This window comes from Macaca mulatta, chromosome 4 (assembly GCF_049350105.2).
Source record: "Macaca mulatta isolate MMU2019108-1 chromosome 4, T2T-MMU8v2.0, whole genome shotgun sequence".
In the NCBI taxonomy this organism is placed as follows: Eukaryota; Metazoa; Chordata; class Mammalia; order Primates; family Cercopithecidae; genus Macaca; species Macaca mulatta.
In genome coordinates this window covers 102,622,772-103,199,487 of record NC_133409.1, presented here as the reverse complement: position 1 = coordinate 103,199,487, position 576,716 = coordinate 102,622,772, and the positions used below count along the sequence as shown (strand labels likewise).

The following is a 576,716-nucleotide window of genomic DNA, read 5'->3' as shown; positions in this document are numbered from 1 at the left end:
AATATGGAAACAGCCTAAATGCCCATCAACCAATGAGTGGATAAAGAAAATGTGATACACACACCACACACACACACACACACACACACACACACACCATGGAATACTACTCAGCCATAAAAAGGAACAAAATAATGGCATTCACGCAACCTGGATGGAGTTCAAGACCATTATTCTTCTAAGTGAATTAACTCAGGAATGGAAAACCAAACACCCACCCTCCGCCTCCTGGGTTCAAGCGATTCTCCTGCCTCAGTCTCCCGAGTAGCTGGGACTACAGGCAAGTGCCACTATGCCCAGCTAATTTTTGTATTTTTAGTAGAGACAGGGTTTCACCATGTTGGCCAGGATGGTCTCGATCTCTTGACCTCATGATCCGCCCGCCTCGACCTCCCAAAGTGCTGGGATTACAGGCATGAGCCACTGCACCCGGCCATTTTGTTTTGTTTTGTTTTCACTTATAAGCAGGAGCTAAGCTATGAGGACCCAAAGACATAAGAATGATATAATGGATTTGGGCAACTCAGGGGGGAGTGTGGGAGGGGAGTGAGGGATAAAAGACTACACACTGGGTACAGTGTACACTGCTCAGGTGATGGGTGCACCAAAATCTCAGAAATCACCACTAAAGAACTTTTCCATGCAACCAAACACAGCCTGCTCCCGCAAAACTATTGAAATATAAATAAATAAGTAAGTAAATAAATAAATAAATAACACTACACATCTACTAGAATGCCTAAATTCCAAAACTCCAACAACACAAAATGCTGACAAGGATATGGACTAACAGGAACTTTCATTCATTCCTGGTGGGAATGCAAAACGGAAAAGTCACTTAGAATATAGTTTAGCAGTTTCTTACAAAACTGAACACATTCTTACCAATGACCCAGAAGTCATGCTCCTTGGTTTACCCAAATGAGTTGAAAACTTATGTCTAGATAACCCATACGTGGATATTTATAGGAGCTTTATTTGTGCAGGTTGAGAATCTCATATCTGAAATGCTTGGGACCAAAAGTGTTTCAGATTTTGAATGTTTTCAGATTTTGGAATATTTGTATATACGTAATAAAATATCTTAGGAATAGGGCCCAAGTCTCAACATGACATTTCTTTATGTTTTATATGTACTTTACATATATATAACCTGAAGGTAATTGATAGAATATTTTTAATAATTTCATGCATAGAACAAAGTTTGTATACATTAAGCCATCAGAAAGCAAATATATCACTATGTCAGCACTTGTGTGAGACAATCTGTGGCTGTTTGGCATCACCATCATTCCTGACTCTGAATTTATAGCTACCAATAAACAATCATTCTCTCATATTTATTCACATATAAGTACTTAACAGTAAAAAAATGACATATCATTAATATAGCAAAAAAAATAATGTGTTCAGGATAACTAAGCAGCATAGTAGCATCATTAGGATACTTATATCAGCTATTAAACAACAGCAGGAACTAACAATGGCACGTGAGGTCAGCTGTGGAATTTTCCACTTGTGGCATCAGGTTGGTGCTCAAAAAGTTTTGGATTTTGAAGCATTTTGGATTTCAGATTTTCTGACTACGGATGCTTAGCCCATAATTACCAAAACTTGGAAGTAACCAAGATATCCTTCAGTAGGTGAATAGTTGAACAAACTGTGGTATATCCAAACAGTGGAATTTATTCAGCACAAAGAATAAATATGCTATCTAGCTATGAAAAGAGACAGAAGAACTTTAAATGCATATTGCTATGTGAAAGAAGCCAATCTGAAAAGGTCAACATTCTGTATGATTCCAAGTATATAACATTCTGAAAAAGGCTTAGTAATACAAAGGACCAGTCATATGAAAGATTGAACCATATAAAGGCATAATACATAGACAAAAGAAATAATCCAAGGCTGCCAAGAAAAGGGCCTGAAATGTCCAAGTTGCAGGAAAGGATATTGGGAGAAGAATAAACTAGTTTTGATGAGTGATTATTTATGGGATAGGTGGGAACAGGGAGAAGTCAACAGTGACCTCAAGGTTCCCTATTGGTAGTACAGAAAAAAAGTGGGCATGTATCCCTCAGAACCAGGACAAGTTAGGAGAGGACAAGCAGTTCTTAATGGAAGGTGGTGAGTCAGGTTCATCCAGGCTACATTTTAGTTTCCAAGTAGAAACATCCAGTGAATAATTCTGAATGTGTGACAGACACTCAGAAGAGAGATTGAGATACAGAGTTGAAAGCCATCTGCTTTAAGCTGTCAGAAGACATAAGCACCAATGAGATCCAGGGGTATAGAGCAGAGAGAAAAGCAAAGGGCAGGGAACGGATATCTCTGTGGCTGAATCTGCCTAAAGAGCTCAAGCTCCTAGACCACAGGTGGGCTGTAGAACAGTCACTGGGCATCCATCACTCCAAACTCTGCCTTTGAAATCCTCCTCCTCCAATGTAAATCTAAGGTAATTAATCAAATGAGACAAAAACTTCCAGAGATTTGCTCTTCTTTTGTATTAACCATCTTTCCTCTCCAGTTTCCTCTCCGGAGTCCTCATTGCATATTTCATAAGCCTGTTTGGAACTTTTACTAGCTGTCACCTTTAGTAAATACCAGCCAAGAAAAGTCTTTAAGTATGTGATATATAACACGCTGGATACTTAAAGCTGTTATTGAAATAGGGCCTGCAGATATGACAGCTTGTGCTAACAGCTCCAGAACTATTACAGGTGAACATTTCAAAGTTCTTCACAAGACTTTTTTTTAATTCCGGGATCGCTGACCTCATTAGCTCCTTGGCTTTTACGCCCGTGTGAGCTCAATTCCTTCCTGTCCATTGTCAGAGTCAACAATAGCCCTGTCCTCCCTGGTCCAATTGTGTCTCAAGTGCTCTGTCATGGATACATTTATCTACATAACCCTTAACATTTCAAGGACAATGGCTGTCTAAAATTGACCAAAGAGAAGTTTGGATTTTTTCTTGTTCTTTATAACTTTGATAATTTGTGGTCATTTTTTGAGCAAACGAGGCTTTTGGGTTTTTGTTTGGTAAGGGTTTTTGGCCTCTGCTTTCAGCAAAGGGATGAAGCAAGTCATTTCATCCACGTATTTCATTGCCCCAGGGCCAGGCTCACATCTACTGTAGGCACGTCTTGGCACCAGCTGCCTATGCTTCCTGAGAGAAGAAGGGCATAGGGAAAGGGGTGTTCAGAGGGATTGGAATCGGTTGTCTTTTCCTTACACTCAACACAGCATCTACATGGGTGCCTTAGTTCAACCTAGGCCCACAAGTTTGAACTTCAGAAACTCATTCCTGTGCACAGAAATAAACATCAGCTCCTAATGTACATCAGGTCCTAACATCAGCTCCTAACATCCCCTAGTGACAACCCTATCTCCAAGATACTTTTTGACAACTAAAAAGAGTCCTTACAGGAGGCTTAAAAAGATCCTATTAACTGTGATCTTTATTTTAAGTGACTCAGAGCCCTTTTCCACTTTTCAAACATTGACTCATTATACAAGCACATCTAATACTTTCTTGTGTATAGAGCTGTGCTGGGCATTTTACAGAGCTAATTAAACAGACATGATGCCTAACCTCTAGGCATTTATGATTTAAGGAAGACAGTGTCAGTGAGAACAAAGGAACCAATTCAGGACATAAGGGAAATGGAATGAATACCATATGGCTGTGCAGATAAACTACAAGAGTAAATGTGTTATTGGGTGTCTACTGGCAGCAACAGGACCATCCAGCTCACCTGGGGAATTCCAAAGCTCCTAAAGTAAGTTCATTGTGGCTATTATTTATCATTTCAATCCTGTACATTCATTGGTAGGAGCTAGTGATGCCCAACAAATGTCAAATGTGGATCACTGACAATATATTTCTGTCTTTCCATTCTGCAGACAGAACTTCACAGTAGACAGACACCCCTGAAGCCAGGCCTCTGGCCCTTCCTTATCTTACCCTCTTCAGTCCAAGTTCTGGATATCTTTGCTTGCTCAGCTGTAGTCTAGTCTGATCATTCCAACTTGCAATCCATTCTTCCTTCCCTACACTTCCTTCTCAGAACCATCTGCTCACCCATAGAGGACAAAGCCCAGGTTTACCCACCTTAATCCCAATAATGCACCTATTTCAGACAGTCAAGAGTGTGCACAGTAGCTAAAATCAATGAAAGGACAAGAGTTGCTAGGGTCACCATTTAATATTGAAGTCTCAAATTTCCCAAAGAAGTAAGAACCATATTGGAGTTTGAGTAACACTGCAAAGTAGATTAGGAAAAAAAATGCATAAGACTTAGGGCCTGGCAAAGAGTTTTAAAACAGGGAATAAAGTTCTTGTTATGCCTTGTAGGGAAGCAGAGCTACATTTTATATTAACATTGGTCAGTTCTGTTGTGAGGGCATTGGTTACTTTAAACTATTGGACAGAAGGCATATCTGAAATGGTTCTGGGAGTAACGCAGCAGGACCAGGCAAACACCAAAGCTCTCAGATAGTAACAAAGCACCAGGAGGCCCTGTGGCCATCAGCTCAAAGTCTTCTGTGGCTGACGGAATATGCCCACTGTAAAGTCAGCATGGTCCCTTCAGATTCAGCCCTATTGCTCTGTCCCAGTGTGGGAAACGGGCATCTATATGGAGCCCCCAGCCTTACCCTCTGAGTCATGCCACCTTCTCAGGTGCTGCCTCAGAGCAGAATGCAAGCCCCTGCTCTTTCTGGGACCTATGCCCTTCAACCCCCGGATTCTACTAACTCTCTGCTATCCTATTTTCTTTTCTTATTCTTTTTTTTTTTGAGATGGAGTTTCACTCTTGTTGCCCAGACTGGAGTACAATGGCGTGATCTTGGCTCACTGCAACCTCTGCCTCCTGGGTTCAAGTGATTATCCTGCCTCAGCCTCCCAAGTAGCTACGAATACACATGCCCGCCACCATGCCTGACTAATTTTTGTATTTTTAGTACAGAGAGAGTTTCACCGTGCTGGTCAGGCTAGTCTCAAACTCCTGACCTTGGGTGATCTGCCCACCTACAGCTTCTCAAAAGCCCAATCCTCTCTAAGTCATTGGCCTCCAACATACCTTGAATATCTCTTCAATGGGTTCAGACTTTTCAAAAATCTGAAAGGTATGTGTCTGGCAGGAAACTTTGGCTTTTAGCCCAGAAACATAAACCATCCTGAAATCAGTAGGCAAAAAAGCTCTGGATACTTATTTGAAATGAGGAACAGGGAAAATATAGGAAGCATTATGATACTATAAGAAGTAGAATATGGGGTACAATCAAATTAGGACTCAGGATTAAGAAACTCACTCAAAACCACACAACTACATGGAAACTGAACAACCTGCTCCTGAAGACTACTGGGTAAACAACAAAATTAAGGCAGAAATAAATAAGTTATTTGAAATCAGTGAGAACAAAGACATAATGCACCAGAGTCTCTGGGACACAACTAAAGCAGTGTTTAGAGGGAAATTTATAGCACTAAATGCTCACAGGAGAAAGCAAGAAAGATCTAAAATGAATACCCTAACATCACAATTAAAAGAACTAGAGAAGCAAAAGCAAACAAATTCAAAAGCTAGCAGAAGACAAGAAATAATTAAGATCAGAGCAGAACTGAAGGAGATAGAGACATGAAAAACCCTTCAAAAAATCAATGAATCCAGGAGCTGATTTTCTGTAAAGATTAACAAAATAGACAGACCACTGGCCAGACTATTAAAGAAGAAAAGAGAGAAGAATCAATAGACACAATAAAAACTGATAAAGAAGAGATCACCATTGATCCCACAGAAATATAAATCACCATCAGAGAATACTACAAATACCTCTATACAAATAAAATAGAACATCTAGAAGAAATGGATAAATTCCTGGACATATACACCCTCCCAAGACTAAACCAGGAAGAAGCTGAATCCCTGAATAGACCAATAACAAGTTCTGAAATTGAGGCAGTAATTAATAGCCTACCAACCAAAAAAAAAAAAAAAAAAAAAATCCCAGAACCAGATGGATTCACAGCCAAATTCTATAAGAGGTACAAAGAGGAGCTGGCACCATTCCTCCTGAAACTATTTAAAACAATAGGAAATGAGGGACTCCTCCCTAACTCATTTTATGAGGTCAGCATCATCCTGATACCAAAACTTGGCAGAGACACAACAACAACAACAAAAAGAAAAGTTCACGCCAATATCCCTGATGAACATCGCTGTGAAAATCCTCAGTAAAATACTGGCAAATGGAATCCAGCAGCATATCAAGAAGTTTATCCACCATGATCCAGTTGGCTTCATCCTGGGACACAGGGCTGGTTCAACATATGCAAATCAATAAATGTAATCCATCACATAAACAGAACCAATGACAAAAACCACATGATTATTTCAATTGATGAGGAAACGGCCTTTGATAAAATGAAAAACCCCTTTACTCTAAATCTCTCAATAAACTAGGTACCAATGGAACATATCTCAAAATAATAAGGGCTATTTATGACAAAGCCACAGCAACTATAATACTGAATGGGCAAAATCTGGAAGCATTTCCTTTTAAAACCAACAAAAGACAAGGATGCCTTCTCTCATCACTCCTATTCAACACAGTATTGGAAGTTCTGGCCAGGGCAATCAGGCAAGAGAAAGAAATCAAGGGCATCCAAATAGGAAGAGAGGAAGTCTAATTGTCTCTGTTTGCAGATGACATGATTGTACATTTAGAAAACCCCATTGTATCTGCCCAAAATCTCCTTAAGGTGATAAGAAACTTCAGCAAAGTCTCAGGATACAAAATCGATGTGCAGAAATTGCAAGCATTTCTATACACTGATAATAGGTAAACAGAGAGGCAAATCATGAGTGAACTCCCATTCACAATTGCTACAAAGAGTATAAAATACCTAGGAATACAACTCACAAGGGATGTGAAGGATCTCTTCCAGGAGAACTACAAACCACTACTCAAGGAAATAAAAGAGGACACAAACAAATGGAAAAACATTCCATGCTCATGGATAGGAAGAATCAAATAATGAAATGGCCACACTGCCCAAAGTAATTTGTAGATTCAATGCTATCCCCATAAAGCGACCACTGACTTTCTTCACAGAATTAGAAAAAATTGCTTTACATTGTATGTGGAGCCAAAAAAGAGCCCATATAGTCAAGACAATCCTAAGCAAAAAGAACAAAGCTGGAGGCATCACGCTACCTGACTTCAAACTATACTACAAGGCTACAGTAACCAAAACAGCATGGTATTGGTACCAAAACATATATATAGACCAATGGAACAGAACAGAGGCTTCAGAAATAACACCACACATCTACAACCATCTGATCATTGACAAACCTGACAAAAAAAAATGGGGAAAGGATTCCCTATTTAATAAATGGTGTTAGGAAAACTGGCTAGCCATATGTAGAAAATGAAACTGAACCCTTTCCTTACACCTTTTACAAAAATCAACTCAAGATGGATTAAAGACTTAAACATAAGACCTAAAACCATAAAAACCCTAGACGAAAACCTAGGCAATACCATTCAGGTCATAGGCACAGGCAAAGACTTCATGACTAAAACACCAAAAAGCAATGGCAACAAAAGCCAAAACTGACAAATGGGATCTAATTAAAGACCTTCTGCACAGCAAAAGAAACTATTATCAGAGTGAACAGGCAACCTGCAGAATGGGAGAAAATTTTTACAATCTGTCCATCTGACAAAGGACTAATATCCAGAATCTACAAGGAACTTAAACAAATTTACAAGAAAAAAAACAGCCCCATCAAAAAGTGGGCAAAGGATATGAACAGACACTTCTCAAAAGAAGACATTTATGGGGCCAACAAACCTATGGAAATAAAGCTCATCATCATTGGTCATTACAGAAATGCAAATCAAAACCACAATGAGATACCATCTCACACCAGTTAGAATGGCAATCATTAAAAAGTCAGGAAACAACAGATGCTGGAGAGGATGTGGAGAAATAGGAACACTTTCACACTGTTGGTGGGAGTGTAAATTAGTTCAACCATTGTGGAAAACAGTGTGGCAATTCCTCAAGGACCTAGAACCAGAAATACCATTTGGTCCAGCAATCCCATTACTGGATATATACCCAAAGGATTATAAACTTTTCTACTATAAAGACACATGCACACGTATATTTATTGCAGCACTGTTCACTATAGCAAAGACTTGGAACCAACCCAAATGCCCATCAATGATAGACTGGATAAAGAAAATGTGGCACATATATATCATGAAATACTATGCAGCCACAATAAAAGAGGATGAGTTCATGTCCTTTCTAGGGACATGGATGAAGCTGAAAACCATCATTCTCAGCAAACTAACACAGGAACGGAAAACCAAACACCACATGTTCTCATTCATAAGTGGGAGTTGAACAGTGAGAACACATGGACACAGGGAGGGGAACATCACACACTGGGGTCTTTTGGAGATGGGGGGCTACGGGAGGGATAGCATTAGAAGAAATACCTAACATAGATGATGGGTTGATGGGTGCAGCAAACCACCATGGCACGTGTATATCTTTGTAACATGCATGCACGTTTTGCCCTTGTATCCTAGAACTTAAATTATAACAAAAAATAATAAAAAGAAGAAGAAGTAGACTGTGGGCATAATGGAGACACAAAGGGCAGGGGTCTAACTGTCAAAGGCAAAGGTGAAGCTCATTCATGGTTTCACAGAAAAATAATTCCAAGATGAGTCTTTAGCTATATAAAACTTATTTTACATTTAACCTTCCAGAATATGTGTTTTATAAATTGGGGGAAACCTGCAGAAATCCTTTTTTTCTCCTAATTCAAACACTGCACTCCATTTGATCTAGGAATGTAACAAAAAAAAAATCACATTATTTTATTATGTGGCAAATTTTCTAGTGATGACAATAATAGTAGTGACAATTACAATGAAAACACAGAATGGCATGAATTACTAAAAACTTTCTGACATCTGAGTACATATATTTTTTAGGCTTGCCTGGAGGAATTGTGGAGCTGAAGTTAGTCCTTATTTTCCACTAGCCTTACTACTCATGCCTAATTGTAACATGCATAGAGAATGACATGAGTTTGAGTGATTGAGTGAAATCATACACATCGAATTTCCCAGGTCTAGTAATTAATATCTTGTCAAGTACAAAGACAGTGGTGCACTCAAGGGGAAAAGCCCGGGAATAATTATACATTGGCCAGGTTAGGGCTCAGTAAGTGACACTGACTGATTGGCCCTGAGCTTCTGACACTGCCTGTCAAGATCGATTTATAACAGAAATGACTCATCTACCCTTCTCATTCTAAGATCAAGTGTGTGTCCTCTGCTCAAGGGAGTCTAACTTTCTTTGGCAGACTGACAGAGTCAAAGTTTAATTAACATGATGACAAATAACATGGAAGCCATCACATATTACCGATTCTCAGATAACCCATTCCATGTCCTATGCTGTCTTTTGCCTAGTCCCTATACCTTTATAGAGGATTCAATACAAGGACTATTTAGCAGAAATACTAAATTACAGTATTTATTTAGGGGAAGAAATCAAATACAAAACAATTTGTATCTTTTTGGAAAACAAAACATAGGAAAAAAGAAAAAAAGAAGGAAGGAATGAGGGAGGAGAGAGACTATGTTGAGCATCTTTAAGATACAACTAGGCTCTTTCTCTTACATAGCTGTGTGTATTTTTCAGAAGTCTGCTTGATACAACCAAAAAGGCCACTAAGTAAAATCTTACTTGGACAGAATTATCCAGACTGAGAACACCTACAGCTGGACTAAAAAAGAATTTTTTCAAAATGACTAGGGTATCTGTGGAGACTCCATCCCAATGTTAGACAAGAAACTGCAATCCAGCAAATGTTACAAAATTTAGAAAAAACAAAATTTTATGTGGCCGGAAGACCTGAGATCAGTTATTCAACCTCTTAAGTTTCAGTTTTCTCATCTCTGAAATAGAGAATTAAATGGCATTATGTATATAAAATCCTCACTACAGTGCTTGGCAAATATTAGATATTCAATAAAACCTTAGTTTTTATCACCATCATTACTAGAATGGAGGGACTTGAGAGAAGAGAACAGGAGAACAAGAGAGAATCCATACTTGAAAGCTAAGGGCTGTCGTCTAAAACTTACCCAACTAGGAAGTCCAATGGTTTAAAAACAAAAACATATCTTTTATTTTACTAAGACCAAATAGATTTGTATCTCAAAAATTGTTGGGACAAATTGCATCTTTCAGAAACTTAATTGTGCATTCTAAACCTTCATAAATCCCATTAAACAAAGTGTTTATAATATTTACTGGATGAAGTTATATTTTATAATTTGGTATTTTCAAATATTATTTGTCACTTGATTTTACTGTGCTTTCTGTGTGGTACCACTTTTTAAAAGGTAAACAAATTGATACTTTATATAACAATGTTGAACTTATATAAAAACCTTAGTCTTCAAATGCAGGATGATACTTAATTCAATATTGGCCAGGTAGCATCTTGTCAGTAAATCACTGCCTAGAATGTAATGCAGAAATAATGGCATAAGGCCCTGTCATTGACATAGATGTTTGAAGCAGTGTTTGAAGTCAATCAAGATCTCAGAAGTTTTAGTTAAAACAGTAATTTCCATGACTATGGCATTACTGAGGTTTTAAAATGTTTGTACAGGCTAAGGGATGGAAAGTATTTAACAAAATTAGAGAACCCATATCAAGTTTGGGCACTGAAGATAGTCATCAAACAGTGGCAGCAATAAATCTTCTCTTACCTCCTTATGCGGTCTCAAACACTTGAAATGGGGATGGGAAAGTACTAGGTCTGTTAGGACTGCCCCTTCTTCTGCATAAAAACATAATTTAAAAAAAATCCCCACTCTGTCCACACCATCTCATGGGCCTCCATGTCTCCAACATTTGGGATAGGGGTGGTGACAGGAGAAACTCAGGAGGTCACTCTGTCTGTAAACCTTGGAAGTAGAGACTTTTGAATAAAACTCTTCAAAAGGAGATTTCAGGTCTGGTGTGGTGGCTAATGCCTGTAACCCCAGCACTTTGGGAGGCCAAGGCAGGCAGATCACCTGAGGTGAGTAGTTTGAGACCAGCCTGGCCAACATGGTGAAACCCCATCTCTACAAAAAATACAAAAATCAGTCAGTTGTGGTGGTGGGTGTCTGTAATCCCAGCTACTCTGGAGGCTCAGAAAGGAGAAGCGTTTGAACCTGGGAGGTGGAGCTTGCCGTGAGCCAAGATCATGATACTGCACTACAGCCTGGGCAACAGAGCCAGACTCTGTCTCAGTTACAAAAAAAAAAAAAAAAAAAAAAAAAAAAAAAAAAGGGATATCAAAAGATGTGCTAGTTTAATGTTTACGACTAGAATCTGGGGCACCATAAAGCTAATGATAGGTTCAATGTTGACATAGCATTCTCTAGGCAAAAGGGAGGAAACAACTCCAGACAGTTTGATTTACAATCAGCCAAGTCACTGTCATCACAGCCACTGTCCTCATAGCTGCCACCATTCTGTGGCTGGAAAGCATAACCCCAGTGGCTCAGTGCACATCCATGAAGGCTACATCCATCAGATCTCTCAGCTCAGGTGAGGAGGACCCTAGCCTCACAGGCAGAAAGGGCGGTTGCATTTGATAATACTCCCCAAGGTAAGAACAGAGATAAATGTCTACTAAAGTGCAGAATCTAAAGCCTGCCCAGTTCCAATGGCGAAGAGAAAGGTTTTTAAGGGTAACCTAATTTTAGTGTCTCACTTAATTCTCTCCCAGAGATGTCCCTGCTCCTACCATTGGCCCCTGCATGGAATTTACACTGGCAAAGAAACCAGGGGCTCTGGATTCTGTCCCTGATTCTTCCTCTACACCATTTTATCTGCACTTAAAGAAGTCACTTAACTAAGTTGTGGTTCAGTTTCCATTTATGTCATATGGGTATGATATCAATTCACTGACATTCATTAAAAAAAAGCATCCAGTTCAGACAATGAATTACTAAAATTAGCTCCCAAATTCCATCTTGGTTCCAAAACCCTCCATTTTATCTAAAATGACCTAATTAATAAGAAAATTGAGATAGTATTATGCTGTCCTGTAATACATGTTAAAATACTCAACATACATAGTGTGATATCATGTGTATATTACTTACAGTGAGCTGCACTCAGGCACTAATCAATAATGCACAAACCAGATGGTCTTCTGGCATTCCACCCAGGAAATCTGTTCCCCAAAACAGCTACCATAATAACTTGAATGATTCACATCTCAGTCAATAACCAACACTTCGCTATTAGTTTAATGAATATCAGCAATGGATTTTCATGGATTAAACATAGTGACCTAGTAAGTAGTATGATAAATTTTAGAACTGGCTCTTATTGATTACATTAAAGGTATCTAGGTATGGGTTGGTTTACGGCATTTTGGTGACACTCAACTCCTTAAGAACAGGGTATGAAATCCAGTGAGATCTATGCTTTCACCTTCAAGGATGACACTCCACTAGCTGGTTCTGTGTTCAGCCATTGGTGTAGAAGGCTTTCTAGTTGCCTCATACTGCCTATAAAAGGATGGATCCCTGCTGCTGGAATATGGTTGTGTTTGTCTCCAATAAACTCTGTATGTAAGACAGGGGTTAGAATATGCCAAAGGCATTGGGATTACACAGCTGGTTGTATGTGCAATTTTATGCTTGCTTTCTAATTATACTTGTTTAAAAATATCTGTATGTGTAGCAGAATTTGATCTGAGACCTGCTGTTACAAATAAGTGATACTGCAGTTATGAGGAGGTGTTTAAGCTTATCGATTTTAACTTTCTCCAGCAGCTTCCTTTATCTGCCAAAAAGAACCAAAGAGTTTCTGTATGGCCAATTGGCTTGCCACACATAGCTAGTAAGATTAGTGTAAGTAAAATTGCTTACTAAAAAAAAAACTCCATTCTCATCAGGCTAGCCCAGAATTTGTTTTAATAACTGAGCATCTAACTATTCTTTGTATTAGAGTATCAATTCAAATAAAAGCTTATCTTAGGTACCATTCAGGAGTGTGTTACACTTACTGCTGCTTCTCCCCTCATCTGATTTTTGCTTTGGAAAAGACCCAATAAACATTTGTTTGACAACTAAGTGCAAGGTACTATGCTGGGCACTAACAAGGGTACCATGGGATACAACTTGAGGTTTGGGAGCTTCAGGAACTTTCATGAAATGATGAAGTAAGCTGGAAGTTAAACTGGACTAGAAGTCAGGCGATCCAGGCTGTAGTCTGGATTAGCCCACTAGCACTTCTTTGGGCAAGCCAGCCTGTCTCTCTGAGCGTCACCTCTTTGTGTGACAGCAAAGGGGAGGCCCCTCCAGTTTCTTCCATTTTACCCATCTATGATGCTATTATCAAAGGCTGTGAACTTGTTCCTGCTGTGCGCCAGGCAATTTACTAGTTCTTAGGATTACAAAAACAAAAAAGATATGGCCCCTCCTCTAAGCAGGTCATACAATTGAGAATAAACAAAGTAGAAATAATCACAATAATAGTATATTTTTATAGTTTATATAGTATTATGACCCCCATTTCATTGAGAAATATCCAAGGAGCTTAAACAAATGCTGTTGTTTTTCCCCTCACAGCAGGTGGATGGCGTAAGTCAGAAGGTCATCTAAGACTACAGGAGAGGCAAAACCCATCATAGTTGTGCTGAGTAATTTTGACTCAAGTTATAAAGTTGGACATTGATGCCACTCCCTGTTCATCAACTATCATCTAAGGAATATAAAAAGACTTTTTTCAAGCACGTATACCCTGCTATTTTTCCTCGAATTTCTGTCATTAAAATCACTCTGAGGCAACATAACCATAAACCTTTGACAATTTTACCTGAAAAGGATAATTATTCATGAAGTCGTTTTTGCATCACGATAAATAACCTAACCAAATACATGATAGGTAAGTTTTATCAACCTAAGAAAAGGATATATGACATCTTTTTAGCTCTTCTTCTCAAATTACCACCAACAAGATTCCCACCAGACCCTCCAGGTGAACATTTTAAAATCCAAGTCATCATCTCCACCAAACCTTTCTACCCCAACCACCCAAACCAACCTTCTCCACCCAATTTCTCCCTCACTACTAATGTTGCCATTTTTCTCTGTCAGTCATATAAGCTTAAAATCTTAAAGCTAAGTTTGATCCCTCTTTTTCGTCTCCACTGCTCAAGTTCTATGGACACACTCTGGCATATCTCTTTCTCTCTCCCTTTTAAAATTGTGATAAAATATGCATAATATAAAATGTATCATCTTAACCATTAGAAGTGTACAGTTCAGTATTGTTAAGTATGTGCAACCAATCTCCAAAACTATTTTCATGTTATGAAACTCCAGACCCATTAAACAACCCCACATTTTGTCCTCAACCCAGACTGTGAACCACCATTCTATGTTCTGTCTCTATGAATTTGACCATTCTATAGATACCTCATATTGATGAATAACACAATATTTGCTTTTTTCTGACTGACTTCTTTTGTTTAGCTTAATGTCCTCAAGGTTCCTCCAAGTTGTAGCATGTGCTAGAGTTCCCTTCCTTTTTAAGGCTGAAAAAATATTTCACTGTGTGTATACACCACATTTTGTTTATCCATTTATCTATCAACGGACATTTGGGTTGCTTCTGCCTTTGGGCTATTGTGAATAATGCTGCTGTGAACATGGGAATACAAATATTCCTTAGAAACTCCGCTTTCAGTTCTTTTGGGTATATACTGAGAAGTAGAATTGCCAAATCATATAGTAACTATATTTTTAATTTTTTGAGGGACACTATACTATTTTCCATAGTCTACCAAGCCCTTTCTTCATTCCTTTTCCCATGCCCTCTGCCTTCCCAGCCACGTTAGCTCCAACCTGCTGAAACACTCTCACCTCTTAGCTTGGTATTAGCATTGCATAGTCAAAATGCTCCCTCCAAATTCGAAAGTCTATCAGCCTATGATTCATCTTCATAGCTCTTATGCATCCACATATGTGTCCTCGGAAACATGCATGTGCAATGTCTTCTTTGCTACAATGAAAAGCCTTAAAGGCAGGGCAGTGGACTATTTTATTTGCTGCTAAAATTCCAGCACTCTACATTGCTGGGCATACAATAAACAGGGAAGAATTAATTATCTTTAAATGTTGAAGGCTTCATATTTTCCTAAATATGACTTCTACTCTCACTTTTGAAATTCCAAACTCAGGATTGAATCAAGTTTATAAATGGTCCTTCTGGAGATTCTCTGAGAGCTCTTTATTTGAGCCTTTAATTTTCTAGTTTGTCTGTATTGATCAGATCGAAGAGATAAGGGCTAAATAGCTGCTTCTCTTGGGGCAATATAGAACCAGTCATCACTGGATCTCATATTGGACTTTCTGCAATTAGCTCTCTTTCCTTTAATTACAATCATTGTCTTCCAAATGCTCTATGCTAAGAAATAAATAATGAATATCTAATATTGTGGGAGTCTCATAGTAACAGATTCAAGGAACAGATTCAGTAGGTATAGTATTACTATCTCAGTGAGAAATTTAAAAGTTGTCTCCTTTTTAATTGGTTTGTTTTATTATTATTTTCCTGCTCTATTGGACAGATTATAATAAAAGAATCATGACTTTTGCCAAGGAGAGATGACATAAAAATAAGTTAAGACAGGAGAGAATTCTACATGCATGGTACAATTTTAAAATAAAATTATAATACATAATAAAACACAAAATGAGTTGCAGCTGTGGTTTGAAAATCTTAAATAGGTCATTGAAGAGAAAATTGACTAATAAACAATCTCCCACACACTAACAAATCAGTGTACATATGCAAATAAAATTAACTCATGCTATAAAAGGCTAAAAAGAAATCCATAAAACATGTTGTAAGCTGCCATTTTTCCAGAATCGTTGGAGGAGAGAGGCAAAGGGTGGTCAGGTCCTGCTGAGCCTGGGTTAGAGAGGATAAGATCACGAAGAGAGGGAGAGGAAGGTGGGAGCAAAACCAGGAAGTGACAAAAGAGCATTGAACACTTGGTTCTGAGAATTCTAAGTTTCTCTGGCTGCCTTGATACATCTTACCAGGCCAGAAGCAGCATCTTAAAGAGCCAAACCATGCTGCACATACCTATCTTTTATCTCCTATATGTAAGCTTTTTGAGGCCTCTGTGTATTAGATTCATGTTTGTACACACTAACAAAGAACTAACACACCACAAAAAGGTTAGTGCATGCTTAAGACAAAGAGTGAAATACTATGATATCTTAGAGTCTATGTTAAATTATTAATTAAGATTTTTCTGTGATCTATAACCAGGGTCTTCATATATTTCACTTTGCCTGGAACATCCCAGTTAACACTACAGTCCAAGCATAGTTCTCTCTTTCACTCTCAAAAGTGCTCAGGTTTGGAAGATAAATTTCATAAGGAATCGATATAGTCATCTAGTTTATGGCAGTCTGAAAGTTGATTTCTAGAATTCCCTGTCGTCAACTTGTTTACTGGCCGTTGTCTCTTCCTCATCAAAACAGAATAGATTATGCAAGTTAACACTGAAAAGACTATTAACTCTGGATTCCAGGTAAACAAATTTAGTTATGATTCTAACATTAGCAGTTTTCTCTAGAAAAATCATTTTCTAAAGTCAAAGAATATTTAAAGCAACATAACATTTTATATAATTAATTTCTTCCCAATATGAATGTATAGCAGAAATGTTACTACCTTCAACCTTCTGGCATATCATTAAATATGGGGCAACAGCCATATTGAAAATTAATTCACTCCATATATGTGTTTATGTGTGTGTATACATATGTGTGTATTTGGGAGAATGGAAACATTTCTGATGCTCTTAGGAACATAAGAGACTTTGGGTTATGGTTGCCATACTTGGCAATGACTTCATTGTTGGATTTGTATAAAAAGATAAATGAGGGGCAATTTTTATCTTTTGTAGAAAAAATTTTTAATTGCTTTAATGCATCTTACTATGGCTGCTTCTAGCATGTGCCATGTGGTTTGTAGGAATTAGGAAAAAGTCACCTCTCTGGATGGACCATATAGAAAAAGGAGTGCTGCTTTCTCCATGCTGGACCAGGGCTAGATCATAGGCTGGATTGAAACGCTTTTCACTGAGAGAGGCAGCCCTGATTGTAAAACTAATTTTTTCTACCTGACAAAATAGATACAGTCCCATAAAGGCTGCCTGTGAAGCGAATCACCATATTTTACATCCTACTTTTTCACTAGAATTTTTCAAAGGTGTCCATCTAAGAGGGAAAAAAACGCAGCCTTTATAATGCATGATAGTGGTAGAGGGAGGCAGGGGGATTCCACTTTAGCATGCAGAGAAGCTTTGGAAATCTCAAAGTTTAAAGAAACGTAACAAACACTTGATAAAAATCTTAAATCTACAATTCAAATAAGTAAAAATCTATGAATTAAAAATAGCTAGAATGCTTTTATTTTGAGGATTTTATTGCCAAAACCCAAAAGATTAAAAGAACAGATCAAACTGAGCTTAAAAGTCCCTGGTTTTTAATTAAACTTCTAAAATACTAAAACATGCAAACATGCTGTTATCTCATATGAATCTCAGATAAATAATCATCAAGATGATGACAACGATGAATATTAATAACAGGGCTAGAGAGGAACAAAAACAGAAATACATGAGAGGGTGAGATTCAGAAAGTGGCAAAAAGCGGAAGATAAAAGAGATACAGCACAGACTCTAGAATCCACACAATTGTCACAGTCATAATGGAGCTACCTATTCACACACACACAAACACACACACACACACACAATCTATGGCTGAGGAGGTCCAAAAATTCTGAAAGCAAGCCTTGGTAAAAAGTATCACAAACCATGTAAGAGTCCATTTCTGAGCATCCAATACCTGAGTAAGGAGACATACTGGTAGCTCTAAATTTTACCTCAAGCTCTAATTGCAATATAAAAATAAAACTACCAGACTGGTTTTTGTATAGATGTTGCAACTGCAATGGTGCTGCATAAACAGTATTTTTATGTATTCTGAATTTATCTGTCTGTTCTCCATTTCTGCTATCACAGTGGTGCCCAAATCTAAATAATATAAATGTTTAAAGTGGTATTTTTTAAATAAAAACATCTGCAGTTTCCTAGAATAAGAGAAAACTTTCATATTTTGATGTAACATTTTTAATCACTGACAAACCAAACAATATCCACTGCACTGATCTGTTCAGAACTGAATCCAGAGAGTACAATTCTTAAACATTGCTGGTTGAACTATAAAGAAATCACATCATTAATTGTTTGTTCTCATCATGGGATTTTCTCTATCTGACTTTTCCATGTACAATCAACCTGAGATTTATTGACTTAACAGTATTTTAAATAGATTTGTTAAGAAAAATAAATAGGCAGTTTGCTTATACTAGTGCTTCCCAATCTCTTTCCATTAAAGATTCTTTTTATGTTTTAATATATCTTACAGTTGACATGCACACATTTTCCATTTCCTTTAGTGTCTCGTCTCTGCATTCAAGTATGTTGTTTTGAGACCTTACAGTAAGTTTAAATATAGTTTTCCTTCTCTACCTTCATGTCTGCCACTATTCAAACAACCATTGTGCCCAAATCTATTGATACATGTGCTTTTCTCCAAAAAAATACTTCAGCTCAAATCTTGAATCTTTAAGTTAAAACTAAGCTTCCCACCCCCTCAGCCCACACAAGGCCTCAGCATCCAGTCTGGGCCCTGGTTTGGTTCCTTGCAATGTTAAAGTCACACTACAGGTAGCTTGGACCCATTCTCTGTGAAATAATTCCTAGAGTGATTGAAAAGAGCACATCCTCAGAAACATTGGTACCAAAAATATATAAGAGATCAAAGGTGCTTTTTAAAAGACCAAGAAAGAAAAGGAATAGCATAAAAATAAAGCACTAAAATATTTTGTTTAGATATCCTCTAATCTCTATGAGGGGTCTTAGAGAATGGGGCAGATGAGTTAAAGTTAAAGGAAAAGGAATAGAGGTACCTGCAAAATGTTGCTCTGTGCCTGGGATCTGTAAGTGTGGCCCATCACTCCTACCAGAGACCAAAGGCATCCATGTTCTGTGCTCAGAGGAGCACAGTAGCACTTCAGCTAGCAGACCCTCTGAAGCAAAACACCTTCCTAGAAGAGACATTGCTTATTAAAACAAGCAAGCAAAAAAGGTAGTATTATTTAAGAGACGTAATGTTGGCTTTCATCTTTTGTTTTAGGATTCTCCTTATAATATGCCAGTATGAGTGTCACAACCAAAATGTCACTCACAGAGCACAGGGTCAATCTTTTAAATTTAATTTTCATTGAAAATAAAGTGTATGCATTCAGTTGATAACTAAACCAAAAGTTTTTTTAAGCAAGTGCCTATGTGTTAATGATTGCTTCCTTATATGCCAGATAAGTTAATGAAGGCATGAATAACTTTTTGAAATTAGAACGATGGATACATGATGGCTGAAAGTGAAAACAAATAATAAAATAGTACCATTCACAAACTGCGTCTTTGTGGAACCACTAGGCTAAAGATTCAACACAAGAGTTCATAGTTTTCCCATATCTGCTGCCTCAAAAGCAAATGCTCAAATTACAAAAGCTCAATCCAAGGAATCCTTCTGACAAGCAGAAATATTACCTTTGTGCTCTCCAAGACCCTATTAAAGCTACCAGAAGCAGAACAGCAAGGAAACAGTAAAAAGTTTCTGCAATAATAACATCAGTGATCTTGATAGAGCGTTATATTAGGTGTCCCTTTGGAAGAAGTAAGAAAAGATTATTAAGAATAACAACCACCAAGGATGACCAGATTCACTGGCTCCTTGTGAGTGAAAGCCCCAGGCAGTTCCTGAGCCTATTAGAAAGTCTGAGACAGCCAGGCCAACAGAGGATCAAATTGTATCCAGAAGCCAATAAGTAGACAATAACATAAATGCGTGGGTTAGGTTTGCCATCTTGCTGTTCTGGGGTTTCTCGGCAAATTTGGTTTATTAGTATGAGGATGAACACTCTTTAATGAAACCAAGGTTTAGTGACAAACTGTGCATAACCCGTGAAAGCATCCCTGGGAGAAAAGACCCTTTTCCTCCCCTGAAGATCCCCCACAGTTATGTGATGGTTTTGTTTATTTTTCTAACCAGAAATGCTCTTTTAATAAATAACGTGTCATTTATTATCTCCAGAAGTCACATGTTTTACAAGCAATCTGTTCTCTCTCCTTTACTTGTCTCTTAATCGAATTCTTTTGCTGTGGAGACTTTGGCATTGAACTATACTGAAAACCGTTACATTTATCTATTCATCTTAGGTGATAAGATTAATTCCACTTCTAAAAGATTGCTTTGGACAGCCCAAGACATGAAACAGAACTAGAAGCATATTTAATGTCTCTAACCTTAGTGACAGGGCATTCAATACAATTCATTAAGCATAATTGAAAAAGAAATCCTACAATGAAAATGTAACAAGAAACGTTGTGTAAATTAACTTTTTGAAGTATATTCTTCCCGCAGTGCACATAGTCAGCTCTCATTAATTTTAATGGACATAACTTGCTTATATATCAGCTGAAGAATTTCACCTGCTTCTTGTAAAACTGGCTGCATAAAGAAAAAGGTGCCCACAAAGAAAAATGGACATTGTTGCTAAAGACTGTGTAAATAATAAAATATAAAGGCATTATAGTTAATTAAATGCAAGTTGTTGCATAGACTTATAAATGAGGAATTATGAAGTTAAGCAAATTGTTTTTTTTTAAAGAAAGCACCCGGGAAAATAATGTTGAGGTCAGACCACATGTATTGTTGACTGCTTTTCCACTCAAAATATAATTCTTCCACCAATATGAACTGTGAGTTTGAGGGTAGAGATAGTGTCTTACTCTCCAGCACTACACACAGCATGCACTTACCACCCAAAGGGTGCTCTGTAGATAGCTGAATTGAAATGCACTGACTATTCATTGTTTCCTAAATTCTCTCCAAACTTTCACACCTCTGGACTTCAGCTCATACTGATCCCTCTGTCTAGAACATCCTCTTATATGCCCAATCCTAATCGTCAATTGCTAAATCCCCAGTCAAGCCACAAAAGCTCTATCAAATGCTGGGAAGTTTTTCCTGATCCTCCCAAATGAAGATTGTTGGATCAGCATAATCTCATAATGCTGTTACGTTCTTAAAACTTACTGAAGACCCCAAAAGGGTTTTATTTATATTAATCATACCTATCAAAATGTACCATATTAGAAATTAAAATGGAAAAATAATTTAAGTATCTATTAATTTACTAAAATAATATACTCATTTCATATTGGCATAAATAACATATTTTTATAAAAATAAATCCATATTTTCTCCTCAAATGTAAACAGATATTATTTAGCATTTTGCAAATCTTTTTAATTTTTTTTTTTTTGGTTGTTGTTGATATGATGTCTCTCTCTGTAGCCCAAGCTAGAGTTCATTGGCATAATATGGGCTCACTGCAACCTCTGCCTCCAGGTTCAAGTGATTCTCCTGCCTCAGTCTCTTGAGTAGCTGGGATTACAAGCATGCACTGCCATGTCCAGCTAATTTTTGTATTTTTAGTAGGGATGGAGTTTCACCATGTTGGCCAGGCTGGTCTCGAACTTCTGACCTCAAGTAATCTGCCCGCCTCAGCCTCCCAAAGTGCTGGGATTACAGGCATAAGCCACCACACCCAGCCAGATCTCTTTAACTTCTGCTTTAAAACAGAACACTAGATTCTCATATCCATTTCTGCATTTGATACGTTGCAATAAATTGTTGGGTTGAAACATTTAAAGAAAAATTGGCCCACATGACATGTAGTTGGAAAAGAAAGGAGTATTTTCAGTTAGTTGTGGGTGTTCTTGATATTACACCAAAATTCTACAAATGGTAGTTTCTTAAATGTTAGTTGCGATATGCAATCTGAAAAAATATTAATGAACTTTGTATATTTTGTTACATTATATTATTGTTCTATTTTGTATTTTGAATGTTTTTACCTATGCATGGTTTGTAATATTATGCATCTGTTTGTTTTTTTTTGAAACACTTCAGATGATTCCAATGTGTAGCCATATTTGAAAACTACTGCTCTAGAATTTATGATCAGAGCCATAAGGAATTAGAATGTGTTTCTCTTACTTCCACTAATGTTGGCCATAATAATACCTCCTCTCTGTTATTCTGGATATAACGCACACACACACACAGAGAGCGAGAGAGAGACAGAGAGAGAGAGAGAGAGAGAATGAGAATTTGAAGATTAGGAGAAGGAGGAAAACCAGATGAAGCTAGGAAAGGTATGTGGATCATAACATATCTATTATTTTGTGAGTGCCTAGTGTGCACTATGCACACACAAAAATGCATTTTTTTCAGAACCATGTAAGATTATATTGCAATGCCTCTTTACAATGCCAAATACTTTCATGTATGTTTCTTAGAAACAATGACTACACAGCTATTAGAATGGCTAAAATCCAAAACACTGACAACACCAAATGCTGATGAGCATGTGGAGCAACAGAAACTCTCATTCATTGTTCCTGGGAATGCAAAATGGAAAAGACACCTTGGGAGATCATTTGCCAGTTTCTTACAACACTGAATATACTTTTATCATCTTGCAATCATACTCCTTGATATTTACCCAAATGAGTTGAAAACTTTTATGTCCACATAAAAACCGGGACATTAATGTTTATGGCAACTTTATTCACAATTGCCAAAACTTTGAAGCAACCAAGATGTCCTTCAGTAGGTGAATATGTAAATAAACTGTTGCACATTCAGACAATGGAACATTATTTAACACTAAAAATAAATGAGCTGTCAAGCCTCAAAAAGACATAGAGGAACCTTAAATCTACATTGCTATGTGAAAGAAGCCAATTCGAAAAGGCTAACATACTGTATGATTCCAACAATATAACATTCTGAAAGAGGCAAAACTATGGAAACAGTAAAAAGCTGAGTGGTTACCAGGGGTTCGGAGGAAGAAGGCAAAAATAGGCAGAGCATATAGGATTTAGGGCCTATGATGGTGAATACATGTCATTACACATTTGTCAAAACTCATACAATGTACAACATTGAGAGTGAACCCTAATGTAAACTACGAGCTTTGGGTGACAATGATATGTCAATGCAGGTTCATTGATTGTAAGAAATGTACCACTGTGGTGTAAGATGTCAATAGTGGTGGAGGCTGTACATATGTGAGGACAGGGGTATGTGTCCTATCTGCTCAATTGCACTGTGAAACTAAAACTAAAATAAAGTTTAATAATTAGAAAACAAGGGCAAGGGCATTCTTTTACAAAGCACAGTTTAATTATCAAAATCAAGAACTTACTATTTATGTGACTATTATCTAATCTATGGAATTTAGTTAAATTTCACTAATTATTTCACTAATGTCCTTGATAGCAAAAGGAAGAAAATGTCTTTTTTTTTTCTGATCCAGAATTATACATTGCATTTAATTGTCATGTCTCTTTATCACCTTATAATTCCTCAATCTTTCTTTGTCTTTCATGACCTCGACATTCAAAATGTATACAAGCCCTTAGTTTGGGTTTATCTGATGTTTCCTCATAAATAGATTTAGATTATGTATTTTTGGAAGGATTAGCTCAGAAGTAAAGTGTTGTGTCCTTTTCAGAGCATAATAATAAGAAGCACATGATATCTCTGTCTCATTATTAGTGGCATTTATTTGATCACTTACTTAAGGTGATTTCTGCCATGTTTCCTCAGTGTAAATCTTTTTTCCCTTTGTAATTAATAAATACCTTCTGGAGACCTACTTTGACGTGATGTAAATGTCCTATTTTTCATCAAATTTTCAACCGCTAGTTTCTTTCTTGGTTCTTGGCTAAAATTATTATTACTACAGTGACTGCCAACTGGTGATGTGTCTACTTTTTAATTCCTTTCAAGTTCTCCCTTCTCTTTCAGCAACATCAAATATTTCTGTTATTCTGGGAGTGACATAACACTAACTAAGCAGCAGCATTGCTTAATTGCATTCTCAGAACTGATCAGATTCTAATCAGTCTAATTAGGTTTGTGTCATTCAGTACACTCTAGGGCATTGCTAGTGGGGCTGCCATCAAGCAGATACCTGAAAAATCCCTGGCTGGCATGTCTCTTCTAGGCTCACTGAAGATTTCCAACTGTTGTTTAGCAGAGGTAAGAACACTAAAAACTCGTTGAATTTTCCTGAGTTTTAAGATCCTTGACCCAGAAAAAGAGTGGATTCCTGGGCTCCTTAAAAAGGTAATTGGAAGCCAGGCACGGTGGCTCACATCTGTAATCCTAGCACTTTGGGAGGCTGAGGTGGGTGGATCACGAGGTCAAGAGTTCAAGACCAGCCTGACCAACATGGTGAAACCCCATCTCTACTAAAAATACAAAAATTAGCTGGGCACAGTGGCAGACACCTGTAATCCCAGCTATTTGGGAGGCTGTGGCAGGAGAATCACTTGAACCTGGGTGACAAAGGTTGCAGTGAGCCGAGATCACACCACTGCACCCCGGCCTGGGTGACAGAGTGAGACTCCATCTCAAAAAAAAAAAAAAAAAAAAAAGATAATTGGAAAGTCTTTAGACCAGCCATAATTGTCATTTCTAAGGTTTGAACTAGGAATCATACAACCAAATCACCTCATTGAATTCAAATGATCTAGCTTCAGAGAAAAATGACTTCTTCTCCTATCATATGCATTCTTCTTTTAAGCCTGTGCAGTGGAATTTTTAAACTTCAGAGAATGTATTCTTCAGTTCTATAATTCCCATTTGATTCCTTTTTATATTTTATATATTTCTATTAAGAATTATTCCCTTTTATTATATGGGAAAATTTTCCTTTATGTACTTGAAAACAGGTGTAATTGTTTCTTTAAAATCTGCATCTGCTAATTCCAACATTTGGACTATCTCAGGGTCAGTCTCTGTTGTCTTTTTTCATGAGAACGGTCTATTGGTTACGTTTTCTTGTTTCTTTGTATGGCAAGTACTTTTTCATTATATCTTGAGCATTGTGAATAATGTGTTACACAGACTCTGGATTCTGTTATGTTCCTTTGAAGAGTATTAATTTTGTTGTTAGAGCAGTCAGTTAAACTGGCTGAACTCAGACTGAAAACTCTATATTTTCTATGGTGAATGGCAGCTCAAATTCCTTTACCAGTTCAATTCCTTTACCATAGCTGAGCTGCTAGGAGTCTGTCCCACATGCATGATTTGAGACCACCCAGAAATTTGAAAAGAGTTTATGAACAGCATTGTGGACTCCCAATCTCTGGCTCTTTCCTCTACAAGATTTCTCCTTCGCTTTCCAGTGGCTGTGGTTTCTCTGAACTCTGTCATTTACTTCTTTTAAACAGTAAGACTATATAAAGTACTTTAATAGCTACACTGTATAGCACACTGGGACCTGTACTCAGGCAAAAAGAAAAAATATCACTAATTGATATTTATTTTATTTAATGTCACTTCCCCTCCAGTATTTGCCTGCTTTTGTTCACTTTCCACTGCCATCTGGCAAATAATTTTTTAAAATATTTTTTCTAGAATTTTTAATTCTCTGCAAAAGTAAGTATTTTGCCAATTAGTAAAGACAGAACAAATCATCTTATTGATAGTTATTTGAGATAGTGGATTCCTCTTTATCAAAAACATGGTTATATTTAACTTAATTTCCTTTTCATTGATTCATCCCTTCTTTGCTTAACAGATTCACTGTGTTGAGTGTTGTCATGAAACCAAAAAATAAGAAAGCACGACCTCTGCCCTTGGAAAATTTGAAATTTCGTTGGAAAGAGGAAACATAAACTCATGAAACTAAATAACATACATTATTGCTTGCATGTAATCTAGTATCAAGTGAGTGTTACCAGTAAGAGTGTTCTTGTTACTCAAAGTGTGCTCCCTGGATAAGCAGCAGGGTAACCCCTGGGAGCTTTTGAAAACTCAAAATCTTGGGTCCCACTCCAGACCTAGTGAATCAGAATCTGCATTTTATAAGAGCCCCAGATGACACGAATGAACTTAAAGTTTGAGCAGCACTTTTCTAGACGTTCAGAAGAGAGGGCTCCCAAAGGAAGTTTTAGGGAAGGTTTCATACATACTGTGAGATTTCAGAGACACATACATATAGAGATTTCAGGCTCTGGATGATCCAAGAAGACAAGAAGAGCATTTTAGGTGGATAATACAAGGCGAAATTGGAAATAAGTTCAAACTGGGGACTAGTTAAATATAATCCTGAAAAAAATAAAGTTGACACTTGTGCCAATCAGAGTGCTTTCATCTGCAAATTAGAGAAATCACAACCAGAAGAGGTTTATAAGGACACTATTATCTCACATTACTAGGTCAGTTTTAGGGATGGGTAATCAAATAGTTCAATGAGGTCATCATAAAAGCAGATTCCTTTCTGCTGTGCCATCTGCTGATCTCCAGGATATTGACTCTTAGGCTGACTCCCCCTCATAGCCTCCAGATATCTGACTCAGTTTCAAGTATTCCTTGAGGATACATCTACCCTGTCTTTGGTTGTTTTATTTATTTATATATATATATATACACACACACATATACATACACACACACATACATACACACACACACGCGCACATATATATACACACACACATACACACAAACACACACACACAGTGATAAAAACCTTCCAAGAGGCTCTCAGGAGATTTCCTTTCACGTTTTCTTGGCCAAAACTTTGTAAATTACACATGGTTTCACCAATTACTTGGAAAACAAATAATGAGACAACTGTAATTAGCTTAAAACAATTAAGAGTTACCTCTTTGGTTGGGGAAGAGTCTAGCTATCCTTGAAGAGATGCTCATAGGAGGAGAGTAAATAAAAACCAGAGTTCTATTTTCAAAGAAGGGGAATGGCCATTGATTAAACCTAAAGTGTTGCTGCCTTTCAAAATTTCACTTTGTCACGCTGAGTCTTACTCTATAATATCACCCTTATTTGAAGAAAGGAGCAATTTAGGAATAAACTATAGTCAGCAAATTGATCGGTAAATAGACATAAAAATATATAACTATTTAGCTTTTCATTAGCATACTGCTCATTTCACCCACAAGAAGTCCTTTTCTGTGCCACATTTTAAAGAACTTATTTTAGTTTGAAGAGCATCATTGTCAATAATAACTCTAAATTATGTCAAATGAATAACTTAAAATCTAGCCCCCACCCATCACTTTTTTTTTCTTTACTGGTTTGCATTTGCTTTTCTGATACTAAGAATAACACTTAGGAATTATTGAGTGACATCTGGTTTATTATACGTCTGTTTCCTCTTGCTTGTTAAGGGGATCATAACACAGAAAGACAACATTGGGAGAATAAAAGTACAATCAAAGAGTAGGACTAACCTCAAAACTCACCATAATTAAAAATAAAGAGAAATATGCTGAAAAAATTGCTTGCCTTCATCTGGACATCTGTCTGTACATTTGAAACCTTATTCTGGAAATCTCCATTTTACTTTTCTCCATTTTTGTATGTGACTGAAAGTTTCACTTTCCATGGACATCTCTTTTGCACATCTTTTTACATTCAGCCTTCAAGAAAGCTCACCTCTTAAAAGACTAGAAGGTACCTCCTCCCTGCCTTTAGACACCAGCATTTACCCCATGCTTAAGTCTAGCGCTGTCACCAGTAAATAAGTGGAATCAACTAGTAGAGGACGCCCTGCTGGACAATAGTTGTTGTTGTTGGTGGTGGTGGTGGTGATGGTACTGGTGGTGGTGGAGGGAAGTGATTTGAGGCTCTGGAACCCTTCCAACTGATATGAATGGTTAAAAAAAATACTTCCCCTATGTTTATAACCACGTTTTGTGTTTTCCTCATTTCTAAGTGAAGAAACGACTCCTTCTTGTCTTTCCCAAAAGCCTACAGACCAAATTTAGAGGAAGCGTAACCAAATGATTTGTGTGTCCTAAACACTTGGTTTGCCTTGAAGAAAGGAGAAGGTAATTTTAAAGGGATTATTAGAAGGACCTCACATCTTCCTCTAACCAACAGCTGTACTTAACTGTTCCAAACTAGCAATGTGGATTAATAGCTCAGCACCTCAGTTTGAGTCTTGAATTCAGCATTTCTAAGGATACAACACTAAGCACATCAATTACACTCTTTTAGTATCATTTTTCTCATAATAAAAATGATAATTATGGTAATTGGGCCTGTTTATGGTGAAGATTAAATGAGAAAACATTTGGTAAATGCCTGCCTCCTAGAAATGGCAAATGTTATTATTTCCTTCTGTTTAGTCAAGACTGTGACATAATGTATAAAAAAGTCTCAAATCACCAAAAAAGTCACTTGCATTTTTTCCTTTATATTGATATCCCAAATAACGAAAAGAAACCTCTAAGATCACTGATACTTGTAGTGGTTTTTTGTTGTTGTTTTTGTTTTGTTTTTTTTTCCTAAGTAAACTGAGTTCATCACTGGCTTGGAAATAAAAAGACTGGCTCTAAGTCTGACTCCTCTACCAAGCGCCTGGGGTTTACAAAATGGCACTTAATTTCTCTGGATCAGAGTTTCTTGAGAAACTTGGATGAGATGATAACCCATATCATAAGACTTATGACAAACAAAAGGAGTCCCTACTTTATGTCATTCACTGATAAGATGATTTATAGATATCATCAACAAAAAAGAAAAAGGCTAACTCATTAAGATAGCCTCAACTGAAATACTTTTGGTTTTTCCCATGACTGTGTCTAAACTTCCTAATTTCTTTAAATTCTATTTCATATTCAAGGCTCATTTCATACTCACTACCTTCATGAAGCCTTCTCCAATCCTACCAACTCAGGGCATCATCTTCTCCTTTGAACTCCCATGACACATTGCTTTCATTTCCCTCATATCATCATGTTCAGGTTAGTGTCAAAATTTATTTTGTTTCTGTCTTGACTCTCCCACACTCACCACAACAGAGCAATAAGTTCTTCATTGAACTGCTTATACTTTATGTGTAATTATTGCTCCTTGAAAGCAGGACACTGCTTTGCTCATAATATTCCCTGCAGCTCCCAGCATAGCATCCTCTACAGTGCACACACAATCAGTAGTAATGGTTGAATTGAACTGAATTAAATTAAATGAAAGTTTTCTTTAATGAAAATATTTTCTATAATGAGGAGTCATTGTATTGCTAAGTTTCTATGTCATTAAAACTTCATCTTACCTTAGAAATAAAACTATAAGAATATAACATACTTTGGGGTTAGAAGATAAAATGCCTGAAGAGAAAAATTGTTAATAAAACATTTAAAAAGACCCTATCATTTCAGAATTTCTAAGAACAAATGTTTTAGATTTTAACATTTCTCTTGTTTGGAGACTCCAGATGAAATAATAGTTGTGCAAATACTTTGTAAAAAGTAAATCATTATGTAAACATCATATTTTGGAAGTATTTACTAGTATAATATAAAACATTATTTTCTTGGCTTGAAATAATAAAAGAAAAATTTCACCACTGAGAATAAAGAAATAAAATCAATTTTTGTACTTATCAAATTTGACAGATTCATGACACATCAATAAGAAATATTTTAAAACCCATTTTATTGTAACAAAGATGAACCATACTTTTGAAAGATTCAGTTTTTAACAGCTAGAAAGGCACATCAGTATTTTAATTTCTGTAATTCATTTTTGATTCCCAAAGTGATGACTGTAAGATCAGTAATGGGCACACAATCACACAGCCTGAGAATGTACTAATTCAAACTATTGCACTAGTTTCATCTGGTCAGTCAGTTTGTTATTATCCAAATCAAAGTAGCCTGATAAGGCTGTTTATTTCACAAGTCATTCATTATAAAATATGGAATAGGTTTCAAAACTATATCAAATGTTGTAGGAATATACCACAAAAAATAGGTTAAGTTTCTCCACATGATCCCCCAGTCTCTCCCTTTAATCCAGGTAAGCATTTTTTTCTGAAATTTTCTTTATTTAATTTCAATATCTCTGTTAGAGATTTCCATGTTAGCTCACATATATCTTCTTTGCTCATTTCATGTATTCTTATCTAATTTAACTTAACCTAACCCAGGTAGCTTCCTTCTCAAAGCCTTTCTCCAGTAGTCTTTGGGTTTCTAAATACCCTTTCAACCCTAACTATTATGAGATGACAAAAGATGGGCAGTAAATATGTTCCCAACAGAAACAGGTGTTGGCAACCTAATGGATTAAAAAGTCCCAAACTGGAGATACCACCAAGACCCAACTTGAAAGTATAATGTTTCCATTTATTACAACAAAAGCAAAGATAAATAGATGGGACTTAAACTAAAAAGCTTCTGCACAGCAAAAGAAATAATCAGCAGAGTTAACAGGCAACCCACAGAATGAGAGAAAATCTTCACAATCTATACATCTGACAAAGGGCTAATATCCAGAATCTACAAAGAACTCAAACAAATTAGCAAGAAAAAACAATCCCATCAAAAACTGTACTAAGGACATGAATAGACAATTCTAAAAAGAAGACATACAAATGGCCAACAAACATATAAAAAATGCTCAACATCACTAATGATCAGGGAAATGGAAATCAAAACCACAATGCAGTATCACCTTAATTCTTCAAGAATTGTCATAATCAAAAAATAAAAAAATAATAGACGTTGGCATGGATGTGGTGAAAAGGGAACACTTTTACACTGTTGGTGGGAATGTAAACTGGTACAACCACTATGGAAAATAGCGTGGGGATTCCTTAAAGAACTAAAAGCAGATCTACCATTTGATCTAGCAATTCCACTACTGGGGATCTACCCAGAGGAAAAGAAGTTATTATATGAAAAAGATATTAATACTTGCACACATATGCTTATAGCAGCACAATTTGTAGTTGCAAAAATATGGAACCAGCCCAAATGCCCATCTATCAACAAATGGATAAAGAAAATGTGGTGTATATATACCATGGACTACTACTCAGCCAGAAAAAGGAATGAAGTAATGGCACTCCCAGCAACTTGGATGGAATTGCAGACCATTATTCTAAATGAAGTAACAGAAATGGAAAACCAAGCATTGTGTGTTCTCACTCATAAGTGGGAGCTAAGCTATGAGGACACAAGGCATAAGAATGATACAACAAACTTTGGGGACTCGGGGGAGAGGGTGGGAGGAGGTGAGGGATAAAAGACTACACACTGGGTACAGTGTACACTGCTTGGGTGATGGGTGCACCAGAATCTCAGAAATCACCACTAAACAACATATTTGTGTAACTACACACCACCTGTTCCCCCAAAACCTATTGAAATAAAAAACAAAGAAAAGAAACAAATAAATCCTAATAAAGCTTTCCTGAAGACCAAAAAAACTAAATATAAAAATAAAATCTCTAGAAATAAACCTAGACAGATATGTGATGAGAAAAAAAAAGAAAATTAATGTTGCCATTTATAATTACCCAATGTCATTCACCAGTCTAGCTGGCTATTGCTTTAGACAAAATGATCACTAATTACAGCAAAAGGCTATAAGCCACATTTTTAAAAACAGTTTCAAGGAATTATTTCTTAGCATCATAGTCCCATCTTATATACCATGTTGTATCAATACTTTACATTACTGCAAACTTTAGAGGTGTTCTTCGGCTTCTTTTCAATGGTTTCCTTTCATTTGTTAATATTATCCCTTTATCTCTCTGCACTAAAGGTAGCATCACACCCCCACATCTGATACAGTTACAGCACCCACAGGAGAACTTACAATGGAGAACATGATCAATTCTTCCAAAAGCACTGTAGGCCTACCCAGAAGCACAGTCATTATCGTAGGTGCTTCTGTCTAATGATAGAAAAAACTTTTTATAATATGTTTGCATTAGCATTTTTCCAAAAAATCTGAAATTTATTTTACTCCAGAAAGACATTAAGTTGTTTCTGCATTCAAACAACTCTTAATGCAATACTTCAGTATACCCAAAACTTATGCTATCTCACTGCAGTATCATTCACCTTTGTTTTTGTTACTCCCAAAGGATAAAATATCATTTGTGCAAATTTACAAAATATCTTTTTATAAAAATCTTTTTTTGCAAACAAGTAATGAGTAGAGCTAAAGTTCCCAAGGGGTTTCTGTTTTACACAAAAACAAAATTTGTAGTATTGAAATATTGAATGACTAAAATCTATATTTACCTGTTTAATCACTTGCCTTCATAAATCCTCTAGACCTGATATCCCTAATTAACATTCATAGCATCCCAGGTGTTCACAGATGTGTTAACTGCTAATGCATACTTATCTATTTCAACGAATTAAGAAAACATGCTGAGGGTTTTATTTTGCAGTGTGGCCAAATTATGCTTTGCTGTTTACATCATTGAAAGAACTAAAAGGGTTTTCCTATCTGAGATTAAGCCCCAATATATCACTTGAACCTATAATAAATAGAAACTAGGGAGATAAGAAAATCTTATACTGGGATTGAACAAATGAGTAAATTGATGGTAGATAGTGGGATCCAGGTTTCTCTCTGCTGAGAGGTTATAGAAGTTGGAAGTCAGAATGAAACATGTGGTATGGGCTTGGGGTCAAAGACATCAGTGTGAATTCATGTTTAACTTAAAATATATACAGACAGATAAATACAGAAATGATTGTGTATATGTGTGAACACATGGGTTAGTATACATACATATATTTCCTAGCTCTGCCCTCTGAGAGGGCCTTCTAGAAGCAATAACATCCCAGGATGAATGAGCACACCCAATGCCCAGATCTTGGTTTCTAACACCATTCTCCAGTGAAAGGAACTGGGGCTCCTTGAGAAATGACTGACTCTAAGGTTGAGACAGAAAATATACAAATGACCCTGGAACACCACGTAGTACCAGAAAGTAAGGAAGTGCTAAGTAAACAAAATGATGGGGACCTGCCAAAGGTATACATGAATTAACCTGAGATTATTCAAAGGGGGAGAAGAGACAAATCTCCCATGTAGAAAAATTCCAAATAATTTACATAGATACTTATCCCTCAAGGAAGCAGAGTTTAACTTCCCATCCCTTGAATATGGGCTGCACTTACTAACTTGCTTTCAAGTACTGGGGAGTAGGGAGACTAAATTTACAGTAGAGAAACTTGGCAAACACTACCTTGACAGGTGGTCAGGGTTAACATCATCATTGACCAGTCATGTTGATAGCATCTACACTTGATGTTATGTGATAAGAAGGACACTTTATCTCTGTGGCATTATTTCTAAAATCTCATAATCCGAGACTGATTGTAAAAAGAAAACATCAGACAAACCCAAATTTAGATAGTTCCACAAAATATCCAACCAGTACTCCTGAAAATTATCAAAGTCATCAAAAAAATGTTTTTTAATCTAAGAAACTTATCACAGCCAAGCAAAGTCTAAAGAGACATAATAACTAAATGTAATGTGTTTTCCATGTAATGTGTTGTCTATGTAATGAGATCCTGGAAGAGAGAAAAAGGGACTGGATCCTGGAAAAGAAAAGTCTGTTAGGAAAAAAACAGTTAAATCCAAATAAAGTGGGACATTCATCATACTCACCAATGCTGGTTCCTTAGTTGTGGCAAATATACCATTCAGAACAGGGGAAACTGGATGAGGAGTACATGTAAACTCTCTGTACTATCTTTGCAACTTTTCTGTAAACCAAAACTATTCTAAAAGAAAATTTTATTTAATTTTGTTCATGTGAGAGCAAGTTTCAGTATGTTTCCTAAAATAAGAAACTTTGAATTAAAAGTTGTTTTGCTCTGGGAAAATCAACACAATAGACATCTTAGTTATGCAAATATAATACAAGTACATATTTTTCACTTTTGCGGAAAACCTAAGTGCAGTGAAATAACCCAAATGTTAGCTATTTCAGAGGAAGAAGGTTAGCAGTCTGTTTGGTTAGGTAAGCTGACTATGTAATCAGTTTTGCCACCTTATGACTATGCAGACTTTGCTTTTTTTTAATTTGCAAAGAATATGTATGAGTGGTTTAAATTATTGGGTGTCCAGAACAGATGAGAAGTCAAGCTGGAGAAGACCTCAGGAAGAACACATAAACAATTGTAGATCAACTGCCAGATACTACACCATCATAGACTGGACTAGTGAAGGCTGTGGCAACATCTAACTATAGTTGACTGTTTAGGAAATTAAAACATACTCTTCAAATACTTATTTCTACTCACATAATTGGGAAGAGACATGTCCTTCTGCATTTTCATTCAAATTCTCCTCCAAAGCCAAGCAAAACTGACTCTGTTCTTATATACGGGTGCTGAGATCTGAAAAGACCACAAGATAAACATGTTGATCAAATCTAAATTTATTAGCTGATCTTTGGAGAAGTAGACAGTCAAGAGTCTGGTTATTTATTCTGAAGAAAATAGTTTTGGCTAATGTTGCTCTTGATAAGAATTAAGTCTCTAAATTTCAAATAATGAGTTACAAACTCAAGTGTCTACCAGGTTTAAGCAGATATCACAAAACAGGAATCAAGGAAAATAGAAATCAAGTTTAGACAGACCCTGTTTAAAAGTAGTGGTGACCATTAGCACCAATTGACTGCTACCTTGTGGAAATGTAATGGGTATTTTTTAAGAAAAAGAAGAAAAGCCTGATTTTTGTCATGAAGGTTTTGAAATATTAGCATTGGTTCAAGAAAATGTAAAACACTGCATGGGCCAAATGAATTATCTGTGATATTAATTTGTACTAAAGGCAATTAATTTATAATTTCTGGCCTAATTATACCAGTATAATTCTGGATTTTTATTGTTTATTGTTGTCATGCTTTACCCAGGATGTTCAGATATACAATTAACATACATGTGTCTTCAGTGTGATGAAAGAATCAAATTCAGAAAAGGTTGTTGTAGAATTGTTACCAAAACACGAGTGGTCCTGTCTAGGTCCTGCTCTTCATCAGACAGAAAGCCAATCACTGAGCCAACAAGTATTTTCAGGGAAGAAGGCTTTAATCAGGTGCTGCAGCTGAAGAGATGGGAGATCAGTCTTAAATCCATCTCCATGACTGATTAAAATTGGGGGTTTATATGCAGGAAATAAGTGTAACCCTGTGTGGGAAAACAGAAATTAGGAAGGGGTAAGGAAGAGGAGTTGTTCAACAGGAAGCAAGTGGCCCATTAGGCAGTCACGCTGAGTGAGGGGTCTGGCATCTTATTATCCAGATGTGATGATCTGGTAAGTTTCAGTTCCTTATTATAATCTGGGAGGACTGATGGTTGATTCCCTGAGAAAGGAACTCAGATAAGACAAATGAAACTTTCTCAAGTTTTAAGACTGGGAGAATCAATTTCTATGTTTACTCAAAAGAAGCCATAAACCTCAGTTCTATGGGATAATTGGGCTGGTTTCAGAATGATGAACTGAAAGAAAAATAAGAGTACTCGTCTCCAGAAAAAAAGACATCTTAGGACAGAGATGGGGGCAAAACCTGTGCTTCCAAAATTAGTAGATTCTGAAAGAAGCTAAATATAAGGGAATCTAGAATCTCTTTCACTTATAATTTGTAAGAATAATAGGCTGTGATTTTAGACTGTCAGATCCAACTGAGGACATGGCCAAATCTCCTTGAGGGTCAAATTTGGGTAGGGGAGAGCTAGAGGTCAGTGATAGGGTAAAGGACATTCAGCAGGTTCACAGCTAAGTTCAGGGGAGATTTAGAATAATCAGCAGTGCCACTACAGAAGGATGGGTCTGAAAGAGATAGATTGTTGCAGAAATTGTAAGAGGTAGTGGTCATCTCAGGCAGGAATTAAACTTGGTCATCATGACAAAGACCAATAGCCTAAAATAGGTTCATTTCCACTGTGACTGCCTCAGCTTATCTCCTAATCGGTCTCTCTGCCATTCCTATGTACATATCCGGCTTCTGTCTCACGCCTTCATGTCATCCTCCACCACAGTGCTTCTCCAGTGATGTTTCTAGTGGCGTACCGATGGCAGGACAGTGGGAGCAGTTCACCCCAGTGCAAGCCATAAGGTGGGCAAATACAAAGGGAATTTAAAACAATAATAAAACTAAAAGTCAGTCTGCCTTTTATCATATCCATGGGTATGTGAGTCTAAACAACATCAATGATACGTTACTACTACCCCCAAAATATTTTCTTGGCCTAAGTTCTAAACAATTGTGATTACTAATGAGTTTTAACATTATATACATCAGCTTCAAATTAGCACATTTTAAATTGTGTATTTAGTAGACATTTTATTTTCATAAACATTTTTTACAGAGAAAGTAATCAGAGAATTTCCAGTTGTACAGTCAACACCTTAAAATGTGTTTCCCTCGTAAGCTTGTAACAATTCAAGTATTTTTCAAACTCCTTTCAAGAGCAGTTTTTATGTCTAGCCTCTTAAGTGTCATACATTCCCACTTTTAAATACAGGCAGTCTTTGGTTTGCACAGCACTGTGGAACTGAAAAAATTGTCATGTAAGCGGAAACCATGCAAAAAGATCTTTATCATCAAAAGGTAGAAGTAAGATTTTTCTGTGACTTCTAAACTTTTTGGTTGAGACATTAAAAGCTCTCTTACTCTCAGTTCTAAATGAATAGAGAAATGAAAAAGAGTAAAATTGATATTTGTTTAGTACACTGTAATTTAAAACATTAGAAACATTGTGAATTAGTGTTTTATTTCTTTGTCTAAAAAAACTTACCAAGAGTAGTTCGAATGGTGTTTTCTTTCTTCTTCTCCTATAACTTATTTTTGGAATGAGCTTTTTCTTTCTATCCCTTGACAAATTGTTATCCTATTTTGAAGTTTGAATCAGGTTCCAAAATTTTATCCTTTGCATTTTCAACATCATGAAATATCTCCAAGAGTCCCCTTCATGTGAAGTCCCTAGTATCACTTCCTCAGGAACATCTTTATATTTTTTGTCACATCCACTTGCCAAATTCATGTCCATAAATTTACCTTCACCAAGTTCCTCTGGCTGCATAGCTAAGTCTCAAATGATGGTTGTGTCAGCATTCCCAGGGTCAGCTATTTCTTCTAAAACTCCATTCATGTTTGATGTCAGTTTCATTTCTAGCATTATCATTTTTGTTCCTTTGTTACACTTTCATCTTTGTTGACCAATATACCGTTTTGACTATGCATTTTTGTAAAAACATCTTGTGGACTATCACTGGACAACAAGGATGCAACACAACTACACACTGTACTATCTGTGCATGTACTGCATAACAGATGCTTGGTGATCAGTCACGAACAGATTCTTAAAGAAGTGTCATGATTGGTCACCAATCATGATGTGCATCTTTTATTTATGTAGTGATTTGTGAGCTGAAGAGCTGGCTGTAAAGTGTATTTCATGCAATTACTCACAGTTAATAAACTGAACTGGTAATTGAAATGTGAAACCTTGTTGTTGCAGGACTGGTGCTATTTAACTAAACTGTGATAACTGAAATTCTTGTCCATCAGAACTGTACAACACAAGGACTGCTAAAGGAGATTCACAACAAACAATGACAGTATAGGGATTTCAAGATGAATAAACAGAACTCGAGTTACTTCTGTTAGTCATTCTAACTGACCACTTGGAGTTTGGATTTGTGTTTAATGTTTCAAACAGTGAAAAGAGTACAGACACTGAGGTTTTGTTTCATAGGTGTAAATTTTAAGCTCATACAGAAACTATTTTATTGAATTTGAATAATATCTTTAAAATTAAAATTTATTCTTATTTTTCAATTTTTAAAAAAATAATCAGAAAAATATTACTAAAATTAATGTTGTCATATAGAGGAGGCAGTTGTTAAAAAATGATGTATTCTGTGCATTAAATGTGATAGGCACACAACTGGATCTTTCTAAAAGACAGATCTGATTTTGTCATTTCCCTGACCAAAAGTTTTCACTATCTTATCATCTGTATGATTAATTCTTAACCAATATCACTTGCAAAACTTCTCAAAAATACAGATTCCTGGGATTTAACACATAGATTCCAAAGCAGTGGGTCTGGGCTAGGGTCTGAGAAACTGTTATTAAAGCCCATGGGTGACTCATACAGGTGCTGATTCACTGACATACAGGATTAATTCTAAATTCCTTAGCATGGAAAAAAAGGATCCTTAAGATCTGGCCCCTGTATACCTGTATAGAGTTGTCTCCTGCTACTGGTTTCTCCTTCACATTTTATCACTTACAACTGTTTATAGCTACTGAGCCAGCCCTGTGTACGTGTTGTTCCAGCTTCCATGGACTGCTCTAGTCCCCAACCTCATGCCAAGGTCCACTTAGAAAACCCTCATTTCCATGTAAGGGTCAGCTCAAGGCTTATGTCTTTCAAGCATGCCTTCTGTTGGGCACCTTTGGGGCCTTGTCTATACTCTGTAGCAATTACATCATCACACTGTACTAACTGAATAGTTCTGTGCTAAACTTCTTGAAATGGCATATCTTTATCATTTATCTATTTCCAGCATTTAGCCCCTTGCTGTTTATTGCTGGGTGTGTCTTTTAGGAATGCTGTCCACTAAAAGTAACAGAAAGCTAACACAGGCTTAAACAAATAGAGGTTTGTAATTATCATATAAAAAGTCTTGAGGGAAGTGGCTACTGGTGGGGTTTCATTAGCTCAACAATGTCAAGGCTGGCTTCTCTGTGACTCTCTTGGCCTCTCTCTCATACCTGGGGGGCATCATGGTTGTAAGATAGTGGTTGCAGCTCTGCACATCGCAGTCACAGGAAGGAGGAGGAAGGTAGTTGTACAAATTGTGCATATGCTGTTTAATCAGTATAGCAAATTTTTTCAGAATTCTCCCAGCAAACTTCCACTAAGAGGTGTCATTTGCCAGAACTGGGCCACATGGCCACCACTAGCTAGAAGGAAGGCTGGGAAAGGAGAGGATGGGATTGGTGTGATTCACCTAGAACAGGATTCCCATGATTAAGTTAAAACGTTAGATCAATCATGACCCATGGCCTCAGGTGGCACATCATTGCTGTGAATAAACTTGCAGTTCAATTGGCAAAAAAAAAAAAAAAGTGGAAATGAATGAGTATACAATTACCAGCTCTGCCACAGTAGGTATTCTATAAACTTTATAAGTATAAATGAGTGAATAAACAAATGCATGAAGCATGAAGAAGTAAATATTAATCTTTGCAATAAGGACAGGTAGGTAGTTCTTATAACTGATTAGGGTAGAAAAGGCAAGAGTAAATACAGATGCAGAGTGATACAAATAAAAGAAAACTCAACTCTACAACTTAAGGCAAAACAAAACAAATAAAGGACATAATTTATGAGTCTATATAGCTTCATTCACTGACAGAAGCATCGGGCAGCTCCAGGCTTATATCCTCACAGGTTCAAGTTCAGGGAAAAGAAAGCACCACAGGAGCCACAAAGAAAGGCATAAGTTTACGGTCAGACTACAGTCACGTGGCTACCCTGAATCCAGGGGTCAGGACTAGTCACAGCCAAGACTCACAGACCAAGTAGGAGAAGGGTGGAGAAAAAACAGGAGCTATTATCAGCAGAAGAAAGGATGGATTGGATGATTGGCAGCCAAAAAGAATAGATGCCACCTCAAACAGAACCCACAAATGAGGACCAGGCATTCAGAAATGAGCATGAGAAGTTAGCAAGGCAGGTGTATGGGTTCAGAGTCAACACGATTTGACGTCACTGCCCTCCATGTGACACTCCCACATCACTTAGTAGAGGAGCTGGCAGCACCTAGAATATATCCTCTCAGCTTGTCTTTCCTTGAGTGGTTACCTTTACAAAGCAGCAGTAAGAGGATAGATTAAATTAATCCTTCTCAACTTTTCATCAGAATATTCCCTACAGCCATGAAGGGTGAGCACTCTGGAATTTGGGGCAGAACGGTGGTGAAACGGAAGGCTGGCAGAATATTTTGGAGCTGTCTGCTGCAAAACTAAAATTTATTTGAAGTCTTGTGCTTTTTACTTAAGATGTTTAACTTTGAATTTTATTCCATAGAATATCCATGTTATTTTTTAAATGTTTTAAATTACTAATAACTTAATAGTTTCTCAATTTTTTTTTCTCAAATAAAATTGACCTCCTAAATGACATACCAGTTCGTTCACTTTGGCACACAGCTATTTACCCCTGGACTACACATATCACAGTTCAAGAATCATGGGATTAAGTAAACTCTGCACATTGTTTCCAGCCTGTTTCTCAAGTAGCTGTTTCTGGCAGTGGCATCCACCTATTAAAGCTCTCATTAGCCATAAATGTTAATACAGATGGTTCCCAAGTTAGGATTTTTCAACTTTAAGATGGTGTGAAAGCGATAGGCATTCAGTACACCCCTCAGCTTATCCAGATAAACCCATGGTAGGTCAAGGAACATCTGTAAAACTGCCATCTATTGAATACCTACCACATTCAAAGCAATTTTATATATTTTCTCATTTAATTTTCCCAATAATTCTGAAAAGCAAATATCATCTCCAAATACACAAGGAAGGTGAAAGTCACAGAAGTTCACTAACACTGAGAGTTAGACGTTTAGATAATAGGATCAAAACTCAGGACTCTGACTCTAAAGCCTGTGTCTCTTCCATGTCTTTCTTCCTCTCCCTTCGAATTGCTTCTTTATGCTTGAGGAACATCAACCTTGAATAAGAAACAATCTACAAATTTAAGCAGTATACAGAATAACTAATAATGCATTATCCTACACACTCTGAGGCCTCCTACACTAGGGCAGTGTGGAATAGTGTAGTAGACCTGGAATCAGGAATCCTAGGTTCTCTTGTCAACCCCACCTATAGCAAACTGTGGGGCTTTGGAAAAATACTTCTCTGGACCTGAGGCTCTTGATCTGCAAAATGAGAGTGGGACATGGTCATTTTTGCAGTCATATTCAGCTCCAGAGTGCTAACCTTCCAACATCAGTTCCTCAAGATTCAGCCGTCTAAGTGCAGACTAACCAAGTCTTATATGCCTATTAAATGTAATATGCCCTCCAAAAGAGACCAGAAAGATCTAATTATAGACACACTCTCAAAAACGGTATCAGATGAATGCTAACTCCAACCCAAACTTCTGAGAAAATAATCATAACAGTACTAGGATGATGATAACTACTTATTGATTGTTAATCACATCCCAGTTACTGTTCTAATGTAAGTACTATCTCCTTTAACCTTCGTAACAACCCTACGCAAAGTAGATCCCATTATCATTCCCATTTTACAGGTGAAGAAACTAAAGTACGGTACATTTAAGTAACTGCCCAAGATCACATAATTAATGGCAAACTCAGCCATTAATTATGTATAATGTAATTATGTGTAATGGCAAACCCAGCAGTCAGACTCTGCAGTCTGAAGCGAGATGATCATGAAACACTGTCTCCCTCCTGACCAGGCTGTTCTCATTGAGAAATGTGCACTTGAAAAGCTTCCTGGAGACAAAAGACCTTATCACTAATGCTGCACCACAGATTGATTTAAAACACTAAGTGTTTTATTATGCCAGCAGATGCATGCCAGAGTTATGACAATGTCAATTAATGTCTCACTGGCTTTGTTAACCTTGCTGGAGTCTGTGGAGATTGCAATGGTGAGGTGTGAGAGAAAGACTGAGCTGGTGGGAAGGAGTCTGGTTGCAGTTAGGAGGCAGGCACAAGGATTCCCTGCATCGTAACCATATGAAGGCTGATGGGAAGGCAAATTACTATTAGTATTCATCAGCACCAGTCAGACATGCCTAAAGATTGGCTTTCAGGTTAAGTAGAGAATACTAAACTTACTCAATAATATTCATTCGGTAGTTGTATTCACACATTACACTGCTGTAAGAAACTGCCCAAGACTAGGAAATTTCTAAAGGAAAGAGGTTTAATTGACTCACAGTTCCACATGGCTGGGAAGGCCTCAGGAAACTTACAATCATAGCAGAAGGCAAAGGGGAAGGAAGGCTTGTCTTACATGGCAGCAGGTCAGAGAGAGAAAGAAAGAGAGAAGCGGGGGGAAGAGCCCCACACTTACTAAACAATCAGATTTTGTGAGAACTCTTATCACGAGAACAGCAAGGGTAAAGTCTGCTGCCATGATCCAATTACTTCCCACCAGGTCCCTGCCTTAACATGTAAGGATTACAATTCAAGTTGAGACTTGGGTGGGGACACAGGGCCAAACCATATCAGTAGTGCTTTGCAAGCTCAGTTGAGTAATGCATTTTTTCATGGAGACTGTTTTGGGATGGTGTGCTATGGAATACATTTTGGAAAATTCTGCTCCATTGAATATAGCAAGCTTTAGCCAGTGGACCACCCAAAAATGAACAAGTGCAAAAAGAGTTCTTAGCTTTCTATGCTACCCATCCAGGAGGCCCTGGTGCCCCAGACAGCTGAAGCATTTAAGAGAAAATAGATCCTCATGTTTGTTGAACCTCACTCATACCAAGGGCAAGACAGAAATGTCTCCATCAATATGCAAAACTTTTTACTTTTAATTTCACATTTATTATAGATAAGAGATTCTGATAGGCACTTTATACACCTTAAATTGTTTCAAGTTTAAGCACCTATATAATTTTTAGATGTATAAAAGATAATTTTAAAAAATAGAACATTTGCTGGTAGCCAACTTAGTGTTAAGATTATTTTCTTAAATTCAACTAGTTGATTAAAATTAGGTGGAGGGAATGAGGGATTGACATGAGGTGATGTATTTTAATGCACCTACTTAATAGAATTGAAAGATCCCAACAGGTTCTTCCTGCTCAGTACACAAACAAAGACTACAGCATTACAGTAAAGAAAAAGTTTACTTGACACAAGGCTGGCCATGCCATGTGGGAGACAGTTATTACTGAAATCAATCTCGTCTTAAGTTAGGGGTTTTCCAAAGGTAGTTTGGGGGAAGAGGTGGAGGTGGCTAGGCAATGGGTACTTACCGCTGATTAGTTGGGGGAGCAGTCATAGGGATATAGGAAATTATCCTCCTGCTGGCTGAAGTGCTTCTGGGTGGAGACACAGGAGTGGTTGGCAGGTCCAGGTAGAGCCATCATTGGTGTCGGACAAGCAAAAAACCTGAAAAGTTATCTCCAAAGGGCAATCTTAGATTCTACAATAATGATGTTATCTGCAGAAGTAATTGAGAAAGTTGCATATCTTGTGATCTCCAGAAAAAATGGCTGGCAATGCTCATATGTTAGCAGAATCCAGGCTTCTCTATCTTCCTAACCTGGTGGTCTCTCATTAAGCTTTACAAAGATGGTTGTCTTTGGGGGAATGGCTATAATCATATAAACTATAAATATCTCCCACAGCTAGCCAAGCCTATGCCCATTAACAGTTAAGGCAGCTCGAAGGATAAAGGCAAGAGGGGATTGTCTAGATCATATCTCCTCCACTGTCATAATTTTCTTACTGTTATAATTTTTGCAAGGGCAGTTTCTGAATTGTCACAAACATCCTACCCAAGGCAAAGAACTTGCTATTTTCTATTTTTATCTTTCTTTTAAAAAATAATTTCAGATTTTGATTCAAAGATAGAGCTCATTTTTGCCACTGAATTCTGTAAGAATTTCTGTCAACGAGGAAGTCTTCATTAGATCAGTGAATCTCAGATATTTATAGTCCTTGGAAGAAACAGGTTATCAAAAAAAGAGGGAAAATGAAAGATGATTCCTTTAGGAAATGAACAAAGAGGAAGATATGTCCCAACCACAAGAAGCAAATGGAAGGAAATGGCTGGCTTCAGAATGTTAATATAATCACTGCAAATTTGTTTTCATATAAGTAATTAATCAACTTTTGTCACTTTTTGCGATTCATTGTGAACATTCTGCATGAGGTCCGTCCTTCACTGTGCTACTTCAAGTTTAAAAGCCTGAGGCTTTTAGAACTTGCCTTATGACATTGTCAAGGCCCTTTTTATAGACTAATTAACATGCCAAGAATTTCAAGTCAACAAAAGATACAATGGTACCATTTTTTAGTTTTCAAGAACTTTTTCATGCCCACTTCAAGCACTTCTTACATTTCTGGCCCTCTGCTGATACCAGCCTCACTGGAGGGACTGGCTTTAAGTTTCACGGAGGGCCCCACCCTTCCTGTTCATTCAGTGGGACCATTCATGAAGGGAAATAATGACATTACATTATGCAAGTTTCCCTATGTGTAACTTCTCCTAATAGAGCCTTTTTGATGGAATTTTTAGGATCCACGCTCACCGAGATTAAGCTACATATTCTAAGCTAAGGACCACACTAGACTGGAGCAAATATATCAGATCTCAGCATGGATTGCCTTGGTACCAGAGTCCCTAACAAGCCCACATGCTGCCAGTCACATTGTTCACACAGACTCTTGGGGAAACTGGAACACTCCATCCTGGCTTTAAGTTACCACCACTATCAAACTACCACCCTTTTCTATTAAGGCTTAAATTGCCAATATAACAATACAGAAGAACTTATACTCACAAGCATTAACTTCTGTTTAAAGGGATATTTACAAACAACAGGATTTCTTGTTTCTTGAACCTAACTTAGCAGAAGATGAGTTCTCACCCAGGGGAGAAATTTTATATACAGTTTATTAGTAGTTCTATTACATATGTAAATGTACCCATTATAGAATATAAAGAGAAATAGAAAAGAGTAAAAATAATCACTCATAAATACCAATATTAACAATTTAAATAGGCTTCTTTTCACCTTTTCTCTCCTATAACTTGTATTATAGGAAAATGAAAGTAGTTGAAACTGTAAGTGAATTCTGGCCAAATATTTTTCCTAAATAAGCCAGCCAAAAGATGCTCTCCCCCAAGTCCTCTGAGATCTAATGCTGGACAAGAGGTACTGCGCCCCACCCCAACCACCCACATGGAAGCAGGACTCAAGAAGTCATGAGCTGCACATTTCTGATTTTGCTCACAGTCAAGCTGCCCAGGCAGAAGGGGTGAGGATTATTAATCAGATAAAGTGAGATGAACTACCAGCTCTCTCTCCTCTGCTCCTCAAAGAATTCCTTCACTTCCTCTGCCTGTTTCTGTCCTCACCCAGGGTGGCCCATGTTCTCCCACGGCGCTCTCCTCTGCTACTCGGCTGCACCCCTGAAGGGCATGCCCAGAGCCTCCCGGTGCCCATAGCATCTGGTGCTGCTTCAAAGCCAATCACTAAACCAGCCAACTATCTGCCCTTGCGGTTTGCCCAGGCGAATCTTCCAAGGCCACTCCTGTCAAACTGGAAGCTCCCGGAACCTCTGTGCAAATGAATTCTAAAATCCTCCGTACCTTTACAGCAATCTCACAGAGATTTATCTTGTCACAAAGAGGAAAACATAAACCTTCCTGCCATCACTGAGGTACTCCAAGTGTGACTGCCTTTACTGCACCACTCAAAGAGTGAACTCTGCATGAAAAATAAAATTTCAGTCTTAACATTAGCTTCACTGTGAAATGGGTTGGAATTCTTCAAGAGACTAATTTAAAAATGAACTCTGAGAATGTGAACAAGCAGTATCTGAAAGGGAAACCTTAAATGATACATAAATAGGTGAAAATACGTTCAACCTCATTAACAATCAAAGGTATGCTAAACAAAACATACATGTTTTTGCTTATCTAACTAGAAATGATTTTTTAAAGTTATATTTGATGTCAGTGTAGAATGTCGGGAAACTTGTTAGTCAGGTTTCCCTGTTCGTCAGGTTTCCCCACATTCTCCTGGGGGAGATTGGTAAAAGCAAATTGGGGAACTTGTATTAACAATGTGGAAACTATGCATAACCTCTCAGTAAGCAATTCTACTTATGATCCTAAGGATAAAATTAGTAGTATGCAAGAAGATTTGATAATAGCAAAAACTGGAAAAATATACAAGAATAAGTAGTCATTAAATACGGTATCTTCACTTGACAGAATACTCTGCAGCCATTAACAAGGAGCTGAAGGAAGAGGTTTATACGTGAGAAAAAAAACTAATTATGAAACAACACATACAACGTAGCCCCAGTTTAGTGGAAATACATACACCTAGAAAAGGGTTTAGAGAGGAGTCATCAGTGGTTATCTCACAGTGGGGTGGACACAAAGCTAGCAGGATGGCATGCAGTTAAGAGTAAGGGGATTGAACATACTTGGATGCATATCCTAACTTTACCACTCTGGGAACTGGGGCAATTTTCTCACAGACTCCTTATTTGTAAAATGGGGATAATGTGACTTCTTAGGGCTCATTAAAGGATTAAAAGAAATGGTGTTAATAAAGTACATAGCACAATATTTGGTACAAACAAAAACTAATTTATAGATCTACAGATTTTTTATCTAATTGCCAATTTTCTATGATAAATACATATTTTATAGTGAAAGTCATTTCAAAAAATGTAAACAAATATAGAATTCTAATTAATAATATACACATTTAAGTGATTAGAAGGGAAGTATACTAATGTTTACAATTTACTTTGAAATACATCAAAACAGAAGATGGATTAATGGTAGGTATACAAAAATTTACTGCAAAATTCTTTCAACTTTGTGGTGTGTTTGAAAATATAAAATGTTGGTAAAAATGAATATCACTTTAAATGTATTATCTTTTTTATTTATATAAGTAAGATGACCAGGCACATTGGTTCACTCCTGTAATCCCAGCACTTTGGGATGCCAAGGCAGGTGCATTGCTTGAGGCCAGGAGTTCAAGACCAGCCTAGGCAACATGGCAAAATCCCATCTCTCTACTAAAAATTTTAAAAAAATAAAAGAAAGAAAGAAACAAAAAAGAAAATTAGCTGGCCCTGGTGGTGAATGCCTGTAGTCCCAGCTACTGGGGAGGCTGAGATGGGAGAATCACCTGAACCCGGGAGGTCGAGGCTTCAGTGAGCCAAGATCACACCACTGCAGTCCAGCCTGAGCGACCAGAGTGAGACCCTATCTCAGAAAAAAAAAAAAAAAAAGGAAAAGATGTTCATTTTAAGAGAGCATGAAATAAACACATTAAGAAAAAGTTAGTAATTTCTCTGACATACTCCTCACCAATTCCACTCTGCTGGGAAGGTATTTTTTGTATCTTTCCACATTTTTATGATCATAAATTTAAAGGAAACTGTTTTTTCATAAGATTTTATCATCCATATTACTTGACAACCCCTGTTTTTTACACTTGGAAAGGTAATTTTTGTTTAAAAAATAAAGAATGACATCTACCTCTTACTAATGAACCTATAAGTCACAAATAAATTTTCTTTATAGATAAGATAGAACATAGCTTTTTCCCATATGTGATTTTTATTATTACTCAAAATTTTAGGAGCCTTCATAGCAAGAAATAAAATACTTTGGTTTTTAAAATACTTTCATTATTTTTATATCAAAATGCAACACAGCTTGGTGCCTGTGCGTCCTACTGTGAGCTAGTATTTATTACCATCTCCTCCCACGGATTCCAAGTCCACTCACCTCTGTCTTTGGTGGTGTAATTGCTACCATTACACTTGAGGTCACTTTCTGCAGCCACCACTGTAGCCTAAGTTAAAGATAAAAATGTACCTGAGATTCACAGCATCTGAATATGCAGGACCACAATTCCTATTCACATATGTACATTCAATGTAAAGAAAACAAAACAAAATAACAACAGTGACAAAACTGTACCAGTATGTCCTGTGTAAGGGGTTGTTACCTACCCCACAGAAGCAGACTGGACTCTACTCCAGATTTTCAAGGAAACTATCTTTTGTTAATGTTTTGAAAATGTCTTGTCATTTTCTCTGCTTTTTCTTTATGAAACTCCTATTTTCTGAGGATACTGAACCTCCTAGATTAAGCCTCTAATTATCTTAGCTTTTCTCCCTTATTATCCATTTCTTTAATGTTACTTCTTACTGGGTGTTTTCCTTGACTTCATCTTCCTGAATGAGGAGCATTCTTAATTTCAACTATAATTTTTAATTTATAAGTGCTTTTTGCTCTGACTAGACTGGTTTCATTAATTTGCATTCTTAGTTTATGTCACTAAACATATTAAATAGCAATACTTTATAGCATTTTTTCCATTCCTTGATTTGCCTCTGTTAACTCTTAGTGTCTTTTTATTATTATCTTTTGGGGCAGGGGTTGGTTTGTACCTGTACTTTTCATGTTGAAGGTTTTCCTTAAATATCTGGTCAATTTCTCCTATTTAAAAACAAGACATTAAAATGCTGACTGGAGGCCCCACTCTATTGGTGGCATCTTAGTTCATTTTGTGCTGTTAGAACAAAATGCCACTGACTAATTTAGAGCGAACAGAAATGTATTATCTCACAATTTAGATGGCAGGGAAGTCCAAGATCAAGGCAGTGGCATCAGGTGTGGGACTTCTTACTGCATCCTTACATGATAAAAGGCAGAAGGGCAGCAGGGAACCAGCTCCCTCTGTCAAGGCCCTTTATCAGAGCACTAATCCCATTCATGAGGGAGGAGCCCTTGCAGTCTAATCATCTCCTAAAGGCTCACCTCTTAATACCATCACATTGGTAACACCTGGATTTTGGAGGGGACACATTCAAACCACAGCAGTAGGGCTTGACAACTAGTGAATCTCACTATACAGCATTGGGCAGGCATCCAGGTTTTAATTTTTTAGGTTTTTAGGTTTTTATTTGTAGGTCTGGTCAGTTCCTGAGTTTCCTAACAGAAGAATCCTCCAATCTTGTCCTCGGGATAGAAGGCTGGCTACTAGTATGTTCAGCTTAGATGATGGAAGACCTCCTCATTAGATACAACGTGTTTCTTGTATTTCCCTGGTTTTCTATCCAGCACCGAAGCACTTCTCTCCTCTGTGCTTGGTATCCACAACTCCAAAAACTGTTTCTGCAATTCCTCTAAGAAATGGATCTCTCAGGTCTCTTAGGGCACAAGAAGAGTAGTCATCTAATTTCTCGGAATGAAGGTGGGCATTGGCATCCAATTGCTCCTTAAACAAATAGTCTTCTTGTTCTCAGCCTCCTCTCCTCCAGGCTTTGGGCTTCCATTTCTGAGAATTCCTGGAATTTGGCAGGGTAAACCACCAAGCTTCTCAGTGGTAACCTCCCTCCTCCCCTCCACATACACACTTGTAAATTTGACCTTTGATCTGCCCAATGGTTGAAATTCACCCAACCATGTGCAATCTTCATATATTATAGTTTGAAGTTTTAGGTGTTTCCTGGTTTCATTAAAGATAAAGTTGAGCACCTGTAATTGTGCTGTGGTTGTTACTGTTCTTGTTATTTTGTGGTAACTTCTGAGAGGAGAATTGGGCAGAGACATCGTTACTTTTACCTCCCATCTTATAACTGATAGAGCTTCTTATTAGTAGAGGAAAGATTCTTGTTTATTTTCTTAGGTGAGAATAGAAAATTACTCTTTTCTAGTTGGAAAAAGCCTGTCATATGTATATTTCTTCATATTCTCAGCATGAATTCTAACCTAAATGATTTCTTTCTTTCTTTAGATGCCTAATACATACAAGTTAGGAAAGCAAAGGCAGGAAGCCAAAATGAAACACTTTTCTTTTTCTCCCTGGCAGTCCCTTAACATTTTGGGCTTCATACAGTATCTCCACTAAATAACAGAGGGAGAAACTGAGATAGAAAGCGAATCCCAAAGTGTTGAAGGTGATTACGCCATTGAAAGCTAATGTCTGCATGTAAGATGGGGATTTCTACCCCAAGTTTTCTTTCTAGAACGCTAAGGGCAGGCAGGAAAATTATGAGGAAATAAAATACTTAGGATTTAGTAAAACAGATACCAAACTTTACATATGAGTTTATTTCTTCACTATATTTTCTATGTTATATTCTAAGAACAAAAGCACACAATCTTCTCCTGGGTAAGAAGAAGCTTCTGTTTGACACACATGGCTAGCATGTGGATAATACCACCACCATCTTTCTAATTGGACTGGAGTTCATATCTTTTCTCATTTGGCTGCCATTCATCCAAACCACCTCCCACTCTTCCTTTTGTGTCCAGAATTGCGAGCAGTGAACCCTCGCAGTGAGTGTTACGGTTCTTAAAAATGGTGTGTCCAGAGTCTGTTCCTTCAGATGTTCAGATGTGTCTGGAGGTTCATCCTTCTGGTGGGTTCATGGTCTTGCTGACAGGAGTGAAGCCGCAGATCTTCGCGGTGAGTATTACAGCTCTTAAAGGCAGCATGGACCCAAACAGTGAGCAGCAGCAAGATTTATTGCAAAGAGCTAAAGAACTAAGCTTCCACAGTGTGGAAGAGGTTCCCAGCGGGTTGCCGCTAGCTGGGGCAGCCTGCTTTTTTTCCCTTATCTGGTCCCACCCACATCTTGCTGATTGGTCCATTTTACAGAGAGCTGATTGGTCCGTTTTGACAGAGTGCTAATTGCTGCATTTACAATACCGAGTTAGACACAGAGTGCTACACAGAAAAGTTCTCCAAGTCCCCACTAGGTTAGCTAGATACAGAGTACTGATTGGTGTATTTACAAACCTTGAGCTAGATGCAGAGTACTGATTAGTGTATTTACAAACCTTGAGCTAGACACAGGGTGCTGGTTGGTGTATTTACAATCCCTTAGCTAGACTTAAAGGTTTTCCAAGTCCCCACCAGACCCAGGAGCCCAGCTGGCTTCACCTAGTGGATCCCGTACTGGGGCTGCAGATGGAGCGGCCTGCCAGTCCTGTGCTGTGCGCCTGCACTCCTCAGCCCTTGAGTGGTTGATGGGACTGGGTGCCACAGAGCAGGGGGCAGCACCCATCGGTCAGCATGGGAGCCCTCTGCAGAGGTGGTGGCTCGGGCATGGCGGGCTGCAGGTCCCGAGAGCCCTACCTCCTGGGGAGGCAGCTGAGGCCTGGCGAGAATTTGAGCCCAGTGCATGCGGGCTGGCAGTGCTGGGGGACCCAGCGCAACCTCTACAGCTGCTGGCCTGGCTGCTAAGCCCCTCACTGCCCTGGGCCGGAGGCACCAGCTGGCCACTCCAAGTGCAGGGCCTGCCAAGCCTGCACCCGCGCCCGCCAGAACTCACGATGGCCTGTGAGTGCTGTGCACAGCCCCTGTTCCTCCCGGCACCTCTCCCTCCAAACCTCCCACAAACAGAGGGAGCCGGCTCCAGCCTCGGCCAGCCCAGAGAGGGGCTCCCACAGTGCATAGCTCCTCAAGCACCACCTGAGTGGACATGGAAGCCAAGGAGGCACTGAGAGTGAGGGCTACTAGCACATTGTCACCTCACACTTTGTCTAAGAAATTTCCCACTTTGAAAGTCCTGTTTGGAAGGAGAGTTATTTCTCACTACATAGGCTGAGATGCTGAGGCTGTCAGATTCACAATTTCCCAAGTCAACCTTGCAGGTAGAGTGCAGGTGAGAGGTGACAATGTGCCAGCAGCTCTTGCTCACTCTCGGCACCTCCTCAGCCTCTGTGTCCGCTCTGGCCATGCTTGAGGAGCCCTTTAGCCCACCGCTGCACTGTGGGAGCCCCTCTCTGGGCTGGCCGAGGCTGGAGCCGGCTCCCTCTGCTTGTGGGATAGTATGGAGGGAGAGGCCTGGGCAGGAACCAGGCTGCTTGCTGGCCAGCGCAAGTTCTGGTTGGGCACGGGTTGCACGGCCTTCACTCAGAGTGGCCAGACTGTGCTGCTGACCCCTGGCAGTGAGGGGCTTAGCACCCTGGCCAGCAGCTGCAGAGGGTGCACCGGGTCCCCCAGCACTGCCAGCCCACCCGTGATGTGCTGGAATTCTCACTGGGCCTCCCCCGCCTACCTGCAGGGCAGGGCTCGGGACCTGCAGCCAGCCATGCCCAGGTCTCTCCCCATGCCTCCCCCACCCCCATGGGCTCCTGGGCAGCCTGAGCCTCCTCAACCATAGGGCCCCCTGCTCCGCAGGACCTGGTCCCATGGATGGCCCAAGGGCTGACAAATGTGGGTGCCTGGCACAGGACTGGTGGTCACCTCTGCCCACAGCCCCAGGGAGGGATCCACTAGGAGAAGCCCCCTGGGCTCCTGAGTCGTGTGGGGACTTGGAGAACTTCTATGTCTAGCTAAAGGATTGTAAATGCACCAATCAGCACCCTGTGTCTAGCTCAAGGTTTGTAAACGCACCAATCAGTGCCCCATGTCTAGCTAATCTAGTGGGGACTTGGAGAATTTTTATGTCTAACTAAAGAATTGTATTATGTCTAACTCAAAGTTTTTAAATGCACCAATCAGCACCCTGTCAAAAAGGACCAATCAGCTCTCTGTAAAATGGACCAATCAGCAGGATGTGGGTGGGGTCAGATAAGGGAGTGAAAGCACGCTGCCCAAGCTGCAGCGGAAATCCGCTTGGGTCACCTTTTACAGGGTGGAAGCTTTGTTCTTTCCCTCTTTACAATAAATTTTGCTGCTGCTCACTGTTTGGGTCCACTCTGCCTTTATGAGCTGTAACACTCGCTGCGAGGGTCTGCAGCTTCACTCCTGAAGTCAGCGAGACCACGAATCCACCAGAAGGAAGAAACTGAGTATCTGAAGGAAAAAACTCCAGACACACCATCTTTGATAACTGTAACACTCACTGCAGCGGTCCACAGCTTCATTATTGAAGTCAATGAGACCAAGAACCCACCAATTCTGGACACAATATGACAACAAATACCTTAGGGGTAAGAATATCTAGCCATACAAACACTACAGGTAGGCAGATATTTCCTTAGGTAGCCACACATTTTTTGTTAGTTTGAACAATATAATCCTGTTTTCAGAGTCCTACTCCAAGAAAAAGGTGCTAATATTCTTTCAATCTTGCAAATTGCATGGACCAGACAAGACTCAAGGTTCTTGGTAACTCCACTAGAAACTGAGACAATGTGAAACCCCAAATGAGCAAGCCAGCTATTCCTACTCATCATAACTGCCTAACTCATCCTACAGACACCAGTGTGTTCAAGGAGCTCCTCTGGGTCTATACACCTAAAATGCATATTCAGGTCAAAAGGAGAGAGCGAGTTTGTGCACAGATGAAATTAATATCTGTGGAAATCATGTTTGAGCACTCTTTTAATTAAGCAAAGCTAATGAGAGTACCCATGCCCTTTTTTGTTTAGTAGTGGTATCCAGGTGGTGGTTTTAGGTATAATTATTGTAAATAATGCCAGTTTAAGCTTCAGAGAATCAAAGGTAAATTCCTGAGAGAATTTTATTTTCTCAGGATTTAAATAAACAACTGAAAAAGAAAAGAGAGGCAAAGGAGAATGTTTTCAATAATAAACAAATAGCTATTTTATAGGAAAAAGTCTAAACAAAATATTAAGAATCAACCTAATGCAATGCAGCAAATACTTTTGAGAAATTATACCATGTTAGGTGCTGAAGAGTTATAGAGATAAAAAGAACTTGGGCCTACCCTTAACTAAAGCTGACAACTTCAGTGAGAGGTAGCAAAAAGTGGAAAAAATACTCAAATATCAGAAGACATTTAAGCATGACAAAAGGCAGAATGGGATCAACCAGAAGAGATGTAGCAAGAATCATATTTTTCATTTGTTTTTCAATGTCTCTATTTTTTTTTTATTCCCAAAGTTGCCTTCTTGTGACTTTCCACACACCGAGGCTGAGATGCTCATCATTTTCAGGGAGAAGGTAGATCTGCCTAGAATAAACAAGACACAGGCACATTATGATTTTTGTACATTTAGAGGGTTCGCAATAGACAGAAAACCCTCTGGCTTTCAATAGAAAGAGCTGGATGCTTGAAAGAGAAAGCCAGTTTCTCAGGAATCTCAAAGATGGGCTTTGAAATTCCAATTGGCCAAGCCTAGAAGACTGGATTGTAGAGTTCTAACTGTAAACACAGAGTATGGAAGTGCAGATTAGGGAATGGGACAGGAATTTGAGGAAGCCCAACCTGTGGCTGTGGGAGGAGCCCAGAAAATTGAGATGCTTGTCTGGGGTCACCTTGGGGTTGAGAGACTTGTGGGGTCGGGGGATGTAGAACACAGGTTGACTGGGAATCCAGAGTGTAGGAGGCTTGGGCATCAGTTCCCTTCAGGACCTCTTGGAGGGGACCTCTTCGCAAATTAACTGAGCCACCCTGTGCCACAGTCAAGTAGAACTGCGTTTAGGCTGAGAGGGTCTGAGAGAGATCCCTACTCTTTACTCCAGCACAAAGTGAAACCAATCCAGAAAATCCCTGGAGTCATTGCAGAGGGCAAGAAAGACATCTGAGAAACAAACAAGCGAACGAACAAAAAACAGAATGTGATGAGTCCTCATGCCTGCTTGAAGAATGCTGCATCATAGGGAAAGGGGACCACTCACAGAGGCTGCAAGGTAAACAGCTCAAAGCCAGAAGACGGATGGGTCCATCGGTGAACCTCACAGGGTCAGCAGTACTGGTGAGAGCAGAGTTGAGGGAGGAGAGAACAGAAAGGGACCGGGGTTGTGCCAAGAGAACAGAGGACAAGCTACACTAGCCAGAGAAGCCTTCAAAACAGACACAAAGAGACTTCATACAAAGCCAGCCAGGCCCATCTGCCTGCCCCTGCCCGTGCATCATTTCCATGTGCTGGAAGAAGCAAGAAGGGAGAACACCTATGAGGAGATACTGATCCTAGTGGGGAACATGAACCTTGACTGACTACATTTAAGCCCTGATTTCACTAATGATTGAGTAAACTTGAAGAGGCAATATCACATGTTTTCTAGAGCTAATTGGTGGCTGATGAGTAAGTTAGGCCCATTTATAGGAAACCGCTTCTATTTCTACACACGAGTCAGTGTGTACATGGTGCGCACAACACAAAAGATACACACCAAATATGGGAACACCGAAAGAAGGAGACATTGTATTAAGTTGGGGGAGAAGAGCGATTGGGCCACCACTGGATGTTTTGGACTATGCCTTAGTGAATTTTTGGGATTCTGACACATAGAAATGAGGTGGAGGCATTCCAGGTGGCAGAAAAATGTCTATCAAAATCTAGGAAATCGGAGTAGGTAGGAAATGATAAGGAAAAAAATAATGGTCCAATTTGGCTGGAAAATACAGTCCTCATAAAATTCTATATACACTCTGCCAGAGTCTGTGTTTTGTCCCTAAGTGCTGGGAAGAGTTTTGTAAACATTTACAGAATAAAATATATTCTGAGCAGAGTGATGCCTGGAAATTTATGCCCATTACTTAAAAACCCCGCTGTCTCTGGTTCCTGTTCCTTACTGCAACTGTAGTAGACAAGCTTGCCACCAAATATTGCCTCCAGTGGAATACTTCTGTATTCAGCCTCAGCCCACAGAGAAGGAATCTTCCATCAATATTTTGTCCTTTCATCAGATGCTAGGAAAGTTTGCACCATTCTGCCCATCCCTACTCCTTGGATGGAAGCATGGCTAATACAAGGAATGTGGTGGTTCCATGTATATGAGGTGGGGTTCAAGCAGTTTTATTTTGATGAATCTCCAAAGGTGATTTAGATATACAATCTTGATCTCTGCTTTTTCTATCGCTCTCTTTGTCTCGTATTTCTTCATACCAATTTGGAAGAATATCTGCTACATAGTTGGTTTCAATAAATATTTGTTGAATAAATGGACAGACACACCCACACATTTCTTTTCTCCTTTTTTTTTTTTTTTCCTTGAGAAGGAGTCTCACCCTGTCACCAGGCTGGAGTGCAGTGGCACAATCTCAGCTCACTGCAACCTCCAACTCCCTGGCTCAAGTGATTCTTCTGCCTCAGTCTCCTGAGTAGCTGGGATTGCAGGCACGCACCACCATGCCCAGCTAATTTTTTTATTTTTAGTAGAGACAGGGTTTCACCATGTTGGCCAGGATGGTCTCAATCTCCTGACCTTGTGATCCACCTGCCTCAGCCTCCCATAGTGCTGGGGTTACAGGTGTGAGCCACTGCACCCAACTCCATTTCTTAAACTTTAGCATGCAATGGAATCACTTAGTAGGCTTGTTAAAACAGACTGTGGAGGTCCACCTGAAGAGTTTCTGATTGAGTAGGTCTAGGGCGGAGGCTAAAAATCTACATTTCTAACCACTTCCCAGGTGATAACAATGCTATTGTTAGAAGGGGCTACACTTTGAGATCCAGTGGTCTAGATAAATATGGAAACCCCCTGAATACTTTAAATATAAGCCCAAACTTAATGGGACCTTTGAATGGTTTGCCTACCATTTTTCTGGGAGCTTTTAGAAAAGATGTTTCCCTATGTTTCATTACATAAGTTAAAGGAGCAACTTAATAGCATAAATTATAGGCATTGAAAACTGTTGCTGAAACATAGGAATTTTTATTAAGAATCCAGGAATCAGAGAGTTCTGAATAAAATGTGAGTCATCATTTTCTATTCAAAGTTTGATGTTATAATCTAAAATAGGATTTTTTAAAAGTCATAGGATTTCTATTTTTTTACCCTAAAGTGACCTCCTTTAATATCAAAACAAATCAAAAATCAGGCTCCCCTTCTGGAGTGATTGAAAATTAGATAAAGAGGACTGTATTTCTGTCCATTATCTGGAGGAGAATCCATGTGAGAATTTGGGACTGTCTTGCTATCTTTTTAACCCTACAGAAGAAACAAAACACCATTTTCACATTCTGCCAAGTACCCACAAAGGACCAGGTTTCTGTCTTGTTTTCTAGACACTATAAAAATATCAGAGCTGCTTAATTTTTAAAACTTCTGTAAAAATTTAAGGTTTTTAAACTTTCAAACAGTAATACTTAAGATTTATATTAAGTTATAGCTTTCCTTGGTAAGATTACTCTTGAACTTCCCTAATTTGTAGTTTCAATTCTATTAGTTGTCTGTAAAGTCAAAGATTTTGTTTGATCACTATAAATAATGTGTTTACTTTATAATGGTGTATATTGTTTTTATCATGTGGACTCTCACTATTTAGAAGTTTAAGTGATCAAATACCCTTGTTTCTGTAAGCCACCTAAGAACCATAACTCCAATTATAACTAATTGGAAATATATACATATGTATATAGATAGATGCATATATATATGCATATATATATAATGGAGTTCAGATAAATGATATTGGAGCTAAAAAGGCTCTCTCAGAGAGCCAGACTGCACATGAAATTCCCAATAAAATGTCTGACACAGCTCTGAACTACAGGGCTCCTCAACTTTATCCACAATGCTGAACTTTTGATATAGTCCTACAGTGGACAGACATGTTGCTTATAAGGGCAGAAAATAACAGTCTGAAGAAGTGTTTCCAGATCTGGCTTTTTTATTAAAAACCTCACTTATCCAAAGACTGATGCTTATTAAGCTTGACATAACTCCTCTCAGACCTGAGACTTCAACTTCAGATTGATTTTCCTTGTTGTATTTTATAAGACACGAAAAATTAAACACTCTCATATGTCATTATTATTTGTAATTGCAGGTTGTATTTTGCAGGCTGACTGCTCCCTGCTGCCCCTGTGTTCTATGAGTACATATAATTTTGCACATTAGAGAATTTTCTATTTGTCTGCCAATGGGCTCTTTTGCCAAGATGTAGGCAGGCGTAGATATCAAAAGCCTTCATAGCAATAGCATAAACAGAAGCTTGACTCAAATCACTTTTATGAAAGGAAACATTTTTTCACATAATTTGGTAGGAATTCATCACTGTGCTACAGAGTGAATGGTGGCTAACAGAAGCAAGAAGGGTCAAAAGAGGAAATAGATACAGAACATGGGCTTGAGAGTGGAGGGCATAGAACAGACGAGTCTCAAGATAGATAAAGAAGATTTTGGCAAGTAAGAATCAGGAGGAAGAATGGCAGAAGACAGTTGGCAAGTTTGGGAAACAAGAGTACAAAATGAGTGAGGGCGCCAAGGAAGTCAAGGTGCCAGGTGAGAATGCCTAGAGAGGATGGCAGAGGTGAAATTGGCATTGGTGAAATTGACAGAACTATGTAGGAAGCAGGCCAGACTCAAACAAAACTGAGACCAGCAGCCAACGCTATGACTACAAGACTAATGGAAATGCAAGAGAGTGAGAAGGAAGCAAAACAGACAATCAATTTTGACTATTCTAATGAGCCTTAATTAACTACTTTGGCTGAAAACCTCCCATGACAAAACACAGCAGCCTCCAGAGCAGCTTAAAGAAACTGTCAGGATGTACATGAGCTGTTAACAGAACTCCTCACTTTAGTTTTCTTTAGCCAGTTGTTTTCTTCCGTATGGGTGAATGGTCAAAGGTATGAATCTGAATTCACTAAACAAGATGCAAAAAAAAAAAAAAAAAAGTTATGAACTGTATTTATGTTACTAGCAGCAACCTTCCTGAGGATATCATTAATATTTCAGGAGATCCACTTAATAAGAACCATTTCCACATGAAATTTTGAATTCCTTAGGCAAGCCACCAGGCTAGATAAAGAAACCCACCAGATGCCTTGTAAGTTGTATTATCCTGTTATCCTTAGAAATGAATGGATATTGAATTCAACCCCTAAGTCAGTGGTTCCCACTCCAGATAGCACATTAGAATTTACATGAGGAAATGCTGATTAGCCTGGGGTGGAACATGAGTTTCTTAGGAGCTTCCTGCATGATTGTAAGGACTGAGAACTATTGCTATATGGAAGAGACTCAATGACAAAAACACAACTCCCTACCACAATATTAACAATATGTTTTAAGATGTAGCCAGAATTTCCTAGAATGTCATGCAACCTTTGCTTTTACTTCTTTGGGTAAAAGAAGGCATGTAGTGACTTTAGCCAATCTCAATGTTATGGGCTCATCTCCTGAGGTTACTATGCCTCTTTTTTCTTTCAAGAAAAAGAAACAACAGCATGTTGCTTAATCACGCTTACTTAATTTGTGCATATGTCCAATAAATTTCAATTGCTTTGTAAGATAGTATTGATGGGTCCTGTTCCTTTTCTGTCCATTATAATTTGTGCAGCCTAATTTATCCTTTCAGTTTCTGAGTATGTATTCACTGCTTTTAAGTGACAGACAGAGGGGAAATGTCTGTAGTATTTCAAATAGAGATCTAAAGCAGCAGAATGGTTTAACCAAGACAACTGCTAAAAAGCAAGTAGATGGCTTCAGTCCCAAGAGAAATAGATATTATATCAAAAGAATGCTGTCTAAAAAGTAATATTTGGAAATGAAGATAAACACAAACTTTGGAAGACTCAAGAATGTCATTTTGATACAGGAACAATGTCTAATGAAAATTTAGAAATCATTGGTTAGCAAGAAACATAAAAGTGTATAAGTATGGCCAGACTTAACTAACTTAGGGGTTATATATGCACATTAATTGACAGGCATTAGCCATGACCTGTAAGTTTAAATGAAAATTAAAATTCTACCAAATATTATTTAAGAATAAATCTGAAGTCTTATAAAGCACTATAGGCATATGAAGAGAGTAGTACTATAATGTTAGCATGAATATTATTCATTTTGACTTCCAAGTTAAATTGTCCCCTGGTCTAAGGTTATATTCAAAAGCAAAGTAGCATTCAAATTCATCTAAGGTGTAAATGCAAGAACAAAGACCCAGCAAATTGAGGTCATTCAAATATATTTTAATAAGCACAATAAATTAAGCAAGAATTCTCAAGGAAAGATTAGACTTTCTTGCCCTATATAAAAATCTTTGAAACACTTAGTAAAAATAATTCAAATGGCAAAGTACAAACTGAAGGTCTTTTAGGGCAGCTTAGCAATGGAAGGGCCAAGGAAGGATAAGAGGAGCATAGGGTCAGTCAGCATGAGTCAAGGAAAGATCGTAAGTAGAGAAATCAAAGAAGCATCCAATTTTTATTTTGATCTGGTTTCAGCATTGCAAGACATGAACATTTTCTCATTGGAGCATAATAATAAGGATTTTGAGGATGAAATCTAGATTTCTTTTGGAAAGTCATTTCACATTGAAATGTCAGTTTTATTTATGTGAATATGAATTTGAATATGTGCACTTGTTTTCTATTGCTGCTGTAACAAATTATAAAAATTTAGTTGCTTGAAACAACATAAATTTATTATATTATACTTCCATAGGTTGGAAGTCCAGTACAGGTCTTATGAACTAAAATCAAGTTGTTGACAGGGCTGTATTTCTCTTTGGAGGCTTCAGGGAAAAACCTGTTTCCTTGCCTCATCTAGCTTCTAGAAGCTGCCAGCATCCCTTGGCTGATGGCCCCTTCCTGCATCTTTTTTCTTTTTGAGACAGGGTCTCTCTCTGTCACCCAGACTGGAGTACAGTGGTGCAATCACAGCTCACTGCAGCCTTGAACTTGGGCTCAAGTGATCCTCCCACCTCAGCCTACCAAGTAGCTGGGACTAAAGGCATGCACCACCACACCAGCTATTTTTTTAATCTTTAATAGACACAAGGTCTCACCATATTACCCAGGCTGGTATTGAACTCCTGGCCTCAAGTGATCCTCATGGCTCAGCCTTGCAAAGTGCCAAGATTGCAGGTATGAGCCACTGTGCCCAGCCCTGCTTTCTGTATATTGAAAGTCAGCATTGTCTCATCACCCTGACCATTCTTCTGTGATCATATCTTTTTCTCTGATCACAGCTCAGAAACGTTCTCTGATTTCTCATCTCTGATGTCGAGAGATTAGATTCATGTGACTAGACTGGGCCTATCCGGATAATCTGAAATAATCTCCCCATCTCTAGGTCCTTAACCTTAATCACATCTGCATAAGCCCCTTTTGGCAGGTAAGGTAACATATTCACAGGTTCCAGGAATTAGGGTATGGACATCTTTGGGAAGACTATTATTCTGCCTACCACCATTAAAATATAATAGTAACTAGATCTTCTTCAAAATGAGTTAGATCCTCAAAATGAGTTAGATCTTCAAAATGAGTTAAAGCCACACCTGTCTTCAAGTCTTCCAGATGTCATCAGATGCCCATGCCGCCTTCTTCTTCCCAAATTGATGAGGCTTCACCCTTTCCCCTTGTGGTTCATAAATTCTGATGTCCTTCATGCTGTGCTCTTTGATTTACTATAGGAGATGGCACCTTTTCCCTTCCACTACATAAAAAATTCACTCAGAATCACCCATTTACTGTTTCTTATAACTCAATTTAAATATTATAATTTAAGAACTTGTTTTTTGCCCTTTATCTATACATGCAATGCTACACCAGACAAATTCCCAGAGGCAGGTACAGTATATTTAACTCTCTTCAGATGATTTCCACACAGCACTATGGAGATAAAGAATTTTATTGATGCTTTTATCATTTAACAAGCACATGGCAAAACAAGTGTATATTTTATAGATAGAAAACCACAGATAAGTGGTTAAAGTCAAGCTATCAAAGCACATCAAATTAGGTGAGGTTGAAGAAAAGAACTTTCCAAAACAAGTCACTAAAAATTTCTTTCAGAAACCATTTTCGGCAGGTTCAAAACACAGTTTTCTGGACACATGCTTTTTATACTTAAAATGAGGCACCCAGTTAATGATCTCTTTTTGTTCTCTTCCCAAGATAGTCCCATCATAGATGCTATGGGACATTAGGACTAGAAGGAAACAGAACTATCTAGTTTCTCCATTTAATAGATGAGAAAACAGAGGCCCAGTAAGGTGAAACAAATAAAAGCATGAGAACTATATTGACATCATAGGTGAAAGCACAGGCTTGGATTGCTTGTGAACATTATTCAGAATTAGGAGCAAAAGGGAAAGATTCTCACACTCTCAGACTTCCAAATGACAACACTCTTATTCATAGCTTCACCATAGCTTCACCTTGAGAATGGATAATAGCCACGAGCCAGTGGAGCGGAAGGCCAGAGGAGAGAAGGGTGTCACTCACGCTGACGAAGTACACCGGCAGTAGTGAGAAAATGCACACTGTCCCTTGAGCAATGATAGTTCAGCTTGGTTTCCCTCAAACAGTCTAAGTTTTAGTTTAAACATTTTCAGCCACAGCTTGCTTGATTTTTAATACACAGGCAAGTTGATAATCTTTCTTCTGAGAATTTTATCTCTGGTGCTAAAGCAAATTTAAATCAGCATGCTGTGTAATTGTATATTTTTAGCAGATGCAAAAACATGCAGTAGCAAATAGCTAACCTCCTCCCATAACCTTTACCCCACCCTTGTCTCTTCCTCTCCCTTCTTTCCACCTGTGTGATGCTGTGAAGACATGCTAGACAGCGTTTCAGGCACGTCTCATTCATTCCACGAGCCTTCCCTCTCTGAAATCTCTGTTTCCGCACAATCTCCCTCCTCAGATCTATAGCTGAAGACAATGGGAGAATGAGAGAAAATGCAAGGGCTCATTAAACAAACGTAACACTCATCACATGCAGTGATGAAAGTTTAATTCCATTTTAACTCCAGGGGCCTCCAAGCAAAACTTTCACAAAGAACTCACTCTCATGTCATCTGTCTCCCACTGCCACCATCACAGGAAAAGGCTCCAGAGAGTTTTTGTTGTGTTCTCTGAGCATCTCTTTATTTCCTGGGTCCTTCTCACCAGCAAAGGCTTTAGAAAGCCTCAAAAAGTATACTGGCATTACAAAGAGGTTTACAGACAGTGATGTTTATTCAATAAATGCTGCCTGCTTGCTGCTGCCACTACTACATCTCAGAACTGTGATGAGTGTTGGGATACAACAGTGAAGACACAAATCTGGTCCCTGGAGCTCTGATTCTAGTGACAATTGACTAATACTAAATCTCCTAATGAAAAGAAATGGATTGGATTTAAAGCTCAAACAAATTTTATCACCTGGTCTGGATTAGAGGTTCAGATAAACCTCATTACCTGGCATGAACCAGAGTTTGCTCATGGATATACGTTCATTGAATTAAATGTCTTCTTTTCCTGTTCCCTGCTTCCTCTATAGAAAGGCTGGAGGTGTCTTGATCATCTGGCTAACTTCCTGCACTTAAGGCAAGATGAGAAATATAGTATGTATTCAATAAATTCTTGATGTGTGAACAAATTAAAAAATAGCTTCAGCCTTAGGATTCATGTTTTTAATTTCATCCAGGAAGTTCCAGGATAAAGATAGTAAAGCCCTTCAAGATAATAAAGACAAACAAGATTGGCAAGCAAAATATAGTTGTGTCAAAGGAACAATCCTGGAAAAGGCACATAGATGATCAGGTCACTAGAACTTTGATTAAGGAGAGTGAATCAGGTGATAAACAAGCCGTGGTAAGAAATGGAATCAACATGATGAGTCATCAGTTCCTAGCAGTGGTGCTTCAGAGAATCAGATTTCAAGAGGAAAAATAAGTTCAAAACCAGCAAGCTTTCATAAAGAAGCAAAGTGACAGAAACCAAGAGTGAGTGATGGACCTGTGGTAGGATATTTTTGCCCCCAGCTTTATTAAGGTATAATGACAAATGAAAACTAGATATTTATGGCATACAATCATAAATATAGTTATACATATTTATTAGTTCATTTTCACGCTGCTGATAAAGACATACCCAAGACTAGGCAATTTACAAAAGAGAGAGGTTTAATTGGATTCACAGTTCCACATGACTGGGGAGGCCTCAGAATCATGGTGGAAGACAAGGAGGAGCAAGTCACATCTTACATTGACAGCAGAGGGCAAAGAAAGCAAGTTTGTGCAGGGAAACTCCCCCTTATCATACTGTCAGATCTTGTGAGACTTATTCACTATCATGAGAACAGCATGGGAAAGACTCACCCCCATGATTCAATTATCTCCCACTGGGTCCCTCTCACAACACGTGGGAATTATGGGAGCTACAAGACCAGATTTGGGTGGAGACACAGAGCCAAACTATATCATTCCACCCCTCCCAAATCTCATGGCTTCACATTTCAAAACCAATCATGTCTTCCCAACAGTTCCCCAAAGTCTTAATTCATTTCCACATTAACTCAAAGTCCACAGTCCAATGTCTCATCTGAGACAAGTCAAGTTCCTTCTGCCTATGAGCCTGTAAAATTCAAAAGCAAGTTAGTTACTTCCTAGATACAGTGGGGGTACGGGCATTGGATAAATACAGCCATTCCAAATGTGAACATTTGGCCAAACCAAAGGGACTACGGGCCCCATGCAAGTTCAAATCCAGCAGGGCAGTCAAATCTCAAAGCTCCAAAATGATCTCATTTGACTCCATATCTCACATCCAGGTCACACTGATGCAAGAGGTAAGTTCCCATGGTCTTGGGCAACTCCATCCCTGTGGCTGTGCAGGGTACAGCCTCCCTCCTAGCTGCTTTCATGGGCTGGTGTTGAGTGTCTGTGGCTTTTCCAGGCATGCGGTACAAGCTGTTGATGGGTCTACCACTCTAGGGTCTGGAGGACAGTGGCCCTCTTTTCACAGCTCCACTAGGCAGTGCCCCAGTAGGGACTCTGTGTGGGGGCTCTGACCCCACATTTCCTTTCCACACTGACCTAGCAGAGGTTCTCCATGAGAGCCTGCCCCTGCAGCAAACTTCTGCCTGGACATCCACACATTTCCATACATCCTGTGAAATCTAGAGAGAGGTTCCCAAACCTCAATTCTTGACTTCTGTGCACTTGCAGGCTCAACACCACATGGAAGCTGCCAAGGGTTGGGGCTTGCACCTTCTGAATCCATGGCCCAAGCTGTACCTTGGCCCCTTTTAGTCATGGATGGAGTGGCTGGAATGCAGGGCACTAAGTCCCTGGACTGCACACAGCATGGGAACCTGGGCCTGGGCCACAAAACCATTTTTTCCTCCTACGCCTCTGGGCCTGTGATGGGAAGGCATGACATGAAGACCTCTGGCACACCCTAGAGACATTTTCCCCATTGTCTTGGGAATTAATATTTTGCTCTTCATTACTTATGCAAATTTATGCAGCTGGCTTGAATTTCTCCTCAGAAAACAGGACTTCCTTTTCTATCACATTGTCAGGCTGCAAATTTTCTGAACTTTTATGCTGTGCCTCCCTTATAAAACTGAATGACTTTAACAGCACCCAAGTCATATCTTGAAAGCTTTGCTGCTTAGAAATTTCTTCTGCCAGATACTCTAAATCATCTATTTCAAGTTCCAAGTTCCATAAATCTCTAGGGCAGGGGCAAAATGCCGCCAGTCTCTTTGCTAAAATGTAACAAGAGTCACCTTTGCTCCAGTTCCCAACAAGTTCCTTATTTCCATCTGAGACCACCTCAACATGGATTTCATTGTCCATATCGCTATCAGCATTTTGGGCAAAGCCATTCAACAAATCTCTAGGAAGTTCCAAAGTTTCCCACATTTTCCAACCCCTGCCTGTTACTCAGTTCCAAAGTCACTTCCACATTTTTGGGTATCTTTTCAGCAGCTCCCCACTCTACTGGTACCAAGTTATTGTATTAGTCTGTTTTCACACCCTGATAAAGGCATACCCAAGACTGGGCAATTTATGAAAGAGAGATGTTTAATTGGACTCATAGTTCCACATGGCTGGGGAGACCTCATAATCATGGCGGAAGGCAAGAAGGAGCAAGTCACATCTTATATTGGTGGCAGCAGGCAAAGAGAGAGAGCTGTACAGGGAAATTCCCCCTTATAATACCATCAGATCTTATGGGACTTATTGGCTATCACAAGAAGAGCATGGGAAAGACCCACCCCCATGATTCAATTATCTCCCACCAGGTCCCTCCCACAACACACGGGAATTATGGGAGCTACAAGATGAGATTTGGGTGGTAACACAGAGCCAAACCTTATCAACATATATTTATGTATATAATCATTTTGGTACATGTATACATTGTGCAATGATTAAATAAAACTAATTAACATATCCATCACTTTACGTACTTACCACTTTTTGGTGGTAAAACATTTAAAACATACCTTCTTAGTAATGTTCAATTATATAACACATTACTATTAGCTATAGTCACCATGCTGTACACTAGATCTCTAGAACATATTTCTCCAATCTAACAAACTATGTACCCACTGACTAACATCACCCCATTTCTACTCCTTTCTCCCTCCCAGCCCCTGAAAATCACCATTCTATTGTCTGCTTTTATGAGTTTTACAATTTTAGATTGCACATTTAAGTGAGATGATATAGTATTTGTCTTTCTGTGCCTGGCTTATTTCGCTTAGCATAATGTCCCCCAAGTTCATTTATGTTGTTGCAAATGACAGAATTTCCTTCTTTTTGTAAGGCTGAATAGTATCCCATTGTATGTATGCATATAAGTCTATACTACATTTGCTTCATCCATTCATCCATCGATGGGCACTTGGGTTGATTCCATATTTTGGCTACTGTGAATAATGCTTCAGTGAACATGGGTGTGCAGATATCTCTTCAACATACTGATTTCGGTTCCTTTGGATATATACCCAGATATGGGATTGCTGGATCATATGATTGTTCTATATTTAATGTTTAAAAGAACTTCCTCACCATTTTCCATAACTGCAGTAATTTACATTCCCACTAACAATGTGCAAGGGTTTTCTTTTCTCTACTTCCTCACCAGCACTTGCTACCTCTTGTCTTTTTGTTAATAGCCATTCTAAAAGTGTGAGGTGATAGCTCATTTTGGTTTTAATTTGCATTTCTCTGATAACTAGTGATGGTGAACATTTTTTCATACACTTGTCAGCTATGTGTATGTCTTCTTTTGAGAAATGTCTTTTCGGGTCTTATGCCCATTTTTAAATCAGGTTGTTTTCTTGCTATTGAGTTGTTTGGGTTCTTGTATATTTTGGATATTAACCATTTATCAGGTATTTGGCTTGTCAATATTTTCTGCTATTCTGTAGGCTGCCTCTTCACTTTGTTGTTTCCTTTGCTCTGCAGAAGTTTTTCTACTTGATGCAATCCCATTCATCTGTTTTTGCTTTTGCTGCCTGTGCGTTTGAAGTCATATCCAAAAAATCATTGCCCAAACCAGTATCAAGAAACTTTTTCTTGGCCGGGTGTGGGGTTCACACCTGTAATCCCAGCCCTTTGGGAGGCCGAGGTCAGGAGTTCAAGACCTGCCTGGCCAACATGGCAAAACCCCATCTCTACTAAAAATATAAAAAATTAGCTGGGCGTGGTGGCACGCACCTGTAGTCCCAGCTACTACGGAGTTGTGGCACGGGAATCACTTGAACCCAGGAAGCGGAGGTTGCACTGAGCTGAGATAGAGCCACTGCACTCCAGCCTGGGAGACAGAGTAAGACTCCATCTAAAAAAAAAAAAAAAAAAAAAAAAGCGTTTTCTCTGTTTTTTTTTTTCCTAACAGTTTTACAGTTTCAGGTCCTATATTTAAGCCTTTAATTCATTTTCATTTGATAGTATGAGAGATGGGCTCACTTTCATTCTTCTGCATGTGGCTATCTAGTTTTCCCAACACTATTTATTAAAGAATCTGTCCTTTCCCCATTCTCTGTTCTTTACGCCTTTGTAAAATGTCAATTGACCATAACTGCAAGGATTTAGTTTTGAGGTTTCTATTCTGTTCCATTGGTCTATGTGTCTGTTTTATGCCAGTACCATGCTGTTTTGATTACTTTGATTACTGTGGCTTTTTACTATGTATTTTGAAAGTCAGGTATTGTTATGCCTCCAGCTTTGTTCTTTTTGGTCAAAATTGCTTTTATTATTAGGGGCCTTTGTGGCTCCATATGAATTTCTATTTCTGTTTTAAAATGTCACTGGAATACTGATATTCCTATCAGTATCTCATTGAATCTGTAGATCACTTTGGGTAGTATGAAGATTTTAACAACATTAATTTTTTCAATCCATGAATACAGGATACCTTTCCATTTATATGTGTCTTCTTCAATTTTCTTCATCAATACTTTATAGTTTTCAGTGTATACATCTTCTGCTTTCTTAGTTAAATTTATTCTTAAGTTGGTTTTTAAAAGATTATAAATGAAATTGTTTTCTTAATTTCTTTTCCTGATGGTTCATAGCTAATGTATTGAAATGTAACTGATTTTTGCATGTCGATTTTATACCCTATAACTTTACTGAATTTGTTTATTAGTTCTAACAGGTTTTATTTTGGTGGTGTCTAGGTTTTCAAGATCGCATCATTTACAAACAGAGACAATTTTTCTTCTTCATTTTCAATTTGAGTTCCTTCTATTTCTTTTTATTGCCTAATTGCTTTGGCTAGGAATTGCACTACTACAATGAATAAAAATGGAGAGTGGGCATCCTTGTCTTATTCAAGATCTTAGTTAAATATGATGTTAATTATAAGCCTGTCATATATGGCCTTTCTTATGTCATGAAAGAATGTTGAATTTTGTCAAATGCTTCTACTGCATCTATTAAGATGATCATATGATTTTCATATTTTATTCTGCTAATGTGGTACATCACATTGGTTGGTTTGTGTATGTCGAGTCATCTTGCATCCCAGGGATAAATCCCACTTGATCATGGTGTATGATCCTTTTAATGTGTGGCTGAAGTCAGCTTTCAGTTTTACCTTGTTGAGGACTTTTGCATCTATGTTCATCAGGGATATTGGACTGTAATTTTTTTTTGTTTTTTGTAGTGTCCTTGTCTGGCCTTGGTATCAGGGTAATGCTAGCCTTGTAAAATGAGTTTGGAAATATTCCCTTCTCTTCAATTTTTTTAGGAGAGCTTGAGAAGCCTTGTCATTAATTCTCCTTTAAATGTTTGGTAGAATTTGCCCCCAAAACCAAGCCACAGGATCTTTTTGAAGGTCCACAGCCCCATTCCCTAGTACCTGACTTAACAGTAGTATTGACTCCTGGATGGGAGCGGTGGCTAATGCCTGTAATCTCAGCACTTTGGGAGGCCAAGGCAGGCAGGTCACGAGGTCAGAAGATTGAGACCATCCTGGCTAACACGGTGAAACTCCATCTCTATTAAACATACAAAAAAAAAATTAGTTGGGTGTGGTGGCAGGTGCCTGTAGTCCCAGCTACTTGTTAAGCTGAGGCAGGAGAATGATGTGAACCTGGAGCTTGCAGTGAGCTGAGATTGTGCCACTGCACTCCAGTCTGGGCAACAGAGCGAGACTCTGAGACTCCATCTCAAAGAAACAAAACAAAACAAAACAAAAAAACAGTAGTATTGACTCCTTACTAAGGCTGCTACATATACCATTTGGTCTGCGAAGACTCTGAACCCCTCTTTTCTAGGCCCTTGGGACCTTTCCTAATCTTTTGGAATTAATTTATTGTTCATTTAATTCATACATTCCAGTACTCCTCTTTCAATTCTGTCTAGGTCATCACTCAAGCCCAGACATCCTTGTCAGACCTCTCCTTGATGGCATGGACCTCCCTTCACATGAAAACGACACTAAAATCATGAAAAGCAATAGGAGAGGGAAACGGAGGCAAGAAAAGAGACAGCAAAGAAATAGTCATAAAGGTAAGAGCAATAAGACATGTCCTATTGTGAAGTGCAAGGGATGTTTTGTTGAAGGGGTGGGGGCAGGGTTCCAATTATGGTGCAAGTGGTTAAAAGCAGGAGCTTTGGGGACAGAGTGACAGATTTGAGTCCAGCACTGCTGTTTACCAACTAGGTAAACTTAGGACAATTACTTAACCACTCTGGGCTCAGCTTCAACAGATGAATAATAATACCACTTACCCTCATAACAGTTTGTGAAGACTAAGTATGTTAATTCATATCAATGCCTGGCACATAGTATGTACACAGTTAATGTTGGCTAGTATAATGAGAATAATGTCATTTGGACTCCTGACTCTTACAAATATTTTAAACATATGCAAAATGGCTTAAAGTTGGCATGTATATGTGCTAAATTAGTGTGCTTATTCTCCTCAGGGAACAAAAAACGGGAGGGGATCGGCCCGGGAAGAGAATATATAGGAAAAGAGCCTCCTTGAGCCTCTTCATTCATAGTAACCCAAGTTTATTGTCTGGAAGGAAAGAGTCTGACAGATTATGACATATAGTTACTGTCAGGAGTGAAAAACAACCTTGCAGTAAGTCTCTTTTTAATTTGTGTTTTTGAAAAGTTGGGACTATCCTTTAAAATTCCCTGATTATTCAGTGGTGAGGATGCAATTACAGGAGCATGATGCTTCCCCTGTCCTCAGAGGCAGCAACTCCCCAAAACAGAGCAAGCAGGCCTCCACCCTGTGTTGAGGATGGGGATTGTGGAGCCTCCTCCTGCAGTCCCTAGGCTGTGAAGGCTTCTGCTCAGCAAAGTCACCGCTGTGGCATTAAAAGCAGCATTCCCAGGGCTCCTCCTCACAGCAGCCTGTGCCGAGCATGCCCAGCTGCTTCCTCCACCCTCACATCCTCTGCTCAGCTCATGCCCTGGATGATGAGAACAAAAATAACATGGGAATTGAAAAGAATTTGGTGTAACGGATGGGGATTTATCAAACGGAATTGGGTTTTTGATTTTTCAAAGCTAATGCCAATGTCAGTAACAAGAAAAGACCAGAAGATGGGTGCCTGGGAGAGGTGACTCTCTGCACAGGGTGCAGGAATCTTGAATGGGAGCCTAGAGCCTCAGATGGTGGGAGTGCCAAGAAGAGGATTAAAGATGAAAGGAAACACAGAGTTCTGGTCAGGAAGCCAGGCCACCAAAAGCACGAAGAAAGACTGAGTGACAGTCTTTGTTAAGAGAGCAGAATCACTATGACTCTAGTACAGGCTGTGCACCCAGAAAGTCTGCTTCAGGGAATTACTGTTGGTAGACATAAGGACCTCCGGGGCCAGGTGTCTAATCTGTTTTCACCAGGAGTCAAATAGAGAAGGGATCTTGCTTGTCAGGTAAGCAGAAGAGCAGTGTGTGAGCCCTGGGCAGAGTGGATGCTATCAGCTCTCAGTCCTGCAGCTAATCCCTCCTTCTTCCTTCCTAACAGGGTCCGGATTTCTTTCTATGCAGTTTGCCTTCCCCTATGTAGCCTATGGGGCTCAGGAAAAGCTGACCCCATGCCCAGTTCTAAGGGTGTGTTTCAGTAGTTTAAAAGAAATCCTGTCCTCCTTTCCAGACCTTGGTAAATTGTCACATGACCATTGAGACCAAGGAGAGACTTCCTACAGCTTCTGCAGAAGTTCTTCCCCACCTTCTAGAAGAGATTCTGGAAATTCCTCAGTGTTCTTTATGATGCAAGCCCAGAACTGCTGCCAGCCTAGGAATGCAGCCCACTAAGGAGAAAAGAGCCACAGAAACACAAAAACAAGGCCATGAGATTGTGTCACTCAGAAACCATTCAACCTTGGACTTCCAGTTTCACAGGCCAGTAAAATCCTTATGGTTGAAGCCAATTTGAGTTAGATACTTTTGTCACGTAGCTGAAGTATCCTGGAGAAAAGAAGGAAGGTGGGGAGAAGGGTGAGGAGAAGAAGGAAGAAGAGAAAGAGAAGGAGGGGGACAAGAAGAAATGAAAAGTTTCTATTACAAGTAAGACTCAGAAAAATTAAGTAACTTGTAATGAATCAGTACTCCAGCTTGGGTCTGGCTGATTTTGAAAGTCCATCTTTTTCCATTCTCATCTCATGCGGCCTCTCCACAGTGAATAGCAGGAAGGAGCATTCTTGACTACCTGCCTGAGTAGGGTGTGCCCTGCATCTCTACATCAGCTGGTAAAGAGCTTTTGCTTGAGAAACAGAGGGCTGTATAAAAGAGAAAGAGAAAGGGTCCTAACCATGGAACCCAGACTTTAAAGGAGAAATCCAGATCCTATGGAGGTAGAGGAGGCAGGAACTGCTGGCTCTCCTGTTCTGTGGCTTTCCTGGGCCATGTTTTATAACAAGGAAAATTCTGGAGGTAAATGGGAAGGAAACTGTCAGCAACTCCCATTCTCAAGGGCTTAACGGAAAGAAAAGGTTGATTGATGGAGAGAATAAAATACTATAAGTGGAGTCAAATATATGTTAAAAATCAGCACAAGAGCAAAGAAAGTCACACACAACTACTTTGTTTTTATTTTCCTTCCTTTGAGGCAAGTGAAATAAAGAATATAGCTCCCCATTTAGGTCATGAGAATTCATCACACATTGGATACAAGTGTTGAAATATCACATGCACCCCATAAACATGTATAATGATTATGTATCAGTAAAAAAGGAAATTCCATATGAACATGATTTGTCATGGACTAAGTACTTTTTTCTTGGAGAATGTTTTATTAAATGCATAAATGCTGTGATTATCAAAAAGGATACATTCAATAGAAGACTCCATCATCAGAAATGTAGTCACCTAAGATGGAATTAGCATAGGTAATATAGTTACCTAAGAATAAAAATTGGTTGATATCCAGGTGTGGTGACTCATGCCTGTAATCCCAGCTACGTGGGAGGCTGAGGCTGGAGAATCCCTTGAGCCCTGGAGGCAGAGGTTGCAGTGAGCCAAGATCATACCACTGCACCCCAGCCTGGGAGAGAGAGTGAGTGAGACTCCATCTCAAAATAAATAATTAAATTAAATTAAATAATAAACATTGGTGGAAAGAGGCATGGAGATCTATTCTGGAGTACAGATTTCCTCCCTGCCCCATCTCAGAAGGACACTTTCTTGCCTCAAGGCAATGCAGGGTGAAAGTATTCAGTCCTCTGGCTCCTAAACAAGAAGAAAGGAGAACTGGGGTAGTGGAGGGAAGGGAGGGCTCTCCTGCCTCTCCTATAGTGCATCTTCTGCCACTTCCCAGTAACAGAGGAACTGCATGACCAAAGGCCTTTGCCTCTCCAAAGGCTGTAACAGTGGGTAGGTAAAATCACATGAGAAACATTATCATACACCTCAATTTCCTTGCCTCTCCTTCCTTTGTACTCACCTCAAATATCCAACCCTGATTACACTCAACCATTCTTCTACTCTCCATTCATGTTCAAGCAGTTGTCTGGTCTCACTTTGAATTTGTGATAACAAATCTCAAGTGGGCCTTCAGTGCTGCCTGGCAATCCTGCTATATTCTCCTAATCAGTTTCGTTTATTACTCTCCCAATTATTCACAAGTTTGCCCTCCTTAAACCTCCAACATTCCCTGCCCTCCTCATTCTCAACCAATGGCTTCGCTTCTCATTTCAATGAGGAAATGGGTGCCATCAGGAGAGAATTCCACATCCTCCCATCATCAAATTTATCAATTTTTTGTACAAACCAGCTGACCTTGTTTTTATCTCACAATTTCTCCCTTTGTATATGGGATCTCAATTCTTCTCATCTGCTCAAGTGAAAAGTTTCTTAATTGTGAAAAAAGCCTCAAGAGCTGATGAGATTCCTGTAAAGATATGCAAAATGTCATGTGTATTCACATTTCTAAGGAAATATCTATAGCTTTTACAAAAGTCTCAGACAAAACAAAAAAATTTAGCCCCATTATTCTAAGAGCTAATAATAATAGCCATCCTTTATTAAGCATTTGTCATGTGCCTAGTACTAGCATAAATGAGTTCAATTTTCAACACAATTGTATGATAAAAGTATTATCATAGATAATGATACAAGAAGTACCTATATCACAGATGGACTGTATTAGTCATTTTCGTTGCTATAAAAGAATACCTGAGACTGGGTAATTTATCAAGAAAAGAGCTTATTTGGTTTATTGTTCTGCAGACTGTGCATGAAGCATAGAGCCAGAATCTACTCCTGGTGAGGGCCTCAGGAAGCTTACACTCATGGCAAAAATTGATGGGGAGCCCGTATTTCACATAGTGAGAAAGGAAGCCCGAGAGAGGAGGAGGAGGAGCCAGGCTGTTTTAAACAACCAGATCTCATGTGAACACATAGAGTGAGAACTCACTCATTATTGTAACGACAGCACCAAGCCATTCATGAAGGATCTACCACCATGACCCAAACGCCTTCCACCAGGCCCCACCTCAAACACTGGGGATCATATTTCAACATGAGATTTCAAGGGGACAAATATCCAAACCATATCATGGGCAAACTGATGCTCAGATGCCCACAGAGTTTAGATAACTTGCTGAAGTTTGCAGGAGTGGGATTTGAGCCCAGACAGATGCTCACGACCATCAAACTAATTTTGCCTCCATGTTGTCACCAAGAACTGGCCACTTGAAGGATAGAGAATTTAGAATTATTTATTCATTGTCCTCATATCATCTTTGGAAAACTAATACACAAACACATGTACAAATTCTCTGAAGAAAAATGTTATTTTACAACCAAATTGGCTCTAATAAAACAAGGCTGGGGGAAGCAAATGGCTTTACTCATACGTAATTTAAATGATATATTGCTTTTTATATTGTGCGTCATTTTTTAATAAACTATTATGAGGTATTATGCAAATTAAAAGTTATCAGCCTTCTGTAAATAACAAAAAGTACTTAAAATATTTACTAAGTGATTTATAACTGTTCAAGTGATCGAAGAAGGTAATTTAGCCTGTTCCTTGAACCCTGCATGTTTAGACAATTAAAAACTTGCTTGGTTTACATTTTAAAATGCCAAAATGTGAGTCACTATCATACATCCTCGCTTGTTATATATTGGCTACTATTTCATTTTCACTTCTTTGTGCCTGGCATAACCCATGCACCAGATCAAGGGAATAGCACTTAGGATACTAAGCTGCCCCACTTTGAAGCTCATTTATCTTGGTACTCAGTAAAGAAAAACAAATATTCTTCTGAAAACAAAACTGTCAAGATGTAGCCACTGTTCCATGGTTTCTTCACACTGCCTCTTCTTTGTTTCTTCATTTGCAAAAGTTGCAGGCAACATATTCAGATCTTTGGAATACATGAAAGCACTTTCTTGAGTTTCTGCAGTCTGTCAGAAAGTACAAAATCCTTGGGAATTCTCATTTTGCCCCATACTAGGTACGTTCCTAGCTACAGGATGCTGAGATGGGGATTCACCAAGGAAAACCAAACTAGGAAGAAATCTCAACTCTCACCTGCCCCTCTTCTGCAGACAGGTTTATATATATAGGACATATGTGGCCAAAAATCCCTGAGCAGGGGTGTTTTTTCATCTCTAGCCACTACTTAAGCCAAAATCCTAAAGATGGGGGCCAAATCTGTGCCACATTTTCCAAAATTTACAATAAGATCCCCTTAACCCTTTTAGTCCCTGCTCCAACTGTACTGAGCTTTGCCATCTTGCAAAATCATTCTCTGTTGATACTTGCTGCTGCCTCAACCCAAAATACCCTTCCCTTCCTCTTATTCCTCCTTCCTTAACCAATTCTTCATCTTTCAAATCTCAGCACAGTGATACTTTCCTTGAGCACCCTTATCCCAGCTTTAGAATAGGTGGCACTCTATGGCTCCCCCAGTGCCCTGTTTACCCTTACCTTAGTACACACCAAACTCTGTTGTTCTGGCTTATTATCTGTCTCCCTTGCTAGATTCTACCATCTTTGGGACAAAGAACTGTGTCTGCCTTGTTAAAAGTTGTATCACTTATCATAATCTAGATTAGAATCAATAATAAAAATTACATGTTAAAGTAATGAATGACAGTCATCATTTATCGTATCCTCTATTTGGGGCTATGTGCCCATAGATGCATGTAGAAAAGAAATGCATGGAAAAAAGTGGTAAAAAGACACAGAATAAAGGGGGTGGAGCAGGGAACAAAAATCATATCACCCTATTATGTGAAAAAAAATCCATCACACAAAAGTTGCCCTCCAAGGATGACCCCTTTTTCTCTTCATCTTTATTTCCATTCCTCCTTCCAAACTTCTACCTCACTGGTCCTTTCAATATGCCCTCCTTCTTTATCATCATTTTATTTTTGCCATATCCTCTTCTGCCAACCTCTGACTATCTAACAACTTGCCTTTCTCTCTGCTGTCTTCCAGTGATCATGTGCATCTGATTCGAGTGATTTTATATTTTTACATTTCAACATCAAACCAACAGAAAAATGGAATCTATTTGTAAATAAACGTGGTATATAGTACATGCCTCACATTGATTTATGCATGACAATACATATTAAGATTAAAAGATATGCTTTCTAGGTATGAGCAGTGTATCTCATCTTACTATTATATGTCAAAAGATCAATAACAGACTTCTGCTTCTGGCCAAGATGAAATAACAGAGAATGAATTTATAATTGAAATGGAAACAACCAAGAAACTGCAGAACATATATGAAACAACAGTTTTTCAAGGTACTGACTATCAGTCTATTAAGGTTAGTGATCCCTGAAAGATAGGAAAAAAACAAGGTAAGCCCTGTGATTGTCTCAACTTACAGCCTTGAGAGAATTTCCAGGATGTGGCACAGGGAGAGGGAACCTAAGTGGAGTCCGATAGACTCCCTGAGTTTAAGAAATAGACCTAGGAGTCCAGGGAGACAGAAGATCCTAGAGTTTACAGGAAAGAGTACCAGAGAAGAGAGAGCTTCACAGATACAGAAGTCTAAAATCTCAACTATTAACCTGATTTTGATTCTGCTCATACATGTCAGAAAAACAACGGTAAAAGAAACAACTGAAACTGGGCACGGTGGCTCACGCCTATAATCCCAGCATTTTGGGAGGCCAAGGCAGGTGGATCACCTGAGGTCAGGAGTTCGAGATCAGTCTGGTCAACATGGTGAAACCCCATGTCTACTACAAATACAAAAAATTAGCTAGGCATGGTGACAGGCGCTTATAATCCCAGCTACGCAGGAGGCTGAGACAGGAGAATCACTTGAACCCGGGAGGTGGAGGTTGCAGTGAGCCGAGTTGTGCCATTGCACTCCAGCCTGGGCAACAAGAGTAAGACTCCATCTCAAAACAAACAAACAAACCAAAAAACAAAAACAAAAACAAAAACAGCTGAAATAATTAGAGGAAATATACCTAACACAGGACCAGGAATAATGCTCATTCCCACAAATCAAATTGGAAAACCTCATAACTCACAGGGAATTGGTAAAGTATTTAGAAGGGTCTTGCCTCTAAATGGAGAATGATTAGCCCCAAACTAAACACAATTCTGCTTCCACCTAAAATTCATTATGTCTGGCATCTAATAAAAAATTACAAGACACAAAAATAAACAGGAAAATGCAACCCACAATGGGGTTCTAGAATAATCAAGCAAATGAAACTGACCCAGAAATGACATAGACATTAGAACTAGCAGACAAGGACATTAAAATGGTTATAAGCCCTCCCTATGTTCAAAAAGTTAATTACAGACATGAAAGACTTTTTTAAAGACTCAAATTAAACTTCTAGAGATAAAAATTACAGTGTCTGATGTATTGATTTTCTACTGATATGTAACAAGTTATCACAAACTTGGCAGCTTAAAACAACACCCATTTATTAGTACACAGTTCCATATGTCAGAAGTCCGAGAGGGCTTGCCTGAGGTCTATGATTAGGATCCTACAAGGCTGAAATTATGTCATTCACTGGTCTGGGTTCTTACCGAGTGGCTTTGAAAAAAAAATTAACTTCTAGGCCAAACACAGTGGCTCATGCTTGTAATCCCATTGCTTTAGAAGTTTGAGGCAGAAGTATTGCTTGAGGCCAGAAGTTCAAGACCAGTCTGGGCAACATAGTGAGACCTTGTCTCACTATAATATAGATATAATTTTTTAAATTAACTTGCAAGCTCACTGTAGCTGTTAGTAAAATCTAGTTTATTGTGGCTATAGGACTGAAGTCCCCATTTTCTGGCTGACTAGTAACCAGGGGTCACTCTCAGCACCTGGAGGCCATTGTCAGATCTTTTTCATGAGGCTCCCTCTATCTTAAAGTCAGCAATGGCTTAAATCCTTCAGGTGCTTCAAATTTCTCTGACTTTCTCTTCTGCTACCATCCTGAAGAAACTCCTCTTAAGGGCCCACCCAGTTAATAGACCTTTTGATTCATCCAAATTCAACTGACTAGTAAGCTAAATTACTAAAATTAATTAAATCTGAAAAATTCATTTTGCCATAAAACATTACAAAATTGGGGATTATATCTCATTATAGTCACAATTCTGAATTAGGGTAAAAAAATTTGGGAGGTCATTTTAGAATTCTACCTACCAGGTATGAAATGAAAAATATGAAGATTAGTGAACTTGAAACATAACAACAGAAAATATCCAAAATGAAATACACAGAGAAAAATATATAATCATAAAAAACACACCGTGTGAGCATCAGTGAGCTCCTGGACAACCTCAAGGAGGCAGGGTGTATTTGAAAGAATAATGGCTCAAAAAATCCAAAGTTGATGAAAACTATAAACCCACAGTAGCAAGAAGATCAATGAATCCCAGGTACAAGAAATATGATAAAACTATACCAAGGCATATCATAATCAAATTGTTCAAAACCAGTGATGAGGAGACAATCTTAAAAGCAGACAGAGAAAAAAGATACATTATTTATAGAGACAGATACAGATGAGAGCAATTTTCTCATTGGAAACAATGTAAACAGAAAGATAGTAAAGCAACATCTTTAAAACACAAGGGGGAAAAGTCAATCTAGAATGGTATACCCAGCAAAAATTACTTTCAAGAATTAAAGCAATGACACCTTAGGTGAAGTAGTGAACTATCTCATAATGCTCCCAGGGCACATAGTATCACAAGCACAGTGATATCTAAGGATGGAAAAATTGCTAAATTAACTGCTGACTTCAGAGCCATGTAGTAACTGCTCAATCCACACCAGCAATATGGATGGTTCACGTACAACTGCATCTTTCTCCACTTAACTCAGTTCTGAATTACAGTCTCCTATATATGCACCTGATTGGAACAACATAAATTGCATCTAAAAGCCTAACAGCAAGAGTTAAAAAAATGTAATTAACATTCCAGCCTTTGCAGTCAAGAAATACAAAATTAAATTTCAAAGAGATATTGACCAGATACCATCTACTTTATGTTCCATATCAGCAAAAATGTATACTAGGAACTTCCTAGTATATATGTTCCTATATCAGTGTTAATGTCCCTTTGTGCCCACCAGCATATCTTTTTTAGCACATACTAGAATCTGGATTCTATTTTTATCCATTGGCCTGTTGGCCTCTCCCACCTAGACAGATAACCATATCTTATTGTTGTTGCTGTTGTTGTTGTTGTTGTTGTTTTTCATGGCCTGAAGAACTTTCTACAATGTCTCCAAAATAGTAGATGTTCCAAATATATTCATGGAATTAAACTACATTTGTTGATTAGTTCATTTAATAAATATTTTTTAAGCTCTTACTACATCTAGGTGCCAAGAACTGTTCTACAAAGTTGAAATGGAGCAGTGAACGAATTAGAAAAATTTACTGGCCTCATGGATTTAGCATTCTAGTGGTGAGCAGAATAAACATAAATAAATAATTGTCATATATTATTAAGACTACTCATAAGAAATCTGAAATAGAACAAGGAGAGCAAGATGAGGGCTGCTCACCTATTTTAGATAAGATGGTCAGGAAAGGCCTCTTTGAGAAGGCGACATTTGAGCAGAAATCTGAATATAGTGAGTGACCCACCCATTTAGCCGGCTGTAGTGATAGAATACTAAGTGCAAAGGTCCTGAGCCATGGCATCTTTGGCAAACTTTAGGAACAAGGAAGTCAATATGGCAGATCAGAGACAACAAAGGGGAGAGTGGTAGGCACTGGGGTTGGAGAGGTAGCCAGAGAAGGCTCTCAGTCTTTACTTTGCCTCTGGAACACCTGAGGAGTTTCGACAATCCACAAATGTTCAGGTCCCAAACCCAAAGATTTGATTTGAGTTGGTCAGGGGTGGTATCCAAGCAACAGTAATTTTTTAATCCTCCCCAGATGATTCTAATATATAGACATGTTTAGAACCATTGCTGCAGAGCCTTGTAGACCATAACGCTTTGTATTAAGAGTGATGGGATGCCATGGTGGGTTTGAGCAGGGGGTGAAATTATCTGACATATATATATGTGTGTGTGTATATATATGTGTATATATATATGTGTGTGTATATATATGTATGTGTGTGTGTATGTGTGTGTGTGTGTGTGTGTGTGTGTGTGTGTATATATATATACACACACTTTTTTGTTGTTTTTTTGAGACAGAGTCTTGCTCTGTCACCCTGGCTGGAGTGCAGTGGCTCGATCTTGGCTCACTGCAAGCTCCGCCTCCCAGGTTCATGCTGTTCTCCTGCCTCGGCCTCCCGAGTAGCTGGAACTACAGGTGCCCGCCACCACACCCCGCTAATTTTTTTTATTTTTAGTAGAGATGGGGTTTCACTGTGTTAGCCAGGATGGTCTCGATCTCCTGACCTTGTGATTCACCTGACTCGGCCTCCCAAAGTGCTGGGATTACAGGTGTAAGCCAACGCACCCAGCCCTGACTTACATTTTAAAAGATCACTCTGACTGCTGGGTGGCTCCAGAAAGCAAGTATAGAGTCAAGAACAGAAATAGAAAATGCCAGTTAGGTCTCTATTACAACAGTCCTTGTGAAAGAGTAAGGAGGTGGAGGTGGAAAGGATGATAAATTACCAAATTTGTGATAAATTACAAATGCAGTGTCAACAGAATCTGCTAGTGAATTGCATGTAGGATGTGAAAGATTCTATGTCTCAAAAAAAATGATGATTCAGTTTTGGGTCTGAGCAACTAGATGAAAAGTATTAGTGGGATAGGGACCACTGGTGGGGGGATGGAGAGAGAGAAGCAAGTTTTAGGAGAGAAATCAGAAGTTGATATAAAATAACAATAAAAATGCTGATATCAGTACATTTCTACATCTCTGCCTTCTTCCTTCTTTACTTAACCTCCATCTGGCCATATCCTGACTCCTACCCTCTCTGAACTATATATTGCTTCTCATCACTTTTGTGGCTCCAAAGCCCAGAATGTTTCCCTGCAAAAATACTATGTCACTATAAGATTATGTATCTAAATAGGAATTTTAAAGATCTTATGAAAAACACATCTGGGTAAACCTACAACTCCTGAAACAGATATTACAAACATATCCACAAGGAAAGTTTTGGCTTTTGTCAATGTACTCCTAGGTGCAGGTTGGAGGTTAAAATTCAGTTCAGCCAAATTCCTGAGAAAGCATAGGTCTTAGAGCTTGTAAGGTCAGGCCAACTGAATTTGAAGAGGTGATCAATCTTCTCCATTAGCATTCTTGCATATAAAATGATTGCCTTAGATTTTGCAACATTCATTTGCATTTATTTATTCATATATTATATGCAAAAGCTCATTAGATGTTCCTTTCATGTAAAATTTTTTTAATATTCCAATTTTAAAAATGAGTTAAATGTCTGACTCCTTTGGTCATTTTAGCATGATATTTTATCAGATTTCTATAAAGTAATACTAAATGTTTAAGTTTTTCTAGTGGCTGATTTTTCTATTCTGCAATTAACCCAGCATGTCTGTTTGAAAATACTCTTCTCTCTGCAAAACATGTTACAATGGCTTTCCTTTCCTTAATTCTAAGATGGCACTGGATTACAAATGCTTTAATATTACTCATTTCTTTTGAAAAGAGTTATATTACTTAAGAGAAAATGTTTATCAAATTTTCTTTACCAAAACAAAAAATTTGTTTAAAGCTGAAAAATAAAGAATTTAAAGGAATCTTTAAAATAACAAAAATATAAAGGCTAAATATTATTTTTTATATATATACAATGATAGGACAGCTAGCTGTAAACATCACTTTTTATGTTTTAAAGATGGTTCTTCTTAATTAAACAATAAAAGTTAGCAATATCACTGCTAATTTATTGGACTAAATTATTTCAGAATAAAGGTAAAGGCCCACCACGCTAGATTTTTAACTTAATGGGAGAGTTGGGAGGTGGAGCAAATACAGTATTATAAGAATGCTGGTGATAAGAGTTTGCTTTTTGTACCAAAATGTTGATGAAATGGAAAAGATTCTTCATACATTGAAAAAGTATTGAATGTGTGTAGAAATGAAAAAAAAAAATCTGCTTAGAAAAATTGATTTCAATATGAGGAAATGGGGGCTACAATCAAAGCTTCAAGAAAAGAGAATGTCAAAAAGGACATTCAAGCTCCTCTTGACTCAGAGAAGAAAAAGATCAGAAATATGTTTTTCCTTTTATGATAGTGAGCTTCTGAACAGTGTTTTGCTTGCCAGAAAAATTGAAAGTAAAGGGAAAAAATATTTCAAAGTGAAAAAAAAAAAAAAGATTCCCGCCAATCTTACAGAGTAAACTGATCTGAGGCAGCAATATTTTCTTGAAGAATTCCTCTTGGCTAATACATTTACTATATTTTTCTGCTAAATCCTTTTATCTCTAGTTGTAAAAAATACTTTTGAAGCATTGCTCAGACAATTACATAAGTTGTAAAAACAATTCTCAATGTGAAAAATGATGTTTATAAAATTAAGTTGATATACACTGACTTAAGCTCAATCTTTAATAAAATTTAATGACTTATAACACCTTTCGTATAAGTACATTTATTCAAAACATGTAAAGGTCCAATTTAATGTAGTGTTGGTAAGGCACTGTAAACTTGATCATCTATATAAGCAATAGAATTTTCTAAGAAAGTGATTTCTGACAATTTATCTTCTAAAAATCCCAAGTACCATAGTAAAACATTTTTTGTTTTAATATTTATCTATCTCTATATGTGCCAAATAATAATAATGTTTTACTTGTAGCCAATTTCTATTTTCATTTTTATCATTAAAGTTTGTTATTGGAATTTCAGAAGGAAAATTTAAGAACATGAAAGAGCTACAAATGAAGGAATACTGCTGAAAATAACTTGTCATTACAAGATCTCCCTACACACATTTTCCCCTCATCTCTTTATTTTTCCATCTCATTTGCCCTTGACCACTTCTTTACTCTCTATATTCTCCTAGCCTTTGCCCTACCCCCAAACTGAAGAAATTAAACAAATATTTTCCCCTTAATAGTATGTGTAGAATAAAGTTTTCTGTTCTTTGCTTTTAATATCACAATTAGGGAACTTTGTTTTTGTAGGGTTCTTTTTTATCTATTTCTTTAAAAAAATAAAATTCTTAAATTATTTTTTAGCCTATTATGGTTCTCAAATTATTTTTCTATGTGGTTGATATCCTTCAAGAAGAAAAATCTTTCTTACTATGTTCATGGATATAAGCAACATTTGATTTACTTCTAATTAAAGTCTCCCAAGAATATGCGATTTCATCAACTCAACAAACATTTATTAAGCACATAATATGTATCAGGGACTGTGTTGGATAAAATAAAGTCATAATATTCTTACAGTAAGCTTACAGTACCAAGAGAATAAAGATGGACAAATTGGAATGGGTCATGCGGGAATGAACATTCTTTCCAGTGTTGTCTGGTAAGGGATCACAAAATGTATCCACAAAAGTTGAGATTTAAAAGCTGAGTAGAAATTTGTCAGGAGTCAAGTACAGAAGGGCATTCTGGAGGAAAGCATACCTGAAATAAAGTAGATAGGATAGAAACTCTAGCAGATATGTTGAACTACATAGATTCTGTATTCTCAAAGCTTAAAATGCAAGACAAGGAATAAGAGGAGAAGCATCTTTTGGGAGGCAAACCAGTCAGATGGCGAAGGTCCTAGTAAGCTATTCTATGTCTAGATGTTACCCTCTACAGCAGTGGCCTCCAAGTCAGTTATTCCAAAAATAGTTAAGATCATCATTGAGAGGCTTATGAAAGAAAACTTTAGAACTTCTATTTTTCCCAACATTATATTATGAAAAATTTTAAGCACACAAAATGTTAAAAGAATTGAACAGATAATTCCCATATACTCACCACCTAAATTGAACAATTAACACTTTAATATATTTGCTTTATCAAACAGCTGTTCATAGGTCTTCCATACACCAATTCCTTTTTTTACTTTTTTTTTTGTATATTTCTGTTTATATTTGTTACTCTTGAAGATATTTTTTATGGATATAGAATTCCTGATTGACAGTCTGTTTTTACTTTCAGCAATTTAAAGGTGTCTCTCCACTGCCTTCTGGCCTCCATTCTTTCTGATAAGAAAAGTGAGCATTCTTCCAGGTGTAATGTGTCATTCTTCTCTCTCCACTTTCACGATATTCTATGCATCTCTGCTTCCCAGCAGTTTGACTGTGATGCATCTATTTGCAGTTTTCTTTGTATTTATCCTCCCAGGGATTCACTGAGATACTTGAATTCATGAACTTATGTCTTTCAACAAATTTGAGAAATTTTTAGCCATTAGGTCTTAAAATTTTGGGGGGGTGCGAGCAAGATGGCCGAATAGGAACAGCTCCAGCCTCCAGCTCCCAGCGTGAGCGACACTGAAGACGGGTGATTTCTGCATTTTCAACTGAGGTACCGGGTTCATCTCACTGGAGAGTGCCAGACAATCGGTGCTGGTCAGCTGGTGCAGCCCGACCAGCAAGAGCTCAAGCAGGGTAAGGCATCGCCTCACCTGGGAAGCTCAATGGGGAACGGAATCCCTTTAGAAACTGAGACACACAACACCTGGAAAATCAGGTAACTCCCATCCTAATACTGCGCTTTACCAAGGGTCTTAGCAAACGGCACACCAGGAGATTATATCCCACACTTGGCCCGGAGGGTCCCATGCCCATGGAGCCTCCCTCATTGCTAGCACAGCAGTCTGAGATCTAACTGAAAGGCAGCAGTGAGGCTGGGGGAGGAGCGCCCATCATTCCTGAGACTTAAGTAGGTAAACAAAGCCTCCTGGAAGCTCAAACCGGGTGGAGCCCACCACAGCTAAAGGAGGCCTGCCTGTCTCTGTAGACTCCACCTCTGGGGACAGGGCATAGAAAAAAAAAAGCAGCAGAAACCTCTGCAGATGTTAATGACCCTGTCTGACAGCTTTGAAGAGCGCAGTGGATCGCCCAGCACGGAGGTTGAGATCTGAGAACGGACAGTCTGCCTGCTCAAGTGGGTTCCTGACCCCTGAGTAGCCTAACTGGGGGACAACCCCCACTAGGTGCAGACCGACACCTCACAGCTCACACGGTGGGGTACACCCCTGATACAAAGCTTCCAGGGCAAGAATCAGGCAGCAGCACTCGCTGTACAGCAATATTCTATCTTCTGCAGCTTTCGCTGCTGATACCCAGGCAAACAGGGTGTGGAGTGGACCTCAAGCAATCGCCACCAGACCTACAGCTGAGGGTCCTGACTGTTAGAAGGAAAACTAACAAACAGAAAGGACACCCACACCAAAACCCCATCAGTACGTCACCAGCATCAAAGACCAAAGGCAGATATAACCACAGATGGGGAAAAAGCAGGGCAGAAAAGCAGGAAATTCAAAAAATTCAAAAAATCAGAACGTATCTCCCCCTCCAAAGGAATGCAGCTCATCACCAGCAACAGATCAAAGCTGGATGGAGAATGACTTTGACGAGTTGAGAGAAGAAGGCTTCAGTCGATCAAACTTCTCAGAGCTAAAGGAGGAACTATGTACCCAGCTCAAAGAAACTAAAAATCATGAAAAAAGAATGGAAGAATGGATAACTAGAATAAGGAAGGCAGAAAAGGCAATAAATGAGCCGACAGAGATAAAAACTATGACACGAGAAATATGTGACAAATGCACAAGCTTCAGTAATCGACTCGATCAACTGGAAGAAAGAGTATCAGTGATTGAAGATCAAATGAATGAAATCAAGCAAGAAGAGAAATTTAGAGAAAAAAAAGGAAAAAGAAAAGAACAAAGCCTCCAAGAAATATGGGATTATGTGAAAAGACCAAATCTACGTCTGATTGGTGTGCCTGAAAGTGAGGGGGAAAATGGAACCAAGTTGGAAAACACTCTGCAGGATATCATCCAGGAGAACTTCCCCAACCTAGTAAGGCAGGCCAACATTCAAATTCAGGAAATACAAAGAACACCACAAAGATACTCCTCGAGAAGAGCAACTCCAAGACACATAATTGTCAGATTCCCCAAAGTTGAAATGAAGGAAAAAATGTTAAGGGCAGCCACAGAGAAAGGTCGGGTTACCCACGAAGGGAAGCCCATCAGACTAAGAGCAGATCTCTTGGCAGAAACTCTACAAGCCAGAAGAGAGTGGGGGCCAATATTCAACATTCTTAAAGAAAAGAATTTTCAAACTAGAATTTCATATTCAGCCAAACTAAGTTTCATAAGTGAAGGAGAAATAAAATCCTTTACAGACAAGCAAATGCTTAGAGATTTTGTCACCACCAGGCCTGCCCTACAAGAGATCCTGAAGGAAGCACTAAACATGGAAAGGAACAACCAGTACCAGCCATTGCAAAAACATGCCAAAATGTAAAGACCATCAAAGCTAGGAAGAAACTGCATCAACTAATGAGCAAAATAACCAGCTAATATCACAATGACAGGATCAAGTTCACACATAACAATATTAATCTTAAATGTAAATGGACTAAATGGTCCAATTAAAAGACACAGACTGGCAAATAGGATAAAGAATCAAGACCCATCAGTTTGCTGTATTCAAGAGACCCATCTCACATGCAGAGACACACATAGGCTCAAAATAAAGGTACGGAGGAAGATCTCCCAAGCAAATGGAGAACAAAAAAAAAAGCAGGTGTTGCAATCCTAGTCTCTGATAAAACAGACTTTAAACCATCAAAGATCAAAAGAGACAAAGAAGGCCATTACATAATGGTAAAGGGATCAATTCAACAGGAAGAGCTAACTATCCTAAATATATATGCGCCCAATACAGGAGGACCCAGATTCATAAAGCAACTCCTTAGAGACTTACAAAGAGACTTAGACTCCCACACAATAATAATGGGAGACTTCAACACCCCACTGTCAACATTAGGGGACAGATCAACGAGACATAAAGTTAACAGGGATATCCAGGAATTGAACTCAACTCTACACCAAGCGGACCTAACAGACATCTACAGAACTCTCCACCCCAAATCAACAGAATATACATTTTTCTCAGCACCACATCGCACTTATTCCGAAATTGACCACATAGTTGGAAGTAAAACACTCCTCAGCAAATGTAAAAGAACAGAAATTATAACAAACTGTCTCTCAGACCACAGTGCAATCAAACTAGAACTCAGGACTAAGAAAATCCATCAAAACCAGTCAACTACATGGAAACTGAACAACCTGCTCCTGAATGACTACTGGGTACATAACGAAATGAAGGCAGAAATAAAGATGTTCTTTGAAACCAATGAGAACAAAGATACAATATACCAGAATCTCTGGGACACATTTAAAGCAATGTGTAGAGGGAAATTTATAGTACTAAATGCTCACAAGAGAAAGCAGGAAAGATCTAAAATTGACACCCTAGCATTACAATTAAAAGAACGAGAGAAGCAAGAGAAAACACATTCAAAAGCTAGCAGAAGGCAAGAAATAACTAAGATCAGAGCAGAACTGAAAGAGATAGAGACACAAAAAACCCTCCAAAAAATCAATGAATCCAGGAGCTGGTTTTTTGAAAAGATCAACAAAATTGATAGACCGCTAGCAAGACTAATAAAGAAGAAAAGAGAGAAGAATCAAACAGATACAATAAAAAATGATAAAGGGGATATCACCACTAACCCCACAGAAATACACACTACCATCAGAGAATACTATAAACACCTCTACGCGAATAAACTAGAAAACGTAGAAGAAATGGATAATTTCCTGGACACTTACACTCTCCCAAGACTAAACCAGGAAGAAGTTGAATCCCTGAATAGACCAATAGCAGGCTCTGAAATTGAGGCAATAATTAATAGCCTACCAACCAAAAAAAATCCAGGACCAGATGCATTCACAGCCAAATTCTACCAGAGGTACAAGGAGGAGCTGGTACCATTTCTTCTGAAACTATTCCAATCAATAGAAAAAGAGGGAATCCTCCCTAACTCATTTTATGAGGCCAACATCATCCTGATACCAAAGCCCGGCAGAGACACAACAAAAAAAGAGAATTTTAGATCAAAATCCCTGATGAACATAGATGCAAAAATCCTCAATAAAATACTGGCAAACTGGATCCAGCAGCACATCAAAAAGCTTATCCACCATGATCAAGTGGGCTTCATCCCTGGGATGCAAGGCTGGTTCAACATATGCAAATCAATAAACGTAATCCATCCTATAAACAGAACCAAAGACAAAAACCACATGATTATCACAATAGATGCAGAAAAGGCCTTTGACAAAATTCAACAGCCCTTCATGCTAAAAACTCTCAATAAATTCGGCATTGATGGAACGTATCTCAAAATAATAAGAGCTATTTATGACAAACTCAAAACCAATATCATACTGAATGGAAAAAACTGGAAGCATTCCCTTTGAAAACTGGCACAAGACAGGGATGCCCTCTCTCACCACTCCTATTCAACATAGTGTTGGAAGTTCTGGCTAGGGCAATCAGGCAAGAGAAAGAAATCAAGGGTATTCAGTTAGGAAAAGAAGAAGTCAAATTGTCCCTCTTTGCAGATGACATGATTGTATATTTAGAAAATCCCATCATTTCAGCCCAAAATCTCCTTAAGCTGATAAGCAACTTCAGCAAAGTCTCAGGATACAAAATCAATGTGCAAAAATCACAAGCATTCTTACACACCAGTAACAGACGAACAGAGAGCCAAATCATGAATGAACTTCCATTCACAATTGCTTCAAAGAGAATAAAACATCTACGAATCCAACTTACAAGGGATGTAAAGGACCTCTTCAAGAAGAACTACAAACCACTGCTCAGTGAAATAAAAGAGGACACAAACAAATGGAAGAACATTCCATGCTCACGGATAGGAAGAATCAATATCGTGAAAATGGCCATACTGCCCAAGGTAATTTATAGATTCAATGCCATCTCCATTAAGCTACCAATGAGTTTCTTCACAGGATTGGAAAAAACTGCTTTAAAGTTCATATGGAACCAAAAAAGACCCCGCATTGCCAAGACAATCCTAAGTCAAAAGAACAAAGCTGGAGGCATCACACTACCTGACTTCAAACTGTACTACAAGGCTACAGTAACCAAAACAGCATGGTACTGGTACCAAAACAGAGATATAGACCAATGGAACAGAACAGAGCCCTCAGAAATAATACCACACATCTACAGCCATCTGATCTTTGACAAACCTGACAAAAACAAGAAATAGGGAAAGGATTCCCTATTTAATAAATGGTGCTGGGAAAATTGGCTAGACATAAGTAGAAAGCTGAAACTGGATCCTTTCCTTACTCCTTATATGAAGATTAATTCAAGATGGATTAGAGACTTAAATGTTAGACCTAAAACCATAAAGACCCTAGAAGAAAACCTAGGTAATACCATTCAGGACATAGGCATGGGCAAGGACTTCATGTCTAAAACACCAAAAGCAACGGCAACAAAAGCCATAATTGACAAATGGAATCTAATGGAACTAAATAGCTTCTGCACAGCAAAAGAAACTACCATCAGAGTGAACAGGCAACCTACAGAATGGGAGAAAATTTTTGCAATCTACTCATCTGACAAAGAGTTAATATCCAGAACCTACAAAGAACTCAAACAAATTTACGAGAAAAAAACAAACAACCCCATCAACAAGTGGGCAAAGGATATGAATAGACATTTCTCAAAAGAAGACATGCATACAGCCAACAGGTACATGAAAAAATGCTCGTCATCACAGGCCATCAGAGAAATACAAATCAAAACCACAATGAGATACCATCAAAACCACAATGAGATACCAGTTAGAATGGCAATCATTAAAAAGTCAGGAAACAACAAGTGCTGGAGAGGATGTGGAGAAATAGGAACACTTTTACACCGTTGGTGGGATTGTAAACTGGTTCAACCATTGTGGAAAACAGTATGGCAATTCCTCAAGGATCTAGAATTAGAAATACCATATGACCCAGCTATCCGATTACTGGGTATATACCCAAAGGATTATAAATCATGCTGCTATAAAGACACATGCACACGTATGTTTATTGCGACACTATTCACAATAGCAAAGACTTGGAATCAACCCAAATGTCCATCAGTGACAGACTGGATTAAGAAAATGTGGCACATATGCACCATGGAATACTATGCAGCCATAAAAAAGGATGAGTTTGTGTCCTTTGTAGGGACATGGATGCAGCTAGAAACCATCATTCTCAGCAAACTATCACAAGAACAGAAAACCAAACACCGCATGTTCTCACTCATAGGTGAGAATTGAACAATGAGATCACTTGGACTCTGGAAGGAGAACATCACACACTGGGGCCTATTATGGGGGGGAGGGGGAAGGGAAGGATGGCATTGGGAGTTATACCTGATATAAATGACAAGTTGATGGGTGCTGACGAGTTGATGGGTACAGCACACCAACATGGCACAAGTATACATATGTAACAAACCTGTATGTTGTGCACATGTACCCTAGAACTTAAAGTATAATAAAAAATAAAAATAAAAAAATAAAATAAAATAAAAGTGTATTAAAGCAAAAAAATAAAGAAATAAAAAAACGAAAAGGGGAAAAAGAAAAAAAAATTTGGAGTGGGCCCCAATATTTCTGTCTTTTCCCCCAGGATGCCAATTACAAATACTTACATATTTTACAAATATATTACAAATATATAACCTACAAATACACCTTTTGATTTTTCCCACAGGTCACTAAAGCTGTATTCATTTCTTCAATCTTTTTTCTCTGACCTTCAGGTTAATATTATTTATCAATTTCCAAGGTCATTAACTCTTTTTTCATTCATAATGTGCTACTAAATTCATTCAGTAAATTTTTTATTTTAGATACTGTATTTCTCTATTCTAGAATTTGTTTTTTTTTAGTTTCTGTCTCTGTGAGATTTGTTATTATAAGCGTCTCCATCCTTGAGTATAGTTATAATAGGTACATTAAATTTCATCTCAGAATCAGTCTCCATTGATTGCCTTTTCTCTTTATTATGATATTATTTTTTCTATTTCTTTGGATTTGTATTATACCTAGGAATTTTGTCTGGTACCGTGGACACTATAAATGACACATGGTAGAGAATGTAGATTCTGTTATGTTCCTCAAAGGAATATTAATTTTTGTTTTAGCAGGCGTTAACTTGGCTGAATTCAAACTCTAAACTTGGAAACAGTGCTTTTAGCCTTAGCTGGGTTGCTTGGAGTCTGCCCTGCTCATGAAAGGTGTTTTCTAGAGATTTTGGAAATGTATACTTTTGTTCTCTCCTTTCTAGCATTCCCCCACTTTCCAGCTACTGCAATTACCTTAAACTCTGGTTCCTCACAAACAGCAAGACTGTGCATTTCTGTCCATATTTCAAGCCTATGTGTTCGTAGTCTGGGGCTCACCCTCAGGCTAGAAACTCTAAAAAGTGAAGCTCACCCAGTACCATTTCTTTTCTTCAAATCTAACCCCTCTTTCAGTATTTTTCTGCTTTTATTCACTCTACATAGCCTTTAGATAGCTGCTTTACATTTTGCCCAAAATATGTAGATATTATTTGCAGGATAGGTGATCTGATAGACCTACTTGGCCATTAGTGGAAGTGGAACCAGAACTCATATTTTTAGTTATCACTTATTTTAGCTAACATAAAAAAGCAATTAATATTTAATAATATTTAAGGATTAATATACCCTCATTTGGATCATATAAAAGGAAGTTATCATTATTATATGTTATATGAAGTATGCTATAGGAAAAGTTGGAGAACTGGTAGAAGTTACAGGCATGGAACTGTTGAAGACAGTGATATGGTTTGGATTTGCGTCCCTGCACAAATCTCATGTTGAATTGTAATCCCCAATGTTGGAGGAGGGGCCTTCTGGGAGGTGACCGGATCATGGAGGCAGATTTCTCCCTTGCCATTCTTGTGATACCGAGTGAATTCTCATGAGATCTGGTTGTTTAGAAGTGTGTAGCACCTCCCACTTTGCTCTCTGCCTGCTGTTCCACCCATGTAGGACATGCCTGCTTCCCCTTTGCCTTCCACCAAGATTGTAAGTTTTCTGAGGCCTTCTTAGCCACGCTTCCTGTACAGCCTGTGGAACTGTGAGCCAATTAAACCTCTTCTCTTTATAAATTACCCAATCTCAGGTAGTTCTTTATAGACTAACACAGACAGCATTCTCACTCATTTGTTCACTTTTGGTATATTAGCACATATTGCAGGCCATGTGTTTCTTCCCATGTATATTTGTGTGTTTAAAGATTATATTGTCTAGTCTTAGCAACCAATCTAATCTTTGTAAAATGTATCTGTGGCTCTAAAAATATAGAGTAGACATACTCATAAGCAAGAAAAATCAAACAATAAGAATATGGCAAACTGATACTCTAACCTATGATGAGCTCTTTAGCCACACCATAAAGTAAGAAAAAGAATAGTCTAGTCATACCTGACGAAAACTTAGAACCCCCAACATTTAAATTGCCGAGTGGAATATTAGAAGAAAAGAATATATATCCTCTCATTAATGACAATCCTCATTCTCAGTGAATTTTGTGTATTAACATATTAGCCCTTCAATCATTCATTTGACAAATATTTATGAAGCACCTATTATTCATCTGGAACTCCTCTAGATGCCAGGGAAAGAGCTGTGGACGAAACAGTCAAATGCTGGCTTCATGGAGTTTTGATTCTAGTGGAGGGAGATGGACAACATATAAAATAAAAGATAAGTAAAATACATACGATGCTGGTAAATTATAGTAACATTATAACGTGATAACATCATTAAGAGTATGACAGTTAACAACTAAGTACCCTGAACATAAATGCAACCTACCAAAATTTGAGAGTAGACAATTTCTTGTATCATTTCTAAATGAAAAATTTCTTATTCTTTTTTTCATTTTTAATTGTTGTGAGTACATAGTAGGTATATATATTTATGAAATAAATAAGATGTTCTGATCCAGGCATGCAGTGCATAATAATCACATCATGGAAAATGGGGTATCCATCCCCTCAAGCATTTATCCTTTATGTTACAAACAATTCAATTATACTCTTTTAGTTATTTTTAAATGTATGATTAAATTATTATTGACTATAGTCATACTGTTCTGCTATCAAATTCTAGATTGTCTTCATTCTAACTTTTGTACCCATTAACCATCCCTACCTCTCTCTCACTCCCTCACTACCCTTCTCAGCCTCTGGTAACTACTCTTCTACTCTATCTCCATGGGTACAATTGTTTCAAATTTTAGATCCCACAGATAAGTGAAAACATGCAATGTTTGAATTTCTGTGCCTGGCTTATTTCAGTTAACATAATGATCTCCAGTTCCATTCAAGTTGTTGCAAATGACAGATCTCATTCTTTTCTATGGCTGAATAGTACCACATTGTGTACCATATTTTCCCTATCCATTCATCTGTTGATGGACACTTAGGTTGCTTCAAAATCTTGGCTATTGTGAACAGTGCTGCAACAAACATGGGAGTGAGGATATTTCTTTGATATACTGATTTCCTTTCTTTTGGGTATATGCCCAGCAGTGGGATTGCTGGGTTTTATGGTAGTTCTATTTGTAGTTTTTTGAAGAATCTCCAAACTGTTCTCCATAGTGATTGTACTAATTTACACTCCCACCAATAGTGTACAAGGGTTCCTTTTTCTCCACATCCTCGCCAGCATTTGTTATTGCCTGTCTTTTGAATATAAGCCATTTTAATAAATTATTCTAATATATTGTTTGGTTCACTATCTTCCTATTCCTTTTTATTTCTATTAATTTATGTGTGCTGTGATGATTAAACAAACGAATAGCTTTCAACAAATAAGAAAATAATATATTTGGCTAAATGCACTTACAGACCTTGAGATTTAAAAAAAAAAGAGCTCCATAAATGTTTGTTATTATCATCATTATTAACATCATAATCACTTTACATATATATATATCTCTCTCTCCTATAAATAAATAAATAGGTGTACCTACACTGGGCCAAAGTTCAAAACATTTTACTGCCAAGTCAAAACTAGTGTGAAAACCACTTCCCTACGCCATAGCGATCCATTGGAAAGCTTTGAATATGGTAGTTCATATAATTCATTTTTTTTGTTGTTAATAATTCATTCCCTGGTAAGAATGTAGGACCGGAACAGACAGTGTCAAGACCAAGAGTCAAGGACACCACAATGGCTCAGTCTTGAGATCACAGTATCTGATAGATACTGTGAACACAGAAGGATAAGAAAAGATTTTTAAATTCAGAATAATAATAGTAATAATAATAATAATAGTAAATTTAGGCAGTTAGGGATTGCCAGAATAGAGGAGTCAGGCTAGGGAAGAACCTAGAACAGCTACCATATTTCTGAGAAATTGATTCTAGCCATTGAATTAGAGTAAAATGATTTTTGGTGGGAAGCCAAAGCTGCAAAGTTCAGTTTTGGATTTTCCAAATTTAATTCACCTGTTGTATATCCAATAAGCAACCTGGAACACAAGTCTGAAGTTTAGCAGAGAACTAGGAATTGGACATGAATCAGAGTAACCTTCACCAAAGAGATAAAGATTTTAAAATTGTGGGTACAGTACAGATTTACCCAGAAAAAGTGTGGGGAAGAGTATCGAGAATATAGTCCTTGCAGGCCACATACCAAGGGTAGATCAGGGGAGGGAACCATAAAAATGTATTAGGAGTAATCAAAGAAGTACAGGTCCAAAGAGAATTGTGATCTGAAACCCTGGAACCCAAAGAAGGAATGGTTTTGACCTAGAGGGGAAGGAGGGCCTTCAGAGAGGGGCAAGATGAGGGCTCCCTGGAGTAGTTTATGAATCTCTCCAAATCATCTCGTACAAAAACTAACATAAAAAGAGGAGAGGGAGAAGGAGAGGGGCCAGGGGTGAAGGAGAGCATCTATCAGCAGGAAAACCTGGCAGCCTGATCCTGCAGGCCAGGTGGGTTAGGAAAGCCACAGAAGAGCCCTGAGGGTAGTGACCTGGGAGACTCTGAGCAGCCCCCTGGGGCTCACTCTCAGGAGGGTGAATCCCACTTCCAGTGGATCCCGGCTCACTGCACTCCCTGCCAGGGTTCCCCAGCCTCTCATTAGGGCATATGTGGAAACAGTCCCATGAGGGGCTGCGGGAAGAGGCAAAGTGGGGCAGGGAAGGGGGTGACCTGAGCAATTGAAGCCCTCAGAATCCTCAGCTAAACTCTCCACAAGAACAAAGCTACATCTGGAGGCAGACCCCTGGGAAAAGAATCTAAGGGGCCAGGAGGGGCACACTAGGGGGATGAAGCAGGGAATTGGAGATGGCTCCCAAGAAAGGCTGTATGTTTTAATGCTTGGCAACAGCCGTGAGGTTGGGAAAGCTTTCCTGGCCCACTCCCATTCCTTACAAAGGAACTCCTAAATGTACAGGAAAGCCCGTCACATTTTGCCATGAGAAACAGAAAAGGATCAAGATGGAGCCCCAAGCAAATACAAGCAAAAAGGGGAAATTGTCCAAATCATATACTGAGACAATTACCATATACTAGAAATATAAATACACATATATGGAGAGAGAGAGAGTGAGAGAGAAAATCACAAAGTGACTGCTGTAATCTAATATTTCAAAATGAAATAAATTAAGAAAATGAGAGAAGCTAGGAAGGAACAACATGACTCAAATATAGAACACCCACAAATGGTACAACGAGAAACCAGAAAGATATGAAAACAGAGCTGACAAAGTTCATAGACTCAAACAGATGAGAAAGCACATAGAAATTGCAGGTAGAGACACTGGGGACAAATGCCACAGACATCCCTATTGTGTTTACAATCTGGTTCTAGAGAGCAAATAAGGACTAAATTCTCTAGCTTATTAAACCTCTGTGGCTCTACCTTGGGTTTGACCTTTACCTTTTGCTTATCTCCACCTCTAGCATTTTGTATCCTCTTCTATATCATCCCCTAGGTTCTCCTTCTAAATCTCATAGACCCACTCCAACACTCTTGAAGCCCTTCTCTATGCAGATGTCTAGTAGTATTACTTATACTTACAGGGCCCGTGGTGTTGAGAAGTCTTAACCTTGGCATCCTTGTTGCTTGAAACCCTCCACCCCACATCAAGCCATAAGAAATTCAGACTTTGACTACAGAAGTAACACATGGCAACTGGTGGCACTTTCTCTTACCAATCATAGTATAAATGGAATAAATGAGAGCCTTGTGGTGTCAGCCTCCTAGCAGATGATGAGGATTTTTAAAATAGGGGTCAGAAAAACTATTTTTCAGGGATACTGAGTTGACTATAAATAAATAATAATTGGAATAACAGAAGTCCAAATACAGTGTTTAACATATTTAGCTAATTGTACTGTTATATCAATGATAATCAGAGAGTTCTGGTGCTATGAAGTTCCACGCACTCCAGTAATTCCAGAGGAAAGGATTCTTTCCCTGAAATCAGCAAAATCTATTACCAAAAATGTGGTACCAAACTAAAAAAGACTAAGAGAAGTCACTGTGGAAAAAATATTAAAGCAAACAAGCAATAATGTCATTGTGCTTTTTAAGTAAGACACATTTTTAATTTTATAAATCAGATTGTAGAAATCTTAATTTTCCTTTCTGTTCTTTTATTTTTAAAGTTTATTCTCAGTTTTTTCCTTAGAGTTATTAAAACCACCTTGACACTTGGAAAGCTAGGGTGATTTAGCAAGAATATAAATCTGAGCTTAATATCTACACCAAGAGTTTCTAAAGCCTTAGGGATTTTACTCTAAAGATGACAGCATGTCCTCCCAAATGGTTCCCCTGCCACCATGTGGCAGCATGCCTGACCTCTTAGGATTAAAGTTGGTGATGATGAGCTCCCAACTTTGCCCACAAAAATCTAAGTAAAGTTCAGGTAACGTGATCCAATACTGATAAAGGAAGATGGCATCTCTGATTACATTGCAGAAACTAAGTAGGATGCATGCAGGTTGCAACTGTATATACTGCAGATGGCAGATGTTAAAAAAAGAGAAAAAAAAACAAAAAATCTACCAAATTTTATTTAGTGGAATAAATAGTTCTGAGAAAGGCATCAAAATGTAAACCAGACAATGGCTTGGTTAGTTGGAGGAGGGGAAATAGTGCAATCAGGATGGTTGTATATAGTTCATTTTCTACATAAACAAATTTTGATATGTAAGAATGTCAGTGCTGCCAGACTGTTTCTATAGTGATATCCTAATAGCTTGGAGACCTCCTGGGAAAGTTATTTCTCTCTCTGCCCTATCTGGTGGTATGTGAAACCAATCAGGTCCAAAATAAAACACTGAGAACAGCACAAAATGTAAGAGCAGAGTGAAAAGATATGTTATCTGGCTGCCCTGATCCCAAGAAAGAACTAGAAAATTCAGCCTGTATTTGATTTAAGCCAAAGATAGAGAAAAATAAAATAAAATAAACCTCCTTTCTTCCTATTTCTGTTATTAGTGAATTTGAGAAAAGGACAAATACTCCCAATTAGAGTTGAGAACTGAGAGCTGTAATATGTGAATAATTACAAAAGGATCTCCCTCCCCCCATACCCTCCCCTTCTAGGTTAGAGTTTGAGGTGTTTTTGTTTGTTCAGAAGCTCTTTTTTATAACATTCAATAATTATTTTAAGGAATACAACTAAATCTAATATGAATTAATATAAACATTATTAATTATACATACATAATAGCTCAAATTATAGCTCAAATTAACTCGTTCTGTTTAATTAAGTCAGAACTGCTGGTAGTGAGAAAGTTTTTCCTGAAATAAGCATGGTGAAGGCAATTACTCTGTTCTGCTGTAATTGTTGCAGGTGAAAAGCAAGAGAAATGCCCCTCCACCAAAGGACTGTTTATTTTGTGTTTAAATGTAATTAAAGCCAATTCCCATTTCCAACTGCCCTGAGACAAGCAGAATTTCCAGAATAATCTTACTCTTTTGAATTCAACTCAAGAGGGAGCCTAGAGATAGTGCAGAGCTGGGGATACAGATGGGACATTGTTTCCTTCAGATTAGCATTAAGAAGTGCTTCTGCTTTTCTAATAACCTGGTAAATGAGAAGATGTCTACTACAGATCATCCAGTGGTAAAGTTATAGTGGAGATATCCACTATAACTTTGATAAAAATCTATGTTTGATAGAAATGATTAGGTAAATACTGGATATAAATCCTAGCTATGCACCCAATGGTAAAACCATAAGCAGCAAGCAGTATAAAAAAAAATGCAAAAGAACCCGTTGCTAATTACTTTGAAAATGCAAACATGGTCTTGATCAACAACAGGAAAGACTTGGTTCTATCTAGGAGAGACAGAGAAGGAGGAAATGAAGGGAACCCTTCAGCCAACAACATACCATGTACTTTTTTTGTCCTAAGAATACGCATCAATATATTAACAGCATGGGAGTAAGCTAGCAATGTCATTATCCACAGGATTGTAGAAAGAATGTGAAAACTGTTCAAGTTACTCAGGAAATTCAGGTTAGTACAAGATTACAAACAGCTCTTTCCTCCCTCAACATGCAGAGCATAAACATCTTTGCACCAATTTTCAAGACATAGAAATACAGCCCTGGTAGCAAGTACAGCCTACAAATTTGGACCCAAAAATAAGATTCACAGGAAGCAATCTGTGCAAACACAGTATAGCCTGTCACCAAGTATAAAACTCAGCTAGTACCTTCTTGCACTTAAGCCATGAGACAAGAAAATCAAACTAAATGGATTTTCTAAAATCCCTAAATGAAAGCTTATATCCCTTTCTTTGGGAAAGGCAACAAAATAAGCCATTGACTTTTTTTCATCCCTAACTCAGTCAGCATTCAAAATGCAGTACAAAGCAGAATATTTATCCTACCACCCTTTGCCCAAATACAGATTTCCATAAAATCAATTAATCTTTAGGGTGAAAGGGGACTTGGAGGTCATGACACCCATTCTCCCACCCAATACTCCTACAGCCAGGAGATTACCCAGCCTGTGTTTGAAACACTCCACTGGGAGCTTACGACTGCTTCAGGCAGCTCCTTTTACTGACAAACAGCGGCAGTTATTAGAATGTTCTAATATTGGCCTGAAATCCGCCTCCTGGTAATTTCCACCCACTGGTCCTAGTTTTGTTCTCTGAAGCATTTCGGAGTCTAACTCTCATCATCACCATGACAACTCTTCAAATATTCCAAGGCAGCAAGAGCCTTCTTCACTCAGGCTGCACATTACCAGTTTCCACACCTCTTCATTTAGAGCAGACCCCGTATTCCCCAGGACATTATCCCATGACTATGTCTATTTGGTCAATGTCAATATGAAAATATACTTACTGGAAGATTCACACAGTATTTAGTATTGCATTTAGTAGTATTAAAAGTAATGGCAAAAACTGCAATTACTTTTGCACCAACCTAATGGATTTAGAGCCCAGTGCAAAGGCTTTTGTTCTTTCTGGGGGAACACATTTTCCTACATAAGAATAGAAACTTTTTTCAATTTCCCTAGTAATTCCTGCTACCAGAACCATAAGTGATTGTACTCAACCCTGACGCCCCAAGAATAGAAGTGTTTCATAGCAAACATTAGCGTGTAAGATTGACTTCAGTCTCAATAAATGGTTTCAAGGACTTAAGATATAGAAGGTTTTATGCTAGGGGTTATGGAAGATATAAGATGTTCACATCTAGTAGGAAAAAATAGACAAATGCAAAAATAAACTACACAACAATGTAGAAAGAGATAAGTCCCCTAAGACTTGTTAAAGATTCTTGGATAGGGAAGAAAAGGACACTGTTTCCCCAGAAAAGTCCAGGAAGACTGCCTGGAGGACATGGGAAGAGGTAGGGCTTGAGGGGCTCTGGAAGGATGAGTGAGATTTTAACAGACAGAGAAGCACAGAGAAGAATGAGGGATTCCAAGACAGCAAACAACTGAAGAAAAGGACTAAAGGGGAAATAATACAGTAGCCCAGTCAGACTGACGTGCATAAGGCAAGAAGGGAAGGAATGGGGTACAAAGATCCAAAATCCTTTTGAAGGAGTTGGCTATTTTTTAACACAATACTTACCAATTATGCTAAATACATAAATTTGACAAATCACCTACTCATGGCTAATGACTTTTCTATTCAGTGTGAGGATCTCTAAGATATTTATTTCTATACTTTTAATATGTTCAAATAGATAAACCAGAGGAATAGGATAATGAATATTTTGTCAAATATAATAACAATAGCTAAAATATTTTATTTAGTAATTTTTATATAGTCTATTCACAGTAGGGCTTTACATGATTGAGCTCATACTTATAATATCCATTTGAAATAGGAGCAGTTATTTTCTCTTTATTACGGAAGGAACTGAGGCACAGAGAGGTTAAGGCACTTGCCCAAGATCACACAGCTAGCAGGTGGTATAGTTAAGATTTAAATCTACAAAATCTGGCTCCAGAGCTAATTTGCTACACCATGCTACCTCTTACTCAAACATGTGGTTACTTATTCTAACAATCTGTTTATAATCTTACTAATTCCGGCTTTTTAAAAGTTGTTTTTAGCCTACAGGATGAGCTAAAGCAACTTTTGTGGTTTATATCTATCTGCTTATCTTCCGGAACTCTTACACTATTCTGGATACTGATTAAGAGACTCATTTGGCATGTTGAATTCCAAGAACTCTGAATCATCAGGGAAAACAAGTCATGCCTCTATGGCCAACTGAAGGAAAACTTGCCTGTGGTAAAAATATATCTATAGATCATATACAATTCCCCTCATACCTCCTCTAAAGCAGTTTCCATAAGTAAGGGTAGACTAATCTCTCCTAGCTGCCACCCCTTCCCTGCTTCCAGGATGGCTCACAGCTGCACAGCTCTAGACAAATAAAAATGTAACCTGCTGTTAAAATCCCTAGAAAAGAAAATTCCACAGCCACCCCCAAGGTAACAAATCCCCTTGCCTGACCACTTGGCACAATGCCTATTCATCAAGTCAGAAAGTTTATTTACGTACTTCCAATGAAACTGCTTTGTCCTAATTTCCTTAGGGGCCCTCTGGTGTCTGAAAACCTGCTTTGTTCTTTGGCAGCTGCTGCTATTTCAGACTCTAGGATCACTTAATTGGGTCATGACTTGTTTTCTGGTCCTGACTCCTCTGCCACCACAGAGACTTCCTGAAATCAGCCTGAGCAGAGGAGACTTAAGAGAAGTCCATCTCTCTACACGGAACTGTTCTTAACGTTGACCAAGGAGCTGGGCTGACTGGGAGATCCAGTGTGCAAATCCAGTGTACAGATTCAACAACGTGCATGAACTGTAATGGCTGACCCTCACCTGCTAAATGCAACACTCTCTTCTCTGTGTCGGCTGGGGCTTCTGTTCTGATTAGTCTGATCCATCTTTTGCAGGGGTGTCACTTACCCTTCAAGTCCTCAGAAACTTGAAAGGCTGGGCTACTCTGAGTAAGATAGCTCCTAAATCTGAATTTTCAGGAAACTTCAATACTCTGGCAGTGGACACCGCACCAGATGCTCCAGGCAGCAGCCAGGCCCTCCCAGGCCTCCCAATCAGTCAGCATAGGAGCATAAGACACAGTCACCGGCTCCATTCATTTCCTATTCTGACCCACAAATTCTCCTGCTACTCCCAGGTCAGAGAGGTAATTATCTCAACATTAATGACTACAGTCAGAACATTAGAGTGAGTCTCAAATCACCAGACCCTCCTGACTCCAACCAGCCCCGGGCTATTGGTTAACTTTTGAGGTAGAAGGATGCTTTCACTCTACTACTCTTCATTTATTCATTCAACAAAAAAGTATCAAGCATCTACCAAGCTGTTCCAGGTACTGTACTAAGTTCGTGGGGCACCAAGATGAGGAAGTCAGTGCCCATACCTACCAGGTTCTCACAGTCCAGTGAGACAGGTCAATTACCAACCAAATGACCATATCAGAGTGTTAGGGTCCTATGCTTGTAGTGATGTGTTCATATGCTATTATAATAGACAGGAAGAAGTTTTAAATAACTGCCTGGAGAAGGTGGAGAATGTGAAATTTAAGCCGAGCTTTAAAAATGAATAGGAGTATGTCTAGCGGCGAAGGGGAATAGAATACTCCTATCAAAGAAAGCAACACAAACAAGACATTAATGTATAAAATGATATATGCCATTGAAGAAGATATGTGCTGTTCAGAGAAGAGAGAGTGAATCTGCCGTGGTGGCTAAGAGCTGAAGAGAGGAGAATGGGTCAGAAAGAGTTACTTGAAAGACAGGTTGTGACTCGATTGTGAAGGCCTGGCCAGGGGATTTGGTTTTACTTGGTGGGCCACGGGAATTGAGAAGAGTCAGGGCATTTTCTGGGTTTTAGAAAAATCCCTCCTAGATGGAAAAAGGTATGAAAGTATTCAAGGTAGTATAGTTAGTCAAGAAGGAGAGCATTCTCTAACAACCTGGAAGCCTTTCTGCTGTTTTCCCTGTCTACAAATGGGGAGGCAGTTGAAGGCAGCACAGAGTAGCTGCTGTTCTAGGGGAGGGATCAATCTCCTTCTCTGTGGCCCTTGGGGATAGAACCAGACACTGTAGAGAGGAGGGAGACCTCACATCCAGAGAAGGAACCTCTGGGCAGGTATAGTGGCCCATGCTTGTAATCCCAGCGCTTTGGGAGGCTGAGACGGGCAGATCACCGGAGGTCAGGAATTCAAGACCAGCCCGGCCAACATGGTGAAACCTCATCTCTACTAAAAATACAAAAATGAGCCGGGCATGGTGGCGCATACCTGTAATCCCAACTACTCTGGAGGCTAAGGCATGAGAATCGCTGGAACCTGGGAGGCAGAGGTCGCAGTGAGCCGAGATCACGCCACTGTACTCCAGCCTGGATAACAGTGAGGCTCTGTCTCCAAAAAAAAAAAAAAAAAAAAAAAAAGAGAAGAAGGGACCTGTGAGGTTTAGTGCTGAGGATGGAATAGGCTGCCTTGAAATGTTGCTGCAAGGAGGAATTCCTCTTGTCTGGGTTGAGCCCTGGGACACTAAGGAGATATCAGGTTGATAGGATTCATAAGAGACTCAAGTTTCACACAGAAGAAAGTGCTTACAAATAGTAACATGCTATGGCACTGGAGGGAAATTTTGTTCTATCTCACATTCCTCAGAAGCCCATTAAGAATCACATATCATGCTAAGGACATACCAAAAGGATTCCCATAAAGACTGCCCACTATGATCCCACTGCTGTATGTGAGAAATACATTACATTTTTTAACTTTTTGGTTAAGGGACAACATGGAGATCTGTTGCTAATATAAAATGCTACTGAGAGTCAGCAAAGCAAATATTTACTAAATCCCTTTCCTATGCAAGGGCCAAGTCCAGAGCAAAGATCAGCTTCTATTTTGAAGGCCCTATTTCTAGCTTGCCACAATAGCTACCACTATGGATCACCTATTCAGTGCCATACTTCATACTAGCAGCTTTCTTATAGACTCTTAATTTTTACAACAACCATACTAAGTAGGTATCATTATCTCCATTTCATAGATATTAAAATGGAAGCACAGAAGGCAAATAACTCACCCAAGTTCACATTCCTGGAGGACAGTAGAGACGGGAGTGGATCTCAAAGTCATCTACCTCCCAGGTACCACATCCTCCCTGGGCTGCTGTCAGGATGGTGAGAGGGGCCCTGACAGGGAAGGCTGAAGCTGAAGCTGGAAGGCGGGGAGAAAACAGGTGCAGGGTGTGGCTCTGTGCAGCAATGTTTTTGATAACTTTTTCTAAGTAAAGCCACTTTCAGTGTTTTCTCAACCATCTTTTAGGATCACAAGAGAAGAGTGTTACCAGACCCTAGGAGGCCAAAGTGTCTGACCTCCCAGCTCTGCCTTTAGAACCCTTTCTTTGGGGGAATAGTCCAGGTTAGCATCACCAATATGTGGATGGAGAAACATGAAGCTCCTGAGAAGCACCTCTTTAAAAAGGGAAAATACGTGTTTAGTTTTGTGTAGCTCAGCAGTTCAAAAATTCACTTGACCCAGAAGCCTTCTTTTTTTCCATAGAACACCTAGGACCCTGTAGAACTGAGAATTCACCAAACGCTTAGTGAGGCAAGGTAAGACAAGATCTACTCCTACTGAGACAATCCAAGATTAGCCTCTCAGGCAATAATTCAACTACAGCCATTTGCAGGCCTTGTGGGTGTGAATGACTGATTGGGGGAGTCATTTAATTCCTTTGAGCCTCAGTTTTCTCATCTATGAAATGGAGAAAGCATAAGGATGTCTTGGGGATTAATAAACTAATTCATTGAATGAGTTAAATATAACCGCCCGATATATAGCAAGACTCAATGAGTGTTAGCTATTACTTTTTTAAAGTATATTAAATGCTAGAGATGAAACTACATGAGACTTGTGAAAATACTTGCTAAACTACAGAGCACTGTATAAATGTCAATGGTTAGTTGTTATTATTACCAGAAACTTCTTGGTCTCTATAAAATGCTGCTATCCAATTAAATCCTCTGTGTCCATAGAAAATATCCAATTGTTGAAGACTGATTACTCAGCTTGTTAAGGTGTCATTATTCAAGTGGTTCTGACCTGCAATGGAAAGAAACAAAAATCCTCCTTTTCTTCTTCTGCAAATGGAAATTACTTTCCAAGAAGCCATCTCCTTTTGAAACGAGAAGCAAAGCAGAGAAAGCACCTGGGTAGGGGTCTTTGCAATCAATAAAGTGTGAAAGAAAAAAGATCACATAAGCAGATCATTTGAGAGTTTTAAAATCCATGAGGATTTTTAGAATTTTTTTCAGGTGGTCAGTTTCTAGCTAACTGACCTCATGCTGAAATTTCAGATATCATGTAATACTAGAGGTACTGGGAAATAATCCGTTGTGTGGATGCTCCACAGTGTACCTGGCACGGGGCTTTCGGATGCAGCTACTGAGAAGCCCTTTGTCTACTTCTACAGCAGTCTCTGGTGAACATGCTTCCCAGGAGAGCAGGAGCTTTGTGAATGTTTCCTTTTTCCACACATTTTGTTTACTTATGTGGATTCTCAAACGAAGTAGGTGACACACCTAACATAAGCCTGGCAGGTTTGAGTCCAGCAGGGTGAGATCCAGGCAACTGCAAGAGTGTAATATCCTTCCCAAAGAGGCTAACTGCCTGCCAACATGACCAGGATGTGCTGGAAGAAGCTGTCAAAACACAGAGTAGACATGTGCAGTACAGCCGTGCTTGCCCACCTGAGCGGGCACATGACACATGAGCACTGCCCACCACCCAGGCACTCTCTCCTACAGTCCTCTCTTGGGTTTGTGTGTAGGGCATGAAAACAAACAAGAGATCCTGCTCCAGTCTTCTTGCCCTAGATCTCTTTTTCCTACTCCTGTCCACTCCCCCACTCCCTACTGTCCTCCTGCTTTTTCTCTCTTTGCCCAAAATAAGATACCTTGCCAATGTTAACACTTTCCAGTTTATGAGGCAACTTTACAGTTGCTCCTAACACATGGGCTTGAGAGCCCAGATAGATCAACGTGTGTTTGAATCTAGCTCTAGGTCAGGTTTGGTGACCTTGAGCAAGGTTCACTGACTTCTCTGGAAGGGTAAAATTCAGATAAGTATACCTACCACAAAGACACTTCGGGAGGAGAAAGTGTTCCGATGTATTAGAACATTTTCCATGGTGACTACCATGGAGGAAGTACTCTTTAAAGTAGCAGCTGTTAGCCTGAGGTCCTCTGAGTTAGGGGCTAATCACATGTTTTACATAAGAGAAGACTGAGGGACAAAGGGCAGGACAGGATTGTCCAATGTCACTCCATTGGTAAGAACCAGAGCTGGACTTTGAGCCCAGACTTGATTACACGGACACTCCTCACCACACTGCCTCCTGGCCCTTTTGTCTTTTTTTTTTTTTTTTTTTTTTTTTATCCTATCCTCCATATAACCTAATAAATGTGTTTCTTATATGGGGCATAATTCAACTGTGAGTTCTGCTTATTTTCTGGCTCTAGTGGCCAAGAACTAACATTCCCACAATACTACATTGGTCAGGCTCAGAGCTTTAAATACGTAGGAATATATAAGTACACGCACACACAACATGCACAAAATATATCCACTATATAAACATATTACCTATATACACATGTGATATACACATATACATATATGCACATATGTATATGTATACACGTATACTAAATTCCATATAATTTTTTTTGTTTAAGAAAACTGTAGGTAGATAAGGTATGGAAAATCTGCAGTGACATTCAGGGGGAACATTCAGAAACAAAGCAGAGGCCAATGATATGAGAGAAGAGAGAAAACAATTTCAGTTTCCATGTGATTCCAATTTTGCTGCAGTATTGATGATTCAGTGTTTTCATTTCTTCAAAGAAATATTTGCAGTAGCTCTTATATTTAACAAGCCAGCTTGTGCTTAACGTTTTATAAATACGAAATACGAATACAAATTTTAAAAACAGCAAGAGCACAGTATTACTGAATAGTGCTGAGAAAGCATCATAATTTGGAACAATATATTTGATGTACAAGAAAAGAATATTTCTGGTTATAGTTTCGATAGCTATGTTAGAACTTGAGAAAATGCACGTAAACTACCAAGACCTCATCAAATATAATCATGTTGAGAAGTCAGAAAAGTATTAGTTTTCTCATAAATAAAATCTACCTTTTATTACAACCTGTCTTAAAAACTAGATAGAAAATTTCTTTCAGGTTAAAATCAATCTCTGTAGTAGCCCTTGAAAATGTATTTTATTAATATTGGACCCCTTTGAAAAACCTCAAAAATGGAGAATTTGTTTGGAGGTGGAGGGTGTAAGTATCTTGATCCTCTGGAGTAGCTCTATGAGTTCTCAAAGCTGGGTATCCTTATACTTTGACTTCCAAAAGTTCCCCAGATCGTAGTAGCTTGTTATTATAAGGATAGGAAAGACCAAAAAGTACAACGGAATCTCCATGGGGTCACTGTATAAATGCATAATTTCATCCAGAGTATAATTTTTCCCCTTTAATAATATACTTTTAATCATAAATAGTGAAAATATAGAAGTAGGATGTCATGTATAAACTCCCACAGTTTTAGGTTCTAAGACTTAAATCATATCTGTATAAGAAAGCTATGGAAAGATGTGTTTGAATCCTGGCTCTACCACTATGAGCTCTGTGTTTTTGCACAAAACACTTATTCTCCATCAGCTTTTGTTTCCTTGGTTATAAAACAGGGATAATAGCACTCAAAGGTGCTATGAGGAATGGGTAAAAGGACATGCTTGAAAGCTCACAGCATGGGCCTAGACACACAAAGAGTTCTGTAAATGTTGGCTAAATATGGCTGAAATGTTGGCTATAAATGTTGCCTCTACCCCGCCCCAAATCCCTATAGTTTTATTCTAGGGAATAGTGGGTTTCCAATCCACCAAACTCATTTTTCCTTCAGAAGATTTCTTGGAAATAACTTTATTCTCAGAAAGTAAAGCATAATATATTTTTTTTGAAAACACAAATTTCCAAACATGAAGGGAGTTTTTCTTTTGTTTTTGTTTGTTTGTTTGGTTTTGTCTGTTTGTTTTTTTGAGACAGAGTCTCGCTCTGTCACCCAGGCTGGAGTGCAGTAGTGCCATCTTGGCTCACTGCAAGCTCCACCTCCCGGGTTCACACCATTCTCCTGCCTCAGCCTCCCAAGTAGCTGGGACTACAGGCACCCACCACCACGCCCGGCTAATTTTTTGTATTTTTAGTAGAGACAGGGTTTCACCGTGTTAGCCAGGATGATCTTGATCTCCTGACCTCATGATCCACCTGCCTCAGCCTCCCAAAGTGCTGGGATTACAGGCATGAGCCACCGTGCCTGGCTGGGAGTTTGTTTTATTTTGTTTAAGGAATGAAATCTTCATTAAACTGAGTTTTATGTTGAAGCATAATCTCTACAAAATCAGTAAACACCGCATATGCGGTGGTGAAGGTGTGTGGGTTTGGACTAAGGTAGGGTCTGGCCTCTAGCCAGCTTGCCTGCTCTCTAACAACCCACCTCCTGCACATCCCCCAAAGGCCCCGGTATAATTCCAGAATTTGCTAGGATTATTTGAAAACTTCTGGTCTAAAGGGTCAAATAAACCTTCCCATTCCAGGGTAGTAAAGCTGTTAGGAACAGTCTGCTAAGGCACTAATGACTGTGATCTTGCTCTTTCATTGGCCAAATAGAAAGATGTGTAATTCTAGAAAAATCAGCATATTAGATACCAGTAGGGTCGCCATCTATTGAGAAGTTACAACCAAACAGAAATCCCTACCCTTATTTCATTTCAAATTACTGTAATCCCTAACACTATCTTGGTTTACTTAATGAATAAAGGCTCAAAGTGAAATTTATGTTTAACCTCACTTGTAAGCCCACCCTTAGTATTCGTTTGGTGATGAGTGGCACAGATGGTAGTCACACAGGGTATTTCTGAATTGGGGCATAAGCCAGCAAAACTGCAAGGTCCAATGTTCTGCAGGTTTGAATTCATCTAATGGTTAACACTTAATTGCAGACATCCTCCAAAATACTACAAAGATAGAAACAATCCATTTGGGTCTAAATTGAGCAAAGTAGGCATAATGCCATGGGAGTATTATAGATGAGTTCTTGCCCTGGTGTCAAGCTTACTTCAATCTCCCAAGCAGGAGGAATAAAGAAAGTACTATGCTTTAATTTGGGCTATTTATACACCTTAGTAATTACAGATGTGAAAGCAATGTATCTTCTAAGAAAGTTCTGGCTAAAACCATAGTTTTCAGGATCTGGATAATAGCTTTTCAGCAGCTATTTGTATTTCTCTTCAGTCTGACTCTCAGCGGTATCTTTATTTACAGAAATGTGCACCACACAGTTAAATCTAAGACTATTACATTTCAGAAAGGAGAAAGAACCTTTTATTTGGTTGGAAGCAGGCAGAAAGATATCCGTACTAATCCTCTGTAGCTCTAAACATTTTCTCTAGCACTGCAAGTAACAGTTAAACCATTTTAACTATTGAGTGAAAATGAGTAACTACACAGCACTTTGCAACTTAAGCTCTTCTTTTAAATTATACATTTTCACTCATAAATTCATTTCCATGCAAACCTTATTTTTAAAGGCAAACGTTAAGAATGCTCAAGCTGCGCTATTTCCTACATAGAGTGTTATCCATTAATACAGCTTGTTTTAATCTCTTGGAAAATGGGCCCTTTCAAATCAGAGAGTGGCCTCTAATCTAACAAACTCAGATCAGTCTGAATTTGTCACACTCTGCTCATTTTTCCTCTTTTCCATCTGAAAGCTTAAACTAAAGAGGTTTATTTAGTCTTAGACTTTGTGTTTGCTCTTGGAGACATGCAAGAAAAATTTCTTGAAAGAATCATGTTTTCCTAGTTGTGGAACTGGAGAGAAACAGAATGTGTGGGTTGTGAGACACTGAGAAGGCTAACTTAGAAACAGAGCCTGCTGCTCAGCCTTCTGGCTGAAGATCTGAAAGTGCCAATATTCTGGCCTGAACGGGTGGCTGAGTTTCATAAATATCCATGCTGTTGTGTGATTAGTCACAGAGAGGAAAAACTGTGAGCCATTGAAATGCAAGCAAATTAAAACAAACAAACGAAAACCCAAAAAACCCAAAACTATAATTTAGTGCAGCATGCAGGGATAAAATGTTATTTCATTGCCAATGGCCACAGATTACATTCCAATGCTAGCCAGAAAATTGAGGAATTCATAAGACAGGACCCAGATTCAAGATGAAAGACCAAACATATGCATCAACTACTCTTACTCCTCTTGTGTCCTAATGAAATGGTAGAAAAGTTGTTGGTTTTTTTAATGAGCCTACAACAATCCTCGGAGGAAAGGAATCAAGCAAAAGAACAGAAAGTTCAAAGGAACCAGGAAGAGAGAAAGCAAATATGATCAGATGTACAAAGAAAACCGAGTAGGGAAAACAGCACTTCCAAACCACATTGCCCAGTGAAACTCCAAGATCTAGGTCAACTAACACAAAAAGCAGGAATGGGACCTGGGGCACCCATCAAAGTAGTTAATAAAGAATTGAATGTAGAAGAGCTAAGCCAATTGGTCCCTTGCAATTTCCATAGTTATAATGGAAGACTTTTATCAAAGACTCACAAAAGTCAGGCACTCATGAATCTTCATTACAACTCTCTGAAGTAGGCCCTATTATTATCCTATTTGTTGAAGAAACTGAGGCACCGAGATGATAAGCAACTTATGGTCACATGGCTAATGACTGATAGAACAGGAATTCAAATTCAAGAAGAGTTTGGCTCTAGAAAACACGTTCCTCAATAACCATGATATACTGCCATAGAAGGCCAGTTGAAAACTGCCTTTATTAAACTGGGGGGCTTCAGATTCAGAATGGCAGACTGAGAACAAGCTCCAGCCTTACCTTTCTGCACCATCCTTAGAAATAAGAGTAACCAAAGTTTTAGCACTCATCTTTACAGTGAAAAACAAGGAATGTGCTATCCTTCAAGACAGTGGCAACAAAAAAAAAATTAGCATTCATTTCTACAGTAAGAAAAAATGTCCTCATAGGACCAGAAAATTTGAAGACTCCTAAAGACAGAAGTCAAATGGAATCAGGTTAAAGAAGGAAACCACAAACTATGCAAAAAAGAGACTGTGGAATAAAAAAAGAAAGGAGGCCCAAAGGTGCTTGAAACCCAGATGCAGCAGTTACTATGGAGAGGAATGGGCCTTGGGGCAGCTAATGAGCAAGTACCCCTCTAACTCCAACAGGCATGCTGCCGCTCAGGGAGAACTTGGACTGCAAGCACCTGGGTCATAGACACAGAGCAGAGCCCTGGGTAAAATGAGGGGAATCGGGTATCCTCTAGACCCAGAAAATACCTACATGCTCTAGACATAAGCACTACTGCTCCTTCTCCACAGTCACTGGAGAATGTACCTATGTAGGCAGCACATGCTGACCCTCTCCCAAAAGCAGGCTTCACAGGCAGGCTAGTGGGGAATCTGGAGAAGAATACAAAACCAGGCTGGGTGCAGTGGCTCACGCCTATAATCCCAGCACTTTGGAAGGCCGAGGCAGGTGGATCACTTGAGGTCAGGAGTTCAAGACCAACTTGACCAACATGGTAAAACCCCGTTTCTACTAAAAATACAAAAATTAGCCAAGGTTGGTGGTGCATGCCTATAATCCCAGCTACTCGGGAGGCTGAAACAGGAGAATTGCTTCAGCCCAGGAGGCGGAGGTTGCATTGAGCCGAGATTGCACCCCTGCACTCCAGCCTGGTGACAGAACAAGACTCTGTCTCAAAACAAAACAAAACAAAACAAAACCATGAATCATTAGTATTTGATTAGAGGCATCAAACATAACAAATGGAAGCAATTGCCTCCTAAAGAAATCAAGAAAAAAGAATAAAACTTTAGGATAGGTATAAATAATATCCTCAAAGATGTAAAAGTGAACATGATATTCATAAAGTGAATCAAGTATAGATCTTGAACACTAAAAATTTAATCATTTAAATTAAAAATAAACAGCTAAACTAAGTAGCAAAATGGACAATGAAAGCAAATTAATTAGCTAGATAATCAGACTGAGGAATTCACAACAGAATTCAAAGGACAGAGAGTTTGAGTACACAACAAAAAAGTAAGAGTTCAGAGGAAAGACCCCAAAGTTTCCAATATTTATCTAACCATTATCCCAGAAAGGAGATTATATATTATTATATAGAAAAAAATATTCAAAGCAATAATGAAAGAAAAATTTCCACAACTGAAGACAGGCATCCTCAAGGTAGGTAGAAGCACCCACTAAGTGTCAAGCAACGTGAATCAAAAAGACACATTATGGTGTAAATGAAGAACTTCATTGATAGAGACAAAGCTCAATTGCCTCATAGAATTAAAATGTCTTGATTCTGTATAAAGGAACAAGAATCAGACTGACATAGGCTACCTCATCATCCACAGCACATGAAAGAATGTCTTCTTGAGGCTGCCTCTTAAAAACTTATGTGGGAAAATTATTTTGAACCTAGAATTCTATGCCCAGTAAACTATCATTCAAGAGTAAATAAAAACAAAGACATTTTGAACACATAAAATAATCAGAATTTTTTTAACACATTAACACTCTCAAAGAATTACTAAAGTACATTAGCAAAAAAAGTCAAGAGAAAGTAGTTTGATACAAAACAGCAATAAGCAAAAATAATATTAAAAATATTAAATGTTAAAAATATTATAATATAATATGTAGACTATATCATTATATATACTATCATAATAAAATTATATATAAATATTACATATTAATATGCTTATTTAGCTATTATATATGGTATATTTTATAATATATAAAATGTTATATAGAATACATAATAATAATATAAATAAAATGTCAAGTATACAAATATTTCTAACAATCTGGAACTAAAATTATAGATAATCTCCAAATAGGAAGGAGAAGTAGAGAAGGAAATAACATTCTAAGGTTCTTATTCTTTTTGGAAGAGAAATGATATAGATATTGATTAACTTAATAATACCAATAGAAATATACATTTAATTATTGATATTAAAATTTAAAGATCAACCACCAGAAGAGAGAAATATAAAGACTGTAAAATTTCCAAACCTTAGGATGAGGGGTGGAAATGAAACAGAAAAACAATAGTCCAAGAAAGACCGAACAGAAGGAAAAAAAGATCTTAAAAGAATGTCAACTAGAAAATACAAAATAAGATGGCAAGTGGAATAAATAATCACAATAAATATGAATGAGTTAAAAGATTAAAAATAAAAGACATTAATCCAATAAGGACAAAAAGAACAGAAAGATTATAACAATAAGATTTTGGAAGCTGGAAACAAAAATAGTTATTGACTTAGCAAAACTTAGACGAAATAGAAAGTCTCAGGACTGGAGGAAATGGAGCACAGTTGAAGGATCGGCCACTGTATTAAAAACACAAAAATAAGTAAAAGTCTAGGTACATACAGAATCTTGAGACCAATCACCCTGTTCCCAGTTGGATCTCAGAATATTTTCAGTGATTCTTCTGTCCTCTAGATAGAATACTACTAGATTCTTATCTGGGAAATAAGAACAGTCTAAAAGAAAAAGACCTAAGAATACTGACATTAGCAATTTCCCAGTTAAACTTAGTCAATCTCCCTGCTGGGAGACCAATAGTCAACAAGTCCAACCAAGTTCACAGAGTTTCCCATAAGCTTGTTAGTGCCCCATTCTTAAAGGAGTACAGAGGAAAGCCTAATAGGAAAGATCAAAACCACATACAGAACAAAGCAAGCTGGAAGAAATAGGTTTTTTTTTTTTTTTTTTTTTTTTTTTTCCTTTTGTTTTCTTAAAAAAAAAAAAGCTTCTAAAATGTATTCATTAATTCATTCATTAATATTCTCAGAGAAATGAGAAAATATTACATCCATAAAATAAGAATAGGATGCCTTTAATAAGGAACATTCAGAGTAAAAAGGTCTCTTAAAAATTAAATATATATCATAAATAGCTCTTATTATTTTGAGATACATTCCATCAATACCTAGTTTATGGAGAGTTTTTAGCATGAAGGGCTGTTGAATTTTGTCAAAGGCCTTTTCTGCATCTATTGAAATAAACATGTGGTTCTTGTCTTTGGTTCTGTTTATAAGATGGATTACGTTTATTGATTTGCATATGTTGAACCAGCCTTGCATCCCAGGGATGAAGACAACTTGATCGTGCTGGATAAGCTTTTGATGTGCTGCTGGATTCAGTTTGCCAGTATTTTATTGAGGATTTTTGCATCGATGTTCATCAGGGATATTGGTCTAAAATTCTCTTTTTTTGTTGTGTCTCTGCCAGGCTTTGGTATCAGGATGATGTTGGCTTCATAAAATGAGTTAGGGAGGATTCCCTCTTTTTCTATTGATTGGAATAGTTTCAGAAGGAATGGTACCAGCTCCTCCTTGTACCTCTGGTAGAATTCGGCTCTGAATGCGTCTGGTCCTGGATTTTTTTTTTTTTTTTTTTTTTTTTGGTTGGTAGGCTATTAATTATTGCCTCAATTTCAGAGCCTGTTATTGGTCTATTCAGGGATTCAACTTCTTCCTGGTTTAGTCTTGGGAGAGTGTAAGTGTCCAGGAAATTATCCATTTCTTCTACGTTTTCTAGTTTATTTGCATAGAGGTGTTTATAGTATTCTCTGATGGTAGTTTGTATTTCTGTGGGGTTGGTGGTCATATCCCCTTTATCATTTTTTATTGTGTCTGTTTGATTCTTCTCTCTTTTCTTCTTAATTAGTCTTGCTAGCGGTCTATCAATTTTGTTGATCTTTTCAAAAAACCAGCTCTGGATTCATTGATTTTTTGGAGGGTTTTTTGTGTCTCTATCTCTTTCAGTTCTTCTCTGATCTTAGTTATTTCTTGCCTTCTGCTAGTTTTTGAATGTGTTTGCTCTTGCTTCTCTAGTTCTTTTAATTGTGATGTTAGGGTGTCCATGTTAGATCTTTCCTGCTTTCTCTTGTGGGCATTTAGTGCTATAAATTTCCCTCTACACACTGCTTTAAATGTGCCCCAGAGATTCTGGTATGTTGTGTCTTTGTTCTCATCGGTTTCAAAAAACATCTTTATTTCTGCCTTCATTTCGTTATGTACCCAGTAGTCATTTAGGAGCAGGTTGTTCAGTTTCCATGTAGTTGAGCAGTTTTGGTTGAGTTTCTTAGTCTTGAGTTCTAGTTTGATTGCACTGTGGTCTGAGAGAGAGTTTGTTATAATTTCTGTTCTCTTACATTTGCTGAGGAGTGCTTTAACTCCAACTATGTGGTCAATTTTGGAATAAGTGCAATGTGGTGCTGAGAAGAATGTATATTCTGTTGATTTGGGATGGAGAGTTCTGTAGATGTCTATTAGGTCCACTTGGTGCAGAGCTGAGTTCAATTTCTGGATATCCTTGTTAACTTTGTCTCGTTGATCTGTCTAATGTTGACAGTGGGGTGTTAAAGTCTCCCATTATTATTGTGTGGGAGTCTAAGTCTCTTTTTAGGTCTCTAAGGACTTGCTTTATGAATCTGGGTGCTCCTGTATTGGGTGCATATATATTTAAGATAGTTAGCTCTTCTTGTTGAATTGATCCCTTTACCATTATGTAATGGCCTTCTTTGTCTCTTTTGATCTTTGATGGTTTAAAGTCTGTTTTATCAGAGACTAGGATTGCAACCCCTGCTTTCTTTTTGTTTTCCATTTGCTTGGTAGATCTTCCTCCATCCCTTTATTTTGAGCCTATGTGTGTCTCTGCACAGGAGATGTGTCTCTTGAATATAGCACACTGATGGGTCTTGACTCTTTATCTAATTTGCCAGTCTGTGTCTTTTAATTAGAGCATTTAGCCCATTTACATTTAAGGTTAATATTGTTATGTGTGAATTGGATCCTGTCATTATGATGTGAGCTGGTTATTTTGCTCGATAGTTGATGCAGTTTCTTCTTAGCATCAGTGGTCTTTACAATTTGGCCTGTTTTTGCAGTGGCTGGTACTGGTTGTTCCTTCCATGTTTAGTGCTTCCTTCAGGAGCTCTTGTAAGGCAGGCCTGGTGGTGACAAAATCTCTAAGCATTTGCTTGTCTGTAAAGGATTTTATTTCTCCTTCACTTATGAAGCTTAGTTTGGCTGGATATGAAATTCTAGGTTGAAAATTCTTTTCTTTAAGAATGTTGAATATTGGTCCCCACTCTCTTCTGGCTTGTAGAGTTTGTGCTAAGAGATCTGCTGTTAGTCTGATGGGCTTCCCTTTGTGGGTAACCTGACCTTTCTCTGTGGCTGCCCTTAACATTTTTTCCTTCATTTCAGCTTTGGTGAATCCGACAATTATGTGCTTGGTGTTGCTCTTCTTGTGGAGTATTTTTTTGGTATTCTCTGTATTTCCTGAATTTGAATGTTGGCCTGCCTTGCTAGGTTTGGGAAGTTCTCCTGGATAATCTCCTGAAGAGTGTTTTCCAACTTGGTTCCATTTTCCCCCTCACTTTCAGGTACACCAATCAGACGTAGATTTGGTCTTTTCACATAGTCCCATATTTGTTGGAGGCTTTGTTCATCTCTTTTTACTCTTTTTTCTCTAAACTTCTCTTCTCACTTCATTTCATTCATTTGATCTTCCATCACTGATACTCTTTCTTCCGCTTGATCAAATTGGCTACTGAAGCTTGTGCATGTGTCACGTAGTTCTTGTACCATGGTTTTCAGCTCCATCAGGTCATTTAAGGTCTTCTCTATGCTGTTTATTCTTCTTAGCCATTCATCTAATCTTTTTTCAAGGTTTTTTGCTTCTTTGTGATGGGCTCGAACATCCTTCTTTAGCTCAGAGAAGTTTGTTATTACCGATCATCTGAAGCCTTCTCTCAACTCATCAAAGTCTTTCTCCATCCAGTTTTGTTCCGTTGCTGGTGAGGAGCTGCATTCCTTTGGAGGAGAAGAAGCACTCTGATTTTTAGAATTTTCAGCTTTTCTGCTCTGGTTTCTCCCCATCTTTGTGGTTTTATCTACCTTTGGTCTTTGATGGTGGTGATGTACAGATGGGGTTTTGGTGGGGATGTCCTTTCTGTTTGTTAGTTTTCCTTCTAACAGCCAATGTCATACTGAATGGGAAAAAAATATCATACTGAACGTGCCAAATTGTAATGTTTTTGTGGTGTTATGCTTTCAAAGAGAAGAATTCCCTTTGAAAACTGGCACAAAGCAGGGATGCCCTCTCTCACCACTCCTATTCAACATATTGTTGAAAGTTCTGGCCAGGGCAATCAGGCAGGAGAAAGAAATAAAGGGTATTCAATTAGGAAAAGAGGAAGTCAAATTGTCCCTGTTTGCAGATGACATGATTTTATATTTAGAAAACCCCATTGTCTCAGCCCAAAATCTCCTTAAGCTCATAAGCAACTTCAGCAAAGTCTCAGGATACAAAATCAATGTGCAAAAATCACAAGCATTCCTATACACCAATAACAGACAAACAGAGAGCTAAGTCATAAGTGAAATCCCATTCACAATTGCTTCATATAGAATAAAATACCTAGGAATCCAACTTACAAGGGATGTGAACGACCTCTTCAAGGAGAACTGCAAACCACTGCTCAGTGAAATAAAAGAGGACACAAACAAATGGAAGAACATTCCATTCTCATGGATAGGAAGAATCAATATTGTGAAAATGGCCATACTGCCCAAGGTAATTTATAGATTCAATGCCATCCCCATCAAGCTACTAATGACTTTCTTCACAGAATTGGAAAAAAAAAAAAAAAAAAAAAAAAAAAAACAACTACTTTAAAGTTCATATGGAACCACAAAAGAGCCCGCATTGCCAACACAATCCTAAGCCAAAAGAACAAAGCTGGAGGCATCATGCTACCTGACTTCAAACTATACTACAAGGCTACAGTAACCAAAACAGCATGGTACTGCTACCAAAACAGAGATATAGACCAATGGAACAGAACAGAGTCCTCAGAAATAATACCACACGTCTACAACCATCTGATCTTTCACAAAACTGACAAAAACCAGAAATGGGGAAAGGATTCCCTATTTAATAAATGGTGCTGGGAAAACTGCCTAGCCATATGTAGAAAGCTGAAACTGAATCCCTTCCTTATACCTTATACAAAAATTAATTCAAGATGGATTTAAGACTTAAATGTTAGACCTAAAACCATGGAAACCCTAGAAGAAAAGCTAGACAATACCATTCAGGACATAGGCATGGGCAAGGACTTCATGACTAAAACACCAACAGCAATGGCAACAAAAGCCAAAATTGACAAATGGGATCTAATTAAGGCACTTCTGCACAGCAAAAGAGACTACCATCAGAGTGAACAGGCAACCTACAGAATGGGAGAAAATTTTTACAATCTACCCATCTGACAAAGGGCTAATATCCAGAATCTAGAAAGAACTCAAATAAATTTACAAGAAAAAATCAAACAGCCCATCTGTAAACTAGTTCAACCACTGTGGAAGACAGTAAACTAGTTCAACCACTGTGGAAGACAGTGTGGAAGACAGTGTGGTGATTCCTCAAGAATCTAGAACTAGAAATACCATTTGACCCAGCCATCCCATTACTAGGTATATACCCAAAGGATTATAAATCAGGCTATTATAAAGACACATGCACATGTATGCTTATTGAGGCACTATTCACAATAGCAAGGAATTGGAACCAACCCAAATGTCCATGAGTGATAGACTGGTTTAAGAAAATGTGGCAGATATACACCATGGAATACTATGCAGCCACAAAAAATGATGAGTTAATGTCCTTTCTGGGGACATGGATGAAGCTAGAAACCATAATTCTGAGCAAACTATCACAAGGAAAGAAAACCAAACACCACATGTTCTCACTCATGGGTGGGAATTGAATAATGAGAACACTTGGACACAGGGTGGGGAACATCACACACTGGGGTCCATCATGGGTTGGGGGGACAGGGGAGGAATAGCATTGGGAGATATACTTAATGTAAATGATGAGTTAATGGGTGCAGCACAACAACATGGCACATGTATACATACGTTAACAAAACTGCACATTGTGCGCATGTACCCTAGAACTTGAAGTATAATAAAAAAAGAAAAATAATTAAATATATGATGGATAAATTGTAAAATTTATCTGGGAACAACAATGCAATACCACCTTACTCCTGCAAGAATGGCCATAATTTAAAAATAAATAAATAAAATAGATGTTGGCGTGGATGTTGTAAAAAGGGAACACGTTTGCACTGCTGGTGTGAATGTAAACTAGTACAACCGCTATGGAAAACAGTATGGAGATTCCTTAAAGAACTAAACGTAGAACTGCCATTCAATCCAGCAATCCCACTACTGGGTATGTACTCAAAGGAAAAGAAGTCATTATATGAAAAAGACACATGTGCACACATGTTTATAGCAGCACAATTTGCACTTGCAAAAATATGGAACCAACTTGAATGCCCGTTAACCAACAAGTGCATAAAGAAAATGGGGTATATATACACCATGGAATACTATTCAACCATAAAACTGAATGATATAATGGCCTTTGCAGCAACTTGGATAAAGCTGGAGGCCATTTTTCTAAGTGAAGTAACTCAGGAATAGAAAACCAAACATCTTATGTTCTCACTCATAAGTGGGAGCTAAGCCATGAGGACGCAAAAGCATAAGAATGATATAATGGACTTGGGGAACTCAGGGGGGAAGTGTGGGAGGGAGGTAAGGGAAAAAAAAAAGATCACATATTGGATGCAACGTATACTGCTTGAATGACAGGCGCGCTAAAATTTCAGAAATCACCACCAAAGAACTTATTCGAGTAACCAGAAACCATCTGTTACCCAAAAACTATTGAAATAAAAATAAAAATAAATTTCTGGGAACAAAGAGACAATCCTAAAAGCTTTCAGAGGCCAAAAAGAGGTTGTATGTAAGAAAAAAAAAATCAAAATTGGAAAATTGGAGAACTTCGAGAATGATGCAATGCCTACAAAAATTCTGAGGGAAATGGATTTCAACAAAAAGTTCCATATACAGTTAATTGCCAACTAATTATGATGGCAGAGTAAAGATATTTTCAGGCATGAAATGTCTCAAAAATTTATATTCCATGCACTCTTTCTCAGGAAGCTACTAGAGGAGGTGTTCCTACAAAATGAGTAAGTGAAACAAGATACAATATATGGGATTCTAGTACAGGGAATTCAACCCAAGTGGGTGAGGAAATTCACCAAATGATGGTGAAAGGAGACTCTGGGATGATAGCTGTGTGGGAAGCCTAGGAATAAACAGGTCCAAGTTGGAAAAGTTCAGAAACTTCCCGTAGAGAGTTCTCCAGATAGACAAAATTGATAGCATACCAGATGTGCTCAAATATATCAAAAGGATATTTAAACAACTGGCAGACTCTGGGTATAAATTAGTGATACGTATATGTTTTAAAACTAAAACAAATAATTCCAGGGAGAGCAAAAAGAGGTGTAAGAGAGCTTTGAATAAAGTTTACATAATCCAATCATTAAAATATAATATTGATCTAACCAAAATTAAGTATAAGTTCATCAAAAAGATAGAAGGAATTGAAGGCTTCTTGCAGAAGAATGAAAGAATGCTACTTTTTCAATCTCCATAATGGAAGGTCAATAGATAATGCTTCAAACAAAATAAAAAAGAAGGAAGAAAGGAAGAAGAAAGAAAGGAAGGAAGGAAAATAAAAATAAAAAAGGAAAAAGAAGAAAGTGTCAGTAAAACATGTTATTTAATAAGCTTGTTAAAGCTATTTGACTCTTTAATCAGAAAACAGCAATAGCAACTTGAAAGGACTCATGTAGTACTTTGCTAAAAATAAATTTTAAAGACTTACACTTAACTACAAAGAAATGAGAAACAAACTGGCAACAGGCCATCAACAACACTGCACACTAGACTACCAAGCTGCAACACCTTCAAAGCTCCAAGGAAAAATAATTTTCAACCCAGAATCATATATATCTATAAATATACATATATATGCATGTGTACATCTCAACTATCAAATATTATAAAAATAAAATTCAGATAATTTCGGTCATGTATGGATGCAGAAAGTTTACACGCATGCATCCCATATGAAAATTTTCCTTAGAAAAAAAATTTCAGCAAAACTAAAAAGGAATGTAAGAAAGAATATGACTTGAGATACAAGCAACCATGGCAACCGAGTAATGCCTAAAAGAAGAAAAGAAACTGAAGATGCAATTGAGATGTTTTTTTCCCATTAGTTAGATTTCAGAAGGAGCATTATGGTGGTTTATCTAAAAACAAAAAAAAATTGATTTTGACAATAAATTTTTTAATATTTTGAATGTTATTTTGATTTGGGTTTTAAGTTTTTGAGTCAATCTACAGATAAATCAGGTAATGCTGAATTCTAGCTAAAGATTACGTTCTAAATGTTATAAATTTTGACCATAAAAAATAAGAATAAAACTTTTGTTAAAAGCAAGAAATTGAAGAGGTTGTGGTTGAGGGATTGTGTACTAAATTCCTTATTTTTCATAGTTAAGATGTGAAAGGTACCATCCAAATTATGAATTATAAGTTACAAATCATAAATATTTTATTTAAATTATAAAGAAAAGTGCCAGCAAACATAAAATAGAAGTAGTTAAAAGTAGTACTACTGTTTTCTTTAGGAAGTGGAATTAGGGGTAGAAAGAGAGAACTATTATTTTTCTTTTCATATATATTTTTTTATGGTTTGGATACTTTCACTATGCCTAGATAAAACTTTATTTTTTTATGAAAGACTAGCTTAAAATGAAGGCGGGCCCTCCCTAACAGAGAATTAGTAGTATATCCTCCAATAGTTCATAAGGTATCCATGCTATGTAGTCCTGTGTGGATGTTGGAAAGACAAAAGAGGATGTCAGGGCCCTCATGAAAGGGTGTCCAAAATGTGATGTTGGTGAAAATGTTTTCATCCATTTGTTAATTTACTTACTCAGTATTAATCGAGGGCCTATCATATGACTAGCACTGTGTTAAGTATTAGGTGCATATTGAAGGATAAGAGTTCTTATGCAGTTTACATGCTGGCAAGGAAAATAAATGATAAATAAACATAGAAATAAGTGTATAATTATATAAAACTTCTGTACAAAGACTGAATCCTAAGAAAACATATATAATATGTCAGTTTGGGGTTAAAACATTATATATTAATAGACATATGCATTAGGAATATAGGTTTATACATGTATAGGAAGAGGACTGGAAGGATGTACACTGAAAGATCAGAATCAGGAGCAGTAGTGGAGGAAGGGAAAGAGTTTCACTTTTTATTTTCACATCTGTTTTGGGTAAGTATTAATTTTGCAATTTTTATAATTTAAAAATTAAAATAACACAAATTCCTTGTAAAAAGAAGCAGAACTGGTCAAGGAAGTGAATAATTGAACAATCCACTTATTCATCAATTCTGGAAGAAATACAAACATTTTCCCTGTGAAGAAAGAGTTGTCAGCACTGTATTCCTATAAAAAGGAGAGCATGGTATTATTTACTATAATTAATTATATTTATTATTAATAAACATATTAGCAAACAAAAAGAGGTGTTCTAGAGTATTACTTTACAGACCTTTAAAATACTGAATTACAGGGGCATTGATTCCTATTTCTGTATCATAGGCCTCTCGTGTTTTACTTGTAATTTATTTATAGGAAAAGTCACTATTGTGCAAGTCTTTAAATTCTAGTAATTCAGTTCAGTTAGATTGAACAAACTTTTGATGAGCATCTGTGTGACAGGACCTTTCCCAAGGACCTGAGGGATGCAAAGGTGAGTAATACAGCAAAATGACCCCCAGGAAACTCACAGGAGAGTCTGTATCCATATCAGAATTTCACCATCTTTGAAAGCCATAGGAATCTCTCACAATTGGCCTGTGGGGCTTTAGCATCTTCTCATTTCTACATCAAGTTATTAGGTTGTTTTTCAAGGTAGCCGGGAGTCATTTGGCTCTTTTTTTCTCTTTTTATTTTTATTTTTTTGAGATTGAGTCTCACTTTGTCACCCAGGCTGGAGTGCAGTGGTGTGGTCTCCGCTCACTGCAACCTCCACCTCCTGGGTTCAAGCGATTCTCCTGCCTCAGCCTCCTGAGTAGCTGGGACTACAGGCACCCACCACCATGCCCGGCTAATTTTTGTATTTTTTAGTACAGACGGTGTTGAACCATATTGGCCAGGCTGGTCTCTATCTCCTGACCTCATGATCTGTCCACCTCGGCCTCCCAATGTGCTGGGATTACAGGTGCGAGCTACCACGCCCGGCCATTTGGCTCTTTTGGTTAATGGAGGTTGGAAACGAGGTCCCAAAGGCATAAAACAGTTTTGGTACCATGCTCTTCTCTGGTGAGTGATATCAACAACCAAAATTAGAGTTGTGCCACGCCCAGAGTCTGGATGTAACACCATTTTTGTGCATCAATGTTACAGCTTCTGTATTTGCATTCCCAGCTGGATTTTCAGACAGAGGCACCAAGTTTATACAGGTAGAGTATTGGCTCTACCTCCTTCAAGCTTCATTTTGCGTTGACTTGAATTCAGCTGCAGGTCCCTATCAGGTGACTATAAGCAGGTTTAATTTCTTTTACATCCTTTACTAACACTGGAGACCAAAAGTATCTGGCATCCCAGTGTTTGTAGCTTTGTTATGGCACTCATGGTATCGTTTGTGAGTTTATATGTTTACATGTCTATCTTCCTTCTCCAGAATATGAGTTCTCTGGAGGCAGGGATATGTCTTATTGTTCTTTGTCTTCCTAGTGCTATGCAAAATATCAGAAAATATATTTTGTTTAAAAGTATTGAATAAATGAAAAAAATAAGGTTACTCAGTGGACAGTCTACCCTGCAAGAATGATATCAAATATTTCTTGTTTTTCATACATGTTCACTCCCATTTCCCAAGGTATTGAATCTTTGACTCTGTACTTAAAGAACATCAATGAAAACCTGGCCTTGATAATATTAGCAACATGGATTAATTCCTCTCTATGTTCTAAATCATATGCTAAGTGTGTGTGTGTGTGTGTTTGCGTACATGTTGCATTATTTTATCCTTACAACAATGCATTAATTAGATACCTTTATCATCACTGCAACACATGAAAGAATCAAAGCCTAGAAATAATGAGCCTATGTCAGGACACAGGGAATACAGGGTAGACATAGGATTTGGATCTACGCCCTTATGCCTTTAGAGCCTAAGCATTTAGCTACTACGCTATCCTAAAGGTGGAGTTCTCCAGACTGTGAGAGGTGAGAAAAAATAGTAAAGAAATGGATTAATGTAATGAAATGGTAGAGATAGGCAGGGCAACTTAGAAAACTGTGGCTTTGTCTGGAATGCTAAGCTTTGGGTTAGGTAAAAGTTAATTCCAGTAATACGGAATTCCTTTGCTTTAATAAGAATAATACACTTGAAAAGTCATTCCATCATGTTTCTTAGGCAGCATTTAGCCACTTATTTACATCAGGAGAATAATTAGAACTCCTTTTGTAATTTGTACAAATTCACATAATGAAATTTACAATATTAAGGGCCATGATTATGGCATGTAATTATAGCACAATGAATTTTTTTTTTACAAGGGTTGATAAAATGAATCTTTTACTTGGTATTTTAATAATGCCTTTTTTAAAATTCCAGTGTTTGTTTAATTATTAATATTTTTATTTCTTTCTGTCTAACATTTTTGGTAAAACTCCTTCCCCTTCTCATGGAAATAATTTTAAAGTTTAAAAAGTCAGAAAGGCCTGGGTTTACATCTTGGCTGTCCCACTCCCTAGCTGCATGACACTGGACATGTTACCCTCACTGAGCTTCAGAGCGCCACATGTAAAACAGGAAAAGAAGCCCTAATTTGTGAAGTTTTTTGAGGAGAAGAGATAGTGTATAAAAATCCCCTAGCCCAAGGTTCAGTCACCTAGTAATGGTGATGATGATGGTAACATCAACAACCTTTATTGAGTGCTTGCTATTTCAAGGCCCTTGTCTAAGCATTTTATGTGAATAAACACATTTACTCAATAGATAGTAGCAGGCAGTAGTAACTGTAGTAGTGGTGGTACTCAGTCTAAGGACCCCATTCCCATGCCCACCATTTCCCCATCAAAAACAGAGCACTGGAAACTTTTAAAACATCTTGTATTTAAAATTTTTGATATCTACCCAAATGAGATGAAAATTTACGTCAACACAAACCTGCACACAAATGTTTATAGCAGCTTTCTTCATAACCACCCAAACTTAGAAGCAACCAAAATGTTCTTCAATAGGTAAATAAACTGTGGTGCATCCATACCATGAAATATCATCCAGTGATAAAGAGAAATGAGCTATCCAGCCACAAAAATATATGAAGGAACCTGAAATATATGGGAACCACACAGGTCCCTGTTAAGTGAAAGAAGAAAGAAACCAATTTGAAAAGGCTACATCCCATATGGTTCCAATTATGTAACATTATGAAGAAGGCAAAACAATGGAGACAGTAAAAAAAAGATCAGTGTTTCCCAGGTGTTTTGTAGAGGAAAGAGAGGAATAAATAGGTAGAGCACAAAGGATTGTTAAGGCAGCGAAATTCTTCTATATAATGTCATAATGGTGAATATTGTCATTATATATTTGTCAACATCTGTAGAATATATAACACAGAGTGAGTCCTAATGTAAACTATGGACTTCAGTTATTAATAATGCATCAGTATTAATATTGGGTCATCATTTATAACAAATGTTCCACACCAATACAAGATTTTAGTAATAGAGGAAACTGTTCAGGGGTTGTGAGTAGTAGTATATGGAAACTTTGTACTTCCTATTCAAATTTTCTGTAAACTTAAAACTGTGCTAAAAAATGAAGTCTACTCATTTAAAAACAGCTATCAAATTGTACACTTTAACAAATACTACAGAGCTGTTTCAGAGACTTAGTTAATACATACATTAATTTTTCCTGAAAAAAGTCATTATAAAACACTAAAAGTTGGGAATTATCTTCAGATTAGATGTAATCAGTTTCATTACTATGTTATTATTGCTTCTTGTACACACACATACACATAAAAGAAAGAAAAAGTTGTTCAGAGGCTAAATAAAGGGACCCACCTTATCCATGCTGAACAGTCTCAGATAGAGGAATCTCTATGTCATTGATTCTTAGTGTGGGATATGTAACAACAGCAGCAGCAGCAGCATCACCTGGGACTTGATAGAAACCCAAAGTCTCGGCTGCCCGGCCCTTCAGGTGATTCTGATGCTTGCTGAAGTCAATGGATGTCTACCCCACATTCCTCCCAGACACACAGATACACAAAGACTCCCATGCTTGACAATGGAGCTTCAGCAGAAGACTGGGACAAGAGTGAGGCCAGTGAGGTGCCAAAACATTCAACAATCAAGATGAATAATATTTTAATGCAATATTTTTAAAAATCATATGAATGCAAAAAAGTCATGATGAATAAAATACTAAAATTTTCCATAAAGACAGGATCAGTGTAACTGACATTTCCTTTCACCTCAGGCTGCATTCTGGCTCTGCAGGTAGTGCTTCAGCATCAGGAGGTGGGAGTGGGCCAAGGGCTGGGATCCCTGAAGCCAGCCTTGGCCCTCTTTCCTCCCTGCAGCATACACCCACACCAGTGTGTCCTGCTGTCCTCATCAGAGTCACGGTCTGCTCATTGCTACTTAGACTTCCCTTAACTACACCCATTAAAAAGTAATTCTAATTTAGTGGAAGCTCTTAGTATTTCTTACAGTAATTAAATAATGATGGTTCAAGAAATTTACCATTTTTGTGGGAAGATTGAGTGTACACAAGGCGTAAAGAACTCCCACAAAGTAATATCTCTTCATGCAAGCTACGACAGTGCTCAGTATTGACATTCTGAGGACTCACTAAGGAGTAGGGAGAACTGAGCCACATGAAGTTCATTTGACAACTCTGCAAAAGTGCTTTGTGAACTGCACATCACCACGGGAAGTTAGCTGTGGTTATTCTCTTCCCGGGAAATATCAGCTGTAAGCCATATTTGGAACAAAGTCAGGTTTATAGATCTGGGGGAGGGAGTTAGAGAAAAATCTACCATAGCCAGGAAGAACTGAGAAAACAGGAATGTGGGGGGGGAAAAAAGAGACAGATTTGCTTACCTCCTATATACGTAAAGAAAACTGGAAGAGATAAAGTGGGTGTAAGAGAGAAAGGGCAAAGAGGGAAAATGGGGGGTGGGGAGGGCATCGCTGGGCCAAAGAGCATGGCTCAGCCTGAATCTCACCTGGACTTTGGAAGCTGAGCAACTATGGATTCTGATTCAAGTTAAAAGCAGCCAACAAGTAAAAAGAGCCAATGACATTAAAACTGAACTAAATAGTCATTTTTAAATTTCAAGCGAAGAAATCTAGTGGACACTTCAGCACAATTCAAACTTGTTCTCTGCAATGGCAAGGGCTCGGGGAGTGCTTCCGTAGCAATTATTTCTTTAAAATAATTGAAAAGAGGAAGAAAAGTTCAGTTTGGAAGCTTTGATTGATCCTTGGAGTCATTCTGAATGAAAACACTCAACATCACTATGGGAATCTATTACCCTGGTGGTTTGGGCAGGGCAGAACTTTGCAAACTGTTTTCTTTTTGGAGAAACATATTTTTATTTTTCAGTAATTGTTGCTGAAGACCTAAAGCTGAGAGCCAGCAGCAGTTACAGGACCTAGAACGGGACAAGGCTCAGCAGGTTACAGAAACCAGAGCTGTAGCTCAAGAAGGAAGCAGATAAAGGAATCAGGTGGACTAGGTGAGCTCTGCCTTGACCTTCTGCTAAGAACTAAGCTGCCCATAAGTATCGGGGTCAAATAAAAATCGAAAGTCACCGCCATTGCTTTTAGGAACAGAGAACGAAAGGACCTCCTCAGGGTTATCAGCAAAGCTTGTAAGAACTAATTTTTTTTTTTTTTTTTTTTTTTTTTTTTTTTTTTTGAGACGGAGTCTCAATCGGTTGCCCAGGCTGGAGTGCAGTGGCACCATCTCGGCTCACTGCAAGCTCCGCCTCCTGGGTTCACGCCATTCTCCTGCTTCAGCCTCCCGTGTAGCTGGGACTACAGGAGCCTGCCACCACGCCCGGCTAACTTTTTTGTATTTTTAGTAGAGGCGGGGTTTCACCCTGTTAGCCAGGATGGTCTCCATCTCCTGACCTCGTGGTCCACTCGTCTCGGCCCCCAAAGTGCTGGGATTACAGGCTTGAGCCACTGCGCCCGGCCAAGAACTAAAATTATTTAACATCAGTGTCCCAAAGAGAGCCTATTAAGGGAACCTGTGAAGCAGTGAATGGCATTTGAACAGAGCCTAGAAGAGTACGGGTATTGGGATCAGGGTCTATCAGTTCTATTTACCAAATTATCTAACAAGAACCATCAGTCAGATTGGATGTAGGAAAGAATGGGAAGGCCCCTACAAAGCAAGGACTTTGTGGAATAGGATAATGGAGCGGACCTGTTCTGGCAACAGATTCCCCAGAAGACAGTGCTCACTGCACTGTCTCAGCCCATCACGTTACAGTGAGACAAGGGTATTCTGATTAGAATAGTCTTCATACAGGAGGTCAACACAGGCTGGTCAGCTCTAGGAGGGGAATCCACCATACATCGCTGACATGTAACCCAGGTCTGGATCTAAGGAGATGACAACCTCGGGCCCACACCCAGGTAGAAAACAAAAAATAGAAAAAGGTTGTGAGAGGGACAGAGAATTCTATCAGCCCAACCTGAGGGCTGAGAGTGAGGAAAGAAATTCAAAATTCCAATCCTGAGGGTTGTATCAATAAAGTAGATAATGGTTTTCCTAAAATTTTTTTTAAAAGTCTATTAATCTATGTATGCTTATATTTATTTTTGTTTTTATTTTTTTTATTTTTTATTTTATTTGTTTTTGTTTTTATTTTTATATTTTCTTTTAGAGTTGAGTAATAGTCCTTTTTGAAAATACTAACTTGTCTCTTATTAATTGGGAGTAAATGATTCTTGTTACTGTTGGAAAATAAAGACAAGGCCAAAAAGTTAAGATCTTTGCATTATAGAGCCGAGAGTTTTTGAAGATTCTTGATTTACCCAGGGATATGATAAAATCAGTCTTCCTCCTTGAAAGATTTCAACAGCAGTGTGTAGGACGAATTACAAAGAAGAGTAAAGGCAGAAAGCCTACTATTTCATGCTGTTAGAATGATTTAAAATGTAAGAAAATAATTGCTAGGACTTGATGGTAATTGTAGAATGGGACAAATCTGAGAATTGTTCAGAGCTACATGTAGGTAGAAAACAGAATACAGCAGATCCATGTCTTTGGGAGGACACTAGAAGGATGGAGGTGCTCTGGAGAGCAATGAGGAAAGTGGGTGGAAGTGACTTTAAGAGGGCCAGATAGCAAATCATTTCAATGGTAGATTTTAGATTAAGTGTAACATCTGTATTTTGTGGACAACTAGAGATATGATAATGGATAGTGGGTGAAAGGTCAAAGAAAATTTAGAAAAGAAAATAACTAGGGTTAAAATTATACTCATAGTACTAGAGAAAAGAGCAAAAGGCACAGAAATAATAATAACAGTAATTACAACTTCCACCACTCATTGAATGGCTGCTATTTTCCAGCCATTGTACTGAAAGTTTCACTTATTTGATCTCTAGACACTCTGAGATAGATTCGATTGTCCTATTACAGATGGGAAATTGAGGCTCCAGGTGGTTAAAGGACTTGCTTACATCACACATTGAAGAATCACAACTAAATTTCAAGCAGACCAATCTGAAGCCCATTCCACAGCCTATTTCCTTTCATGTATGGTGGTACAGTCTCCTTGTCCCAAAACACTTGATGTAGAAATATGAAAATATAGATATCGTGGAATACAACTGGAGTAATTTTACATGGAAGACAGTAAGGCACAAGGGACTTCAGGGTGTGAAGATTGGGTAGGCCCAACAGGGCACAGGCCTGGTCTAGAAAGAGGCCAAGAAATTTGTAATGCCCTCCTACAATACCAAGAAGTCACTAAAGAAAGTCACTAATTTCCTCCTTTGTCCTTAACCTGACACAGCACAAAAACAGAACTTTGAAACATAATTTGGTTTTGAAACACTTAATTACCTTCCCCACTGAAGCAAAGGGAAAGATGAAACCCAAACAGCAGCTTCAGAGAGAAGCAGAAGTTTCAATGGGGAGTTGAACAGAGAGAATCAAGATGCTTCATAGCTTCATTAATAAATTTCCAGGATACTATACTCATTCACATTCAGTTATAAGCCTCCCTTTGACCCTGTACATTCCAAAGCCAAATGTAAAGAACTTCTATTTTCCTAGTGTTGACTATAATAATTATGTTTGTTTTGAAGTCAAATGATAAGATGTTTAAATCAGTTCTATTTATCCTGCATTTACTAATCAGTTAATATGTGCTGATCTCTGGTAGATACTAGTATACAGAGATGAAGTAGACATTTCTTGCCTTCAAGAAATGCACCATCCTTACACAGGAAAATATAAATTATACCAAGTGATAAAGGCTATCAGAGAAGTTATGAACTAAGTAAGCTAGGGCATAAAGAAAAGCATGAAAATCTTGACCTGCAATTGCCAGACAGAATACCATCAAAAGATAATGGTTTCTCTGGACCTTGAAAGGTGAGTATTTTCTGAGAGGATCAAGGACACATAGAAAGGATGGAGCATTTTAACTTGGGCAAAAATGGAAGGTAGAGTAACTGACCAGACTAGAACTGGCCCCAAAGCTCACAAGCTAATGGACAGTGTGTAAAGGAGCTTGAAGGATATGTACCTTCCTTCAGTCCTGGTACTGAACTCCCATCAATTGGGTGGACAAATAGCAGAAGGCCAGACAGCAGAGAGCATCTGAAGTTAGAGGGTAAGCAAAACCATGGTTCCAGGGCTTCCTCTGGCTGTGACAGCCCAAGCCTGGGAAAGGCTCTGACAAAGGCCTAGCTATGGGCTCAACATAGGGTACAGTCCCTCTCAGTGAGAGAGTGCTTAGGAGATGCTAAAGCCAATGAAAAATAGTCGTAGCCATGCCAACAGAAAAGGCCTGGTGCAAAGCCATCTGATGCCTAGATCACAGCTCAGGAATATCAGATATCAGGTCTGGGGCAGTAAGATTAATGTGAGACCCCATCCAGCCAGCATGATGTAGTTCTGAATATTTGTAATAACTCCCCAAATTACTACTATAACAGAAGGTAAGTATTCATAATATATTCTCTAAGTAACTAAATAAATATGCTTTTGTGCTACTTTACACCTGTTTCACTTCCATTTCCTTAATGACTATAGGCTTTATCATCATCATCATCATCATCATCATCATCATCATACTAGCTACCAATTATGGTATATTTATCATGTGCCTGAAGCAATACTGGGAGCTGGGAGGGTCTCTCATCCTTAGAACATTGCTATAAAGGAAGACATTAGTCCCATTTTATAGATGAAGAAAATCAACTTCAGAGGGATTACAGATATTGCCCCAAATCTCATATGGTTAACAGGGGCAAAAATAGTGGGATATCAAAGCCGATGTTTTATCTGGTAACAAATTAGCTCACCTCAATGGTAAATAAGTCATTTTAATAAAAAATTTGGTTATTAAAAGAGAAAATAATTCAGATTGGTAATGTAAGAATGAAACAGTTGAGTGACTTTTTAAAAGGTTTTATTACATATACAGAAAAGTAAACAATTTATTGAATTTTCACCAGCTGACAAGACTAATTTTCACATTTTGATTGGATGTATTAAAGATCCATGGATATAGCACAAAATCACATTTTCTTTATCTATTACAGCCTTATAACAAATAAGAGAGGAGACATAATTTCCAATCCACAGACTTGTATAATCTTATTCTAAAATCTACAGCCTTCTGACCCCATAACTTAAGTGTCTTGACGACTTTTCTGACCTTCACTTGTTAAAAATTAGTCACTACATCCAATGAACTCCATCACCAAGAACTTCTAGACTGACTTGAAGACATTTTTACTACACTATATTCATGTTATTTTTCCCAAAGGAATATCTCAATTATTTCCACTATTTCCTAAGGAAACTCAACTCCCCTGAACTCAGTTCTGAGTTCTTCAGAAGTGAGAGATCTGTTGGAACCTGAGTGGCCCCACTTTCATCACACTAAACTGCAAAATGTAGCAAGGAAGTCACATTTGACTGTAGCAAACAACTTGCAACATTCCATTTTTAAAGTGTTCCTGTCTGTCAGGGCATATGAATTATTATCCTACTCCCCTCCCTGCTAAATCTGCCCCCTCTCGTGGAGGTGCCAGATGCTGCCTGTTCACTAGCAACAGCTCTGTCACTTTTACTTTGCATCCTAATTAAGAAGACAGAGAGAGACACAGGGAAGTGCAAGTACCAGAAGGATTCTGCTATCTGTCATACTGTCCTCCAGATGTTCTAATGATGCCTTTGAATTTGGATGGAGGAGACGCACAGAAAGAACTCTGGCACTATGAAACCTTTCCGTGACTACTTGTTGAAGAAAGACAATTAATGACCAAACAGCTGCTAATGGGAACCTTTAGCTGGAGAACTTGTTATGAAGAGCATTTACCAGCACTCAGAGGAATTCATACTGATAAACACCTTACTTACATGCTTTATTTTTGTTCTAAAATGCACAATTCATCCTTCCTAAACCAATTTCCTTCAATTACAAACAGAACTCCTTAAGACAAGAAAGATTTATCACTGGTTTTTAAAAAAATCATCCTGTGAGCTCGTGAAAGCCTACAATAGGAATCATTTCCCTGAAATGTTCAAAAAACTTCCCACGTATTTGACTGGTAGCTAGCCCCTGGTATTGCATAAGGGAATTGCAAACAGATACTTTTGAATACTGGAGCCAGACAGTAGGAAATTCCCTTTTGGACATTATTCACTAATTCGCTTTCAAAAAGATACTGTGCTTAGAGCTCTATGACAGCTCGACACCCCTATCCAGAAGCAATTAATACATGTTCTTGCTTTGGATATATGTGACCTGCTGGGGAAATAAAAGGATATAGTCAGTAATTCTTAAGTTATCATCATGGCAGTGGGCCTTGTCTTCAAAGTGGCCAGACTTTATTATAACTATGGGCTGCTACTGTTCACAGTTGCTCCCAAGTGTGGGGTGGAATTGAAAGGTAAGCTTCTGGTAAGAAAACAGAACTTGATCTCATTCTCTGAGGGAAGAGAAAGGCTAATCAATAAAATGGTCTTTTAAATAGAAACACAGACAATTCTGCCCAATTTCATTATCCTAACAACCTCTTTCTCCACTCCCAAAGAAAAATGAACTATTCTTACCAATTTTCATAAACCCTGTGCTAAGTAATCAGGAAATAATTCATTTCGAGCTCTTCATTAATAATGGGGATGAAATTCCTTAATGAACAGCCTCACTTTAATTTAATGATAACTATTACTGAAATATTTATTGATATAAAATTAAATCAGAGAGAGAAAAAAGCATTTTTCTTAAAAAAAAAAAAGGTCAAATCTTCAATAAGGCATAGGTGATTGCTTGTCCTTTTTATTGCTGAAACAATACCATTCTAAAGAGTATTAGAACTTTGGAAAATACGTTTAAATACTATTTTTGTTAAAAACATTAGCCAGTCGACAGCTACTATGTATCTTCTCAGTTATAGCACTAGATTAAATGATATGGAGTGATACAAGTAAAAGCAAAGATTTTCCCTCAAGAAAATTATCATGTAATTCGGATTTGCTCAGCAGCAGCTCTCTTGACATTTTAGGATGAATAATTACTTGCTGTGAGGGTTCTCTTGTGCGTTAAAGCCAGGGCAGAGGCCAGGGGCATTACCCCTTGCCCCAGCCGTAGCAACGAAAACTGTTTTTCAGACATTACCAACTGTTCCCTGGGAAACAAAATCACCTCAGGTTGAGAACAACTGACTAATTAAAGGATCTAAAGTGCTGAGAAAACCTTCAAGCACATAGTTTTCATGAAAGAGACACTAATAGATTGAATAATAGCTCAGCATCAAAAGAAGTATCCAAATAGATAGCCCTCCAGCTCAATAAGTGGGTGACCTAGTGGTTAAAAATTTGACTGTAGAGTCAGATGGCTTAGGTTTAAATCCTGGCTCTAACTTTTACTAACATTAGGCAAGTTACTTCTCTTCTCTAAGCCTCAGTCCCCACCTCTTCAGTATGGGCATAATAATAGAAGTTACACATAGTTTGTTTGGAAGAGGAGACAAAATGATACATAGGAGGGCCTGGAATTACTCATATCTACTATTAATATTATCATAGGTGGCATTCACATTTTTGTTGAATTGGAGAGACTAGACTTATAATAAATATTCATGTAGACATTAAATGAAAACTTTGAATAATTATTTTAGTGGTAATGGAAATTTTAAGCATTTATTGTGTATTGGTAGATTGATATTTACATTTTAAATAATGTTTTATAACAAATATAACATATCTAATCTCATTAGTTTTTTCTTTAGGGTAAAAGGGCATATACTGACCTAAAAATAAATAACCCAGAATGATCAAAATTGACATGTATCCTAGGAAAGTTATTGAAGTTTAAATCCAAAATTTGGGGAACACCTAGGCAAAAATATGAAATAATACATAAATTAAAAGAAACAAGGCTGACCTTGTATTTCTCCACAGAATCCAATGCCAAAAACCAGTAAATCAATACGCAGGAGTACTTCAAAGAAAGAATTGTGAGCCAAAGAATTTATATCCAGTAAGCTATCCTCCAAATTTTATGAAGGCTTCAGTCAAACCATTTAAAATATGCAAAAATTCATGGAATTTTGTTGCCATGATTCCTCCTTAAGAAAATGGCTAGATGACAAGTTTCCTCCAACTGAAATATAGCTGAGGAAAAATCTAGCAAAAGAAATGATGGTAAACACTGAATGTATTTAATTGTACACTAAAAGAGAATAAAAGTTTGGAGAGAACTTTTTTTTATAAAAAGATCAAAAGAAGGTGATAGGTAAAATAAGTTCTCTGATTGTTTCAGCTTTTATTCCTGGAAATCCAAATATCTGAAAGGTAACAAGTTAAATAACATAAATTTAAACATACTTGGCAGTACAAATGGAAACACTAAAAAAGCTAATGTTATTGACTGAAATTAGTTGATAAAGTAGAAAAGGAGGGGAAAGAAGATTCTAATCTTCTTTCATGGTAATTTCATTATTTTGTATATTAAGAAACTAATAAGTACTCAAAAACGAAAGAGCTAAAGTTATTATATAAAAGTATAATTAAAAGGTAATCAGTACAAAAATGTAAACTTCTCAATATCAAAAAAACTGCATGAGACAAAATAAACGAAAACAGACCAGAATGTGAAGGTTTTTCAAAACAGAAACTATAACATGAACTAACATGACAGAATCAAGACCAAGCATCTCTGTCATTTCAGTACATTTAAATGGCCTACACAAAAGACAAAAACTGAACCACAAATCAAAACCCAGTTCCAAAACAAAGTGAGTCAGAAAGTGAAAATATAAAGATAGTCAGCATTGTAATAAGAAAGCAAGACTTAGAATTTTAACAACTGGCAGGATGGAATTCAGAATTAAAAGTGTTAAACAAGACAAAGAAGCCTACTTTACAATGACAAAATGTAAAACTCACAATGAAGATTCAAGTGCTACAAATATTTATGCACCAAGTAGCATAGCTGCATCATAAACAAAGCAGAAATGATAGGAGCTTCAAAGAGAAATACCTAGGAACTCATTAGTAGTAAGAGACTTGAAATCACCTCCCTCAGTTTTTGACAAATTGTGTAGGAAAAAAAAATAAGATTATAGAATAATAACATGAAAATCAGTAAATAGAAATCTGATTAATAAATGTAAAACCCTATAACATGAAAATTATACCTCATTTCATATAAACAGAAACATTCGCAAAAATTAACAACATATTAGACCCCAAAGATAACTTTTGTAAATTCAAAAAAGTAGAAATAACAATATGATTAAATAGAAATTCCATCTAGAAATAGTTTGTTTATAAACATACATATATGTGAGATATATTATGAGATACATATAGCTCACAATTTTCTAAGTATAACACCAAATCCATAATTCATAAATGAAACGACTAATAATTTAAAACACATAAAATAACATTTTTACATAACTAAAACCACCACATGGTAAAGACAAAACACAAAGAAAAAAATAGTGAAAAATATTTGCAACACACATTCCAAATGGCTACTATTTCTAAATTAAAAGGAGTATTATAATTCCATATGTAAAAGAGCAACAACTCAATTTTAAAAGGCAATGAACAGTTTGCAGAAAAGAAAATAAAAATGGCTCTTGAACATATGACAAGATGCTAAACTTCACTCTTAAGAAAAATGCAAATTAAAACATGACTGAGATTACATTTTTTCACTTATACTGGCAACGATCAAAGAATTAGATAACACACTGGGCTGGCAAGAGTGAGGGAATAGGCATTCTCATGCATTGCGGCTAGGAGGCTAAATTCATACAACCATTTTGGAGGGCTATTTAACAAGTCTAGTGTAATTACCAATGTCCTTACCCTCTAACCCAGCAGTTGCACTTCCAGAAATGTATCCTACAGATAGATATGTACTCACATATCTGATATGGTATTTGTACAAAGGTATGCATAGTCACATAAAAAGAGCAAATGTTGGCAAACATCCAAAATGCCTATTAATAAGGAAATTGTTATAGAAATTTTGGTATATTTATATAATAGATTCAGAAAGAATAAAAACGCACTGATAAGAATGTACTAAAATGGAATGGACTCCAAGATATAATGCTTAAAAAGAGAGGGAAGGAGGGGAGGGATGGAGGGAGGGATGGAGGGATGGAGGGAAAGAGGGAAGGAGGGAGGGAGGGAAAGAGGAAAAGAGGAAAAGAAGGAAAGTGGTATAGAAAAGCATGTATAAAGTTGAGGCTGGGCAATGGATACACATATTTGTTTATATACACATTTGCACAAACTGTCTCTGGAAGGATCCATTAGAAATTGGTTAGTTTCTCAACTGGGGAACAATAGTGGAAGAAATATTTGCCTTTCACTATACAACCAAAAGGTATCTTAATTTTTTTTATAAAAAGAATCTATTTTGGGGCCTATTGGTTGGATTTGGCCTGTGATTTGCTACTTTGTAATCTCATTAATGGTCATTAAGCCAAAAGGGATCACTTTATCATAAAATTGGTAACTTCCTGTTTAAATTTATCTATAACCCATATAATATTTGCATTATTCAGTCAACTTTATCCCAGTATGAACAATTATTGTGATGCAAGCACTCCAACTTCTAATGCCCTAAATTCTGAGTCTACTATAAAAATAAAACATTTCAATATGTCACAGATGAGACTATTCTGTTGCAAACTAAATTATACAGGGTTTCACTTACAACCTGTCTACCTCTGACTTGATAACTTTATAGTGTAGATGAATTCTTTCAGATTGAAAAAATTTTTTAATCTGTCCTGTTAGAAATTCAGGGAAGAGAAAAAAGGAAAGGTTTATTTTGCTCTATTCATTTCTCAGGAGAAACACAAGCTACATTTGCTCGTATTTGGGGAAGAATTTAAAGCATAAACATTGATAAATCATAAGTAATCATGTAAAAGAAGGAGAAAAAAACTAATCATATCTGACAGCATAATCTCAAAACAAAGCTTTTATTTTTATACCAGAAAAGTTAGGGGAAAAAATCCATCCTGTGTTGACTCCCAAATTGCTCTATAGATTCAAGTCTCTTTTGTCAGTCTCTGAATGGTTCAAACTTCTCAGACCTGAAGGCCTTTCGACCTTTGCAAAATGCTTATATTCCATAGACACACAATTTCGTGTATGTGTCTCACTCCCAATTAAATTTGTAATGGGTTTTGACCAAACTGATACCTCCTATTTCAAGTAATATTTAGTGCCACGTCTAAAGAACATAGTGCAAATAGTATCCACACAGTGATCTCATTTTAAGGCTTTTCTTCCCAAAAGGCAGCTTCAACTTCTCATCATATAAGCTAAAATTACCCAAAGTCTTTATTGAACTATTTATCTATATGCTCTGGGCCATTATTTCATACAAAAGGTTTTTGGTGAAACAAGAGCATGGTCTCTTGAACTTTGCCTTTTAATTAGTATAAGCTCCTTGGAGGCTGATGGTGTGACTTCACAGCAGATAATAGAATGGACCTAAGGAACAGTGCTAAAATTAAACATTCCTTCCAAATGTTTCAGGCAATCCTAAGCCGTGAAATGCCTGCCAACCCCCTGAGAAGATCAATAGAGCGACCACTGGGCATATAAAGCAGAACCGCCCACTGGAAAGACCAGTTAATGAAAGTCCGCAATGGGCAATCGGTCTACAATATACGCACATTCTTACAGAAGAATGGATTCCCTTTATCTGTGCCTCTAACTCTGGTAGATGGTTCAGTGAGCAATTAGGCCTGCAAAAACTAACACCCGCAAGCCCCAAACTGATAAGATGGTTTCATGTGAATAGAATTAGATTATTATTGAGTCCTTGCCTTTAGGAATCACTTGAGTACTGATATTAAACACAAGGATTCTAGGGTCATCTTGAATAACAAGGCTTTTTCTTTAAGAAATTCAATTCAAATCACAAGCATTAAGATTGGTTTTGTGGAAATGGTATTTGGTCTTTTACTGACCAGCACATTTATCCATGTCATTTGGTTTGCTTCATTAAATTTAATGCTCATGTATTGTACATTATTTTTAAGAGGAAAAACAATGTCAAGCATTATAGGCTCTTCCTAATAAATCCATCAATGCAGTAGTGTATACTATATCTACTTTACAATTCTATACTAGGTTAGAATCTCTCTTTCCACAGCAAGTTATTTATCCTTCAAAATAAATATCTCCTATGGTACAGTATAATTAAATATTTTTCACAGCTGAAATTACCTAGCCTCCTCAAACAGAATTAATAGCCCTTTGTTCATACATATTGCTATGGTTTGAGTATCTCCTCCAAAACCCATGCTGAAATTTAATTGCCATTGTGATGGTATTAAAAGGTGGGACCTTTAAGACATGATAAGGTCAAGATGTTCAGCCCTTGTGAATGGATTAATGCTGTTTTCATGGGAGTGGAATAGTTATGGGAAAGTTCAGCCTTCTTTTTCTCTCAGGGGTGCTTCCTTGCAATATGACGCCATCTGCCATGTTATGAAGCAGCAAGACAGCCTCTCCAAGATGTGGCCCCTCGATCTTGGACTTTCCAGCCTCCAGCACTGTGAGCCAAATAAATCTGTCTTTAATGAATTGCCCTGTCTGTGCTATTCTGTTATAGTAGCAGAAAAGGGACTAAGTCAGAAAATTGGTACCCAGAAGTGGGGCTGTTGCCATCACAAATAACTGAAAATGTAGAAGTGGTTTTAGAACTGTGTAATGGGTAGAGGCTAGAAGAATTTGGAGAAGCAGACATTTCACAGCTTAAACATTGGGAAGGAATGTTTAATTTTAGCACTGCTTCTTAGGTCCATTCTATTATCTGCTATGAAGTCACACCATCAGCCTCTAAGGAGCTTATACTAATTAAAAACCTAGATTGCTGCAAGTGGAGCAATAAGAGCGATTCTTGTAAGGGCTCAGAAGAAAAAGAGCTGTAGGGAAGGTACTTTTAGACAGTACTTGAGTAGTAGTGATCAGAATGTTAGTACAGGTTGAGTATCCCTTATCCAAAATGCTTGGGACCAGAAGCATTTCAGGTTTTGAAATTTTTTTTGGAGTATTTGCATATATATAATGAGGTATCTTGAAGATAGGACCCAAGTCTAAACATGAAATTTATTTCTGTTTTATATACACTTAATACACATACCCTGAAGTAATTTTATATAACATTTTAAATAATTTGGAGCATGAAACAAAATGTGTTTACATTAAACTATCGTATTACCCTTTGTGGGTGTGCTTTCGTGAGGGAATCTGGGCATGACAAGAAAAAATATGTTGCAGATGAAAGGGCCTGGGAGGGTCTTCTATCCCTCAGGACACTGAATAAACCATGTGTTGTGCACCTCAGTTTTGACTGCAGCCCTTCACATGAGGTCAGGTGTGAAATTTTCCACTTGTGGCATCATGCTGTTATCTAAAAAATTTTGAACTTTGGAGCATTTCAGATTTTGGACTTTTGGCTTAGGGTTACTTAACTGGTAGAAATATGAACAGTAAAGGCCAGTCTGACTAGGTCTCAGGGGGAAATGAGGAACAAGGTATTGGAAATTGGAGTAAAGGTCATTCTTTTTATATAGTCGCTAGGACCTCGGTTGAATTATGTTCATGCCTGAGGGCTTGATGAGCTAGAATACCTGGTGGAAGAAATACCTAAGCAGCCAAGCATTCAGGCTGCTGTGTGGCTACTTTTAACCTCATACAGTGAGATGCAAAATGAAGAAAGTGATTAAAGATTGAATTTATAATAATAAAAAAACAGAACAGAAAGATTTAAAAAATTTACAGCCTGGCCATGTAAAGAGTGAAAAGGCATCTTTAAGAGAGTAAACCAAGAGTGTGGCCAAGCAACTATTTGCTAAAGAGATGGCCATGGTTAGAAGGGAGCCGAGTATCTTCATAAAGACAATGGGGAAAAGATACCAAAGGCATTTCAAAGATCTCTGAAGCTGTCCCTCCCACCACAGGCCCAGAGGGCAGAATGGTTTCTTGGGTGCCCTCCATGGACCCACTACCCAGATTCAACTCAGGATCCACACAGTGCTCTTCAACTGCCCCTTCTGTGGCTCAAGTGAGCCCAGCTATGACTCTACCTGCCATTCCAGAAGGTTCAAGCCATAAATGTTTAGCAATACCTATGTGATGCTAACTCTGCAGGAACACAGAATGCAAGAGTTGTGGAGGCTTAGCAGCTTCCATGCAGACTTCAAACAGTTTCACAGATAGCCTGGGGGCCCAGGAAGAGATTTGTAACCGGAACAAAACCATCACAGAGAGTGCCAGCTAGGGCAATGCTGAGTAGAAATGTGAGGTCAGGGCCACCACAAAGAGTCCCCACTGGGGAAATGTCTAGTGGAGCCATGGAAGTGGGACCAACCCAAGACCACAGAACTGTAGGGCCACCAGTATGCACCTCCAGCATGGGAGAGCTGCAAGGCAAAAGATGCCAATCCATGAGAGCTGCTGGGTGGACTGAGCCTAGCGAGACCATAGGGATGGGGCTTCCTAATGTTTTGGGTACCCAGTCGTCCCTACCCCACCCCTCCACCCCCAGTGTGCCCAAGTTGTGGGACATAGAATCAAAGGAGATTATTCTGTAGCTTTAAGATGTGATTTTTACCCCCTGTTGGATTTTGGCTTACTTGGAACCAGTTACCCCTCTTTTCTTATATATTTCTTACATATTTCTCCCTTTTGGAATGGGAATGTCTACCTATGCCTGTCCTGCCAATATAGTTGAAAATAGATAACTCATTTAATTTCACAGGCTCACAGCTGGAGGTAATTTGCCTCAGGATGAATTATGCCTTGAGTTTCACATATATCTGATTTAGATGGGACTCTAAACTTTGGATTTTTGAATCTGTGCTGGAACAACTGAAGACTTTTGGGGCTATTAGGATAGAATGAATATCTATCTATCTATCTATCTATCTATCTATCTATCTATCTAGAGAGAGAGAGAGAGAGAGAGAGACGGAGTCTCACTCTGTTGCCCAGGTTGGAGTGCAGTGGCGTGATTTTGGCTCACTGCAGCCCCCGCCTCCTGGGTTCAAGTGATTCTTCTGCCTCAGCCTCCTGAGAAGATGGGACTACAGGCACACCACCTCGCCCAGCTATTTTTTTTTTTTTGTATTTTTAGTAGAGACAGGGTTTCACCATGTTAGCCAGGATGGTCTCGATCTCTTGACCTCGTGATCTGCCCACCTTGGCCTCCCAAAGTGCTGGGATAACAGGCATGAGCCACCGTGCCCAGCCAGAATGAATATATTTTGTACATGAGAAGGATGTGAGTTTGGGGGGACCAGGGATAGAATGCTATGGTTTGAATGTCCCTTTCAAAATTTCAGTTGAAAGCTAATTGCCATTATGATGGTTCAGTAGCCCCCTTATGCTCATAGAATATATTCCAAGGCCCTCAGTAGATGCCTGAAATCATGGATGCCAAACCCTATATATACTATGTTTTTTCCTATACATACATACCAAAGATAAAGCTTAATTTATAAATTACACACAGTAAGATGAATAATAATAAAAATAGGATAATTATAACATACTATAATAAAAGTTATATGAATGTGATCTCTCTCTCTCTCTCTCTCTCTTTCTCCCTCAAAATATTGTAACTAGAACCATAGAAAGTGAAACCAACTATAAGGGTGGACTACTATATTAAGAGGTGAGACCTTTAAGAGGTGATTAGGTCATGACAGCTCCATCTTCATGAATGGATTAATGCCATTACCATGGTAGTGGGTTAGTTATTATGGGAGTTTGGCCCTCTTTTCCTCTCTGTCTCTCTCACATGCACTTCCGTGTCATGTGAGGCCATCCACCACATTATGACACAGCAAGCAGGCCCTCATCAGATCTGGCCCCTTTATCATGGACCTCCCAGCCACCAGATTCATGAGCCAAATAAATCTCTTTTGTTTATAAGTTACCCAATCTGTAGTATTCTGTATAGCAGCAGAAAATAGACTAAGACACATATATCATACTGTTTATCACATTTTCAATAGGTGCTGTTGTTGATAGATCTTCTGTTCTCACCAGATTGTGACCCTCCTGTTGAGAGTGGAGAACAGATCTTCTTTATCTTCAAGTAAGCTCCAATGACTTTCACAGAGCCTCCCACATTATAGATGAATGAATAATGAAAACTTCTAGCCAGAGGTTTGTAGTCTTCTCTCTTCTGCCTACTCCCCACAGCAACACTGTGATGTGGGTGGCAAGGCAGAGGGGGTGGAATGTTGAAGCACTTAATTTCTCCTGAGTGCCTCTCAATCTCATAGTCATAGTTCTCTTTTTTCTCTTAAGTTCTATTGCCATTGTAACTTCTAGATTCACAATGTAACTCTCTTCTGAATGTGGCAGGTGCTGCAAAAGAATGGCAATTAAGATCCATTGCAGTTCAATGCAGAAACAGGCAGCCTGTGGCAATGAAATTACCAAGTGGCACGTGTGTAACATTCTCACACTACCTACTACATAGCCGTCTTTTATTTGTGCCTCACACAGCCCCTCCTCTCTCCCTTCCTCTGGCTCTACTTCGATCCCCTTTTTTCTTCCCCCACTCAGCTATTTCAATTTCCCTGCTTGCGCTCACAGTGGCCCATGAGCTAAAAATATTGCTGGGTAGGGATAGAAAATACTCGGCGAAGTGCCACCATTCTTCTCTCACTTGCCCAGGACAAAAGTCATTAGCTGATTTTTTAAGACTCTTACTTGCAATCTCAAAATCCTAAAACATGGCTAGAGACAGCCACCACGAATTAATAAGAGTGGACATGGAAGATGACACCTGTTGCAACCTCTATGGAATTTTTATCCTCCTGGCAGTAGAAAGTATTAACTTAACCCTCAGTATTGAAAATATTTTTTGGGAAAAAAAAATTTCCTTTGCCCCTTCTGCCACTGCGGTTGACTGGTAATGGCTCTTCTGGGGCACTGTTTAAGGTGATCAAGAGATAGCATTCTGGCCCAACAAGAAATAGTGCATTAGTAATGTCTTGCTAAGCAATTAGGAACAGAGTGGCAACATACATGCTATGTAATTGCCCTATCTGCCTTACTCTCTCATTTGGTAAGTTACTATTCCACTATCCTCAGTGCAACCAACAGGGCTTGCAAAGTTTATTTAGTTCATTCAACAATTAACTGAACTTGAATATGAGTTCATTAGATTTGAGTATAAGCCCAGCACGATCTAGGCACTGGACATAGAAAGATAACTAAACACATCATTAATCTCAGGCAACAAATAATGTCTAGTTTCTAATAAACACAATATGCCATTCGAACTTAAAACCAACCAATAGACAATATTGTCCATGTTCTTAAAGTTTAAGAAAAGGACTTGCATTCAAATAGAACCATTCTTTTATGACTAATCTTAACCTTGGCTTTGCAAAAGCCTAAGCAAGCCACAAATATTTGCAGGAAATTCCCCAAAGTTTCTTGTTATATTTAAAAGGGGGTTAGGGTCCCTGGTGCAAGTTCAAATAATTAAATATTGAATGCTGCCACTCCAAAGTGTTTGAGAATTTGTGGATTACATGTGTGTTGTATGTGATGTCAGTAACAATAGTTGAAATCAGAACAAACATAAAGAAAATAATAGACTAAAGTAATATAATTCCCCACAGATATAAGAATATGCCACACAAACACTAACTTTCTATAATTATCAATTCAGAAGAGTTGCAACAAACATAGAAACTGTGACAGTGATGCATGATGGGAGTAAAAACTTGTTGTCTGTGTTAAAGAAGAGCTGTTTCCTTGCAAAAGAATGAAACTTGAGAACAGAGTCAGCAGCAGGGCAAAGACAACAGATCAGAATACAGTGTATATAATTTAGCCTTCTGAGCTGAATCATCGTCTGCCATCGGTCTCCTCTCCTCTCTTATCAATCATGGTGGTTTCAAGCCCACCAACCTCCAGAGCATTAGGCTGCTGCTGTCTTTTTAGATCTCAAAACTTTGTTTGCCTCTGACATCTATTATATCAATACACTTTTAGTTTTGTTTGTCTACTTGCTTGGGCTATATTTGTATATAGGTTTCAGAATAGTCTCCAAGCTTTTAAGTTTTGAACTAGATATATGCAATATTTTAAATATATAATTTTTAACTAGATACATCCCAATATGAAATTGGAAGACAGTGTATTTTTCCCCAAACTAGCCAAAATAATTGAATAATAGGTCTATTTTTCAACTGCTGTTTTCTACTCAAAGGTGAAGCAGGTACCCATCCACCCAACCATCCCCAGTCATTGAAGTAAAACAGATCCACATGACAGATAAACATATTCACTGGCAGTATATTTATCAAGGTGTGATCTATAGACTGCCCACCTCAAAATCTACCTGAGAAACATTAAAACGCAGATTTCTAGAGCTATCAAGAGCCCCCAAATCTGTATTTTAGCAAACCCACCAGATGATTTCTAAAGGGACTGAAGTATGAGGTGCCCTACCATTCTAGGGTAACTGCTCCATGGCAAAGGGCTTTTCCCATCTAGTCCCTAAAATATATCAGTCAGACTAGTCACATCTGTGCAGAAGTATTAGGGTAATTCAAAATCCAAATCACTGGAAATTTTCCTAAGGTTGGCATGAGGCTCCTGTCCTCAGCCTAATAGGCCCAGAATAGTCCTGTTCTCTGAGTGTACAAAGCTTCTGGAAGCTATGTATATCAGTGATGGAGTGAGTCTAGAACTATTTACGCATTGGGTAAAAATCTTTGAACCTCATATAGGTCTCCTACTAGCCAGGTGCCCACCTTCACTTAAAAGGCAGTGCCTCTGGCCACCTGCCTTGATATTATTTATTGACTGATATTACTGGCTCAGAAGGGCAGCTGCAAGTGAGTCACAGAGGGATTTTTGCAGCATCTCTGGCTGGTGCTGCTCAAAGACAAGCATCCATAAATCCTCTGGTTGCCATCGATCAATGGCAGACACAACAAAAAATACTACCCAGGCAAGTTTAAAGTTCAAACATGGCTACTGAGGGACAGCAAGGCCATACGCTGATTCCCCAGTTCCTTTTTAAGAAAGGAGAGCTCAGAGATAAATACAGAAAATCATTCTCTTACTATTTTCAAATATCTAACCTTTAACTTTGTTTAACTTCAATAATTGCCTGAGTTGAGACTGCTTCTAAAGACAAGTTCAAGTAGAATACTAAGTTTCCCACTTGATTTTATTCAGTATAGATTTCCTTTTAGAGCAGTTATTTTGATTCAGACACTCTTAATTCACATCATACACTTTAACACAAAAAGAAGCCCCCATGCTAATGCTGGTATAGAATAAAAACACTCGAATTTGTGAATTCCAGAAGAATTTGTAAGCCTCCTTGTACATGTATTATGCTTCCAGCAAATATACTTCTACAAAGGGCATACAGAACATGACTTTGTACAGAGATCTTACTTTGTACAGGACCACACATGCATGAAAGACCAGAACTGTGAAAGAACTGAAAATTTAGAGACAACAATAACTGGAAATTATCTAATCTACAGTCGTCATTTTGCAGTTAAAGAAGGTGGATTCTCTGGAGTGAACTCAAAGTTTCCTTCTAGCCCTGAAATTGGTTTTTGCTTCATACAGCAGAGGTTCTTGGTGCCCAGAATGATCACTTCACCAATCAGGGTTCCTATGTCTGACCACAGCTTCCTATGGTAGCCCTTCCTAAGGGTTCCTGTATCTCCCTTTTCTAGCCACAGAACATACTGAGTTTATGCATAAGTAGGAAGAAGGTGCTGGAAAGTTAATGCTGCATACCAGCTCTCAGCTAATGACAGAAGAAGGCAGATTATTAACCAGCTTCTGACCTCCAGGTGGGACAACCCTGAAGTGTGCTTTACACCAACTCTCAGAGGTCAGGTACAGTGCCTGCTGACACACCCTGTGGGAGCTTCCCTGACCCACTTCACTTTCCCACCAGTGTCCACTGAATACTTACCCCTACTGGCACTCAAATCCTGGCCTTGGAGTGATCTACTGGGAGAGTCCACCCTAACACAAAAGATTCCAAAGCTATGGCAGAAAGGGAAGACCACACTGGTTTGGTTTTGCATATTTTAAGAATATTTAAAGAAAAAAGTTGGGAGCAGTGGTTCATGACTGTAATCCTAGCACTTTGGGAGGCCACAGCAGGAGGATCACTTGAACCCAGGAGTTTAAGAACAATCTGGGCAACAAAGCAAGATCCTGACTCTACAAAAAAAAATTAAAATTTTTAAACTTCTAAAATAAATAAATAAATAAAAATTAGCCAGCCAATGTGGCTTGCACCTTTTGTCCTAGCTACTCAGAAGACTGAAAGAGGAGGATGACTTAAGCCCAGGTGTTTAAGGCTGCAGTGAGCTATGATCATGCCACTGTACTCCAGCCTGGGCAACAGAACAAGAATTTGTCTCCCAAAAAAAAAAAAAAAAAGATAAATATATTAGATCATGTCATGGAAACCTGGAAGAGTAAGTAAACAGTCTGTTTCAAACAGTGTGAGACATATTCATCCAATTCTTAACAAGAGCCAAGTTTTCAGAACCTTAGTTTCAATTCAATCAGACAGTTATTCAGAACTGAATATCAATCAGGCTCAAAATTGATTTAACAAGCAATTTTGAGGTAAAACCAAAAAAATCAACCATATTTGTTCAAAAGCCAAAAGTAGTATTTAGAATACTTGCCTTATCAAATGAGGACAAAACATAACAATTATGTAAATATCTTCAGAATTAGGAGGACAGACAAGGAAAGATGACTGAAGAGAAGCCTCCAGTAATCATCCTCCCCTCCAAAACACCAAATTGAACAACTATTCACACAAAAATCACCTCAATAAGAACCAAAAATCAGGTGAGTGGTCACAGTACTGGGTTTTAACATCATATTAAGGAAAGAGGCACTGAAGAGGGTAGGAAAGTCTTGAATTGCCAATACCACCCCTCTCCTATTCCCTGGTAGTGGCCTCATGACATGGAGAGAGAATCTGTGTGTTCGGATGAGGCAGAGTGCAGAGCTTGTCAGAATTTGCACTGGAACTCAGTGCTGCCCTGTCACAGCAGAAAGCAACACTGAGCAGAATTCAGCCAACTGTAAACAACAATTAGACCAGCCCTAGGCAGAGAGGGATCACCCATCCCAGTGGTTAGAACCTGAGTTCTGGCAAGCCCTGCCACCACGGGCTAAAGAGCTCTGAGGTCCTAAATGAAGTTGAAAGGGAGTTTAGGCCATAAGGACTGCAATTCCTGAGCAAGTCCTGGTGCTGTGCTGGGATCAGAGCCAGTGGACTTGGGGTGCATACAACCTAGTGAGACTCTAGCCAAGGGAGTGCTTGTGTCACCCCTCCTCCAACCCCAGGCAGCACAGCTCACAGCTCCAGAACAGATTCTTTCTTTCTGCTTGAGGAGATGAGAGGGGAGAGTAAAGAGGACTTTGTCTTGCCATTTGGATACTGGTTCAGCCACAGTACAATAGGGTGCCCATCAAAGTCCTAAGGCCCCATTCCAGGACCTAGCTCCCAGATAACATCTGTAGACACCCTGGGCCAGAAAAGAACCTGCTGCCTTGAAGGGAAGGATGCAGTTGTGGCAGGATTCATCACCTGCTGACTAAAGAGTACTTGGGCCCTGAATACTCAGCAGTGGTAGCCAGGTAATACTCACCACAGACCTTGGGTGAGACTCAGAGCTGTGCTGCCTTCAGTTATGAACCAGCACATTCCTACTAGTAGTGGCTATGGGGAGATACCCTTTCTGCTTGAAGAAAGGAGAGGGAAGAGCAAAGGAAACTTCATCTTACAGTTTGGGTACCAACTTGGCCACAGTGTAGTACAAAATCAAGTGGACTTCTGGGGTCTCTAATTCCAGGCCTTGATTCCTGAAACTGCTGTGAGCCAGAGGGACAACCACTGCCATGAAAGGAGAAACCCAGACCCAGAAGCATTCACCACAAGCTGATGGAATAGCCCTTGGACCTTAAGTGAACATCAACAATAGCCAGGCAGTACTCACTGCAGGCCTGGGGTAGTGGTGATCATGGGGAGAAACTCTTCTGCCTGTGGAAAGGAGATGGAAGAGTGGGAAGGATTTTGTCTTCATGGTTTGGGTATAAGCTCAGTCACAGTAGAATACAGCACTAGGTAGATTCAAAAGTTTTACAGATCCAGGCCCTGGCTCCTGGATGGAAACTCTTAACCTTCCTGGAGCTGGGGGAACCTTGCCTCCATGAAGGGAAGAACACAAGCCTGACTGTATTCACCATGTGTTGTTTGCAGACCCCTAGGGCCTTAAAAGAACGTAGGCGGTAGCCAGGCAGTAGTCACTGTGAGCCTTGCGAGAGACCCGGTGCTGTTCTGGCTTTGGGACTGACCCAGCACAATCCCACTGGTGGTAGCCACAGTAGTGCTTGTGTCACTCCTCTCCCACCTCCAGGCAGCTCAGCACAGAGAGAGAGACTCCATTTGTTTGGGTGAAAGGAAGGGAGGAGAATAAGAATCTCTGCATGGTAATCCTGGGAACTCTTCCAGATCTTACCCAAAACCACCAAGGTGATACCTCTTCAAGTCTGCAAGAACCACAGCATTACTGGGCTTGGGATGCCCACTAATGAATATATGGCTCCATTGAGCAAACATGAAGATGATAACACCCAAGTCCCTTCAAATATCTGGAAAGCCTTCCCAAGAAGGATGGGTACAAACAAAGTTAGAGTGCAAAGACTGCAATAAATACCTAACTCATCAATCCCCAGACACCAATAAACATCCACAAGCATCAAGACCATCCAGGAAAACATGACCTCACTAAATGAACTAAATAAGGCACTGGTGATCAATCCCAGAGACAGAGATATGTGACCTTTCAGAAAATTCAAAATGGCAGTTTGAGGAAATTCAGCAAAACTTAAGATAACACAGAAAAGGAATTCAGAATCCTATCAGATAAGTTTGATAAAAAGGTTGAAATCATTAAAAAGAATCAAACAAATTCTGGAGCTGAAAAATGCAATGACGTATGGAAGAATGCATCAGAGTCTCAAGAGCAGAACTAATCAAGCAGAAGAATTAGTGAGCTTGAAGACAGGCTATTTGAAAATGCACAGTCAGAGGAGACAAAAGAAAATTCTCTCTCATGAAGCATGACTACAAGATCTAGAAAACAGCTTCAAAGGGGCAAATCTAAGAGTTACTGGCCTTAACTCATTTCCTGTTTGCCCAAGAATACTCCTGTCTCTAATCCTAATGTAATATCATATACATTTCTGTTACATTAGGATTAGAGACAAGTTCTATTAAGAAATAACTCCAAGAACAATTTTTATATTTTATTTTTACATTGTAAATCAGTCAGATTTGTTTCAGCCTCAAAGAGTATGTTAATGTAAAATTAAATGAGCACTTGGCAGCAAGCTGCACTTTTTTTTCCTAAACAGGAAATAGGTTAAAGAGGAGCTTGAGAAACAGATCAGGGGAGAAAGTTTATTCAAAAGGATAATAAGAGAGAACATCCCAAACCAGAGAAACATATCAATATTCAAGTAAAAGAAGGTCACAGAACACCAAGCAGATTTAATCCAAATAAGACTACCTCAAGACACTTAATAATCAAATTTCCACAGGTCAATAAAGAAAGTATCCTAAAAGCAGTAAGAGAAAATAAATAAATAACAAACAATGGAACTCCAATATATCTGTCAGTAGACTTCTCAGTGGAAACCTTATAAGCCAGGAGACAGTGGCATGACATATGTAAAGTGCTGAAGGAAAAAGTTCTATCCTGGAGTAGCATATCCAGCAAAAATATCTTCCAAACATGAAGGAGAAATAAAGACTTTCCTAGACAAAAAAAAAAAGCTGAGGGATTTCATCAACACAAAGACTGTCCTACAAGAATTGCTAAAGGAATAGACAATATGTTAGGCCACAAAACAAGTCTTAAAATTTTCAAAAAAAATTGAAATTATATCAAGGATAATCTGTGACCACAATGGAAGAAAACCAAAAGTCAATAACAGAGGAATTTTGACAACTATACAAATACATGAAAATTAAATAATATGCTCCTAAATGACCAGTGATCAATAAAGAAATTAAGAAGAAAATTTAAGAATTTCTTGAAACAAATGATGATGAAAACACAACATACAAAAACCTATGGGATATAGCAAAAGCAGTACTAAGAGGAACATTTATAGCAATAAGCACCTACATCAGAATAGTAGAAAAACTTCAAATAAACAACCTAACAATGCATCCTAAAGAACCAGAAAACCTGAAGCAAACCAAACCCAAAATCAGTAGAAGAAAAGAAATAATGATTGAAGCAGAAATAAACAAAATTGAAATAAAAGAATAATACAAAAGATCAACAAAATGAGAACTTCTTTTTTGAAAAGATGAACAAAATTGACAAACCTTTAGCCAGACTAAGAAAAAAAAGAGAGAAAATTCAAATAAATAAAATCAAAGACGAAAAAGGAATCTTTACAATCAATACCACAGAAATTCAAAGGATTATTAGAGGTTACTATAAGTAACTATATGCCAGTAAGTTGGAAAGCCTAGAAGAAACGGATAAATTTGTAGACACAAACAACCTACCAAGATTGAACCATGAATAAATCCAAAACCTGAATAGACTAAGAACAAGTAATGAGATCAAAGCTGTAATTCAAAGTCTCCCGTCAAAGAAAAGTCCAAGAACCAATGGCTTTCTACTGAATTTTAGCAAATATTTAAAGATGAACTAACACCAATCCTCCTCAAACTATTCTAAAACATAGAGGAAGAGTGAATACTTTCAAACTCATTCTACAAATCCAGTATTACCTGATACCAAAACCACACAAAGACATATCAAAAAAAGAAAACTACAAGCCAATATCCCTGATGAACACTGAAGCAAAAATCTTCAACAAAATACTAGTGAACTGAATCCAACAACACATCAAAAAAAAATAACACACCATAATCAAGTGAGATTTCTCCCAGGGATGCAAGGGTGGTTCAACATATGCAAATCAATAGATGTGATACATCATATCACAGAATGAAATTTTAAAAACCAAATAATCATTTTAATTGCCCCTGAAAAAGCACTTGATAAAATTCAACATCCCTTTATGATTAAAAAAAAATAAAAAATAAAAAACCGGGTATAGAAGGAACATATCTCAACACAATAAAAGCCATATATAACAGACCCACAACTAATATCATACCTAATGGGGAAAAACTGAAAGCCTTTCCTCTAAGATCTGGAACATGACAAGGATGCCCACTTTCACCACTGTTACTCAACATAATACTGAAAGTCCTAGAAGAGCAATCGGACAAGAGAAAGAAATAGAGAGCATCCAAATTGGAAAGGAAGAAGTCAAATTATCCTTTTTGGCAGATGACATGATCTTATATTTAGAAAAACCTGAAGACTTCAATGAAAAATTATTAGAGCTGATAAACAAATTCAGTAGTTGCAGAATACAAAATCAACATACAAAAATCAGTAGTAGCAGTTCTATAGCCAACAGTGAACAATGTGAAAAAGAAATCCCATTTACAACAGCTACAAATAAAACAAAATACCTAAAATTAACTTAACTGAAGAAGTGAAAGCTCTCTTCAATGAAAACTACAAAACACTCTTGAAAGAAATTGAAAAGGACACAAAAAATGGAAAGATATTCCATGTTCATGCATTGGAAGAAACAATACTGTTAAAATGTCCTTACTACCCAAAGCAATCTACAGATTCAATGTAATTCCTATCAAAATACCAATGATATTCTTCACAGAAATAGAAAAAAAAAATCCTAAAATTTATATGAAACCTCAAGACTCAGAACAGTCAAAGATATCCTCAGCAAAAAGAATAAAACTGCAGGAACTACATTACCTGACTTCAAATTATACTAAAAAGCTATAGTAGCCAAAACAGCATGGTACTCACATAAAAACAGACACATAGACCAATGGAACAGAATAGAGAACTCAGAAGCAAATATATTCATTTATAGTGAACTCATTTTTCACAAATGTGCCAAGAACATATTTTGAGGGAAAGACAGTCTCTTCAATTAATGGTGCTAAAAAAAACTGGATATCCATATGCAGAAGAATGAAACTAGATTCCTATCTCTCACCATAAACAAAAGACAGATTAACTGGATCAAAGACTTAAATCTAAGACTCAAACTATGAAGCTGCCACAAGAAAACATTAGGGAACTCTACACAACATTGGACTGGGCAAAACTTTGTTGAATAATACCTACCACAGCACAGGCACCCAAAGCAAAAATTTACAAATGGAATCTCAACAATTTAAAAAGCTTCTGCATAGGAAAGGAAACAATCAACAAAATAAAGAGACAATCCACTGAACAGGAGAAAATATTTACAAACTACCCATCTGAGAAGAGATTAATAACCAGAATATACAAGAAACTCAAACAACTAATTAGGAAAAAAACTTAATAATCAGATTTTTTATTGGGCAGAAGATCTGAATAGACATTTCTCAAAGACATACAAATGGCAAATAGGTTTATGAAAAGGTGGTCAACATCATTAATCATCAGAGAAATTCAAATCAAAACTACAATACCATCCCAACCCAGCTAAAATGGTTTTTATCCAAAAGACTGGCAATGACAAATGCTAGAGAGGATGTGGAGAAAAGGAAACCTTTGTACACCATTGGTGGGAATGTAAATTACTACAATCACTATGGAGCACAGATTGGAGGTTCCTTAAAGAACTAAAAATAGAACCATCATATGATGCAGCAATCCCACTGCTAGGTATGTACCCAAAAGAAAGAAAATGAGTATATAGAAGAGCTATCTGCATTCCTATGTTTATTGCAGCACTATTCATAATAGCCAAGATTTGGAAGCAACCTAAGTATCCATCAACAGGTTAATGGACAAAGAAAATGTGGTACATATACACAATGGAGTACTATTTAGCCACAGGAAAAAAAAGAACAAGGTCCTGTCATGTGCAACAACATGGATGGAAGTGGAGAACATAATGTTAAGCAAAAGAAGCCAGGTACAGAAAGACAAACTTCATATGTTCTCACTTATTTGTAGGAGCTATAAATAAAAACAATTGAATTCATGGAGACAGAAAGTAGAATGACGGTTACCAGAGGCTGTGAAGAGTAGTTGGGCAAGTCGGGGGAAGGGAGCATGGTTAATGAGTACAAAAATATAGTTTGATAGAATGAATAAGAGCTATTATAGTATTTGATAGCACAACAAGGTGACTACAGTCAGCAACAATTTATTGCATATTTAAAAACAACTAAAAGAGTATAATTGGATTGTTTGTAACACAAAGAAAGGATAAATACTTGAGATGATGGATACCCCATTTAGCCTCATGTGAGTATTATGCAGTATATGCCTGTATTAGAACATCTCATGCACTCCATAAGTATATACACCTACTATGTACTCACAAAAATTAAATTTTTAAAAAAAATTGAATTAATATTTGGTCTGAATAAGCTGGGTTTCTGTATTTGGTGCACTATATTTCTGTTTTGTTTTAACTAAGACAGTTTTCCACCTACATTTTGTTAAATTTGTACTGAGTTAACCCTAGAAATTATTTAAAAGGTTCACCTTTATCTTATCTTTTTACTTCACTGGTATTTGGTAGTGCTTTAGTCTCTACAACAATACACAATTTTTATTAAACAGGTCTTGTCTATAAGTTATAGGTTTTCAAGACAAAGACTTGTCTCCCTTCCATTGTTGTTTTAATGGATATATAAAGACATAAAAGAAGACTTTAAATTAGAGCCTCTGCTTCACTGAGTCCAAGGTCACTCAAGAATTAATTTAGGATGAAAAATATAATACTATAGTATATTGGTACAACTTTTTTCCAAAGAAAATATACTGTCTTATAAATAGTCATTGCTTGCTGCAGCAACACTGATGGGGGGAAAAAAAAGTAAAAACTAACTGTGTTTTCCAGAACAAGCTAAGATGCTAAGACTCCAAGTGAGCAAGTGATTTGAATGAAACCACTCAGTGAGCCAAAGGCAAGAATGCAAACAGGCTGCAGGACCCTAATTCCAAGTTATGTTGTATAGATTAAAATTTGGTTATTTAATCTCACTTCTGGGCAGAAGTGGATTTATACTGAATCCAATGAAGCTTAAACTCCAAAGCCCCACATATGCATACATCCCTTTCAGAGCCCTGGAACCAGAGCCCATATAACCTCACTTAGTGTATGACTTTGTAAAAATTGCCAAGGTGCACACTGAAACCTATCTTCACTCTGACTTTAAAGAGGACTCCTCAAATTTTATAAGCTGCAGATTCTGCAAAACAGGAATTCCTTCTTGTGCTAGATTTACATTAAAACATTACCTGTGTTTCTCAGCTGATTACTTACCCCTACGACTCAAAAACCAACCAAAATATTTTGTCTTTCAGAAGAGACATTTTACTCCAGAATTAACTCAGGCCTCACAGCATCTTCCCAACTAACAACTTCACTAATCCATGATCTTCCAGAAGATACTTTACAATTACTCTGAACCTTTGTGAGAAACTTAGGAAGCTTTAGTTCATCAATGAGCTGTTAACATCTGTGGATCCCTACTGAGATCTGAGGTTAACAATTAGTGGTAATCAGGAGCTTTGCAATGCACTTTCATACAAAACAAGCATATGCTGATGTTTTAAATTTAAAAACATACTTTCCTGTAGAGAATGTCCACACAGCTTTCTCCTTCTTTGGCTCATGTCATTATGATTACATTTTGTGCTCCAAGAGTGATTATGGGACTCACAGAAACCCTAAGTCCCAAAAGAAAAGATTTCTACATAAGAAACCATACTCTTTGAATCCCATTATTTTGTGTACTTCTATTCATGTAGTTCTTTGTATCTGTTTATTTGCAAGCCTCTACAGTTTGTTCTTCATTCTCCACTCCCAGATCCCAGCCAAAATGCTAGATAAAAAGAAATGAGCCTTAAAATAATGGCCAGACACCCTAGTGTAGTGCTACAACCCTTTCAGGCTAAAAGCTAGCCATGGAGAACAGATGGCAACTCACCCTTATCTTCAACTCTTGAAATTGTAACTAATGATACACAGTTTGTCCATATTAGTTTCATTAATAATAATAATAGCTAACATTTATTGAGCTAGGGCTATGTGCCAGGTACTACACTAAGTACTTGACTGGCATGCATTGTCTCATTTAACCAACCCAGTAACAATAAAGGGTAGGTACACTTTAATGTCTCTATAAACAAGGAAACTGAAGCACAACAAGGTTAAGTAATTTTCCCAGAGTTACTTTTGGTGACCACCATCTTTCATTCCTAGGAATGCACAGTCCCAGTCTCTCTCAACATAGGTTTAGGGGTGTGACTTAGGCTGGCCAGTTAAAGAATCCCATTCCTCTAGCCACAACGATTAATTCAGAGATGGGCATTGTATTAGTTTTCTACTGCTGCATAACGAACAACCACAAACACAGAAGGTTAAAACACCACCACCAGTTTATCAGCTCATAGTTCTGAGGATCAAAAGTCCAGGCACAACATGGGTGCATTCTCTGCACAGAGCATCATAAGCCTAAAATCAAGGTGTCAGCCAGGATGAGTTCTCATCTAGATGCTCCAGGTGTGAAATCTGCTTCCAAGTTCATTCTTGTTCAATTCCTTGCCATTGTTGGACTGAGGATCCATTTCCTTGCTGATTGTCAGCCAGGGGCCACTCTCAGTTGCTAGTGGCTGCTCACATTCCCTGCCATAAGGCCCGCTTCATCTTCAAGCCAGCAGGTGTGTTGAATTATTCTCATACTTTACATCTCTGATATCACCATCTCTGACCTCTAGACCCAGATTTAAAGGGTTCCTGTAATGAGGTAAGGCCCACCCAGACAATCTCTCTAGCTTAACATCAACTGATTTGGGATCTTAGTTATATCTATAAAATCCTTTTGCAGCAACATCTAGATTAGTGCCTGATGAAATAACTGAGAAAAGGTGTTGTGGACACCAGGGGCTGGGAATTTTCAGCACTATCTTAGAATTCTGCCTCCCACAGGCACATAAATAAACCAAGCTAGACTAGTCAGTATCCTCTACACAAAGAAGCCTTCTCTCTTCTCTAAGCTCACTAACTGTGTGCACAACATATGGTTGGAGCTTCAAGATGGAGAGAGCATGATTGCATATGAAACTAAAATAGAAGGAAGAAAAGTCGAAAGAGATGATGCTGATAACATTATTAAAGTCTCTGGATGCAGTAGCTTGAGTTGGCCTTCTGTTATGTGCAACCGAAGACTTCTGACCAGTACAACTTTCTCACTCCAAAGTCCAAGCTCTTAATTACCACGACATTTTTCACTTTCTTTGACCAGGCTTTTGTATTCTAAGTCCGATTTGTATGAGTCATTTGCACATTTTTTTTTTTTTAAAAACAAGCCAGCACTGTCAATCTTCATTTTTCCTTCCTATAATTATTTAAATGATATTAAAACATAAGAAAGCTGTATCAATTAGTGACAAATATTTTTAAAATTGACAGGTAAACATCAGGGGAAGCTGAGTGAGGGCACACACAAACTCTGTACTATTTCTGCAACTTCAGTTAAGTCTTAAATGATTTTAAAATTAAAGGTTTTATTTTAAAAGTCCATTGATAATCGACTCACTTAGGCATCAAATTAAGTCAACCATACTGCTTCACTATACGTTTATAAAATTTTTTTTTCTGCTTTCAGGTAAAATATACAAGATGAGGAAGCAGGGACCAATTGCACAAGAAACCTTGCATATATGTAGTCCTCTCTACTGAAAAGGTCTAAAACTAAAAATGTTAAATATATTGTATTTAATATGTAATATAAATATTTAGGTGTATTGACATCTAAAAAGTGTGCCACCATTCTTATTGATGTCATTTGTTACTACTGACAATGTTGAAAGCACCAATAGTTTTCTGTCTCCTGTACTCTTTTCTTTAATTATTGTTGTCTTTTGAGTTTCTTGTTTTTTGTTTTTTTGTTTTTGACAGAGTCTTGCTCTGTCACCCAGGCTGGAGTGCAGTGGTGCAATCTCGGCTCACTGCAACCTCCACCTCCCAGGTTCAAGCGATTCTCCTGCCTCAGCCTCCCAAGTAGCTGGGATTACAGGCACGCACCATGACGCCTGGGTAATTTTTGTATTTTTAGTAGAGACAGGATTTCGCCATGCTGGCCAGGCTGGTCTCAAACTCCTGACCTCAGGTGATCTGCCCACCTCGGCCTCCCAAAGTGCTGGGATTACAGGCATAAGCCACCACACCTGGCCTTTAATTATTGTTATATGCTGAATTATGTCCCTATCCCAACTCCAAAATTTATATGCTGAATTTCCAACCCCTAGTACCTCAGAATTGACTGTATTTGAAGACTGGGTATTTAAAGAGATAATGAAAGTTAAATGAAATCATTAGGATATGTCCTAATACAATTCGACTGGTATCATTATAAGAAAAGGAGATTAGAACATAGACATACATAGAAGGAAGATCAGGTGAAGATACGGGGTAAAACAGCCATCTACACGCCAAGGAGAGAGGGCTTAGAAGAAACCAACCCTGTTGACACCTCAGTCTAAAATTTCTGTTGTTTAAGCCACCCAGTCTGTGGTATTTTGTTATGGCAGCCTTAGCAAATTTATACCGATTAGTATGATGTTAAATAAGGTACAGGCATATCTCATTTGACTGTGCTTCACTTTACTGTTCTTTGCAGATATTGCATTTTTTACAAATTGAAGATTTGTATCAACTATGCAGCAAGAAAGTCTATCAGCACAATTTTTCTAACAACATGTGCTCACTTCATGTCTCTTGTGTCACACTTTGGTAATTCTTACAGTGTTTCAACCTTTTTCATTATTGTATCTCTTAGAGTGATTTGTGATTGGTGATCTTTGATACTACTATTGTAATTGTTTTGGGGTGCCACAAGCCACATCCATATAAGACAGTAAATTTAATCGAAAAGAGATTGCTCCCCTGTCTTTCTCCCTCTCTTCAGGCTTCCTTATTGCCTGAGACACAACAACATTGAAGTTAGGATAATTAATAACTCTGCAATGGCCTCTAAGAGTTTAGGTGAAAGGAAGAGTTGCACATCTCTCAAAAACAAATTTAAATCAAAAGCTAGAAATGATAGCTTTTGATTTAGCTGGAGAGAGGTAAATGCCTGGCTTCAAAGTTTCAAAAAACAAGCTGATTCTCTTAATGAGACTAATACAGCTGGTGACTCTAAATTGAAGCCAGTGCTCATTTAACATTCTGAAAATCCTAGGACCCTTAAGAATTGTGTGAAATCAACTCGCCTGTGCTGTATAAATAAAACAATCAAGCCTGAATGACAGCACATCTGTTTACAGCATGGTTTACTGAATATTTGAAGCCCACTGTTGAGACCTACTGCTCAGAAACAAAAATATTTATTTCAAAATATTGCAGTTCATTAACAATGCACCTTGTCACCCAAGAGGTCTGATAGAGATGCATAAGGAAATTAATGTTGTTTTTATGCCTGCTAACAGAACATCCATTCTACAGCATATAGAGCAAGGAATAATTTCAACCTTCTAGTCTTATTATTTAAGAAATATATTTTGTAAGGCTATAGCTGCCATACACAGTGATTCCTCTGATGAATCTGGCAAAGTAAACTGAAAATCTGCTGAAAAGGATTCACCATTTTAGATGCCATTAAGAACATCTGTGATTCTTAGGGAGCGGTCAAAATATCAGCATTAACACGAGTTTGAAAGAAGCTGATTCCAACTTTCATGAATGACTTCGAGGGGTTCAGGACTTCAATGGAGGAATTTGCTGCAGCTGTGGTGGAAATACTACCAGAACTAGAATTAGACATAGAGCCTGAAGATGGGACTGAATTGCTGCAATCTCATGACAAAACTTGAATGGATGAGGAGTTTCTTCTTATGGATGAGAAAGAGTTTCCTGAGATGGAATCTACTCATGGAGATAATGATGCTGTTAATATTGCTGAAATGACAATAAAGGATTTAGAATATTACATAAACATAGTTAATAAAGCAGCAGCAGCGTTTGAGAGGACTGACTCCAATTTTGAAAGAAGTTCCACTGTGGGTAAAATGCCATCAAACGGTAGCACATGCTACAAAGAAATCTTTTGTAAAAGGAAGTCAATCAGGGGTCCCAAATACCTGGGACCATAGGCAGGCACCACCACGCCCAGCTTTTTTGTTTGTTTGTTTGTTTGTTTAGTAGATATGTGGTCTGGTTAAGTCATGTTGCCCAGGCTGGTCTCAAGCTCCTGAGCTCAAGCCATCCACCCCCCTTGACCTCCCAAAGTGTTGGGATTACAGGCATGAGCCACTATGCCCAGCCTTCATTGTTGTCTTATATTAAGGAATTGCCACAGCCACTACAACTTTCAGCAACCACCACCCTAATCAGTCAGCAACTATCAACATTGAGGCAAGACCTTCCACCGGAAAAAAAGATTAGGACTCACTGAAGGCTTAGACGATTGTTAGCATTTTTTGCAATAAAGTATTTTTTAATTAAGATGTGTACATTGTGTTTTTAAATATAATGCTATTGCACACTTAACAGACTGTAGTACTTAGGTAAATATGACTTTTACATGCACTGAGAAGCCAAAAAGTTTATGTGACTCACTTTATTGTAATATTTGCTTTGTTATAGTGGTCTAAAATCAAACAGGCAATTTCTCTGTGGTACACCTGTACTTAGTTCCAGTTCTAAGCAAAGGTCTTTGGCAAGGAGGAAATTAGGTCCAATTTTAGATTGTGAACTCTGATCTGCTAAAAAGTTTAATGAACCTTCTTGTTCCAACCTAACACTGAATAGCAAGCCAGCTTTCCCCACAGGATGTCTTTCGGTGACGTAAACAGAGAGGTTTAAGGCTGGAGGAAATTTGAGGACTGCACGAAGGACTGTCCAGGGATAGTTAAAATGGTGCCCAGATGGTTACCATTACGCCACCTGCAACTCAGTGCCTTTGAAAAGCTATCTGTGAAGGGAATTATGTTTTCCCATTAACTTCTATTAATAATTTCAAAGGTGCATCTATGAAAAATAGAGACAGTAGAAAAAGGTGACACTGTCAGAGCTTGGAGAATACTGTTCTTCAGGGAGTGTCTTACTGTCAAAGATTCTGATGTTATTGCTAGGCAGTAGAGCCCAAGTGTTAGGATTTTTTTTTAACTCCCTAGGAGATTTCAAATTGCAGTCATAATTGAAATCATCTGATATACAACAGTGCATCTCCAACATGAATAAACATACAGATAACCTGGGGATCTTATTGAAATGGGTCTCAGAGGGTAAAATCCCGGACAAGGAATATATCATCAAAGGATTTGAAAACATGTCAGCTGCATTTATGGGAATGCTGAAAGGAGATAATTTGGGGAAAACAATAGTGAAAGTATGAAAAAAAGGACACATGGAATCTGGAGGCCATTTAGAAGATTATTTAATTTGTTTTTCACCATTTGGCAAAAACAGTACTTGTAATGAGTTCAATCTACTTAATAAAATACATTTAAGTGGTAAAAAAAAAATGCAGATTCTGATTCAGGAGGTCTAAAGTGATGCCTAAGAGTCTATGTTTCTAAAAATTTCAGGGAATGCCAGGGCTGCCGGTCTGTGAAACACACCTGGAGCAGAAAGGCTCCACTAGACAGCAACATGCAAGAGGGTGGCACTAATTTAATCAGAAAAACCCAGAGGGCAATTTGGAGACACAAAAAGTGGAACCTGTAGAAAACAGAAACAAGGTTCTTTAGCTTTGGCTACTGTGAGATCACATTGCAGAGAAATCCATGAGTGGAACTCCATCTTCCTTGCTCTGTTTCCATAAACTCATCAAGCAACTACATCATTAAGCTGTTGTGATCTAAGTCAAACATTGTAGGGATGGGGAGAGAGCAGCTTCCTTTTATGAGTAGAAACAATCTAGAGTGGGAAAGATGTATTCATCTTCTTTTTGTGTGACACCAGCCTGCTACAAGCTGTAAACAGGGGAACTCATTTGGCACACTTTCCCTGCAGCGATTTGTCAGATGTCATAATTCCATGAATAAAAAGCCATTGGGAAAGAATAATGAATGTATTCCTTAGTACTGAATTTCTGTTTATCCTGATATCTCTTGAGTCTCAGCTTTCATCTGGATACCAACATTATTTTAATATTATTAAGCTTTCTGGAAAAAATTTTTATTATACTTTAAGTTCTGGGATATATCTGCAGAAAGTGCATATTTATTACACAGGTATACATGTACCATGGTGGTTTACCTCATGACAAACCTGTCATCTACATTAGGTATTTCTCCTAATGCTATCCCTCTCCTTGCTCCCCACCCCACAACAGGCCCCGGTGTGTGATGTTTCCCTCCCTGTGCCCATATGTTCTCCTTGTTCAATTCCCACTTACAAGTGAGAACATGCAGTGTTTGGTTTTCTGTTGTTGGGTTAGTTTGCTGAGAATGATGGTTTCCGGCTCATCCATGTCCCTGCAATGGACATGAACTCATTCTTTTTTATGGCTGCATAGTATTCCATGGTGTATATGTGCCACGTTTTCTTTATCCAGTCTATCATTGATGGGTATTTGGGTTGGTTCCAAGTCCTTGCTATTGTGAATATTGCTGCAATCAACCTATGTGTGTATGTGTCTTTATAGTAGAATGATTTATAATACTTTGGCTATTTACCTATTAATGGAATTGCAGGGTCAAAGGGGAATTTCTGGTTCTCCATCCCTGAGAAACTGCCACACTGGCTTCCACAATGGTTGAGCTAATTTACACCCCCACCAACAGTATAAAAGCATTCCTATTTTTCCACATCCTCTCCAGCATCTGTTGCTTCCTGACTTTTTAATAATCACCACTCTAACTGGCATGAGATGGTATCTCATTGTGGTTTTGATTTGCATTTCTCCAATGACCAGTGATGATGAGCTTTTTTTCAAATGTTTGTTGACTGCATAAATGTCTTCTTTTGAGAAGTGTCTCTTCATATCCTTTGCCCACTTTTCAATGGGGTTGTTTTTTTCTTGTAAATTTGTTTAAGTTTCTTGTAGATTCTAGACATTAGCCCTTTGTCAGATGGATTACAAAAATTATTTCCCACTCTGTAGTTTGCCTGTTCACCCTGATGATAGTTTCTTTTGCTGTGCAGAAGCTCTTTAGTTTAATTAGATCCCATCTGGTTTTGCTGCCATTGCTTTTGGTGTTATAGTCTTTGCCCATGCCTATGTCCTGAATGGTATTACCTAGGCTTTCTTCTAGGGTTTTTATGGTTTTAGGTCTTACGTTTAAGTCTTTAATCCATCTTGAGTTAATTTTTGTATAAGGTGTAAGGAAGGGGTCAAGTTTCAGTTTTCTGCATATGGCTTGCCAGTTTTCCCAACACCATTTATTAAGTAGGAAATGCTTTCCCCATTGCTTCTTTTTGTCAGGTTTGGCAATGATCAGATGGTTGTAGATGTGTGGTGTTATTTCTGAGGTCTCTGTTCTGTGCCATTGGTCTGTTTATCTATTTTGGTACCAGCACCATGTTGTTTTGGTTACTGTAACCTTGTAGTATACTTTGAAGTCAGGTAGTGTGATGCCTCCGGCGTTGCTCTTTCTGCTTAGGATTGTCTTGACTATACAGGCTCTTTTTTGGTTCCACAGGAAATGTAAAGTAATTTTTTCTAATTCTGTGAAGAGAGTCAATGGTAGCTTGATGGGACTAGCATTGACTCTATAAATTACTTTGGGCAGTATGACCATTTTCACGATATTGATTCTTCCTATCCATGAGCATGGAATGTTTTTCCATTTATTTGTGTCCTTTATTATTTCCTTGAGCAGTGGTTTGTAGTTCTTGAAGAGGTCTTTCACATCCCTTGTAAATTGGATTCCTAGATATTTTATTCTCTTTGCAGCAATTGTGAATGGGAGTTTGCTCATGATTTGGCTCTCTGTCTACTATTGGTATATAGGAATGCTTGTGATTTTTGCCATTGATTTTGGATCCTGAGATTTTGCTGAAGTTGCTTACCAGCTTAAGGAGATTTTGGGCTGGGACAATGGGGTTTTCTAAATATACAATCATGTCATCTGCAAACAGAGACAATCTGACTTCCTCTCTTCCTATTTGAATACCCTTGATTTCTTTCTCTTGCCTAATTGCCCTGACCAGAACTTCCAAAACTATGTTGAATAGGAGTGGTGAGAGAGGGTATCCTTGTCTTGTGCTGGTTTTCAAAGGGAAGGCTTCCAGCTTTTGCCCATTCAGTATGATATTGACTGTGGGTTTGTCATAAATAGCTCTGATTACTTTGAGATATATTCCATCAATACATAGTTTATTGAGTGTTTTTAGCATGAAGGAGTGTTGAATTTTATGGAAGGCCTTTTCTGCATCTACTGAAATAATCTTATATGTAGTTTTTCTCATTGGTTCTGTTTATGTGATGGATTATGTTTATTGATTTGCATGTGTTGAACCTGCTTTGCATCCCAGGGAAGAAGCCGACTTGATCATGGTGGATAAGCTTTTTAATGTGCTGCTGGATTCGGTTTGTCAGTATTTTATTGAAGATTTTTGCATCGATGTTCATCAGGGATATTGGCCTGAAATTCTCTTTTTTTGTTGTTGTGTCTCTGCCTGGTTTTGGTATCTGGATGATGTTGGCCTCATAAAACGAGTTAGGGAGGAGTCCCTCTTTTTCTGTTGTTTGGAATAGTTTCAGAAGGAATGGTACCAGCTCCTTTGTACCTCTGGTAAAATTCAGCAGGGAATCTGTCTGGTCCTGGGCTTTTTTTGGTTGGTAGGCTATTAATTACTGCCTCAATTACAGAACTTGTTATTGGTCTATTCAGGGATTCAATTTCTTCCTGGTTTAGTCTAGGGAGGGTGTAGGTGTCCAGGAATTTATCCATTTCTTCTACATTTTCTAGTTTATTTGCACAGAGGTGTTTATAGTATTCTCCGATGATAGTTTGTATTCCTGTAGGATTGACTGTTTGTTTGTTTTTTTTTTTTTGAGATGGAGCCTCACTCTGTCACCCAGGCTGGAGTATAGTTGTGCGATCTCTGCTCACTGCAAGCTCTGCCTCTGGGGTTCATGCCATTCTCCTGCCTCAACCTCCCAAGTAGCTGGAATTACAGGCACCCACCACCACGCCCATCTAATTTTTTTTTTTTTTTTTGGATTTTTAGTAGAGACGGGGTTTCACCATGTTAGCCAGGATGGTCTCGATCTCCTGACCTCGTGATCCGCCTGCCTCGGCCTCCCAAAGTGCTGGGATTACAGGTGTGAGCCACCGTGCCCAGCCCATTCATTGACTTTTTGAAGGGTTTTTTTGTGTCTCTATCTCCTTCAGTTCCACTCTGATCTTAGTTATTTCTTGTCTTCTGCTAGCTTTTGAATGTGTTTGCTCATGCTTCTCTAGTTCTTTTAATTGTGATGTTAGGGTGTTGATTTTAGAACTTTCTTGCTTTCTCCTGTGAGCATTTAGTGCTATAAATTTCCCTCCAATACTGCTTTAGCTGTGTCCCAGAGATTCTGGTACATTGTGTCTTTGTTCTCATTGGTTTCAAAAACTTATTTATTTCTGCCTTAATTTCGTTATTCACCCAGTAGTGATTCAGGAGCAGGTTGCTCAGTTTCCATGTAGTTGTGAAGTTTTGAGTGAGCCTCTTTTTTTTTTTTTTTTTGAGGTGGAGTCTCACTCTGTCACCCAGGCTGGAGTGCAGTGGCCGGATCTCAGCTCACTGCAAGCTCCGCCTCCTGGGTTTAAGCCATTCTCCTGCCTCAGCCTCCCGAGTAGCTGGGACTACAGGCACCCGCCTTCACGCCCGGCTAAATTTTTTTTGTATTTTTTAGTGGAGACGGGGTTTCACCGTGTTAGCCAGGATGGTCTCGATCTCCTGACCTCGTGATTCGTCCGTCTCGGCCTCCCAAAGTGCTGGGATTACAGGCTTGAGCCACCGCGCCTGGCTTGAGTGAGCTTCTTAATCCTGACTTCTAATTTGATTGCACTGTGGTCTGAGACAGTGTTTGTTATGATTTCTGTTCTTTTGCATGTGCTGAGGATTGTTTTACTTCCAATTATGTGGTTTATTTTAGAATAAGTGCTATGTGGTGCTGAGAAGAATGTATATTCTGTTGATGTGAGGTGGAGAGTTATCTATTAGGTCCTCTTGGTCCAGAACTGAGTTCAAGTCCTGAAAATCCTTGTTAATTTTCTGTCTCATTGATCTGTCTAATATTGACAGTGGGGTGTTAAATTCTCCCACTATTATTGTATGGGAGTCTAAGTCTCTTTGTAGGTCTCTAAGAACTTGCTTTATGAATCTGGGTGCTCCTGTATTGGGTGCATATATATTTAGGATAGTTAGCTCTTCTTGTTGCATTGATCCCTTTACCATTATGTAATGCCCTTCTTTGTCTTTTTTGATCGTTGTTGGTTTAAAGTCTGTTTTATCAGAGACTAGGACTGCAACCCCTGCTTTTTTTTTTTTTTCTTCCCATTTGCTTGGTAAATCTTCCTCCATCCCTTTATTTTGAGCCTATGAGTGTATTTGCACATGAGTAGGGCCTCCTGGATATAGCACACCGATGGGGCTTGACTCTTTATCCAATTTGCCAGTCTGTGACTTTTAATTGGGTCATTTAGCCCATTTACATTTAGGGTTAATATTGTTATGTGTTAATTTCATCCTGTCATTATGATGCTAGCTGGTTATTTTGCCCATTAATTGATGCAGTTTTTTCATAGTGTCAATGGTCTTTACATTTTGGTTTGTTTTCACAGTGGCTGGTACCGGTTGTTCCTTTGCATATTTAGTGCTTCCTTCAGGAGCTCTTGTAATGCAGGCCTGGTGGTGACAAAATCCCTCAGCATTTGCTTGTCTGTAAAGGATTTTATTTCTCCTTCACTTGTGAAGCTTAGTTTGGCTGGATATGAATTTCTGGGTTGAAAATTCTTTTCTTTAAGAATGTTGAATATTGGCTCCCACACTCTTCTGGCTTGTAGGGTTTCTGCAGAGAGATCCGCTGTTAGTTTGATGGGCTTCCCTTTATGGATAACCTGACCTTTCTCTCTGGCTGCCCTTAACATTTTTTCTTTCCTTCATTTCAACCTTGATGAATCTGATAATTCTGTGTCTTGGCGTTGCTCTTCTTGAGGAGTATCTTTGTGGTGGTCTCTGTATTTCCTGAATTTGAATGCTGGCCTGTCTTGCTAGGTTGTGGGGGGGTTCTCCTGGATAAAATCCTGAAGTATGTTTTCCAACTTGGTTCCATTCTCCCCGTCACTTTCAGGTACACCAATCAAATGTAAGTTTGGTCTTTCCCCATAGTCCCATATTTCTGGGAGGCTTTGTTCATTCCTTTTCATTCCTTTTTCTCTAACCTTTTGTTCATGCTTTATTTCATTAAGTTGATCTTCAATCTCTGATATCCTTTCTTCTGCTTGGTTGATTCAGCTATTGATATTTTTGTATGCTTCACAATGGTCTTGTGCTGTGTTTTTCAGTTCCATCAGGTCATTTATGTTCTTCTCTAAACTGGTTATTCTAGTTAGCAATTCTTCTAACCTTTTATCAGTTTCTTAGCTTCCTTGCATTGGGTTAGAACATGCTCCTTCAGCTTGGAGGAGTTTGTTATTACCCACCTTCTGAAGCCTACTTCTGTCAATTTGTCAAACTCATTCTATATCCAGTTTTGTTCCATTGCTGGTGAGCAGCTGTGATCCTTTGGAGGAGAAGAGGTGTTCTGGTTTTTAGAATTTTCAGCCTCTTTGCACTGGTTTTTCCTCATCTTCATGGATTTATCTACCTTTGGTCTTTGCTTTTGGTGACCTGTGGATGGAGTTTTTGTGTGGTCATCCTTTTTGCTGATGTTGATGCTATTGCTTTCTGTTTGTTGGTTTTCCTTCTAACAGGCCCCTCTTCTGCAGGTCTGCTGGAATTTACTGGGGGTCCACTCCAGATCCTGTTTGCCTGGGTATCATGAGTGAAGGCTGCAGAACAGTAAAGATTGCTACCTGCTCCTTCCTCTGGAAGCTTCATCCCAGAGGGGCACCTGCCAGATGCCAGCTGGAACTCTCCTGTATGAGGTCTCTGTCAACCCCTGCTGGGAGGTGTCTCCCAGTTAGGAGGCACCAGTGTTAGGGACCCACCTGAGGAGGCAGCCTATCCCTTAGCAGAACTCCAGCACTGTGCTGGGAGATTCGCTGCTCTCTTCAGAGCTGGCAGGTAGGAACGTTTAAGTCTGCTGAAGTTGCACCCACAGCCACCCCTTCCCCCAGGTGCTCTGTCCCAGGGAGATGGGAGTTTTATCTATAAGCCCATGACTGGGGCTGCTGCCTTTGTTTCAGAAGTGCCCTGCCATGAAGTCTTTGCCCATGCCTATGTCCTGAATGGTACTACCTAGGTTTTCCTCTAGGATTTTTATGGTATTAGGTCTAACATTTAAGTCTCGAATCCATCTTGAATTAATTTTCGTATAAGGAGTAAGGAAAGGATCCAGTTTCAGCTTTCTACTTATGGCTAGCCAATTTTCCCAGCATCATTTATTAAATAGGGAATCCTTTCCCCATTTCTTGTTTCTCTCAGGTTTGTCAAAGATCAGATGGCTGTAGATGTGTGGTATTATTTCTGAGGACTCTGTTCTGTTCCATTGGTCTATATCTCTGTTTTGGTACCAGTACCATGCTGTTTTGGTTACTGTAGCCTTGTAGTATAGTTTGAAGTCAGGTAGCGTGATGCCTCCAGCTTTGTTCTTTTGACTTAGGATTGTCTTGGAGATGCGGGCTCTTTTTTGGTTCCATATGAACTTTAAAGCAGTTTTTTCCAATTCTGTGAAGAAACTCATTGGTAGCTTGATGGGGATGGCATTGAATCTATAAATTACCTTGGGCAGTATGGCCATTTTCACGATATTGATTCTTCCTATCCATGAGCATGGTATGTTCTTCCATTTGTTTGTGTCCTCTTTTATTTCACTGAGCAGTGGTTTGTAGTTCTCCTTGAAGAGGTCCTTTACATCCCTTGTAAGTTGGATTCCTAGGTATTTTATTCTCTTTGAAGCAATTGTGAATGGAAGTTCAATTGACAAATGGGATCTCATTAAACTAAAGAGCTTCTGCACAGCAAAAGAAACTACCATCAGAGCGAACAGGCAACCTACAGAATGGGAGAAAATTTTTGCAATCTACTCATCTGACAAAGGGCTAATATCCAGAACCTACAAAGAACTCAAACAAATTTACAAGAAAAAAACAAACAACCCCATCAAAAAGTGGGCAAAGGATATGAACAGACATTTCTCAAAAGAAGACATTCATACAGCCAACAGACACATGAAAAAATGCTCATCATCACTGGCCATCAGAGAAATGCAAATCAAAACCACAATGAGATACCATCTCACACCAGTTAGAATGGCGATCATTAAAAAGTCAGGAAACAACAGGTGCTGGAGAGGATGTGGAGAAATAGGAACACTTTTACACTGTTGGTGGGATTGTAAACTAGTTCAACCATTATGGAAAACAGTATGGCGATTCCTCAAGGATCTAGAACTAGATGTACCATATGACCCAGCCATCCCATTACTGGGTATATACCCAAAGGATTATAAATTATGCTGCTATAAAGACACATGCACACGTATGTTTATTGCAGCACTATTCACAATAGCAAAGACTTGGAATCAACCCAAATGTCCATCAGTGACAGATTGGATTAAGAAAATGTGGCACATATACACCATGGAATACTATGCAGCCATCAAAAAGGATGAGTTTGTGTCCTTTGTAGGGACATGGATGCAGCTGGAAACCATCATTCTTAGCAAACTATCACAAGAACAGAAAACCAAACACCGCATGTTCTCACTCATAGGTGGGAACTGAACAATGAGATCACTTGGACTCAGGAAGGGGAACATCACACACAGGGGCCTATCATGGGGAGGGGGGAGGGGGGAGGGATTGCATTGGGAGTTATACCTGATGTAAATGATGAGTTGATGGGTGCAGCACACCAACATGGCACAAGTATACATATGTAACAAACCTGCACGTTATGCACATGTACCCTACAACTTAAAGTATAATAATAATAAATAAATTAAAAAAAAAAAAAAAAAAAAAAAAAAGGAAGTGCCCTGCCCAGAAAGAAGGAATCTAGAGATGTAGTCTGGCTATAGTGGCTTTGCAGCTCAGTGGTGGGCTCCACCCAGTCCAAACTTCCAGGTGCCTTTGTTTACACTGTGAGGGAAAATCACCTACTCAAGTCTCAGTAATGGCAGACACCCCTCCCCCGACCAAGCAGGAGCATCCCAGGTCAACTTCAGACTGCTGTGCTAGCAGCGAGAATTTCAAGCCAGTGGATCTTAGCTTGCTGGGCTCCGTGGGGGTGGAACCCGCCGAGCCAGACCACTTGGCTCCCTGGCTTCAGTCCCCTTTCCAGGGGAGGGAACGGTTCTGTATTGCTGGCATTCCAGGTGCCACTGGGGTATGAAAAAAGACTCCTGCAGCTAGCTCGGTGTCTGCCCAAATTGCCACCCAGTTTTGTATTTGAAACCCAGGGTTATTGTGGTGTAGCCACCTGAGGGACTCTCCTGGTCTGTGGGTTGTGAAGACCATGGAAAAATCGTAGTATCTGGGCTGTAATGCACAGTCCCTCATGGCACAGTCCCTCATGGCTTCCTCTGGCTAGGGGAGGGAGTTCCCCGACCCCTTGTGCTTTCCAGGTGAGGCAACACCCAACCCTGCTTCTGTTCACCCTCTGTGGGCTGCACCCACTGTCTAACCAGTCCCAGTGAGATGAATCGGGTACTTCAGTTGGAAATGCAGAAATCACCTGTCTTCTGCGTTGATCTCACTGGGAGCTGCAGACTGCAGCTGTTCCTATTTGGCCATCCTGCCCGGGTATCTTTTTTTTTTTTTTTTTGAGACAGAGTTTCACTCTTGTCGCCCAGGCTGGAGTGCAATGGTGCGATCTTGGCTCACTGCCACCTCCACCTCCTGGGTTCAAGCGATTCTCCTTCCTCAGCCTTCTTAGTAGCTGGGATTACAGGTGCCCACCATCATGCCCAGCTAATTTTTTTTGTATTTTTAGTAGAGATGGGGTTTCACCATGTTGGCCAGGCTGGTCTCGAACTGCTAACCTCAGGTGATCCCCCCACCTTGGCCTTCCAAAATCCTGCGATTACAGGCATGAACCACCACGCCCAGCTGAGAATTTTTATCTGATACATAAACACATGGTATATTTGGTAAAGTAATACAAGAATAATATTTCAGGATTTCCATTCTCCGTAAATGTTTGGACCTAGCTTTAGTACTTGTAACACTACTGAGGTTTCTTATGGCTTTTTTTAAACATTGGTTGAGATGGAAATATGGGTGCTGATTTTAATTTTCATATGACCAAATAAAGATGCATGTGATTCAGGAGGTTTCTTCTAGGACAGCAGTCCCCAAATTTTTTTTGTCCTATGGTTCCTTTTCATCCTTAAAAATTTGTGAGAATTCAATTTGCTTTTGTTTACATGGGTTATATCTACTGATACTCTTTTAAAAACTAAAACTGAGAGAATTTAAAAATATTTGTCCACCTTAAAATAACAAAGCTTCACATTATCATAAACACTTTAGAAAAATTGTTTGTTTTAAAAAATGAAATTATGAAAAGAGTGGCATTTTAAAAATCTTTTTGAAAATCTTTTTTGAGCCTGCCTTAATAGAATACAGTTTGGATGTCATATCCGCTTCAGCATTTAAGTTGTTGTGATATGTGGCATTAGTTAAAGCGTATAAAGAAAATCTGGCATCTCAAGATCTATGATCTAGAAAAGGAAGAGTATTTTAATATTCTTCCAGATAATTGTGGCTATCCCTCTTTTTACACTACAGCGAAACTCAACAAGTGTTCCTTTCTGAAAGGTTAACTGCAATGTGGAATAAGAAACCACATCGATGAACTTTTATTTTCTGTCACATTAAAATCCACTGTTCTTTCTCACTCTTTGAACGGATCTTTTACCCAGGCATAATTTGGTGACATTAGGACTATCTTGATTCCCTGAGTTATGGAGATCTCCCAAATGTTGGTGCATTTCATTATGTATTATCAAAAACACATTCATTAATATCCTCACCATTCTCATCAGAAAAGTCTTTATGTATTGGAAAGTTATCAAGTTCATGGTGGCAAATACAAATTTTCTAAAACTCAAATTGTCACTTGCAAGCTCAAACTTTATCACTGGCAACAAATGCTATCAGTTTTCCTTAAAGTGACAGAACCAATTTGTTCATTAAAAAAATAAAATTAGCCAAGTAGTCATGTCTTAATACCAACAGTTTGTTAATTAGTCATTCTTTCAACTGAAAATGGTGTTCCAAGAAAAATATGGTTAGTTCAACTCCACAAGTCCTTTTCCTCAAGATAACCATCATAACTCACATGCAGTAGAAGTGTTTTCTATGCATACTTTCCACTTAGTCACATAGGATTAAAAACATGTATGCTCAATAGCCAAGATTTAGTAACAGTATAAATAACAGTATAAATAAAAAACAAATTTATACTACTCTATTGAAGATCCTAAGTAAAACTGGCCTTTTGTTTTTTAAATTGTAAGTGTGTGGCAATGACAACCAGTAGTTTGAAACCACTTCCTTAATTTTTCCCAAGGCACCAGCCATGTTGCCTACCATTAATTTTGCACTACCATTATTATTATTATTATTATTATTTTTTGAGATGGAATCTTGCTCTGTTACGCAGACTGGAGTGCACTCTCTGCTCATTTCAACCTCTGCCTCCTGGGTTCAAGGGATTCTCCTGCCTCAGCCTCCTGAGTAGCTGGGACTACAGGCACACACCACCACACTTGACTAATTTTTGTATTTTTAGTAGAGATAGGGTTTCACCATGTTGGCCAGGCTGGTCTCAAATTCCTGACCTCAAGTGATCCGCCCACCTCGGCCTCCCAGAGTGCTGGGATTATAGGCATGAGCCTGCGCCCTGCCTGCACTGCCATTATTTGACCACAGAAAGGGTTTATATTTATGCTTTTCTTTTTTCTGTTTTTTGAGACAGAGTCTCGCTCTGTCGCCCAAAATGACTACTATCTTCTGCAGTAGTGCCCTATGTAACACATCTGGGAAACACTGTATTAAATACCCTCTTTAGTCCTTTCTACTTCAACATCCAATGAAAATTTATGGTTCCATCTATCTGCCATATTATCTCTTTGAACTGACGTAACTTCAGGGAATGGAGAAATTTTACCAATTTTTATTAGGCTTCAATATTCTTTTCTATGATTTATTAATCAAGTTTTGATTTACATCTGCAATATCTAACACAGTGCCTGGAACAGGCTATGTGTTTTGAAAATGTTTACTCCTTTATATCTTATCACTCTTAACAGAGAATTGGAGGCATTTTTTGCAAAAACACACACAATATGACAAGTGCATTCTAAAACTCCAATCAAACACAAAGGTACAGCATGAACAATTATGATTGGGTTGTAAATTTGACCCCAAGCTTCCTGAAGTCCAAAGAAACAGGAAATTTCAATCAGTTATTATAGAAAAGCCACATTATTGCCCAGGCACGGTGGTTAATGCCTGTAATCCCAGCATTTTGGGAGGCCAAGGCTGGTGAATTACAAGGTCAGGAGTTTCAGACCAGCCTGGTCAGCATGGTGAAACCCCATTTCTACCAAAAATACAAAAAATTAGCTGGGCATGGTGGCATGCACCTGTAGTCCCAGCTACTCAGGAGGCTGAGGCAGGAGAATTGCTTAAACCCAGCAGGTAGACGTTGTAGTCAGCCAAGAGCGCACCACTGCACTCCAGCCTGGGCAACAGAGTGAGACTCCATCAAAAAAAAAAAGAAAAAGCCACATGGAAATGATTCCAAGCCACATCCAGAGGTGGACTGAGACAGTTTAATAAATAATAGATGTAGACTTCTGTTCTAATTTATGACTAGTAAAATATAACTTTTTTTATAATTTGACTATATTTCATTGATAATTTTTATAAAAGTTACTTCTGATTGTACTTGTAAGGAGCCAAGTTGTCTACGAAGTAATCTAGGAAGTTCTCTCTCTCGTTTGTTGCATAAGTTAAAATCCTCTCATTATTCACTATGAAATCTCTAAACTCACAACAACACATGCCAATCATTCTAGAAGGATTAAAGTTGGTAAGGAAGCCTACACGTATTTATTCATATATTTATGTATTCAGAAATTGAGCATCTTCTATGTACAAAACCACGGTGTATGTGGTATAATCACCTATGTAAGACCTTCATACTTGCTTCAAGTCAGGTATCCAGACAATTTGTCATACAAATAATTATTTTCCTTAAAAAAAAATACTTATAATACTTAAGAAGCAGCTAAAAGTAACCAACTTTTGCATTCAGTAGGGGCAAACTGTATTCAGTGCTTGGATAAGAATTCATATCAAGTATATGTGCTAATAAGCTTCGGTCTACACAATATAATATGAAGATGTGTAGAAAATATAAATGGATTTGAAGTGGATTTGGGGGACAGATGAATTATGTGTGGAGAGAAAAAAGAGGAAGATTACATGTTAAAGCAAGAAAGCATGAGTAACAAAGCTGAGAACCAGGCTCTGTCTTCATTTTGCAGTTGCTAGTGAAGCAATCTTGAATAAATCTTTCAAAAACTTTTTCTCTCACTCTTCTAAACGTGAGTCCTTCACCACAACCAGGTGGTTATGTTCATGTCTTGGAAATTCAGGTTTAGTCTACCTAATCATTGTGACTTTATTCAAGCTGGTCTCTATCAAAGAATAGTCTCTTCCATTCCTCTCTTCCCATTCAAAATTCTATCTGTTCTCCAAGACAGTCAAGACAGAGTTCAAACTTCACGTCATACATGAAACCGACCTCAATATTTTGCATCTCATGGCATTCTCATCCCCCTTGTAATTCTTAAAGCATGTATAACATGTATACCATTAATTTAGAAAATAATTCACAGCTTTTGACTATTAACTATTTGGTCATCAGATGTTACATCTCCCTATTTAGCTGCTATTAGCCTTACAATACTAAATTCTAGCATTCTCAGTCCCTGACACAATACTAAACACATACATGATAGTTGCTCAATAAGTACTTGTAGAATTTAATGGAAGTTCGCTAATCTATGAAGAAGATTACTTACTGCCTACCAATGGTGAAGAGGTATTTCTATTAACAAGACAGTCACTAGTTACCAAAGTGATTCTTAGACTATCTAAACATTGAGGGCCCCCCGGCAGGCTCCATGAGTATCTTTAATAGGACGTTTCCCCCAAAATACTCTACCCAGACCTTCATAGTTTTCACTTTGTCTTTTTATTAAGCAGACTCACTAGACTTTCCTGCCCTGTCAATTGTCTGTGGTTCATTTATTCATATAATAGAGCTGGGTAGATCATAGTGAGTAATAAAATAATGTTATTTCACATTTCACTGTGTTGTACCCATTTTGTTGTGTCAGGAACTCATATATAAGGACATTGTATTCATCCTTACTCACTAAGCTCTTTTCAGTTTATAGTTCCATTGGTAAATAAATGAAGGTGTTTCATTATTGTCACAGCTGTTTTGGCAAATGATAATGTTTTCATAGATTTTAACATGATTTTGACTTGCTTCTTTCAGCACAAAAATAATAATAATTTATATAGTTAAAAAGACCAGTTATTACACTAAGTCAATGAAGGAACCAGTCCATGTCATGAAAATCCTCATGGCATCTTGTTCACACATGGAAGTGCCCAGGTAGATTACATGCGACCCTGAAAAATCTGTTAGATGCACATCACCAGGGTGACTAGAATCATCATGCTGGAACTGTGTGGCCTATTAATTTTTCTTAAGTTTGCATGATGATACTAATAGGTCTATTCTAATTCTCTCCTACATTTATATTGTTAGAGGATAAAAGGGAAGAAAAATATTTTAAAGAACAAACACATAGGCTTCATTTGGCATCCCATATTCAATGGTCCTTTAAGACAATATATTTCAGTTAGTTTTTCCATAAAGTATCATCCAAAAGGTTAACATGGGATAGATGTTAGATAAATAATGGACCTAAAGATCCAGGCATGACATTTTCTCAAGCTGGAAACAATTTGAGCAACATGAAATTAAAGAACCCGCATAGCAAAGACAATCCTAAGCAAAAACAACAAAGCTGGAGGCATCATGCTACCTGACTTCAAACTATACTACAAGACTACAGTAACCAAAACAGCATGGTATTGGTACCAAAACAGATATACAGATCAATGGAACAGAACAGAGGCCTCAGAAACACACATCTACAACCATCTGATCTTAGACAAACCTGACAAAAACAAGATATGGGGAAAGGATTCCCTATTTAATAAATGGTGTTGGGAAAACTGGTGAGCCATATGCAGAAAGCTGAAACTGGATCCCTTCTTACACCTTATACAAAAATTAGCGCAAGATGGATTAAAGATTTAAACATAAGGCCTAAAACCATAAAAACCATAGAAGAAAATCTAGGTAATACCATTCAGGACACAGGCATGGGCAAAGACTTCATGACTATAACACCAAAAGCAATGGCAACTAGAGCCAAAATTGACAAATAGGATCTAATTAAACTAAAGAGCTTCTCCACAGTAAAACAAACTATCATCAGAGTGAACAGGCAACCAAGAGAATGGGAGAAAATTTTTGCAATCTATCCATCTGACAAAGGGCTAATATTCAGAATCTACAAAGAACTCAAACAAATTTACAAGAAAAAATCAAACAACTCCATCAAAAGGTGGGCAAAGGATATGCAGCCAACAAACATATGAAAAAAAAGCTCATCATCACTGGTCATTGGAGAAATGCAAATCAAAACCACAATGAGATACCATCTCATGCCAGTTAGAATGGTGATCGTTAAAAAGTCAGGAAACAACAGATGCTGGAGAGGATGTGGAGAAATAGGAATGCTTTTACACTGTTCGTGTGAGTGTAAATTAGTTCAACCATTGTGGAAGACAGTGTGGTGATTCCTCAAGGATCTAGAACTAGAAATACCATTTGACCCAGCAATCCCATTACTGGGTTAATACCAAAGTATTATAAATCATTCTACTATAAAGACACATGCACACGCATGTTTACTGCGGCATTGTTCACAATAGCAAAGACTTGAAACCAACCCAAATGCCCATCCATGATAGACTGGATAAAGAAAATGAGGCACATATACACCATGGAATACTATGCAGCCATAAAAAAGGATGAGTTCATGTCCTTTGTAGAGACATGGATGAAGCTGGAAACCATCATTTTCAGCAAACTATCACAAGAACAGAAAACTAAATATCACATGTTCTCACTTGCAAGTGGGAATTGAACAATGAGAACACATGGATACAGGGGCAGCGGCATCACACACCAGGGCCTGTCAGGGGGTGGGGGGCTGGAAGAGGGATAGCTTTAGAAGAAATACCTAATGTAGATAATGGGTTGATGGGTGCAGCAAACCACCACGGCACATGTATACCTATGTAACAAACCTGCACATTCTGTACATGTACCCCAGAACTTAAATATATATATATTCCATTTATAATTACCTTGAGACTTCATGTAATTGATCTAATTACACCCACTATGTGAAGCATCCACATTGCCTTTTTATGATCTAAACCTAACTTTAATGTTTTCTTCGTGAATCATTGACGGCAGGCCCAAACTGAAACCCAGAAGAACTGCTAAGCTAAGAAATCTTCAACTCAGCTAATTCAACCAAGAGAATTTACAGCAAAGAATCCTTAAAGATGTGTGTGACTTGTCTAGTGCAGTATTTTCAGGACTGGGAGGAATCACACATCTCAAGGATCCACCCAGAATTCCTCAGGAATTATATTTCTCATCACAAATGGTACTGCTAAAACATTGAAGACAGATGACTTGCAGCATAGTATTTTGTGATCTGTATTGAACAATCCATTTGATCAGGGATCTAAACTCAGAATTAGAATTGCTGCAAATTTTTAATAATTACTAGAACCCCTCCTACCATTTATGATATGCTGTGTTTCAGATAGCAAGTCCAATTAAACTGACATTAATGTCACCATTTTACAGATATCTGAAAATCGATGAAGTTAAGTAACTTGCAACAGGTCACACAGCTAAACATTAGAAAGAGACCAAAAGGAAGAGTGTGAAGTGAGGTGTAAGAGGAAAGAAGGACTAATATATAAGAGGTGTCATAGGATAATAAACATTTTCTTCTTTATTCTGAGAACAATGTGATGCTACTGGAAGATTTTTAGAAAAAAAGAATGAGATGACACAGAATAGATGTGGATACATCACTTGAGGGGCAAATGTAGTGGTCCAGATAACAGTGAATAATAGCTTGGACAAGAATGATGCTGGTGGAAAGGTTAAAAACAGGAACATTTGAGAGATATTCAACATGATCACATTAACAGGAGTTGGTGATATGTTGGATACGAAGAGTAAGGGAGAAGTCAGCATCAAGAACAACTCATGGGTTTCTGGCTAATAGAAATAGACTGATGAGAATATCCTTTACTGAGATAAGAAGTACTGAGTGTTATATGGAAAAATTCTAAGTTCTGGGCTGGACATGTTGGGTTTAAGATATGCTTGAGATATCAAGAGAAGTGAGGGCACAGTTGGACATATGGGATTGAATTTAGACAGGAGGTCTTGAATGAAAATATACATTTGTCAGTCATCTGGGCATCCATGGTAATTGAAATATAGTTTGGGCTGATATTCCTTAGGGGAGGAATACAGCATGAGGTAAAACAGGAGGTGGGGAGCAAGGACTATACTTTGAGGAAGATGGGCATGCATGAAGGACACAGAAGAACTGGTCAGAAAATTTACAATAACAAAAAAGTGTATAAGAAAAGTTGAGAGAAGAGATTACCTCAAATAGAAGGGTGTGGGTATCAGAATCCGATCAGGTAATTGAGCTCTGATATTATCCACTGAATTCAGCTACATTGAAGACATTGGTGATGTTCGCAAATAGTATTTTGGTAGATTGTTAAGGGCATAAGTTAGATTGCAATGGATTTGAGAGGAGTGAAAAAAAATGGAGACAATGATTATAGACAACTCTTTCAAGAAATTTGATTGTGAATAGGGAGAGGAGAAACAGGACAAAAACTTAGGAGGGTTATGTGAGGTTCAGGAATTTATTTTATCTAAGAGAGATTTAAACAAGTATGAATGTGCATAGAAATGATCCATACTGATGGTGGAGGTGAAGACTGTGATCCACGTGCCAAAGTCATTAATAAATGGATACCCAGAGGCTGCCAGATGACATAAACCAGGAAATAAAAAGAATGATAGAGCTGAATGGCATGCGTTTCAAAAGACTTTTTCTTATAAAAGGGTAAGGGAGTGCTAAGTTGGAAGAAGCAAAGATAACAACAGTTTGTTTAATCACCAACCACAGGTTTGGCATGAGTAGGAAAAGAATAAATAGCACTACTTTGAGATAGCTATAAGAAATGTCCTGTCCTCAGGAGATGGGCTGGTTTCAGCAAAGGCAAGAGGGCCTTGGGAAAATTGAGAGGAGGTTAGGATACAAGGGCCTCTGCCTATTAGACCGTGAGATCCTTGAGATCAAGGATTCTGCCATATTGATGAGGTAATTTAGACCTATGGTTCTCAAAGCTTTAGAGTGTATCAGAATCACTTGCAGGGCCTGCTAAAACACAGATCGCTGGGTCCTACCCTCAGAGTTTCTGATTTACTAGACCTCAAGTGAGCTCCAGAATATGCATATCTAACAAATTCCCAGGAGATGCTGATGCTGCTGTCTGGGAACCACATTTTGAGAACTCCTGGAATAATCCATGCTATGTGATAACAAACCTGAAATCTCATCAGCTTAATAAAATAAAAGTTTATTTTCACTTATTCATAGTGTAACTGGGTAGCTCTCCAGGGCAGTCCTCTTCTAAGCAGAAATCCAGGAATCCAGGTTGCTCCTCCCTTGTAGTGATGCCATCTGGAACTTGTGGCCTCCAAGGTCAAAAGGCAAGGGAAGAGAGACCTGGAGAGTCACTTAAGATGTTTTCAGCAGTCAGGACTGGAAATGGTTTATTATCTCTGCTCAGCTTCCGTTGATGAGAACTTAGTCTCATGGTTCAAACATCACTATAAGGGACACTGGATGTAAATGTTAAGGAGAGAACATGAATGTTTCGTGAATATTAATCATCTCTGTCAGGGGATCTTCTGTCTCTAACTTCAGCAGAGGGAATGATACCAGTTAAGATCAAGAGCTCAATGTATATTGCCTTGTTCAATAAATGGAATAGAATTTAATAGTTATTTACCAAAACCTCGGTTTTCGCTTTCCTTCAGACAAAGCACCCCTTACAACTAACCACTATTACCTGCTCATATCCCCAACAAACACACACACAAATCATGGCCTCCTCTGAGTTATCTTTTCTCACCTTGCCAGGCTCGACTTTGCATTGCTACATTTGGGACATTCATAGATTGAAGTGATATGCACATGCTGAAATGGAAAAGGAAATTATACTGATTTCAAAAGAAAGGCTATTTCAAGTTCACTCCCCTTTGCTATGAATTCAAACATTTGAAGTAGAATATTGGGTTCAACAAGCAGCCTTATTTTTGAGAAGGCTACACCCTTGGGATGCTCCACTTCCTGTATTACCTTCAAGGTCTTTATTATATTCCAGGGCTGGAGATGGCCGAGTGACAGGAGATCTGACAGTTCTATTAGCCATAGAGCGAGGACAGGTCAATCAAGACTTCTCACATCTCTAAGTAACAAACTGGGTTTCCAATGGTAACCCAGTCCAGCAGGATGGGCCGCAGTCTTGTTACAAGATGAAGTGGGCTCTTCAAGGGCAGCTTTTACCTCTAGGATCCTCCCTCACCCACTTGAAATAGAAAGCATTAGTCTCATTTCTAACATGCTTGCTGCCAACCTCTGGTAGCAACTAGTGCAGAGTATAGAAATACAAACAAGAGAAAGAGAGCAATTTTCTGGGCTCCATGGTGCCAGGAGAGCGAGCTTCGTCCTCCACCACTGTGGTCGTGCAGAAAGGAAAAGATGATGTGATGGGTACTTGAGGTAAACAGACATTTTGATTTCAATCCATGGAGATCAAAGAGGTAATGTTTTAATCTTATTTTCACCTCATTTGCATCTTATTTTTTATCTCCAATTGAAGCACAAATCTCACAATGCTTAATAATTACTTTGTGTGACAAGCACATCTCTTTTAGGAAAAATGAGAAAACTAAGGAAAAAAATGAAAGAAATTCCAATGAGGAGTAAAAAGTGCACTTATTATTCAGTGTCTCAATACAATTGATATAATGGAGAAGTTTCCAATCAAACAGCAGTTAGATAGGTGTTTTCTTAGAAATATTTTCACAGCATATCATAGATAAAAATTACATTAAAACATGTAGTACCTAGCTGCTGTTTTGAATGTTTGCATAGCACAAATATGTTTAGCCTCAAGTTTTCATGACAGAGACCAAAGGCACAAAAAGTTAGTTTCTAAATTCTTGACCTTAGTGAGATGCCTTTCAAAAGGAGGCTGAGACATTTGTAACAACTGTCACTGAATTCACTTTTCAGACATAAAACTGTACTGAGACTTACACAAACATGGTCTGCATTCAGATTTCTACATATCTTGGGAAATGATTGGCTGAATAATATTGTATTTGTAAAATGTCATTGTGTCTTAAGAGCTAGTCCACAGGGAGGAGAAGTTGTTTCAGCATCAGCAATGAATGCCTTATTTTTTTGTATGCTGCTGTAGAGATCTGGGATCCAGAACTGTCCAGTCTCCATCAACATGCAATGTTCCACAGATCAGTGTTTATTAAGGTGCATTTAAAAAGAGAAAAATGATACTGTCCTAGGATCAATTCTGCACTCAGTCTGTAAATGCAGTCGTCCCTAGGTATCCATGGGGAATTGGTTCCAGGATCCCCCTTGAATACCAAAATCCACGGATGCTCACGTCCCTTAGATTAAATGCGGTAGTATTTGCATATACGCTATGTACATCCTCCTGTATACTCTAAATCATCTCTAAATTACATTTAATACATAATACAATGCCTATATATCACTTCATTCACAAGGAATCAACATAGCGCTTGGCATATGGCAAATTCAAATTTCGCTTTGTGGACCTTCCTGGATTGTTTTAATATTTCAAAAATATTTAAAATATTTGTAAAATCTGCAGTTGGTTGCATCTACACAGTTGGATAGGAACCTGTGGATCTGGAGGGCTGAGTGTATTTATTGGAGAGCTATTATGTTCAATAGAAATACTTCTACATAATTTTCTACAATACTTATTGAATATAGAGAAAAGTGAAAGCATGAGCCTAGGAACCATAGTTCAGATTTCAGAACGTAAACAGTGAGAGCAGGTTTAAGAGATAAATACATGTGAAATTGCATTGTAACTTATTCCAGCCTATGTGGTATAATGGTAGGGTTTTTATGGATTTTTCAAATGCAAGACTTAAGTTTCTATATCACTCTATCATTTTCTATCTGTGGATCATGGAAAAATTACTTAAGCTCACTGAGCCTCAGTTTCCTTATCCATAAAAGAAACATAATGTTATTTACCTGTAGAGTTGACATGAGAATTAAACGAGCTATATGAAAGAGCCTAATGTGTCATAAATGTTTAATAAATGGTAGCCATAACTGGGCTATATTATCATTCAGCCTTCTGTGAACAGGTTATATTGTATTAATGTATTAATTATATATATTATATTTATATATTAATATATATTAAATGCTGCTTATCAGTCGGGCATGGTGGCTCACACCTGTAACCCCAGCACATTGGGAGGCTAAGGCAGGAAGAGTGCTTGAACCCAGAAGTTGGAGACCAGTCCAGGAAACACAGTGAGTAGAGACTTCATCTCTACAAAAAATAAACAAAATTAGCTGTGCATGGTGGGACATGCTTGTAGTTTCAACTGCGTGGGAGGCTTAGGTGGGAGGATGGCTTGCGCCTGGGAAGTCAAGGCTGCAGTGAGCCAAGATTGTCTCAAAAAAAGAAAAAAAGAAAAGAAATAAAAATGATTTTTATCGAAAAGGATGTGATTTCTAAAAAGAAAGCTTTGTTTATAAAAATTTTTAAAGGATTTAAAAAAATTTTTAAATGATCATACATTTGTGTTAACAGTTAACATCAAATATGTATTAGCTCATAAGTATCTATTAACCTAGAAAGCTGGTTTATGTTACAAAGTAAATGTGGATGAAAAATAAGAGAAAATTAATTCTGATTTGTTATTTCATTATACTTTCTATTGGATGTTTGGATTTTTAAATTTCCATTGACCTTTAAACTATTTATGTTTTAGACACATCCCTAGACAATTTAAAAGAAACAAGCTAATCCTGGATATCAAATACAGCACACACATTGAAGTTTACCAAACATCATATAAGGGAAAGGTGATTCCTGAGTCATAGGGTGTAAAGAATTGTAGACATGAAAGTCATTTTAAAAGCTGGTCATTTTTAATTATTTCCTGTGACATCATTTATCATGGTAAAGTGTGAGAGACCTGTTCATAAATATTGGAATTTGAAGGTTGCATTTATAGATAACATAGCTTCTAGGCTTTTTCCAACTGGTCAATTGTCTATAAGTCATTTGTCACAAGGACTAGACACACATTCTTATAGCTCTCAAAAATATTCATTTCTAGAAGGCCATAGTCATAGTTCCTTAAAAGAAAAACTTTAAAAGACATGTATTATTAAAAAATTAGTATGCCTTTTTACCAATATGAAGTTCCTGGATTTCATTTGCTACACTGTTCAATGAGTTAAATGTCAGAAATCAGTAACAAACCCTAAATGTTCCATGCCATCTCTGACAACAGTGTAAATTAAAAGGCTGTCAAGTTATTTAGTTTTAAAGATGAAGGTAGACTTCCTGGCAGTCACATTTTCCATCACTGATGACTCTGACTGTATCCAGAGAGGATATGAACTAACAAAACCCAGACAGGGAAGGAAGGAGAAGGACAAAAGGCAGTGAAAAGCATAATGAAAAAAAGAAAAACAGAAAAAGAACAGTTTCCAAAGCAGGAATAGAAGTAACGGAAGTAAACAGTTATTTTTCCAACTACCTTGAATATAAAGAGAATTCAAGAAAATCAGAAATTTTTTTCCAGTAAGATACGGTAAATAAACAAAAAGACACCCCTCCAGAATCAGCTGTTTTTAACTTAAATGCAATTGTCCTTGTGGGGAAAAACACATTCTAAGCAAATGTTTTCAAACTGCATTATAAATACAGGTTATATTTCATGTCTTAGTGTTAGGAGTGGCTGAGTAAGCCTGCTAGACATTTGGCTCTCCTACCCAATCCAAGCAGTAGTACCAAGGCAGCAGCTCTGATGAAATAGTTTGAGAATGAAAGCAGGGTATGGGAAACTAATTGGATTTCTTATATTTCTTATCTAATGTGTCCTTTTGGAAAGAAATGAATCTCATTTCTTTCATGAAAGTAAATTCTAGAATTAGGATTCATTTATGCTAATTTCTGTATAGATATCTGGTTGTGCTATTTTTATATACAATATCATATCTGTACATTTTCCCATAAAAATACTAAAATGAACAACCACACAAGCAAAGATTACTGTTAATCTGTTCAGATGACAAATTCCTATAGAGGATAAAGACTAATACTTGACAGTATTTATATTGTTACAGTGAGATACCATTAAAATAGATGGATTTATAATACTGCTGTTAAAATATGTTCCCTAAATTGTAATTCAATACAGTAAAATTTCTGATTCAATAAGGCCCAGTGTGACTGTCAGGTAACATTACCTTGTAATGGATTCCACTACATATACATTTATCCACACATGCACATTAATAAATGTATAGGCAAATGCCATGTTTTGAAAAATTGTGAACAGCAAATAGCATTCGTTTCTGATCTATTATTAATTTTGTTTCTTCTGTAGCTGTCATGTATAACTAGCCCATTTGCATTATATGAACATTCCCCAGAATACAGTATTTAAGAAAGAATTCTACAAATCCAAGATAGCAGCGTCCACAGGTCCTAGCCATATGGTATAGACTTGTTCTTTGAGTTACTGCTTGCTTAAAAGAACCAGAGTGGTTTCCCGCACAGATACAAGATGGGACAACTCCTAGTGCACTTCCCTTCTTGGGTACTTTCTAGGTAACTGACATTGTCCAGCAGGTGTATATCTCTTCTTATTTGAGAGTCAAACGCAGAAACTAGCATTAATTATGAATATGTGACAGAAAGAACATGGTAACATGTGCAATTAGTTCAACCAAAAAAAAAAAAAACCCCTATATATTCTTTCTGGGCTATGTGGTACTTTCACATGCTTAACAATACTGTAGATACGATTCTATAGTTTGCATAGGTTTAAGGTGATTCCAGACCCATGATCTTCCACTTCCCCTTTCATTCCTTTCCCTTCCATAGAAATTTAGTCCTAAAGCCATTAGGTGGGACAGAATAACATACGTGTCCCGACCAGGACGGGGACAGGAGGCACAGTGGTCCACAGCAGGTATCAAAGCCCAAGGAGGATGAGGAAGGTATACATGTCAGGAAGGACCCAGTGTGGGGTATCAGAGCCAGAGCTGGGTGATGAGGGAACCTGCCCACTGAAGGGTGAGGCAGCTGCAATAAGAAATTGGTGACTTTTGGGAGAACTGATCAAATAAAAAATACATTAAGCATAATGGGTACCACGTGTCTCCCTGTCAGAAAAGGGAACTACCACTATGAAAAGAGAGGGAACTAGCATGAGGCCTGTGGTGTTGGATTGGAAGGCATCAGGGTGAACTCATAATTTTATGTGTATGTGAGTGTGTCTGTTTTTTCATACAGAAATATATATATATGTGCATATATATATAAATGTTTGTATACATGTATGTATTCACATACACACTCATATTCTCTAGCTCTGTCTACTGATATTGCTATCCCAGTAGCAAGGACCATACTAGCACTCAGATCTAAATACCATTCTTCACTGAAAGAAATGAGAACTCCTTGGAAAAGTGGCTAATTCCAGGGCCAGGGCAGGGAAAACATGAAATGAGCTGGGAACATCTTGTTGTGCCAGAAAACAAGAAAATGCTCACAGAATGAATGAGATATTTCAAAAGAATCCAGAAATTATCCTGAAGGGGTTCCCACTGGTCATATCTAAGACAACTGGGTCATTAAAATACTTAATGGTGATAATGAATTAAAATGCACTGAATTAGGAAACCCTGAGAAAATCAAGTTATAAATAAATATGCAAGCAAATTGAAAGTATAATATTTACATATTTTTACAATTTCACAACAACATCCTACAAAATATTTGCTAATTACAGAGGAAAAAGGAATAAGATTGTGGCAGAAACTACTTTAATCAAGCAATGAAAGTGAACATCATCAGTAATGGAACTGATCAGAATTGGTGCCATGTGCGAGGATGCAATGAGAAAAAGCCTGCATCACTTCTGTGATGTTACTGCAGAAGATGTATAATCAGAACCTAATCATGACAAAACATCAGACAAACCTAAATTCAGGAACATTCTCCAAAAACAATGACTTGTAACTTCAAAAATAGCAAAGCTGTGAAAGTTAAAAAAAAACAAAACAAACAAACAAACAAAAAACCTAAGGAAGTGCTCCAGAGGGAATGAGCCTAAAGAGACATGATACTTAATGCAACCTGTGATTCCGAACTGGATTATTTTGCTATAAAGGACATTATTAGGACGTTTGGTGAATGGAGTCTGAAGATGGTCATACTTCATTCATGTTAACTTCCTGACTTAGATGGTTGTTATGGCTGAATTGTATCCTTCTCCCCAAATTCACATGTCAAAGCCTAACACCCAGCACCTCAGAAGTGATTTTTGTTTTTGGAGATAAGGCCTTTAGAGAAGTGACTGAGTGGGCAGTTGCAGTGGCTCACGCCTGTAAACCCAACACTTTAGGAGGCCGAGGTGGGCAGATCACGAGGATAGGGGATTCGAGACCAGCCTGGCCAACATGGTGAAACCCTGTCTCTACTAAAAATACAAAAATTAGCAGGGCGTGGTGGCAGACACCTGTAATTCCAGCTAGTCAGGAGGCTGAGGCAAGAGAATCATTTGAACCTGGAAGGCAGAGCTTGCAGTGAGCCAAGATTGCGCCATTGCACTCCAGCCTGGGCAACAGGACGAGACTCCGTCTCAAAAAAAAAAATGAGGCCATTGGGTGGGCCCTAATCCAGTCTGACTGGTATCCTTACAAAAGTAGGAAATTTGGACACAGAGGGAGAGAGATATTAGGAGTGCCATGTGAGGACATGGTGAGAAGGCAGCCATCTGCCAGCCAAGGAGAGAGACCTCAGGAGAAACCAAAGCTGCCAACACATTGATCTTGGACTTCCAGCCTCCAGAACTGTGAGCAAAATAAATTTCTGTTGTTTAAGCCACCCAGTCTGTGAAACTTTGTTATGACAGCATTTTCAATTTAATATAATGATTATATTGTGGTTATGTAAGAGACTTCTTGTTTGTAGGAAATTAAAGAAACAGAAGTGATGACGGTTAGGTTACTAGCTTATTCTTAAGTGCTACAGGAAAAAATATTCTTTGAAATGGGCTTACAAATTTTCTGTAATTTTTTTATTGTTTTAAAATAAAAATATATAGTACAACTTAAAAGTCCCAAAAGAAGTGGTTGCAGAGTTGAAAGAAGAGCAAAAAGGATAAAATCCATACTGTTTTTGACACACACACACAAATGCTTTTCCAGGTCACTGCCAATGACAGGTTGAGAGGAAATGGGTTTAAACTGAAAGATTAAATATGTGAGTGAAAATATATATCATCTCCTTAAATAGAAACGCTTTTACACCATTGATGGGAATGTAAATTAGTTCAACTATTGGGGAAGACAGTGTGGTGATTCCTCAAGGATCTAGAACTAGAAATACCATTTGACCCAGCAATCCCATTACTGAGTATATACCAAAAGGAATAAAAATTATTCTACCATAAAGACACATGCACACATATGTTAACTGCAGCACTATTTACAATAGCAAAGACATGGAACCAACCCAAATGCCCATCAATGATAGACTGGATAAAGAAAATATACCCCATGGAATACTATGCAGCCATAAAAAGAATGAGATCACGTCCTTTGCAGGGACATGGATGAAGCTGGAAGCATTATCCTAAGCAAACTAACACAGGAATAGAAAATCAAACACCACCTGTTCTCACTCATAAGTGGGAGTCGAACAATGAGAACACATGAACACAGGGAGGGGAACAACACACACTGGGGCCTGTTGGGGGGTGGGGCCAAGGAGAGGGAGAGCATTAGGACAAATACCTAGTGCATGTGGGGCTTAAAACTTAGATGACGGGTTGACAGGTGCAACAAGCCACCATAGCACATGTATACCCATGTAACAAACCAGCACGTTCTGCATATGTATCCCAGAACATAAAGTAAAATAAAATTTCAATTAAAAAAAGAAAATACATATCATCTCCTCTTAATAAAAGAGGCTCTAAAGGCATTGATTGATTGATTGATTGAGTGATTGACCTGGTCTCACTCTATTGCCCAGTCTGGAATTCAGTGGAGCAATCACTGCAGCTTCAATCTCCTTGGATCAAGTGATCCTTCTGCCTAAGTCTCCCTAGTAGCTGAGACTGCAGGCACCAGTCACCATATCCAGCTAATTTAAAAAAAAATTTTAGTACAGACAAGGTCTCACTATGTTGCCCAGACTGGTTTCAAACTCCCGAGTTCAAGCAATCTTCCCACCTCAGCCTCCCAAAATGCTGGGATCACAGACGTAAGCCACCACTCCCAGCTGCTCTAAAGGCTTTTACAAGTAGAAATTTCCTTAAATTTTATTTCTATATTTATCTGATTTAAGCACCTGCCTTCATGCTCTGTAAGACTGTGGTTTCAATAGATTTCTATTCAGAAACTCAATCTTGTGAGGCTTCCCAATTAGGTAAGCAGTAAAAATGGAGTTACTCTGGATAAAATAATGGTTCTGCATGAAAAAAAGTCAAATTTACTCACCCTCCCTTCTCCTCTCATAAGCTCAGGAATTGTGGGGTGCCTACTAAGTTTGTATTTCAATGAGGGCTCCTCTGGCTCTTTAGAAAGAGTGGTGTAGGTTTTAGGTCTTTATCCCCCCATAGACATACACACACTCATACCCAAGATTTCTTTAGCATGCCTATGGGTTAGAGGAGGAGCTATGGCAAAAGGTTCTTGCCATGCTGGCAAGAAGATGGCACTGACATCTGAATGCTCTGGCACTTCAAGGTTAGCTTTATAGCCATTTCAAAGCTGCACACGTTTTCTGGAGTCCAGACAACCTCCAAAGCAAAGATTACGCTGTAAGATCTGCCTAGACTGAACCAGAATACTTCAAAACCTACCTTCAGGAGCTGGGACACTCAAGCATTGAGGGGATTGGTGTGTGTTGAAAAAGTAAGGGCCGGGCGCGGTGGCTCAAGCCTGTAATCCCAGCACTTTGGGAGGCCGAGACGGGCGGATCACGAGGTCAGGAGATCCAGACCATCCTGGCTAACACAGTGAAACCCCGTCTCTACTGAAAAATACAAAAAACTAGCCGGGCGCGGTGGCGGGCGCCTGTAGTCCCAGCTACTCGGGAGGCTGAGGCAGGAGAATGGCGTAAACCCGGGAGGCGGAGCTTGCAGTGAGCTAAGATCCGGCCACTGCACTCCAGCCTGGGCGACAGAGCGAGACTCCATCTCAAAAAAAAAAAAAAAAAAAAAAAAAAAAAAAAGAAAAGAAAAGAAAAAGTAAGATAAAAAAATGAGCTGCTGGACCCAAGAGCATCTAGACTAGAATTGGCACCCAACTTCTAGCATAGCAATGGTTTCCTTGAGTCTATCCTCCCCTGTCCCCTATAGCCTGCACCCCTTTAACACAAAGTCAGGATCTCCACGGTAAACTGCATTCTTGTTCAAAAATATTCACTGCTCCTGTTTGGGCAAAGATTATACTTTGCCACCCCCATTGATGTCATGTTTGGTCTTGTGATTTCTTTTCAGCCAATAAAATGTGCCAAAGTGACTTGTGTCACTCCTGGACAGAAGCTATAGGAGCCAGCATATGGCTTACTGTCTTTTTCCCTCTCTGTCACAAAGCTAGTAATGATCCAGGTAAAGGTTACTGCACCCGCCTGACCCCAGAGTCAAGATTATGGGGAGCAGATTTGTAGTTTACCCATTGATGAACCTGTTTATGCTATCAATATAGTGTGGATGAAAAATAAATCTTTAGGCTATACCTTTGAGGTTTTGGAGGTATTTGTTAACATAGAAAACCTAGACCATTTTGACTAATACAATATCCTATTACCCAGTGTCATTTCATAAAAGTAAACAATTAATTAAATACTTTTCAAATATTTAGATGGATTATCAAATATTTGGTTTTAAAGATACCTTGAAAAAAATGGCATCATATTGCTTTGTGCCTACAAAATGATTACTTGCTAGATAGGTAAAAGTAAAACAGTTTGTAGACCCACAATTTGAGGTCACGTATACCATTTTAAAAATATACATCCACGCAGGGCTTTTCTTTTAACCCATCAGAGAGTGCATGCTAATTTTTTGCCCTTCCTTTGTATCACATACTACATTATCCACAGTCCTTACAGACACCTGTCCCCCAACCACGAGTACCTGGAGATTGTAAGATTCTGTGCCACCTAGAGACTCATGATTTGAGCTATTTCTCACTCCTAGAAGAACTTTAAAGAACCAGCAAGTTCAAGCTCTACTGAAAGCCTCCATCTGGGAACATCACATTCAAAGGCCCTTTGTTGATAAATTATGCCATCTCAAGCAGGAGAAAGAGCAGTCTGGGCTGCTCCTATTTTTGGCTAAGAAAGAGATCTGATTCTGACAATCATCCTTCTGGAAAATGACTATTTACTATACCAAATTATAATAAAACAAATTTCTAAAACTCAACAGTAAAACTAGGCAAATTACTCTTATTTTAGCAAATTTTTTAAAAAAATTAATAAAAATAGGAAAACTGTATAACCATGACTATAAACCAAGCAATTGGAGTTCTTCCACTGGGGAGAATCCGTTTTTCTTTTAGTGAACTAGATGTTAATTCCCAAGATAATAATTTGGAAGTTTAGGACAGGAGGTGACAGATTGTTCCTCAATGGCTCAGAGAGGTAATTTGGCTAATATAATCTTGTTAATGAAGCTGGAATTACCTAGAAATAATAGCTCAGCTCTGCCAGGGGTTGATAGAAATTCAAAAGGCCAGGCTAATGTTTTTAATTTCTGTAAAACAATATTTCTCAAACTTTATTTCTTAGAGAAGTATTATCCTGAAAGTTATTAACTAGAATTATGTGAGAAAAAGATGTTAATAAGTATTCTGTGAAAAACATTCAAATAAATTAGTGAAATGTCTAATATTATATCATCTTCTCTTTTTTCCAATGTACATTAACATATTAAAGACTCTGAAAAATAGTGCAATAAAGAAACTTGTTTTACATCATTTAACCAAGTGATTCATAAACTTACAGGGAGCACCATATAACATCCTTTGGAACTAGTAATTTTCTATAATTTGATAAGCTCCCTTGGAACTAATAGTTCTTTGTAGCTTGATCGAAAATATCAAATCTGTATAAGCACCACAAGATGGTCACCCGGTTAGAAATGAATTTTCAAAACTGTCTCCAAAGTCCTCGGGGGTGATCAGACTCTGTGTGACAAAGACATACCAGTCTGAAGAGATACAGTTTAAAGCAAATGTAACCCACATGATATCAGGCATGAAAAGGTTAAACAGAAATACTCCTAAACTATTCCTGAGGCACTGCAAGTAGGGAGTGTTTAGAGGGGTTACATAGGAAGTACCATCTGGTTAGGCAAATAGTAGATGTATTTTCACCTTCAACTCCAATTTGCAAATGTTTCTTCCAACCAAGATTTATACCCACTGCTACCACCTCTCAACCCCCAGCCATCACCACCATGGTATACAGAAGAATGCAGACCCAACAGAAAGAGCATAGATTTAGAGCCCTCAGATTAAAGATACAAACATCTCTAGCCCCACAAAGCCATCCCTGAGGTTACTAGGCAAAGACTAATACATGATCTGTGATTAGCAGGCAACCAGTGACCTCAGCTTATCAGAAGACCCCCATCATTCCTCACCTCTGCTGGCCTCTGGTTCTGAACTGTCACCTGTGCTGTCCTAACTGTGCCACACTGGCTTCTGCTACGCTAAGTACAGATCCTTGTAGATCTCCCATTTTCTGGAGTCTTGGGAGCTTGGTAGAATCTTTTGAAGTGAAAAGACACGGGCTTCCTCCAAAAAACACTCTTCCTGGCTGGATAGGGTCGGTTTCAAGTGTATGTAATATTCTCTCTTATATATCTGAAATCATAACTTCCTCAGACCCTCAGCATCCCCCCTGTTCCTACATGAACCCTGAATTCCATTGTCCTTTACCCTCATTATCACAACATGCCCACACACACCTGAACTTCCTTGAAAGTCACGGCAAAAGACAGGTTATTACTGTTGCTTCCAGAAGGTTCTTTGACTCCTCTGTATGTCACTGGATATAAATAGTTTTTTGAGACAATTACACATTTCACACATTACGCTCAATTAAGTCTCAGTTCTAGACCACTTATGGCCCTTTATATGTATTGTCTTAGTCTATTCAGGCTGCTGTAAAATACCAGAGACTGGGTGGTTTAAACAATTTAACAATTTCTCACAGTTCTGCAGGCCGGGGAGTCCAAGATCAAGGCACTGGCAGATCTAGCATCTGTGAGGGCCCTCTCCCTGGTTTGCAGATGGCCATCTTCTCGTTGTAGCCTCACATGGCAGAGAGCAGAGAAAGAGGCAAGCTCTTTCATATCATTTTTTATAAGGGTACTAATTCCATCATGAAGGTTGCACCCCCATGACCTAATTACCTCCCATAGCCCCATCCCCAAACACCATCACACTGGGGGTTTCAATATATGAATTTGGTGGGGAGGGTATAAACATTTAGTCTATTACATTCTGCCCCTAATTCCCCCAAATCCATGTCCTTCTCACATGAAAAATGCATTTATTCCACCCCAACAGCCCCAAAAGTCTTTACTCATTCCAGAATCAACTCTAAAATCTAAAGTCCAAAGTCTCATCTCAATATCATATAAATGTGAAAAGGGTAAGTCTCAAGGTACTATTCGTCCTAAAGTAAAATTTCTCTCTAGCTGTGAACCTGTGAAGCCAAACAAGTTAGTGCTTCCAAAATACAATGGTGATTCAGGCATAGAAGAGATATCCCATTCTTGTAATTGCCCAACCAGTTCTTCCTACCTGCTGCACAGACAAAATCAATTCAGTGAGACCGTGGCATTGCAATAAAAAAATAGTTTAATTGATGCAAGGCTGGCCATGCAGGAGATGGAGTTATTACTCAATCTCTCGAAAGGCTCTAAGTTTAGGGGTTTTTAAGGACAGTTTGGTGGGCAGGGGACTAGGGAATGAGTGCTGCTAATGGGTTGGGGATGCAATCATAGCAGTGTGGAAAATTGTACTTGTGCCCTGAGTCTGCCTCTGGGTGGAGTCAGTGACCTGTGAGTGGGGTTAGTCATCTGCCAAAATGCAAAAGTCTGAAAAATATCTCAAAAGACCAATCTTAAGTTCTACAGTAGTGACATTATCCACAGAAGTAATTGGGGAAGTCACAAATCTTGTGACCTCTAGAACAATAGTTGGTATCATTTAACTACATCTACATTTTAGCAAACTTCATGCCCCTCTCATAATCCTAACCTCATGGCCTTTCATTAGTTTTACAAAAGGCAGCTTAGTTTGGGGAGGGGCTATTATCATCCTTGCTTTAAGATTAAACTACAAACTAAATTTCTCCCAAAGTTAGCTTGGCCTACACCCAGGAATGAGCAACGACAGCCAGCCTGTGAGACTAGCAGCAAGATGGAGTCAGTCATGTTAGATCTCGCTCACTGTCATTATCTTTGCAAAGGTGGTTTCATTCCAAAAGGGAGACAAAAGAGAAAAAGAAGAGTGACAGGCCTCAAGCAAGTTCAAAACCTAGCAAGGCAAACTCTATGAGACCTTAAACTTCAGGAATAATACTTTTTGATGCAAAGCTGTGCTTTCCAGATCTACTGAGATGACAGTCCAAAATATTATGCCCCTGATCCCCCAAAATTCATTTCATTGTATGAGTTCAGTTATACTAAACAAAATTGTCATATGGAGATTGGCTGCTAACCTGAACTAAGCCAACAGAGTAGATTCAAGATTGGCTGAATCTTGGTTGACAATCTACTAAGCCAACAGAGCAGACTAAGATTCTGAATCCCCTTATACAATATTCTCTGGGTACGTTGCATATCACACGACAGAACTGCAAGCTTACTTGTTACCTATTTGGGGGAAGGGAGATTCAGCCTACACAGAAGTACTCTTAATTTTCAGGTCAAGAGACAACATCAACCCAGTAGAATGTCCTCCCATAAGCGTTGGTATATTTGTATTTCAATTTTGCTACTCCCTTTCTGGTTTTGGTACAGGGAGTTCATTTTAACATACTACTTTTTTCCAGATAAGTATAATTTTTTTAACCTTCTTGGAACCTAAGGAAGATTGTCTCCCCTGACCTCTTGAGCCTGACTTTTTATTAACTGGCCCCACGTGTTTGTTAATTTGTATGTTATGTTGTTCTTGCATTGCTATAAATAAAAACCTGAGGTTGTGTAATTTATAAGAAAAGAGGTTCGATTGGCTCACCGTTCTGCAGGCTGTACAGGAAGCATAGCACCAGCATGTGCTTCTGGCAAGGCCTCAGGAAGGTTACAATCATGGCAGAAGGCAAAGGGGGAGAAGGTATCTCACTAGGCAAGAACAAGAGAGTGGTGGGGGAAGGTACTACACACTTTTAAACAACCAGATCTCTCAAGAAATCAGTCACTATTGCGAAGTCAGCCCCAAGCCATGAGGGACCCACTCCATAACCCAAACACCTCACACCAGCCCCACCTCCAAAACTGGGGATTACATTTCAACATGAGATGTGAGGGAACAAATATCCAAATTATATCAAATTGGGAAGTTACTGTTATTGTTTAGAGGTTTTTTCCTCCTATCCTAAGTAATGGTCATCCCCTCCAAAAGTTTATGTTACTGAAAAGGCTACCAGCCTTTCAACTGAAAATTATGACAAAAGAAACAATATATTTACAGCACTTGGACCAAACTCTTGACAAATAATTTAAATATAATTAGTAGAGTCAAAAAAAAAAGCCTTTCCAAAATTTTTTTCAAAATCTTATAGTGACTACATATAACAGAGAATCCTTAATGATTTTAACTATATTTATACATATCTTATTTGTACATTTTACATATTTCTATAATTAATGTCGTTTATAAATTTAAATTTATAAATATTCTCCTATCTACAATTATTTTACCTATTTTTATTATTTTATACATATTTAACTACATTTTGTGTTATACCCTTTTTTAAGACAAATAGGTTCAAATATAGTAAACTTAATAGCAACAACTACATATTTAGATTCAGGCTCTTTCAAATACGAAACTATTCCTGTGTAATATGGCAAATGTATTGGAACTTATCACTTCCCTAACACTGGAGTAGCATTTCAAGAATGATGATCTAGGCATAGGAAAATAACTTCAAAACTGCCATTTTTATGTGACGAAAAGGTAGGTTACAAATTTTAAAAAATGTTTAAAAACCTGCCATCTCCAGTTGTGGGAAAATCATGACCTGTCGCCTAATTTGGGCATTAATGCTTCCTAATACTGCCTCTCCCTGTGGAGGTGAGATTAGCCAGAATTCTCCTCCAACCTACACTGCTAGAGCCATTGGGAGAGGGGAGAGGAAGCACAAAGAAATATTGGAACTTGAGTGGAGAACTCAGGAGAGTTTGTTTTGGCCCACAGGAAAATAGCTATAGGGTGAGAGTGACACAGGCACATGCTATTTCAGAACAGGTGGTCAAGTGGATTTTGTAATTATTAAACATATCTAAAGAAATACAGTTCCATTATTTTCAGGTACACACTACCAGCAGGTAAGGTGAGGAAGTATAATTTAGACAGTTTCTCAAGGGAATTGCCTTAAAGTAATTCTGAGTGACTTGTAATTAAAACAATTTGAGGATAAATGGGCATTTCTGAAGTGCTTGAAGGTATTTAAACGATTTTGTTCTCCTCTGACTATAAGCAACTGCCTATAATGTGATTTATAGCATGACTTACTTTATCGCTTTCCAGAAATGGCTTCAATTTGACCTAATGACCACAGCAGGACGCTAACCATGAGCTTCATTTGAGCTTCAAATTGCGCTGACATCAAGGCACTTTCTCCCAGAGTTCCTTTAAAACCTTGAGGTCTACATTTTCCTTGGCTATGGCTCAAAACAGAAGCAACTCTTATCACCTGTGTCCTCCACCCACGTCCTGGTTTTGCTCCGTGCTTCCTCTCTCCTCCCTCAGGTTTCACCGCTTCCCTCCTTCCCAGAGATTTTCACTGAAACATGATAAACAAGCTCCCCTGCACCCTTCAGCTCCTCACAGAAAGCTCCTTCCCCTTCCCTGCCTCACTGCCCTGGTTAAAACCCGCCTCGCCTAAGATGGCTGCTCCTTACCATTGACAGGCTTCAGGAGACAGCTCTAGCTCATTTTCTTACTCTGAGCCCAGGGGTTGGGAATTGGAGTCGGCATTTAAAAAAAAAAGTCATACTTGCCACTTCCAGACCGCTGGGTTTTGTTGTATTGCACAAAAATCCCCATTCCGTTTAAGGCACTGCCATTTGGCTATGTGTCTTTTTTTTTTTTTTTTGAGACGGAGCCTCTGTTGCGCAGGCTGGAGTGCTGTGGCGCTGTCTCGGTTCACTGCAACCTCCGCCTCCCGGGTTCAAGCAATTCTCCTGCCTCAGCCTCCCGAGTAGCTGGGATTACAGGCGCCCACTATCACGCCCGGCTAATATTTGTTTTTGTTTGTTTGTTTGTTTGTTTGTTTTTTAGTAGAGACGGGGTTTCGAGACCCTGACCTCAGGTGATTCGCCCGCCTCGGCGTCCGGAAGTGCTGGGATTACAGTCATGAGCCACTGCGCCTGGCCGGCTGTATGACTTCTTCCTCCACTCATCTCCGTCAGCTCTGACCTCCAGTGACTCCACCTCATTCTGAACCATTCATTGACCTGCTCGAATTTTTCCTCAACTCTGAGTTCCGCTGCCATCCTGTGAGACTTCATGCAGATGACCATTCAGGACCCTAACCTAATGGTTCATCACAGTTCCACTGATTGTAGCTTTTGTCATTCCATCTATCCCTTCCCCAGTCACACTGGGGCACTTGTCATTGCTCAGAATTGCTCCTATTTTGAAAATTCACTCTCTATATTCTCTAACCTTCTGGCTCTGCCTTTCTTTACTCCTGCTGTAGCAGTTCAGAAATCTCAGCAAGATTTCTCAGCCTCTAACACTTTTCTCTTCCAATTTACCTGTCGTTAATGTGTTCATTGTCTTTCCTGCCTAAAGCCTCAAGACACCTTCCATCACTACCCCCTTACCCTCCTTTGTATTCCTTATTACAATGATAACTATCAAAAGTCATATTGTTTTGTTTTTTTATGACTCTTCTACTAGAACAGAACCTCCTCCCTAAGGGCAGGAACTCCAGTTCACTGCTGAAATCCCAGGTTTTAATAGAGTAAGCCTCTCATGAACCTCATACCCCGCCCAGATTCATTAAATATCTGTGGAAGGAGAAACGAAAGGCTATAATTGTTTCTTCACTTCAGAGACTAAGAACCCCTTATTTAATCCAATAAGTTTTAATTCGAAACAATTTTTCAGAAATGTGTATAATGATTCAGTAAATCTAAAAATATATTATTCAACATGAGAGGGTTGACTTAATACTGGTACATCTATGTAAGAAGATACCAAGCAGTTAATGAAAAGATGCTCTAGAAGAATATCTAACAGTGTGAGAAAAGTTTGCAATATGTCATTAAGAATGAAAAGCAAGTTGTACTGCAGTATATGCAGTACAATCTCATGTTGATAAAATATATAGGCATAAAAAAGACTGGAAAGAAAATCTATGTGATTTTTGAGTTTGGCAATAAGTTTTTACATATAATACCAAAATTACAATCTATAAAAGAAAAATAATTGTTGGACTGTATTAAAATTTAAAAATTCTGCTCTGTCAAAGACAGTTATGAGAATCAAAGCATAAGCCACAAACAGTAAGAAAATATTTGCAAAACATATCTGATAAGGGACTTGTATCTAAAATATGCAAAGATGTCTTAAAACTCAACGATAAGAAAACAACTCACCAAAACATGAGCAAAAGATTTCAACAGATGCCTCACCAAACAAAATATACAAATGGCAAAAAAAGCATATGTAAAGATGTTCAACATTAGCTGTCATGAACTGCAAATTGAAATAACAATGAATGGCCAGGTGTGGTGGCTCATGCCTGTAATCCCAGCACTTTGGGAGGCCAAGGTGGGCAGATCACTTGAGGTCAGGAGTTCAAGACCAGCCTGACTAACATGGTGAAACCCTGTCTCTACCAAAAAATACAAAAATTAGCCGGATGTGGTGACACGAACCTGTAGTTCCTCTGGACGCTGAGGCATGGGAATCACTTGAACCTGGGAGGTGGAGATTGCAGTAAGCTGAGATTGTGCCATTGCACTCCAACCTGGGCAACAGAGTGAGAACCTGTCTCAAAAAAAAAGAAAGAAAGAATGAAATACAAATACAACTATACAGTTGTTAGAATGGCCAACATCCAAAAGGCTAATCACGTTAATTGCTGTTGAGGCTGTGGAGTAGCAAAAACTCTCATTCATTACTGATGGGAATACAAAACGGGATGATCATTTAGAGGCAGAAAGGAGAGGAAGCTAGAATGATAACTATGGTACTGAATCAGGGTTTGGCAGTTTCTAATTTTTTAAATTTTAATTATTTTTAACAGACAGGCTGGAGTGGAGTGGCACGACCAATCATCGTTTACTGTAGCCTCAAGCTCCTGTGCTCAAGCAGTTCTCCCACCTCAGACTCTTGAGTAGCGGGGAACACAGGTGCACACATCACCATGCTTGGTTAAGTTTTAAATTTTTTGTAGAGATGAGGTCTCTCTTTGTTGCCCAGGCTGGTCTGGAACTCCTGGCTTCAAGTGACCCTCCTACCTCAACCTTCCAAAGTGCTGGGATTACAGGTATGAGGCATCACATCTGGCCGAGTTTGGCAGTTTCTTACAAGGCTAAACATAGTCATTCCATATAATCCAGCAATTGCACTCCAAGGTACATACTCAAAAGATTTTAAAACTTATATTCGCACAAAAACCTACATGTGAATGTTTCTAGCAAGTTTAAATTGAAAATTGAAAGCGACCAATTTGTCCTTCAACAAATGAATGAATAAACAGTAGTACAATTATTCAATGGTAAAATGTAGAGTATTATTCAGTGACAAAAAGAAGTGAGCTATCAAGCCATAATAAGACACGAATAAATCTTAAACACATATTGCTAAGTGAAAAAAGTAAGTCTGAACAGGCTACATACTGTATGATGCCAATTATATGACATTCTGAAAAAGGCAAAACAATTTTAGAATAGTTAACAGGTTTCAAGGAGAGGAATGGGGGTTGAAAAGGTGAAGCACAGTATTTTTAAGGCAGTGAAACTATTCTGTATGATGCTGTAATGGCAGGTACATCTCTTCATATATTTGACAAAACCCATGGAACTTTACAACAGAAAGAGTGAACCTCAATGGTTGAAAAATTTTAAAAAGGCATTTAGGAGTTCAGGGGATCTTAGCATGTGATCCTGGAATGCAGAATGTGACAAAAGAATTTAACTTACTACAAATGTATGAAACAATTTCAGCAAAATGGGTAGGGGAGAAAAGGTACTAATAAGTAAGTTCAGAAGTGAGTGAATACAGGAAGACTAAAGGCAAAATAAATTACATATAACTACTGTACTCCAGCTAATAAAGTTGTTTCCATGGGAATACAGGTTAACAATTCTGATTCTGCTATACATGTATACTGGGATTAAAGCATATGTAAATGGATGGCAGATGGTAGGAGCCAGGTTTTTCACTGCTGGAGTGGGAGGTTTTTGACAAGCAAAAAGAGGAAGCTAGAATGATCACTATGGTAATGAATTAGAGTTGGAGAAATCAGTATGAACTCATGTTTTAGCTTAAAATAAGTATAGATGGTTACATATAGAAATATTATATATATACACACACACACACAAGTTGATATATACATATATATGTTTTCTTGCTCTCTTCTGCTTAAAGGACCTAGAAGTAATGGCACCCCCATATTAATAAACATCCCTAGTGCCCAGATCTTGCTTTCTAATGTCATTGTTTCATTAAAAGACAAAAGCTCATTAAAGAAATGGCCAATTCTAGGCCTGGGGTCATGAATATGACCCACTGAAGATGAGTAAATGCAATACCAGAAAGTAAAAAATTACTCCAAAAAAAATCCCCCGAAACAAACCCACATTATAGTGGTATTTCAAAGGGTAAGCATACAACAGCCAATCGAAAGAGCTCTCAATGGCAAAAGTTGGGACAATTTGAGCAAGAAAACAAGTAAAATAGTATTAGATTACAACCCGAGGTATAAAATCTATACCCATGAGTGCATACTGATGTAAATAAATGACTAAATAAATAAATAAATAAATGGAGGAGACAAATCTCCTGTGCAAAAGAATCTCAAATAATGTATATAGATACTTCATCCTCAAGGTGGTAGAGCATAACTCCCCATTCCATAAGTTTGAGCTGTACATAGTGACTTTTCTTCCAAAGAGTACAGTATAGTGTGGGATAGGAGTAACTTCACAGTGAAGAAATCTAACAAACACTACCTCATCCAGGTGATCAAGGTTAACTTAAACAGTAATAAGTCATGTGTATAGTATGTTGTCCTTGATACAATGTGATCAGCATTGCATTTTACCTTTGTGACTTTGTGGTCTTCCTTCCAAAAACACATAACCTCAGTCTAATCATGACAAAAATATCAGACAAATCCCAATTAAAAGACATTCTACAAAATTCCTGACCAGTACTCCTCAGAACTATCAAGGTCATCAAAAACAAGCCAAGTATTAGAAACTGTCACAGTCAAGAATGGCCTTAGGAGGCATGACAGCTAAAGGTAATGTGGCATCCTGATGGGATTGTGGAACACAGAAAGGACATCGGGTAAAAACTAAAGACATATGAATAAAATGTTAGTTATTAATTATGTATTAATATCAATTCATTAATTGTAACATATATGCCATATTAACATAAGATGTTAAAATAGGAAAAACTGGGTATAAGGTATATGGAAATCTTTATCCTATATTTGCAACCTTTTTGTAAATCTAGAACTATTCTTTTTAAATATATATATATTTATTTTATATTTATATTTATATATATTTATATAAATATTAAATATATATATATTTAAAAAGAAGAAAAAAACTAGAAAGATATGCCTCAAAATCCTATTAGTAGGTGTGTTTTAGTGGCAGGATTACAAATAGTTTTTCCTTTTTGCTTATCTATATTTTAAAAATAATATCGCTGAATTTTGATTTTTAGCTCTTGAAGTTTGGTATTAACCTAACAGTCCCAGTATTTGGTCTCTGGCCTCTTCAGATAGGTGGCATTTTGGTCCTTGTCAAGCAAATGACACCTCTTACCACCTCTAGGGGAGGAGTCCACTGCAGGGAGGACAGCAAAGAGCATGACAATGCCTACCACCGGGAGCAGCAGTCCCAGGATGTCACCTCACTGCATCAAGTCACCAAGAAAGCATCACCAAGAAAGACAGGATTCACACAGGTGCTGAATGGAACAACGCTCTCCTCTCATAGAGAAGAAGCAGAGCAAGTTCGGCTTCAAACAGGTGCCATGAAGAGCAGGTCTTGTCATACAGCCAATATAGGAAGATGGTCTGCATGGGCCCCTCTTGTGCTATAGGTGAAGGACTCTATTTCTTCCTCTGCAAGAAACAGAAATAGCAGTGCGATTGACCAGGTGTCATAGGATGCACACACTTTACACAGAAGAAAAAGTATACATTGAACCTGGAGCAGAAAATGATACTCCCAAACAAGACGATATGCCCAGCACAGGCTGTGAGGGCTCCTTATCTCTATGTAGGAAAATGTTTCAGAACTGAGGCACTCTTTTATGCAGCCATGCAAGGGTCAGTATCCTGTGCATGATTCATTTTTCCAACAGCCTTCATTCATAGGAATATACAGAGACATTGTAATCTCCTTTTGAAAAAGGAAGTAAAGGAAATATAATTATCTCATAGTGGGTGATAGAAGTAAGTCATTATAAATATTAGTGGAATACACTAACCATTAGAAGTAAAGGAAACATTACTTTTGCAAATTAAGCTTTAAAAATCATTCCAGAAAGTTAGCTACAAAACTCATAATACCTAGTAGAAATAAAATCTCAAGCTCTCCAGAAAAATGTTACAGAAGTCAGAGAGATCAACAGGGCAGAATTTCTTTCACAGAGAATGAAAATATCTCTGAGGGTATATGAGAAGACATCAGCTCTACCCTTGGCTAATACCTGAATCCTTCTGAAACTTGCCTTCCACATCTTCCTGAAGTGTCAAACTTCAGTGACAGCAAGTGTATTTGCTACTAAGGTGTCTGGTTTATTCTCAGATAGATTCCCAAATAAAGTTATGCAAATTAAGACTAAAATACTCCATGATAATTTGCATTTTTGTAAACAAATGGTTAATCAATAATAACTGTGAATTGAGGAGATGAATATTACCTATAAATGATGGGTGCCTTTTTGTTACTTAAAAAGGCGGTATAGAGTATAGAAGTTACAGGATAAGTTCGTGCTCAATATTGGGCAATTATTTCACCTCTCGGAGCCTCATTTTCTGCTCTTTTAAAATGGAGATATTTATAGTCCGTACCTCATAGAGTCATTGTAGGGGTTAACTGAATTAATACATGTCAAGTGCTTAGGATGCTATCTGACACACAGCAAGTTCTATATAAAAGTTAGCTGTTGGCTGTGTATGGTGGCTCATGTCTGTAATCTCAGCATTTTGGGAGGGTGAGGTGGGTGAATCACTTGAGGCCAGGGGTTGGAGACCAGTCTGGCCAACATGGTAAAACCCCATCTCTACTAAAAACACAAAAATTAGTTGGATGTCATTATGCATGCCTGTAATTCCAGCTACCCTGGAAGCTGAGGGAGGAGAATTGCTTGAACCGGGGAGGCAGAGGCTGCAGTGAGCAGAGATGATGCCACTGCCCTCCAGCCTGGGTGACAGAGAGAGACCCTCTCTTGAAAAAAAGTTATCTGTTATATTAAGTAAAGGCAGTCAGTGGTTTTTAGCCATCTCTTTTTTACTCTGTTTCACATTCCACTCAGATCTAACAGTTTTGATTTGTATTCCCCTAATGAGTAATTCATTGTGCTATATTGGACATCACATTGACCCCCTTCACCCCTGACAGCTTCTCACTCCTTCATGGCACAGCCATTCTCTGAGTTACCCAGGAGCAAAGCCTATTGATTCTTCCCTTTCTCACTTCTCTTGCAATTGGAGTTGCTACATTCTGAAGTCTAACTTTGGTTATGGTTCTTGCATTTGTCCCCATTGGCATCACTAACACTGAGCTTAAGCCCTTGTCAATTAATAATCTATTAACTTGGCTATTCTGCTTTCTTCATCCACCCCAATTGGTTTATACCCTGATGCCGGGTTAAATTTTATTTTTATTTTAATAATAGCTTTGTTGAGATATTCACATTCCACAAGGCTAAAACTTTTGAAGCATATCATGCAATGGTTTTTAATATTCACAGACTTGTGCAACCTTCACCATTATCTACTTACAGAATATTTTCATTACTCTAAAAAGAAAGCTCAGACACATAAGCAGTCACTCCTCATTCTCCCTTTCCCCGAGCCAGACAATCCCTAATCTACTTTCTATTTCTATGAAGTTGCCTAATCCGGATATTTCATACAAATGAAATAATATAATATGTAACCTTTGTGTCTGGTTTTTTTTTCAGTTAGCATAAAGTTTTTAAGGTTCATGGCATATATCAATACTTCATTCCTTTTTGTCACCAAATGCTATTCCATTATATGAATATAATCACATAGCATTTATCCATTCATCAATTGATGGACATTTGGGTTGTTTCCATATTTTGTTATTGTCAACAATATTTCTATGAGCATTTGTGTACAAGTTTTTGAATGAACATCCAATTTTCGTGGGTATATATCTAGGATTAGAATTGATGGATTATATGGTAACTGTTATGTCGAGCTTTTTGAGGCACTTCCACTGTTTTTGAAAGCAGCTGCATTATTTTACATTCCCACCAGAATATATGAGGGTTCTAGCTTCTCTATCCTCATCAACACTTGTTATTATCCATCTTTTTATTATAGCCATCCTAGTGGATATGAAGTGTTATCTAACAGTTTTGATTTGTATTTCCCTAATGAGTAATTCATTGTGCTATATTGGATGTTATTTTTTGTATATATTTTTGTAGAAATATCTATTCAAATCCTTTCCCATTTTTAAATGGAGCTATTTATCCTTTTATAGTTGAATTGTGATAGTTAATTATATATTCTTGGTTCTAAAGACTTTCTTATTGAATATATGATTTGCAAGACTATTCTCCCATTCTGTGGAGGCTGTCCTTTTACTTTCTTGATATTGTCCTTTAAAGCAGTAAAGTTTTAATTTTGATACATCACCATTTATCTAAATTTTCTTTTGTTGCTTGTGCTTTTGCTGTTATATCTATGAAATTTTTGCTTATGCAAGGTTAAGAGGACTTGCTCCTTTGTTTTATTCTGAGATTTTTTTTTAAAGCTTTACCTCTTACATTTGGTCTATGATCAATTTTGAGTTAATTTTTGTGTGTGGTGTGAGGTAAGGGTCTAGCTTCATTCTTTTGCATGTGAATATTCAGTTGTCCCAGTACTATTTGTTGAAAATACTATTCTTCAATGGATCGGTTCCACAAAAGGATATAACAATTTAAAATTGCACCCCACGATGCACTCAACACTCAAGCACACCAGATATATAGCAAATATTATTAGATGTAAAGGGAGAAATAGACTCCAATACAATAATAGCTGGAGACCTCAACACCCCATTCTAAGCATTAGATCATCTAGACAGAAAATAACAATAAACCAGGGACTCACACTACACTTTAGACCAAATGGACCCGATAGAAATATACAGAACATTTAATCTGATAGCTTCAGAATATACATTCTTCTCCCCAGTACATGGAACATTCTCCAGGACAAACCATATTTTAGGCCACAAAAAAGTCTCAAAAATTTTTTTAAATATAAAATCATATTGAGTATTTTCTCAGACCAAAATGGAATAAAACTAGAAATCAATAACAAGCGGAAGATGGGAAACTATAAATACATAGAAATTAAACAACATGCTCCTGAATGATCATTGGGTCAATGAAGAAATTAAGAAGAAAATTTAAAAAAATTTCTTGAAACAAATGAAAATGGAAACACAACATATTAAAACTTATGGGATACATCAAAAGCTGTGTTGAGAGAAGTTTATAGCAATAAACACCTACATCAATAAAGTTCAAAGATGAACATAATAAGACCTTTTCTTAAAACATTTTTTAATTTTTAAAAAAATACTTTGGATCAAGACAGCTGAATAAAAGCCTTCATCAGTTGTCCTCCCTTCAGGAACACTAAATTGAACTATTCACATGAAAAGCACTTTCATAGGAATCAAAATTTACCTTGGTGTCAGCTCAGCCACAGTGGGGTAGAGCACCAACTGGGCTGTTGGGGTCCCCAATTCCAGGCCTTGGCTCTTACACAGTATTTCTGGACTTGCCATGGGCCAGAGGGAAGCCCACTGCTCTGAAAGGACAGACCCAGGCCTTGCAGCAATCACCACAAGCCGACTAAAAACCTCTTGAGCCTTGAATGAACATCAGTAGTTGCCAGACAACTCTGGCCATGTGACTGGGGTGGTGGTAGCCTTTGGGAGAGATTCCTCTACTTGTAAAATGGGGAGGAAAGAAGGAAAGGATTTTGTCTTGTGGCTTGGGGGCTAGATCAGAAGCAGTAGAATGGAGCACCAGGTAGATTCCTAAGGTTTCCCTCTCAAGGACCCGGCTCCCAGATGGCATCTGTGAACCTACCTGGGAACTATGGGAACTTGCCACTCTGAAAGCAAGGACACAAGCCTGGCTGGATTCACCACTTGCTGATTGTAGAGCCCTAGGGCCTTGAGCTTTCATAGGAAGTCGCCAGGCACTGGTTACTGTGGGCCTTGAGGGAGACCCAGTGCTGTGCTGGATTCTGTGCTTCTGTTCTGTGTAACTCCTCCCCCAGATCCAGACAGCTCAGCATAAACAAAGGGACTCTGTTTGAGAGAAATAAAGGGAAAAGAATAAGAGTCTCTGCCTGGTAATCCGGGGAATTCTTCCAGATCTTATCCAAGACCACCAAGGTAGTACCTTGGTACAAGTCTGCAAGAGCCACAGTGTTACTGGGCTTGGAGTATCTCATAATGCAGCTATAGCTGCAGTGACCAAAAACTTCTATAACACCCAAGTCTCTTCAGTGCCTGGAAAGCCTTCCCAAAAAGAATGGATACAAACAAGTTCAGACTGTGAAGACTACAATAAATACCTAACTCTTCAATGCCCAGACACCAACAAACATCCACAAGCATCAAGACTATCAAGACCACGACTTCACCAAACAAACTAAAAAAGGTACCAGAGACCAATACTGGAGAAACAAACACATGTGACCTTTCAGAGAATCCAGAACAGCCATATGGAGAAAATGCAATGAAATTCAGTGTAACACACAGAAGAAATGCATAATCCCATCAGATAGATTTAACCAAGAGAATGAAATAATTACAAAGAATCAAACAGAAATTCTGGAGCTGAAAAATGCAATCGACATAATGAAGAATGCATCAGAGTCTCTTAATAGCAGAATTGATCAAGCAGAAGAAAGAATTAGTGAGCTTGAAGACAGGCTATTTGAAAATACACAGAGGAGACCAAAGAAAAAAGAATTATGAAAGAATGAAGCATGCATATGAGATCCTCGAAAATAGCCTCAAAAAGGCAAACCTAAGAGTTATTAGCCTTAAAGAGGAGGGGGTAGTAGGATGTTTATTCACTGGGATAGTAAAAGAGAACTTCATAAATCTAGAGAAAGATATCAATGTCCTAGTACAAAAAGTTTATCAAACACCAAGCAGATTTAACCCAAATAAGACTACCTCAAGACATTTAATAATTAAACTCCGAAAGGTCAAGGATAAAGAAAGGAGCCTAAAAGCACCAAGAGAAAAGTAACAAATAACATACAATGGATCTCCAATACATCTATCAACAGACTTCTCAGTGGAAACCTTACAGTCCAGGAGAGAGTGGCATGACATATTTAAAGTGCTGCAGAAAAACAACTTTTATCTTAGAATTGTATATCCAGCAAAAATATCCTTCAAACATAAAGCAGAAGCAAAGACTTTCCCAGACAAATAAAAGCTGAGGGATTTCATCAGCATCAGACCTGTCCTACAAGAAATGTTAAAGGGCATTTTTCAATCTGAAAGAAAAGGCTATTGGTGAGTGATAAGAAATCATCTGAAGGTCTAATACTCATTATAATGCCATAATTGTGGTGTGTAAACTACTCATATTTTGACTAGTAACGCTAACAGATAAAGTGGTCAAAAATAACTACAACAAATTTCAAGACATATAAGTACAAATAAAATATAAATAGAAACAACAGAAAGTTAAAAACAGAAGGATGAATTAAAATGCAGAATTTTTATTAGTCTCCTATATGCTTGTTCATGTATGCAATCAATGTTTAGTTGTCATCAGTTTATAATAATGAGCTATTTATAAGCCTCATGGTAACTTCAAATAAAAAAATATACAACAGATACACACACAAAAAAATAAAAAGCAAGAAATTAAATCATATCACCAGAGAATATCACATCCACTAAAAAGAAGATGGAAAGGAAGAAAAGAAGGAAGAGAAGACCATAAAACAACCAAAAAACAAATTTTAAAATGGCAGGAGTAAGTCCTTATTTATCAATAATAACATTGAATGTAAATGAACTAAACTCTGAAATCAGAAGACACAGAGTGGCTGAATGGATTAAAAAAGAAAAGCAAGACCCAGTGATCTGCTGCCTACAAGAAATACACCTGACCTATTAAGACACAAATAGACTGAAAATAAAGAGATGGAAAAAGATAATCAATGCAAATGGAAGCCAAAACAAGAGCAGGAGTAGCTATACTTACATATGACAAAATAGGTTTCAAGACAAAAACTATAGAAAGAGACATAAAAGGTTATTATAATATACAATGATGAAGAGGTCAATTCAGAAAGGGGATATAACAATTGTAAATATATACGTACCCACAGTGGAGTACCCAGATACATAAGGCAATATTGTCAGAGTTAGAGAGATACACATCAATAAAATAATGGCTGGAGACTTCAACACCCCACTTCTAGCATTGAACAGATCATCCAGACAGCAAATCAACAAAGAAACATCAGACTTAATCCACACTATAAACCAAATAGTTTTAATGGATATTTATAGAACATCTTTCTCCAACATCTGAAGAATATATTATTCTCCTTAGCACATGGATCATTACCAAGGATAGACTATATGCTAGGTCACAAGAAAAAGTTTTTAAAAATTCAAAAAAATTGAAATTATATCAAGTATATTCTCTGACCACAATGGAATAAAACTAGCAATCAATAACACAAGGAACTCTGAAAACACGTGGAAATTAAATGGTATGCTCCTGATTGTGGGTCACAGAAGACCTTAAGAAGGAAACTGAAAAATTTTTTGAACCAAATGATAATGAAAACACAACATACCAAAGCCTATGGGATATAGCAAAAGCAGTACTAAGAGAAAAGTTTATAGCTATAAGCACCCACATCCAAAAAGTAAAAAAACTTCAAATAAATAACCTAACAATGCATCTTAAAGAACTACAAAAGCAAAAGCAAACCCAACCCAAAGTTTGTAGAAGAAAAGAAATAACAAAGATCAAAGCAGAAATAAATGAATTTGAAATAAAGAAAACAACACAAGGATCAAAAACTTAAAAGTTAGCCTTTATTTTAAAGATAAACAAAATCAGGCCTGGCATGGTGGCTCATGCATGTAATTTTAGCACTTTGGGAGGCCAACGTGGGAGGATCACTTGGGTCCAGGAGTTTGAAACCAGTCTTGGCAACACAGTGAGACCTCATCTCTACAAAAAGGCAAAGAATTAGCTGGGCGTGATCTCATGCAGTTGTTGTTTTAGCTATGCAGAAGGTTGAGGTTGAAGGATCACTTGAGCCCAAGAGGTGGAAGCTGTAAGTGAGCTATGATCATGCCACTGCACTACAGCCTGGGCAACAGAGGGAGACCCTATCTCAAAAAATAAATAAATAAAATAAATAAATAAATAAATGACGAAGAAGAAGAAGAACAAGAAGAAGAAGAAGAAGAAGAAGAAGAAGAAGAAGAAGAAGAAGAAGAAGAAGAAGAAGAAGAAGAAGAAGAGGAGGAGGAGGAAGGAGATAAATGGGAAAAAACCTTTAGCCAGGCTAACTAAAAAAAGAGAGACCCAATAAATAAAATCAGAGATAAAATGGAGACATTACAATCAATATCACAGAAATTCAAAGCATAATTAGAGACTATTACAAATAATTATATGCCAATACATTGGAAAACCTAGAAGAAATGGATAAATTCCTAGATACATATAATCTACCAAGATTGAACCATAAAGAAATCCAAAACCTAAACAAACCAAGAACAAGTAATGAGATCAAAGCTGCAACTAGAAAGACTCCCAGCAAAAGAAATTCTGGGATGCGATGGCTTCACTGCTGAACTTTACCATGCATTTAAGGAGAATTATTACTAATCCTTCTCAAACACCTCTGAAAACTAGAGGGAGAGGGAATAGTTTCAAATGTATTCCTTGTGGCCAGGATTACCCTCATACAAAAACCAGAAAAGGACATATATAAAAAAGAAAAAAACATAGGCCAATATCACTGTTGAACATTGATGCAAAATCCTCAACGAAATACTACCAAACTGAATTCAACAACACTTCAAAAAGATCATTCATCATAACCAAGAGGGACTTAATGCAAGGATGCAAGGATGGTTCAACACATGCAGATCAATCAATGTGACACATCATATCAACAGAATAAAGAGAAAAAAACATAATCCTTTCAATTGATGCTGAAACACATTTGATAAAATTCAACATTCCTTCATGACAAAAACTATCAAATGCCTGGGTATAGAAGGAACTTACCTCATCACAATAAAAACCATATATGAGAGCTCCACAGCTAGTATCACATTGAATGGGAAAAAACTGAAAGCCTTTCCTCTAGGATCTGAAACATGACAAGGATGCCCACTTTCACCACTGTTATTGAACATGGCAATGGAAGTCCTAGTTAGAGGACTCAGATAAGGGTAAGAAATAAAGGACATCAAAATTAGAAAAAAGAAAGTCAAATTATCCTTGTTTGCAGATTACATAATCTTATACTTGGAGAAACCTAAAGAATACACCAAAAACTATTAGAACTGACAAATTCAGTAAAGTTGCAGGATACAAAATTAACATACAAAAATCAGTGGTATTTATATATGCCAACAACAAACAATCTGAAAAGGAAATCAAGAGAGCAATCCCATTTACAATAGCTACAGATAAAATAAAATACTTAGGAATTAACTTAAAAATGTGAAAGATCTCCATAATGAAAACTATAAAATATTGATGAAAGAAATTGAAGAGGACATCAAAAAATGAAAAGATATTCCATGTTCAGGGATTGAAAGAATCAATATTGTTAAAATGTCCATACCATCCGAAGTAATCTACAGATTCAATGCAATCCCTATCAAAGTAACAATGATGTTCTTCACAGAAATAGAAAAACAATCCTAAAATTTATATGGAACCACAAAAAACTCACAATAGCCAAAGCCATCCTGAGTAAAAAGAACATAACTGGAAGAAACACTAATGTGTTTCCTGACTTTAACTTATACTACAAAATTATAGTAGCCAAAACAGCATGGTACTAGCATAAAAACAGACACATAGACCAGTGGAACAAAATAGAGAACCCAGAAACAAATTCATACATCTACAGTGAACTCATTTTTTATAAAAGTGCCAAGAACATACATCAGAGAAAGGATAGTCTCTTCAATAAATGGTTCTGAGAAAACTGGATATCCATATGCAGAAGAATGAAACTAAACCCCTATCTCTCGCCATATAAAAAAAATCGAAATTAAAGACTTAAATCTAACACCGCAAACTATGAAACTACTACAAGAAAACATAGGGGAAACGCTCCAGGATATGGACTGGGCATAGATTTCTTGAGTAATACACACAAGCATAGGCAACCAAAGCAAAAATGGACAAATGAAATCACACTAAGTGAAAAAGCTTCTGCATAGCAAAGGAAACAATCAACAAAGTGAAGAGAAAACCCACAGAATGGAACAAAATATTTGCAAAATAGCCATTTGACAGGGGATTAATAACTGGTATACATAAGGAGCTCAAACAACTCATTAGGAAAAATCTAATAATCTGATTTTTAAAATGGGCAAAAAATCTGAATAGAAATTTCTCAAAAGAAGACATACAAATGGCAAAAGGGTATATGAAAAGGTGCTCAACATTACTGATCAACAGAAAAATGCAAATCAAAACAACAATGAGATATCATCTCAACTGAGTTGAAATGGCTTTTATGCAAAAGACAGGCAACAGTGAATACTGGCAAGGATGTGGAGAAAAGGGAACCCTTGTACGTTGTTGCTGAGAATGTAAATTAGCACAATCACTATAGAGAACAGTTTGGAGGTTCCTCAAAAAACTAAAATTAGGACTACAACATGATCCAGTGATCTCACTTCTAGCTATCTATCCAAAAGAATGGATATCAGTGTATAGAAGAGATGTCTGCACTCCCATGTTTATTGCAGCACTACTCATAATAGCCAAGATTTGAAAGAAACCTGTTTCTGTTAACAGATAAATGGACAAAGAAAATGTGATGCCTATGCACAATGAAGTACTATTCAGCCATGAAAAAGAACAAGAGCCTGTTGTTTGCAGCAACATGGATGGAAGTGGAGAACATTAAGTGAAATAAGTCACGCACAGAAAGACAAACTATGCATGTTCTCACTTATTTATGGGAAATTTAAAATAATTGAACAAGTGGAGACAGAAAGTAGAATGATGGTTACCAGAGGCTGGGAAGGTAGTTGAGCAGGTGGGGGAAGGGAGCATGGTTAATGGGTACAAAAATATAGTTAGAGAAAATGATTAAGATCTAGCATTTGATAGCGCAACTGGGTGACTACTATGAACAATAATTTATTGTACATTTTAAAATAACTAAAAGAATATAATTGGATAGTTTGTAATACAAAGAAAACATAAATGTTTGAGGTGATGGATGTCCTATTTGCTTTGATGTGATTATTGTATGCCTGTATAAAAATATTTCATGTATCCTATAAATATGAACAAAAAGATATATTTTATATACCTACAAAATTAAAAATAAGAAATTAAAATTTAAGAAAAAAAATTAATTCTAACCACCCCTCCCAACTTACCTATTAGTTGTCAAGTATTTTTAATTCTTCCCTTTGTTTTAAGCCTTCACAAATTAGATATCACTTTATAAAAATGTTTGTTTTGACTTGTTTAATGACTTTACTGATTTCTTTTTTCACCATTCTTTCTCACATCTCAGCTCTTTCTTCTAGAATAATCTTTCTTCTTTCTTAAATACATCCTTTAGATGTTCCTAAGTATGATATGTGGATAATTCTCTCAGTTTTTGATTCTCTGTAAATTACTTTATTTTGTTTCATCTTATTCTTAAAAGATAGTTTTGGTTGGTACAGAAGAGTTGCTTTTCAGATATTATTCCAGTCTCTTCTGCTTCTGTTGTTGATGTTGAAGTTACAGTTGTAGTGTCAATTGTCAGCAGTCCAGGTGTCTTTTCTCTCTAGGTCATTTTTGTGATTTCCTTTTGATTTTTGGTGTTCTACAGTTTCACTACAATCTAGATAGATAGATGATAGATGGATAGATAGATAGATAGATAGATAGATAGATAGACAGATAGATAGATAGAAGACAGTAGATAGATAGATAGAAAGAAGACAGATAGATAGTAGATAGATAGATAGATAGATAGTAGATAGAAGATAGATAGATAGATAGTAGATAGAAGATACATAGATAGATAGATAGATAGATAGATAGATAGATAGATAGATAGATAGATAGAAGACACATAGATAGATAGATAGATAGATAGATAGATGGATGGATGGATAGATAGATAGATAGATAGATAGATAGATAGATAGATAGATATCCTGCTTGGTAGAAATAGATTCATGTCTTCCCTCAATTCTGGAAAATGTGTAATTGTTATCTCTTGAAATATTGCTTCTTCTCCATTCTCTTTATTTTCAGTCTGGGATTCTAACTATACATTTATTCACCTACTTCTTCTCAAACCTTGGGTGTATATTGTCACCTGAGGAGCTTCCTAATCAATAAAGATTCTGATACAAGAGGTCAGCAGTAAGGCTGAATCTGAATTTCTAATGATCTCCCAGGTGGATCTCTTGCTACTGTTTCTTGTATATGTCACAAGGGACATAGTATTAGACCTTCTCTTTTTATCTTCCACATCTCTTAACACTTCTTTCATTTTACACCTCCCATTTCTCTGTGTTGCATTCTAGTTAATTTCTTCAAGTCTGTCTCCAAATTAACTTATTTCTATTCTTTTATATGTATTATGTTCCTTACCCTCTGTTTTTCAACAACTACATTTTTCATGTCTAAAATTTACATTTGATATTCTTTATATATGCTTGGAAAATTTTAAGTGCTTTGTTGCATGTACATTTTTTGTTGTTCCATCCTCCATTTCTTTAAATAGTTCATAAAATGTTGTTTTATATCCTACATCTTATGCAACTATATTTTATGATTATCATGTCTCAACTCTTTGAGGGTTCATATGTATTGTATGTTACCTATGCTAGCTATCATTGATATGGTTTAGTTTCTTTGCATGTTTGGTAATCTTTCTCTGTGGGTTCATATTTGGCTGATCTTGATCAATGGAAAACATGACAGCATAAAATAAAGACATTTTCACCAAAGTGGATTTGGTTTCCATCAAACACAAGCCAGGATAGGCTACCAACCTCTATGATGGCTTAAATCACCTTCAAGTTTCTTACACTTAACCTGGGACACTCAAGTTTAGCAACTTCCCACAGACATCTTTTCACCAGACCAAAGCGCAGTTTCTTGGTAGCAGTGACAATTTGGCTCCTGCCTTTGTTGGAATCCCTCATTACTTCTGTGTTAATTGCTTTTTAAGTCCTCACAGCTTTTCCTTTTTTCCTGGTCCTTTGGAAATTTTCCTTACTTTCTTCAAACCCCAAAACATAAGAACTATGTCTTACGAAGTATCTAACTTTAGTCACCAATAAGAAGACCTTCATGCACATGCACACACACACACACACACACACACACACACACTCAGTCTATGATATTCCCAGAGCCACATGTCATGAAAATAATTTTCACTTGAGTCTCCTTCACAATTGGCTGTGTGTGACCCTCATCCCATTACATGGTTATTTCCCCAGGTCCTGACCATAATGTTTGAATACATTTCAGTAGCTAGAAAAATACTCACAGGGCCGGGCGCGGTGGCTCAAGCCTGTAATCCCAGCACTTTGGGAGGCCGAGACGGGCGGATCACAAGGTCAGGAGATCGAGACCATCCTGGCTAACATGGTGAAACCCCGTCTCTACTAAAAAAATACAAAAAAAAAAACTAGCTGGGCGAGGTGACGGACGCCTGTAGTCCCAGCTACTCGGGAGGCTGAGGCAGGAGAATGGCGTGAACCCGGGAGGTGGAGCTTGCAGTGAGCTGAGATCCGGCCACTGCACTCCAGCTTGGGTGACAGAGCGAGACTCCGTCTCAAAAAAAAAAAAAAAAAAAAGAAAAATACTCACATTACATCCTCAACTCATAGAGTAAGAGCTATAGAAAAATAGGGACATGCAGAGGCTATCTCTCTTTCCATACAGAATAGTAAGTCAAGAACAATACTACACCTGTAGGAGAAGTGCAGAGATTATTGCTACCATGGAAGGCTGGAAATTGCAGAGTGGTAATTATAAAATGCTCAGTGTAGTTCTCTAGTTTAGTTAGTGCAAAACATGATTGATTTTGGAAGAGCAATAGTGAATTTTCATAACCTGAATTAGCTGATGACTCCAATAAAAGCTACTGTTCCAGATGTAATATTTTTAATGGACTAAATTAATACAACCACAGATACCTAATAACCAGTTATTGATCCAGTGACTTTTTTTCAATCCCAACAAGCAGAAAATACCAGAAACCAATAGCTTCCCTGGAAAAAGATTAGTACAGTAAGTCATCCTTTAATGTTGTCAGTAAGTTCTTGGAAACTGACTTTATGCAAGACAACATGCTCTGAAACCAATTTTATCATAGGCTAATTGATATAAAAAGGAGCTAAGTTCCTACAGCATATTTTTGGTCACAAAATCATCGTTAAACTTCTAAAGGCTCAAAACACTTACAGTATTAACATTTGAAATAAATGTGAGCTGCATATACATTTAAGAAAGATTAATAGAAGCAAGTAAGGTAATTATTTACCCAGATAATTATTTACTGGTTTTGGTGAACTGGTGAGTAACAGCAGTCCTAGTGATGGGTTAAATCAAGGAATAAGTGTTTGCAAGTCAAAACTTGAAAAGAGCACCTCCTACCACCACACAGTTCAAAACCACACAATAACAAATATGGCAGGCTCACTGAGCTCTTTCATCCAGCATTATTTATTGTCATTCATTTGGATGATTATTGTACACTTTATGAATTTTTATTGGACTATAACAAAATTCATTATTCATTCAGTCATTGATTTCCTAACCCACTTATTCCAGTTCAGGGTTGCCAGTGGATGGAACCTATCACGGCATAAAATTGGCACCAACACTATTCCACTGCAGGATGCACTCACACACACACACACCCACACACACACTTACTCAGACTGAGACCATTTAGAAGATATACCAATTAACATAATGTACACATCTTTGGGTTGTGGGAGGAAATTAGAGTACCTGACTCCACACAGAATGGGGAGAACATGCAGACTTCACACAGACGGAGGCCCCAGCGAAGAATCAATTCTTCTTTTTATCATCAAGTTTATTTATAATGAAACAACATTGAACAAAGTGATGTTATTCAAGGACCTGCTGTACATCTTTGTTATTCCATGTTAGGACACAGCACCTCCTCAGTGTTATGCCACAATTTACTTCTCAAGGATCTGACTATTTCTCATTCCACAAGATATCTCCCTGGTCCATCACATTGTTGGTAATAATACAACCTGAAGAGCAAAAAGAAGCTGGTTGCCTAGAAGCCAGACTCATCAGAAGATGGATGGTGTCCTCCACAAAAGTATAAAAATCTGAAAGCTCAGTAAAGTTTTTGGCAGACTAGTAGACTGGCTCAGCATATTCCTTCCAAAATAAAAAACAGGTTGCAATATTTTGTACATACAATTCTTGGTGGGATTTTTGCATTTTTGAAGTAATATAAACTATATTTACACCGTAACTTATTTATTTGGTTACCTGAAACTTTGCCTAATTTGATTAAGGCCTAGAGCAAGAGAAGAGTCTTCATCTTGTCCAAGCTACACGGCAAACAGCTCTCTGCACCTTGATCCCCATGACTCAGCCAATGCTATGGCTAATTAAATGCCTTGAGCAGATTAAGATAATATATGATGGCTGCAGAAATTCCCGTTAGAAGAATCACAATGAAGTCTCCAAAGAATCTGAGAGAAAACTGCATCCTCTTTGGTATGTAGCTGTCATTCTTTTGGAAGACAGTAGTTTGATTGCCACTGGGCCCTGCTAACCATGGTATACCTGGTGATAGGGGACTCAGCTGACCATTATAAACTTGGTGTTACCAGATATACCTAGCTCTAAACTGGCTGCAAACAATACACTGCACAGTCAAGGAGAAGTTAGTGTATTAGAGACCAGCCTTAGACAGATCCTCAAAAAAAAAAGTTGAATAAGAATGTTGCCTACCCTTCCAGCAGGCCTGAATCTCCCATGCTGCCATCTTCCCCTCAGCTTACTTCATGGGCCCACATTGCTGTGTGGAAAGTTCCCTATGATGCAGTGATATAAAAGAGACACCTGTGGCTGACAATAGGCGGAGACACACCTCCATGATATTAGAGCCCACTCAGGAAGAGAAGTAAGTGGAAGAGATCATTTTTTCCAGTAGGCAGAACTTCAAGTATATGTCTTTGTCCATATTGGTTAGGAAAAGGGCAGATTGATTAGATTTAAGAGATCATCAAGCTCTTAGAAGAAACAGGATCAGATGATTGATGGCAAGAAAAATATCTGTGTCTCATAGAGATGCTCATTATAATGCCTCCACTGCAGAGAAGGTTCTCAGTTGTCAGGAGAAGCTCAGCTAACCTGTGGTATTAGTTAGCCTCTTTCTCCAGCCAGCCCATCCTTGTTCAGTGGGTTCTAAAATCATCCATATTGACAAGGACAGAGGTTATACACAAGCTCATCAACAAAGAACTACTCTCACTATGGTTGACTAAGTTACTGTCAGAGTCAGGTGCCAAGTCTACCAACAACAGTTACTGACCCTGACCCCTCCAGTAAGGTAGAATACTCTAATTGGACCAGGAATTCACCTGCGGCAGATTCATTACACTGAATCCTGCTACATCCTTGGAACAGACATTTATTCTGGATTTGGGTATGCCTTCCATGTCTCAATATCTCCTCAAGTAGCACCTACCATAGACTTACGAGATGGCTTTTTCATCCTCATGGAATATCACACAATATTGCTTCTGGCCAAGAAAGTCCTTTTAACTATAAAAAGAAATAAGGAAATGTTATAAAAATGCATTGGTCACATCTGCTTGCTCATTACCCATATGTAGCTGGAATTGCCTATTAAAGACTCAGTTACTATATCAGCCAGTATCTAACACTTTGCAAGCTTGAAATGCTCTCCTGTGGAATTCGGTAAATGTTCTGAAGAGCAATCAATTACTGGCTAGGAAACAAGAGTTCCAGCACTGAAGGGGTGAGTAGGTTTGGTCCCTTTTATAGCTACAACTCATGACTAATTTACAAAATATTTATTTCCAATCTCCATTACTTTTTACCCCTAATGACTTAAGTTTTTCAAATCCAAGGGAGAAATGCTGCCATCAAAGGGTTTAATAATAATACCACTAAATTGAACATGGCAACTGCCATCTGCTCAGTTAGTCTCTTGAGGACACCAGATAAAACAAACAAAGTGGTGTTTGATCCTGGTTGTCTAGGAGAAACAGAATAATTGCTGCAAATTGGGGGCAGGAAGACTTTGGCTAGAATCCAGTTGATCTGGGGTGCCTCTACTAAGCCAAGAGGCAAAGAAGGGTCTTGCAATCCAAAACAAACTGGACACCAAGAGTTCATATTCCTCAGAAATGAAGGCTTCATTGAGAAAGTCAACAGTCTGAGGTGCTAACTGAAGGAAATATCAACCATGGCTCATGCCATTGCAGAAGTAAGAATTATGGCATCTACCTATCATTTCCTACTTGCTCTGTTATGTATATAGTCATATAAGTAGATAAAATGCCCATCTTTTCTCTTTCCTTTTTCTCAGGATCGTTAACTTTACTGTTTGGTACTTATATTGCAGAACTTGGGATGAGAACTTGATTGATACACTAAAATACATTTTAGTTGCCTCCCTTCAGGAGTTTCTGATCATTCAGAAGGTGGTTATACAACATTAGGCAATTTTTGGAAGTGTAAATTTGAGACTAGATTTTAATCTCTGTACATGGCACATAACACAGTGCAAAAGATAAACTATGTCATTCGTAATGTTTATGTCATTCATAATGTTATCTGCGTCTCAGTACAAATAGTTTTCTTCAGATCTATCTTCCAGTTCATGAATTCACTCTTCAGGTGTGTCCAATATCCTGTTTAAAATGCTCACTCAGTTTTTACTTCAGTGTTTACATTTTCAATTTCTGGAAGTTCTATTCGGCCTCTTTGGCAGTATATTTCTTTTCATCATTTTAACATACCTTTTAAAAGTCTAATGGATAAAAGTAACATCTGAATTCTTAGGCTTGTGATCTTGATATTTATTTACTGTCTTTACTGATTTTGGTTCAGGGTAAATTATTTCCTTGAATATTTTGTAATTTTAGATTGTGAGCTCATCTTTAGAGGATCTATTTCTGTGGGAAACCACTTTGGCCTAGGCTGTGTGTTTGCTTTTCCCAGGTACCCATGGGTTTCACTGACCTGTGACAACTTCTCACCTTGTATCTCAGCTTGAGGGTTCATGAATCATAAAGAAAAGTATATATTTGAATCACAAACCATGAGATGGCAAGCCTGTGATTATAGAGTTCTCCAGGGGAGACTTTGTCCCCAAGCAACCAGTCTTAGCTAGTGACGCTGCCATGTGGTTTCCTTGCATGGGTGAGCATATTTATTTTCTAGTCACTCTTTTACTAAGTGTTGCCCTTCAAGAGTCCCAGCTTTATACATATATCTCAGTTCCAATTCCTGTCTCTTACAGTCCCCACATCTCATCATCTATCAATCCATGGTGTTATGGTCTATATCCCTAGCTTCTCATGACTACTGGCACCCCCCCAACACACACATACACACACACACACACACACACACACACACACACACACACACATAGCAGTAACTGCTACGGTGTCAAATATGACTTTCTATTCACTTTCTCTACGGAGATTATGTTTTATCAACTCATCTATGCATTCAAAGGAGGGGTTTAAAAAATTGTTCATATAGAATTTCTAGGCATTTCGTCATGAAAGGATTTGCAGTTTAATTCATATAATGTCTGGAAAGAAAGTCTCAGGTAGTAATAAATTAGAAAGGGCTCTGAGATAATGAATCTTAAAGAAGGGGGTTAATTTGCTGGGAAACAAAAAAGGAAATGGTAGTGGGAAAGAGAAAAAAAGCACCCCTGCAGGAGAGTGGTGGTCGTAAAGAACCACAACAGAAAAGGGTAAAGCAATTGGCTTTCACAAGTGAAGACAAAAATCTTCAAGCCTGCCAGGGAGACTGTTAGATGAAGGGGCACAGAAGTTGGGGAAAGAGTGTGCTGCATCATATGTATTCTGGGAGGTGATGGGAATTTTCCATTAAAGATCTGTGTCAGGTCATTGTTAAAAGAAAGCAACAGTATATATGGCTTTAAGATCCAGCCCAGATTCCCAGTTCCATGGGGAAAGGGACGCATGAAAAAAGCCTGACAGTTTTGAAATGAAAGTTCATTTAACCAAAGGAGATATAATAGAGCCGAGAGATGACTACTGAAGTCCAAAAGGAGACTGAACCCTCTGATACAATTTGACATTGAACAAGTGTTGACAGATGAGCATCCACAAGCACTTCTGACAAGATATAATGCCCTCAGGCTGTGGACAAACCTGGAAGTGGGCAACTGACAGCCTGCAATACACACACCACTTTATTCTTCCTTGTCTGCATTTTATGATTACGAATCAGTTTTCTTTGACGTGCCCCATTTTTCACTGCAGCATCTTCGTCTCAGTGCCTTTATCAGTTATAACTTCATCAGAGCATTTGAGTGCACCATTTACAAAATTGCTTTTTGCTGAAAGTTAGAGAGTATGAACCAGTGCAATTCTACAGAACAAAAGAGAAGAAAGAAGCACTACCTGGAGACTCCAGCACAGATGGCCTTCAGTTTTCTAACAAAACACCATTGTGAGGTGTTTTGCCAATAAATTTCTTTACGTGTTACAGTAAGATGAAATAACCATTGAGTTGATAATGCATGTATGTTTTCTCTATACATGGATAAGAGAAGAAAGTAAAGGCCTTTGATGTAATGTAAAGGATTCCATGTAAAACTTAAATGCACAGTGAAGCATTTGAATATGCAGAATATCCACATGCAAGCTTCTCTTGCAAATCCTCTAGCTCATAATACAGTTATTTCTGTTCCAAATGAGAACTCAGTTCTCTCTGTGGGCAGCTCTATTTTATACCCCTCCAGGTCTGTGTTCTCGGGCTTCCCTAATATACTCAAAGGCCTATAGTAGAGGACTGGCAAATCCTCTAATTTTTAGAAGCTATCCACACTATCAGTTCAGCTTTGGCATCCTCTTCTGTTGACAAAATTGCTTGCTTTTATTCTATCATCCCACGTGTTAATGTAATGCTAATCGCCATTTCATGATCAGCTCCAGTGGCTTTATTCACAATTATGGTCTGTAAATAATCTATAACCCATGAATAAATAATCTGGTAAATATGATTCATGAAAGCAACATTATGTCCTTAAAGTCACAGATTTCTACAGGTATCAATTATAGCAAACAGGAGTTGGAAATTGCAACATAGCTTCTGCTGTGCCTCAAATGTCAGATCCCTGAGACCAGATAAATGTCTCTGTGTTCCTATCCTAATTGTGCCACTAAGCCAGTAGTCCAGAGAAGGTAATTTACCCTCTTTCTGCCTCCCTTTTTCAATCAGCAAGGTGAGAGAAGACTACTATTTGTAACTGGGCTAACAGAGTTCAATAAATGTCAGTGAATGAATTGACATTAATATAAGTTTAGATTCATAGAATATAAATTTTCTTGAAACATGCCTGCATAAGTACCAGGTGTCATTCTCCTAACTACCAGCTACTTCAAATTGCAAATGTTTGGCTTCAAAGTTAAATCAAGGTCATTTTTATTATAGTTTAGTGCCTCTTCATATAACACATTATTCTAGTTTAACACAAAATAAATATATGTTGTGCTTGGGTATCCACCAAATCCCATCTCTCCTAGAAATATGGCCCACATAATCTATTTAGTGAAAAAGCAAATAAAACCAAACAAACTCCAGCTGCCCTCATGGAAAGTTACTGCCCGGATGAGCTGAGTGTTAGCCTTCAAGATACTTAGATGGGTGGGCAGCTAACCCTTTCCTGAATCTGTTTTGTATCCAGTCCAGTGAACAGGAAACAGCTGTGACTGTTGAATTCCAACAGCCATGCAGTGACCAGAAGCAACAAGGTGCCCATCTCTGCCCATGGCATCAAGTAATTCATAGATTCGGCTGCTCCTGTTGTTGTGCTTTTTCTTCTTTTCATTTCTTTCCTTTTTTTTTTTTTTAAGGCAGTTCTAGCAGATGGATCAATCAAAGCCCCAGAGTTCGAAGAACCCAGAGAGATCACATGTGTGAATAAATTCCCTCTCCTTCACTGATGCTCATTTTTCTTCTCATTAGCAGATAAAACTGAACTGGGCAGGATGGTTGTTGAGCCAACCTTTCTGTTGCTTTCACCTGAAGCTCTGGCTTATTCCATCTTCACGGTGCTTTCTCCTTTTCTTCTTCCTGTCTCTTCTCCTTTAGATTTGATGTAAACATGTTTTTCAGAAGAATCCCCAGTAAATGTTCCATGAGTCACCTTGCTTATGGGATCTCCCCCATCACTTACATTTTCCCCCAGCAACGTTCTCATCATGGCAATGCTGCTGTAGTGTGTAGGAGGAATGAGTTGGGATGGGGTTTGAGTTCATGGTTCTCAAACACCCGTATACTTAAGTGATACCATACCACGCCTTTGCCTGGTTATAAAGAGACAAATATATTAATATGTCTTGCTTTAAATTGTCAATGCCTTTTCTTGAGCTGCATGTTATAGATAAGCTGTATAACTCCCTCTTATCATGTACTCTGGAATCAACTCTTTTTTTTTTTTCCTGCTACACTGGCTGGATCTGACCTATCATGCACTCTGTATTTTCACATATGTATCATTGAAGCACAATTCCTATATAATATGGTTTGACTCAGTGTCCCCACCCAAATTTCATGTTGAATTGTGATCCCAAGTATTGGAGATGGGGCCTAGTGGAAGGTGATTAGATCACTGGGGTGATTTCTAATGGTTTAGCGCTATCCTCCTAGTGCTGTCTTATGATAGAGTTCTCATAAGAGCTGGTTGTTTGAAAGTGTGTAGCACTTCCCCCTTTGCACTCTGTCTCTCTCTCCTGCCACCGTATGAAGATGTGCTTGCTTCCCCTTCACACTTCTGCCATGATTGTAAGTGTCCTGGGGCCTCCAGAGCCATGTCTCCTGTACAGTTTGTGGAACCGTGAGTCAATTAAACCTCTTTTCTTTATAAACTACCCAGTCTCAGGTAGTTCTTTGTAGCAATGTGATAATGGACCAATACACTAAAAATCTGGAAAGCTGATTTTGGTAAAACCAGTACCCATCAGTTAATTTTGCCTCTGGTCTTTAAAAAATATATTATGAAAAGAATTTTGCTCTACTGCCTTGGCCATTCTTCTTGGCAACCATTCTTTTTCTCATCACTCAGAAAGCAGCCTAAGGTTTGGGCAACCATCCTGACTTGTTTTGTGACTGTGAAGGGGTCTGGTACACTTGCCAGCTGTTTTCTCTCAGCTTGTCAGGCTAGGGCCCAGCTGCTGAGACAGCTCTGCCCTGGCTCCTGTCAGTCTGCAGAACCTCAGAGGTCTGTTAATATTGGCCATTCATTTCCAGGTCCAGACTGTCCCCCTCTGCCTTTGGCCACAAGGTCAGTTCTGCCCACAACAGCGATACGACCTGGCCATGCCCCTTATATCCCTCCTTAGGAGCAGGTAGAAATTTCTCTGTCCCATCTGGTCACACATGACCCAGGATTTCGTATAGGAGCTCAACTCAAACACTTCTTCCATTCTGGGACTTCAATCAAATGTACCTTGATAGTCAAGGTCCATTAGGCCTTGACAGATGAGTGATAAATATAAGAATCAGAGAATTTCTTTGCCTTAAAAAAAAGTCTGGTTTTTAAGAGCTGTGTCTTCTTGCAAAATCCTATTTTGGATTTCAGGAGCTAATTTAAAATCTCTTGCTTTTCTTTTTATCTTGTTCTCCCCAACCCTTGCCTCAACACACACCCCCTCCCACTTTGTATTTCCGCTATAACAATCTTCAGCCTCCCCAAGGCAAAGAATGTTCTCCAGAACAGTAGGAGGAACTGCAAAATATAAAGTATACATGTAGTTTTTTTAAACTGTCCCCTCATAAGGACAAGGAACCACATCCTGTCTGTACCTCAATCAAAGTGCCTAACATCTACAGCTCATTCCTTTGTTTCCTTCAGACCCCCAAATCCTCTGTATTTCTTTCTTTTGAAACTGTTCCTGACACTATCTTCATTTTTTTCTTTTTCTCTCTTTAAATCACTGCCCACTTTTCTCTGTCCCTTTATACTCTGGGGATGAGGCCTTTATTGTTGCTTGAACTTCTCTGTCTTCTCATCTTCTTGACATTATCTAAACTTTTCATTTGCATTTTAATTTTTGTTGCTTTGACTTAAATTTCTTTGCCTCCATCCACCCCAAGCCTCATCTCCATTAAATACTTCTGCAACTAGGAATATATATTTTAGTTTTTAAAGTCTCTGGGTCCATTTCTTCCCCTTAGCGTTTCAGGAATACACAGAGGATATTTAATGTGGTTCTTCGGGAAGTGTTAGAACCTATGTACTGGGATGGGCATCTATTTTTTTGTTTTTTCATTTTTTATTTTTTGTTGAGGAAAGGTCTTTCTATAGCCCAGGCTGGTCTCAAACTTCTGGGCTCAAGCAATCCTCCTGCCTCAGCCTCCCAAAGTGCTAGGATTACAGGCATGAGCCACCATGCCTGAAGGACATCCATTATTATGTAGGGCCCAAAGGAGGAAAAATTTCTTAGCAAGAAAAAACTCCTACCATCTAAATGGAGAATCCAGGACAGGCCATAGTACCTAGCCAGAGAATACTGAGGTTAGACAGAGAGCTACAAAATAGAGTTTAACAACAGCAAGAGATAAATTTTCAAGTTATAGTTTTCTAGTAAGGCAGACAGCCAGCATTTTGCAAAGCATAGTGAAGGAAGAACCTCTGTAAACGCTATGCTTACAATGAACAGTTTTCATTTGCATATTCATTGACTGAAAACAAGTTGTAACTAGTAGTAAGAACCCTGAAAGGAAAGAGAAAACAAAACCCACCATTTTATGAGTGTTTACCATGTGTTAGGCAGAATGCAAAGTACTTTACATGTGTTGTCTTAATTTCCACAACCAACCCTATAAAATTGAAGTATTATTTTAGCCATCGCACAAAAGGTAAAATTGAAGTTCAAATAAGTCAAGTTGCCCCAAATCGCATAGCATATATGTGACAAAATCTAGGTGGTTTTAACACAAGCCTACACTCTTCTACCAGAATCATGTGAGAAGAGAAGTGATCACAGGATATAAATGAGAAAGAAAACAAGCTGAATTTGGACAACACGGGGAGAAGAGGAATCCAAAACAGAGATCCTTTCCTTGGATGTCTGCATAAGAATGATTGTCCAATGTTTAATGAAAAAGAACATGATATTGACATCAGAACTCCATTCAGTAGTATATATAGGTATTATATATGTTTACATTTTTAAAAAGGTATAGCAATATATATTACTCTCTATAGAGAGTAAATTGATTCTGAATGAATTATTTTTATATATTTATAAAAGTATGAGTTACAAGTCCTCCATTGTCAACTGTAGATACATAAAAATTTCAGTAAATGTTTTGGTAGGAATCATGAAAAACCAAATGAATAGTCCCCTTGTTATAGAATTATATTTCAAATAGTGTTTTAATTGTGTAAGCCAATTAATATTCTTCATTTCATATTGTGTTATGTCACACTATTCTATATTATCCTGAAAAGAGACAAAACGTTCTTGCTTTTAATCATTTTAAATCATATGTTAACATTCTCTCTTGTTCAAACGAGATTTTTTAATCCTCTATGTATTCTTTGCAAAGTATCCTAGTGCCTGAGAAATTTTTTCAGTTATTGCTAAGGCATGATCAGAAAGAGCAATCGTTTCACACTATATTTCATAGCCTCTGTTCCTTTTAGTTATAATCCTATTAATTATTTTGGATCTCTTTCCTTTTCTGTCAATATTTATATTTCAAAGTGTTAGCATACATACCTAAACAATTACATTTTAATTCTCTTTTCTTGCAGGCTGATTGAAAATGTGATGGCATCATTACATTATAAACTCCTAGACTGTAGTAACCACAACTTATTAATGGTGTCTACAGGGTATTGGGTGCATAAAAGGTGCTGAGTAAATATTTGTTGACAGAATGTTGGCAACCTCTATACTTAATTTTAAAAAACAGTAATAATAATGAACATTTCCTGAATTAAAGTAACAAGTATGTTTGGCATCATGCTAGATTTAAAATTACTTCTCTTATGTAAGCCTTATAACAACACATTATTTCTATTTTAAAAATGAGGAAATTAAAATCAGGGAGGTCAGGTGACCTACTCAAGATCACATACAATAAGTGACAATAAGTGATGGAGTCAGACTCCAACCCAGGTGTATCTAACTCCAAAGCCCATCCCTTAAAGAGTACACTTTTCTGGCCTCTCAATGTTCCCTAAGCAATTGCTGAACACCTTTTTGACCTCATCATTCCCTTTCACATTTTCTTGGAGAACATATACATTTACAAATTTCATTTCCCAACCCTTGTCCAATTCATATCTGTACTCCTGCAAGGACATTTCAGATCTTATCCTGTATGTTCATTATTTATGGTTCTTCCCAGTAGTGTGCTGGTAAATGTTAAAGAATCAGTTTGGGAGAGTGGAAGAGAAACCCCGATCTATAATGCTTATCTGATTTCCGTGATATAGATTCTGCTGCCATGGATGATTTCAAGCTATCAACACGATGTCGCTGAACAGAATTGGAAAGAGATATCCAATCTCTCGGGTACAGCTTTCTGTACCTGGCACCTGTGAATTCTAGCATACCATCAGCTCTTTCCCATATTGGCTAGTATGAAGCTGAAAAAAAAAAAGCATTAAAAAATTAAAATCCTCCATGTTAGGATATGCTTTGGATAAGTACCTAGTGACATGGTTTGGCTGTGTTCCCACCCAAATCTCATCTTGAACTATAGTTCTCACAATCCCTATGTGTCATGGGAGGGACCCAGTGGGAGGTAATTGAATCATGGGGGCAGTTACCTCCATGCTGTTCTCATGATCCTGAGTGAGTTGCTATGAGATTTGACAGTTTTATAAGGTGCTTTCCCCACTCTTCGCTCAGCACTTCTCCTTGCTGCCACCATGTGAAGAAGGACGTGTTTGCTTCCCCTTGTGCCATGATTTTAGCTTCCTGAGGCCTCCCCATCCATGTGGAACTGTGAGTCAATTAAACCTCTTTACTTTATAAATTACCCAGTGTTGGGTATGACCTTATTTGCAGCGTGAGAAAAGACTAATATACCTGGTAAACACACATCTGTTTTAAAATTTTTGAGTACTGTTTCGTGAATTAAATGAATTTTCACTCTTCCAGAACAGAAGTTGTCAAACTGTGGTCCCCAGACCAGCATCATCAGCATCACCTGGGAATTTATGCAAATGCAGATCCTTGAACCCACTCCAGACTTACTGAATCAAAAAACTTGGTGGTGATCAAGGGAGATCAGCAATTGTTTTAACAGGCATCCAGTGATTCTGCACGCTAAAGTTTGTGAACTATTCAAAAGTAAAAATCTCTTGTCCATTTCAACCCTCAAGGTACAGCAAGTCTAACAAGGGAGAGTCCAAGGTCAATTTTAATGAAAAAAAAGAAAAAAAGTGGGGAAAGTCAAAGTTCAGGCGAGTAAGTGTATAATGTAGACTGCAGAGAAGAATGGTCCAGGCCCAATTATTACTCATAGCTGAGTCAGGAGACGTGGGTGTAAAACCTACCTGAAGAAAAGCCCTCCAAATCAGAGAAGAAATTTGCTGACTTTTGGAGACTCCTCCCAGAAACAATGGCTTAGTAGGTATCAGACAAGAGTGGACCCAGTTGGAAAGCTGCACGCCTTAGCACACTTAGCTAGGGGACCTCTGTGTTTTACATAAGTGAGTTAAAACACAGATTTCCTACCTAAACCCCACCTGGGATAAATTTTTTCTGCCTACTTCAGTAGTTCACCTGTCTTAGATTCTTCTGCTGGGTTTGTTACAATAACACAGATGGCTGACTTCCTCTCTCCTCCGCCTCTCCACCACCTGACAAAGATACTCTGTTTCACCAAATTCCAGTGAGCCTCCTCTGAACTCTCTTCTCAATGAGACCCTGGCTTTTAAGCTTCTGTGTTTGTGTCTGCATTGTCCATTTTGGCAAGAATCCTACTAAAGCAGCTGAACCAGAATTCTCCACCCTGCAGATCTGATTACCCTGAATATCTGATCGTCCACCATCCCCTAGGTGATGTCTGATCACCCTGGCCTGCCTTCCGCAAGAATCCTCTTAGGTCCCTTTAGCCAGAATTTCCCCTTATTCCTGATGTTTCCTCAAGTAAGTTTCCATCCTCTGATGCCCCCCTGCTCCTTAGCTATTGGGATGGTTAATACTGAGTAGCAATTTGATTGGATTGAAGGATACAAAGTATTGTTCCTGAGTGTGTCTGTGAGGGTGTTGCCAAAGGAGATAAACATTTGAGTCAGTGAACTGAGAGACGCGGACCCACCCTGTATCTGGGTGGGCACCATCTAATCAGCTGCCAGCATGGCTAGGAGAAAAGCAGGCAGAGGAATGTGGAAGGACTAGACTGGCTGAGTCTTCTGGCCTCCATCTTTCTCCCGTGCTGGATGCTTCCTGCCTTCGAACATTGGACTCTAAGTTCTTCAGCTTTTGGACTCTTGGACCTGCACCAGTGGTTTTCCGGGGGCTCTCAGGCCTTCAGCCTGTGGCTGCAGTGTTGGCTTTCCTACTTTTGAGGTTTTAGAACTTCCTTGCTCCTTAGCTTGTAGACATCCTATTGTGGGACTTCACCTTGTGATTGTGTGAGTCACTACTCCTTAATAAACTCCTTTTCATATATACATCTATGCTATTAGTCCTGTCTCTCTAGAGAATCCTGATTAATACAGCTATAAATCCCCACTCATCCTTGTTGTATTTGGAGTTGAGCCCAATCTCTCTCCTATTACAAAACCCTGTTGTAGGACCTTTCTTTGAATAAGGTCTGTCTTACCATCTTTAACAAGGGTCGTGGCACAGCTTTTCTCTAACACAGTCCACCAAGTTCCTAATTCAGTAGGAATGCCCAGGAATTAGCATTTGTAACAAGTTCCCAGTGATGCCACTACTGGTCTGGGAACAACACTCTGAGAATTACTGGACCTACCTACATTTTCTAAGTTCTGTATAGTGTTCTTGAGTTGTTAAGGAGCTGTTGGATTTTGCCTCGGGGGCTGTTTTGATGGGGTGTTAGGTGAGGAGATGTGTACAGTGGAGCCAGCAATAGAAAAGCTTTCATTTTGGCCAGATCATCATTGCAAAGCAGAGACACAGTTTAATCAGAACCATAATTGTTACACTGCATAAGAATTCCAGTTTTCTCTAGTGTATCTCATTTTACTGTGAAGAGATATTTACTGCAGAAAATTTTTGTAATTAACACATATAAGTATGATCAATTTTGGCTTATGGTAATGCTTTTCTAGAAATCAAAATGTATACTGGCATCAATGTACAAATATTCCAGAAACCAACATTAAGCAATTTATGAGGTATTCATTAATATTCTAATACATTATTTTCGGCATCTCATTCAGGAATGAGCTGAGACTTTCTCTGTGAAGATTCAGTGTTCCTATTACTGAAATGACCCAAATGTAGCAGAGCAGTCAGTACAGCCTGTCTTCCTCATTCTGCTCCTAACCACATAAATAACCAAATAGTATTCATTAAATTTGCAAATGGCATCACGCTGGGAGAGAAATTACCACAAAGGAGAGAAAAAAACCTTAAATACAACATGACCTTGATAATTTGGAGCAAAGGAGAGAAAATATAACAAACATTATCAAAGCAGAGTACTCACATTTAAAGAGAAAGTCCAAATTACAAAATAAAAGGAAGGTCATTATACATGCAAATTTGCCTCTTATTTGTTGATCTATTCAGCAATTTATTATCGAGCACATATTATGTGCCAGGCTCTGGGGATAGAGTGGTGAACAAAACAGACATTGTTTCTCACTCAGGGAACTCACAGAACAAGAGGGGACAGGGGCCTTAAACAAGAAAATAAATAAACATCTTCCAGTTGTGATAAGTGTTTTGAACAAAAAGCAGAGTAATATGAAAAAGAACAACTGATGTGTGAGAGAAGGAACTATTTACAGTAGAGTGGTTAGGGAAACCTCTCTGAGATATGAGCTGGAACGCAATAAGAAGCAATCCGCTTTCGAAAGAATACTGTTCCAGACAGAGAGGGCTGTCCAGACAGAGCAAATATCCTGTGCTAAGTCCCTGGGCAGGAAAGGTCTTGGTGTTTTCCTGAAACTGAAAGGAGGCAGGTGTGGCTTGAACATAGTGGACAAGAGAGGTTGAAGAAAGATATGAGGCGATAGAGAGATGAGAGCAAGAGGAGAGAGAGATGAGGCTGGAGAGAAGGCATCCAGGGTAAATATGGCATAGTAACATTTTCAAGCAGGAGTTGGCAAACATTTTCTGCAACAGTCCTGTATTAGGGTTCTCTAGAGGGACAGAACTTAATAGTGTATATATAATATATAAAGGGAAGTTTATTAAGTATTAACGTACACAGTCACAAGATCCCACAATACGTTGTCTGCAAGCTTGAGGAGCAAGGAGAGCCAGTCCAAGTCTCAAAACTGAAGAACCTGGAGTCCAACATTTGAGGGCAGGAACATCCAGCATGTGAGAAAGATGTAGGCTGGGAGGCTAGGCCAGTCTCCCTCTTCATGTTTTTCTGCCTGCTTTATATTCACTGGCAGCTGATTAGAGGGTGCTCACCACATTAAGGGTGGGTCTGCCTTCCCCAGCCCACTGACTCAATTGTTAATCTCCTTTGGCAACACCCACACAGACACACACAGGATCAATACTTTGTATCCTTCAGTCCCATCAAGTTGACACTCAGTGATCACAGGGCCAGAGTTTAGGCTTTGATGAGTCCTAAGGTCTCTATCACAACTATTCTGTTCTGCAGTTGCAGCACAAAAGCAGATACAGACAATACTTAAATGAATACAGGTGGCTGTGTTCTAATAACACTCAAATATTTACCAAAACAGGCAATGGGTGGACTTGGCCTACAGGCCAAATTCTTTCAGTTGCCAACCCCTGAAAGAATAAAATTGGGCACAATACTATCCTAGGAAACATAAGTAGGAGCAGGACACTCACCTTCCAGATGAGTCAGCATTAGTCAGAACATCACTGAATGAATGTCTTCCTTGGGCTCCACACTTAAATGGGATATGATAAAACTCGCGTAGGTTCTAAAATAGTGATGATTAAAGGTTTGGAAAACTGGCCAAGTAAAAAGTTTAAATGAGCTGATGTATTCAACTTGAGCAACAAAGAAGAGGTAATAAAATAGTTTTCACATGTTTTAAGTGTTATTTTGCTAAAGATTGTCCAACTGTTTATATGTTCACTGAGCAGAAAGACATGAGAACTGAAGGGAAGGGAAAAGCAAGACATGAGAAGGAAATGGAACTGGAAGAATATAATGACCTGACAAGGTAAACACAAAACAATGGGTCCCATTGGCTCCCCTCTCTGCCTCCATGGCAGACTTTTCTGTTCAGGAGTGAAATAATGTTTTAATGAAAGCATATTAAAAAACCTCATTTTAAAGGAAAACCATAGTGTATACTGTTATCAAGCAAATAGTTGCCCATAATTTGTCATCTTTAAAACATTACATTTTCCTTTTTTTTTTTTTAAAAAAAAAAGCCATATTGTATTGATCAATTACTATAAGCCAAGTGTGCCGAGCATTTGACATGCATCATCTTGTTTACTCTTCACAGTACTCCTAGGAAGTCAATACTATCCCCATCCTCATTTTACTAAAAATGAAGTCAATGCTATTCTTATCTTCATTTCACAGACAACTTAGACTAATGTTACTAAATAATTTGTCCAATGGCAACTAGCTAATAAATGTTAGACCCAATTAATTTTATTTTTTAAGTGAGGCATAGTAAATGAGGAACAGCTGTATTTACACTTCTTTTTAAAATAGCACTGAGTAATATTTATCATAAGATCTCTACGTTTTAAATCAAGAAGGCCAAAATTTAGAATGCACTTTTGACTACAACCAACCTAGCTAATCCACAGCTCTATAAACAATAATTTCTTCTTATTGTCTACGTGTGTGTGTTATGTGAAGAAGCTCAAATCTTTGAAAACTCTATAGATTCAGTTTTCTAAGCTCTCTTAGTGTCTTTTGTAGTATTTAAGGTTTTAAATTTCTTTAAAAAGAGGAAGCATGGTTATTTGATCATTTCTTTGATAGTTCTGATATCTAAAGTATTTGCAGGTCTGTTTTTGCTGTCTCTTATTCTGTTGGTTCCCACTCTTGGGTATTACTTTCTTACTGTGCTTAGATATTTTTTGTTATAAGCTGCTCATTTTTTTTTTTTCCCAGAAAATTTATGGTGAGACTTCTTTGAGGCCGAGGATAAAGGCATATTCCTCCAGAGAGGACTGGAATTTACTTCTGCAAGTGCTAGGAGGCACTACCACTTCAAGGCCAATTTAAACAAAATTTACAACCTGTGGTTTTACTGGACTGCAAATCTGGGAGGCTGGGTTGCAAATCTGTGTCAAGATTAGCTTGTAGTAATATCTCAGGGATAGCTTTCCCTCTTTCTGTCACTGCTTGGTGCCAAGGTAAATATCCTTGCACTCTCTTGGAGGAGGGTATGAGGTTAATTTTTTTCCGACTTACCCTTATACTTTGATATCCCAGTATTATGAGCAGACAGATCGTCTATTACTCAAGAGCCATCTGCCCTTTGCTCTTGGCTCCTGGGCGAGGATCTCTAAGCCCTTGGAATGTACTACCCAATATGAATGTCACTGTGTGCCTGAGAGTCTGGGCCACACCAACAGCCTAATGATGTGATTTCGAGTTGGGGCTGTGAGTCACATGGTATCAGCTCGAGCTCTAGAGGGGCTGGAGACTAAAGGTCAGTTTTAAGGCAGGCAGCCAGGTCTAAGTAATTGAGCCCCAATACAAACTGGAAGCGATGGCTCAGTTGAGCGTCTCTGGTTGACAATACTCTGTGCACATTGTTTCACATCCTTGCTGGGAGAAGCTGGCATTGTCCATGACTCAGCTGGGAGGAGGCAATGGAAGCTCCATATATGGATTCTGCCCCCTGTGTCTCTGGCATTTGCAGATTTTAATCTGTATCCTTCTGCTATAATAAATAATAGCTGTGAGTATAAAAGCTTTCAGTGAGTTATGTGAATCCTTCCAGCAAGTTTTCAAGTCTGTGGCTATCTTGGGGACCCCAAACTTGTAATGGTGTCAGAAGTGAGGGTGGTCTTGGGGACTCCCCTACCTCTGCAGTTGTTCTCAGTAGAAAGTGGTTGCTTCAGAGGAAAAGTGGTCTCATTTCCCAGCCAGTCACATAGAAATGGAAGAGTCTGTAGTAATTAGGAGATGCAACATTTTCCTGCCTTTAGCCTGTGTTCCATACCTGTTTCACCTAAGTTGAGCAGTATGACTGAACTAATTTTAATTGAAATGTCAGAACAGGCTTTTATGAAATTCAGATGTAGTCAAATATTGACTAGATAATTTCTCAATAAAACAAATTTTATCATATGTGTATGCATCTATATATAAATGTAACATATACATTTATGGTTATATGTGAGTCAACAGATGTGAATTACACATACAGTTCTGATCCTGCCACTTCCTAGCAATTTTTTGGTGATTCACTTAAATTTTTTGAGTCTACCTCCTCATAAACCCAGTCATCTAGGTCAGGGGTTCTTAGTGGCGATGATTTTGCCTACCAGGGGCCATGTTGGAAATTGATGGGGCTACTTTTGGTTGTTGTAATATTTGAGAGTGCCATTGGCATTTGGGAGAAGCCAGGGATTCTAAATTTTCCACAATGCACAGCACAGCACTGCCCATCAAAGAATTGTTCTACATCCCACACAAATACTGGATGTTTTGTCAGACATTCCTATAGGTGAGATCGCCTTTTATAATTATCTGAGCCCAGAATCTAACTCCATTTTATGCAGAAAAACGAAGTATGTGTTTTGCATGATTTTAATACACATGGAATTTTCCAGATTTACAACTGCCATGTACTGAGGGGAGATTTCACTGTGTTTGGTTTGGCACTTGCCCTGAGATGCCGCTAGAGTGAGTCACTGAGACCACCCACCTGTGTGAGTCTGCACGTGCAGCTGCACATGTGTGGTGTAGGCATAGCCTGCTACCCAGGTCTTCCAGTGTGGTCCTAAACTGAACATTCCCATATTAAAGTGCAGAGTATTTATTATAGATTACTTTCATTTCTCCTCTGTGTTGTTGGTAGTGCACTTTGTGTGCCTGTAGGTTATAATATCTGTGGAATTAATTTCAAAATAAACTCAACTTATTCCTCCCATCTAACTGAGGCTTTGTCCCTTTGACTATCATCAGTTAGATATTTTTTTAGATCAATAGTACAACATGGTGAATATGGCTAATAATCGAGTACCGTATAGTTCTTTTTTCTTTTTTTTTTTTTTTGAGATGGAATTTCACTCTGACGCCTAGGCTGGAGTGCAGTGGTGTGATCTCGGCTCACTGCAACCTCTGCCTCCTGGTTTCAAGTGATTTTCTTGCCTCAGCCTCCCAAATACCTGGGATTACATGCATGTGCCACCATCCCCAGCTAATAAATTTTGTACTTTTAGTAGAGACAGGGTTTCATCATGTTGGCCAGGCTGGCCTCAAATTCCTGACCTCAAGTGATCTGTCCACTTCGGCCTCTCAAAGTGCAGGGATTGCAAGCGTGAGCCACCATGCCTGGCTAATTTTTGTATTTTTAGGAGAGAGGAGGGTTCGCCATGTTGACCAGGCTGGTCTTGAACTCCTGACCTCATGTGATCTGCCCACCTCGGCCTCCCAAAGTGCTAGGATTACAGGCATGAGCCACTACACCTGGCCGAGTACTATATATTTCAATATCACTAAAACAATAAATTTCAAATTTTCTTATCACAAAAAGTGTGAGATGCTTGAGATGATGGATATATTATTTCACTTGATTTAATTATGGCATATTATATTTAAAAAATGACATCACTTTGCACCCTATAAATATATACAATTTGTCAATATATAATTTTAAAAATAATATCTATGGATTTTATTCTGTATGGCATTCTAGCATCCTGTCATATTTGCCCCATGCCGATTGCACACACACAAGAAGAGTAGAAAATGATTTAGGATCCCCTTTTTATGAAAAAATATCCACATTGTTAAGAAAATGCCAAGGTACATAACTCTGTAAACTTTCTTCCTGCTTTCACTTCAGTTAATTAGCCTAGTTTGGGCTTTGCACAGTAAAAAGCTCTGGGTATGTTTCTAAGCCACCCTGTCCCATGTGGCTTCATAACTATCTACTCCTTCAAGATATGGTGTCTTATCAAGGATTATCTTCTAGTTCAGAGAAGGGGCCATTAAGGTCATTTTCAAAGGTAGCCTCTACTCAGGACCAAGTGATTTTGTCTTCATTTCAGCAAAATGCATTTCAGTAGACTTACTACTAAGGAGTGAAATCACACTAATGGATAAGACCGGGTCCTTCATCATAAACGTCTTGTAGTGTAATTGGGGAGAACGTCTTCAACCCAAAAGGCTGTGACATAATACAGGGAACGTGAGGTATAAGCAAATGCTATGAGGGACCTGGGGGAGTAATTCATTCGACCTGAAAGAATGAGGAAAGGTTTTAAGAAGTGGGATGGGTTTGGGCAGATGTGTTTCAGGCAGGGGCACTTCATTAACAAGGTGTGAAGAGGAGAATAGAAAGCATGAGGGAAGCCTCAGGGGATCCTGGCTAGCATGCTCAGAAAGTTAACATCAGTGAGGAATTGTGGGCAAAAAGGCCAGAAAGATAGGTTAGGACCTGTCTTAGTCAGCTCAGGCTACTATAATAAAGCACCATGGACTCGGTAGCTTACAAACAATAGAAATTTATTTCTCGCAGTTCTGGAGCCTGGAAGTACAAAAGTAGGGCACCATCATTGTTGGGCTCTGGTACAGGTTCTTTCCTGGTTTGTAGACTGCTGACTTCTTGTTATGTCCTTATGTGAGGGAAAGAAGACAAGAGAGCTCACTGGAATTTCTTCTATAAGGCCACTTATCTCATTTATAAGGGCTCCTCTGTCATGATTTACTTGCCTTCCAAAAGGCCCACCTCCTAATACCATCTCATTGAGGGTTCAGATTTCAATACATGAATTTTAAGGGGACAGAAACATTCAGTCAATCGCAGGATTCAGCTGTGTAGGACCTTGAAAGCCAGGTTGTGAGGTCTGGAGAGAATCCTGCATGTAAGAGGGAGCCGTGAAGTTTGGAGGAGAGTGACATGATCAGAGTCCTGATTTTGGAAAATTTTCTAGCCAGCAACTGCAGGATGCATTGGGGTTAGGAGGAGGTAGGGAGAAAGGGACTTTGGTAAGTTGGTAGTTGTGACAGTGCCGCCAGGTAGGAATATGAGGGTGGGAAGCAGAGAAGAAGCAATCAGACTAGAATAAGAGGGCAGAGACAGACTCACAGAGGAGGAGGATTACGAGGAGGGGTTGTATCTTGGCTCCAAGGGTTCTGGCCTGGGTGCATGAGCATCTGGTGATGATGCCGTAACCTGGATACCACCTCCAAGGGGAGGAAGAGATAATGAGCTTGGTTTTTAGATCAGTTGGATTTGAAGGGCAGATACTATGTTCATATGGAGACGTCCAGCACACTATTAGAAAAAGAGGCTGAGTGCTCTACAGTTTCCAGAGTATGGGTCACTTCTCTACTGCTTTTTCTTCCTCTGAAAAAAAGGCCCTCTTCTCTGTCCCAGCTGAAGGCTATGGACAGCACTGTGGTTAACAGTTCATGCAGAACCCAGTCATCCTAGAATCACATACTAGTTCTGCCTCTCTCTAAGTTGTATGACCTTAGGTGAGTTATTGGATTTCTCTAAGCCTCATCAGTTTCCTCACATATAAACTGGTGATAACAAAAGTATCTTCTGTATAATGTTCCCACAAATAAATTAATTAATGCCAATAATACCTGGCATATTGGAAATGCCTAAAAATATCAACTGTTATTAAGTCAAATTATTTACCATTCCATGAACACACCCAGAACGTTCCTTCCTCCTCTCATTTGTCCCTGCTGCTGCTCTCCACTTACAACGCTCTCCAAAGGAACTGATTCCTACCATTCACCTTACTCTCTACACAAGATCCTGAAATCATACTTAGTCTTGACTCTAGGAGCCAGTGTTTGAATTTGGAATTATCCATGAGATTGGAAAAGCTTGCACCCTCACTGTGATGATTAAAAAAGGCTTGACTGGCTTAGAAGGGGAAATCCAGTTTATCCTATTACAGAAAATACTCTCATGCTGTAGGGCTTTCCTAAAATCTTTTAACAGAGGGATCATATAGCAAAACACCTCATCAAAATAAAGGCTTTTTTGGAATATAAAAAAGGAGAAAATAAAAGTTGGGGAAACCCCAAAAAATGTGGTAATGTCTAATGTTTGCTACTGTTTTTTTGTGGACAATTGAATACTTGGCATCTCTATTTTGGATTCCTCTTTGGCAGCACTTTCCCAGGCTAAAAGTGCTAGTAGCCAGTTCTTCCCAGCTACCTTCCACCTATGCTTTGTTTTGGCAAGTGTAACTTGCCGGAGAGTTGCAGAAATGCTACTCTGCGCAGAGCTGATGCCAGACTGGAAAAGACATTGTTCTCTGTAAAATTAAGATAAGAGATTTTGAAGCAGAAGGGCCAATCTGCTTCAAACTACGACTTCAACAATGTTTTTAAGTTATCTGAAACAGTAGCTCAATGTCATTCTTCGGGTTTCTACTTATTACAGTATCTTTCTTCTGTTTTAGAACAGTTCCTATAGCAATATAATGAAAATAACCTTTACTTTTTTTTCAGCCACAAAGAGAGAACTATAAATTATTCCTCACCCTAGTTTCCTTTCATCACATACAAAAGCCAGTGCTTGCTCTGCCCCAATAAATCAAAGCTTCAAAAAGGGCAAGGCAGCTAATCAGAGAACGCAGCTTCTACTAACTAGACAATAAATTTCTGTGTCTGTCATCTTTGGAATTAATAAGAGATAAAGGGCCACTTTACACAAAGTTTCCAAAACAGGTCAAGAAAGAGTCAGGACATAGAATGAACTCGTAAACCTGGTCATTATGACAATTTAATCTAATAAGAAGTGAAGGTTCATCTGTATTTTACACATGAGCAAATGTCTTCAATACATTTCCAACAGGACAAAATACTTAGTCGTTTTATTTTTGAAAAGTATATTCTCAAAACAGAAATAAATGTTTTTAGTCTGGGAGGAATAAGGAAAATGTCTCTTAGAGGAAGTGATATTGGAAATAAACCTTAAAGGAAATAGAACCTTTTAACAGCCAGAGAGATTCATATTTTGTAAGAATGGATTAACTCAAATCAGTCATACCCTATTGACCCAACTTTTCTAGTTTTCCAATATGAATGTCCCCAATAGAGTAATTAATGAAGCCAACATTTACTGAATTCATTCTCTACATTAGGCATCGTGCTAAGCACAGGATTAAGAAGATGAATAAAACACTGGACCTGCCCTCAAAGAGTGACCACCCTTCGAAAAGTTCAACTGTTCCTTAATTCTATTACATAAAATAAAACACAAGAATCATTATAAATTGATTCCCAAGTTTAGTTGGAATCTCCACATGAAAGTTTTGCTCCACAGCAGTTTTCTCAGTAAAATAAAATTGAATAATCTAAGACACAGAGAAGACAGCTTTCCCAGGATAGAAAGGAGTTGCAAAAATCAACTCAATCTAACATAGCCATAGTCACAAACTTAAAGTTGGTAATTCTACATAACAGCTTTAAAACTAAAAGAGAACAAGAATGGTCAAAGCTTGTGTTACAGCACTTCTATAAAGGTAGAACAGGCAAAAAAAAAATAACTAAATTTTAGTCCCAGGTTGAACCCAAATAGTACTAATACCTGAGATTTCTGCCCTGAATATATTTACATGCAGGACCAAGAGAACCTCTGGGAGAACCTCATTTTGGAAGAAGAGATAATTCTGAACTTGCATTTGGTTCAAAAATGGTGTTCTAGTGTTAGATTATATGGTACTCAAAATTTGTTTTCAAGTCTAGCCCCTGGGCTGGGATAATTTCAAATTTTAAAACATTAAAGAGCAACTTTCACTAAGAAACTATAATTATAGACCCTGGGGTGCAGGGCAACACCCGTTTTGGGATCTGTGTCACAAAGTGCAACACACGGTGGAGAGGATCAACCTTCTCCTTTGGTCTATACCCTACACAGTGTAACTTTGGCTTATTGAAGTTTCCAAGACTGTTTCACTCCTTTGCTCCATTGGAGGCTCCCAGGTAGTAGAGGCACCTACACCTCATATGGGGCAGCAGTGAAGATCATCAGCACCAAATGACGCTGGAGAAAAATAGGAATAAAGTGGCAGATGCCATGAGGCAAATGATGCATATGGGCACCCCAGAGGGCACCCTAGACATAATTAGAGAGTATTTTGCAGGGAGCGGCAGGACTTTCAATGGTAAATTAGGATAAGAATCAGATAAATAGGGTTTATTCCTGCTCATCTCACCTCATTGTCTACTCCCCTATGTTCGGCTCCATACACACAGGTTACTCAAATATTAGATCCTAATTCATTTCAAGAATGTGTTGAATTATTCTTTTAATAGAAATAAAAGTGCTCACTTATCTGAAATTTAGTAGCATAGTCAACAACTTCTTTCCCATCATGGTATTTCAGGAGGAACACTGAAATTTTACACTGGGGTGATCCCACAGCATAATTCTGAGAAGGAAAATGCATGGGGAAATACGAATAGAAGGAAGTCAGACTGGTTCACCAGGGAAGATCCTTTGCCTTGTTCTCCTGAGAACCAGTGACACTGAACAAAAAGATTCCTGGTACTTTTGGAAATTATATAAAAAGTAAATTGAACTTCAGTCCAGAGGGCATCCCTGTAGGATGCCTGGTCAGAGACTTCTGGGCTGGATTCTTTTCCTCACTTAAAGATTTTTGCAAAAGCTTTTTTGCTTGCAAGAGAAGATTCTGAAAAAGATCTCATTTTAAAATATCTATATGAAAATGCTTAGAATGGGTTGTCACGTCCCTTGTTAGAGCAAAGCTGACTAGAGATGGAAAACTATGTATTCCATTGTACCTTTAGTGGCCTTCACAAATAAGTAAAGGTAGAATAGGAAAAAAAAAGCACTGACAAAGCTATTTGGTCAAGACATTTTTTGACAGTTTTTTGGAATTGGGAAGCGTTTTCTTGTTTTGCAACAAAAGGTCTTTTCTTCTTCTCCTCAACCTACCTTGTGTTCTGCAACCAGATTGGTTTTTCTAGTGCATCACTTTTATGTTATTCTCCTGCTTAAAACTTCAGAAAATCAATTCTACAGGGGATGACAAGGAGGGGTGGCAGAGCAGCAAATTCATAGAATAATCACTGTATCTAAAATGTATTGCACACTGTGTGCCAGGTGCTGTTCTAAACATTATGCATGCATTAACCCATTTAATGCTCAAATAACCCCTATGAGAAAAATGCTATTTTTTTTACCCCATTTTAAAGATGAGCTTAAAGAACTTGCTCAAGATTGCACAGGTGGCATTTCAATCCAGGCAAGCGGATTCTAGAACCCTCTCACTCTTAACTACTGCATCTACATTTTAGAGCTCAAAAAGCCCTCAAGGGTACAAAAAATATATATTTTCTGTTCATGTTGTGCTTGAGCACTCAGAAGTCAGAAGGAAGGAGAATGTTCTCCAGCTTCATGATGACATTCAAAGCTTTCCACAATCTAACAAGAACTATTTCCTGTCTTACTCACAGTCCAATCTCAAGTCCTCCAATCTAGCCAAATGTTCTTACTATTTCAAAGTTTCATTCTTCCAGAGTGTCTCATTCTTCCCATCTTTCCAAATCTTAATCATCACTTAAGGCCCACATAAAATCTTGCCTCATGCAGACAAGGATGCCTTCTCTGTCCATTGGGAGGGCCCTCTTTGTACTCCACAACCGCTGAGGTCCACACCAGCAGTTTGATATCATCACTCACTGCTTTGCCGGTTTCTCTTGTGTGTTTTTTCTCACCTCCATTCTTAATTTTACTTTCATACAAAGCAATCTCTAATGACAGTACTCATTTCAGGAACACTTTATGTCTGTGTAAGGAATACAACCACTGTGGCACAACCACAGGTGGTAGCCTTTGCTTACGTAGGGCAGCGGTCCTCAACCTTTTTGGTACCAAGGACTGGTTTTGTTCCATGGACCTGTGGTGGAGGGGGATGAAACTGTTCCACCTCAGATCACCAGCCATTGGTTAGGTTCTCATAAGGAGCACGCAACCTAGATCCCTCTCATGTGCAGTTCAGAACAAGGTTCACCTCCTATGGGAATCTAATGCCACCTGATCTGACAGGATGCGGAACTCAGGCAGTGACGCTTCCTCACCCTCCGCTCACTTCCTGTTGTGTAGCCTGGTTTCTAATAGGCCACAGGCTGGTACCGGTCCATAGCCCGGGGGTTGGAGACCCCTGATGTAGAGAACATACTTGGCTTGATGGAATAAAGGGAAACAAATAAACACAAGCATTGAAACTGGCTCTTCTAAAATTGCCAGGAGCAATTGTCACAGGGTTGGAAAGATACGTAGGAAATGTGTTTTCTTTATCAAGTTCTCTCTGTTTCCTCTAGTGATTTTTAACACACACATTTCTAACTTACTGGTGATTTCATTAGAAATTTTAAAAATATATTGCAACTTCATTTTCTTGTGATATCAACAATAAATATCTCTTGCCTGTGCTACACAAAGTGTCTGTGCTTGGTCACTATTTTGTTTCTTCTTGACGTCATCACTTTTTAGATAGTATTGAATTGAAATGTGGAATTTTATTTCAATTATTTTGTTACACTATGCACCTTATTTCAATAATTTTTTAACATTGGCACTAAACAGAGTATGTATAATCAAATGAACAATTCAGAGAAATTATAGTGCCCTATATTGGGTTTATTATTCAAAAACCTGTATTTGGGCCTGGTGCGGTGGCTAATGCCTGTAATCTCAGCACTTTGGGAGGCTAAGGTGGGTGGATCACTTGAGATCAGCCTGACCAACATGGTGAAACCCCGTCTCTACTAAAAATATCAAAAAAAAAAAAAAAAAAAAAAAAAAAGCTGGGTGTTGTGGCAGGTGTCTGTAGACCCAGCTACTTGGGAGGCTGAGGCAGGAGAATCACTTAAACTCAGGAGGCAGAGGCTACAGTGAGCTGAGATCGTGCTACTACTACTGTACTCCAGCCTGGACCACAGAGAGAGACTCTGTCTCAAAAAAACCAACCAACAAACAAAAACAAACAAACAAACAAAAAAACCCTGTATTGGAGGAGACAGTATTTTTTTTTTTTTTTTTTCTAGAAAGAATAGTGGACTGGGTGCGGTGGCTCACACCTATAATCCCAGCACTTTGGGAGGCCAAGGCAGGCGGATCACTTGCGGTCAGGAGTTCGAGACCAGCCTAGCCAATATGGTGAAATCCCATCTCTACTAAAAATACAAAAATTAGCCGGGCGTGGTGGTGCATGCCTGCAATCCCAGCTACTCGGGAGGCTGAGGCAAGAGAATTGCTTGAACCCAGGAGATGGAGGTTGCAATGAGCCAATATGGCGCCACTGCACTCCATCCTGGGCAACACAGCGATACTCCATCTCGAAGAAAAGAAAAGAATATTGCATGGTATACTTTCTGAGTCTAATATGTACTACTATGGAACTTAAAACTAATGATGACTAATTTTGATACTTATATCACCATCCTATGAAGATAAAGTTTCAAGTGAAGTGGTCACACAGTGATCAACCCAAGTGTGGGTTCAGGAAAGGGAGCACAGAGTGATCAAGGCTGGCATTTCTGGCTCTTCTTTCTAGAAATGGTATTGCCCAGGAAGAGAGGAAGAGAGTGTGGGAAATGTAAGGGGAGGTACAGGTCTGAGAGATCCTTTTCACAAAGACTGGTTCCCTTCACTGGTTTCCAGTGAAAAAAGAGAGAAGATTCCATTATTTTTGTGGGCACTTATGAAGCGCTTTGTTTTTATAATTTCTTTCCCAATCTGCAGAAAGCCTGCCATGTCCTTTTTAGGCTGAGAAGGGTACTGGGCAAAGGGTGACAAGCCCTGATTTCCTTGAGTCTAGGAAGAGTTCAGCCAGAACCTCCATATAGGCAATCTACTGCTGCTACTGCTTGAAAGTAAGTTAACCACTTATGATGTTCATGATTTAGGGTTTTTTTTTTTTTTTTTAAAGCAGATATATTTAAATTTGCAACCAAAACACAAATAGAGTGCATGCAAATTATGACAATAAAAATCATTTTCACCTTTTTTCTAAAACAATAAAATAGAAAATAGTTTTAATCTATGAAATGTTAAAAAGGGATCAAAAAACAATATTGAAATATTTATAGAAAGAAACTAATCAGGCTGTGTATAACAGGGGAGAAAGGTGAATAAAGAAAATGTACTCATCTGGTCAGCAGTTGTCATTCTGACCAGAAAGGCTGCCAAATATCCCAGGAAGGCCACTAAAAGACCCAAGTAGGATACAAATCCTGCACTCTGCTTATTGTACCTTGTAACCAAAGGATCCTCGAATAAGTGTGGACTTGAAAATGGGTTTCATAATTTATATGTAACGGGATTGAGAACAAATTGGTTTAGTTTATTCCAGAATGGAAATAGGGACATATTTTTAAAAGAATGGTAGTACAGTTTAGATGCTTTTTAAAATGTTGTTTTGAACAATTATGTGTTGCCATTCTTCTTAAAACTGGGAGGATTTACCTCTTATGACTGATTTCCATTAACTCCCTCTTACTTTTTCTCCCAGATTAAGTTTTGATGATGAGCTCTGATTCAGTAGATGAAATCTCAAATGTATCTTACAATGTAAAATGTATCATAAAAGGTAAAATGTACCTTAAAATGTAAAAGCATCTTAAAATGCAAACCAAGAGAAATGGTTACATTAAATCATCTTGAGTGGTCTTGCATATTTAAGATATAAGAATGTGTAGAACTCTTAAATAAGCATCTAGTGGGACACAGTCCTCTGATGGGTAACGTTAACGGTGATTCTTCTCTAACTATAGACTAAGGCATACCAATCATTCCTACGTTCTTGAATAACAATGAAATGCAGATCTCAATTAATTTATGAGTCTACCTTAGGCGCAAAAACAAATGTACAGGAACAGCAACTAGGTTGGCTTTATCTATTATGCAAAAGGAAAACTATTTAACACTGTCAGCACTTTTTACAACAGTGGCTACTGAGCAGACTTAATTACCAAAATGCCTGCACAAGGCCAGTTACATCAGCATGTCTGGGTCTAATCAGATTCTCTTTTCTGGTATCTATGGAATCAAACACGCTTTGCTAATATTGGCAGATCCTTGTTTAGTGAAGGTACTTTTGGCAAAATGATGCAAGGCTGCAGTTTGTATGTGATCTGTTGGTCTTTAACAATGCAGCTCTTGATGGAATTGGATTATTTTAACTATATATGGTACCAACAGTATACATATACTTTAAGCTCAATTGAGCCATCCCTGTCTGAAATAGCACCTAATCTTTCTTAACCCATCTTTGTCTTATTGTGCTTTGCAGAAATTATATATAATAATTTTATGATAAAACATAGTACTTCTTTTTTGTCTGCTCCCTCCATGAGGATGTAAGCTCGATGAGGGCAAGGTCTTTGTCTTATTGTCTCCATCTGCAGTACCCGTAACTATCTTGAAATTCAGTAGATGTTCTAAAAGTCCTCACTGAATGAAGAAACCTATATAGGTTTGTCAAAATGAGTGGCCGACAGAAGTTTTCAACAGGGTCTATCCACTGTAATTTTACTGTAACTTTATACTAGATAAGAACAAGTTCACAGAACCACTTGTTTACAGCAGATTTTAGAGACACAAAAAAGGGACTAGAAATTTGGTGTTTTACTAAGAGTTCCTTGGTAACCAATTAATAGCATGTCTGCATTCTGTGGTATCCTTATCTAAGAATGCTACTGAATAGATTGTGGAATTATACTCACAAGACACAGGAGGCTAATGTGGAACGACTTCCAAGGGTCAACATTAATTTTGTACAGCCTGCTTCCATTGTCTAGCCCTCCCAGCATGGTTTAAAATGAAATTTAAATGTCTTTCATGCTATCCCTGTGTCTCTTTGTTTCTGTGCATGTATCTCATACACACCAATTCACCCACCCGGAGCAACAAACAGATAGAAAGGACCATTTCCCTTTTCCCTTCATGCCCTATAGCCCCAAAGTAGACTCTCACAGGTACAGACATGTTACCCCTCAGGCCTACCCAGTGACTAGATGTGAATAACGCACTTTGAGCACTGGCTCAGCTCTGCTGGCCCTCCCTTCCCAACTGTGGAAGATCCAATGGAGACCTGTTGAGCTTGGGAACTTCACCATGACAAGATTTATGTGATTCATGACAGATGCAATTTAAAGCACAGTAACTATAGTGTCGCCAGAAACCTGCTCTTTGTGTGCACGTGTGTGTAACATGACCTCCTCTTACCTCTGTCCCTCAGAGCTTCTCATGGTCATGGTCATTCCACCTCCACTCCCCACACTGTGCCATCAGAAAGAAAGCTGGCTTGGTTCCTCCTAAGGCCTAAGGAAGAGGTGAGATGAGGGTGTCTCACTACATTTGATTCAACTTGACTTTCTTAGGGAGGCAAGTTTAGTAAATTAGAATATTCTTCTAGTTGGGTTTTTTTGAGCAGTACAGAGTTATCTGTGCAATCACAAGCACCTTTAGGATCTAAATCATAAACATACATTAGTATGGTAGTATGGCCATTGCGTTTTTCCAGAGGGAGAAAAAGTATCTCAGAAGAAAATTCTTTTTTATGAACAGGCCGAACTCTGCTTCATCTAAGTTATTCCAATTTCCATCGTTAGACCAATACAAACTGAACTATAAGAAACAGTCATGCATAAAGGCATTCACCACTAATGTATTCATTTGTGAAAAAAAAAAGGTATACTAAGCTCAGGCTACATGCCAGAAAAAGATTCAGATTTTGTAATAATCTGTCATGGGCAATACACAATTCTATAGACAGTCACCAAATCTTGTTTCTTAGGCCATATCTTCTACAGCAGTGGTTCTCAGCTGTAGTTAATTTTGTCAATCACAACAATACAGACATTTTTGGTCAACACAACTGGAGTGAAGGAGGGGGCTGTGCTAATGGAATCTAGTGGGTAGAGGTCAGGGATGTTGCTAAACATCCTTCAACACAGAGAGCAGTGTCTAACAAAAAGAATTATCCAGACCAAAATGTAAACAGTGTTGAGGCTGAGGAACCCTGCTATATACTGACAGATAGGAATCTAAAGCATGGAAAGTCAGCGTGATGTTTGGTAGTCTAGTAGCTTAAGTGAAGCCAAACTAATTATCTTCTGTGGCTGTGAGTCTTGGATGTATCACTAAGAACTTCAGCGTTTCAAACTGTGCTCAATGAAATGACTCTGCAGGATCAACAGTTGGGTATTATTCCTATGTCAGTCTACAAGTTACAGAATTAGGAACGCCATACCACTGCTCTGCCAGTGAGACAAATGTTTTGGTTGCACTACCAGGAAGAAATCATGAAAAGTTCACCCAATCATAAAACACCAAGTGACACCTGTGTTAAGAATGTTAGAGGCCGGGCGTGGTGGCTCACGCCTGTAATCCCAGCAGTTTAGAAGGCCAAGGTGGGTGGATCACCTGAGGTCAGGAGTTCAAGACCAGCCTCTGGTGACTGGTAGAGAGGGCAAAACCCCGTCTCTACTAAAAATACAAAAAATTAGCCAGGCGTGATGGCGGGTGCTTGTAATCCCAGCTACTCGGGAGCCTGTGGCAGGCAAATCACTTGAACCCCAGAGGTGGAGGCTGCAGTGAGCCGAGATCACACCATTGCACGCCAGCTGGGCAAAGAGAGCTAAACTCCGTCTCAAAAAAAAAAAAAAAAAAGGTTAGAACACTTGCAGATAGAAAACTCAGGGTTTCTGAGGCAAGATGTATTAGGTGGTCTGTGGGGATTAATGCCAATTGAGCAGCAAGGATATCTGCAAATCCAGAGACTGTCCTCCTGATCATGGAGCAGGAAAGGAGGATGTCAGAGAGAGATAGATCAGATCTTGGGCAGAGGAGATGGACCTGCCTGGCTCCAGTCCCAGCTTTGATCCTAGCTGTGTGATTCTAGGCAAGTTTCAAACGTTCTTTGTGAAATTAGGAGCTAGCCTGTACTCTGTGGGATTCCCAGTAGCTCCATCATTCTCACTCAAAGGTTTCCTCACCACTTGTGCTGGTACACAAAGAATAGAACAACTCTGTAACAGGATGCTAGTGCGGTATATTTATTAATTTGCAATAGTGTATGGTAAAGGAAATAACAAAAGAAACATGCAGATTTGCATAAATGGGAAATCCTTTGATTTGATAATCATTCATTCAACAAACATCTACTGAGCATCTCCTCTGAATAAAGTATTAAATGTTTTCTATTTTTCTTTTTTAAAATTTGTTTTAAATGATCCTAAGAAACTCTTTAAAAGTTTATTTCCTAGATTTATAGCAGTTAACATTCAGTTCCACCAATAAAATTCCTCACTGGATTCCACACAGGACAGATGGGTCTCCATTAGCTAATAACCTTCCAGGTGGTGCTGACACAGCACATATGTGAATATTCCTCTCTGTGGGAAATAGAGATGTAACTTCCATACTTGCCTCAACCTGCTACTACGACTTTCTTCACAGTCCTGGGTTTTCAAAGATCTAAAGTTAACTCTTCTCTTAGAGAATATATGCAAACAAGTGAACTTTAAACTTCAATGCAATGCTCTTAGCCCATAGCTCTGGTTCTTGTCTTTGTAACTGATGCCTCCTGAGCTGACTGCTGGCCTCAGTGTGCTCCTGCTTGAGAGCTGTCTGCCAGGGAAGGAGAATGCCCAGCTTCATAGTTACATCTTCAAAAAGGCCACCTGGAGAAGGAAGAAAAACCCACAGTGCTTTACTTCTATAATATGACAAAATGGCTGCATGTACATCAAATCAGAATCAGGTAAGTCTGGTCAATAAGAACATACACTTATTTAAACAGAAAAATGACTCTTAGTGGATCTAGACATTGTATTTTATAGCAGGAGCCAATTAGTCTTTTTTTAATGAACCATGTGGTAATTAAGATGATTCACATGCATTTTAAAGGAGAAAAAGAGTTTTAATTGAAACCAAAGTTATATTGCCATGAAGTAATCTAGTCCTCGTTCCCATTGGTTCACAACTATTGTTTTGGACCTTCCATATTTAGAATTCTGAATCTCATTCCTGGGCGATTCCAGGTCCTCATCCCTATAGGTAATGATACCAGTCTCTCCTAGGTCATGGTGATACTTTCACTTATATTGGTTGGTCAGCAGCAATTCATCTTAAAACCTAGAGTTAAAAAAACGAATTCACACAGTCTTATGTACAAAATATTTTCAGACTATGTAATGAGGCCTAGATCAAATGTATCTAATTTCCCAATAGTTTTGAAAACAGAAACAAACATAACAAAGTCAATCATAAATGTTTAGAAAGGTTTAGTTCAATACATTGGGAACTGTGCCAGCATGAGGAAGAGAGTCAAGTAGAGAGCAGAGATAGATCGTGAAGTATGGGAGGCTTGGGAAGCTCGTATTAGGTGTGAGCAAAAGAAGTAAAAACATTCTACTCTTGGGGAAGTATGGGACATCTGTCAATAGCATCAGGAAAGTTTGTCCTTAAGTTCCCGAATGCAGTAAAAAGAGGTGTGTATTTAACTATCTCTGTTAAAAGAAAAGGAAAAGGGAGGGTCACACAGGGCAGAAAGCATCTGCTTTGTGCTGAGTAATTCAGAAGGATGTTACCCTTCGTACGGTGCTGGTGAGAAAGGCACCTGCTGAGTTTCCGTATCAACTTCCTGCTGAGTTTCTCTATCAAGAGAACACCAAATTGGAAGGAGCAGCAAAGAGGAAAGGTTGATTCCTAAACAAAATGTAAACATGGACAACTGATGCAAACCTCAAGAGCTTACTGTGAAGCTCAAATGAGATCACTGTTAGTTCAAGCTGCACCATTTGGTAAGCCCCGCCCCGCTACCATTTCACTGACCTGGTCAAAGTAAAACATTCCATGGGGGTTCAGACCATGAGAAACATCCTGCCCAACCACCTGACTTTCTTATCATACCCTGCCGGGCAACGGCCCAACGGAAGGAACATCCCTATCATATCTTGCTGGACAAAGGCCCAAGGAACATCTATCACATCCCACTGGAAAAAGGGCCAAACCGCCTGATCATAGGAACATTTATCAATATCCTGCCGGGCAGCAAGCCATACTGCCCAGACCCCTCCCGCCCATACCTATAAATACCCCAGCCTGTAAGCAGCGGTGAGCTCTAGCTGGCATTCAGCTGGTCCCCCACCTCTGCAGGTCTGTGCTGGACATAAAACCTGCGTTGCTGTAGAGCCACCAACTCTCTCTGTCTTTAACACTCACCTTCCCTTCAAAACCTAATAATAATGATTAGGAAAATCCATGCGTTTCCCTTGTCTCTCAGCTGACAAGAGATATTAGAAGTCTGTGAATATAACAGATGAGAAAAGAGGCCAGTAGAGCCTGTTATAATAAACAGGGGAAGGAAGACCAGACGTCACTGAGTTTGACTTAGGGCTCACTGTGGGCAGCATCCCTGGCAGGCAACATTCTGCTTCTACATAGTTTACAGGGACAGGAAGCTCATGACTGTACAAACAAGACAATGCCGCTGCTTATGTTCAGACAGAAAGTCAATGGAAGAAACCATTTATCTCCTTTTTAATTCTGAAAATTGCCATGTCATGGAGTATTCCAACCAGGAAATACTTAGCATAAGGATAACACTGATAAATGACATTACGAAAATGGTTAAGAGTCCGGGCACAGTGGCTCAAGTGGCCTGTAATCCCAGCACTTTGGGAGGCCAAGGCAGGCAGATGGCTTGAGGTTAGGAGTTTGAGAACAGCCTGCCAATACAGTAAAACCCTGTCTCTATTAAAAATACAAAAATTAGCCAGGCATGGTGGCAGGTACCTGTAATCCCTGCTACTCGGGAGACTGAGGCATGAGAGTCACGTGAACCCATGTGGCAGGGGTTGCAGTGAGCCGAGATCACGCTACTGCCCTCTAGCCTGGCTGACAGAGGGAAAGTCCATCTCAAAAAAGAAGAAAAAAAAAGAAAATGGTTAAGAATTCTATACAGAATAGTGATTTTCAACTTGAGGTGATTTTGTGTACTGAGGGGTGTTTGGCAGTATCTGGAGACATTTTCGGTTGTCAATATAACTGGGAGGGGGTGCTACCAGCATCCAGTGGACAGAGGCCAGGGACGTTCTCCTACAATGCAGAGAGCCCCTATAACAAAGAATTATCAGCCAGCCCCATTCAGCCTTTCCTCATCCACAAAATGGGAATTCCAACAGGATGTACATGAAATTTGTAAAACACCTTATTAAGCCTACTTTGGTTTTTTTCATTCGCAGCACAGTCCTACGGTTTAGTAAAGCAGGCATTTGAAACTTTGTTTTACATATGAAGAAACAGAAGCTCAGAAAACGTATGAAACTTGCTTAGGTAGCAAAGCTGTTAAGTGACATGGTGGGCTTAGAAAGAAATTGATTTCTAATCCGTGCTTTTCCCACTATAACTTTACAGATGAATGACAGAAAGCAACAGAGGCTTAGAGACTTCCAATCTTTGGTATTGCCTCAACTATCAAAAGGTTTCTTTTGCATGCCTGCGAATATGAACTCAAGATGAGGAACAACTACAAAAGAGGCTGAGCTGATTAAATTAAATAACACAAAATGGACCCTCCCAGTAAAAAAGAAAAAGTTTAAAATTTGGCTTAATGTCTTTTTTTATCTAGTTTTTATAGTTTCATTTGCTGAGCACATTATGTATTTTTAAAGACTTAACATGAAACTGCAGCCATTCTTGGGAACAGGTACTGTACAATGCATTTTATTCCTTATATTTAAAACACTGTGAGTTAACATATTTCAAATGCTGATTTTGTGTTCCCTACCATTTATCCATGACAGGAGAAATTACTTCCCCTAACTGCCATTTATTTTAAGAGAGGATAATTTTATTTTGTTCCACCACACTGAGAAAGATCTCTATATTTCATCTTTTTAGTTTTATTCCCCAAAGTAAAGTTTTAAAGCTTCTCAGTGCATATGACTATAGCTGCAGCTTAAAGCTCTGTTGGTTGTTATATTTCTGGAACATAGTTACAAAGTCTAAATAATTATTTTAAAAAACAAAAGACAACCCTTTCCTGTTGGTTATAAGATTTGACTTAGTTCTGTACACCTGAATAGTTATACTTGGAAATGGAGAGAGGGAGAGGATGTTAAGATGTCTAACAATGATGTCTCTGCTTTGAGTAATCATCTAAAAACAATCTTCTTAAACCACAATCAACATGGCCAGGTTGATGTATTGAGAGGTGACAACATGCTAGCAGCCCTCGCTCTCGGCGCCGCCTCGGCCTCGGCATCCACTCTGGCGGCACTTGAGGAGCCCTTCAGCGAGACCAAGAACCCACCAATTCCGGACACAGTATCACTGACCAAATGTAAGTTTGGGATGCATTAATACTTTTGTGTGACACGTTAAACATTTTTTAATGTTATTTTACCCTAGATAAATTTATATTAACTGATTTCTCAACATTGACTTAGAATTTCTTATCCTCTTTCTGTTTTTTTTTCTTTTTTCTTTCTTTTTTCTTTCTTTTTTTTTTGAGAGGGAGTCTTGCTCTGTTGCCCAGGCTGAAGTGCAGTGGCCCCATCTTGGCTCACAGCAACTCCGCCTCCTGGGTTCAAGCAATTCTCCTGCCTCAGCCTTCTGAGTAGCTGGGATTATAGGCACACGCCACCACGCCGGATAATTTTTGTATTTTTAGTAGAGATGTGGTTTCACCATGTTGGTCAGGCTGGTCTTGAACTCCTGACCTCGTGATCCACCCGCCTCAGCCTCCCAAAGCACTGGGATTACAGGCATGAGCCACTCTGCCTGGCCTTAGAATTTCAATCACTAAAAAAATATATCATCAAGGCTGGCTACATAGAAAGGCTTTAGAAAGGACTCTACACTAAGTAGACAGACAAAAATGTTCCTTTTAAAAAGGACATTGTTGACTTAAAAAAAAAACATAAAACTTTCCTTTAGATATATATTTTTGTCCAGTGCATGTTCAAAATCATGATCTGAAACAGGCTGTTTTTATGGTGGAAAAGGAAAAGGACAAGGACAGCTTATGCCCTTATATTATAAAATCCAGTTTCTTGGCCAGGCACGGTGGCTAACACCTGTAATTCCAGCACTTCGGGAGGCTGAGGTGGGTGGATCACCTGAGGTCGGTTCGAGACCAGCCTGGCCAACATGGCGAAACCCCCTCTCTACTAAAAACACAAAAATTAGCTGGGTACGGTGGTGGGTTCCTGTAATCCCAGTTACTTGGGAGGCTGAGGCAGGGGAATCGCTTGGACCCAGGACGCAGAGGTTGCAGTGAGCTGAGATCCTACCACTGAACTCCACAGCCTAGGTGACAGAGTGAGACTCCATCTCAAAAATAAATAAACTAATTAATTAATTAAAATAAAATCTAGTTTCCAAGATCCAAATTTTCTATACAAAACATACAATATAAATGTAAAAACAAAAATAAAATTAAAAACTACAACCTATTCTAGCATCTAGCAAATATACTTGATGTCTTAAAATAATACTGGGATTAGGTAGTTTTTACTAACTCACTAATTTGGCATTAATCGCACCCATGTTGACGATACCCTAGACTCAACTTTTTGTGTTGGATAAATACTGTAAGATATTCCTCTCAAAAGAAACTATCATCAGAGTGAACAGGCAACCTACAGAGTGGGAGAAAGTTTTTGCAATCTATCCATCTGGCAAAGGACTAATATCCAGAATCTACAAAGATCTCAAACAAATTTACAAGAAAACAACCCCATCAAAAATTGGGCAAAGGATATGAACAGACACTTCTCAAAAGAAGACATTTATACAGCCAACAAACAGATGAGAAAAAGCCCATCATCACTGGTCATTAGAGAAATGCAAATCAAAACCAGTGAGATACCATCTCATGCCAGTTAGAATGGCGATCATTAAAAAGTCAGGAAACAACAGATGCTGGAGAGGATGTGGAGAAAAAGGGATGCTTTTACACTTCTGGTGGGAGTGTAAACTAGTTCATCCATTGTGGAAGACAGTGTGGCCGCTCCTCAAGGATCTAGAACTAGAAATACCATTTGACCCAGCAATGCCATTACTGGGTATATACCCAAAGGATTATAAATCATTCTACTAAAAAGATACATGCACACGTATGTTTATCGCAGCACTGTTTACAATAGCAAAGACTTGGAACCAACCCAAATGCCCATTGATGATAGACTGGATAAAGAAAATGAGGCACATATACACCATGGAATACTATGCAGCCATAAAAAGGATGAGTTCATGTCCTTTGCAGGGACATGGATGAAGCTGGAAACCATCATTCTCAGCAAACTAACACAAGAACAGAAAACCAAACACCACATGTTCTCACTCATAAGTGGGAGCTGAACAATGAGAACACATGGACACAGGGAGGGGAACATCACACACTGGGGCCTGTTGGGGGGTGGGGGGCTAGGGGAGGGATAGCAATAGGAGAAATACCTAATGTAGGTGACGGGTTGATGGGTGCAGCAAACCACCACGGCACGTGTATACCTATGTAACAAACCTGCACGTTCTGCACATGTACCCCAGAACTTAAAGTATAATAAAAAAAAAAAACTTTAAAGATATTTCTCTCTCTGGGCTGGGAGGCTAGCTTCATTCATTCAATTAGTAATTACCTCCTATGTGGCACTGATTGTTCCAGCCACAGAGCACACTGAGAAGGAATTTCCGCCTCCTGCTGAAATGAGAATGGGAGAGGTAGTCAAGGAATTGGGTGATTCCAATAAGGTGTGGTAAATTTAAGATGGACCTTAACACCTGCTGGGAGAAACAAGACTATTTTTGCGTTATGAAAGCAAGAGAGCCTCCTGAGACACTACCCTGAAGGAGGCAAAGAGAGCCATAAAGCCCGGCATGGCCCAGAGTGTGGCACACACTTGATCCCCCTAGGATGCTGGCCTGCTAAATGAATGACTGGCAGACAGGAAGGACCAAACAAAACACCAAAAATGTGAGAAGCAGTCCAATGAGGAAGAAAATCCTATCCCTCCAAATTGGCAACAATTATGTGTGTAAGGGACAGAAACAGTAGACTAAGGGAACATCAGTGTAGCCCTTCAACCCTGGGCTTTCTGCATACATTCTGTAAGAACTTTTAAAAGGTAGAGAGAGAAAAAAAGATGGGTATCTATAAATTAAACTTTCACCCTGTATTTGCTTTAAGCCATGATGCACTATGAAAATTTACATATAACTAAACAGCTTGTTGATTTAAAAAGTTAGGCTGAGCCTTGTTATGTCTTCTTGCAGACATCTAGGTAGAAGGCCAGCAGTTGACTTACAGGATGAGAAGTACTTTAAGAGATGTGTATGTGGCAGACAGAAGAGGACTACTGGTGGCTTTTCCTCTCTAGATGGGGCTGAAATCAAGGACCACTATAGCAGTTACTGGATCTTGATCCTATTCTTCAACAAAGCAAGTAAGTCCTAGACATGAACATCTCCTCACTTCTTTTAGAATAACTGGACTACGGACAGTATTGTTGGCATTGGATGGTGTTATTGTAACACCGTAGTGAACAAGCAGTTCTGATGCTCCCAGTCATATAAAGCAAATCCGGTAACTTTACTAATGAGAACAAACCCATGAGGCCAACATTTACATAGCAGTCTTCCGATGTTACATAAAAATATATTGCCTCTGAAGCACAAAACATTTGTAAGGAAATCATTCGAGGATACTAATATGGGTGGGTGTTAAAGCACAACATATAAAATGGTGCTACCTCAATACATGCTCACACACTCACAAATCAAAAAGTCCCTTTAATTTCCCCTTCCTATGGAATAGCCGCAGGAAGGAACCTGCAGAAGGGAACAGTGGCACTGCTGCAGCTTTGGCCTAGAGTGGTGTTTTGAAAATCACCACTGTGCTGCCCTATTGGTGACATGCCTCTGACCAAACAAGTTTATTCAGAAACAGAGTTTCTAGAGCTCAGAAATAAAGTGCTTTTCTATAGTATCAATTAACTGAAATATTTTCAGTTGCTTAAGGAGAGGTGACTTTAGCAGCAAAACCATTTTAATATATCATATTTAAAGGAAACCATGCCCACTCTTTCCTTAAGGTTAAGAAGCACAGCTGGTGAAGAAATAGTATGCCTATGATATCAGAACAACTAGAAATCCCAGGAGGGGCCATGAACCCCTATATTGTGGAACAAAATAGATTTCCACAGATGAATGGGTTCTGTCATTTAAACAGATTTATTTCAGTGGCAATTTTTAAATTCCTATTTTAGCTGCAAATATTAATTCTTTTAACAGACATGCAACCAAGAAGAAAACTTGCTTCATGCAGACAAAACGCTTTTTGACTCACTGTGAAGGAAAGAGGAGGAAATAGCTTGTAAGGTTGTGACTGTGGATCCCACTAGTTATTGGAAAAGTGGCATGGAAACACTATGCAGGCAGTATTGAGATACTTAACGAGTGGCCCTGAGGCCAGGGCTACTTGTGCACGAGTGAAGAATTCTGTCCAGTAGGAAGAATGGCAAAAGGTGACCTAACACTTTTTTTTTTTTTTTTTTTTTGAGACGGAGTCTCGCTCTGTCGCCCAGGCTGGAGTGCAGTGGCCGGATCTCAGCTCACTGCAAGCTCCGCCTCCCGGGTTTACGCCATTCTCCTGCCTCAGCCTCCCGAGTAGCTGGGACTACAGGCGCCCGCCACCTCGCCCGGCTAGTTTTTTGTATTTTTAGTAGAGACGGGGTTTCACCATGTTAGCCAGGATGGTCTCGATCTCCTGACCTTGTGATCCGCCCGTCTCGGCCTCCCAAAGTGCTGGGATTACAGGCTTGAGCCACCGCGCCCGGCCCCCTAACACATTTTTTAAGAGAAAGGGATAAGCAGGGTCATATCTGCCTTTGAAAACCATCTTGGACAATTTTATTTCACACCAGAAATAAAAAAGCCTTACTTCTATTGATTGGTATTCAACAAGGTCTTTATTGTAATTATTGAAACTTAGAGAAGTTGAGACTTATATTGCCTGCTATAATTCCTGTTTAAATATGTGACTTATGATTATATGAATTATAGACAAACTTACAAAACACAGAAAGGTACAACACAAAAAGAAAAAATTTGTGGCTACATCACTTAGGGATAACTACTATTAACATTTTGGATATATATTTCTAGATTTTTATTTCTATGTTTTCTGGACAATTCCATATAGCTGTTTTGTGAAATAGCACTTCTAAAACTAAATGTAATATGTATTGTGGTAATTTTCAAATAAAATTATTCTAGGATATCTTTAATTGCTGCATTACATTTTACTACACATCTGCATCTCTTAAAAAAAAAAAAAAAAAAAAAAAAGAGTAAGTGCATAACTTATTTCACCAGAAAGCAAATCTGAGGAGTTTGACAGAGGAGCAGGGATTGGGAGAGGGTGGTATTGACTGACAGTCCCAGGAAGCACTTTAAAATAGTCCAGCCCAGTGCTTCTCAGGTGTTGTCTCTGGACCAACATTGCTGGCCTCATTTGAGAACGTGTTAGAAAGGCAAATTACTGTGCCCACTCCAGACTTACTGAATCTAGGGGTGGGGCCTAGCAAGGGCTGTTTTAATAGGTTGTCCAGGTGATTCTGATGCTTGCTAGGTTTGAGAGCTGTTGATCTAGTCCAGCCATTTTATACAGCTGAGCAAACTGTCCTCGAGAAGGGAATTGGATTAAAGTGACATAGCTAATTAGGCGAGGACTCACACACAGGTCTTCTAACTCCTACTCCAGTGTCTTCATTTCTAGACCAGTGCAAACTCAAAGGTGCTAATTTGGGTGCCCAAAAATATTTTCAAAAAACATCTTTTTCCTCTAGAAGACAATAAAATTGTCAAACAAGGGAGAAAGAAACAAATTATGTCCAGTTCAATTTCCCAATATTAATAAAAGAGCTTGGGCCCACTGTTGACAAAAGGAAAGCCAAGCCCTTTTTGTTTACTATGTAGAGACTGAAGGGGCCAATGTCTCAAGTTCAAATTGACCTATCATATAAAGTTAGTCTGTTGAAAGTTAAGTGAATGAATTTTCTGGGAGGTGGGAGTTAGCGGAGACAGCTTCTGATGTGCCCTGATGTGGCATATGACTAGGCTGTGGCATATCACATATAACTCCATTCTTTTCTAAATCTAGTCACTCCACATGGGTCTCCAGCAAATGTATTTGGTTAGCTCAGGTAAAGAAAATGGTCACAAATTTGGCTTTAAAATAAGCTACGGTACCACCACCAAAAGTTGGCAAAGAAACTGAGTCTTCCATACATTGCTGAGGAGGGGAATATAAGAGTAGAGCCATTCGAGAAAACAGTTTGGCAGTTTATTTTTAAAACTAAACATGTAATTACTACATGACCTAACAACTGCAAATTAGGTATTTGTCTCAGAGAAATAGAAACTTATGTTCGCATAATAATCTGTACACGAATGTTTAAGGCAGCATTATTTTACTATCCAAAACCTGGAATCAGCCCAAGTGAATGGTTGAACTGCTGTACATCCACACCATAGAACACTGCTCAGCAATAAAAAGCAGCCCACTATCAATACACAAGACTCGGAAGAATCTCTAGGGAATTATGCTGAGTGAAAAAAAAAACAATCTCAAAAGGTTACGCACTGTTTCATTCCATTTACATAACATTTTTGAAATCACAAAATTTTACAAGTTAAGGACAGAGCAATGATTGCTGCGGTTAAGGATGGTGGAGAGGGCAGAGAGGGTGGGATTATAAAAGTGCAACAGGAGGGATTCCTGTTTTGATAGAACTATTCAGTGTCTTGACTATGGTGGTGGATACACATACACAGGTGATAAAATTGTATAGAACTCAGTACACCTATCAACAGACTGTTTAAATTTTTCAGTAGTTTGTATAAGTGCTTTAGTAAATGTTAATATGTTTTTGTGCAGTGAAGAAATTAAGTGCCAAGCATGGTATCATCTCACTAAATCCTTAAAAAATCCACTTGAATTAAATATCTAATTTAATTCTACCCAAATTGTAAGTGAAGACTCAAAGGTCAGAGAAGTTAGGTAACTTTTGCTCATGGCTGTAAGCTAGTAATGAGACTAGGGGTGCAAGCAGATCTCTGTCTCTGAGCCTCACATTCATTTCATCATAAAAGCTCCCTTCCATTTAATTATGGTGAGAGATAATTGCTATGGTAACTTTAATTGAAGAAGGAATCCATAATCCAATTTTAAGCCAGATTTAGTAGCAGTTGAAATGATGCATGCATTTTTTTTTTTTTTCCTTTGTAGAGATGAGGTCTCACTTTGTAGCCCAGGCTGGTCTCAAACTCCTGGCTTCAAGTGATCCTCCCACTCCAGCCTCCCAAAGTGCTGGGATTACAGGTGAGTCACCATGCCCAGCTAGCACCCTATTTTTTGAGAAGAAAGTAGATTACTTCTTTTGGATTAGTGGCAAGGAGGAGAAAGAAGAGATAGAGTGGCAAAGTAAATCCTACTTTTAAGAGAAAATGATTACTTGATTAGAGGAGGAAACTTCTGTCAGAGGAGGAGCGCCAACAGGATAGATGACAAATTGGCCTGAAATCTTGGGAAGGAATTTTTGTTAAGTTTAGAAAGCTGGATATGTCATAGTATAGCATAGTTGAATCAGTTCAGTAAAAATGATTATGACTTGGAATAATTAAATAACAGGTAAGGTCTAGCAAGAAAGGGATCAAAATGTAACCAGATACTCATTTTCTTTAGCCATTTGCTACTCAGACATTCCTTTGAAAACATACTTAAGACATGCAAATTTTAAAAAGAAAAACATGCTAATATAGCCATTTAAAAATAAAGACCATTTATTTCTTAAGTGTAGTATTTGCACTTGCTGGAAATAAAGAGGGATCACAAAACAGTAATTAGCCTGTTTGTTTTAAAGGAGGGGTAAATAATGGCTTATGAGGAGTTTATAAACGGTCATACCAACAGAGGGGAACAAGCTGAAAAGCTGAAGAGGATCCTGTAGGATGTTTCACCAGAAGCCTTGGCTTTTTTACTTTTAGCCACGTGGAAGACAAAGGGGGCTCTTTTACACAGAACTGTTCACTGAACTCTTCCAGGTCAAGAACAATGTAGGGTATGGGACTAGAAAAAGGCTCTCAGCATTCAAAATGGTAGACTCTTCATGAGAAGTTGGAAGTCTCAGATGGCTACCAGGAAGGTGCAGAAAGGTGAATTCTAATTGATATGAAAAGACAGGAGAATTGGAGATAAAGTACAGTAAATCCTCAGTTAATGTTCTTGACAGGTTTTTAGAAGCTCTGACTTTAAGCTAAACGAAGCATAATGAACCAATTTTTTATCATCAAAGTTATAATGAAATGACGATGAAGGAAACAATATTATTCAAGGACCTGCCATACGTCATTTTACTTAAAGTTACAGTTTCCAAGAACCTATCAAGCACGTTAAATGAGGACTACTGTACATTACACAGAGAGAAGTAAAAACAGATTAGTGTAAGAAGGCAGCAGTTTGTACACTGCTAGAGGTGGTGGGAGAGGAGAAAAATATAAGCTCTTGGGAGAGCTGAGATTGAATGCCTTCCTGACATTTACTAGCTGAATGGCCTCTTGGAGCCTTAGCTCCCTCCAGTTCTGCCCACCAGTGGTTGTGGGGATTAGTAATAAAGGACATAAATGGCCCAGCAGGCCAAGGCACAGATGAGGCCTTAGATAAATGGAAGAGCTTAATATTATTATACTAAACCTAAGTGTTTCTTTTAAATATTGCTCCAGATGCATCTCTTTTGCTGTCTGCTGCTAATAAACAAATTCATGTTTGTTTATTTTTAAAGGAGAAGCATAAATGGCTAATTGTGTATATAAAATATCCAAGGCTTTTTTTTTTTCTATATTACCCTAAGTAACAAAACATCTACCAGTGACAGTCACTGAAATTGCAGATATTGCATCTGAAGAAAAAACTATAAACCTATAGCATTTTCAAATATAAGAATGTAGGTTGCTTAGTGTAAAATATCACCTGCTCCTTGAAAAATAACTTGAAGCCCAGAGGCCACTCACTGGATTGGATTGTGTAGGGGGCGTCTAAAGGTTTGTAATGGGCAGCACTCCTAGGGATTCAAAGCAGCACATCCTGGATTGCTGACATAATCCACTCCTGAGAAATTCAACTCTGAATCCAGGATTAATGATTAAGCCATGGATCTTTAATATATGAAACTATTTGGCTGAAGAGTCCTTTACTATTACAGGCACATCTCACTTATTCTGCTTCACTTTATTGTACTTTGCAGATACTGCATTTTTTACAAATTGAAGGTTTGCAGTAACCCTGCATTAAGCAAGTCTACTGGTGCCCATTTTTCCAACAACATGTGCTGACTTCATTTTTCTGCATCACATTTTGGTAATTCTCTCAATATTTTGAACTTTTCCATTAATATTATACCTACCATGGTGATCTATGATCAGTGATCACTGATGTTACTATTGTAATTATTTTGGGGCACCACAAATCATGCCCATATACCACAAACTTAATCGATAAATGTTGTGTGTTCTGTCCGAACCAATGACCAGCCATTCCCCTGTCTTTCTCCCTCTCCTAGGGCCTCCCTAGTCTCTCACACAAAACAATACTGAAATTAGGCCAATTAATACCCTACAGTGGCCTCTAAATGTTCAAGTGAAAGGAAGAGCCACATATTTTTCACTAAATCAAAAGATAGAAAAATGTTGGGGGCAGGTTAGATCACTGGATATTAATTTTTTCAGTGCCACATACCAACAAACAAGGCCAGCGAGATACAGCTCCTTACTCAAATCTAGTCATCCCAGCAGTCCTCTCTCCCTGTTCAAACATCTGCTTTTGTTCTCCAATAAACCCTTAACAGTAACAATCTGTAGTGTACTCAACTGGTTTTGTTTTTAACTTACGAAAATTTTCAAATATTAATATATTCTCTAGTAAAGATATAACAAATCTACATATATTTATTACTCAGAAACAATGATTATGAGCTCACAGCCATTTGTTTCATTCAAATCCCTGCCATAGACCTCTTCTGAAGCAAATCCTAGTCCTATTACTTCACATATAATTCAGCATGTATCTTTAAAAGAAAGGTTACTATAAAAATAAAACCACAATGCCATGATCACATTTAAAATATCAATAATTCCTTAATATAACCAAATATCCTGTCAGTGACCAAATTTCCCAACTAGCTCATACTTTTTTTTTTTTAACAGTTGGCGTTTGTTTAAATCAGAATCCAAATGTGATCCAAGTATCACAACTAATAAGTCTTTTACATTGCTTTTAAATAATAGGTTCCTCTTCCTTCCTTTTTTCTCCATTTGCAATTTGCGTTTCAAAGAAATCAGGCCTTTTGTTCTGCAGAGTTTTCCAAAGACTGAAATGTGACCACTTTTATGCTTTTAGTATCCTTATGAATTCATGGATTTGAAGTATATTTGATATGCTTTAATCCACTGCAGTCATTCTCACTGATACGCAAACCTGCCCATCTCTGTCAGTAAGAACCTCTTCAACTTAGAGCCTAAGTCCTTTTGACATGATCCTAGTAGTTTATAATAATTTGATTACTTTTTCCCTCCCTTATGGCAAGACAGAACTCAGTCTTGTCTTGTACATTTCTTATCTCAGACATAGAATCAGCCATTTTCCCAAGAAAGTGGTTCCTTTTAGTGGGGAATGGTATTTAGCCACCACATCTGGAGACTGCCTTACTGCTTACAAAGCCCTTGTACACTTAACCTCACATATACACATAACACAAGCCATTCCCCTTCTGCAGGCCACTGCCTTCCCTTTTCAAAGTGCAGCAAGAAAACACCCTGCTTCAAGTGTCCTTGTATCCTATTTAGAAACAAGGTCCTAAACTACTCAGAGATGAATCTTTCTATCCGGTTAGCTAAGTAGAACAGTTAAAACCATCTTAACAATTGAAGTCATTTTATTGGACAAACTACAACAAAAGAAAGTTCATAAGTCCCTCCCTTTTCCACTGTAATTAAAAGGAAACAGCTAAACTTTATTATCAGAAAATAGGAATGGAAAAAAGGATCTTTCTAGGTAGAGAACTTAATTCTTTTTAAACTAGGTAAAGACATTCCTGTATGGGTAAAAGAAAAATGGAGGGAGGAGGGAGAAATAACTGCTTCCAAAAAAAGGCTCACCACAAAACTCCCTTAGGCATGGAATTATAAAAGTGACTCACTGCCTTATGTGGGGACAGGTTCCTGCGTTAATTTGCTTGTCAAAGCTGTGGATGAGGTTGGGCTGTTGCTGTGTAGGGGCTTTGAGCACTGGAAGGCTATGCCATAGAAAATTAAAGTAGTTCTGCATACGTGTCTGGCTAATTAGGAGGAGTATTTCTAACCTCTAAGGAAAAATACTTTATAAACTCACAGGATGTTTGGAAATGGAAACAAACAAACAAAATCCAGAAGGCATGTTTCATAGTGGTTTTTATATTTTAGATCAAATTTATTCAGATGGCCAAAGGTTTCTCCGTCCCTGAGTTTCCTGTAAAACTCAAACCAATTATGGGTAGTGGTGGCGGATGTAGGAGGGGAACAGGACTCCTACAATCAATGATAAAAAGCCTTAAAACAGATCCTTCACAAGAGAAGATAAAGCACATGAAAAGGTGCTCATATCATTGGTCGTTAGGGAAATGCAAACGAAAAATCATAATGAGATACCCAGAATAGCTAAATAAAAGACTGGCATCACCAAGTGATGTCACTGATGAAGACACGGAACAGCCGGAGCTCTCAGACATGGTTGCTGGGAGCGTAAAATGGCACATGCACTTTGCAAAAGTGTTTAGCAGTTTATTAAAAGTGAAATATACATCTATCCTAACAACCCAGCAATTCCATTCCTAGATATGTACCTGAGAGAGATGAAAACAGGTCCACAAAAAGATTTTAACAGAATATTTACAGCAGCCTTATTCAAAATAGCCCCCAGTAGGAAACAAACTAAGTGTCCATTAACAGGAGAACTGATTAACAAATTGTGGCATATTTATTCAGTGAAATACTTCTCTGCAACAGAAAAGAATGAACTATTGATAAATGCAGTAATATGGATAAATTGCAAAAACATTATGTTAAGTGGGAGGTCGAGACAAAAAAGAGTACATACTGTATGATTCAATTTATACAAAGTCCAATTATAGACAAAATGAATCTAAGATGATAGAAAATAGAGACAGTGGTTTTCAAAGAGGGAGGATTAACTGTAAAACACCTGAAGGGAACTTTATGGGAAACAGATATGATCTAAATCTTCTTTTTGGATAATGGTTACATGGGTGTGTATTAGTGGTTCTCAACCAGGGGACATTTGGCAATGTGTGGAGACATTTTTGGTTGTCATAACTAGGGGAATGCTACTGGCATCTGGTAGTTACAGGCCCAGGATGAACAGTACAGCTCTCGACAAAAAAAAAAAAAAAAAAAATCCATCTTAAAATGTGAATAGTTGGGTACAATGTACATTATTTGGGTGACACTAATGGCCAGACTTCACCACTATACAATTCATCCTCGTAACCAAAAACCACGTGTACCTCTAAAGTTACTGAAATAAGAAAATAAAACAAAACAAAACAAAAAGAACTCAGCAACACCTTTCCTCACTCCAAAATGTGGTTGAAGATTGGGGGAAAAATTTCATGTTTCAATCCTATGAGTTCAACTGCTCAATAAATACATTACATATACAAACTGTGCTTAATACATGTTTATTAAAAAATATTAGGAGATGGATAGGGTATAGGACTTAATGTTAACAACTCTCCTTTCAAATACATTCTTCCTTTCTTCCCTTCCTTCACTGCATAACTTATTCATGTACTATGCTACTTGAAACTTCCTGAAGGCCTCAGGGAAATATTTATACAGCCAGGCACAAAGAGAGTCCTGGGGTCATAAAGCGGGGGCATAAAGAAGTGTGGGAGTGGAGCAGGGCCTGGCTCAGGAGGCAGGTGAGTCAGCCCAGGTTTCCCAGTAAGCCTCAGCATTTCACTCGCCCCTCTCTGTAGTGCCACACTTCCCCTGGCCCCATGGCTCTGTGCTCAATTAATGCAGTCTGAAGTAGTCACAGGGAGTGTGACAAGTGTGCAGCTGGGTGAGGACTTCTGAAGGGGTTACCCCTGTCCCACAGGTCACAGTAACTGCCAACTGACTTCTGTGGTTCTCTCTGAATCTAAGAGAACATTCCTGATACAAAGTTAAAAGTTGTTCTTAAGTGGAAAGAAAAATGGATCCAAAAATATGCCATAAACTAGTAGTTCAGGGTACAGGTACTATTAACTCTGATGTTTGCAGAAAACAAGTAGCTTACAACTCAGGTTACTAAGGTTGAATTGCATAAACATTTCCTTGGGGGAATCTGAACTGTATAACATTAGCCTTTCTGTCAGTGATTTTCAGGCCTTCCCTAATACTCACAAAGGTACCCAGAATATATTCCCTGCTAAGCCTGGAGGCAGCCCTGAGTCAGCTTTTCCCATTACCTGTACAGCTAAGCCATTCAAGAGAGATATTATTCAGAAATGCCTCCAGAGGAGATGCTGCAGAGCTCCTTCAATATTCTGGCCCTCTCTGCAGCTAAGAATTTTTTCCTTAGGTTTAAATTAGCTGACTTTTAACATAAGCATTCACATCTGCTTTCTTTCCCTTTATGCAAGGCTGCTTCAAATTTTGGGTGGGGCAAATTAGAACTCCCACGTTGGAAAAACTGCTCACAAAACTTCATCACTTACTCACTCTTAGAAGCTTCAAGTTTTGTACTTGTCTGTCACCTTCATGTTGATTCTCTGGGATTCGAGGTCTATGAGCAATGAAGCCCATTAGCTAAATTCTTTTGGAAACCTGACAACATCGCACTGTGCATTTGTTCCTGTGGGCACATCTGCTGCACAGTAGGGGAATGAAATTGGATGCGATCTTTCCCCTACCTCCCAACGTAACTGTTTAAAATGGCACTGAGTTTTAGAAGTGATCTTGGGGGACAAGAAAGGCACCCTTGCACTTTGGTCACTACCCTCGACATGTTCAAATGCTCCAGCTTTATGTTCATCACCAATTAAACACTTGAATTTGTGATTCCCGAAAGCTACTTCTTAGACTAGGATTCAAGAAAAGAGGAAAAGCACTGGTGATTTTAAATTCCCACACCTTGCCTGTGACACAGTCCACAGACACAGACACTGAGAAGGGAACCAAATGCCTCTTCTTGACGACACTTTGTGTTTTAGATTTCCCAATAAAACCCTTGTGTATCCACTCCTGCCTGCAAAAGGACCATTCATGTGGAAGCGCAATGTCTTATCTAAATCTCTGTATATCCCTCTATGAGGTCTTGTACACAGAAGGTTTTCAGTAAATATTTGTTGCCTGGAATGAATGGTTGGATAAATTAATTATATAACTAGAATCTAGGTTTATTACTTTTCTGCATCAACATCAGAGAAAATAACCTTTTATAGGATGGAGCTGAAAAGAGACTGGGAGATTTCTTATTTTCAACCCCAGTACTCTATTACTTCCATATTACTTGGCAAAACATCCTGGCCAGAAAATGATCTGCTCTTTAAAACTTTGCTCAGAGCTCTGCTCTGTACTGCCTCACAAGCCTCAAAGTTGAGACCAAGGTGCCACAGCCCTCACTGCTCTCCTGGTTCTGCAGAGATGGCTGTCACAGAGCAGAGTCCCAGAGATTCCATGGTGATTTCCTTTTATTTTTTATTTTTTATTTTTTTTTAACAAAAGCTGTTGGGGTAACATTGCAAGAGTCCAAGAATTAGAATTAGGTGATAAATTTCAAGTTGAAAACATAAAAATAAACTCAATTGGCAAAGTGATTTAAAATGTAGGAATTAGGCAGGTGGTGACACTGACAATGTGAAGATTGTTCTGAGTGTTATTCTAAACACTGCAGTATAGTTTGGATCTTAACAATCACTGGCTCACCAATTTTTTCAAATGTTTACTTTCCATGCATATTTTGTGTCATCCTAGTCTGTTTAACCCAAAAGATCTAATCCCACCAGATCACCTATAATTAGAGAGTGATGATGCATTCTTAGAAGACAAATATAGACACCACAGAGGTGATGCATCAGCAATCTAAAAATAATTAATGCGTATCCTCACAAGGCCACCTACACCAAGACACTTGGGAACAGTTCACTATAGCCATAATGTCATAGAAGGATGGCAAAATCATTTTTCTTATCTGCAGAAGTAGGTCACAGCAAGAACAGTTCGGCAAAAAACAAACAAACAAACAAAAAAAACCCAGGGTGGACATGAATAGATTTTGTGACACAGTCTTTTCATTTATTACCTTAATGCAAGACTTGATCATCAGTTCGTTGTGTACTCTCCAATCATTTTCCTACATGGTAAAGGATCAGAATTGAGGCTTTGAAATGCAGTATTTGGGGACACAGCAAAAAGCTCCATTACCAATATACTGCTTCTAAATGGAATGACAAGGGCCCAAACATTTGAGACAGTAACTGGTTTTTGTTATTTTTCTAATTACATGAAAATAAAACTTATAAATTAGAACACTTCTTACAAGTCTGAACTAGGTAATATATAGTCACAGAGGCTAAAGGTTAGCTGAAAGTTTCCCATAGTGACCTTTTAAACTCAGCACATGGGCCACATGTGAGACAGATTTTATTTGAGACTTTCATTTAAACACATTGGTCAGCTCTTGCAAAAATGATGTGAGTTTTGAGCATTTCACTAGTGCTGCTGCCTTCTAAATAATGAATGATTTTCCCCAATGAAGGTGAGGGGGTAGAAAAAGGGGATGTACATGATCAGGAAGGGGGACCATGACATTTACACTGATAATTTTATAATCTCAGGAAAAGTCATGGGAGGAGCTGATATCTACCCTACTTAAAGCTTTCTCCTGTCATCGGTCAGAAAGGCTCAACACTCTTCCTGTGCTAGCAGCTGCTCCAATTAATGCTGCACCTCCTTAGAATCACACATTTGAATTCACAGGCTGACTGATACTGGACTTTCTTCCGGGGAACAGAAAACATGTCTCCAGGAAACCAGGCTTCTCTCTTAACTATAAGCTCTTATTGACCTGCATTTTTAAGAAATTTGCTCTGAAGTTCTGGTAAGGATTAGAACCCATTCTTTGGCTCCAACAGAGCTACTCATTTGGGCACACAGTCCTTCCTTCCTTCCCTCAACTGTACTAAAAAGATTTCTTCCATGCTTTTTTTTTCTTGCTAAGAGCAATTCTATTTCATTTTTCACAGAATATGATTTTCTACGTACACTTTATCATTTTTATTCCTCTTAGTGTCATTAATGACCTTCGAGCTTAGTCAGTTGTTCTATGCTTTTTTCTTCTGCATTCATCCTTTTTTCCATTTTAGCACTGAAGGCCAATTTTACAATGAATAAACTATAACATTGTGTCCCAGTTCTCCTAGAGACAATCTTTTTTCTTTGAGCTATTAAATTGGAATTTTTGGAAGTTTTCTTTTTTTTAATCAAGGCTTTGTCACAGAACAGGTACAATCATTACAATGTAAAATTAGTCTTTTTTCCAATGAAAGTGATGTAATACTCTGCTTTTGACTTATAACTACACAAAAGGATTTGGGAAGTAGAATATAAAAAACCTATCAAGAGCTTCAAAGAATTATGTGCAAAGTTATATGATATTTTGTTCCTGAAATGTAGAAATAAAGTCATACTAGTGTATAATGCTAAAATTTTGCTTTCTGTATTAGCTGTTGCAAAATCAGTTCATTTAAGCCTTGTAGAATAAACTGCCTTTCATTCACTCATACATCCACGTAGTCATCCTCTGGATGTATTCATTGGGTTCCTCCAATGTGCCAGGCAGAGTGATGAATTAAAAGCAAATCAAAATAAAACAACAAACAACCTTTTTTAAAAAATCCTGAGAATCTTGTCAGTGGTTATTCTCTATTCTAGGCACATCACTCCCCTCAAAAATGATCTCATACATTGTATTTACCTGCAAAAGATGATGAGCCGCAGTAACAATAAACCTACCTGCAGGCAGATTCGCTAAGGTGGACGGTTTTACAGGACTGTTTCACTAGTTATTAACTGAAAGCCCAGTGGCTATGCAATCCAGTGGGGAAAAAGAGGCTTCAGAATCAAATAACCTGTGCTTAGATTTTCGCTCTGTGGTTTGAGGCCTATATGGCTTTGACTTAGCTTCTCTAAGCCTCCGATTCCTCATGTGAAAAACAGAAATAGCTGCACAAGTACCAAAGGGTGGTTATAATCATTACGTGAATTAAAATCCACAAAGTTTCTATCACTGTACCTGTTGCAAAGTTGATGCCCAATAAATTATAATTTTAGCAGCATCATTATTATGGCTGGGTTTTACAGCCTGGGAAGAATGACTGCCCCAGGCAAAGAATTCTTTTTTCTCAGAAAAGGAATGACAGGGTTAATTTCAAGTATTTTGAGGATAACTAGGTTGTAAAAGAAGTGTATCACATGTCCTAACCCAACCCCTCTTCTCTCTTGAGTTGTGCTCCTACTTCATTTACCTAAGGACCCACTTATTCATTATCTCCATAGATGCCCCTTTACATTAGCACTCCATTCACTGGGCTTTACCTGTCACCATTACCTTTTCCTCTATCATCCAAACGTATTTAGATACAGCTTAACTCAGGGTATTAGTGTATTACTTTAAATGAGTCAAGGGAAGGGAAGGTGATAAATCAGTTAAATTTTTGCTTGAGGATGGAGGTGATGGAAATGTGAGGAAGAGGACTGGATAGCTGGATCAAAACAAAACAAAAAGAACCCAGAACTTAAGGATTCAAACTGAACAGCAGAAAGTGTCTTTTTACATATGTCAATATTGCCCTGCTTATCAACTGCAACATTCACATCTAGCCTGAGTGAATGGAAAGGCTATTCCCTCATAAGCTAAAAATGAATAAATGGATGCAAACAGCATATGCTCGGTCATAGAGAAGACTACTGACTTCATGTGACCTTACTTTGGCTCACAGAATTACAGACGACTACAGCTGAACACAGAACACTAGAGTTTAAGAGACAGAGACACTGAGGCCCAAAAATGTCTTACATGACTTGCTGAAGGCAATCCAGCTACTAGCTGCAGAGCTAAAACCAGAACCTAGGTTTCTTTCAGTTTCCTCCAAAACTAATTGAAAATGATGAAGGTATAGTGTGTTTAGGTGGTTAGAGTTAAATTTTGTTTTTTATTGTTATTTTGTTTAGTGTGAAAAAGATGCAGTCTGACTTTTAGAAAGGGCTTAGGTCTGAGGAATTTATGTGCCTTTGGTGATGGTGGAGCAGTCCATGAAGGCTTTGAAACAGTATGCAAAATTTCACACAGATGCACTTTTTTAAAGGAATAAGACCCAAAGCTTTTATCAGATTCTTAAAGGTGTCAGTGAGCAAAACCAAGTGAAACGCAATTGATTGGGTAGAGACCAAAGCAATCAGACCAGTGGTTTCCAAGGTGCTGCAAGTGGGAACGTGTCCAGTGCAGACACAGATGACATGGGCTAGGGAGAAGTTGGCTGACAAAGTGGACTCCACTGTGGCACCTCGATGTCAAGCAGGGCGACTTTACTTTCTCCCTGCTTTCCAAATTAGCGTTCTGCTCCATTAGCTGAAGGAAAGGCTTCTGCTGCCAGGAGTAGGAGAACTGATATCATTGTTAGACTGTCCTATACAATATTAACAAAGCTGTGACCTCCACACTCATTTTTGAAAAAATAATTTATAGCATTCTGCAAAGAGCCCCCTATCTACTGCTGTTCGATTACTTCCCCATTTAGCAATCAAGATGATACCTCTTGCTTCCCAACATCTTTGTGAATGCCTGCTGGTGGTAAGAAAATAAGGGCGAGGAACTGAAGTTGCTTATAAAAAAGTACCTATGTCCATCCTCTCTCATCCTGAGAGGATAATGGAAATTACTTTTTTCCATTTCCCTGGCTTCTCACAGGATGATCTTCATCCCAAAGGCCTGGGTGTTGCTATAGTTGTGCCTGAAATCCTGAGTGGATTGCCCATCTTTTTCTTTTATAACCTGTGGAACGCTCTCCCTTCCATTTTATTCTTCAGACAATAAAGAGTTGAGGGCATATTTTTAGAAGCAAAAAGCTTTAAGTTTTATAGAACGTTCGTTAACTTGGGATAGGGAAAAATGAGATCTAGCAAAAAGCAATAACACTTAGGAAGCAGTATATTTGGTCGTTTTCAGCCAAAATTAGAGCTTCATGCCCCTAAGACACAGCCTAAATAATGTTGTTTGTGTTGCATTAACCTTGAGCTATAATATGGCAAAAGTAGATTACAGGAGATCACAGAAAAAAATAGTTATAACATTAGCAGCAGCTCGCAAGAATATCAAAATAATTTGCTCTTACAGATTCCATTATAAACATCAGGATCACAGACTGGGCCTGTATGAGTCTGTACAAAATTCAAATATAAATATGAAATATATGACTTCACAAATAAGTACCATACTGAGAAATGACCACCCACTAACCAGTTTTATATGTCTTCTTTAGCTTTCACCTGCCTCACTGAACGTGTTTCTGAAGGATGGCAGAACCCTGGGGTGGGAGGGGTAGTGAGAGATCAGCTGGTCCAACTCTACCTCTCCCGCTCACCACAGGTGCAACCATTTCTTCTTGTCAACATGCTCTCTTTGAATTATAATTTTTAAAGACATTCTCTCATTGAACAGCTGGGCTTACACTCAGCAATGTTCCAGGTGTTGCAAGTTACCTTATAAAAGTGTAAGATGATAATCCTCTTTAAAAGGAACTTACGATCTCACTGGAAACTGAGACAGACACTTCAGCAGCTGTTAGTCATGCTGTGTGACAACAGGTAGAGCAGGAAGCGATGAAAATATCAGTGTTGATCTTATTGTCTCCTTTGATATCCTTTACAATACCTAATATTAGGTATATGACACAGCTTGTTGAACAAGAGTTCAACAGAGCACGGGGCTGGGAGATAAGAGCCTGGCCTCTAACGTCATTGAAGTAGATGTTTAGAACTAGAAATGGCATAGTCATAGGGAAAAAAGTCATAATCATTTATTTAGTATTTATTATATTCCAAGGACTTGTCATATATTCATTGACTTTATCATTACAATACGCATAAGGTAAGTAATACTCTTATTATACAGGTGAGACGTCTTCCCTGAGGTCCTGTGGCCAGTGTGGGGAAGGGTTACAATTTCACACCACACCTCTCCAATTTCTAGGCCCATACTCCAGTCCTGCCCAAGTCTAGCCCTTTCTGAGATTCTGTAAATCTGTGCCAAAATATCCACTATGTCATTTTCAATTATTAAATATAGCAAGGCTTATGTAGTATTTAACATTACTGACATCTAAGTATGTAATAATATTTTACTTCTTACATTAATATATCTTAACTACTATTACTACAGCAGCTGTAAGATAACATAGAAGACCATAGGTCACATATCTTATTTAGTTTCCAGATGTTCACACTGAAGACTGGCACAATCACAATACTTTAATAACTGGTAAATTATGTAGCCATTTTATTCAGCTTCGATAAATGAAATGTTGAGTTGAACTTGAGATATTTGAGTACTGAAATGAATAAATATTGTGTTGCTGACTGAAAGGAGTAGATACAATGGTTACAAGAAAATTACTGTAGACAAATAACATCTACATACATTTCAAGTGTAACTTTCAAACAGGAAAAACAAACACCAATGGGATCTATCTCCAGTACTAAGGACTATCTCATGCTTAAAGTCAGCTGAAGGTACAATCACTTCCTGATATGGCAACAAATTAGGGGGACTTGCACATAACACCTGTGTGTGCTCAGCTGGACCACCCTGATACCAACTTTATTTAGTTTTAGAATGTTTCAATTAATCTACCCAGCTTCCTGCACCAAGAAGTCAGACACTAGTTATTAAAAGCCACTTTCTCCTACTGAGTCTAAAAATGAACACTGACAATTTTAGAGAGGGAGACTGGGAGCACTTAGAGAACAAAAGAAAAGCTAAGGTTCTGCCTCCAAATCTTGCTTTATCCTCCTTTTCTAAGGAATATGGAACAAAATGACAGTTCAAAATGAGAGCTTTTTCACAATTCATATTCTCAGCATTGAAATAAAGATGTAAATTCTCGTAAGGAAATGAATTTGCACTCTCCTGAGAGATTATAGGAGCTCATCTGGGAAGAAAGAAAGGAGGGAAGAAAGGAGAAAGGAAGGAGGGCAAGACTAGCGTAAATGTTAGGACAGGCAGATAGCTAGACATGAACAGGAGGGGGAAGCCCCTGAGCAAAGTAGGTCTGGAAAATCTCACATCCCAGAGACCACCCGAAACATGAATGCTAGATATGAGCAGAGAGGGGGAAAATACGTATGCAGGAAGGTACACCCTTGAACATCCCTTAAGATGCCCAGTAATTGCTCACTGTGCAGTTAAGCTGTCAGAAGGTAGCTAGCTACATGCTGATAAGGAAGGAAAGAGGGCAACGCTGAAATTCCTAAGAGGTATACAGGTGCAATAAGTACATATTTAACCACTATGAGACCTCCCTGAGTTGATGGTAATGAGCAACAGCACGATTAGGAAGGATTCATATCTAACACTGAGCCTGTACCTGTGTATCAACTGACAGTAAGGGAGAATCCCACAAACCTGGAATGGGAACCAGGTGGGGGAAAGGCAGAGACTTAAGGCAAAAGCGGGAAACTAGACAAAGACAAAGTCAGAGACTTAAGACAGAGGCAGGAACTTAAAGAGTCCGATGTAAGAAAAACCTCAATGCAGAACTCTCAGGGCTGTTGGCTCATTCTCTTTCCAGCGGCCCACTCTGCCTTGTCTTTCAGAGTGTGCTGTCTCTCTAAACTCTGCCACTGCTTAACCCTTGCTGCTATTGGAGCTGTTTTCCAGCCAGACCAGCCTGCTCCTCTCTTAAACTCTACTTCCTTTGATAAACTCTCTGCTCTTTATTTTCCTTCAATAAACTCCCTGCTCTTTATTTTCCTTCAATAAATTCTCTGCTTTCTTTGCTAAATTTGTCTCTTGGCCAAATTCTTTCTTCCAAGTAAGACAAGAACCAAGGACTCATGTACTTTCCAGTAAAACAAACAGGACTGAAATGGATGAAGGGAGAAAATGGAATTATCTTTTCAGTTTTGGGGAATGGTTTTATAATTCTCTTTAAGTTGTCTTTTAATTTCTAAAAGAACAATGCTCTTTTACCCATACACCAGGGAAATAAGGTAACGGGTAAACAAAAAATCTTTCATTTCCTGAATCTTATTGTCATATGAACCCTTCACCAACCTGAGCTTTTCATGCTCTTCATATGTATGACTTATCATAAAGGTACAAGTTTCTAAAGTCATTTTACAAATGAGAAAATGATGGTATCAGGTATTAAGAAACCCATCTGAGTTTACTCAGTGAAAAAGTTGAAAAACAAAACAAATCATTTCCGGAACAGGTTCCTAGTATTTTAAATAATTAAAGTACAATGGAAAATAGAATTTGTTGTAACAGGATGAATTATTGAGATACACACTAGTGTACTGCCTCCTTTGTTGCTATGGATTTGAAACCAGCCCAATTGTCCCATAGAACTGATATTTACAGTCTTTTTAAATAAACATAGAAACTGACCTTCCTGGTCTTAAAACTTACATTGGTCTTACCTGAGTTCCTTCTTCAGGCCTCCTAGATAGTATCAAGGAACTGAAACTCACCAGATCCAGCCAATGAGAAGCCAAACCCCCTCATCTCTCATGATTTCTTCTCTTTTCCCTAATTCCTGTTTACCTGCATGTAGTTACATTCCTTCCCTGCTGTACATATAAATCCCCGATTTTAATCGGTCAGGGAGATGCATTTAAGATTGATCTCCCATCAGCTGCAGCACCCAAATAAAGCCTCTTCCCTGGTAATGCTCATCTCCATGATTGGCCTCCTGTGCAGAGACTAGCAGGAGTTAGATCCATCCCCTGGTGTTTTGGTAACAGATTCATTCACAAAAGCATTATATGAGAGTTTCCACTTTCTTCCTCTTCCCCCATATTAGAAAGGGGAAAAAGACCCTAGTGTATTGAATCCTTGGCCTCCCTTACCCATCCTTAAGGCCAAGCTTCCAGAGGCAAGGGAAGTGGCTGCCACAAGAGGAGAAAGTAGACTTCTCGGGATGTAAGTATTAATAAGAAAAGGGGTGGGTTAAGTTCCCAAGTGGTGGTGACCCATGCCCTTTTTCAGTGGCTGGCCTTAGAAGTATCAGGACTTGGCCAGGCACGGTGGCTCACGCCTGTAATCCCAGCACTTTGGGAGGCCGAGGTGGTCAGATCACGAGGTCAGGAGATCGAGACCATCCTGGCTAACATGGTGAAACCCCATCCCCATTAAAAATACAAAAAATTAGGTGGGCGTGGTGGCAGGCACCTGTAGTCCCAGCTACTTGGGAGGCTAAGGCAGGAGAATGGTGTGAGGGGGGCGGAGCTTGCAGTGAGCCAAGATCACATCACTGCACTCCAGCCTGGGTGACAGAGCAAGACTCAATCTCAAAATAAATAAATAAATAAATAAATAAATAAATAAAATAAAAAATAAAAAAAAGAAGTATCAGGACATGCAAGGGCAGATGATAATAAGAATGCCAGTGGAGACCCTGGAGGTAACAGCACCAGGTTCAATTACTAGCATGGCATAGAGGAAGTAAAATCACCAGGGAGACTGCCTACTTTTGAATTTAGGGAAGGAGTGTCCTCCCCGCAACCTTTTCCTGATTTTCCTGGACTGATGGACCTGGTTACTTTAGGAGAATGAGAACTTGCTTAAGAAAAACACACAGATATTGTAGTTTCAATATCTATCCCAAAATACTGGCAATTGGGAAACAATGTCACGCAAGAAAAAGAAGGCTCATTGAAAACACTACTTGAGAAAACTGTACTTTAAGTATCACCAAATGAAATTTCTGTCCTATGAAAGTTACATTTTCCAAGTCTGATTTATAACATTATGCTTCAAATGGAAAAAGTGTATATAAATCATATTAAGAAACCACTTTCATAGGAAGAAGTATCTATTAACACTATAACCAAATGCCACACAGTTGACTGAAGTTGTGGGAGAGAAGTAGTTTGAGATGAATTATGAAATAAAGGGAATCCATGTTTAGTAATGAATCTTTAAAGTCCTTGGCCAAAGTTTCTCTTCTTATCCAGGCTAACAAATGTGTTTTGGGATATGACATCCAGAAAAATCCTTGGGAAGTATTTTAAGAGTAATTTTTCTTAGAGGAGACAAAGTAGTAAGAGGCAAGGTAAATTGGCTTTTGCATTCCTTTGATACACTTATCTTTTTAATATGGTAAGACCATACTGATCTATAATAGCACCGTTTAAATGAAAATTTAAGATATATTACACATTTTGCTGCCTTTTAAAATAACAATGCACCAAATATAAACAGATTCCATCTAGCATGACTTCTTTTCTTGATAACCCAAGGTCAACATTATGAATTATCTGTTCATTGTGCGACCTTGGGCAAATGATTTGAACCTCTCCAAAGTTTCAGTGTCCTCTTCTTTATTATGGGAATGATAGAATTGTGATGGTGGATTAAATGAGATCTTCCTAATAAAGCACTTGGTATAAAGCCCCATACATTATTAAAAATCAACCCAAAATGTTAGCCACTGCTACCTTTTCACTTACTTCCTCTCTCTTGACTGTGATCTCAAAAATTGAGGTTGACCCATATATGTAACTTCCTATGAAGTTACCACATAAGATTTACAACTCCCATTTCTCTTCTAGGCAAACAAACAGAAAAAAAAAAAAAAAAAGAAAACATTTAACTCCCATTTTTTCCAACACGGTAGCCTGATGTCAGAGGAAGCCCTCTTAGTATAGAAAACTAAAAATGCTGATTTTTTCTTTTTTTTTTTTTTTTTTTTTTTTTTGAGACAGCGTCTTGCTGTGTTGCCCAGGCTGGATGCCCAGGCTGGAGTGTAGTGGCACAATCTCAGGTTACTGCAACTTTAACCTCCTGGGTGCAAGTGATTCCCCATCTCAGCCTCCCAAGTAGCTGGGACTACAGGTGCCCACCACCATGCCCAGCTAATTTTTATATTTTTAGTAGTCTGAGCTTTAGCATGTTGCCCAGGCTGGTCTTGAAATCCTGAGCTCAAGGGATCTGCCCATCTTGGCCTCCCAAAATGCTGGGATTACAGGCATGAACACCTGGTCCCAAATAAATATTTTAAAAAAATATTTTAAACACATAGGTGAGCTATCAGGAGAATAATCATATCCTCTGAGGTAGGAAAAATTCCTGAAACCTCTTAGTAAGCCAGGGCTGAAGACAGAATTTTCCCTGAGGCTTCTGCCCATCCTGGAAGGTCTAGACTAGTGCTTGTGCTTTAAACCTATGAAAGGCTGAGGGGTCAGCAGACAAGCCTGGGGCCCTGCAAAATAGGACACTGGATCACACACCCCTGAGATCCTTCCTTCTTCCTCCATACCACTCTCCCATAGTAAATGAACTGGAGAAAAACAAATCTACCTTTTAGAGGCAGATGGTGAATGAAGCAATTTGCCTGTCTCAGCCTCAGTTCAGAATGTGGCATGGAGGGTCAGGAGAAAGGCACTCGTGAGAATTCCTGATCACAGGCACACTCATGGGCATGTTTGGGGTTGGAATTTTCACACTATTTATGGGGTCTCACTAACAGTCCTCTATGCAGGAACATATTTTCACCCAGGCCTTAAAGAACCCTCCTAAAGTCGCAAGGAGAACATGAGCTTGCTGTCATAAAATCACCCAATATGTGAGCAAGTCAACAGAAACAACTTATACAACCAGACCTGCAAACCTGTAGACATTTTCACCAGGAAGAATATGTAATACGTATAAACAAATAAAAGAAATAGCAAAAGTATGCCTAGGCTACAAGAGACTTTCAGAACTTACGGGCAGATTTGAAAAAGAACCAAACAGTATATCCAGAAAGGAAAAAATGTAAGACTTGCTACCAGAAATTTAATGGATTAGACAAATAAGAGATTGGACACAGTAGAAGAAAGATGAACACAACCAGATAATAGTTGTAGCAAACATAAAAGGTATATTCTGAACAAATTTTATGAAAATTCTGAAAATGCAGATGAAATGGACAAATCTCTAGAAAAACAGAAATTATTGAAACTGATTCCAGAAGAAATAGAAAGCCTGAATCATCTTAAACATTTAAAAAGGTTGAATCGGTAGTTTAAAAATTCTTCCAAATTAGAAAACACCATGCCCAGATAGTTTTACCAAACTGGCAATTTCAATCTTATATAAAGTCTGCCAAAAACAGAAAAAGGAGAAACTCTCTCCGAGTCATTTTATGGGGCTATCAAAACCTTGATATTAAAAACCCACAGACAGTATAAAAGAGGAAAGTCTGAAACCTGACACACACAAGCAATGGGGAAAAGATTCCCTATTTAATAAATGGTGTTGGGAAAACTAGCTAGCCATATGCAGAAAACTGAAACTGGACCCCTTCCTTACACCTTATACAAAAATCAACTCAAGATGGATAAAAGACTTAAATGTAAGACCTAGGACCATAAAAATCCTAGAAGAAAACCTGGGCAATACCATTCAGGACATAGGCATGGGCAAAGACTTCATGTCTAAAACACCAAAAGCAATGTCAACAAAAGCCAAAATTGACAAATGGGATCTAATTAAACTAAAGAGCTTCTGCACAGTAAAAGAAACTATCATCAGAGTGAACAGGCAACCTAGAGAATGGGAGAAAATTTCTGCAATCTATCCATCTGACAAAGGGCTAATATCCAGAATCTGCAAAGAACGTAAACAAATTTACAAGAAACAACCCCATCAAAAAATGGGCAAAGGATATGAACAGACACTTCTCAAAAGAAGACATTTATGCAGCCAACAGACATATGAAAAAATGTACTTCATCACTGGTCATTAGAGAAATGTAAATCAAAACCACAATGAGATACCATCTCATGCCAGTTAGAATGGTGATCATTAAAAAGCCAGGAAACGACAGATGCTGGAGAGGATGTGGAGAAATAGGAATGCTTTTACAGTGTTGGTGGAGTGTAAATTAGTTCAACCATTGTGGAAGACAACGTGGCAATTCCTCAAGGATCTAGAACTAGAAATACCATTTGACCCAGCCATCCCATTACTGCGTATATACCCAAAGGATTATAAATCATGCTACTATAAAGACATATGTACACGTATGTTTATTGCAGCACTATTCACAATAGCAAAGACTTGGAACCAACCCAAATGTCCATCAGTGATAGACTGGATTAAGAAAATGTGGCACATATACCACCATGGAATACTATGCATCCATAAAAAAGGATGAGTTCATGTCCTTTGCAGGCACATGGATGAAGCTGGAAACCATCATTCTCAGCAAACTATCCTAAGATCAGAAAACCAAACACCACATGTTCCACTCATAAGTGGGAGTTGAACAATGAGAACACATGGACACAGGGAGGGGAACATCACACACCAGGGCCTGGGACCCTGTGAGGGGTGGGGGGCTAGAGGAGGGATCACATCAGAAATACCTAATGTAGGTGACGGGTTGATTGGTGCAACAAACCACCATGGCATGTGTATACCTACGTAACAAAATGCACGTTCTGCACATGTAACCCAGAACTTAAAGTATAATAAAAATAAATAAAAGAGGAAATTCTGTCACTTATCTAAACTCTGAACACAAACACAGACAAGAAACAAAATATGAATTTATATCATGACCTTCCTATCATGACCAAGTTAAGTTTAACTCAAGAATGTTAATTTAACATTTGAAAATTATTACAGGTAATTTACCGTATCAACAGATTGAATGCAGCAAAAAAACTGTGTGTTTGAAAAGCCTAGAGTCAAAAGTAAAAAAATAAATTTCAGCTTGTAATATTCTTTGTAGAACATTCACACCCTCACTGTGTACCTGGTCCTTCAAAATGGTGAAGCAGTGAAAAGAGGCTTTTTTTTTTTTTTTCTTAAGCAGAAGTATGCATACGCACAAGCAGCATATAAATTAAAAAAGGTAGGAGAAATGAGAAAAGTACTTGGAAGTCCACAAATGGCAGCTATTAAACACATTTTTCTAACTTATTCAAAAATATTTACTTGAAAAGGTACATAAAAATAAAAAGAAAAACAAAACAAAACCCAGATATAGCTATTTTCTTGCAGAGCTTACAATTACTAACTGAAAAAAAATTACTTGGATGAAATATAAGTTGATATGAATGTTTTAGAGAATAATTTGGTAAAATGTCAAAAGCCTCAAAAATATTCAGAATTTTGATTTAGGAAATGATCAGATATTTAGCCAAAGCTTAAGGACAAGAAACTTTACTACAGAACAACTTATTTTTTGTATAAAAAGTAGCATTTATTATGACAACTGCATAGTAACTTTGTTCACAGATTCTAGTATCACAAATTCAAAACACTATTTTGCCTCTCAATTCAATTATACACACTGGAAAGTGATTAAGTAATTTGTAAATTAATTACCATTCATAGAATATCATTTAAAAATATTTGCCAAGCAGGGTATTAGCTTTATCTTTAAAATCGCTGAATCTTTGCATAAATTGAAAAATAAAGGCATACATCTCATTTTGTTCTGCATTTTTAAATAATATCATTTGTTTCCTTTAAATATTTTTCATCCATTTATTCAAAAATATTTTGAAGTTCAACTGTCCAATTTAAGGCAGAATATAGAACATGCATAGTATTTATATTAAACATTATCCTTCTTTTGACTGAACCTAACTAAAAATTTTATTAGAATCCTTGTTGGCTTTCTGGTCATGCTTTCCTAAGATATGGAACCTCATCTTTATTGGTCATCATACCCGCTGTGCCTAAATGAGCCCACTTCGGAGTCACAAATTCATTCAGCTATGTTGCAGTTGCATATGCCCCTACAGATTGATATTTTCCAATGGTATTCACATAGCAAGCTGACAATCTGCAACCTGTCTTGCATAATGTTCAAAGAGAGGCAGTCTCCAGTCAGGGTCCCCCATTGCAATGCTAGCCTCAAATAGCTCTTTGTCCCTGTATATAGGGACAAAAAAGTGAATGATAAAGGCAAGTGATACACATATACCTGTAAGCAAAGTCTACTTTAAAAATAAAATAATCATTCAAAGAAGGAATATAAACCAAAGTCACCTTCCTTTTAATTTGAACACATTTCTATCTTTATGAATCCATCTACTGAAGCAAAAATGTCCTTGGAGTACTGCCATATTTTCTGCCTGCCCAGCACTTTTTCAAAATGTCAGGAATTTCCTTCCTTACAGACCCTACTTCTTTAAGTCAAAAGCCAGAAAACTTGTTTCTTCAGCTTTCCTGTGAAGCCAGGACAGCAGCACATGATCAGGCTCTATTGATTAGACACACGGCTCAGGATTAGCTTCAGAAGTAAGTAACCTGAGGAGGAAACATGGGGAATCCATCCTATCCTGTGGTGACCATGGAAGGGAAGTATCTTTCTTTCTGAGGACATCTGGGTAGAGTCACCGGTGTAAATAATGTAGTGATATTTTCCTAAAAGCAATCTGGATGGCATGTTGGGCCCTGTTCTTGGCTGCATGTGTAACTGCCCAATATCCTTCACTAAATCCTGCTTCTGCTCAAACTAGCCAGAGAGGATTTTGTTGCTTTTAAGAACCCCTGACCAATAGGGGGAACGATGACAAAGTCAGCCTCTAAAATATGAGGAGTAACAATAAATACCCTACAAAATTACCAAAATATTAAATAAGTAATATTCCATTCCTTGGTTCTATACTTTGTTCCTACTAAGTAAAGACTAAATGCTCATTTAGGTGGAAAAAAAAGCTTCCCAAGGTCACACAGCTGGTTAAGTACATGATAGAACCAGTATTCAAATCACCACATTTCTAGCTCTATAGCCTAAAATCTTATTAAAAAATCTCCCCACCTCCCTTCCTCAATAGAGGATATAAAAACAATGGTCTAGTGATCATCTTTCAAAAATATTTCCTAAAGAAGGAAATCCCAGCTTGCTTTACTCAAGCCCCTTTGAATTTAGCTGACTGTGACTTCTAAACTTGAAGGTAAAATGGAGTGGAATCCAAATAAAAAGTGAAAAAGAATGTCATATAGTTGGTACCATACAGTATGTAGCCTCTTTAGACTGGCTTTTTTCACCTAGTAATATGCATTTAAGTTTCCTCTGTGCCTTTTCCTAGTTTGACGGCTCATTTCTTTTTAGTACTGAATAATATTCCATTGTCTGGATGTGTCACAGTTTATTCATTCACCTATGGAAAGACTATTGGTTGCTTGCAAGTTTTGGCAATAATGAATAAAGCTGCTATAAACATCCCTGTGCAGGTTTTTGTGTGGAAATAAGTTTGAGCACCTTTGGTATTGATGATACAGTAAGAGTATGTTAAGTTTTCTAAGAAACTGCCAACCTGTCTTGAAAAGTGGCTGTACCACTTTGCATTCTTACCAGCAATCAAAGAACATCTCTGTTGCTCCACCAGCATTTGGTGTTGTCAGTGGTCTGGATTACGGCCATTCTAATAGGTGTGTGGTAGTTTATCACTGTTGTTTTAATTTGCATTTTCCTGATGACATGTGATGTGGAGTATCTTTTCATACATTTATTTGCCATCTGTATATCTTCTTTAGTGACATGTTTCTGAAGGTCTTTGCCCATTTTAAAATCAGGTTGTTTTCTTTTCTCCCAGCCTGTGGCTTTTCTTTCTATTCTCTAGTGTCTTTTACAAAGCAGAAATTTTTATTTTAATGAAGTCCAGCTTATCAATTCTTTCTTTCATGAGGTATGCCTTTGCACTGTATCTAAAAAGTCATCATCAGATGCTATGCCATCTGGAGTTTCTCCTACCTTATCTTCTAAGGGTTTACTTGTTTGGTATTTTACTTTGAGGTCTGTGATCCATTCTGAGTTGATTTTTGTAAAGGGTGTAAAATCTGTATCTAGATTCATTGTTTTTGTATGTGGATGTCTAGTTGTTCCAACCTCATTTATTAAAAAGACTAACTTTTCTCTGTTGAAATGCTTTTGCTTCTCTGTCAAAGATCAGTTGACCATATTTATGCGGGTCCATTTCTGGGCTTTCTGTTCTGTTCCATTGATCTATTTGTGTGTGTGTGTGTGTGTGTGTGTGTGTGTGTGTTCCACTAATACCACACTGGTGGTGATTACTGTAGCTTTATATTAAGTCTTAAAGTAGGGTAGTGTCAGTCCTCTAGTTTTGTTCCTCCTTCAATATTATGTTGGCTAGTTGGGGTATTTTGCCTCTCCATATAAACTTTAGCATCAGTTTGTCAACGTATACAAAATTACTTGCTCAGATTTTCATTGGGATTGCATGGAATCTATGGATTGAGAATCTAGAGTTAGAAAGAAATGACATCCTGACCACATGTAGTCTTCCTTTCCATGAACATGGAATATCTCTCCATTTTTTTAGTTCTTTGATTTCTTTCATCAGAGTTTTACAGTATTCTTCAAAGAGATCTTATACATATTTTGCTAGATTTATATCTACATATTTCAATTTTGGGGGGCTAATGTAAAAGGTACTGTTTTTAATTTCAAATTTCACTTATCCATTGCTGGTATGTAGGAAGGCAATAATTGGCTTTTGTATATTAACTTTGTATCCTACAATCTTATTATAATCACTTATTAGTTTTGGGAGGTTTCTTTTTTTTTAATTCTTCAGGATTTTTTAAATAAGATAATCATGGCATCTGTGAACAAAGACAAATGCCATTCTGGAAAAAAGCAAAACTATAGGGACAGTATTAAGATCAGTGGGTGCCAGTAGTTGTGGGGGGAGGAAAGGATGAACAGGCAGAGCACAGAGTATTCTTAGGGACAGTGAAACTACTCTGTATAATACTATATTGGTACATACATGTCATTATATATTTTTTCAAAGTCTTAAAATGTACAATGCCAAGAGTGAACCCTAATGTAAACTATGGACTTTAGGTGGTAAGAATGTATCAATGTAAGTTCATCAACTGTAACAAATGTACCCATCTAGTGGGGGATGTTGTAATGAAGGAGGTTATCCATATGTAGAGGTAAGGGGTATATGAGAATCTCTGAACCTTCCTCCTAATTTTTTGTGAACCTAAAACTGCTATAAAAATAAAGTCTTGCTTTTTAAAATGATGAATAAGAATGCAAAATTTGGTCAGATGCTAAAATGGATCCTGGGAATCACATATGAATGACTTTCATTTTAAAGCCAATTCCTGTCAACCACTAAAAATAAAACAAGGCAACAAATCTCTCAGGGACTTCTGAGAACATTATTAATGTTGTTGTATGTATCCTAAAAAAGCAGAGGAATAGGCAATAATATGATGAATTTTAAAAAAATGCATTTCAACTATATCCTGATTTCTGTAATCAGCTCTACACTGCAAATTGCCACTTCATGATGGTAAATTTGCAAATGTATCGAGAAGCATAAAAAGATCTTTTAACACCTGTTCTAGGGACACCAACCACCTTATATTAGCCCCTCTGCACCTTTAGAAAACAAGATTCATTTACCAAGTCTGCTTAAATTTTAAAACATGAATGCATTCAGTGATCATTTTATTTGCAGAGTAGAAAGAAGCACAAGGGAGCTTCTAAATATTGGCTCTCATTATACTTTCAATTATTTCAATTATTTCAGATTATGTATAAGGCAATTTCCCCTCTGACAAAATGCTGGATAAAGGTATCCATGGGAATCCAAACAGCAGCAGTCTCTGTCCATATGGTAAGTTATGTTCTTCTAGGGAAAAAAGCTGTAGTGAGGTGAAGTAATATAAATTTGATGTCTTATAGAAATACTATTCTAACAAAGATATGCATAACAAAAGCTAGTCCCAACTTTATACAGAAGTGACTACAAACACCTAGTAGTTTAATCAATTATTCTGCATTATAATTTCAAACATAACTATTTCAAACATAATTCCAAAAGAACCATATAGCGACCAAAATAAAACTATGGCTACTATGATTCTTGCTTGATTGTATGATCTAAATCCAAGGATGTAGAAACATCATCATCAAAATCATAAAAATAACAAATCTTTCTTCAGGTAAACGTGAGATATCCATTCAGTCCACAGGACAATTAAACCTTTCTTAAGAACTTTCTTATTCATAGGAGTGGCTCTTCAACAGTCATGTTTGTCTTACATAACTCTGGGCCCTAATCACATCTGATGGAGATCAACACTGACCTAATAAAATTCTCAGTCTTACCATGGAACTAAGACTTTTGTGGGGAAAGGGTCACTTAATTGTGTTTTGAAAAACTGTAATTTTTGCTAAGCTTTTTTGATAATTAAGGGACTAATTAAGGGCTTTCTCTTACTAAAAGTCTGAAGATTTCCTATTTTTTACAAAATTTCTTTACTGATTTTAATTTCATTTTGTTCACTTTCATGAGATTAAAGTTTTTAAAAATTCCTCTTTCAAAAGATGCCCTTTCTGTCAGTCTAGCAAAGTCAAGGTACTTTAGTGGGTTTTTTTGTTGGTGTGTTTGTTCTGGTTGGGGGAGTGGAGAGTGAGTCCTCTGATTTTGTGATTCTCTTACATAATTCTAAGCTTTCCCCCTTTCTTCTTTTCTCCTTCTTCATCCAATTGCTAAAAAACCCTTCTTTTGTTTTTACTCTTTTCCTTCTCCAGAAATTATGCTATTTTTATGAAATAGACTGTTTTTTCTAAAGTACACAGCAAAATTGAAAGGAAGGTGCATAGAATTCCCATATTCCCTCTGTATCCACACATGCATAGCCTCCCTCATCATCAATATCCACCACAGAGCAGTACACTTGTTACAACTGGTGAACCTACATTGACACATCCTTATCACCCAAAGTCCACGGTTTACATTACTGTTCACTCTTAGTGGTGTACATTCTATGGGTTTGGACAAATATATGATGATATGGTTTGGCTGCATCCCCACCAAAATCTCATCTTTAGTTCCCATAATCCCCATTATGTCATAGGAGGGACCCAGTGGGAAGTAATTGAATCATGGGGGTGGTGACCCTCATGCTGTTCTTGTGATAGTGAGTTTTATGAAATATGATGGTTTTATAAGGGGCTTCTCTCACCCTTTAATTCTTCTCCTTGCTGCCACCATGTGAAGAAGCACATGTTCCATTTCCCCTTCTGCCACTATTGTAAATTTCCTGAGGCCTCCCCAGTCATGCTGAATTGTGAGTCCATTAAACCTCTTTCTTTTATAAATATCCAGTCTTAGACATGTTGTTTGCAGTGTGAGAATGAATTAATACAGCAAATTCATACTGGGTAGTGGGGCACTGCTGTAAACATACCCAAAAACGTGGAAGCGACTTTGGAACTGGGTAACAGGCAGTTTGGAACAGTTTGGCAGGCTCAAAAGAAGATAGGAAAATGTGGGAAGTTTGGAACTTCCTAGACTTGGAGGGCTCAGAAGACAGGAAGATACGGGAAACTAGAGACTTGTTGAATGGCTTTGTTGAAATGCTGATAGCGATATGGACAATGAGGTCCAGGCTGATGTGGTCTCAGATGAAGATGAGGAACTTGTTGGGAACTTGAGTAGAAAATTCACTCTTTCTATGCAGATAGACTGGCAGCATTTTGCCTCTGCCTTAGAGATCTGTGGAACATTGAACTTGAGAGATATGATTAGGGTATCTAGTGGAAGAAATTTCTAAGTGGCAAAGTGTTTAACAGGAAGCAGAGCATAAAAGTTTAAAAATTTTCCAGCTTAACAGTGCAGTATAAAATAAAAACTCATTTTCTGGGAAGAACTTCAAGCCCACTGCAGAAATTTGCATGAGTAACAAGGAGCTGAATACTAATCACCAAGACAATGGGGAAAATGTCTCTAGGGCATGTCAAAGACTTTCATGGCAGCCCCTCCCATTACAGGCCTGGAGGCCGAGGAGGAAAAAATGGTTTTGTGGGCCAGGCCCAGGGCTTCTCTGCCATGTGCAACCTAGGAACTTGGTGCCCTGAATCCTAGCTGCTCCAGTCATGACTAAAATGGGCCAAGGTACAGCTCAGGTTGGGGCTTCAGAGGGTGCAAGCTCCAAGTCTTGGTGGCTAACACGTGGTGTTAGGCCTGTGGGTACACAGAAGTCAAGAATTGAAGTTTGAAAAACTCTGCCTTGATTCAGAGGATATATGGAAGTGCCTGGAAATCCAGGCAGAAGTTTGCTGTAGGGGTGGAGCCCTCATGGAAAACTTCTGCTAGGGTAGTGTGGAAGGGAAATGTGGGGTTGGAGCCCCCACACAGAGTCCCCACTGGGGCACCGCCTAGTGGAGCTGTGAGAAAAGGGCCACCATCAACCAGACCCAGAATGGTAGATTCACCAACAGCTTATACTGTGCACAGCTTGCACCATGCACCTGGAAAAGCCACAGACGCTCAACACCAGGGCCCATGAAAGCAGCCACGAGGGGGGCTGTACCCTGCAAAGCCACAGGGACAGAGCTGTCCAAAGCCATGGGAGCCCGCCTCTTGCGTCAGCATGACCTGGATGTGAGACATGGAGTCAAAGGAGATCGTTCTGGAACTTTACGATTTAATAAGTGCCTTATTGGATTTCAGACTTGCTTGTAGCCTGAAGCCCCCTTGTTTTGGTCAACTTCTCCCATTTGGAATGGGTGTATTTACCCAGTGCCTGTACACTCATTATATCTAGGAAGTAACTAACTTGCTTTTGATTTTACAGGCTCATACGCAGAGAAGACTTACCTTATTACAGATGAGTCTTTGGACTTGGATTGGGTGTTGAAATATGAGGACATGAGATCTGGGAGGGGCTAGGGCGAAATGACACAGTCTGCCTGCGTCCTCACTGAAATCTCGCCTTGAATTGTAGTTCCCATAATCTCCACGTGTCATGGGAGGGACCCAGCGTGAGGTAATTGAATCATGAGGGCAGTAACCCTCATGCTGTTCTCCTGATAGTGAGCGGGTTCTCATGAGATACGATGGTTTTATAAGGGGCTTCCCCTATCTTCACTCTCATTCTTCTCCTTGCTGCCACCATGTGAAGAAGCATGTGTTCACTTCCCCTTCTACCATGATTGTAAGTTTCCTGAAGCCTCCTAAATCATGCTGAACTGTGAGTCAGTTAAACCTCTTTTCTTTATAAATTACCCAGTCTTGGGTATGTCTTTATCAGCAGCATGAGAACAGACTAATACATATGATGACACATATCCACTGCTATAGTGTCATACAGAGTAGTTTCACTGGAAATAATGCTTTGGAAGACTGACGCATTAAATGATACCTATCCTTTTAAATGATGATTGTTCATTTGAATAGTATCTGGTCCTATAAAATGGTGTATCTTTAACTGGTGTATCTGGTCCTATATGGCCTTTGGCTCTTTAAATCATGTGACCTTAAAATCCCTTCCCTATATTCCATGCTGTGATCTGCTTGGTCATTTTCCAAGCATTTTAGAATTTAGGTTAAATTTAATCTTTCTGGTGGCCATTCCAAATCACTCTTAGGCATTGTCACTAGCCTATCTCTTCTGTTTTCGCAGTTTATCTTGGTCTGCTTTGCCCTCCATGAAGCCTGGCATGAATGGAAGTGGGGAAGAAGTGTGAGGAACTGAACACTGGAACTTACTCATGTTTTTTCCCTATTTATCCACAGCTATTTGTGTTTTTGTACTCTCTGCCTATAAGTAATGCTAAGGGTGTGGCTTTGTGTGGTGTTTTCCTAATTGGAAAGTTGTTTCTTGTTTTTAGTTTGGGAAACTGATTACTACACAATTGCCATTGTTTTCTGCTGCCAGGAAATGTGTATGGAGAATTTTTAGACACCATGCTAGAGCATGAAGAGAGAGAGGAACACAAATTTTCAATTAACAAAACATAGCTAAAAGAGAAAATCAGGGCTCTAGTTGTCTGCTATAAAGAATGTGACAGTATGAGAGGGGAAAACCTTTAATTTTGTGTATCCAGGGTCATATTCAGGCAGTGGCTTCTCTTGTTGATTCCTGCTACCTGACCAAGCCGATCTGGGTTTTTTTCGGGGGGTAGGGGAAGATACAAACAAAATGGTTTATAACACTGATAAAAGGCATCATCTTCACAGTATGACTCTCTAGGCCTTCAACATTATGCAATGATGGTGATAAGCACCTGAAAGACAAAGTTTAATAAACTCTTTTATATCCAGAGCAAGTCCATCTTTAGTTTAGACAGATTTTATAAAGCACCTAAGCAGCAAATGGCAAGATAGGTTCTGGATACCATCACAACAGAGTTAAGAAAAATGGAACAATCCAGTGAATAGTGAGCCAGCTTTATTGTCACAAAAAACAATTGCATTTTCATTGTATGCAACTCTAAAAGTAAATATACAGTCACAATCCATTTACCTGTAGAAAGCACTCTGCAATTTGTGGACTAAACCACTGACAACATTTACCAAACAACTTTAGGGATGTTTAAGTCTATTATGACCTAAGGTATTTCATTCCCCCAGCATGCCACCTACCCATCCTGAACATCTTTGACTCCATAGGTAGAGTGTAGTGGTAAAATGTGATACCAATTACTTTAATTATACAAATGGCCACAACTTATCTTTTTTATTTACAAAGTGGTTTCACAGATGGGAAGGGCAGTTGTTATTTTCCTTCTACAGATATGAAATGAAAACCAAGGTTAAATCATAGACAGCCAAAGATTACACTAAAAGTCTTTGCCTTCTTCAAGTATCAGGCAATGACAGATAAAATATAAAATGAGAGAATTCCAAATCATAGCTATACTCAGAAAACAAGCTAAGCACTTGCATAGACCAGAAGCACACAGTGTGGAGGCAGAGCTAAAGCCATGGAACTGCCTAGTGGGGCTAAAGTTAAGGTTTTATTTTTTTATTTCCAAGGTATCAAATTAAAAACAATCATTATGAGATATGGTCTGGCTCTGTGTCCCCACCCAAATCTCAGCTCAAATTGTAATCCCCATAATCCCCACATGTTGAGGGAGTGTCCTGGTAGGAGGTGATTGGATCCTGGGAGCCGTTTCCCCCATGGTGTTCTCATGATAGTGTGTGAGTTCTCACAAGATGTGATGGTTTTATAAGTGTTTCACAGCTCCTCCTTCACATACTCTCTCTCACCCGCCACCATATAAGACATGCTTTGCTTACCCTTTCACAATGATTAGAAATTTCCTGAGGCCTCCCTAGCCACGTGGAACTATGAGTCAATTAAACCTCTTTTCTTTATAAATTATCCAGCCTAAGGCAGTTCTTTATAGCAGTGTGAGAATGGATTAATACAATGAGGACATTAAACACAGCTTGTAAATATTTTTACTTTGTTCTGTTATTTTAATTTTTTAACAGAGTGGCTGGACTTAGACTGCATGAGGCTTATGAAAGGAAACCAGTGAAAATTGTTGCTGACAAATGCTGGAAGTTATGGCTCACCTGGGGCTCCTCATTTAGAGAAATAGAAAAACACAGACATAGATGCAGAAGCAGCTGCAAAACTATCATGGGGGTGGGGCAAGTTGTGGGAAAGAGTAAGGAGGAGAAAGCAGATGTTAAACAAGGTAAGCTTGCAAAGCAAAATTCCAAAACACATGAAGATATCTAAGTTAGCCACAAAATTAACAAGTAGAAGAATAAGCACTTTCAGAAAAAAATAAAATAACAGAACAAACTCAGAATAGTTGTAGGCTATGCTTAATATCTTCATAGAAATTTTTAAAATGTGACATCTTGGAAATGAAAATATATAGCCACTGAAATAAAACTCAATAGTGGAGATAAACACCAGAATGAGTGAACTGGAAGATCTAGTACTCAGGATTTATTCTGATACAGCTCTGAGATAAAAATGAGTGTGTATTTACAAATTATATATATATATGAAAAAACAGTTAAGAGACAAGGGAATAGGCAAGGAGAACGCAAGAATGACTCCAATAGTATTAGGCTGTTCTTGAATTGCTATAGAGAAATACCTGAGACTGGGTAATTTATAAAGAAGAGGGGTTTAACTGGCTCATGGTTCTGTAGGCTTTATAGGAAGCATGGTGCTGGCATATGCTTGGCTTCTAGGGAGTCTACAGGAAGCTTACAATCATAGCAGAAGGTGAAGGGGAAGCAGGCACATCACATGGAGAAAGCAGAGCAAGCAAGAAAGAGGGATGGGGGTGCCACACACTTTGAAACTAGCAGATCTTGTGTGAACTCAGAGCGAGAGCTCACTTATCACCAAGGGGATAGCCCATGCCATTCATGAGAGACACACCCCTATGACCCAAACAACCTCCCACCAGGCCCCACCTCCAACATCTGGGATTAAAATTCAACGTAAGATTTGGATGGGGACAAATATTCAAACTACATCACCAATATATGTCTAATAGAAGGTCAGAATGAAGAAATGGGGGTGGGGAAAATGGAAATTTAATATATATTAGCTGATCATTTTACAAAACTACTTAAAGACAGGAGTTCTTACATGTATTCTCAGAGTGCTAAGTAGAATAAGGTTTTTTTTGTTTTGTTTTTGTTTTGTTTATGTTTTTGTGTTTTGTTTTGTTTTTTGTTTTTGAGACAGAGTCTTGCTCAGTCACCCAGGCTGGAGTACAGTTGCACGATCTCGGCTCACTGCAAGCTCCGTCTCCAGGGTTCACACCATTCTCCTGCCTCAGCCTCCTGATTAGCTGGGACTACAGGCGCCCACCACCACATCGGGCTATTTTTTTTGTATTTTTAGTAGAGACAGGGTTACACCATGTTAGCCAGGATAGTCTCAATCTTCTGACCTCGTGATCCACCCACCTCGGCCTCCCACAGTGCTGGGATTACAGGCGTGAGCCACCACGCCCGGCCAGAATAAGATTTTAAAACTCCACACTTAAGACATCACTGTAAATCTATAGTATATCAAGCATGAAGATAAAATCTTACAGGCCAGCAGGAAAAAGAAAGAAGACAGTTTATCTTCAAAAGAATAGCAAATAGTCTTACAACAGCTGTCTTATCAACAAAAATAGATGTCAGCAGGCAATGAGTGATAGATCTTCAAAGTGAAAAGGGGTATAGAATTCTATACTTAGCTTAGCCATCACTAAAGAGTGTGAACAAAATGAAGACGTTTCCAGATATACAAAGACTAAGAGAGTTTCCCATTCACAAACTGCCAGTGACAGAAATACTACAGGAAGTGAGATGCAAGAAAATAAAAGGCTGACAACTATATGTATTAGGTAGAGAACATGAAAATATGTAAAATAATGAATTTTTGTGTTTGTAAGTGAAACCAGGAAAAACAATAGATAATAGTAATAGGGAAATGTGGGGTGAGAGGACGTAATGTGCCTAATAGGTGGCAAAATAAACAATGGTAAGGTCTTTGTTTTAAAAAAGTAAATATACTGAACAATTTAGTCTCTGCTAGAAAATCCTAGATACATTCCATCCTGCCCCTGCCAAAGATTGTAGACGTAAGTCCAATTACATGAGTAACACAAAAATGTAATATAAACAGATTTAACTCTGCTATTTAAAATAAAAATACCAAAAACCAAGTCTTCTAAGTGCTCTGATTTCTGCTAAAAACATTAGCATATCTGAGGGACTCAATGAAAAGCAGCTGATGTTTCAAATCATCAATGTCTCAAATATTTATTGCTTTTACAAATGATTTTCGAGCTGAAGTTAAATCAGAAGAAAACAATAATTTACTACCAGCAGGAAGAGAACCAGAAATATAGGGACTATGGACACATGTAAGTTTTTTTTTTAAATGAAGAACTGCATTCAGTTCTAAAGAGTCAAGAAAAGGAGCCAGCACTGAAACATTATTCTGCCAATTTAGTCTGTGCTCTGTTATCACGGCTTTAGACTATATACCAGACAACCTTTGTATGCTACAGATTAGTCACACTGTCTTAAATTACTGAAAGCCAATTGTTGATGCTAACTGCATTAAGCCCCTAGTTGAAGCCCCTTCCCTGCTGCCCAGACATGGCCACTTGGTTTGTGACCATCACTTCCAACCTCCAACCCCCAAAGAAGCAATGTGCTAATCTCAGAGGAGGGCAAACTGGATGATAATTTTTCTTCTTCAGGCTAATTTAATCCACCAGCTCTTACATTTCTGTCAGACTTTCAACTACTAGAAGTTAGAATCAGTTTAGCGCAGGAGGAATGAAAACACTGCGGTATAGACAGGGAAAGTGACTTAGGTCCAGTCACGCTGGTTGCTGGTTTCCCAACAGTCATGAAGGAGCCCAAACATATCTTCCACTTCCACTGCAGGCCCTTTTCTTTACTGCTCCATAGATGAGGTCTACAAGAGCGAGGACCAAAGGGACAATAAAATAATTTCATTCTTGTTTCCCATGCTTCCTTTGGCTTATTCTCATTTAGACTAGAAAAGATCCCCCAATACCTCTTCTATTCGAAATATTCTAACTTTGCTGAAATGATTAGTCACTACCAGGAGGACTCACAAGAGGTTCTCAATGGAGGCTTGAGAACAGTTTCACCTTCCAAATCACATTCCCCTGAAGGCTGATATCCTCCCCAGGCTGTTGTTTCCTCCTTCTAACAAAACAAAACAAAACAAACAAACAAAAACAACAACAACAAAAAACAAAAAAAAGCTCCTGAGAACAACACAGCAGCTCCCTCCATGAGTGAAGCAAGCTCAGTTATTTCAGTCTTGATCCCACTTTGATTCTAAAAGCAGACATATATCTTTAGCCTCCTTTCCAAGGAAGTAAGACCCACCACCAGGAAGCCACTTGACTGAACACAGCCATGCTCAGTGTGTGGGAAAGAACGAAGTCCTCTCGTTAGCAGCTCCAGGCAACAGAAGAGGCTCACATTTTAGAATACTTTCTTGGAGTCACTATACTTATAAATAAAATACAAAGACAAAATCACTGAAAAATTCCTAAGTCATACGTGTTTCAATGTGCGCCAAGAACCAGAGTCAAAAATAAAAGGGGAAGCCAAAAGTGCAAAAAGCCGAAGGGAGGGTAGAGAAGGAAGAGGAAAGGGGAGAAATGACGGGCTGTCAGAGAACATACCAAGTTTCTGTGACACACAGGCCTTCGGACAGGGTTCTTCATTTGCTAGCCTCCACATGAAAGAGTCGCCTATGTCTCAGAGGCAGGAAGAGCCAAGGGCCAGACGGCACCCTAACCCCATCATTCCTGTCCCTTCCTGACAGCTGTTAGGGAGGCCTTACAGCATCAACTCCATTCTCTTGGAAAGCACACGGGCGCGCGCGCGCGCGCACACACACACACACACACACACACACACACACAACAACCCTATGTAATCTGACTTTATCTCTATTTTTCCTCAGTTAAACACTTCCAGGATGTTCACAAGAAATAAGGTTCTATAACATTTAAGGAATACAGTTATATTACACAGCCTGGGTGAATAAATTAAAAACAGCTGGGAACAGACAAAAATGACTCTGTGCCTCTACCTTAAAAGGAACTTTAAAAACACTTACATATGTAATTTAACCCAACCCTTCATCCCACAGATAAAGAAACTGGGATCCATAGAGGGTTATCTGCCTAGAAGAGGGTCAGCAGTCCAGACTAGACCTTGAGTGTCTGACACGTGCAGTGAGAGAGGGGACTACAGAGGCTGCACATCCCCGAGAAAAGCAAGAAGCCCAGAGACCAGGAGATGTGGGCATGCTGGGTGTTCACAGCAATGGCAGAAAGAGGAGTGACAGAGGTAACACAAGGATTCTACAAAGCATCTGAGGGTAAAGAGAGAAGGAAAGAAAAGAAAAAATATAAACTTCATGACAACTATTCAGTTTAGTGCAATACAGACTGTGTTAAGTGCAGGTTAATAAGGAGCAGTGAAGAAAAGGTGAAAATAATTAAGCTATTTGGACTAGTGACTAGATGTTTGTTATAATTAAAATACTTTCTTTCATTTCTCCCTTTAGTTGGTGTATATTCTCTTATCATGTGTTTCTTACAGTTTCGTTCTTGAAATTCCCTATCATATACACGTTTGGATGCTTGTTAATGCAGATTTTTGGACTCTACTTCAGAGCTATTGAATCGGAATCTCTCTGGCTAGGACTCCAATTTCTTAGATCACTAAGAAATCTAAATTTTAAACAAGCTTCCCATGTACACTGACATTTAAGAACTAGTACCATAGTCTGGTGTGGTGGCATGCACCTACATGGGAGGCTGAGGCAGGAGGATCGCTTGAACTCAGCAGTTCTAGGCTGCAGTGAGCTACGATCGTGCTACTACACTCCACACTCCAGCCAGGGTGACCGAGTGAGACTGGACACCCCGTCTATTAAAAAAAAAGAACGAGTACCACTCATAATAATGTCATTACAGAATTAGACAAACCCTATCTGTCTTCCAGTTCTCTTTATCCCTATTTCTGTGTTAAGGATACTGAGGTAAGAGAAGGTGAGTGCTCTCAAATCACAAAGGCTGCCCAGAGCCTGCCAGGCCTTGCTCCTAGGCCTCCTCTCCCCACCATGAAGGACAGATGGACTGAATTGGGCTAGGTAGCCATTGGTTCAATTTTAAGGTTCTATATTTTTAGTTTGCTAAAAGTAAAAGTATGTATTGTTTTGCTAATGAAAAACCCATACCACATTGTCTATCGTGGGTACATACAGTCATGAGCTGCATAATGATGTCTGATCAACAAGAGACCACATGTACAACTGTAGTTTCATAAGATTATAACAGAGCTGCCCTATACAAGTGTACCACTTTTTAATCTTTTATACCATATTTTTACCATACCTTTTCTATGTTTAGATATATTTTGATATACAAATACTTACCATTGTATTACAATTGCCTACAGTATTCAGTACAATACCATATAGGCTTGCAGCCTAGGAGCAATGGGCCATACCACATAGCCTAGGTGTGTAGTAGGCTGTCCCAGCCCATCTAGGTTTGTGTAAGTGCACTCTATGACATTCTGTGTGATGCCTCATGACATGTTTCTCAGAATGTATCTCTATCATTAAGTAATACATGACTGTATTTCCTTTAGAATCAGGAAAAAATTAACTTACTAAACACAACCAAACAAAACAAGAAACATAATTATAGACTTAGTAAGCTATACATCATCCCTGCTTCTCTCAATAAAGCAAACGGCAGAGCATCCCAAGTCCCTTCAGACCTCCCCTACCAAGTGCTACAGAAAGCACAGAAACTATCCAGCTTTGCCCAACTCCTTGGTAGCGACCGAAACGTCTGAGGGGCAAGTCAAGTGGCAGGTAACTGGGTAGGGAATCGGCCTTTTGAAAGATGTGATGTGGCATCAACGTGGATCTGGCTAAATTTCTGGTTAACCTCCAGGCTCTCTGCCTGGCCCCATCCTCCACGTTCTCTCTAGAGTATGGCAAAAAGGAGAGTCCAAAATGAAAGGAGGCAGAGGAAGAGACAATTCAGACTAGAGAACTAAATTCAACTAAGAATACCTGCTTATTTCCCCAGACCACAGAATGCCCTGCAGGGCAAAAAGGAATGAAGATGACAACATCTTTCACATCCAAATGCTGAGGTAATTCCCAGAAATTGTTTCGAGGAGAGAGATGGAAAATAGGACAGTAATCACTACCTTTGAGAACAAAGTTCCTAAATATAATGAGTAGCACTCAACTCCCGATTATCTTTGCACATTGAGGACAAAGGCATTCACAGGAAAGAAAAAATAGTGGACGCATCCAGGGACCTGAGGGTGCCAACACCACTCCCATCTCAGTTCCCTGGGATGCACACGTGGATTACCACAAGTGCTGAGTGAAAATTCTAGGGAGTGCCTGCCCATCTTGGTTCAGATCTGTCTGCTTCATGACTATAGAAGCCCTTTGACATGTGGAATCACCCACACCCTTCTTCCCTTCCCACTCGCAGCTAATAACAGGACCCTGAGACCCTCATATATAATGTCCCCAAGGCCCATTGATAGTCTCTTGGGAAAAGTATATGTCTTCATGCCGGGAGATGAAACAAAGGAAAGAGCAGAGTATTGCCAGTACTGTGCTCCAGGCAGCATCTTCAATGAGCCCAATTTTATATTAATATATATATTTGTGTGTGTGTGTGTGTATAAGCAGACATTAAAAATACTAGTAAGAATTACTCTAAAATGGTCATGCATGGTGGCTTACACCTGTAATCCCAGCAATTTGGGAGGCCAAGGCCGGTGGATCACTTGAGGTCAGGAGTTCAAGATGAGCCTGGCCAATATGGTGAAACCCCATCTCTGTTAACAACACAAAAATCAGCTGGGTGTGGCATCTGTAATCTCAGCTACGTAGGAGGCTGAGGAAGGAGAATTGCTTGAACCCAAGAGGCAGAGGTTGCAATGAGCTGAGATTGTGCCACTGCATTCTATCCTGGGTGACAGAGCAAGACTCTAAAAAAAAAAAAAAAAAAAAAAGGAAAAAAAAAATCTCTAAAATGTCAATACTGGTTACTCCCAGTGATCTTAATTCTCTTCACATTTTTCTGAATTTTCCAATTTTTTTTATGATAAAAGGTTTCTTTTTTTTTTTTTAATAATTAGGGGAAAACATTACTTTTTAAAAAAAAATGGCTATAATTCACCCAGAGATGAAAGTGGAATATAACAGATGAGGTCATTTATGTAGTACAATGTTTGAAAGTATATAGAAAAAAAAGAGTGCAGAGACAAAAACTTAACTTCCTCTTCTCTATAGCCCATTGTTGTTACTTACCTGTAGAATTCCCAGGCCTCTGTTTATCTATTTCTAGGCGTCCCTATAAGTTATTATATTATTATTTTTTAAGTTCTTAAGTGATACGGTTTGGCTCTGCATCCCCATCCAAATCTCACTTTGAATTGTAATCCCCAGAATCCCCATGCATCAGGGGCAGGACTAGGTGGAGGTAATCGGATCATGGGGGCAGTTTCCCTCATACTGCTCTCATGATAGTGAGTGAATTCTCATGAGATCTGATAGTTTTATAAGCATCTGGCATTTCCTCTGTTGGCACTCATTCTCTCTCCTGCTGCCCTGTGAAGAGGTACCTTCTGCCATGATTGTAAGTTTCCTGAGGCGTTCCCAGCCATACAGAACTGTGAGTTAATTAAATCTCTTTATAAACTGCCTAGTCTCAGGGAGTTCTTTATAGCAGCAAGAAAGGACTAATATAGTAAACTGGTACCAGTAGAGTGGGGTACTGCTATAAATATACCCAAAATGTGGAAGTGACTTTGGAACTGGGAAACAGGCAGAGGTTGGAACAGTTTGGAGGGCTCAGAGGAAGACAGGAAGATGTGGGAAAGTTTAGAACTTCTTAGAGATTATTGAATGGTTTTGACCAACATGCTGATAGTGACATGAAGAATGAAGTCCAGGCTGAGGTGGTCTCAGATGGAGATGAGAAGCTTATTGGGAACTGGAATAGAAAGGTCACTCTTGCTATGTTTTAGTAAAGAGTCTGGAGGTATTTTGCCCCTGCCCTAGAGATCTGTGGAACTTTAACCTTGAGAGAGACGATCTGAAATTGGAACTTGTATTTAAAGGGGAAGCAGAGCATAAAAGATGAGAAAATTTGCAGCCTGACAATGTGATGGAAAACAAAAACCCATTTTCTGGGGGAAAAAAATGCAAGATGTCTGCAGAAATTTGCATAAGAAACAAGGAGCAGAATGTTAATCACCAAGACAATGGGAAAAATGTCTCCAGGCCATGTCAGAGACCTTCAAGGCAGCCCCTCCCATCACAGGCCCAGAGCACTAGGAGGAAAAAATGGTTTTGTGGCCACTGCCTATCCAGCTCCAGCCATGGCTAAAATGGGCCAACGTACAGCTCAGGTCATGGCTTCAAAGGGTGCAAGCCCCAAGCCCTGGTGGCTTACATGTGGTATTGGCCCTGTGAGTGCACAGTTGTCAAGAATTGAAGTTTGAGAAGCTCCACCTAGATTTCAGAAGATGTATGGAAATGCCTGGATGTCCAGGCAGAGGTTGCTACAGGGGTAAAGCCCTCAGGGAGAACCTCTGCTAGGGTAGTGAGGAGCAGAAATGTGGGGTCTGAGCCCCCACACAGAGTACCCACTGGGGCACTACCTAGTGGAGCTGTGAGAAGAGGGCCACCGTCAACCAGACCACAGAATGGTAGCTCCACTGACAGTTTGCACTGTGCACCTGCACAGACACTCAACACCAGTCTGTGAAAGCAGCCAGGAGCGGGGCTGCACCCTGCAAAGTCACAGGGGCAGAGCTGCCCAAAGCATGGGAGCTTACCTCTTGCATCAGCATGACCTGGATGTGAGACATGGAGTCAAAGGAGATCATTTTGGAACTTTAAGGTTCAATGACTGCTCTATTAGATTTCAGACTTACATGGGGCCTGTAGCCCCTTTGTTTTGGCCAATTTCTCCCCTGTGGAATGGGTGTATTTACCTAATGCCTGTACCCCCATTGTATCTAGGAAGTAAATGACTTGCTTTTGATTTTACAGGCTCACAGGTGGAAAGGACTTGCCTTGTCTCAGATGAGACTTTGGAATTGGACTTTTGGGTTAATGCTAGAATGAGTTAAGACTCTGGGGGACTGTTGGAAGGGCACGATTCTGTTTTGACATGTGAGGACATGAGATTTGGGAGGGACCAGGCACAAAATGGTATGGTTTGGCTCTTTGTCCCCACCCAAATCTCACGCTGAATTGTAATTCCCATAATCCTCATGTGTCAAGGACAGGACCAGGTGGAGGATAACTGGATCATGGGGGCAGTTTCCCCCATGCTGCTCTCATGATAGTGAGCGAGTCTCATGAGATCTGATGGTTTTATAAGCATCTGGCATTTCTCCTTCTTGCACTCATTCTCTCTCCTGCTGCCCTGTGAAGAGGTGCCTTCTGCCATGATTGTAAGTTTCCTGAGGCCTCCTGAATCATGCTGAACTGTGAGTCACTTAAACCTCTTTTCTTTATAATTACCTAGTCTTGGGTATTTAATCATAGCAGCATGAGAATGAACTAATACATTAAGTTTAAACCACAGCTTTAAACTTCTATATCATCAAAGCTTTTCACCTGAGTTGCCAATAAATGGCAAAATGACTAAATCTAATTTTCATATTATTTTGTTTTCTTTTCTTTTGATACAGATATTGACAGGTAGTAAACCACTAGCTGAATGAGATAATTATAAAACTATTAACATCTGAATAACTGTGAAGTTAAATATATGATTTTTACATCATGAAAAAGATGAAAATTTTAAGTATCAGTGAGTTTCTTAAAGTTAAAATCAAATTACAGATAAGTAACAAGCAATGGAGAATTTCCTTGTCTAGAATAGTATGTGAGTCTCATATTCAAGATGCTTCAATTACTTCACCCTTCACCACAGAACAGTGTATGATTTCAAGTCCCTCTAGAACAGGAAATATCCTGATCAACCCTAATTATCAGGTGGTAATAAAGTCCATAAAGCTTTTTATTTCTTCTTTTTGACATATTTTCACTATATGATTAAACTATACAACATATACAGAACACTAATTTGATGACGCTCCACTTATTTGCCACGATCCATTTAATGCTTGAGATTATTTCTCACACTGCTCCCATGTTTGAAGGCTGTTGTTCTCTAAAGGATGACATTAGTGAAAGAGATATTGTTGCTTCCACATGGTAAAAATAAGTTATACAAGACACAAGACTGTCAAAGAGGACCATCTGGCATTTTCTTTGATGTATCTGTCATGAGGTGGAATAAATAATAGATTCAGAATTTGAAGACCAATATTTAAAGCATAGCCTCACATTTTGGTAGTTAAATAATTACACTTGCCCACTTTACTTACTTTTTTCACCTTTACTTACTTTTTAAAAATGGGAGTTACATTGATTTGGAGGGTTGAAGGAAGATGGTGGGATACAATACCCTACCCACTGTGCCCCTGACAGGAAAACCAAATTTGACAACTATCTACACACAAAAAAGCATCTTCATAAGAAACAAAAATTAGCTGGGCACAGTGGCTTATGCCCATAATCCTAGCACTTTTGAAGGATGAGGCAGGAGAATTGCTCGGGCCAGGGAATTCAAGACCACCCTGGGCAACATGGCGAAACCCCATGTCCACTAAAAATACAAAAATTAGCTGGGCAAGGTGGCACATACCTGTAGCCCCAGCTACTAAGGAGGCTGAGCTGGGAGGATTGCTTAAGCCCAGGAGGTGGAGGTTGCAGTGAGCTGAGATTGCACTACTACACTACAGCCTGCATGACAGAGTGAGACCCTGTCTCAAACAAACAAACAAAAAAAGAACCAAACATCAAGTAAGGACTCTCATGGTATCTGATTTTAACTTAATATCTCTGAAAAGAATAGGAAATAGGAAACAGTCTTGAATTGCCAATGCCACCCCTCTCCCATTCCCCTACAGCAGCTGCATAGCTCAGAGATATCTGTGTGCTTGAGAGGAGGAGAGTGCAGTAATTATGAGACTTCACATTAAACTCAGTGCTTCCCTGTTACAGTGGAAAGCAAAACCAAGTGGAACTCAGGTGATGCCCACACAAGGAGGGAGCATGCAGATCAACCCTAGCCAGAGGAGAATCGCCCATCCCAGTGGTGGGAACTTGAGTTCGAGCCAGCTTCGTTACTGTGGGCTGAAGTGCTGTGGGGCCATAAATAAACTTGAAAGACAACCTAGACCACAGGGACTGCAAGTCTTAATGCTGAGCTGGGATTGGAGCAAGTGGACTCAGGGGTGATGCAAGCTACTGAGAAACTAGCTAGGGCAGCTAAGGGAGTGCTTGTGCCACCCCTCCCCTAACTCTAGGCAACACAACTCCAAAAGAGACCTCTTCCTTCCACTTGAAGAGAGGAGAGGGAAGAGTAAAGAGGATTTTTATTTTGATTCTTGAATACTAGCTTGGCCACAGTAGGATAGAGAACTGATCACGGTTGTAAGGCTCCATTCCAGGCGCTAGCTTCTGGATGACATTTGTAGACACACCCTGGACCAGAAGGGAATCTGTTGCTGTAAAGTGAAGGACCCAGTCCAGGCAAAGCCTATCACCTGATGACTAAAGAGCCCCTGGGCCCTGAATAACCAGTAGGGATACCCAGGTAGTAAGCTGTGGGTCTTGGGTGAGATTCTGAGAGGTGCTGACTTCAGCTGAGACACAACACATTTGAAACTCTGATGGCTGTGGTGAGAAACTCCTTCTGCTTGAGGAAAGGGAAAAGTAAAGGGAACTTTGTCTTGCACTTTAGGTACTAGCTTGGTCACAGTGGGGTAGAGCACAAAGCAGGTTCTTTGCACAAAGCAAGTCCTGAGTCCGGGACTTGGTTCTTAGACAGCATTTCTCGACCTGTCCTGAGCCAAAGGGGAGCCCACTGCCCTGAAGGGTGAATCCCAGTCTGGCAGAATTCACCACAAGTTTACTGAAGTGCCCTTGGGCCTTACGTGAACATCAGCAGTAGCTTGGCAGTACTCCCCATGGGTTTCTGGTGGTTGTGGTCATGGAGTGAGGCTCTTCTGCCTGTGGAAAGGGGAGGGAAGAGTGGGAAGGACTGTTTCTCATGGTTCAAGGACTAGCTAAGCCACAGCAGAACAGAATACCAAGTAGACTGCTAAGGTTTTTAACTCTAGCCCCTAGGTCTCAGATGGCATCTCTAGACAGGCCCAGGGCCTGGAGGAAATTGCCACCCTGAAGGGAAGAACACAAGCCTGGCTGGCTTTACCAACTGCTGATAGCAGAGCCCTAGCGCCTTGAGCAAACATAGGTGTTAGCCAAGTATTGATTATAGTGGACATTGGGTGAGACTCAGGGCTGTGCTGGCTTCAGGTCTGACCCAGCGCAGTCTTTGTGATGGTGGCCACAGGGGTGATTGTGTCACCTCAGCCCCAGGTGGCTCAGCACAGAAACAGATAGACAGACAGAAAGGAAGACAGAAAAAGAGGGAGAAAGACAGACTGACTGACTCCATTTGTTTAAGAGAAAGTAAGGGAAGAGAAGAGTCTGCCAGGTAATACAGAGAAGTATTCTGGATCTTATGTAAGACCACCAAGCCACTGTGAGTCTATGAGTCTCCAAGAATAACAGAATTACTAGGCTTCAGTCTCCTAATACAGTTATGACTTAGATCACAACACCCAAGTCCTTTTGAATGCCTGGAAAGCCTTCCTACGAAGGACAGGTAAAAACAAGCCCATGATGTGAAGACTACAATAAATACCTAACTTTTTAATATCCATGCCCAGATACTGACAAACATCAATAAACATGAAGACCATCCAGAAAAACATGACCTCACCAAACAAACTAAATGAGGCACCAGGGATCAATCCTGGTGGAGAAAGGTATGCAACTTTTTAGACAGACAATGCAAAATAGCTGTGTTGAGGAAATTCAATGAGATTTAACATAACACAGAGAAGGAATTCAGAATGTTATCAGATAAATTTAACAAAGAGATTGAAATTAAAAAGAATCAAGAAGAAATTCTGGAGTAGAAAAATGCAACTTACATATTAAAGATTGAATCAGAGTCTCTTAATAGGAGAATTGATTAAGCAGAAGAATTAGTGGGCTATTTGAAAATACACAGTCAGAGGAGATAAAAGCAAAAAAGAATAATGAAAGAATGAAGCATACATACAAGATCTAGAAAATAGCCTCCAAGGGGCAAAGTTAAGAGTTACAGGTCTTAAAGAGGAGGAAGAGAAAGAGAAAGGGGAAGTAAATATATTCAAAGGGATAAGAACAGAGAACTTCCCAAACCTAGAGAAAGATATCAACATCCAAGTACAAGAAGGTTACAGAAAACCAACCAGATTTAACCCATAGAAGACCACCTCAAGGCATTTAATAAGCAGACTCCCAAAGGTCAAGAATAAAGAAAGGAGCCTAAAAGCACCAACAGAAAAGTAACAAATAATATACAATGGAGCGCCAACACACCTAGCAGCAGACTTTTCAGTGGAAACCTTACAGGCCAAGAGACAGTGGCATGACATATTTAAAAGGCTGAAGGAAAAAAATTTTACCCTAGAGTAGTGTATCTGGAGAAAATATCCTTCAAATATGAAGGAGAAATAAAGACTTTCCCAGATAAACAAAAACTGAGGAATTTCAACACCAGACCTGTCCTTGAAGAAATGCTAAAGGGAGTACTTCAATCAGAAAGAAAAGAATGTTCATGAGCAATAAGACATCATCTGAAGGTACAAAACTCACCAGCAAAAATAAGTACACGGAAAAATACAGACTATTATAACACTGTAACTGTGGTATGTAAACTACTGTTAAGTAGAAAGACTAAAAGATTAACCAATCAAAAATAACTACAACAACTTTTCAAGACATAGACAGTACAATAAGGTATAAACAGAAACAACAAAGAATTAAAATTAAAAAGTTAATTAAAAAGTGGGGGACAAAGTTAAAGTATAGAGTTTTTATTAGTTTTCTTTTCGTTTGTTTATGCAAGCAGTGTTTAGTTGTTATCAGCTTAAAATAGTGAATTATAAGATAGTTTTTGCAAACCTCATGGTAACCTCAAATCAAAAACCATACAACAGGCACAGAAAAAATAAAAAGCAAGAAATTAAATCATACCACCAGAGAAAATCACCTTGACTAAAATCAAGACAGGAAGGAAAGAAGGAAGAGAAGACCACAAAACAACCAGGAAACAAATAACAAAATGGCAGGAATAAATCTTTACTTATCAATAACAACACTGAATATAAGTAAACTCTCCAATAAAAAGATGGAAAAATATATTTTGTGTCAATGGAAACCAAAAAAGAGCAAAGTAGCTAGGCTTATATCAGCCAAAATACATTTAAAGACAAAAACTATACAAAGAGACAAAGAAGGTCATTATATAATGATAAAAGGGTCCATTCAGCAAAACGATATAATGATTATAAATATATGTGCACCCAAAACTGGAGCACCCAGATATGTAAAGAAAATATTATTAAAGAAAGAGATGAACTCCAATAAAATAATAGCTGGAGACTTCAACACCCCACTTTAAGCATTCAACAGATCTTCTAGACAGAAAATAGTCAAAGAAACATCAAACTTAATCTGCACTATGGACCAAATAAACCTAAAAGATACAGAACATTTCATCCAATGGTTGTAGAATACACATTTTTTTTTAATTTTTAATTTTTTTCTTTTCTCTTTCTTGCCCTATCTTATGGTGCTGAAGAATACATATTCTTCTCAGTACACAGATCATTCTCAATGACAGACCATATGTTACGTCACAAAATAAGTCTTAAAACACTCAAAACACATTGAAATAACATCATGCATCTTCTCTGACCACAATGGAAGAAAACTTTAAATCAATAACAAGAGGAATTTTGAAAACTATACGAACACATGGAAATTAACAATATACTCCTGAATGACCAGTGGGTCAATGAAGACATTGAGAAGTAAATTGAAAAATTTCTTGAAACAAATGATAATGGAAACACACATACCAAAACCTATGGAAAACAGCAAAAGCAGTTCTAGGAGGGAAGTTTATAACTGTAAATGCGTACATCAAAACAGAAGAAAAACCTTCAATAAACAACCTAATGATTCATCTTAAAGAACTAGGAAAGCAAGAGCAAACCAAACTCAAAATCAGTAGAAGAAAAGAAATAGTAAAGATCAGAACAGAGATAAATGAAATTAAAATGGAGAAAACAGTACAAAAGATCAATGAAACAAAATGTTGGTTTTTTTGAAAAGGCAAACAAAATTGACAAATCTTTAGCCAGAATAATTAAGAAAATACGAGAGAATAAATGAATAAAATAAATAAATAAAATCAGAGATGAAAAAGGAGAAATTACAACTGATACTGCAGAAATTCATAGGCTCATTAGTGGCTACTATGAGCAGCTATATGCCCATAAATTGGAAAATCTAGAAGAAATGAATAAATTCATAGACACATACCATGTACCAAAACTGAATCATGAAAAAATCCTAAACAGACCAAATGAGACTGAAGTCATAATAAAAAGTTCCCCAGTAAAGAAAAGCCCAGGATCTGATGGCTTCACTGCCGTATTCTACCAAACATTTGAAGGAGAACTAATACTACTTCTACTCAAATGATTCTGGAAAATAGAGAATGGAATACTTCCAAACTCATTATAGGAGGCCAGAAGTATTACCTTGATACCAAAACTAAACAAACACACATTAAAAAAAACTACAAGCCAAATATCTCTAAACAATATTGATTTAGAATCATTAATAAAACACTAACAAACTGAATTCAATAACACATTAAAAAGATATCTCTTCATGGCCAAGTAGGATTTATCCCAGGGATACAAGGATGATTCAAAATATACAAATAACTCAGTGTGATATATCATATCAACAGAATGAAGGCCAAAAACCACATAAACATTTCAATTGATGGTGGTGCTAAAAATGCATCTGGAAAAATTCAACATCACTTCATGATAAAAACCATTACAAAACTGGATATAGAAGGAACATACCTCAACATAAAAAAAGCCATATATGATAGACCCATAGCTAGTGTCATACTGAATAAGGAAAAACTAGAAGCCTTTCCTCTAGGGTCTGAAACATGACAAGGATGCCCACTGCCACTGTTATTCAACATAGTACCGTAAGTCCTAGCTACAGCAATCACACGAGAGAAAGAAATAAAGGGCATTCGAACTGGAAAGGAACAAATCAAATTATCCTTGCTGGTAGATGATATGATCTTATATTTAGAAAAACCTAAAGACTTCAATGAAAAACTATTAGAATTGATAAACAAATTCAGTAAAGTTGCAGGGGACAAAATGAACACACAAAAATCACTAGGATTTCCATATGCCAACAGGGAACAATTTGAAAAATAAATTGTAAAGTAATCCCATTTACAATAGCTACAGAGTAAACTCACTAAGAATTTACTTAACTGAGGAAATAAAAGATCTCTACAATGAAAACTATAAAACATTGATGCAAGAAATTGAAGAAGACACAAAAAAATGGGAAAATATTCCATGTTCAAGAACTGGAAGAATGAATATTGTTAAAATGTCCACACTACTCAAAGCAATCTACAGATTCAATGCAATCATTATCTAAACAATGACATTCTTCGCAGAAATAGAAAAAAAATCTTAAAATTTATATGGAACCATAAAATACCCACAATAGCCAAAGCCATCCTGAGTAAAAAGAAGAAAACTGGAGGAATCACATTACCTGACTTCAAATTATATTACAAAGCTATAGTAACCAAAACAGCACGGTACTGGCATAAAACCAGACACACAGACCAATGGAATAGAATAGAGAACCCAGAAACAAATCCATACATCTACAGTGAAATCATTTTTTTTACAAAAGTGCCAAGAACATATAGTGGGGGAAGGACAGTCTCTTCAATAAATGGGTCTAAGAAAACTGGATATCCATATGCAGAAGAATGAAACTAGATCTGTATCTCTAGCCATATACAAAAATCTAATAAAATTGGATTAAAGACTTAAATCTAAGACTTCAAACTATAAAATTACTGTAAGAAAACATTGGGGAAACTCTCTAGGACACTGAACTGGGCAACGATTTCTTGAGTAATATCCCACAAACACAGGCAACTAAAGTAAAAATGGACAAATGAGATCATATCAAGTTAAAAGTTTCTGCATAGCAAAGGAAACAATCAGCAAAATGAAGAGACAACTCACAGAATGGAACAATACATTTGCACACTACCAATCTGACAAGAGATTAATAACAAGAATATATAAGGAGCTCAAACAACTCTATAGGAAAATATCTAATCATCTGATTACAAAATGGGCAAAAGATATGAATAGACATTTCTCAAAAGAATATACACAATTGGCAAACAAGTTTCTGAAAAGATGCTTAACATCATTGATCATCAGAGAAATGCAAATCAAAACAACAACAGGATATCATCTCACACCTGTTAAAATTACTTGTATCCAAAAGACAGGCTAACAAATGCTGGTAAGGATGTGGAGAAAAGGGAACTCTCATACACTGTTGGTGGGAATGTAAATTAGTACAACCAGTATGAAGAAGAGTTTGGAGATTCCTCAAAAAACAAAAAAATAGAACTACCGGCTAGGAACAGTGGCTTACAGCTGTAATCCCAGCACTTCGGGAGGCCGAGGCAGGTGGATCACTTGAGGTCAGGAGTTCAAGAACTACCACACAATCCAGCAATCCCACTCCTAGGTAGGTACCCAAAAGAAAGGAAATCAGTATATCAAAGAGATATCTGCACTCCCATGTTTATTGCAAAACTATTCACAAGAGCCAAGATTTGGAAGCAACCTAAGTGTCCATCAACAGATGAATGAATAAAGAAAATGTGGTACGTATACACAACGGACTACTTGTCAGCCATAAAACTCAATGAGATCTTGTCATTTGCAACAACATGGGTGGAACTGGAGGACATTATGTTAACTGAAATAAGCCAGGCACAGAAAGACAAACTTCACATGTTCTCACTTATTTGTGGGATCTAAACATTAAAACAACTGAATTCATGGAGACAGAGAGTAGAAGGATGGTTACCAAAGGCTAGGAAGAGTAGTGGAGGGATGGGGGAAGTGGGGATGACTAATGAATAAAAAAAAAAAAAAGAATAAATAAGATCTAATATTTGCTAGCACAACAGGATGACTATAGTAAAAGTAATTTAGTTGTACATTTAAAAATAACTAAAAGAGTATAAGTGGATTGTTTGTAACACAAAGCATAGATGCTTGAGGTGATAGATACCACATTTGCCCTGATGTGACTGTTACGCATTGTATGCCTGTATCAAAATATCTCATGTGACCCATGAACATATATACCTACTATGTGTCCATAAAAATTAAGAATAAATAAAATGGGAATTGCAAGTATCTGAAAAAGGCAAGTGTTTGTGAAAACATTGTCATCTACCTGGGGCTCTATGCCCTTAAAAATTCTATCCATACCATTTAGATAGCCTGGAGCAGCTGGTTGGAGCTGGAGTTAATGAAGTAAGGTGTGGGAATAAACAGGAAGGGTTTCCTCCACTCAGGGACCAAGGCTATGAAACATTCCTTCCTTATCTTGGTTGAGTATATTTTCCAAGGAAGACTCTTCTGGAGCATTCCCAGTGGGAGCCAATCCTTAAGTTAGGAGAGAGGCAGAGCTTGGCCAGAGGGCTCAATCTACCAGCAGAACCCTTTGCCATGTTACTACTTTGGTACGCGGTGTACAGAGTGGATGAGTGCCAGTTGAAATGGAACTGGGAACAGGTACGGGGGGGAAAGCAATGCTCAGCCAGGGACCTTCTGGGCCTCAGGCTTGATTCAGTGTGTACCAAGGAATGCCAAAGGCAGATCTTGTTCCTACTGTGCCATTCTGACCAAAGAGGCCCTGACCAAAAGGACAACCATCTAGTCTCAAAAGAGAAGAGATGGTATCCTCCTGACAATCAGCCTCTAAAACTGCAGCACTACTTCTTGTGGAGGTAAGGAAGGCTGCCACTAAGAATGTACATAAGGGTCTTTAGAGATAGAACAGTGTCTCCTCATCTGTGTTCTGCAAACATTAAACCCATAAAATGCCCTGGAAAAAGTCTCCCTGCTATCAAGTGCATTTGGGAAATAATGTTTACTATATTCCTCAACTAGGAGGATCACACTACCCCTTAAGCACATGCAAGGGGCTGACAAGTCATGCCACTTAAAAACATCTAACTTTATTTAACCAACCTTATTAAAAGAGGTTAACATTATTTAGTGGTTAAGAATAGGGGTTCTGGAGCCAGACCTTGTACCTCATGTTCCTCTACTTATTAGCTGTGTGAGCTTGGGCACGTTGTGCTCCTGTGGCTCAGTTTCTGCACCTGTTGTAAAATGGAAATGGAAATAATAATATACCTTCCTCGTGGAGGTGTCATGAAAATGAAATGAGCTACTAAGTACAAATCATTGAGAACAGTACCTGGAAAACAGAAAGAACTCAAAAAAATTAGCTATTATAATTTATATTATTATTGTCTGATTATTAACATCTAATTTTTTTTTTTGAGACAGGGTCTGACGCTGTCATCCAAGCCACAGTGCAGCGGCACAATCATGGCTTACTGCAGGATTGAACTCCAGGGCTCAAGAAATCCTCCTACTTCAGCCTTCTGATTTGCTGGAGCTACAGGCATATGCCAGCACACCTGTTAATTTCTTAATTTTTTACAGAGATGGCATCTCATTATGTTGCCCAGGGTGGACCTGAACTCCTGGGCTCAAGTGATCCTCCTGCTTTGGCTCCCAAAGTGCTGGTATTACAAGTGTGAGCTACTTTGGCCAGAGAAATGCTAAATATAGAAAAATCCCCTCTCTTCCCAAAGAGAAGTCAACATACTCTCTGTAGCACAAAAACACAACTAAGAAATCAGAATTTCAGTCTCCAATATCAGCTTAACCTTCTTGGGTATGTGTTTCCTTATCTATAAAAATAAGATTATTAGACTTATTATTCCTTCTAGCTGCAACAGGCCAGGATTCTAGGAAAAATACATAGTTGCCATTAAAACCAGCAGCTCTTGCCCAGTCCTGGTTCCAACCTGGTTGCTTTTAAGATTCTACCTTGCAGACATCTTACCCAGATTTAAAGCTGCCATTGCAGGACTTCAGGTTAAGAGCTGGTTGTTGCCCAGCAAGATGGGTATGGAAATGGCCTTGTGCCACCTAACCCCAGAGTTCTGAAGCACACAGAGTGAAATAAACTAGCAACGGCAATAACGTCAACAGGCTGCAACTTGCCTGCTCCAGAGGACCCATCTGCACCTCTAATGCCGACTGCCTTGGTTTCTGGCACAAAAGCTTGAGCATCATTCCCATATTCCCTACTGTGGTACTGTGGTCTCCAGTAACCAGAAAGTCCCATCCTATATATTGATTATTTTGCTTGTCTGAGTCTTGCCAGCTCTTTCTAAGGGCTGAACTCTTCTTTGAGTTTTTCTCATTTGTACAAAACACCAGGTTGCAGTTTCAATGTGGATACCCATCTGTGCTCAACTTTGTTGACATGTCTTAAATCCAGACCTTATCTGTTGAGTCTAGTACTGCCCCAGCAGAGAAAGGGCTGCTGCTTCTGCCCTGAGTGTGTACTGTACATACCTCTGTGTAACCCAGCTCAGTCTTTTAGATTTCTAGAATGTCACATGGCTGTGTCCATCTGCATTTTAATTGTGCCTTCATCCACCCATCCAGCCATCTGGCCAGTCATCCAGTATTTATTAACTTCTTCCTACATCCAGGCACTATACTAAAATCTGTTGGCACAATATTGAACAAAAACAGACATTCCCTCATTCGTTCATTCAACACATATTTTAGTAGAGGAAAAAGGCAAACAAATAAATGAACAAGATCAAAGAGTGGAAAGTGCTCTGAAGAAAATTAAACAAGGTAAGGTTACAGAGTAATGGTGATGTGAAGAAGGGGGGTCAGGTTGGGCCTCTCCTCAGAGGGGATACCTGAACTGAGACCTGAAGGACAAGAAGCAGCTGGCCATGCAAAGACCTGGTGCAGAGTATTCTCCCAGTAGCAGAGAAAACAGCCAGTCCACAGATCCTACAGCCAGAACCAGCTCATGATAAGGACAGGGAGATAGGGCCAGTGTGCCTGGAGCCGAGTGACGGTGAGAGAGCCAGAGATGAGGTCAGAAAGGGAGGCAGGGCCAAGATGTTCCTCGGCCTTATTGGCCAAGATAAGGAGTTTGGATTTTATTTTCATTGCAACAGGATGCCACGCAAGAATTTTAAGCAGGAAGTGACTTGATAAGGAATGATAAGTCCATCCATCTTCTTGGGACTACTGCAACAACTTAGTATACGCTTAGCAATATGTCAGTGAATCTCAATCAAATCCTACATTTTGTTGGCTTATAATCACATTAGAAATAGTAAGGTACTGTAACAGAGCGGAAGCTATAATTGTGACAAAACCACCAAAAGAGATCCCTGTTGGCCTGAGAGAAATGTTACAGTGTAATTTAAGAAGTTAGAATTTCATATCATGTTGTTTTAATTAATAAGATAAACTCTTCTTTTGGAGATTCAGCAGTGATAACAGCTCAAGCAGGAGCACCAAGTGAATCCTAAAATGACAGCTTTACAGAAAAAGAAGCACTGCTCACAGTGACTCAGCCAGAAAATAGGAGAATTGGAAATGTAAAGCAAACTTTAACAAGTGTCATTCTGCTATTTTATAGCTCTTGCCAATATAGCTCTTAAAAAATGTGCATGAAACTGAGTTTCCAATTAAAAAAAAAAATCCTAAACACAGGCAAAATTAGAAGCCCCATTCCTTGCCATTATAATACATGATGAAGTGGGTGGTACAAAGATGAAAAAGCAGAGCATCTTTCTAATCCTGACACACACTTTCCTCCATTTTCACTGATCCTTCATCTGGGAGTGAGGACCTGCATAGGGAAGATGATTCCTGGTATGTTCCTTATAAGAATACGTCTTTCCAGCGGTGATAGCAGGGACCAAACTAGCTCATAAGATTCTGCCAAGTTTCTCTCTATCTGTGATACTGGGAAAGCATGTGTGTTTCTGACAGTAATATTCAGAAAAGGGACTAAAACCACAGGAAGTAAAATCACCAATAGAAAAGGGCATTGAGTAATTAACATTCAGACCACTCTAAGAGCTCCTCTAATTAAAGGTGCTAAGACCACACTAATGCCGCCAATTGCAGGCCAGGCTTCATGCACCTGTGCTTCCATGAGATTGAGATGACATCCTTAAAGGGAGCAAGGCCTCCTGGGTCTCGCAGGGAAGAAATACAGATTGGTCTTCCTCTCAAACCTCCCATATTTGGTTTAGATTACTCTTATACCTTTAATTTCTTTAAGACTTGTGTTGAGGCTATTTTGTAATAAAATTACTCTTAAGTTAAATCAGACATGGATGACTGTCCTATTTCCCTCAATATGCCATAAAATCCTTTAAGTCAGTCATTTCTCTTGCTGCTCACTCACCCATGGCATGCAAATTTCAAACAGTACATGAGGGAAGGAGTGAAATAAAAAATTATTGTTTCTCAGCTTCACTCCTCAAAGATACAACTGTTAAGTTTCTTGTCTCTCCCTCCATGAACGTTTGTGGGCATATACAAACTTTTGCATTATGCAATCCCATGAGCAGAACTTAAAGAAATATGGATACACAGAATTTTAAATCATATCTGGTTTAAGGCAGCATATGAATAAATAACATAAATACAAACTACTGCAAAATATGGGGAGGCTGTGGACATTCTACGGCAGATCTAATAACCTGTCTCCAACCACCACTCACACCCGCTCCGCCTCCAGGACCTTAGTGGGCACTGCAGTTGGTGGCAGATGGAGTAACCCCGGTGAGTGAGTCCAGTTTGGTCTCTGACCCACTGAGTGTTTCCTGGCCAACTCAATCCATTGCTCCAGACCTCAATTTCCTCTCCTACAAAATGAGAAGATGTTATTTAAGGTCCCTTTGAGACACCAGGATTGGAGTTGACCAACAGACAGCAAAAACAAACAGGCATGCTAAGGCCAAAGACTGTACTCTATGAGTGCCTGAGGCTCAGAAAGAGGAAGAGCATCACAGAGACAATCCATGTAACAGATTTCCAAGAGGAGAAGAATGTAAATAAGATTGGAGCAGTTTTTTTCTATTTCTTGAGATATGATTCATAGGAAAATCCACATCTTGTTTTACCATATAACAGAGGTACCAAGCAATATACAATGCTCCTGAAGTTTTCTTACGATACATTAAAAACCCAGAAGTAGAAAAATCCCATGTTTATATATTCCTCAGCAACGTACGTTGTATTACCACTAGCACCAGAGGGCTTGTGAGTATTTTCCCATTGTGAAGAGTCGCAGATATGTGCAATTACATGTAGTAGTGATAGGGCCACAACTTAAGCCACAAGTTAACATTTAATTCTCATTTGCCACCTCATCTGACAATTAGCTGACTGTGAGGGAGGTGGGGAGTCTTCCTACTGGTCATCTTGCTGGCCAGTCTACATTTGCAGAAATGACTTAGACTAGAACAAATAAATATCAAGGGCAGTAGGGAAGTGATAAGGGAGAGGGCTAAGGAGAGAGAGGGAAATGGCTCGGAAAGTAGAACACCTTTAAACAGACCAATCCTGTTAAACATCCATTTGGCAATTTGACTTCAGGCTAACAGCAGCAAACCCACTAATAATGATTAAGATTCCTGGGTCTCCTGCAAACTTGGCAGAAGGGAGGTGGCATTCACAAGTGTCTGCCAGATCTTCTGGCCATTTCCCAGAAGGAAGATGGGAGCTGGAGAACAAAGCCTGGAGTTACAGAGCTGTGAGTTCTGCCACAACTAGACAATTACCTAGTCAATTCTGAGCCTCTATTTGTTCATTTATTTAAAAAAAGATAGACAAAGGCGGGATGCGGCGGTTCATGCCAGTAATCCCAGCAGTTTGGAAGGCTGAGGCAGTTGGATTGCCTGAGCTCAGGAGTTTGAGACCAGCCTGGGCAACACAGTGAAACCCTGTCTCTACTAAAAATACAAAAAATTAGCCAGGTGTGGTGGCATGCACCTGTAGTCCCAGCTACTCGGGAAGCTGAGGAATGAGAATTGCTTAAACCTGGGAGGCGGAGGCTGCAGTGAGCCGAGATTGTGCCCCTTTACTCCAGCCTGGGCAACAGAGTGAGTCTCTGCCTCCAAAAAATAAACAAAAAACATATAGACAAAGCAATACATGCATTATGCTTATTGCTATGATTTGAAACTGGGAAATTCCACGGGCTATCTCCTGTGAAAGAGAGGATCCTTGAAAAATAATTCCAAGTAAAACTGAGAAATCACAGCCTAGAAAAGAAGCCATTGCTCACCTGAAAGGAATTCATATGGCGAAGGGATGAAGGCAGATTGGCATTACTCCTTGATAATATCAACAGCAGCTCCAAGCAGGTTGCAGAGGGCAGGGTTAGCGGGTGGACGCTGATGTCACTTTCCCACAAGCTGACAAGTCTGGAACACACCAACACATTAACTTTCAAAAATGCATTATCATAATTATTTTAAAAATCTGAAATGAAAGAAGAAAATTCAATTGTGAGAGAAAAAGGCAAAGTACAAAAACTAGAAATAAACTATATTAAAAATTCACAGAGAACATGTCCAAGACATTTTTATGGTGTTGTTGATATAAAGCAGATGGATCAGGCAATTTTTCAGGCCATCATTTCATACTCTGAAGTATGCAGTCACAGGAAATGCTGTCTTAGTTGTGTGGGACCCGCTGGGGAAGGGGTGGCAGAGACTAACGGCTAACACACTGAATGCTCCCTACATTCTATGCCCTGTTCTACATGTAATATCTTGTTTACCTCTCAGAAACCTAAGAGAAGGAACTATTGTTATCCCCATTCTACAGCTATGAAACTGGTTTTCTGAGCTGGATAGGCCCTTATGGAACATTTAGCTCAGTGATTTTCAAACTTTTAAAAAGTGACAGAATCCTTTTGTCCAAAAAAAAAAAAAAAAAAAAAAAATCTTGTAACAGCCCCAACTTACAATACAAATAAAAGTGAAGCTGCTCTGTCTGAAGGGGAAAGGTTGGCAGGAGGCCTCCCTTCATCTTCCAGAGTGGCCCTTGAAGCATCTCTGCTATATCCTGCGGAACCTATTTGAAAATCCTTTCATTTTAGAGATCAGGAAACCAAGGGCTAGAGAAGTAAAAGGATGTGTCTGAGATGAGGCAATGTGTAGAAAGCGATATGGCTGGGTCTAGAATCCTGGCTTCCTGGCTCCTCATCTAGTGCTTACAGCAAAGGAAAACATCAAAAAATAATTATGAGAAAATAAAGTAATAAGAATAGCATGAGTTTTAGGTTTTCAACTTTTCTATTTACTTATTTCCTATCTGATCTGCGACCAAAGTGTCTCTTATCACTAATTTTAAAGATATATGTATATAATATTTATATTTGTTTATATAAATATATATGTATTTTTTGCCACTTCTATAAACTTCTCTCTGAAAAGCGATCTTTAACCAAATCAGTGGTGAATAATGGAAACTTGGAGAGAATCAGTAGTTCCGGGCATGATGGATTTTAAACACTTTACAGAACAAGTCATGGCAAATGGTTTAGATGTTTTATCAATCGGATTACTTATTATGCTAACAGATTTCTGATGTGGGGTAATGCAGTTCACTCTCCTTTGAAGCACTGGCCAACTAGTTGGACTGGAATAAGACACTGGTCCAATTTTAGTGTAGAGGAGAACAGATCACTCTCAGTGCCCTTTTAGCTCTTAGTAGACTCTTCAGCTGGATCTGGGAGCCAAACTGACACCAGGCAGATTAACAAGAGAAAAGTCTACAAATTTTATTAGTTTTGCATGTACATGGGGATCTTTACAAGCAAGTGAAGTCCAAAGAAGTGGCCAAAGCAAGATGCTTTTATACATTTTTAGGCACAGAGTGATAAGTATGAGGAACATAACAGGACAAGGAAAATCTGGCTAGAGGAAGTAAATTTTCTAGGGGAGTCACTGGAGATATATGGTGTGGGGGTGTGTAAAACAGATGGAAGATAAGGTAAATATGTTTATTCAGGTCCATTGCAGCCTCCAATTCCAAGTCTCTGCTGATAAGCGCTGTTTTCTCACCTTGGTATCGAGAGGGTACTCTTCCCAGAGGGATCTTGATCACTTGCTGCATGCAGGAAAGGACAAACCTTGGCCTTTAATTTTTTTTTTTTTTTTTTAGAAAAATCAAAAATTTTAATCTTTATATATAACATGTCAAGACCCCTACTTGTTTGTAAAAAGTTCCCCACCCCCCTCAAAATTTGTAGAGCATAATAAGTCTTGGCCTAAACTGACCTGATTTGTAAAATATCTTCCTCTGTGCACTTTTCCCTTCAGCCTGAGGCTCTTTGCTGATCCGCTCACAGCAGAAGCAGCTTGGCTTTCCTCTGGGAGTACCACCAGCCTGCAAACCTAGAGTGTACTCTCCACCCCTGGGTCACAGAACTTCATTCTCCCCTGCTCTGTAACCCAAGGACCTTACAGCCTCTGAGGCCTAACACCCAAGCTCTTCCTTGCAGAAGAGCTGAGATGCTAAGGAGACCATCTGCAGCATCATAATAAGCCCTTGGGATTTGTTGAGCTCCCACATGGCTTTCTTCAACCACCTGGCCCACTTTCTTCAACCACATTAGACTTTGGAATGCGTGTCTTTAAGGCACCAAGTGATCTTAAGAATTGGCTCTGTTTCTTTGAATCCAGTGATCCAAGTTCCTATCTCAGTGGGACCTCCAAAAAAAGGATTGACTCTGCTTCTAATGTAATGCCTACCTTTTACACACCAGTTATGTGTTAGTGACTGCTGGATGCCAGTCCACACCCCTTCAAGCACCTCACAGTCCCAAATGGGGTGCTCCTACAGGTCCCAGGGTCCTGTTAGTGGAAGAAAGGCAGCTCCAGGAAGTCTTCATCTAGCCTTCCTGACAGGAAGTAGTTAATCCTCTGGGAAATAGGCTTGCAGTCTTGGGAAGAAAAGAGTTGTTCCTCCTTGGGGATATACATCATCATCTTGGCAATTTCATTCAGTGTCTCTTCTGTATACAGAAGCTCCTAGCTCAGGAAGGCATCCCGTCCACATAGCCTCATGAAATTCTAATTTCTCCAAAGTTTTCACCTCTAAACAATCAATATACCAATCTGACATATTTTGAGATGGCATGTCCTTCACTCCTTCATAGGCAAAGGCACATTTAAGTGTATTTTCTGTGTTTAAAATAATCATCTTATATTGATTGACTGGCTCTGCTATTCTTTTTGCTTTTACTCATTATATAACATTTTCGACATTTCTCTTGAATGTAAATTAAAACGTTGCTGTCTTTTCCGTAATTCAAACTTAGTACTAGTGCAGTGGCTCTAAGCTCACTGTCCACCCACACTCCTTCCTCATGCTCTCCATAATCCACTGTTGACTTACATATACAGTTAACTGGGCCTGGAAGGCAGTTATCCTTGCTGCTGAATTTCTGTTCATCCTGTGAGACCCACTTACGTATCATTTTCTTAGAGATATTGTCCTGCTTCCTTTATAAGAACTTCCCTAATACCATACTTACATCACTTACGTACTAGTAAGGCATTTGTAAGTGATATAAGTATGGTATTAGGCAAGTTTTTATAAAGGAAACAAATACCTTACTAGTATTCTTATTTGGGATATGTCTATGTCTCTAATTCTTTCTAGATCAGACATGAGTGATTTCCTCTAACTTTCTCGTCTTATTTGGAAATAAAGATTTAAAAGTTGCCTCAATGTTGCTTTTCTGCAGACACAGTCAGGTATTAACCTCCTACTGCCTAAAAGAAATACCTTTTTAATTTTCCCCAACATTTGTTATGTTCAATAAAACAACTCAAGTTTTCAGAATTTATACCCCTGACCCCAACTCCTGCCACCCACAATAGGGTTCGCTGAAGCCTATTCTGAATTTTTTTAAAAAGTGTGGTGAAAAGGTTTTTGCATTTTCTGAATTGAATCTCTTGCCCTGGATTGTGAATGTTCCTTGGGAACTCATCAGTGAATCTCTAAGACCTATTCCAGGCCCATCATGCTTTGGACTTTCCTGAAATGAGGTAAACACTGTAGCCTGGACCATGGCCTGCCAGGGTAGAAAGCATTTCCAGACAGTTACTTTTTCATCATTTTCCATTCCTCTTTGGGCAGTAACATATTTGCAAGAGAAAGGCAAAATGGTAAATTATGTAAATAAATATTTTGAAGACACAGTTACTTAGTTAATTACGGCTATAACATGGTTGCCTTTAATTTTTACAAAATTACTTCAGTTTTGTAAGCCTAAGGCCTTAGGTTTCTTCTGACTATCACTTATCCTATGGCTAACACATCCAGACACCAGGTCAGGCACTTTACTTATATTTGCTGTCTCTAATCCTAAAGCAGCCCTGAATGGTATGTATCATTCATCCCATTTTAAAGACAGGAAACCAAAGGTCAGAGAAGTTAAGTGATTGTCCAACATCATGCAGTTAGCAAGTAGTGGGACCAGGATTCAGTCAGGTCAGCCCGAATGCAAAGCCTGCGCTATTCGCACCACACCACAATGACTGCTGAGGACACTGTATATATTATCCTCTCCAAGCAAACCATAAGTAGGATTTTAATAACTGAATCTGCGAGTGCCTACTTCTTCTGCAAGATAACCCTTTGGCTTGCAAAATATAGTTGAGTATTTTGACCTTTTTTTAAGAAGTTATTTGGTGGATCACCTGAGGTCGGTAGTTTGAGACTAGCCTGATCAACATGGAGAAACTCCGTCTCTACTAAAAACACAAAAAATTAGCCGGGTGTGGTGGCAGTGTGCACCTGTAATCCCAGCTACTTGGGAGGCTGAGGCAGCAGAATTGCTGGAACCCAGGAGGCAGAGGTTGCGGTGAGCCAAGATTGTGCCATTGCTCTCCAGCCTGGGCAACAAGAGTGAAACTCCGTCTCAAAAAAACAAACAAAAAAGATGCTAATTTATTTTGTGTGTGTGTGTATTTACTTCAAAACTTGACTAGGAAAGGTGGTAAAATAGACATTGAAAAATGCTCATGTTAGAGTAAGTGAAAATAACCATGTGATGAGAAAAAAAGATGAAGAGGCAATACACTCACAGTTGTTTCCACTACAGGAAAATAATAATCTGGTTTTTACATTTTCTTCTTTACACTTTTATTTTCCAAGTGTTATTTTTGTAATCAGAAACAAGTTAACATTATGCTGTTGATGTGATTTCTGGTTCAGACAAAGGAAATTTTAAATGCTGCTTAAAAGTTTCAACATGCTGCTAAATGGCTATGGTACGACCTATCAAAAATGGACACTTAAATAGAAATAAAAATACATTGGCACTGCCTTGTCACTCACGAGCGAGTGATCATGGACAGGCACTCTGGAGCCTAGTTTCCTCACAGGACCTTTGAGTCAGGTACACAACCTGTCCAATGTATCAAACTATCAAAATTTATACAGAAGGACATTGTTACAGTAATGATAACCACAGTCACAAAAAAGATACAATTAGTTATCAAGTTAGTTACCCATGTCTCTATGTAATTACAGACATTTGCATGGTATGTAAATCCAACACTGGCATTTTAAACTTAATCCTTAAAATATTCTGTGATTTAACAATTTTTATTCCCATTGAAGCACATAAAGGAAATGAGTATTATCTTGATCACAGAGCCAATAAATGATAGGAAAAAAAATCTCGAGCATGATCTTTACCATCTGAATCCTATTCTTTTTAATACTCACATGAACAAGGCAAAAGTATATTAAGCATTATTTAATTCCACCCAAAGAGATTAAAAACCCCAAAGGCAAATTATAGGGTAAGTTCTAGATATCTCAAAACACTTCATCTTAAAATAATTTGAATAATCTTATTTTTGAAATTAGACAAACTAGCTGGGTCTAATATGGCTCAAATTCCTAATGTTCATCCTGCTGTTTCTATTCCCACAGTATGTTTTTCATGAGTCTCAGGACTTATTTCTAATGTTACGATTTATAAACTTTCTCTGTAATTTCAATCACATAAAATATTACTTTAATCACAGGAAGCATTCATACATATGAACAAAGGAAGTAATAAATAAAAAATGAAATTAGTTGTTTAGGAGAGTAAGAACTACAGGTAACTTTCCCTCAAAACTTCAGGTAAAGTTTTCATTTTTTTTTTTTTTTTAATTTAGGGAGAAAGAAATAAAGAAAAGAGAACAAAATGGAAAGAGGAAGAAATGACTTAGCATACTGAATCTATACAGTATATCCTAAAACAATCACCAAACTCATTATGTGGAATTTAGGACATATGTTGACAAAGCCAGAGGTGTCACTTGCAACTCTGCCCATGACTCACATATTATATTAGTTTTGGTTCTCTAGAGAAACAGAACTAATAAGATAGACAGATAAATAGGGAAGTTTATTAAGGAGTGTTAACTCACACAATCACAAGATCCCACAATAGGCTGTTTGCAAGTTGAGGAGCAAGGAAACCAGTCCCAGTCCCAAAGTTGAAGAACTGGGAGTTCAGTGTTTGAGAACAGGAAGCATCCAGCATGGGAGAAGGATGTAGGCTGGGAGGCTAAGTCAATCTAGCCTTTTCATGTTTTTCTGCCTGCTTTATATCCTGGCTGAGCTGGCAGTTGATTAGATGGTGCCCACCCAGATTAAGGGTGGGTCTGCCTTTCCCAGCCCACTGACTCAAATGTTAATCTCCTTTCACAACATCCTCACAGACACACCCAGGATCAATACTTTGCATCCTTCAACCCAATCGAGTTGACATTCAGTATCAACTGACATTAAATATCAATACAAATGTCTGTTGATACAAGCATTTTAACAACCATAGGGCAGAATCTGGAACATTTCTGGTATTTCCTACAAAGACATCACAGACTATTGGACCTAAATCAGTAATTACCCACTATAAGTCAATAAGAAAGATACTTCAAAAGGAACAATAAATGAAACATCAGTTGAAACTTACTTCTGTGATTTTTAAAGTACTGAGAGAGGAAAAGCTTTCTTAGGAGACCAGAACTGTCAGTCAGACGACCTTAGTCTAACTGACCAAAATACAAGTAGAGGACACACCATCCTTATTTCTAAACTTTTGCCTTGTCAAAATTCCCTAGAGAAGCAACTATGGCCTATCTATTTTCAAAGAGGCATTGAGAAGGGGAAAAAAGGTCACTTTCTGTCACTTCTAACGAAAATGGTGAAATTGAGAATGAATCAAACCAATCAAGATCAAGAAAAGAACCTGAGTAAATAGAAAGGTGATACAGTCTTCTAGGAAACATGGAGGTCGTTTAATCTAACACAGGTTAAAATGACAAACAGAAATGATATAACAACTCTATCCAAATTAAAATATTTAAAAAGAATCCAATATATTATTGTGTAGAGAAGAAAAAAATGGTATGTATGAGAGAGTTCAAGATGAAAATATTTAACTTAAACCTCATTTCTCATATTTTAGTAGATAATTTGAACTCTTCAAACCTAGAAGAACCTAAGAAAGCAAAGAGCGTATTAAAGATATTGAAATATTATGTTGCTTATACCTGTACATTTTAGATGCTCAATTTCAAAGCTATACCAATGATACGCCCATCAATTTAAGCTCTCAAACTAGCAAAACAAGCAAATGACAACAACTTAGTGATAGAATTTTTATAAACATTCACCTATTTAATACATAACCAAAATTCTGAAATTCTTATAAGCCACTCTTAGGAATACAACGTTTTGAAACATCTAAATATATTGGAATGTCTGTTCTGATTAGCCATATTGACTGCATTATACTTAAAGTATTTCAAAAGCATTAATTAAATAAAAATAGACCCTGAAAACATGCACACACAAACTACTGTTTGTCAAAACAAAGTTCATTAAGTAATGAACAGTATCCACAAGAACATTTTTCTTTGAAAATGACAGAAGAAAAATTTGACCCTTTTAAATCACAAAAGGCAAAATTGGTCTTTAATACTCTTTGAATTAGAGGGCTCTTGAGAGAATTCAAGTGCACAATTCCTAAATACTATGCCTTTCAAACTTTGCCCATATGACCTGTAAGTTTGTCAAGGCAAATCTCCCACACATCAAGAAGCATGGGGAAAATGGTTCTCATTTAAATAAGATACCAATAAGGCAGTCTCAAAATTAAATGTATTACTTCATGCCAAAAAAAATAAGAAATTTTGTCTTTTATAAATGCTTGTATCATTGCAAGACACCAGTCGCTGAGAACACAGAAATTAGACTGGGAACACTTTCATTAAAGAAGAGAACAGTGGCTCACGCCTGTAATCCCAGCACTTTGGGAGGTTGAGGCGGGTGGATCACCTGAGGTTGGGAGTTCAACACCAGCCTGACCAAAATGGAGAAACCTCATCTCTACTAAAAATACAAAAAATTAGCCAGGTGTGGTGGCGCATGCCTGTAATCCCAGCTACTCGGGAGACTGAGGCAGGAGAATCGCTAGAAACCGGGCGGAGGTTGTGGTGAGCCGAGACAGTGCCATTACTCTGCAGGCTGGACAACAAGAGCAAAACTCAATCTCAAAAAAAAAAAAAAAAAAAAAAAGAAGAAGAAGAGAATCCACCCTACAAACAACCCTACAAACAAGCCTGTCAGAAACTGCATAATTAGAAGTGATATCATTAAGAACATAATAATTAGAAGTCCATCTAAAGAGGCCAGCTACTTCTTCAGATTTTAAAAAACTAAAAACTTTTCATTATGGAAAATTTCAAATACAATATGAAAATAAGAGAGAAAAGTGTAATGAACCCCATGTACCCAAGACCCAGTTTCAAGCCATTATTCTCACACGGCCAACTTTGTTTCATTTGTATCTCCACACACTACCCACCAACCCATCTGAATTATTTTGGAAGAAATCCCAGACAACATATCATTCATTTCATGAGGAAATAATTCAGTATGTATTATTAAAGATAGATTATTTTAAAAAGAATACCCACAATATAATTTATTACACTTTGAAAAAAGTAACAATTCTTTCATATCAAGTCTGTAGTTAGTGCTGAAATATCCTCAACTGACTCATAATTTTTTTTTTTTTACAGTTTGTTTGAGTTTGGACTAAATAAGATCCATATATTGCAACTGACTGGTATGTCTTTTAAGGCATTTCTCATCTGTATGCCACATATAGTATGATTCTATTTATATAAAATGCTCAGAATAGGCAAATCCATAAAGATAGAAAGCAGATTAGGGGTTTTCAGGGGCTGGAAGGAGGAATGGGGAGTGATTGCTAGTGGGTAGAGTTTCATTTTAGGGTGACAGAAATATTCTGAAATTAGATAGTGATACTACCTTGTGAATATATTTAAAACCACTGAATTGTACCCTTTAAAAGAACAAATTTTATGATATGTATATTATATTTAAATGTAACAAAAAGAGAATCTGTGGAAAAATTAAATCAGCTCTAGGGATACCTATAGGTCTATTTGGCTCTTTCTAATCAAGATAGATGAATGTTGAATGTACTGATTTAATTATGTAACAGTGAACTAGTAAAACTAGTAAATATTCCCAACAGAAACTCAAACATATTATGGTTGCTATTGTAATTAATTCTAGAAAATTTTTACTTGCAAACAAAATGTGAGACAAATTGGCCTCTATACTATGTAGTTCACTACCTTAAAAATATTTTTTCATGCTTATTTCTATTTTATTAACCTTTTATTTCAATTCCCTGCCCCAAATGGAAAAATCAAGCCTCAAATGATTTACTCTGTCAAACTGGCATCTGTTCTCCCTTGTCCTTAATTTTTTCCATTTTAAATATTGAAACCATTTCTTCCCACTTTTTATTCTGAGATAAGTGTAGAGTCACATGCATTTGTAAGAAATACAGAGATGCTGTCTATCCTTCACCCAGCTTCCCCCAACGGTAACATTTGGGATAACTACATCAACATTGATATAATTCACCAACCTTTTTTAAACCTCATGTTTAAATATGCATTCATTTGTGTGTGTCTCTGTACATTTACTTCTAGGCAATTATTTCACATGTGCAGACTCGTGTGACCACTTTAACACCGAAGAGCCAACATAAAAAACAGTTCCATTATGAGGATCTCTTAAGGTAACTTTTTAGAGGCACAACCACCTCCCTTCCCCATCTCTTCCACTCCCTACCCACTGGCAACTACTAATCTGTTCTTCATCTTTATAATTTTGTTATCTCAAGAATGTTACATAAGTAGAAACATATAATACGTAGTCTTCTTTTTTTTTTTTAACTCACCATAATTCCCTCAGGATTCATCCAAGTAATTGTATCAACAGTTCATATTTTTTTTCTTTTTTAAAAAGACACGGGGTCCTGCTCTGTCACCTAGGCTGGAGTGCAGTGGCGTGATCACAGCTCACTGCAGTTTTGAATTCCTGGGCTCAAGTGATCTTCCCACCTCAGCCTCCTGAGAAGCTGGTTCTAGAGAGGTGCACTGTTACACCAGACTAAGTTAAAAAAAAAAAAAAAAAAAAAGTAAGAGAGGGATCACTATATTGCCAAGGCTAGTTTCAAACTCCTGGCCTCAGGCAATCCTCCGGCCTCGGGCAATCCTCCCACCTCAGTCTCCAGAGTAGGTGCAATTACAGGCCACTCAACTCCATACCTAGCTTTCATTCCTTTTTATAGCTGAGTAAATTTCCATGGAATATAATCACAGTTGTTTATCCATTCATCTACTGAAGGACATTTGGGCTGATTTCAGTTTGGGGCTATTATAACACCATGAGCTGCTATGAACATCTGTGTACAGGTTTCACGGTGAACATTAAGTTTTCATTTCTCTAGGATAAAAGCCCCCAAAATGCAATTGCTGGGTCATATGATAAGCACATGCTTAAAAAGTTCTTAATTTTGATGTAATCAAGCTTTTCTATTTTTGAAGCTTACCACTTATTGTGTCCTGTTTAAGAAATATTTGCCAAATCCCATATTGTACTGCATTCTCCCCTTTTTAACCTCCCTCACCTCTCCCTACTTCCCCTGCCCCCCACCCCATCTCTCACTATCCACTGATCACTCTCTGCCCTCAAATCAACTGCTCTGGGACTAATAATTCACTCTCTTTAATGGCTATATAACACATCAAGGTGTGTACGTCTAAAATACTATACCTTGGTTATCTTTTCTCCCAGTTTTCTTTCCCTGCTATGAACAACATTACAATAAGGTCCTTGCTTACATTTCTTTACATTCTGGTACTCTGATTTGTTTGGAATAGAATCTCAAGAGCGGTAATATCAGATTGAGGTGTATATGCATTTTTTAATTTTAATAGATATTTCTGGAAAGTCTGCCAATTCACATTTCCACAACCAGTCATCAGAGTACTCTTTGCCCTATACCCCCACCAACAATGAACTAACAGTTGGGATTTTTAAAGTTTGATGGAAGTAAAATTATTTTGTGCTATTCATCTGGTTTATATTTGCTTAATTTTAGTGAACTAGAGTTTCTTTTCATATATTTGTTGGCTGTTTGGATTTGCTGTGAATTGCATTTTAAAAATTTTATCTTATTTTCAATTTTGTTGAGTCATTTGCAGAGGTGCTTCATTGTACAACTTCAGGAATGCCATCAGTAGCCTTAATTATTAGGCCTTTCCTCATCAGTTTGTAAGCAATACTCAAAATCAAATTATAAATGGCAAAACATACAATTATCACAATTGAAATCAGGAAGTAGGAGTGGTCACTGTCATTGATTAACATTTTCTTGTAAAGGAGATGTTAAAATTAATCCCCTTTTCCCCTGGTGATATGACTGTTTTACTTAGAAAGCCTGAGAGACTGTGTTAACAAGAGTGAAGAAAATGTGCCCAAGATATTTATGTAAAAAGCAAGAATCTCTCTATTACATAGGGCAGGGATGGGGGTGGAGGTAGGGTGGGGTGGGGCGGAAGTGAAGCCTAAAAATAGGAAAAACATTCCTCTTTTACAATAAGAACATCATTATAAAAACACTTAGAATGAGGCCAGGTGCAGTGACTCACGACTCTAATCCCAACACTCAGAGACGCCGAGGTGGGCAGATTGCTTGAGCTCAGGAGTTTGAGACCAGCCTGGGCAACATAGTGAAACCCCATCTTTACTAAAAATACAAAAAAGTAGCCTGGCATGGTGGCACACGCCTGTGGGCTCAGCTACTTGGGAGGCTGAGGTAGGAGGATCTCTTGAACCCAGGGGGTGGAGGTTGCAGTGAGCCAAGATCGTCCCACTGCACTCCAGACCGAGTGACAGAGTGAGACCCTCTCTAAAAACAAAACAAAATAAACTTAGAAAATTTAACAAAAAAGACAAAGAGCTACAGAAATTAGACTATATAACCTTACTCAGGAACGTAAAACAAGACATGAAAAAATGGAAAGATATACTTCATCTCATAAAAGTGTCAATGGTCCCAAAATTTATATTTTAATTTAATGTAATTTCAGTTAGAATCCCAAAGGGGTTGGTTTTCATCAGAACTGGATAAAACAATATTACTCACAAGAATAAATGTTTGAAAATGACCATGGTCATTTCAAAAAGAATGCCGTAGGCATACTTGCTTTCCAGATCCAAAACATATAATAAAACTAATGTAATCAAGTCAACATAGATCCATGGAACAAAACACAAAATCCAAAAATACACCCCAATGAAATGTAACATATTTCTATGGTGTTTACCCATGATATACTATTACAATTTGAGGACAGAAAAATTGATTATTTATTAAGGGTGACAGTTCAAATAACCACTCATCTGGAAGAAAATAAACTTAAAACCCTATCTTATATCATTTTCAAAAATAAATTCAAGATGTATTACAGGCATATATGTAAAAATAAAATAAATATTGCCAAAAACTCTAAAAAACTACTACAAACCCATAATCTATAAGGGTTTTATAATTTTAAAAAATTGTATTGCTAACAAAAAAATTTTTAAATCACAGGCAGAGGGCATAAACCCTTATTGACAGAAAGAACCTATATGAATTTATAAAAAGAGGACAAAGGACAGAAATTCATTTTTAAAAAGTTTTTCAAGTAGTGATTTTTAAACAATTTTGAAGGTCATAGTTCTCAATGACAATATGGTTAAAACTAGGGACTCTCCGTCAGGCGCGGTGGCTCATGCCTGTAATCCCAGCACTTTGGGAGGTCGAGGCGGGCAGATCACGAGGTCAGAAAATCGAGACCATCCTGGCTAACACGGTGAAACCCTGTCTCTACTAAAAATACAAAAAATTAGCCGGGCGTGGTGGCAGGCATCTGTAGTCCCAGCTACTCGGGAGGCTGAAGCAGGAGAATTGCTTGAACCCAGGAGGCAGAGGTTGCAGTGAATAGAGGTCATGTCACTGCACTCCAGCCTCGGTGACAGAGCAAGACTCTGTCTCAAAACAAACAAAAAGCAAGCAAACAAAAAAAACTAGGGACTCTCTCCCCTCAACTTTCATTTTACAAAGAGGATTTTGCATATAATTTTGGGTGTTTCCCAGATCACCCCCCTCTCCAAGCCCATTCATTCCCTTCTTTTATATAAATGGAATCATACAATATGTGGCCTTTTTGGTCTGGCTTCTTTCACTTAGCACAATGTTTTCAAGATTCGTGGAACCCTGAGTAAGGATCACTGCTTTTCAGTCAAAATTCTCTTTTTCTAATTTGCCATTTTTTTGACAAAATAATTAAAACAGTTCCATTTAGAACTAACTTCTAATTATATATCATAATGTTTGTTAGCACATTAATAAATATAACCACTTATGAAAAAATTTTCAAAAATAAGGTATTTTGGCTCACACTTTTACTATGTTCTATTATATTACCAGAGGAAATCAGTTAAAAACTTGGGAGGCTGAGAAGTGCATTTCCAATCCTCTAATCACCCTTCTAAGTAACTGGCAGTCAAAGTATGCGGGCTGAGACATAATAAACTAGGTCCACTTTAATAACATTCTCATAAGTAAATCTGACACTTGGCATTACTAGATTCCCTGTCCCATAGAGGCCAAACTCAGCTGACACTTTCATTGATCAGCATTACCTACTCTGTCCCAAAGTGGAAGTCCTTTGCTAGCGTGAATGAAGTTTTTAGGACGCATAAGGTACACAGCAAGGATTAAAGATGTTTTCTTTTTTTAAAATATTGAGACAGGGTCTTGCTATGTTGCCCAGTCGGGGTCTGGAACTCCTAGCCTCAAGCGATCCTCCTGTCTTGGCCTCCCAAAGTGCTGGGATTACAGGCATGAGCTACCACACCTGGTCTCTATTTTTTAAAATAGTTCTTGATGTCTTTTTAAGGTTTATTTTTGCCAGAAAGAGTTTTAAAAAAAAAGTCAGGAAATATATTTACATTATCAATATTGATACTACTAGTATTGATAAAATGGCATTATTTATAGATGCTTTATTTGGAGTTGTATTAGAGGTATTCAAAATATTTGATGTTTTCTTCTTTGATGATTTCCTAGACCTGGTATAGGTCTTCATTTTTCAATTCAAATTGGTTGGAGTGCTGAAATAGATGATGAGACCAGAGATAGATGGTGAAACCATGTCTGGTCTCAGCAGAAAAGAGAAAGATGATCTAGCAGAGCTCTCTCAGCCCATGCCTTCAGAACAGGGTGGGTTCTGGTTGCCTGCATCATATGCAACCACAGAGTTCCATTCCTACCCTCACAGAGCACCATCATCTTCAGTATCCTTGGCTTCCCTTTATCTCTTCCCAAGTCTATCCTTGGATGCCCTTCCTTTGGAAACCCAGATACCGTTCCTTCACAAGAGGGCAGTTGGCAATGGTATAACTCAATTCAGATGAATGAGGCCCGATCAATCTTGGTATCTTAGCTACTAGTGACTGAATTTCATAACCCTAAATTATAAGTGGATTTCTCTGACCCATTAGAAGACAAATCCTAATGACTAAGAATTCTGTCCTTCCCTCCATGGGAAGAGATGAGAATCCAGATACCAAGATCTCATGCCCACTGTGCAAGAGCCCTTGATTTTGGAAAATGCCCTCAAGTTTAAACCTTTATACCATTTGTGAAGTCACATGTCAATGTAACTCTAGTAGAGTTGATTTTAAGTCTGCTCTTAAAAATAATCATATAAAAACATAAGTTATATGTTGGAAATACCCTGGTTTTAGTTAAGATACTTAAAAATGATACATAATTCTATAAATTTAAATGTACATAAAAATATAGTTTGGTATTCTTTGTTGTACCATTTATGCTGCAGACTGCTATAATTTCAAGAAGTGATATAAATAAAATAATGCACTTTAGGATATTTTCTATCTTTGAAATCTGAACATGAATCATTCACATAACCAAAAATTATATTTTTAAAAAGAAATACATGTCTAGTCTATCCTTCTAAAGTAACTGTTCTCTTAAATAAGCTATGATAGAAATAAAATCATTGCCAGTTAACGTTGAAAACATATATGTTTAAGAGTATTGTTTGAAAGCATATGCTATAAAATTATTTTAAAAAGCTATATAAATGAGAAGTTACTAATGTTCTGAAATCTGTTGTTTCTGCCACAGGTAAAAGCTTATTCAGGAATCCCCAAATTTGTATGACTGAATAAAAGACAACACAACATTATAGTACAAAAAAAAAAAAAGACAAAACTGGCCACACCCATTTAAAGTAGGAGAATCAATTTCCAGAGTTATTTGGCATAGAGAAAAATTCATTTCTACCAACTTGGATTTGATTCTCCTATAAGAATTTGATTTGTATGTACCCACATAAAATAAATATAACCAACAAAATCTACCAGGTCAGTCCTGACAGTCTTCTAAATTTTATATCTGTTATTTACTCATTAGCTGACTTGTAGCGAGGTCTGATTATTGAAACTGGAAAATATGATCCAGTTTTATTCAAAGACTTTATGCACTAAAAGGCATCTCCTCCCTGAAGAGTATCTTGAGTCAAAGAGAAAAATGTTTACTAAATTTTTCTGAGGTAGAACAAAATATTTTTAAAAGGCAGCTTTAAAACCTAAGAAGAATTTCATTAAAACTTACAAAAGCCACTATTTTTAATTAAAAATTATAAAATTCTTAGCTTCTCTTTCCTTGTCATGACACCCTTACAATGAACTATCTCTGATAGTTGGATTTCATTAATCTACATTCTGTTCATTTTGAAGAGGCTAGCCTCAGTATTTGGTTCCAAGGAATAAAAAAGACACTTAAAATGTGCGTAATCAACCCTGTACAGCAGGGGTCCCCAACTCCTGGACCACAGACCGATACCGGCCTGTGAGCCAAGCCGGCACAGCTTCATCTGAATTTACAGCCACTTCCCATCACTTACATTACCGCCTGAGCTCTGCCTCCTGTCAGATAAGAAGCAGCATTAGATTCTCATAGGAGCCAGAACCCTATTGTGAACTGTGAATGCCAGGGATGTAGGTTGTGTGCTCCTTATGAGAATCTAATGCCTAATGATCTGTCACTGTCTCCCATCACCCCCAGATGGGACTGTCTAGTTGCAGGAAAACAGGCTTAGAGCTCCCACTGATTCTACATTCTGGTGAGTTGTGTAATTATCTCATTATGAATTACAACCTAACAATATTAGGTTGATGCAAAAGTAATTGGGATTTTTGTCATTAAAAGTAATGGCAAAAATTGCAATTACTTTTGCACCAACCCACAATAGAAATAAAGTGCACAATAAATGTAATGCGCATGAATCATCCCTAAACTATCCCCCTACCACCATGATCTGTGGAAAACCTGTCTTCCATAAAAACCAGTCCCTGGTGCTGAAAAGGTTGGGGACTGCTGCTGTACAGTGTGCAGCAGCACACTGTACATTGTACACACATTGTATGTGTGTACAATGATCCCTAAGTATCCATAGGGGATTGGTTCCAGGATCCCCCACAACAACCTGCAGATAACAACATCCATGGTGCTCACTACACCCTTAAAATGGTGTAGTGTTTGCATATAACCTGCACATATCTTCCCATATAAGACATCTTGAGATTACTTATAATACCTAACACAATGTAAATACTATGTAAATAGTTGTTGCACTGTATTTTTAAATTTGTATTTTTTTATTTTTTATATATTTTTAATCCCTGAATATTTTCCATCTGTGGTTGGCTTAATCCTCTGATGAGGAACCTATGGATACTGAAGGCTGACTGTATTACTTTGTGTGGCAGGGGGTGGGGAAGGAGTTAAATATAGCTACTCAAGAAATCAGTATTCTAGAAATATAAAGTAATTGTAAGAAAGCTGTGAAAGGTAGTTAGGCATCTGAATTTACCAATGTTAAAAGAGCTTAAAAAAAAAACAACTTGTACTATTTTTTAAAACATCATATTGTGAATATTAAAACAATTTTCCTCCTCTGAATCAATTCATACATTTAATAAGAAATATTTATGAATGTTAAAGTGAGGAAAGCTTATAATTATCAGCCTAGGGTATCCTAGGGTATAGGAAGAAAGCACAATGTTTCCAGATGATCTGAATAAAAATGCTGATTTTTTACTTTAAAATAACAAAAATATAATAATTTATAACCAAAATACTTTTGCTTAAATTTTGATGATATCTAAAATATATAAACTTGCTTTAGTTTAATAAGATAAACACATACATTTTTCAGTGAAAGCAGCAAAATTATACTTTTGATATCTGAGTTCATCTCTTTATTAAGACCCCCAAGCATATTCTTCAATTTTGCTTCCTAATTACTTACAATATTGAGTTTTAGAAACTAGCAAAAATAAGTCATTGCTTTAAAGTATGAGACCTCTAAAAATCAATGCGTAAATGATGACTGTAGATCTAAACTGACATGGAAAGATAGTCATAATATTTTGATAAGTTAAAAAAAAAATAAAGAACAGCACATATAACTACACTTAGCCTATGCAAACCTAAATTTTCTAGCCATATCCTTCTGTGTATATGTACATAAAGAGGTGCAAGCAAAGAAGAGTGCCAGAATACTGGCAGTAGTTGTCAGTGTGGGCTATGAGTATAAAAATTCTGCTGGCCGCCTTCTACTTTTTTCTTGTATTGTTTCAAATAGTTTACAAGAAATATATACTATTTTGGTGATATATACAAAGTAGAGCTACTTTTGTTTTGAAAATATACGAAATGAAACATCTTTGAATGCTTTAAAATGTGGATTCACATTACTTTTTTATATGAGAAACTGATCAAGTTATCTTAACAAGTAAACTCAATTGTTATTTAAATTAAGATATTTTTTTAAAAACTAACCGAAAAAGTAGTCTTTTCCATGAAGAAAGGTACCTATGGTGCTAAATTTGGAATTTAGGATTTTTGTCATTAGCATCAGTCAAGTTGCTATAGATATTAAAAAATTTATTACCTACAAACTGACAAATTTAGAGGTTGCTATTAATCGAATTCTTAGGTAACAAAGAATACAAAATAAGTAACACAAATGACTGACTACTTGAGGTGATCTGAGTAGGTATATTATCTATTATTAAGAGAAGATTATTAAGAGGTTAAGAGAGATGTTAACAGCATCAGGAAAAAATGTCTTTTAAGTTCCAGGAAAAAAGCTCACATCCAAGAAATGTAAGGCAAATTTATTTCAGGTAATTTTCATTAACTAGGAACAAGGTTAAAAAGCCCATGCTATTTGCCTTAGCACTTGGCAGAAACAAACTGGGGAATGTGGCTTCTTTGGAGAGTCAGTGTCCAACCAAACACTCAACCTAACATCCATTCAGACTTTTTATTATGTCCAATAAAATAATAAAATCATAGCACCATAATAGCCTGGTGCTATGGTCCCATTAGGTCTTGCAACTTAATCAAAGCCAGCTTAAGTCTAATCAGACGAAACAGCTGTTTTAACAGTTGGGTTTTCCAAAATTAAAATATTCTATGCCTGACAGTGGCTAAGAACTCAACTGTTAAAACAGCTGCTCATGTTGCATTGAAAACCAAGTGTACATACAATTTTCCCTCTATTTACAACTGCTCTGAGATTCTTTCAGAATAGAAGTTCCCAAACTTCATACTGACATCTCCCAACCTGTTTAAGTTTTTTGTTTTTTGTTTTTTTGTTTTTTTTTTATTATTATACTTTAAGTTCTAGGGTACATGTGCACAACGTGCAGGTTTGTTACATATGTATACTTGTGCCATGTTGGTGTGCTGCACCCATCAACTTGTCAGCACCCATCAACTCGTCATTTACATCAGGTATAACTCCCAATGTCATCCCTCCCCCCTCCCCCCTTCCCATAATAGGCCCTGGTGTGTGATGTTCCCCTTCCAGAGTCCAAGTGATCTCATTGTTCAATTCCCACCTATGAGTGAGAACATGCGGTGTTTGGTTTTCTGTTCTTGTGATAGTTTGCTGAGAATGATGGTTTCCAGCTGCATCCATGTCCCTACAAAGGACACGAACTCATCCTTTTTTATGGCTGCATAGTATTCCATGGTATATATATGCCACATTTTCTTAATCCAGTCGTCAGTTTTATACTTGTATTGCCTCTACCTCTGACCTTCAGCCAATATTTCTGCCACCATCATCTTCTTGGTGTTTGCTCTTTGTCTCCATTATACTCTAAACTATCATTGCCAGCTGGTGGTTTTGTACTTCCTTCCTTAGAAACATCATCTGTGTGCTTTATACTTACTCCTCTATTGTCTGGAAAGTATTTTCACTTCCTCTGAAACAGGCAGTAACTCAGAGTCTCCAGGTTCTGCTAAGTGAAATATTATTTCTAATGACTTACACTAGTACTACTAAGGTTAAAGAAGGTAAAGGTAGGCCGGGCGCAGTGGCTCACACCTGTAATCCCAGCACTTTGGGAGGCTGAGGCGGGCAGATCACGAGGTCAGGAAATCAACACCATCCTGGCTAAAACGGTGAAACCCTGTCTCTACTAAAAATACAAAAAATTAGCCGGGTGTTGGGGCGGGTTCAAGACCAGCCTGGCCAACGTGGTGAAACCCCGTCTCTACTAAAAATACAAAAATTAGCTGGCCGTGGTGGTGGATGCCTGTAACCCCAGCTACTCGGGAGGCTGAGGCAGGAGAATCGCTTGAACCCAGGAGGTGGAGGTTACAGTGAACTGAGATCGCGCCATTGCACTCCAGTCTGGGCGACAAGAGCAAAACTCCATCTCAAAACAAAACAAAACAAAAATGACAACAACAACAACAACAACAACAAAATCTTAGCTCCCAGGATCTGTCTAAAAATAGATTTACTATAGGACCCAGACTCATTAAACCTGAACATACCTACAAAAAGGCTGAACATATTTCAAGATTACAAAATTTTTCCTGTAGCAGCTCCAGCTCTTCCGCTGGGTTATGTACGGAGAGATTCTGGCACATTAATCTCAGAAACAACCTCTCTCTCATGCCCCACATCTCAGTGGGAAAGGGCACAAGCCAAAGATACTTCAACAAGTGCAGATACCACAAATGAAAAGGTGCTCCCAGATCTTCTGCCAGGCAACACAGTCCTGGGGCAAGCTGACACTAATGGAGACACTGGAGTGCTCAGCCCTTGATTCTAGGGCTGGAAGTCATTTCAGTAAGTCATGTCAAAGCCTAAATTACAAGCACGGTAGAGTAAAATTTTCCTAATTAAAGGAGACTTTGAAATACTGGCTTTGCTGTCACTATTCTATTATCTTAATGTCAGGGGAGAGACCCCAAAGTTTCCTGACTTTATTTTCAAGTCAGTCTAGAGAACAGTGTTTGCTCTTCCAGCTTACAGTATTGTTAGGATCAGTTTTGCTTTACAGGGCTAAACATAGAAAAGTTTTCATTTTTAATAAGAGCTTAGATAAATAACCCTAAGTCCCAAAGGGCCTTGTTAAAGCAGCCTCATAAAAGTTTTAGACTTGCATATGAGTTTGAAAAAAAAAAAGTCTACCTAGCAGTTTGAGCTCCTGCTGATTTCTCTAGCCTTGGGGAAGTTATTGTTAAAATTCATATGTCTCGGTATTTCAGATGATTTAAATCGGTCTATTATGATAAATCACCATGAAGTACACCAAATGAAAGATGCTGTTCAAACAAAAATCTCAATTTTAAATACACAAAATACACACAATGCACCCATCCGTATGTTTAAATAGCATTAAGGTTCTGATACGTTACTCATGTAACCACATTTTATCCTCAGAGCCTAGGATGCAAAAACACATTTTGTACTAGGTGATCTATTTTCCCTTTCTTTTTGTAGGAGGTCATTTCAACACATTTTGACTCTACTCTGAAGAATGAAAGTCTATGTAGGAAAGTTCCAACAAAATTGGAAACTAAATCAGTTGGAATAACAAAATATACATAGTGGGTAATGTTAACATTTTATCTCCTCCCTTATAAGACCTGGGAAAATCAAAACTGAAACAGTATATTCAAAACGTGAGACAATGATTGCTAGCAGAACAGAATCTTATGTTCAACAATTGAACTCTAGAGAGGGCTTTTTAAAAGAGCCCCAATACCTAGCACATCATCCTGCAATATGGTAAGTGCTTAATACATACTTGCTAAATGATTTTTTCTAAATCATCATATAGATAATCCTTTGCAATTTTTATACCATTACAGGACCATTATCATTAGTGCTTCTCTGAACTTTGGGCCGGTAACCAGGAATTGCAACCCAACTCTGAAATTGTGTTAATTTTCTATGATAGAACCTTGGAGTAGACATTAACCTGAGAAGAATTTTGCTCCTCTGCAATATTCCTAACATGTGGCTCTCTGGTCTTTGTTGAAAAACTCCAATAACAGGGAAACTCACTGCCAGGAAGTTCTTTGAACTGAGTGAAATCTGCTCTTCAGAACCTGAGCCCTTCAGAAAACATCCAACAACATTTAACAGGTTCTTCTGATTTTTCTCTAAGCTAAACATTACCCAAGTTTCTTCCAACACTGATTTCTTATTTATTTTTATTTGTATAAATTTATGGGGTAAGATGCAATTTTGTTACATGGATATATTACATAGTGGTGAAGTCTAGATTTTTAGTGTATTCATCACCAAAATAATGGACACTGTACAAATCAAGTAATTTTTCATTACCCCCTCACACCCTTCCAACTCTCCAACATCTATCATTCCACACTCTATGTCCATGTGCACACATTATTTAGCTCCCAGTTGTAAGAACATGCAATATATGACTTCCTGTTTCTCAGTTGTCTCACTCAAGATAATGGCCCCCAGCTGTATCCATATTGCTGCAAAAGACATGGTTTCATTCTTTTTATGGCCAAAGAACATTCCTTTCTTTACATATACCACATTTTCTTTATCCAGCCATACAATGATGGACATTTAGGTTGACTATATATATTTGCTACTGTGAGTAGTGCTGGAATAAATACATAAATGAATGTATCTTTTTGATATAATGATTTATTTTCCTTTGGGTAAATACACAGTAGTGGGATTCCTAGACTGAATGGTAGTTCTATATTTGAGAATTCTCAATACTGTTTTCCATAGAAGTTGTACCAATTTACATTCCTACTAACATTGTACAAGTGTTCCCTTTGCTCTGGATCCTCATAAACATGTTCTTTTTTGACATTTTAATAGCCATTCTGACTGGTGTAAGATGATATCTCACTGTGGCTTTAATTTGCATTTTCCTGATGATTAGTGATGTTAAGCATTTTCTGGCATGTCTTTTGAAAATGGCCATTCATGTCCTTTGCCCACTTTTTAATGGAGTTATTTGGAGTTATTTGTTGCATTGGGTTTCTTGTAAATTCTGGATATTAGTCCTCTGTCAGTTGCATATTTTACAAATATTTTCTCCCCTTCTTCATGTTGTCTATTCACTAAGTTATTTCTTTTCCTGTACACAAGCTTTTTAGTTTAGTTAAGTCCTATTTGTCTATTTTTGTTTTGGTTGCTTGTGCTTTTGAGGGCTTAGTCATGAATTCTTTGCTTAGGCCAATGTCCAGAAGAGTTTTTCCTAAGTTTTCTTTTCATGTTTTTATAGTTTTAGGTCTTACATTTAAGTCTTTAATCTGTCTTGATTTTTATACAGTAAGAGAGGGTTTCATTCTTTGCATATGGATTTCCAATTTTCCCAGCACCATTTATTGAAAAGCGTGTCCTTTTCTCAGTGTATATTTTTGTCATCTTTGTCAAAAACCAGTTGACTATAGTTATATGACTTTTTATCTAGGTTCTCTATTCTCTCCCATTGGTGTATGTGTCTATTTTTATACCAGTACCATATCCCCACAGTGATTTCATATCATATGGATGAGTTTCCCTACTATTCCAGTTGCTTTTGTCAACATAGTGATCATTTATTAAAATAATCCTACCATGATCTTCTTCAGTGACAAATGGAAATTTGCATAGTACCTTATATGTTATCCAATTCTTTCACATAATTGTAAAATAGGGTTTCATTTTACAAACAAGGAAACTGAAGTTCAGGAGGTTAAATGAACATGCACATGTTTCTCCCAGAAAAGCCAGAACTCAAGTCCTGGCTCCCAAGTGTTTTCTGTCACACCTTTGAGGCTATCTTTTTAGCTGTAAAATAGGGGTAGTAATATTTACCCTTTAAGCTTCAAAGCTTTCTTGTGACTATCAAAGAAAGAATGCATGAACACAGCATAGAAGATAGGTTTTTATTACCAAGATCATTCATATGCAGAAAATTTCTGCTCTCTTACATAAATTCTGCACATAATTTATGAGGGTTCCAAGATAGCAGAATAGGAACAGCTCCAGGCTACAACTCCCAGCATGAGCAACACAGAAGATGGGGGATTCCGGCATTTCCAACTGATGTACCAGGTTCATCTCACTGGTACGTGTCGGACAGCAGGTGCAGCCCACCGAGTGAGAGCCGAAGCAGGGTGAGGCATCACCTCACCCAGGAAGCACAAGGGATAAGGGAATTCCCTTTCCTAGCCAAGGGAAACTGATACACAGCAACTGGAAAATCTGGCCACTCCCACCCTAATACTGTGTTTTTCCAAAGGTCTTAGCAAACAGCACACCAGGAGATTATATCCTGCGCCAGGCTCGAAGGGTCCCACACCCACGGAGCATCCCTCATTGCTAGCACAGCAGTCTGAGATCTCACCGCAAGGCAGCAGTGAGGCTGGGGGAGGGGCACCCACCATTGCTGAAGCTTGAGTAGGTAAACAAAGCGGCCTGGAAGCTCAAACTGGGTGGAGCCCACCTCAGCTCAAGAAGGCCTGCCTGCCTCTGTAGACTCCACCTCTGGGGACAGGGCATAGCCAAACAAAAGACAGCAGAAACCTCTGCAGATTTAAATGTCCCTGTCTGACAGCTTTGAAGAGGGTAGTGGTTCTCCCAGTACGGAATTTGAGATCTGAGAATGGACAGACTGCCTGCTCAAGTGGGTCCCTGACCTCCGAGTAGCATAACTGGGAAGCACCCCCAATTAGGGGCAGACTGACATCTCACACAGCCAGGTACCCCTCTGAGACGAAGCTTCCAGAGGAACGATCAGGCAGCAACATTTGCTGTTCAGCAATATTCACTCTTCTGCAGCCTCTGCTGCTGATACCCAGGCAAACAGGATCTGGAGTGGACCTCCAGCAAACTCCAACAGACCTGCAGCTGAGGGTCCTGACTGTTAGAGGGAAAACTAACAAACAGAAAGGACATCCACAGCAAAACCTCATCTGTACGTCACCATCATCAAAGACCAAAGGTAGACAAAAACACAAAGATGGGGAAAAAACAGAGCAGAAAAGCTGAAAATTCCAAAAATCAGAGCACCTCTCCCCCTCCAAAGGAATGCAGCTCTTCACCAGCAATGGAACAAAGCTGGATGGACAATGACTTTGACAAGTTGAGAGAGGAAGACTTCAGATGATCAAGCTTCTCTGAGCTAAAGGAGGAAGTTCCAACCCATCGCAAAGAAGCTAAAAACCATGAAAGAAGATTAGACGAGTGGCTAACTAGAATAACCAATGTAGGGAAGTCCTTAAATGACCTGATAGAACTGAAAACCATGGCAAGAGAACTACGTGACAAATGCAGAAGCTTCAGTAACTGATTTGATCAACTGGAAGAAAGGGTATCAGTGACTGAAGATCAAATGAAAGAAATGAAGTAAGAAGACAAGTTTAGAGAAAAAAGAATAAAAAGAAACGAACAAAGCCTCTAAGAAACATGGGACCATGTGAAAAGATCAAATCTACGTCTGATTGGTATACCTGAGAGTGATGAGGAAATTGGAACCAAGTTGGAAAACACTCTTCAGGAGATTATCCAGGAGAACTTCCCCAACGTAGCAAGGCAGGCCAACATTCAAATTCAGGAAATAGAGAGAATGCCACAAAGATACTCCTCAAGAAGAGCAACTCCAAGACACATAATTGTCAGATTCCCCAAAGTTGAAATGAAGGAAAAAATGTTAGGGGCAGCCAGAGAAAAAGGTCAGGTTACCCACAAAGGGAAGCCCATCAGACTAACAGCAGATCTCTCAGCAGAAACTCTCCAAGCCAGAAGAGAGTGGGGGCCAATATTCAACATTCTTAAAGGAAAGAATTTTTGACCCAGAATTTCATATTCAGCCAAACTAAGTTTCATAAGTGAAGGAGAAATAAAATCATTTACAGACAAGCAAATGCTGAGCGATTTTGTCACCACCAGGCCTGCCCTACAAGAGCTCCTGAAGGAAGCACTAAACATGGAAAGGAACAACCGGTACCACCCACTGCAAAACCATGCCAAAATGTAAACACCATCGAAGCTAGGAAGAAACTGCATCAACTAACGAGCAAAATAACCAGCTCACATCATAATGACAGTATCAAATTCACACATAACAATATTAACCTTAAATGTAAATGGGCAAAATGCTCCAATTAAAAGACACAGACTGGCAAATTGGGCAAAGAGTCAACAGTAAACAGTATGCTGTATTGAGGAGACCCATCTCACGTGCAGAGATACACATAGGCTCAAAATAAAGGGATGGAGGAAGATCTACCAAGCAAATGGAAAACAAAACAAGGCAGGGGTTGCAATCCTAGTCTGATAAAACAGATTTTAAACCAACAAAGATCAAAAGAGACAAAGAAGGCCATTACATAATGGTAAAGGGATCAGTTCGACAAGAAGAGCTAACTATCCTAAATACATAAGCACCCAATATAGGAGCACCCAGATTCATAAAGCAAGTCCTCAGAGACCTACAAAGAGACTTAGACTCCCACACAATAATAATGGGAGACTTTAACATCCCACTGTCAACTTAGACAGATCAAGACAAAAAGTTAACAAGGATATACAGGAATTGAACTCAGGTCTGCACCAAGCAGACCTAATAGACATCTACAGAACTCTCCATCCCAAATCAACAGAATATACATTCTTCCCAGCACCACATCACACCTATTCCAAAATTGACCACATAATTGGAAGTAAAGCACACCTCACCAAACGTAAAAGAACAAAATTATAACAAAATTATAACAAACTGTCTCTCAGACCACAGTGCAATCAAACTAGAACTCAGGACTAAGAAACTCAATCAAAACTGCTCAGCTACATGGAAACTGAACAACCTGCTCCTGTACTGGATACATAACGAAATGAAGGCAGAAATAAAGATGTTCTTTGAAACCAATGAGAACAAAGACACAACATACCAGAATCTCTGGGACACATTTAAAGTAGTGTGGAGAGGGAAGTTTATAGCACTAAATGCCCACAAGAGAAAGCAGGAAAGATCTAACATTGACACCCTAACATCACAATTAAAACAATTAGAAAAGCAAGAGCAAACACATTCAAAAGCTAGCAGAAGGCAAAAAATAACTAAGATCAGAGGAGGACTGAAGGAGATAGACACACAAAAAACCCTTCAAAAATCACTGAATCCAGGAGCTGGTTTTTTGAAAAGATCAACAAAATTGATAGACCACTAGCAAGACTAACAAAGAAGAAAAGAGAGAAGAATCAAACAGATGCAATAAAAAATGATAAAGGGGGTATCACCATCAAACCCACAGAAATACAAACTACCATCAGAGAATACTATAAACACCTCTATGCAAATAAACTAGAAAACCTAGAAGAAATGGATAAATTCCTGGACACATACACTCTCCCAAGACTAAACCAGGAAGAAGTTGAATCCCTGAATAGACCAATAACAGGCTCTGAAGTTGAGGCAATAATTAATAGCCTACCAACCAAAAAAAAATCCAAGACCAGACAGATTCACAGCCGAATTCTACCAGAGGTACAAGGGGGAGCTGGTATCATTCCTTCTGAAACTATTCCAATCAATAGAAAAAGAGGGAATCCTCCCTAACTCATTTTATGAGGCCAACATCATCCTGATACCAAAGCCCGGCAGAGACACAACAAAAAGAGAATTTTAGACCAATATCCCTGATGAACATCGATGCAAAAATCCTCAATAAAATACTGGCAAACCAAATCCAGCAGCACATCAAAAAACTTATCCACCATGATCAAGTGGGCTTCATCCCTGGGATGCAAGGCTGGTTCAACACATGCAAATCAATAAACATAATCCAGCATATAACAGAACCAAAGACAAAAACCACATGATTATCTCAATAGATGCAGAAAAGGCCTTTGACAAAATTCAACAGTCCTTCATGTTAAAAACTCTCAATAAATTCGGTATTGATGGAACGTATCTCAAAACAATAAGAGCTATTTATGACAAACCCACAGCCAATATCACACTTAATGGGCAAAAACTGGAAGCATTTCCTTTGAAAACTGGCACAAGACAGGGATACCCTCTCTCACCACTCCTATTCAACATAGTGTTGGAAGTTCTGGCTAGGGCAATCAGGCAAGAGAAAGAAATAAAGCGTATTTAATCAGGAAAAGAGGGAGTCAAATCGTTCCTGTTTGCTGATGACATGACTCTATATTTAGAAAACCCTATCGTCTCAGCCCAAAATCTCCTTAAGCTGATAAGCACTTTCAGCAAAATCTCAGGATACAAAATCAATGTGCAAAAATCAGAAGCATTCCTATACACCAGTAACAGACAAACAGAGAGCCAAATCATGAATGAACTCCCATTCACAACTGCTTGAAAGAGAATAAAATACCTAGGAATCCAACTTACTAGGGATGTGAAGGATCTCTTCAAGGAGAACTACCAACCACTGCTCAGTGAAATAAAAGAGGACACAAACAAATGGAAGAACATTCCATGCACATGGATAGGAAGAATCAATAGCATGAAAATGGCCATACTGCCCAAGGTAATTTACAAGATTCAATGCCATCCCCATTAAGCTACCAATGTCTTCCTTCACAGAATTGGAAAAAACTACTTTAAAGTTCACATGGAACCAAAAAAGAGCCCGCATTGCCAAGTCAATCCAAAGCCAAAAGAACAAAGCTGGAGGCATCATGCTACCTGACTTCAAACTATACTACAAGGCTACAGTAACCAAAACAGCATGGTACTGGTACCAAAACAGAGATATAGACCAATGGAACAGAACAGAGCTCTCAGAAATATTATCTCACATCTACAACCATCTGATCTTTGACAAACCTGACAAACACAAGAAATGGGGAAAGGATTCCCTATTTAATAAATGGTGCTGGGAAAACTGGCTAGCCATATGTAGAAAGCTGAAGCTGGATCCCTTCTTTACACCTCATACAAAAATTAATTCAAGATGGATTAGAGACTTAAATTTTAGACCTAAAGCCATAAAAACCCTAGAAGTAAACCTAGGCAATACCATAGGCATGGGCAAGGATTTCATGTCTAAAACACCAAAAGTAATGGCAACAAAAGCCAAAATTGACAAATGGGATCTAATTAAACTAAAGAGCTTCTGCACAGTAAAAGAAACTACCATCAGAGTGAACAGGCAACCTACAGAATGGGAGAAAATTTTTTGCAATCTCCTCATCTGACAAAGGGCTAATATTCCAGAACCTACAAAGAACTCAAACAAATTTACAAGAAAAAAACAAAACAACCCCATCAAAACGTGTGCAAAGGATATGAACAGACACTTCTCAAAAGAAGACTTATGCAGCCAACAGACAGATGAAAAAATGCTCATCATCACTAGCTATCAGAGAAATGCAAATCAAAAGCACAATGAGATACCATCTCACACCAGTTAGAATGGCGATCATTAAAAAGGAAACAACAGGTGCTGGAGAGGATGTGGAGAAATAGGAATACTTTTACACTGTTGGTGGAACTGTAAACTAGTTCAACCATTGGGGAAGACAGAGTGGCGATTCCTAAAGGATCTAGAACTAGAAATACCATTTGACCCAGCCATCCCATTACTGGGTATATACCCAAAGGATTATAAATCATGCTGCTATAAAGACACATGCACACGTATGTTTATTGTGGCACTATTCACAATAGCAAAGACTTGGAACTAACCCAAATGACCATCAATGACAGACTGGATTAAGAAAATGTGGCACATATGCAGCCATAAAAAAGGATGAGTTCATGTCCTTTGTAGGAACATGGATGCAGCTGGAAACCATCATTCTCAGCAAACCATTGCAAGAACAGAAAACCAAACGCCACATGTTCTCACTTATAGGTGGGAATTGAACAGTGAGAACACTTGGACACAGGAAGGGGAACATCACACACTGGGGCCTGTTTTGGGGTGGGGGAAGGGGGAAGGATGGCATTAGGAGATATACCTAATGTAAATGACGAGTTAATGGGTGCAGCACACCAACATGGCACATGTATACATATGTAACAAACCTGCACGTTGTGCACATGTACCCTAGAACTTAGAGTATAATAAAAAATAAATAAAATTTAAAAAAAGAATATAATTTATGAATGGGAGCCGTCCAAGTCACAGGTGTTATAATGTTACTGTTTTTCACCTTCAGAATGCAAAGCATATGGTAACTAAATGATCCAGTGGTATAACAAGACAAATGCCACCTATAAAGTAGTAGGAAAGTCACTCATCCTTTGAAGTCCTGAATTCAATGAAGAAAGCATTTTCCTAAAAAAAAAAAAAATTTTAAATTTATGCCTGTACTGGACTCCTAGTATTCGGTCATCTTTTAATTCCATTATGTTATACATTAATAGATTTCTTAGACTGGCCTGAGAACCTACTTGATGTTTACAATATAATTTCTCTGAGAGAACATTCTTCTAGTTCTAACAAATTGCCTTAGAAAAAACTTTTGGAATACACCCATTTATAAGTTGAGAAGAACCTTTAAAAAAAATCTGTTGCTAAAGCATGGTAGGATATTTAAAAATTATTCTCACTTTTCAAAGGGAATAAAGTAGTAATGCATATACATCTAGTTGAAGAATGGAGAGCTGATTTCCAATTCAAGTACATCTTACCATTTGCAGCTGCAGGAAAGCCACATTAAAACTAAGACTTGTTTCATTGGTGATTGTTTTCAAGAAAGATGAGGTAATAAGGAAATAGGCAGAGACCTATAATAAACTGCCCCTGTTTCTCAATGAAAATCATTTAACCCAATTTTAAAAAAGGTTTTATCAAAAATTTCAAACATATACAAAAGTATAAACCACAGTGTAATAAACAACTGTCCTCATCACCCAGCTTCATCAACGATCAATTCACAGCTAACTTGTTTCAGGTATATTCCCACCCATTACAGATATATTCCCACCCAATACTCTCAACCCCTGAATCTTTTTGAAGCAAATTCCACAAATACTATCATATCATCTATTATGCATAATACTTCAACATGTACTCTAAGAGAGACTTATCTTAAAATATCATATCCATATTATATCAAAAAAAATAACAATACCTTTGGCCTCATCAAATGTTCACATGTCCTCAACATTTTAACTTTCTGAATTTTATTTGAGATCCAAATAAGGTCCACATATTAATTGGTTGGTAAAGCCTATGTTTCTTTTAATCTGTAGGTTCTCCTTCCTTCTATCTTTTTTTCCTCCTGCTAATATTTTGCAGAAGAAACCAAGTTGATTGTCCTATAATTTTCCAATTTGGATTTTGCCAGTTGCAGCCTTATAGCATAATTTAACATATCCCTGTCCCCTGAATTTCCTAAAAACTGGTAGTTGGATCTAGAAGCTTGATCGGGTTTGCTATTTTGAAGACTACTTTATAGGTGGGGTTATACACTTCTGTCAGGAGGTATAGAATCACCACCCCACCCCATCTTTCCTTTTGTGATGTTAGTATCCAAAGATGATCATCACCAAGTTCCATTACTTCATGATGGTTCAGAAAATGGTTTTAGCCCAATTCTACGCTGTTTTCATTTGTCCACTGGAAGCTGCCTATGAAAAAACTTCCCCTAATCACATATTTGGTTACTCTGAGGCACAGCTCACAGAGGAAAAGCTAGATAAATGTTTGATTTTCTTCCTATTTATCTTCCAGGTTTCAAAGCTATGATGGTTCATAGCATTTTCCAAATGTAATGACCAATGAAATTTCTCTCTTTTTTTCTTTGTAAACAGGGTCTCACTCTGTTACCCAGGATCATGCAGTGGCATGATCATAGCTCACTGCAGCCTCAAACTCCTGGGCTCAAGTGATCCTCCTGCCTCAGCCTCCCAAAGTGCTGGGATTACAGGCATGAGCCATCATACCTGGCTGAAATGCATTTTTTGATCTTTTTTGGTATCATTATGAACTCATGGATATAAATATATATGTTGATTTATCCTTATTATCCTTACTGATGCTCAAATTCACCCATTTTTTGGCCAGTGAAGCCTATTCAAGTTGTCTCCTGAGTCCTTTTTGACATGACCCTAATAATGTTTGATAACTTCTTTTCTATTTAACAAGATATTACAAGCTCTTGTACACTACATGCTACATCCTGAGATCTACCCACTTCTGGTTGGATCCCTGGTTGTTTTCAGCAGGGAATGGTATTTAGAGACAAAATAATCTAAGCCCTACGGATGCACTGCCACTGGGTTAGTCAATACTTTTAGGCTTTTTCAGGGAATAGAGCTAAAAAGTAGTAGGTTTTTTAAAAGGTTAAAATAAATAATGTGCTCATTTTAATACTTCCATTCCAAATCCAGGACTAGACAGTTTTATTTAATCTCACCAATCTTGCATCTGTAATATTTTCTCTCTCTCATGCTAAAAACCCAGTTCTCATGACACCAACATAATTGCTCATTTGACTTATCCTAAAATCCACATACAACAGTCTCAGTTTATCACTACCACACTGTCACCAGTAATATGATTATGGAAAAAGTCTTAAGATGTTTTTGTAGTTTCTTTTGTCATTAGGATATATACTAAGAGAGATATACAGTCCAATGACTGTGTTTTAAAGTCTCTTGGAGCACTTCTTCATGTGTTTATGACACCAATGCTACATGCACTTAAGTTCATTTTTTTTCCCATTTCCTTTGGATTTTTAGAGATGGTTTAAATCATATTTAGCCTTATAACTATGTAAAATACATACTTGTTCCCAAGTCAAATCTATGAAATCAGATATATTTTTAAAAGCCTAACTTGTATCCTTGTTCTGTTCACTCTCTTTTCTTCTTTCCTTTATAAACAACTTTATTTAAATTTTATAGTTTAGCCTTTGATTTTTAAAATATAAGCAAATATGTTCATATTTTTATCATTCTTCAATAAACAATAGCACACTATACACTTTCTTCTTCACCAGAGTAGTATATACTGATATTCATCATTACTTTTTATAGTTGTATGGTTAATTGCAAGAATATAATTTATTCAGCCAGCTCCCTACTGATGAACATTTGGGTTATTTGATTCATTCATTCACTCATTCATTCATTTTATAAATCGTGCTCAAATTAATAGTTGTATGCATGTGTCCTTTAATTTCTATCCAATGATTTGTCCCTAAAATAATTAATAGAAATGGAATTGCTCCATCAAAAAGTAAATGCACTTGTAATTTTTGCCAAATTTTCCTCCATAAAGATTGTACCATTTTGTATATCTACCAAAGTATGAGATTTCCCATTTCTCACAGTTTCACCAAAAAAATATGTTGTCAAACTTTTGGATTTCTGCCAATCTAATAAAGCCCAGGAGAGTTTTATTTACATTTCTTATTAGGAGTGAGGGTGGATATATTTTTATATGTTTAAGAGTTCTTTTCATTTCTTTTCCGATGAAGTATCTGTGAATATTTCTACTCCATTTTTCTATGGGGTTGTTAGCCTTCTTCTTCTTTATTTGTAGATTTTTATAAACTGGGGATATTAGCCTTGGTCTCTGGTTGATATTATAAAGAGTTCTTCATAGTTGTTATATTTATTTATTTAGATACAGGGTTTCACTCTGTCGCCCTGGCTGGAGTTCAGTGGTGGTTATGGCTCCCTGCAGCCTTTATCTTCCGGGCTCAGGCAATCCTCCTGCCTCAGCCTCCCAAGTAGGTAGGACTATAGCTGTGCGCAACCACATCTGGCTGTTTTTAAATTTTTTTCTTTCTTCTTTTTTTTTTTTTTTTGTAGAGAGGAGTTTTGCTATGTTGCCCAGGCTGGTCTCAAACTCTTGGCCTCAAGTGATCCTCCCACCTAACCTCCCAAAATGATGGGATTACAAGTGTGGGCCACACATGCCTGGCCTCATAGTTATTCTTTATCTTTTTACTTTGTTTATGATGCTTTTTTGTTACAAGTATTTTTTCTTTTTATTTCTATGTAATCAAATTCATCACTCTCTCTCCTTACTACTTCTAGATTTTGAGTCACTGTTAAAAGGTTTTCCTCACCTTTTAACACCTTTTTGGTAGTTAATCTCCTGGTAACAGCTGGTTTTACCAGGTAATGGAAGAATTCATCCATCTTTTCTTTTACTACTAACGTGTTTTTTTTGTTTTTTTTGAGATGGAGTCTTGCTCTGTTGCCCAGGCTGGAGTGCAGTGGCGCAATCTCAGCTCACTACAACCTTCGTCTCCTGGGTTCAAGCAATTCTCCTGCTTCAGCCTCCCAAGTAGCTGGGACTACAGGCGCATGCCACCATACCTGGCTAATTTTATGTAATATTTGTAGAGACAAGGTTTCACCATGTTAGCCAGGATGGTCTCAATCTCCTGACCTTGTGATCCATCCGCCTTGGCCTCCCAAAGTGCTGGCATTACAGGCGTCAGTCCCCGCATCCGGCCATGTGGTTTTCTTTTTAAACCTCTGATCTATTTGAAATGGATCCCCATGTAACATGTAAAGATTAAATTTTATTTTTTTATTTGCATTTGTCTCAGCATCCCAAAGCTAATTATTATGAATTCTACATTTCCTCACTGTTTGAGAGGCCACCTTTCCTATGTATTATACTTATATATGAAATCAGGTCTATTTCTGTTGTGTTCCAATGGTCTGTCTATTCATGGGTCAGAATCACACTATTTGACTTACAGTATCTTAATAAAACATTTTAATATTAATATCTGATAGGGCTAGTCCTTGCCCTGATTTCTTTTATTTTCAAAGGTTTTCCTAACAATTGTTTCCAAACAAACTTTATAATCAACTTGTCTAGCTGAAAAAATAAAACAAAATTTGATGGCATTTTTATTGGGTTTTAGTTTATTGAATTTGTATATTAACTTAGGGATAACTGACATTTTAATAATAGTTACCATCTTATCCAATAATACGGTATATATTTCCATTTGCTTAAGAATACTTTTGTACTGGCTGGGCGCGGTGGCTCACGCCTGTAATCCCAGCACTTTGGGAGGCTGTGGCGGGCAGATCACGAGGTCAGGAGTTCAAGACCAGCCTGGCCAACATGGTGAAACCTCATCTCTACTAAAAATACAAAAATTAGCTGGGTGTGGTGGCAGATGCCTGTAATCTCACCTACTCGGGAGGCTGAGGCAGAAGAATCACTTGAAGTCGAGAAGCAGAGGTTGCAGTGAGCCGAGGTCATGCCATTGCACTCTAGCCTGGGTGACAGAAAAAGACTCCACCGCAAAAAAAAAAAAAAAAAAAAAAAGAATGCTTTTGTACTCTTTTCCAAAAGTATTTTGTAATTTTCCTCATATATGTTTTTGACACTTCCGGTTAAGTTTCAGCATTTTAATTTCTTTTTTGTGCTGTCATTGTACATGAGGTCTTCTCTTCCATATGTTCTAGGTGACTTTTGAAAAAATATATACATATATATTTTACACATATGTATGGATTATACATATATCTTTTATACATATGCATAGATTATACATATATTTATATTTTATATATATCCATAATATATATATGTATGCATGTATTAAACACACATATTCTTTATTTGTAGACTTTTATACATTGGAGTTATTAGTCTTGGTCTCTGGTTTGAATTACAAAGAGTTTTCCATAGGTGTTATTTTTATTTTATATATAATAATAATAAATTAATTATATTTTATATATATATATAAAATAGCTTTCAAAAAGTCTGCCTGCCTTTCTTTCTCTTCCTCCCTTCCTCTCTTCCTTCCTTCATGAGACAGAGTCTTGATCTGTCGCCCAGGCTGAAGTCCAGCGGCATGATCAAGGCTTGCTGCAGCCTTGACCACCTGGCCTCAAGCTATCCACCTACCTCAGCCTCCTAAGTAGCTGGGACTACAGGTGTTACAGCTGGAACTATGCCACCACACCTGGCTAATCAAAAAAAAATTTTGCATAGAGTGGGTGTTGCTATGTTTTCTTTCTTTTTTTATTGTTATTTTGAGACAGAGTCTCACTACATTGCTCAGGCTGGTCTTGAACTCTTGGCCTCAAGTAATCTTTCCACCTCAGCTACCTGAAGTGCTGGGATTAAAGGAATGAGCCACCACGCCTCACCTATAACTTGCTAATTTAGTAAGTTATTTTGTTTGTAGTAGTTTTCTCATGGATGCTTTTGGGTTTTCTTGACATATAACTATATTATCCCCCCAAGAAAGACAGTTTTACTTCTTCTTTTCCAATTCCTATGCCTCTAATTGCTTTCTATTTCCATTAGCTACTATCTCCAACACAATGTTAAAGATAAAAAATTAAAGCCAATGCTCAACTATACTAGTAATTAGGAAAATATTTCTTAGCAATAAAATATCAAATTGACAAAATGAGGAAGTGTTGACCATGATGTGAAGCAATGGGAATGTTTATGATGCCAGTGTGGGTGTAAATTCATATAGCGACTTTGGACAGCTGTTTGGAATTACCTAATAATACTGAAGATGTACTCTAAGGCCCAATCATTCCATCTCTTATGTAAAGAAGAGAAAAGCTCACACATATTCAAAAGAGATATGAACAAGAATGTTCACTGCTGTATTATTTTTAATGTAAAAACTGAAAACAGTTTAAATGTCCACAGAAAGAATAACAGATATATAAGTTGTAGTACATCCTGACAAAAGAATATCTTACAGCAATTAAAATGAATGAATACAGTACATGTGTCAACATGGAGAAGTCTTAAAAACACAATCAGAAGTGAAAAAAGCAAGCTGCAAAAAATACAATGTGATACCATTTATATGTCGTTTCAAAACACGTAAGTTAATAGTATGTAATTTTAATATTTATAAATAGTAAAAATACAACAGTACTCGTATTTAGTAAAAGTATGTACGACAGTCCATAGTTTCTAGTCTTCTTAGTTATGCAACTAAGAAGTTTTTACAAATTCTTTTTGTTTGGCAATGATACATTCCATACTTCAGACACATGTTTCCTCTGGGGAAGGATAAAAGAGAATGAACTTAGAGGAAGCTTCAACTGTGTTAATGCTTTATTTTAAAAACTCTATCTATCTATCTATCTATCTATCTATCTATCTATCTACCTACCTACCTACCTATCTACCTACCTATCAAGTTTTATTAAAAATGGGAGTAAGAAAATGGATTTTTATTACACTGTTCTGGAACTTTACTATAAATTTGAAACAGTTCATAACAAATTAATTACTTAAATTATGAACTCGGTTAGAACTTCTAGAAAATTAGCCAAAATACTGATAGACTGACCCCCTCAGTGAAGTACAAGACGTGAGAAAAAAAAATATTCTTTAACTGACATAACGAGCAACGAAGACAAAACTCTTAAGCAATTAACTCCGAATACAGCTGAATGAATTTTGTCATTGCTTTTCCTGCTGAGGACATCAGCCAGTAATCACATGAGGTCTATATGGGACATCAAGCTTCAAATAGAGCATGTGGGCTGTCACAGCAGAAATATTGTATACTGTATTCATGAAAGACTGTATAAAACATAGATATGGTCTGCCATATGCCATTTCCTTTCTTTAGTTTTTCTAAACTTTCTCAAACTTTTTCTAAAGTTGAGAAACATCTTAGATATTAAAGAATAAACATTTAGCACATTTGAACCTAAGGTACAAAGTAAAACCAGCTGTTACCAGGGGATTAACTACCTAATAATAATAATAATAATAATAATAATAATAATAATGATAAGGTACAAAGTAAAACCAGCTGTTACCAGGAGATTAACTACCAAAAAAAGAAAAAAAAGAAATCAGACTTAAAGTCTCAGAATTAAGCCCAATTCTAAAGTGAGTATCACCTTTATCTGGAAGAATCGATCAGTAACTGTTAGTGACAAGTGAGTTCACAACACTACACCAAAATAGAATTAGAAAGGAAATAGACTAGAATCCAGCCCTCAAACATCTTATTTCAAAATAATGTATGTGTCTTTTATAGATCAGGTTTATGAGACTCTTTGGGCAGAAAAGAAAAATGTCAAGTAGAGACAAATACAGAAGAAGCAAGAGATCCTTTACAGTAACAAATACCACAGGCCTCTCCTGCTTAACTGTTAGCAGTGCAAGGCCCCTGGGTGTTCACCTCTGATGCAGCATCATTAACCCCTGCCCTCTGCTCTACAAATCTCATTTCTCCAGGAGGCTGTCCAGATAGCCACTTCCTTAGACCAGGAAAGCAATTACTCCGATGGGGTTTGGGGAGCAAATGTTAATGTATTACTTACCTGGGGAAAGTTGGCTACATGATATGTAGTATATTCACCCATCAGTTAGAAAGATAAATTTTAGCTACTACTTTTATGCAACAAGAATACCAAACTCATCTCAATATTTAGAAGTAAAGGTCAGCAAACTTTTTTGTAAAGGGCCAGATAGTACGTATTTTACTATCTGTTTATAGGGCATCTATCTCAACTACTCAACTCTACGGTAGTGTGGCAAATGCAGACACAAATAATGTGTATACAAATAGGCATGGTTGTATTTCATTAAAATTATAAAAGCAGGGCAAGGTCCTGAATTTGTCTTAGTGGCTATAATTTGCCTACCCCTGATGTAAAGCAATCAAGGACACTTTGAAAGGGAACTGTCCCATACGCCCATGCTAAATTCTTTTTACTTTTTAAAGCCTAATCCAATCCCATCTTCAAAAAATACACATCAATTACATATGTAAGCCTTGCTTCCCTCAATGAAACCTTTATATCTCATTTTCCAGGCCTCACTGCTCTGCTTCCTCTGAACAAAACACATAATGCAGGATTTTTAGCCTTTCAGAGATTAAGGAGTCCTTTTAGAAACTGGTGAAAGTTATGAATACTTGCCAAGCAAATGCACACATACATATACATAATTTTGTATCTCTTTTTATAGAGGTCACTGATACCCTGGAATTTGCTGGAAGTGAAGCCAGTACGTCCAAGGATTCCAGGTTGCTGCCATACCTCTTGAATTAGTTACTAACAAACATCTCACAGTTACTGTGGGACAGGAATTTGCAAACAACCTAGCTGGGTGGCTCTGGTTTAGAATCTCTCATGTGGCTGAAGTTGTTTGTGAAAGGAAATAAAATCTCAGGACCCTAATTCACTATGCCAACAGGAAAAAATTAAACTGAAACCTGGGTCATGAGAGAAATTGCCTTTCTTTTTTAAATTTTTTTGAGACAGAGTCTCACCCTGTCACCCAGGCTGGGGTGCAGTGGTGCTATCTCAGCTCACTGCAACCTCCGCCTCCCGGGTTCAAGGGATTCTCCTGTCTCAGCCTCCCGAGTAGCAGGGACTGCAGGTACACACCAGCACACTCAGCTAATTTTTGTATTTTTAGTAGAGACGGGGTTTCACCATGTTGGTCAGGCTCGTCTTGAACTCCTGACCTCAGATGATCCACCCACCTTGGCCTCCCAAAGTGCTGGGATTACAGGCATGAGCCACCACGCCTGGCCTGCCTTTCCTTTTGTTCCTAAGCAGATAGCTACAGATAAAATGTTAAAAATCTCCACAGGTAGCTACTCTATGTTCACCCTATCTTAAGTAAAGTGCCAGTTTACTGAGCGCTAGATGAATACATAATTAACTATTCTTCTACCTGCTCCTTTTCTCTTGCAACATGTGGATTCAGTAATGTGACCGTATTCTCCTTCTTTCCCCTCCAGCCCTTTTCACCTTTATATAAATACTGAAGCCCTCAAAAATATCTTTGGAAAAAGGCACGAACCACAGATTGTTCCTATGAACTTGGGGTCCTTTTTTCCAGGCGTATCTTTAGCATTGGCAAAATAAACTTCTAAATTGATTGAGAACCATTTCAGATACTTTTTGGTTTACACATTCAAGATGCCAACAAGGGCTACGGTTGTCCACAGGCCGGATGGGGGATAGGGTTACTGCTTCTAAGATGGTACATTCACAGGGCCACTGGCAGGAGGCCTCAGTTCCTTATCATATGGGCTCTCCATAGGCCCTGGTGTCCTCATGTCGGCAGCTGGATTCCCACAGAAGGAGTGCTGAAGACATAGAGCAAGGAAGAATCCACTGTGCCTTTTATGACCTACTCCCAGAATTAAAACTGTCATATCATCATTGTTGTATCCCTGAGGAGTGAGTCAGTAAGTCCAGCCCACACTCAAAAGAGAGGGAAATTAAGCTCCACCTCTTAAAGAAAGGAACATGAAAGAATTTTTAAAACCACATTTTACAACCATCAATATCTCCAAGGAACCCAATGATATCAAGAAGGCGGTATTATGTTTAATCTGCCTGGAACCCCTCACTGTTCCTAGCACCATAATTACTACATAAATACCCGGGATGACTCATTACTATATTGAGTTAGGTACGGGTCAAGTAGTTTTTCATAACAATTTTGTGAATTTGGTAGCAATCTTTAGAAGTATCTAAATAGAACCTTTAACTCTTATAAATGAATTAAACTACAAAATGAAGAACAGATGACAATTCCTAAACTATGTTCCCACAGCTTAAGAGTAAATCCTCCTCCCCCAAATTCTGGCAGGAAGTTCTTACATAAGAAGGTAAAGAAGGATAAATTTTGTTAAGAAATTTATCATTTTGACAATTAAAAAAAGAACAAAATAAGCATAGCAATCCCTAAGCAGTTAAAATTTAGTTTTTTAACTGAAAAAAGAACCATCTTCTAAGCATTTCCTGAATTCCCAACTTCTGGATTTTTCCCTTAAGGTTTTTCACCCAAGTTCTGTGTATGCATAAACCTGCCAAGCACATAGCCTCAGGTGGTAGAGCTGCCACACATAATCAATAAGGTCATAGAGAATTAAATGAACAAGTCACATTGGCATTAATTAGTGCCACCTGTAAAAGTCCCTAATATATAAATAAATTAAGATCTTCATGTAAAACAAAAAACAAAAAAAACCCGATAAGTTTAAAGTTTTTATTACATTTTCTTTTGTTTTAATAGATTCCAGCACAAACATGCACAGAGAATGTATGCAAGTATTCCAAGATGTCTTGGAATAATAAGCACTCCAACATTTATAGGTCATGTCTCCAAGGTAAAGAAGTGGGATTCGTAGTTACTCTGTACATTTAAAGACATCTGCATTCCTTTTTTTTTTTTTTGAGGCAGAGTCTTGCTCTATTGCTCAGGCTGGAGTGCAATGGCACGATCTCGGCTCACTAAAACCTCCGCCTCCTGGGTTCAAGCAATTCTCCCACCTCAGCTTCCTGAGTAGCTGGTATTACAGGTGCCTGCCACCACGTTCGGCTAATTTTTGTATTTTTACTAGAGATGGGGTTTCACCATGCTGGCCAGGCTGGTCTCAAAACTCCTGACCTCCGGTGATCCGCCCGCCTCGGCCTCCCAAAGTGCTGGTATTACAGGCATGAGCCACCATGCCCAGCCGACAGCTGTATTCTTTAGGGAAGGGAGTATAAAGTAGGAGAAACTGAATTTCCCAATGGAAGTGTGAGCTAAAAGTAGATGATAGCTTTGGAATGAATAGTTACACTCCTTCTTTCTTCTTCCTCTGTGGGAAATGGGCACTATGGGTCCCTGGCTATGTGTGTATACTTGAATATCAGATCCAGTAGTTGTAATTCTTCATGCTATCTATAATTCTGGGAATCCAGCATACCGGACAGGTTCAACAATCAGAGTCTGGTATACATAGTGATGTCATTTGACATATTTCATATTATAAACCATTCCAGAGCTTACTTCTATTTGAGTCCTTTACTAAGAACTACCTCTGCCACTTGGGTGTTTGTCAGATAAGTGGTGATGGTTTACATAACACTAGGTACAGATTAGTCCCATTAAGTCCCATTATTAGAGTATGTGTTCCACAACTGCAAGAGTTTTGTAGTTTTTCTTTACTAATGCAGACCTACCACCTAACATAGTATCTGTTAACTGAATGTATGAATACACAAATAAATAAACCTTCCACCTTATCTCTGGTGTTAGGTTATTGTGAGAGAGAAAGAAACGGGGAGGGGGAAGAGAGAGAGTCAGCAAAAGTATAATTCATTATTTAAGTGCTTTAAAGTATATTAATTTTAAATGCATAAATATAAATTCTCTTCCTTTGATGTACAGGCACTCCTGGAAATTGCCAACATATGACTGTCCTCTTCCAATCTTTTCCTCTTGCACGACTGTACCCAAGCTGTATTTGGCAGACACTGACACCTATCAGCTGACATAGAAAATGGTTTCCCTCTGGGAATATACAGTCATCCATAAGTATCCATAGGGGATTGGTTCCAGGACTCCCCTCAGCAAAAATCCACCTATGCTCAAGTCCCTTATGTAAAATGACACAGTATTTTGATATAACCTATGCAAATCCTCCCGTATACTTTAAATCATCTCTAGATTACTTATGATACCTAATACAATGCCTACACATCACTTCATTCATGTGGATTCAACATAGGAATCAGTGTGCTACAAATCCAAGTATTGCTTTTTGAATTTTGTGGGGATTTTTTCCCCCAAAATATTTTCCTTCTGAGGTTGGTTAAAACCATGGGTGTGGAACCCATGGTGACAGAGGGTTAACTGTACATTCTCCAATCTTCTTCCTTAAATTCTTATTTTCCAACTTTGGTCCAATTAATAACAGGGAAATCTCTTTCTATATTCACTCTACTCCACTGACATACAGGATATTCTTGTACAATTTCTCAAAAGTATATTCTTTGGACCTAGAGGTCCCATGAAAAAGAGTTCCATGATCATATAAGACTCACAGTGCTACACACTATATGTTTGCCAATTTCCCTATTTTGACTTCATTAATCTAGAAACAAACTCTGTGATAAAATTAGCAAAGTTAAGTCACTTCACCAGTAAAGGTATTATTTGAAATTGCTGAAAGGAAAAAAATGATGGAAATAACATACACTAGGGAAATAGGAGTAAAACAGCAATCACAGGGCCTAAAATAAATTTCTGTGTATTCATGTATTTATTTTTATTTAATTCACAAAGATGTAAGAACTTTATTAGCTATGGACAACAGAAGAAAAAATTTTAATATATTTGTTAATGAAGACCTTACCCATGCAATACTTATAACCAAAACACTAATTTATATATCAATCCCCTCCTTACAGAAATATTACCAAAAAAAAAAAAAAGATCCTAATTGAAATAGAAAATTGAGTCCCATGGGTAATTATACACTCTTAGCAAACACAATGAACTGTACATGACCTGCATAGATGAATTAACATTTGAGCAGTAGCAGTATTCCACTCTGATTGGACATAACAGAGAGTATGACAGGCACAGGAGAAAGCAGGGTTAGGGAATGAAACTGGAGTCAGGCTCTAGAAGACCTCTAATACTAATCCTAGGAGATAAGGATTTGCGACAGGCAAACAGAGGCAGGGGTATGATTGCAATGACCAGGTTGGGTGGATTAGGGGTGACACAGGTTGAAGAGATGCATATAAACATCACAAGAAGAGGGACAAACACCTGAACGAGGTTGATGCAATGAAGAAGAGAAAGAAAAGAATGGATGTGAAAGAGTTTTTGAAGGCAGAGTGTATATGACTTCATAACAGGTTGGATGTGGGGAAGAGGGAAACAATTAAAGGCAAACTTTAGGTTTTGAGTCCAGGTGATTAGGAGAATCATGATGCCATTGGTAGACATACAAATAAGAAGAAAGATATATTTGCCAGGCATGGTAAGGAGTTTCTTCTACCTTGGGCATACTGAATTTGAGAAGTTAGTGGGATACGCAGCAGAGACAACATAGAGACAAGAGGGAGAAGTAAAAAACTTAAGTGAAAGGTAGGACTTGAAATGTAGGCTTGAATGTTTCTACTCAACAGAAATTAGAGTTTCCTTTATGAGAGCAGATAAGCTTAGCAAAGGGGAAGAAGAAGGCAGGGAGAATCCCCTGCTAGCAGGCTAAAGGAAAAAGTATAAATGAGAAGGAGAAAGGGAAGAGGTAAAAAGAAAGAGGAAAGGGAAGAGGACAGAGGCAAACCAGTAGAATGCCAGGGAAAATACTTCCAAGAAGAAACCATGAATAATGCCAAATGCTAAGGATTGAGAAAAAGCAAATGATTTTGCTTAACAGGTGTGTTCATTTGTGATCTTTGAATCAGCAGTTTCAGTAAATGATTGCAATAAAAACATACGTGGACATGCTAGAAAGATCTCCTTAAACATGATACAAAAGCAAAAGCCTTCAATTTCAATTGTGACAGTATCAAAATTTAAAACTTCTGTATGTCAAAAGAAATTATATAGTTTAAAAGTAAGTGATAGGGTGAAAAAAGGACTACTCATCAAAACCAGATAAAGGATTAATACTAACACACACACACACACACACACACACACACTCACAGTCACCAACTTAAGTAAGCAAAGGAACATGAACAGGTTATTCATAGAAAAAGAAGCTCAAGTGTCTAATAAACATAAACAGAGATGTTCAACCACACTAGTAATCAGAGAAACAGTCTTTTAAAAAAGATACAATTTTATCAGGGCAAAATTAGTAATCCTAATAGTGTCAAGTATTGTAACAGGTATGAGGAGAACAACAAAGGCGTCAACTAGAAAAGCCTATAGGAGAGCAACTGAACAGTAGCTCTTAACCTTTAAAACATCAGTAGGCCGGGCATGGTGGCTCATGCCTGTAATCCCAGCACTTCAGGAGGCCAAGGCGGATAGATAATTTGAGGCCAGGACTTGGAGACCAGCCTGGCCAACATGAGGAAATCCCGAGTCTACTAAAAACACAAAAATTAGCCAGGTGTGGTGGCAGGCACATGCAATCCCAGCTACTGGGAGGCTGAGGCAGGAGAATCGCTTGAACTTGGAGACAGAGGTTGCAGTGAGCTGAGATCATGCCACTGCACTCCAGCCTGAGAGATAGAGAGCAAGACTCCATCTCAAAAAAGCAAAAAACATCAGTAGTAGGGAGCACTTCTATCCCCTGATAAAAAAGAACCAGGGTTTCTTTTATGGCTGATTCTAGGGCTGAGGCAGGGAAAAATGCGAAAATATAAGGTAAGTCCGGAGTATTTTATGAGATCAGGAAGCAAGGAGGTGCTCAAAAATTAAAAGTACGGGGTTAGGCAAAGGGACGTGACAGTCAGCCAAAAAGAGCTCCCAATAGCCAAAGCTGGAACAATTTGAGCAACAAAATAAGTAAATAAATAAATAATAGCATAGTACTGGATTATAACCCAAATTATAAAATAAATATACATGAGTCCTTAAGATATAATTGAAGGAACAAACGATAGAGAAAAAACAAATCTTTCTTACATAAAAATTCCAAATAAAATCTACAGATAATACCTTCCTCCAGGACACAGAGCTTATCACTCCTAGCCCTTTGAGTGTGGGCTGGATTTAGTGACTCAATTCCAAAGAATACAGCATGGGAAGGGAAAAAGGGTAGCTTGGTGGAAAAACCTGACCAACACTACCTTGGCTAAGTAATCAAGGCTAACATTGCCGGTAATGGAAGGTGGATACCCTAATATGATGTGATGGTATTTTCCCCAAACCCACAACCCAGTCTAATCATGAGAAAAACATCAGGCATGAAGGGGCATATTACAAAATGCCTAACCAATACTCCTCAAAACTGTCAAGGTTATGAAAAACAAGGAAAAACTATCATAGTCTAGAGGAGACAAAGGAGACATGACGAGTTAATGTAATGTGGTATCATGAATTAGATCCTGGAATAGAAAAAAGGACATTACTTGAAGACCTGGTGAAATGTGAATAAAGTCTGAAATGTAGTTACAGCAGTGCACCAATGTTGGTTTCTTAGTTTTGACAAAGATGTCACGATAATATTATCATCTTTCATTAGGGGAAACTGAATATGGGTTAGGGGTACACAGTAACAATCTGTACTAACTTTGCAACTCTTCTGTATATCTAAAATTACTCCAAAATAAAGTTTTTAAAAATTTAAAATAAATATACCCCAGGAATACCACCACCACTTCTTTCCATCCACTTTAAAGAAATTGTTGCAGAGGTGCGCAAGAAGGCATGTGCAAAGGTCTTCACTGCAGAATTGTATCAAAGAAAAATTTAAAATAACTTTAATAGAATAATGAAATAAATCATGAAATACATTATGGAATATAGGTTTAAAGAATGAGATACATTTATACGTACTGAGAAGACATAATATTGTGTGAAAAATAAATTGCAAAAGGACACTATGGTATATGATATTATTTATGTTAAAAAAAGAAAAAGGAAAACACAATGGTTTTTATATATACTTCTGGGGCATATATAAATATATGTATACGCTTAGGTAAAGGTCTGGAAAAATACACAGCAACCTGGTTACAGTGGTTATATAGACGGGAGTGAAATTAGAAATAGTAGTCCAGGGATTTGAACTTGACCCTATGATTTGAAATTATTTTACAAGGAGAATGCCTTCACCATTTACCTAGGGAATTAGGAATGACTGATTTAAGTATGGGAGTTTTCTCTGACATGGAGAGAAAATGACAAGAGTAAGGTTCTGGCAGTTGATATTGTGCAGTAAGGCAGAGGGTGTTGATATTGCGCAGTAAGGCAGAGGGTGTCCCATGGAGGACAGCGCTATTGCTACAGGCCTTTGGCCTGAAGCCTTGCATAGGTGCCTGGGACAAGCACTTCCTTCCACAATGGATGTTACAGCAGCAGCTAGACTTAACAGTGGGAACTCCAATAATGAAATGTTCCATTTATTTTGCTTTGCAATAGAGGTGCATGCACCTGGAGGGCTCTTACAGCGATCTGGATAAAAAGTCCCCAAGTGATAACGAAAGAAACTGACTTCTTCCCTCTACTCCAGCTGACTTTAGGATCCAAAGATCATTTTTCAACCCCAATGTTTAAAACAAAAGCAGAACCACAGGAACATTGCAGTTGCTTTATATGACAAATGTCAAATTAAAATTCTGGCAGACACTAAAGATTACCCACCTTTTTCTTTATACATGTCATTTCACATTAGGCCAATACATTTCCTTACAAAATGGGATTACAAAAATCACATGGAAAATCTGGAAGGAAATTTAACTCAGGGCATGTGTCTGAATAAGTGCTAAAACTCCATTAAGGGATTAGAGTTTTTCTTAATATATTTTAAGAGGATCATTTGCCATCAATAATCTTTGGTATTTAAAAAACATTTTTAAGAAGCTTCAAATATACAATTAAAAGCTTTCTCTTCTACCAGATCTAAGTTTCAGTAAGTGATTAAAAACTACAGCCTCTTTCCAACTCTTAAGTCATTAAAATAGGCCATATAGATTCTATAGTCCATCACTATAATAATAATAATACAAGAGTTACACAGTACTCTTTGCATGGGGACAACCAAACTTTAACCCGGATGATCTCAACTGTCTGCTTTCTCTGTGCTTGTGCTTAGTAGATGACAAGCTGGAAAAGGTCACAGCATAAGAAAGGTTAACATCACTATGAATTTGTGATCATGAACCTCAAATGGGCAATGAACAATGCCTACCAAGTCCACACATTTCTGGGCATCTCACTCATCTCCTTTCCAAATGACCATTTTAAATCTCCATTCTCCTCAAATCTGCAAGTGTCCACTACCCTCATCCCTTCTCCCTCTTGTGCTTCCTCCCTCTTGTGCCTCCTGCCTCTTGTGCCTCCTCCCTCTCGACTCCTGTCTTACAGATAAAACAGAAGGCATCAGAGGACGAGTATTTCATCTTCTCAAAACCTATACGCAAATCTATTCCAGCCACTCCAATACTGATCTCCTTCTTTCCTGTTACAAAAGGAGAGCTATCCTGCTCCTGAGGCTGGTTGCTCCACCAGAACTTGAGATACCAGACCTTTTCATTTTGTCCTGGAATCCTGCTATCAGTCATACCTTCTTTCTCATGTGTAATAACCCTCTTCTCAACAGGACCTTCCCTGTTGGCTTTTTTATTTTTTGAGACAGAGTCTCACTCTGTCATCCAGGCTGGAGTGCAGTGGCGTGATCTCAGCTCATGGCAACCTCTGCCTCTTGGGTTCAAGTGGTTCTCCTGTCTTTGCCTCCCAAGTAGCTGGGACTATAGGTGCACACCACCACACCCAGCTAATTTTTGTATTTTTAGTAGAGACAGTGTTTCACCATGTTGGCCAGGCTGGTCTTGAACTCCTGACCTCAAGTGATCCACCCACCTCGGCCTCCCAAAGTGCTGGGATTACAGACCTGAGCCACTGCACCCGGCCCCCTGTTGCTTTTAAATAGACTCAAGTGAGTCTAACCCCACCTGCCTACCTTAAGTCAGCTTCTCATCCCCTTCTTCTCTGTTCTTCTCCTTTCACAGCCAAACTTCTTGAAACAGTGGTCCACACTTACTGTTTGGCATATCACCTCTCACTCACTGCTCACCCATTCCACCCCGGCTCCCATCCCAGGCACTCAACAAGAAAATTCCTGCTAAAGTCACTAATAACCTTTGTAATCTACATCCAATGCATGTTTTACATTCAACATCTTACTGACCTCTCTCTCAGCAGCATTTGACCACTTTCTCCTTCTTAAAGCAGTTTCCTCCCTTAGCTTCTAAAAAGCAACACTGTTGTTTTCCTTCTGTCTCACCACTCCTCTATCTCCTTTCCAGACTCACCCTCCTTTAACTAGCCTATAAATGTGGGAGTTCTTCACTACTCTGTCTTCCATTCTTTCTTCCTAAATAATCTTACTCATGCCTTTGGCTTCAATTATGACTAATATGCAGATGACTCACAAATTTACAAATCCAGCCCTAACCTTTCACTTGAACCCCAGGTCTATATATTAACATTCTATTTGCTATTCCCTCTTGAACAACTCAAATGCACCTCCAACTCAACATGTACAAAAGTGAACCAATTATCTTCTCCCAAAACTTTATCTTCTTCCAATATTATCTATCCCAGTATTTGGCGGCCCATTCCCCAAATCCAATCAATCACCAAGTATGCAATTTTACTTAATAAGTATCTCTCAAATCTATCGCAGCCACCATTACCCAGGTCCAAACTAAAATAATTTCTCTCTCTTAGGCTACTGCAATAGCTTCCTATCTGATCTACCCAAATCCAACTGTTCTCTAGATGGCTGCCAGAACAATCTTTCTGAAGCTTAAATTAAACCACCTCTTCCTTCTCTCTGGATAAAATGTTCAATAGGTTCTTATTGTTCTTAGGACAAAGACTAAACTCTTTCAAGTCCCTTTGGGTCCCTGAGTTGGTCTGTCTTCCCTACCCTACGCCTGTTTCTATTAGTCACCTTGACCTTCCTGTCCCTTGTACTCACTGTACTGCCTCCTACCCCTTGCCTAGAAGCTCTTCACAGTAAACTTCTTCTCATCCTTCAGGCAGTAGTCAAGCATCAATTTTTTTTTTTTTTTTTTTTTTTTTGAGACGGAGTCTTGCTCTTGTTGCCCAGGGTGAAGTGCAATGGTGCAATCTTGGCTAACTGCAACCTCCACCTCCTGGGTTCAAAGGTTTCTCCTGCCTCAGCCTCCCGAGTAGCTAGGATTATAGGCATGTGCCACCACACCCGGCTAATCTTACATTTTTAGCAGAGACGGGGTTTTTCCATGTTGGTCAGGCTGGTCTCGAACCCCGTACCTCAGATGATCTGCCAGCCATGGCTTCCCAAAGTGCTGGAATTACAGGCATGAGCCACTGTGCCTAGCCCAAGCATCAATTCTTCATGGACTCCTATCCTGACCCAGTTGGTTTTTCTCTGATTTGTTCTCATAGCACCATTTATCTCTTCATCACAGCACTAATCAGTTTGCAGTTTTGCATTTATTTATTTTTCCTGCTAGATTGTAATAAGTCTGTGATACAAGGTCTCATTTAGCTCAATATTAAATTCCTAATATGTAGCACAAGACTATACATTTAATAAGTATTTGCTGAATGAATCAATGACCTTCTCTAATTCCTGAAGTTGAAAACTTTTCTATTAATTGTCCAAATTCTATGGATTCTTACAATTCAGCTTCTTTTCTCTAGCTTCACTGCAAATGCCTTATCCCTTTATATACAAATTTCCTACAGCAGCCTTGTAGGATGCAGCCTTAGCTTTAGCTTCTCTCCAGTTCACCTCTTACTGCACACAATTGACAGGATGCTGGGCAACATCTTCTTATAGGCAATCAAGATGGTAATAGGAAAGGGGAAAGACCACAAGGAAAAAGAGATTGTATAAGGAAAGGGAAGCTTGAAGCCACCCCATCTCAGAATGTTTGGCCTGGAGAGAATAGCAGGTTACCTGAATCTCTGAAGAGCTATCATGTTCAAAAAATAGCAGCTCTGGAAGAGTGTCTAGGAAGCAGATTTATCTCAAATAAAAGGAAGACCATTCTAACAATTAGAACTTCAGTGTAGTTGCTTTCCAAGTCATAACTTTGCCATAATCCAGTGGATTCAAGCATAGTCTGGTGAAATGCATATCACAGATTCTTAAATATCACCTCATATCACAGTGATTCTTAAATTTTTTTTTTCAGCTGTGGAACCCTTTCTTCCAAAACACCCTGTTGAGTAGAAACTAATATTTGAAAGAAACAAATGTGAGCATCTCTACAGTAGGTGTCTGACCCCCACCCCACCTTCCCAAGCCCTCTGGGAGCCACATACTCTTTCATTAGCTAGAATCCACTATTTGAACACGTGGATGTTTTTGCTGCCCAGCTCTTTTCAGTTTTTCCTGGAATAGGGGTGGAGTGGGGGACAGTACTTCCTACCTTTTGTTCTATTTTCTTTAATTCAGTGAATGAATACTGTTCTCCATGAAAACCTGTTCCATAGATGCTTTGGTTTGAATGTTTGTGTCCTCTCCAAAAGTCATTTTGAAACTTAATTCCCAATGCAACAGTATTTAGAGGTAGGGCTTTTGAGAGGAGATTAGACCACAATGGCTCTGCCCTCATGGATGAGATTAGTACTTTTTAAAAGAGCCGGTGGGCCAGGCATGATGGCTCACCCCTGTAAGCCCAGCACTTTGGGAGGCTGAGGCAGGTGGATCACCTGAGGTCAGCAGTTCAAGACCAACCTGGCCAACCTGATGAAACCTCATCTCTACTAAAAATACAAAAATTAGCTGGGCGTGGTGGCAGGCGCCTGTAATTCCAGCTACTTGGGAGGTTGAGGAAGGAGAATTACTTGAACACGGGAGGCAGAGGTTGCGGTGAGCCAAGATTGTGCCATTGCACTCCAGCCTGGACGACAGGGTGAGACTCCATCTCAAAAAAAAAAGGCTGGTGGGGGCTAGCTGGGCCCTTTTGTCCTTCCATCCCTTTTATCCTGTAAGGATATAGTAACAAGGCACCACCTTGGAAGCAGACATGGGGCCCTCACCAGACATCAGAACTGCTGGCACTTTTATCTTAGACTTCCCAGCCTCCAGAATCTGGATAAATACATTTCTGTTGTTTATAAATTACCTAGTCTCAGGTATTTTGTTATAGCAGCACAAGAGACTAAGACATTAGCATTTATATAGATTTTGGTCTTTTGAATACATTTTGGGGGTGTATTTACCATGTTGCCTTAACTTGACCATAAGTTCCTTTTTGGCAAAATCTTTGTTCTCCTGCTTCAAAATCACTTATTAATACAGTACCAAGTACAGCAGGAGGTAATAAAAAAGAGAAAAAAGGAAAACGTAGACCTTTCTCATACGAAAGGTTAAGACAACTACTTCAGGTCTGACTCATAAAACTATCTCACATACAATTAGAAAACATAGAACAGAGAAGAAGCAATTTTATATACTGATTCCCCTTCCATCCTCTACCCAATCGCAGTCCCCAAGCCCTTTTTATTCTCACAGGTCATGATCAGATTTGTCTCATATTTTTTCATCAGAAGAAGGAAACCAGATTCTCCTCAAGGAAGCGATCTGAAGAGAATAACTGCTTTTCATAGGACACCTGGAATTTCTAGTAAAAAAAAAAAAAGCTCACTTTTATTATATGCCTTATTTTCTGTTTCTTCTTTTATTATTACTACTGGATTCATGTATAGTACAGGAATTTCAAATAAAACAAGTTTTAGTTTAGGCCATTGTACAGTCATGTGTCGCTTAACAACATGGATACATCCTGAGAAATGCGTTATTAGGCAACTTCGTCTTTGTGTGAACATCATGGAGTTACTCAGACAAACCTAAGTGATATAGTCTATTATTCCTAGGCTACAGACCCATAGCACACATTACTGCACTGAGTACTGTAGGCAACAGTAACACAATGGTAATTCTTTATGTATCTAAACATATCTAAACACAGAAAAGGTACAGGAAAGATAGAGTATTATAATCTTACGGGACCACTGCCATATATGCAGTCTGTCATTGCAATGTCTCTGTGAAGTTCATGACTATACTTAAAAGTCTAAAAAAGATATTTGCCATTTACAAATGAAAGAAGTACATACTTAATTTGCTTAATAATGAATGGTCCCTAGATGTATACATTTTGGTGATAATACTAACAGACAAATATGTAAAAAGTGATTTCAAATGATGCATTTATATTTTTCCATAAGCACCTAACTACTTCTCTGTATCTTCAGAGTAATTTCTATTCAATAGATTCTTGTTCTAAGGAGCTAAGGCATTGAACTTCTAAAGAAAATCACATTTGTACCCATAAATTCTGATCTATAACATCAGATATGAACATACTGTAAATCAGAAGTTTCTGCTACTGATGTTACAGATTAAGAGGCATAAATTTCACTGAATATAGTATAGTAAGCAGTATATTTTGAGGAGTTATCAAAAGTTTGACACATTCTAAACTACCAGGAGAATTTCTCTTGAGGAAAAATACACATTCATAGTGGCCTTTTCGGATCTCCTAATATTTTCTGGTGAGAGACTACATGATACAATGAAAAGTACTGAATTTGAAATCAGGACAACCCAACTCTAATTCTGGTTTTATCAGTAACATACTGACTAACTGAAGTTATTTCTCTTTTTGGTCCTCAGATTTCTTGATTGTAAAACGTAAGACTTGAACATTCACTTCTGAAGTTTAAGTACATCCTACGCTGCAAAGTCAATGTACCCAACTGGGATGCACTGACAATGTCACCTTGTGACTCCTAAGTGGGAAGTGGAATAAACACTTACTTGAGATTGTTTAATAACACGTTCTTTAGCATTTGGTGACACTTGTCAATTCCTTCATTCATTTATTCTAACATCATATTCACACACTATTCAAATAAGATAACATAAAGTGTTTTAGCAGGTTACACAACTATTAAATAATAGTCTTAGATACTCTGCTGGATACAAAATCAGCATAATTAACCTTTGTGTTTTTTTGTTTTTAACCAACCAAAAAGACAATTTCCTCTAAATCTTCTCAAAACCACCTAATTTTATTTCCAAAGTTATTTCAGGCAATGACAGTCTCTGCCACATCAGGTGCAGAGTATCAGAATTAAGGAGAATTTGGCAATGATATCTTGGAAATGACACTAAAAGCACAGGCAACAAAAGCAAAAATAGAGAAATGGGACTATCTCACACTTAAAAACCTTTGTGCATCAAAAGACACAATGAACAAAGTGAAAAGGCAACCTCCAGAATGAGAGAACATATTTGCAAATCATGCATCTCATAAGGGATTATTATCCAGAATATAAAGCATTCCTACAACTCAATAACAAATTAAAAGGACTTGATTAAAAAGGGCAAAGGACTTAAACAGAGATTTCTCCAAAGGTGATATGCAAATAACCAACAAACATGAAAGGATGCTCAACATCACTAATCATCAGAAATATGCGAATTAAACCACAATGATATCACCTTGCATCCATTACGATGGCTACTCTTAAAAAAAGAGAATAACAAGCGCTAGCAAGGATGTGGAGAAACTGGACTGCTTCTGCACTTTTGATAGGATTATAAAATGCTGCAACTGCTATAAAAGACAGTGTGAAGGTTCCTTAAATAATTAAAAATAGAACTATCATATAATCCAGCAAACCCACTTCCAGATATATATCCAAAAGAATTGAGACTGAGCATGGTGACTCACACACGAAATCTCAGCACTTTGGAAGGCTAAGGCTTGAGGATCGCTTGAGACCAGGGTTTTAAGACCAGCCTGGGCAACATAGTAAGATGCTGTCTCTATTTTTTTTTTTTTTAATTAAAAGAAAAAAAAATTGCAAACAGGGCCTCAAAAAGATATTTGCACGCCAATGTTCATAGCAGCACTATGTAAAATAGCCAAGAGGTAGAAGCAACCCAAATGTCCACTGACAGATGAAAAGATAAACAAAATGTAGTATATACATACCATGGAAAGATACTCGGTCTTTAAAAGGACGGAAATCCTGTCACATACTACCATGTGAATGAAACTTGAGGACATCATGCTAAATGAAATAAACTAGTCACAGGAAGACAAACACTATGATTCTACTTACAAGAGATATCAAAAAGTAGTCAATGTTGACTGGGCACGGTGGCTCACACCTATAATCCCAGTACATTGGGAAGCTGAGGTGGGTGTATCACTCGAGGCCAGGAATTCGAGACCAGCCTGGCCAACATGGTGAAACCCCAACTTTACTAAAAATACAAAAATTAGCCAGGCATGGTGGCTCATGCCTGTAATCCCAGCTACTTGGGAGGCTGAGGCAGGAGAATCACTTGAACTTGGGAGGCAGAGGTTGCAGTGAGCAGAGATAGCACCACTGCACTCCAGCCTGAGTGACAGAGTGAGACTCTGTTTCAAAAAACAAACAAACAAACAAACAAAAGTAGCCAATGTTATGGACTGAATTGTGTCCCTTCAAATTAGTAAGTTCAAGCCCTAACCCCAATGTTCCTATATTTGGAGATAGGACCCCAATGTCCCTGTATTTGGAGATAGGAGGTCATTAAGATTAAATGAGGTCATAAAGATGGGTCCCTAATCTGATAGGGCTGCTGTCCTTACCAGAAGAGGAAGAGACACAGGAGATCTCTCTCTTTCTTTGACATGCACAGGAGGAAAGGCCATGCGAGGACACAGAGAGAAAACAGTCATTTACAAGCCAGGAAGAGAGCCCTCACGAGAAACCAACCCTTGATCTTGGAATTTTACCCTCTAAAATTAGACTTTTAGCCTCCAGAAAAAATAAATAAATGTCTGTTGTTTAAGGCATCTAGTCTGTAGTATTTTGCTATGGCAGCTCTAGTCAACTATAATATAGTCAAATTCACATAAGTAGAAAGTAGAATGGTGGTTAACAGAGGCTGGGGTGAGTGGGAAAGAGGGTTGTGGTTTAATGAGTATGGAGTTTCAGATTTGCAAGATAAAATTGTTCTGGAGATCTGTTTCACAACAACAGAATATACTTAACGCTACTGAAATATACACTTAAAAATGGTTAAAATGGCAAATTTTGTGTTATGTGTTTTTAAATACAATTTTTAAAATTAGAGTTTCAATTTTCCTGCTGAAATAAAGAAAAAAGATAAGGAAATACTACTTTACAAGTAAAGACAACTACTAATACTATTCTAGGACTACAAAATATATATGGGTGTGGTTACATTTGTTTTTACTTCACTGGAAAAAATAACATATTTTTAAAACTATCTTAAGCTAAAACAACACATCTACTTTAGAGATAATATTTAGCAATATGTAGCAAAATAAAGAAACCAAACTAGTTTATAGTTTAGTCTCTATATTTTATTAAAGCTGAAAATAACATTTCATCATTTTTTCCTCAATATATTTTGTAAGAAAATGTTATTAATAATAGTCAAATGTAGAATTGTTCTTCTCAGCTCAAATTTCCACATTCCTAAATTAGATATTTTATCCTTTGAAAAAGGTGGGAAGAACCACTACCAATACCAATACTAGGGCTCATGTAACTTACAAAGTGAAGAGAATTCAATTTTAGCTTAAATAAAAAACACTTCTTTACTCCCTACTAATTGCATTCTCCTAAGTCTTTTTCTCCTAAAAATACAAAAGCAAGGAGCTTGATAACTATGAAATTCTTCATCAATATTTAATAAAAACAAATCTATTCTTCATATTTCCCTTACAGAAAAAAGAGAGGTGTGACATAAACATTTATGTTTTTTGTCACTTATTCTGTTTAACCTAACAAAGTTAAAGTGGATTATATTTAATAGAAATTTTGGCTCACTGGGTATGGTTGCTTATGTCTGTAATCCCAAAATTTTGGGAGGTTGAGGTGGGTGAATCACTTCAGCCCAGCAGCTCGAGATAAGTCTGTGCAACATGGCGAAATCCCACCTCTACAAAATATAAATATACAAAAAGTAGCTAGGTGTGGTGACATGTACCTGTAATCCCAGCTACCTGGGAGGCTGAGGTGGGAGGATCACTTGAGCCCAGAAGGTTGAGGCTGCAGTGAGCTGAGACTGACCCACTACACTCCAGTCTGGGTGACAAAGTGAGACCTTGTCTCAAAAAGAGTAAAAAATATAAGGAAAAAGAAATTTTGGCTCATGTGATAGTAAGATTTTCTTATTTGCTGGCCTAAACACAATTTCAAGAAAATTGTGGGCTATATAACACACAGAGGGAAAAAGGCAGACAAAGTTTGATTTCAGATGTCTTGATTAGGGTTTCTCAAATTTGGCACTATTGGCATTTGGGGTTGAAAAATTCTTTGTTGTGGGAGTTCTCCTTTGCACTGAAGGATGCTTAAGAACATCCCTATTTACTAGACGCCAGTAGTTCCCCAAGTTGTGACAACTAAAAATGTCTCCAGACATTGCCAAATGTCTCCTGTGAGGCTAAATTACTCCCAGTCTAGAGCATATGAGGCCACAGGTGGACTGATGAATTGGCAGACTTAAACTACAGAAGTTAATATAGAATCTAAAGCCAAAAAGTTAATATTTAGCATCTAAATGCTGATAAGTAAACTAAAAAATGTGATATATGAAATAAATTATTTCCCCAATACAAAATGTGGAGCAGTAAAAAAAAAAAAAAAAAAAAAAACCACTGGCGCTCACCAAGATGTGAAACTCTAGCTGGAGTGGGCAGGAGGGGAGGATGAAAAACAATACACTTCAAAGTGTTGAGTGTTGACAGAGATGTGTGTCTATTGCTAGAAAGAAGGAACACTCTAAAAATACTACATGCCACTTTTTTGTGTATGCTCAAGGAAATAAAACCATAGTTACATTTGCTATTTTCCTCTTTTAGACTACCATCTGGCAATCCACACTTCCACTAGAAAAAAGTTCTAGCCAATTGGACTAAAATAGTTAATACACCACCTCCTGTGCCAAAAATATGCCAGGAAGTCTACAGCTTGTTCAGTCACACCCAAAAAGACACTAATGTCCTTAAATGACAAAGTAAATAACTCACAGCATGTTTACCTACTTCTCTTCGTACCTTGGGGGCAGAGCGTCAAACAATAGCAGGAGGAAAAATACAACAAAAGTAGTTATAAGCAACAGGCAAACTAAAGTGACCAAATTAATTTATTAGATGTCAACTTGTCCCTAAGACAGTTGGAGTTTTAAAAAATCTACTAATTGAATACAAGAGAACACATAAGACTATAGTCACAATATTTCCAGTGTCAGAGGAATTTGTTAAGAATGAGTGAAGTAATAAGGCAGGTGCATCAGATTCTTATAATACTCTTCAAGAAAGGAAAGGTAAAGATTCTACATATAATGAATATAACAATCAGCAAAATAAACTACTTCCTTTTTCTTAATACTTGAAAGTTGTCAAAAGACAAACTGGTACATGCATGCTAGTATATCCTGTGAGTCATCTTTCACTAATCCATATAGGCAGGCTATGGTAACAAGAACCTACAGTTACCAATAGGTAAATAATGATTACTAAATATTACAAAGATAAGCAGAAAACCATGCACCATTGCACAAACATTAATTGAATGCTTTGAGCACTTTTATAAGTACTCATCTAGCTGAGCAAGACAGAGATGGTCCTGGTTCACGCGGAGTTTACATTTCAGGGCAGGAATTCTAATGAAATAATCAAACATTTGGGAAATGCACCACCATGAAAGACAGGTACCAAACTCAATCTTTGTTCTCAAAAACAGAAGAGCCAACACCCAAGGAAAACATTAATAGAGAAACAACAAGCAAAAATATTATTATCACAGAGATTGTATCTGTAAAAAGAGATTATGACATAAGAGAAAATTTTGAGTGAATGCTCACATTTAAACATATCTGTATAAAATCTTAGAAAGCCAAGGATAAAAAGAAAATCCTACAGGTTTTTGGAGAGACAGAATAGATATAATAAATTTTCAGATACTCACAGATTGACTACAGTCCAAGGTTAAAAGAAGTATTAAAGAGTATACTTCATCACATTAAAAAAATCAAACAAAGAATACTGAGTAAAAAAAATCACAAAAAGAGAACATATCAAATGATACCATACCTTTTTAAGGAAGTATTTATAATAAAGATACAAAACTTTCATGGTCATGATGCATGACAGTAGACAAATGGAGGAGGGCTTCAGCTTAATATTTCTTTAAGAAGAAATACAACCATCATATCATCAGAATCACAAAGGATTCAACATAGGAAAGGGAGGAGGTTAGGGAGCGAGCAAAAAGACAAACATGAATCTCCAAGTCTTTCCTTGTTCCAGTGAAGAGTATGGATACTAATTAAATCTAAATATTGACAGTTAAAAAAAAGAGTAAATTTAAATGTGTATTAAAATTTTAAGGTTAATCACGAATAATCATTTTGAAGTAAACAAAAAAGTTCTTTTTTGCTTCCAAATCATTGGAGGAAAGAAATGACACAGAGAGGGCAACCAATCTAAAAGAGCAAACTATGTCCAAATTCATCAAAATCACAATAAATGTGAATAATTAAATTCACCATTAAAATAGAAGGACTCTCCTACTGGAGTTTTAAACTATCCAGCTATACACAGTTCATAAGGTATATCTTAATGCAATATACACTTGATTAAATGACACAAGACAGGTGAAAATAAACACAAAAAGAACAAATCAACAATTTTTTAAAAGTAAATATAGTAGTATTAACATCAGGCAAATGTATTAGTAAGGTTCTCTAGAGGGATGGAACTAATAAGACAGATAAATACCTATAAAGGGGAGTTTATTGAGGAGTATTAACTCACATGATCAAAAGGTGCCACAACAGGCCATCTGTAAGCTGAAGAGCAAGGAAACTAGTCCAAATCCCAAAGCTGAAGAACTTGGAGTCCAATGTTCAAGGGCAAGAAGCATCCAGCATAGGAGAAAGATGTAGGCTGGGAGGCAAAGCCAGTCTAGTCTTTTCATGTTTTTTCTGCCTACTTTATATTCCAGCCATGCTGGCAGCTGATCAGACGGTGCCCACCCAGATTAAGGGTGAGTCTGCCTTTCCCTAGCCCACTGACTCAAATGTTAATCTCCTTTGGTAACACCCTCACAGACACACCCAGGATCAATACTTTGCATCCAGTCAAGTTTATACTTAGTATTAATCATCACGAGTAGACCCCTTGTTAACTTGTACCCATACACATCTCCTGAGATCATACATAATCTTCAAATAAAAACAATAAGAAGGTCATAATTATGCCTAACGTAATACAACTATCCTTCATATAACCGGAAATGCACCAATCCCCAACCCTCTATTCCATAAAGTTAACAATACTTAAAAGCTCATATGAAGTCAATAAACTTTATGTCACATGATAAAGGAAAAAGTAAGTAAGATGAAGATATTTTCTTAGTACAAGTGCACAAATGTGTTTTTAACAAAAGGAGAAGGAAATACTCACGACACTTACATTCCTTGTTTCTGCAACTGGTCATCTGGTCATAGCTGGTATTGATGACTACCTTCTTCTACTATCCATCCTGTATTCCCTTTGCCTTCAGCAAGCACCTCAGCAGGTTGTGGTTTTTTTCCTGGTAGAGTGAACCAAACCTTCATTCCTGAAGGGTCTGGGTCATTTGTAGTCCTGCCTGGATTGAGCTGTTGTAGTTTCCCATTGACCTTAATTGCAGGGCATGGTAATACTAAGAGATGCCCTAATGGATCTCCTGTATTTCATGCATACTCTTCCTTACTTCCATTGTGGAGCAGTAGACTGATTTCATCTTGATAGTCCAGGTCACTCACCGCAGGCAACACTGTTACTTCCTTCTTAGCCTGTTGACTTAAAGGTAGGAGGAGCCCAAAGTGTCCAGGTGGCAATCTTAACTTCCAGTTTAATGGAATCATTGTTTTGTCCTCTGGTGGCAGCGTTGCTCCTGCTGGAACTAAGACCTCTAGGCCAGCGGAAAGTAATGTTGCAGGAAGAGGAAGCAAACATTTTGCTAGTGGATCACTATGGGTGCCACTTCCACTCCACCCCTCGATTCCTGGACCCGTGAATCCTGGCTATGGGAGAAATACTGCCATATGCTGGATGCTGATTCAGAGCATACACGGCATTCTGGAGAACTTTGCCCCAGCCCTGCAAAGTATTGTCACCTACTTGCTGTTGTAATTGTGACTTCAAAAGGCCATTCCACTGTTCTATCCAGCTGCTTCAGGATGATGGGGAACACAGTAAGATCAGTGAGTCTAATGAGCATGAGCCCACTGCTGCACTTCTTTAGCCATAAAGTGAGTGCCTTGGTCAGAGGCAGTGCTGTGTGGAATACCATGATGGTGGATAAGGCATTCTGTGAGTCTTCGGATGGGAGTCTTGCAGAAGCATTGTGTGTAGGATAGGCAAATCCATATCCAAAGTGTGTATTCCACTGAGGACAAACCTCTGCCCTTTCCATGATGGAAGAGGTCCAATATAATCAATATGCCACCAAATAGCTGGCTGATCACCCCCCAAAATGGCGCCATATCAAGGGCTCAGTGTTGGTCTCTGCTGCTGGCAAATTGGGCACTCAGCAGTGGCCATAGCCAGGTCAGCCTTGGTGAGTGGAAGTTCATGTTGCTGAGCCCATGCATAACATCTATCCCTGCCACCATGGGCACTTTATTCATGGACCCATTGGGCAATGACAGGGTGGCTGGGGAAAGAGGCTAAGAATGAGTCATCCTATCCACTTGATTATTAAAATCTTCCTCTGCTGAGGTCACCTGTTGGTAAGCTCTCACATGGGATACAACTATCTTCACAGTTTTTGATCACTCAGAGAGGTCCATCCACATACCTCATCCCCTAATTTATTTGTCACAATTTTCCAATCATGCTTCTTCCAAATGTCTGACCATGTCAAACCATTGGCTACAATGAATCAGTATATAATTGCACATCTGGCCATTTCTCCTTGCATCCAAGGTTCACTGCTCCAAGTTCTGCCCACTGGGAAGAGTTCCCTTCACTGCTATCATTCAAGGATGTCCCAGAAAGGGGCTATAGTGCTGCAGCTGTCCACTTTCAGGTGGTGTCCGCATATCGTGGAGAACCGTTTGTGAACTAGGCCCTAGTCTTCTCTTCCTCTGACAACTGATCATAGGGAACTCCCCACGAGGCCACTGGTGTAGGCTGGGGAAGAGACAGCAGGGTGGCAGGAGTGCAGACCATGGGCATTTGAGCCACTTCCTCATGTAACTTACTTGTGCCTTCAGGACCTGCTCGAGCCCAATCATGTATATACCACTTCCATTTGATGATGGAATGCTGCTGTGCAGGACCACTTTATGGCTAGACAGGTCAGAAAGTACCCAGTTCATGTCACATGGTGACTTGATGATTCATAGTCAAATATCCAGTTTTCACCAAAGCCCAGTAACAGGCCAAGATCTGTTTCTCAAAAGGAGAACAGTTATCTGCAGAAGATGCAGGGCCTTGCTCCAAAATCCTGATGCCTCTGCTAACAGCAGAGACTCCCTTATGGGGGCCTGCCAAAGGCTCCAACAGCATCCCTAACTGCCAATGACACCTCAAGCACCATTGGATCTGCTGGGTTATATGGCCCAAGTGGCAGAGCAGCTTGCACAGCAGCCTGGACCTGTTGCAGAGCCTTCTCCTGTTCTGGACTCCACCCAAAACTGACAGCCTTTTGGGTAACTCGATAAATGGGTCAGAGTAACACACCCAAATGAGGGACGTGTTGCCTCCAAAATCGTACCAGGCCTACCAGGCGTTGTGCCTCTTTCTTGGTTGTAGGAGGGGCCAAATGCAGCAACTTTTCCTTCACCTTAGAAAGAATATCTCAACAGGCTCCACACCACTGGACCCCTGGAAATTTTACTGAGGTAGAAGGTCCCTGAATTTTAGTTGGATTTATTTCCCATCCTCTGGCACGCAAATCTCTCACCAATAAGTCCAGTGTGTTTGCTACTTCTTGATCACTGGATTCAATCAGCATACTGTCCTCAACATAACAAACCAGTGTTATATCTTGAAGAAGGGAAGTGATCAGGGTCTCTCCAAATAGGATTATGACACAAAGTTGATATACTCCTGAGGTAGGACAATAAAGGCATATTGCTGGCCTTGTCCGCTGAAGACAAATTGCTTCTGGTGGGCCTTACGGACAGGAGTGGAGAAAAAGGCATTTGCCAAATCAGTGGCTGCATACCAAGTACCAGGAGATGTGTTACTTTGCTCAAGCAATGAAACCACATCTGGTACTGCAATTGCAATCGGAGTCACCACTTTGTTACACTTACGATAATCCATTTTCATTCTCTAAGAGCCATCTGTCTTCTGCACAGGCCAAATAAGAGAGTTGAACAGGGATATGGTAGGAATCACCACCCCTGCGTCTTTCAAGTCCTTGATGGTGGCACTAATTTCAGCAGTCCCTCCAGGGATGCGATATTGGTTTTGATTTACTGTTTTTCTAGGTGGAGGCAGCTCTAATGGTTTCCATTTGGCCTTTCCCACCATTATGGCTCTCAACCTACAGTCAGGGAGCCAATGTGGGGGTTCTACCAGTTGTTAAGTATGTCTATGTCAATCATGCATTCTGGCACTGGGGAGATGACCACAGGATAAGTCCAGGGACACAATGGACCCACTGTAAGTCAGACCTGAGCTAAAACTCCATCAATTACCTGACCTCCATAAGCCCCTATTTTAACTGGAGGACCACAATGACATTTTGGGTCCCCTGGACTCAGCGTCAGCTCAGAGCCAGTGTCCAGTAGTCCCTGAAATGTCTGATCATTTCCCTATGCCCAATGAACAGTTAGCCTGGTAAAAGGCTGGAGGTCTCCTTGGGGAAGGATGGGAGAAAGATTCACAGCATAAACTGTCAGTAGTGTAGAGTGGTCCTTCCTCAAGGGGACCCGGTCTCCCTTTCATTCAAGGGGTTCTGGGTATGTGAACTGGCTCAAGTCTGGAAATTGATTGAGGGACTATGATTCTCTGCTTTTATAATTCAAATTAGTCTGGAAGTTCTCTGCTTATATAAATTAAGTAGGAATGCAGTAGGCTTCCTATCACTTCTAGGAACATTGTAATTAGCCAATGCCAGAGTTCGACAGGAGTCAGATTATTCTGATTGCTGCTTTGCCTCTTCTGTCCATTACAGTAGCTATGCCCAGCTTGCCTTTGACAGCTGAGTGCCACCACTTGGCCCCTGCCACCTCGGGATCCAATTATTCCAATTGTATTTAAATTTTGTAGTTGAGTGACTGCAGTTCCCACTGTTAGATCTGACATACAGAGAAGGGCAATTACAGGGCTCTTCAAAGATGAAGGAGCTGCCTTCACAAATCTATTTCACAAAGCATTGGTCAAGGGTATATCTTCTGGACCCTCCCAGCTGGGATGAGTAGGTCTAAAGAGACTAATCCACTCCACCATCCCTTCCTCTACATTAAACGAAGAGAGATCAGGCATTTCCAGCTCACTCACAGTGGGCCATTTTTAATCCATCTTTCAGCTAACCAAGCAAATAAACTATTAGAACCTTTTGTAACTCCCCAAGCTGCAATATTAAATGAAGAATCCCTAATTAGTGGGCCCAAATCAATAAATTCAGTCTAATCCAACTCTATATTCCTTCCACCATTATCCCACACCCTTAATATCCATTCCCATGCCTGTTTTCCAGATTTCTGTTTATATACATGAGAAAACTCAAGCAGTTCTTTTCGCTTGTAGTACACCTCTTCATGGGTCTTACTCTCAACCTCACCTCTAGTGGTCCACCGAGACTCTAGTCTAGTTATAGGTCTAGAAGCAAACAGAGGTTTTGGGGGTGGCTCCTGAGGAGAAGCAACATTATCTTGCTTGGAAACTGCCTCTGGGGAGGCCATCGCTATTGCCTCAGGCAGTAAAGGGTTTATCTCCTCAGACAAAGGTGGAAATGCTGATGGCAGCATGGGTTGGAAAGGGGATGTTGCCACTACTGGGGATGGGGAAGCTGTGTCTTCTGGCAAGAAAGGTTCCTTAGAGTTTATAAGCTCAGTATCCCCAGCTTCATCAGGGTCCTCCCACATATCCCCATTCCAAGTTTCAGGGTCCCATTTTTTCCCGATTAATCCCCTCACTTTAACAGTAGACACCTGGTGAGGCTGTGCATACACTTTTCATTGCAGGTCAGTCACTCACATGATAAACTTGTGTCTGATTTTCCACAATTTCAACTCTTTCTCTACAGGAGATAAGATTCTCACTCAAGGCAGTCTTAGCAGATTTGAGGCTCCGTATCTGTTTCTGAAGCTGGGAGTTAGAATCCCTGAGTTCATCATTTTCTTTCATCACTTTGTCCAGTGAACTTAGGAGCAACCAACCAACTTCATTATGTTCCTTAATATAGTCAAAGGCATTATGCGGAGAGTCACTAAACTCCTTGCCTCTCATGAGCAGTGAATCAGGAGTGTCAAATGTATTTACTGTGCATAACTCTGTTAACAGTTCATGCCAAGGACTATCAGTGTTCTCCATGTTATCAGAAGTAGAGACCTTAGCATTTTTGGATGTAATCATATTAAGCAACCAACTCCAGAAACCTCAAAACCAATGAAAGAACTCTATCCTTAATATTCTGTTCCTCTAGAACCACTCCTGGTATCAAAATCCGTATTAGTCAGGGCTCTCTAGAGGGACGGAACTAATAGAATATATAGACATATATTTGTAAATCTTTTTATACATATATTTAATTCTTCATATATAAAAAGCCATATATATATCTCTTCATATATAAATATATAAATCTTCATATATATGAAGATATATATACACACACACACATATATGATCATATTAACTCACACAATCTCAAGGTCCCACAATAGGCCATCTATAAGCTGAGGAGCAAGGAAGCCAGTCCTAATCCCAAAGCTGAAGAACTTGGAGTCCAATGTTCAAGGGCAAGAAGCATCTAGCACTAGAGAAAGATGTAGGCTGGGAGGCTAAGCCAGTCTAGTCTTTTCATGTTTTTCTGCCTGCTTTATATTCCAGCCATTCTGGCAGCTGATTAGATGGTGCCCACCCAGATTAAGGGTGGGTCTGCCTTTCCCCAGCCCACTGACTCAAATGTTAATCTCCTTTGGCAACACCCTCACAGACACACCTAGGACCAATACTTTGCATCCTTCAATCTAATCAAGTTGACACTTACTATTAACCATCACAGCAAATTAGAATGAAACAAAAACTAGCATAAAAATCTCCTATTGATAGTATACTCAATTAGTTGTCATGCTTTTATTTCTCTAACAATACAGCTTTAAAATATATAATGTGAAAACTAGAATCAAAACAGAAGAAAATTACTTACATAATCATAATGTAAGATTCAACATACCTGTCAGAAAAGTCCACATTTCAATAAATAGAAAAGATGAATATAAAGAGTTTTAATAAATTTGATGATATAAACCTAAATATATAAAGATACACACACACACACACACACACACACACACACACACAGACATCAAAAGAAAATATAATCAATGTAGAGCTTAATAGTTGACTACGTATAAGGGCACCAAAAAAAAAAAAAAAAAAAAATTCCAAGCCCTCAAAAAGAGTCTCAAAAGCATAAAACTGAGATGCATCCATTGAACATGCCTCAATAAAATATAAGGATAGTGTCAAGTACCTGTTTCCTTTAGAATCACATCAGATAGGCAAAAATCTAAATGGAAATTTCAGTGAGAATTCAGGGTAATGGACATTTATAAAAACTTCAGGTGGGAGTATAAATTCATGATACCTTTTTACAAAATAATTTGATACTACCTCTCAAAATTTTAAATGTCCATACCCTTTGACTCAACAATTGTATCTCTAGAAATTCCCCTAATATAGAAAACTTATAATCAGAAAACAAATATACAAGATTACAACACTAATTATAACAGCAAAAAAGTAATAAACCAAATATCCATTAAAAGAAAAATGGCTAAGTAATTTATAGTACCTCCATTTCACAAAATGTCAAGCACTGACATGGAAAGAATCTCTAAGACATGGGCTTAAGTGTAAAAAAATACACGTTTCGGTGCAAAATGAATGGAAAAAGAAGTGGAAGAGTACACAACAAATGTTTTACTTCTGGAGAGGGATATAATTTTACCTTACATATGTCTCTTAGTGTTTGGATCTTTTATGACTGGTACTACTTGCATAAGAAACATAATTAATTTTTTCAATGTCTTATTTACTTTCCAGAAAAAGACTAAGATCCTTCCGTCCTTAGGACAAATTTGATCAAACCCATCTGAGAGTACAGGACAAGTACAAACTTTGATTCTGTTACAATAAGAATACCTGCTGTTTCCTTTTCTGGGAATGATCTTCCATCAGATATGGCTCAGCATTTCACTTCCTTCAAGTTATCTGCTTAAATATCACTTCATCTAAGGAATCTTTCCTGACTTTGCAATATAAAATGACAACATCCTACTCCCATCCTACCCCTCGCCAACTACCTTACCTTGTTTCATTTTTCACTAGAGTAATTTACTACCAGTATCTTAGTGTGCTTATCTTTAAAGTGGGGATGATAATAGTACCTACCACACAGGTTGTTGTTAGGCTTAAATGACCTATGAGTTCTTAGATGAGTGCCTGACACATAGTAAGAGACATAAGAATCTGTTTTGTTTATGGTCTGCCTTCCCCCATTAGAACAACAATGCTAAGAGGTAGGGGCTGTGTTTTGTTCATTATTGTATCCTGATGCCTGGAAAGTGCTTATTGGTAAATATTCATCACTGTTGAAGTCGGATTTAGTACTGCAGCCATATGTACAGACAGCTTAGATTACAAGAAAAAAAAATAATTTTTGGTAAAAGCAAGCTTTCTGCATATTAGCATGAATCATCTGTAATAATTCAACCTATTTTAAACATATAATATTTAGCAGTATGGCTCCTAGAAGCTTCAAGCAGGGAAGGGGTATAGTGGCATTTAATTCATTAATTTCTTAACACCAACATGACAACAAAAGATAAAACATAATGTGGATGAGAAAACAAATGCACAACTTACCTTTCATTCCTGCTTTTGATGCATGGCTGGTAGAGGACCTTGATAGCACTCCAGGCAGAACTAGAATCTGCTTTCAATGTGTCTTCCAACAATGGGAATTTTTTGATATATTTAGAATTTCTCAATGATTCAATCACCAAACTGTCTGAATTTAAAAGCCACAGCTAAAGATGTGAAGAGAAAGTCCAAGTATAAGAATATTGTCACCTTATCCACATCTTATGACTTTTCAAAAACAAAAAAGAGACTATGAAAATCCCAGAAAAAATAAATATGAGAATCATGTACATAATTTTAAAGCTAGGTAGGCCTTTCAAAATATAACACTTGGTAGAGCAATTGACATAAAGTTAAAAAAAAAAAAAGACAACTGACTCAGAGAAAATACGCATAAGTAACAACGTTATTATCTATAATATACAGAGCTTCAGTAAGGAGGTAAAACAGCCCGAGAGAAATACAGGCAAAGAATATGAACAGAATTAACAGAAGAAATAAAAGATACATAAACATATATTAGAATGTTAATGTAACTAATAAATGTGAAATTGTGTGCCACCATTTTTCATTGATCAGATTGGCAAATATAAAAGGATTGATAACATCTAGTTCAGAAAAGGGGTTTGAAGTGGGCATTCCAATACACTGCTGGTAAAGTGTTTTGGGATTTGGATGCATGTGATTCACTGAGGGAGAACTCACAGGAGAAAAGTGAAGGAAATGGGATAAGGAAGGGGAAAGAGCTAATTAAGGATATAGAATCATCTGGAGTCTGGTTTTGGCCTGATCAATGGGGGAGTTCTACAGCATGAATCCCACCTACAGAGTTTGTTCTACTTTGAGACAAGAGTCCCTAGCTTTCTGTGCCCCAGGATCAAATCACTGGCAGTGGGCTGACCAAGAAGGGGTAAGTCAGGGAGATGGGATTGTGGCAGACAGGTAACTTCTGGGCAAGGCAACCCCTGTCATCTGAAAAGGAAGTCTCTGGAGAAGGGGGCAGCTGTGAGCCATTATTAGCCAACACTGTCAGCAGCTGGGAATGGGTGCATCAACCCAGTATGGGGTCTGGGTGGCACACCAAGAATGACTACTATAAAAGATAAATTAGTACAACTTTTTTTGCAAGGTGATAATTACCTGAGTTTCAAATACACAAATTCTAATACTATATTACATTAGAAAGATCCATTTATAAAGAAGTACTAAAAGATACAGGCAAAGATTATTTTCATTGCAGTTCAGTCTTATCAGTCATACAGCAAAATTCCAGTCATTAAAGAGCCAGACCTACATTTAAACTAACAAAAACAATCCTCAAGATACATACTGTGAAGCAAGCAGGTTGCAGAAAAACACTAATCATATGATACTGGTTTTTTTTTTTTTTTTACAAATAGATAAACACCTGTGAGTGTACATATATATAGTCGTATATGGAAAGAATAAAAATAATGAAGTACACATATCAGACTGTTATTACTGATTGCCCCCTGAATAGTATGATATAGCAAGGCAAGAAAAGGAACATTTTATGTTCTTCATGGTCCCTGATTGTGTTTCAAGAATATTTTATAAAAAAGAAAAATCTAAATATATGTTAGAAAGTTTCAGAAGTTCCTACTCCTGATTTTCAATTTGAAATCTTAGAATAAAATAAAAACTAAAACTGATTTCAGATAACTGTGAGGTATATTTAGTATCAAAATCAGTCAGAAAATATTTTAGGTTTTCATAGAAATTATCTACAATTAGAAGAGCATAGGGTCCTCATAAGGGATGGCCAGCTACAGAGTCACACCTAACAGCAACCTCAGGCCCTTCCCTCTTTTTTGTTACTATGTTTCCATATTAGCTTTTTAGTTTCATAAAGGCATTTGGGCTCTACCTTGAGCACCTGGAACAGTGTCTATCATATAAGAAGTGCTCCATACATGTTTACTGGTTGAATAAAATAGATGTAGAAGTAGAGAGGATATTTGGGCTATGATTCTTGGTTATCCAGATAAATGCTCAAAATTTGTTTCTGAAGGACACTATTTTTAATAGAGGCAGTGTAATATTAGGCTCTAGTAGTACATGCTGGGATGATTGTTAGCCACAAAGCCTCTTCCTCAAAAATTGCCACTATTTCTCAAATATCACAGAATCAGAGCAACTAAAAACAACAAAAGAAGTCCAGGTATGGTGGCTCATGCCTGTAATCCCACTATAATCCCAACAGTTTGGGAGGCCAAAGTGGGAGGATTACCTCAGCCCAGGAGTTCAAGACCAGCCTGGGCAACATAGCAAGACCTCATCTCCAAAATTAAAAAATTGTTTGGGAATGGTGGAGTAGGCCTGGAGTCTCAGCTATTTAGAAGGCTGAGGTGGGAGGATCACTTTAGCCTGGGAAGTCGAGGCTGTGGTGAGCCATAATCCTGCCACTGCACTCCAGCCTGTGTGACAGAGTAAGACCTTATCTCAAAAAAACAAAAAACAAACAGGAGCAATAGGACATATTCTAAACATAAGAGTACGAAATAGGAAAAAAAAAAAAAAAAAAAGGTGAGACAGAATAGTGTTATAGTGACCAAAAAAAAAGCCATTACAAACTGAGAGTAAAAAATCTGATTTTGGCCAGGCGCAGTGGCTCATGCCTGTAATCCCAGCACTTTGGGAGGCCGAGGCAGGTGGATAACGAGGTCAGGAGATCGAGACCATCCTGGCTAACACGGTGAAACCCCATCTCTACAAAAAAATTAACTGGGCGTGGTGACGGGTGCCTGTAGTCCCAGCTACTCGGGAGGCTGAGGCAGGAGAATGGCGTGAACCCAGGAGGCTGAGCTTGCAGTGAGCCAAGATCGTGTCACCGCACTCCAGCCTGGGGAACAGAGCGAGACTCCATCTCAAAACAAAGAAAAAAAAACCCTGATTTTGTGGTATGAGCTTCTAAATAGCAGGAATCAGGAATTTTCTCTGTATCCCTAGTAACTAGTACATAGAGGCACTTGATCATCTGCTATTAAATTAAGGGAGTTTGATTTATGAATTAAACTGATATTAACTTTTTTTTTTTTTTAAGATGGAGTCTTGCTCTGTCACCCAGGCTTAAGTGCAGTGGCACCATCTTGGCTCACTGCAACCTCTACCTCCCGACTTCGAGCGATTCTCCTGCATCAGCTTCCTGAGTAGCTGGGACTACAGGCATGGGCCATCCACCAGGCTAATTTTTGTATTTTTAGTAGAGATGGGGTTTCCCCATGTTGGCCAGGCTGGTCTCGAACTACTGACCTCAAGTGATCCCCCTACCTTGGCTTCCCAAAGGGCTGGGATTACAGGCATAAGTCACCATGCCCAGCCTGATATTAACATTTTTAATCACTTATTTTCCACACCTGAGAATTAAGAAAAAAAAATGAAAAAACTAAAGAATTCTGAGACCTTGGATTCCTAGGCTACAAAAGCTGGATAAAATAATTTCTTACCAAGATATACACTTTGTCGTCCTGACCTTGAATCCTGAATCTAAAAGTACTTCTAGCAGAGGAGAGCTGCACCAGACACTGGGTGATCACGCTCTGGACAAACTGAGACCTGTTTGAACAGAAATCAATTTTCAAAACGTGTGTCTCATAATAACTCTAACTGGTAAGATAAGCAAAAATACCCACAGGGTACCTAAAAGGCAGAGACATCCACATTCCAGACTTTTCTATGTACTGCTCATTCCCTCACAATCCACATTGATGTGGATTTTAATATAGTTTAATGTATTCAGCTTTGCTCCATTCTTCTTCAAATCTATTCTCCAATCCTTAATACACTTTCCACACCAAACCTAACTATTCACCCCTACTGAATAAAAAAATACCATGTTAGAACAAGTCAATACTCCATTTGTGCTGTAGCATATTAAACAGAGAATAACTAACTTACAAAAGGAGGCAAGAAATTTCCTTCCAAACATCAGACAGTATTGTCTACATTTTCTTCCATTTGGATGGAAAGTGTCCCTAAAGTGTCAGCTCTGAGGTACAGAATCCAAGTATTTACATAACGATAAAGTTCAAGGCTATACTCAGATTGCCATAATTTTAGGATATCAACAAATAAACAGGAATAAAGGCATATCATGGTTAACTTGTTTGCAAACTAAAAAGAGTCAAAGAAATAAAAACACTAATAGATTTAGGGGCTAAGTACCATGTTTTTAAAACACAGGAGTCATTTGAAACTGACCTATGTTTCAAATTTTAAATAATTCAAATTAAAACCAGAAGCTATTCAAAAAACTTATTGGTGACTAGGTGATAAAATTCTAGATATCTGGCACATAGAAATAAGCATAGAAAACTTTCAGAATTAGAAGATTTATAAGAGCACATTTGTCTACAGCACTATATGGAGCAAAACATTTTTTTAAATCCTCAAATCTTTTATATGTGTGGTTTGGTTCAACTATCTAAAAGGCTTTCTCTTTCCTTTTCCAAATAAAGAAAGGTATGAATAAAAATGAATTCCCATATCATCAATTGTACTTCCTTTTTCCTAAATTTGGAATTACAAATATATACCATGCAATACTACTTAGCCACAAAAAGGAACGAAATAATGGCAATCACAGCATCCTGGATGTAATTGGAGACTATTATTCTAATTGAAATAACTCAGGAATGGAAAACCAAACATCATATGTTCTCCTTCATAAGTGGGAACTAAGTTATGAGGATGCAAAGGCATAAGAATAATACAATGGACTTTGAGGACTTAGGGAAAAGGCGGGGGGAGAGGTAAGAGATAAAAGACTACACATTGAGTACAGTGAACACTGACTGATTGGGTGATGGGTGCACCCAAATCTCAGAAATCATCACTATTCATGTAAGTAAACATCATCTGTTCCCAAAAACCTATTAAAATAAAAAATAAATTCAAAACCAAAAAATTAAAAATAAAAAAAAGGTCTGAATAGGGGAAAAAAAGAAATTACAAATAAATGTAATTTGCTATTTGTACCTTGGTATGATGGGGAAACTCCTCTCAGATGACTGAATGATTATCTCTGTCATGTAAAACTTGGTGGTTTCTAGAAACAAAAAAGAAAATTAAGACTCTCCCCAATACACTAATAATTTTATTGTGGGCCTGTTGACTCCAAATTATAATATTCCAAACTAAATATTAAACATACTGGTAACATTTTCCCAAAACTACTTAGTTTCAGAAGACAAAGCATTGGTCACTACAAGGAGATAGTTCTGAAGCTTCTGTGTCTTTTTAGAAAATAATGCCCAGAGATTCTGCTCACACATATGGAAGATTATAAAAGTTGTCACATCACAGGCATAGTGCACTTAGATAGAAATTAGTCACTGGGTTTCCTCAATTCTACAGAATAGCTACAAACCTGTAAGTCAATGAAAAAGACTTCTGGTTTGTCTTTGGTTTTGATGTACTATTTTCCCAGATAAAGGCAGTTCTAATGGCTTCCACTTGGCCTTTTCTACCAAAATAGCCTCAACTCACATGTTGGGGAACTAAAGCGGGGATTCTGTCAGCTGCTAAGTGTGTTAATTTGAGTTAAGCACTCTGGAATTCAGGAAATAATCACAGGAAGTATTCAGGGATCCACTGGACCCACTGTGAGATGGACCTGAGCTAAAACTCTATTGATCACCTGACCCCATCCCCTACTCTAACTGGAGGGCCACAGTGATGTTTTGGGTCTTCTAGAATTGGTGTTCATTTAGAACCAGTGTCCAGCAGTCCCAAAAGGGGTGATTATTTCCTTTTCCCCAGTGCACATGCGGAACTGTTACCCTGAGAAAGGCCATGGTTCCCTTTGTGGAAGGCTGGGAGAAAGATTAACAGTATAAATTTTAGGTAGCATACTAGGGTTTTTCATTGAGGGCATCTGCCCTTTCCTTCATTCAAGGGTTCCTGGGTCTACAAAGGCTCAAGTGTGAGAATTGAAGGGCCAGGACTCTCTGTTTTTATGATGCAAGCTCAACTTTTATTCACTTGACAGAACTTTCTGCTTATACAAATCAAGTAAGATTTTAGCAGGCTTGCTATCTATTTCACTTCTAGACAACACCATGATCAACTAGCAAACACCATATGACTGAATAACTCAGATTATTCCAATTGTTGCCATGACTTTCTGTCCATTACGCTAACTATACCCACTTTGCCTTTGATGTTTGAGTGCTCCTATCTGAAAAGGGGTTTTTACTCATAGCACCCGAAACACAGAAGCAGTGAACCTCACATTAGAATCTACCCAGAATCTCAATGACTCTATTGATGTACAATTCTCACTAAATCTGGTTATCTGATTGCTTACAGAAAACTTTAAATAGATATTTAATAGACATAAATGTGAACACAACCATCTTGGAGTTCTAAAAAAAATCTAAGAAAGTTTAATCTCACTAACAATGAAGAAAATGTACATCAAAATAACATTTTTTTTTTGCATCAAACAAAATATTTTAAAACGATAAGGTATAGTGCTGGATACACTTATTCACATAGATGGATATGCTTATTCACATACTGCTGTGAGAATTGAAAATGACAGACTTCCGGAAAGCCACTTGGCAAAGGCCTTAAAATTGTGCATGTAGGGCTGGGTGCCTACATATACAATCACACCTCACGCCTGTAATCCCAGCACTTTGGGAGGCCGAGGCAGGCAGATCACCTGGGGTCAGGTGTTTGAGACCAGCCTGGCCAACATGGTGAAACCCTGTCTCTACTAAAAATACAAAAATTAGCTAGGCGCAGTGACCCACGCCCATAGTCCCAGCTACTTAGGAGGGTGAGGCAGGAGAATTGCTTGAAACCGGGAGGCGGATGTTGCAGTGAGCTAAGATCGCGCCACTGCACTCCAGCCTGGGTGACAGAATGTGACTCCGTCTTAAAAACAAACAAACAAACAAAAAATTGTATATGTATTGTGACACCATAAACATATAAGAATTTATTTCAAAAAAATACACACTGGTATATGAAAACACTTATCTATAGTGATACTCATAATAATATCAATAGAAAAATACTGAAAACAAGTGTCTAAAAATTGAGGATGGGTTAAACAGATATTCAGGCAACATAATTCCATGCATGTTTCAAATTTTAAATAGGTCAAATTAAAACCAGAAATAATTAAAAATGAGGCTGTCATTAAAAATGGTGTTGTTGGCCAGGTACAGTGGCTCACACTTAATCCCAGAACTTTGGAAGGCCAAGCCAGGAGATCACTTGAAGCCCAGGAGTTTGAGACCATCCTGGACAACAAAGCAACAACCTGTCTCTACAAAAAAAAATCTTTTAAAAATTAGCCAGGCTGAGTGGCGTGTGCCTGTAGTTCCAGTTACTTGGGAGGCTGAGGCAAGAGGATTGTTTGAGCCTAGAAGTCTGAGGCTTCAGTGAACTACTGCCCTCCAGCCTGAGAGACAGAGTAAGATCCCATCTCTTAAAAAATAAAATAAAATAGTGTTGTCAAACAACTTTTAATAAGACAGAAAGTTATTTTTTGAAAAAGTATGTAATTGCTCAATATTATACACAGAAAAGGTCAAAAAAATAAAATAGTTTCATAGATTAATATATAGAGAGCCATGACAGATTTACCCATTTCTCCCTGAAGATCTGTCAATATTTACTATTTTGAAGTCATGTTGTTACACAAACTAAATCTTTTTAACTTTATGAAATGACTATGTATGTATGTATGTATGTATTTATTTACTTAAGACAGGTCTTGCTCTGTTGCCCAACTAGAGTGCAGTGGTGTGATCATAGCTCACTGTAACCTCGAACTCCTGGGCTTCAGTGATCCTTCCGCGTCAGCCTCCTGAGTAGCTAGGACTACTACAGGGATGCACCACTATGCCCGGTCAATTTTTTGTAGAGACAAGGTTTCACTATGTTGCCTAGGCTGGTCTCAAGGGATCCTCTCATCTCCGCCTCCCAAAGTAGAAGTGACCCTTTTTATCCCATGTGTTGTTAATCTATAATTTAATTACATTATTTTAATCCCACAAGTATTATTTCTATTGCTTTACAGTTAATATTCATTTAAGCGTTATCTGAATATTCACTATTCAGACAATAAGACTAATAAGTCTTATTGAACTTAATTAGACCTTCTATGTGGGACCATTTTCTTCTACCTGAATACAGGTAGAATTTCTTTTCATAAGAAACCACTATGGGCCAGGCACGGTGGCTCACGCCTGTAATCCCAGCACTCTGGGAGGCCGAGGCGGGCAGATCGCGAGGTCAGGAGTTCAAGACCAGCCTGGCCAACATGGTGAAATCCCATCTCTACTAAAAATACAAAAATTAGCCAGGCGTGGTGGCGCATGTCTGTAATCCCAGTTACTTGGAAGGCTAAGGCAGAAGAATCGCTTGAACCCAGGAGGCAGAGGTTGCAGTGAGTCAAGACTGCGCCACTGCGCTCCAGCCTGGCGATGGAGCGAGACTCCATCTCAAAAAAAATAAATAAATCAAAATAAAAAATAAAAAAACCCATTAGTATTGAACTATCCCAGTTTGTGTTTGTCAGAAAACATATTTATCTTAGCCTTCATTCTTAAAGGAAATTTTCACTTGAGATTAAGTCCTAGGATCAACAGTTATTTGCACACATTGGCAATATTGTTCCACTGTCTTCAGACTTCCATTACTGCTGTTCCTTTGAAGGAACTCTGTCATTTTTCTTCAGCTGCAGTTAAGATTATCCCCACTTTTTATTCTACAGTATTACTTGCATGTGTCTAGGTATGGATTTATTTTTATTTTTCTTGCTAGGGCTTCACTGAATTGGAAATCACTGGGTCCCTTGAATCTATAGATTGCTGTTCTTCATCACTTTTGTAAAATTCTCAACAATTATCTCTTCAAATATTGCCCATGCTCCTTTCTTTTCCTCCTGGAAGTCTGATTAAACATACAATGGATAGTCGATGTTCTACGTCTCTTACTCTCTCTTCTATATTTTTTGCCTTTGTCTCTCTGTGCTACATAACAGGTTTTTCTTGTCGTCTCTCTTTTGTTCATTAATTCTATCTTCAAGTTCTACCTAATCTGGTGTTAAACCACTGGCTGAGTTTTTGATATCAATTATAATACTTTTTAAGAAATTTTACTGTGGGTCTTTCCTAAATATACTTACTGTTACAGTTTCCTTTTCCTTTCAGCTACCTTCACACCTTTCATATTGCTAAATATGCTAAGCAAATATAAATATTTGCCATATTTATAACAGCTGCTTCCACATGTTTGTCTGCTCAATCGAATATTTGTGTTTACTAAGTACCTGTTTATTAAGTCCTTTTTTCTTGAGTATGAAACATTCTTTTCAGTTTCTTTGCACACCTAATAATTTTTAGACAGAAGCAGGACATTGTGTGCAATATGTTGGGGCAAATGTGGATTTTGTTTTGCTCTTCTGACGGTTGTTGGTTATTGGTTGGGATAGCAATCAATTGACTGGCCTGGACTCGAACTGTGAAATGTATCTCCCCACAGCGTGTAGCCACTAATGTCTCTACTCAGTTTTAATTTTTTTTTTTAGTCTGGTTCCCTAGCAAGTATCCACTGCACCTGTATAGGTTAGCTGTCAGCAAATAATTTTGGGCAAGGCTCTACTCAAATACCTCAAGCCAGTAAGGCTTCTTACAAAAATTACCTTCTGCTACCCAAGTTGTATGTGGATTGAGGAATGCAATCAAAGTCACAGCAAATTCACAGGTCCCCCTAAGCTTTCAATTCTTACTGAAAATACATACAATAGATACTCCCTGCCATTTTTTTGTGTGTATGCAAGGTTTAGGAGTCAGCTAGAGTTGTGTTAGGGCAGAGAAGTTATCTCAGCTCATCTATCATCCTTTGTGCAGCAGGTGGTTTTTGTATTGCTATAATAAATACCTGAGGCTAATTAAAAAAAAAAAAAAGAGGTTTCTGATAGGGTTTGGCTGTGTCTCTACTCAAATCTCATCTTAAATTGTAGCTCCCATAATTGCCATGTATCATGGGAGCGACCCAGTGGGAGGTAATTAAACCATGGGGGCGTGTTTTTCCATATCATCTTCTCATGATAATGAATAAGTCTCATGAGATCTGATGGTTTTATAAAAGACGGTTCCCCTGCACAAGCTCTCTTGCCTGCCACCATGTAAGACCTGTCTTTCCTCCTCCTTCACCTTCTGCCATGATTGTAAGGCCTCCTGAGCCATGTGGAACTGTGAGTCCATTAAACTTCTTTTTCTTTATAAATTACCCAGTCTCAGGTATGTCTTTATTAGCAGCATAAGAACGGACTAATACAGTAAATTAGTACTGGTAGAGTGGGGTGCTGCTGTAAGGATACTGGAAAATGTGGAAGCAACTTTGGAACTTGGGTAACAAGCAGAGGCTGGAACAGTTTAGAGGGCTCAGAAGAAGAGAGGAAAATGTGGGAAAGCTTGAAACTTCCTAGAGAGTTGGAGGGCTCAGAAGATAAGAAAATGGGGGAAAATTTGAACCTTCCTAGAGAATTGTTGAATGGTTTTGACCAAAATGCTGATAGGGATACGGACAATGAAGTTCAGGCTGAGGTGGTCTCAGAGAGAGATGAGGAATTTGTTGGGAACTGGAGCAAGGGTGACTCTTGTTATGCTTTAGGAAAGAAACTGGCAGCATTTTGTCCCTGCCCTAGACATCTGTGGAATTTTGAACTTGTGAGAGATAACTTAGGGTATCTGGTGGAAGAAATTTCTTCCTCTTTTTTTTGAAACCGGTTCTCACTCTGTTGCTCAGGCTGGAGTGCAGTGGTATAATATCAGCTCACTGCAACCTCTGCCTCCCAAATTCAAGTGATTCTCATGCCTCAGCCTCCCAAGTAGCTGGAACTACAGGCATGCACCAATACGCCTGGCTAATATTTGTATTTTTTGGTAGAGACAGGGGTTTCACCATGTTGACTAGGCTGGTCTTGAACTCCTGACCTCAAGTGATCTACCGGCCTTGGCCTCCCAAAGTGTTGGGATTACAGGCATGAGCCACTATACCCAGCCTGGCGGAAGAAATTTCTAACCAGCAAAGCATTCAAGTGGTGACAGAGCATAAAAGTTTGGAAAATTTGTAGCTGGACGATTAGGTAGAAAAGAAAAACCCATTTTCTGGGGGGAAATTCCAGCCTGCTTGAATCTTGCATCAGCATGACCTGGATGTGAGACACAAAGTCAAAGGAGAAATTCAAGCCACTTGTATCAGTGTGATCTAGATGTGAGACATGAAGTCAAAGGAGATCATTTTGGAGTTTTAAGATTTGACTGCTTTGCTGGATTTCGGACTTCCATGGGGCCTTGCATTCAAGCCTGCTTGAATTTCTACTGCTGCAGAAATCTGCACAAGTAACAAGAAACCAAATGTTAACCACTAAGACAATGGGGAAAGTGACTCCAGGGCATGTCAGAGACCTTTGCAGCAGCTCCTCCCATCACAGGCCTGGAGGCCTAGAAGGAAAAAATGGTTTCCTGTTGTGCACAGCCTAGGGACTTGGTGCCCTGTGTCCCAGTCACTCTAGCCATGGCTAAAAGGGGCCAAGGTAGAGCTTGGGCCCAGGCTTCAGAGGTTACAAGCCTCAAGCCTTGGCAACTTCCATGTGGTGTTAAGCCTGTGGGTGCACAGAAGTCAAGAGTTGAGGTTTGGGAATCTCCACCAAGATTTCTGAGACTGTATGGAAATACCTGGATGTCCAGGCAGAGGTGTGCTGCAGGGCTGCAGCCCTCATGGAGAACCTCTGTTAGGGCAGTGCAGAAGGGAAAGGTGGGGTGGGAGCTCCCACATAGAGTTCCCACTGTGGCACTGCCTGGCAGAGCTGTGAGAAGAGGGCCACCATCCTCTAGACCCCAGAATAACAGATACACAGAAGGCTTACACCATATGCCTAGAAAAGCCACAGTAACTCAAAAACAGTACATGAAAGAAGCTGGGTGGGGATGTATCCTGCAAAACCACAGGGCCAGAGCTGTTCAAGGCCATGGGAGCCCACCTCTTGCATCAGCATAACCTGGATGTGAGACATGAAGTCAAAAGAGATCATTTTGGAGCTTTAAGGTTTGACTGCTTTGCTAGATTTCAGATTTGCATGGGACCTTTAGCCCCTTTGATTTGGCCAATTTCTTCCATTTGGAGTGGGTGCATGTACCCAATGCCTGTACCCCCATTTTATCTAGGAAGTACCTAACTTGTTTTTGATTTTACAGTCTCATAGGTGGAAGGGATTTGCCTTGTCTCTGATGAGACTTTGGACTTGGACTTTTCAGTTAATGCTGAAATGAGTTAAGACTCTGGGGACTGTTGGGAAGGCATGATTGGTTTTGAAATGTGAGGACATCAGATTTGGGAGTAGCCAGGGACAGAATGATACGGTTTGGCTGTGTCCCCACCCAAATATCATCTTGAATTGTTGTTCCCATAATCCCCATGTGTCATGGGAGGGACCCAGTGGGAATTCACTGAATCATGGGGGCGGGGTTTTCCTGTCCTGTTCTTGTGATAGTAAGTCTCACAAGATACGATGGTTTTATAAAGGGCAGTACCCCTGCACACTCTCTGTTGCCTAACGCCATGTAAAACGTGTCTTTGTCCCCCTTCACCTTTTGCCATGATTGTGAGGCCTTCCCAGCCATGTGATACTGTGAGTCAATTAAACCTTTTTCTTTATAAATTACCCAGTCTTGGGTATGTGTTTATTAACAGCATGAGAACAGACTAATACAGTTTCATTGTCTCATGGCTCTCCAGGCTGTACAGGCAAGCCTCCAGCATTTGCTTGGCTTCTGGTAAGGACCTTGGGAACCTGACAATCATGGTGGAAGGCAAAGAAGGAGCAAGGTGTCTCACATGGTGAAAGCAGGGATGAGAGAGAGAGGAGAGAGGTGCCACACACTTTTAAATAACCAGATCTCATAAGCATTCACTCACTATCATGAGGACAGCAAAAAGACATTCATGAGGGATCTGCCCCATTACGCAAACACCTCCCACCACACCCTACCTCAAAAATTGGGGATTACATTGTATTATTTTAAATTGGGAATTACATTTTATTATTATTTTATTATTTTATGAGATTTAAAGGAGACAAACATCAGAACTATATCTCTGATATGGTTTGGATCTGTGTCCCCACCCAAATCTCCTGCTGTATTGTAATCCCTAATGTTGGAGGTGGGACCTGATGGGAAGTGACCGGATTATGGCAGTGGGTCCTTCATGAATGGTTTAGCACCATCACCTTGGTGCTGTACTTGTGATGGTGAGTGAGTGACTTCTTACAAGATCTACTTGTTTAAAAGTGTGTAGCACCTCCCCTCATTCTCTCTTGCTACTGCTTCCACTATGTGAGATGCCTCACTCCTCCTCTGTTTTGTGCCATGATTGTAAGTTTCCTGAGGCCTCCCCAAAACCAGAAGCTGCTATGCTTCCTGTACAGCCTGCAGTACCATAAGCCAATTAAACCTATTTTCTTTATAAATTACCCAGTCTTGGTATTTCTTTATAGCAATGTGAGAATGGACTAATACAATCACTTTGCTTCCAAAATATCCTCCTTAGAATTTCTGCTTTCTCCACCACCTGCCCTAAACCAAACCCACCATGTATAGACAGTAAAGCTGTGGGCTTTTCCTGCCTGAGTTGGGAAGATATAAAGTGGCAAGGTCCGTCTGCCTCCCCAGACAAAAAAAAATTACAAACTTGCTATTCTTTCCCAGTAGCAGTTTTCATTACTTAAATAGTTCTAAAACTGTTGTTTCACTTTTGTTCATTTTCTAGTGCCCTAATATGGTTATTAATTTTTTAAATTGTCCAGTTTTGTACATGTTTGCTACAGAATAAAGTTGCCCATTCTCTTCATGACACTATTTTGGGAAGTGGAATCCTAGTGATTTACTTTTAGAACAGATGTAGGTATAGATCTCTTATACCACCCCACACACAAACTCACACATATTGACCTTCTAATACACTTTTGTATCACACTACAATGTTTAGTAAAGTAAATATTCAGTGTTTACATTATTATTACCATAATACTACAATGGAGATGTTTCTTTTCTTGTTCAACCTTTCTTTTTTCCTTCCTGCAGTGACTAACTGCTTCAATCACCTTTTAGCTAATTCTTTCCATATAATTAAATGGTTTGTCTCGAGATTATCTGTCACATGTTGATATGGTTTGGCTCTGTGTCCCCACTCAAATCTCATGTCAAGTTGTAATCTCCACGTGTTAAAGTTGGGGCCTGGTGGGAAGTGATTGGATCATGGGAGTGGTTTCTAATGGTTTAGCACCATCTCACCAGTCTCATGATAGAGTTCTCACAAGATCTGATGGTTTAAAAGTGTGTGGCAGTTCCCTGCTCTCTCTCTCCTGCCCCCTTGTGAAGAAGGTTCTTGCTTCTTCTTTGCCTTCTGCCATGACGGTAAGATTCCTGAGACTTCCAAGCCATGTAGAACTGTGAGTCAATTAAACCTCTTTTCTTTACAAATTACCCCGTCTCAAGTAGTTATTTACAACAGTGTGAAAATGAACTAAAACACATGTGGTCAAACAAATCAAAAAATTTATCAATTCCACTTTATAACTAAAAAAAAAAAAAAAAAAAAAATCAACCATGTATGTTGGCTCATGCTTGTAATCCCAGCACTTGGAAGGCTGAGGCAGGAGGATCACTTGAGTCCTGGAGTTTAAGATCAGCCTAGGCAACATAGGGAGACCCCACTTCTACAAAAAATTAAAAATTAGTCAGACATGGTGGTATGCACCTGTGGTCCGAGCTACTTGGGAGGCTGAGGTGGGAGGATCACTTGAGCCCGGGAGGTTGAGGCTGCCATGAGCCATGATCATGCCACTGGACTCCAGTCTAGGCAACAGAGTGAGACTATGTCTCAAAAAAAAAAAAAAAAACTCTATTGCAATCTTCTCTCCCATTTGCTTCAATCTAGGCTGCTATTCTCTAGGCCTGCTGCCCACTCCTTACCCTGGGACTTCCTTATCCTGCTTTCCTTTATTGTACACCTTGTTACCCAATTCCATGTCATCTCTTCCTAGATTGAATCTCTAGTTTTGGTGATTTATATTTTATGGTGAATTACTAAGAAAAATAAACCTTTGAGAATTGTGTTTTGAGACTTTGTTATTTGCAAAATGGCTTTTATTATTTTCATATTTGACTGACAGCTTGACTGTGTACAGAATTCTGGGCTGAAAATCTTTTTCCTTTCAAATTATGAAGGCACTGCTTCACTGTTTTCTGGCTTTCAGCTCTGGTGTTAAGACGTTCAATGCTATTCTAATTCTTAATCTGTCTTATATTAACTGCCTTTTTCCCTCTGGAAACTTCATCTTTGGTGTTCTGAAATTACTCATTGCTGTGGCCTGAGGTGGCTTCCTTGCTATTCCTCTACTAATTACAGCGGGTACTTAGTGGACCCTTTCAGTCAAGAAACTGAAGTCCTAGCTCTGGAAAATAGTCTTGTATTTTTGGTATTTTTGTTATTGGATAATTTCCTACATTCTGTTGTCTCTATTCTCTCTTTCTAGAATTTCTATAAGCTAGATGTTGGTTGTCCTGAAAGGCTCAATTTACTTATTCATTTCACAGATACTTACTGGGTACTCACTATGTGCCAGACGTTACACTAAGTGCTGAGATCATACTGATAGACAAGATAGACAATGTCTCTACCTTCAGGAAACTTAACTGATTATATATGTTTTGTAATTCTTTAATTTTAATTTTCTTTCTTTCTTTTTTTTTTTTTGAGATGGAGACTTGCCCTGTTGCTCAGGCTGCAGTGCAGTGGCACGATCTTAGCTCACCGTAACCTTCGCCTCCCAGGTTCAAGTGATTCTCCTGCCTCAGCCTCCCTAGTAGCTGGGATTACAGGCGCACTTCACCACACCTGGCTAATTTTTGTATTTTTGGTAGAGACGAGGTTTCACCATATTGGCCAGGCTGGTCTTGAGCTCCTGACCTCAGGTGATCTGCCCATCTTGGCCACCCAAAGTGCTGAGATTACAGGTGTGAGCCTCTGTGCCCGGCCTCTTCTTTAATTTTCAATCTCTGTCTTTTGGTTTTAATTTCTGGCCTAATTCTTTACTTTTATCTTCCAATTCATTAATTTTTTTTTCTGAAGCTATTATATTTTTAAATTCCACATTCTCTGAATTATGGAAGCAATATTTATTTCTTCAAGGGCATTTTATTTTTTTTAAAGATTTTCTTCTGCTGCATACATAATGTGTTTCTTCTCAGTGCTTTTAATTTGCTTGCTTAATCATTTAATTGCCTTGGTTTTTTTTTTTTGTTGGAGATTTCCTCAAATATTTGGTGAGTCTCAATTCATTTCAATTTTAGTGTAAGGCAGTGAAATGCTGAGAGAAAGTTCTTGGGTATAGGTACAAGGTTTGTTGACAGCAGGATGAATGAATATAAGCTCTTTTTTTTAAAGAGATGGAGTCTCCCTATGTTCTTCAGGCTGAAGTGCAGTGGTTATTCATAGGTGCAATAATAGTGCACTACAGCCTCGAACTCCTGGGCTCAAGTGACCCTCCTGCCTCAGACTCCCAAGTAGCTGGGACTACAGGCATGTACCACTGTGCTCAGCTTAACCTCATTTTTGTTGAACATCGATGTTACCTCATTTTTGGTTGAATGTTACTGAAGAATTAGTGTCTACAAATCTTTTCTCTAGTTGGTATTCTTCCATTATTCAAAAAAAAGGGTATAGGAGAGGTCTTCCAATCTCCAACCTTGAAGCAAGTTGAAAATGAAGTGGGAAACCTAGAAGTCTAGTAGCTCTATATATACACTTTGAAATAATCATCCTGCTTCCAGCTTCTTGCCTCAGACTGCCTTCCCTGTTACCTGCTGCCACCAAATTCTGACCTGTTTTGGGGCTCTACAGAGATTATTGGCCCACTCCTTATTCAAATGATCTACAGACACCAAAGCTGCAGCTCCCTCCAGGCTGCCAACTGTGTTCCAAAAAAGTTTGTTTACATCTCTTGTTTATGTCATTGTCATACCTTCTCCATTTCTTTGCCTTTGTTGATATACATCTTTTCATTCCTTAACTGACATTTTAACAGGACTTCAGGGAGAAAATAATTTAAAAATCAATTCACCTTATTTAACCAGAAGGCTTAACATTTTCTAAGGTATTGCTTCAGGAGCTTGCTTTCATTTTCCAAAAATGACGTTAAGGATGGTATCATTTACTAACTCATTTTTCCTTTCTGGCTCACCATGAACAAGTAACTATTTATAAGATTTTGATGATTAAACAAACAAGTAAACAAACAAACAAAAAATCATCATCTGCCTTCTCTTAAGTACAATTGCTTCATGTAAATCACGTCTTCTAATTAATTGTATTAAAAGTAATTATTCATCCTCCACAAGCTGACACAGCATGTTGCAGCTCTCTAGACACTGTAAACCATATCTTTAAATTGCAATGCATTTTAATTATCAGGATTTTCAGTATAATATTTTTAAGTAGTATAACAGAATTTACATAAAATATAATCAACGTTACTGGGAAACAAAAAGAATAAGGGACAAAGTACAAAACTCAGAATGTTTTTTCTTCCATTTCAACAGGTCGTCTTCCATCCCCAGCCCCAAAATACAGCCCCAAGCCAGATGGCAGCCAAGAAAAACAACTCCTCCATCTCTGGGCACCAATTCTTCTGACTGAGGAGTTTTGTTAAGAAAAAAGCTCTGTTTTGTGAGTTACCAGGAAGATAAAATGAAAAAAAAAAAAAAAAGATGAAAGAAAGAGAGAGAGAAAGAAAGAGAGAAAAGCTCCAATTTTCTTTAAAATAGACCTAAGTACAAACTTTATACTATTGCTTTATATCTACAAAGAGGCTATGAAACACTGAAAATGACTCAAGTTCTTAATACTTAAAATTCAATACTCTGTACTTATGAAGGTCAAAATATACAAACTTCTTGGTATATTGGATGATATGTTAGTTGGGGTCTATTTTGAAAAGCACCAATTCTACAGCATATATTAATCATCTATCTTTCCTATATATTTACTATAAAATATCATTCTGGCTTTTAAACAAGAAGCCAATCATTTTGGCTTCTTGTTATGAAATTCTTACCTGATGACACGGTCTCTCCCAACATTACCTTGCAACGCTTACAAATTACTTTGGTATTTGCCTTTGGTTCCTGTAGAACAGAAAAATGTCATTTAAATGTCATTCAGCTTTTCTTAAAAGGAATATATAATTTTAACATAGTCCCCAGAGTATACATTGAACTTTACATTTTATTCTGCCCTCTACTAAATACTGGGAATACATTTAGTTTGTATGCATAATTCACATGCACAGAGATAATTTTTCAAGTCTTAAGAAACAATAAAGCACAGATTCACTTTTCCAAAACTAGCCACTTCTTGATAATCCAAAAGTTGCCAAATAATTTGAATTAAGTGGTACCTTACATTTCTAAAAAGCACTTGCAAATAGCCTTATAACTTAGAACAGGCTGGTGGGCAACAAAGACCGGGTTGATGACTTGCCTCAACTCATGCGTATAGAACACAGAAGAATCAGAACTTGAACTCACACTATTTTGATTCCTAGTCCAGTGTAATTTACGTAAAAGTAACCTATAATCCTTAACTACAATAAGTGAAAAGTTAACAATATATATTCTGTTCATATACTTCCATTTTTTCCACTTAGGATCGGCACGGTAACTGGAAAGACAGGTAGTGCTCTGGGACAATTCCTGAAACAATCCTAACCTTCAAAAATCCAAATTCATTATTTGAGACATAGATTAAAATAACTAGCATTTGCCTAATCAATAAACAAAGAATATGCCTTTTCACATCCATAATTATACCTTTGTTAAAACCATACAACATTCCTCTCGTCCAGATATACGGCAACAAGGCAGAAGCCATATAAAGTGGGCAGGGAAAAGGAGGTTCTGCAGCTCTGAACACACCAGGGTACCTTTCCTGGGAAATTACAGAATAGGTGTAGGCTGAAGTAAGGAAGGGCAGTGACTTCTGTTGTGGGATAATATGTGTATTTAATCTAAGGAAAAAAAATTTAACTGATTAATATACATTTGAGTATTTTTTCCTTGGCATAAATAATTTCCTAAAAAGTTGCATAAAAAGTACATTTAAACTGAGTTCCATGGACGTGCTGCTAGTAACTGACAGTTGATGTTTGAATCTGGGTCTTTCTGATGCTAAGGCTTCTGAACACTATGCTAAGTGTTTTCCAAATTACAGCTCATGCACTCCATTAGTGGGAACCAATTCATGGAACCAATTCAGTGGATTACTGTGCTTTGGGTTTTTTTTGTCTATTTTATTTTGTTTTGTTTTGAGATGGAGTCTTGCTCCGTTGCCCAGGCTGGAGTGCAGTGGTGTGACCTTGGCTAACTGCAATCTCCGCCTCCTGGGTTCAAGAAATTCTCTGCCCCAGCCTCCCTAGTAGCTGGGATTATAGGCACCTGCCACCATGCCTGGCTAATTTTTGTAGTTTTAGTAGAGATGGTTTCACCATCTTGGCCAGGCTGGTCTTGAACTCCCGAGCTCATGATCCACCCACCTTGGCCTTCCAAAATGCTGGGATTATAGGTATGAGTCATTGCACCAGGTCTACTGTGTTTTTAAAAAATGAAATACAATAGAACAGAAAATATGACAGTGCTTCAAACACTGAGTAAGTACTGCTTCAAGAAACTTTTATTTGAGGTGTTTGTGTGTGTGTGTGCATGAGTGTGTGTGTGTGTGTTATCAGATCTTGATGTAAAAAAATACATTCACTGGCTGGGCGCAGTGGCTCACGCCTGTAATCCCAGCACTTTGGGAGGCTAAGGTAGGTAGATCATGAGGTCAGGAGTTTGAGACCAGCCTGACCAAAGTGGTGAAAACTCCGTCTCTACTAAAAATATAAAAATTAGCTGGGTGTGGTGGCATGCACCTGTAATCCCAGCTACTCAGGAGGCTGAGGCAGGAGAATCACAGGAACCTGGGAGGGGAAGGTTTCAGTGAGCCGAGATTGTGCCACTGCACTCCAGCCTGGGCGACAGAGCAAGACTCTGTCTATACACACACACACACACACACACACACACATATATACACACACACACACACATATATATACACACACACACACACACATATATATTCAATTAGAGGTCAAAGTCAAGAGCAACAGCACAATTCATATTGGGGTCTTCCTCTATGGCCTATTCTTTCCCCCAGCCTCAAACACATGCAACTAGTAAAAAATCCATAAATGCCCACAGCTCTTCTATTTAGAAACTTTTGAGATGAATCCCTTCCTACACTGAATTAACCTTCAGTAACATAAACACTTATTCCATTTTTCCTGGTCTAGCGGCAGTATTTGGACAGATTCTGCAGCCTTTCTCAAAAGTCTCTGCCGAGGAAACAAAAGCACACGTGAACTTCGTAAGTCAGTTCAGTCCTGGCTGAAACTTTGATCCAGGCACACTCCCAAAGTGGGCCCCACAGTGTGCCATCTCTGGCCATTGCATGACATCCTTATCAGGCACATCACAAATGGCAGGTCTCAGAGCCTGACCCCGGTGGGAAACTGGATGGGGTCATTCCCATGAGAGGTAAGAGACAGACACAGAAACCTAGGAAGGTGCCAATTTATTCAGGTCCAGTTAGAAGAGAACTCAGCCAGCATGGTCTACAAAGGGTGCCATTCTGGCAGTTTAATGCTTTCTTACAGTAAGACATACACCCGTATGGCTCCAAGTTGATATTAAAAATATTTTTTAAAGAGTACTATTTTGTACAAGTTAAATCTGATCATACTCATTAAATGTTACCAAAAACTAAGGGCTTTACTAAAAACTAATATTGGTATTGTAATAGCAAGGCTTGAGAATAAAGAATTTTTTTATTTGAAGCAGAAATTTTTTTTTCAAGTGCTCTGATATGTACTTCATTCGTAACGGCTATCACAGAACATCTCACCTTGTCTTTCAAGGGGGCAGGAGAAGTATTTTTTGTTTGCTTGTTTTTAAAATAAGATTCTACCCTTATCAGACATAGGTAATCAGGATTTAAAAATCAGATCAACAACAACCAAATTATCTCAATCACATGTGTGGATCTGGATTCAAACAAACCTATAGTAAAAGATACTTTTTTTTTTTTTTTTTTTTGAGAGGGAGTCTCGCTCTGCCGCCCAGGCTGGAGTGTAGTGGCCGGATCTCAGATCACTGCAAGCTCCGCCTCCCGGGTTTACGCCATTCTCCTGCCTCAGCCTCCCGAGTAGCTGGGACTACAGGCGCCCGCCACCTTGCCCGGCTAGTTTTTTTTTTTTTTGTATTTTTAGTAGAGATGGGGTTTCACCGCGTTAGCCAGGATGGTCTCGATCTCCTGACCTCATGATCCGCCCGTCTCGGCCTCCCAAAGTGCTGGGATTACATGAGCCACCGCGCCCGGCCACTAAAAGATACTTTTAAGACAATTGATAAAATCTGTATATGGCCTGGTATTGTATCATTAAGGAATAATTGTTAATTTTATCAGGTGTGATGACAGTGTGGCTACATTTTTAAAATCCCTAATTTTACACATAGGGATAAAATGACAAGACTGTTTTAAAGCACTTCAGGAAAAAAAAGAGCAGATGAAGCATACTAGTATGATGAATCCATATTGAAATTCACAATACTATTCTTTTTATAATTGTGAATACTTACAGAGTTTGACAACACATTTTTCTAAGAAAACAAAAAAGACCCACTTATGGATTTAACAAAACAAATTACCAAAATCAACTAATTATTACTAAGTACTCCAAGAAAGAAAAAAAGATAAAGATGTTAGTCATCCTTGCTAGCAGTAATATTAATGTAATCAAAGATCAATTTTATTTGTTCTTTAAAAAATACAGTGAAGTCTTGAATAATATTTTGAATCTTATAAAAGGAAGAAATGCCATCTTTATCATCCCATTATTATAAGATACAATTTTTTTTTTTTTTTTTGAGATGGTGTCTCGCTCTGTCACCAGGCTGGAGTGCAGCGGTGTAATCTTGGCTCACTGCAACCTCTGCCTCTTGGGTTCAAGAGATTCTCCTGCCTCAGCCTCCTGAGTAGCTGGGACTACAGGCCCCCGCCACCATGCCTCGCTAATTTTTTTGTAGTTTAGTAGAGATGGGGTTTTACCATGTTGGCCAGGATGGTCTCGATCTCCTGACCTTGTGATCCACCCGCCTCAGCCTCGCAAAGTGCTGGGATTACAGGCATAAGCTACCATGCCCGGCCCAAGATGCGAAATTTGTATTATGTGGGTGGGCACAAAATAGAACAAGAGAGATGATAAATGAATACATGAATAGGGAAATCTCCAGCAGGTATCTTTTTTAAAAAAAGTAGATACTGCTGCAATGACAAAGGCTCAAATAAAGTACTATAAACTCTAAAAAGCTATGGAAGAAAAGAAACAGTGTTGGGCTTCACGTTTGTTTGTGCTGTTTTTAAAAGCAGATCTTTTTAATTAAACATATAACACATAAATTTTGTTTAAAGAGAATCTCTGTTTGTAATGCATTTTTCTTCACCTATCCTTGAAGGAAATAATAAGGTAAGTTGTGTAATGAAGCAGCCTAACAGTGTGGGAACTCTACAGAGCAAACCTCAAAGACAGACATTGTTGTGGACTAATTAAGTCAATATATCTGACACAGGGCAGGACTGCTCAGAGAGGTGGATTAGCCTTGTGTCCTCCCTTTTAGTTTCCCTTTGTGTTGTCTCAATTTCTAAGGACCCTTGATATTGTCTCACCAAAAAAATGTTTCCCAAGAGATACCATTAGGATGCTTTGTTACTATGTGGCATTTCAAAACCCTGCTAGATGGCTAGACTGGGTGATAGGAGAAATAGGTTTTCAATAGCACAGAACAGCCTTGTTCCCACAGGAGCCTTGAGAGCACTGTTTACCCAGTCCCTCCAAATTTACGCTTCTATTTTGGTCACAGGCACACTCTTTGGACTGCTACAATATACAATTAAAGAGGGACTTTCATCTAGGCTAACTTGAAGAAAATCTTTTCAACAGCAGCTTGTCATGATAGTACAGAATTTCCCACAGTCTCCTTGATACTAAAACTGTAATGTCTAAAAATACGATGGGTCTTTCTTTAATGGATAAGATAGCTGTTTACTATGAAGAGAAATTCTTGTAAATTGCATCACATAACTGATAAAGATGTAAATGTGAAGAATATATTTCAGCACAGAGTGCTGAGTTTATTTAAAAAGGGAAACATGGCTTCTCTCATTTAATCTTTACTACTTTTCTGCTCACAACTTCCAAATATTTTTAAAATGTATAGCTTAATCATAAAGACGAAATTTAAAACACATAAAGTATTAGTATATATTTAGATTAAAATACAAATTTAATTAATCATATTAAATATAACATAAATGTATATTAACTTACTATTTACCTTTTAAAATATAAAATGTAAAGTACCACATTTCACCAAAGTGAACCATATTTAGATTAAGGGATTTCTGTTTACAGTGTAAGATGAGGCACTTAAATAATTTTCTTTGACAACAACTTAACGTCCACATTCGACGAATTTCCTTCGTCTCCCTCAGAATAGTTCTATAAACTAATTTACAACCTAAGAGCTGCCCATCTACTGCATATTTCCTGCAGTCGCTCAGTTTCAGTTCTGATTACAAAAATTAAATGAGTTCTGAATGAAATTTAAAATACAATGTTTTCGTTCCCACCAATAATCAGATGTTAAAATGCTTCTCTGGCAATGATTTTCTTTACTTTTTAAATAACATCTGTACTGACTGGCCATCAGTGGAATGATTTCTCACAGGGCTAAGCCAATGACATTGATTTTCTTTTAAAATAAAGTAAAACGTGTTCTCTGCAGTGAGAGAAAATTGCCTTCTTCCCAAAGTAACCTACGCAGCAAGAACTACCTGACCTCACACTGTCAAGCACCAATTCAGACCCTGCAACACAAGCTTTATCTCCATTTCTGGGCTCCTCCATTCCTCTTTTTACTTGATGACATCTGCATTTATGACTTCAGCAGAAGTCTAGACTGTGGGCAGAAATAGTAAAATACCTCAGCCTAATAGTATAGTAGATATCCTGGAGCAACAGAACATTTTAACTTAAATCAGACTACTTAGGATAAAATGCACACAAATTATGCAATATTGTCCTAAGAACAAGAAAGGAGGGCATTTTGTTTGTAAAATGGTAGCACTCCCAATTCTGTGACTGCAGAGGTCTTCCTCTCCTTATTCTTCCAGGTCCCTGTGGCTGTTTTAGTTTAAAGCCATATGCTCTTCCTGTTTTGATAAAGCAGAGATAGTGATGACAGTTGAAAATAATGAATTTTGGCCTTTACAGCAGTCCATGTAACAAGGCCTTAATTAGGAAAAGATTGAAGAAACCAGTATCTAAGACAACCTCTAAATTAGCATTTAGTTTGAAATGATATTTTACCAATTTACAATGGTTGTCAGAAGAAACACAGCACATCTCCACTGGGGAAAGTTCAGGTCTTGGCTGCCACAAACTGGTTCTTAAATTCACCAAGAAGAAAGAGTCTCCAATAAAACAGTCATTCTCTTGCGGATGAAGTGGTTTATTAGCAAAGGGGTCAGGATGACAACACCATTCTCCAACTAGAGCTTCCCAGTTCTCACTCGGCAGTGGGAGCACCCTGAGGAGCTTCCTAGTGGAAAGAGGAAAAATCATTTTTAACAGAACAAAATGGAACTAACATTCTCTTAATTAAATGAGCATAAAAGATGAAAGAAACTCATTAACCACAAGGCTTGCAATGCTAATTTTTCCTCAATTATAAAAGTAATATATACTCACTATAACTAATTTTGAAAATGCAAGGAGGTATAAACAAGGAAAAATCATCCTTTTATCTCACTACCCAGATATAAGTAACTAAACATGACAGTGTATTTCTTTGCCATCCGTTCAAAAGATATATCTGTACATATCACAAAGTTTGAGAATGGTGACTAAACATACTATATCTTGCTTTTGTTGTTTTATTTAGATGAATCCTAATTAGTCCACAATATTCTATTCCATAATCAAAACTTTTGAGATCATTCCCTCAACCGTTAGATATTTAGATTTTGAGTTTTTCATTATCAATAACTCTGTGATGAATGTTCCTGTTAGAATATTTATGAACATATCTATTTTCCTTGAAAAGAATCTTATATAAGTGTGAGATGATAAGCACAAATTGTATGCATATTTTAAAACCCAACACCTATTTGGTGAATTTCTTTCCAGAAAGGCTGTGCCAATCTATAATTCTTCCACTCACCCTTTTCATAAATGAATACTATCATTTTTTCATTTCTGCATTAGTAATAGGTGAAAGTATTTTCAATGCTGCTTTAATTGGCAACTCTTAAATTACTGGAGAGATTCATCTACTTTTTCCACTTATAGACCACTGTGTTTCTTCTGTGAATTGTGATTAGTGACTATTTTCCAGGGTCCGTATTACTATGTTCTTATTAATTTGTAAAAATGTGTTATATATTAAGATTATTAGCCTTATGTTTATTAACCTGTTACAAATTTTTTTGGTGTTACTGCCTTTTATTTTGGTTTACATGTCTTAACTGTCAAATCACCTAACAACTTTCTTCTATAATTTCTATTACCATATTTTAATAAACTTTTCATTTTGGAATACTTTCAGATTTACAGAAAACTTACAAAGGTAATATATTAGTTCCCATATACACTTCACCCAACTGGCCTTAAAGTTACTATTTTATGATACCATGGTAGATTTGTCAAAACTACACACTTTGAATTTCACCTGTTTTTCCACTAATATCCTTTTTTTCTGTTCCAAGATCTAATTCATGATAATACTTTGCATTTAGTCATCATGTCTCCCTAGTCTCGTCTGGTCTGTAACAGTTTCTCAATATTTCCTTATTTTTCAGAAACTTGAGATTTTTGAAAAGATCAGGTATTTTACAGAATATTCTTCAATCTGAGTTTGTCTAATATCGTCTCAAGATTAGGCTGGTGGTATGGATTTGGGGAAAGAATCTCACAGAAGTGAAACGTACCCTTCTCATCACATCATATCAGAGAGTATATCACATCAACACAACTTAGTGATGCTAATCTTGATGACCTGGTTAAGGTGATATCTGCTAAGTTCCTCCTCCTAACAAAACACAAACACTAGTAAATTAATGTACATTCAGATGTTATAAGTTAAAAATATTTAAGATGTGAATGCTACTTTTTTTTTTAAACAATTCCCCCTATTTTCCTTTGATTTCCCCAATCAACTGAGTCACATAAAAGGGCAATTACAATTCAGAAGAGGGTACACAATCTATAACTGCAGAGGACAAAGCTAGAAACAAGAAAGGCTGATTTTAGTTTAACATAGGGAAGAACTTTTCCTTTGAAATTAGTATACACTGCACCACTGGTATCATCAAGGTGCTGAGCCTGTTAAACATACTGAGAAGTGATTCTTTCAACATACACTTCCTATAAGTCTACCATGAATAAGGCATTCTACTGGCACAAAATATGAACACATACAGTCATCTCCCTTAAGGTACTCATGTGCTAGTAAGAAATATGGACCTATAAACAAATAACAAAAGCACATGTTATAAATGCTCGTAACAGAGTAATGGTTCTAAACTCTTGCAGTGGGTGGGGGAGTGTGTGGCGCCAGGGGGAGCAGTACAGATCCCTTTGAATATTTAAGAAAAGTGTTAGCCTCTTTCCTCAAACATACATTTCTACAAGCACACAAAATCTGCATATTAATTTAGGGGATTCATGGATCCCCAAGACCAATCTATGAATTCAGGGCAATATATACAAAGTACTATGGGAATAGACTGTACATAGACTTCAGAGAAGAGGTAATATCTGAGCTGGCCTTTGAAGGATAAATAGTAGTTCTCCAGGCAATGAAAGGAATTAAGGGCATCATGGAAGAAACAATATGAAGGTAGATGCCATATATGTTTACTTTGCCACTGTATTTCTGCTGTCTTACATTGCTTCTAACATATAGCATGAGCTCTTAAATATTTGTTGAAGAAATGAACTAGTGTATTTTGATAACTAAAATGTGTGAAGCATTTCACACTGGTTGTATCTGTTGCACACTGGAATTCAGGAGTTAACAAACCTTTTTCCTTGCTGCTTGAGAATCTGACCTTTGGTTTAGCCACCTAGCTCTGTTACCCTGGAAACCAGGTAAGATCTTAGGCATCGACTATATTGCTAGGCAACACTGCTTACGGTAAAAATGATCCTTGGTTGGTAAACTGCATCTGAACCAGGAAGAAATATGAATGAGCTGTAAATGTCTGATAGGATACTTTGGCCTTCCCTGAATGCAGTCTCTTCTTGGGAACCCTACAAACTATATCAAGAATTGTTACAAGAAATACTGGCTGCTTAAGGCAGAAGGCCTTCTTCTGAGCCACGGCAGCTCCCGTTCCTCCCTGATGTGGAGCTTATGCTTTGTACCTGGAACTACGCCGTGTTGGGAGACGACAGTCCCCAGAAAGGTATGTGAGCTGTCACTTGTGCAAACATGCAGCGCCCCTGCTGAGAGGAATTCTTGATGCTGCCCTGCTGGCAAGCTGGCAAAGAATGTGGACTGTGGTAGCCTTGTGAGTCCACATGTTTAGGTAACTTAAGAAGACCCTTGGTGGGCACTAAACACACCTTATTTCATTTAATGCTCGCAACAACTTTGTGAGACAAGAAATATCATTTTCCTATACAGAGGAGGAAAGTGAGGCTCAGAAATGTTAAGTAATCTGCATAAGTTCACAGAATCAGAGGTGACCAGTAATGGCAGGTTCTTAGTTCAGGTCTTCCTGCCTCCAAAACCAAACTTTTTCCTTAGAATATATTCCCTGCCCTGGCAATGCAGAACAGCCATAGAGGACACTTGGGCAGGTAGGATGGTGGCAAACTGTGTGGGGTGTTCTAGGCCACGCTAAGGGGTAGGGACTTGGTACCTCAGGTGCGTAGGAAGCATTACAGAATTTTAAGCGGAATAACAGGTCAGATTTGAATTTTACCAAGAAGAATCAGAAGAAGAAAAAGGCAAATAAATTGCCTGTTTAGAGTGGGAGGGAGTTAGGCCTAAATAGGCTCCTGGACTTTCTCCATCATTAAGATCTTTTGTCTCCTGACATATTGCATGTAGTGCCAATAAACAAACCCTCAATACAGTGCAAGAGACAACAATGGCAAAATCGCCTACATGATCAGGGAAATAAAATTGCCCCAAGATTTACAGAGATCTGGGAGACAACTCACATTAACACAAAATATGATATTTTAAACTTAGTGTGACTACATTATCATGTGAATAAAAGCTATAATATATCCTATAACCATCTACATAAGACACCATGAGCAAGAAAGTGCCTAATCTGTAAGTCATTGCAAAGATAAAAGAGTTTTTAAAGCAGAAAATTTTTTTTGATGTTTTGAAGAAAACATAAAACATTTCAGAACAAAAGATTTTAATCACTGCTTTACTGAAAGCATATTTATCTAAAACCCTGAAAAATAGACTTTGATATGATCTACTTCCCAAGAGAATTTTCAAAATAAAATAGATACCATCTTTTTCAAAGTTAGTTTTTAGGTAGAATCCTGGTGGAGCTCAAAAAAACAGTGAAATGATTTCCTGAATTTTCTCTCAGCTTAAGGTTCTATAATGAACAGCAACACAACTTCACAATAAATTAAAATTTCCTAGTTATTTTTAATGTACCATGACCACAGACTTTTAGGAAACTTAAAATATACAAATGATATCAATGTTTAATACTTAAACATATACACAAGAAGATGTATGCCCCTTAACTTTAATAGAGGTAAAGAAAAATGAAGAATGTGAAAATAAAGAAACATACATAAGAAAATAAAATTATGCTCCTTAGCTTTAAAATGAACCATTAATCAGTGATAAGATAATAACAATGGTAATAACAGCTTTTACAGATTGGATTATAACCAAGTGGACATTAAGAATATTAATAACATCAACTATCTAAAGCTCAAAATATGGCTGCTGGAATTAGATAAATTCAGGTGACATTCTCCGACTGGCAGGCCACAAATCCTATAAAACTAGCTTAGCACTTTAATACTATTACATACATAGTATGATTAGAGCCATAAAAGTATAATTTTATTCCAAAAGTTTGTACAGTGTTACCAATAGTGCAGTTGGTGAATATACTCTTTTTTAACCTCTTTGTAGAAATGTGACTATATTCTTGGGAGTAGTTATTTTCAGGTTACAATTGTTGCTGGTCTGCCAAGTGGCTCAATCAAGTGGTTGGATATCCTGACATCTCATGTTTCCAAAGATCCCATCTTGCTGGTTTCCCTCCAGGGTGTCAATGCCCTCATGAGATCTAGGCTGACACCTAGCACTACCCTGCCAGTGCAGGGAGAACAGGGTGAAACATCCAGAGACCTCAGGAGAGCCACTCTGTTTCAAATCATCCGAAAATCAAAAGGCTTGAGTTTGAAAGTTTGGCCAACTGATTTCATTCATGTATGAGATGAATTTATTTCTAGAATATATAAGTTCCAAACACAAGGACTATTTGGCTGTTTCTGAGACTATTCACAACAAAATAAATTTCATTATTGTTGCTGGATATTAGGGCCCGTTAATCTTAACAAGAGCATAATCAAAAATTACATACATTCACACACATTTTACAGAAAAACTGTTAATCTGGTAAAATGTAAATTGGAGAATTTAATTATAAATAAATGAGGCATTATTTGGTTTCGAATAACCACAATCAAATAGCTAAGAACAAGTGACCTTAAAATTAGGCGCTGCTGTAATTAGCAGGTATCATGCGCCCTGGTGCGTAAGTATTTAAAAGCCACTAATGAGTCTTACTGTTTAAACTGTCCTCTACATCTTATTTCTATAATTAAGTTAACAAGAACCTTTTTTATTAAAAAAAAAAAAAAAAGAATAAGCATTAGTCCCACACTACGAAATAATGATGAATCACAAAGTACATGAAACCGCAAATACAAATGAGGTTCATTGATCAGGGAATTTTTATGTTTCATAGCACTCTAACAGGTTTATCTAATCCAACATCCTCATTTTACAGGTGAGGAAACTGGAGCCCAGGAAATTAATGTAACATGTTCCCAGATAATAAGACTAGCCAGTAAGCAGATCTTAACTCTGTTCCACTGCTCCTATAGAGGTGCTCCCAATACAGATAATCAACATATTCCAAGGTACCTTCCTGGGAAATATGTTTACAATTAGTTGATTTTTGGCACACACATGCTCTTTTGAAAACTTTTGGTCTTGTTTTCTATTTAACGAGCACAAAGTTGTCCTTACCACTCACATAAAACAGATAACTGAGGGAGAAATAAGAACAACACTGGGTTTGACATTAATGGTCAACATGAAATCTATGTGCAGATACTTAAGGAAGCATCTTTATCCATACAACTCAGTCAAAGGGCAAGCTACTTAAGAGTTAAAGGTAAGCAAAGCCTTGAGTCATTTACTAAGGATTTCTCTGCATTACTGAAGAGGCATGCATATGCCAGGCACACAGTTGTGACATGAAAAGGTTTTTGGGTAAGACTTGCTTAAATGAGGCAAAGGCTAAATCAAGTCCACTGTTTCTCAGCGAGAAAAAGAGAAAGGGAATTCATTTCCTTGGCACATGCAGAGTATGCGAATCACAGTCTTGAAACAAAAAGGTTTGAAATACTAAACTAGATAATTTGCTAGTTTGCTAATAAGAACAATTTGGAAAAGAGTGTAGAAATCTGTAAAACCAATTTAAAAGACCTTGTTGAGTATTAACTATTCCATATATTATATCCTTTAACCCTCTTGACAAATTTGGAAAATAGGCCTTATTAGAAGGCTATATTAGAAGAACCTGAGGTAGAACAAACACAACTTCCCAGCTACTAAGTCATGAAGCTGGATTTCAAACCCAGGTCCCATTCTCCTGCTCCTGCCTCCAGGGCCAGACGATGGTCAGGGTTAGGGAGAGTGAGTGCTGCCCTTTTAGTTCTCAGTTCCATCACTGTAAAAGGGACTGACACAGAAGATACAGTTCCTGAACAGAAAAAATGGGGGCAACAGATACAAGATTTTTCATATTCTCATCCTGTTCCAGTGAAAACAAATAACCGCCAATAATGAGCCAGCATATCCTTTACTGCAAGCAGCACCCAGAAATACTGTTACACTGATTTAACATGTTCCAACTGTAACTTCTAGGAATCCCCATTGTTGTCTAGGAATGAATGTTTCAGAAACTTCATCTGAGAATTCAACCAAAGCCTAAAATAGACTAAGAGAAGGAAAACACTCTTGGTTCAACTACAGTGTAAACTGAGATCCCCTGAACCTTTCAGGATAAAGTGGGCCTGTCACCAAGTACATGCAGTAACTTCAACACTTAGGTAATCCAAGCAAAGATGAGGTTCCCTCCTCTGCAAATTTAAAGTCACCTCATTTCTTACTCAAGACAGTCACTCTGAGGATCTTCCATTTGTAACCTCTCACTTATGCCAGATTAACTCTGTGCCATCTCATCTACCTAGGACACTGCCAGAAATCAGGAAGCAAGCAAGAGAGGTTGGTAGAAGGCCAAAACAAACATGTCAACGTTTATTCAATTCAACCCAGCAAAAATTGATTGAGAGCACACTATTTACGAGGGACAGTGCCTGATGCTGCAGATGGGGATGATGATGATGATGATAAGAACAGTAATTATCACAGTAGCTAATACATATGGAATGCTTGCCACGTTGCCACGTGCCAGGCACTGTCATAAACACTTAAACTCACTCGATTCTCCTAGCAACCCTATGAGATAGGTCCTACTGTTAGCCACATTTCTGCAATAAAAGAATTGAGGCACAGACTGCTTAAGTAACTTGCCCAGAGTCACACAGCTAGTAAATGTCAGGTGCAAACCTAGTTACTCCGGCTTCTGAGTCTGTACTACTAGACAGACTCAGAAGGGTCTACACTGTACTGCACTCTCAAAAGAGTAGGGATAAAGGATACAGGGGACAAGAAGATTATCTGCACTCTGAAAGCCTACAGTTTAGTTGTGAAGACAGGCAAATAAACCTTAGAGGAGCACCTAAACCAACCCAGGGTTGACAGAAGGCTTATAACGGTACCTGTCCTGTCAGCTGAATTCTGAAGTTCAGGTAGGAGCCAACCAGGGGGAGACAGGGTGTGGGGTGCATTCCTCCAGGAAAGGAAGTCACTTTCATAAGGCCCCAGGGTGAAAAAAATCATGAAAAGACTATAGGGCTGCACATTGATCACCAGAGCTGCGTACAGAAAGCCGTCAATAATGGCATGTTTTTTGGGGGAGGAGGAATAGGTTGGGAGAGATATAAAATGTGAGGGTGGAGAGGTAAATAGAGGTAAACTCATAAAGGTCCTAACGTAGCATGTTTCTGGAATTTATACTGGAGAAATGGGGGGTCATGGAGGGACCAGTAGAGCCTGATGCATTTGAGAACAATTACTTAGTTGTGCTAAAATAGGTCAGACGAGAGGACAAAACTACAGGGAGGCTCAGTGGATGAGGAGCTGGTGTAACAAGTGTAATTAGGTGAGAAGATAGTGGCCTCAACTAAGGTAGAGGCACTGGGGTGGAGGAAAGTGGACTTATGTTAGACATGCTATGAAAAAAGTAACAAAAGAACTTAGCAACTGACCATTTATGGGGGGAGCCCCTTAGAGCAAGCTGATCCATGTTACAGCATATGGCCCAAAGGTTTTGAATGTGGCCCAACACAAATACATAAACTTTCTTAAGACATGAGATTTTTTTGGCAATTTTTTTAAAGCTCATCAGCTATTGTTATTGTTAGTGTATTTTATGCGTAGCCCAAGACAGTTCTTCATCTTCCAGTATAGTTCGGGGAATCTGAAAGCTTGGACTCCTCTGCCTCCAGAGGGAGGAACTTCTGTCTACACCAGGTTTCTACCTTGAGGACACAGGCAGAAGTACAGCATTACTGAGATAAGGAACACTGGAAGAGAAGCAGGTTTCAGATGGGAAGGATCCACTTACTTATAAGTCTTAGGAACCTGGCTCAGGAAACCCATCTAATAAAGAACTCTAAATTCTTTAAATATTATTAACAATAATTAGGATTTAATCTGTCTCCCCAGCCTATGAATGACTTGTGGCTGAAGTTTTAGGGGGAAGGGTTTGTGCCCAAGAAACAAGAAGGCTGACATGAGGAAGAAAGAAGACAAACAAAGAAAAAAAAAAGAAATTAAAAAGCCTTTGGGACTGCAAAAAAACCCGCCAAAAACAACAACAACAACAACAACAAAAACCAGCAAAGAGTCCTTCCCATCTCAACAGGGCAATCGCAGCACATGGCAAGAATAAATAATAAAATTAACCTAATCATTGAGAAAAGGTTAATTTGTGCTCTGTATGCTCTGTTTTAATAAGCAGGAGAAATAGGAAATGGATTTTAGAAAGGCACTGATAAAAATAGTTCAAATAAAAAGTTTTTGTGCAAAAGCTTCTGTTATGTGGAAAAAATTACTGAAATGTGGAAAATGTCACTCAGCATCGTGTTGGATGAAACATGTACAGGTCCCATGTTTCTTTTCAGGAGGGAGGTGCTTCAGTGATCAGCACAGGTTTTCAGCCGAGATAAGCTCTCCTCTCTCAAAGCCAGCATCCTAGTGCTCCCCTTTATGTCCCTAAGAGCTAATCACTCTGATTGCTAGCAAGTTTTGTGGCTGATTTTGTTCCAAGTGACATTAAGCTGGCTCTCACTTTAAGGCCATATACTACCCAATTGGCAATTTCTTGAAAAATTCTGATAGAAAGAGAGATAACCATTGCCAGGCATGGAATTAATCAGTGTTAAATATATTCCTTACCTGTCTTTTATTATGACTTCACCACAGGATTGGCAATAAAATGTGCAACATTCTTGGGCTTGCGAGCTTTGATTAAACATTGAAATCAGTTCTAAAGGAAGTCAATGAAATAGCTAATCTTAGAGATTGAAACAAATATATTATCATACTTAAACAGTTCAATAGCCACAATAAATTACCATCCATAAGCAGTTTATGATCCACCCAGAAGTACACATTTAATTAATACTATCTGATGACTCAAGCAGAAGCAAATATTGTGAAGTGTTTTTGAAAACAACAGATTTTGATAAGTGTTCCAGAGCTAGGTGCTCCCCTAGATTACGCATGTAGCATTTGTTAGTTCTCTCATTCTATAAATACCAACATTAAGGATGAGTGAAAAAGAACTATTTCCTTCTCATCAAGCTAACTACATAGCTCTCCAACATTCTCAGCTTTCCTCTGCTATGTCTCACAATAGTGTTTCATTGGTGTGAACAAATAGAGCTCTTAAATTTGAGTTTCATTTTTTGTTGTTGTTGTTGAGGCAGAGTCTTGCTCTGTCACCCAAGCTGAAGTGCAGTGGCATGCTCTTGGCTCACTGCAGTCTCCGCCTCCTGGGTTCAAGCAATTCTCTGCCTCAGCCTCTTGAGTAGTTGGGATTACAGGTGCCCGACACCACGCCCGGCTAATTTTTCTATTTTTAGTAGAGACGGGGTTTCACCATCTTGGCCAGTCTGATCTTGAATTCCTGACCTCGTAATCCACCTGCCTTGGCCTCCCAAAGTGCTGGGATTACAGGCGTGAGTCACCATGCCCAGCCAAATTTGAGTTTAATTTTATTTAAACTAGGTTTATATCCAATCTAGCATATTACCAAATGAACAAAGATCTCAAACTAATGTTTATTGGACACCTCCCTGGGAATGGAATGGCTCCAAAAAGAGTCCAGTTATTCCAGAGCAAAAGTCAATGTCTAATGAAAGCTATGGTAAAACATTGAAAGCTGTGGGGAAAAATGTATATTTCTCACACTATGGTAAGAGAAGCATAAGGCAGCATGTTCCCTTAGTTTCCATTATTTCTTTTATGAAATAAGGAAACTTTCATTTAAAAGAAACAACTAAAATATGTCTGTAAAAATCTAATTAAATGAATGAGCTCATATCCATCACAATCAAGCAATGTGGATCTGGTTTGTGTTTTTCTGTATATAAGATTAAAAAAACTGATGCTAGAAGGTTTATGCCTTGGCAATTAAAAATCTTCACAGTTTTTAAGGGGTGGTCAGAAATCCCTATAGCACTAAGGTGAAATTAACAGTATTATTCTTTAACTTTGAGTAGATTATAAAGGAGACCTAGGAATCCAAAATATTCTTTCCAGACCCACAAACAAATTTTCAGTGAAACACTACCCTCTGCTGGTCACCCAGCATGATGCACTGGGTCGGGTTTAAAACTCAGAACTTCTGATATAGAGGAATCCTGGGAGAGTGTTGCTGCCGGGGATCAATCTAATGCGCGCGTGCTGTAATAGATCCTACTGTAGCTAGTTCCACATTGAGGGTCACCGTTTGACACTCAAAATAGCAGTATACCAGTATGATGTTTGCTATAGTTGTCCTTAAAAGGGTGTTCTTAGCATTGAAAAGTCATCTTTTTAAAAACCCTGAAACACAAACTGAATGCTAAAACTTTCAAGTCACTTCCTACAAAACAGTTTGATTCAAGTTCACACCAGTACACATCTATTCATATTTATTCATTCCGCAAATATTTATACACCATCTATTATATGGAAAGCACTCAGGCAATTAAGTGCTGAGGAATCTGTTTTGCATACTCTTTCACGCACTACGGAACAGGCCTTTGGTAGTTTTCCTTTTCAGACATTTGAGTAAAATATATTAAAAGTGTAAAGAAATAGGAGACCAATGAACACAAAAAATATGGAAATCAGCACATAGCAATCAATTTATTTTGTCCTATAGTTTAAACAATGTTTCTGGATTTAAATTTTTAAAAACAATTCCGGTTTTGATATTTGTATATTCAGTTACAGAATACAGAATATGGATGGGCAAAAACCCAATACTATGTCCCTGGTGGTCTCTATTCCTCCATCTCTAACATCACAGCCCCAGAAAACACTCCACTGTGGCTTTCATGCTTGCCTTTCGCAAATCTCAGGATCCAACACAAAATTCCTGCTGTGGTTACTCTTGTAAAAGAGGTAACTGTTGTGAAGGAGAAGGTGATGACAACACAACATCCAGCCTCATGGCCTCCTCCCTGAAACACTTTCTCTGCCCATTATTCGGTGCACTCAGGGAGTCTACTTCCCAGCTTGGTGACCCTAACCTTCTTGCTATGGTTATTCCAACAGTCATTCCTAGTATTCATCCTATAATATTTAAATGCCATGACATCCATCTCTTTTCCCTACCCCTTGTTCCTAAAACCAACCCTGTCCAACTCAAACCAGTTATTCACTAACCCAGGACTTGAGCAAACATTGTTCTCCAGCAAAAAAGAAATGAAACCCTCTCTATCTTCTCTTTCCTCACAAAAGCCCACAATAGAGACTCAGGGGAATACTCAACATCTTCTAAATGGCTCTTCCAAACACTCCTGCTGACCCCATCTCCAGGATCCACACTGCTCAGATAAAAGGTTTATTACAGATGAGGCAGCAGTGAAGTGTCAGTGTGCAGCTGAAAGAATTACAATCTTTCTCTGATAATGAACATCATATAAGTCTTTTACAGCCTGTTTCCCCCTTTAACATAATTTTAATCCCCCAAAGCATATAGTACATCTATTGTAATAGATGTAATGAGCCAATAATTTTATTCAATAAATAACCCCGAAGTCTTAGAAAAAGCAAATTTTCTACTGCCTTACCGAATCGTTATACCAGTTACAAAATGTTGTAAATATAACAGGCATAGTAAAAATCAAAATCAAATTAAGTATCAAACTCAACTGCACGATCCTTTGTGTACTGTTTTCTCTATTTGGAACTGTCACCACATGGATAGGATTTCCTTATTCAGGATTCAGGTCAACCATCACCTCCTCACAGTGGTCTTCACTGATCATCCTTTAGCCAACCCTAGTCACTCCCTATCCCATTATTCTGTTTTATATTATCATAACACTTTTCTTAATATTTAAATTGTTTGCTCATTATCTGCTCCCACCAATTAGAATGTAAGCTCCATGAGAGCAGACACCTCCCCTACCTTGTTCAATTCTGTATCCCCAGCACCTAGATTGATGCCTAGCACATAGCACAAACCAAAATATTTGCTGAATGAATAAATTTCCATGTAATGCTTTAAAATCAGTCAGGTCTTATACACTTGCCATCTGATTTAATCTTCCCATCTGTGAGCCAGAAAATTTTACAATTAAAGAAACAAGGCAGTGGGTAAATGGGAAATCTCTACACCTTCTGCTCAATTTTGCTGTGGGTGGAAAAGAAAGAAGGGAGGGAGGGAGGAAGCCTCATAAAGGTTAAGTAACATGTTCAATTGCATACAGCCAATAACTGGCAAGGCTGACAAAGACCTTACAGCTTCTCAACCCCTTCACCTGGGAAAAGTTCAAGTTATCAAAGGAAAAATCACCTTGGTTCATAACTAAAAGGTAAATACAGAAGCAGAAGTGCTAATATTACTCACTTGTGCCTAATTCTGCTTGCGCCTGCAGCCGCAGGTGCAGTCCATCTCCAGTAACAAACTGTAGCCCACGGCAAGAGGAAGGTACAAGCCTGACCTCTGCTGGAAGCTGGATTTCTGTGCAGCCTTCAGGGGTTTTCATCTGGAGTGAAGATGGCATTATGGAAATATCCATGGGCATACCTCCTTCTTTCGGTTCTCTGGTAATTAAAAACAAAACCCAAACAAATTATTTCTCATAATGAAAACCACATGATGAAAGAAACAAATATGGCCAAGGATCTCTTTGTTCCTCTTCAATAGAGGCTCTAAAGTCACTGCCCCAGAAAAACAGCAGCAAGCAGATCATAAATGAAAGCAACCTACACTAGATTTAGATCTGGTCAGAGAGTGCCCTTCATTGTCACCGTAATATGCAAGTTCTGGGACAGACTTTTGGTTCTTCCTTCTGAGAAGAGCACTAAAATAACGTTTTATAGTAAATCAGAGCAAAGTACTGTTATTTCATATACAAGATTTTAATAAAGAGACCAAGATTCGGTGAAACAAAGATACAAGAGAAAAATTTGTCAATTTTAAGAAAAGGAATTAATGAAGAAAACAATATAGTAATGTATGAATATCAGGTGTGAAAGGACTTACTAATACAATTCACAGTAAACAAAAATTACTCAGTATAGGCAATAAAGAGTAAAACACAGTCCCTATCAAAAGCCCCCAGATGTCAAATGTATAGAGGGGACAAAGGCATGTATGGAAATGACCCTCCTCTGAAACTGCAATAGGCTTAGCATTGCAACAGAGGTACAAAGTACCATGGCTCCTTATTAAGTGCAGACAGCAGGCCATCCACATGGTGTCAACTAAGTGCAGAGAGCAAGTCATTTGCTTGAGTGTCATCTGAGTACACGGGGCAGACGATGTGTTCAGGTGTGAATCTTGGTGAGGCCTCAGAAATCTGCCTTAGAAAATCTTACAACTACTTTCTGGCTAGTTCCTTTTCAAAGCATATGGATCTGCACTTAATTAGCAATACAGAATATTAAGCACCTGAGTTTTTTGAAGGGACAACAGCTTCAAACCCGAGTCAAAAGTCCAATTTCAAGCAATGGTGTTTAGGCAATAATGATCCTCTAAAACAAGCGTCAGCAACTTTTTTTCTGTGAAAGACCAGATAGTAAATATTTTAGGCTTTATGAGCCATGTATGGTCTCAAAGTAGAATACATATTCTAATTTTTATTTTTTAAAAAACAACCCTTAAAAATGCAAAATCAGCAGGTTGAGGTGGCTCACTCCTCTAATCCTAGCACTTTGGGAGGCCAAGGTGGGAGGATGGTTTGAGCCATAAGTTTCAGACCAGCCTGGGCAACATAGCAAGACTCTGGCTCTACAAAAAAAATTTAAAAATTAGCTGGGTATAGTGGCACACACCTGCAGTCCTAGCCACTCAGGAGGCTGAGATGGGGAGGATCACCTGAGCCCAGGAGACTGCAGTGAGCCATGATCATGCCACTGCATGCCAGCCTGGGCAACAGATCAAGAACCTGTCTAAAAGTAAAAAAGATAAAGAAGAAAAATCCAAATCTTAGCTCACAGGCTGCACCAAAACAGGCTGCAGGTAGGATTTGGCCAATGGGCCATAGTTCTCTGACCACTGCTCTAAAAATAACAATGTCCGTTTGCTGCCTCAATGACTTTCAAACTAGACTGTGTAGAGTTGACACTTCCAAGTGCCGCAAGGGTTACCACTGGGTTCCTAAGTATCCATTGCCACCCTATCTCTGGTTTATCACATTTCTTCCCAGTCCCAAAAACTTTAGTCATTTTATAGGGCCAAGCAAGGGAGGCATCAGTGCAAGGGTGGTGACACAGTGGCCCAGCATGGATATGAGAAACCAAGCAGGCTGTGGAGGGCATCCACCAGGAGCACCACTCAGCAGGGGTGTCAGATCCCAAGACAGGTGAGGAGGAAATCTGAACAGGAGGTGAGGCCAGCTCAGGATGGGGTTTCAGAGCCTGTCTTAGCTCAGCTGCTATAACAAAATACCATAGATGGGTGGCTTAAACAACAGACATGGCAGACAAAGGAAGTTCGGTGCCTCTTCCTCTCCATATAAGGACACTAATCTCATCAGAGGGGCCCCACCCTCAAGACCTCATCTAAATCTAACTACCTCCCAAAGCCCCATCTCCTAACACCATCATTTTGGGGGTTAGGGCTTCAATAAGTACATTTTGAGGGGATACAAACATTCAGTCCATAACAGGGTCCAAGCAGGTGAGGAGAGCGTCAACAATGAGCAGGGTGAGGTGGCAAAGGATGCCAGCGGACTATTAATTACATAGAGGGAACTGACCAAATAAACAAATGCCACTGGGACAATGAGGGCCATGATTCTTACTGAGGGAGAATGGAGTTACAAAAAGAGAAAGGGAGGAAACTAGAATGGCCCTTATGGTGGTGGGGCAGAATACCTGTAGAAATACCTGTGTGAAGTCATGGTTTTCAATGTTTACAAATAGATACAGTAATATAGATAGCTGTAAATGCAGGTATGTACATATGTATGTAGGCACAACCATACATAAACATCATATATAAGTTATATACACATACCCTAGTTCTGGGAGAAGCAACACTCAATAGTGATGAGTACACCTCGTGCCCAGATCTTGGTTTGTAAAGGCCATTTTCTGCTTTAAAAAATGAAACGAACAAACCAAAAACAAAGTTCCTTGGTAAAATGACTACATCCAGCGCTGTAACAGGGAAAGAATGAAATAAGCCTGGAACATGTTGCTAGAACATGAAAAAATCAAAGAATGACAGGGACATATCAAAAAAGATGCAGAAACCATTCAGAAAGGACTTCCTTGGCCATGTCTGGTATAATATGAGCAAAAGAGTAGCCCATTGAATAAAATAAAAAATAAAACCCACTGAGTAACCCACAGTAAGAATCATGTGTCCTTACCGATACACATAATTGAATAAAATGAAACTCTAATGAGGAACACGGTATTTACATAATTTCAGAATACCCTCCAATTATTGATTATGAAGAGAAAAAGAGTAACTTTAAGGTAGAGAAGCCTGGCAGACACTCTTACTTAAGTGCTCAAAGTTAACATAACCAATTTGATGGAACAAAGCAAAATCATGTGCCACCTAACAGGAAGCGTCACTTCTGTTATATTCCTGCCAAAGATGCAAAATCTGAATCTTGTCTTGAAGAAACATAAGACAAATCCAAATGGAAGGATATTCTACAAAATGATTGTACTGTCATCTTGCAAAGTGTCAGGACCATGAAAGTCAATGGAAAATGAGGAACTCTTTTAGATTTAAACAGACAGAGGAAGCACGACAGTGAAATGCAATGCATTATTCTGAACTGGATTCTTCTGATTTTAGGGATATTATGTAGGCAACCGGCAAAACATGAATGATGTAAGATGGTAGCAACATATTTCCCAATTGTGAGGGTTGGATGATGGTTCTTTAGGAGAATGTCCTACTTTAAGACTAAGTTTGATTGACATAATTCATACAATACTTTCATACTCGAGGCTTTCGTCACCATTGACTTGTATTCTGTCGGTATCACACCTGCTTAAAACTATCCAATGACTTCATCTCTCACTCTAACTACAAGCTAAAGTCCTTTCGATGGTTCCTAAGTCACAGTGGTATAGTAGGCCCTGCTGCTACAAGCTTTGGAGAACCTGTTGTTAAAATCCTTGGAGTTCTGCAAAGCAGGTCAACTCACCTCACCAAGTTGGTAGGCTGAAGGTCATACATGGTGAAAGTATTCACACCAAAGAAATCAACAAATGCTTCAGATCAAGACCTCAGTTTGTCTTTTTGTTTATTTTCATGGAGAGTAGGTTATTAAACTTCATGGAGAGTAGGTTATTAAACATGTACCAGCACAATGCCATAAGATTTTTATTATGTGTTCTCCCACCTCATCCGCATCTCTCTGAACTAGGCACCCTTTCATACTCACTTTCTCTCAAAGGGAAATTGTCTCCTACCAGGTATGTCAGTTCTACACCTCACCGCTTACAGTTTAATACTCAAATGTTACTTTCTCGTTTGAAATAAAACATTGTAACTTTTTTCTCCCCATCCCTTTTTTGTTTAATTTTTTCTCCACTTCTATTAAATATATATATATTTTGTATATTCTCTGCCAACTCTTCCCTACTGCCACCATTAGACTGTAAGCTCAACAAAGGCAAGTGTTTTTGTCTTTGTTGTTGTTACTGTTCATGGCTATATTCTCAGCACTTAGAATTTGAATTTTTGGCACTAGAGTAAGAACACATTAAACATCTGTGGATTGAATAAATGAATGGCCAAAGTTTATCACAAAATGCTAAGATGGCTTAACATAAGTAGATCTTTACATCTGTGAATGGAAACTGAGGAAACCAGACCCTTTTGAACCCACTAGGGCATGAATTAATCCATTCCTGAGAGAGAACTCACCCACCCATCTCCATGGGAGGGCATTAATCTGTTCAAGAAGGATCTGCCCTCAGGAACCATGCACCTCCCACTAGGCCCCATGTCTCAACACTGCCACATTGGGGATCAACGTGACAAAACATAGGGACAAAACACATCCAAACCATAGTAATTAGGAACAAGAACACCAATATTTACATTAATATAAAAGAGACTAAACATTTTAAGTAAAACGCACAGATCATCAGAACGGATTTAAAATCACCTAACTATATATTTTTTAAAATAGCATATAGTTTTATGCTATTTTTAGAGAAATACAGTATGTTTACAGTTTTTTGCTTTATACAGAAAGACATAAGAAAGGTTAAAAGGGTAGAAAAGACACACTATGCAAACAGTATAAGTCAACTGATTTCTCATGAAGATACTGAGTTATTTTAATGGGAGAAATGATGGCCTTTTCAACTGATGGTGATAGAATAACTGAATATCCTTATACCAAAAAAATGAACTTTGATCCCTACCTCATTGCAAACACAAAAATGAATTCAACATGATCACAGATCAAAATGTAAAAGCTAAAACGATGTAACTCCTAGAAACTAAACCTGCCAAAACATCTTCACAGCCTTAAGGTAGGCAAAGATTTAAGACACCGAAAAAACTAACCCTTAAGTGGAAAAAAAAAAAAAATGACAGTGGACTTCATTAAAATTTCTGTTTATCAAAGGACACTATAAAAAAAATGAAGCAGGGCATGGTGGCTCACACCTGTAATCACAGCACTTTGGGAATCCAAAGTGGGCGGATCGCTTGAGTCCAGAGTTCACGACCAGCCTGGGCAATATAGTGAAACCCTATCTCTACAAAAAGATACAAAAATTAGCTGGGCATGGTGGCATGCACTTGTATAGCAGCTACTCAAGAGGCTGAGGTGGGAGGATTGCTTGAGCCCAGGAGGCTGAGGCTGCAGTGAGCCATGACCACACCACTGCACTGCATCCTGGGCAGTAGAGCGAGATCCTGTCTCAAAAAAAAAATACAGAAAAGAAAATGAAAAGGTAAGTCACAGATAAGAACAGTCATATATTCACAAGGCATTTATATGAGAAAGCTCTTGTTTTGAGACTGTAGAAAGAGCTCAATTAAACAAGACAAATAATCTGATTAACGGCAAAAAAATTAGACGATACTTTTAAAAAGAACATATATGAATTGCTAAAAAGCAAGTGAAAAGGCACTCAACATTATTAGTCATCAGTAAAACGAAAATTAAAACCACAAGATACTATTTTACACACACTAGAATGGTTCAAACTAAAAGGACTGACAATACTAAATGTAGGTGAGAATGTGAAGCAGTTGAAACTCTCATTTTTTTTTTCTGGTTGAATGTGTAAACTGGTACAGTCACTCTGGAGAACTGTTTGGTAATTTCTCACAAAGTAACACACACATCTATCCTATGACCTAGAAATTGCACTGTTTGGTACTTACCTAAGAGGAAATAAAAATGTATGTCCAAAAAAAGATTTATATGACAGTGTTATGACAGCTGTATTCATAATAAGCAAACTCCGGAAACAAGAAAAACCTTCAGCAATAGGAGAACAGATAAATGAACTGTGGTATATTCATACAATGGAAAACTTAGCAAGAAAAAGGAATGGACTACTGATATATGCAGCCACATAGATGGAAAATGAATCTCAAAAATATTATGGAAGGAATGCAGCCAGAAACAAAAAGGTATATACTGTATGAATCCATTTATAAGTAGTTCAAGAAATGGCAAAACTAAGTCCAGCAAAGTTAGGTTTCTTTTTTTCTTTTTCCTTTTTTTTTTTTTTTTTTTTTGAGACGGAGTTTCATTCTGTCGCCAGGCTGGAGTGCAGTGGCGCAACATCGGCTCACTGCAACCTCCGCCTCCCAGGTTCAAGCGATTCTCTTGCATCAGCCTCCCCAGTAGCTGGGACTACAGGCACGTGCCACCACACCCAGCTAATTTTTTATTTTTAGTAGAGACAGGATTTCACCATGTTGGCCAGGATACTCTCGATCTCTTGACCTCGTGATCTGCCCAAATCGGCCTCCCAATGTGCTGGGATTACAGGTGTGAGCCACCTGTGTAACTTGCTTAAACAAGGGGGAGTAGTCCAAGGGAACTGTGAAAGGCCCCTGGATGAGAGGAAGGGAGGGTTTGGTGTGTGTGTGGTTTTTGTTTTATTTCGGTAGAGTTTGGGTTCCTAATTACTCTACAAGGTGCACCAGAATTGGAGATATTTGCCCAAATTCATAATTTTTGAAAGAGAAAAATAAATACATTCAGAGTACTAAGTGTTATTCCTATTTCAAGATTGAAGAAATTCCGATTAAATTATTCTAATTTTGTGAGGAAGCTAGCATTTGAACTCAGTTCTCATGCCATATTCCAAACGGCCACACCAGATATCTGGCAGATTAAGGGAAAAGAGGAAAAAATTAAGCATCAATCTACCTGTGGCACTGTGTAATAACAATCTCAGGATTTTAACATTTAACTTACTCTGTTTGAAACAGCGATCACAAAGGAATAGACAAGGGGACCACAAATCATTAAAACTGCTGTCAAACAAAATAGAGAACATTTTCCCTAAAAGTTATTTGTTTGTGTAGCGAATAACAAGCTCGCCGTTCTCACTGGAAAGCAGAAGATGAATAAATGAACGAGCTCCAATAAGAAGTCTGCAACCTTTCTTCGAGGTTCATTAAACTCAGTTTATTGAATGACTGTGTGGTTTCTCTGCAAAGAGCAGTTTTGGGAGGAAAGACCCGAGGTTATCTACAACACAAGAACCTCACACATAGGAACTGATCCAGTAAGCAGGATCCTGAAGAGAGGCAAACAAACCATTTTTTGCATTGTTTTGTTGGAAACGCCGGGCACTGCCAACAGTGCTTTACATCACTGTTCCTCAAATTTTAATGTGCATTTGACTCCTGGGAATCTTGTTAAAATATAAGTTCTGATTCCCTAAGTCTGGTGTGGAGCTGAGACCCTGAATTTCTAAAAAGCTACCCAAAGATACCAGACTGTCTGTAGGGGTGGGAGTGGCGGAGGCGACTACAGGGGAAAGCTTCACTTTGAGTGATCGAGAGGCTCTACGCAACTGGCAAGAAGAAACTCAAAATCCCTCGTTCAGAGAGAGACAGAGAGAGACTCACCAGCCCCCCGATCCCTGGGCAGCAGTAAAGCGAGCTGGGTACTGCGCCTAGAATCCCAGTTCTTACCCCAGGATCAGCAGCGCGCTCTGCAGCTGTCTCCGCACCTCCAGAAATATGCGCGTTTCTGCCGCAGTAGCCGCCATGGCGGGCGTCCAGTCCCGGACCGGACCAAGCTGGAGATTCCGAGGGGCCCGGGTCAACAGGACCAGGAGAGGTTCCACGTGCGGACCAACCAGCAGCAGCCCCGCGGCGGCGCAGGCGCCTGTGACAGAGCTCATGGCTGACACCGCCTACTGGCTCACAGCGCCGCCTGCCGGCCGGAGAGTACACCACCGAGAAGGCGAGGGACCCCCTGAGGCCTGGGCGGGGCGCGCATTTTCAAAACCAGGCTTTGGCCCACAGCGCTGAGAAAGGGGTGGGCGGCGAGAGGTGAGCTATCCTCCCACTCTGCTTCTTTTGAGCGTGACTTGGCGCGTTAGCCTCCCTGGAAATGACCATAAAAATCAGACCCAAGGTTCACTCCTTTGGCTAACTCGAACTGAGGGAGGTGATGGAGGCAGGTGTTACAGGTGGACTTTGTCTCCAGGAAATCCAAGAGCAGAATTCCTGGCCCCAAACCCACTTTATTTTGGTCTCTTTATGAACAAGGGTCATTTGTTAGCCTCTGTCTAAAGTAACAAAATTTTCAAGAATTGACTTGCCATTGCTTCTCAACTTAGGATAACTCCAAAATTGAAACGGGTGCAAAAACATGAGGAAATTCTTTGTTACCTAATGCAAAAGAGTATGGCTGAAGTCTATCGGGACTAACCGTTTTTTAGGGGGTAAAAAAGGAAGATGAGAATGATTACGTATGTACAGCTCCACTATTCACTTTCACAAAAGTAAAAACTAAGAGAAGTTGTCATCCCATTACTACTAAAAGATAGTTTTGAAAAGTTTGACACAGTAAATACTTATAATGAAAAACTATTTAAATATAAGACCAGGGTAGAATTACAATCGGACTTCTTAAAAACAAGGAACTGCTGTTTTTTGTTTTGTTTTGTTTTTAGACAGAGTCTCTCTCTGTCGCCAAGGCTGGAGTGCAGTGGCGCAATCTCGACTCACTGCAACCTCCGCCTCCCGGGTTCAAGCGATTCTCCTGCTTCAGCTTCCGGAGCAGCTGGGATAACAGGTGCACACCACCATGCCCGGCTAATTTTTGTATTTTTGGTAGATCCGCCCGCCTCGGCCTCCCAAACTGCTGGGATTACAGGTGTGAGCCACCATGACCGGCCTAGACCATAAATAAATTCTAAATAAATAAATCCTGTCATGTTTTAAGATAATAGCTTAAGACAATTTTTCTAAAATCAGTATTTGGGGTGATTAAAGTGTATTATGTTGATGCGCAAATTATTATATCTATCCCAATAATTTGAAATCATAGATGGAAGCAACAACTCACTTTAAAAAATGAAGTTTACTACTGTTTGGTCTCAAGTAATTCATTTATTTGAAGGATGATGATTTCAACTCTTCATATCTTCCTCCTTTAATATCCGAGACTATTGAATGCTTAAATATTGACACATTATATTGAAATACACAACTTCCTTAGCACAGCTTATTCTTTATAATTGTTTTGTTAGCTTAAAAGATTGTTATATATTTATAAATATATAAGCAAAAAGATTGTTATATATTACGTATTTGCAAAAACTTTCATTTTTTTACCCCATGGTGTTTGCAAAACGGTGCAATTTACCTTGGAGTAACTAGATATGATTGATAGAGCTCTAGACTCAAAATAGTTCCAAATCTGACACCAACTATTTGTCTCCTAACTTCACAAGTCTCCTAACCTCTCTGGGCCTCAGGTTACTCATATGAAATACTGAGATACTATTACAATAATATTTAAAAGCTGTTTTCAGTTCCTATTATCCCTTCAAATGAAAACATCTGCTAACCCCCTTTCTAACCACTCCTGAAATTGGTAGCCGTGGCCGCTTCCAGCGACAGTCCACTTGAGGGCGCTGTGGCAACAGCTAGCGCCGGGAGGCAGGAAGCCGACCGGGGGCGGGGATCGAAGGCCGCAGACGTCGACGCCGGCGTGGGCGCGAGCGCGGTGCACGCTGGGAGCTGTCACTAGGCCCTTCGGCTCCCGGTCTCCGTGTAGCTGCCGTGGTTGCCAGGAGAGCGGCGCCGGCTAGGAGCGGCCGAGCCAGCAGCAGGTAAAAGTGTCCCCGCCCCCAGTGCGGTCGCTAGGCTGGTCGCCGGCTCTAAGCATCCTTCTTGGCCGGGCTAGGTCCTGAGCCGCGGGGACGCCTTGCGGGTCTGACTGCTGTGGCGTCGGGGGTGTTGCCGCTCCGGCCCCGCCAGAAGCCGCGAAACTGGTCGGCCGCCCTCTGGTTTCCGGGGAGTCGAGAGCTGCGCGGGGACTAGAGGGCTAGAGCTGGGGCCAAGGCCTGGCCTGGGCAGAGGCGCGAGGGCGGCCCCAGGTGAGGCAGGCTGGAGGCGGGGCCGGGGGCAGGTCCCGAGCCTCCCTTGCTGGCGCGGAGCTGTGCGCAAGGCTGGGGCAGAGGTCGCACCTGTGCGATGGAGGCGCGCGGAGTACCCTCTTTGTTGGAGGAATTCAGTCGTTGTGCCTTTTCCTCGGCTGGTGGGTTCTTTTAGCATCGAGGAGACACGTAGGCCCGCGATGGTTCATGTTCTCCAGGGGGCTTAGAAAGGAGTACCGAAGTTTATTAAGAGGAAGTCAGAAGAGTCAAACGGGAGTTGTTAACAATTATCACCTTTGATTCCCAAGCCTTTTAAAGTTGCAACATAACAATAGTCACTTGTTCGGGCCTCCTCCATTCTTGTACCCTGAGGGGGCGGGAAATGGCACACAACTATTTTTCTTAAGCTAAGTACATTGTGTTTGAACATTTTTACACTATCTTAGAGTTCTATGGCGTTTGAGAAATGTAAAGATTGGGAAAATGACTTCGACTCCAGCTAAAGCAGTCAAAAAAAATGATAATTACCAAAAATGTAGGAAACTGTTTGTCTAACAAATAGGCCCTGAACTGTAGAAAGACAAAAATCTGTTTTGATGTTGTTGGCCATTGTCTGTGCAGACATAAGTTCTTACATTTTGATTTTGTTTCTGGGTATTAATATGGTCTACAGTGAATAACATATGTCAGCATTATGTACTAAGTAACTCACCACCTGATAGATAACAGTGATTTGGGTGGGCCGACTGAAGTTATGAGTAAATTAAAACCACGAGTAGTCTGAATGCTTTATTTTAGTGATTACTTTCGGCCAAAACTGATAAGTAAATCATTCTCTGTAATTGTTAAGCAGTAGCAAATCTCCACGTGGGCTTGATTATTAGGGACCTAGTGCTGAAAGAAAGAACTAAAAACACCCAATTTAATACACAAACCAGAAAATGGGACACCATAGCCCAAATCTTTAAGGTACGTGCTGTCAGTTAAATGTTTGATTGTATACATTCAAAGAAGTCCTATTTTGTAGTTAAAGTAACGGAGTGAGCTCTGGCCTAGGAATGAAGAGATTCGATTCAAGTCCTTTAATCTGCTACTAGCCAGGTGTGATCTCTGGGCTTCGGTTTTGTCATCGTTTAAGGAAATTTGAAAAGACCAGGGTTTTCCAAACTGGTATTTCCCCCAGAACAGTGTTCTAAAGCCATTTAATAGGCTTACTTCCCCCAAAGCAGTGTTCGTTGGCAATTAACTTGGGAGCACACTAGGTTAAGCTAGGTTAAACTTTTTTGCTTATAAAGGCAGGACTCTTCAAAACCTTTACTGTTATGCTGATACATGTAAATCTCCAGGTTATCCTAGCATTCCCAAACTTACCTGATCTATTTTCTCATGGCCAATTGGTTAACAACTCTTAGAATATAATTACATAGAATATAAATTTAAAAACTGCTGTACTTGAGCTGAGTCCTCTTCAACTGTAAAGGTCCATGCATTAGGCTTATTTTTTGGCTGTCATTTTAAGCTTTTTGGAGCATGAAGATCTAGTGGCAACTCACTTATATAAGAAAAGAATTATATTTATCTTAGTAAAATATAAGAATACAATTAAGTTCCCCTGAGTCTTAATGCTTTAATTATTGGCAGAAGAGTTACCGTATTCTGCTTTTGTTACTTTTTTTTTTTTTAACTATAATTCATGTTTTGAATTTTATTTTATGGTGGAGTGGAGTTATTGATTTTATTCAAAATGGCATTTTAAAGTTCCAAAAAGTGAAGACTTGTTGATAATGGCATCACTTTTGCTATGATGATTTCTCCTTATAGTCATGAATTCCTAAAATGAAATTGTGGTAGAAGCCACCCAAAATGTGCTTACTGTGTAATAACTACATAATTTTAAGAGCTTATATCATGGAAAAGAGCTAAAGGCTAAAACACAAATTCTGAGACAGTTATTTCTAAATTGCTTTACAAACAGGATGTGTGCTGAACACAATCTTAAACTGTTTTGCTAAAGTCTGTTAAGTGTCACTAGTACCCAACCAGTGTGGGTATTCTGTTCATTATTTGTTACTTTCTTAGCGGGAATGCTGTTAATGCACAGTTTTGCTTGGGGATAAGAGAGGTGGGAATAGAACATGTAATTTTAACAGATAAGTGTTATTTCAGGTAAATTATCTCCCTGAAATAAAACTATTAAGTAGAAATGTTAAGCTAATATTTTTTGTGTAATAGCTAACAGTTTTTATTGAGAATTATGTGAAAATACGATCCCTTTGTCTTTAATTGGCGGTTTCCCTTTTTCATTTATGGTATTTACTTCCTCCTCTCCAAGTTATCCAAGCCTTTAATCTCAATGACCTTTCATTGCATTGGTCAATGATACAGTATCAGATTTGTTAAGGAAAAATTTATATACACAGATGTACATTCATTTAAGTGTACATTTCAATAAGTTTTAGTAGATATATATGCACCCATGTAACTACCACCACAATCAAGATTTGGAAGATGCCACCACTCAGGCACATATTGTTATACTTTTACTCTCAGAATGTCCTCCTGTTTCTGAGTGTCTAAATTATACCTGTCTTTTAAGACCTAGCTCAAATGCCTATCCTGTGAACCTTTTTTTTGATTACCTCATTTTGAATTAATTTCCTCCTCTTCTGACTTTCCTGTTCACATTTTTTTTTTTTAACATTCTTCTCCGTTCTTTGTGGTGGCTAACCCAGTGGCGAACGTATAGCCGACACTTATTTGTTGACCAAATGGATTAATGTAGTATTTCCTAAACTTCAGTCGTTGTGATATCATCTTCAGAATTTTGGCCATATCTTCCTGTTTGGTATACTTCCTGTTTGTTTATTAATATTTATATCAATGTGATTATTAAAGTAATATTTTAAAGGAAGCTTGAAATTACTATGAGTAAAAAGCAGGTGGCACTTATCATAAACAGAAGGTGGACATATACATAAAAATAATGAAAATCAAAGTGTTCTTAATTTCTAGCTAGAAACTATTGCCTGCAGGAGGCTCTAAGCCTCAACTTGCCCTTTGTTTAAAAGTGAGATTGGCAAGAATTTCAGTGGTGTTAACATCTTGGCACCAAACTGAGACTTTCTTCTTGACACAGTCAGAGGAACTGAAAGAGAATGAAGAGGAAATAACCTCTTTTTTTTTTTTTTTAAATGAAATGGAGTCTCGCTCCGTCACCCAGGCTGGAGTGCAGTGGAGTGATCTCAGCTCACTGCAACCTCTGCCTCCCGGATTCAAGCTATTCTCCTGCCTCAGCCTCCTGATTACCTGGGATTACAGGCACCCACCATCACACCGGACTAATTTTTGTATTTTTACTAGGGACAGGGTTTCACCATATTGGTCAGGCTGGTGTGAAACTCCTGACCTCAGGTGATCCACTCGCCTCTGCCTCTCAAAATGCTGTGATTATAGGCGTGAGCCACCATGCCTGGCCCCTTCTCGTTTAATTCAGTGTCACTTAGCTCTGCCCTCAGATCTAATAAAATCATCTCACATCTCTCCAGTTGGTGGCCCAAATTTTTGTAGATACTAAGTTAATCAGTGCTTGAAAATTCCTTAGAATTTTACCTGTGCAGTAATTGAGAAACAAAGCCTTAATTGTAAATTAAAAAGTGTACTACAGTTACCTAAAAAAATAGTAAAAAAGAGAGTTACTTTAAACAGTAGAAAGATAATATTCTTGAATCAGATATATGTCTTTATTTTTTCAGAAATGTTCTGAATGTTACTGATGTTACCTCTTATTAGGGTACATTAGCCTTAAGATAAACATTTGAATCTAAAATCTAAATCTGAAAACAAGTGGGAACCTGTTATGTGACAAAGTGATTCAGGAGTGATGAAATGTTAATATAATGTTTATCTGGCGAAGCTCCTGTATGAGTAGATGAGGTAATAAAGTTAAAATAATCTCCTATCTCCTTTAGTTTTTTCTCTCGTCGCTTAAGTTTTATATAGCTATATTTTTATATTTTAATCCTGCCAAAGACATTTCTAGACTTTTTCCTTCTGAGATGACACCTTCTACTCCTGTGGAAGGAGTTTCATATGAACAGATTGGAAAATAAATTCCCTGCTCTTATTTTGTAAAATATATCTTGTATTTAAAGTTACTGTATTTATTTATAGGCATATATCCATATCGTGAGCCTAAAGTTTGCTGTTATTTTGTGTTCATGAACGAAGAGCTTGGGTAAATAGACCCTTTCATTTGGTGTTAACTGTTTCCAAAAAAAAAAAATTAACCTAAGTGGTGATAAGTTCATCAGTACACACAATCATTTGCTACTCACCAAAAGGTCAGGTTCCTGGGTTTTGGTTTTGGTTTTGAGACGGGGCTCTGTAGTCCAGGCTGGAGTGAGATTCCTGTTAATCTAAGGTTCTGGGGTACAGCCTCAAAAATTGGAAGGAAAGAGCCATCTTGGATGCATAGCCTTTGTTTCACAAACAAGTGGTTTCTTTCCTCCTTCTCTACAGTAAAAAAAAGGGAGCAGTATAGGCAAACTGTCATCATTTGGAAGTGACAGCTGACTGTAATCAGAAAATCATAAAAACACTGCAATGTTAGTCCTTTGAATTATACAGGTAAATAGCCCTACATTTTTCAGTTGCTTTTGATTGTGCTATTATATTATGACAAGTTACTGTAAATTATCAGCTACCTGAAACCTTTTAGAATATGTTATTATCAAATATTCTAGATAGCTAGAATTTTCTTATATACCCCAAATGCTATCACAGAGCACTGATTATGCTTTTTGCTTACGTTCAGCATGATGCAGCTGGCACAGTGGCTTTTCCATACATGCTTAACAGTTTAAAAATTTCCTGGAGAGGTTTTTCTCCTGCTGGCATGTGAAAAAATAGAACATAGTACAGTACTTGCTTTAAAGTTAGTCTCTGACATTTTGGAAGAAATATGTGTTTGAATGACTTCCTTATTATATACAGCATTACCACCAATTAGCAGTTCATTTTTTTTTTTCTTTTGAGACAGAGTCTCACTCTTTTGCCCAGGCTGGAGTGCAGTGGTGTGATCTCAGCTCACTACAACCTCCACCTCCTGGGTTCAAGTGATTCTCCTGCGTCAGCCTCCCAAGTAGCTGGGACTACGGGAGCGGGCCACCACGCCCGGCTAATTTTTATTGTATTTTTAAAATAGAAACGGGGTTTTGCCATGTTGGCCAGGCTGGTCTCTATCTCCTGACCTCAGGTGATCCGCCTCCATTGGCCTCCCAAAGTGCTGGGATTACAGGTGTGAGCCACCGCACCTGGCCAGCAGTTCACTTTTGAGCCTGAATGTGGGGTTCCAGAAACAAAATATGGCCTCTGACATTTTTTGGAAGGCTGTCCTCAAAGCACTGTTCTCCAAACCTACCTGATTCCATAACTTGAGGCTGCCAATTAGTTTTATGTAATCTGATAACTTTCATTATGTTTTAAGTTATAGGGATTGTGATTGAAAAAAGGAAAATATTATTTGGGAATAAACTTTTGTTATTACTACATGCCAAATTATCTCAAAATGTAGTGATTTAAAATAGTATCTCACACAATTTTTGTCAGAGGGGATAGGGAAGTTATTTGGCTTGAGTTCTGACTTGAGTTTTTTATGAGGTTGCAGTCTGATTGCAGTTGGAGAACCCACTTCCAAAGTGGCTCACTCAGGACTGGCCAGGCAAGTTGTTTCTGGCTTTTAGAGGAAAGACGCAGTTCCTCCCCATGTGGGCCTCTTCACAGGGCTGCTTGAGTGTCCCTATGACATAGAGGCCAACTTGCCCAAGAATAAGTGATTCTAGAGACATCAAAGTGGGAGCTACAGTGTCTATTATGGCCTTTTATTTCTGCAGTGTTCTATTGATTATTCTCACAGGCCAGCAGTAATTCCATGTGATAAGGAATTGCACAACAGCATGAATATCAGGAAGTGAGGATCATTGAAACCCATGTTAGAAGCTGGTATGTGAATATGTATCTAAATCATAAACAGTACCTATTTACTCAGTATGCAGTATATGTACAGCTCATTATGATTTTGGAAAGAATATTCAAATATGAACTTAAAATGCCACTTGAAAATTAATGTGCCAAACAAATCAAGCACTTTGACAAAATTCTTAGGCTCCATGGTCCTTTGGGAGGGGGGTATGATTCTGAGTTGAGATGTAGCACCTAAGATACAGATTTTATTTATTTATTTTTTGTTATTTATTATGAGATGAAAGGAGGAAACCCCACATTTTACAGAGTTGCTATTTCATGTTCTTCAGGGACATTATTCATTCACCCTTTATTACCATAAACGGGGCATAATTCACATGATTTTAAAAGTATAAGGAAGTATACAGATAGTCCCCAAATCATGGTAGTTTGACTTTAGGATTTTTCAACTTTACACTGGTGCAAAAATGATACACATCCAGTAAAAACTGGACTTCTAGTGTCCATACAACCATTTTGATTTCTCCTTCTGTTATAGTATTTAATAAATTACATGAGCTATTCAACACTTTATTATAAAAGATGCTTTATATTGGGTGATTTTTGCCCAACTGTAGGCTAATATAGATGCTCTGAGCACATTTAAGGTAGGCTAGGCTAAGCAATGATGTAAATAATGGTGCATCAACGTGAATAAACTTAACACTACTGAACTGTACGCTCAGTGGTTAAGATAGTAAATTTTGGCCAGGCTCAGTGGCTCATTTTTATAATCCCAACACTTTGGAAGGCCAAGGCCAGAGGATTGCTTGAGCCCAGCAATGTTAAATGAAATGTTAAATACATTTTCACTATTGGTATTTTCAACTTAGGATGAGTTTATGTGGATATAAGCCATAAATCAAGGAACATCTGTACAATGAAAAGACTCCCTCTCCTGGGCCCTCATCCATCCAGTTATCATCTGTCTCCTAGGCAGTAATGTTTAGTTTCGTTGTCTGTTCCTTCAGATATATATTGTACGTATGCAAATTCATATATATTTTCCATCTTTTAATATAAATGATAGCATATTATAAACACTATTCTGTACCTTGCTTCTTTTAGTTAATCTCTCTTAGCACTTTAAAAATCAGTGTATAGAATTAGTTCATTATTTTTACCAACTGAGAATATTCTATTGTCATTCTTTTTTTTATTATTATTATTCTTTAAGTTCTAGGGTACATGTGCACAACGTGCAGGTTTGTTACATATGTATACATGTGCCATGTTGGTGTGCTGCACCCATTAACTCGTCATTTACGTTAGGTATATCTCCTACTGCTATCTCTCCCCGCTCCCCTCTCCCCACAATAGGCCCCAGTGTGTGATGTTCCCCTTTCTGTGTCCAAGTGATCTCATTGTTCAATTCCCACCTATGAGTGAGAACATGCTGTGTTTGGTTTTCTGTTCTTGGAATAGTTTGCTGAGAATGATGGTTTCCAGCTGCATCCATGTCCCTACAAAGGACACTAACTAATCCTTTTTTATGGCTGTGTAGTATTCCGTGGTGTATGTGTGCCACACTGTCTTAATCCAGTCTGTCAGTGGTGGACATTTGGGTTGATTCCAAGTCTTTGCAGTTGTGAATAGTGCTGCAATAAACATATGTGTGCATGTGTCTTTATAGTATTATTTTGAGATACATTCTGTCAATACCGAATTTATTGAGAGTTTTTAGCATGAAGGGCTGTTGAATTTTGTCAAAGGCCTTTTCTGCATCTATTGAGATAATCATGTGGTTTTTGTCTTTGGTTCTGTTTATATGCTGGATTACATTTGTTGATTTGCATATGTTGAACCAGCCTTGCATCCCAGGGATGAAGCCCACTTGATCATGGTGTATAAGTTTTTTGATGTGCTACTGGGTTTGGTTTGCCAGTAGTTTATTGAGGATTTTTGCATCAATGTACATCAGGGATATTGGTCTAAAATTCTCTTTTTTTTTGTTGTGTCTCTGCCGGGCTTTGGTATCAGGATGATGTTGGCCTCATAAAATGAGTTAGGGAGGATTCCCTCTTTTTCTGTTGATTGGAATAATTTCAGAAGGAATGGTACCAGCTCCTCCTTGTACCTCTGGTAGAATTCTGCTGTGAATCCATCTGGTCCTGGACTTTTTTTGGTTGGTAGGCTATTAATTATTGCCTCAATTTCAGAGCCTGCTGTTGGTCTATTCAGGGATTCAGTTTCTTCCTGGTTTAGTCTTGGGAGAGTGTAAGAGTCCAGGAAATTATTCATTTCTTCTAGGTTTTCTAGTTTATTTGCGTAGAGGTGTTTATAGTATTCTCTGATGGTAGTTTGTATTTCTGTGGGGTTGGTGGTGATATCCCCTTTATCATTTTTTATTACGTCTGTTTGATTCTTCTCTTTTCTTCTTTGTTAGTCTTGCTAGTGGTCTATCAATTTTGTTGATCTTTTCAAAAAACCAGCTCCTGGATTCATTGATTTTTTGGAGGGTTTTTTGTGTCTCTATCTCCTTCAGTTCTGCTCTGATCTTAGTTATTTCTTGCCTTCTGCTAGCTTTTGAATGTGTTTGCTCTTGCTTCTCTAGTTCTTTTAATTGCGATGTTAGAGTGTCAATTTTAGATCTTCCTGCTTTCTCTTGTGGGCATTTAGTGCTCTAAATTTCCCTCTACACACTGCTTTAAATGTGTCCCAGAGATTCTGGTGTGTTGTATCTTTGTTCTCATTGGTTTCAAAGAACATCTTTATTTCTGCTTTCATTTCATTATGTACCCAGTAGTCATTCAGGAGCAAGTTGTTCAGTTTCCATGTAGTTGAGCAGTTTTGATTGAGTTTCTTAGTCCTGAGTTCTAGTTTGATTGCACTGTGGTCTGAGAGACAGTTTGTTATAATTTCTGTTCTGTTACATTTGCTGAGGAGTGCTTTACTTCCAACTATGTGGTCAATTTTGGAATAAGTGCAATGTGGTGCTGAGAAGAATGTATATTCTGTTGATTTGGGGTGGAGAGTTCTGTAGATGTCTATTAGGTCCGCTTGGTGCAGAGTTCAGTTCAATTCCTGGATATCCTTGTTAACTTTCTATCTCATTGATCTGTCTAATGTTGAAGTGGGGTGTTAAAGTCTCTCATTATTATTGTATGGGAGTCTAAGTCTCTTTGTAAGTCTCTAAGGACTTGCTTTATGAATCTGGGTGCTCCTGTATTGAGTGCATATATATTTAGGATAGTTGGCTCTTCCTCATAAATTGATCCCTTTACCATTATGTAATGGCCTTCTTTGTCTCTTGATCTTTGATGGTTTAAAATCTGTTTTATCAGAGACTAGGATTGCAACCCCGGCTTTTTTTTGTTCTCCATTTGCTTGGTAGATCTTCCTCCATCCCTTTATTTTGAGCTTATGTATGTCTCTGCATGTGAGATGGGTCTCCTGAATACAGCAAACTGATGGGTCTTGACTCTTTATCCAGTTTGCCAGTCTATGTCTTTTACTTGTACGATTTAGTCCGTTTACATTTAAGGTTAATATTGTTATGTGTGAACTTGATCCTGTCATTATGATATTAACTGGTTATTTTGCTCGTTAGTTGATGCAGTTTCTTCCTAGCCTAAATGGTCTTTACAGTTTGCCATGCTTTTGCAGTGGCTGGTACCGGTTGTTCCTTTCCATGTTTAGTGCTTCCTTCAGGATCTCTTGTAGGGCAGGCCTGGTGGTGACAAAGTCTCCAGGCATTTGCTTGTCTGTAAAGGATTTTATTTCTCCTTCACTGATGAAACTTAGTTTGGCTGAATATGAAATTCTGGATTGAAAATTCTTTTATGAATGTTGAATATCGGCCCCCAGTCTCTTCTGGCTTGGAGAGTTTCTGCCGAGAGATCTGCTGTTAGTCTGACGGGCCTCCCTTTGTGGGTAACCCGACCTTTCTCTCTGGTTGCCCCTAACATTTTTTCCTTCATTTCAGCTTTGGTTAATCTGATAATTATGTGTCTTGGAGTTGCTCTTCTCGAGGAGTATCTTTGTGGCAGTCTCTGTATTTCCTGAATTTGAATGTTGGCCTGCCTTACTAGGTTGGGGAAGTTCTCCTGGATGATATCCTGCAGAGTGTTTTCCAACTTGGTTCCATTTTCCCCATCACTTTCAGGCACACCAATCAGATGTAGATTTGGTCTTTTCACATAATTCCATATTTCTTGGAGGCTTTGTTCATTTCTTTTTACTGTTTTTTCTCTACACTTCTCTTCTCACTTCATTTCATTCATTTGATCTTTAGTCACTGATACTCTTTCTTCCAGTTGATCGAGTCGGTTACTGAAGCTTGTGCATTTGTCACGTAGTTCTCGTGTCATGGTTTTCATCTCTGTCAGTTCTTTTAAGGTCTTCTTTGCATTGATTATTCTAGTTATCCATTCATCCATTCTTTTTTCAAGGTTTTTAGTTTCTTTCCGCTGATTACGTAGTTCCTCCTTTAGCTCTGAGAAGTTTGATCTACTGAAGTCTTCTTCTCTCACCTTGTCAAAGTCATTCGCCATCCAGCTTTAGTTCCATTGCTGGCGATGAGCTGCATTCCTTTGGAGGGGGAGATGAGCTCTGATTTTTTTGAATTTCCAGCTTTTCTGCCCTGCTTTTTCCCCATCTTTGTGGTTTTATCTGCCTTTGGTCTTTGATGATGGTGACGTATTGATGGGATTTTGGTGTGGGTGTCCTTTCTGTTTGCTAGTTTTCCTTGTAACAGTCAGGACCCTCAGCTGCAGATCTGTTGGAGTTTGCTTGAGGTCCACTCCAGACCGTGTTTGCCTGGGTATTAGCCACGGAGGCTGCAGAAGGTAGAATACAGCAAGTGTTGCTGTCTGATTCTTGCTCTGGAACCTTCATCTCAGGGCTGTACCCCGCCATGTGAAGTGTGAGGTGTTGGTCTGCACCTCGGTTGAAAATTTAGAAGTCACCCGTCTTCTGTGTCACTCATGCTGGGAACTGGAGGCTGGAGCTGTTCCTATTCGGCCATCTTGGGCGCCCCCCTCATCGTTCAATTTTTATAATGTTTATTGACTATTTACCGTGGGTCAGGCATTTTTCTAGGAGCTGGAGATTTGACAGCTAAAATGACAGATGAGGTCTCTCTATTATAGGGATTACCACCCCTGGAGTCACAGTTTAGTTGCAATAAAGCAAGTTGAGTTCTATGATAGAGGAAGTATAGTGTGTAGTGGTAGTTCACAGGAAGGAGGTGTGTATGTGAGTGTTATGGGGATGGTGTAATGGTCCCGGAAGACTTCCCAAAAGGGATAAAATCTGAGACCTGAAGGATAAGTAGGTTCTTGTCAGGTCAAGTTAGGATTTAATGTTTCAGACAGAAGGAATAAAAGAGTGGCTCTCAAAAAATGCATTTAAAAATTATTACAAAGCTATAGTAATCAAAATAGTGTGGTACTGGCAGAAGACAGACATATAGATCAGTGAAATTGAATGGAAAGCCCCAAAATAAACACTAATTTATATGGTCCAACAGTGTTTGACAGGGGTGCCAAGACGATTCAGTCAGGAAAGGACGGCCTCTTCACCAGATAGTGTTGGGAAAACTGATAACCCCATGTCAAAAAATGAAGCTATATATCTTATACCATACACAAAGATTGACACAAAATGGATTAAAGATCTAAAGATAAGACCTAAAACTTTAAAGCTCCTAGGAGAAAAGCTTTATGACATTGAGTTTGGCAATTTCTTGGATATGACAGCAAAAGCACAGACAATAAAAGCAAAAATAAAAAATAGGATTGTATTAATCTTAAAACTTTTTGTGCCTCAGAGAATACAAGAGAGTGAAAAAGCAAACTATGGAAAGGGAGAAAATATTTGTAAGTCATGTGTTTGATAAGAGGCTAATACCCAGTATATAAAGAGCTACTCTTACAGTTCAATAACAACAAAAGAATAACTGAATTTTAAAATGGGCCAAAGACTTAAATAGACATTTTTCCAAAGATGATATATAAATGGCCAGCAAATATATGAAAAGATGTTGAGGCTGGGTGTGGTGGCTCATGCCTGTAATCCCAGCACTTTGAGAGGCCCAGGCAGGCGGATCATGAGGTCAAGAGATTGAGACCATCCTGGCCAACATGGTGAAACCCCGTCTCTACTAAAATACAAAAAATTAGCCGGGCGTGGTGGTGCACGCCTGTAGTCCCAGCTACTCAGGAAGCTGAGGCAAGGGAATTGCTTGGATCCAGGAGGTGAAGGTTGCAGTTGAGCCAAGATCGCACCACTGCACTCCAGCCTGGTGACAGAGCAAGACTCCATCTCAAAAGGAAAAAAAAAGAAGTTGAAGATCACTAATCATTAGATAAATGCAAATCAAAACCACAAGGAGATACCTAACCTTACACCCATTAAGATGGCTACTATTTAAAAAAAAAAAAAGTTTTGACAAGGATGTAGGGAAATTAGAAACTTGTTGGGCACTGTTGGTAGGAATGTAAAATGGTTCAGCCCCTGTGGAACACAGTATGGCCATTCCTCAAAAAAAGTTTAAAAATTACTCTGTAAATTCAGCAATCCCACTTTTGGATATATCCAAAAGAACTGAAAGCAGGATCTCGAAGAGGAATTTGCACACCCATGTTGATAGCAGCACTATTCGTGATAATCAAGAGGTAGAAACAACCTAAGTGTGCATCTATGGTTTAATGGATAAACAAAATACAGTATCTACATACAATGAAATATTACTGAGCCTTAAGAAAGGAAATTCTGACACGTGCTACAACGTGGATGAATCTCGAGGATATTATGCTAAGTGAAATAAGCCAGTTATAATAAAAAGACCCATACTATATGGTTCCCCTTACATGAGGTATCTAAAGTAGTCAAATTCGTAAAAACAGGAAATAGAATTGTTGCTTAATGGATATAGAGTTGCAGTTTGCAAGATGAAAAGTTCTGGAGATTGGTTGCACAACATGAATGTACTTAACACTACTGAACTATACACTCAGTGGTTAAGATGGTAAATTTTGCCCAGGCTCAGTGACTCATTCCTGTAATCCCAACACTTTTGGGAGGCCAAGGCCAGAGGATTGCTTGAGCCCAGTTGTTCAAAACTAGCGTGGACAACATAGCAAGACCCCTTTAAAAAAAGATGGTAAATGTTATATGCTTTAAAAAAAATTAAAAAGGACTATAGGCTGAGCGCAGTGGCTGATGCCTGTAATCAGCACTTTGGGAGGCCAGGGCAGGAGTATCATTTGAGGCCACAAGTTCAAGACCAACCTGGGCAAGAAAATAAGACCCTGTCTACAAAAAAAAAAATTTTTTTAATTAGCTAGGCATGTTGGCACCCACCTGTAATCTTGGCTACTCAGGAGGCTAAGGCAGGAAGATTGTTTGAGCCCAGGAGTTAGAGACTTCAGTGAGCCATGATTGTGCCACTGCTTTCCAGACTGGGTGATAGAATGAGACCTTGTCTCAAAAAAATAAAAAGGACTTTAAACTTTTAGAAACATGAAGCGTATGTACATTTTTTACATTTTATACTGTCATGTAAGCCATGTTTCTAAATCAGCGGTGTCCAAACTTTTGGCTTCCCTGGGCCACATTGGAAGAATTGTCTTGGGCCACACATAAAATACACTAACGCTTAACTATAGCTGATAAGCTAAAAAAGTTCACGGATAAATCTCATAATGTTTTAAGAAAGTTTACGAATTTCTTGGGCCACATTCAAAACTGTTCTGGGCTGTGGGTTGGACAAGCTTATTCTGCTGTGGGTTGGACAAGCTTATTCTGAATATTGAAAAAGATACTGATTTAAAAATTAGGCAGGTCAAAGGGGTTGAGGCATAGCATTTTGAGTTTGAGTATAATTTAATAGAAAATTAAATTCTATCCACAAAATTAATAACATACGTAAAGGCACTGAGATGGGAGGGAGCAAGTCTTGAACAGTGGGCAACTGCCTAGGTTTTGCTTAGCTGGGACAGACGTGTGAATAAGATTGAAGGAATGGGTCTACTTTATGAAGACTTTAATTATATGGCTAAGAGCTTGGATTTCATGTCTAAGAAAATGAATGTCACAATTATAGCAATAATAAGAGCACTTCTTATGTGCTAAGTTAACACTGAGCTAAAGTGCTTTCCAGGGATTATCAAATGTACTTTTCTGAGCTTCAGCAGGGAACATGTTCCACCTGCTTTTTCCTGTGTACAATTAATTGGCTCTTGGAGAAGGTGAAGGTAGTGAAAATAGGTTGTTGACATAATTCAGATATAAAATCGGAGGCGTGAATAAAAAAAAGACTATTCTGAAAATTGCACATTTGTAGACTTTATTAAAACTACTCCAAAATGAAATTGCACAAGTACAAACTTGTGTAATTAGGAAGATGATGTGCTGTTGACAGTAATGAAGGATAAAAAGGAAATTCAGAAAATTATAGCAGTGCTTGACAGGCTTTTCAGCATTTCTTGTATTGGAGTGATTCTGACAACAGAGGTACTATGAAATGGAAAGTGAGGAGAGGTGTAGTAACAGTTTATGGTTTATCAGTATTTTGGAGGGTGCCTGTTTTTTTGTAGAGATTCTGAATAAAGGTTTTACAATAATTAAGCAATACCTTAGTTTGGTTCTCATTCTATTACGTGCTTCAGAATCTACAAAAATATCTGGAGTTAATTCTCTCTTACAGAGTTAACACCTCAGCAAAGTTATTTTGTTCTTTCATGATGAGCATTATTAATATTTTTGTTTTGTTATCTTAACCTTAAGACGTGAGAGGGGATGAACACTGAAGGGTTACAGGAGCTGGGGGAAGGTCTGCTGTATGCTGTACTCCATTTTTCTCTGCAAAGTATCTTGATATCCTCAAAATTAATTCTAGTTTTCTTTCCTTTGCCCATCAAGGGAGTTAACCCTTGTTCAAGGCTACTGTCTGTCACCATTCTTTCATAGATTTTAGAAACTGATGTGTACATATACATGCATGGTCTGTGTTCAGCATGAACCATTTTTTTAAAAGGCATCTTTAAATAAACGTACTCAGCTAAAGTGTTGGTGACTTCCTATGTAATATTTTGATCTTATCCTTTAAATACATAGGCATGATTGAATTTGCATCTCAGTGAATTTTTGCATGTGTGCTTTTTCTTATGATTTTACTTTTGGAACGGTCTTAATAAAATGTGCAAATAAAAAATAAATGTTAAAATTCCATGGGATTTTTTTTTAATGGGAAAATTTTTTTTCTACTGGCTGTGATTAAAATTTGTTTACAGATACTTAGTTAAATTGGAACACACTAGGAAGTATAGAAAAATGTTTGGGTAGTATGTATAGTATGGCATTGTTATGTTAACTTATGTAAAAACCAGTCTTTATTTTAAAATCCAACTCTACAAGTTAATAGCATACTATTTATTTTTTAAATGCTGAAAACATTGTTAAATTACTAATTTTTAAATAGATTTTATTTTGCAAATGATTTGATTAACTTAATATGGGTTTAATTATGCTATAAAAATTATTTTTGCTTATTTTACTATATTTCTAGTAGTATGTTTTAGCATATGTAAAAGCTTAAGCAAAATTATTGTCAGTCATTATTAAATGAAGAATGATAGCTACAAATAAAGATACTTTGAGAAAGATACTTTCTGATGAAAAGTGATGTTTCAAATAAGCTGGAAAAACACGGTGGGATAGTTAACAGTTATTCCTCATCTCGTGTTTCACCTCCCTAATCATTCTGAATAGCAATGCATTCATTTTTATCATTATTCTCATGTCTTACCTTCTGCTATATATAAAAAATAAGCCATGTTTTCTTGCTGCTTCCAAACTATTAATAAAAGCAAAACAGAATGTGTTCAATCTAGATAATTTGGATGTTCTTTAAGTGTACTATTTTGATATTTACTCTTAGGCTGATTTTTTTCCCTTGCCATCTAAAATGTTTGTTTCATTTTCCCCTACCCAATCAATGTATACACAGGTAAATCAAACGTTTTAATGTTAAGAAAAACGAAACATTAGAAAGATATGTTTGAAAAAAGCAGGTACATCCTAAAAGCAAAATTTAGTTGTTTGGAATTCTGTTTTAGATTATCCACACAACTACTTCTTTCTATAGATATGGTTAATACAATGATAAATGACTAAACCAGAATATTAAACTATCAGTGACGTTCACAGGTTTCATCAAAATAAGGGAAACTTCTTGGATATATTTGTTTTCTGAACTATCGTTTTGTCCCCTCATAACTAATAACTCTCAGGAATTATATCACCCTTTGCCAAGAGAAAAAAATCTGTCTTTAGTAGGTCCTATAAAGCATCCCTAGGTGCTTAATAATAGAATTTGTGCACTAAATCTTACTCCTAGTCCAACAAGAATCTTGTCATCAGCCCTGGACATCCTAAATTTGGAGACAGCCACATCTGTAATACTGTTTTAGGATGTGTAACCCAACCTGCAGTAACTCTCTAGTATTTCATCCCACATCAGAGCATTTTTGCCTCTTAGGAATTATTTTCTAGGGAGGAATAGATTCTTGTCTTCTATGTTCTGTATATAGTTCCCCTTGTATATAGTTCCACCATGGCCATTTATTGAATTTAAATCCCTGTTTTATAATGTCTGTGTCACCCAAAACAATCTATAGATTCAATACAATTCCTATCAAAATACCGGTGACATTCTTCACAGAAATAGAAAAAAGGAAATCCTAAAATTCATGTGGAACCACAAAAGACCCCAAATAACCAAAGTCATCTTGAACAAAAAACAAAGCTGGAGGTGTCATACTACCTGACTTCGTAATATACTACAAAGCTATTGTAACCAAAATAACATGGAACTGGCATAAGAACAGACACATTGACTAATGGAACAGAATAGAGAGCCCAGAAATAATTCCACACATTTACAAACAACTGTTTGTTTGTTTTTTGAGACAGAGTCTCGCTCTGTTGCCCAGGCTGGGGTGCAGTGGTGCGATCTCACCTCACTGTGGCCTCTGCCTGCAGGTTCAAGTGATCCTCCTGAGTAGCTGGGATTACAGGCATGCACCACCATGCCTGGCTAATTTTTGTATTTTTAATAGAGACAAGGTTTTACCATGTTGGCCAGGCTGGTCTCCAACTCCTGGCCTCAAGTGATCCACCCACCTCAGCTTCCCAAAGTGCTAGGTTTACAGGGGTGAGCCACCACGCCCAGCCCGACAACCAACTGGTTTTTGACAAAGGGGACAGTAATACACAATGGGGTAAGGACATTCTCTTCAGTAAATCATGTTGGGAAAACTGGATAAACTGCAGAAGAAAATTAGACCCTTATCTCTCACCATATACAAAAAATTAACTTGGGTTAAAAAAAAAAAGTAGGACTTGAAATTATGAAACTACTAGGAGAAAACAAGAAAAGCTATGTGACATTGATCTGCGCCATGACCTTAAAAGCGCAGGCAACAAAAGCAAAAATAGACAAATGGGGTTATGTCAAATTAAAAAGCTTCCGCACAGCAAAGTAAAGAGACAACCTGCTTACCGGATAGGAGAAAATATTTGCACACCATACATCTGATAAGGGGTTAATATCTAAAATATATAAGGAACTCAACTCAATAGCAAGTAAACAACTTGGTTTTTAAATGTGCAAAAGACCTGAATAGACATTTCCCAAAGGAAGATGTAAATAGCCAACAGGTATATGAAAAAAGGCTTAATGTCACTAATCGTCAGGTAAATGCAAATCAAAACTACAATGAGGTATCATCTCACTCCTGTTAGAATTGCTATTATCAAAAAGACAAAAGGTAAGTGTTGGAGAGGATGTGGAGAAAAGGGAACACACTGTTTGTGGGAATGTAAATTAGTATAGCCATTATGGAAAACAGTATGGAGGGTCCTCAAAAAATGAAAAAATAGAACTACCTGATCCTGTAATCCCACTACTGAGTATATATCCAAAGGAAATGAAATCAGTATGTCAAAGAGATAACTGCACATAAACAGCAGTATTCACATTAGCCAAGATATGGAGTCAACCTAGGGGTCCATCACCAGATGAAGGGGCAAAGAAAATATGGTTTATATACATGGTGGAATGCTATTCAGGTATCGAAAAGCAAAATTCTGTTCTTTGCAATAACATGGATGAACCTAGAGGACACTGTGTTAAATGAAATAAGCCAAGCACAGAAAGAGAAGTGTTGCATGATCTCACCCAATATGTAAAACCTAAAAAGTATATCCCATAGAAGTAGAGAATAGAATGGTGGTTACCAGTGGCTGGGGTGGTTTGAGAAAATGACAGGATGGAATAATGTCGGTCAAAGGATATACAGTTAAGAGAAATAAGTTCAAGAAATCTGTTGTACAGCATGGTGACTATGGTTAATGGTGATATATTCTTGGAAAATGCAAAGAGTAGTAAGTGTTCTCACCACAAAAATGACAACTATTTGAGGCAATGCATGTGTTAATTAGCTACATTTAACCATTACACAGTGTATATATACTTCAAAATATTATATTGTACATAATACAATTTTATCTGTCAATTTAAAATAAATAAACTATATTTTTTTAAACCCACCTTTTTTTTTTTTTTTTTTGAGACCTAGTTTTCCTCTGTCACCCAGGCTGGAGTGCAGTGGTGCGATCTCCACTCACTGCAACTTCCACCCACGGGGTTCAAGTAGTTCTCCTGCCTCAGCCTCCCAAGTAGCTGGGATTACAGGTGCCTGCCACCACACCCAGCTAATTTTTGTATTTTTACTACAGATGGGGTTTCACTGTGTTGGCCAAGCTGGTCTCAAACTCCTGACCTCAGGTGGTCCACCCGCCTCAGCCTCCTAAAGTGCTCGGATTACAGGCGTGAGCCACCATGCCTGGCCAAAAACCCACTCTTTCATGCATAACAACCAAAAATAAACACTTCTATATCAGAATTATGATCATTTTTGTCTTATATTTTAAACACTATCAGTACTGAGTGGTGAACCACTTGGGATATTTTGAGGTGAGCTTTGGTCCCTGTGCTTCATTCAAGGTCTAGGAAGAATAACATGTGTATTTACATTATTATAGTGTGTTTTTTTAAAGTACAATATCTAAAAAATCTATATAGCCAGAAAAGTTTTTTGAAAAAGATTAATGAGAGAGGAGAGGTAGAATGTGCCATGCAGGAGAATTAAGACCTGTGGTTTAAAAAAAAAAGTTCAGAAAGATACCGATTAAGGGCCAATTCCAGGAGTCAGTCTGCCAGAGTTCTTCCCGGTTCTTCCTTTTATTCTCTGTGGCACCTTGAACACTAATTGCCTTATATGAACATGGATTCATGTGTATATCTACCTCATGGATGTATTGTGAAGATTACATGAGATAATTCACATGAAAGGGCTTGGCATAGTGCCTGGCTCAGAGTAATTTGTAAGTAAGTATCAACTGTGATTATTATCATCATCTTGAATAATGTGTGGAAAATGTTTATTTGGCTACTGTGCTTTGGAGACAGGATGATCCTTTGTAACTCAAGGGTATGTGTCTAAGTGTTTATTATTATGACTATTTACCATTTGATGCTTAAAGTAGAATCCCAGTTACCTGCTAATGGCTCATTTCAGGTTATAAATGGTGCTTATGTTTTGTATTTTCTAAAATTAAGATTTTCATATTGCTATATGTACCAGAAATCACGGAATTTGAAATGAGAAAGAATCTGATTTTATAGCATTCAGAGACAATTTTTAATAACGTATATAATTTTGTGTATATTTACTTGGTAAAAAATAAAATTGTAAAGTTAAATCAGCTTCACTGTCACCTTGGAAGATCTATGGGCTTTTAAATCTCTTGTGTCTTAGGTTTTTATTCGTATAGTTTTTCTGAGACCTAAAGTGAAAATATAAATAGTCATATGCCATATAACATTTCAGTCAGTGATGGCCCACCTGTGTAACAGTGGTCCCATAAGGTTTTAATACTGTATTTTTACTGTACTTTTCTATTTTTAGGTACACAAATACTGTTGTGTTACAGTTGCCTACAGTATTCAGTATATAACATGCTATACAGGTTTGCAGCCTAGGAGCAGTAGGTTATACCATATAGCCAGGATGTGTAGTAGGGTTTACCAATAGGTCTGTTTAAGCGTGTTCTATGAATGTTCACGCAATAACTAAATCACCCAACAACACATCTCAAAACATATTCTCATCAAGCAGTGCATGACTGTAAATAAGTACATAAAGTATAATAAAACTTTTTCCAAATTTTTCTCCAGCTAGAGATTTGCATCTAATTAATTTGGAAAGATTTGACTTCGACGTCTGGGAGTAACATAGTTAAGTAGCTTTTTATTTTATTTATTTTATTTTTTTTGAGACAGAGTCTCGCTCTTAAGCCCAGGCTGGAGTACAGTGGTGCCATCTTGGCTCACTGCAGCCTCTACGTCCTGGGGTCAAGCGATTCTTGTGCCTCAGCCACCCAAGAGGCTGGGATTACAGGCACGCACCACTACACCTGGCTCATTTTTGTATTTTTTTTTTTTTTCAGTAGAGACTGTTTCACCATGTTGGCCAGGCTGGTCTCGAACTCCTGGCCTCAAGTGATCTGCCTGCCTTGGCCTCCGAAAGTGCTGGGATTACAGGCATGATCCACTGCACCCAGCCTAAATAGGATTTTTTAAAAATCTCGTTTCACAGGGCTGGAATGACTTCATTCACATTTAGATAGTTATGTTTAATACAGATTAAACTAAGCCAGTTTTTTAAAAGTGTAACCGGATATGGTGCATTTTTATAGATGTTCTTAGGCAATCTTTCTGTTTTTTAAAGCACTTAATAGCCATGTGAATGTATTCTGTATTTGAGGAGAGTAAGGTCAAGTGTGAATATACCAGTTAAGAAATAGAACTGTAGTTCTGCTTTTTATTTTTTTTTCTACAAAGCTTTTCTCAGAGAAAACAAACTAAGATGGTTTAACTGTATTGTCATTGATAGATTAATTCATTTATTCAGATTATATTTGAGGCCGTACTATTTATCAGCCACTATTATGGGACTGCCAATGCAGGTATGAACAAGTAAGATAAGGCTATTGACTTCATAGTATTTACATTCCATGAGAGATGATAGACAAGAAACAAGCAAACAAATAGGAAAATTTCAAACTGCAACAAATGCTAGCAAGGAAATAATGTTATGTTATAGGGTACTTAGTAAGAGTTTGGCCCCAGGCAGGCTACTTAGACTGATCAGAAAGAGCTTTTGTTAGGGTTTGATATTACTGGAGAATGGGAAGAAATTTGTCACATAGAGTTGACCTAAGAGATTTCAAATGTAGAGAATAGCAAGAACAAAATGCCTACAATGCAAAAAATTTTGGTGTATTTGAGTTTGGATATTATTCTAAGCTTTGTATTAGAATATTTGTATTTAGGGTATAGCTAAGATGCTGCTGTTTCTGCTACATCAGAAGAGGTCTTATCCTCAGAGAATAGTTAAGACTAGAGGGTGACAGGACAAGCTTTTAGGAAAACCATTGATGAGTTTTTGAAGTATTTTATTTTATTTTATTTTGAGACAGAGTCTCGCTCTGTTGCCCAACCTGGAGTGCAGTGGCACAATCTTGGCTCACTGCAACCTCCACTTCCCAGGTTCAAGTGATTCTCCTGCCTCAGCCTCCCGAGTAGCTGGGACTACAGGCGTCCACTACCACACCCTGCTAATTTTTGTATTTTTTAGTAGAGGTGGGGTTTCACCATGTTAGCCAGGCTGGTCTTGAACTCCTGACCTCAAATGATCCATCCACCTCAGTCTCCCAAAGTGCTGGAATTACAGGCGTGAGCCACCGCACCCAGCCATTGACAAATTTGAAGCAAAGGAATGACATAATGTGTCTCTGGCTTCTCTGTGGAGGATGAATTATGCAGACTCAAGAATAGAAGCAGGAATCAGTGGTGTGCTGGAGTGGGCTATAACTGGTTAGAATAATAGAAGAGGAAAAGTGGCGGGTATAGATTTAGCACACATAAGTTAACAGATGCTATTGGAGCTATAGGACAAGAGGAGATAACCTAAAGGGAGAGAAGAGAGGAGGGTTCCTGATTGAACCTTGAAGTAGGACTGACCCATGAATCGAAAATCCACATATAATTTTTGACTCCCCAAAAACTTCACTACTAATAACCTTCTCTAGACTGGAAGCCTTACTGGTAACATAAATGGTTGATTAACACATTTTGTAGGTTATATGTGTAATATGCTGTATTCTTACAATAAAATAAGCTAGAGAAAATAAAATAGTAAGAAAATCATAAGAGAAAATACATGTACTATTCATTAAGTGGAAGTGGATCATCACAGAGATCTTCATGAACCTCATTGTCTTCACTGTGAGTAGGCAGAGGAATAGGAGGAGAAAGAAGAGAGGTTGGTCTTGCTGTCTTGTGTAGGTGGTAGAAGTGGAAGAAAATCCACAAAGAAATGGACCCATGCAACTCAAATGCATGTTTTTCAAGGGTCAGCTGTACCTCAGCATTTAAAATTGAATAGAAAAGAGAAGCCAACATAAACTGAAAAAGAGGCTAAGAGATAACATACCTTCAGAGGGAAGAGTCCTGGAAGCCAAAAACAAAGTATTGAATACTGCTGAGTTGAATAAAATGAGGAGCTACAGAAGTGACCTTTGGCTTTGGTTAAAGCACATTATGGGTGATTTTTATACGGGTTTTTTTCCTGGAGGGACAGTCCAGTATGCATTTCAAGTAGTCTGAAGAGTGAATAAAAGATAAGGAAAAAAATAGCAAATATAGAGAAATCTTTCAGGTTTTGCTGTGAGAGAATAGAGAAATGAGTTGGCAGCCAGAGAGCCTGTGGGGGTCAAGGAAAGGCTATGGGTTTTTAGTTTTAGACCATGAGAGATTCGGGGGGTAGACTTTAGGCTGTAGGCAGGAAAAGAAACTGACAGTATTGAAGGAGCCTGAGCTAATAGTCCTTGGGAAGGCAAGAGGAGACCAGATTCAGAACACAGCAAGAGGGAGGCCTTTAATGGGAGGAAGGTCCTTTGTCCTTCATAATGGGAAGAAAAGTAGAGAATATGGGTATAGTTGAAGATAGGTTACAGATTTGTTGGAGGGAAGGTAAGAATATTCTTTTTGCTTCCATTTTCTTAAGTTTGAAACTAGATCTTTAGCAATGATGGAGGGAAGACAGTATTAGGATTTTGAGAAGAGAAGTTATGAAATAGTTGTGTCAAGAGCGTAAGTTTACTAAGGAAACACAGAGTGGGTTAGGATAGTGTTGAGTACCTATTTGAAGTTTGTGCTTCTCAACTCAAGTCAACCTAATTGTATGATTTTTCCTCCAATGTTGCTCGTGTTCAGGCTAAAAACAAACAAACAAACAAAACATGTCGTTTAACCAGGATTGGAGTTTTGTCAGATAAGTATAAAGAGGAAGATTCCACACTCTTTACCCCTAAGGTAGGATAGGTATGAGAAGGAAAACAGCCTCCATGAAAGTGAAGAGTAATGACTAAGAGTTAGGACTCTAAAGCCAAATTGCTTGTGTTTAAATCCCTACCTCTCCCATTTACTAGCTGTATCGCATATCATTTCTGTCTTTCAGTTTCCTTACTTGTAAATGTGAGTAATAGTGCCTACTACAAAGGATCAACTGGGATTAATTAAAATACACAAAGCACTCGAACAGTTCTTGGTATTTAGTAAGTACACTGTAAGGTTAGAAGAGGTCTTGTCCTCAGAGAATAATTAAGACTAGAAGGTGACAGGACAAGCTTTGAGGAAAACCATTGATGGGTTTTAAGCAAAGGAATGACATAATTAAGACTAGAAGGTGACAGGATGTGCAGAGGAAAGGCTAATGATCTGTTGAGCACATATCTGAAGTTTCCTAGGCCGGGCGCGGTGGCTCACGCCTGTAATCCCAGCACTTTGGGAGGCCGAGATGGGCGGATCACGAGGTCAGGAGATCGAGACCATCTTGACTAACACGGTGAAACCCCGTCTCTACTAAAAATACAAAACTTAGCTGGGCGCGGTGGCGGGCGCCTGTAGTCCCAGCTACACGGGAGGCTGAGGCAGGAGAACGGCGTGAACCCGGGAGGCGGAGCTTGCAGTGAGCTGAGATCCGGCCACTGCACCCCAGCCTGGGCGACTGAGCGAGACTCCGTCTAAAAAAAAAAAAAAAAAAAGAAAGTTGAGACAACAGTAAGAGCATGGGAGATTGGATCGGATTAGGGAAGTACAGAGTGTCAGGTTTATAATGAGTGACAATAACCTGTTCGTAAAATACTTAGTAAGTGTTGTCTTCCATCCTTTTTTTTTTTTTTTTTTTTTTTTTTCTTGAGATGGAGTCTCACTCTGTCCCCAGGCTGGAGTGCAGTGGTGTGGTCTCAGCTCACTGCAACCTCCAACTCCATGGTTCAAGTGATTCTCCTACCTCAGCTTCCCCAGTAACTGGGATTACAGGCATGAACCACCACACCCAGCTAATTTTTGTATTTTCAGTAGAGATGGGGTTTCACCATGTTGGCCAGGATGGTCTTGATCTCCTGACCTCATGGTCTGCCCGCCTCACCCTCCCAAAGTGCTGGGATTACAGGTGTAAGCCACCATGCCTGGCCTCCATCCATATTTTTAATACTCAAGGGAAGTTTCCAGCTTTCTGGAATGACTGGCTTTATGAATTGACTAAATAAATGATTGCTGAAGATTATTTAGTGACAGTACCAACATTGGAACCTAGAACTGTTGACCAAAATGAAATAGATTATTAATGTTACATCTATTAGATGATAACAATTACTGAATGGTAATTTTTCATTAGTTAGAAAAGTTTGGAAAGAGCATCTACTTATAGCTTTTTTCCCCCGATGTTCTCTTCCATAATCAACAGCAGGGTTTTTTGCCCCATTGCGTGGTGCTTACAATAATTCATTAATTTATATTCCTGGAATGTGCTAGAAATACTTAGTCCCCAGATACCTCTTTAGAATTGAGTAATAGTGAATCTTTCTCTTTCAGCCCTCCCCCTGCCTTTCGTGGCAAAGGAAGGAGAGAAAGGGAAAATGCAGCTAATGATAGAAAACTAGCCAAAGTATCTTTGTGGTGTTATTCTGAAGTGAGGTCTACTCACTTTTTATCGCCATTTAAAATGAACTTTAAAAATTGAGATGGTATGATGCAATATTTCTTTTCTTATTTAAATTTTAGCTTTTTACGCTATAAAGTGTAAAAACAAATCTGTACTACCTACTAATTGTCACAGGGCATAACTTGCCCAGAGAAATCTACAGCTTTTATCTTTTTTCATAAACAGCTTTTTTGCTTTATTTTTATATTTGATATATGTTATATTTGTGAAACAAAACATGACACTAAATTATGTTTCATGACAATTCAGGTCCAATTTATCTGAGTTGTAACTTTGAAAGTATTTGCAAATAATTGTCCAGTGGACTAAAGATCAAGTCAGAGAAACTATGATTAACAGCCCCTAAAAGAAAGATTACAAATGCAACTTTGATTTACTTGCATCACTTTAAACAAACTAGAAGTTTTATTTTTATTTTTTTAAGTTTTCTGGTTATATTAAATAGTTTGTTACTGTATTTCCTGGAAAGTAGCAAGTTATTGAGAGGAGGGAGTTAATTGCAAACAAAACAGCTCATTTAACAGAGATGATGTAAATGTTTGATATAAAGTTTAAGATGATAGAAATGTTCTGTATCTTAACTGTAGTGAAGAATCTTGATTGTGGTGATGGTTTATGGGTGGGTGCATGCACTAGTCAAAACATCAAATACGTGTATTAAATATATACAGTTTCACAAAGCCATAAAACATGTTTGGCAATAATTCTACATTTTAACTTATATTCACAGGACAATTCAAGATAGGTTAGTGAGTCCTCAGGTTTCCAGTTTGCTGCCAAGAAATTCAGAGCCACATCTGATGCTTAATTATAACCTACTACCCCTCATAATTAACGTACTTGCTTCCTAGTATTGTTTTGATTTCATAGGAAATAATGATGACAACTGTTTCTTGAGCATTTTCTATGTGCCAGGCACTCTGATAACTTTAGTATGTTACTTATTTAATTTTGACAACCATTCAAGTATAAGTATTTTCATCTTCTTTAATGGATAAGGAAAACTGGTTTGACAAAATTAAGCATGTTGCCTAAGGTCATACAACTGCTAAGTATTAGAGCTAGGATTTGGATTTAGGCCATCTTGACTTTAACTCCTGTTCTTGGAGGCCCTACCCTCTACTGCCTGTCTTGTCATTGCCTGGGGTTTCTGTGAAACACTGCTTTATTGAGTATGTGTATTTATTTTGTATTTATACTGAAGAAGAGGCACGGTACAAAGTTTGATACACCGTGGGGATACGTTATATTTGCATTATGATCTAAGCCAGTGGTGTTTAAAGTGTGATATTCACAAACCTTGTTAAGAGACATGATGAAATAAGTACAGAGATAAAAGTAAACATTTAGAAACTTTTATAGCAATTTAATATTACTGCAACAACTAAAGCACATGATTTTATATTTTAGAAAAGTATTGGTCAGTGATGGGTTGGGTGGAAATACTGATCTTTCACTACAGATACTTTGAGAAGTATTGACCTAAGCCATTATAAAATAAAATATGGGGGAGAATACCTGAGAACTGCAATTTGTATGTGTATATTGGATGAAAGGCTTAAGATGGTGTATCTTTACACTTCTCTTGTGACATATAATGAGTAATTTTATTTGCATTAAAGTCATTGAGGAATTACAACTAAATTTTTAGTCCTAGGATTTGACTATTGTATTAGTTTTCACGCTGCTGATAAAGACATACCTGAGACTGGGCAATTTACAGAAGAAAGAGGTTTAATCGGACTTACAGTTCCACATGACTGGGGAAGCCTCACAATCATCGTGGAAGGCAAAGAGGAGCAAGTCACATCTTACATGGATGGCGGCAGGCAAAGAAAAAAAAAAAAGCTTGTGCAGGAGAACTCCTCCTTATAATACCATCAGATCTCACCCACCACCATGAGAACACCATGGGAAAGACCTGCCCCTATGATCCAGTTACCTCCCACCAGGTCCCTCCCCACAGCAAGTGGGAATTCAAGATGAGATTTGGGTAGGACACAGCCAAACCCTATCAACCATTTTTTCACATGAAAAGTAATACTGCAGCTCTGCTGATGAAACTTCTGCAAAATGTCCCTTCTCATTTTTCAGTAATTTAAGATTTTGCTTTTAATATTCTGTGTTTTTGTGTGTCTTAAGCTATATGAACTCTTTTTAATCATACTTAAATATTTAGGAATTTTTTGCCTAAAAAAAAAAGGTAAGAAAGTTCAAATTAATTACCTGAACAAACTTTTTAGCTGTAGATGCATACAAGAGTCATAAACCTTACAAATTTAACTGGTCATTATTAATTGGCTTTTTTATAGCAAATAAGAAAAGATTATCTGAAGGATGTGTATGTTAAGATAATATTGCTTAAAAATTATATTATTAGGCTGATAAACAACCCCTATTTTCATTAATAGAAATTACTACTAAATTGCTTTGCAGGTTAATCTTCCTCATGCACTGAGTATTATATATCTTCAAAATGAATGCTATTTTATATCTTATTCTGGAAATCTTGCTAAGGAAAGAAAAAAAATGTTCCTGCTGATAAAATGTATGCATGTGTTTTATTCCATCTACCACAAGTACATTATTTCATTCATTGATTGGAATTTAGTTATTTTATACAAATTTTATGTGCTTTCAGAAAATCCAGTCAAGTTGATATTTTCCCTGAGTTTAATTTAGTTTTGCTATCCTTCTGATTTCTGAGAAACAGAACTAGAAATGTTTTAGGTTGTGTTCACTATAACCTTCATTCCGTATATGTTACTGTTAGTATTTAACTGTTTAATTAGCTATCAAAGTTTATGGCTTTACTTGTTTAATGTGCTGGTCTTTTGTATCTAACATACCTACAGATACTGCTTTGTGTGTATGCTGTGTTTGTGTGTTTATGGTTAAATCTAGTATTTAAAAGTTTTAGAAACCATGGGTTGATAATGAAATAGCTTGTATCTTTTTAAATTACCAGTTTTTATTATGTTTAAACACATTGATCATGAGTCCAACTGTAGCCTCACTATTGTAAGTTATGTGTTGTCCAGCATAGAGACATGTATAAAACATAGTTCCTGCTCTCAAAGAACTTTCCTGGTAGGAAAATTGCATAGCAAATCCTTATATAAAACAAAAATTAATTTGATGTGCAAGGTTAAGATTATTTTGATTCACATATTTAAGTTCCTATTTATTGTGAGTTCTTCAGAGTACTTCACAATACTGCTTTATGTTTGATTTGCTGCTCTTAGTCCAAAGCATGAAGGGACAGTAGTGTGCCCACCCCCTACCATATTCACCGGGGATATGTTCTAAGACCCCCCCAATGGATGATTGAAACTGCAGATAGTACCAAACTCTGTAAATTCTGGGGTTTTTTTTCTATACATATATACGAATGATAAAGTTTAATTTACAAATTAGGCATAGTACTCTTGCGCTTTACAGCTATTATTAAGTAAAATAAGGGCACAAGCACTGTGCTACCACAACAGTCTATAACCCACACAGCTACTAAGTGATTAATGGGCAGTTGTCATCTGTAGCGTGGATACGCTGTACAAAGGAAGGATTCACTTTGTTCTGTGAGAGGTTTTGTCATGTTACTCAGAATGCTATGCAATTTAAAACTTATGATTGTTTATTTCTGGAATTTTTCATGTAATATTTCCAGACTGTGGTTGACTGAGGTTAACTGAAACCCCACAGACAGCAAAAATGTGGATGGGGGTGAGGAAGAAGTATTGTATGACTGTGTTTTTTCCCCCCACATAAACTTTATATTATTTTAAGTCCCTTAGCATCAAATATCCAGTTTTAAAGAGAAAAATAGATTAACTATCTTATTTTGTTCCCTACTCTCACCGTCCCAATTGGGAATGAAAGTATCATGAGGTCAGGGATGTTCTCTCTAGTCAGCACCTAAACATAGTGCTTGGCACATGATATGCTGAAGCAAAATCATTTCATGTCAAATGAAATCACATTTAAGGTGATTACTCTCTCCAAAGATAGGATTTGGGACTTGTTTTCATTTTTGTGGATAAAATAATTGAAGTAGAGAATTGGGAAACTCGTATTGCCTCTCTTTGGCACAACCTTAACCAAGGAAATTTTGATTTTATAAATCAAAAGATTTGTAGCTTTTTTCAATACAAACAGATTTTACTCATTAGCTATCTTCTCTAGTAGTTTTTAACCTTTTTGTTAAAAAAAAAACTGTTGTTTGAGAACATTATGAAAGAAGTAGACTCTCCCCAGTAAAATGTAAGACATGTAAATTTTACATGTAATTTAAGGTGATTCATGTATTTGGAGTATGCAGTTCACCTGTTTAAAGTATATAATACGGGCTGGGCGTGGTGGCTCACACCTGTAATGTCAGCTCTTTGGGAGGCCAACGCAGGCGGATCACAAGGTCAGGAGTTCTAGACCAACCTGGCCAGCATGGTGAAACACCGTCTATACTAAAAATACAAAATTAGCCGGTGCATGGTGCCAGGCGCCTGTAATCCCAGTTACTCGGGAGGCTGAGACAGGAGAATTGCTTGAGTCCAAGAGGCGGAGGTTGTAGTGAGCCAAGATGGCGCCACTGCACTCCAGCACTCCAGCCTGGGTGACAGAGTGAGACTCCGTCTCAAAAACAAACTATATATGTGTGTGTGTGTGTGTGTGTGTGTGTGTGTGTATGTGTATATATATGTATACACACACATATATATATAATATGATGGTGTTCAATATATTCAGAGTTGTGAAGCCATCACTACAATCAATTTTAAAACACTTTTGTCATCCCAAAAAGAAACCCTATATTCATTTTGAGTTCATTCTCCATTTCACACCAATTCCTCTTTTCTTCTTCTCCCCCTACTCTAATCAACCACTAATTTACTTTGTCTCTATAGATTTTTCTATTCTTGACATTTCGTATAAATGGACTCATATACTATGTGGTCTTATGTCAGTGGCTTCTTTATAATGTTTTCAAGGTTCATGTGTGTTATAGCTTGTATCACTATTTCATTCTTTTTCATGACCAAATAATATTCCATTGTATTTTAGTTATTTGTGTGTCAGTTGATGAATATTTGGGTTATTTCTTCTTTTGGCTATTATGAATAATGCTTCTATGAGCATTCACACAAGTTTTTGAGTGGACATGTATTTTCATTTCTCTTGTGTCTCCACCATACCTAGGAGTGGAATTTCTGGCTTACAGTAATTCTGTGTTGAACCTTGGAGAACTACTACTAGACTGTTTTCCAAAGGAGCCATATCAATTTATGTTCCTCCAGCAGTGTATGAGGGTTCCAGTTTCTACATACCACACTTATTATCGTCTATCTTTTTTATTATAACCATCCTAGTAGGCGTGAAATATTCTTGTGGTTTTGATTTGTTTCCCTAATTATGTGGAGTGTCATTTTATGTACTTATAGACCATTTGTACATTTTCCTTTTAGAAATGTCCATTCACATCTGTTGCCTACTTTTGAATTATTTGTCTTTTTATTATTGACTTTGAAGAGTTTTTTTATTATCTAAAGTCTCATCAGATGTATGGAGGATTTGTTTTCTCCCATTCTGTCAGTTGTCTTTTCACTTTCTTGATGTTCTTTGCAACATGAAAGTTTTACTTCTTTTTTTCTTTTGTTGCTCGTGTTTTTGGTTTTCTATTTTATTTTATTTATTTTATTTTTTTGAGATGGAATCTCACTCTGTTGCCTAGGCTGGGGTGCAGTGGCGTGGTCTTGTTCACTGCAGCCTCGGACTCCTGGGTTCAAGTGATAGGCCTGCCTCAGCCTCCCGAGTAGCTGAGATTACAGGCATGAGCCACCACAACTGGCTGATTTTTGTATTTTTAGTAGAGATGAAAATGTTGGCCAGCCTGGTCTTGAACTCCTGACTTCAAGCAATCCGCCTGCCTCGGCCTCCCAGAGTGCTAGGATTATAGGCGTGAGCCACCGTACCTGGCTGTCAGTTTTATTTCTAAGAAGACTTTGCCTAGCCACAGGTCACAAAGATTTAATCCTACATTTTCTTCTGAGTGTTTTATAGTTCTAGCTGTTACATTTAGATCTCTGATCTATTTTAAAGTAACTTTTCTGTAGATGTGAAGGAGTCAACTTTGTCCTTTTGCACATGGGATATTCAGTTATCCCAAACTACTTGTTGGAAAGACTATTCTTACCTTGGTTGAATTGTGTTAGCATCCCCTAAGGCCCACTCTCAGACCTTCCTGTAGGTCCATGCACCCAGCTCTAAAGAAAGGTACCGAGTTAGTTAGAAGTCAGTTGGGATACCAGAAAAATTAAAGGGGAGCCACACTGGTTTTTAAGTAGAACCTTAATTAAATTCTTCCTATTACCCTAGATTATGTATTGCTGTATAATAAATTACCGCTGAACTCAGTGGCCTATAACAAAATCTTCTGTGGGTCTTGAATTTGAGAGACGTAGCTTATGTAATCGTGGCTTTGGGTTGCTCATGAAGTTATAGTCAGGATGCCATTTGGGGCCACAGTCAAATTAAGGCTTGGCCGAGGATGGAGGATGTGCTTCTAAGATGGCTCAATCACATGGCTGTACAGAAAGCTTTAGCTCCTTGTCACGAGACCTGCCTTCTCCATAGGGCTCCTTGAAAGTGTCTTCATGATGTGGCAGCTAGCTCCTCCGCAGAACTAATGATAAGAGAGTAAAGAGGAAACCAAAGTGCTTTTATAACCTGTTGGCTGTTACACATTGTCTCTTCTACCCTATTCTTTTCATTAGAAATGAGTCACAAAGTTGACCCTAAGGTGCTGGGGGATTAGGCACCACTTTTTCAAAGAAATACCAAAGAATTTGTAAATTTGTTTTTTTCACTTTAATAGAGACAGAATCTTGCTCTGTCACCCAGTCATATTTCGTTGCAGCCTTGATGTCTTGGGCTCATGCTGTCTTCTCACTTCAGCCTCCTGAGTAGCTGGGACTACAGGTGCCACCCTGCCTGGCTAATTTTTATTTTTATTTTTTTTTTAGAGACAGGATCTACTGTGTTGCCAGTGCTGGTCTTGAAACCTTGACCTTAGGCCATACTCCATCCTCCAGCTTCCCAAGTAGCTGGGATTACAGGTGTGAGCCACTGTACTCAGCTGTGGACATACTTGAAACCACCACATGTTCTTGTCAGTTTTATTCGAAGTAAAGTCTAAAGTCAAGTCTAATTCTAACAGCTAATGGGCCTTCATATTAGATGCTCACTTACTACTTAATAAAATGATCTCCGAGTCATTTTTTTTTCTTTCTTCCCCTGTGTTCTTGATTCTTCCAATCTAACCAGACTTAGTGTATTTTAGGATCAAAACAAAGTAGAGGAGCATATATGTGTGTATATATATGTACATATATACGTATACATATTTGTATATACACACACCCATATATATCAGAAATGTTACATAAACAAATATGACAGAGAAATAGCATGATTTCTAAATTGAAGTATAATAAAATTTTCTAAATTGAAATAAGTATAAGAAAATTTCACTGACTAAATTTTCAGTCGTTTTTCCAATTCCTAGGAAAGAACACACAAGTAGTTATCTTTTAGGCTGTCTTTGAATACTTCCATGACCCTGAACACTAGCTGAGGAGAGTTTCAACCACTGCTAACAGTAAGAAACATTTTCAAGTTAGTCATTACCTTTGTAGTAAGATCATATGAACCCATTTTAATACTTTGTAACCTTGGTTCCTCCTGCAAACTCTTTTGTAGGTAATGACTTTACATGAGTTTGGAACTGGTCTCTAGTGGGAAGTTGTGGGAGGATGAACACAGAAGAGCTGGAGTTATTGAGTGACTCCAAATACAGAAACTATGTAGCCGCAATTGACAAAGCACTAAAGAATTTTGAATACTCCAGTGAATGGGCAGATTTGATATCAGCACTTGGAAAACTTAATAAGGTATGTCTGTATTATCCATTTCATAAAAGGAGTAAAAATTAGAAATCTGTGTTTGTACTTGTTAGATTTCTCTAAATCTTGAAGTAAGAATGCAAAAACATAAATGAACCTTAGATTACTATTGGTAGTGCTGTTTTTCTTCATGAGTTGCATGCCTGTGTAGTCAAGCATATTGTTAAGGCTTTGGAAGTTTTAATTCAAAGAAATAACAGTGCTTGAAAAATATGTAGTTATCGCCATGAGTATTAGCTATAAAAACAAAAGAAAAGGAAGCAAATATGCTATGAGGGCTAGTAAATTTCCATAATGGAGCATCAGATATGGTGCTGGAATTCCTGGCAGCAAAATGAATTTCCTACAAATGGAAAGCAGTAATTCCTGTGTTCTTTCCAAATGGTATATAGCAGAAGGAAACATTTTCTATCCTGGCAAGCTATAGTTATAATTCGGTACTTCGTACAAAGGCAATTATATACAAGCAGTTGCTTATGCCTTGCAGCTTGTCCTTGAGTAATTCTTCTTGACATGTCTGGTTTTTATTACGTTATTGTTGTGGCATCTTTGATCAACTTCTGGCTCTTCATTTTGACCTTTTTATTTTTTAAACATCAATTTTTTTCACCGCATACCCATAGTTAAGGTTTTTTTTTGTTTTTTGTTTTTAATTGTTATTGAATGAGAGTGCTTCTAAATATTAAAGGGCTTAGATAGGAAAGGAGTGGTCTTCCAAAAACTATTTTTTATTTTATTTGAGACAAGGTTTTACTCTTTCACCCAGGCTGAAGTCCAGTGGCATGATCATAGCTCATTGCAGACTCCTGGGCTCAAGGGATCCTCCCACCTCAGCCTTCTGAGTAGGTGGGACTGCAGGCATGCCACCATGCCTGGCTAGTTATTATTTTTGTTTTTTTAGAGACAGGATCTCGCTATGTTGACGAAGGTGGTCTTGAACTCTTGGCCTCAAGTGATCCTCCCACCTCAACCTCCCAAAGTGCTGGGATTACAGGCATTAGCCACCACACCCAGCCTATCAAATAGCTTAACATACAAATTAGGAAAGAAATTTGTCTTAAAATACATACTAAGATGTGTGGGGAAAAGAATACATATTGTTTTTCCTCTGCTTTCACACCACAACAATCAATGCAGAAGACTTCTATAACCCTAAAACAAGTGATTATTTCTCCCTTACCAGCAAGCAAGCAGTTCTACAGTGGATACCAGCTGGATGTGCTGCAGTTCAATTTGGACACTATCTACCTGGAGATAGTATCAGATCCCACAGGTTGAGGGCTGAGCCTCATAAGACTGTTCCCCTCTTTGATGCCAATCACAAGCCCCAGTTTGTTTTACCTGTGCTTCTGATCAACTGGCTATAAAGTTCCACAATCCTTTCTTTAGGTTTAATTTGCTAGAGTGACTCACAGAACTTAAGGTACTGGTTCATTATAAAAGACATTACAAAGGATACAAGTGAAGAGATGCATAGGGTGAGGTCTGGGTGAAGGGATGTAGAACCTTCATGCCTTCTCCAGGAGCGCCACCCTCCAGGAACCTCCACATGTGTTCAGCTGGCCTGGACGCTCTCTAATCATCCTTTTGGGCCTTTTGAGACTTCATTGGATAGGCATGATTGAAGCATGAACAGCTGTGTGGAAATGTGTTAGGACATAAAAGATTTGATCTAATACTAACAGACAAAGTGGAGGAGCCCAGCAAGACCCGTCTGTCAGATTTTTCTTGGCCTCTCTGTACAGCATTCGTTCCTTCTGGGTATGGGGCAGGACCCCTTCTGAAATGGAGGTCTTTGACCTACAATGAGACCAAGTAGTCTAGAGAATTTTGTTACGGCCAGCTCTGAGATAGAAAGGTAGAGGAAGATTCCTGCCTTAGGGAGAAAAAGATGAGCAGAGGGCAGGAAAAAGAGAGAAATTGTTTTTTGAGGCCTGCTTCTGAGGCCCAAAGTTCCCCAATATTATAATAAGGGCTGTGGGAGTTATGAGCCAGGAACCATGGATGAAAACCTAGACACACTCTCACTCACAGTACCACACCAGGATGCTAGTTTTCAACCTGATATGACAGATAATCACTTTGATATCATAAAAAGAAAAATAATCATTTTCAGTATGTCAAGGTTTTGTCTTAAAATTTGATGCAGAAGCTTCTGTTTGACATGTTAGAACTTCTAACATTTATCATTTGAAGTTTGAATAATTCTTTATTTCTTTACAACATCCACAAGAAATTTCATCTAAAAGTACAAGTTTGCTTAAAGGTAGTTAAGTTCTTTTTTTTTTAAAGGGTTTTGAAGAGTCTGTTTCTGAAGATATACTGGGAACTCTTTTTAAAGGCAAGTCATTAAATGATGGAAATTAATTTGCCTAACTAGGTACATAATTTTTAGATTAATCAATATTCATGAAAATAGATTTCATGGTATCTAGATAACTCAAAGAAGAAGACCCAAGTTGTCGATGAAACTTAGCCAAAATTGTGATGGAACAAGACAAGGATTACGTGTGTGTGTGTGTATATATACTCTTATATATACATATATATACACTCATATATACATATATATACTCCTATATATACATACATACATATATACACACACACACACACTCTTATACTGCCTTTGGTCATTTCATATATTATGGCAAAAAAAATCCAGTTACTTTTGCACCAACCTAATATGTCAACCTGTTTATTCCTCTGTAAAATAAGTCTTTGTATATTTCTTCTAAATTCTAGTTCTAATATAGTCTATTCATTCTGAGTCTTCACTTTGTGACGTTCTATCAATACTTGATTATAATACTGAATTCTAGGTTCAAACTAAAGGATTACATTTATTATAAGATCTTCTTTACATAACTAATCTCCTTTGAGTGGTTGATAAGATAGGATCTGTGTACAGAAATTCTGCCCTGACCATTATTTCTAAGGAAATGTTATGGTTGAAATAAATAAAGCAAAAGTTGCTTTGTCCAGTTAGAAAAATCAGTTTATAAAAACAAATGGGCAATGATAATCTCATGTAGATTTTCTTATAAACATTAGAATTACTTACTATAATTTGATATACTGGGACAATGGTTATACCTCTTCCAAGTAACTGTAAATATCTATTGTGAGGCCAGACTTTATTTCAAAGTAGTAAAAATAGGTTGAAGGCTATAACATTCCATGTTCCAGCTGTCTTCTCACATCATATATTAAAAATTTACCAAAAAAAATCTAAAATGCCTCTCTTCTCCATAAATTTGTTTTGGAAAATATCATTTTTCATTAAAAATGTTATTCTGTTAACAGGTAACGAGTTTATTTTTTAAACAAATTAATAAAGTTTGTAACATTTCCTCAGTTTTAACTTTAAATATGGTGTATGTAGGCAAATGTAGCTAACAAAACACAAAGATCTACAATTAACATTTTTTATAATACTATGCTAGAAAATGGAAGTAAAATGAATGCAATATTTTGCTTTTCTCAACTACATTAAAATGCTTTCTTCAAGGTTTTACAGAATAATGCAAAGTACCAAGTAGTACCCAAAAAGCTGACCATAGGCAAACGCCTAGCTCAATGTCTACATCCAGCATTACCAGGTGGAGTTCATCGGAAGGCACTTGAAACATATGAAATTATCTTCAAAATAATTGGACCTAAGCGACTTGCCAAAGATCTTTTTTTATATAGGTAAGAAGAATTTTATTCTCTCTATATATACACAAATAATATAAAGAAAATGTATTGCTAAACTATTTTATACTTTCTCACTAAAAACTACAAAATTGAAAATTCCTTAATGATTAGAAGTTTTCAGATATCACTCTTTGTTTTGTTTTGTTTGAGACGGAGTCTTGCTCTGTCACCCAGGCTAGAGTGCAGTGGCAGGATCTTGGCTCACTGCAAGCTCCGCCTCCCGGGTTCACGCCATTCTCCTGCCTCAGCCTCCCCAGCAGCTGGGACTACAGGCGCACGCTGCCACGCCTGGCTAATTTTTTTGTATTTTTAGTAGAGACAGGGTTTCACCGTGTTAGCCAGGATGGTCTCGATCTCCTGACCTCGTGATCTGCCCGCCTTGGCCTCCCAAAGTGCCGGGATTACAGGCATGAGCCACCACGCCTGGCCTCAAATATCAATCTTAATATTTGAGTTAAGTGATTCAGAAAAATGTAGAACAGTCTTTAATGTCTTTTTGTTGTTTTATTGTTAGATACCATTTATTAAAAGTTTTCCTTCAAAGTTGTTGAGACTATAGTACATTCTACCTTTTTAAGCTTGAAAACTGGTCTGAGAAAAAGATAGGATACCTTGATCTCTCAGCAACTTTCAACATCATTGACTCTTCTCCCCTTAAAACAGTCTTTTCCTTTGGCTTTCATTGTACCACATTTTTCTGTTCAGTTACTCTTTCTCAGTGTCCTTTACCAGTCTTTCCTCCTTTACCCAGACTCCACACAGAGTTTCTTAGGGCTCATTTAGTGCAGCACCTTCTTATATTTTCACTTTGTAATCTCTCGTTAGGCAAACTTAGCCATACCCATGATTTATTTTTTATTTTAAATTTTACTGTGTACATTTAAGATACACAACATGATGTGAGATACCTACAGATAGTGAAACAATTACTATAGATAAATTAATGTAGCCATCATCTTACATAATTATCTATTTTTTGTGTATGTGACAGGAGCAGTTAAAATCTATTCATTTAGTAAAAATCCCAAATAAAATATTATTAATTATAGTCTTCATGTTGTACATTAGATCTCTAGATTTATTCATGTGACATTTCCCATTTCCTCCTGCCCGTGGTAACAGCTGTTTTATCTTCTATATGCTGACTCCCAACTGGACATTTCCAGTGCTGGCAGCAGCTTTAAACTCCTGCTTGCTTGACATCTCCATATAGATCTTGAAAGGCAACTAAAGTTCAACCTGTTTAAACTTTCCTCTTCTCCTATTAACCTGACCTTCCTGCAATGTACTATATTAAAGCTCAATAAATGGTATCACCATCTATCCATTTATACAACCCTCAGATCCGAGAGCCACACTTGTTACCTTGTTTTCCCCACCCACGTTTTCCCACCTCTGGTGTACATAGTCTGTTGTTCAGAGTTATGTCTCATGGTGGTTAAGAGAAGAGATGGTAGAGTCAAACTAGCTCTGTTATCTTTGGCCTTTGTCCTCACCTGTTTGTGTTTGTGTCCTCACTTGCACAACAGAAATAAGATTATCAACCTCATAGGGTGGTTAATGGAATTGAAAGACTTCATATATGTAAAATGCAATGGGCAACTTATAGTAAGTTCTTAATACATGTTAGCTACTATTCTGATATATGTCTCAAATACATCTACTTCCCTGAACCTTCACTGGCAGCATGCAGTCTAAGCATCATCTCTAGCTTGGGCTTCATCACTGACCTAACATTCATCCACCATCTGTTCTTATCCTCTTCTACCCTGTTCTCCACATAGTACCAGTGTAATCTTTTAAATATATTAAATAATGTTACTCTCTTGCTAAAAAGCTCTATTGACTTCTTCTCAGCACACTTAAGAAAAAAAAAATAAGAAAAAGGCTTTAATATGGCTTTGAATAATTCCTGAAGTACTGTGACCCTGGCTCTGTCAGTGACCTCAACTCTTAATAAACTAAAACTAAACTATTATTATTTTCCCCCCAATTTATTCCACTCAGGTCAACAGGTCTCTTTGCTTATTATTCCTCGTTTTCTTTGCTATTTTCTTGATCTGTAATTCTCAAATCCAGGTCTCTGATCAGATGTCAGCTCCTCAGAGGACTTGCTTAGTTATTATCTGAAATGGTCCTTCTTCCACATTTTTATCCCTAGTATTCTGTTCTATTGTGATATGTTTTTAGGTAGGTTTTTTTATTATTATTATTTATTCTGTTGGTATATGTTGGACTTTAAAAAAATCTATAAATTGGATAAAAAGGAATGAAATAATGGCATTCACAGCAACCTGAATGGAATTGGAGACCATTATTCTAAATGAAGTAACTCAGGAATGGAAAAACAAACATCATATTTTCTCACTCATAAGTGGGAGCTCAGCTATGAGGATGCAAAGGCATAGAGTGATACAGTGAACTTTGGGGACCTAGGCGAAAGGGTGTAACAGGGTGAGTGGTAATAGACTACACTTTGCATACAGTATACACTGCTTGGGTGATGGGTGCACCAAAATCTCAGAAATCGCCACTAAAGAACTTATTCATGTAACCAAATACCACCTTTTCCTCAAAAAACCATTAAAAAATTTTTTTTAATCGATGAATTGATGCCTTTCACCCATTTTGGAAAATTTGCAACCACTATCTTTTGAGATTACCTTCACATCTGTTCTCTCCCCACTTATTAGGTCTTCCCACCATGGCTTCTCCATCTCTTAACCATTCTTCATATTTTCTAACTTTTTGTCCTTCTGTGCTGCATTCTCAGGAATTTCTTCTGACCTAGTTTCCAGGTCACTAATTCTGTCTGTCTCTTCTTTTTTTAACCACTTAACTTTTCTTTTAAACTGTTGATATAATTTACATTCAATAAAATGAACAGATCATAAATGTTCAATGTGTGGTAAGTTTTGACAAATTTAGTCAATTTTGTAGCCACCATTCAAAATAAGATATAGAACATTCTTATCAATGCAGCAAGTTCCCTCCTACCCCTTTCTAGTGGAAACCCCTACTGTCCAACTATATATATTTCCCTCATTCTGCAGCTTTTAAAACTTTCTAAATGGTATTTTTGAAGAACCAAAAGTTCTTTATGCTGTCTTTTGAAGAAAGTTTTTTTTAGTTGATTTATCAACCTTTTATTAAGTAGTCCTTTTTGCTTCTTATTTAAGGAATCTTTGCTTAGTATATTGCTGCTAGAATGTGGAAATATGAAGGTGTTTTTCTGTATTGACATTGTATTCAGAAACTTTGTCAAGTTCACTTGTTCTTTCTAATAGCTTTTGGAATTTTGAGATGTAGTCACACTATCTGTGAATGGTGAGTTTTCTTTTCTGATTTTAATAATTTTATATCTTTTTTTGCCTTATTGTATTGACTAGGGTCTATAGTAGAGTGTTAAAGAGAGTAGGGTCAAGTATATCTGTCTTATTTCTCATTTCAGGTAGAAAATGTTAAATATTTTTGAAGGTTCAATCAGCCTTTCATTTCTGGAATATATCCAGTTGGCTCATGATTTAGAGTCCTTTTTGTATCACTGGATTTGCTTACTTTGTTTTTTTGTTTTGTTTTGTTTTGGTTTTGTTTTGGTTTTTTTTTTTTGTAGTTTTACATCTTTGTTTAGTAGAGAATGGCTATGATTTTACATTTTTATCTAATTTTGGTTTCAGGTTTATGCTAAATTTCATATTGTTCTCTTATTCCGTTCTGTGCAACAGTTTTCATAACATTGGTGTAATTATTTAGGTTTTATCTGAAATTTATCTTTGTGGGAAGATTTGTAATTACAGATTAATTTCTTTAGTAGTTATGATACTATTCAAATCTATTTATGTCAGTTTTAGTAAGTTTTTTATCTCGAAATTTGCCTGTTTTTACTAAATTTTTAGGTGCATCAGCCTAAAGTTCATAATATACTCTTATCTTTGTAACATGTAGGATCTATAGTGATGTCTCCTCTTTCACTTTTGACATTGGTGACTCAAGCCATCCTTTTTTTTTTAATTGATCAGTCTTATCAGGAGTTTATCAGTTTTGTTAGTCTTTTTAAAAACCAACTTTTAGTTTTACTGATCCTTCCTACTGTGTATGTGTTTACTCTCTCATTTTTACTCAGATAAGCCTTCTCTGACCACCCTATTTAGAACCTGCCTCTGCTCTAGTCTCCTTGTTATTCTCCTGTAACTTTTTCTCCTCTGCTTTAACATTTATCACCATCTGATATGTATGTATGTGTTAAGAGATACAATAACCAAGCAATTAAAATATGTACATATATACTCTCCAAAAAAGCTTTATGAGGTTAAAGAACAGGGATTTCTTACTGTGATTAAGTGCTCTATTCTCAGGATCCTGAGGAACTGACAGATAGTAGACCCTTAATAAATATGTGTTTAATGAATAAAGAAATGCTATTTGTTATACTCAATTCTTTGATATTTCAAAATATTATTAAAGAGAAATGAGCAAGGAAATATTATTAAAGAGAAATGAACATGAATGTCTTTTTTTTGAGACGGAGTCTCGCTCTGTCACCCAAGCTGGAGTGCAGTGGTGCAATCTTGGCTTACTGAAACCTCCGCCTCCCAGGTTCAAGCAATTATTCTTCCTCAGCCTCCCAAGTAACTGGGATTACAGGCACATGCCACCACCGTAAAAAAATACCCAGCTAATTTTTGTATTTTCAGTAGAGACAGGGTTTCACTATGTTGGCCAGGCTGGTCTCGAACTCTTGACTTTGTGATCCTCCTGCCTTGGCCTCCCAAAGTGCTGGGATTACAGGCATGAGCCACTGCACCCAGTCGAGCATGGATGTCTTAAAAATAGTATGTAAAGCCAGTAAAGGTATTTTTAATAGTAGTAAATAATACATTCAAAGAATGATGTTAAGAAAACTGAGCATTGCCGAATCAGTGTTGCATGTGATTATCTCATAATTGATAGATTTTCCTTTCTTAAAGCAAGATTTACATAATTCATGCCTGCTACTTTTTACCTCTTAACAGAAAGTTTAAGCAGCACAGTTATTCTTCATTTGTAGTATACCTATTTTTATCATCAGTGTGTTACATAAAATTAAACCTAGAATACCATTTCTAAATATGGCAGATATTCTTGTATACATACACACACGTTATGGAGTAAATGATATCATTGTTCTATACTTTTTTGAAGTATTAACTATTTTAAAAACTAAAGTTTATATTAAATGTAGATATGTTTATTTTTAATTAATGATTTTTTCATTTCAAGGTTTACGGTTTAACGTAATTAAATACAAATGCTTTTAAAGTTCTATAACCTATTACATGATGTAATACCATATTGCCTCTTCAAGCTTATTTCTTTTTAATGTGATACAGTGTACAAAGATGTTACTAAGAAGGCTAGAAGTGGAGTTTGAATGCCTTAAAATATTTAGATGGGTATGTAAAGTGAGCTTTTGGTAATACAAATCTGGATTGCAGATTAGACAGATACTGTAAAGCAGTCAGCATTTAGGTGGCAGTTGAAGCCAAGAGAATAATTGAAATTACCTAGGTACATTGTAAATCACAAGGAGGAAAAAAGGAATGAGGACATTTTGAGAGTATTTAGGAGTCTCAGTATTTAAATATCAGGTGGGGGAAAGTAGCCTGTGAAAAAGAGTCAGAGATAGAAAGTGTACCAGGAGGCTGGGCTCAGTGGCTCACGCCTGTAAATCCCAGCACTTTGGGAGGCCGAGGTGAGTGGATTACCTGAGGTTGGGAGTTCAAGACCAGACTACCCAACATGTCAAAACCCCATCTCAACTAAAAATACAAAATTAGCCGGGTGTGGTGGTGAGTGCCTGTAATACCACCTACTGAGGAGGCTGAGGCATGAGAATCACTTGAACTCGGGAGATGGAGGTTTTAGTGAGCCAGTTGCACCACTGCACATCAGCATGGGCAGCAGAGTGAGACTCCGTCTAAGAAAAAAAAAAGCGAAAATGTACCAGGAGACAAAGCAGTCCTGGAAGTCAAGAAGGAAGGGTGCTTCAAGAGAATGCTCTGGTTAAAGTATCACATGTTAAATTAAATAGGATAAGGTCTGAAGATAGAGCATTGGATCTGGCAGTTGGTAGACATTGGTGACCAAAATGAGAACAGTTTCAGCGGAGGGAGTAGAAGTATCGTGATTGATTGATGATGGAAGGTAATAAATAGAAGAAATTTATATATGTATTTTAATAATTGATAGAGAATGGTAGCTTTAAGACAGAAGGTTAGTTAGAATAAAGATTTTGGGGTTTGGTTATTGCTGTTACTTTTTTCTTGTTTTAGAATTATGAGGAAATATGTGAGTACATTTGTATTAAAAAGCAAAGATGTCAGTTCAGGAAGAAAGAAATTACAGAAAAGAAAAACGATAGTGGATGATGCAGGTCCCTGGACAGGCGGGTCATGGCCCTGGGCACATTGGAAAAAAGGTAGCCTGGAAGAGACTGAGAGACTATGGCTGTATCTTTAGATCAAACAGTACCTAAAATGAGAGACAGAAGAGTAGAAAGCTGAAGCCATTCTTACTTGATGATTTCTATTTTTTATAAACTAGGAGCAAGAGAGATTCCTAATTCATTTGTTCTTCACTTGCTAAGTACAGGACATGGTGCTTGAAACTTAGGATACAGAAATAAAAATATAGTCATGGTCTTTTGTTTTCTGATATTTACAGTCTGTTGGAAAAGATAGACATTAAGCAATTCAAATAAAGAATGATAAGCGCGTTTTGGTAAGTAAATATTGTGTACTATGAGAACATCAAATAGGGAGCCTAACCTAGTCTAATTAGGAGATAGTCTTCCTAAGGAAATGGCTTCTTAGGCTGAGGCCTGAAAGTTTAGGAATCCCCCAAAGAGAGGGTATAAGTAAGGGAGTGAGAATTGTATCTGTCAGAGCAGCATATGGAAAGGTATGGGCACTAAAAAGAGCATAGAAGGTTCTGAAAGGAACTAGAAAGGAATTCTTCAGTATAGCTGGAGCAGAGGGTACAGGAGTAAAATTGGTGAGTATATATGGACTGTTCAGAGGTATGTAGTAGCCATTTTTTAAAAGATGTTAAAGGCCTCATTGGCAATGGGAACTCATTGAAAGGTTTTACCGAGAGCTGCTTCAGGGCAATAATAAACCAATACATGTTAAAACATGAAGAGTAAGATACGATAGCAGTTGCTTCTAGGTAGCTATCTGGTGGAGATACAATTTGTTATATTCAAAAAATATCTAGGAGAGTGACTTGGAGAGAGAACTTGATGACCTTGATTGATAACTGATTGCAGGTTAGAATAGAAAATTATTATTTTTTTTTAATTTTTGAATCCAGGGTCTCACTCTGTCACCCTGGCTGGAGTACAGTGTCATGATCACAGCTCATTGCAGCCTCTACCTCCCAGGTTCAAGCAGTCCTCTACTCTCAGCCTCCCGAGTAGCTGGGACTGCAGGCACATGCCACTGTGCCCAGCTAATTTTTATTTTTTGTAGAGATGAGGTCTCACTATGTTTCCTGAGCTAGTCTTAAACTCCTGGGCCTAAGCAGTCCTCCTACCTCAGCCTTCCAAAGTGCTTGGATTACAGGCATGAGCCAACTTACCCAGCCAGGTTAGAGTAGAAGATTTTTAAAGCTACTCATGAGGCTGAGGCAGGAGGATTGCATGAGTCAAGGATCAGTCCTAGATTTATAGCTTTTGGTCAGCCAGATAGATAGTGATGCCATATTTTGACATGACAGTTATTACAGGGAAGGCACATGTTTTGCTGGGGCACATCAGGGGAGAATTCTGTTTTGGAATTGTGAAATATGAGGACTTTGTGAAACAGCTAGGTAGCTATTGGGTTTATAAGTATAAAACCCAGGTGAGAGAACTGGTCTGTTTTAATGGATGTAGTCATTAATATACAGGTATCATTTTACGCCAATCAGTATAACTTTTTCATCAGAAATAAATAAAATATTTATACATATAATTGTGTATGAATTAATATTGTATAGTTATTTTGCTTCCCTCTCCTCGTCTTTTTTTTTTTTTTTTTTTTTAATAGTTCTGGATTATTTCCTCTTCTTGCAAATGCTGCCATGTCTGTGAAGCCAACATTGCTCAGTTTGTATGAGATATATTATCTGCCTTTGGGTAAAACACTGAAACCTGGTCTACAGGGATTGCTTACTGGTATTCTTCCTGGCTTAGAAGAAGGATCAGAGTACTATGAGAGGTAAGATCATATTTGGTGCAGTTATGTAATTGAAGTCATGGATTTGTCAGTAAGCATATTTAGGTAAAATATGTTTTAGCATCACGAATGAATTATTCTAGACAGTTCAGTATATCACATGAATATTTCTATAGCAATGAAACATTATAGTTTAGTCTGTGTATCATACTGAAAATATAGCTAGTGGTAAAAGCATAGACTTCGGAGGTGGATGTCCTGAGTTGAAGTCTTGCCTATACAGACACTGAGCTTAGGGAAGTTTTCTTAATGTCTGAACTTTATTCAGTTTCCTCATCTTTAAAACAAACATAATATCCTTTTGTTTGTGTTATTCTAATAGCAAATCACCTAGTCCTTTGCCAAGCACATATAAGTCACTCAAGAAAATTGTGACCCATAACTTAAAATAATATAACAGATAGGACATGTAGATTAGTGATAAGAATGGAAGATTAGTCTATGCACTAACAATTTTTAAGTTGCTGATGGGGAAAAATAGCTTAGTACCAGTGCAGTGCTGTTTCATTAGCTGTTGACGTGGTACTCTTGATACCTAACTGTTCAAATGAAGTTATTTGATCTGTTTGGACCCTATTATTATTTTTGGGGAGTTGATAATTGTAGGCAATGCATGATGGCATTAAGTATCTCTAATAACTCATTACTAATATTCTTATTAAAACACTGAGTTGAAGTAGCAAAAATAGAAAATACCAAACTTACTTTATGAGTAGACATAATTATTTAAATATTTTATTCAAGTACATTGCCTAGTTACTATTTTTCAGCTGCTCTCCTCATGCAGTAAGAATCTAATTCTTAATATAATGAATTACCTTTTTAAAGGCTCCTTGGAGAAAAAATAATTTTGTCCTCAAAGCTAATCAGTTGCTTTTATTAATTGTTTTTTTTTTTTTTTTTTTTTTGAGACAGAATCTCACTGTCACCCCGGCTGGAGTGCAGTGGCCTGATCTCAACTCACTGCAACCTCTGCCTCTCAGGTTCAAGCAATTCTCCTGTCTCAGCCTCCCAAGTAGCAGGGATTACAGGCACCTGCCACCACGACTGGCTAATTTTTGTAGTTTTAGTAAAGACAGGGTTTCACCATCTTGGCCAGGCTGGTCTTGAACTCCTGACCTCGTGATCCACCCACCTCAGCCTCCCAAAGTGCTGGGATTATAGGCGCGAGCCACCGCATCCGACCCTCTTTTATTTATTTTAGTTTTTTACTTATTTGCCTACAGTTTCATAAATGTAATATGAAATTATTTCATTTAGCTTGGAAATCAGTTTTGTTTAAAATAGTTATTTTTCTCTAAAGGAAGCATGGACTTGATCCACTTATAACTCTGCTAGTTATAATTAAAAATTTAACATAGAAATTGAATAATGATCCTTATAACTGTGGTATCCTATGATTTATCTTGTTAATGTTTTGCTAGGTATTCCATATAAGTTTTATAAAAGAATTTGTAAATGTTATTCTTTTACCACATAGATAAATTGAGGCCAGAAGAAATTACAGTGTTAATATTAAGTAGCAAGTAAACAGTGTGACTCATCAAATTCTCTTCACTATGCTACAGTGTAATAGACTTTTATGTTACTCATTGTTTATCTTATGTTAGAAAGGATTCAGAGAGTACATGTGCAAGTTTATTACTTGGGTATATTGCATGACTCTGAGGTTTGGGGTTTGGATGATCTTTTCACCCAGGTAGTGAGCATAGTATTCAATAGGTAGTTTTTAGCCCACCCCCCACTTCTTCCCTCTTCTAAAAAGTAATCTTTAACTGTATTCCTTATTAAAGTGGTAAGGCATCTTTGATTTTTATCATAGATCTAATTCATTAAAGTTTTAAACTTTATAGTGTGTGATTTCAAAAAGAAAGATTTGAAATGTCCTTTTAAGATTTTGTAGAAAGTCAACAGAACATCTATTCTACTATAGGATTACTATTAACTAAAATGTATATGATATTTTATTACTTAGAGTACTTTAACAACCTAGTGAGGTAGGTAGGTCTTGTGGTGGAGTGTTTTGTTGTCGTTGTTCTCTTCATTTTACAGATGAGGAGACTGAACTTTTAAGAACAATGAAGTGACTTCCTCAACGTATACAGCTAGTAAATGGTGGAGCCAGGACTTAAATTCAGTCCTCTGACTCTAAAGTATATTCTTCTTTCAGTCTATCACACTTATTTCCAGGGTGGGACATATGACTATAACATGGATGTTTGCATACATCTTTGGAAAAGAATGATTTATTTTTTAAAATATGAGACTAAGTGTTTCTCTTCTTAAACCACTTTATTTATACCTCAGAACAAATACATTGTTGGAAAAGGTTGCTGCTGCTGTGGACCAGTCAGCATTCTACAGTGCCCTGTGGGGTAGTCTTCTCACCAGTCCTGCTGTGCGTTTACCTGGAATCACGTATGTTCTTGCCCATTTAAACAGGAAGCTTTCTATGGAAGATCAACTTTATATAATTGGCAGTGATATTGAGCTAATGGTAGGTCTAAAAATATGGTTGCTCATTTCGCAAATATTTCTTTAGAGCCAGACACTATTCCAGACATATATTGAGGATTGTATAATGAACAAAGTTCCTATTTTCATCGAGCTTACATTTATCAAGGAAAATTAAAGGCCAAAATAATAATTATTGTTTTTAAAAGCTTAACTTCAGGCCTGAAGTGATCCTCTCACCTTGGCCTCATAGCCTTCTTTATAAGAAGTGAATTTTAGATAAAGTAATATAGCCAGATTCCATATGGAATTTATGTGAGAAGATGTACTAAAACAGATAGTGAAAGATAATAGGAGGAAAAATCACATTTATTACTTACTTATACAGTATTTTTCTTTTTAATTTCAAGATTAACAAGAGAGGGCAAGCTTTGTATCTCTAGAGTGCTATACTCTTAAGAGCAAGAAATACAAAACCCTCAGGGATCATTTTGAAAAATTAAACAATTTGATTGATCGTAATTTACTTTTTCCCCATATGATTATGACATTACTGATATTTTAATGCATATTTCTGATTAGATTTGTTGAAGTTAATTTATGTACACCAAAATTAGCCCTTCTTACACTGTAGAGTTACCTGAATTTTGGCAAGTACATAGAGTCATATAACCACTATTGCAATCAAGATACAGAATATTTACAGCACCCTAAAAAGTCCTCTGTGCCTTTTTTTCAGTCACTCCCCTTCCTCTACACTCCCAGGCCCTTAGAAACACTGATCTGTTTACTGTTTCTATAGTTTTGTTTTTTCTAGAATGTTACATAAACCATACTGTATATAAGTGGACTCATTTTTTGTGTTCTTTAAATCCATGTTGGTTAGGCTGGCCTCAAACTCCTGACCTCAGGTGATCGACCTACCTCAGCCTCCCAAGGTGCTGGGATTACAGGCATGAGCCACTGCACCTGGCCTGTGTTCATATACCATTAATCAGCTGATGGACATTTGGGTTGTTTATATTTTTTGGCTGTTAAAAATAATGCCCGATTGAACACTCATGTATGAGTTTTAGTATGGACATGTGTTTTCGTTTATTTCGGGTATACGTCTAGTAGTGCCATTTCCAAGTTTTTTGGTAACTGTCGAACTTTTTGAAGAACTGGCAAACTTTTTTCCAAAGTGACTGCACCAATTTTTATTACCACTTGCAGTATATGAAGGTTTCAGTTTCTCCACAGCATTGCCAGCACTTGTTGTCTTTTTTATCATAGTCCTCCCAGTGGGTATAAAGTGTTCTCATTGTCATTTTGAGTTGCATTTCCCTAATGACTAACAATGAACATCTTGTGGTTGGTTATTGGCTCTTTGTATATCTTCTTTGAATAAATTTCTATTCAAATCCTTTGTCCATCTTAAAAATTAGATTATTTGCCTTTTTGTTGTTGAATTGTAGGAGTTCCTTATACATTCTGGATATTAAACCCTTGTCACATATGATTTGAAAATATTTTCCCCCATTCTGTAGATTGTCTTCTAACATTCTTGATAGGGTCCCATGAAGCAAAAAAGTTTTAATTTTGATCAAGTCCAGTTCATCTAATTTTTTTTCTCTTGCTGCCTGTGCTTTTGATGTTATAGTTAGGAAACCATTATCTAATCCAAGGTACCAGAGATTTACTTTTTTCTTCAATGCGTAAGTTTATTAGAAACTGCCAAACTATTTTCCAAAATGGCTACACTTTTTAAATTCAGGTTTTAAAATATACTGTTACATTTCTTTTTAATGATTTAATGGAAATTTTAAACAAATCATTTTTGACTTATTTAAACAAATGACACACATGGAAAAATAATTCCCAAATATCACAGTCAAAGGAGTGTTCTTTCTAATATTCAAAGAGCTACTATAGACAAATAAAAACAAGTAGAAAATGGATTTGAACAGATAATTAACTTAAAGGAAATAAAAATAATTCAGACATAAAGAGATGATCAACATTGTAATAAAGAAATAAAAGTTTAGCTACACCAAGCCAGTTTTCATGTCAGATGGGCAAAAATACAAAAAAAAAACAAAAAAAAACAAAAAAAAAACCCATATATAGCTAAGCAAGCATGTGGAGAAACAAATTGTCATGTAAAACTGGTGGGAATATAAAGTGATAGAAACCTAATATAAAGCATTATGCTGTGTATTTATTGACACAGTCTCACTTTGTCACACAGGATGGAGTGCAGTGGCACAATCTTGGCTCACTGCAACCTCTGCCTCCAGGGTTCAAGTAAACTCCCTTGCCTCAGCCACCCGAGTGGCTGGGATTACAGGCATGCACCACCACACCCAGCTAATTTTTGTATTTTTAGTAGAGACAGGGTTTCAACATGTTGGCCAGACTGATCTCCAACTCCTGACCAAGTGATCTACCCACCTCAGCCTCCCAAAGTGCTGGGATTACGGGGGTGAGCCACCATGCCCAACGGCATTATGATGTTTAAATTGTAACTGCACATACCCCAAGACCTGGCAATTCTATTTTGAGCAATTTATCTTACAGATGTATGTTATGTAAGTATTATATATTGTAACATTATTTACAATAGTGTTTAGAAATGTGTAAGTCCGCATGATTAGAAACTTAGTTAAATAAATTAGAGTTCATGTATGAAATAAAATACTTTGGCCATTAAGAAATGAAGCTCTTTAATAATAAGGAAAGATCTCTAAAACATGTTAAATGAAAAAGGCAGGTTTGAAATATATGTATGGTGTTTTTCTTGTATTTGCAGGAAATATTCACTAGTAAAACTGTTGCCTACAAAACGGAAGTTGGATAGTTAGAAGTTATGCTGTATAGTCTTATGTACTTCTTAATTTTTAAACCATCATGATATATTTACTATTCAAAATAATGTAAATATCTTTAATTATTGATTAGATCCTCAGAAGCATACTTTTGAGAAAATGAAGAGTTGTTACATTTTCATGGCAAAAAATTCTCAGCATAATAGACAATAGATTAAAGATGCTGTTATTTCAGGTAGAAGCAGTAAGTACTTCGGTGCAAGACTCAAGTGTACTTGTACAGAGAAGCACACTGGACCTCATACTCTTCTGTTTTCCTTTCCACATGAGTCAGGTAAAATATTAACGCTGATATTATTATAAGGCATTCTTGGAAAACTATAGATTGATAATGTGTAGTTATTTTTTTAAAGGCATGTGTGTTGAGTTCTTGTATAAATGAGTAAGCACGTAGAAAATAAGTTCCTTTTTAAGGAGTGGAATTTGTTGTGAAAAAAAAACCTAAAGATAAAAGCTTCACTTATTTGATAAGAATAATTGAAGTAGATTATTTCATACTTTTGAAAAAAGTTGTAACATATAAAAAGCAAGAGGTTCTCTATTGCTAACTCTGAGTAAGCCAAGACTGAGACCCAGGCCTTCTACCCAGCCATCATCTGTACTGATGTTATGTTATCTTGTTTTGGTGATTTTAATATGCATGCCAGATCCTTAGCAGAGTTGACTATAACTTAAGAGCCACATGTTTAGTCACTGTGATATTCTATAGTACTTTTATTACAAATAAGTGCAACTAACTTGACAAATCATAAACGAAGTTCATTCCTAGACCTTAATCAGTGCCCTCATTTTAAAAGAAATGATCTAAATTCCTTTGAGTTCTAAACCTTTATTTATTCCTAAAAAGGACTATTATTTGAGGTTTTCATAAGAACTGCGATGAATAGATAACTGTAGTGAATTTTCATTATGACTGGCCAATTTTTTATTCATTATTTTATTAACATTTTTCTTTTACTTTATTTAGTTTGATATTGAAATATTAGTAACTAAATAATTCTACACTTCATTGTCTATACTTTCACTAATTGGAACATAAACCACTCTGTTTCTATTTTGAGACTTTCACCCTTCAACCAAGGGACTTTATTCTGCCCTCTGGCTTTTCACAAAAACAACTATTGAGTCATCTTAGCATAATCTAAATTAGGGATGGCCAAACAGCCCAAAAGTTAAGAAAGGTTTTTGCTTTTTTAAAGGCTTAGAAAACAAAGAAGAATATGGCAAAGCAATGTATGTTATCTGAAAGTCTAAAATATGTACTGTCTGGATCTTTATCCAAAAAACTTACTGACTTTCACTCTTGAACTTTTCCCATTGCTTTCTTACCTTTCAGGCATTCAACATCATTAGGCCCTCAATTGACAGATGTCTCAACAAGATCTGAGGAATTAAGTCATAGTAGACTCAAGAGTAACTTAATTTGTAATCTTAACATATCAATGTTTCCTAAGCTTTTCTCAGCCTGTACTTTCTTACTCTGCCTTCTCTGTAATCCTGTCAGCCAAAATGTTCTAGATTCTTACATTCTATAATAGGTATTATGAAAACAATAGCTTCGTTGAATGTTTTTTAAAAGTATACACCCAATTCTAATAATCTTATAATTCTAATACTTTTCTCCCCACTACTCTACCCAATTCTAATACAGTTCTCCCTCTAACTGTATCAAACTGAATAAGAATTATGATGTAGGTACCTTAGTGTTCCACTTTCCCTCTTTCTATGTCTTTCATATAATAGAATACAATCCGAGTATGGATTTTATTATAATTGTGACTTAACAGTGCCTTCATTACCATATCCCAAAAGGATGATTGCTGTTGGGAACTTCAGCAGAGAGATGGACTGCTACACTTCTTTGTTTCCTGGAAAGCTCACCCAAATCTGTAGTACTTACACCTTTGAAATTATAATAGACTTTTTTTCATATTAGAAATAGATGGTGATATCAGTTGTAATCAAGAAGCAACTTCCTTTTTTAAATTTAGTTTTTAATGGACACGAATTGTATATATTTATCCTGTACAACATGATGTTTGACATATGTATACATTCTGGAATCTGTAAATTGAGCTAATTAACATTCATTATCTCACACACATTTTTACAGTGAGAACACTTAAAATGTACTCTGAGCAGTTTTTAAGAATACAATACATTGTGGCCAGGCGCGGTGGCTCACGCCTATAATCCCAGCACTTTGGGAAGCCGAGGTGGGTGGATCATGAGGTCAGGAGATCAGACCATCCTGGCTAACACGGTGAAACCCCGTCTCTACTAAATGTACAAAAACAAATTAGCCAGGCGTAGTGGCTGGCGCCTGTAGTCCCAGCTACTCGGGATGCTGAGGCAGGAGAATGGCATGAACCTGGGAGGCAGAGATTGCAGTGAGCCGAGAACGCCCCACTGCACTCCAGCCTGAGTGACAGAGCAAGACTCCGTCTCACAAAAAAAAAAAAAAAAATACAATACAATACATTGCTAACAACTATAGTTACCATGTTGTACCATAGATCTTTTTGAACTTATTTTTGCCATCTGAAATTTTTTATCCTTTGACTAACATCTTCTACTTCCTGCTTTCTTAAGAAGAGTAGTTTTTCTCCCAAAATAAGATGGGGAGACATTTGTACTTTTAAAGATTTTGTGACAATATAATCTTCATATCTTATGTTGGATAGATCAGAAGTTCTCAAATGCTTTAGTTGTAGAACCCCATTACACTCTTTAAAGGTACTGAAGGTCCTCAAAAATCTTTTGCTTGTATTGGTTAGCTTGTCTCTATTGTGATTTGTTCTTTTGGTTAAAGTATGTGAAGAAAATCTGATCTCACCTTGATATGTAGTTGGAAAATCGAGGAGTATTTCAGTAGCATTTTCTGTTAAAATTACATATTCTTTGATATTATACGAAAACTTTGAAGCTATAGATTTTAAAAATTAGTTACAATATTGAGTCTTAAACTATATCAATGAACTTTTCATATTCTATTCCATTAAAATCCACTGGTCTATCTTGTACTTTCAGTGGATCTTTCAGTCATATGTGCTTTTGTAACATCATGATTGGATATTAAAGAAATACTGGCTTATTGAATTATGCAGATTTTCCAAATGTTTTCACATTTTATTATACAAGATTAATCATGTTTATTACTATTGCCACTGATCTCATCAGTAAAGATTTTTAGATATTGGGAGAAACTTTTAATCCCAGTATTGAGAAGCTTTCAACCAATTCAAATCAAAACAATACAATTTCAGTCAGATGCAGTGGCTCACACCTGTAATCCCAGCGCTTTGGGAGGCCTAGGCAAGCAGATCACTTGAGGTCAGGAGTTCAAGACCAGCCTGGCCAACATGGTGAAACCCCATGCTCTAATAAAAATACAAAAATTAGCTAGGCATGGTGGCACATGCCTGTAACCCCAGCTACTCGGGAGGCTGAGGCAGGAGAATCGCTTGAACCTGGAAGGCAGAGGTTGCAGTGAGCCGAGATTGCGACACTGCACTCCTGCCTGGACTATAGAGCAAGACTCCATTTCAAAAAAAAAAAAAAAAACCCAAAAATACAGTTTCAGTCTAAATGCAAGTTTTCTATAATTCTGCTTTTCTTTTAGAAGCTCAACTTTTATTATTTGTCATGATTAATATTATTTTCCTTGCAATGACAGGCTCACTTTGAGAAAATGACTACAAAATGTCCAAGCCTGAATAATCATAGTTCGTATTAGTAATTCTTCAGGTAAAAATGGCATTCTTTGAAAAAACTAGCAGTTAAGCTCACAACTCAGTTATACGATTGCTTTTCCTTGAGACAACCGTCATACTTCAGTATACATCAGAAGTACATTTAGTACTTTTTTTTTTTTTGAGATGGAGTCTTGCTTTGTCACCCAGGCTGGAGTGCAATGACGCTATCTTAGCTCACTGCAACCTCCGCCTCCCAAGTTCGAGTGATTCTCCTGCCTTAGCCTCCTGAGTAGCTGGGACTACAGGCGCCAACCACCATGCCCAGCTAATTTTTTATAATTTTAATAGAGATGAGGTGTCACCACATTAGCCAGGATGGTCTCGATCTCCTGACCTTGTGATCCACCTGCCTTGGCCTCCAAAAGTGCTGGGATTACAGGCATGAGTCACTGTGCCTGGCCACATCAGAAATACTTTAAGTGTATCTTTCACTCTATTATACAGAATATTAAAAGACATGCACTCAAGGGTTGATATTATTTTTTGATTTTACTACAAGTACATAGCAGTAAAAGTATAATGATTACAAGTATAGTGGGTGCTACTGCTATACTGCCTCTTTTCATGCTAAGGTGCCAGCAGTTTTATCCACTATTGCATGATCAGGGCATATGTCAACAGAACAAAAAGCCCTATAACATCTTAGTATTGTTATGAATATGCATAGTTTTGTTATGAATATGAATAGCTAGTTTTTACTTTATGGACCCCCTGAAAAAGTCTTAGAGATACCTAGGGGTCTTGAACCATACTTTCAGAATTGTACAGATCAATAGAAGACATTTGTGTTCAAAGGCATGAACCTAATCTGTCAGTTGTTAGTGATCTGTGTTCTGTATCATCTCAGTTATTTCTCTAAGGTTCCTTTAACACAAATGAGCTGGGTGAATCCTTTCTAATTCTATCAAGAAGCATGGTAATAAGACAAAGTTCACTGGTCTGTGATTAAGGAGAAGTGAGTTCTCCATCTAGCTGGGTCACTAACCAAGCATTTGAATTTGGCTAAGCACTTAGCCAAAACCTCAAGAACCTGTGAGGCTTAGGTTCTTTACTTACAGAGTGGTTGTTAAACTAGTCAGTTTCCACATTATTGTCTAATTCTCAGATTCCAAGATTCTATTGTAGAGCGATTATCTGGCAGTATTCTTAAAATTAATAGCAAGTTAGTTGCTTTTCTTCTATTATGGTTTTTATAAATTTACCTCTTTTAGCTAAAACCCAGATCTCCTTTAATCATTTTTTTAAACATTGAATTAAGGATATTGGGAAAAAAGAAAAAAATTATTTCTCTTAAAAAGATGTGGAACAAAATGAGAGAAAAATTAAGATTAAAGCTGGATGATTGGTAGAAAAGGGTTTATTATGTTGTTTTCTGTATTTTTCAATATGTTTAAAATACTGCAAGATAAAAATTTTTAAAAAGAATAAATGACTGAGTGGATGAAGATGGTGACCTTCTAAGGAGTTTATAGCCAGTTGACAGCATTATAAATGTGAAAGACTAATGGCATATGATTTTCTTGTGTCTGTCCCATCTTGCTCCATTTTATTTGTTTTATGTCAGAATTTGCTTTTATTATATAGATAAAGAACTTCAAACTGGAAGTTAAAATAATTAAGTTACAATTTCAGTTATGCAGCTAAATAGCCATGTTATCTAACTTTCTTCCTGTGTCCTAATCTGTAAAATGTAAGTAATAATTCCTGTGTTTGAAATAATACATGAAAGTACTCCATACGCCCTAATGTTCTAAGCATATTTCAGGGCAAATTTAAAGAGGAAAAAAATATGTATTGTATATTGTTAAATATAACCATATTCCTAACTTCCAGGCCACTCGACCGGATATGATCAGGATCTTGTCAGCAGCCCTTCATGTAGTGCTAAGGAGGGATATGTCTCTGAATCGAAGACTTTATGCATGGCTTCTTGGTAGGTATTTGATGTCTACGGTCATAATTGGGGAAAAATGGAGGGAGATTTGTCATGTGTAAGTATTACCACGTTGTATGTATTTCCTGAATTTAAAAACTAAAATTTCTTGTTTAAATGGACAATAAAAATATAAACAGTATTAGTTGTGTATTGTATGAAGAAATTTCAGCAGCTTTATAGTTGAAGAGGCTATTTGAATTCATAAAGTCATGTTCCCTTGTCCTTAACAAGATGTTTTTCCCCTTACAAATTGAGGTGGTTGTACTGTAAGTTAGTAGGCAAAGAAGGATGAGCTGATAATCAAAATGCTGGCATACTATCCAAAACTTTGAATTCATCAAAGGAATCAGGACTAGTACCATTGTCTTACACATGATACTAATGTCCCACTCAGGCAGTAATACATATGTACACTTTGGTTTTCCATGCTTTTTGTGTGTTTTGTCTGTCTTCACAACTCTTTACTGCCTAGAGTGAGGGGACATAATATAACTTATTGTGGATGTTCTGAGTATCCAGTTATTTCACTGTTAGTAAAATTGGCCAAAAAAAAAAAAAAAGGATAATTCTGGAAGAATACTATGATACTTACGTATTGAATTGGTTTCCCTTTATTAAACTATCTAAAATGATCTCTCTTGCTGACATTGAATGGGCTACTAATTGGTAAGTGTTTAGTGCTGTTTTGAGATTTTGCTGTTTTGGTATTTAGTGAACAACAGTTTTGAGAATTCCATTTTAAGTAATTTTGTGATTTGTTTCTGTGGAGGTTTTGATAACAACGGTGCTATCATAGGACCCAGAAGCACAAGACACAGTAATCCCGAAGAACATGCCACTTACTATTTCACTACCTTTTCAAAAGAATTATTGGTCCAGGTAATGAATACTTCCATTATTCTTTGGTCTCTTACTGACCACTACAGGTACTGAAAAAGTATAAGACAAGGTCTTGCCTTAATTGAATTCACAGTTGAAGGGATGGAGACAAGACCTACAAACTTCCCCAGAATTTTTATAACAAGCAAATGCCTATAAAATAATAATCATATGTTAGACTACCACATAAGACAAAACACTTTTTTTCTCTTTGTTGTTTTCATTGCTTTAGTAAAACATAGTTGCAGCTTCTCACCTTCTGCTCAAGGAAAGTTGGAGCTTTTCCAAAAATGAGTCAGGACCTGTGCTATTTCCTGTGAAGCTCTGGAGAAGTTTATTTCATATCATTTTTAATTCAATTATGTTTATTTAAGATATTTGAAATAAACAGAAAAAAATACATGGTATCTGAAGCATTTTTAAAAGAGTGAGGTTATAAGAATATCGTTGTTAAGTCACTAACGGGAAAATAATTGTGTAATAGCAGAAACTGCCATGATAATGTGGCATAGTTCTGAGAAGGATGATCTTAAATAGAAATTCATCTGTAGGGAAAACACTCACCTCATGAATATATTTTTCTAAATTTTCTTTGATATTCCACTATGTCTAAAGAAAATTTAGACACTTTTTTTCTCAAGATAGATAAATATATTTTTTTCCTAGCAGAGTAAGAAGGCCAGAGTTGGTGAAAGGCTTCAGAAAAGCAATAGTGGGTATAAATCTCCATTATATATGGTTACATTTAAAAGTACTTTTTCTTAAGGAAAAAATCTTTGAATATGTTTACTTAAATGACCAGTGTACTTTCCTTTTTTAAAGGCAATGGTGGGAATCTTACAAGTGAATGGATTTGGAGAAGAGAACACTCTAATGCAGGATCTAAAGCCTTTTCGCATTTTAATCAGTTTACTGGACAAACCTGAACTAGGTAATATATACTGTCCTAGGGCATAAGGTCATGTGTGGTACCTTTGTGTGAATAAGAAAATAAAAAGAGTCATCAGGGAAATCGTTATATTTTGAGGTGGCCTTTAAATATAAGTTCTCAATTTCTGAAAGTTCACTCTACAAAGTTAAGATACAGGTATTCATCCAGCTGATACGTTATTATGTATGTGTCCTGTGGTATGTATGTAGCAGAAGAATCACTTTAAAGATGCTATCTAAGCTTCTCTTAATCCTGATTATATTATTGAAATTAAAACATTTATCCATCATGACCAATTTATAGTTCACAGAATCCAAGGACTTGATGAAAAATATTTGAGTTATATCCCTCAACTTTCTTCTCCACATTCCCTTTATTTTGCATGTTTTCTCTTTATTCATTGTATATTTCCTATATATTATGGCACTTGAGACAGAAATTAGGAAAAAACATAAATATTTGCAACAATAAAATGAAATCATAAAGTATGTAATATCTTCAAGTTATATACAGATGTTTTAGCAGGTGTCCTCTCACCATTTCTTAAAAATGAAAACTTTAAAATATAAGAATAACTTGAATTATATAAATGGTCTTGAGAGGTTTTTTTTTTGCTGTTATATGATAACAGATGAAGCTCAGGAATTTTTTAAGGAGGTGATATCTGTAATAGCAAGAAAATTTAGCCTTATGCATTTTAGTATTATTTAAATTAATAACAGTAATTACAAGTAGCATTTGTTTAATACTTATTATATTCTAGAAACTATGCTAGCAATCTTACAAATATTTTTTCTAACCCTTAACAGTCCTGTAAATTTCGGTATTATCCTCATTCTAGATGAGGAAACTGAAGCTCAAAGAAGTTAAATAACTTGTCTAATGTAGCAGAACTATTAAGTGGCAAAACCAGTTTTTCTGATTCTGTAATTTCTATTGTGTCAATCTGCACTTTAAATATTTGTTCAGTTATGTAATATCTTACATTACCTTCTCAAAGAAATGTGAATTTAGCTTAGCTTCTGAAGAAATACTATTTTAAAAATACTTGTTTTTAAAACATCGTTTAATTGGGCCAATTTTCAGATAAGCATGATTTTCTCATGCTGATTAATTACTGTCTTTAATTTGAATATTAATTTTAGGACCTGTAATTCTAGAAGATGTCCTGATTGAAGTGTTTAGAACATTATATTCTCAATGCAAAGCAGAGTTGGATCTTCAAACAGAACCACCCTTCAGCAAGGATCATGCTCAGTTAAGCAGGTAGATTATCAAAAAATTAAATTTGACATGAAGACATAATATGTATTCACCTAATATAAACTTGAAGTGTAATAACTTGGGATCCTACTCTATGAAGTTTGTGTTCTATTAAGTAAGGCTGATTTAATACTAGTAAAGCTGATGTAATACTGACATACTAGTTGTATTGACAGTACCTCACTATATAAAGACAGTTGTTTTAATTGTTACAAAAGACAGGAGGAGAAAATAGCTAATCGGCTAAAGGGTTGCCACTTGAAATAACAAAGTTATTTTTCCCCGATGCAATTTCAGTGATAATGGCTATTAACAGCACTAGTTAGTTTTGTTGTTGTTTTTCAAACTAAGAATAATAATTTGATTGAAACTGGTCAAAATAAACTTTTCTTAAGAAAATCCTGAATAGCACAGGGAAGCAGACAAAATTCTTCACAATCAAGGCTGTGAAAATCAAATCACTACTCAGTTTGTATGTGCCAAGGGAAATAAAAGAATTTTGCCAAATTTACAGTCTTACGCACTAAATAGTTCAAAAAGAAATTCTTGTTCTTTTGTCTTTTTTATTATGCAGAAACTATGAAAGTCTAATTTCTGATCTTGATATTTGAGTGACAGAAATTCAAATTTGGAAAAATAACTGCACAAAAAATAATAAGAGTGGCAGTAGATAAAAATTATTTGTTGCAATCTTCTTACTAGCACATTTTCTAGCAACTACCTAGGAATGTGTACTGGCATTGCACTCAAATTTAAATTTGAAAAAATGTTAATATTTTTTAGTTTTTGTTTTGTTTTCTCTTTTTTCAGTAAATTAAGAGAAAATAAGAAAACAGCAGAGTTGATTAAAACTGCTAACCTTCTGTTTAATTCCTTCGAACCTTATTATATGTGGGATTATGTTGCACGTTGGTTTGAAGAATGTTGTAGGTACGTTAAACTTTCATTCGTTGTAATTTAGTAACATCCAAAGCTAACCTTTGGGTTTTTTTAAGTTATTAAATTTAATGAATGTTCTTTTATACATTCTATTACTAATAATTGTTAGTTACTTATTATTCATAATCTGACTCTACCTTGTCACATAGGATATAAAATCATTGATCATATTCTCTTAGAATTGGGAGTTTAGAGATCAGTTATTCATACACCAGAGTAGATTAAAAATTTTCCCTCTTCAGTCTATAGTAATGTAGTTTTTCATTGTTGTAGAAAAGACAGCAAATTTTGGGCTGCTGCCTCAGCACACTTTTCCAAAAGGATTTCCATTTTGATTAACAAAAAACTTTTTGGCCTGACTTGTGTTTTTAGAAGCCATTAGAACTAATCCATACTGTCACTGGGCAGTGATAAAAGCCTTCTACCCCTTAGGAAATAAAGCAAAAAATATGGTCTGAAAACCCTTGGCTACTAGTGAATCTGAGTGGAATCTCTGGCTTCTAGACCAGATCCTCTCAACCAGATTAACCACTCAAGGCCCAGGAGCATGTAGTCAAAATGTAATTATATATGATCTGGGCATTAGAAGTCTTTTAATAAAAAATGTTAAGTGTTGCTCCTATACATTAATCTCTTTAATGGTTTAGAAAGTTCTTGACTTATTCAGCAGAGGTTGAGCACCCAGTTAAAAAGCATCATGCTAGGCAGATAGACAGTCCCTGTCTTCAAAGATCTTGTAGTGGGAACAAATAAGACATGCATGTATATATTCCTAGTATTAAAAAATACAAATGTCTTAATAGATTAAAATGTAGGAATCGTATCTTTTTGTCACCTGACCCTACCCTGGGTTTTTACCTTCTACAAATTCACAAATGCACACATCCACACTTCTTCAGCCAACCTGGACTATTCTCTGAAAGTTAGCAGCATGTTAACTTTAATGCTGCTGAGGCTTCACTTGTGCTATTCTTTCTAAAGTACTCTTTCCCCTTGCCCATCTGCTAAAATCCTATGTAGAGGTTACCCACCTTTCCTTCCTTCCCTCAAATCTCCCATCAGAATCGATGCCGCCAACACTGTCACATTGTTGCATTTATTTGTCTACATGCTTATATTCTTGTTGGTCAGGGACTATATTATATTCTTACTTTGTGTCTTCAGAGTGGAGGGCAATGTATGGTCATATAGGATTTCTATGATTTAATGTGAATGTTTGTTGGAGGAATGATCTCTGCTACTTGGATCAGAAGAGGCTTCCTGGAGGAGGTAACATTTGATCTCAGACTTTGAAGGACAGATGCATTCTGATCATGGGAAAAATGAGACTGGGGAGGGCAGTAGTACAGAAGGACAAATGAGCCTATTTTAAGACCCAAGGTTAGAAATTAAGTAGCAATTAATCAGTGTTAACTAGGAGGTGTTATCTGTACAGGAAGCAATGGGAAATAAGTCCGAGAAAGTGAGATCCATTCAGAACACTTCGAAGTGCAGGATAGGAGTTGTAGGGAGAGGTTCAGCCTAGGTATCTTGCTTTGGGAATTTTCCACGAAGAGGTACAGTGTCCTGGGGGAAATAGAATTTGTCATCACAAAAACATTACTGTGTGTGACCCAGTATTGACTTGGCCTTCATTAGAAGGATGATGATGCTGTCACAGGTATTCACATCACTTGACAGTATACTTGATAAAGTAAATTTCATCCTTTTAGGAGGACACTGCATGCCAGACTTCAGATTGGACCTGGAGATAGTAATGACTCATCTGAATTACAGCTGACCAATTTCTGCTTACTGGTGGATTTTTTACTGGACATAGTTTCTTTGGTAAGACCACCTTGGTAAGAAAATATCAAGGACATCTAATAACATAGTTCAAATATTTCATGTTGTAGGCAAGCCTTCAGATACATTTCATCTTTAAAATTAAATTGATTTTTTCCTCTTTGGTAAGCTTTTTTTCATAAAATCTTTCAAGTGTTATCTCCTTTGACATATACATATAAAAAATACATGGGGTAAACTTCATAATTGCATGTTATAAAATCTTAACTGTTTAGTGTATAGTGGTCTAATGCTGCATTTATATTAATATTATTTCTATTAAATGAAGACTTGGAAATCTTTTCCCTTCTGTTTTCTCTCCTCACTTCTTTGCTTTCTCATTTTGAAGCCTACTAGAAGTATGAGGGTGCTGTGTCAGGTATGACATTCAGCCTGTTTTGTTTTTAAATAATTCTATTTACTTTTGTTATATTATAATTTTAGTAATATAGCAGATAAAACTGGGGTTATTTTATAATACATGCTTTGAAGTATTTAAATTGAGAATTTGGGAATAGAAATTTTATAAGGCATCAGTAATAAAATACACAGTGTTAACAGCATGATGCGTATAAAACATTACAGATGAGTAAAATTATTGCCTATTTATATATAGATTTAAAAATGTAACTTTTGGGTTCCACATTGTTTAAACTTTTTTCGTTTCACTTTTGTTTTCAGGAGACTTATATTGAAATCCAGACAGAACACTTGCCCCAGTTGCTGCTCAGAATGATTTCTGCCTTGACAAGCCATCTCCAGACATTGCACTTGTCTGAACTCACATATTCTCTCAGACTTTGCTCAAAGATCCTTAGCAAGGTTCAGCCTCCACTGTTATCTGCTAGCACTGGAGGTGTTTTGCAGTTTCCAAGTGGGCAGAGCAATTCAGTGAAAGAATGGGAAGACAAAAAGGTAATTTTAACTATTATTTTTGGTATTAGACCATTTACATTTCTTCATAGCAGAAGTTACTTAGTAAAATCACTTATACGTAAGCATTTAAATAATAGTGAGTCTTTCCTAGATCCAAATGCAATGTTAGTAGGCTTTTGTAGGCTTTTGCTTATAGGGCAGTTTAATTATCTATATCAGTACTTTTCCAGTAAAAGTTATCATGTGAATGGCATATGTAATTCAAAAGTTTCTAGTACCCACATTGAAGTAAAACGCAGGTAAAGTTAATTTTAATTCTAGTTTATTCAGACAATTGTAGCCAATATATTATCATTTCAATGTAATCTATATAAAATTGATGTCATATAAATAAGTGAGGTAGCTTACATTCTTTTTTGTACTGTCTTCAAGATCTAGTGTGCATTTTACACTTACAGCACATCTTTGTGCTGATTGGTTTGTGAGTACACAAAAGAGGCTAAAACAAAGGCACCACTCAAAGGTGAGCACAACAGTATAAATAACCAATTAGGGAAGGGTAGGTATATGTAAAATAGGTGAAGAGTGGGGATCAATCAGAGGAAAGTGTGCCAAATGGGAAGAGAGGGTCTCAATCTGGTCTGTGGATTTATGCAGGACTTGTAGCTAGGCTTTAAACTGTCTTTGGCTTGAATGTGAGGTTTCACCGGGGACCTGTCTCTGGCTGCCTAGGATTTGTCTGTCTCCTGCTGCTATCACTGTGCTAGTTGCTGGCTATCCAGTGGTGAGCTAGACATAGTCTCTCCCCTTCTCTGTCCTTTCTTTCTAATTGGTAGAAATATTATACAAGTAAGTGCACATTTAATTACAGTTGTGATAAATGTACAAAGGAAAATAATCAAGTGGTAGGAATATGGAAAATGGGGTGACCTGACCTACGCTGGGGCCAAAGAATGCTTTCTTGAGGAAGGTGTGTTTGAGTGAAGCCCTAGAGGAACTGGTGTGGTGAGGGAGGTAAAAAGAGAGCACCTGACAGAGGAAGAAGTATAACAGCCCAACGAGTTCACCTTGCCTGTTGCCTAGACAGCCAATTTATCAAGACAGAGGAATTGCAATGGAGAAACAGTAATTTATGCACAGCCGGCTATGTAGGAGACTGAAGTTTTATTATTGCCCAAATCAGTCTACCCGAAAACTTGAGGATCATAGTCTTTAAGGATAATTTGGTGGGTAGGGGGCCAGTGAATTGGGAGTGCTGATTAGTTGGCTTGGGGATGAAATCATAGGGAGTAGAAGCTTTTTTTATGTTGAATCAGTTCCTGGGTGGGGGCCACAGAACTGGTTGGCAGGTCCAGGTGAGGCCATTCAGTTGTTAGAAATGCAAAAACCTGAAAAGACATCAAAAGGGTGATCTTAGGTTCACATAGTGATGTTACCTACGAGAGTAATTGGGGAAGTTGAAAATCTTATGACCTCTGGAATAATGGCTGGTAATATTTAGAATTCCAGCTCCTCTCATTCTAACCTGGTAGCTGGTGGTCTTTCATTTGTTTTATAAGAACAGTTTAGCTTTAAACTACAAACTAAATTCTTTCCCAAGGCTAGTTCAGCCTATACCCAGGAATGAACAAGGACAGTTGAGAGGACAGAAGCAAGATGAGGTCAATTAGGTTTGATATCGTTCACTGTCATAATTTTCTCAGCTATGATTTTGCAAAGGCTCTTAGGCAGAGACAAGCACCAAGCAGACAAGAGATGCAGCTGTAAGATAGGCAGAGGCCAGGTCTTAGAGGGCCTTGAGCTGTTCTAGGGCTTTTGTTGTTTAGGAGCACCAGGAAGGCCCTGAGGGGAAAAGGCAAATGGCATAATTACTTTTGTGTATTAGAAAAGTTACTCTGGCTGCAGTGTGAAATGTAGATGAGAAACAAAAACAGATGTGGGAAGACCTATAGTAGCGCAGGTGAGAGGTGGTGATAACTTGTGCCAACAAGATACGAGGAGTAAAGATAGAAATCGATGGATTAGCAATATATTTAGGAGGAAAAATAGACTTAGTAATAGATTGATAAAGGTAATGATCACTAACCATGAGTGTTTACTAGGTGCTAGGCATTTTGCCATGTGCTTTATATATACCGTTATGTAATCCTCATAGCAATTGTAAAATGTAGGAATTACTGTCCCTCAATTATACACATTAGGAAACGGTGGTTTGGAGAAGTTAAATAACTTGCCAGGTATCACATAACTAGTGAATGGCAGAGCCCTAGTTGACTCAAGGCCTGCACCCTTAATGCCTCTACTGATATGAAAGTGGGGAGGGGAGGAGGGGTGAAGAAGGTACAAAAAATGATCCCTAGGTTTCTGTCTTCCTGACTCAAGGAAAAGTGTCATTCACTGAGGCAAGGAACATTAGGCGAAGCCCAGCTTTGGGCAACAGAGCATTTAGTTCATGATGCTATTATATTCTGACTCAGTCACCCAAGGAATTCTTACATATAACTTTTACTTAAATTAAGCCAGAAAATATCCTCGATATTTATACTTACTCTATCCTATTATAGGGAGTAAAAGGCTAATACCCTCCAGTTCTACTTCAGGGACCGGTTCATTTGTTGTTTATTGTAATTTAATTGTCTCTCATCTTCCCCTCTAGATTATAAAATATTCCTTTTATTTCTACTACCTAATACAGTGTCTGGCACCATGATAGGAATTCGATAACTATTCACTGAAAGACAAATATTTAATTAGCACTTTACACATTTCAATAAAAATTTCACATTCATGTGGCCCTGAACAGATGAGCTATTCGATTTTATTTGTAGTTATTAAAATGTCATTTTTTAACCTTACATATCTCATTCTTGGCATTTTTTAGACATTAGGAAAGTGATTTCATGAAGTAGGTGAAATAACCATTTGAAAACAAGGATATAGATCCTAGAGACTTTTATATATGTATTTTTGTTCTCAAGAATCTAACCTTATGTATGCTGTGTGTATAGTGCATAATAAATACTTGGAGAATGAATAAATCGGTGTAGGGGTTGCTGTTAGAGTCAACAGAATGGGTAGATTAAATTGTGAATAGTCTAAAACATCTCTCAAAAGTGGTCATTTCTAATTCCTAATATGTACACTTTGCTACTCAGCCTTTTGCTTTCTTAAAAATCTCTAACAGATATCATCAGTTTCTCATGAAAATCCTACTGAAGTGTTTGAAGACGGAGAAAATCCACCAAGTAGTCGATCATCAGAGAGTGGATTCACTGAGTTTATACAATATCAAGCAGACCGAACTGATGATATTGACAGAGAACTGAGTGAGGGCCAGGGGGCAGCTACCATCCCAATTGGTAGCACATCCTCTGAAACAGAAACAGCATCCACTGTGGGATCTGAAGAAACCATCATCCAGACCCCTTCCGTAGTCACTCAGGGGACAGCAACCCGAAGTGGGAAGACAGCCCAAAAGACTGCAATGCAGTGCTGCTTGGAGTATGTCCAACAGTTTCTTACCAGACTTATCAACCTCTACATCATTCAGAATAACTCTCTTTCTCAGGCTTTGACTACAGAACATCAGGGGGATCTTGGTCGAGAACAAGGAGAGACTTCAAAATGGGACAGAAATTCACAAGGAGATGTAAAAGAGAGAAGCATAAGTAAACAAAAAACTTCTAAAGAATACCTTTCTGCCTTCCTTGCTGCCTGTCAGCTCTTCCTAGAGTGCTCAAGTTTCCCAGTTTACATCGCTGAGGGGAACCATACATCAGAGTTACGTTCTGAAAAACTGGAGACTGGTAAGGTCATCTCAGTTTTGCTTATATTTCAGTATTTTCTGTAGTATGTTTTTTCTTTTTAAAAGAGGCATTCATTAAAACGGATTTTTTTAGCCAGTTACTTTTTTTTAATGTTTTAATTTGCAAGTTGTTTTTTAAATGGAATACTGTCACTATGGGGAGATTGATATATTGGAAGATTTTGTGATTCTGATGTCGTTCACAGTTTGCTTGCAGGTAAGTTGGAGCTGAAATGGAAATCTCTGGGGAAAAGTAGTGTAGCAGTAGATCTGCTGGTTTTCTTTGTTATGACCAGTAACATGTTTACTTTTATTTTGATTTTTATATATACACACACAGTGCAGTGAATACTACATAATGTTTATTGATCAATATACTGTTTTTTGGGACGGGATAATAGATTGTATGACTTGGCATAAGAAAAATATATATTGAAGAAAAGTATAATAAATTACTGTTGCTACTTTATTAAAGCTCTAGACTAGGTGAGAAACCATGGTTTTGTTAACAGATCAAGGCCTTAAAAGTATTTAGTGGCTTTATTTTTTGAAATTAACTTAGAGTGTGTGTGAAATGTTTAGTATAATGAACTCTGATTGCTACCATCTTTTGTTTCAGACTGTGAGCATGTGCAGCCTCCACAGTGGCTCCAGACTCTGATGAATGCTTGCAGCCAAGCAAGTGATTTCAGTGTTCAGAGTGTTGCTATTTCACTAGTCATGGACCTGGTGGGACTGACACAGTCTGTGGCCATGGTCACTGGGGAAAACATCAACAGTGTAGAGCCTGCACAACCCTTAAGTCCAAACCAGGGAAGAGTAGCTGTGGTTATTAGACCTCCCCTCACTCAGGGCAATCTGAGGTACATAGCTGAGAAGACTGAATTTTTCAAGGTAAATTCTAAGAAATGCATACATGACGATGATCATTACAGCCATGTATGATACTTGACCTAGTTTGCTTTAAGGATTATTTTTAAAATGATAATAAAGCCTCATTAAACACCTCTTAATATGTCTTGCCATATAGAAAATGATGCCACAGCTGATAGACATACTGCTCTCCCCATCTTATTCCCAATTTTGTGAGCGGGGAGAAAAATAAGAATAAAGGAGTAGTAATATTAGGATAAAGAGAAGTATTAGGGCACTGAAGCCATGTAGGAAATAATTTCAGCTAAAAAGAGGAAAACAGTAGAACTTACTTTCAGATTAAGTGGTTGTGACACTTTTGCTTTTTTTTTTTTTTTTTTTTTTTTTTTTTGAGACAGTCTTGCTCTGTCAGCCAGGCTGGAGTGCAGTGGCACGATCTTGGCTCACTGCAACTTCTGCCTCCTGGGCTCAAGCAATTCTCCTGCCTCAGCCTCCCTAGTAGCTGGGATTACAGGCGTGTGCCACCATGCCCAGCTAATTTTTGTGTTTTTAGTAGAAACGGGGTTTCACCATGTTGGCCAGGCTGGTCTCAAACTCCTGACCTCAGTAATCCGCCCGCCTCAGCCTCCCAAAGTGCTGGGATTACAGGCGTGAGCAGCACTTTTGCTTTTCATGCAGTAAAACCTTAGTACTCCAAAACTCTCATGAAAAGTTTTTCTGACTCGTCATATTGTCTCATTATCATCTGTGGTGTATAAAGTCACTCAGAAAAAAATTCAGAAAACTCAGTCTTTGATTTCTACCCCAATGGTATAAATATTATCCTCTATATCGAACATCAAGTAGATTTGGATTGTATACATCTTAAGCAGGTAGATTCTTTATACTGTACGTTAAAAAAAAGTTTTAAAATGTGATTTCAAGTCATTGTGCCCCTTCAGATATTTCCTCCTGCTAGATTAGAGTTGGATTTTATAATATTGTGGTAGTGAATCCTGAAGATTATTGCATTATTATTATTACTAATTGCATTATTATTAATGCTGTTACAGATCAAGTGCTGCGTTAACATATGTAGCTCTGAAATACCTATTATCTATTTTATAGATTTCAAGTAGTTTGGATATTTCAACTGTGAATTACTTTTCACTCTGTAATATACAACCATGAATATTAAATTGCATTCAATGTGGGATTTGTATCTTATTAAGGATAGTTTATTCTAGCATCACTTTACTAACACCACTAAATAATGAAATGGGGTCTTACCTGGGCCCTGCAGAAAACATTCACATGTCTGATTTTTTTTTCGAGATATAGTCTCGCTCTGTTGCGCAATCTCTGCTAACTGCAACTTGCGCCTTTCGAGTTCAATTAATTCTCCTGTCTCAGCCTCCCGAGTAGCTGGGATTACAGGTGCATGCCACCATGCCTGGCTAACTTTTTGTATTTTTAGTAGAGACAAGATTTCGCCGTGTTGCCCAGGCTGGTCTCAAACTCGTGACCTCAGGTGATCCTCCTGCTTCGGCCTCCCAAGATGCTGGGATTACAGGCATGAGCCACCATGTCCAGACAACATGCCTGATGTCTAAAAACAAATATCATTACAGGACTATCATAAAAGGTTCCAAGGGCTTGGGTGATCAGAAAGTAGGTACATGGAAGACTGCACTTAGTAACCTCATCCCCATAGAATAGAATATTAAAAACCTTACAGATCTGACAGAGAGCAGACATTCATTTATACCTAATAAGAAATATTTGTTAAATAAATTTTCATGTATGGTATTGTGACTGTCACTTTTACATCTTTTTTATAGCATGTAGCTTTAACATTGTGGGACCAGTTGGGAGATGGGACACCTCAGCATCACCAGAAGAGTGTGGAACTATTTTATCAATTACATAACTTAGTTCCTTCTTCTAGCATCTGTGAGGATGTTATAAGTCAGCAGTTAACCCATAAAGATAAGGTAAATCCTCTTCTTATCTTGGGCACACCGCCCCCCGCCCCCTGCCCCCCCCCCCCCCCACACACACACATTATACTAAAAAGTAAGTTAAGAAAACTTTAGGGAAATTATTGCAGTTAACATAGGAGTAAGAGAAAATAGCTTTGTTCACAGTGATCTTAATATCTTTAAAATAAATGTATTCAACTCTTTCTAAAGGAAAGTTGTTTACAAAAGCATCAGTAATATGAAAAGTAAAACAAAAATCAAATGCTGGATTTATTTATTTGTTCAGGACACAGTTATGGGAAATGATGTTTAGTATTGGTGGTCTCAGTTCTTGGGTCATTTAAAGAGGAACCAGTGGCCTCAGTTATGGAACTTATGGATTTATTAACTAATATATATGAAATGAAATAATGTATAAATTATATTTATAAGCTATAGAATACTAATATGTGAGATTATATTATTTGCATTATTATACTACATATCCAAAATAAGAATTTTGTATTCTAATATATATGAAGTGTGATATATAATTCAGTTAGCCTGAGAAGAAGCTGGAATAATCATTTTGACTAACCTCATCAGGGTAATTTAATGACGTTTGTGGTCTTCCTGTGCTGCTCTGTAATATAAATAGAAGATTTGATTGAAGACCTTTTAGAAGTATATTGTCCTATTTTTAAAAAACTCAAAATGCTAGTATGTTTGAGTGGGTCATATTCAAAAAAGGAATTGTGTTAAATAAACATTTGGCAGAGGAGAAAGTGGTATATGAAGGAGTAAATGAAAGGAATGAAAAGTTTATTCCAAGAAAAATGTTAAAAATCTATTTCTGCTATAACACATTTTTTTTCAAAATTATTCAGAAATAATAGGGAAACACTCTATTCTAACAATTTAAGTTTTACATTAAATATAAATCTAGGACAAATTATATGCCTATTTTCACTTGGGTAGCATTTCATTTTTAAAGAAATACTCCCAAGTTCTAAATAAATATATACATCCATGAAAAAAATTAAAATATATTTTACTACTTAATTTTTACATTTCTGTTGGTTGATACAAATGCAGGGTTCGTAAGAAAAGCCTGTATTAATCTCACAGAAAAAACAAGCATGCCTCCCAACTATCACAAGCAATTTAGGAAGTTGCAGTCTGGTTTCTTGGGGCTTTTGCTTAAAGGATCCATAAATGCTAAAGAAAGACTTCAAAAGTTTTGATAATGTGACAATTTCTACTTGATTTATATTAATACGTACTTATTATCTAATACCAAGTGTGCTTGCTGTTCTAAATAATTTATTTTTACATTGTTTTACCCATTATTAATCTTTTTCCAAATAATCTCAAAAGTAGTTTGATATTTTTATTGTAGAAATAATTTTTAAGTGTTTAAATTTTTGAGTCAAACCAGCTTATAAGTGATGAACAACTCATTTGGGATTAATGTATCATTTCTGGGACAAAAAATATATAGTGCAATGAAATCAATTTTGACAACTAAATGTTTATATTAAAATGAAGGAGGAAGTGCCTTCTGGACTCCAGATACATGTACATTAGTAACTTTTTTCTTCTGTTATACAATAATCTAGTAAGCTCATTACTTAAAGTCTAAACTCAGGAATAATTATTTACGAGACAGGATGAGATGATAACCTTTAAGTTCAATATTTCTGTATATATCTACATATTTTCTGTGTTTCTACTTCCATAAAGAATAGAAATAAAGTTTATTGCAATGTGTGTTTGAATATTGTGGACGTTGAACGTAATACAGTACTCCTAAATAGTACTCTGATTTTACTAAAATCACTTAGTATCTTCAAGAGAGAAGAACATAATTTAAGCTCCCATGTTTCTCCTCAGAAAATAAGGATGGAAGCACATGCCAAGTTTGCAGTTCTTTGGCATCTAACGAGAGATCTCCATATAAATAAATCTTCATCTTTTGTACGTTCTTTTGACAGGTCAGTTACATTTTATATTAAGATTTCACAGTAAGATATCTTAATGTTGCCTCTTTCCTTGAGTCTACTGTCTAGCTTGGCAAGTGTAGGAGATAGCAATTTATAAATTTTATAAAGAGAATTTATTATTTTGAAAACCATAAACTGTATTAAAATGCATGGCATTTTTACTCATCCACCAGATATTTACTTTCTGGTTTTGGAGTACCTGGTTTCCCTTCCCTTCCTTGGACAACTATTTATCACATTCCTACGAGGTGTCAGGCACCATTCTAGGTGCATTACTTAGAATGATAATGCAATGGATACAGCTTTCTTGAGTCTATATTCACATTTAGTGAAACTGCATATAAATAGTAGATTATGTGTTTCTCAAGCAATTATTTTCAATCTTCTGCCTAAACTAGATTTGTTAAAATCTATAGCCGAAAACACTAACAAATTATTTCCATGAATCCAGAGAACTTGTAGCTGCCTGAGAGTGGTTTTGGTTTTTGTCTGGACTACATAGGTGACTTCAGATATCAGATCTGCATTAAATTCCAAGGAGCTGCCATTTTTAGGTGGATTCACATATTGTCATAAGGTAGTCTCACCAGCCGGTCTCATAGTGGTGGCCATGAATCTGTGTTCAAGCTCAGCTCAGGATCAGAATTGTCCTCTACTGAACGTTATTTCAGCTGGTGCTTTTCAACCAGCATTACCATTTTTAAGTGATCTGATACTGAACCATATATTGAACCCCTACAGTGTATTGAATATATTGAACCTTTACTTTATAAATAATCATCTCTTACTTGACAACTATCTTTCCTAATTTTACAAGTGAGGGAATAGAGGTCAGGAAAAGTTGTTACTTGCCAAACACCACACAAAAGATTTGAATCTCGGGTTTTTCTGATTCCAAAGCACACTTTCATACCATTCACAGATTTTGCCTTGAATTAAGCACATAGCTTTGACTCACAGGGATAGTGTGAGCAGAGGAACATGGATCAACATGGAGTAATACTGACTTGCTGAAGGCTCAGTGCTTGATAATATGAACAGGAAAATGTTGCTAAAACAAGACTAATCATATTTTTTTTCAATTCTTCAGTATTAATCTTAGTAATGTATGCTTGTGAAATTTCAAAGCATAAGTATATTTTTAGAAGGGCAAAAGTTTTTTTCCTTTCTTATGCCTACTGAGACTATTGGGATTAAGATTATTAAAATGCTATGATCAAAATTTATCCTGAAGTATGACTACTTCAAAATAGTTAATTCAAAGTAAGAAACCCAATTTATTGATTTTATAAAAGAGTGTGACAAGGTAGATGTTTGGTTCTTTATTTTAATTATTTGTGTTTATTTTAGGTCACTGTTCATCATGTTAGATAGCCTTAACAGTCTCGATGGTTCTACTAGCTCTGTGGGACAAGCCTGGCTGAACCAAGTCCTACAAAGACATGATATTGCACGAGTTTTGGAACCATTGCTATTGCTCCTGCTTCATCCAAAAACTCAGAGGGTTTCAGTACAGCGTGTACAAGCAGAACGTTACTGGAATAAGGCTCCCTGTTATCCAGGAGAGGACAATGACAAGCATTTCATGCAAAATTTTGCCTGCAGCAATGGTGAATATCACATAGAAGTAGACAGCTTTATTTAGAATTATCAAAATAAGTGAATATAACAGTAATTGGTGGAAGAACTGCATGTGAGATTTTCTCCATGGGCTTATTTTCTCCCCTCCTCATGCACTAGCAATGCTGTGTGGACCATGTCAGAATGTACTGTGTCAATGACCATCGTAGAGGATGTGGGTCTCTCAGTTGACTTTTTCAGGGCAGGAATCAGGCACAGCTCTGGTTAGAGACATTATTCAGTTTTGATGGAAATATCTTTAGAGCTTAGTTAGCAATTCTGGTCCTACAGGCTCTGTAGATACTTCATTGGGAATTTATAGTAAACGTGTAATACACATTTTGTATTTCATGAGTCATTTTCCTCATCTTTTAGGAGAAGAATAATGCCCAACTTTCAAGGTTTTATTATGACCATCAGATGTAGACATGTTTGTGACATGCCTAAATATTCACTGTTACTATATTACTACAAAGTCCATACTTTATAAACTGTTGAGTGATGCCTTCTATACAGTGATAATGTCCCCTTGTTTTATTTAAGGGACAAAAGACTCGCATATGTCATTTGTCTCTTGACAAACCCTGTGGGTCTGTAATGAAAAGATCATTTTACTGAGCAGGTTGCTGATGCCTGGAAGACTATGGCTTTCTCAAAGTCTCATGGCTAGTAAGTGATGAAGCTGAAACCAAACTGTCATATTCCTGCTTCATCTCTAGTGCGTTTCTACAGAGTCTTGGTTCCTCTCTCTGGCTTCTTTTCCACTGCTTCTTCTGAATCTTGTAAGAATTTGTATGACCCTGCTTATTGCCAGAGTGTCTTTCTGTTAATGCTTTATCTAACTCTGCTGAATTCTCACCTCCTCTCTGAGATCAGTGCCAGATCTCATCAATGGTATCATGATTCTTTCCCTAAATTTGCTAGCATTTGGTATGTACTATTTTGCATGTCACTAAGCCTTCCACCTTTTCTAAAAGAAGAACATCATTAATGTATGCCACCTAAGAAATACAGAAATTAATTATATATTTGTGGTTTGCTGCTAATTTTAAACTCTTTAGAGAGTTTAGAAACAGCATAACTAAAGTGAGGTATTAGGGAGGAAAAATAAAACAAAATTTTCACCTGCAATAAAATAAAATGTAATTTTAGTAGGAAAATATAAGTAGATGATGACACTAATGATTAAAAATTTTGATCAGTCTACATTTCAATTATTTTAATGCATTTTGCATTTTTCTTCTTTTACTGTTTTTCTCATATATCAGTGAGCCAAGTACAACTCATCACATCGAAAGGAGATGGTGAAAAGCCACTTACCATGGATGAAATAGAGAACTTTAGTCTCACTGTGAATCCATTAAGTGACAGACTTTCCCTCCTAAGTACCAGCAGTGAGACAATTCCAATGGTTGTGTCTGATTTTGATCTTCCAGACCAACAGATAGAAATACTTCAGAGTTCTGACTCGGGATGTTCACAGTCCTCTGCAGGGGACAACTTGAGTTATGAAGTTGATCCTGAAACCGTGAATGCCCAAGAGGATTCTCAAATGCTAAAGGAAAGCTCCCCAGATGATGATGTTCAGCAGGTAGTGTTTGACCTGATATGTAAAGTTGTAAGTGGCCTCGAAGTGGAATCTGCATCAGTTACATCTCAATTAGAAATTGAAGCTATGCCCCCAAAGTGCAGTGATATAGATCCAGATGAAGAGACAATTAAAATTGAAGATGACTCTATTCAACAGAGTCAGAATGTTTTGCTGAGTAATGAAAGTTCTCAGTTTCTGTCTGTGTCTGCAGAGAGAGGCCATGAGTGTGTGGCAAATGGAATATCCAGGAATAGCTCCTCACCTTGTATTTCAGGAACCACACACACTCTTCATGACTCTTCTTTTGCTTCCATAGAAACCAAATCTAGACAAAGGAGTCACAGTAGTATTCAATTCAGCTTCAAAGAAAAATTATCAGAAAAAGTTTCGGAGAAGGAAACAATAGTTAAGGAGTCAGGTAAACAACCAGGAGCAAAACCTAAAGTAAAACTTGCCAGAAAAAAGGATGATGACAAGAAAAAATCTTCCAATGAAAAACTCAAACAAACCAGTGTATTCTTTAGTGATGGTCTGGATTTAGAGAACTGGTATAGCTGTGGAGAGGGAGACATTTCTGAAATTGAAAGTGACATGGGTTCTCCAGGATCTCGGAAATCTCCCAGTTTCAACATTCATCCTCTCTATCAACATGTGCTCCTGTATCTCCAGTTGTATGATTCATCCAGGACTTTGTATGCTTTCTCTGCCATCAAAGCCATCTTGAAAACTAACCCTATAGCTTTTGTAAATGCCATTTCAACTACTAGTGTAAATAATGCATATACTCCTCAGTTGTCTCTCCTTCAGAATCTATTGGCCAGACACCGGATTTCTGTTATGGGCAAAGATTTTTATAGTCACATTCCAGTGGACTCAAATCATAACTTCCGGAGTTCTATGTACATAGAAATTCTTATTTCTCTCTGCCTATATTACATGCGTAGCCATTACCCAACCCATGTCAAGGTTACTGCACAAGATTTAATAGGCAATCGAAACATGCAGATGATGAGCATAGAAATTCTGACACTACTTTTCACTGAGCTGGCAAAAGTAATAGAAAGCTCAGCGAAGGGTTTCCCTAGTTTTATTTCTGATATGTTATCTAAGTGCAAAGTTCAGAAAGTGATTCTTCATTGTTTGCTGTCATCTATCTTTAGTGCTCAGAAATGGCATAGTGAAAAAATGGCAGGTAAGAACATGGTTGCTGTGGAAGAAGGTTTCTCAGAGGACAGCCTTATTAATTTTTCAGAGGATGAATTTGACAATGGCAGCACGTTGCAATCACAACTTCTTAAGGTGCTTCAGAGGCTGATTGTTCTAGAACACAGAGTAATGACTATTCCTGAAGAGAATGAAACAGGTTTTGATTTTGGTATATCTGACTTGGAACACATCAGTCCCCATCAACCCATGACTTCTCTTCAGTATTTGCATGCTCAGCCAATCACGTGTCAAGGCATGTTCCTCTGTGCAGTGATAAGAGCTTTGCATCAGCACTGTGCATGTAAGATGCACCCACAATGGATCGGTTTAATCACATCTACTCTGCCTTACATGGGAAAAGTTCTACAGAGAGTAGTTGTTTCTGTGACACTACAACTGTGCAGAAATCTAGATAATCTAATTCAGCAGTACAAATACGAAACAGGATTATCTGACAGTAGGTAAGAGGTGACTTTTAACTTTATTGGTACTGAAATTTTTTAAATAAATGACTGCTTAATGTCTGGAAAGTTGGTCACAACTTGAGTAAATAAATTAGTGGTTTTTGGTAGGTTACAAATAGTATATTATTTTCCACAAAAAAAATGTGGCTCGAGGAAGAGTATCAATAAAAGAATCTAGAATGGAAAAGGGAAGGAATATTTAAACAGGCTTATTTTCTTCCAAGGACTGAAATTAATTTCACTGTTCTTCTTGCCTGAGCTGGCAAAACTAATAGGAAGCTTAGGAAAGGGTTTCCCGGGTTTTGTCTGCTTTATCTAAGTGCAAATCAGTTTTAGACTGAAAATAATTTAAATTTACAAATCTTTTCCATCCAATTTTGTTTTTTGTTTTGGATTTTCATGGTTTAGTGGCAAATTCAATCTGAGTCCCCATGCTCAAAATGAAGTCTGAAAAATTAGTTCCAGTAGACTATCTCATTTTTCAGAATAACCTTAGTTTCCACATGTAAAATAATAAGAAAACTGCCTTTGTTGTTTAATATTAATATGCCTGCCATTCCTCAGTGGCTAGAGATTCACTGGCCATCATGTGTTTATTTTGTATAGAATTCTTTAGCCAAGAGGAACTCTAGTATATTTAGTCCTACTCACTTATTTTGTAGATTAGGAAATAAAAGACCCTGATTTATTCTTTTAGCCATTTATTAATCTAGTATTTATTGCACATTTTCTATGTACCTGACACATTGTGAGTATTTCCTAGTGATAAAATATGAACTATACTATCATAAAACTTGTGTTTAAATGAATGCATTTTATTTCAGGCCTCTGTGGATGGCATCAGTTATTCCACCAGATATGATTCTTACTCTTTTGGAAGGGATTACAGCCATTATCCATTACTGTTTGTTGGATCCAACTACACAGTATCACCAAGTAAGACTGCATAAATATTTGACTTCTTTTGAAAGACTATGAGGTCTAATATATTTCCATTTGTAAATCTCAGTAAGTAATGAGGTTTTTTCCCCCAACTGTTAATAGCTTTTGGTCAGTGTAGACCAGAAACACTTGTTTGAAGCACGCAGTGGAATCCTCTCAATCCTTCATATGATCATGTCCTCTGTGACACTGCTTTGGAGCATACTGCATCAAGCCGATTCTTCAGAAAAGATGATTATTGCTGCATCCGCATCTGTTACCACTATTAATCTTGGAGCTACAAAGGTTAGACAATTCATATTTAATATGTAGAGCTCAGAAGTCTGTTTGAGGACCTTCCCAAAGATTATATTCAGAATATGTGAATAATTTGTGTAGTATTTACAGGACCCTGCATAGATTAATTATCAAATAATTTTTAACAGTTTTCCTGGGCTATGGCTGACATGTCACAGAATTTGCCCATTTTTAAGTATACAATTCAGTAATTTTTTTAGTAAATTTACAAAGTTCACAACTTTGTAAATTTTTGAATATATCCTTTACCAGTCCAATTTTTGAATATGTGCTTTACCACAAAGATTCTTCGTGGCCATTTGCACTCACTCCCTGTTCCCATCCCTAATCCCAATCAACCACTAATCTGTTCTCTCCATATATTGATTTGCTTTTTCTGAAAAAGTTCATATAAAGGGAATGATAATATTTGGTCTTTTGTGTCTGGCTTCTTTCACGTGACATATTTTTAAGGTTCATTCATACATGTTAGAACTTTGTTCCTTTTTTTTAGGGCATTTTAAATTGAGATTTTAATATGCAAAGCCCTCCTAGAAAACAATTTAGCAATATGTACAGACAGCTTTAAAGATTTCATAGTCTTTGACCTAGTAATCTACGTTAGGAGTGAATTCTAAGGTAATTGAAATTATACAAAGATGTATATACAAAGTGTTCATTATAGTATTATTTAATGGCAGAAAAAAGAGAGATCCTAAACAATGAATTAGGGAATGTTTAAATTATCCTTTCAGTGTTTCATTACATAGCCACTAATATTCATGGTTTTGAAGAATTCTTACTGGATGGAGAAGGGCTCAAAAGCTCAGTGAAACCGGGGATGTTACATAATTGAACAAATACCGTATTTTCGGTTATATAAAAATGTTATCTGTAGAAAAAGGAATAAAGTTTGCATTTTATCAGTAATTATCTCAGGATGATGGGACTAATTATTGATTTTTAATTTTTTTCTTCCTTGCTTGATATTTTCCAAATGCTGTGCCATGTCAAGTTGTCAAATTGATATCCTTCAATAACCTAATTTTACTCCTAGACCAGACCACCTGGATCTGGGATCCAAGGGAACACATAGGGAATTGGGAGAAGGATAAGGGTGGGAACCATTAGAACATTTGATCTAAGTTTTGATGCTTGGATTAAGCTATACTTTTTATGTTTTGTTTAAATAAAACAGAAGTTGTTTTATAATTATAGAATCCCTCACCTTTTTTTAAAGGACTCTATGTCAAACCTGCTAAGTTGAATTTTATATGTGTTGTGTTTTTCTAGTATCTTTTCACAGTGAATAGACTTGTATTTGGCTGATTGGTAGCGGTCATTTTATAGGATTTGTTTTTCTTTCAGAATTATAGTCATGTTGTAGCCCTTAATGTTATTAAAGTTTCCTCTAGTGTTATTTATATAGTAAAACCTGTAAGTACTATATTATTTCAAAGAAACCAAAAATGCAGTCTAGTTGTAAATGTTTTCATTTTTTTTAAATTTCACTTTCATTTGCTTCAAACTGTTTTAGAACTTGAGACAACAGATTCTTGAATTGTTGGGCCCCATTTCAATGAATCATGGTGTTCACTTTATGGCTGCCATTGCATTTGTGTGGAATGAAAGAAGACAGAATAAAACCACCACCAGGACCAAGGTATGTATTTAGACATTTGGCACTTTTTGTTTTGCATTTGGTGAGTACATGCTAATTTTCACTTCTCCATATATTGCAGTGGTGCTGGGGTAGATTGGAGTGTAAAGCAAAAGTTTGTTGACAGGTTTAGATAAATTGTTGCCTTAATTTCTTTATTGATTAAAATTTGAGGTCAAGGCTAGGTGCAGTGGCTCACACCTGTAATCCCAGCACTTTGGGAGGCTGAGGCAGGCAGATCATGAGGTCAGGAGATCCAGACCAGCCTGGCCAACACAGTGAAACCCCATCTCTACTAAAAATACAAAAATTAGCTGGGCATGGTGGCACACGCCTGTAGTCCCAGCTACTTGGGAGGCTGAGGCAGGAGAATCGCTTAAACCCAGAAGGCGGAAGTTGTGGTGAGCCGAGATCACGCCACTGCACTCCAGCCTGGGCAACAAAGTGAGACCCTGTCTCAAAAAAATAAGTAAATAAAGATAAAAATAAAATTTGAGGTCAAATATAAAAGATATTATGTGGAAATGAAAGGAAATTAGTATGATATTAAAACTAAATAGAAATGGTAATATGGTACAGTATATTTTTTAAGTGCTAGTCATTTAGGGTCCAAAGCAAGGATATGGAGAAAAATTTTCATCTTGACTGTAGTTTATTATGATATGATAATTCAAAGAGTTCTTGTTTCTAAATATAATTTACAATTTTTTTTTTCTACTTTTTTTCATAGAGATGAGGTCTCACTTTGCCGTTGGTCTTAGCTGAGTTATGTATGTGAATTTTGTTGCTTTCTGAGTTTCAAAGCTCAAGAGAAATGCTCTATATTGAAAACAAATCACGGTACATTAGAATAGTAAGGCTATTGTATAACTTACATTTATATAAAAAATATGATTTTTTTCCACCTAACAATTCCTGATTTATTTTTGTGCTTTTACATTTTTAAAGTAATCAAAATAAACATTCACACCATATTACATTATTTGCATGTGAAGATTCAGTAGTAGATAGCACTCACATTGAAAATTTAAATCCTGTACTACTTAGAAGCAGTAAAGAACACTTGATTTAACATGGCATGTTGAAGCCAGGCACAGTGGCTCATAGCTACAGTCCTAGCACTTTGGGAGACCAAGGTGGGAGGATTGCTTGAGGCCAAGAATTCAAGACCTCATGAGACCCTGTCTCTACAAAATATAAAAATAGTGAAGTGTGGTGGCATGTGCCTGTAGACCTAGGTACTCATGAGGCTGAGGCAGGAGGATTATCAGGTATATTATAGCTGATATTATGTAATTCACATAGAGCAATACCTAGCACTTAATAATCACTGTGTAAATATTAGCTATATTATTATTCCTCATATTTAAATAGAGAGCCAAGGATTATCAGTCACATAAAGTCTCTAATGTGATAGACAGACTGAAACAGCTAGATTTTTAAAAGTCAAACAATGCAGGTAACAGAAGAAAATGTAAATAATAATAATGTCCTTCAGCGGGTGAGACCATGAGGTAGAAAGGGAGAGTATAGGAAAGACCATTCCAAAAATTAAAATTTTTCATGGATATTAAAAATTCTTCAGCAGAAACAAAGCAATATTTTTAGGAGGGTTGGAACAGAAAGTGGATAAATACCAGAAATGGAATACAAATTTAAAGATATGGAAAACAGGAGAAAAGAGATAAGAATATTAGAGAAGTGATACTAGAGACCCAGTATCTTTCTGCAGAATTTAAAAACAAGAGGAGAAAAATACAAAGAAATAATACAATAAAATTCCTCAGGAATGAAATAAATACGTTTCCAGATTGTGCGTAGCACTGTGAAAAGAGATCTGCACAAAGATTAGCATGTAATTTCAGAACACTGGAGATAAAGAAGAGATCCTAAAATCTTCTGAAGAAAGAATACTGGTCACATTCAAAAGAATAAAGATGAGATTTGTTAACAGCAACACTGGGAATTTTGATGGGAAGGTAGTTTCAATCCATAATTCTATCTCCAGCCAAACTGTCACTCAGAACATTTTCAGCTATGCGATGTCTCAACAACAACAACAACAACAGCAAGGAAAATTGCTATCAGTTCACTTTTTCGCGGCTACTGGAAGATGTAAGTCCACCAGAGGAGGAATAAACCAAGAATGAAGAAGACGGGAGATCTAAGAAACAGGGGTTCCAACACAAAAGAGACAGCAAGGGGAATCTCTGAGATAATGGTAACAGGAGACATATCAAGATGACACTGTGTAGCAAACCTAGAGAGTATCAACCCAGGGTAGAATAAAAAGACATCTAACAGAAATGTCTCAAGGAAAAAAGAGAGGGAGGAAAAGATACAAATTAATTACCTGAAGTATTTGAATATGTAATTAGAGATTTACAGTTGAAGTATTTAGGGATGAATTTTTAATAGGTGCAGAGAAAATGAAGCAAACAAAGCAATTAGCTCCAGGAAAAACAAAAAGTTGTACCATAAAACAAATACAATGCTAGTACAATACACAGTGCAACCACAGATAATCATGTGAACATTAGATATGGATTTAAATAAAAATACGGTACAACAGTGTTGGCAGGATAGGTAGAAAAGTGTAAGAGAGAGCTACATCTTTGTCTTCCAAAATAATGAATAGATAATGTGTAAAAGAAAATCAGGAAATAGGAAAAATAGTACTGTATGTTATTTAGACAAAATGGAAAAGAACTTAAGGAGTTCAGCATGGTTGCTTTGGGGCATGGGAAGAGATATAGGACAATACCATTTTTTTTTAATAAAGCTTATTGTTCTGTTTTATTTTTTGAGGTGATGAACATGTGTTGATTAGAAAAAAATAAATTTTGACCCTGAGCAACATAGGGAGACCCTGTCTCCACAAAAAATTAAAAAATTATCTGGGCATAGTGGCATGCCTGTGGTCTCAGCTACTCAGGAGGCTGAAGCAAGAGGATCGCTTAAACCTATGAGGTTGAGGCTGCAGTAAACTGTAATTGAGCCACTGCACGCCAGCCTTGGAGACAGAGCAAAACCCCATCTCAAAAAACAAAAAATATATATATATATATAAAAAATAAAAGTAAAATTTGCCTAAAGTAGTCAAGGGACTTGAAGAGGTCTTTAATAAAGGGACTTAAATAGAGGCCAGGGCTGTGTGCGGTGGCTCATGCCTGTAATCCTAGCACTTTGGGGGGCCAAGGCACCAGGATCACTTTGAGCACAGGAGTTTGAGACAAGGCTGAGCAAAATAGCAAGACCTCATCTCTATAAAATCTAAAAAAAGAAGAAGTCATAAAATACTCTCTTAATTCTGTAACTTCCCCTAAAAGACTTATATACACACATACATACATAAATACAATGATTTATTACCTAGGTCATTCCTGCAGCCAGTGAAGAACAGCTTTTATTAGTGGAATTGGTTCGTTCAATCAGTGTCATGAGAGCAGAAACTGTTATCCAGACTGTAAAAGAAGTTTTAAAGCAGCCACCAGCCATAGCCAAGGACAAGGTAAGAAAAAACTCTTCTTCACATGTGTTTACAATTCTGTTTCAGAAATTATGCTGGTAAGATTTTTTTTTGTACAATAATGTCCTTTCAATATAGTACAGATTGCAGAGATGGCTGCATGTGGCCCTCACACTGCTTCAATCAAAACAATTATCAATATTTGTAGTGACTTGCTATTCTGATTATTCAGTAGTCAGTGAAGAGCAGTTAACTGCTCATCTCTTCATATGTTCCTCAAAGGCAGTCAGGGACCATGTGACTAAATTCTCAGGGGAGATTTTTCTGGTCACTTAAAGAACATAAGCCAGAGCTCAAGATTTGCTTCTCTCAGTTGTTGCCATTTTTCACAGCTTCCTTATTGCTTTCTTTTCTGAATGAATCTCTTAACTCTGTGAACTCCCCAAATTTTGCTGTAACCTTAGTTCTAGTCAATGTCATTTCTTGACCATGTGTAATACTGTGCTATGCAAGGGCCACACTATGAAAGACATAGTCTCTGCACACACATTGCTTTGTCTCCAGGCAAAAATAAAAGTCTACAAATTAGGAATATTACGGACTTTTCTACTTTTTCTGCTCTTTGTTCAAGCAATACCAAGAGGTCGTATTTTCTCAGAAAGTATTTACCAGCTACAAACATTAGACTTTGAGCCAAGCCAAAATAGACCTAATCATATCCTTTAAAGAATTATGACATATATCTGAAAATGTTGAATTATGTTTTCCTTTTATCTTGAGTTTCCAAAGGGAGTAAGATGTGTGTGAATAGTCAGTGTCCTTATTAAGCTTTTAATAAAAACTGGGGCATTTGTCATAGGATTTTTAGTTTGTTTTTAGAGTACCTATTTGTGCCAGACATTGAGCTACACATGAGGGATATGAAAACAAATTAGAGCCAATCCACCATCCTGTGCCACCAATCTGTGTCCCCTTATTAAGTTCTGAATCTATTAGACACTTGATTTTTCTTTGTGTGGTAAAACGGGAAACCTTCAAGGAAATAGTTGGGACTAAAAAAGCACAAATTGATAAACGTCAGTGGTCATCAATATCATTCTCCGGCCTCTCATTAATTTCCAAGGGCAGGTGTTTTATTTTTATTATATATTACACTCAACACTATCTTTAATTTAGTGGCTATATTTAAAGCTCTTAGGAATTGATCACAAATTTGAACTACACTAACTGAACAGATATGTGTAATAAGACTTAAATACGCATTTCATTAAAAATCTCAATTCTAATAGCACCAAGCATAAGCTACCTAAAATAGTGTTGATACTTACAGAGTACATGAATCATTTAAAAGTGAGTGGTGGACTGTCAACTTCTGATATATGGAAGGAAAAATTGACAATCTTTCCATTCCTTCCATCTATTTTCAACTTTTAAAATAGCTCTTGTGTTATGAATTTTTCCTACTAAGTGGAAGAGAGCTGCATGGCTCATTAATGAAAAATTTATTATTTTGTTCTTTTAATTTTTTTAATTAAAAATTGGCAGTAAGATACAAAGTTGCAACAATGAAAAAGAAAAGGCAGCATTCTTCACTATAAAATTGATTTCTTTTATTTATAGAAACATCTTTCTTTGGAAGTCTGCATGCTTCAGTTTTTCTATGCTTATATTCAAAGGTAAGATTACTGATATTGATCTCTCCTTACTATGTTGCTAGAAACAGAGAAACATTACTTATGGATATATTAACACAAGTAATGAGTATCTTAATGACTCAGCCATGTATATCCTACAAACCTAAAGACCTAAGGATATTGACGATTCCTAGATAGTAAAACACTGAATTGTGATAAAATCATTTAAACATAAATGAAAAGCTGAACCTATTCGAAACTATGCATATTGCAACTGAATCCATTATTTTGGTATAGGTGAACATACAGTAATTCATTCTGCTTTTTTAATGTTAGGAATGATTACATGAAATATCTTATTTTGCATTTTGCATTTAACTGACCTGTGAACAGAAGTTATGATTTGAGTTTTATAACTTCTTACTCAAGAACCTGACTCTTCATCCTCCTTTATAATTCCATTTTATTCACCAAACTCAGCCTCCATTTGTATTCTATGACTAGCATTATAAGGTCAGGCTACTGAGTGTATTTAAACTGGTTGTGACCTAGAGCAAGGACTACCTAAAATCTGAACTTACATACAGAGAAGTGTTTGGGTTAAGGTCAGACTGAAACAAAGATAGTCTTCATTAGTTTTACAGGTCAAAGACTAATGTTCATTTGACAGCCTTCCATAACATGAGGTAGAGACTTAAAAGGTGAAGGAAAAAGAACTAAGAGGGAAATGGAGAGACGAGGCTAGGGAGTGGGTGACTGTGATATCAGTAGTTAAACTGAGAATTACTGCAGTCGTATTTTACTTTTGAGATCCCATGTGACAAATGGGATTTCAACAGAAAAATGTCTAGATTAAGAAACTGCAGGCTAGGCGTGTTGGCTCTCGCCTGTAATCCCAGCACTTTGGGAGGCCGAGGCGGACGGATCACAAAGTCAGGAGATCAAGACCATACTGGCCAACATGGTGAAACCCCGTCTCTACTAAAAATACAACAATTAGCTGGGCGTGGCGGTGCACGCCTGTGGTCCCAGCTACTCAGGAGGCTGAGGCAGGAGCGAATTGCTTGAACTGGGGAGGTGGAGGCTGCAGTGAGCTGAGATCACGCCACTGCACTCCAGCCTGGGCAACAGAGCAAGACTCCATCTCAAAAAAAAAAAAGAAAAAGAAAAATTGCACTGGGGCCAGATGCAGTGGTTCACGCCCGTAATCCCAACACTAAAGCTTGATCCCAGGAGTTTGAGACCAGCCTGGGCAACATGGTGAAATTCCATCTCTATTTAAAAAAAAAAGAAATTGCATTGATATTTTAACTGTGTTGGTTTACTAATTAATGTTAGTAAAAATGAAGTTTTTAGGAATTTTGTTCTATCATTGTCTGTAAAAATTTAGAGAATGTTCCACAAACTATTAGAAAACCATAGTTTATTGTGGCTTTTGTGTAAACTGTATTATCTTGCAGAATTCCAGTGCCCAATTTAGTGGATAGCTGGGCGTCACTGTTGATACTTCTGAAAGACTCTATACAACTGAGTCTTCCAGCTCCAGGGCAGTTTCTTATACTTGGGTAAGCAATTTCACTTAAATATATTATTTCAAATAAAAGGATAATGTTAATTGTCCTAGTTGCCAAGAATTCATAACAGATGTTTTAGGTGACAGTGATCTCTCTACCTTCTCATAGTATTCTTGAGATGCAAAACTAGATATATAAGGCCTGTTTAAGAAAAAGAAAGTGGGAGGCAGGGTGAGAGGACGAAACAGTCTATGTTTATACATATACAAAATGTAAGTACACTAACATAAAACTGTTACAATAGTAGCTGTTCTGTGGTGGTGGAGAGTGTGGGATGGAAAGGGGAGGGGGTGATGTAGCATGGCTGAAGGGGAACTTCATAGAGGAGGGACACCTGCGCTGGGCCCCAAACCTAAACAGGCTGGGAAAATTTTTCTCTCTGTGTCTTGGAGTTTCCTGCTTTATCTTAATGATTTATATGATTATTTGATAAATGTTAGTCACCCATGACTGCAAGTACTGGGATGTCATAGACAGTCTCAGTTTTTTGCTTGCCATTATTCTTGATTCCTAATAGGTCCCCAGTAAATACCTGATAAGTGGATAGAGGTGGTGGGCACAGAAAGCCTTCTTTATGAAACAGGAAGGGGAAGGGTATTCTGGGGCAAAGTACATTGTCTGGTTTGGTAATAGAGCAGGGCACAAGCAGTGGTATAGTGGAAAATAAGGCTGGGTGAAAAAGGGAGATGGGAGCTAGATGGGGCAGGATCTTGAATTTTATTTTAAAGAATATGGTCTTGAAAGGGAGTGGGAGAGGTTGCAGGTTTTTGAGGAGAGACACGATTGGCATGTTAGTAGTAGGCTAGATCAGAGGGGAAAGAGGCTAGACTAGGAATTCTGTTTCAAGTGGGAAGTGTGGGGATGGTTTCAACTATTGATGGGATTGAAAGAACAGGATGAAGAAGGAGAAGAGGGCAGCAAAGGAGATAGAAAGGGAAGTATCAAAAAGTTAGAAGAAAACCAGGCATTTAATTGTTCCAGAACCAAAGGGAGGTTAAGAGGGCATGGTTAACACCTTCAGAGAGGTTAAGGAAGGTGAGGAATAATAAAAGGCTATGTTTGTTGACAATCTGGACAGGCATCCTGATTATCTAATCACCAATGATCTGATGATTTAGGAGAGAGGGTTTGTAGAGGTAGAAGCACAGATGTGTTAACAGCAAATGCTTAGTGTGGGAAAGTAAGTGTTGATTCCTCTTTGAGGATATTTGATCATGAAAAGAAAGAAAGAAGCCACGTGCGGTGGCTCATGCCTACAATTCCAGCACTTTGGGATGCTGAAGCAAGAGGATTGCTTGAGCCTGGGAGTTCAAGACCAGCCTAGGCAACATAGGGAGACCCTGTCTCTACAAAACATTTAAAAATTAGCCAGGCGTGGTCACACGTGCCTGTAGTCCCAGCTACACAGGAGTTGTCATAAGGTTCAGAGAGGGAATGTATGTACAGTTGTTGGAATCATCACCAAATAACCCTGCTGGCTAATTTCATCAAAAAATTAAGTTCATTTGTTATGATCTGTAGCTGTTCCCCTCCAATATTTTACTGTTTCCTCACATGCCTTTTCTTCCTTTCAGAATGAAGGATCCTCTTCTTTTTCAACATGTGCATATTCTGAATGTTAAAACTAAAAGTTGGAAGTTGAACATTTTCAGTTATACTAGAAACTCAATTTCCTTTTAAAATTTGTCAGTTTACCTTTTTGCCAACCATTGTACTGATCCTTTAAAATTACCTAATTAAAAAGAAGTTGATGAAGGTTGCTCTTTAGTTTCATTTTACATATTAGTTTGGAAGTAATTGTGCATATATTTTATCTTTTAAAAAATCATGTCAGAGTGAATATTGAGTAGACTCTTAGCAAATAATGAAAATGGAAATTTTTTTCTTCATGGACTATTTTTAATGTGTTATGGTAAGAAATCATTTCTAGGTTACAATTTAGGATTTTTTAAACTTTTCTGTTTATATATAAAACACATATGGAAAAATATACAAATAGTATACAACTCTACAAATGCAAAGTTTGTAAAAAGCAGGCATACCACTATATCATTACAAACTTAAATTAAGAAACAAAACACCGTATGTCCCTCTGCACCTCTCCCAGTTACTATTCTTTTCTTTCCCCAAATGTAACCACTAGTCTAACACCAAAGATGGATTTCGCCTTGTTTTTGAACTATAAGTATATATAAATATTTTGTGTCTGGCTTCTTTTGTTCAACATAATGTTTATGAGATTCATTCATGTAATTATAATATCTGTAATTTATTTTCATTGTTGTTTAGTGTTTGAGCATTCTGCAATTTGTTTTTTCTTTGATATGGGATCCTGCCATCTTGCCAGGTTTCCCAGGCCAGAGTGCAGTGGTTATTCACAGCATGATCATAGCACACTGCAGCCTTGGTCTCAAGCAATTATCCTGCCTTAGCCTACCAAGTAGCTGGAACTACAGGCATGCACCACCATGCCTGGCCACATTCCACAATTTATCTTTTCTGCCCTTGCTGGACATTTGGGTTCCTTCCACTTTGGGGCTCTTACAAATAATACTGCTTTGAGCATCCTTATACAGTGTCTTTTAATGAATATGTTTATGAATTTCAGTTGAGTCATAGGATATATACATATATTAAATATTTAAAATGGAAATCAAGAGCATTAAGCCACTTAACTCATGGTGAGAAATTAGATCACATTAGTTTCTTTTAGACTGATATTTCCCGTTTCTGTTTTCTCTTTATCCCTTTTAGGGTTCTGAATGAGTTTATTATGAAAAACCCTAGTTTGGAAAATAAGAAAGACCAAAGAGACCTTCAGGTAAGGCAGTCTGAGTTAAGAGCTGTTGTCAAAAGTGTTTCTCAGTGCACTCAATTTGAAAATGAGAGAGTCAAATAAGATAAACTGAAGTTTCTTTCAACTCTGAACATTCTATGGGAATCAGTAATGTCTATTGTAAAATATCTATGATCAGAAATATAAACTACAGAAGTTCATAACTAGTGTGCACGTGTGTACATATGTAGTTCTTATTTTTTTTAGGATGTAACTCACAAAATAGTGGATGCAATTGGTGTAATTGCTGGTTCTTCTCTGGAACAAACAACGTGGCTGCGACGAAATCTTGAAGTTAAGCCTTCTCCCAAAATAATGGTAGATGGAACCAATTTGGAATCTGATGTTGAAGGTATTCATTTAGGTTTATTATCTGTAAGCAGGCATATATTTACTAAGAAATCATTTTGCCTAGCACTATAAGTACCACAAATTTATCCCTTTTCTCGTGTATAACAAATAACTTTTTTTCAGTGGGAATTATATATACACGTACATATATACGTGTATATACACACACATACACACACATATACACATATAAACTTTGTTTTCAGTGGGAACTAGCCATATCTTTAATTTTCTCTTATTTATAGATATGTTATCACCTGCAATGGAAACCGCAAACATAACTCCTTCTGTATACAGTGTCCATGCATTGACATTACTCTCTGAGGTAAATATTAAGCTTTTTCACATGAACTCTCAAGTAGACTGTTTCATTATTAAAAATTAGCAAGTAATTTTTATAGAGAAATTTATAATTTGAGAAACTATTTTGTGCTTCTAGAAATCACTATATAGAATTAACAAATACAAAGTTTTGGCCTTTTATGTATTTGGATTAGTTTGCCAAACGTTAGTGATAAATTTAGATATTGCTCCCCTTCTCCATGTCCTTTTTTTTTTTTTTTTTTTTGAGATGAAGTTTCACTCTTGTTGCCCAGGCTGGAGTCAAGTGGTGTGATCTCGGCTCACTGCAACCTCTGCCTCCCAGGCTCAAGCTATTCTCCTCCCTCAGCCTCCTAAGTAGTTGAGACTACGGGTGTGCACCACCACACCCAGCTAATTTTTGTATTTTTAGGAGAGACAGGGTTTCACCAAGTTGGCCAGGCTGGTCTAGAACTCCTGACCTCAGGTAATCTGCCCACCTCAGCTTCCCAAAGTGCTGAGGTTACAGGCATGAGCCACCGCACCCAGCATGGGGAGAAGTGAAGGTGATCTAAAGCCTGCCACTATAATGTATTTTACAATTTACCAAACATTTCTATGTACATTGTCTGACAGGCTCTTTTTTATATCCTATTATACACGTGCCATTTTGTTTCCTCTTTGCAGATGTGGATAGTGACCTTTACAAGATCCGAACAATAGGACTATGGCCAAATATCTGTTAATTGACAGTTTTGGAATTTGAACAGTCCAGTTAAATTGTTTGGTTTTTTTTTCTAAACTACATTTTAGCTGTTAGGGATAAAAGAATACTGTAGTTTCTAGTACTAAATTCACTGTTTACTCACTGTCACAGAAGGTTCTTGAACTCTTTTCTTTTTTGTACTTCCCTATCTCAGTTGGAAATGGCAAGATTTGCCCATATTTATATCCTATAGTAACAATGTACAAAAAACCAGATGGTGGAAAAACTTATTAACATAAAAATGATTCAGGAAGATTTAATTTTAAATTTTTCTAATTTTAAGTAGTCTAGGTTTTCTAACAAACTGAAAATCAGTACCTTGGGATGACATCAGTTTCACCTCATATGTTACTCTTCATTTTTTGTTTTTATAGGTTTTGGCTCATCTTTTGGATATGGTTTTCTATAGTGATGAAAAGGAGCGGGTTATTCCTTTACTTGTAAATATTATGCATTATGTTGTGCCCTACCTCAGAAATCACAGGTACTATTATTATTTAAATAGTTTTTTAAATTAATTTCATCGCCTGCTAGAAACAAGTTCTGTTCCCTTATTGCCATTTCTAGAATTATTACAAAATGACATTTTTACCTTGAATTATAATTATTTTTTAAAAATGCATATAATATTTTTCTTATGGTGCTTTTTATTTCATATCTTCATGTCACTGTCTTAGGCAAATGTGAACATTTATGTATAACTTGATAGGATGTTTAAAGTTAGGACATATAGGTTAAGATGGTTTTTCTTCCTTGTAGTGCACATAATGCCCCTAGTTATCGAGCTTGTGTCCAGCTGCTCAGCAGTCTTAGTGGGTATCAGTACACACGGAGAGCTTGGAAAAAAGAAGCTTTTGACCTCTTTATGGATCCCAGTTTCTTTCAGATGGATGCCTCTTGTGTTAATCAGTAAGTTGTCCTCTCGTTTGTATTCAGTATGATAATGCACCTCACAGTCTGTTGATATCAGCTACTCCCCTGGAAAGTTAGAATACTGTTCTTTAACAGTAACAACATAATCTTAATTACATGTAATCCTTATCTCTTTCAGTTGGAGAGCAATTATGGACAATCTGATGACACATGATAAAACAACATTTAGAGATTTGATGAGTGAGTATTATGGGATGACAATCCAAGTTCTTTCCTGTACATGATTCCTTCTTTCTGTTTACTTTTACTCTTTTCTGGAGACTAGGAGACTACTGAATGAGCTCTTTGTCAAGGGTCGGTGGGGATATATGCTCTAGAGAAAGCACACTACTTTCTATATGCTATGGGAATATAATCTTAAAATTTACAACTTAAGTGATAAATAATAAGTAAAACTATTTGTCCTTTTGCAGCTACTAGTGGAAGGAAGGGTCCATGTCTAATTATTTCCTCATCACACAGCATCATACCCAGCACATAACAGCACTCAATAAATAATTATTCAGTGAATGAGAAACTGACAGATGGTGAAGTGAAAAAGGCAGGCAGTTGAATCCACCTTATCAGACAAGTCACTTTAAATATCTGGGGCTCTGTTTATTTCATCTGAAGGAAGAAAGGTGCCAAGAAGGGCAGAATCACCCCACATCCCCTCTTTCTACTCTTATCTTGATTGGTTTTATAGTTTAGGATTCCATTTAGAATTTCATCTGAAGAAAAGAGTTTTAAAAAACGTTTGAAAGTTATCAAACTTAAATAGCAGTGACATTGTATGATTCTGTAGTATTTTTTAACAAATTCTTTAGCCAAAGCTACAGTTTTCTCATTTGGAAAAAGGGCAGAATATCTGTTTTATCTTCATAGGATTGTTTTAAGGTTCAGATTAATCCATTCAACAAATGTTTATTAAAAGACAACAGTGGGCCCCTCATTGCACTAACCTTAATCAAATTTTAAAAGTTGTGAAGGAAATAAAATAGGGCAATGTGTGATGGATTTTAAATAACAGCTAAACAGCTCATATACAAGGTGAAACTAAAGAAGCCAACCATGAGAAGGCCTAGGGTCAAAATATTCCAGGAATAGGGAACAAAAATCACAAAGGTTGGCTGGGCGCAGTGGCTCACACCTGTAATCCTAGCACTTTGACAGGCCAAGGCAGAAGAATTGTTTGAGGCCAGGAGTTTGAGACCAACCTGGACAAAATAGCAAGACCCCAGCTCTACAAAACAAAAATTTTAATTGGCCAAATGTGGTATGTACCTGTAGTCTCAGCTACGCAGGAGGCAGGAGGATTGCTTGAGCCCAGATGGTTGAGGCTGCAGTGAGCCATGATTGTGCCCACTGCACTTCAGCCTGGGTGACAGAGCAAGATACCATCTCGAAGAAAAATACAAATAAATTGCAAAAGTCTTGGGATGCAAGCACACTTGGTGCATTGAGGGAATGACAAGACAATGTGGCTACAGCAGAATGAGTCGAGGGTGAGTAATGACTTGAGGAAGGAGAGGTACGTAGGCAAGGCTATACCAGAAAGTATTTTTAAAGTAACAAGAAGGATTTAAGCAGATGGCCTCAAATATTAAAGGGTTTCCTCAGGGTTTTATATAAATGGTATTATTAGTGGTTTTACCTTCTAAAACCTACAGTTCTAAATTTTCCCCTCTCCATCAAAACTCCTACCATTTTGGTCCTCTGGCTTACGTATGCTGGATCTGTTTGCCAGCCTGTCTACCCCAGAGAGGGGCATCAAGTTTTGTACCCCAAGCTCCTCTCAGTTTTGGATGTCATAGAGCATATAGCTATTTTTTAAAACAACAGAATAATCTTTCTTCAAATGACAGTGTCACAGTCTCTTTCACTTGCTTTTTCAGCACGCGTAGCAGTGGCTCAAAGCAGTTCACTTAATCTCTTTGCAAACCGTGATGTGGAGCTAGAACAGAGAGCCATGCTTCTTAAAAGATTAGCATTTGCTATTTTTAGCAGTGAAATTGACCAGTACCAGAAATATCTTCCAGATATACAAGGTAAAAAATGAAAAACCCTTTATCTTCTCTAACTATAGGATTTTGGTTCCTTAGAAAATACTTCTCTAAATTCTAAGTTGGGGTAAAATATATCAAGTGTAGATCAATTGGGAATTAGAAATTTTTCTACTGAAACAACGAAAATTATCAATGCCAGCATCTAAAAGAAATCATCACTGAGTTGTAGGACTTGCCTAAATGTGGTCTCTATTTTATTGTTTAGTTCAAATTTCTTAGGAATTCATGTTTGAAGATGAGGTATAAGATGATTTTGCTGCAGGCAGGCATGTTAGCATGTTCTCCTTGTCGAGAAGAATTTGTGTACTCTGAGAAGACCAAAATACAAGGTAAAGCCAGGAAATTGTGGCTAGAAGTAACACCTGGAGATCTGTAATTTGGGAACTGCAAGGGGGATTATGTAATATTTTTGGTAACTTCATTAAGCGGGTTTGGTGACCTTCTGTGTCCAGAAGGTTATCAGTACACACATCATCACCCTGTACCACCAAATAGCTCCACAATGGGGATTTATCCAGAACAGAATTATTTGCTGCTCGAGTCAGCGTACTCTAAAGCCTCTAGCCTCAGGAGCCAACATGGGAACATTATAGTTGTCACTCTCTAGGGAGAATTTTCTTTTCTCCCAGAAGACAAATGATTCCTAATTTCAGATATACAAAATGTACAATATTTGTCCCTATAATTTTTTTTTTGTTTAAGTTGACTAGATCAGTGCTACTGAAAGTATGGTCCATGGACCAGTAACCAGTCTGTTATCCCATCCATAAGTACAAAAATTTAGAGTAAACATTTTAAACTTTGATTTGCTATTTGACAGAATCTGCTTAATAAGAAAATGACATTTGTATTCTATGTATCTTTGTTTAATTGGAGTTTTCTTATTCATTATTTTATGAAAATATCTCCAACAGTTTGGAATTTTGTTTAAGTTTATCCTTTACTACAGATAGTTTGAGAGTACTGGACCAGATGATATAGAAAGTTTTATGTGATAAAGATTATTTAGTTACTGAAAATGCTCTGCATTTCTTTCAGAGAGATTGGTCGAGAGTCTCCGTTTGCCACAGGTGCCAACTCTCCATTCTCAAGTGTTCCTGTTTTTCAGAGTATTACTTTTAAGAATGTCTCCCCAACATCTTACCTCACTCTGGCCTACCATGATTACAGAACTTGTGAGTTAATTTTAATTCAGTCAGGTTATAAATCTAAATGATAAAACAGTGATTAGTTTCCATGTGCTTACTAGACACAACAAATATTGGGAGAGAATTGAGCTGTAGTTAAACCAGTTACTGATACTTTTTTACAGTTGAAAATAGTAAAACAAGTCAGATTCCATTTCCGTACAGCTTAAATTTACAAATAGGCAACACAGATGGATGGCCAGCTCCTTGTGAATGATTACTTTCTTGGATCTGGTTTAGTGTTTAGTTTGTACTACACTACATTTTTAACTCTGTCAAGGCCTACCATCCTGACAATAGCAGCTGGACCTATTTACAATAGCTGTAGCAATACCTCTAGTGATCGAGATGGCCGAGCTGGATTTAACTGCTCTGACATATTACATATACTCACTCTTGAAGTGCAGCACCTACCCCAGTTAAACTTGCTTCAGAGAGACTTTCACAGAGATTTTGTAACCTATCAAACAGTAAAACCTTCTCAGGTCCCGCCTATACCCTTCTGTTCCCCTCCTCAAACCATACCCAGTCATCCTCATCCTCATCCTCATCAGAATGATTTGGGGAGTTAGGAAAGAGGAATGGGTAAAGAAAGGAAAAGGAATCTATCTCTCTGAAAATCTAGCTTTATAGTTTCCCTGCAAATATAATTGCTTTAATATTTCTTTTATTTTTCCTTTTTTTTTTTTTTTTTGAGATGGAGTCTCGCTGTGTCGCCCAGGCTGGAGTGCAGTGGCACGATCTCAGGTCACTGCAAGCTCCGCCTCCTGGGTTCAGGCCATTCTCCTGCCTCAGCCTCCCAAGTAGGTGGGACTACAGGTGCCTGCCACCATGCCCAGCTAATTTTGTTTTGTATTTTTAGTAGAGATGGGGTTTCAGAGTGTTAGCCAGGAGGGTCTCGATCTCCTGACCTTGTGATCTGCCCACCACAGCCTCCCAAAGTGCTGGGGTTACAGGCATGAGCCACCACACCTGGCCTATTTTTCCTTTTTTAATAACTGTAACTCTGTTCCATAATCACTAAAAACAAAAGCTCGCCTTCATCTCACTGGATTTCACCAAATGATTAGCAAGCAATTTCATCAAGATTTAGCTCTATGTGGCTAAATTTGCAGTTTTACCTTCAGAAACTAACTATAACTTAAAAGATTCTGAAAATGTATTCTAAAATTTGTGTTAATGAAAATACAACTTAAAGATAACTTGAAAGGATTAAATATCCAGTTTAAACATTTAACATTTATTTCACTTATTTCACCATTTTCAGGTACAAGTATTTTTACTGATGGAGCAGGAACTCACTGCTGATGAAGATATTTCACGGTAATATGTAATTTAAATATATTCTTGTCCATTTTTTAATATCCTAAAATTATTCAGAATATTACTCAGCATCTAGGATAATATAGATAGTATTTTTTTGAATACTTATTTATTATTATGTAATTGATTACATTTGGATATAATGTAATTTCACTTATTCCTTAAGCACTTTAGATTGGATTAAGCCATCAGCATTCATTGCCTTGGTCCTCTAGACACAAATTTAATTTAAAGCAGTACAGTATTGTTTCAGCTGCATGAGCCAGGCTGGTTTTGGTAAGTCAGATCTGGTCTCTGAAATATTGCAATATATAGCCAACTCTGTTATGGTAGGTAACCTGGAACCAGGCTATCCATATGTGCAGATCTTCCAGATGGTCCCAATTTAATGTACTTTTACTCTTTTTAATAGAGGCAGTTTATTAATGTATGACTAAATATAATTTTTTATTTACACAAATTTGTAGATTGAAAAGTTCCTTTAAGACCAAGTTTCTTGAATATATTTTCTTCTTCAGTAGTAGATTTATAAAAAGGATCTCCTGTACTAATAACTGTTTATTATTATAGAGAACTTTCTCATCTTTGCAGAAACTGAGTAAAGAAGTTTCTTGCTTTTACAGTTTTTATATTTCTTGAATGTAATACAAGGTATGTACTACTTTTTTTTTTAGACAGGGCCTCACTCTTTTCACCCAGGCTGGAATGCAGTGGTGTGATCCTGGCTCATTGCAGCCTTGACCTCCCAGGCTGAGGTGATTCTCCCACCTCAGCCTCCCGAGCAGCTGAGACCACAGGTGTGTGCCACCATGCCTGGCTAGGGTTTTTTTTTTTTTTTTTGGTTTTTGTTCTGTTTGTTTGTTTTTTGTATTTTTTGTAGAGACAGGGTTTCATCATGTTGCCCAGGCTGGTCTCAAACTCCTCGGCTCAAAACGTTCCACCCGCCTTGGCGTCCCAAAATGCTGGGATTACAGGCATAAGCCACTGCACCCAGTCTATGTACTGTTTTTACATTCTTAAAGAAGAAAAGTAAATTTTTGATTTGAAAATGGTGACATTTCATCATGACCTTGCTTAGCAATTACTGGCACATTTATCTCAGGATGATTATGAAAAATATTAGCTGGCACTTTTAGATCTTTCTAGGAATTCCTGTGAGTAAATGGGTCCAGCTGCTGACAGTCTGTCTCCTGCTTACAGGACTTCAGGGCCCTCTGTGGCTGGTCTGGAGACAACGTACACAGGAGGTAATGGCTTCTCTACTTCATATAACAGCCAGCGGTGGTTAAACCTCTATCTCTCTGCTTGCAAATTTTTGGATTTGGCTCTCGCATTGCCCTCTGAAAACCTTCCTCAGTTTCAGATGTAAGTAAAAGCAAGGATATTAAATGGATATTTTTGAAAGTGCATTTGCTTTGGTCACTGACATCTATGACTAATTAAAAAGATTTTTGTGTAAGTTGAAGTATTCATAATTTTTACTAAAATGTAATTATTTTGGCACAGCACAGTTATTGGAAGTAAATGGTCAATGTGGATATATTAACAGACTATTCAGTCAACAGATTGAGTACCTCCAGATGTGAGACAATGGGGTACATAACTCACATGCTTCAAGTCCAGGGATGGAGACATACTGATACTATGGTAGCTCATGTACAAGACACACTGAGGCCACATAGCAGAGATCCCTACTAGCTCTGAAGGTCAGAGAAGGCCCTCAGGGGAGTCTTAACCTGAGGTGGTGAAGAATGACAGCTGGGAGAGTGAAGGAAGATAGAGGCAGCTGCAGACGTGATACGTCTGAAGTGTGGAGAGATCAGTATTGCTGGAGCAGAATATTGAGAAGAAGCTGGAAAGGGACTAAACCATGTAAGACCTTGTAAGCTGTGTTAGAGAACTTGGACAGCTAAGGAAAGAAGTGATGTTATTAGGCTTGAATTTTAGAACGCTTATTTTGGCTATGTAGTGTGGAGAATGGACTGGAGATGGGCAAGACTAGAATGAAGGAGGCAGTTTTATCTTAGATGATAATGAATTGAACTGAAAGAAATAGGGGAAAAGTTGATAAAAGTTAATGCTCACAATGCCTTAAGTGGCAAAAATATTTATTATGGTTTTCCATATATAAATTTTAAAAATAATGGGCAATCTATGTAACATTATCAAAATGTAGTTAAGGTAGTATGAGAATTTATCCACGAGATCAAATACGTATTAATTTATAATACTGTGTCTTATTTTTCTTCTGGAATGGAAATAATAGGATAAAGAGTATGCTACTGAGCTTTTTCTGTTTTTTATTTGGACATGCTCCAAAATTTGCTATTTTACAAGCTTACTTTTCATTAAATTTAATGGTAAGAACTAGAGATTACTTTTTAGAGTCATTCTAGTTCCTTTAATTTTCTCTTCTACTTGAAAACCATATATATCTACTTTTTGATGAATTTCAGTTGTTGGGTATCTGTTACACAGATGTTACTCCTAAGGAATTCCAGAAAAGAATACTAAACAGAATTGTAGGAAAGTGGCCAATATTAACCAAGACACTTACCTTCACAAAAGTGATAACTATTCTCAGGTGCTTTTGGAGGGACATTAAATAGTATGCTCATGATACTGACTCTTTATCTTCCATGACAAGAACCAAAATAAGTTTATCCTCTTTACTTGTCAAGATGTTACTACAAAAGGGAAGGAAACATGCCATTATATTAATTAGTTTTTTTAAAACCTTGTATCTTTCTAAAAATAAAAATCTTTAAAGTAGAAAATGTGAAGATTTTCATAATTATCTTGAAAGAGTAATATCTTACCATGATCCATATTTGGAAAGTTCAAAGTATTTCATAAGTTTCCTATATATAAATTTAAAAGTATCCATGTAACTATAAAGTTTGAGAGATAGCAATGAATTGGCAAAAGATATTTTCAGTGTATATGACAAAAGTCTAAAATGCGTAATATATAAAAATAATCTGGTAGAAAAATGGGCCAATCAGCAACACAGTTAATAATTTATAGGATGGTTTCTAAACATAGGAAAAGCTGCTCAGTTGTTCTCCTGAGTTTCCAATTAAAATTATGGATAACTATCAGAATGGTAAAGATCTGAAAGTTGCTTTTCTTTTACTTTTAGTAACAGAAGCATTCTTATTCTTGTTGGAAGTATACACTGATATTGTCCAATTGTTCAGAGGTTATATTTACCAAAATTTAAAATATATATTCTCTTTAAGCCTATAATTCTGCTACATCCGAGGATTTATCCTGCCTCTATACTCTCAGATGTGCACAAAAATAAATAAGCATTACATAAGGGTATCCATCGTGGTACTTTGTAAGTGCAAGAAATTGGACAATCTAGGACATTGGCTTTGGTGTACTACTATGTTGCTGTTAAAAAGAATGAAGTTTTATATGATGCAGAATTACCTCCAAGATATGAAATTAATATCAAATATATATATCCTACATGTATAATTAAATCAAAACAGGCAGCGATCATGTTTTTTTAAAGGAGAGGGTTGTGTGAATATGTACTCTTTTGGGCATAAACTCTCGGGAAGGACTTACGAAGCTGACAACATTGATGGATCCTATGCAGGGAGGGGAGACCACCTTTCTTTGGTATGCCCATTTATACGGTTTGAATTTTTCCCATGGTCGGATATTACTTATGAAAGACAAAATTATAAAAATTCAAGAGAAGTGCAAAGAAAGCCCTACTTTTCTTAAATTCGTTCAGTTTTTTATTCCTTTACTGTGCAACTAGGGAACATTTGACCTAGTTGAAAAATATGTTGAAAAATCAAGTCTTTGCCACACTGTTATGTTACAGTACAGAGATAAGCTAAATGAAAACATGTTCCTTTTAAGAACCTTTTGCCTATTCGCTAATAAGGAAACAAACATTTGTTGAGTACTTGCTTTGTGCTCATGAAAAAAGTAATGATGACTACAAGTTTCGTATTTATTCCTTACAACCTTATGAGGTAGCAGTATCTTTATTTACTGATGAAGGCTCAGAGAGGTTAAGAAACATACCCAAAGTGACAAGGCTACAAGTGGCACATCTGGCATTTGAATTTTTATAAGCAGTGGGGTCATGATCTTTCTACTGCATTATGCCACCTAATCTTAGATGGCACAAAGTCTGTCTTACTGATGCTGATGTCATTATTCTATACATAGGTACCGATGGGCCTTTATTCCAGAAGCCTCAGATGATTCAGGTTTGGAAGTCAGAAGGCAGGGTATACATCAACGAGAATTTAAACCTTACGTGGTACGACTAGCAAAACTTCTTCGGAAAAGAGCAAAGGTATCGCATTCTTTTGTGATTGTTTTGTTTTACATCACTACATGTTGCATTAGTGAGGTATTTATTAAATACTTCCTGGGAAACTGAGAACGTTATCAAGTTGAGCTATTTTGAAAACAAGTCCCTGGTTTTAAGAATTAATGTCTGTAAGCCTCATATTTCCAGACATTAGAAAACATACTGCAGTATTTTAAAGGAATACGCGGTTATTCTTATTTTTGAAGAGAAGAAAAAGGCTTTTGTACATTAAGAGCATCTACCTTAAAATATTTTCCCCTCAAAAAAGAGAAACCTTGGAACCATACATGTGAGTACTTAAGACTGTAGTCCTGAACAGTCTTCATGTCAAAAACTTAAGAATGTAATATAATATTCATCTTAACGCCATGATGAGAAACAAAAGTATGAGTTGATTGAGAAAAATGCAATACAAAAGGGATTTTTAGAACGTGTCAGAGTTGTTTCAACAGAAATAATCAATGGGTAAGAAGATTATACATTTTAAATTTGTAAAATATGAGTCAGATTTCATTGAAATCGAGCTAGAACCTCGGTCAGAATAAAGGAAATAATCATTAGCATTCATTCTGTTTATCTATATGAAATAAAATATATATGCTAAAATTCATTTTCTAAGTATTTTTCACTTTCTGATTATAACCTACATTCAGAAATGCATTCCTTATCCTGATCGAATACAGCTATATAACCGAATCTAAAGTTTCACAAAACAGTTCTTGCCCTTAACATGTGAGATATTTTCCTTTTTGTAGTTCACGGTGATGATGCTAAGTACAGATTGCCAGACCCCCCCAACCTGCAGTTTTTAAAACAGTGCTCAAAATTAAACTGGCTCTGACTCATTAATATAAAGCATCTTCTTAGAGAAATTATTTAAGGGGAAAAGTGGGAATTTACTTAAAACATATTATACCATTAAAAAGTGTAGGAAAATAAAATGTGTAAAATATTGTGTCTTATATACTTTTTATCTTTCAGTATGCATCATGCTAATTTATTACAGATCTTTGCCCAAGAACCTACCAGCAGTGAAACTGGTGTGCTCGCCATTGGGCCTTTGTTATTAACCTTTTGTCAGATTTTCTTTTACATTCAACAAATTTCAAAATCAAATTGTACAATTTGGGAGTCAGCTAGGTTATTTGGTGAGATCTAGTATGCAGTGTGTGCTTTGAGTGCTCAGAAATTTTCCAGTCTTCTGGAATCCTCCTAATCAGGCAGCAGCTCTTAAACTGAATTCCATTAACTACAGAAATGGAATGAAGAAAGTGATTAAAGAGATTTTGCTGGAAGGAATTTACATGAGAAACTTGACTTAAATTCCTAGTTGCTTCTGTAGGAGCTTAATAAAAGGACAGAGATGAGGATGTAAGCTGGGTCCTGAGTTCAGGATAGGACTTCGGTACTTTTCACTTTGATATCTCAGAGTTTGGGCAAGTAATCATGACAAATCCAGAAGCAAATATGACCCCAGGCACATGTCCTTTTCTGTTATGCCTGCATTTCATTAGTAATGAGAATTTTTATAAGACCCCCCTCCTTTAAATAATAAATATGACAGTCTTTTGCCCAAAATTTGTCCCACAGAATAAAAAAACTTTTTGATTGAAAGGCATCTTCCCATCCAAACCACCTTAAACAAGGTCTTCATGGCCAAGCATACTTTTCACTGGAACAAAGGCTGTGAGTTCTCCTCTTTCCTTCCACAGGACAAGGAGGAGGACTTTAAGACAGTGATTTTGGAGGGATTGGAGATGGCCAAGAATCAGGTGAGGGTGGCTGTTTCATGCTTATGATATGGCAGTAAAAGTTGCCAAATATTGAGACACAAACCCAGGTCTGAATGTCAACAAGTACAAGAGAGGTAAACAGGAAGGAAGTCTTTTTCAAGTGTAGACTGGTGAAGTCAAAGGAGAAATCATTTGTATGGAAATGTTTGACTTTATTTAATATTGAGACAATACAGATAGTTCTCATTAAGAGCATCAGAAACTCTGAATCAAGTGTATTCTTCTTGGTCAAGAGCGTAATAAGTCCTTCTCTTAAAGGCTCATCTTGGTAGGAATATAAACAAAAAGTTACCCCATAGTTCTCTTACATTTGGAAGTTTGCTATATAGAGGGTACAAGGGTATTCATTTCCCTTCATGACAAAGTCATCTCTGTATGCTCTTTATTGCTGAATTGCAGTTTGATTTAGGGGATTAGAGATGGTATGGTACCAGTAATTGAGTAATGGTGGAAATGTGAAAGTCAGTCACAGGACTCTCATTGGTGCCAGTGTCATAGTTAAGAAAGAAAGAAAGATAGTTTTATATATCCTATAATCTAGACTGGAACCTAAATAATTGCTAGGAAGCAAACTTAAGTGATAGCTGTTAAGTTTTTTGGCTTTTGACCAGAGATGATGAAGAAGTAGGTGATCTTTTCTTGGTTTGCTCCTGGACTCTTCCATTTTAACATATATTTTTAGTTTGGTGCAAAAGTAACTGCGGTTTGGGACCATGAATTTTAAATCATTATAACTAGGTTCAAACAAATCTTTATTAAAACAATATAGGAACCATTACAATCAACACATTTTTGCCAATGAGAAATGTTTGTTTATTCCTGTAGCATAACAACCCATGCTTCCAAATTTGATGAACTCTTGGAAAGCATTTTCTGCATCCTGCTAGTTGTGGAAGCAGTTTCCCTGCAAAACGTTGCTGAGATGCCTAAAGAAGTGGTAGTTGGTTGGCAAGAGGTCAGGTGAATATGGCAGATGAGGCAAAACTTCATAGCCCAATTAGTTCAACTTTTGAAGCGTTGGTTGTGCGACGTGCGGTCCACTGTTGTGATGGAAAAGAATTGGACCCTTTCTGGTGGCCAATGCCGGCTGCAGGCATTGCAGTTTTGGGGGCATCTCATTGATTTGCTGAGCATACTTATCAGATGTAATGGTTTCACCTGGATTCAGAAAGCTGTAGTGGATCAGACTGGCAGCAGACCACCAAACAATGACGATGACCATTTTTTGGTGCAAGTTTGGCTTTGGGAAGTGCTTTGGAGCTGCTTCTCAGTCCAGCCACTGTGCTGGTCATCGCCTGTTTTCGTATAAAATCCACCTTTTGGCACACGTCACAATCCGATCGAGAAATGGTTCATTATTGTTGCATAGAATAGAGAAGATGACACTTCAAAACGACGATTTTTAGTATTTTTTTTCACTCAGCTCATGAGGCACCCATTTCTTGAGCTTTTTCACTTTTCCAATTTGCTTCAAATGCCGAACAACCATAAAATGGTCAACGTTGAGTTCTTGGGCAACTCTTACAGTTGTAAGAGGATTAGCTTCAATGATGCTCTCAATTGATCATTATCAATTTCCGATGGCTGGCCACTGCACTCCTCATCTTCAAGGCTGTAGTCTCCTTTGCAAAACTTCTTGAACCATCACAGCACTGTTTCGGCACTGTATGTTCGTCAGCAGTTCCTGGGCCAAATGCATTGTTGATGTTGTGTGTTGTCTCTGCTGCTTTATAACCTATTTTGAACTCAGAAAATCACTCAAATTTGATTTTTTGTCTAACATCATTTCCACAGTCTAAAATAAACAGCAAGTAAGTCATTAGCAAAAAAAAGTGAGAAATGTGCTTAAAATGATGTATAACATAACCACATTTATTTAAGAATGTATTCCAATATAAAACTGCAAATTTCAACAATGCAAAAACCGCAATTACGTTTGCACCAACCTAATTTCCTTTTTCAGGATTTTACTTTAAAATAAGCAACAAGCTTGAGAGCACATAGAAGAAAATAAGCTGGATTTTGTATCTGCTTGACCCACTAAGAAACTAGTGATACTAAATTATTAGGTAAACAATGAAAGTTTCTGAGCAACATCTGATCTTAGAAGGCAAACTCTATTTGTTAATATGACAGATTGTAATTCTTCTTCCTAAGTCTTCATGATTTCTTTCTTCTGTCTAGTTCATTGCTTATTTTCATTATCTTTATTTAGTGTGGTATTGTATCTGTGATTCTGCCCAAGTTCAACCAACCTCAGTTCTCTCATATCTTTCTCTAGACAGAATGATGTCTGTAGCTATGTTTGTGTAATTCAGGTGGCTTCTCAAACTACCCTCTTAATACACAAATTATTTGTGTTTATATTTAGTTGGCAGAGTTTTCACATACCTTCTCATTTGACTTCTCTACTAAAAGTTAGTTTAGATTGTCCCATTTTATAAGTGAGGAACCTTTGTGTATCTTGCCCAAGGATGTCGTTAAGTATGGCAGAGCCAGCACACTAAACCAATTCCTTTGATTCCAGGTCCAGCTTTCCTCCCTATGTTGTTTAGCACAACCCAGAAGGAGAGAGCAGTGTCTCTCCTGAGGGATACCTTCCTTTCTCTGTGATGCAGTATTGACAGTAATTATTCACTTTGGATACTGCTACCATCATGGCATATTTAGGCTATCTAGATAAAAGGGAATTAACTATTTATAATAAAAGGGGATATAAAATGTATAGAGCACTTTGTTCCTTTTTTCTGTAGTCATTTTGTGACCTAGTCCTTGGTTACAGTAGTGAGGGTTCAGAAACCTGGGAGCTTTTTGAGTAAATACAAAGCACAACATAAAACTTTTATGTTTGACTCTATTCCTGTTCAAAGCGATTTCTGTTAACTAAGCTTATCTGTGCATTCTAGTTGGGAACTATTACTACAGTGTTAAGACTGCTCCATATAAAACTAAGAAATGGCAGTAAAAGGTCTCAGAAGCACCAAGGGTTTTGATCAGGTCAGGAGTAGAAACGTAATGTCATTTGTATTCATTTCTTGACCAACTGCCAATGTTTGTATCTTTTTAATTTTTCTAACCACACTGTCTGTTAATACCAGTTCACTTTTTGTTTTCTGCAGAAAAATCCAGAGGAAGACAACTCAGGGAGAACGTTGGGTTGGGAGCCAGGGCAATTGCTGCTCACCATCTGCACCGTGCGCAGCATGGAGCAGCTCCTGCCGTTCTTCAATGTGCTCAGTCAAGTCTTCAACAGCAAAGTCACAAGCCGATGTGGAGGACACTCAGGGAGTCCTATCCTCTACTCAAACGCCTTCCCTAATAAGGACATGAAACTGGAGAACCACAAACCATGTTCCAGCAAAGCCAGGCAAAAAATAGAAGAGATGGTAGAAAAAGATTTTCTGGAAGGGATGATAAAAACTTGAGCACCACCGGTGGTTCCATTTAACTTATATGTAAATGTAATTATTTAAAACACATACACTGCTCTGCATTGTATAGTTTTTCCTTTTTTGTATGTAACAGAACACATTTCAGCTTGTATTTAATTTAAATATTTGTATATAAGAGCAAATGTCTGAATGTGGCCTGAATCAAGTTTAAATATTGTTGGCTCATACTGATTATGGTGCCTAAGAGAGCTATATATATATATACACATGTAAAGTCCATTGTTTTTATTGTCCTGAGTTGTCTTAAACCTGCAAAATATACACTACCCATTTTTTTTTTCCATTGGTTTCAGGCTTGGTTTAATTAAGATTGGTTGGGGATTTTTCTCTTTTCCTTAGTAACCATGTTCTGGTATCAGTGTGGTGTTCCTTCTCCATCGGAGGCTGGAAAAGATATTATAATTAGTTTTTTTCCCACATACCTTCACCAAGAGCAGTGAAGAATAACTGAAGGCTGGACCATGCATCCTTATAAGTCTCAGTATGGAAGAGGGATGGACAACCCCCTCTTCACACCTCTGAGTTCCTGATGGCATTAGTCATATAGATTAGTCATATAGGTAAGTCATCTAATAATCTTTCTTAAAACTCTGCAATGGAAAAACTAGTTGTATAAAGTCTTCTCTGCCCTCTCCATTTGTATCAGCAATGGGGGATGCTGCAAAACATCATCTTGCTCATGTGATGGTGATGGCAAAGATATCACAAGGAGTTGGTAATAAGATTTAATTTTCCAGTAGTCTGCATGAATTGTTCCCCACATAAAACTGTACAGTTAGTGACTGAATTGTATACTTAAGCCCCAGTATTTTATATTAGTGAGCCTGAAATTAGAGGTAAATTTCTTTAACAAGTGTAAGGCTTACCTATTCACAAAGAATTATTCTGGTAGTGTTTAAGAAAAACAATCAGATCTAGAGACAATCCAGTACGCTGCATTGTAAACATTATGATTATAAATCTCTTAGTAGGGCCATTATTATTGACAGTTTTGTAAAGACTTGTAAAAAGTCCAGTTTCTCAAGAATATGAAAATTATCTTCAGAAACCTGGTTGGGGTCTTTCTCCAATTCCTCCAGCCAGCTGAAATACTGCCAAGCTCACTTCATGTGCAAGGTGATCTGCACTTTCCTGCAAATGACATTAGAAGAGATTAGATGAGAAAGACATAGCATGTGTCTAACATGGGCAAGACCATGTTACTTGGAATTCTGGGGAAGAGAGGGGTGATTCTTCATTTTGTTTCACTAACAAATTCCAATGAAAACCTTTTTTCATCTTTCAGTAACAAATTCCAAGGCCCTTAAATAAATGGAAAACAGATGAAATTCTTCTAAAGGTAAGTTTTTAATCAATTGAGATTATAAAAATAGCTATCATTCCAAAACTGAAAAAATTCAATAAAACCTTAGTCCACAATTGGCCTAATAGTAAGTAAGTATTACTGCCTCTGTTGCCATCTCCTCATCCATCATGGATATTCATTAGACTCTAAGATGGCTTAAGCTTCTGGAAGAAAGCTGCCAAATGTCTCCTCCTGATTCCCTATTCAGCACGCTTAGTCTGCCGTGGCTTTGCAGATACTTTAAGGAGTATGTGAAGAGGCCAAATAATAAAAATCCAGACCACAGGTCTTGACCCCTATGAGGGAAACAGGCACCAGAGTAAAGGTGTCATTTAAAGGAAATATTTTGAAAAACAAATCAAGAGTTCAGAATGCTATCAGTTGACTTAGAAATGAACTATAAAGCTGGTTGTTTTCATAATGTCACAAAATTATATTTTTAAAAGAAAAGGATCATCTACCTTATAGTGCATAAACTAAGTATTTATTAGTTATTCCTGCCATGGTTAAAAATATGACACTTTCAGAAGTCTAGAATAAGTCAAAAATATTTGGGGAAATAAACTGAGTGGATCTAATTTTGTTCAATTTTATAATTACTGCTGGTGAAAATAATTTTGTAGCTTAATGTGAACCTAAAAGGCTCAACAAAATAAAGCCTAATCATCATAGTGAGATTCTAAAAACTATTAAAATAGTTTGCTTCTGTATCACCTAATATTAGGCTCTTTTTCAATAGAACTATCCCAGCTTACTTGTGAGTCTGCTTCTGCATATACTCGGACGACATCTTCTGTACCAGAGGGCCGGACAAAAGCTCGGGAAAGCTTGTACTTCTTCACCAGGTCATTGATTGCCTCCTGTAATCCTGGGGGTGTAACTGCTTGTCTTTCGGCATTGGTAGTGCTAATAACTCTCCTGTCTGCAACCTAAGTGCAAGCATTTCATATTTGTTACATACTACACTTCCTTTCAGAAGCTTAACCTGTTAAACATAAATTCTACGAAAAGTGCCAGACTAAATATAAAATTACATTAAAATTTCTTATTTCTCCAAGATCAGGGTAATTAATTTCAACATTTGTACAACTCTTCTTTTTCTTCAATCTATAAAGAATTACCTTTGACAAAAAATATTTCCACAAATGCTTAGAGTTACCACTAAGATAATGGCCAGTAAATACGACATGACTTTAAGTCCCATATCACACATAAAAACAGGATAAGTGGTAGCCCATTATATAAGAAAGCCAATAAGAATCTCTTAAAATATGCCAAAAATAATCAGAACAATCAACAGCCATTTCTGTGAACTGTGGCTTTAGTACCTCCAATTGTCTTTCACAAATTCTGTTGGTGAATGTGTAAACTGGCATAAACATGTACAGAAATCAGTGAGCAATTTATCTGAATTCTCTCCCTCAGGAAGTATTCTGTGAACTAAACATAATGCAGAGTAAGTATTTTCACTTGAAATGACAGGAGATCTGAGTTTTGCTTCAAAGTAATGTTGGGGTCAGGCGCAGTGGCTCACACCTGTAATCCTAGCACTTTGGGAGGCCAAGGGAAAAGGATCACTCAAGCTCAGGAGTTCGAGACCAGCCTGGGCAACACAGTGAGACCTCGTCTCTAAATAAAATACCCAAAAGGGCCGGGCGCGGTGGCTCACGCCTGTAATCCCAGCACTTTGGGAGGCCGAGGCGGGCGGATCACAAGGTCAGGAGATCGAGACCACGGTGAAACACCGTCTCTACTAAAAATACAAAAAATTAGCCGGGCGCGGTTGTGGGCGCCTGTAGTCCCAGCTACTCGGGAGGCTGAGGCAGGAGAATGGCGTGAACCCGGGAGGCGGAGCTTGCAGTGAGCCGAGATCGCGCCACTGCACTCCAGCCTGGGCGACAGAGGGAGACTCCGTCTCAAAAAAAAAAAAAAAAAAAAAAAAAAAATACCCAAAAGAGTATTGGGAGGGGGTATGGAGAATGTATAGGGCAATAACTGAAATCTGCTGAAGATGGGTACACAAAGTTCATTATGTAGTTTCTCTACATTTATATCTGTTTTTAATTCTCCATAATAAAATCTCTTTAAAAATGTGATGCATTCATATTATTTATTATATAATAAAGTTGGAAACCAAATACTTCTCAAACAATAGAATGCTAAGTAAATGAACTTAGTTACTCTATAATTTTTTTCAGCTGTAAGATAATACCGTTAGATATCATAAGACCTTCTTTTTTTTGAGATAGCATCTCACTCTGTCGCCAGGCCGGAGTACAATGGCATGATCTCGGCTCACTGCAACCTCCACCTCCCGGGTTCAAGTGATTCTCCTGCCTCAGCCTCCTGAGTAGCTGGAACTACAGGTGTGCGCCATCACGCCCAACTAATTTTTGTATTTTTAGTAGAGACAGGGTTTCACCATGTTGTCCAGGCTGGTCTCAATCCCTTGACCTCATGATCCGCCCACCTTGGCATCCCAAGGTGCTGAGATTACAGGCATGAGCCACTGCACCCGGCCCACAAGGCCTTATTTTCTGTGTATCATGTGTGTATGTACAGAATGAAATAGGAAACATTTGTCAGTGAGACATAGAATTGGGATAATAGGTTTTACTTAGCTAATATGCAAAAAAGTTAAAGTTTCTCTCACACCTGAACTTTAAGTTGTCTGTTTGGAAGATCTGTATAGAGACCATCCCACTGTTGCACAGTCAAGCCCTTCAGAGCCAAGATTGCCTCAATCACCAGCATGTCAGAAATAGCATCACCAGCTGCCTGCAAAATGGGGAAACAAATGGAAGAAACCACTTAACACAAGCAAATCTTGGAAATGGATGTTTTTCTTAGAAAACCAATCACAGTACAGGTTGAACATCCTTAATCTGAAACATGTTGAGGGCCAAAATAACGTCACAAGTGAAAAATTCCACACCTGGCCTTCTGTGATAGGTCAGTCATGTGGGTATACAACTGCTAGGTGTGGTGGCACACACCTACAGTCCCAGCTACTCAGGAGGCTGAGATGGGATGATTACTTGAAGCTAGGTGTTTGAGGCTGCAGCGTGCTGTGATAATGCCTGTGAACATCCAGTGCACTCCAGCCTGGGCAACACAGCAAGACCTTGTCTCTTAATAAAAAAACAAATGCACTCCTGACCTCACTGTCAGGAATTCAAAACCAGCCTGGCCAACACGGTAAAACTCCATCTCTACTAAAAATATAAAAATTAGCAAGGTGTGGTAGTGGGCACCTGTAATCCCAGCTACTCGGCAGGCTGAGGAAGAACTGCTTGAGCCCGGGAGGCAGAGGTTGCAGTGAGCCAAGACTGCGCCACTACACTCCAGCCTGGGCAATAAAGCAAGACTCCATCTCAAAATAAAACAAAAAACCCCACTAAAGGCAGGCCCACAGTTCATTCAGCATCTCCAAGGGAAAAAGACTCTGTCAGCCTCCTTCAGCTATGATACATCGTTTCCATGCATGCCAGATATGTATCATATTTTTTACTATTAAATACTTGTGTGTGAATAAGTATAAAAAATGTTGCTTATTGACAGCATATAAATTCAGAGTCAGGAATGATGGTGATGCCAAACAACCACAGATTGTCCAATGGATGGCTGAGAGTGACACCTTTGCTTTCTGATGGTTCAGTAGACACAAACTTTGTTTCATGCACTAAATTTGCAGTATTCTATAAAACCTTTAATCTTATGTAACATATATGAAACAAAAGAATTTAGTGTTTTCGACTTGAGTGCCACACCCAAGATGTCACATTATATATATGCAAATATCCCAAAATCCAGTGAATCTGGAACCCAAAACACTTCTAGTCCCAAGCATTTTGGATAAGAGATACTCAGCCTATATCCTATGCTTTCTCACATGCAGCATGATTAACTGAAGTGTTTTTGTGGATGGATAAATATGAACAATGAGATGGAGATCTCCATGGAAGACAATGAAAGGTGTAACAAAGAATACTGAAACTAGCTCTTGAGAAACTTGCCTTTAGTACTCCTTATCTATAAAATGAAATTAGACTGGATAACTCTAAGGCTCAGCCTAACATTCCATCACTCATTTTTCTTTATAATTACATCCCTTTTGAGATATTACCCCACAATGATAGAAAGCATCAAGATAAAATGGAGAAATAGGAGCTTTGGTATAAGATATAACTGAAGATAGATCTCTGTTTCTTCACTTATAAAAGGGAATTACAGTAACACCTCTCCCTGTGTTACTGCAAGGATTACACAGTAAGGTATATAAAGTGTCCAATGTGTGCAAGACAGTCAAATAACTGAATCGCTTTCCTCTACCCTGAGTACTGCTTTTCCACTGCCAAATGACACTCCAACCCCAATCCCAACTAACCCACATGTATGTCCTTTGTCAGTGAGACAACTAGTTATTTTTTTTTTTCTTTTTGAGACGGAGTCTCACTCTGTCGCCCAGGCTGGAATGCAGTGGCACGATCTCGGCTCACTGCAAGCTCTGTCTCCCGGGGTCACGCCATTCTCCTGCCTCAGCCTCCAGAGTAGTTGGGACTACAGGTGCCCGCCACTATGCCCAGCTAATTGTATTTTTAGTAGAGACGAAACAGTCACCCTGTTAGCCAGGATGGTCTCAATCTCCTGACTTCGTAATCTGCTGCCTCGGTCTCCCAAAGTGCCGGGATTACAGGCATGAGCCACCGCGCCTGGCCTGACAACCAGTTATTTTTACTTAATTTCCTCGAGGTTTGGTTAAAAAAAATAATAATAATATGTATGTATACACTGAGTAGCTGAATCTGTGATCCTAGGTAGAAGCTACTCAATATACTTGAAATTTCCCATCATAAGATGTAGGGGAAGGGAAGCATATTAAAAAATGTTCTGTCATTCCATTTCATTATAAATCTCAACTGAATACACCACTATTGCAAGGAAGCCACCAGGCCAGGACGTCTCTACTTTAATTTTGTATGCACCCACACTCTGTTCTATCCATCTTCTGAATAAAGTAAAGGTAACCAAGAGTCCACTGCCCCATCAGTTCTGACCTGGTTAAACAAGTCAATAATGTTTTCAAGCATCTTAGCAGCTTTTCTTTTCTTATCTTCCAGTTGTTTGGCTGATTGTTTTATCTTCATTTCAACAGCTGTACTAAACAGTGCCTGCAGCAAAAGCATATAAAATCAGTCTCAAAACACTATCCAAAACCTAGTCATAAATACTGTTATTCTAGCTAACCCACTTTTCCCTCCTAGTCAATCTGGAGAAACAGGGGAAAAATAGTGGCAGCCTTAAAATGTATGAAATTAATGTAAGATCACATTAAAACCCAGAGGATAGTACTAGGGGAAAAATTTTATTTGTGGATTATATAACTGGCTATAAAAATTTAAACATCTGATTACAAAGAAAACACCACCTTGACAAGAGGCGAACACACACAATAAGTTCATGTTTTCCCTTCAACCAGCTAAGTCATTTCTGTGCAACCAGGTTACTTAGAGCCTGTCTGTATCCTTTATACTTTGAAGGAAATAATTCATTGCGACTAGTACAGTTTTATTCTAAAACTTAAGGGTATGAGCTAGGCAAAATTGAGAGTTCCTAGTATTTATCAAAATATGGCAAATAATATCATGGATAGTCATTAAAATATATAATTAATCATGCTCCTCAAGAGTCTTACCTCATTTGGAAATACCTTACCCATCTTTTTTATTGCCTTCTAGAGGCCTAATACTGAGCAAGATTAGCATACTATGCTCAACTACTTGATGAAATACATTTTTCTTGATAAAATAAGGCACAGGCTAGTCACCTGTTTTTGTGAAGTTTTACTGGAACACAACCACACCCATTCATTTAAGCTAGATCAGCAGAGTTGAGCAGCTGTAACAGAGACCTTATGGCCTGAAAATCCAAAAATATTTACTGTCTACCCTTTAGAAAATAATTTACCAACTTCTCCATTAGATCACTAAAGTTATATCTTAATTGCATTTTGCAGGAACTTATTTTTCCCCTTTTTATATTTATGCCCTCCAAAAGCCAATTTAAATTAATGAGGAAAATTATTCGGCTTAGATTCAAATGTTCTGATAGCCACCTCAAGTGCATTCATTAAATGAGGTGAGTATAAAAACATTTTTAAAATATTCTGAAATTATGAATCTACAAAAAACTACTTAACTATACACTTTAAAATGTAATTTTATGTAAAATATAAATTGAAACATTTTATATGCCTATCACTAGTTATCTTAAATTCATTTTCATTTCTTATTAATTATCAACTTTCCAACACTTTGCAATTCACCATAGCGACTGAATTTTTCTTTTCCTCTCCTATGGCCAGCCGAAAAGTGCATAGACAACATGCTTATAACAAAATTAAGAACTGTAAAATTAAAAAAAAAAACTATTCAAAACACCTTAGTGTATCTCTTCACATTGAAAGAAGAATCATTACCAAGTAAAAGAGTATCACAGTTTCATAATACATCAATATATAAGATAACCAAAGGATCTTTTTGTCACATCCAATTATTTCAACAAAGTACAATATTACCTATTATTACCCCCCAGATACAGAAATCTCATTATAAAGAAAAGTGCCACCTAAGGCCAACTGTAATTAAGAGAACTTACAGTGCCATGCCCATTTGCTTCAAAATAAACTCCAATGTCAAACTCTTGAGCCTTGTGGTGCAAATGTTTTACACCAGTCTTAGTGCAATAGACAGGTACCTGTAACACATGCATTTAAAGAATTACAGCAATTACTCAGATGTCAAATGTTCCCTGCATACCGAGTATCCCAGAGACACAAAGGGGATCAAAACATACTGGGGCCGAGTCCAGTGAGGAAGACGATTAAGCATTAAAATACAAAATGGTATGTATACAATGGGAGTGTGAACACACTCTGGAAGCACGTGTCCAGGGGTAAAGCACGGTGAGAGAGATGAGGGTCTCCTTATAAGACACGAAAGATTACAAGTGGGGGCGTGACATGACCTAACAGTTTTAGAAAGCTGTTTAGTTACAGTGTGGAGAATAGCTTAGAGCAGAATTGCAAGTTTTTTCTGTAACAGGCCAGACAGTAAATATTTTAGGCTTTGCAGGCCATATGGTCTCTGTCACAATTATTCTGCCATTACAGTGCAAAAGCAGCCACAGACCATACATAAACAAATCAACATAGCTCTATTCCAATAAAACTTCGTTTACAAATAGCGGCAAGTTCAATGAGAAGGTTGAGAAATGGAATCAGGAGGCTTCTAGGACTAATCCCAGTAAGAAATAGTGGCTGGATCAGCAACAGTGAATAGGGAAAGTCAAGAATGGATGGATCTGAGAGAGCTTTAAGAATGGTTAAGGAAAGACTGATAGTAGAAAAACTGCAAAAGAAAGATCAGCATTCGATTGGATGTAGGAGACCTCAGGAATCGCAAGAGCTAAAAATATTTCATCTGGAAGACAGTGAGTTGAGAAGTAACAGTTTCTTAAACTAGGTTATTCTATCTGTAATAAATGTTTAAGACAGAAAATGAAAATACTAAAGCAATAACCCAAGTACTGTGAAATAACCCAATCCCTGTGAAAGGCAGGCAAATGGGTCCCAGATGGAATCCCTTGAATGAGCTTATTATAACCATACATTAAAATCAGGTCATAAACTAGCAGCCTCAAGATATATTTCATTTTGCTCAGCCACTGTTTCCTTTTTAGGCTTTTTTCCTGGTATACATGTAAATTTTCAGTCAGACACTTTCTTTTTTTAAAAGTTGGAAATTCACATGAAAATTCAGATTTCCTGCTTCTCTTGAAGAGTGTGACTACAGTTGACATCATCTGGCACACTTCCCTGTTTTTAGCCACCTGCTGCCCTCATTCACTTTACCTGTCCAAATTCTGCAGGAATCTGACTTTATAATTCCTGCTTTCTAGAGAATGGAAAGGTAACTAAAACTAGTATAAATGCCAGAACTTGAAACAAGGTACAAAAAAGTTGGAGAACTGCTCGTTAATGAGAAAATATAGGCAAACAGGCTTCCAGTTTTGTCCATGAACCCTGGTAACTCTCCGATCAAGCAGTGTGGTGCCAAGGGTGGTCATCTGGTGGACACCGGAGAAATAATTAGAAACAGAAATCTCCCACCACTCCAGAAAACCTCTCCAAAAAAAAAGGGCAAGAAACAGTTTTATTACTGAATAAGTATTAAGCCAAACTGATGTTCAATCACAAGCTAATTTGCTAAGAGATAGCAAAGATAAATGCTCACTCTTTAATATAACCAGCAGACACATTCCAATCCAATTTCCGAAGATAAAAGATGGCTAATGACAAAAATTCTCTCCTTGACCAAACTTTAGTCAGGCTCACCTAAGCCTGACTAGGCGTTGTCCTTAGGCTTGTCTTCCAATAGCCCGATTTTAATAAGAGTCATGCTAAGTGAGCTTAGCGAGAATCCCTCATCCTGATATATGACCACTCGTGACATCTGATCTGAGTTCTTATTCTCCACCATCCCCCAGGTAGTATGTGACCGCGCTGGCCTACCTTCAGCAAAAGTCCTGTTAGATCAGTTTAGCTAAAATACCACCCACTTACCCTCATGTTTCCTCTCAGTAATTTTTCATCCACTGACCACCACCTGCCCCCACACACCCTGCTCCTTGGCTATAAAACCCCACTTTTCCTTACTATATTTGGAGTTGAGCCCAATCTTTCTCCTATCACTGCAAAACTCCATCACATTAGTCCCTGTACCTATCACAACAGTCCTGAATCAAGTCTGCTTTACCATTTTAACAAGTGTTATGAATTATTTTTTCTTTAACACTAGTCCTCAAACAGGAAAACTTGACAACACCATTTGTCACACGTGTCTATCCTAAACTTACCTGGTAATAGGGATGGCCACCTGTGTTAACCGCCCTTCTCTAAGGGAGTAATAAAACTTTTCGTACCTCTGTGACAGGTAGATAGTTACAAATTGGACCCAAACACCTAAGTTAAACTCTCCTGCGACTGGGAGATAGGTGAGCTATCTTCCTTGATGTTTATATTTGAAGTTGGTGACTCTAGGACCTTAAACAAAAATATTCCTGAGCTGTAAAACTGGCTTATTAGGCCTTTAGAAAGATTTACATTCATTACAAAGGTGCAGAGAAAGAATTCACAAGTTTTCTAAAGGAAAACTCCAAGAAAAGGAAAGAAGTTTTCCTTTTTTCATCAAGGAAACTAAATTTTTTCTTATTTATTTCTCTTTACCTTTACATGAACAGCAGCTCAGCTTCATGCACTACAACATAATCACTTTTATGAAGGCAGTATCTTCCTCACAGAAACATGATACTAATTAAGAAACTATCAGAAAACAAAAATAGTTCAATACCTTCATAACTTCAAGACACATGATATTAATTCAGAAACTACCAGAAAACAAAAATGGTTCAATACCTTCATAACTTCTTCAAGATACCGTGTTGAACTTCCATTTGCATATGCAGTTTGTACAACACCAATATTCAAACTTTCTCCAATCTAGACAAAAACAGTGATACTTAACTTGCCATCAAAAGTATCGTCTACGAAAACAAATATAATGAGAGTTCTAAAGGCAAACAAAATTATCAGTCAGTTCAGTTGTGCCTTAGTTTATGCCATAAATGTCTGACTGAAAATTTACATGTATACCAGGAAAAAAGCCTAAAATACATTTGAGCACTATTTAAAGCAATTCTATGAGAAATCCTCTTTTAAGAAGCCTGTATCTCCTGATCCTCACCTCTTTAATTTTTTAAATAAAAGTATCTGGCCAGGCACAGTGGCTCATGCCTGTAATTCCAGCACTTTGGGAGGCCAAGGTGGGTGGATCAACTGAGATCGAGAGTTCGAGACCAGCCTGGCCACCATAGTGAAACCCCATCTCTACTAAAAATACAAAAATTAGCCGGGTGTGGTGGCATGCACCTGTAATCCTAGCTACTTGGGAGGCTGAGGCAGAAGAATTGCTTGAGCCCAGGAGGCAGAGGTTGCAATGAGCTGAGATCGCGCCCCTGCACTCCAGCCTAGAAATTTCCAGTTACGTTGTATACTTAAAGCTAGCCTGAGATTTATTTCTAATATAGCAAAATGAAACAAATCTCACATTACTAAGCTTATCATAATCAGTTAATATATCAGATGATGAGATTTCCTCTTAGAATTTAGGGCTTTTATGGAGTGACCACAGAACTCTCATCAAAGTTTCAATTATGATGGAAGCAAAACTTCCTAAAGCTTCAAATCACAAAACTCGGCCAGTGTAAGGAAGAAAAGAGTACCTTCAGGTTCCAAAGCCTCAAATGTTCAAATGACTGGGTATTACCACTGCTCTTTTTTGAATTTTCTGCCCATTAATGTAAAGAATTTGTCATAAATTTTGCCTTTCTGACAAATAACAATAAAATATGGAACTATTTCACTAAGTCTTGTTTTAGAGGGTAGCCAATCCCCCCACCATACCTCCACCAGGAGCTCTTTAAGGAAACTGCTAATTAACGTTGCTATCTTGTCTCCATCTATGAGATGAAAGTGGCCATCTGCATCATGGTAGTAATAAACAATTCTGTCTGCATCTCCATCAAAAGAACAGCATCTTTCATTGGACTTAATTTCCATTCCTAGCACACAGGATAATTTACATGCATTTCAGTCTAAGAATTTATTATAAAGAGTTTTAGAATTTTCTCTTAAAATTATCCTCCTAAAAATCAATGTCTTAATCTTTAACTAGTATATAATCTTTAAATAGTACATAGTTTATTAGTGATTTTTACAGGTCAAATTCTTTCACTGCAAAGTGAAAAAAGGAGCATTCAAAACCTATGCTGAAATATGCTATACTACTATTATAAAATTCCATTTTATAAGCAGGTTGGTTTGGCTAGACAGGTATCCCATAAAGTTTTTTTGAAAGCTACATTTCTGAATGTAATTTACCTAGCACTGTGATCTCCTTTACAGAGAAAAAATAATCAGCACTAGATGAGGTATGTGCTTTAATTCTACAGAAATGATTTTTATTTGTTCATACCACCAATAAAAAGAAACACTGGTAATTAAGAGCAAAGAATTATAACTTTGAGAGATAACTGGCTTATGAAATTTACATAAAGTTGCTGAAATCTCAGCAATTGTAGCATCAAATTTATTAGAAAATTTGGCTATTCCTTAGCCATGACAGCAGCAGAGTGACAAATCCAACATGAGGCAACTAAGAAGTAAAAGGCTTTTGTCAGGGATAGGATCATAAGATTGACAAAAGGACATGATGCAAGCTTCAGGAAAGCAAGGACTATGGTTTTGTTCATACTGTAGTCCCAAAGCCTAGAGCATAGAGAGTAAGAGCTCAGTATTTAATAAATGGATAAATAAGTGGCAGAACTGAACTGTCAAGTAAATGTCAAAACAAGCAATTTAATGAAAAGGAGCTCAAATTGGTTGACTACACTGACATTTTAAATGCTTATTAAGTAAGGCATAATAACATGAATGAATGAGGCAACTGGATGATGAAGTCTGTAGAGTTCTAGAATGCATGTCCTATTTAAGGGGGGCAGCATCTATCTGACTGCAGTAGACTAATGCCATGTGTGAACATTTTCTGATTTTGGTAAAGAGATGCTAGAGATTCCAATATGTAAGAGAAGTCACGGAATTTTTAAACAGTGGCACACAGACAAACACACAAATACAGCCAAACAAAACATAACTGCAAGTGAGGTTTGTCCTAAGCAAATAATGTAGGGTCTATAATGCAGATAAATCCAGAACACCTCTTACTACAACTAAAATCTGAAGAAAAGTTCCTCCTCCTACTCTGCACTGAGTGGAAAACACTGATTACTAACAACTGTATAAGCAGTTACATTCGCTTTCCATAGTGTATCTAATTCAGACAAGGTATCTAATAATACTTACTATGCTACCCTCTAGACCTGATTCTCCAAAAGGGATCCCCAGACAAGCACCGTGAACAAAGCCTGCAAACTTGATAGAAATGCAAATTTCTAGGCCAGGCGCGGTGGCTTAAGCCTGTAATCCCAGCACTTTGGGAGGCCGAGACGGGCGGATCACGAGGTCAGGAGATCGAGACCATCCTGGCTAACACGGTGAAACCCCGACTATACTAAAAAATACAAAAAACTACCCAGGCGCGGTGGCGGGCGCCTGTAGTCCCAGCTACTCGGGAGGCTGAGGCAGGAGAATGGCTAAACCCGGGAGGCGGAGCTTGCAGTGAGCTGAGATCCGGCCACTGCACTCCAGCCTGGGCGACAGAGCGAGACTCCGTCTCAAAAAAAAAAAAAAAAAAATGCAAATTTCTATCATATGCAAATCCTATGCCAGACCTCCAGAAACTCAGAAGTGGAGCCCAGGAATCTGTGTGCTAACAAGCCCTCAAAGTGATTCTGACGCATGCCAGTTTGAGAACCACTGCTCTAGAATGCCATTTCCTGACTTTGCTTTCCTCACCTGATTTCCTGTAGACTATGAGGAGTGGTGTGATTTACAGGCAGAGAGAGCAGACCATGTTTCAATTGCTCTGAGAATGGGAAGATTTCTCAGTGTCTAAATGTGGCAGAACCAGGAGTAGCTGCATGATTCTTAACTCACTTTACCACCTTCGTTTATAAGTGAGATCGGCCTCAAAGAGCATTAAAAACAAATTTTTACAGTGCTAGTACGACATACCCTGTGGAGGTTTCTGATGACTTTTCACAAAGTCAGCTCCACATAAATGATTGAGTTTCCCCTTGGACCCATCATTAAACAGCTGAACTGACAAGCCCTGTGAGAAGTAGTGTTCCATTTCCCTTAGCTTCAGGGCCCCTATGCCATTTGCACAGTCAACCTTAAGTGATCTGTATTCATCTCCACTGCAGGAAGCCTACAAAGGAAAAAGACACATGGAAGAAAAATTTCAAGTTATAAAAATAAATGTGAAATATAAAGCATATATACATATGTGCATATGTAAATATTCAGTTAACTCATCTATTTTAATTTTTATATTTTATCAATTATAATTAATTTTATCAATTTTTAAAATTATAAAACACTAAAGTAAAATTTAAAAACACCTGGAACAATAGAAGAGTTTTGCTGATTGAACAACTGATAGCATAGAGCTTTGTTAAAATTTAGTCTCAATTAACAGGGTCCCTTAAAAGTAATATTACAAGGCAACCATTCAAATGCAAGAATAAGCACACAGACAAATGGGCAGTAATGACATGTCATCCTTTTTACAGTATGTAACATCATCAGGCAGATTTGTTTTTTTTCTAATTGTCTCCTCTCCCAGCTATCCTCACCCCAAATTTTAAGTTCTATGAGAGCAAGGGCTTTTAGTTAATTGTGCCTGGTAAGGACATACACTTAGTATTTGTTGATCAAATGAATTATACTTCTCAAATCTCTCCACATTTAACAAGCCAATATACCTAGAAGAAAATCTCAATAGTAGATGCCTCAGGTATTAAGCCAGTAGCACCTACATTAACTAAGATCAAATTCATCTGAATGAATACTTAGGATAACCATCGTCAAGACCCCCACCATGTTTTCTTCCCCAAAGGATCTCAGAATGTACTACATGCTTTGCCAAGTAAACACCAATGTAAGTTAGCAGGATACATAGACCAGAACCTTGAGTAGCCCTAGAGCAAAACAAAAAAGGAGATATGCAGCATTTTTGGAAAAGGAAGGAGGAGGCATGACAAAAAGATAATCTGTTCAGTAGACTATGTTACTTTATTCATTTGTTTGAACTCTAACCATGTTCAATAAACTTTTCACCTGTTTGGTGAGTTCCACAAAAGCCTTAGAGAGTTTCTGGTAGTAACCTTCTATAGTTGCCTTTCCATATCGGCCACCCGTGTTTCGACAATACACCATGTAGTGCAGCTGGGGTGTTGTTAACAAGCCATAATCTGTCGTAGAAATACAAAAAGCAATTCACCACATTTCTTAACAAAGAGAAAAAAGTTTAAATGCATTCATACGTAGGAATTTCAGGGTGACAAATCCTTTTTTGTCATCTCAGACATCTTAGAAAACATAAAAATGATCTTAAAAAGAAATATAAATGACCATTAGTAGCCAAAAAAAAAAAATCATTACATATAAACAGTTAATAATGTAAATATAAAGCAATATAGACAAGTAATAATTGAGTTCTGTTTCCAGTAACATTGCAAACTACATAATTCAGATGAATCGTCCTCCTGGAAACAACTAAAATGCTAGATAAAAGACAAAAATCTCCTTTTAAAAAGAACTACAGTGCTGACAAGTTACAGAATTATCAGGCCGAAACATACCTGAAGGCAAGAACTTCAAGATCTAAGCTAGTCTGGAAGCCAGTTTTGTTCTGAATTAATTCCTCTAAACTAGAAATTGAGCTACGGTTTTCAGAGCAAAAAAAAGCCCACGGTGATCTAAGATGCAGAACCCAGTAGAAGACTCTCATGAAGCTGAAATCCCAAAGAACTATACCTTCAGTGTGAGGATGAGTCAGAAATTAATCACCCCATGTCACCACTCCCACAACAGTTATCTTAACACTAAGCAGGGAAGAGGGGAAAACCCATTCTTGAAGAGCTATTACCAAGCACAGGCCCTCGCATGAATATCCTGCCCAAACATACATAACCGCAGGAGTCCAAAGGAACTTTGTCATGATTTTTTTTTTTTTCTGAGATGGAGTTTCGCCGTATCGCTCAGGCTGGAGGGCACTGGCACAATCTCAGCTCACTACAACCTCTACCTCCCAGGCTCAAGGGATTCTCCTGCCTCAGCCTCCCAAGTAGCTGGGATTACAGGTGCCTACCACCACACCTGGCTAATTTTTGTATTTTTAGTACAGACAGGGTTTCACCATGTTGGCCAGACTGGTCTCAAACTCCTGACCTCAAATGATCCACCCACCTCGGCCTCCCAAAATGCTGGGATTACAGGTGTGAGCCACCATGCCCGGCCTGTCATCAATCAATTTAAAGTGAACCCAGCCAGTGCCCCAAGTACCCAGCAGAAGCCAAAGACTAAATTTTACCAAAGGACTGTACTTTCATTGTAAACCTCAAAAACATCCCGTAATTTTCAAAAAAAAAAAAAAAGAAAGAAAACCAGCTTACAGTTAAACATAGCTAACTTATAAGAAAAGCACCATGAGCAAAAAACAAAGAAAAATGGATAGCAAACTGGACCAGTAACCAATAAGTAAATATTCAGTGACTAAAACTGTCAGTTGGACCTGAACCTCAAACACAACAATTTGACTGGAGGCAAAAAGGAGTCACTTTAAATTCTTGAGCCCTGAAGTGATTTAATAGAAATGGTACCTTATGAAGGCAACCTTAGCTCTGGTATAATGATGAGATGGGAGGAGATGGAGAAGCTCAAAAAATGCAAATAAGAGCTTAGGTTAGCTTAATGGAAGTGTTTACTAGAGGAACCCATTATTCTAAAAGACATGCTAAAGGAAGAAACAAAATAATTTTATGACCAATATCAAAATTACCAAAGAAACATTTACTAAATGACTAGTTTATGTACCCAATGAAAAGGATTATCTATCCAACTCATCAACTCAGAAACCTGGAATGTGTTCTTCACAGTTCTGTTCTCCCCATATACCACAAAATCCTTTGAATGCAATACTAATTTTTCAAGAGTGGCCTAGCTGGTCTCTTTCCTTCTTACAACTCTCCTTTCTCTTCTCTCTACAACAAACAGAGGGACTGGCTTAAATGAAAATGTGATCATATCACTCTCTTGCATAAAATCCTTCAACGGAGTCCCACTGCATCTGGAATAGAGCCCAGGTTCTTGCCATGACCTCCAAGGTTTCGTATGAATTAGCCCACCTTACCTCCCTACTCTTCTCCTAACCCCCATTCTCCCTACATTAACCTTTTTTCATTTCCTGAAATACACTAAGCTGAAGAGAGAAATGAAGGAAAGCTTTAAAAAATTACCCTCAACATTTTCTAGACTAAAACACTAGAAGAGTGATCGTTCTAGAGATAGAATGAAAATGCTGAAAAAGACAACCATTCTGGGGATGACAGAAAGAATAGTTTGGGGCAAGGTGAACACGAGATAGAAGCAGGCCACCTAAGGGAGAACACCATTCAGACCAATGCTTTACAAATTGCAGGCCACAGCCTGCCAATGGGCCATGGAATTTACTGAGACACAAACCAGCATTTGTGCATTTTAAACAGATGATTCCATGTCATGTAGGAAGGATGAGCATTGTTTATTCAAACTATTATTTCAGTTATACATACAAGCACACATTGACATGTCATGACACATAATGGGTTTCTTACTATGGGTTGTGATACACAGTGAAACAGAAACAGACTACTAGAGGGAGGTACACAGCAGGTAGTAAAACATGTTTGATGAATTAATAAATGAATGAGGCCAGGCACGGTAGCTCATGCCTGTAATCCCAGCACTTTGGGAGGCCAAGGTAGGCGGATCACAAGGTCAGGAGATCGAGACCAGTCTGGCCAACATGATGAAACCCCGTCTCTACTAATACAAAAATTAGCCAGGTGTGGTGGCACATGCCTGTAATCCCAGCTACTCAGGAGGCTGAGGCAGGAGAATCACTTGAACCAGGGAGTCAGAGGTTGCAGTGAGCTGAGATAGAGCCACTGCACTCCAGCCTGGCGACAGAGTGAGACTCCATCTCAAACAATAAATAAATAAATAAATAAGGTAGCTCAAGCTATAGCAGTAGAGATAATCATTCAGAAATCATGCAGAATGAAAGAGAGTCCCGAGGAATGTCCTCCCCGAAAGAGACAGAAGAGGAGCCAACAGAGAAGACCAATATGGAATAGTGGCCAAGTAGAAGCTCAAAGAAAGAGCTTTAACATTATGGAAAGCTACAAAGCCTTCAACTGTAAGAACTTTAAAGCATAAATTATTAAAATTATTTTTAGATCACAGCCCCCTCTGAGTATCTGAGCAGAGGTACTTGTACACTCCCAGGGAAAGCGCTTCTGCGGACAACACTCTGTACATCGTATCATGAGATCCACAGGTCCTCTGCAGCAGTCCCAGACATGCCACAGAGGTCCCTGGTTAAGAATCCCTACTTTACAATATCCACAAGATTTGGCAATAACAATGCAGATGGATGCCAGGGGTGGGCTGGGGAGACATTTATTTCACGGAGAGGTAAGGATAGAGACTCACCTGCAGAAGGCTGAAGAATGACAGAAGAGGAGGAAACAGACGAGGTAAGCAGAGCAAGCCCTCAACAGAGGCCAGACTGACTGTGCAGGAAGGGAACACAGTCAGAACTCAGTCAAAGGAGGTTTCAAAGGTCAAGAGTGGATGTTTGTTTTAATGAGAAAGATATCACACCAGGAAAATATTCACCTCAAAACATAGTGGAGGCAGTGCCTTCACAATAGACAAAGTGTGAGAAGGGGATCCTAGTGTGTTGTTTCATTTAATTCTCTGTCATTTGATATAACATAAAGAACTACCTGTCAAAGATATTGCCCATCACTACTTGACAGGTAACAGCTGATTTCACAGGAGACCAGCTATTAGTGAAAACCTAATATTGACAAAGCTCCCCAGAATGATCATCTTCAAGTACTTAAAAAGGTTTTTATTTGAGGAAATTCAGCCTTACCAAAGTGAAGGAAGTTGTATTTGTTCAGAATTTCCCACCTATAATCTCCTATAGTACTGCCATAGGTAAAACAAAACATGCCTGCCCAGAAACAACCTGGAAGATTATATTTAAAGTTAGTATTTTTGTATCCAGGAGTTCATTTTTTAAATATTTTTTTGTTCATCTGTATTTCACACTTTTCTAAATAAATATACATTACCTTTGTAAATAAAAGTTTTTTAAAGATTGTTTAATTTCCAACTCAGGATAACTACATACCATGGAATTGACCTCCCAGAACAGTCACACCATCTATTACAGATTGTGAAAGTTTCTCACTGCTGGGCCTAGGAAAGAAAAGGAAGAAAATAATATATCCCATCCGGAAACTGGCAGGGTTGCTGGTTCTGCAAGCAAATGCCAAAATTACATGTCACAAATTTCAAAATAATAAGTTCCTTGTATCTGAACTGAAAGCTATAAACTCTGAAGATACTGGTAAATTAGAAGCATTTTCCAATAACCTTTCGCAATTTAGTTCTTGGAAAAATTTTGGCTTTTAAATGAATTTATAAAATAAAGGACACTCTTAACCACACCATACCCAAATACCTTTTCAAGTTTGACTATAGCAACATGTCTGAACTCTAAGAACAGTAACAATAAACATGGAATATACACAGTATGTATAAGACAGTTCTTGTATTAAGCCATCAAAGATAAAGAACCTGTTTTCCATTTTGTAAAGTCAGAACAAATTATCTATCTGAAAATAAAACAGATTAAAAAACTGCCTTGGCCAGGCACAGTGACTCACACCTGTGATACCAGCACTTTGGGAGGCCGAGGCGGGTGCATCACGAGATCGAGACCATCCTGGTCAACATGGTGAAACGCCATCTCTACTAAAAAATACAAAAATTAGCTGGGCGTGGTGGCACACGCCTGTGGTCCCAGGTATTTGGGAGGCTGAGGCTGGAGAATCGCTTGACCTCGGCAGGTGGAGGGCGCAATGAGCCAAGATTGTGCCACTGCACTCCAGCCTGGTGACAGAGCAAGACTCCATGTCAAAAAAATTAAAAAAAAAAAAAAAAACTGCCTTGTGGGAAAAGATGTTTTATCACTTAGATTAGTTAATAGTTAAGAACCAAATACATGTGGGATGGCTTTACTGTGGTGGGATAACGTACTTCAGAACATAAGTTACTTGGCTATTTCTGCTACTATCATCGGTATCTGGAAAACCCTCTGGTAACACAACAGAGGGTAAGAAAAACCAGTCCAGGTATTGGAGACTGAGTAGAAATTTCCTTTTGAAAGAATCTCAGGTTAAAATCAGATCTTATGCAAAAGGAAATGCTACTGTTGCAAAGTATACTTTTCATCTAATATTTTACAAAAATACATTATTGTTAAGGAAGGCAAAAGCTGCGAAATAATATTATACTTTTCAGTGAGCTCCAGCATGGAAAAATCATATAAATATCTGAAACAATAATAACACAGATTATAAAGTAAATCTTTAAAAATAATGAGTTCAAATCATATTTGTTATGACTCTGTAGGGAAGAAAAAAAACCTACAGAGGGAGTGGGAGACATTTATTCAGTGCTTCTCTTGTGTCAGGAAGTATTTTCCATATATTATTCTGCAGCTTGGGTTTTGGAATAGGGTTTCAAACCAGAGTCAGACTCCAAACCCCAAGCTGCAGTTGTGACTTAGCTACCACAGCCTACTAAAAAGGTCATGCAGGTAGACATGCAACTCAGGGTAGTTCCACTTTACTTCTTTCCATTTGTCTTGGATTCAAACTGATACAATCGTTTATATCACGTTCCCAAAGCTTTTTTTTTTTTTTTACCAGTAACTCTTATCATCACCTGGTATCTCTACCAATAACTACAAAGGCATCTTGTTGCAGATTCACAGCTTCTTTCTCGCTGATGTCAATAAGCACTCTCTGCATATCTTGTTCCTCAGCATTTGCTAAACAGGTGGCATGTTCCTCCCAGGATGGTGCCAACATTTCACCCAAAGGATCAACCAATTTTACACCATTGTCTTCCTTAAAAGAAAAACAAACAAGCAATCTGTGCATACTCATGAGCTGAGTTGAGAGTAGAACGCAAAAGCTGTTTCCCTTCAACCAAAGACAGTGATGACTGAGCAGCTTCAACAATAAACACCAAATATTAATACTGATATTTTATGTATCTATTAACTCATTAAATCCTCATGACACACATAAATCAATTAAACTAATAATCCTATTTTTAGTCCAATCTTACTTTGAGAAAACTGAGCTTCAGAGAGGTTAGGTAATTTGCTTATGACCATACAGCTAATAAATGTCAGTATTGATTAAAACAGCAAGTCTATCCGACTCGCCTAAAAACACTATGCCACACTAGCCTTTGTAAAAGGCTGTGATCTGTGCATTCACTATCAATAAACTGACTAGGGCACAAGTGGAGCAGAATAAGGGCACACAGAGATCCTTCTCACTATGACTCGGAACTCCAAGAACACACTAGCCAGCTTGTCAACCAGCGGGTGGGACAGAAAGTGAAAACTGCCTCCCAACACTGTTCTGCTCAAATTCCTAGAAAGAAAATGTAGTTCACAGTGAATGTCACCTGAAAGAAACGAGAATCATTTTGAGAATGCCTCTGGAACTAGCAATAAATGTGGGGCTTTTCCTAGAAGTCGATCAGTCAATCAATTATGGTGATTTACATATTTAGAAATTTACACATTTATAGTGATCACATATTTGGACAAGCAATGCCCTTGTTTGGGGGAAGAGGAGGTTACAATCCTTCACAGACCTGCACCACTTTAACTTGCTGCTGATTTAGCTACAAAGGCAAAAATCCCACACCCCAAGCAATCAAATAGAAGCATATTATTCAAACCCTGTATTAATGGTCTACAGACAATACAGAACAATTACATTGTGTCAAGAGGTTGGCTAAGATATAGAAACAACCTAAGTGCACATAAACAGATAAATGGATGAAGAAAATGTGGTATATATACACAACAGAATATTATTCAGCCTTAAAAAAGAAATACTGCCATTTGCATCATGGTTGAATCTGGAAGACATTATGCTAAGTTAAATAAGCAGACACATGAAGACAAATACTGCAGGATCATAACATACATGTGTTATGTAAAAAAGTGGAACTCACAGAAACAGAGAGTAGTATGGTGGTGGCTAGAGGGTAAGGGAAATGGGGAGATGCTGGCCAATGAGCATAAACTTGCAGTTATAAGATGAATAAGTTCTGGAGGATGTTAATGTACAGCATGGTGACTACAGTTCATAATAATATATATTGAAAATGTGTTGAGAGTACATCTTAAGTATTCTCACCACAAAACAAGGTAACTATGTGAGGTAATGTATATGTTAATTAGCCTGATAGTATTAATCATTTCACAATGTATACACATATCAAAACATGGTGTTGTATGACTTGAATATATACAATTTTTATTTATCACTTATACCACAATAAAGCTGAAAAAATAATTGTGTCAAAAAGAATACTTTGATTAAAATCTGTCACAAAGACTAGAACCATCAGACATCATCAATATTCTGCCAAAGCTCACCTGTTTGTTCATTCAGAACAAGAAATTATTGCCGAGCTATAAAAACCTGTCTGAAAATGTTCAAAAAGTTTCTTTTCAAATCTTTACCCTCCCTCACCCATCCCCAATATCTTTAATCACTGCTAAGTTAACAAAGGAAACAATTTTCAATTACCAAACATGTCTTAAATCAATAAATTTGGAAGAACATTGTTATTTCTCTAATATGAACACTCCAAAAAAAAGACAGTATCTTTTCATTCTTTCCACACCCTTAGGAATCATGAGCTTAATGATCACGCTCTTAAAAATAAATAAATTAATTAAAAAAAAGTGGTTTCACATCCAAAGCACATATAAATGAGAAGGCACATTCCTAGAATTAGAATTTGTACTTTAGGTCAAACTGCTCAGACACTAAGGCTTGGTATTGTAAATAATGGTCTGCTTTATCAGGGCACTAAACCCATTACCTCAGGATTGTGGGACGCTGTTACCATGACTCCTATAGTGGATTTTGTCTGTTTTGACCTCAGGACAGCTAATAATCCCATGCGAAACATGACATGATCAAGATGTTCTGCCTTCGTTCGAAATCCAGCAGTCCCGTATTGAAGAATCAGTCCACTGGGCTTGGCATGTAATGCTGAGTATTTTGTAATAGCACCTAAATCCATGTCTACAAAATTAAGAAATATTGTTTCAGGCATAACAAGTAACCTCTCAAGAACCATTTGCTTCAAAAACTGCCACCCCAAACAAATAGGTCTGTCTCAGTCTGAACCTCCTCAAAGAACCCTATGTTTGACAGAGCAATGGGCAGGAGAGTAAGTCCTGTGGGTTAGAATTACCTAGAAGATCTTGCCCAACTTGTATTGTCCACTCCTCGGCAGACTCAGGGCAGATATCAGATTGTCCCCACTCTCCTCCCATTTTAGCTCCAGGACTATTCCCGGACCCGGTCACACTTAAATTGGTCCACTCTCAACTAAAATGAAGATTTTACACCTATTCAGAGACTCCAATGAGCTCAAAGATCATTTCCTTTTACAAAAGGGGAAACTAACCTAAATTAACATAGATAGCTGGTGATGGATTAAGGCCTAAAGTCAGATTCTTGAATGGGCTGGAACTACATATCCCCAAATATCTGAGAAATCTTTGTGGTTCTTTTGCTATTTCTCCGAAACTACAGAGACATATTCTCAAAGGAAAAGCAAAAGGCAACAGTTTCTTCTCCAAGACTACCCAGATCTTTTTCCATTTTCTTAAGGACAATCAGGACACCCTTCTACGATGTTGCTCTAAAACTAGCAATATCTTCTTCCTAAAGAATGCCACCTTTCTCCTTTACTTTAAAAAATAAAACATCGGCCGGGAGCGGTGGCTCACACCTGTAATCTTAGCACTTTGGGAGGCCGACGCAGGCGGATCACCTGAGGTCAGGAGTTTGAAACTAGCCTGGCCAACATGGTGAAACCGCCTACTATAAATACAAAAAAAAAATTAGTCGGGCATGTTGGCGGGCGCCTGTAATCCCAGCTACTAGGTAGGCTGAGGCAGGAGAATCTCTTGAACCCGGGAGGTGGAGGTTGCAATGAGCTGAGATCTGAGATCGCGCCACTGCACTCCTGCCTGGGTGACAAAGGGAGACTCTTGTCTCAAAACAAAACAAACCAAACAGACCAGGTGCGGTGGCTCACACCTGTAATCCCAGCATTTTGGGAGGCCAAGGCGGGCGAATCACGAGGTCAGGAGTTCAAGACCAGTCTGACCAATATGGTGAAACCCCCGTCTCTACTAAAAATACAAAAAGTAGCTTGTCGTGGTGGCGCGCGCTTGTAGTCCCAGCTACTCAGGAGGCTAAGGCAGGAGAATCGCCTGAACCCAGGAGGTGGAGGTCGCAGTAAGCAGAGATCGCGCCACTGCACTTCAGCCTGGGCGACAGGGCGAGACTCCCTCTCAAAACAAACAAGAAGAACAAAAACATCGGCCCTTAGCCCACTAATACTGCTTTCTCTGGGATACTCCCATTAAGTGGAACTTGGGGTTTCCAACCTCAGTCCGTAGTTTTCCTTCAGCAGTCCATATACATTATACATTTCCTGGGTCAATTAATTCCCAATTAGCCCAGAGATGAGGAGCAGTCCTCCAGCTGCTAGCCTCATAATCTTGTTTTCTTTATTGTCCTTCATTGCTTCAATGAACAGAACTTACAAGAAATGGTGAAAAACAGTTACTTTTGTCCAGTTGGAAAAAGCTGGCATTCGGCAAGCTAATTTAGTTCAAGACAGTGGTCAAATCTCTTTCCTAAGGATAAATACATATTTGTAAAAACTGAGCAGTCAATTATGTGTCATGATTATTCATAAGGGTGTAAACCAGTCCTGTTAACTCCAAAAAGCCATTTAAAAAAAAAAAAGGTCCAGATAATATGCGTTTCAGGTCCTACAACTACTTTCAACGCGTCTGCGAATGCCTTTATTGAAAGCACATTTGCCAAATCCAGAGTCCACTCAAAAAGTTAAGAGTATCCCCCTACTCTCCATTCAATCTTCAAACCTCCTTAGTGCCTCTCTCCCGCCTACCTTCGAATTACCTGGCACTCCACCCTGAGGTGCTCGCCTAGGTCCACGGACCAGAGCCCAGGCAGGAGACCCGCAGCCGGGCCCGACCAGCCCGCTCGCGGGGCGCCGGGCCCTGAAGGTGTGTCCTGCGCGCTCCGCCGCTCGGTCAGTCGCGCCGGCCCGCTAGACCCTCCGTCCGGCCGAGAATCTGACCTGTCCCGCTCCCACCGAGCCCTTGCCGACCGGTAGTTTCCCTTCTCAACTCCGAGCCTCGGGCCCAGCTTACCTCGGTCAGGAAGCCCCCTACACCTACACGCAGCGGAGAAACGCCCAAGCGACAACGTCTGCAGCAGCCAGACCTAGTCCTCAGAACCGTAGACGTGGCCCTGCGTGGCTTCCGGCTTGTCGCCGCGCCCCCCGGCCAATCACGACGGAGGAAGGTCCGCCGGCCCCGCCCCCACCTCGCCGCCGGGCGCGCGCAGCTCGCGCCTGAGGAACTGCGGCTGCGGTTCCGAGCGGGCTCTGGGGCTGTTTCCATTGAATGACCAGGAAGGGTGAGGCCCCAGCGGTGGCCCGGGGGTTGGGGCCGAGGGTCGCGGGCCCTCAGAGCACTGCAGCCGCGGAGACGCAGCCTCCGCCTCCAACTCCGGGCCTCTGGGGGCGGCAGGCTCTGCGTTCCTGGGTAGCCGGGGTTCCTAGTGGTCTTGGCTAGGGGCGGGGGTGGGGTATCAGCCCCGTCGCTGGGCCTCGGACAGGGCGACCTCGCCCACAGTGAGCGCCGCCGGCGGCCCGCATCCCCCCTCCGACGTCGAGGTCATCTCCCAAACCTTTGAATCCGGGAAGCCTTCTCCGGCCGCCGTCTCCCCGGGTACCCCCTTCCCCCAGCTCGCTGTAAACACCTTTTATTTAATGACCTCTGAGACACCCCCTACCCTCATCCTGGGTCCCTCGGGGCACAGGCCAGTGAATCGTAAGCGTCCGGAGCCCTGGGATGCGGCCCAAGCGAAAAGGCCACCCCGGCGTGGCGGGGGCGGGGGGGGCGGTCCGCGAGTCCGAGACCGAGGTTGTGGCGACTGGCGCTGGGGGTAACACCAGGGCTGGGGAACCCGGAGCCCATCCCGCCGGCACTGCAGCCTCTCTCGCCGCAGCGTCTGGCTCCGCCCAAGCCCGAGCCCCGGGTGGGATTGGAAGCCGGGCCCCAGCCTTTTCTAGAATTCAGGCTTGCAGAGCGGCTGCAAGTGTCTGCCTGCCACCTGCAGCGGGACAATTCCAAACACCTGTTGAAAGTGCAGATTCCCCTACCTAGTGCGGGGTGCGGGAGGCGGGAGCCCGGAGCCCGGGTACGCAGAATATGGGTTTTAACGGAGTGTTGTAGGGGATGTTGTGCATACTAGATTTTGAAGTCAGGAAATAAAGAAGAGTGTAAGTGTCCGGTTTGTGCCCCTAGCTCTCGGTGCAAAGCGTTCCTGCAGAATTGCTTCCACGTAAAGGGACCTTCGGGAAATTTCGCTGGACACCGGCTGGCATTGACAAACCCAGCGTCCCTGAGCCTTGTGAGGTTTCCAGGCAGGTTGATTGCGAGGCAACATGTCTGCTTCGGTGAAAGAAAGCCTTCAGCTTCAGCTACTGGAGATGGAAATGCTGTTTTCTATGTTTCCTAACCAAGGAGAAGTAAAACTTGAAGATGTAAATGCCCTGACGAATATAAAGAGGTATTTGGAAGGCACAAGGGAGGCGCTGCCGCCAAAAATCGAATTTGTAATTACGCTCCAGATTGAGGAGCCCAAGGTAGGTGCCCTGATTTAAGTGTTTGCCAGGTGCCCAGTTTTTAACTGAAACATCTGGAACAGCTTTCTGTCAAGGAAAGATAGAAATATTCCGGGTGCATATTACCTTGTTTGAAAGATATGGAATGTTCTGTAAATTGTCTTCAGTAAATATCTTGAATTTTATGTAAACATACACACCTTTTTAACAAATATACCTGGAGTTTTTATTGAAGCTATCTTGCAGTCTTATGCCGTTATTATTTTGTTCACTCATCCAGTTGGACTACCTTGCACATGTATCATGATTTTCATAAATCTAAATATCTCCTGTAACAAAACAAAACTGGCTTTTAAGGAGTAAATGAGTGGATTTTTTTATGGCACAACACAGAAAGCAAATACGGATGGAAAAATCTAAAGACTAAAAATGAATTTACCTCCATCTTCTGATCCATTTGTCTCCAGCAACATTAGCATAGCATAGGTAACACGCGGACTGGGCATTTGAGAACCACTGTTGTAGCTATTTCCTACTCATCCTTCAGTTGTCAGGAAACTTCCTGGTTCCCCAGACTGGATTCTGTCCCGCTGGTTACACACTTCAATGGAACCCTCCACTTTTCCATGGTAATGCTTCTCACAATTGAAATTAAATACTTGCTATGTGTAATTATTTGTTTAATGTGTGTCTCCTTCACTAGGCTCTGGACTTCATGAAGAGCAAAAATAGTGTCTGGCTTATTATTTATCCCAGCACAAGGGCACCTGGCACATGTAGTTGTTCAATAAATACTGAAATAATTAATGCATAAAAGGAAGCAATCGTGTATGTAAAGTACCTGGTACACAGCTGTCATTTAATAGTAGCAATAACATTTCTCAAAATCATGCAGTTGCTATTGATAAACTAGCTTATGGGATGTTATGGTATTTAAATCTATTTGATTTTCATTTTAAGGTGAAAATTGATTTGCAAGTGACCATGCCTCACAGCTACCCCTATGTAGCATTGCAGCTGTTTGGACGGTCATCTGAACTTGACAGACATCAGCAGCTACTTCTCAACAAAGGTCTCACTTCTTACATAGGGACTTTTGATCCAGGTGAGCTCTGCGTATGTGCAGCAATCCAGTGGCTACAGGACAACAGTGCATCTTATTTCCTGAGCAGAAAGCTTGTGTATGAACCATCTACACAAGCAAAGCCAGTCAAGAACACATTCCTCCGAATGTGGATCTACAGTCACCATATATATCAGCAGGACCTAAGGAAAAAGATTTTGGATGTTGGGAAAAGGTTAGATGTGACTGGATTTTGCATGACAGGAAAGCCTGGTATAATTTGTGTGGAGGGTTTCAAAGAGCACTGTGAGGAGTTCTGGCACACAATTAGGTACCCCAATTGGAAGCACATTTCTTGTAAGCATGCCGAAAGCGTGGAGACAGAAGGAAATGGTGAGGACCTGCGCCTTTTCCATTCTTTTGAAGAATTACTCCTTGAGGCCCATGGTGACTATGGATTAAGGAATGACTATCACATGAATCTGGGCCAGTTCTTAGAATTTCTCAAGAAGCACAAAAGTGAGCATGTTTTTCAGATACTATTTGGTATTGAAAGCAAAAGTTCAGACTCGTAAAAAGCTATTGAGAGGCCTATGCTTGTAATTTCACTAAGTCAGTATTTCTGTTATTAAGAGCAAAATAAAAAGGCTGGTGGCTGTGTAGCATCCTCAGTGCAAAACCCAGCTCCCAAATTTTCACCTGGTAATGAATTTCAACTGACAATGAAATGAATAGGCCTTTAAACTTTATAACAGTGCAATTGTGATGTTATCTCTAGGTTCTTGTGTTAAGTCATTCAAAAACTATTTCATTGTAAATTAATAAAAACAATCCATTTAACTTGTGAAGCTGATTTGATTGAAGGGTGATCCAAAGCCCATAGCTAACATCAAAAATCAAACTGCAGTTACGAATTGAAAAATATGATTAGCATTTGTTTCACATTGCTAGCATACGTGTGACACACCCACTTGTCTTTCATTATTGGAAGTCTAAATCAAGTTTAAAATGAGAACAGGAAGGACATGTTTACTTTTTTAAGACGGACTCTGACTTCGTCGCCAGGCTGGAGTACAGTGGCACGATCTCGGCTCACTGCATTCTCCGCTTCCTAGGTTGAAGTGATTCTCCTGCCTCAGCCTCCCAAGTAGCTGGGACTACAGGCATGCACCACCATGCCCAGCTAATTGTTATATTTTTAGTAAAGACAGGGTTTCATCATGTTGGCTAGGATGGTCTCGATCTCTTAACCTCGTGATGTGATCCACCCACCTCGGCCTTCCAAAGTGCTGGGATTACAGGTGTGAGCCACTGCACCCAGCCTGTTTACTTCATTTCTTACTTTAAACTCATATTTTGAGTGTTTTAGTAAAACTAGCTCCTAATAGCAGTGGCAAAGGACTCAGAGAAATGAAGTCCCAGGAGTTAAAAGATGACCCACGATGCTATATGTTCTGGCTGTTTATATCAGTTAATGATACTAGCAATCCTGATACCAGTATTAGTTTAATTCTTATCCAGAAAAGATAAATACATGGGTCCTTGTCTATAAAGTATTCCCGTTTCAATCCAACCTTTGCCTGTGTGCCAGTATGCATTACTATACAGGGCAAGAGAGTGTTGAGGGTACCAGTGTGGATATCTGCATCATTACCTTATTGGGAAAAACATATATATAAAAAATTCTACAGTCTGGTGATGTTACTGCCATCTCCTCTGAAAATTCCAAGCTCCACAGGCTTCACCAGGCTTTTCAAAATGAGAGTTTATTTTAATGATTAAAAACTAACGCCTATCTAAGTAGCTCTTGCCAAGCCTTTTCATTCTCCATCCCGCCCCAAGTATTTCTGTGAGTCTCATGTGCTAAAAGATGTCCTGAGCAGCCTCAGCAGCTTTCCCTGTTTCTGTAGTCAGCTACTGCTGCCCTTTCCCGGGAGGCATCCCATTCTCCTTCTGGGTCCCCTCCAGATGCCAAAGCTGGGTGCTGGGATTTAGGAAGATGGAGGGAAACACCTCATTCCCCATTCTGTAACACATCCTGTTAGATGTCAGACAGTGCTGCTTGTGCTGGGGAGCCTATAGAACTTCTGATGAAACTACCTTCTGGTTTTACCCTCTGTGCCATGGATGCAGACGTGTCCTTGGGCTACGGAGAGGACATGATGGACCAGGAGGCCCTATCCCCAGGAGGCCTTAGAACTGAGTCCACTTTGTACTGCCTCTTTCTTCTTAGGTCACAGTGAGTTTCCTCTCAGGGCACAACTCAGATCTTCAGCACTCGCTGTGGGCCTGCCCCGCCAGGTCCTCCAGCTTGCCATTCATGTTTCCATCCTAGCCTGGGTTGTGCTGGAACTCAGGCTGGAGCCTGACACTTTGCCTATATGCAAAGGGAAGAAATAGGACTTACATTGCCAAAGAATCATGTCTTAATGTTTGCCAGCACTAAAAACAACAAAGTATAGGAATATTTTTCCCCACAGTCTCCACAAAGCTATCAGTAAGTATAATTAGCATTTACAAGTTTTAGGCCTTCAACAGATGTAACTCCATCCAAATGAATCAATATGTGCCATCAACCTACCTCATAGAGGTGTTTTTCCTGATTACATAAGCAAAAGTAGCTACATAAAGATAAGTGTAAAGAAAAGGGAATACATTCTAGATTATGAACTCTAGTGCTTCTGGAGCTATTGCTGAGATTTTTCAGAACCTACTTTTATAAGCCTAATTTGAGCATTCTGCAATACTTTTTTCCTATCAGGAGTAGTAATGCAGATAGTATTATGGGGAAGTGTAGGTTTTATAGAAAAAAAAAAGTACATGTATAATTCAAAACTCAACTTTGTATGTATAGGAGTCTGCTGGTTGTTTGCATAGCCTAATATGAGCACATAATAAAAGTCCAGCATTCCCCAACCCCCTCTCCCTACACACACTGCTTATTTTGGGAAACTGCCCCTTCCCTGTGATTTGGGAGGAGAAAGTGATACGAATTCAGTTGTCCTCTGGCAGCCTCCTGGAGAGATGGCTGTGAGCTCTTGCTGCTTAAACCTCTAGTGCCACCCTCATTCTAGCCTACTGAATGCTCAGCTGTTTGGCATTTCCTTTGAATGACCCAGCATCTTTCCTTTTGTTGTTGGAAATCAGAATCAGTCTCTATTGCTTGTAACTTAAGAATCTGTATATTCTGTATATTGTATTCTTAAATGGTTATTTGGAAAATGTGCTCATTTATAAAAGTTGCAGTGTCTTTTTAAAGTTTGCTGAATTAAATCAGGCATATCGTCAAGTATGTTCTTTGCCTTTCATTCCTTATTGGTAAACTCTTACCAGGCTAAGAGCTGAGGACACCTGCATAGTGAATTGAGTTGGTCAGATGAGTTGGCAGACCATGACACAGGGACCTCTAAAACATTCCTTATTAAATCAAACATACGTTGCCTGTGAACTTGAGCATTCACACATAACTGCTTACATGCCATCCAACCCCTCTCAGAACTTGAGAAGGCTCTCATGGTGTCTGTCTGCAGCCTTCACGGAACCTTTTTGAATAGGTTTTTTTCACTTGCTTTTATCTGAAGTAGCCCAGTAGTAAGTTAAAAGAATAGTTACTGTCTGAAGAGGGCACAGTGTTGCTCACACTTCCTGATTTTATACATAATCCTGATTTGCCACAGAAACTCTCAGCTCACTGGCTTTCCCTCATAAGGTCCACATGGTGGAACTAATTTCACCACAGCCTGGACCAGCCAGAGAGACCTCTCTTTCTAATCCCAGTCAAAAGTAGATGCATTTGGGTCAATCCACGAATGAACTCGAGCAGGGTACACAGAATTGAAATAAGTCCACTGTATTAGTTCATTCTCATGCTGCTAATAAAGACATACCCTAGACTGGGTAGTTTATAAAGGAAAGAGGTTTAATGGACTCAGTTCCACATGGCTGGAGAGGCCTCACAATCATGGCAGAAGATGAAAGAAGAGCATAGAGACATCTTACGTAGGGGCAGGCAAGAGATCTTGTGTAGGGGAAGTCCCCTTTATGAAGCCATCAGAGCTCGTGACACTTATTCACTACCACGAGAACAGTATGGGGTAAACCACCCCCATGATTCAATTATCTCCACCTGGTCCCATCCTTGACACGTGGGGATTATTACTATTCAAGGTGAGATTTGGATAGGGGCACAGCCAAACCATGTCACCCACCAATCACTGAGAGTTCTCCCTAGTTACAGAAGGAATAAAGTACACAATTTGTTCCACATGATGAAGGGGAAATCCCAGCATGTACCAGACACTGCACCTCTCCAAAACTTGGCTGCAGACTCTGCTTTCATGAGATTTATCATTCACTCTCTGGGATGACACATCTTACCAGGCATCCAGGAAACATGACTCCATTCTCCAGGTCCTATCAGAATCTCACCTGGAGGCATACAGCATGCTGCCCTGTACAGTGGTAAGCTGATCAAAGGTCTGATATCAAAACTGATATTCTGACATAGAAAGTTAATGTAACATTGGAAAAAGACAATCTACACTGCTGCTTACTGAGATACAGTAAATGCTTCAAGTGCTCTTACTGGAATAAAGGAAAAACAAAAAAGCATTGACCAAATCAATAGCCAGCTACTTTCTGATTTTCTCCAAGAAAAAGAACTTATCTGACAGCAGCTGCAGTTGGAATCACCATCTGATTAAGTTTCGGAATATGTGCAGTCATTCTATTTTTTTGAGGCGGAGTCTCGCTTTCTCGCTCTGTCACTCAGGCTGGAGTGCAGTGGCCCAATTTCAGCTCACAGCAACCTCCGCCTCCCAGATTCAAGTGAGTCTCATGCCTCAGCCTCCAGAGTAGATGGGATTACAGGCATATGCCACCACGCCCGGCTATTTTTTGTATTTTTAGTAGAGATGTTTTTTCACCATGTTGGCCAGGCTGGTCTCGAATCCTGGCCTCAAGTGATCCACCCATCTCAGCTTCCCAAAGTGTGGGGATTACAGGCGTGAGCCACTGATCCTGGCCTGTGAAGTCATTCTTAGAGACCCATCTGTCTCCTCCTACATATGCCAAAGATCACGCTAAAGCAAGACATGATAAGAGTCACACTCCTGCTGCTTTTAAAGCTTTTGATGGTGGGACTCATCTCTGCAAATCTCTTCATACTTCCTAATACAATAACCCTCTTTTTATGGATCAGGGATCCAGTGTGAGTATATTGCCACAGAGGATGAAGAAATAAATTATAACTCTTCACTGGAAAAATAACTGGGGGATGGGTTTATTCCTATAGCATATAGTTTGTTCCATAGACCACAATGGTTTCAGAGACCCAAGAAATTTATATTTGTTCAGAGCTGCTCCCAGAAGACCTCCAAAAGGCCTAATGGTTTCCTTTCTGCAGTACATTGTTATCTTAGCAAATGGGAGCCTCAAAGGAAGATTTGGGAACACATTTATGATATAATTATAGAGTTCTGCATCTTTAGGGGTCTTTCACTCGTATCTATTTGTGGCAATTTGGTGACACTGTATCTTGGTGGCTCCAGTCAGGCTTTTCTGCTATTGTCATATATATCAAGTAGGACCTATGTTGTTGCCAATGTATTTGGTCCTAGGCCAGGCTGGGATATAGCTGGTATTTACTGGCATGGCTGTATCAGTTTTATACAATGGTATCAATTTTTCTTGGTTAGTACGTATGCCACCTCGTTAATTTTTTGAATAGCATTTCAGGCCAGGAGGCCCTGTGTTATCCAAAACCAATATTTCTGTGGGCTGAACTCCTGATTACACTGGACCTACTCCTATTACAATCACTATTTTCACCTTGTCTGCAGTTGTTAATTGCTACTAAATGTTATTAAGCCTGTACCAACCCCAAGAGTCTGATGTTTCCATTGAAATCGGGAACCCCTTTTAACCATAACATTTTCCACAAGCCTTCCTAGCTTAAAGAGAAGCATCATTAAAATGATTTTCATAGATGCTGCTACTCCCCTCACCAGTGTTATTTCTCTCAAGGCCTTAGTGAAAGGAGTGTCATTGATAGGTCCTCCAAGGAGATTTAGGGGATTAATAGATTAGGATAGTCAGATTGCACACAACAAATCCACTCCAACATTCCTATCTTTGTAAATCTTTGAATGGCTTTATATTATTTAAGGAATATTTGCATTCTCAATTTCATTTAATGTGGACCATTATTAAGTTCATGTTTCACTCAACTAACTGAACCAACAAGTAGAATCACCCCCAACTGCTCAAGGCAGCACGCAGAATCCAGAATCTGTGGCAAGTGTACCCTATCAATCATTTCTGCCCTATCCAAAATTACGGTTCTCCTTGTCAGTGTAATGTTCTGAGAATCTCACACATTTTTCTCTGGGTTTTTGCCAACATATATGAGCAAAGTCTAGATTTTTTTTTTTTTTTTTTTTTTTTTGGCATAAGTCTCCTTCTGGATTTGCCTTTTAAATTCTAGCCACCACAGCCCCTCTCATGCTGGAATCTGATTTGGGGTGTATAGAAATAATGAGAATAATGGAGGAGAAGCGTAGGCAAATTGGTTTCCCTTTACAAGGTAACCATTACCTCAGGTGAGGTCATTATAGGATCTTCTAGCAAGGCAGTAACAACCTCTTTAGACAGGAAGAGCTCCTGCTTTGATTAGCAGAGGAGAACATGTCAACTATCCCAGTTTTCCTGGGACTGAGGGGTTTCCTGGGACACAGGACTTTCAGTTCTGAAACCTGGACTATTGTTCTCTCTAGTTTAGGATATTATGAGTCCTCCAAGTCCCCTTCCCCATTCCAAATCAAGGTCCTACTGTTTCTTGGTCCATACTCTTTACGTTTTACATAAGAGGCCTAATGAGGATGTCAGTTTAACTCATGGTATTAATATAATTTGGCAACCAGCAAGATTAAGTATGACCTTGGTTTTCAATTATTTCAGCATTAATAACTAGAAAGAGAGAAAATATTTTGTTAGCAAAACATGGGACTTTTCCTGGTTTTTAGATGGAGAATTCAGTCTAGAATTTTTGAGCTGAGGATTTCAGACTCAAGCCTAAATTATATTTCTTTATGTATCCATCCCTACTAGAAGCAACCACCCCAACTCACAGTCCTGGAATTCCTTGTCCTTTACACTGTTTTATGGCAGCAGCCATGTGATCCACCTAAACCTTCCCTTCCTTAGATAATATATCCCATTTTACCTCATAGTTGTGTTTATGAGGTCCCAAGCATATTTTGCTACATTAATTTTCATTAATTTTATATTTTTACCATTCATACCTAGGTCTCTAATCGATCAGGAGTCTACCTTTTCACATAGGGTAAGGTAGGGTTCTAGTTTTAATTTTCTCCATGTTGTGGGCCAGTTTTTCCAGTCCTTTTACCAAGCATTCTGTTCTTTATCTATTGATTTTTGTGCTAGCTTGGTGTATTAGTCTGTTCTCACTCTACTAATAATGACATATCCAAGACGAGGCAATTTATAAAGGAAAGAGGTTTAATTGACTCACAATTCAGCATGGCTGGGAGGCCTCAGAAAACTTAGGATCATGGAGGAGGGGGAAGCAAATACGTTCTTCTTCACATGGCAGCAGCAAGGAGAAGTACAGAGCGAAGTGGGGGAAAAACCCCTTATAAAACCATCAGATCTTTTGAGAACTCGCTCACTGTCATGAGAACTGCATGGAGGTAACTGTTCCCATGATTCAATTACCTCCTACCTGTCCTTCCTACTCCATGTGGGGATTATGGGAACTACAAGATGAGATTCAGGTGGGGACACAGTCAAACTGTATCACCTGGTAACTCATATTCCTGTGAGTTTCCTATTCCATTCCATTGTCCTGTATGTTACCATGACTTTGATGTATATGCAACTATCTATAGAGTAATTCCCCCTTTGCTTTTCTTTTACAAATTGACTTAATCTTTTTTTTTTTTTTCCAAGACAGAGTCTTGCTCTGCCACCTGGGCGGGAGTATAGTGGTATGAGCTTGGCTCACTACAACCTCCGTTTTCCAGGTTCAAGTGATTCTCCTGGCTCAGCCTCCAGAGTGGCTGGGCCACCACACCCAATGAATTGGCTTTTTTTTTTTTTTTTTTTTTTTAGTGGAGATGGGGTTCCACCATGTTGGCCAGGCTGGTCTTGAACCTCTGACCTCCCAAAGTGCTGGGATTACAGGTGTGAGCCACTGTGCCTGGCTGCAAATTGACTTAATTATTTATGGGTCATTATTTTTCAATTATGAAGAGAGGTGAGTTAAAATATCCAGCTATTATGGTGAATGTGTATATTTTACCATTTATTTCTGTCATTGTTGTCCATGTATTTTGAAGATGTTTTATTAAAAGCATAGAAAGAATTGTGTCTTTTAATGACTGACCCATTTATCACTATCTCTGGTAATATGCCTTGCCATGAAGTGTATACTTCTCTGATATTAATAGAGCCACACCGGCTTTCTTGGGCTTACTCTTTGTATGAGATATCTTTTGCCATCCTTTTACCATCAACCTTTTTGTGTCATAATATTTAAAGTATATCTCTTATAAACAGCATATAATTGTAGGCTGGGCATAATGCCTCATGCCTGTAATCCCAGCAGTTTGGGAGGCTGAGGCAGGAGGATCACTTGTGCTCAGGAGTTTGAGACCAGCCTGGGCAATATAGTGAGACCTCATCTCTATAATAACAACAAGAAATATATAAACAGCATATAATTGGATCTTTAAAAAAATCCAGTCTGACAATTTTTGCTAATAGAGTGTTTAGTTCACTTGCATTTAACATAATTACCAACAAAGTTGGGTTTATGTCTACCATCTTGCTATTAGTTTTATATTTATGCCAGGAGCTACGCTCTTATATTCTTTGTTCCTCCTTTATCTTTCTTTTGCATTAATCAAGTATTTTAAAATTATTCCATTTCTTCCATTAGCTATTTTTTTTTTATTTTCTTTCTTTTTTTTTTTTTTTTTTTTTTTTGAGACAGAGTTTTGTTCTTGTTGCCCAGGCTGGAGTGCAATAGCATGATTTCAGCTCACTGCAACCTCCACCTCCTGGGTTCAACTGATTCTCCTGTCTCAGCCTCCCAAGTAGTTGGGATTACAGGCATGTGCCCCGGATAATTTTCTATTTTTAGTAGAGATGGGGTTTCACCATGTTGGCCAGGCTGGCCTCAAACTCCTGACCTCAGGTGATCCACCCACTTCAGCCTCCCAACGTGTTGGGATCACAAGTGTGAGCCACTGTTAGCTTTTAAACTATATCTTTTTGTAGTATTTTTAGTGTTTTAGAGGTTATAATATTCTTCCTTAATTTATTACAATATTCCTTGAATTCTTGCAATACACTTTAAATTGTAAGGTTTCTAGATTGTTCATGAAGTGGTATATTACTTGCTACAGTATTCCTTTTATAATTGATGTACCACTTCATGAATAATGTATAAAACATACAGTAGTATACTTCCATTATTAATCCCCCTTCCACCCTTTGTCTTACTCTTGTCATGCATTTTACTTCTACATATTTTATAAACCCCACATACCTTGTTATTTCTACTAGTCAATATATTGTCTTACACAAATTTTAAAATAGTATTTTATATTCACCTTTTCTGGTGCTTGGCTTTGCTTTCTTTCTTTCTTTCTTTCTTTTTTTTTTTTTTTTTTTTTTTTTGAGACAGAGTTTTGCTCTTTTGCCCAGGCTGGAGGGCAGTGGTGTGATCTCAGCTCACTGCAACCTCTGCCTCCCAGGTTCAAGCAATTCTCTTGCCTCAGCCTCCCAAGAAGCTGGGAGGATAGGTGCCCACCACCATGCCTGGCTAATTTGTGTGTGTGTGTGTGTGTGTGTGCGTATTTTTAGTAGAGACAGGGTTTCACCGTGTTAGCCAGGATGGTCTTGATCTCCTGACCTCATGATCCGCCCACCTTGGCCTCCCAAAGGGCTAGGATTACAGGCGTGAGCCACCAGGCCCGGCCCTTTCTGGTGCTTTTCATTTTTTCCCACAGATGCACGTTTCCATCTAGGATCATTTTCCCTCAGCCTGAAGAACTTCCTTTAGTATTTCTAGCAGTGTAGGTCTGCAGGCCATGAATTAGCTCAGATTTCATTAGTCTGAAATGTCTCTATTTGCCTTAATTTCTGAAGGATATTTTCTCTAGGTATAGAATGCTAAGTTTTAGGCTGGGCGTGGTGGCTCATGCCTGTAATCCCCGCACTTTGGGAGGCTGAGGTGGGCAGATCACTAGGTCAGGAGATTGAGACTATCCTGCCTAACACAGTGAAACCCTGTCTCTACTAAAAACACAAAACAAACAAACAAAAAACATTAGCCGGGCATGGTGGCGGGTGCCTGTAGTCCCAGCCACTTGGGAGGCTGAGGCAGGAGAATTGCTTGAACCCAGGAGGTAGAGGTTGCAGTGAGCCAAGATCGCACCACTGCATTCCAGTCTGGGTGACAGAGTGAGACTTCATCTGAAAAAAAAAAAAAAAAAAGAATGCTAAGTTTTATTCTTTTGGCACATTAAAAATGTCTATTATCTCTCACATTTTTCTGCTGAGAAGTTGACTGTCATCCTTACTGTACTTCTGAAGGCATTGTATATCTATTTCATTTGGCTGCTTTTAAGATTTTTCTGTTTATTTTGGATATGCAATTTGATTATGATATCCCTAGGTCTGCTTTCCTTTGTATTGATCCTACTTGGGGCTTGCTAGCTCTAACTCTATCAGTTGATGCTTTTCATTAATTTGAGAAAATTCCTTTCCATTATCTCTTCAAATATTTGTACTCCAGTATCTCTTTTCTTTCCTTACAGGACCCAATAGCACATATATTATACCACCTAATTTTAGCCAACATCTCTCTCTCTTTTTCCTTTCTTGCTCACTCTTTATGCTTCCATTTGGAAATTTTCTGTTTATGTTAGACAAAAAACATAGGATTATCTCAATAGGTGCAGAAAAGGCTTTTGATATAACTTAACATACCTTCATGTTAAAAACTTTCAGTAAACTAGATATTGAAGGAACATACCTCAAAATAATAACAGCCCTCTATGACAAACCCACAGCCAACATCATACTGAATAGGCAAAAGCTGGAAGCATTCCTCTTGAAAACCAGCACAAGACAAGGATTCTCTCCCTCACTACTCCTATCCAAGAAAGCACTGGAAGTCCTGGCCAAAGCAAGTGGCAAGGGAAAGAAATGAAGGGCATCCAAATCGGAAGAGAGGAAGTCAAACTATCCCTGTTTTCAGAGGACATGATTCTATATCTAGAAAACCACATAGTCTTGGCCCCAAATCTACTTCAGCTCCTAAGCAACTTCAGCCAAGTTTTAGGATGCAAAATCAATGTACAAAAATCACTAGCATTCCTATGCACCACCAGCAGCCAAACCAAGAGTCAAATTGGGAATGCAATCCCATTCACAATTGCCGCAAAAATAATACAATACCTAGGAATACAGCTAAATCAGAGAAGTGAAAGATCTCTAAAGGAGAACTGAAAAATACTGCTCAAGGCAATCAGAGAAGACAAAAACAAATGGAAAAGCATCCCATGCTCAAAGATAGGAAGAATCAATATCATTAAAATGATCATATTGTCCAAAGCAATTTACAGATTCAATAATATTCTGATCAAACTGCCAATGACATTCTTGACAGAACTAGAAAAGACTATTTTAAAATTCACATGGAAACAAAACAGAGCCCGAATAGCCAAGGCAATATGAAGCAAAAAGAACAAAGTTGGAGGGATCACATTATCCAACTTCAAACTATATCACAGGGCTACAGTAACCAAAACAGAATGGTACTGGTACAAAAACAGACACATAGTCCAATGGAACAGAATAGAGAACCCAAAAATAAGGCCACACACTTATGACCATCTGGTCTTTGACAAAGCTAACAAAAGCAAGCAACGGAGAAAAGACTCCCTATTCAATAAATGATGTTGGGATAACTGGCTAGCCATATGTAGAATGTTGAAGCTAGACCCCTTCCTTATACCATATACAAAAATCAACTCAAGGTGGATTGAAGACTTAAATGTAAAATCCAAAACTGTGAAAATCCTGGAAGACAACCTAGGCATTACCATCCTTGACATAGGAACAGGCAAAAATTTCATGACAAAGACACCAAAAGCAACTGCAACAAAAGCAGAAATTGACAAACAAGATCTAATTAAATTTAGCTTCTGCACAGCAAAAGAAACTATCAGCAGAGAAAACAGACAACCTACGGAATGGGAGAAAATATTTGCAAACTTGCATCTGACAAAGGTGTAATATCCAGCATCTATATGGACCTTAAACAAATTTACAAGAAAAAAACAACCCTATTAAAAAGTGGGCAAAGGACATGAACAGGCTCTTTTCAAAAGAAGACATATGTGCAGCCAACAAACATATGAAAAAAGGCTCAATATCACTGATCGTTAAAGAAATGCAAATCAAAAACCATAATGAGATACCATTTCATTGTGACACCAGTCAGAATGGCTTCATGACATTCTGGCTATTATTAAAAAGTCAAACAAACAAACAAGTGTTGGCAAGGTTGTGGAGAAAAAGGAACACTTACACACTGTTGGTGAGAGTGCAAATTAGTTCAACGATTGTAGAAAGCAGTGTGGCGATTCCTCAAAGAGCTAAAGTAGAACTGCCATTCAACCCAGTAATCTTATTACTGGGTATATACCCAGAGGAATATAAATCATTCTACCATAAAGACACACACACACACACACACACACTCAAATGCTCACTGCAACACTATTCACAATACCAAAGACATGGAATCAACCTAAATGCCCATTAATGCCAGATCAGATAAAGAGAAGGTGTTAGATGAACTCCATAGAATACTATGCAGCATAAAAAAAGAATGAGAACATGTCTTTTGTGGGAACATGGATGGAACTGGAGGCTAGTTTCCTTAGCAAACTAGCACAGGAACAGAAAACCAAATACCACATATCTTCACTTATAAGTGGGAGCTAAATGATGAGAACTCATGAACACAAAGAAGGGAACAACAGACATTGGGGTCTATTTGACAGTGGAGGGCGGGAGGAGGGAGAGAAGCAGAAAGAGTAACTATTGGGTACTAGGCTTAATACCTGGGTGATGAAATAATCCATACAACAAACCCCCCATGACACAAGTTTACCTATATAATGACCTTTGCATGTAAGTCCAAACCTAAGATAAAAGTTAAAAAAATGTAGGTAATTTCTAACGACCTGCCTTTGAGGTCATTAATCCTTTCCTCTATGACCTCTAGTCAGCGTTAAGCCATCTGTCTGATGAATTCTTAATTTCAGATATTTTATTTTTTACATTTAGAATGTACATTTAATTCTTTAGATATTCTGTTTTTGTGATAAAGTTATCTGTCTTTTTCCATTTTTCTTTTTGTCTAATTTTATTAACATTAATGTTATCATATCCTCTTCCCTGACATCTCCTTCTCACTATATAATTTATTTGTTCCATGTGTGCTCCAGTAGTATTTTACATTTCTTTGGTTAATAGCAAAGTGAGCGTTCTATAAAAAATTGTTAAATAATTTTCTTGTTCTGGGGCTGTGCTCCCTTCGTAATATGCATGGCTGGCTTATGAAGACAGGCTGGCACAAATTAGTTTTTTATCT

General features: G+C 38.1%; 4 protein-coding genes and 1 long non-coding RNA gene across 32 annotated transcripts; 2 read left to right on the top strand and 3 right to left on the bottom strand.

Annotated features, from left to right (window-relative positions):
• Window positions 1-247,731: 247,731 nt before the first annotated feature.
• UBE3D (ubiquitin protein ligase E3D) lies at window positions 247,732-427,575 on the bottom strand. Of its 10 annotated transcripts, none has more exons than XM_077999705.1 (11): window positions 427,376-427,575; window positions 419,630-419,826; window positions 415,960-416,050; window positions 406,458-406,689; window positions 400,050-400,119; window positions 386,885-386,954; window positions 385,354-385,462; window positions 381,890-382,053; window positions 314,883-315,021; window positions 302,399-302,474; window positions 247,732-248,382 (listed from the first exon to the last, which is right to left on the bottom strand). In XM_077999705.1, the coding sequence occupies exons 1-10, from the start codon at window positions 427,450-427,452 to the stop codon at window positions 302,406-302,408; spliced, it is 1,218 nt and encodes a 405-aa protein (XP_077855831.1). In that variant the 5' UTR covers window positions 427,453-427,575; the 3' UTR covers window positions 247,732-248,382; window positions 302,399-302,405. The 10 variants fall into 10 exon arrangements, with proteins under 10 accessions (XP_077855831.1, XP_002808438.4, XP_077855835.1 ...); XM_077999707.1 differs by lacking the exon at window positions 302,399-302,474 and adding an exon at window positions 309,774-309,849 and having other exon boundaries at window positions 247,896-248,382; XM_077999706.1 differs by lacking the exon at window positions 302,399-302,474 and adding an exon at window positions 309,781-309,849 and having other exon boundaries at window positions 247,896-248,382.
• A 1,866-nt stretch (window positions 427,576-429,441) lies between these two features.
• Window positions 429,442-535,257, top strand: DOP1A (DOP1 leucine zipper like protein A). 9 transcript variants are annotated; one of them, XM_015136843.3, is made up of 40 exons: window positions 429,442-429,528; window positions 462,514-462,606; window positions 462,708-462,898; window positions 466,422-466,603; window positions 474,676-474,846; window positions 477,172-477,361; window positions 480,361-480,459; window positions 485,774-485,873; window positions 486,673-486,755; window positions 487,578-487,686; window positions 488,832-488,952; window positions 489,760-489,879; window positions 491,601-491,715; window positions 492,062-492,091; window positions 492,394-492,627; window positions 495,773-496,394; window positions 497,013-497,287; window positions 499,087-499,239; window positions 501,100-501,200; window positions 502,560-502,819; window positions 504,098-506,087; window positions 506,915-507,026; window positions 507,135-507,317; window positions 508,846-508,971; window positions 512,345-512,479; window positions 514,058-514,113; window positions 515,532-515,636; window positions 518,400-518,466; window positions 518,689-518,833; window positions 519,078-519,157; window positions 520,273-520,382; window positions 520,658-520,807; window positions 520,950-521,011; window positions 522,706-522,858; window positions 523,915-524,051; window positions 525,331-525,386; window positions 526,587-526,751; window positions 529,584-529,713; window positions 531,444-531,503; window positions 534,644-535,257. In XM_015136843.3, the coding sequence occupies exons 3-40, from the start codon at window positions 462,761-462,763 to the stop codon at window positions 534,947-534,949; spliced, it is 7,431 nt and encodes a 2,476-aa protein (XP_014992329.3). In that variant the 5' UTR covers window positions 429,442-429,528; window positions 462,514-462,606; window positions 462,708-462,760; the 3' UTR covers window positions 534,950-535,257. The 9 variants fall into 9 exon arrangements, with proteins under 9 accessions (XP_014992329.3, XP_077855821.1, XP_077855822.1 ...); XM_077999695.1 differs by having other exon boundaries at window positions 486,646-486,755; XM_077999696.1 differs by lacking the exon at window positions 462,514-462,606.
• LOC114677555 (uncharacterized) lies at window positions 492,894-504,316 on the bottom strand. The gene is made up of 4 exons (XR_003728904.2): window positions 504,150-504,316; window positions 499,805-499,849; window positions 498,536-498,854; window positions 492,894-493,976 (listed from the first exon to the last, which is right to left on the bottom strand). It is a non-coding gene; the product is annotated as an uncharacterized LOC114677555 (long non-coding RNA).
• Window positions 517,523-560,573, bottom strand: PGM3 (phosphoglucomutase 3). 9 transcript variants are annotated; one of them, XR_013416308.1, is made up of 15 exons: window positions 560,480-560,573; window positions 558,100-558,305; window positions 555,907-556,091; window positions 554,306-554,373; window positions 550,180-550,313; window positions 549,073-549,268; window positions 546,844-547,001; window positions 545,797-545,880; window positions 542,979-543,077; window positions 541,379-541,492; window positions 538,977-539,099; window positions 537,077-537,250; window positions 536,026-536,107; window positions 527,944-528,073; window positions 517,523-518,854 (listed from the first exon to the last, which is right to left on the bottom strand). XR_013416308.1 is itself a non-coding variant. In XM_077999701.1 (14 exons), the coding sequence occupies exons 2-14, from the start codon at window positions 558,301-558,303 to the stop codon at window positions 535,332-535,334; spliced, it is 1,650 nt and encodes a 549-aa protein (XP_077855827.1). In that variant the 5' UTR covers window positions 558,304-558,305; window positions 560,226-560,573; the 3' UTR covers window positions 531,656-535,331. The 9 variants fall into 9 exon arrangements, 7 of the variants coding, with proteins under 7 accessions (XP_077855827.1, XP_001083268.4, XP_014992339.2 ...); XR_001444335.3 differs by lacking the exon at window positions 517,523-518,854 and adding an exon at window positions 520,528-520,876; XM_077999701.1 differs by lacking the exons at window positions 517,523-518,854; window positions 527,944-528,073 and adding an exon at window positions 531,656-535,360 and having other exon boundaries at window positions 560,226-560,573.
• Window positions 560,574-560,667: 94 nt separating this feature from the next.
• On the top strand, window positions 560,668-566,312 carry RWDD2A (RWD domain containing 2A). 3 transcript variants are annotated; one of them, XM_001084182.5, is made up of 3 exons: window positions 560,668-560,747; window positions 561,641-561,981; window positions 562,921-566,312. In XM_001084182.5, exons 2-3 carry the CDS (start codon window positions 561,781-561,783, stop codon window positions 563,596-563,598), a joined length of 879 nt encoding a protein of 292 aa, XP_001084182.2. In that variant the 5' UTR covers window positions 560,668-560,747; window positions 561,641-561,780; the 3' UTR covers window positions 563,599-566,312. The 3 variants fall into 3 exon arrangements, with proteins under 3 accessions (XP_001084182.2, XP_077855837.1, XP_028703224.1); XM_077999711.1 differs by lacking the exon at window positions 560,668-560,747 and adding an exon at window positions 562,508-562,589 and having other exon boundaries at window positions 561,850-561,981; XM_028847391.2 differs by lacking the exons at window positions 560,668-560,747; window positions 561,641-561,981 and adding an exon at window positions 562,496-562,589.
• Window positions 566,313-576,716: the final 10,404 nt, after the last annotated feature.

Bases quoted from the DNA above. Each gene is read 5' to 3' on its own strand.
- UBE3D (XM_077999705.1), bottom strand. From the start codon at position 427,452: ATGGCGGCTACTGCGGCAGAAACGCGCATATTTCTGGAGGTGCGGAGA. The intron at 400,120-406,457 runs GTAAAATATCAT...TCTGTTCTACAG, and splicing joins CTGACAACCATTGTAAATTG to GAACCAAAGGCAAATACCAA. The intron at 382,054-385,353 runs GTAAGAAATTAT...TCACATCTTTAG, and splicing joins ACGACAAAGTGTATATCTTG to CTGTGGCTTTTAAATTCAGA.
- DOP1A (XM_077999695.1), top strand. From the start codon at position 462,761: ATGAACACAGAAGAGCTGGAGTTATTGAGTGACTCCAAATACAGAAAC. The intron at 477,362-480,360 runs GTAGGTCTAAAA...CTGTTATTTCAG, and splicing joins GCAGTGATATTGAGCTAATG to GTAGAAGCAGTAAGTACTTC. The intron at 507,027-507,134 runs GTAAGACTGCAT...AACTGTTAATAG, and splicing joins CAACTACACAGTATCACCAA to CTTTTGGTCAGTGTAGACCA.
- PGM3 (XM_077999704.1), bottom strand. From the start codon at position 558,303: ATGGATTTAGGTGCTATTACAAAATACTCAGCATTACATGCCAAGCCC. The intron at 543,078-545,796 runs GTATTGAACCAT...CATGTGTTACAG, and splicing joins ATCTTGAAGAAGTTATGAAG to GTACCTGTCTATTGCACTAA. The intron at 539,100-541,378 runs GTCAGAACTGAT...CCCATTTTGCAG, and splicing joins TTATTGACTTGTTTAACCAG to GCAGCTGGTGATGCTATTTC.
- RWDD2A (XM_001084182.5), top strand. From the start codon at position 561,781: ATGTCTGCTTCGGTGAAAGAAAGCCTTCAGCTTCAGCTACTGGAGATG. The intron at 561,982-562,920 runs GTAGGTGCCCTG...TTTCATTTTAAG, and splicing joins TCCAGATTGAGGAGCCCAAG to GTGAAAATTGATTTGCAAGT.